Below are 460627 nucleotides of genomic sequence, written 5' to 3'. Positions count from 1 at the left end.
GCCAGTTATTGACAAATTAAATTTGTTATTTTATATAATTAGTTAATGATGATAAAACCTAGTACATAAAACTATACGATACTGACTGAGTGCACTCAATCACGATACCAGCAACAGCTACAATCGGACTCAACAACACTACTTGACATGGACAGATACACATCGAAGGTGAAAGCAAAGGTGTTACGACTAAAACAAACGGCTCTCCTCGGTGGATGGGTTAAAGCTCTAAACCAGCAAGTATCGCAGGAAAAAGATGGCACCCGGCGTGTCTTTAAAAGGAGTTGAATTAGACTGTGGAAATGCAAGGCATCGTCGACACATTCAGCATCTTTACGTCACTGACACAAGGGACATTGATGCAATTAAGAATGAGATCATCGAGTCTCTAAAAGAATTTTTGACGCAAAGGTTTTTGAACGAAGAAGATGAGGCATTTGTAAATTTGCAGCAGTCAGCCAATTTGAAAGAGGTTCACAATAAGCATTTCTTTGAAGACCTAGATTTAATGGAACTTGGTATGAAATTTGATGATGTTATTAGTATGGAAGATATAGGAGATTTTAGAAAACTATCACTTAGAGAACGATTCCAAAGGTTTGTCCTGTCCGACAAGCTGCCTAACTTGAAAATTGCATTTGCAAGGATCCTTGCAGCTAAGCCACATATAGCGCTGATGTAAAACGCCTGATCAGCTGCAGTGTGGCACTGAATTCTTCTGGTCGTTCTCAAATGCTTTCTGAAACCGAAAATTACCTCAATTTGTATGTGCATTATAACATGCCACAGTTGGATCAGTGGGATCCTAAGCCAGCTGTGATGAATTGAATGAATGGAAGAGCACGCGCATGCGAGATCGTCCAAAAGGAAAACAACAGCAGTATTTCAAGGGAATATTTTTGGAAGCTTCAAAAACCAAAGAGAATTTGGCAGATTGTCAAGAAGAAGAACCAGCAAAGAAAAAAAAGAAAACATTTTCGTAATTGTTATGATTTACTATAAGAACTGAAATATTCTGGTATACTGCTTTTGTTATACCGGCGGTTATTGCGGTGTGTAATCCATATATATTTTAGATACTGAAAGTTCGCGAATATTTTTTTTCAAATGCACAATTTTTATTTTAGAATTGCACAAATTGCTTTAGAACTGCACATTTTGTGTAGAACTGCACGTTAATTTATCGCTCTATTTCATGGACATTATCGGCACATGTATATTTCGTATCTTTCATATCCGCAAGCGATTCTGGCAAATTCCCTCTGCTTGCTTGTGATTCGCTTCCGTGAACATGATGAGACAAAATGTCGATCAATATAGGAAAGATTTTGCACCAAAGATAACGATTAACACGGAGAGTTTAGAATAATTTATTCACCTCATTTCACCAAAACTATAAACACTGACTGAGAAGCTCAGTTTGAAATAAGTTAGCATCAGACGAAGCAAACTCGAAGAAACCTTGCAGTATACAAAGACAGCAGTTCACAACCGATAAAATAAATTATGAATAACGCTACACACGCTCTGGTCGAATTTTGTTCATTTGGTGGCACCAGTAATTTTCATGTTATACATTTTTCATCTGAAGGCTACGTATTAAACCAAATTATTTCTTGTGTGGCAAATTGCGTTGTGATGATTCCCACAATACTATTGAATGGTATTTCAATCCTCACTATCTTCAAGACCTCTTACCTAAGATTGAAAGCTTGTTACCTGCTAATCCTAATTCAGTCAACAGCTGATTTGGCTGTGGGGGTAGTCTCTCTACCACTTTCCACTATCCTGCGAGTCAATGAACTAAGAGGAACTGCAAACTGCTTCGTGAATATCGTTTTCAACACTCCTACTGATATTCAACCAACTCTCAATAGCAGCGCTGTCTGTTCTTACTTTCGAAAGGTATATGGGCACAGTACATCCATTCACTCATCGTGTACATATAACAAGGAGGAAAATCTTGAAATACGTCTGTTTTGTTAGCTTGCCTGTCCTAATTCTGCCGTTCATCAGGGTAGCGTCGGAGACGTTTTACCTAATAATTGCTACGGCGTATTCTTTAACAGCCCTTGTGTTTAATACTCTTACTTATACAAGGATATTTTTCGAAGTCAGGAAAATTAATCATGTAAGCGACGACTTGCGATCAGCAGCAGAAGTCCATGACTTGTCTAGAATGAATGTGAAAAGAAGATTTTCACCACAACTGCAATTATTGAAGTCATGTGCGCTGGTGGTTCTTGTCTCGTATATTAGTTATATTCCTTACCCCGTATGTTACATGTACTACACCCAAGTTATAGACGACCCGGTTTTGTTACGAGTCTCGACGACATGGTGTATTACCATTGGAGCATTGAATGCAAGCCTTAATTCCATAATATTCTTCTGGAAACGACCTTTACTGAGAATTGAAGCATACAAAATTTTGAGAAAAGAATTTTTGCATTAAAATCCCTGTTATCCTACTATATTATCATTAAGTTGATACAGTATTTCTATATGACTTATATCTCGATCGACTTATATCTAATATATGACTAATATGAGAAACAAAATACGTTGTTCCCCAGTGAAGATACATAAATTCATAATCACAAACTAAAATGTCGATTGTTGCATTTTTATTTTGAAACTAGTGCAAGCTGCCAAGCTAAAACATAATTATATCATATTATTTAATATATATATTAAAACTTTGCATGGACGTGTTCTATAACGTATATTGTGTATCCCATACGGCCATGCGTCAGGAATGCCTGCTGGGTAGTAACAACACAAAAAAGTTACAAAAAAAATACAAAACGCATGCCAAGTTGCCAACAGACCGCTTTATTCGCCAAAATTCAGTTTAACAGTGCGAAACAGCAGGGCGAAAAAAGTAAAGTTAAATTAAAAGTTAAATTAAGTAAAAAGATGGTCAAACTTTGCAAGGTCGTAATCAGTGGTCGTATTAATAATGTGAATTATATGAAGTACTTGCACTTCAGCAATAAATAAATATTTACGGTGACACATGCACGTGGTGATGGCGAATGATGCTTCTAAACAGAAACAAAAACATCGAAAATTCTCGCAAAAGAATAAGATACAAATAAAAGAGGCAAAACCTGTGACACAACCTAGATTACCAAAAACTGCCAGTGAAGTATCCTCGAATTGGAAAGCTTTAGCAGTGGTTTGTATTATATTTGATCATTGTGATTGTTAATTGTTTTGATCGCGGGCTTGTTGCCTGTGGTGTGTGGTGAGTTATGTTGAATACATTCTAGGGGCAAAACTTAAACTTGAGCAGATTTATTTATGTCCAACATGAGTTATTCTCTCTCCTCTTTGTGATTGCAGAATGAGCTTATACCAAGTTAGAAGGGGGGTGCAGCGATAGGATGCAGTGATAAATAGGAGTGTGGCACTCTCCTCCACAGCAGCTTTTGTGTGAGCATTGAAAGAATAGCAGGCAGAAATACCAGAGTCGGCAGTCTTTTACCTGTGCCTGTCAACTCCTGCTGTCTACTTATTTTAATGCTTACACAAAAGCCGCTGTGGACGAGAGTGGGAGTGATTAAACATTACACTGATATTATATAAAACAGAGTGGGCATATTGTAAGCAATTTTGACTCTGAGAAAAGAAAGATCACCCCAGAAAATACACTTTAGATCCAAAACTGGCACACTTCCTTCTTGCATAAAAAAGGGGGAAACTGCCTCCAGTGCCCACTGTGTGACCACTTTTCAATATCACCCTCCAGGTTTTTTGACCCTATAAACTTCCTATTTCTATCATAGTTTACTGCATGGTTTTTTTCACATCCAATATTTTGCAAAAAAATATCTAAAATATTATCCTTGCCTTATTAAGCCCACCAGATGAAATAGTATATGAAGTAGGTAATGTCTCAATTGCAAACTGGGTTTTCTTGCTCTGCCTCAGACACTTCAAGCCAACAAAAAACAGCAGAAAGTCCCCAAGAGGAAAAGAATACCATTTCACAAATCTAAGGGATTTGTAGGCAGCAAGTCTGGAAAGAAAAACATATTTAAGAATCAGTAAGTCAATTTAACAGTACAGGGTACACTATAACCTGTAGCTTTGTAAGATTATATCTTACAAAGACTGTGGAGGATAAAACCCATTCGCTTTATTTTGCAGTGGCAAAGTAATTTGAAACTACATAACATTATTAATTGACAGGAAAGAGTAAGCTGCCAACAGTTATGCAAGTTCTAAAAACTACGAACTAAAACTTCTAGGACTCTGAGTTATACCCTAGTTTAATTATATTCTCTTCAATATTCATAATTACCACAGGAGTGATAAAACAGATAAGAATGATATTTGGTTCGACGATGTTGATCCAGAAGACATTGAAAAAGTCACAGGATCAGAGCCAAAACGAAGAAAAATTTCGGTAGATGATGATACGCATGCATGTGCTCATAGTGATGTCCAACCGAATGAAGTGACAGAAAAGAAACCAAATCCCAGGTACTTCATTTCATCTCCACGATGCAAACTTTTTTGAAAGAAATGTTGTAGCCGAAGCTTTGCTTTTCTAGGGTCACAAAGCATGTTGCGATGGATTGTGAATTCGTTGGAGTTGGAAAAGCAGGATTGGAACATATGTTAGGCAGGGTATCCATAGTTAATATTGACGGTGATGTTCTGTATGACAAGTATGTCGCCGCCCGTGAAAGAGTTGTGGATTACAGATCGGATGTCAGTGGAATTAGACCTTTTCATTTAAGAAATGGTTAGCTATAATTGTTCTTTGTTCAACAGATATGAATTTCAAAGCTAATGGAATTATAATGAAAGGAATATTGTTCCTCCATTTTTTTAACAGCTCCAAATTTTGTTGATGTTCAGAACGATGTCGCTGCGTTGATTAAAGATAAAATTCTGATTGGTCATTCAATTTCTACTGATCTGAAGGTAGCGTGCGAGATTTGTTTCATCTGACTTGCGTCTGCATCTCTTGAATGGCCTAAATTTTGCCAAAAACAATATTTCAATAGACGCGTATGACCACTCTCTGTTTAATTTGCCTTATGACAACTGTTATCAGGTGTTACTACTTGATCATCCAAGAAAGCGGATTCGCGATACAGCCAAATACAAACCGTTTCAAGAGAAATTAAAGGTAATAAACAGACTCGTGAAATACGTTCAACAATTATATAAGAAAATTTCTCGCTGTTTCGACTACATGTGGCATTAAAACCCGGCCAAAAGTTATCATTATCCAGATGACTAACATTTCATTTCAACGAAACATCAAGCCTGTTTGCCATTTCCTGCTGGAAACATGTTCCAGTATACATTAAATATAAGTATTCTAGTATTTACCGCAATTGCCAGGGACTATTGTGTACAACAATAGACAATCCAGAAGGCATGTCTTATGGTACAACTTAAATAAGTCTTTATTTAGCTTAATTTATTTTACCATTTTTACATATGAAGACGAAGCATCCATCTTTGAAACGACTTGCAAAGGAGATCTTGTATATTTCAATACAAGATGGTGAACACTCCTCGGTAAGCAGTTCTGATCAGTTCAGATTTTTAGTACGTTTTTGGGCGAAAACTTGTGACTTTTTTGCCCGACATTTTAAGGCAACATTTGAAGTTTAACTTCCTGCATCATTGCTTGACTGACCAGCTTTGTTGGTGTACATTATTTATGTTAATTTACAGAATAAGATTTTCGTTTTTTATGTTGCCTTTCACTGAAGTCTACGTTTCTTAAATCTTACTTAAGGTGGAAGATGCGCGTGCTGCTATGAAATTGTATAATACTCATCGCAAGGAGTGGGAGAAGAGTATAAAGGATAAATTTAAGAAAAATAGAACGAAACCTGGCCAAGGCAGTTGATATTCGGCTAGCTAGCTTTGGATGAATAGAAAGTACATATATACGCTCTATAAAAAAGCATGAATAAGTTATTGTGTCAGCAGGCATGCAATATGCGCTTCCGTGAAGTAGCGGTGTGTTAGTCTTTTGACTTTTTTAAAGTAATAATTTTGTATGGAATACTGGGTTGCCAGGTTAGCCTAAACGATGAAAGTAGATAATATATGTAAAGTGTCTCAGGGGCTTTATTTGAATCATTTCAGCCAGATAAATTGCAGTTGATAATCACTGCCCACAAGAAAGTTCAATACTTGGGTAATTCCATTTCAAAATTCTTACATGACGTGTCAAAAAATATCAATATGGCCGACAATTTAGCTTGAGATCTTGGAATGATGAATAAAATCCATCCACTTTTATATTTTAAAAACTCTGCTCTTGCTGGTGAGTCTATAAATAGAAATTCACGTTATCATGGTATTATCGTTATCACGAAATTGCCAAAACTCCATTAGTAGATTCCACCATTCGCTATAATACTATTAAGATCACTGACAGACAGTAAGAATGCTACAAGTGAAAATGTCCATAGAGATATTTATGAATAACGTTATTATTTATATCAATTAGGATAAAAAGAAGGTTATATGTTGCTGTTTATCCCATATGTAGCCATGGCCAACTAATTGGTAAAATTTGTGGGAGGCTGAGCAGACAGCAAGAATGATATTGAATGGACGACTTGCGCTTTAGACTAATTTCTTACCACGGCAATAAAAGGAACATTTTCTGAAAGAGCTTACTAAAATTAGTGAAACTGCCAAGTTTGGCTGCGAATTGTTGTAAATTACGGAAAATATAGCCATGCGATGTTGACGAATTTTGTATACTTTTGTATTACGGGCAAAAGTGTGTAACTAATTTAGTTACACATTTCCGCACGTAATACAAAAGTATACAAAATTTGCCAACTTCGCATGGCTATATTTTCCATATTTTACAAAATTTCGTAGCCAAACTTTGCATTTGCACTAATTTAAGTAAGATCTTTCTGGCTGTGATTATTTATTTTCTTCTAGTTACTTCGATCAAAAATTAGTCTAAGGCGCAAGTCGTCCATTGAGTGCCTCTCCAATTCTACACTTTTAAATAGTTCCAGGACCAGAGTTTCCAGATTACTGAAAAAAGAACGACAAAGATTATGATATTAATCTTTGGCTAATTTATTCAGTAATCTAGCAACCCAGTCCAGGACTTCTCCTTTTCTATGGCATTTCTATATGACACCAAACAGTTGTGTTTACATTAGAAAATTGCAATCTATTATAGAACTTTAAATCTGTTCTTTGATCTGTTTTTTAAACAACTCTTCATGATTTATGAAATTCCAACTACTGGTTGTTGTAATACTTCCCATAACATTTTCATTTCCAACACTAGGTTTAGCTGGCATTGTTACTGGAACAGTCATACATTCAATTTATAAATATCCTGAAACAGGGAAGAAGGTGCTGGCTGCCTCTGCATTATCAGGTCAAAAATCAACTAACTTATGTACTACAGAATAATTTCCAATGATGACTAACTTTTATAAGAGAAGAGCACATATATTTTCCTACAATTACAATTTACAAGTGACATCCACCATGCAAATTGTAATGTAATTATACCTCTTTAGTTTTCAAACCCAAAGCATTGAATTGTATCCAGAACATGCCACAAACCCAATCTGCATTCAAGTACCTGCAACCTGTTATAGTACTATCCTGAACTTTCTACAGTGTACTGAATGGTCCCTGAATTACTCCTTTTCATTAACAAACAAAATGGATTTCTGAGTAAAAAAATAGCTTAAATATTAAATTAAGCAACCTGAACTAACGTATTTAAAATTATTTTTGTTCCAGGCATTGCTGGATCTGGTATAGGTTATACCTTTGGTGTTATAAAAAAGAAAAATGTCTACATTTATAGTTTATCAACTGGCCTAAACTTCTTCATAGTACCACTTGTATTCTTTGGTAAAGTTTGTTCTTGATGTTTTGTTTTTTAATGTTTTCAATCAATTTTTGCTACAGTAAATCTTTTCCATTTTTTACAGGTATTCGCCAAGTTGTGAAAACTGGCGATGCTACACCAAATTTCCTACAAAACGAGAGAACAACATTTGCTATGAGCAATTCTTACACATTTTCCATGACCAGTGGTTCAATAACAGGCTGTCTAACATCATTATACTCAATGAGTAAGGCTGCAAGTTTCTATGTGTCTTTAACATGAAATATTGCTGCATGTTTTGCACAGTTCTAGTCTTGTACGATTCGCGACCTCTCTTGGTCCGTTACAATATATTCCAGGCTAACAAGACTTTATAATCCTGGCATTTGCCTGATTTTTTTTTACCTCAGAAAGAAGTCTAAAATCAGCTGCACTGTTTACAATGACTGGATGTGCACTTGGAGTTTCTGGTATGGTTTGTTCCCCTGTTTGCGTTAGCTTTCCTCGCATCTTTTGTTCCACATATAAAAATATATTCAGCATCACGAGTGCTGTTTCTGGCACATTCGCAAATTTCAATAGCATTGCCAATTGATGCGAAATTCGGGCATATTTCAAACATACTTCTCGTGTGCTGAACGCTCTTGAAACGTTAGATATTTAGGTACACGCACGTAAATGGTCAGTGTCAAATATTTACCGCTGTCAAAACTTGTAAAACAGAAATATTGAACAGAAAATCGACCCTAACATCGAACGGACGGGGGCTTCTCTTTTAGCATGATAACGAACAGGCGTGAATATTTTAGGGCAGTTCATATATAACGTGGTAAATAGATGGAGAATTCAAAAAGCTATGAAGATGCATTACCCAGAACTATTTGAAACCGAGAAAGTAAGTTGCACCAACTTGCACGATCATTATACTGTAATATGTAATATTTTATTAGTAAGTTTATCGGTAGCCATTAGCCCATTAGCTTATTCAAACCTGGGGTTTTTTGGCGACGTGATTTTGCAACGACAAGCTTATGCCAGCTGCGTGATTTTCACTACAAGCTCTGTCAAGAACTATTTTTTTTCTTCCTAAAGGACGTGACGTGGGTCGAATGGCTGGATAAGCTTGTGTCGCGTAAGAGAAAACTTGGACGAATGGACGATAAAATTGAGGAATTGAAAATAGAATTTGAACTGTTAGAAAGGGAGGAACGGGAGTTGTTAGAGAAGCAGCAATCATGACAGGATGGGTTTTTCCGTCTTCGGATATCGGGGGATTTTAGACGGAAAAGTTTAAGTACACGAAAAGTTGGCATTCGATTGGATGTCGGCCTTGCATACGATCGTTTGTCCTTTTTGAAAAGCTGAAATAACTAATGGAATCTACAATTACCCATTTGGTGGTCGTCATGTCCTGTAATTTATGTCCTGTAGTTTATCCATTTTCTGCTATCAATCAACATTTGAAAAAAGAGCGATTTTCTCATAAACGACAACAATAAACCACTGACCTATGTATACTAATGACCTCAAGGGCGCGCAGTAATGGTAGCATCTGATTGGGTCCTCGCCGGGGTTAGTCATATCTGAACCTTGCTAGTGTCTTCTCACTGCAGGAGCTTTATACAATATGTAATTTATTAGAGAAAATATATTTCTATTAAACAATATTAAACTACTTTTTTTTACATCCAACGTTAATTTTTGCTACTGGAGAAAAAATATCTCCACGCTAGCTAACACACCCTGTTTCTATCGTCGCAAAACATTAATGCTGTTGTGCTGGTGAAGTTTGACCGAAATCAGAAGTAAGGCGATGGCCAAACAATAAACTTGTCGAAAATGTGCGATGAGTGTGCATCCAACCCGGTTGCAATAATGACGTTAGCGTTCCCATGGTGATTTGACTGCCGAGTAAGTACGTGTACCAGAATGGGGTCGGTCCTCGGTATCGGGTGATTTATCATTGGCCAGCACATCACCATCAATTCTAGAGGGTACTATAGCTGGAAACGAGTAAAAAAAATTGGCTCGATAAATCGAGTCATCCGACCTACTTCCAAGTCAATTTCATATGCAACCGCAAACCATTACCCTCGTTTACATTCTGCATCTTACGATCATATGACTGTCTTCGTACCATCGAAGCATTGTCTGCGCGAGAAGTTGATGTCTAGAGAAAATCAAATGCTCAAAAGTTAGCAGTACCGTATATTCGCTTTTAATTCGCTTTTTTTTGCCAGCTATATTTTCGGTACCTGTCTGATTATACGATTTTTCACCAACGATTGTTTAGAGGAACGGGTGCATCCTTGGGCTACATAAGTGTAGAAAAAGAACCGAGTCCACTCACTTATTTTAACAAATAGAAAGAAAATACTCTGAATGCATGGTTACTTTGCCAGCAGCTAGGGCATCGTTTTCCTTCCTACATTAACACAGCCGAACATAAAGAGCAGCTAAAAGCGCTTGCTTCATTCCAGAGTTATTGTTTCTGAATCCGTTGTGAATACTCCAACCTCGAATTCAGTTGTTTTATTAGAGAATGTAACGTTGCACTCAGCTATTAGATAGAGATCAGTTAGGACAAGCGATTACGGCAACTGATCTTGGAACAGTATGGACTGTTTTTACCTGCGAAGTGCGCCCATACTTTATCGGAAGCAGAACCAAAATCGGCCGGAGACCTTAAAGAAAATCACCAATGCAAGAGCTTAGTTATTGCTGAAATTGCCGTTTAAAAATTACACTACACTCGATTTATTGGCACAGCACGACTAAAATGGATACCCGTGCCCATTTTATCCGTGCCCGGCCTTTGTTTTGGTAGCCTGAGCACAAATAAAATTAGGCAAGGCCACGGGTACTATAGAGCACACACCTTCCTTCAGAGTCTTTAACGTTTGGATCTGCTCCGTTCTCTAGTAGGTACATAACTATCTGCAAAACCAGTGCATGTTCGATTTTCTTAGACAAATTGGAGATTAAGTGGTCCGTTGTGTCTCGAATGTCAAAATTGTGAATGTATTTTTCTATTATTTACTCCTGTTCATTGACTCCATTCCTTTCGTCAGTTAGTTGTTTTATTAAAACTCTACCCCAGGTAACTGAATTATAGAGGTGATATGTTGCTAAAATTAATCATTCTCAACAATGCGGTGTCCCCAGTCTCTACTGTTCCATGTAGACTTCGCACAGTCTGTTCAGACTTCAGACTATGACCCAGCGCGTCTGTGACGCAGGGTATGTCCCATGACTCCCATGGTATATTGGTATTCACCCCAACATTCGAGAATTGATTTTTAAACAAACCTTTCCATGCTCTTGGAAAGTTGCAGCATGCAATGGCGTCCACATACTACCAGGATTTTGTATATTCACGTTCGCTCCGCCTTCCACTAAACTCTTAACAACATCATAGAATCCCCAGAACGAAGCTAGTCAATAAATATGACAGCAGTAAGTAATTAAAGCTCTGTTACACGGTGCAATTTCTCATTTCACCTTGTCCCGCAATACCAGGAGTTGCAAAAGGGAGAAGTCGGTTTTTATGCATTAATTATCCTAATGATCCAGTGATATGATCTCCCCCCTGTTGAATGTCTCCCCCATCTTTCCGTATGTCAGTTACGCCACAACAATGCAAGGCGCAGCTAAGGAGGACTAGGGACTAGTCTGTCCGTATGTAAGTGCGCAAAAAACCTGGGAACAAGGATGGATCTGTCTTAAATGCTGACCAAGCTAGGCAGGGTTTGAATTCTAGTTAATTTCTACACTAACCAATATATAACTGACTTTGCTTTTGTTCTGCTGCTGCACCAGTAATGTGGACATTCTCTGAGAGAAACTTTTCTACAAGCTAAATTTGAAAATATATTACTAATATAATTACCCAGTGACATATCGCATATGTTTGAGTAAAATATGCCTAAACAGATATTCCACGCCCAAATTTAAAAATTGTAATCATAATTATATGTCTATTACAATTTCTCAACTTGCAAAGGGTGATTGGGTGATTGTTGTCATCGTGAAGTTTTGTTCTTCATTTCTGAATTGGAGGTTTTGAATTAATTTTATTGTCATAACCATCTCATCTGGCTCATGCAGGTGTATAGAGGTTAGAATTTTTAAAATCTTTAAAAAGCATTATGATTAGCCAGTTAGCCTTGCTTGATTTTGGTTTGGAGTTTGGCCTGCAAGCCTACACAAGAGGTGGAAAATGACTCCAAAATATTGGCATAGCAAGACTTAATTGTCAGGGCTGTATGTAAATGTTGCTAGGAACCATTTTAGGTTTAATCATGAAACACACTACATCAACAGATCGAGTGAAATAGCTCAAATGACAGCAACAGAATTTATTGAACAAATAGTCATAAAGAACAACAGTGAAAAGTTACACAACGAATTTAATTATGCATATTATTATAATCATAATCATAATCATAATCAATGGCTCTTTTCTTAGCTTTAACAAACCTCATCGTCGCCTTGCTGTGCTAAGGTTGAAAATCTCGGGTTATCGACTTTGTGATTTTCTAAACTGCGCCGTAATAAATTACCAAAAACAAAAGGCTCACGTGCACTGCCATTTTTTCCGTCCATATTTTTTTGCGGGATTTTTAAAAAATTCAAGTTGTTGATGTCAATGATGTGTTGTCAATGGTGACATCGACATAGCTCCCCCAAGTATGTAAATTATGAATGCTTCTCTTCATAAGGCCTGATCATTTACACTCGGGGTCCAATAAATTATTCCCCGATAAACCATTGGTTTTACGGGCGTTAGGGTTTATATACATGTATGCAGTATATGCCAGATGAAGTCACAATTCCAAATATACCTAAGAGGCCCATCTTCGAATGTGCGCTACGCCACTTCGTGCGCAAGCTTAAGAGCCGTGGAAGGCCACTGCAAGGGCCACTGAAGGCAATGGCCGCGGAAACATTCAGTAGAAAGTGGGAGGAGGGCACTAATAAAAAAGGGCACTTTCTCATTATAGTAATAACATTTAACTATGCATGTATCGACATTTACCAAATACTACCATACGAATGTGAAGACAGTGACAGTGAAGTAGTTTTGTTTAACTAATTTTTTTAATATTTACAAATCTCTGTTGAAATAATGTCGATAATGTACTCCTGTTTCGTTTTTTTTCGGTTTGCAATAATTATAAGACACATTTAGTTACTTACTCTGCATGAAGAAGGGGCATTTTTGCCAAAAGAACAAACAACAGTATTGAGAATTCCCTAGAATAGGCCCTGCCAGACACTAAAAGTCGCTGAATATTTAGTATGTTTCTTAAGTTGTTTAAAAACAAATTAAATTATCTTACACAACGAAATCCTAGTTTTTCATCCTGAACACTACGTTTTGGTCACGAACTGATTAGAGAAATGAATCAATACAATACCAATACAGTAAGTTTTCCTAGGCCTTAGACAATTGCAGTGCGGGCAGAAACCTAATGTATATGCATTATAGATTGTATTCAATAGCTGTTAGTTTTCTGTGCGCGTGCCAAACCAAAGTTGTGTCGTAGAATTGTCATTCTGTAGACAACGATTAATTTTTCTCACACAAGGAAAAACTTCATTGTAACTGCCGTACCATGCTGAGAAGGACAAGGTACAATTAGGCAGTTTATGTAACGCATCTTCGGTGAAATGCACACTCAATGGCCAATTCTTATTCTGATTCAACTGAATTTTAAACTTTGCCAGATGATATTCTCCAATTTTACCACATCCGTTGTCAATAGTTAACTCGGATGAAAACCCATTGAACTCAATAATATCAAGGGCAATATCGCTAGCGTTTTCATCACTTTTTTTCATCACAAGACTTTCAAGCTGAATTTGGAGATAATCTGTTGTGTTTATATCACGACCATTCTTGTAGTCACACGTGAATTGAAGAAAGGTTGAACTTTTCTTAATGGAACTCATTCTGCTTTTGCGAAGTCGATAACTTTTCCACGATAGTGAGCTCTCCCCTACCGGAAAATTTTGCGACAAAGATTTACTGAAATTTTCCCATATTGCGTAACTGTAAGACTGCACCAGGGTCCAAACACCGTCTGGGCCAAAATGGCAATATACTTCATACACCAAGTTTTTAGAATCCAGTACTTTATACATGCCCGACTTCGGGAAACCGTTGGCATAACCTTGGCATGACCTGATAGGCCGGCTGCAATCGTCGCCATCGTAACCATCCGGGCATTCGCAGGTAAAACGTTTCCATGGCTTTTGGGAGGAGTTGAACGGGTTGCATATTTTGTTCTTAGGACACACACCAGATTGCTGGCAACAATTGTATCTCATGTAACAACTGATACCTGAGCACTGAGCGACTAAGTCCGATTCCTATATAAGAAGATGAATAAATAGGTAATTTTAACGTGGATTTAAATTCACGCAGTTTTTATAGCGGAATGGGCCCGCTATTATTATTCTTTTTGATTGAAAACTCTGGCAGTGAGCTGGCAGGTTTGTCATTTCGAAGTGTAAGGAGCTTTCAACATGATTTTTATCCAGATTATACCCAACATCTATTTTTGCACATTTTCGCAAAACGGGCAATTTTTTCTTATTGTTCCAGTTTTCAGTAAGTTATTGTTTTTGCAATATGATACTCATGTATACCAAAGAACAACCCTTAAAACCTGATATACTATAGAGGTTACGTTGCCCAACAACTGTTCACTGTACGCACCTGGATGCGTTCTCGAATTTCATATACAGCATACAGACAGCTATTATTGGCTTGAAGTAATGAAGTATTCTCCTCTTTGTTATACTTGCACATAGTTGACATTTTGTATTTTCACATATCTGAAACGACTGACACTGGCAGCTTGCAAGGCAATGCTCAAGACATTTAGCTATTACGTTTCCACTGTCAATCTTGAACGTTTCAACGAGATGTGATTCGTCGAATGCTTTGTTTTTCTCTGCTTTTATTGTGAAGTGTTGATGATCGTTGACCATTGATGCTTTGGTGTAAAACGATGCCAAAACGATGGCGGCTAAACTGTGAGTATATATCATGCTTTTCACCAAAATACATTTCATGTAACACAAGTTTGTCCTTCAAAAACGTAAGCCCTGAACATTATTAAGCGCGAGAAAAAGGGATGTTAGGTTTTGTGTAACTTCCTGTTTAATGAGGAATGATGGGGGGCACTTATGTTCCCTGTAGAGCATATTCGAATGTATTATACGTCATATCACTGACCCTCTCTTAGTTTAAATTATTAGATCTTAGAATACATCGAACTTTCGAAGAAAGCGTTGCGTACGGCCCTAGCTCTCTAAAGCTTATGGTAAAAACATCTCAACATTAGACAATTATCAAAGGTGGTTAGCTTTGGTTTGCTCAATTTGAGTACCGCGAATGACTGATGATTGACCTGAAAATACCATAGCTTTACACACTTCCATATTCGGAGTAAATGCAATCTACTACTCAGAGTCTTTTACCTCCGTGGAACGCAGAAAGTCAATTAATAAGGATAGACAATTGAGAGAAAATTCATATACGCTTCCCAAACTTTGGTTCGCAATTTCACACCCGCGTTCGATGGTTTACATTTGGTGGTGACCCCTCACCTTTCATATTCATGCAGCTGCAAATTGTCAGAAACGTTTAGAGTGTTAGATTTTAAAAAGAAATTGTATATAGAAAGGAATCATCTATTTTTATGATCTATAATGACTTCAAATTTCAGTGAAACTTGTGATATATATTTATCGGTATAGTCATCAACCATGCATAGATCTTGAGATTTTAGAACAATTAAGTCTTTGTTTCGCGACTTGAATATGCCAGACGGCCACATAAGAAAATTAAACGAGATAATTGACACCGGAACTCAATAACAGAACTGAACAAAATAAAAACCTAATTCTCTCAGTAATTGTTTTAATGATGTTGGATTATGATAAGTCTCTCAGTTCAATTAGTTTAGCACAGTTAATAGGGGACTATACTCGAGGATCGTGGTAAAAGAGATGATCAAAGTTTTTACTGCATGGGAGAATTTACTCTTACAATTGCAGGAAGGGCATTGGAATATTATTAAGCCTGCATGGAAAATTTGCCAATTAAATATTCGGCAAATTTAATTAAAAAACCTTGACATCTGACACTTTGAAAATGACGTTTTCATGCATTCACCTGTATTCCGCTTTCCGGCTGCACGTATAATTTTTTTCTCAATCTTAAGCTCTAAATTTATTTTGGCATTGGAGCGATGCATTTTGGCATGCTTTCATCAACTGACAAAAATATTACCCGTGCAATTACGGCCAAGTCTCAAGGATTTGTACATGTATGCTAGTGTTTTTCGCGCTAGCCGAACTGATTTCGATCGAACAACTCATGCAACGCTTTTAGGCCTACTACTGATGCATCCTATCTTAGTTCATCAGCTTACCTTAGAAGCCTTTGGGGGATTTTTCTTCGTGACATATTTGATCTTAAAACTTTGGGCATATAAGAGAGTATGGCACTTCCTTCAAGTATCTTCGTGCATGCATATACTCACCGAGGCATCCAGCGTTAGTATGGTTTTTGGGTTATATCTGCTCCAATTAGTTTGTGGCAAGGATAAATTTTAATATCATCTCTTTGCTAAACCAATCAGATCATCGAGATTGATAATCGTTTAAAAAATTTGTAGTTTTTATGAGTTTCTAACTTTTTTGCATGTGGACACACCTTAATTTTTAAGCATATAAAGTTTTTTTATTAGTCGTTCGGCATTTTTTGAAGTACATATTTTGTATAAACAATCGAAACTAAATGGATGTAAATTATCCTTCGTCATTACACGCATCAAAATCGGTTTTGACCAATAAATGTGAAAATACAAAAACGACGCTCTAGGGCAAGATCGGAAGCCTCGTTCTCGTGTCGTGGCTTTATTCTACGTTTATTGTTTATAAAAAAAAATGTTGGAAACACGGTTTCATTAATGCCTCTTTAGACTACACGTTGAGTTGTACGCTATTATCATTCTGACGAATGCAAAAGAGGGCCTATGCTAGTAACGCTGCAGTCTTTATTCATATTGTTCAAGGCGGAATTTGAAATGTCGCGTTTGTACGTGTGTTCACACGTTCACATACGCCAGGGTAGGGGCTGTTTTTCACTTCAACCGTACCGTAGAGAGACGTAGCGTAATATCATTCTTTCCTGGGCACTCCGATGGAACTAATGACTTTGAAAAAAAAGGAATAAGCTACGGTTCCCCACGTTAAACGGTCGAAGTGATAAATCAGTAGCACCCTCGATAATCCTCATAGATGAAGTACATGGGTGTGTAAAGAAAATGCAAGTGATGCAAGTAAGCACGGTAATATAAACAAAATGTTTTAACATTGTTTTAGGATTTGCATAGTTACTGACATTCGAGCCAAAATTTTATTTGGAGAGCAAACCGAGCATGAAATCATTAATAGCATGTGGTCGGCTGTTTCTTGCGAGTTATTTTGATGAATAACGTCGAAGTATTGGAGTCTTCAATGACATGTGAGCGCATGAGAAACCTCATGTTTATATGATACTTGGGAAATCCAACTGTCACTGCTGTGCTGTTGTCTTTTGGCAATCGAAGCTCATTGCATGTTTTATAAGAGACATAGAAGATGGGGCAAGATAGTAGCAAGCTGTCGTCAAAACGTCGTGTTGAACACGGAGAGAAAACGAAATTGTTAAGTAAAGACCATCATGCTGCTGCTATGAAACGTAAGGATTATGTGTATTTTGCTGTCGCAGGATTATAATGTTGTTATGCAGGATTAATGTTGTTATAAATATTAAAGTAGTATACTTTATTGTGGTTTATCTGTTTACATCTATCAAAGCTATAATCAAAGTTATCTCATTTATCTACAACTTAATACTACACCACCATGTGATAGCAAATCTTCATGCAACTCTCAGTGGATGTTTCAACAATTATTGTCATGTTTAGGGTGAAGTATTCATATTAATAGAGATTGAAACATTTGTTGACACTTTAGGGTGAAGTGGGGTCACCACTACCCAAACATGCACAAAGTATGCATTCATTTTTTTTTAAACAATATTCTGTACAAAAATGTCAGTTTGGAAATTTCTTTTTTTAACTGTAGTGAGTACTTCTGAAGTAAACACTTTGAAGCAGCTTTATCACAGACTTGCAGCTCTATCTCCTGAGGATGAATACATTAACAAACAAACATTGTAAGTCAGTAATATATATTTTGACAATTGACATTGAAAAACATCTAAACAAGTGTGGTGTAACCACAGTGATGAGTGTTGCTTCAACCGTCAACAATTGTTGACATTAAATTGACCTATTAAAGTTGGCCCAGCTAGTGTGAAAAATATTGAGTAATCAGATGCTTTGTATGTGGACCCATGGTACTGCGGATTCAGGTAGACCATTAAATTTTAATGTTTGGGCAAAATGGTGACTTCTCTAGACAGACATTGACAAGTTTCATGTGCAGCTCCTCTTTAGTCAGCGTTGTCAGCGAAGTTTGAATATAAACATTGAACCATGCCCTGGAAACATGTCTGCTTAAAAAAGTCATCGGGAAATGGTTAAACTTAACACAACAACTATTCATATTTAATGGTCTACCTGAGTCCGCAGTAAGAATATACAATTTGAAACAAGAAGTCAGTCAGAGCAATGCTTATAATATTGTATGATTTAACTGAAGAAAGTGCAGTGTGCAACATTAAATAGTCAGACATATATGGTTTGGCACCAATGCTGTTTGATCAGCACATGCATTTCACCAATATACTGTAGTATGTCCCAATATAGCATGCCCCTACCCTTCCAGACATATTTGATGTAGTGATTTGACAAATTATTTTGTATTTAACTTTTTCTCTCCTTAGTTTGAACTACTTTCCTCTTGAGGGAATATTAGCTGAGAGGTTGTTTGCTACATTTGATAAAGACAAGAATAATGTGATTGATTTAGAAGAATTTCTTGGTGAGGAAATATGCTTTGTGCATTCTATGTTTAATTTTAGAGACTATTAATCCCTTTGTTTACCTTTTGAACTAGAATATTGTACCTGCTATATTTCTAAACTGTTATGGACTGTCCATCTATAGATGTACCCAGCACTCTTTTGGTTTGCAATACCATTTTATTGCAAATGGTTGCATATGAACTAAAGTTCAGTGAAAATTCTGTTTGTAAAAGTAAAAATGAAAAATTCAGACAGTTTTCAAATCAGTTGTGAACGCTTTGTGTCATTGCCATCGGTGTGACATTATAACCTGGGAACGGCTTTTTATCACACGGTGTGACATCATAACGTGGGAACGGCTTTTTATAACACGTTATGACGTAATAGCGTGCCTGAAAACTCGTATCCACTTCTCGAAAAACGTATTGTCACTCGTTGGCCATTCAGAGAATGGTATTGAAAAATGTTGCGTCTGTTTCAATGCAATCCATCAAACTTTATTGATGTATTCAGCAGTTATGTATCACGTATAGCTAATTCTCTTGAAGGTGGTCTCGCTTTGTGTCTCGCCGGAACAGTGGATGAAAAATTTCAACTTGTTTTCGACTTGGTAATAATTTGTTTTCAAAGTTTCTTAAGGCAATGTATTAAGTAAATGCAACCTAATTACCAGCTAATCGAACTGTGATTGCGTGATAAGAATAGCCAATAGATAGACTTATTGATTTCTAAAACATAAAACCAGCAGGGGAAATGTAGCGAGTAATGAGTTAGAATATATTTTTTTCTTTTATGTACGTGATGGAACAGTATAACATTGATGGTGAGTATTGAAACGAAGAAATCAATAATTGCACCTTATATAGCTATGATTTTTAGCACTTCACTCGATGTAGGTAAATTCTAATGGTTCTGAGGGTCTTAATTTCGAGTGGAATTATACACACTTCAAGTTCAAGTCAGGAACAGTTGATGGAAAAATGAGTCAACTATCGGTCCTGCGGCAGGAATCGAATTTACACTTTTGCCATGCCGGTGCAATGCTTTTGCCATTGAGAAAAGAATTGCCAAGAGCATTGCACCGGCATGGCAAAAGCTTAGGTTCGATTCCTGTCGGAGGACCGATAGTTGACTCATTTTTCGGTCAGCTGTTCCTGGCTGGAATCAAGTAAACTCAATTCTGAAATAAATTTTGTGAGTTGTCGGCACCACACAATTCAAAACGTACTATCGTTCGGTAGTTATTGAAGATATCACAGCATGATCATACAAACTTAAATGATTTAGAAAACTGAAAAAAACCGTGAAATTAAAACGGTTTGCATCCAGTGTGTGTTGGCCTAAAGAACGTTGTTCTGCCCTCAACATAAAAAACGAGCTGCCAAACAAGTGATAAAATTAACATCGTTATACCACTTGTTGACAACCAATTTTGAGGGTTTGTTCAATTCTTCCATCAACCGCGCATGCGTCCTTTTTATAGATGGTGATGGTATTTCCGAGGAAGAATTGGCCATAGTTTTGAAGTCAACATTAATCGCTGCAAGAGCGTAAGTTTAGTCATTGTAGAGTTGATGAGTTAAAAATTGATCGAAGATGACAGGCAACTCCTTACTTTTAATCAAAGTGATAATAATAATACAGTATATGAAAACTCTGTAACACGATTTTTTTATGATTTTGGGTGTCCTTCTATAAATGAGAACATTCAGTTTTCCATCGTTCTTATAATATAATTTACGCATACACTTTACTAACGATAAGATTTCTTAAAATAATATCGATAAATTTCAATTTAGAGTGAATAAAACATACTGTGGTGACAAAACTGCGTAAGAAACTTAATCTGCTTAAAGTCATATAATAGTTGAAAGTTGAACTAATATTATCAACCAAATTAACTAATATTATCAACCAAAGCATATAACCCGCACTTTTTTAAGCAGAATGCTGTTGGAATAGTAATTTTAGGCTCAAAACTATAAAATATATGCATTGTGTCCTATTTAAACAATACCATGCATGCATCATCGTGCAACCAGTATCTAGTGTGAGAAGATTGAACCAATATATTGAAATTAGATTTGTCAATTCTTGCATGTGTTCAATTCTTGTAGTCAGTTCTAGCATGTTTTAAGAATAAGAGTTAAGCTTTTGTAAAATAAGTTACTAAGATTTCATCGTAAGGTGAATAGTCTTTACTATAAACATTTGTGGAAAAATTTCAAGTCCTAGTGCATAAGATCTTAAACAGTACTTAAACGATTAAATAGTAAGTAAACACAGGCTAGTTAAAGTCGTCGATTTAAATATCTTTTAATGTTTTTTTGTTTATTAGAATTGTAGGGCCAATCAAGAATAGCACCCTAGGTACAGTAAGCAGTATATTATGCCATTCTTTTATGGAAGTGTCATTAATGTTGCATCTTTTTTGCAATGTGAAATCTATAAAGAAAAACATGCAGTCGATCAGTATATGGTGCAATTTAGCTACTTTATCGCTTTTGATGGGTTGTTGGAAATGTTGAACTTTGACAGGCATTGAATTTAGACGAAATTTCATATATTCATCTATTCAAATCTAAGTTATAATGTCTGACATATATATGCAAAGGAATTATAGAAATTTTACGGATAGATTTCGTCGAGAATTCAAAACTTGTTCAATTCATGCCAGAATTCCTAAAATGTGATACGAACACAGTACAAAACTACGAAAATGATACTCTCCATAACTATTAGCACTGTTTCTGATCACTTTAGTATGTTTTAAATGTGCGTTTATTTCCTAGACGAAGAGGTAGTCAAGGAATTGTTTGATGTTGATGAGCATGTTAAGAAAGTCGTTCATGATGCGTTTGAGCAATGTGATACAAGTCAGGTAATTATATATGATAATATATGCGTATAATGCCCTATGTTTGACGCGTCACCATGAATCAGTGTAAAAATGTTTCAACGGAAAATTTCGTCCACTGTACGTATGCAATCATCATGGCAAGTCAGAAAAGGTACACGAAGATGGCCGGCATAAAATTTTAACCCTGAAAATACCATTCCACGATGTTCTGAATTAATGTTTTTCTCCCAAGACTGGAAAACTCTCTCCGGAAGAATTCAGAAACTGGGCAGAACAACATTCATACATTTTGGACATCATATTTGGTCACAAAAGTTTTACCGATAAACAAAAGGTACAATCTACAGTATATACACGCGGGAATCGATCGTATACTGTGAGCTTCTTTTCCAGCTCGTTTCGAACAGAAGTTCTCAAACAGCCTCTACATCTGCAAATGCATTGTTGTATAGTTGACTACACCTGTGAAATAGTCTTGAAAACTCGGAATTTTCGGTCTGAGAACTTTACTGTCTATAAATTAAACATCGAAGCATGCATGCAATCACCCATGGCAGCAGTTCGCTGGATTACTCTTCACAGCCGTATACTGTTAAAATACCAATGAATGCAACACCAAACCACTCGTCATCATATAACCTATGTAATTATACATGCAGCACTGTACCCGGTACTGTACCCGGCACTGTTCCGAACGTTTTGCTGTTTTAGATTTCGCTGAATATTACAGCTGCAGCCATTAAAGCCGCAGAAATAAATTCTGTCAGGTACAAAAAGTCAGAGATAAATTACCAACTGTTATACTGGAAAGACCTACAATTGAGGTTGTGTAGGATAAGTTCTTTAACTTATTTTTGATATCTTATGTTTTTTGCTCTAGATGTCAAAGCCAAACATGGATTGATTCTCCAAATACCCTGGAAAACCAGATAGGTAAGAGGCAGGCTGTATGGAAGCCGGATAGCGCTATCCACCGGATAGTGATTTTTTCAACTGTTCTAAAAATGCTTGAAAAACAATAAAATCTCAGTTTTGAAACCAACAATTATTAAAGAGGATCCTCGATTTTGGAATACTAAGATTTATTCAAAGTTATACCCAACAACAGGCGATTTTAACGCGATTGAAAAAAACACTATCCGATGGATAGCGCTCTCCGGCTTTCATACAACCAGCCCCGGTTGTTTACCACAAAATACAGTAGATTGTTATTGGACTTCAAGCAGCATTGGACTTGAATATACAATCCCTGTTGTTTGAAAGCATAAAGTGTGATCATGTATTGTTGTATAAAAAGCAACCGTTTCTCAGCCTACCTGATTACTTTATATGCTAGATAACCATCGTGGATATTCCAAAGCGACGTATTTGTGGAGTCCAGTATTCCCAGTGATGTTAAAGGCTCCTAAAGCTCGCAGTGAACACACAGCATGTGTTTATCAGGGTTCGCTTTACGTTCTGGGAGGAAGAGGCGCCTGCTCTGCCTTTAAAGATTTCTGGAAATATGACTTAGGTGAGTTAACATGCACCGACAATACAGGATGTCCTCAATGCAAAGAAAACCTTCAGTAAAGAAAACCTTCGAGATTAGGGCCCACCTGACATACCCAGAGTCCAAAGACTGAGCCCGGAGGAAAAACTCTGGGTACGAGGTTGGGTAAGGGCCACCGTGCAGTATTATAATATTGGTTAAATTTACAAATATAAATTGGCATAACAAATTTCAGTTACTATATATAGTTGGTCCCCTGAAAATATAATTGATTGATTTTTGTAAATATATTGCCACATAATTCATTGGCAGTATTTGCACTCGACTGATATTCATTGCATTCGACGGGCATTTTGTTCTTCTCGGGAAAATTTCGCCAGTGCTGTAAATTTTCGAACCATAATTATGTACTACTGTGTACGATGTAGCGCTGAATAACTGGTCTGAATTGCCAAACGTTGATCAAAGACCATCACATATTTTTGGACACACTGCTGTTTTATACAAGGTACAGTAAGTCTTTACATCAAACTGGGTGAATGAAAGTTTATCAAGGACACAACACGAAAAGTGTAATGACCTTGATAACAACTCAGCATCAAATGTGGTATAACAACTGCCTAGAATAGACAAAACACTTCTCGACGTTTCGACCTGAGGGCCTTCGTCAGGAGAGTTAGTATTACCATTACTAACTCTTTGTCTATTTCAAGGCAGTTTTTATACCACATTTGATGCTAAGTTGTTTGAAGACGCTGCTCTCTGGTTGTATTGGACCTTGATAACATGCAGTGTTATTAGAACTGTGCATGATTTTACCAGTGAGGCGACAGCTTTCCTGACGAGCGTGAATTTGTAAAAATCCGTGACGATATTGTATTAAGATGCTATCTACAACATTGAAAAGCTAAACATCGTACTGATGTGCTCTATCCTGTGTCTTAGGGAAGTATGTATATTTATGGAGGGGAATTTGAATCGTGTGAAACGTTCGTGTGGAAGTACACATTTGGTAAGATGAAATATCAATGTGAGGAGTATGCCCGTGGTTAGGTCATATTCTTAATAACATAGTGTCACGAAACTCAAAATCTTGTCACTTCCGTTGTGGTGCTGTTAAAATGAATAAAACTAAGGACATTGGAGCAATTATAGAATATACAGTGAATGCCGTATAGATTACCTTGTTTAATTTTACTTTCACTGAACAAGAATAAGCACTATTTCTAAAGAACGGAGCGGTTCTATGCTCTATAAAATTGATCCTCTAACAGATCTTTAACAGAATGCACTATTCTATAATTGTACATTACACATTCAATCATCTGCACCAGCGACGACAGTAAATATCAGACTACAGATGTTGATTAAATTAGAATTTTTTTTCGACTTAACCGAGCTTGCACCGGTTTAACCTTGCGTTATCTCGCTCAGTTGATTGATCATTTGAATAGCAAATCGAACTTTGTTTTACAGACAACAATAATTGGGAGAAAATGAGTTTTTCTGTCTTACCTAATAACAAGGTAAGCTTTGTGGTGAACATAAACGAACCCAAAATCAGTTCATTTTTTTCTAGGTCTCTCGTAGTACCAGCATTAGCAGGGTCAATCATAACTTCTGATGCTGAACTCCAATGATTTATGGATTTTTTTCATAATTTGCAAGAAATTCCTTTGATTCCTTTGATAGTTTAGTTGTATGCTTTGAAAAAATATACACGGCGTTCATAATTCTCGTTGCTTATTTCCTAGGCACCAATGAACAGACGCTACCATTCTGCCGTTGTTTATCAAAAGAAGATGTTCGTTTTTGGCGGATTGATCGAAATTCGAGGTTCGACTGATGAGCTCTGGACTTTTGACTTAGGTGTGTACTCTTCTATTTTGATCTGATCAAATTATGAGATCAGTTTAAATCAGGATCCTGTACAACCTTCTGCCTAACTAGTTCTGCAACAAGCTAAACTGGATGTCAAAAAAAGCGAGAAAGCAGGTAGAAACCTTTTTTCAAAATATCAAAAGTGCATATTTTATTCTCTTTCAGAGGAGCATACGTGGGAGCGGTTAAGTCAGAGCAATGCAGCTCTTCCTGGTAAAAGATATGAACATTCTGCTGTTGTTTACAACAGAGCAATGTGGATCGCCGGTGGACTGGAAGTTTTTGTACCTAGAAATGACGTCTGGAAATGGGAATTCGGTGAGTCTTATTGTAGTATCCTGCCGGGCAAACAATGTTGAACTATACAAGTGCGATGACAAGTATCAATGACGATGGAGATACTAATATAATTATAATATTAATAATGGTTATAAGAAACATTATACAAGATTATTATTTTTTATAAAGAATTTCATTTTGTGCCATTGTTGTTCCTTCTTCCATTTTGATAGAGAAAAGTACTTGGTGTAAAATTAAGAGCAGAGGTGGACCATTTCCAATCCGCGGGCATCGTGCTGTTAGAGTAAGCTTCGTTTTAACTATAGTAATCCTTCGAATAATGTCCTATCTACTATCCTATCTATAACTATAGTGAATCCCACAGTGAGACTAATATCTTATCGTCTTTAGTGTGGAAATGGTATGCTGGTGTACGGTGGCAGTACGAATGGAGAGCATCAAAATAAAGTATGGAGACTGGAATTTGGTAGGCGATTTATTACAGTACCGCACTTATTCTTTTTTTGTCAAATAGCATGGTTTTGTTGCTCTAGTACTTTTGTTGTCACGAATGCGTAGCAGATATAGGCTGAAAGGCTTTATATACGAGCAAATGTTTTCACTTTGATCATATATAAGTTGTTTCCCGCAACTGAAATGCACTTTGTTCCCCGTATCTCATATACTCTAGCATTTGCAAAGAAAGAGTTCGTTAGCGTAAACAGATTCAACTTGACTGCTCCCAATACAAGCATTCAAAACATGCAATGATGGAAAATATATTTTCTGTGCTGTGGAAGTCCAGCTTTCAGTAATTGATAGATTTCAGGAAGTGATTTGATTGGTGGTTATCTGTCAGCCTGAAATGTTTGCACGATTGTGCAGCACAGGTGTGATCCATTGCACATACTTGCAACCAAACCCAAAGTCTCGATTTCAAAGTGACCACCATAGGGGAACTGTGACGTCACATAAAACCCAAGCATGAGAAACCCAGCCTAAGGCAAAAGAGTTTTTGTAACTAATACAGTTTAATTACATATGGCGTGCGCGCACTCTGAAGCACACTGGCCTTTTGGTTAAATGAGGAAAGAAACGTATAATCTTGACGATTCTAATTTTTACCTTAATTTGCATATTGTCCGTTTTCCTTGAAGAATCATTGTCATGGAACCTTGTCACTCCGCACGGTGGGGTATCTCCTCCGGCGCGCTCTTCTGCGGCTCTCGTCATACTCTCGGCCTTTTCCTTGCCCTTATTACCACCGCAGATGGTAAACACTGCAGACATTTCCACGACGAAGAGTAGGGCAAAAACCTCGATACCTGTCGAAGAAGAACGACCGCATACCTCGCCTGGCGCGAACGGCAATCAAAAGATAACACCATCAAGCGAAAGAAGAGCTCGTCATTGTTCCGTTTCAACGGACTCTGTTTACCGACCGTCATCTTTGACCCCCACTGACAAACGTTGCTCCGCCGGGAGTCTGGATAATCTTGAAAAAAATTTTGTTGCCTTCACTAATGCGTGTTACAGCAGTAGTAGCGAATGGCAGGTTGATAAGAATAATATTTATCCGCTGCATAGAACTTTTCATAACAGATCCCACTCGTTAGAACGACACGAAGAAGAAGGTCCGCAGAACGAAGGGACCGCAGGAGCAAACGAACACAAACTCAACAAAAATATGAATTACGGGGATGACACCTGCACTAGGGCAAGTCAAAATATCGAGGTTTCTCACCCGAAAGAAGGGTTGTGTATCTTCGTTATCGGCGGCAAATATTGCGGGAGTCATGACTGTTTCGCCAAAGGTGTTGATATTTGGAGATGTGACGTTACAAAACGTAAGTAAGCAAGATCTTATTATCATCTTAGAACGTCGGTCTCAGCCTCTTGAGTCCAAAAATATATGTACTAAAATGTACTAAAACACTACTTTATTCTACTTTTTTATGCGGAAACACGTTTCTTTTTCCTCAACGGAGATATAAAGCTTAAATTTTTCGCCTTTTATACTATTAATTGAAAGAACGGGGACAAATGACTCCAGGCGCATGATAACTCAGTCTTTTCGAGACACTTCATGACGTCATGATCTTAGATCAGCTGGCTAATCTTAATGTATTTAGATTTGTATTTTATACTGTATTCAAAGTGAAATACTTTCTTTAATCTCTGAAATGTAATTCCACTTTGAGAGAAGACTCTACGCGACTTCGAGATCTGATAAATTCAGGGATCTGAGGGAGAAATCTGATAAAGGGAGAGATCTGAGATTTAGCATGTGGACGTGAACGTCAAAGACGACGTGAAAATAGCGAGTAAATGGCGTGGCATGTCCATATTTGGGCGCATCACGCCATTTATTCCCCATTTTCACGTCGTCTTTGACGTTCACGTCCTCATGCTAAATCGCCCTTTCTAAAAGAATATCAGCATGTATTATACTTGGAAACCTGGTTTGGGCGCATGAAGGGACAATTTTAACTAATTACAACTAATGTTTAATCACGAATTGAAAGTTATCCTGTATAGAAATTGTGTTAACTCATGATGTTTGTTGTATGTAGGTTGGAAACGAAAAACAAAAATACGAAAAATCAAGGTAGAAACAGCTGACACTGCTAGTATAATTCCTTCTGTGGTGACACAACAGACTGATGCATCTTTTGCAACTTTTAACGAACAAAGCAGCAGCAGAATTGTCAATCCATCCAGACTCGGGGATGTGAGGGTCTCTCCCATCAACAGTTCGAGAAAACTATTTTCTTCAGCATGTCGACAGGATGTTCTCAGGATGTCTGACAGGCAGGTTAAAGTGGAAGATCGTACAGAGGGAGAAAATGTTGAAAGTTACTATGGAGATCTTGTTGTAACTGACTTAGGAAGCTTAAATGAGCCTGTTGTTAATGATTAGCGGAAACAAGCCATAACTAACTTGACTACCAACGAGAGGACTTGAAGTCAACGACAGAATGATAATTTGATGTCCGCTACGAAAGGGAATCAAGATTATCATTCAAATGATCATCTCTTTGCACATTGTACTTTTGTTCCATGCATAAGTGCATGTATTTTATTACAGCTGTTATATAGTGATTTAATTTGTTTTATAAAAATGACAACATTCACAGCAATGTCTGGAATTATTTTATTAATTTTTATGTTTATCCTAGTATTTGTATAGGCTGGGGAACCGACCGTGTAAGGAGGCACCAATAACAGAACGGCTCCCTACGTGAAAGAATGCAAGCGAAACTCAAACTTATTTTCAGTCCTATCAATTTATAATCGTAGCAATATAGTCTAATTAGGTGAATATTGAGACTTTAATGTTGGGGGAAAGTCATATAATATTATCTAGATATCACACTGAACTGAGCTCTGCTATATACGCCCATGACTTATACGCATGAGTTGAAACTTTCACACTATAGTGACTATACTCAGCTACGTATTCTGAATTTTGGGGTTGGTTGAGGAGAGGAGATAATCTTTTCATCATTTTTGCTTCATATTTCGTTGATGAAGAAACATCACGTTTAGAAGTGCACAAGTGTCCACAATGATTTGTGGACACGAATAACAATTAGCTCAGGTATTGTGAGATAGATAATGGTAATTGAACGAATAGGAGTGCAACCACTCGTTCTATTCCTTACTAATTATACAACTTCTTTAATCAAAAAGAGATAAAAATACAATACTTGGTAAATAGTACAACTTGGAATGATTAAAATTTATTTGTTATTCACCTTCCACAGTTTATATTTGGTGTCCTGAATTGTGATGTCCTGAATGGCTATAGTAGAGTGATTTTTATTGGCTATGAGCAAGAATTCGAATACAAGTTACAAAGGATGCGAATAAAGCTTAAATCGCACTCCTCTCGACCAATGAAATTGCAGTATTTTTCATAGTTTACAGAAAATATTAGTTTTATTAATAGCGCTGAATGTTTGACAATCATGCAAACATTTTCATTTGCAAAGTTGTGGTCTCTGGAGATAATTTTTACCGCCGACGTTCCTGAAATCATAGTGAAATGCAAGATCCATTCGTAACCTGCGTCGTATTCACCTCCAAGCTGTTCGTCTCCTTGCGTGTATACCTTACGACTTTGTCAATTTTTTGTCTCACCGGGTTTCCCACGACAACGCCACAGACCGCGAAAAACGAGCGTCGATATTTGGGTAGTCTCCAGCCGTACAAAGCGGGGTTGATAACGAAATTGACTGAGAATATCGGGGTGAGATAGGGTGGAATATATACCATGTCATTGGGGATGCAGCGAGTTCCACAAAAGAGATTCAATCCATGTAACAACTGGTAGAGGAAAATCAACGGAAGCGTCGTTACGAAAAGTAGAATGATCAGCGCGAACACGACCTTGGTTAGTTCACTCTCTTTCTTAAGAGCTCGGTGATGCTGAAACGTGTGTCGTCTGCGAATCACCCAAAGCTTTGTGTAAAATACGATGACAACCAACACGCATAGCTCGTAGACGGAAGACGATATGAATATGTGCACGCTTATGTTTTTCTTATCAAGTCGCACGAACGACATCCCTGAAATGAGCCAAATGATCACGACGGCGTACGCGGTTCTCCGCTTCGTCACGACCGAATCCGAAGACCAGATGTAACGTATTACGATGTATCTTTCCAGAGAGAGCAATGCGACGGTGAGGAATGAGGCAGAGTATCCAAACCAAACTAGGGAGAATATGACTTCGCTGAGCTCATCAGATGCCCAGTCCCAGGTGTTTGTATTCCATAAAACTAGCGTCGTCGAGGTGAGCAGGTCTGCAATGCACAGGTTGAGAATCAGACCCGAGGAAACGTTACGTAAGCACCGCAGTGGATCCATAGCAAAGACGACCAGGAGAAAGCCATTTGATATGACACCGCAGACGCTTACGATCAGGCTTGTGTATAATACGGTCTCGAATATGTCCTGTGGATCTTCCGGCGATGTTCCATTTGATGCATTCCTCCCGACACCGTCGTACTGCAAATTTAGAAAGTATTCTGTAATATCAACAAACTATAGAATGTCCCATGCAACGATTGCAGAAGGGTTTGCGGCAACCTCGTTATTCGCCCGACGGATCATCCGTCTACACGAATTTGGGCAAGCAAAGTTCGTCTTCTAGTTTGTGTTTAAACATGGGCGAACAGACGGATAACTGATCCGTCAACACGAATTATCCGCATATTTCGTCTATTTAGACGAAATTGAGTGGGTAGTTCGTCCATAGTTCGCCTTGACGCATCACTCGTCTGCATGTGAGTATAAAACGAGGTGGGGACGAACTACGGAAAATTTCGTAATAAAACGGCGCTTGTGCACTCTTTTTGCCAAATAAATTTTCTTCATTTAATTGTTTTTTACCAGATAAATGCTTCACTAGTTACATTTTTGCCGTCATTTTTAAATTGGATTTCCCTGCCATGCATCTTTGTTCCGATTCCCTTGCAATTTCTAAACGCGCGACCAGGTTTCGTCTGACATATTTGTCTACATATAGTTCGTCTAGATATTTTGCCTTAATTGCATTTTATACTCGACGAATGATCTGCCAGACTGATCTGTGGTCAGACCGATAATCCGTCTCTAGTATAAATCGGGCTAATGTTGACAAGTTACTTGCTACTACACATTTCAGTGTCCGTGACGTCCATTTTTACTTGACAAAAACTACTTTACAATGATAATATATTGATTTATCACGTAGCTATAAATTTTTCATTTAAATATGTATGAAATTCTCTTAAAACTTGCTTAATTACTTTTAATTTACCTTGTCGGGATTTGACTTTTGCATTATTAATTTGGAGACATCAAGCTCTCTGCCGCTAAGTTTTTTTTTGGCGTATAATCGAGTTTTTTGCGCAAAAAACGAGATTCCGTATAATTGAGATTTCAGCGCAATAAACATGTTAATAAACACACATTCTTGTAAAGTTTCATTTGAAAAGTGTTATAGTTAAGTTTAGTTTGGTTTAGTTCATAGTTTTACTATATAGTTTTGAACTCTGATGATCTCATTGTTGATATTTTCTATGAACTGTTAAATGAGATTTGTTTGTCTCAAAGCTGCATGGGGGTGCTGGGAGATTAAAAAATGAAATTAAAAATGAAACTTAATAGCGCGGCATGCATGCATGGTTTATATTTGTTCGGCGAGAAATGCCGACTGGCGGCAATGCTGTCTTTATAGTTTAAATTATTATATATAGCTTCCTGGAACAAATCAAACGAAGAAGCATATAATTTTTCCTAACGTTCTCGCAGAACGCTGTAAGAATTTTGAAGAAAATTAGTATATTATCAACCTTGGCATCAATGCCTGCATGCATAGATATTCGGTTTAATTTTTAACAGACGTTCTCTAAAAACTCATTATAGTTGGCGCGAATTAATGCGCTTTTCGCGACACAAACACCGCATTCACAAGGTGTGACTTCTACAGTGTATATAAGAAAAATTCGAATCCAAATTTGGCGTGTATTTACGCAGAATATATGTGACGAAATTGGTTGATTTTTACACCATTGTAAAGTTTATTTATTTGCCTTTCAAATGACATCCAAGACCAAGTACGCGTCATTCTGTTAAAAAATGAACGAATATTGGGTCGACAAAAAAGTCGATAAAAATTAATTTCTTCTGCCGATGGGAATTGGACATTTTTCTTTCGAAAATTTGTCAAACAAGGCTTTGAAATGCTATAATTATCACTGAAAACAGAAATACAAATTTATCGAAAAACTTCTTATTGTGCAAAACAAGCGCTTTGTTCATGAATTAAGTTTGCATTGTCTTTTGTCTTTAGGTGCACTTCGAATCCCCATGCATAAGCGGAAAATTTTGATTTCAAGCAACTATTTTTAGCAGACGATAACTTGGTCATTTCTGGTCGTATTCAGAAAGATATAATCGAAAACCTAATAGGCTAGTCTTTATTGCCATAAATAATTCAGTATAACATTTACTATATATAGTATTTTATATACAGTAGTCTGTGAAAGTTGAATTCGAATTTTTTTTATACACCATGCATATATATGAAACTGAATATTGTAGACATGCATGGAGCGACCTGTCCACCTATAAACGTAGCTCTTTGACAATTTTGCTTATATGTTAAACGTAAAATAACGTAAATTGACGTTCCAATATAACCAAGTAGCAGCATGGCAACTCTAACGAAATTAGAAGTGTTTTTGTTATTTTAGGCAGTTGTTATGCCACATTTGATGTGCAACGTAAAATGACATTTATAGACATGCAATGACGAATCGCGAGAAAAAAATTTCAAAAGAAGTTGAATAAGCTGGATATTAAACGCTCGTTCACACTTGCTTTATTTTATCTTTTGTACGATCTTCTTTCGAGAGATGTTGACGAGTGGATAAGTAAAGGATGTGCAAATAATGGCATCGTACATCAGAGCATTCTTAACCGTCAACTCGTTCACATCTTTGAGAAGGGGAAAACCGCACTGGAAATCGCAGCCAAAATTGCAAGTGTACGTAAACTGGCGCCTAAAATGCTTTCTTAATTACGAGTTGTTCATGCACGTTATGCTGTGCGTGTGACGGTTTGTACAGATTTTGGATTTTGGAACAACAAATCTGTGCGAATATTTAAAAAAGTGAAGTCAAATCGCGATTATCGAACCGGCAGTTTTTTTATTTTTCTCTGTCTCTTAACATAGATGTTACTAGAAATTCCAGAATATATATTTAATATGAATATGGAATATAGATTTAGTAGCTAGTTAATCCGTCATGATAACAGTCTTTGTGTGATCCATATCTATATCATTCATTCAACTTGAATAGATTACGGGAAGAGATTGCATGCACATGCAGATATACGACGATTTCCCATAAATATTTTATGAAAATTAGAAAAAAACCCAATTCCACATGATAATAGAGTTGGAAAATTGCCAAGCGTGTTGATCTTGAGAATATTCGCTATAGGCATGCCGCATTTATATTATAGGATTGGTGAATTTTGACGAACGTTACAATTCTTTCACGTTGTAAAAATTAACTTAATTCGCATATGTCATGAGGTCACAGTAGGCATCTGCACGGAGAACAATTTTTAGAAAAATGTTCGCCTATTAAATAACTTATTGTTGTCGTCTCCAGTGTGAACTTTAAAGGTACATACAGTCGCGGTAATGTTAACAAACGCTGTGTTCGCAATTGCATCGCTATATCTCTAAAAATATCTTGTCCTAGCTGTCAGAATATTTATTACTATTTTAGTTCACTATATTTCTAAATGAATAGTTTATGCTCAAAGAAATGTAAAACATACGAAATTTGGGTAATTTCTAAATCATGGAGTCCCCCAATATTATGTGCAGAGAAAGGGCAGGTTATAATTGTACCAAATCTGGATAGCGCTATCCACTGGATAATACTTTTCAATCGCTCTGTAATTTCTTGTTGTTCGCTACAGCTTTGATTAAGCCTTGGTATTTCTAAATTGACGACCCTCTTTCATAACTGTCAGCTCTAAATCTATAATTTCATTGCTTTTAAGGTATGCTTATAAGGGTTGAAAAAATCACTATCCGGTGGATAGCGCTTTCCAGCCTTCGTTACTACAACTGGCCCCAGATGCGCAGAAACCGCTGTAAACTATCTTTAAAAGATAGGAAGTAAGCCAAGGAAGCATCTGAAGTTAGCTCTTAGGTCATAACGTCAATGCGATGCGGCTATAAATCCGAATTCGAATAGTTCTTGTGTGAGAATTTTTCTATGCGCAATATCCGATGTAAGTGTCTTAAAAGTTTCGTTCCCTTCTAGATATACTATAGCTATGCGGACCCAGCTGTAATTATAATCAGAAATCTTGGAAAGCATCAGTTTGAACTTTTTTATTAGTGATTGATTATTCAAATCTAGAGTTTCTAGAATGTCACCAGTTACTGCACTGATTCTCAGAAGCGATTGTAAGACAGTGATTTCTAGACTCTATACCGTCGCCACAAACACTGCGGCGGCGGCACATGACGTTTTTCCGCACGTTCGCAATTCGATGCTGTTTTGCTGTTTACATTTCCCATCTTAAAGTCGACATCTGGGGGTTTGCATGGCCTTCCGCCGCGGCCATGTCGATTAAGTTCGAATTGTCATGTCATGAAATTATTTTTTCAGGCAACAACGATGTCTTTTACAAAATTTGTATGTTAATATTCGCAGTTAAAAAATTATCAAGCGCGTTTCACCTCAGTATTTAGCATGAATAGAAATAGTGGCTACGTTACTTTTCAACGTATTAATCCTTATAAAAATATTTTTAACAACGCGATAAATAATCGTGACTGGACAAACCATATAGACGAGCATTTTTCTTGTCATCTTGTGTTGCTATATAGTCATTTCATTGTGTTACATTTTTGTTTCTCTTAATTTGTTTTGACATATTAAATCAAACCGTGCCTTGGTTTGTTATATTGACCGTGTCAAAAAGTATTTCATATAATGTTGGCTGCGTCAAAATTGAGTAATTGGCGTCTTTGCCATTATATATATAAGGAATGTGCGTCAATAGAAAACTCATTTCCATTCACAGTTAATTTGGAAGTTTGCTTGATAATACCTTCATTTCCCTGAGGCTATATTTGTTGATTCGACAAAGCTAGAGAAGCGAGTTGGCAGCTTCTTTAAATGTGACATTTCCTATACATACTATGAACCCTCCTGACAACCCTTATAAGAGTATAGGTCGAAACAGCGAGCTTTTTTCTTGTCATCATGCACACGTGTTATCATGCACGTTCTACATAGTAGCTACATACCTTTTTAGCTGCGATTTTTTCACACTTTCAGGTATTATTTTAGGTATATGTTAATTACATGTCATACGAAGTTTATAGTTATAATTTACAATGAATTAGCATGCATCTGACTATTCGTATAGTCAAATCACGTCTTATTTAAACATGCAATGAAAGCTGTATTATAGTTATGTATACTTTTATTATATAGAAGTATGAGATTGTTAAATGTTATTGACACAACCTTGTCCCAAACTTGCAAGTGTATATGTATATATTTGACACATATATATAACACACATATGGAAAATTCTCATGCTGTTTCCGTGCACGCAATCTGCTGCTATATACATTATAGACGTATTCATATATGGCAAATCTCTTAAATTTCATTTTGTCATTTTCTTTTTTGTTTTTATTAATGTAAGTTGATCTATACAAAAAATATATGTTTCCCGCGGATTATATGAAATAATGTAATTTATCGTGCGTTTGAAGTTATTCGGCTGACATGCATGTTCGTTCATGGAAAGCTTTTTCAAGTTTATAATTTTCAAATCAGGGACACATATATGTTTAGCGAATCAATTATCGGTGGCATGTCGACAGATAAAAAAGTAGGAATTATAGCCGCGCTTACCTGTAAACTTGAATGCACTGGTAGCAGAATCTGTACAGCAGCGAGAAGGAAAATATGGGGACAAACCGCTCGACCAAACATACGGACTTCAAGGATTTCTGCGCGCGTTAATGAATACACGAAGTTTTGAACCCTCGGCGCAAGCTGCTTCACTTATAATACGATTTCCAAGCCGAAATAACATAATGTTAACTTATCAAATACTCGTTAATCACTTGGGCGGCATGAAGAATATTATTGGTTCAAAATTGTATAAACATTAATTGAGCGTGGTGTGCAGGGCGGTCCGAGCAGATTTTAGAACAGATTGCTGTTAGATGCTTTGATTGGCAGCTGTATTTACATTAAATCATTATCTTGTTTTCAACATCGCTATATAATATATATAAATCCTTAAAGTATATATTTTACGGAGTGGAAAGAAACTATTGCAAAAGAATGTCTATATAGTATGTCTCTTGACTCTTATTGACTCTTCACTCTAAACGATTCAGATGTCGCGAGTGTAAAAATGTAACTCTATAATCTTATACATGAAATATTTATTCAATGTTATATGTATTATATATTGTATGTCTGTATATGAGATGTTCATATACGAGCAAAAATAGACTGTAGTCTTGAACCGCGTGGTTCAAATTAACCACAAAGCCATGCAAAGCCAAAGCACTTAGATAAACATGCACGGTGCTACAAAAGCCTTGCTGCCTATTCTATTGAATTTATTTTCCTAACTTTGACTGTTTTATCATTCGATCGCAACTTATATAATATACTTAACTCCCAGCGAGTTTAGCCCGTAGCTTATTGACACTCGTGTTGTTGTCTATACTATATGGTCTAATGTTGTCTGCTATGATCTAATGTTGTCTACTATGGTCTAATGTTGTCTATTATGTGGACGACTTTACACTATACTAGCTTTTGCCCTTGTAAAATCTTCGCCTTCCAATGACCTGTATGTATAGGAGTTAAAAAACGGGAGAAAATGTTTGATCCTATTTTTTGGTATGGTGCCGGTTTTTTTATTGCATGCTTTGTAATACAACAAACTCATTGTGATCTGTGTACATGCATGCATGCATGTATGTGTGCGTGAACACATTAGCTACTGCATGTGCATAAAATACAGGATTCACATGACTCTATATAAGTTGTGTTATCATAATGAGCGTTACGTATCGTTGAGGCTTTGTGTGTTTGAATATCAGCAAGGGTCAAGGCTAGTCCGGTTTACGAGGATGATAATATAACCATGCACGTCACATGAGAATTTTAGATAATAATTTTGTCAATTACATGTTCAGAACCTATATAGAGGTCGTGATGCTATAGTGCATGGAATGGACAGATCCATGTTATTAATATTCTTGTATTAAACATAGCTAAGTGCGGCATTTCATTTAGCGAGGACTCGAGTCGATGAACACGAAACAAAATGTAAATATTACAACGAGAATATGGATGAGAAGCGAGTAGATATTTAACACTTCGGCTGCCTTCTTCCACTCGGCGTCTCTTTCTGCTAATTCTATTTCTGTTTCGATCACGTCTGCAATAGCTTTGTCATCAGCTATCATCTCATCATAAAGCTTTCGATCCACCTCCTCGTCTACAACGCGGTAGAAGTCCTCTGTAGAAACGAACAAACGTTGTGTTACATGCAGATCTTGGCGCGAAATTAAATTAAACATATTTCTCAACGAAAATATTTTAATTATGGCCATTGACGAAAAAAAACCCTTTCTAATTAGTTTTGATTATATATGCATGCCTACGCAAATTTTTACTACACATACGCAAATAGATTCAAAGCATAATGTAGTTCTTACGTTTTCGGGTCATAAGGATCTGCTTCTTCTTCATAATCTTGTGTGATGGTCGAATTTTGAGTTGTTGGTAGTCAATGCGAAACGTCATTCTTAGGAATCTTGCGCCGTAGTTTAAAATATATTTCTAAAGTATTGAACGAAGGAATAATCAGCAATTTATCCGTAAATTATGGCCATTTTACATATAATTATATCCGCAAATCATATCGATCTGCATGCACCAACGCCGCAGAAATTGGTGTTTATGAAGCTTCAGTCCGAAAATCTAATCACTGCATGGTTCACAATTGTGGATTTCTGTATCGCTATGAAAGTTCAAAGTATCAAAGTTTAAAAAGTTCATCCTGCAATCTTTTGACAGCTCATCATCATAGTTCATACACTTTGGTTTTTCATACAAAGATTCGCTTCTTTTTAGAATGAATCTTCTCAGGAGGGGCCCAGAATTCCACCTGGGAGAAATACTATTAGTAGCAACTCAGATTCATTCCCAAGATTCTCGACACTCGTGCACAGTTAAAATTAAAATCACGAGTCGTTTGCGCTCACCTTGACCCAACGTGGGACTTTTTCTTCCGTCATATGGTGAAACCGCAGAATGAGAACATTGAGAAAGAACGATATTGTCATTTCAATCATCGTCGCAGCATAAAATTCCCCAACCACGGAAACTTTCCCCGACGCAGGCATGGTCTCTGACACAAGCAAATAGAAAAAGGAAAGCGCGACCAAGATCGCCATCCCTAAAGCGAGAAAAGTATCTAAGTTGGAATACAAAACATTTTATTTTGCCGGCAGGTTTTCATCATCGCAGCCAGTCGGCGACTCTCTGCGGTTCATTGTTGATCCGCACCAATGAAGTCAAAAACTTTTCTCTACGGACAAAGCATTTCATGCATCGGTAACAAACAACAAAATAATAGAGATCGCCGACTGTCTGCGTTTAATTGTCTCACATTAATTCTGCATGAAAGCGCGCAAAATTCCGCCTAATGGAAAGCCGGTTTTGCACTAGGGGAATTCATTCGCGCGACGCGAAGCGATATCTGGAATCCAGTGATGTGATTAACTTGCGAAAAAACTCGCCGCGAAAAAGTAGAAATGAAATTCGAATTGTTTTTTTTCCTCATTCCAACTTGAGATGTTCCATGCATTAGTGATATTGTTTTGGCGGAGTTAATCGGATTTTTGTTTTTTATAGGTATGTGTGATTATGCGCATAAAAATCTTGTTTATTAGTATAATCTATGGTTGGTAGATTTCTGAATAAAAAAGCCAAATAATAATAACATAGTCATTGTTTTCTTTGTTCAAAACAAAGGAATTAAAGGCCGCCAATAACAATATTTGGCTTAGCTATGTATTCATCCTGGTTATCGAACATAAATGATCCGACTTATTGTATTTTAATTCGTGCGAATTGTTCTCCTTCGAAAACAATATTGCATTTCTTGTTTTCTTTTCTGTCAATAAAAACCAACGGAAATTGATAACGCAAAGATCTAGAGGGTAGTTCGATACCTCGTTAGTCGAGCGACCATGTGTTCATACTTTTTAGTCTACGTTTTTATGTATCGGTCTGAATACTCTGTCTGAGCCCGGTTATCCGAGATTCAACGAAGCGTGAGATGATTTTGAGGAATTGAAATGAGCAAATAACATGATCCTGAGTCGTATAATCACCACAACAATAGCATGTGCTTGTTTGGTGTCATAAAGACTTATGTCATAAAGACTCAATACCTCAAAATCCTCTCACGCTTCGTTGAATCTCGGGTAACCGGGCTCATGTAAACAGCCCCTTACAGGGTGTATAAAAAAGTACTCCTATTGAAATGAAGCTTCTGTTGGAATTTGAATACATGTCGATTTGCCATTTTATAAGTTGCATTAAATCCCCACGGGCTGAAATTCGTTAACACGGCATTCAAATTTTAACAATGAGTGATTTCAATAGTTTTCGTTTTTTTTTGGGACACCCTGTACAGGGTGTATCAAAAAAAACGCAACCACTTAATATTCATGAATATCCTCTTTGTTCTACAACACAAAAGACGTTTGGCCCCTGGAATGCGAGAAAGCTTGTAATCATATTCTAGCGGCACAATCGTTGGTAAACAAAGTCGGGTGCGTAAACCAACGAGCTGAATTGAAAGTATTTAACGAGTAAAATTTTATTTACAATTTATCTTACAAGGTCGACAGTTAACATTCAAGTTATCCGTGCACGACAATAAAAACTCGTTGTTCGGTTGTTAGCTACACCATTATTAGTTTAGCTGATTTGACCATTAGCAGTTGAACTGTACGATTAGAAGCCATTTTAAAATCCCAGGGGCATAAAATCTATTGAGCTTATAAACAATATGAATTTTAGAATATTAAGTGGTTGCGTTTTTTTTTATACACCCTGTATATTGCACTGTTAATAGAATGGTAATCAGGTTAAAGTATTCATATTGAGCCTCTCGCTTTTAAGCATGCATGCATCCGCGAGTTTAGCAAAAGCTCGATCTAGATATTAGGGGGTACTTTTTTTATACACCATGTACATAAAGTTTTTGAATAATCACTCGAAGTCTAAAAGAAGCAAACCTAGCGCGACTGCGATCAAAAAGAAGACTGTCATGATGCTTTTGAAAGCTGCCACGTGTACGAAGGTATTGTTAGCAATAATGTTTATAGTAAGAATAATTTCTATATCCAACTATGGTCATGTTTCGTCATGAATTGATAGCGTTGGTTTGCGCTGGTTGTCACCGTACGCCATGACTTTTATTTTACTACCTTTTTACTGTTCAATCCAATCAATATTGGTCACGTTTATTATAGTTTATACCATGATAAGTTTTGTTTAACTCATCAGACTATATACCCTGCGCGCTTAGCGTTTAAAGCGTTTAAAGTTAGCGTTTAAAGATTAATAAAGCCTATTAAAGGACAACCTATTACCAATATATACTGCAAAAAGTACGCCATATTAATGTGATAATTAAAGACTTGCAAGTCCCTATTTCGACTTGCCTGCATAACGGTCCCTAAATATATTTCGACATGAACAGTAAATAATAAAATGTCTTTTGCGTGCACCTCTGGATAGTCAAAACTCAAAATGGACACCTTTTTAGTAGTTTTGACTTTTGATCATTAACCTTCAAACATCACATGAATTGAAATGAATTGGTCAACTCTAAGTAGTTGTTCATATGAGCCCGGTTGCCCAAGATTTAACAAAGCCTAAGACGATCTTGAGGTATCAGAATAAGTATTTTTGAAACAAAGCAAGCAATGCTAACTGCACGACTACCAGAATCATGTTATTTACCCATTTCAATACCTCCAAGTCATTTTATGCTTCGTAAGGTGGCATTGCAACGACAATAATACAGCTAGCCATGCAAATTCCATTTTTCGAAGTTAAAATGCAGTTTTTACCTACGGTTATTCGCTCACTGCAGTCTTGGGGAAGAAGGAATATGATTGCCGACAGCAGAGCTATTAACGTTCCAGGTATTATCAAGTACATCGCGTAATACAGCACACGTCGACACAGGAAGATTTCAAACGTGACGTCGTAAAATCCTTTGCTTCTGTTGTCATAAAGTTGCAAATGCTGTTCGAAGGTCGTTCCAATGATTTTCCATTGACCATTGTCGATATAGCGACTGAGATCGAATTTATTTGGCTATAAAAATAACCGTAAAATTGCATATATAGTCATCGCTTATTTTGGGTAACTTTTTTTAATGCTGATTCCACTATCGCGTTTTTTGCACGTACGCACACGCACGTAAAAACCTAAAACTTTCTAAGTTGTTGTACATGCAATAAGTTTTACGCCAGAGAAAACACAGTAAATCCTCAAAAGAATCCAGCCCTATGCATCTATTCAATCATTGATTTCATAATAAACGCTAATTTACTGACGCCGAGCGAAACAGTGTGTTTTGTTGACCCGAGACCGCCGTTATGAGCGGTTATTATGTATGTATAGATTAGAATATGAAACAATATAAAATTAACTTCAAAAACGGTAGAAAAATTTTTTATTCTCAAAAATATACATGTTCGCCACTTTCCTTTGATTTCCAGGATCGCGTTGCTATATAGGGAAGGCATAGCAACGGGCATCAAATTTCATAATTTTCCCAGCGGCAAAGCCCGCTCGTGTTGCTGACTCGTCCCCAGTCGCTTTGTTGTTACGCAAATGATAATTACATAATTATAAGGATTTAGACTTAAAAGCGTAAATGGAAAACAGCCCTTATACTTTTTAGCATTATACGCGTACGCGCAAAATATTTTAACTTGCTCGGGTTTATTAGTATATATCTGCAGTGACAATGTTATTAACTATGCAAACGCGGTGCTAAGTTTCAATGTTAATTGTCTATATACCTGGCTTGTTACTCTGACTTCGGTCGAACGATGTGACCATGATCCAAAAACAAGATTACATTTTTGTCGGTCCATTGGATAGTCGGCGACGTCAATCCTGCACAGAGTATACAGTACGACAGGGCAGTCTAGTGTCACATTTCCGGTGTGATGAATGATAGGTCGCATTCGACCCAGCCGTCTAGATGAATAATCTTCGTTCGCACTATGAAAGTAGGATAAGGGCTTTCTCAAAAGACGTGATAATTTTAACTTAACTTCGTTAACACTTCGTTCTTAAAATGTCGAGAATAAAATTAAAATGTGGAGAAAACGGAATATGATCTTTGAAACACGACAAAGATTAAAGAACCTTTTACAAGACGTCAATGTTTCTATCGATGGGAAAGTAATTAAATAAGGTTGAAACCAAAAAAGCCGTATAGGTTCATTAGTTGATGAACATCTTTGCTTGGATAAACAAATTGACGACATCAGTAAAAAGATTTAAAGGGTATTGGCGTGTTTCGTCGTGCGAAACCCTATGTTTCTGCCTAAAAACTCTTACATATCTTTATCAAGCTTTATAGTGCTATCACACTTCATTTATCGCTCAATGACTTGGGGTAACTGTGGCGAATATTTAAAAGCAAAGCTACAGAATTCAGAAACTTCAAAACCGTGATCTGCGAGAATTATAACTGGTGACTCATACGAGATATGTTCTAGTAATATTTTAAAGAAATTAAATTGGAAAACGATTGATTAGTTACCGTGTATCTTTAAAGATGTTTTAATAATAATAATAATAATAGTGGAAACTTTATTTAAACATTTTTTACATTTATATATACAATTATGAATCTCACTAATGAAGGTTATTTATAATTGAATACTTGAACCTATTAAGTTAAAGATACAATATATGAAAAGTACTTGCTTATATAACTAAATATTCTGGATCGGACCAAACTTTGTTTCCGACAACAAAATATATAGTATGTTGTTCTAATGGCGATAGACATAATTTACTTAACACAAAAATTCTGTTATTTCTTATCAAGACCAACCTTGTTTAACATTTTCATGCAATTTAAGTGCATGTTTTGCCTGGCCATGCATATTTCAATAATTTCAAGTCTGATTAGTGTATACCGGATGCTATATTTGAAAGGCTCGAAGAACAGGAAGAAGTCTATAAAGTACCATTTTTGAAAATTTAATGTAATTATTGAAATACGACTGACAAATTTGTTGTCGGAATGTTTACGGCTTGTTTATGCTCAATATTTGTTTTTGCGAATAAATTAGTAAATTAATAAATTAGACGTCACCATTACAGAATACCTAGAATTATTTGTGAATTTGACGTCACAATTACAAATACCAGGAATAATTTTGTAGGTGGTTAACCAATCAAAACGGAGATTGTATCTACAGTGAATAATAATACCTGTTATACAGCACGATATCTGGTATCCATATTTGACCATTATCTATTGTGATATTTTCAATTTCACCAAATTCTGATTTCTCCCAGCCTAAATGTGGGTCGTTCCAAGTCTACAGAGTTATGGGTGGATAAGAAAAAATAAGTTCACTCATACACATATATCTTGACTACAAAAAAAAATTAGGGAAAAAAGTTTTTATTTTTTCCACTCAAATATATACTTGCATGATAAGATTCTTTCAAGGAAAACTATACAATATATGTATTTGCAATTTACCAGGTGAAGTACTGCGTGTGTAACGAGCTGCTGTTCTTTCTCAACCTGGTATAAAAAAATCAACCAACTTTTGCATGATGTTACATGGATGCATGGTACTGTAAATTGTATGATGAGAAAGAGTACTCCCTCTCGCTGTATAAATCATGTGCCATAGAAAAATTTTTTGTACTGTGAATGAAAATGGAGCAAATCATTTTATACATTTTGGTCAAAAGTGTTTGAGTCAACCTTTTCTTTTACACCTCGATCGACAGGATTACAAACAAAAGGACAAAAAATCCTGCTGGTGTAGGGCAGGATAGACTTGATATTTCTAAGTAACCAAGTTTTCATGCATCATTTAAGTCTTCTTCCCAGCATGTAGTATTTTGAGTAGCATAGCAACTTCCGAGAGGTAGTATTTTGATTAGGCATTTTGCTTAATCCATTCTATTATCATACCAGCATATTATGATGTGCACAATTTGAAGTTAATTAAAAACAAATCACCATTTATCATTAACAAAATGAAAATTTGAAGAAATATGTTGTTTACCAAATCTTCAATGCGGTAAATTGTTAGTCCGACAATAACATCCACCGGTCCACTCTGCTTCATATTCGGTAAAATTCTCTTGTCGTATCGGCTTTCGTTGAACACGTGTGTTAGAAGCCTTAATTCTTGGCCACTAGCTAAAAAAACAAGATTCATGTCAAAAAACCTTTTTTATAGCGATTTTCAGTATCGTTATTGAGTATATATAGGCGTACTTAAAAACTTGGGTTATCGCATACTAATTTCGGTAGTAATAAATAGTAATACACAATAGGTCAACGACCTTTGGGCTCTAAACCGGATGCAACCAACTTCTCTGGAGTAAAATTCTCATTTATAATTACATATAGAGAATCCACAAAAAAATGTATATCAGACGAAGGTCTTGCTGTACAAGCTAGCGAGGTTTATTTGTAGCAGCAGCGTTTTGGCGCCAGTTTTTTTCTGTCTATAAGGCTGCTAGGGATCTCTGGGCACTTACTGCTGGTGGCATTCATTGTCTTGAATTTTATTTAGTATTTATAGCAGCCCAACATGCGTGATGAAAAAGCGTAATGACCATGCACGTGCAGTCAGCCAATCAGATAGCGCAATTTACTTTTGTCATAAATTAATTAATTTTTTTGGAAGAATTCAAGGCCTAGATTGGTTAATATCAGAATAATGAATCATCCTCACGCTCTATACGACTTTTTTCTACAAGGAGCGGAAAAGAACGAAGTTGCAGTGCTCCCACATTCTTTCGAATCAATACTGAAACAATAATTAAATTTTGGTTTCAAATTGCATGAAGCATTAGTAAGACTCTGACGTTATTAGCTTTTGGTTTGATAATTATTCATTTCTTGTTCAACGTCATTCAGACTCATTCAATCATTGTTAAATAAGCAAGCCCACAGGGACTCGAATTCATAAGCCTCCAAACAACGTCAACCTTTCTGACGTGTCAATAACAATGATAATAACTATATATATATATCAATGTTACTAAGGCACTTGGCTAGAACAACAGGCCGTGAATGTAATCTTGACCTTGTGTCTGGTGATTATATACATAGGAATGCTTCTAAAAGGGCAATGGTTGATGCATACTGTTACAATGCATTCAATACGAATTGCAGAAGTCGATTCTATACATGGCCGAAATATTTCTAAATATATAAATTATACTTTACATGCATGCATATATTAAAAGAAATTTGAAATTTGGAAGAGACGGAATCTTTGTAAATGAGAAAACCTTTTCAGTTTTGAGTCTAGCCTGAATTAAGTTTTTAATTTTTAAAGGAAGCATAGACTCCTGTTATGTTGTCGCGAATCATGCAGAATAAAATAACTGGAACTCCGTGCCGCTATGACAACCATAGTAATGACTAATGGCCGTCAAACCGACGAATGACTAATCGTTCGTCTTTACGGCGGTTTTAAAATCAAACATTTTTATGCATCGAAATGCATGATATATCTGATTCGTTTATATTTTGTAGCCAAAACGTAGGCAAGTACGTGCATATAAAAATATAAAAGTATAAATGACTTTGCTGGCATCTTAGAAAATAAAAAATAAAAATTGACGTTTAATACACATGCATATATGTATGAGTTGCATGCATGCATTAGTTAGAACATTGTAGTAATGATTTTTTTCTTCAGTATCGATAGAATATATATAGCTATAGATGTCAGAATTAGACTATAGGTAACATTGACGAAATGAAACTCCGTATATATAGCTGTAAAAATTACAACATTTTACAAAAGCAATTGCTGAATAAGTCGGAAAATTGAGATATATATTTATTTTCAACAAATAGATGTACATTTAAAACGACAATATATAAATGAAGATAATTTTACCTGTCACGATCGCGATTAAAAAGCAGAGGCAACACATAAGTACTGCCAACTGTTTCATCGGGAATTTTATCTCCAATATCTTTTCCAACGATCAAATATGAAGAAAGTATTGGGCGAAGACAAACACTTCGGAAAAGTTAGCTTCGTTTCGTAACATTGACATATTCCTCAGATCAGTATCCAAGCCAAAATATTAATTGCATATACAGAGCAGGTGTATCGGGAATATAACTAGCTTAAAATGCAAATTCTGTTTAGCTGTAGACTGTATAGTAAAGTAGCAAAATGGATTATGGATGAAGCATGCATTAATTAAACATGCAGATACTAAACAATGTCATCGATATCTAGTATAATACCAGCAATATACTACATCAGTTATTTGACATGCAGAACTCATCGAAAATCTATATAATTATAGCCTCTTTAAACAAGCGATCTATTCCTCAATGGCGATGGCCAAAAAATGCTGCATGGGTACGAGGTTGGGCGAAGGCTTGTTTATCGCTACTAGACCGACCCAGCACGTAATTAAAGTCTGAAATATTAAAAGGAATTCATAATCACATGCAAATTCATAATCACATCGTTCCCATGCAACACACGACACACACGTGTTGGAACCTAAACGTGTTCACTTGTTTAACAAGGGAAGTGATGCCTAGTAAAAAAGAATTGTGCATGGTGTTGTACGAATGTGCAGTTACCGCATTTACTTGAAAACCAAAAAGCCCAACCATGGAAAATGGTCGTCTAACCACATTTTAACGCTAAAACGATGGAATTGCTTTTATTTAGCTTTAAATATATTTGTTCTGGAGTTGAACTAGGTGGCAATATTTGAGGCGAGTTCGCAAAATTTGCAAACATAAATTTACAAACATGTAAAAATCGAGTCCATATATGTAAATGAAACGGTTTGTTTACATTTCGAGCTTTTATACTTTTTAAAATGATACAGTTCGCAACGCTTCTAAGCCCTGTTTTCTACTTCAACCGTATCGTATTTCTTTGTTTCAAAGTCATTAGTTCTATCCGCGAGTGCCCTGAAAATAATGATATACGTTACGTGTCGTTACGGTACGGGTGAAGTGGAAAACAGGCATACATGAAAAATATAAATAAACTATAGTGAATAATTTATGTTTAGAAAAACCCGAAAATGCGAAATTTGAACAATTTTTACAGGATCTGTTGTGAGCAGGCCTAGGACCGATGTGGATGCGCAGAACGAACTTGGCTTATTTCTTTAAAATTAACGTTGGAAGCCTTATATGCCGGCCGGGGATCCTCTTGATTTATATGGAGTGAAATTTTCAATGCAAGTATAATGTATGCATATAGCTTAAATTCTCAAGTCATGTAGACGTTCAGTTTCAAGTTCAGCGTACAATTCTTATTTGATACAACGTTGCTTGTGCCTCAGTCTGACAAAAATGAAACAAATATAATTAAGCATGCACAGTCATTAAACAGGTGCAACACTGTCGTTACGATAGCGTGAAACTATTGAAATAATAAGAAACCTGCTAAAAATATATAACAGTTCGATTTTTCTTTATACATTAAATGATATAATTAATGCGTACTTTATCAAACGTACTGATTACTATTACTACTAAAAGTGACTAAAGTTGGCAATGAATTGCCAATTGCGTTTTTTTGGGACACTATTGTGACACTATCACCATGCAAAATTGCAAGAATATTAGTCCATTGTCTTTCGTAAAATATAATATAACAAAACAAAGCTTAAAAGGTTTAATTGGATTGGAAAGTTGCACGAAAAATTGCGGCGTGTAACACGCGTCCTTAAGGAACGGCCTATAGTTCTTAATCATGAGAATCCACTTCGGTTGAACTGTCACATTTTAAAAGTCAGGAAAAATAATTTCATTCAATCGAAAAATTTCCTCCTAGCAGAAACCCCTCTTTTTGACGCTCTTTTTGACACTTTTGAAGTCTGCCACGTCTCTATAGATCATGCATCTATTGCCTTATATAAACTGGAAAATCTAAAAAATGATGATTGTCGAATAATGATAAAAACATTACCCATGCACCCCCTGATACATGGTCCGCTCAACAGAAAGGGCTTGCAATTATCCGCACGTGCTCCTACTTCCAAGGAAAAACAATTTCGAATAACATTCTTTGTTCGTTCATTCATTTGTGAGGAGGTCTGCTGTAGTAAGTTGTGGATTGAAAGAGTGGAACAGTTTATATTTTTAGAAACTCTATATATAAAATTATAAAGAACTGGTTCCTGCACAAGCGGATAAGGAATTTCTAATCTGAGAAGTGCTGCAGCAGAGCAATTCAAAGCCTCCGTAGAAATAACGGCTTTACACGTCGATGTTATTGTTGCTCAAAGCTTTACAAACCCAGCACAGGAGCATATGGAAGAACTATACATATATATATATATATATATATATATATATATATATATATATATATATATATATATATATATGTAGAGAGTAAGCTATCACTACAACCACTGGATAATGAAGTGTTAAATCTGCAATCACTACAGTCACTGGCCATGGTCAAGAAGGGAGACTAGATATGTGGGCAGGGGGGTTCTGGACACCGGGTATGACAACATTTTTTGACGTTCGTGTTACACATGTCAACTCCAGGTCTAACCAGGGCAAGCCAACTGCAACGATCTTCAGAGAGCAAGAAAGTGAGAAGAAAAAGAAATACTATCAGAGAGTTATGGATGTTGAAATGGGAACTTTCACATCTTTAGTGGTGGGTACAAACGGAGGCATGGGAGCAGACTGTCATTTTCATACAGCTATATAAAGACAAGGCGCTGTGATCTGGAATAATTTGAAAAACAACTTAAGGATGCACATCCCTTGAAAAGATTACTTACTGTCATAATCTTACTAGTTAGTCTTACTAGTAGGTTTTTTTAAATATCAAACTAGTAGGTTTTTTTAATATTTGTAAATATATGGTTTATATTATAGCACAAATATGCGAAGATTTTTGTAACTTCCGAAAAAACCAATGTGGGTGAAACTATTAAATTATCTATCTATTTTATTGTTACAGTAATTTTCTCCCGTATGACTCGTGTTCATATTAGACTCTTGGAACACAACATAATTACTGAGATATGCGATGTACTAGCGTTAGCGCATCTCTCGAATAAGAAGATGTTCAGTGCGTGACTCCTATAATTCTTTTGTGGCATAATAGCCAATGTGATTAAACGTGTCCTTTTATCTTTACCTTATATATTTCATGCAACGTTACTTATGCCTCATGCATGCAGTCTGATAAAATATCCGATTAACAATTGCCAATTGCAAAATCAAGGCGTGCATGCACGCGTCATGCTGTGAGTAAACAGGTGCAACACTGTCGTAACGATAGCGTAAAAATAACAATATACGAAACCTGCTAAAAATATATAAAAGTTCGATGTTTCTTTACATTAACATTTTAAATCTTATAATTCATACTCTATATAGCGTATAAAATGAAACTATGATATTGTCTACAACATGTTCATTCAACTAAAGCTTTTCGCATTATCGATGCTGTACTTGTGTTCTTTAGGTATGTATAATCCGGCGGGGTGCCATGTCAATAGCTTTTGATATTTTCAAAGCAGTTCAAAAATTGGTGCATACACATTTTCACGAATTCAAAATAACGATATTTATATATTATGTAATATGTGTAATCTATAATTGACGCGACTTATTAGCGTGTTGGTATGTTTATGTCTAAACCATTTCATTTTTAATTTAAACAGCTGTACATAATATATATCAATCAAACCTTACAATCAATTAGCGTAATTGCATGTACACGTCCTGAGTTAAGTATTTTACATTAAAATTACTATTACGAATACAATATAGAAGCGATCAATTGGAATTATGTTTTGTTTAGCGAAATGGTTTCAGGAGGTCTTAGCAAAGATTCCTCCCGCAATAAGTCGCGCCAATTATCATACTATATACAGGCAACATATGCAATTCTTATTAGATTTCCAGTATCTATATATTATCTATTCATTTGCGGCCAATGTGTATAATATATAAGCATTGAGTACTCCATCCGGACGCTTTGTATGCGTTATAAATATATACGTTGGCCGCAAATATTGCTGCGTTGTTATATAGGTGCTTTGTATTCTAAATGTGATTGGTTCATTCGTAGTCAAAATGACTTTAATAAATAAAACCAATGTTTCCCGACAGAGGAACAAGTGAAAAATTGTTGCCCGCTTCTTGTCATAACAAAGTAAAGTGGGTTTCTTTTTAAATGAAATTGTAGTGTAACATTTATGTTTTCGTTCCTATATAACAAAACACCATTAGGCGAATTTATTCGCGCGAACATATAAAAAGTCGGAAGCGTTTCTACTATTTTGCGGCGAATGTTTTTGCAAACCAATCACATCCGGCACCGGATTTCAGGTATCGATTTGGAAGCTTACTTCAGGGGAGTATTCATGCATTATTGCTCTATGCCCGCATGATTTTATTTTAAAACACTTGCTTCTCACTATATGTGACAATGAAATATGTATACGTAATACGTTCTAGTGCCGGCTTTGCCCACGGATACGGAGAGTCAGGGTGAGTCGGAAAATTTTTCATATATGCATGTTATGCAAATGTGATGTAAAAATTTGAGATTTCTGCTGTTTTGTTTTCAAAGTAATCGGAAAAAGTGGAAGGTCACCATGTGGTGATGGAACTGATATATACATAAAAGATAATAAACAGTATTCGAAAAATTTAGTAAATTTATTACTTTAAACCTTTTTGTTTTTCTGTGGCAATCTGGGACCAGTTGTTCTAAAGGCATTTTGCCTAAGCCGCCTAAGCGGTGGATAAGTCATGACAGTTTAAAAATACTCATACATCTTGCATGTGGATGGCTGAGTCTTAATCCACGCGGATATTGCGATGAGCAATATGATAGTGTCACGTGACGAAATTTGCATATTCTCGGACAACTTTCGCCGCGTTGTATATAAATTACTATACAGGTGCGCAAAATAAACAGCTTTAAAAACGCACATAAAAGAGAAGAAACCTAGATTTTTTTGAGTGATAAGAGTATAAGGATGTAGCTTTGTTTCTTCTACGGATGGAGATGCCTGGCGCGTCGAAAAAAAAATATATAAAGAACGTCTGGCGCGTCGAGAAGGAACTTTCTTTTTGTGTAGTGTTTAGATAAGCTAAACGCCTTTCAAAACCAGCCCCGGTGCTCTTTAAAGATGATTATTTTGCATGTCACGGTGCGACAAGTGTTGACGACTTCTGATGTCCATTTTTTCTCAGTCTTGCTATATGATTTCAGCGTCAAAGCGTTGGAACCAGGATAAGTTTACGACTATGTGTACGTATTTTCATAATTTTCTACGCATTGTTCATGGTTCCCCTCCGCTAAAGTGGAGTGATCTATTGGAACATCGTAGCCAGGCGTCGGCGGATTATCTGAGCACAATTCAGGTTAGTGTTCAAATTATCACAGGGTGGTTGGTGTGGCTGATAACAATGGTTACACTAGGTATCCCAAAAAACGCAATTAACCTTTTAAGCCTGATTGCTAAATGAAAACGTGATCGATGTAATTATTTTTTGCATGCTGACGTTGTGTTATTTAAGTTAATGTCTGACTCAAATAAGATACACATATACGGATTGGATATGAGAATAAATTTATTGAAATTCATGACTTTAAATGGGGTTATAGGAGTCTAAATAAATACTCAAAATGAGGAAATTTAACCCACCAAAAGAGTTGAGTTTTGAAGGGAATCTAAGCGAGAATTGGGAAAGATGGAAAAAGGAGTTTAAATTTTATTTAACAGCGACATAATCCGACGAGAAAGGAAATAATGCCAAGACATCACGGCTTTGTATAATATCGTTAAGAATTCAAGCAATTTCATCGCCGAGAGCCTTAATCTATAAAAGGACAGACGCACGGAATGGCGTCACAGATAATTCTAAAGCGAATTTAATCAGGTTAAATTGGATTGGAAAGTTGCACGAAAAATTGCAGAGTGTAACACGTTCTTAAGTAACGGCCTATAGTTCCGAATCTGAGATCACAAAAATTGAATTCGTCGGTCGTATGCAAGGAGGCAGCAACACCCCCTTCCCCCCAGCCAATGCGCACCCACAAGATTTTAAAAAGCTTACTTTTTCAATATATACTAAAGCTATATAATTATGTGGAAGAGGAAATTGATGTTTCAGCATCTTCCAACTCTCATTGACAGGCCATATATTATATAATCATATTTGTTGTCTTCTACAACGTTCCAGAAAATGGAGCACAGGGAATCTACTACCGTTGGTTCTAATATATATCAGACGTCTCTACATGAAGACATTGATCTCGGATGTTTGAAAGCGGTCGTGTTTTGGTATAATGAAATAAAAGATTATGATTTTAATAAGTCGGTTTATTCAGAAGGAACAGGTAATGCATGGTATATGTTTTCAATAGACGGAGATTTTTGATCGAATGGAATTTTTTGCCTTTTTCAACCGTGCTCGGTCCAATGAATCCACTTTGGTTGTCACATTTGTCAACTGTCACATTTTAAAAGAAAATCTCAAAATCATCTCACGCTTCGTTGAATCTCGGGTAACCGGGCTCATGTAAACAGCCCCTAAAAGTTGAAAATTACTATATTGAAGAAACAAACCGTAATAGTTGCATGATTAAAATTATTGAAACCCAATAACTTAATATCTTTCACTTCATAAGTTAACTCCTGAACTTTTAAAAATTTTCAAAGATATTTTTTTTACTCCTTTCCTCTTTTATTACTAGTGCTGTACTATTATTCTTAGTTTATATAGTATATCATTGTGTGATACTCCTATAATGAAAACATCTTCGCGGGTAGTTATCCAGCATTGGTATAGCTACAACCGGCCCCGGTGAATAAAATCTTATCCTTCCTGACCCTTGACTTATCTTAACATCGCGCTTGGACTATTCATGTTGATGTGATATTCCGGCACCCAGTTTCTTTTGAAATCCTATTCTAGTCACTGCAACTGAGAGATTAATTTATGCACTATATCTATATATGCAGGTCACTTCACGGCGATGGTGTGGAGTGCGACTGAAGCATTTGCGATGGGCGAAGAAGGACAAGCTGACGGGAATTTTTTTGTCGTAGCGGAGTATTACCCGCGAGGAAACATGGATGGAGGATTTGCAGATAATGTAAAAGAACTGAGTAAGTATATATACAATACTGTGCGTCACGTCACAGAGTAATTGTTTTCCAATACGGATATATTATTTATTTAGCAACGATTTCTCATTATCTTTTTACTACCATCTTGCAAGATGCATGGCGTCTTTCATCTAAAAGGTCTATAAGCGCTGTCTCGTTCGTCACTCGAAATACCAAATCTTGCGTTGTGTCAATTACTACGACGATAATGAGATCATAAGAATGCGTAGGTTCTTCCAATAAAATCATAGCCGATCTACACCATAGTTTTGAATGTATATATTGTTTACACAAGAAGTCAAGAACGCACAAGCTCAAGGCCAAGACAAGTGAATCCGAACTACAGGGTGTCCCAAAAAAAACCGGAAACTATTGAAATCACCCATAACAATGCAATTGTTAGAGTTTGAATGCCTAAGCACTCTGTTGGGACCCACAGGTGTATAAATGTTTACCATACTCATTTTTACGCATGCATATGATGCAGTAAAATTTGCTTGTTCGCAAAAATGATATTTATTAACAATATTTACAATTTACAAATATGGATAACAATATTTAAATGTGTATATCAAGGACCATGACCTTCGACATGTCCCCTTTCTCTTGCAACACAAAGCTTTTAGCAGTTTATAAGTTGCATTAAATCCCCACGGGCTGAAATTCGTGCATGAACACGGCATTCAAATTTTAACAATGACTGATTTCAATAGTTTTCATTTTTTTGGCACACCCTGTATATATATATATACAAGAGTGTTATATCTAAATTTAATATTCCCAAAGTCCCCGTGACCCCTAGTGCGAGTGTAATTCTTTATACTGTCAATTCTTGACAAGCGCACCCGGCAGCGTTTTTTTATGGCTGGTATAAATACAGTGAGAGACGTCTTTTTGACTATTTTGGACTTTTGAACATTGAAGCCATTGAAATTTCTCTAACATATTACAGACTACAAGCGCGAATTAAATTTACCAAAACTGCTACTAACGAGGGTACCCCGACTCTCGTTTAGATCTTTAATCTTTATCCTCCCAAAAAATAGCAGATAATTTTTGACACTTTAAGGAAAGGTTCCGTCGTCCTGCATTGACGTAGTTGCGAATGAGGAGAGTTACAAATTGTTGATGGGTGAACTAAAAGTCGACAACATTCAGAACAACAAGTTTGTTTATGAAAGTAACAAAACTTGTGTGGTTCCAAGTAGAGCTACGAAACAGAAAGCGGAGACCTCTCCAAATCCTGGACAGAGCAAACAGCCTTCGACGGACCAGCAAGGAAAAAAGCCTGGTCCACAAAGGGGTGCGAATGGTCCACAAGGGGGCGCGAATAGTCCACAAGGGGGTGCGAATGGTCCACAAGGGGGCGCGAATTCTCAACAAGCAGGTAAAAACAGTCAGAAGTGGGTGTGACTTGTTCCCAAACAGGCACTTCTGCAGGTACACATTAGGATCTACTGATACACAAGTCAGTACGGCACTGCAAAAAATGTGGTACAGTGAGTTTAGCAATTATTTCACGCTCTAGAAGCAGATATTCAAAGGTGTAAAACATCAGACATGCCTTTTTTGCTGCATTTCAAGCCCTGTTTCCGGCAAATCGTTCATTTTCAGTCTCTTAAATGCTAAGGTGGGATACTAAGGATTGTACTAAATGCAAAAACACCAAATATAGATTACTATTTTGGTTAATGTGTAACGTCAGCGTTGTAGTTCACATTATATAGCTTTGTAAAATAACCTAGTTTTCCTGACTGGCTGAAGGCCAACCAATTTTAAGGAATGGCTCCTATAGCTTCGAAACGACCTATGTTTCCTAGCGGTCTGCCGTTTATTGTTTTGCGTGTTACTTCATTATGATATCTGCTTTGTATAGGAAAGGAAACGGGAACGGCTGGGAACCTGACGCCCTTGGCTAAAACTCCACAACAGATAGTCATCGTGCCTATCAGCGAACCCATGGCGGCGGCGCATACGAACCCCCAGGTAGTACTAGCGGCACCGGAAAGTCCCCCTAAAACTGTTCCCAAGGTAATAGTTGTTCCTGATATTAATCCTCAACTTCCAGCACAAAAAATATCTGTTGCACCTGGCGGAAGCAGCGGGGTGTTTCCAACTGTTACCCGATTAACTTGCTTAGTGAGCTGTTTAACTATAACACAGCATCTTCAAACACCACTGTCCCATCATCCATTTATGCATGTCTCATCTACTACCTCCGTAGCTTCACGACCTACCAGTTCGGTGAAGGTTGGAGAATTAAAAATATGAATACTCGTTTTAATACTATAACATTAATATCCCATGCATGCAGGATTAATTGCAGTACCATGTTACAGTACCATATTGCATTTTTCGTTCAGTTTTCCATTTATATGGAAGTTTCTAAATGCAATTTACTTTTCGATTTTCAAATCAATTTCAGACTACGTCTAGCGTGTAGATTGAGGCCCTATAGATATTTTCCATGTCTCAGTTTCTCACGGTGAAAGCAAACAGCCTGCATGTTTGGCATCTCTATTTAATATTTAATAACATATATATGTATTATGTGTTTCATTGTTTCAGCAGCATATATTAATATTCTACAAAAAACTTTACTGATAAGTGAACTAGAAAAAAGTAAATGAGTAAACTGAAAAATACATGCTGTACAACAACTATGAGATGTTATGATATTCATTTAACGTATGTTAAAGTGCAAACATGCATTAGCTACATGTCAATGCTTAGTATATCCCTCTTTTTTGCTCTTGAAACAGCCTTTATTCTTGCTGGCATAGATTCCAATGGTTTTTGAATGTCACACGTTAAATACCTTGCCAGCATTTGTTGACCACTTGCCTTAAGTCATCCTGGCTGGTGGGTCTGTGCCTTGCCCGTTTCCGGTTAAAACGGTTCTACAAGTGCTCCATAGGTTTTAGATCTGGAATTTGAGGTGGAAAGCCATGAGAACGAGATCACCAGAACGAGTTTGCTTCCAAAAGATTTCTGGCACATAGAAGATGTGCATGTGCTAAGGGTGATTATCATGTAGTTAGACGCGCGATCATCTTTGTACCAGATGAAATTTCATGTCCTTGAAGAATTGGATGATATTTTTCTTTAATTACGATCCTATTCTATCTTTCAATATTGCCAAACTCAGCATGCATGAGATGACCGAAGCAGCTAAATGTTTGCTTGAGTAGGAGTTAGTTTCTTCGAACCTCTCCAAGTTTAGTTGCGTACCACCTTTTGAAATTCTCACTTTTTCTGCGATCTTACGAGGAAAGAATCCTTCAATACTTAATGCAACTAATTGTCCTTGTGCATCATCACTTTGCTCTTTTTCCAATCCATCTTGGGCAGTGTAAAGGAACTTTATTTTGTTATAATTTATATATACATATATATAATTTTATAATTTTATATGCATGTGCATGAGCGCATCTCCCAGGCGCGTAAGAAGATGTTCAGAGCTAATTAATGCATGACACTTTCTTTTGTGGCAATAGCCAATGTAATTGTATCTTTTACCTTATTTCATCCAACGTTGCTTATGCCATAACGCAGTCTGACAAAACAACTGATTAATTAACACAATCAAAGCATGCATGTACGCGTCAGTCAGTAAACAGGTGCAACACTGTCGTTACGATAGCGTAAAAATAACAATACGAAACCTGCTAAAATATATATAAAAGTTCGATGTACGTACTATAAATAACTGTACGAAAACGTACTATAAATAACTGTACAAAGCAACTTCAAAACAAATGAAACTATGATATTATCTACAACATGTTCCTTCATGCAACTAAAGCTTTTCTGGTTATTGATGCTATACTTGTGTTCTTCAGGTATGTAATCCGGCGGTACGCTATGTCAATAGCTTTTGGTATTTTCAAAACAGTTAAAAATTGGCGCATTCACATATCCACGAATTCAAAAATTCAAAATAACCTCTGCTCTCAGGAAACTTATTCCGAGTTCAATGTGACTTCATAGTCAGTTGTTATCAAATTATTTTAATAAGTATTACATATAAAGTTTTAAATAATTGGTATAGGGATACGATGGAGGCACTTGAAGGTTGAGAATAGGGATGAAGCCACAGGTTGTGCATAGGGACCCATGCACGAATTGTTTCCAAAAATTGTTATCATTTTTACACGAAGATTTACCGGAAGTCAATATTTTTTTCTGAATTGTGTGTATATATATTTACATATATACACCCATTTGCAAAAACGTTGGCCGCAGATAGATAGATAGATAGATACTCGGATGTCTAATTAGAATTGCATATGATTATATTTGCATAGGATTTCAATCATATTACACAACATATGCAATTCTAATTAGATTTCGAGAATGTATCTATCTATGTATCTGCGGCCAACGGTTTTGCAAATGGGTGTATATATATATATATATATATATATATATATATATATATATATATATATATATATATATATTTATATATACTTCTTTTTATCAGCCTGCGCCTAGAAATTCGCCTAGTGGAAAATAAAACGGGCTTTGGGAACTTATACTTTAGTGGAGTATTCATCCACGGCATTATCGTTCTATGCCCGACCGCATCACTTCATTTGAAAACACTTATTGTGCATGACCATGAAATGATATATAAATAAAACATTATATAAGCAGTATTCGATTTAGTACATTTATTACTTTAAACTGCATGTTTTGTTCTTCTTTGGCAATCTGGGGCCAGTTGTTCGAAAGGCGTTTTGCCTAAACGGTGCATCGATGGATAAGTCATGACAGTTTAAAAATACTCGTACATCTTGTATGTGAATGACTGAGCCTCAATTACATCTTATGCATTAAATAGCTATGTATATACTTCCTTTGAGTATTAAACTATTTATCCCGATATATTTCAGCTCAGTTGTTCAATAAGTAGACAAGCTAAACGCCTTTCGAACAACCGGCCACAGCGCTCTTTAAAGATGCTTATTTTGCATGTCATGGTGCGATTGGTGCGCCAAATGTTGACGCGACTTCTGATGTTTCTTCTAAGTCTTGCTATATAATTTCAGAGTCAAAGCAATGGGACCATGATAAGTTTACGACTATGTGTACGTATTTTCATAATTTTCTACGTATTGTTCATGATTCCCCTCCGCTAAAGTGGAGTAATGTAATGGAAGATCGTAGTCAGGCGTGGGCGAGTTATCTGAACGCAATTCAGGTTAGTGTTCAAATAATAATAATGATAATGATAATAATGGGTATATATTATGAACTGCCTGCATGATTGGGTTAAATTTCGTATATTTTTACACATAAATTTCAGCTTAAATTATAGCTATTCGTGTAAAAGTAAAGCGAGCTAAGATGGCGTTAGCTGACGTTCTGAGTTCTGACAGTTCATTATGTAATATAAATAAATTAGCTTGTAGGTGCAACACGAAAGTAACCTAAAAGCAAATTCATTAGACGCACTTCCACGTGTTCGTCGGAAAAACTTGGGAATTGCACTTGGAAATTCCAGCGTGTAACACGTCCTTATAAGTAACGATATTTTTGCCTAGTTCAGATATGCAAGAAGGCAGCAACACCCCCTTTCCCCAGCCAATGCATGCTCACCGACAGGAATTACAAAAAGCTTACTTTTTCAATATAATATAGCTATATACGTGGAAGAACGTGTTGCAACAATAGGCCCAATGAAATTGATGTTTCAGCAACTTTCAACTCAAGGCAGGCTAAATTTATAATCATATTTGTTGCCTTCTATGACGTTCCAGGAAATGAAACACAGGGACTCTACTACCCTTGGTTCTAATATATATCAGATGTCTAATCCCGAAGTCATTGATCACGTATGTTTGAAAGCGGTCGTGTTTTGGTATAATGAAATAAACATATACGATTTTAAAAAGCCTGGTTTCTCAAAGAAAACAGGTAATATTATATGTTTCCATTAGACTTTTATCAAATGCGATGTTTGGCTGATTTTTTCAACTGTGCTCGGTCCAATGAATCCACTTGAGTTGAAATGTTACGCTTTAAAAGAAAATTAGGCCAAAATAATTTCATTCAATCGAAAAATTTCCTCCTGGTAGGAACGCCATAGTTCTTTTAGACACGATTGAATTCTGCTACGCATCTATAAATCATGCATATATCTATTTAACAAATGGATAACATTAAACCGTTGTCTGTTCGGTTTTAATACACAAACTTTGAGCATTGGCCTATAAATCTACTTACGCGATTGGTCGAATACAATCACGTGGCTTCTTGTTGCCTGGCGACAGATCATGGGAATCATAATTTATTCGTAATAACCCATGAAAATCGTGGTTTATTCAAAAATGACAGCCTGCAGCGAAGCTTAGATCTTCAATGCAGCAAAGAATGAACTCAGATTGTATATTAAAAGTGTTAGAGACTTTATGTTCTTGTTTTGTTTACAAATAAACTAATATTGAAATTTCCCAGCGCGTGCGTTTTGTCAACAAAACACTCACAACAGTCTCCAACCCTTAAATAGACACACCGTATGACGTCATTCGTGATAAGAACAAAACAAAGTGGCCAGTACTAGCCGCCGGAAATGCTATTGGCTAGCTTAAGACACGTTCTAAAATATGAATGGCTGACAAAATAAAACGAGAGAGGACTGATTAAATTTGTTAAAATTATCTGTGAGGTCATTCCGTGCGTCTGTCCTCTTATAGATCATGGCTCTCGACCAATGAAATTGCTTGAATTTTTAACGTTATTATATAATACCTTATATAAACTGGAAAACCAAATGATGATGATCAATTAATTATAAATGACAAACCTGCCTCCTGATACATGGACCCTGGGCAGTTTTCCTTATCTCCACTATCAACATTATAGGGATACTATTAAAAATTAGTATGCAACCGACCATTGTCTATTACAAATCCTACATTCTGATTGGCTACTCAACCATTGTCTATTCGTGATGGTGCACGCTTGGGAAAATTTCTCTCGCGCGACCGTATAAAAATGAATTACTTTTCGGTGTAATTGCGGTGTATCGATTATTTTCTCGAAATTGATATATCTATAGGTAAGGGGTGTATACAAAAAAATTAGACAACTCACCTTCGTTGTCTATGAGCGAATAATCAACTCAGGTTTCGCCTTCCTTCGTTGACTATTCGCTCATAGACAACTCGGACTCGTTGTCTAATTGTTAAATGGAAAATTCCAAAGGGCGACAATAAGTGGCAAAACTTGAGAGGGGGTCACGCTTGGACTATTCGTGCTATATTCACCAAGCTTCTTTTGAAATCCTATTCTAGTCACTGTCTGCGAGATTATTTTATTCGCTATATCTCTATTCAGGTCACTTCACAGCGATGGTGTGGCGTGCAACTGAAATTTTTGCGGTGGGCGAAGAAGGACAAGCTGATGGGCATTTTTATGTCGTAGCGGAGTATGACCCGCGAGGAAACATGGATGGAGGATATGAAAAAAATGTAAAAGAACTAAGTAAGTACCCTATATCAAGATGTGTTTATAATTTTCATCTCAGATTTATAGAAAATCTACTAACGATTAGCCTTTTGCCAAAATCGAGTACAAAATTAATAATTTTATAAATTAAAGCTAATCGTTAGTAGATTTTCTATAAATCTGAGATGAAAATGAAGGTTTCTGTGGATCAGTTTGGTGCTTATAGTATGTGCGTCCACCGGGCCTACGCTCGAAGAACGATATCCTCCCAAGAAAGATAAATTAAATTCACTGTCGCCAAATTTTCAAAGCTGAGCCATAGATCATTATGACAGCAACATAATCCTATTTTGGCAAACGTAAAAAGGGACGCTGATTTTATGAATTTCACCGTTTTTATTTCTATAACTATAGGTTTATATTGCAAGGTTGTTTGTGTTCATTGGAACAGCTATCCGCCAGGGGTGGATCCAGCACTAGTGCACTAGTTTGCATTACAAAACAAAATGGCTATTTTGAGCAGTTTTCTTGTGTCATGCAAATTAGAGCACTAGTGCTGGCAGCTGGATCCACCCCTGCTATCCGCTATAGTTGGCGATGGACTATTTTGGACTTAACCAAGTGCTGAAGTCATGATGTTATATTCAATAACATTACATGCGAATTTTCCAAACCTGCTACTGACGAGGCTACCCCCCCCCCTTCGTTTAGACCTTCAGTTAATCTTTACCCCCCAAAAAATAGCAGAGAATTTTTGATACTTTAAGGAAAGGTTCCGTCGTCCTGCATTGACGTAGTTGCGAATGAGGAGAGTTACAAATTGTTGATGGGTGAACTAAAAGTCGAGAACATTCGGAACAACAAGTTTGTTTATGAAAGCAACGAAACTTGTCCGGTTCCAAGTAGAGCTACCAAACAGAAAGAAGAGACCTCTCTAAATCCTGGACAGAGCAAACAGCCTTCGACAGGTCAGCAAGTAGGAAAGACTGGTCCACAAGGGGGCGCGAATTCTCAACAAGCAGCTAAAAACAATCAAAAAGTGGGTGTGACTGGTGCCCAAACAGGCACTTCTGCAGGTACACATTAAGATTTACTGATACAAGTAACAAGTCACGGTACGACTGGTGCCAAAAATGTGGTACAGTGGGATTAGCAATTATGTCACGCTCTAGAAGCAGATATTTAAAAGCGTCTTACATGCCTTTTTTTGCTGCTAATCAAGCACTGCATGTTTCCGGAAATTCGTTCATATTCTTTGACCAGAATAGCAGGAGAAAGCAAACCCACAAATTTACCTTTTTATTCTCTTTTATAGAACTACTAAGTATTGTACTTTCTTAGCTAAAATGCTTATACAAGTAACTTTCCATTTTGGATACAACACTACCATAGATACAATAAAGTTAACTATTTTGGTTAATGTGTAACGTCAGCTTTGTAGTTGACATTATCTTTGTAAAATAACCTAGTTTTTCTGACTGGCTGAAGGCCAACCGATTTTGAGGGGTGGCTCCTAGCTTCTAAAAGGCCTATATGTTCCCAAGCTGTTTGTCTGACGATCATTGTTTTGCATGTTACTTCATTGTGCTTGATTGTTGCTTTTTATAGGAAAGGAAACAGGAATGACTGTGAACCTGACACCCTTGGCTAAAACTCCGCAACAGATAGTCATCGTGCCTATCAGCGAACCCATGGCGGCGGCGAATACGAACCCCCAGGTAGTACTAGCGGCACCGGAACGTTCTCCTAAAACTGTTCCAAAAGTCATCGTTGTTCCTGGAATTAATCCTCAAGTTCCAGCACAAAAAATATCTGTTACACCTGGCGGAAGCAGCGGGGTGCTTCCAACTTTAAATTCCACAGCATCTTCAAATACCACTGTCCAACCATCATCAATTTCCGTCTCATCTACCACCTTCGTAGCTTCACGACCTACCAGTTCGGTGAAGGTTGGTGAATTGAAAATATGAATACTCGTTTTAATACTATTTATAATATAAGTATGATATAACAAGCAATTTGATTGGCTACCGCGCGTGCATTGTGAGGCCATAATGCACGCTTCTGGCTTTGAAGTTTTTGTTGCTAAGCAACATCTTAAATAACATGTAAGGAGAATTTCATTATTGATCAAATAAATAAATTTTTTTGTTGCCCTATAATTTCTTCTTATATTATAAAAGAATTAAAAAAGCTCGTCGCGTGCCTTTATGGTGTAATAATGCACTCGGGGAAATGTTGGAAGAATACTCGAGAAGCTTGTAAAACACTCGGCTACGCCTCGTGTTTTACAAGCTTCTCTCGTATTCTCCCAACATTCCCCCATCGTGCATTACTACACCATAAAGGCACGCGACTCGTTTTTTAATTCTTAAATAACATTAATATCCCATGCATGCAGGATTAATTGCAGTACCATGTTACAGTACCATACTGCATTTTTCGTTCAGTTTTCCATTTATATATGGAAGTTTCTAAATGCAATTTACCTTTAGATTTTCAAATCATTTTCAGACTACGTCTAGCGTGTAGATCGAGACCCTATAGATACTTTCCATATGGGGATATGTCTCAGTTTCGTACGGTGAAAGCAAACAGCCTGCATGTTTGGCATCTCTATTTAATATTTAATAACATATATATGTATCAGTGGCGTCGCCAGCATCGATAAGTGGGGTGGACATATTCATATACTCATGTTCACAGACCTTTAAAACAATCAACCTGAAAAGAAATGAATAATGTAAAACACGAATATATGAATAAGTCCACCTCACTTATCAAGCTGGCGACGCCACTGGTATGTATTTCATTGTTTCAGCAGCATATATTAATATTCTACAAAAAACTTTACTGATAAGTGAACTAGAAAAAAGTAAATAAGTAAACTGAAAAATACATGCTGTACAACAACTATGAGATGTTATGATATTCATTTAACGTATGTTAAAGTGCAAACATGCATTAGCTACATGTCAATGCTTAGTATATCCCCCTTTTTTGCTCTTGAAACGGCCTTTATTCTTGCTGGCATAGATTCCAATGGTTTTTTAATGTCACACGTTAAATACCTTGCCAGCATTCGTTGACCACTTGCCTTAAGTCATCCTGGCTGGTGGGTCTGTGCCTCGCCTGTTTCTGGTTAAAACGGTTCTACAAGTGCTCCATAGGTTTTAGATCTGGAATTTGAGGTGGAAAGCCATGAGAACGAGATCACCAGAACGAGTTTGCTTCTAAAAGATTTCTGGCACATAGATGATGTGCATGTGCTAAGGGTGATTATCATGTAGTTAGACGCGCGATCGTCTTCGTGCCAGATGAAATTCCATGTCCTTGAAGAATTGGATGATATTTTTCTTTAATTACGATCATATTATATCTTTCAATATTGCCAAACTCAGCATGAGATGACCGAAGAGGCTAAAAGTTTGCTTGAGTAGGAGTTAGTTTCTTCGAACCTCTCCAAGTTTAGTTGCATACCACCTTTTGAAATTCTCACTTTTTCTGCGATCTTACGAGGAAAGAATCCTTCAATACCTAATGCAACTAATTGTCCTTGTGCATCATCACTTTGCTCTTTTTTTCATCCATCTTGGGCAGTGTAAAGGAATAAGAACTTTATTTTGTTATAATTTAGATAATTAGGACCAAAACAGTGTGCAAATATTATGGTTTACAGTACCGAAACACTATACATATAGCACGCATGTCTTAACTCGAATATGCTGCCAGGATTTAATACTGGAATTCTACAACGACTGGACTCAAACCTTTGCCCCCTACTGTATGTCCCATATAGATGGGATATACTAGTACATGTTGGCGCATCTCCCAGGCGAGTAAGAAGATGTTCAGAGCTAATGCATGACACTTTCTTTTGTGGCAATAGCCATTAGCCAATGTAATTGTATCTACCTTATTTCATACAGCGTTGCTTATGCCGTAATGCAGTCTGACAAAACAACTGATTAATTAACACAATCAAAGCATGCATGTACGCGTCAGTCAGTAAACAGGTGCAACACTATCGTTACGATAGCGTAAAAATAACAATACGAAACCTGCTAAAATATATATAAAAGTTCGATGTTTTTTTATATTAACATTTTAAGTTATATAACTGAGATGATACGTACTATAAAAAACGTACTATAAATAACTGTACAAAGCAACTTCAAAACAAATGAAACTATGATATTATCTACAACATATTCATTCACGCAACTAAAGCTTTTCACGTTATCGATGCTATACTTGTGTTCTTCAGGTATGTAATCCGGCGGTACGCTATGTCAATATGACTTTTGGTAATTTCAAACGGCAGTTAAAAAATTGGCGCATTCACATATGCACGAGTTCAAAATAGCAAAATAAGATTACCTCTCAGGAAACTTATTCCGAAGTCAATGTGACTTCATAGTCAGTTGTTATCAAATTATTTTAATAAGTGTTACATATAAAGTTTTTAATAATTGGTACAGGGATCCGATGGAGGCACTTGAAGGTTGAGAATAGGGATGAAGCCGCAGGCTGTGCATGTATGGGATCCATGCACGAATTGTTTGCAAAAATTGTTATCATTTTTACAGCAAACCGGCAGTAATTTTTTTTTTCTGAATTGATGACTGATTAAAACTAATTACAATCTATAGACCTGGGGCCGGTTGTATCAAGCCCGTTTAGTTTAAACGGTGGATAAGTCAAAACTAAGTAACACTCTTAAAACTCTCTTGAATGAGTCAACTTGAATATTATGCACTGAATATGTATAGTTGTAAACAGTAGCTTTGTATTAAGTTCAAAAACATTTTGTTCGCTTGTTGAATAAAACGGCAGGCTTGCTTTCTATTTTAAACTTATCCAACCGTTTAAGCTAAACAGGCTTGATACAACCCGTCCCTGGCCCTGGTTAGCGTTAAGCTCATTTCCCCTAGGCGTATTTATTCGCGCGACGCGAAGCGATATCCGAAATATATACATATATATATATATATATATATATATATATATATATATATATATATATATATATATATCAAAATTTAGAAAGGTTGTTATAGCAAATCAAGAGTGCACAAGCCGAAGCGTACTTTATTTAAATTTACCGAGATAGTATGAGGAGCTACAATATATATATATATATATATATTTATATATATATATATATATATATATATATATATATATATAAAGGGGTTTTATTCATGATATGAAGATGTGATGTTATTGTATTATATTACTAATGTGGGATTATTACTAACACGCATTCACGTGTTATTCACATGAGCGGGACAATCAGTCGCGAGCTGTCATACAAAATTTACTATAACGAGAGTGCACAAGCCTAAGCGTGCTTAATATCAAAATTTAGAAAGGTTGTTATAGCAAATCAAGAGTGCACAAGCCGAAGCGTGCTTTATTTCCTTCCTCCTTTTAAACCAGCCATTGTCCAGTCCCAAGCCTGGAATGAGAAATCGGTGAGGGGAAGGAATATTATTGTATGTAGCTAAAGTGGAATTGATCATGGTAAGCAATAGTGATATGATGTCCTGCTTGTAGCTCCTCATACTATCTCAGTAAATTTAAATTTAAATAAAGCACGCTTCGGCTTGTGCACTCTTGATTTGCTATAACAACCTTTCTAAATTTATATATATATATATATATATTATATAATATATATATTATATATATATATTTATATATTTCGGATATCGCTTCGCGTATATGTATATATACTATACATATACGCGAAGCGATATCCGATATATATATATATATATAAATATCATATGCAATTCTAATTAGACTTCGAGTATCTATCTATCTATCTATCTGCGGCCAACGTTTTTGCAAATGGGTGTGTATATATATATATATATATATATATATATATATATATATATATATATATATATATATATATATATATATATATATATATATATATACACCCGTTTGCAAAAACGTTGGCCGCAGATAGATAGATAGATAGATACTCGAAGTCTAATTAGAATTGCATATGATTACATTTGCATGGGATTTCAATCATATTACAAAACATATGCAATTCTAATTAGATTTCGGGTATCTATCTATATATCTATCTGCGGCCAACGTTTTTGCAAACGGGTGTATATATATTATATATATATATATATTATATATATATATATATATATAATATATTATATAATATATATATATATTTATTATTATTATTATTATTTAAAATCTTAAAATTACAATGATTTTTCGCTACTCAGAGTTTCACAATCTTTAACTCAGAGTTTCACAATCGTGAAACTCTGAGTAGCGAAAAATCATTGTAATTTTAAGATTTTAAATAATAATATAGCTCTGCTTTTCAATTTAGTATTGAGCACTCTTTTAGTCTTAACGAAATACGATTATCTTGGTTATATATATATATATATATAATATATATATTATATATTATATATATATTATATATATATATTATATATATAAATTTGAAATGAATTGGAGATTAAAACCTAAAAATTTTTCATTAAATCAGTAGGTTTTAATCTCCAATTCATTTCAAATTTTAACCCAGCTCCACTTTAGTGTAGAGCACTATACGGCTGAAGGAGAAAACCAAATTGTATTTGTATATATATATATATAAATATATATATATATTATATATTATATATATATATATATATATATATATATAATATATATATATATTATATATATATATATATATATATATATTATATATATATATATATATATATATATATATATATACTTCTTTTTATCAGCCCGCGCCTAGAAATTCGCCTAATGGAAAATAAAATGGGCTTTGGAAAATTATACTTGAGGGGAGTATTCATCCACGGCATTATCGTCCTATGCCCAACCGCATCATTTCATTTGAAAACACTTGATTTTCACTATATGTGCATGACCATGAAATATATGTATACATTCTAGTGCCGGTTCTGTCCACGGATACGGAGAGTGAGGGTGAGTTGGAAAAATATTCATATGCAAAAGTAATATGACAAATTCGAGATTTCTCCAGTAAATGTTTTGTTTTTTAAGAGATCGGAAAAAGTGGAAGGTCACCATGTGATGGTGGAAATGATATATAAATGAAACATTATATAGGCAGTATTCGAAAAATTTATGTTCGATTATATAAGCTGTATTCGAAAAATTATGCATTAAATAGCTATGTATATACTTCTTTTGAGTGTTAAACTATTTATCCCGATATATTTCAGCTCAGTTGTTCAATAAGTAGACAAGTTAAACGCCTTTCGAACAACCGGCCACAGTGCTCTTTAAACGTCATGGTGCGCCAAATGTTGACGCGACTTCTGATGTTTCTTCTAAGTCTTGCTATATAATTTCAGAGTCAAAGCATTGGGACCATGATAAGTTTACGGCTATGTGTACGTATTTTCATAATTTTCTACGTATTGTTCATGATTCCCCTCCGTTAAAGTGGAGTGATGTAATGGAAGATCGTAGTCAGGCGTGGGCGGATTATCTGAACGCAATTCAGGTTAGTGTTCAAATAATAATAATAATGATAATGATAATAATGGGTATATATTATGAACCGCCTGCATGATTGTGTTAAATTTCGTATATTTTTTCACATAAATTTCAGCTTAAATTATAGCTATTCGTGTAGAAGTAAAGCGAGCTAAAATGGTGTTAGCTGACGTTCTGACAGTTCATTATTTAATATAAATAAATTAGCTTGTAGGTGCAACACGAAAGTAACCTAAAAGCAAATTTATTAGACGCACTTCCACGTGTTCGTCGGAAAAACTTGGGAATTGCCCTTGGAAATTCCAGCGTGTAACACGTCCTTATAAGTAACGATATTTTTTGCCTGGTTCAGCTATGCAAGAAGGCAGCAACACCCCCTTTCCAGTTTCCCCAGCCAATGCATGCGCACCGACAGGAATTAAAAAAAGCTTACTTTTTCAATATACTATAGCTATGTACGTGGAAGAACGTGTTGCAACAATAAGCCCAATGAAATTGATGTTTCAGCATCTTTCAACTCAAGGCAGGCTAAATTTATAATCATATTTGTTGCCTTCTATGACGTTCCAGGAAATGAAACACAGGGAATCTACTACCGTTGGTTCTAATATATATCAGACGTCTACACCCGAAGACATTGATCTCGTATGTTTGGAAGCGGTCGTGTTTTGGTATAATGAAGTAAAGAAATATGATTTTAATAAGCCTGGTTATTCAAAAGAAACAGGTAATAATATATGTTTCCATTAGACTTTTATCAAATGCGATGTTTTGGCTGATTTTTTCAACTGTGCTCGGTCCAATGAATCCACTTGAGTTGAAATGTTACGCTTTAAAAGAAAATTAGGCCAAAATAATTTCATTCAATCGAAAAATTTCCTCCTGGTAGGAACGCCATAGTTCTTTTAGACACGATTGAATTCTGCTACGTTTCTATAGATCATGCATATATATATATTTAACAAATGGATAACATTGAACCGTTGTCTGTTCGGTTTTAACCAGGTTTTAACACACAATCTTTGAGCATTGGCCTATAAATCTACTTACGCGATTGGTCGAATACAATCACGTGGCTTCTTGTTGCCTGGCGACAGACCATGGGAATCATAATTTATTCGTAATAACCCATGAAAATCGTAGTTTATTCAAAAATGACAGCCTGCAGCGAAGCTCAGATCTTCAATGCAGCAAAGAATGAACTCAGATTGTATATTAAAAGTGTTAGAGACTTTATGTTTATGTTTGTTTACAAATGAACTAATATTGAAATTTCCCAGCGCGTGCGTTTTGTCAACAAAACACTCACAACAGTCTCCAACCCTTAAATAAATACACCGTATGACGTCATTCGTGATAAGAACAAAACAAAGTGGCCAGTACTAGCCGCCGGAAATGCTATTGGCTAGCTTAAGACACGTTCTAAAATATGATTGGCTGACAAAATAAAACGAGAGAGGACTGATTAAATGTGTTAAAATTATCTGTGAGGTCATTCCGTGCGTCTGTCCTCTTATAGATCATGGCTCTCGACCAATGAAATTGCTTGAATTTTTAACGTTATTATATAATGCCTTATATAAACTGGAAAACCAAATGATGATGATCAATTAATGATAAATGACAAACCTGCCTCCTGATACATGGACCCTGGGCAGTTTTTCTTATCTCCACTATCAACATTATAGGGATACTATTAAAAATTAGGGGCTGTTTACATGAGCCCGGTTACCCAAGATTCAACAAAGCGTAAGATGATTTTGTGGTAATAAAATGAGCAGATAACATGATCCTGGCAGTCGTATAATCACCACAACAATAGCATGTGCTTGTTTGCTGTCATAAAGACTTATTTCAATACCTCAAAGTCCTCTCACGCTTCGTTGAATCTCGGGTAACCGTGGTCATGTAAACAGCCCCTTAGTATACACCCGACCATTGTCTATTACAAATCCTACATTCTGATTGGCTACTCAACCATTGTCTATTCGTGATGGTGCACGCTTGGGAAAATTTCTCTCGCGTGACCGTATATAATTGAATTATTTTTCGTTTTAATTGCGGTGTATCGATTATTTTCCCGAAATTAATATATCAGGTGAGGGGTGTATACTAAAACAATTAGACAACTCGCCCTCGTTGTCTATGAGCGAATAATCAACTCAGGCTTCGCCTTCATTGACTATTCGCTCATAGACAACTCGGACTCGTTGTCTAATTGTTAAATGGAAAATTCCAAAGGGCGACAATAAGTGGCAACAACCAGGGGCAAAACTTGAGAGGGGGTCACGCTTGGACTATTCGTGCTATATTCACCAAGCTTCTTTTGAAATCCTATTCTAGTCACTGTCTGCGAGATTATTTTATGCGCTATATCTCTATTCAGGTCACTTCACGGCGATGGTGTGGAGTGCAACTGAAATTTTTGCGGTGGGCGAAGAAGGACAAGCTGATGGGAATTTTTATGTCGTAGCGGAGTATGACCCGCGAGGAAACATGGATGGAGGATTTGCAGAAAATGTAAAAGAACTAAGTAAGTACCCTATATCAAGATGTGTTTATAATTTTCATCTCAGATTTATAGAAAATCTACTAACGATTAGCCTTTTGCCAAAATCGAGTACAAAATTAATAATTCTATAAATTAAAGCTAATCGTTAGTAGATTTTTTATAAATCTGAGATGAAAATGAAGGTTTCTGTGGATTAGCTTGGTGCTTATAGTATGTGCGTCCACCGGGCCTACGCTCGAAGAACAATATCCTCCCAAGAAAGATAAATTAAATTCATTATCGCCAAATCTTCAAAGTTGAGCCAAAGATCATTATGACAGCAACACAATCCTATTTTGGCAAACGTAATGTGCGACGCTGATTTTATGAATTTCACCGTTTTTATTTCTATAACTATAAATTTATATTCCAAGGTTGTTTGTGTTCATTGGAGCAGCTATCCGCCAGGGGTGGATCCAGCACTTGTGCACTAATTTACATTACAAAACAAAATGGCTATTTTCAGCAGTTTTCTTGTGTCATGCAAATTAGAGCACTAGTACTGGATCCACCCCTGCTATCCGCTATAGTTGGCGATGGACTATTTTGGACTTAACTACTGAAGTCATGATGTTATATTCAATAACATTACATGCGAATTTTCCAAACCTGCTACTGACGAGGCTACCCCCCCCCTTTCGTTTAGATCTTTAATCTTTATCCCCCCAAAAAATAGCTGAGAATTTTTGACACATTAAGGAAAGGTTCCGTCGTCCTGCATTGACGCAGTTGCGAATGAGGAGAGTTACAAATTGTTGATGGGTGAACTAAATGTCGACAACATTCAGAACAACAAGTTTGTTTATGAAAGCAACGAAACTTGTTCGGTTCCAAGTAGACCTACCAAACAGAAAGAAGAGACCTCTCCAAATCCTGGACAGAGCAAACAGCCTTCGACGGGTCAGCAATTAGGAAAGCCTGGTCCACAAGGGGGCGCGAATTCTCAACAAGCAGCTAAAAACAGTCAAAAAGTGGGTGTGACTGATGCGCAAACAGGCACTTCTGCAGGTACACATTAAGATTTACTGATACAAGTCACGGTACGACTGGTTCCAAAAATGTGGTACAGCGGGATTAGCAATTATGTCACGCTCTAGAAGCAGATATTTAAAAGCGTCTTACATGCCTTTTTTTTGTTGCTAATCAAGCACTGCATGTTGCCGGAAATTCTTTCATATTCTTTGACCAGGATAGCAGGAGAAAGCAAACCCACAAATTTACCTTTTTAGCCGGTCTCTTTTATCACAGTTGATAGAATATACATGGTTTAGAGACTACATAAAAGTACAATAGAACTCATTAACTATGTCGGAGAACATTTATGCAAAAAATTGTTCCTTATTCGTCACGTGTCTATTGTATTTTGAACAAATAAACCAATAGTAAGGTCTGAATTAACATGTTGTTCAAGTCACGGTTGAGGAGCTAAGCCAAGCCATTGCTATTGGTTAGTTGGGCAAAAATACAATAGACATGTGACGGATAAGGAAGTATTTTTTGCATAAACCTGGACAATAACATGGATAATGAGTTGTATTGTACTTCCATCTTGTCTCCCAACCATGTGTAGCTATTCTAATAACTGTAAACTGTGCTTTTATAGAGCTACCAAGTATTGTACTTTCTTAGCTAAAATGCTTTTACAAGTAACTTTCCATTTTGGATACAACACCAAATAAAGTTAACTATTTTGGTTAATGTGTAACGTCAGCTTTGTAGTTGACATTATCTTTGTAAAATAACCTAGTTTTTCTGACTGGCTGAAGGCCAACCGATTTTGAGGGGTGGCTCCTAGCTTCTAAAAGGCCTATATGTTCCCAAGCTGTTTGTCTGACGATCATTTTTTTGCATGTTACTTCATTGTGCTTGATTGTTGCTTTTTATAGGAAAGGAAACAGGAACGACTGTGAACCTGACGCCCTTGGCTAAAACTCCGCAACAGATAGTCATCGTCCCTATCAGCGAACCCATGGCGGCGGCGAATACGAACCCCCAGGTAGTACTAGCGGCACCGGAACGTTCTCCTAAAACTGTTCCAAAGGTCATCGTTGTTCCTGAAATTAATCCTCAAGTTCCAGCACAAAAAATATCTGTTGCACCTGGCGGAAGCAGCGGGGTGCTTCCAACTTTAAATACCACAGCATCTTCAAACACCACTGTCCAACCATCATCAATTTCCGTCTCATCTACTACCTTCGTAGCTTCACGGCCTACCAGTTCGGTGAAGGTTGGTGAGTTTAAAAATATCTTTTATTTTTCCATTTATATGGATAGAAGTTTTTAAATGCAATTCAATTTAATAAGGTGATGGAGTAAACGCTATCCCCAAAACTTTTTAGGAAGCCCAAATACGCCCGTATCTATATTACGAGAGTACGTCTAGCGTATAGATATTTTCCATATCTCAGTTTCCATTGCCAGAAATTTGTGACATGGTAATTAATATTTGCATATAAAACAATTTGCATATAACTTTCAACAATAATGGCCTTTACTATAAAATAACGTTCAACAATAACGTTTACTATAAAATACATATAGCGAAAGTAAAACACCTAAAATTGCCGTTACCCTGGATGTTGCCCACTGTTTGCCGATCTCTGGATCAATAGAACAGCCGTTTTACAACGCTTTGATGATCGAATACTTACCTTGAGTGTTTCTACGTTCCGCCAACTGACTGTGTTCAAATGTGTAGCTATATACGCTTTGTATGGTTGAACTGCCTTATGAGACTGATAATATTCTTAATTTTCAACTGCAGAAAGAATCCGGACCGTACAGGAAAATTCATATTAGAATCAACAATCCAAATCGAAATGTTCGTATGAATGTGAGCGATTTTATAAGTTCGTTGAGAGAACACGGCCATAATTTTGGGCAATATATTTTAAATTTGGCGAACTGCAGAAATACTCATGGAAGGTAAAAGATTCGGTTACCAAAACGTTTCTAAACGGCTGTTCTATCAATCTAGAGAGTAGAGACTATAGAGGTCGGTAAACAGTGCTCCAAGTCTGTGGCTCTGACGTTACGAAGTTTTATATTTTCACTCAATGTATTTTATAGTAAAACTCGAAGGTGATTATGTATGGATTAAACGCAAATTAGCGCACAAGCGACAGCCATTTTGTCACCAATTTCTGGTGATGTCACGAATCACGATTTCCTCCCTGCTGTGGTAGATCCAGGGTGTATGACAAATTACACAGTCAGCTTATTTTTGTATTCAAAACCGACACGAATGCTGCTATACATGGAATGATATTTTTTTAAATCATTCTACTAATGCAACTGCAAATAAAACTGTATACCGAATCCGTCACAGCGCCTTTAAAAAATTTCGACTCGAATTTTGAAATTCCAACCCTCTGGCCCTCTGTACCATTACATTAGTAAGATATACTGTAGACAACAATCAATCTACCTCATTCTCAGTCTTATCTTTTATACACTTTTGATATTAAAAGACGTCCATCTTTTCTTTCTTTTTTATGACACGTTTAAATTTAACTGCTTATTTTCTTATATATTTTTAGGCAACAATTCAGAGGTGACAAATGGTTATAGCTTATTATAGCCCATTTTAAGGTAGTATAATGTGTATATATATTATAATTAGAGCGATGTAATCCATTCAAAAAAAAAACTTTTCAAAACATTTATCGTATAGTTTTACCCAGAAAATATCCGACTATATATTACTATATTGTTTTCATTACACCATGCAGCTCACCGGTTGTCGAATTTGAGCTACTGGGAGTCTGCAGTTTGCTTTAAGTTTGTAGAGGGTCACGATTTGAACTTGGTCTCATTTCGATGCGGATTTACTTACAGATGTCATTCCTGACGGGAAGTTTCAAAATTTAATAGGAACAAAAAATAATAACCAAAATTAAAAATTTTTTGCATGAAATACAATACAACTCAAAGGAGCAGCCTCAATTCAGGTCGAAGCATGCTAAACGTTCAACAATATGCATGTAGGAAATCAATATACAGCTAAACAATCAGATTTCATCAAAGTCAAGTTTTGTTATGACCTATCGTAATTTGATCACATTCCACCCGGTAAAAAGTTTTATCAATTCATGCAATTAATGTACTTTTTTGTATGTCGAGAACAAACGAGGGGTCTGTTTTGTTTATCATTTTAATTTCTTAAATTCCACGGTTAGACGAACAATTTTGATATAGTAATAACGAACAAGAGAAAAGTGGACAAAATAATAATGCATGTTTAATGGTCACGTCATTGATATTTATATATTTCTATATATATTGACATCACAACCTTAATGATAACGATCTTAATGAGGAAATCACACAAATATTGATTTTGTTGTTATCACCACGTAGCACAATTACAATTATACAATTACCTGAAATTACTTATACATTAATTATAAATATCTTAACTTCAATTTATAGGTAGCTAAATATATGGGTATATGTATAGGTTTGTTATAATGCACTATTACTTATACTGAAGAAAAAATATGTACGTCTACGGGTGAAAATAATATATCTAATCATTGCAAACAGGTCTTATGTCAATATTCTTTCCGTCTTGTGGAATGAAATGGTGACTGAAAAAACTGGGATTTCTTTAGTGGAAGACAACATCGCAAACCAAATAGTTTTTATAGATATCGTCAATATTTCATTATAGATAATGCAAGCTTCATATCGTTGTCGGTTTGGGAGTTTTTCATTTAATGGTTGCACTTCCTCAAATCGTTTCAAATGAAAGAGCATCTTTGCTCCCCTTGCATGCATGCCCCTGCTGGCAGAAGGCAATGGGTAGCTGCTCCTGTAATAACCTAATTATAGATGCGAAGAAAGAACTTGTTTGAACTTGCCCAGGCTTCCGGGAGTGCAAACGTAAGCAAAAATTTTATGTCATTAAGGAAACAGGAAAAATCTAGTTCATTGGCATTGCTGTTTTTGACCGGTGAATAAGGCACTCGAAAAAACTTCATATCAGTGAAAAAAACTACAAATGGCGTTCATTGGTGAGACGTTTATCAAGTATTATGTTGCTATGTCAGTGTTTTGTTTCCAATTTTCTAAGCCTCAAGGTAAGATATTTTTCCTAAAATTTATAATTAGCGTTGAATTACTTTTAAAGCCTGGTTTTCATACATCATAATTTATCGGCGATGGCTGTTGCCGGTGGTCATTGATGCATAAAAATCCTTTGTCTATCGAAGAAAATTATATACTTCATTGATCACCGACTATAGATCGTAGAGCATCGTCGATGAATTACGACATATGAAAACCAGGTTTAAGAATGTCCTAAATTTGTCCAAATATTAAAGACACGCCATATAAAGCAACAGTAATTACAGTCGGAACCATGCAAGATGCTAGAATATACCGAAATGGATTCTGTGTGAGACGTATATAGTTACCTTTAAATCTTACAAAGTTGCTACCTAATATCCAGTAGATTCCGCTATAGGAAAGCAGGGATATATATCCTCACCTGTTACTTATAAAACTACAAATAAAAATGATTATGTCCACGGGTGGATGACCAACCTCGTTTCCAGGTTAGTGCATGACTTGGTATGGAATTTTTCTAGACTCAATCGACACCAATATTAATGGTGATATTTGAAGTGATAATATTTTGAAATTATACTTCCAAAAATATATCGTGTTGGTGCGATAGCTAACTTTGATTTTTTTAATTTGCAAAATATTTTAAAAGCTCTAATAAATGCATGGTTATATAATGCAGTGCAACTCGACAGTTTGTGTGCATTCCAATTTCCGTATTTGTATTTATAAAAAATTCATGACCAATGGATGACTTTATAATGAAAGCGTATATTAATTTAAAAGTTATAAAAGTTATATATAATAAATTGAATGTCGATATAATTAATTGAATGTCGTTATAATAATATCATTTTTAATATAATTTCATGTCATCGTATAGTCGCGCAGTCGTGTTAAGATCATTCTTTGATTAGCAAGTTACATCTGTGGTTGGTTACCTGCAAGAACAGATATAATTGCCAAGATAATTGCCTGAGTTATCTTTACCAGATAAAAAAATAAACCGGGGTCGATCGTTTTTCTTATGATGCCCTGAATATATTAACAACATAACACAGCTAATGAGGAAAAAGGCTGAAATATTTATTTTCAAAACGCGTTTGCTTATTATAATTTGCGCCATTTCCTGCATGGTCTACGTTCGAGTTATCAATACAAACAATAGTCGATCACGCATGCCCGTGCAAACATCATCAAAAAGATAAATATCACTCTTTTTTAATGTGTTTGTTTAAAAATACAATTTGTGACAGTTAGCTGATATCGCCAAAGCTGATATCGCTAAATAACAAATCACGCATGCATTTTGATAAATTTAAAATTCACGCAATGCTAAATTATATATAATAGGTTTCTTGGTTTCAAATGTCATTTTGGTCCTGTCTGTAACACTTAAGACCTACAGCCTATAGGACCATGCGGATTAAAATCTTCAGTTGATGAGCCATTGTTATCGGATCCGCCGATAACAATCGATCTTAAGAATTCAAAAATACCTCATTCAAGCAGATAAAATGCCGTGTTCAAACCTATTCCAGGCCGGATATATGCTTATATGGTTATAATTAGGCAACTCCTGTTGGTCGCATGCCAAGGGCAACATTTTTTGTTTATTCACGCATTTCAAGTTACCTTATATAATATATAGGGTGAGAAAAAAAAACTGACACCTTTGAAATTCAAATTAGCTGCAATGTGTCTGTAATCAGCTGTAATGAGACAGAAGTTGCCTAAAGTATACAAGGCCGTTTACACTTGCAAAGATGTGAACCAGTAATAAGTACGAATGCTGTGATGTGACGAGCTCCTGTGCGATTTGAACATCCGTAACTAATTCATTTGTTCATATCTATCTAAAGAAAAAAATCGCGCACATAAAATGATGATCAGTTTTCGACGATTTTCAAGTGTAAAAGGGCTTATATAGGATCTATTCATAGCTCAGACTTAAAAATTGTAATATGATTACGCGTCCATGCATGGACGTACAGCTATACGAAACGTTTTACTGATACGGTCGGAAATTTCCTAAACCTAATTATACGTATTAGCAAATATATTTCATACAGATTAATGACAATATTTTGTCATCTTGTATATACGACCGGAATATACTTACAGGTCACAGAGCTCTAGTTCTATACTTTCTCACCAATTCTATATAGTCTATATATGTCGAACTTTCCATTGCGCCGCATCTTATGTTAATGAGCTGAAGTCTTTGTTTAAGTTTGTTTGCTTTCGATTTAGCACATGAAAATAATGACGTGTGAAACGGGCCTGACAGCGCAAAATTAAAGACAGAATTATATTGCTCACAGCAGGCGTTATTACAATGCATACGGCTCGCTCAAAATTAGCAAATTTAGCGCATTTTATTGTTTTAAACTATTAGAATTTATCTAACCGACAATTGCAGAATGGATCGCAGGATGAATTTCCTGCTGAGTTTTTGAAAAAAATTAAGAATTTCCAACAACGCGCTGAACAAGCTTATAGGCTCGATATAGATCTTGTTTTTTGTATTAGTCCCAGGCTGCGTGAGTCTTGACGTGCTTGCACCTTGTATGGCCTTTAACAGTTTAACCAAGTAACCTTGCTTATCCAACTGCAGGTGTTCTCATGCCTGGTTTCTATTTAGTCGTGAGTGTCGTTAACATGTCAATTAGTTAGTTGATGTGATAGAATTTTTAGTATGCGGTCAACAATTACGATTTGTATGCAGAAATAAATTTAAATTCACATCCGGACTTTTTTTCATCGATGAAAATGACTACCTTCCTCGCGGGTGGTGCCCGCGTGCCCGAAGCTTTTTGCAACTCCGATATATTCTAAGGGCACATGGCAAGATGAAGTGTTTACAAGTTTTCCATTGCGCTACGGTGCAATCCCGGCATTAATATAGATACTTAGATCCTGCCTGTAGAAATTTGAAATGTCATATTTCCCTTGCAGTTCGGTTACAAGGCCCGTCAAGCTCCAGTGGTATTGGTCGTGTTGAGGTATATCATAGTGGACGTTGGGGAACAGTATGTGATGATGCTTGGGGCATAAGTGATGCCAAAGTGGTTTGTCGTCAACTTGGATATCAAAGAGCGGATCGAGCTCTGCAAGGACCTGCTGGAGTTCCTGACGGCTCTGGGCAGATATGGATGGATAATGTTAATTGTAACGGTTATGAGCGGCGTCTATCCAGTTGTTCCCATAACGGATGGGGGAGCCATAACTGCGGGCATCATGAAGACGCTGGAGTAGAGTGTTCAGGAGGTAACATAGCCACTTTAATCTTCTACTGCGCATGCTCAGTATTACATCTTTATCTCATTTTTTATTTCTGTCCCACCCTTTGATATTTAATATACTATATTAATATAGATCTCAATGAGTGTTCACTGGGTTACGACAACTGTGGCAGTAATTCTCAATGTATAAACACTCAAGGGAGTTTTTCATGCAGATGTAATCAAGGTTATTCAGGAAGTGGCGTTGTTTGTAGAGGTAAATTACCAATACCAGCTAACGATCCCGAAAAATGTGAAATAAGTTTCTCATAGAAGAAAGTTATAGATTAAGTTTTAAAATGGTGCAATAACTCATGCATGCACATGCAAGTCTTTCCTCTGGCACTATATAATACATTAAATTAATTATATTTATATCTATTCAAGACATCGATGAATGTTCCCTCTCAACTGATAACTGTGATCAAAACTCAGTCTGTACCAATACTGTTGGATCTTTCTCATGCAATTGCGTGGCTGGCTTTACTGGAAGTGGCGTTGTGTGCAACGGTAAATAGACATCTGCACGGATAAAGTTATTTCCGGATAATTCTCTATCGTAAAATTGCTGCTTTGGAAAGTTTCTTCAAAATTTGTTCAATGTACTGATATAATTTATCCAGACCCAATTTTTGAAGATACTTTTTTAAGGATAGTTCTAAAATAGATATGGTAAATTGATAAATGAAGTATATTTTATAATTTTTTTTTCAATTGAAAAGTCGCTAATTTTTATATAATTTAAATCCTTTTTGGTTTGAACTTCGAGCTTTTTCTTGTTTGTTTATGCCGCATATAGATCTCAACGAATGTTTACTGGGACTCGACAACTGCGGCAGAAATTCCCAATGCACTAATTCAGTTGGAAGTTATATATGCACGTGTAAGCCTGGTTATACTGGAAATGGCTTTGTGTGTACAGGTATAAGTCAATTGGTCATTCTGTCAATCACACAATCGATCAATTAATAAAACTTTATGTAATATAACCGAGGCTGTATAGGAATCCACTGTTTCAAATTAAAAATTCAAGAACGCTTCACCACAACAAATATATAAGACCATGTGCACACAGTAACGTTTTCATTTTCCTTTTCATGTCAAACAGTCAAACACCGCCAATTTACGATAGAAGTTGAAGCTAGCTTAACATATTGGGCATAATTTCCCTTGCATGGATCGTGTGGACCAGGCGTCAAAGCAATAAAACTAGATAGTGAATATAAAAATGATTTTGAAAAACGACGCTCGTGTGCATATTACGTAAAATATCACTAGTAAACGGACATTTGCTGCAAAGCATGTCCAACACACAGTAGACAATCAGCTCACTTCGAGTATTTGTCTCGATTTTGAAATCTCGATTTTGAAATCTCGAATTGAAATCTTCGGTTGTTCAAAGGCGTTAAGCTTAAACAATGGATAAACCGAAGTTTAAAACTACTCTCATACAGAGCCTTCACTGAATGCCTCTACGAACCTATGTTTAGTATGCCTCCACATCTTATGCATTAAGTGTGTACATTCATTGAAAATTAAAGTATTTACATCGAAGTATTTGTACAAGCATAGCAACGTTTATATATTCTTTAGATATCAATGAATGTTTTCTTTCTCTTGACAACTGTGATCGAAACGCAATCTGCACTAATACTGCTGGATCATTCCAATGCAGATGTTTGACTGGATATTCTGGGAACGGAGTTACATGCAACGGTAAACTAATAGACTAAGATAATTCTCCGGCCTATCATATGCATATAACTGGAAAGGTACTAAGACACCTCTCGTGAAAAAAGTAAAAATGCTGAATAAGTTAAAAAATATTTATGGAGTCAACCATGCAAAAGATAATGTTCTACATCAAAAAAGAAGATATCCGAGACAATTATTTCCAAACAACAAAATTAAAGCACCTAAGGACCCTAAGATAATTGCAGTTTTTCTTTGGGATCTATAACATGCTACTCATGGTACATCAGAACATGCAGAGTTAGCTATATGCAACTACAATAGGCTATGATTATTCTTGAAATTATAACCGCAGGCAAGAAGGCTTGAAAAACAGTGCGAGAAAACATCGCATTACGTACGAAGATCCAATTCTTCCTTAAACCAATTGATTGCAAAAGTTATAATTGGCTACTTTTTATGATTCTCTATCTTGATACAGACATCAATGAGTGTTCACTATCGATTATGATGAAATTATAATGAGTGTTCATTATCGAGTGTTAATTATAATATATTATAATTTCTCTTGATTTTAGACATCAATGAGTGTTCACTATCGATTGACAACTGTGATCGAAACTCAAACTGTACCAACACTGATGGGTCCTTCTTCTGCACTTGCAACAGTGGATATACTGGAAATGGGATTAGGTGCACAGGTAAATGGCGATCTTTGAATTCGAGTGGGCGAATACGAAGTACAAAACCTATTGTAACGTGTTATTAGTATTTGGGAAAATCCTAGCGTAACAAGCGTTACATAACGCTATAGCTACAATCATTATGTCCAGCAATATTACCAGATGCTATACAAAGAATCTGTGAGAAAATAGATACGTTAAAAAATAACTTTAAAAACCAAAAACTCTTAAAGCTAAAAAAACAACTTTAGTTATTGTTTCTTATGAACCTAGATATTAACGAGTGTTCGCTGACGATTGATAATTGTGATCGAAACTCAAACTGTACCAACACTTATGGATCCTTCTTCTGCACTTGTAACGGTGGATACACTGGAAATGGAATTAGGTGCACAGGTAATGTTTGAAGTGGATGAAAACGCCTACCTATTGCACCTAATGTAACGTGTTATTAGAAGTAGGGGCAATTACAGCGACAGAATTGCGATCACATGTTTTTACAAGCTTTATGTAACCCTACAATCATTATCCAGCAACAAGAGGTCAACTTCATCTACGGTTTCTTATGAATTTAGATATCGACGAGTGTTCACTATCAATTGACAATTGTGATCTAAACTCAAACTGTACCAACACTCATGGATCGTTCTTCTGCACATGTAACAGTGGATATTCTGGAAATGGAATCATGTGCACAGGTAATGTTTAACTGGTCGACTGACCCTACTTAGCAAAAAGTAACAAAGATCACTCATATACCATCTCCATCTAGCATTCAACTAGGAAAATAACAGCGCGAAATGTGAAGTCATAGCCTAAAAGTAGAACATAACGCAATATCCATTTTCTATTTAGTAGAGTTTCGTTAGGTTGTATAAAAAACTAGCAAAATAAAAAAATAGTTGTATTTTATAGTTTATACTTAATAATTTTACACAAAAATTTTCCTAATAACTCTTGTATTTTCTTTCTCATGCCTTGCTCTAGATATCAATGAGTGCTCACTTTCGATTGACAATTGTGATCGAAACTCAAACTGTACCAACACTGATGGATCCTTCTTCTGCACTTGTAACAGTGGATATACTGGAAATGGAGTTAGATGCACAGGTAATGTTTGAAGTGGAAGATTACTAAGAACGAAACCCTTTAAAAATCCAGATTTACATGAATTTAACATTATGCATTAGCACTATGCCTGGGCAAATTATTTTTTTGATGTCTCGCTCTAGACGTTGACGAGTGTTCACTATCGATCGACAATTGTGATCGAAACTCAAATTGTACTAACACTGATGGATCCTTCTTCTGCACTTGCAACAGTGGATACACTGGAAATGGGGTTAGATGCACAGGTAATGTTTGAGGTGGAGGACTTCTAAGAACGAAATCCTTTAAAAATCCAGATTGACATGAATTTAACATTATGCATTAGCACTATGCCGGGGCAATAAGAGTGTCGCCGGTTGTGATTAATCTTATATAATTCTATACCAAATTAGCAAGATTATACGTAACCTTATGGAAAACAAATCACAAAACTTTATAAACTAATGCAGATTAGAACGTTACGTAAATATTCTCTAAGAGTACAAAATATATTATAATTTCTCTTGATTTTAGACCTCAATGAGTGTTCACTATCGATTGACAATTGTGATCGAAACTCAAATTGTACCAACACTGTTGGATCCTTCTTCTGCACTTGTAACAGTGGATATACTGGAAATGGAATTATATGCACAGGTAGTATTTCAAATCTAGCATTATATGACGCTTCACAAATAAAATAGGGTGACGTTACCAGAACCTTTGGAACGAACGTCTCATGCATAGCATAAATACGTATATATAACCTTCTTAAACGAAGATATCCCAGAAGTTACAAGAATGATTTTTTCTGTTGCCTCCCCCTAGACGTTGACGAGTGTTCACTATCGATTGATAATTGTGATCGAAACTCAAACTGTACCAACACTGATGGATCCTTCTTCTGCACTTGTAACATTGGGTACACTGGAATTGGAATTAGGTGCACAGGTATAAAGTTTGAGTGAAAGACTGAGCCTATACTAATTAATCAGGAAGCCCTTTGCCGGAAAGTCCATATTAACATAAATTTGGCATTCTGGGCCAAAATAATTATTATGTCGCCATCAAATTTTTGCTTGGGAAGGTTTTGTAACCATCTATGAAAAACAAATCACAAAACTTTAAACTAGTAGAAATTACAATTTTACGCAAAAAAATTCTCCAAGAGTACGAAAAAAAATTCACTTATTTCACTTGATTTCAGACATTGATGAATGTTCACAAAAGATAGACAATTGCGATCAAAACTCAAACTGTACCAACACTGATGGATCCTTCTTCTGCACTTGTAACAGTGGATATAATGGAAGTGGAATTATATGCGCAGGTTAATATTTGAAGTGGAAAACTGAGCTTTTATAACATATAATGATAGCGTCTCAAGTAAGGTTTTGCCGTTACATAATGATGACGCAACTCCAATTCTATTTCGTGCCTTATATAGATATCAACGAATGTTCACTATTAACTGACAATTGTGATCGAAACTCAAACTGTACCAACACTAATGGATCCTTCTTCTGCACTTGTGAGAGTGGATACACTGGAGATGGAATTATCTGCAGGGGTAATGTTTTGAATGGAAACGACGCAATAAAATTCCAATGTATATTTCCTGAATCACAATATGTAGACATGTTCTTTTCAGGCATATAAGCTAGCGACCAGTATAAAATGCCGAAAATTAATTTTAACCTTTTTCTTATGAACCTAGACATCAACGAGTGTTCACTATCGACTGATAATTGTGATCGAAACTCAAACTGTACCAACACTGATGGGTCCTTCTTCTGCACTTGTAACAGTGGATACACTGGAAATGGAACCATGTGCAAAGGTATAATGATTTTAGTTAAGACTGAGCCATGCACAGAGACGTTGGAAGCACGATAATTAGGGGGGGGGGGAATATTCATATATTCATTTAAACCAACTGTAAAGACAATCGGTTTACGCTGTACAAAGAAAAAGTAAAGATTATACATATCTTATAACATACTATAAATAAACACGTTCTTTCCAAGCAAGATACCAAGAACTAACTTTTTAAATACAAAGAATAAATTTCAACTATTTTCTTATGAATCTAGACATCAATGAGTGTTCACTATCGATTGACAATTGTGATCAAAACTCAAACTGTACAAACACTGTTGGATCCTTCTTTTGCACTTGTAACAGCGGATATACAGGAAATGGAATTAGGTGCACAGGTAATGTTTGAACTGTTGATGATACGCCTACTAAGTACTAAATACTAAACTTAATGTCACGTGAATTTAGTATTTAGGGAAATTACAACGTTTTTAGCGAGCGTTATGTAATCTGTATATACAATCATTATTAAGCGTCATACCAAACTGTTGCTTCTCATGGATCTAGATATCAATGAGTGTTCACTATCGATTGATAATTGTGATCGAAACTCAAACTGTACCAACACTAATGGATCCTTCTTCTGCACTTGTAAAAGTGGATACACTGGAAATGGAGTTAGATGCACAGGTATTTTTTAGGTGGTAGAAAATCATCCGGCGCAGTCATGAACGGCTACAAAAAAATCTCAAAAATCTCATTTCATGCAATAAGTATGGTCTTTTACAGAACAAACATATCTAGGAATTCCAAAAACTAATTACAGTTTTTTTTCTTGTGAGTCTTAGACATCAATAAGTGTTCTTTGTCTACTGTCAAACAAAGGTGTGCTTAGAAACACCACCTTTTTTAGCACAAAAAGTGTGCTGCAAAAAGAGAGGATACGCCTTTGAAACAAAGATGTGCTAATTTAGCACACCTCTCAAATTTAGCACACCTTGCTTGACATATATTATAAGATACCACATATTCTTTTCAGGTATAAGAGAACATTAAAACCACCAAATTAAATTGCAGCCTTTTTCTCATGAGTCTAGACATCAATGAGTGTTCACTAACGATTGACAATTGTGACCTAAACTCAAACTGTACCAACACTGATGGATCCTTCTTCTGCACTTGTAAGAGCGGATTTACTGGAAATGGAATCACGTGTACAGGTGCGTTTTAGTGATGGCCTACGCGAAATAGTTAAAAAAACCCTGATATAACGTGGGTTGGTATTCAGGGTTATGGCAGCATCAAATGTGAGGTAGCTAATATTTTTCAATTGAAGACAAGAAATATTGACCTGTGTAATACGAACAATTATCGACGCTTCGGTTTTATTGATTTATTCACCTCAGTTCACTTTGGTAGATCACCTAGCATCTGCCTCGACAATTCTCGGACCATATTACGCTCAACCTCACGGCTCAATCAATAGCTTTTTAATTTCTTTTCGCAAAAATAATTCGTGAAATTTAGATAATTTAACTATACACCTATTTTTCATGCCGGGATCTAGACGTTGATGAGTGTTCACTATCGACTGACAATTGTGATCGAAACTCAAACTGTACCAACACTAATGGATCCTTCTTCTGCACTTGTAACAGTGGATATGCTGGAAATGGGATCAACTGCACAGGTATATGTTTTAAATGGAAGAGAGAACAAAAGCTTAATATAATGCATGAGTAATATTTTGTTTGAGTCTGCACGAAATATCAATTGTGCCTATTTTTTTGTGTCTAGACATCAACGAGTGTTCACTATCGACTGACAATTGTGATCGAAACTCAAACTGTACCAACACTAATGGATCCTTCTTCTGTACTTGTAACATTGGATATGCTGGAAATGGGATCAACTGCACAGGTAATGTTTTAAATGTAGAACTAATTCTGCTGAAATAACAGAAATAACAGCTTCGAAATATGGCGACCAGATAACATTAATCATGTTATCAGATAACACTAACCATGCAGTTGCTATATTTAGGCGCTTTTTGTGAGGCAATACAACAAAGTTCCTAAAATAAGAAGTAGCAGCTATTTCCGTTTTACGCAAAAAAATCCTTAGAGTCTGCTAAATGAATTCTAATTATAATTAGAAACTATATACTTTTATATATTTATTTCCCGTTCATGTAGACATTAACGAGTGCTCACAATCGATTGACAATTGTGATCGAAACGCAAACTGTACCAACACTGATGGATCCTTCTTTTGCACTTGCAACAGTGGATACACTGGAAATGGAATCATATGCACAGGTATCATGCTCAAAACTAGTAGAAATCCCTGATATAACTGTATTATTTGGAGTGATGCACGGCATCGTCGAAACCACATCGTCGTGTTACTCCAAGCGACACAATTCTATTCTATAGCAGTATAACCACGCAACCCTAAACAATAGTTGTAATTGCAATACGTAGACAAGAATAATCCTTAATATTGGAGAAAATCAATTTCATAAATTTTTTCATGGATCTAGACATTGACGAGTGTTCACTATCGATTGATAATTGTGATCGAAACTCAAACTGTACCAACACTGATGGATCCTTCTTTTGCACTTGCAACAGTGGATACACTGGAAATGGAATTAGCTGCACAGGTACTCAAAATCACCATTTCATGCAATGATTGGGTACATATAATGGATATATTTGACTTCTTCGACAAAAAAATGTTTTAGAAATTTTAAAAAAATAACTTTAGCTCTTTTCTAACGAGCCAGATATCAATGAGTGTTCGCTATCAACCGACAATTGTGATCGAAATTCAAACTGTATCAACACTGATGGATCCTTCTTCTGCACTTGTAACAGTGGATATACTGGAAATGGAGTTAGGTGCACAGGTAATCAAAATCACCATTTCATGCAATGAATGGGTACATATAATGGATATATTTAACTTCTTCGACAAAATATGTTTTAGAAATTTTAAAAAAATAACTTTAGCTCTTTTCTAATGAGCCAGATATCAATGAGTGTTCACTATCAACCGACAATTGTGATCGCAACTCAAACTGTACAAACACTGATGGATCCTTCTTTTGCACTTGTAACAGTGGATATACTGGAAATGGAGTTAGGTGCACAGGTACTCAAAATCACCATTTCCTGCTGTGAGTGGATACATAACTGTTTTGACAAAAATGTTCTAGAAATCCCAAAAAAATAACTTTAGCTCTTTTCTATTGAGACAGATATCAATGAGTGTTCGCTATCAACCGACAATTGTGATCGAAATTCAAACTGTACCAACACTGATGGATCCTTCTTCTGCACTTGTAACAGTGGATATACTGGAAATGGAGTTAGGTGCACAGGTAATCAAAATCACCATTTCATGCAATGATTGGGTACATATAATCTTCTTCGACAAAAATGTTCTAGAAATCCCCAAAAAATAACTTTAGCTTTTTTCTAATGAGCTAGATATCAATGAGTGTTCACTATCAACCGACAATTGTGATCGAAACTCAAACTGTACCAACACTGATGGATCCTTCTTCTGCACTTGTAACAGTGGATACACAGGAGATGGAACTATGTGCACAGGTAATGTTTAAAGGGGATCGAAAGCTATGCCTTCTGGATAGAAAACCCTCAGGATGTAACGCGAAGTTAGTGCATGTTTGGCGTGAGCTTAGCCCCGAAAGTGAGCTTATATTCTTTCCATTGAGCGTTATGTTACGCTATCATTTTTAAAAAGAAAACTTTAGTAGAATTCGAAAAATCAATTGCAGCTATTTTTTTATGAGTCTAGACATGGACGAATGTTCACTATCAATTGACAATTGTGATCGAAACTCAAACTGTGCCAACACTAATGGATCCTTCTTCTGCACTTGTAACATTGGATATACTGGAAACGGAATCATGTGTACAGGTAAGGTTTTAAGTGATAGAAAAATGGAAAGATGTTCTAAGTAAAGAACACGTCAATGTAATCACACAACGCTATGTATACGACGCTATGTATGCCAACTTCAGTCTTCACGGTATCCCTACCCAATTTAATATAGGCGCATGTCGTAACCCAATTCAAAAGAACAACGGAAACATGGAATTTGTAGATAGATTATTAGATAGTTTAAAGTATATTTCCCCAACTTTCCGAAGAACTGAAAGCATGCATGTGTTTTTTCATGAGTCTAGACATCCAAGAGTGTTCACTGTCGATTGACAACTGTGATCAAAACTCAAATTGTACCAACACTGATGGATCCTTCTTCTGCTCTTGTAACAGTGGATATGCTGGAAATGGAATTCGGTGCAAAGGTATGGTTTTAGGCAGAGGATTGAGCCCACTCAGTAAAAGTCGTTGGTATAATATATTAGTACTTAGGGAGCGTCTAATACGTAATGCTATACAAAGAACAATTAAAGATTATATCCCATAACATACATTCTGACATGCAATAAGTACGCATGTTGTTTTAAGAAGGAACTATCCTCAGTTTTAAACGGTAAAAATCAATTAGACCTTTTTTCTCGGGTGTAGATATTGACGAATGTTCACTATCCATTGATAATTGTGATCGAAACTCAAACTGCACCAACACTGATGGATCCTTCTTCTGCACTTGCAAGAGTGGATATACTGGAAATGGAATTAGGTGCACAGGTATGATTTTCCACTCAGTAAAGTCGTTCGTATAATATATATTAGCACTTACAGAGCGTCTAATTACGTAACGCTATACAAAGAACAATTAAAGATTATATCAACAAGTAGACATGTTCTTTTCAAGCAAGAATTCTTTCAAATGCAAAAAGTAAATTTCACTATTTCAGCTATTTTATTATGAACCTAGACATCAACGAGTGTTCATTATCGATTGATAATTGTGATCGAAACTCAAACTGTACCAACACAGATGGATCCTTCTTCTGCAGTTGTAACAGTGGATATACTGGAGATGGCATTAGGTGCACAGGTGTGGTTTTTTAACTTCGATGATTGAGCCCATCCCCATGGATTCAGTAAAAATTGTTCGTATAACATATTAGTATACTCATGCAGTGAGCGGCTAATCACGCAATGCTATACAAAGGATAATTAAAGTTAATATCTCATAACATACAATAGGTATAGACATGTTGTTTTAGGGAGGAATCATTTATTAATTACAGCTTTTTTCTCATGCATGAGTCTAGATATTAACGAGTGTTCACAATCGATTGACAATTGTGATCGAAACTCAAACTGTACAAACACTGATGGATCCTTCTTCTGCACTTGTAAAAGTGGATATACTGGAAATGGAATTAGGTGCATAGGTATGGTTTTAAGTGGAGAATCGAGCTTACTGAGTAGAAACCTTAATATAACATCTGACTGGTATTGTAGGAAATGATTGCATCGCATTTAAAAATATTAACGTTATGCAACACAGCCAACACTACGTAATTTTTAATCAGGAAACATAAGAGATCCTGTATAAGTTAGCCGAATATACAGTATCCAAGCACAAATTTGCAAATACATTACAAATATTTACCGTAAAATATATTTCAACTATTTGCTTATATGAACCTAGACATCAATGAGTGCTCACTATCCATTGACAATAATTGTCATAGAAACTCAGACTGTACCAACACTGATGGATCCTTCTTCTGCACTTGTAACAGTGGATATACTGGAAATGGAATTAGGTGCACAGGTATGGTTTTAAGTGGAGGATAGGGCCCACTCAGTAAAAGTCGTTTGTATAATATATTAGTACTCAGAGAGCGTCTAATTAAGTAACGCTATATAAAAAATAAGATTATATCCCATAAAATACAATAAGTAAACATGTTGCTTTAAGGAGGAATTATCTTTTTAAACAGTAAAAATTAATTACAGCTTTTTTCTCATGAGTCTAGACATTGACGAGTGTTTACTATCGATTGACAATTGTGATCGAAACTCAAACTGTACCAACACTGATGGGTCCTTCTTCTGCACTTGTAACAGTGGATATGCTGGAAATGGAATTAGGTGCAAAGGTATCGTTTTAAGTGGAGGTTTGAGCCCACTCAGTAAAAGTCGTTTCACTTGTTTGTATAATATAATAGTATTCAGAGAGCGTCTAATTTCGTAACGCTATATAAAAAACAATTATAAGATTATATCCCATAACATACAATAAGTAAACATGTTGCTTTAAGGATGAATTATCTTTTTAAACAGTAAAAATTAATTACAGCTTTTTTCTCATGCCGAGTCTAGACATTGACGAGTGTTTACTATCGATTGACAATTGTGATCGAAACTCAAACTGTACCAACACTGATGGATCCTTCTTCTGCACATGTAACAGTGGATACACTGGAAATGGAATCATGTGCACAGGTAATTTTTCAAATAAAAAGTTGAGTCTCTAAGCAAAAATCCTCATACAACGCACAATAAGAATTCAGAGAAATGACAGCGTCGAAAGTAAGGCAACGCATTTTGTAAGCTTATACAGAAAAATGTCAAAAATAATAAGTAGTGTATATATGTTTCCATTTTACACAAAAAACTCTTCAGAGTCCGACAGATTAATTTTAATTATTTACTTCCCATCCGTCTAGACATCAATGAGTGTTCTACATCGACTGACAATTGTGATTTAAACTCAAACTGTACCAACACTAATGGATCCTTCCTCTGCACTTGTAAGAGTGGATACACTGGAAATGGAATTAGGTGCACAGGTATGGTTTTAAGAGGAGGATCGAGCTCACTCAGTAAAAATCGTTCGTATAATATATTATTAGTACGTAAAGATCGGCGTAATTGTGTGAGGCTATACAAAGCAAATTTATAGATTATATCTCATAATATGTAGTAAGTAGACATGTTGTTTTAAGAAACAATTATATTATAGATATCAACGAATGTTGGCAATCCATTGACAATTGTGATCGAAACTCAGAATGTACAAACACTGATGGATCTTTCTTCTGTACTTGTAACAGTGGATATACTGGAAATGGGGTTATATGCAAAGGTATAATGTTTTTAGTAGAACACTGAGCCAACTCAATAGAAAACCTTGATATAGCATTTTATTGGTATTGTGAGAATTTATAGCATCGCAATTAAGGCCGTTAATGTTATTAATTGAAAGCTAAGCTTAAGTAAAGAGAAGCAGCGAACATGTGTCCATGCAGTCTTATTAAAAAAATATAATGATTCTTTCGCATGATTAATTGATTAATCTTTTAAAATACAGAATTTATGTGTGTATAGAAAAAGTATCTCTTCATGATAAAACAACCAAGCAATGAGTACGGACCCAGACGATTCGCAGTGACGAAAATCGGTCCTACAGTGCCTAAGTGTTTGACCAAATGACAGTAAAAAAGGAAGCTACCATGAAATAATTTTCATACCAGTTCTCAATAGAGGCAGAAGATAATTTTTATGAATTGAGATCAGAATCTAGGAGTGTACAGAAGAAGTTTATATAGATGTTTGCAACACTGTTGTTTGTATTTTATCAGACAAAGACGAATGTGACCAAGGTACTCATAACTGTCACTTGAATGCAAATTGCACCAATATTAATGGATCATTCGAGTGCTCCTGCAACAGTGGCTACAGTGGAAATGGGACAGTGTGCCAAGGTGAATGAATGGTTTTTACTTGCATGATCACTGCGATGAAATGAAAGAAACATTTTCAAGAAATGTGAAATGAGAAATTCTTTAAGCATTAAAAAGATTTGATCCCGTCAATATACTGTCAAATCTGTGTTCATACCTCGAATTTTTTTCAGTTGGTTCCATTTTACTTGTTAAATAACTACAAACTTGGTTAAAACAACAAGGGGCACAGCTATAGAACGATTTTTCAAACACTGATAAAAATTTCTGAAATAATAGTTTCGAGAGAAATTGAAATAGACATGCAGTTGATGGTGCATGCAAATTAAGAGGGGTAATTGTAAACAAGGTGTCTGAATAGAAACTGTGAACAGAAATTAACAGACATTTACGCAGGAAATATTGAGTTAAATATTGAGGATAAAGAGCAGTTATTTACGTATACCGCCTTTCCAATGATAACTTTATCCCCACAAATTGCAGTCTCAGGCCATCTGGCTTGAATGCAATCACTGCAATTACACCATATACATACAACTGATTAACTTCTTCTCTCTTTTAATATCTTCTATATGCAGACAAAAACGAATGTATTTCAGATGCTCATAACTGTCACCCGGATGCAAACTGCACCAACACTAACGGCTCATTCGAGTGCGCCTGCAACAGCGGGTATAGTGGGAATGGAACAGAGTGCCAAGGTAGAAACATTTTTAATCGATGCAATAAAAGGGATAGGAATTCTTCCATCTTCCATCAAAAGATCGATCAAGTTGAAATTCGTGAAATGAAAATTAAATTAAGGAGAATCACAGGGGAGCGTTTTTTTAACAAAATTGCACCTTCACAAAAGAGCTCAGTAGTGTCAATACAGTAATGACTAAATTTAATGGACGCGAGTTATTATTGGTATTTTTGTAGATACTGACGAGTGTACAAAAGAGCCATGTGATGAGAATGCAGAGTGTTTGAACACTGTTGGTACATTCTATTGTAAATGCAAAAAAGGCTATACTGGAGATGGGAAAAGCTGTGAAGGTGAATATGTACACTGTTAATTCAAAAGAGTCATTTTGACTCCTTCAAAGGAGTCGTTTTCTTGACCCCAGGACGACTCCTTGAAGAGAGTCATTTTGACTCATTTTGGGTTGACACCTGTAAAGAGTCATTTTAACCCTTTAACTAGAGTCAAATTAACTCCTCAAAAGTGTCGTTTTAAAAGAGTCATTTTGATTTTTGACTCTACTTTGGCATCAATTTTACTCTTATTTGGAGTCATTTCGACTCCTTTTTGTCATCGATTTTACTCTTATTTGGGGTCATTACGACTATTCTGTGGCATCAATATTACTCTTATTTGGAGTCATTCGACTCTTCTTTAGCATCGATTTTACTCTTATTTGGGGTCATTACGGCTCCTTTTTGGCATCGATTTTTCTCTTATTTGGAGTCATTTCAACTCTTCCTTGGCATCAATGTACTCTTATTTCGGGTCATTTGAACTCTTCTTTAGCATCGTTTTTGCTCTTATTTGGAGTCATTTCCACTCCTTTTTGACATCGATTTTACTCTTATTTGAGGTCATTACGACTATTCTGTGGCATCAATTTTACTATAGTACTGTACACCAATATTAGTTTCATGAAGCTTGCATATAATACAAAAGCAGAGTTTGAGTAAACGATGTTTAATAATGTATATGCAGTGAGTATTACAGCATACCATACATGCATTCCGCAAATATGTTGCTTTGAAGAGAAATTATATATAATAAATATCTATATATAAGCATGCAGGCTTTAAAATATCGGCCAACAGGCCATCTGTCAAATGTCCGGTGTCTTTAAAAAATGGGTTGGATATACATTTTTAAAATTAAAATATGGTAAATGGCCATATGTTAGCAGCAATTAATTAAGTAATGGTTTAAAATCGAAGTTTCAAACGATTAAAACAGTAGAAAACTTCAGAGACAAAGAAAAAGCCTCAAATGTTATTTTATTCTGTAATTACAGTCGACGGCTAAACGTTTTATACTTCATAGACATAGTGTGTATTTTTTATAGCAAAATTCAAATTACACTTTCAAAAACACTTTTTGAAGTTATAGCAAAGGTGTAATAGCCTTTCACAGGTTTATCCGTTTGCATAAAAAGCTGAAAATTAAACAAATAAACGGCATACAAAGCTGAAAATTATACAAATACAGCTCATCCTTACTGCGAAGCAAATACGAAAGAAACAAAGTAAACACGCACCCTTTGAAAACAACAATAAGCTTGCAGATTATGAGTTATTTCTCTTACACGGCTTTCGGTCTTGATTGTATCCCTGTTCATCTTTGGTATCTGTCATGCTTCACATATCTTGTTTCTTCCCGTTTTACTTTGCACAAAGTTTATGAAACGCTTTTACAAAAAGGTTTACGAAATGACAGTTAAATTGCTGACGTTCTCGTTGAAATTCAAACTTTCTGTCTTAGCCAATCAGAACGTTTGTTGATTATTTGTCATTTTTGATATCAGCATATACTTATCAATGAGTCAGAACTATTAAAATGGATTTATGTATAATATATTTTTATGTGTGCATATCCTGTCCAGCTGACATTTTCCAGAAATTTAAAACCTATATACATGCAGTGTAATATATTTTTTTATATTTATTTTATTTTATAAATTGCCATGTTAAAAAGTTAGAATGAACTACACATAAACTACAAATGAACTACACACATGCAATGGCTGGAATCACCACACAGAGATATGTCTCCAATAACGGGGTTCCACAACTAACTTACAAATAGACAGTTATAAGACTTTCTCGATACATGAAGAAACGATAACAACTAATATCAAGTGTGTTTGTGTCAAAAAATTGAGTATTTTTTTAATGTGTTGATGGTTATTTGCTTCAAATACAAAGGATTGGAATACATATAACATGCCTAATGACTTCAAATTTAATATTTTAAATGCAAATTATTTGTTTTGTATATAAGTGGCTGTTATAAAAGCCAGAATGACTCTAAGAAAGAGTTCAACCACTCTTACAAAGAATCATATGGCTCCAAGAACGAGTCACATGACTCCATGTGAACTCTACTTAAGAGTCTATTGACTCTTGCGAAGAGTCTGTGACCGTCAAAAGAACTAAACGAGTCCTCCAAATTGTCATTTAACCAATGTCGGAGTTAAAAGACTTAGAGTCGAAACGACACATTAGAGGAGTAAAAATGACATTTTGAATAAAGGTGTTGAAATGACTCGCCCTGGTCAAAACGACTCTTTTGAATTTACAGTGTATACAAATTAGATAAATCACATGCACTCGGATCATCCTGTTTAAGTGTCTCAGTTTTCGCGATGGTCCATGTACCTAAATTACCAACGACAGGATAATGATATACGATTTGGCCAAATAACTGTATCTATACTTTAAGATTAGGAATAGTATACTGTATAAAAATCAATGGACTCTATCGATGTGCTTCTAGATATTGATGAGTGTAATAAGGAAGAGGTGTGCGGTGAAAATTCAGGGTGTGTGAACACTGCTGGCTCATCTTATTGTAAGTGCAACGAGGGCTATGAAGGAGACGGAAATAGCTGTGAAGGTAAGAACAATTTCCGCGGTTAAGTGAATCATATCGCGATCGACAATCAAGCGCTATCTAAAAACATTGAAGGATTTGTAATTGTTCTACGGCCAGGTAAAGGTAGTTTTTATACAATTATTCCTGTTGGTGAAGTCATTAGAATTGACCAGGTGTATATATATATATATATATATATATATATATATATATATATATATATATATATATATATATATATATATACAGGGTGAGTAAAAAAAACTGACACCTTTGAAATTCAAATTAGCTGCAATGTGTCTGTAATAGGCTGTAATGAGACAGAGGTTGCCTAAAATATTTTATGGGTATACAAAGCATATCAAATAAGTGAACCCATTAATTAAGTAGAACATAAAGTTTGTTCCCTTTGGGAGTTAAAATGCATCCTAAGCTCTGTAATAAAAAAGAACGTGGAATTAGTTCAATTGGTTTAAACACTTTTGCATTAATTAACCACGTCTTGTTGATTGTGCACAATGGGAATTGGCAAATTCCAGCCATAAGTTCGCGGCTAATTTGAATTTCATACGAAATTTGCGATCATACGGAATTTCGACTGTGTGTGTGAACAACATTTCATATAAATACTTTTATTTTATTGCATTCTCCAGAAATAACAGATCCTGAAACGGCAGCTTCAGAAGGTAAGAGAGAGTCTCTTGTCTAACAGAGATATTAATTTCTGTGAAATGATTGTGCGTCAACCAAACATTGACACTGTTCATTTTTAGGACAAGAAAATCAGAAAGATAAATTTCTTATTATTGGCATCGCTGGCGGCGTGGGTGTTTTGATAATAATAGGATTAGTGTTTTTATTCCTAAGACGACGCCGGAGTGAAAGGTCTCAGTGCACTTATGATAGGAAACAATCGTATATGAACGAGATGTATTCACTTGAGTATACCGACAGCGGTAACCCCAGGTCACCTGAAGATGAATTGGACACGAGTGAAGAACGTCGTGAGTCGTTGAGTAGCGATAAATTCAATGATGATACTAAGTTTTAAAGACATTCAGCCGAGTTTACAGCGCGTGGGATTTATATACACTCGTCGGCAGGCAGGTAGAGACATACGTAACTTAAAAAATAATAATTGTTGATAATTTAATACCATAAATCCTCCCGGATCATAGTTCACCTTAGGGCGCTTTCCTTTATACGGAAAAAACGGCCAGAGTGGTCTTGTAGAATGTTTCAAGAACTCTGCATTCAAGTATATCGTTATTTACATCTGCCTAGCATAGGAAATACAGTTTTATCGCTATATTCTTAACGAAATACTCTATTTCAATTTAAAATATGACCGGCTTGACCATTTTGGCCGCTTAATGGAAAGCGCACTAAGTGAAAAGGATATTCTGTTAACAAGGGGGAATTTCGTTTTATGCCAATCAGCGAATTTGTTTACTTTTTTAATAATCAATCAGAATGCAAAAATTTTGTCTACTTCCGGTAATGTACATTATTTATCCTTTTACATGAAGATACGTTCCAATATAACCAGGGAGCAGCGTGGCAGCGTCTTCAAACAACTTCCCATCAAATGTGGTATAACCACTCCCTAAAATAGACAAAACACTTCTCGAGGTTTCGACCTGAGCTAGGGCCTTCGTCAGGAGAGTCATACTAACTTTATTGGCGAAGGCCCTCAGGTCGAAACGTCGAGAAGTGTTTTGTCTATTTTATGCAGTTGTTATACCACATTTGATGCTAAGTTATTTTACATGAAGTATTAAATATTTAGGCATTCTGATTGGCTTTCCCTGAAAATGTGATCAAATGTGCCGATTAGTTCCACGAAATTAGTTAGACGAAATTCCACCCGCCTGTTGATTAATAATACTTTATTTTATTTTTTTTCTTGCGGTCCGAATTCATACTTTAGCGTTTCCTGCAATCTGATTGGCTACGCAAGCGGTCCGTATGAGGCCGTACGGACCGCTCGTATACGGACCGCGCGAGATTTAGAAGCTTAAGCAGGCACGCATGGGGGACGGGTAATTAAAAAAAATAAATCTATTATTTACCAGTTTAGTCGGTCTGTATAGGGAAATATTTCCCTCGGTCTCAAAAACGTCCCTCGGCCTTCGGCCTCGGGCTGTTTTTGAGACTTTGGTAAATAACATATATATGTTATCATTTCCAATTTAAGTTTGTTTAATTAGCTAATTATGTATTTTATAATATTATCAAATTGGCAAATTAATGTGAATTGCAAAAAATTAATTAATTAATTTAAAAAATTAATGCAAATTAATTAACATAGATTCATGTGTAGGTCATACTTCATTGAGCTCCCAGCACCCACTGGAAGACGCGAAGTTCTGAAAACGCCGGAAAAACATCCAACAGAATTTTCTTGTTTTCAGTTTACAAAACTAAACTCCACTGCACTCAGGCATTTGTCTAACACGGCAGAAATTGGTGTTTATGAAGTTTCAAGCCTAAAATCCGATCACTGGTTCACATTGTGCATTGCTGTATCGCTATCCGAAAGAGAAAACCATTGAAGAACTTTAAAAAGTTCGGGTTTTTCTTCCGAATACGCACTATGCAATCTTTTGACAGCTCATCATACACATCTGACAGCCTGTGAAATTTCCATTAATGGCCATTTTGAGGCTTAAAGTATACACAAGGTTATTAATTCAGATGATTCGTTTTTGCCGTGTGCAAGCTTCAAATCTTTTGTGCAAGACATATTTTGTATAGTATCTATGAATCTTTTTTCTCACCAAGTACTAGTTTGAAGCCTATAAGTATTGAGAATTGCGGCTAAGTATTTTTCAATTTTACCAATTTCCGCGGTGTCCATTTGTCTGGGGGTGACTCCCTTTCTTCTGAAAGCCGTGGTTTTTACTGTCATTTAACATAATATTTGGAAATACACCACCAATTAAGTTATGCTTCCAGCTGCGCGACTGACTGCAGGCTCTTCAGTGTATTTAAATTTTAAACTTAGCAGTAAAACTTTTTTTATTTTAGAACTTTAGCTAACAAACTGTTCATCAATAATTTTAAAATTTAGCAATGCATTTATTAAATTTTTGCCGCATATTTGGCTCAATATTTTTTTACATATATAGAGCTGGCTAGTCAGCAGCAATTTCCCAACTCTCGAGTGCAAATTGAGCATTTCTGAGCAAACTTCTGAGCATTTCTGCTCAATGAGGCGGATGATTCATCGTGCACCTCCTACGGGCTATATATAGCAACCACACGCAGGGTCCATGAAAGAAACCCAAAATAATATTTAATTGATTGCTTTTAATTTAGTTTGTTTCGTCTGGCATGAAGACTATATATAAGATGGTTAATGTTATGACAGCAATGACAAATTGGCATGTCCTCGTCGGATGAGCTGAATTGCATGTATAGGAAGTTTTGAGGGAACCCTGTGGCTATAAAGCCCTGCTTACACTACACTCAATTTATTGGCACAGCACGGCTAATAGGAGTACCCGTGCCCAATATTATTAGTGCTAAAGCCCCGTTTACACTACACTCAATTTATTAGTACGGCACGGTGAAGATCGGTACTCGTACCAAATTTTATCAGTGTTCAGGCTACCAAAACAAAGGCCGGGCACGGATGAAATTGGCACGGGTATCCATTTTAACCGTGCCGTGCCAATAAATTGACTGTAGTGTAAACGGGACTTAAGGCTACCGGGTACCCATTTTAGTCGTGCCGTGCCAATAAATCGAGTGTAGTTTACCCGAGCTTATAGGCAGTAGCAATGCCTTAGATAAAAGCACTTTCTCCCTCTGTTATCTGGTAATAATGACGGCTGCATGTCGCTGTATGCAAATGTGTATATTTGCATTAACCCATCTATACATGCACAATGCAGAACCTTCAACGGTTAAAATTATATGCCTTCGTAGGGCGTTATCATAAATCCTAAAATTGTCGAGGTTACTATTATACGGCGTCGGCCACGATTCGAAACATTTCGATCTTTGATATCTTCACATTGTATATATTTCTACAAGCAGCGATTGAAACTGCATGACTATTTCACGTTTACATTAATATATATACATAAACAGTAAGTAATGTTTTAATTTTAGCTATTTAAATTTTAATGCACAAAACGGTGACATTTTATAAAGGAAATGAAAATCTTGATCGAGTAACTATATATATACGTCTTCATTAATTATAAATAATCGCATCGCCGTGGCCAATATATTGCAATATACATAATTATATTGTTCCCTCTATATAGTCAACGAGCTTTGCGTCTCCAGTACAGCGCAAGAAATGTTTTACGATAGTTGGTTAAACGCTTAAAATATATTAAAGGGTTCACGGCAAAAGTGCTATAGAACAGCGCAAGTGAAAAACGAAACGATATATCAATAGCCGATCGATATCCCAAACTCTTGATTCCCTTGATTTCCTTCTCCTTTACCAACTTCTTTACTATTTTGTAAGTAGTTATGAGAGGGATCACGCCAATCACAGCAATGCATGCCACCAAAGCTATGGTATTCATGAACCGTCTTTCCCGTGATGCTCGAATTGCTTGTGTACGGTTCGATCTGACGTCTGGATTGTGCGACTCTAAATTTCGCGACTGGATTCGCAACGATCGAGTTGTCATTACATACAACAATCCTGCCAAGATGGTGAATGTCAATCCCGTGTAAATATGTGCAGAATTGACTTCAAATAATACAACTTTTTCGGGTAAAAATAATTCTCTAATATTATACAAAGGTAGCATCCAAAGGGGTATTATCCAAAGACCAATTCTTTTACCCTTTGTTAAGGATTTATGTCTGAATGGACAAGTCACTATCAGAAAGCGATCGACTGCGATTGCAAAAATTGACATGATCGATACAGCCCCCATTGAGCGCCAAATAAAGAAGAAGACCCAATGTAACTCTTGTGTCACGAATAGACCACAGCAACATATTACTAGGTCAGAGAATGCTAGGTTTGCTACGAGATACGTTGCAGAATTCCTGAAACACTTCAAAGGATCTTTGACAAAAGCAATCCAATGTAGTACATGAGATACGATGCCGAATAAACAGATAAAATACAGATGCAGCTTCCTGTACTCGAGTTCGAAAGTCATTTTCGCCGTTTTTTCCTGCTCCGTTTCCAAGGTTTGATAAGATGAACATGCAAGTTGTCCAAGAGAAAGGTTTACATGCAACAGCGAGACGAGTTATGATTATCAGAGATAAATTATGAAATATCGTACGACTCCACAGTCCCCTATCATCTTTTGTAAACAAATTTGCTTCATCAATTCATCAAGTATAGATTGACATTCAAAGACAAAATTAAATACAAGATTGATAACACCTTTAGCTATTATATATAGCGCAATAAAAGGCGGACAACTGCTCATTACGATTTTTCATTACTATTATTACTATTATTATTATTACTATTATTGGTTTTTAAAATGAGTTAAACTAGGAAAAAATGCTTAGTGATAGCGACTGTTGAGGTGCCGTGATAATTTTTTTATTTCAAAATGTAAAGTTCCGAAAGAACCCGAACCGAAAGAATCGTTTCGTCTTAATTTTTTTGTGTATTCCTGGCGGATGATAGGTCACACTTGATGACATGTATACTCATCATGCTGTTCAAGAGCCATTTTCATAGGGATTTGGGCTTGGGAGCTGCAGCCCTTTTTGACGTCAGTGTTCCCCACCTATCCACTACGGTTCGGTTTTAAGGGGTGATCGATGTGTATAAAGGTCACATCGCAACAAAAATTGTGCAAACGCCTTACCTCGAACCATAAACAAGAATAGTATAAGCTTTACTTTGTGGTGTTCAGAAGTCGGATTGTGTAAACTAAGTTCTAATTACAAAAAAACATGATTTGTCGCATAGCCTATATATATGTGCTTTCAAAAGCAAGCGCCTGCGATTTTGCTGTCTTAAATTTGACGTAGTTACTTAAGCCTGGGTCACACCTGTCTTAAGAATCGGGGATTCCTTTTGTTTGAATTCACTGCGGAGATCCCTGATTCTTAGGACCCAATGTGAACCAGGCTTTATCAATCTTATCTCAGTCTTCTTTATCCAAAGCCGAGTAATAGGATGCAGCGATTCACCTGACATCTTGCCTAAGGCTTTCTGATAGTGATGGCTGTTATATCTACAGGTATATATATTTAAAGGCAACAATTTATATATCCGCTACGGGTGAACTTTTTATGTTGAGCGTGAACGACTAACATTGGACCGAGTTTGTTCGCCTTTTATCGGCTAACTTTTGTCGGATATTGCACTATTATTTTCGGCGGAACTTTCTTATAATTCATACTTGTCTACTTTATAATTTTAGAACGAAACTTCTGAAGAAAAGCTTGAATTTTGAAGAGATGCATGACCACGTTAAGGTTCGTTAGCCCGACTTTTGCATTTTACAAAACTCTCTGTGCGCCTGCAATAAGTGTGCGAATTTTTTGAGCGTTCATATGCTTTGATATAAAACTTTTACCCCGGTTTAATAAGGCAAGATTTTCGGAGCAATTATAGAATACCTGGCCAACTCTACCCTTAACAGTGCATACCATATATATAAAAAGGCCTACTTTGTTTTACGTTACTGAATGCATGAATTGGACTTTCATGTACAGCCGGACAAGAATAAACACTATTTTTAAAGAACAGGGCAGTTCTGTTAGTTCTGTACACTAAAATTGATCCCTCTAACAGATCTTAAACATTTAATGCACTATTATATAGCCTGGAATTCTATAAATGTACCAGATTTTCTGACTATCTTTGTAAATCAATGGTTTCTAAAACGTTGACCTATATGCTATGCCTATGGCTACGACACTAATATATGAAACGTGTAGGCATGTATAGCAAGGCCACGGATTGCATGGACCCGGCGTTATTTAACTCTGAGTTTCCTAGTTTTTAATATCAAATAAACCAAAATATATTACAACGTTGTATGTGCATGTTACGAAAGGGAAATCAGGCAGTCTGTTTTATCATTTCAAAAATATACGCGTTATATTAGGCTTTTTCTATCAAATAAGAAATAATCAAAAAAAACATAACAAAAGTCAGTGCCAGAAGTAGGAAAGTAGGATGTTCGCCCATATGCATTACTAGCTTCAAGTCTACATCTTCCACTCTCTAATACACCCTACACTATTTCAGTTGGACAAGTGGAAAACTAATGCGTAAGCACTTTAGAAGTCAATATTGTGAACATACTCGAATCTTTTCGGTTTCGTCTTGTGGTAGACGATATTTCGAAAAACTTAGATTCGATACTATTTAATAACTTAACAGTTAACAACAGCTCGGCAGCTGGTATAGACACTTTTCAAGTCTCGACTGTTGAAAACGTTAATGAATCTTAATCTGACATCTATCTTTACCGTGAATATCGTTAGAAATATTGGTATATATTGGTGGAAAAACTAATCAATATTGCATCGAAAATCGAAATCGATATTGCCTGCCACTATTGCACTATCGGTGTTTGCGTTGGGTTTCCTCGGAGTCCAGTTAATTAACCGCCCGCACGCAAGGTTATATTGCTGACGCGCTTGCGGGTATACACCCGCATTTTGGCATTTGTAAGTAGTTGTTGACAAATGAACAATCATCAAATCATGCTCATGGAGAGCAAAGAGTTTTATTGAAGGATTTGTGGATCGAATATTTTGCTCTTTTCACATCTCGTCGAGTAATGATAATCTCAAATATAATTGTGGCTCTTTGTTTGCTCACAGTGATAAATGTGAAGCCGATCAAGTCATCTAATTCAACAAAATGTCACAGGCTTTGTGTTTGCCCTAATTTGACGATCGTAGATTGTTCGAATAAAAGTTTAACTTCGGTGCCTGATGATCTGCCAGTCAGTGTGAAAATATTGTAAGTACTGCTTTATGTTTCCTACTTATTCTATCCAAATTATTCTACAAAGACAGATGTTCACGCTCCTTGCTAGTACTTCGTGTGATATATGGCTTTCTTATACCCTCTTGCAAGTGTCAAACTCAAAGTGTATTTATACTCTCATTCGTATTGCTTATTCGTTTACGCGCTTCTGTGTTTGCTCAGCCATGCGAAAGCCGTAATTTCGTCTAATGGTATTACAGTGAAGTCTAGATTAATACGGTTAATGCAGTTGATTTTACCTAAATTGCCCAATTTTATAGTACATGGCACGAACATATGTATGCGTGGCTACATATGCCATTATTGTCCATATCTGTTTACAATATTTTGCCCCGACAGTTGGCCGGTACATTCAATTCTTCGTCTTTGGCGGACTAGATTATTCTGTTTATTCATTGACTAATTATTCAATATCTGTTGCCGGTCGATATTGGGTCGTTCGCATAGCTTTTAATTAATTTAATAAATTTATCTTTGTCGTATGTGTATGGTAGACTGTAGAGATGCCGAAAGAATATTATATCCCTCATAATTTATCGTGTTGTGTTTTTGTGAAAATGAAAAAGAAACATTGAACTCGTGCTATTGTGCAAAGTTTAAAAGTTACCTGCTTGAGACTGACCTGCTTGGCGATTAGGCTTATGATGCATTTGCATCATCCTGTCAATTTTTAACTTATATTTGATACAAAGCACTGATAGCAGTATTCTTTTATCTGGCATTTATCATGGGCATGGTAGTTCTGCTTTGGTAACAATGCAATTTTATGTATCATATTGTGATATACATAAGAAAATGATAAGGCTTTTGAATTGGTAACATAACATCAGCATGGGTTGTAAATTGTAAGCACTTACATTGTATAACCCCTGAGGTTGTCTTCATGTAGGTTGAAGCATACACTTCATGGATTCCTCTCATAATTTTTTGCTCATACTCATATGAAGTAAGCCCTTAAACAATATATTGCAACTTGAATAATGTAACCAATAACTAAATATCAATGCAGTGTGACTCTTTGCTTTCGAAATATTATTGGAGTTGACAAAAGCAGGGGCTGCATACAAATGCAGACAAAGGCGAGACAAAGGGAAAATTACACAAAGAGATGATGGCTAAACATTTGTTATAAAATATTTCATCAGAATGTTTCCTTCATCTTTCCACACTCTCACAATAGTTGCATGCCCATTTGAAATTATTGTGAATGTCTAGGGTCTATTAGATCAAGCTGCATTACTCAACATGAATTTCAACCTCATTGAAATTCAGCCTAGCTTTAAGAAATGTTTTGTGTTTTGGCAAGACTTAGCAACTGGCAGTCATTCTCTAACAATATATCTTTAAGTAACATCTTTGCATGCAAGCACCTTACAGCAAATGAGATCCAAGTGATCATAGACTTGTTCAAAATCATCTCTATCCAGAACAGCTCAATATGAATTAATCTTGCTGTAAGCAATGATTCTCTTGCATCCATAAAATGTTTGTTGGGCTCTTGGCAGCTTATCAATGATGATTGGTATTTAAGTCCACTCAGCATGCTGGTTTCTTATTCATAGAAAGCATGCTTAGAGGTAGTTGACCCTTGAATGCTGCATGTCCTATAAGGAAAAAGACAATTCTCTTATGTCTATAGTGAATGGAATAGTAATTTAAAAACATCCTCCTGCCAACAATTTCAAGGAGTAAATCCCAAAAAGGTAAAGTCATCAGGCACAATTCAAGCACATATAAATTTCCCTTTTTTTCTTCATATCTGGAATTAAAAGATGGATTGATTCAAAAACCAGACTGTCAAGCTGTTTGCATAATTTTCTTTCTTTTTCAAATAAAGCGATTGTTTCTGTGGTAGCAGAAATTAGCCAATTTCATAGGGTTTCTCTTCCAATTCAATTAGTGTTTTGTTTTATGGTAGCATCCACAGTATCTAAACCTTATCAGAATCCATCTTGCATGAGATTTGGCAGCAAAATTATGTGTAAATGTGGGCCTATTATACCTGTCCCTATACTGATGTTGCAATGCATACATTGCACCATGCGTTTTACGGATCATTGTTAGTTTTTGAAGATATAGGTAACAATGGGTTTAGTAACTTTATTTGATGGGTTTTGTATACTTTGGTTCATGCAATTGGGATGTGCTATGAGTCACTGCAGTAAGACATTGAGAGAGTACCACGCATTGCTTCTGACAGGCGTTTTTAGGCCGAATTGAAAAAAAAAGGGGGGGGGGGAAGGGATCTAAACTCAAAAAGATTAATTTTACAATCGAACAATGCCCTCTGTACGTCAATTCCGTAATTGCTTTCAGATGGTAATCCTGACTTATGACAATGTGTTCAGGAAGTAATTCATAATTGTTTTACGTTTAATAAGACTATTTTCGGGCATGAAATATTTAACCCCGATTAGCAAAGTGATAACCATCATTTGATCTCCTTGGGGCATCTTTCGTGCCGTATCATTTACATCGACAGAGTTCAGTTAATTTGAGTTTACGAAATACCGGATGCTCGCGTTTATTTTCAGTGCTTTCAATATCGTTTCCGGTTTTTTTTTCGTTCCATATCGACTGGATGTTTCTGCTTCTAGAAAATGCACCGTGTGTGTATTGTAAGAGGCGTAGTTTGAATGAAATGTTCGTGGCGAATAATGTAAAAGGTCTTCGTGACTCTGCCTCTGATCAGAAATAGGTTTTAATTCAGACGCCGCAGTCTTCGACGGAGTAATCAATGATTCTACTCGTCGAGGAATGCAGACTAGCAGTCGTAAGCATGTAGTTGTAAACAATAAATATCCTTGACCATTGAAACGTTCTTTAATTTAATACAATATATGTGTATAAAAAGGTTTACAATAGTAAATCTTGTCAATTTTAGTCTTTAGAACGGCGACTATCACAAAATGAGTAATATTTTAAATTTTTAATGCAAGAATTTGTAAAATGCGAAACGTATAGCCCTGCGCAACAATTTCTTTCAGTAGAAATCACGCGGCAAAGATACTACACGATAGCACGAGACAAAAAAGAGAAAACCTCTCGATGTTTTCAACACAATGATGCACGAACTATTATTCTGACGAAGGTGTGTTTAAATCGAATCGTCGAGTTTTTTCTCGTGCATATTTATAAAAGGCAGTTTAAACAACTTCAAAGTCTGTTGTTATGATTCCATACGTAGCTATAATCTTTTGAGAACATGCAGAGACAAAGGGATCATTCGCTTGCGGGCTATCGAAACGTGCTCGTTCTCATATACTCGGAACTTTGTTGTATAGATTATAAGGATTAGTAACTGACGCCCTATATATGTAGGGCCTTGTTGACATTTGTCACGAGGCTCGTCGAGAAAAAACACTCGAGTGAAACACACCGATTATAGGGCCAGATGCTTTTAAAGGTCGGAAATGTAAAACAAAATTTGTCGAATTTTGAACTAAATCTCTTGGTCCTTTAATAAGGCTGGATATTTTCTAACATTTTGTGAAATACAGTTTTCAGTATTTCGTAGCGTTTTAGGAAGTTTCGAACACGGCAAAATAGGCAAGTTAGCATGTTGACAGGAAAACGTGAGTGTGTGCGGGAGTGTCAGTGCAGGGTGGGAAGAGGATATGTTTCATCGTCACGTAATTTTCGAGAGGGTATATTAGTAATTGTGACACAAGTATAACAAGCTCTCAGATGGGAACGGGGGAGTCAAAAACATGGCCAAAAAGCGTCACGTATTTTGTGGACAGCTTTTTTTTATCACACCCAGACTTTTTGATCACATCCAACTGACTCGACTGTAGTTGTTTTTTCCATCTTCCGGTGGCTTTTTTGGCCGCCATCTTGGTGAAAAGCATCTATAAGCCGGAATTATTCAGCGCGAAAAAAATCACTAGTGAAAACTGGTATATCCGGCAAAATAGAGTTGGCATTTATAGACAACAGCTATATAGAAATCTCTGTGTTATTTAACATGACTTAGTCACGGGTGTAGATAAAAGGCGGGCGCGGACTGGCGGACGCGGACTGGCAGACGCGGACCGGCGGACGCTGACTGGCGGACCGAAAAAGATTATATTATTAATTATTGTGTTATTAATTAATGATTACATTATCACTTATGAATATTATTATACTTTTTGCTAATTATTTAATCCACTATTTTCTAAATATTCTACGTGCTCTGGTAACAGGCAAGCTCTAATTTCTCGTGGTATTTGTACAAGAGAGGGTGCAAAATATGGTTGTCTTTTCTTTAAGCATTCCCGGGAGTTTCATTTAACTCTCAGGTTCCATCATAATAGGGTCTATTCGCATAAGGCATAATCACTAAATCCCAAGGTCCCAATTTGATCGAGAAATCACCCTAGGGGTCTTTGAGTGCGCGCGCCAAAAGTTTACGCTTATATTACGATAACATGTAAAGTCATGTAAAACAAATTAATAAAGGGATGTTTTATAGTTACAATTACGAAAATTGACCTTTAAATCTTGGCTGCTTCAGACGAAACACTACACCGGTTTACAGTATCTTTTGATGTGGCGCTGTACGCATCAAGGAAATTAAATTCACATAGGCAACAAAGCAGCTCTTCTCACCCGAATACCAGTTAACGAGTTTCTTTTGTAATATCGCACGTCTGTCGCTAAGTTAGCATCCGTTTTTGTTAAAAAAAGATTCATGTATCAAGTGAAGAAATGCTTTGGATGTGGGCAATCGCTAAAACCAGGAGGGAATATAGGGCTCCCCCTTGGGATTTAGTAATTGTGTCATATGCGAATAGACCTTATTACGATGGAACCGGAGAGTTAAAGGAAACTCCCGGGAATGTTTACTACCACGTAAACAGTGGATGCTTAAAGAAAAGACAACCATATTTTGCACCCTCTCTTGTACAAATACCACAAGAAATTAGAGCTTGCCTGTTACCAGAGCACGTAGAATATTTAGAAAATAGTGGATTAAATAATTAGCAAAAAGTATAATAATATTCATAAGTGATAATGTAATCATTAATCAATAACACAATAATTAATAATATAATCTTTTTCGGTCCGCCGGTCAGCGTCCGCCAGTCCGCGCCCGCCGGTCCGCGTCCGCCGGTCCGCGTCCGCCAGTCCGCGTCCGCCAGTCCGCGTCCGCCAGTCCGCGCCCGCCTTTTATCTACACCCCTTAGTCACTCAGGCTATGGGTTCTATTTGAGGCAACAACGATAGCCGCAAAAGACAGGAAATTACTCCTAATTTCCTTCCTTGTTGGAATCTTTAATCTTCGTGGTATCAACAAACGTTTCTTCAGCATTTCTTCCCTGTGCAAAACAACGAGAACCCCTGATTGTATTATATTGCCAATATACTGAAACATGCAACAACTAGCAATTGAAATTAAACTTTTAACTGAAATTTCATTTTCTACCATTACGTAATTATAACTCTGATACTAGGCTATAAATAACAGTTATTAGCTATGCAAGAAAGACCAATCTATTGCCAGTAAAAATTTCTCAGAGTGTTTGACAGAACAATCATTCTTGACTTATGTATATACATAGGTCTATTTCTTCTACAGTGACCACAAATGCAGCCTTTAATTATAGAAAAACTATGTATTTTATAGATTATTAAAACACAATGGGATAAAGAGCTTATCACCTAATAGTTTTCTTGGTCTTCGTAATCTGACGGAAGTGTAAGTAGCGTAATGTTATGCTATTCATGCGAGATACGTGATGTAATTTCCTGTATACAGTATAATTCACCTTTTACACAAGAGCTCCTTGTGGAAAAATTTTGGGGCGGTTGTTCAAAACTAGGTTAGCACTCACCCCTTGGGTTAAATTTTAATCCACTGTTTCAGTTTACGTGCTTCTCCATCGATGTTCGTTTTAAAGCTTTGCAAAGTAAAAAGTAAGACTTTCATTGTTCGCCCAAATACTCTTGGGAAAAATATTACTAGCGATGAAAAATATTGATGTAAAGATATGCGTTAATCGTGGGTTAAGTTAACCGTCTTTTGAACAACTGCTTCCTGATTGTAAAAATTGTGGTATCGGACAGCGAGGCATTTAAGAAAAACACGCTGTAAAAACCATAAGCTTGTTTGCATTAAGTTTTAACGAAAGTCATTCCTTTGTTGCTGGTTTAGTGACCTTTCTGGAAATAAACTTGATTGCAACTGTTCACTGTCTTGGTTGAAAAATGCGAGTAGCTCTCGTATAAAGTTTAAAGCGATCTGTGAAAGCCCACCTCAGATCAGCGGGAGATCATTCAAAGACATTTCGATGGACGATATGTGTAGTAAGTTCATAAACTGTATGTCTGTGAATTGTACATACTTCAAGGGGCCTCTAATCAACTATATAGATGTAGAATTGCCAACACTCACGGTTCAATTAGAGACAAAAGAAATGAGCTAATATTGGGCGGCCGGGTTCTGTCCCAGAACCCATTTTCGCGTATAGTGAGAATATCAGTTTAAATAAAAAAAGATCGAAAAACCTTTTGCCCAAACATTTTGGCTTCTTTTCAATGGTAAAGACACTTTAAACTGATTGATTGTCAACAAAGCCTTCTTTGACTCCTGCACTTGAGTGCAGTTTCGACGGTCAATAACTCCCGTTTCCACTTCTATCACCAACAGCTGCTTTTATTGCATTTCAGGCACCCCTTCATCAACTCAAGTTGCTATAACACCTGGCCGGAGTACGGTGAGTGTTTAAATCGAGATTACGGTAATACTGCAGTAGTAACGGCAAGTTATTGTGTGTTTAGGGTCTCTGAAATATAATGCATGCATTGTCTTGACCGTTTATGTTATCGCTTAAAAATGGAAATTATTGTAAGAGAAGAGCTGTAAGAGTTAAGTTTCTTTTAGCTACCCAAAGAGAAATTTCAAAATTAAGGGAAGTGCTGTTTAGTCTACAACTTTTCACGTTTCAGCAGTCGCAAACCAATACGACGCCTCATCCTACAACCATGCCTGCGCTATCTACGGCCAAAGAATCTGTAACGTCAAGCAAAATTCGTACAACAACTGCAAATACCTCAATGACACGTAGTACTCCCCAAACGACGATTATCGAAACGCAAACGACAACGGTCAAACCTCAAACGACGACCGTCGAAGTCCAAACGACGACCGTCAAAGTCCAAACGACGACCGTCGAAGGCCAAACGACGACTGTCAAACCCAAAACGGCAACTGCCGAACCTCAAACGACCACCCACGATGCTCCAACAACAGTTGAACGAACAGAAACAAAAATTACAATGCCTCAACCGACCCATCAACCGAATGTTAGTTCTTCTCCGGCCCCAACGGGTCGGCAGAATCTGACAGATTCTGGTAATCTAACTAGTATAGTTGAAAGGTCTAACAGGAAAGACTTGAATGCCGTGTTGCTCAGGGATGTGATTAAGAAGCTTGAAAGTGTTGTGGAAGGACAGAATCACAGCGACAGCAAGACAACAAAGGTAACCGTCGCGCTATTAAAAGTACTAATTCATTCCGAAGAGTCGAATCATCACATTGCACATGCGCCGGATACAGACAAAAATTTGTCGAGAGTCTTACGTTCATCCAGGCACTAGAGGATTAGAAAAGCCTTGTATTTAAACTACTTGTCTCTCAGATCTCTTTTGAAAGTTCCCTAGTTCCAGACTTTTCCCAATTTTTCTCTATAGGATATTTTACTTGTCTCAAGCAATCTAATGAGAAAAGAAAATCGCAAAATCTGGTCTACTGCGAACAAGGTTTAGTATATAGATATATTCATAGTAAGGTGTCCTCGTGTTTTTGCGATTCGAACTAAGATTAAGAAGATCATCAATTAAAGTTCTTGTTATCAATTATCATAATCCGTCCATCAAATCGCCCAAACTTCGTATATATTACGTGTGTTTTATATTATATAGTTGTTTGCATATCATGCACCATCGCTTTTGACTAAATGTTAACACCATATAATTTTTTTTATTTAGAATTTTCCTGCAGGCGAAAGCCTTCTCAAAATTGTCAATAAAGCAATGAGACTTTTCGCATTGGGGATGTTAAAATCAACGACAAATAACTCGCAACATTTCTCGGTCAACCACACCAATCTTGGTAAGTTGACTGCGGAGAATTCTAGAGTGTCTCACTTGATATATCCACTACATGGTGTAACAGAATTTTGAAGATTTATGCTTACTAAAGTTAAAGTATCACTGGCTTTTTGACTCTCGATTTAGAGGCTGAAATCTATGTTGATGTTGGGCAGAAGTTATCGGAGAAGGAAATTCAATTTCCTTCTACAAAGTCTACTAAGAATGATTACGTTACGTTCTCCAAATCAAGTTTTAAAACAGCAGGTAACTTCCATCTTAGGGTCTCAAAAATCCTGCATGGAAACGGCTTAGGTTTGGAACCTGATATTTAGATTAATTTATGCACGTCATTTACACGTTCAAATTTATACATATTAAAAAGGTTTACACGAATCTTGTTTATTTGTTCTTATATGTCCGTAATATACTTATCGTCTAGGAACTACATTCCCTCTTGCATACGCGGTAGTAAATCTACAGATAACCTTACATTTGTTCATTTTTATTAGGCAAAAATAAAGTGTCTGTGATTGGAATGAAATCTGCCGAGTTAGGAGACCTTTTACCTCAGCGTTCATTGATTGATGATTTCGACAGGTACTGTGAAAGCTTTAATGGCGAAAAGTTACTGTGCTATTAAACGTTTCTTGAGAAAAAAGGATCAACTTTTCACCTACCCTGTATACCAGGGATGGATTAACCTTAGGTCATTAGGTGCACACCCATCTAAGTCTAAGTCACAGAGCTATCCAATATCTTTTGCCGTGCACATGTTTTCTTAGCGTGTTTATTTTTCACAATAGTTTCAAAACTGGTTCTGGTGTACTGTCAGCAAGTGTTCTTTCCCTCGAAGGAAAGATTTCATCATCAGTAAAAATTAGTTTTAACAACAAGGTAAGACCGCGTGAAATTTGGCACAAAAGTATATAATAGTTTGGAGGGGGTTTATATGAGGGTAAACTCACCCCCCACAAGAAAATTCCCGATTGTGCAATAGATCCTCAATGTAGCTACATATTTCACCAGAGTGTTTGTGGTCAAAATATGTTTGAAAAACTGAACTAAATTTCATGACAGTCATTTTTTCCTAAACGTTTTTGCATGCTTGAATAATTTGAATACTCACTGCCGGTCAACTTTACCGTAATGGCATAAATTATACACTTATTTTTTTACTTATTGCTTTATATGTGTTTTGGGTGCGCATACTGTGTTAATTGTTATACAACTATATAATTGTTTGTCATTCCTGCGACATATCGCTTTTTAATTTGTTTCTCCGCCAATAAATGGGCACCCAGCTTTAGAATATTTCTTTTTCTTCCAGGGTTTCTTAGGCAAGGACGAGGAACTCACTAAATGTGTCTTTTGGAAACATGAAAAGTAAGTTCCACACTTCCATTTCCGCCTATGGGTATACCCTTAGCCGTAAATTAGGTAACAACTTCAGATTGTACCATTTTATTTGACGCGTTACTTGGGAGTTTTAAAAATTCAAGTTAATAGATCTTTGAACTGTACCAAAGCGGCATGCGTTGCCAACTTGTACATGAGTGCATACCCCCTCCCCCGGCTGTCTGGTAAAAATATTTGTGTATGCTGCAGTACGGGCAAGGATGGCAATGAAGAAGTGTCAAGTGGATGGTCTGATGAAGGTTGTAGACTTTCATCACGCAACAGAAGCACGACGATATGCCACTGTGATCACATGACTGACTTTGCAGTGCTAACACAAAGTATACAGGTGGGTCAAGCATCGTCAACTCGAGTTAACCAAATAGTAATGGCTGGTGATGGTATTTGATAGGCTCGATGACGTCTTCAATCATCATTGCCAAGCTAATCAAGCTTTATGACATTAAACGACTTAATGAGACGATTGCATAATTTTTTCTGTTTCAGTTTAAGGTGGTTACGAAGCCCACAGTGATCATGTACGTCGCTGGTCTATGTCTGTTGTTTGGAGCATTGATTGCTATGATGCGAAATATTTTTGTTTGGTGGTAAGTATATAATTGGATATGAAAAGAGTAATAGTAATAGTAATAGTAAGAGTAAGAGTAAGAGTAAGAGTAAGAGTAAGAGTAAGTGTAAGAGTAAGAGTAAGAGTAAGAGTAAGAGTCATAGCGAATAGCGAAAAGTAATAGCAAATAGCGAATAGCGAAAAGTTATAGCGAATAGCGAAAAGTAAGAGCGAATAGCGACGTGCCAATAGCGAATAGCGAAAAGTAAGAGGGAATAGCGAACAGTAAGAGGGAATAGCGAAAAGTAAGAGCGAATAGCGAAAAGTAAGAGGGAATAGCGAACAGTAAGAGGGAATAGCGAAAAGTAAGAGCGAATAGCGAAAAGTAAGAGGGAATAGCGAACAGTAAGAGGGAATAGCGAAAAGTAAGAGGGAATAGCGAAAAGTAAGAGGGAATAGCGAAAAGTAAGAGCGAATAGCGAAAAGTAAGAGCGAATAGCAAAAAGTAAGAGCGAATAGCGAAAAGTAAGAGGGAATAGCGAACAGTAAGAGGGAATAGCGAAAAGTAAGAGGGAATAGCGAAAAGTAAGAGCGAATAGCGAACAGTAAGAGGGAATAGCGAAAAGTAAGAGCGAATAGCGAAAAGTAAGAGGGAATAGCGAACAGTAAGAGGGAATAGTGAAAAGTAAGAGGGAATAGCGAAAAGTAAGAGGGAATAGCGAAAAGTAAGAGGGAATAGCGAAAAGTAAGAGCGAATAGCGAAAAGTAAGAGCGAATAGCGAAAAGTAAGAGCGAATAGCGAAAAGAAAGAGCGAATAGCGAAAAGTAAGAGCGAATAGCGAAAAGTAAGAGCGAATAGCGAAGTGCGAATAGCGAAGTGCTAATAGCGAATAGCGAAAAGTAAGAGGGAATAGCGAAAAGTAAGAACGAATAGCGAAAAGTAAGAGCGAATAGCGAAAAGTAAGAGCGAATAGCGAAAAGTAAGAGCTAATAGCGAAGTGCGAATAGCGAAGTGCGAATAGCGAAGTGCGAAAAGTAATAGCGAATAGCAAAGTGCGAATGGCGAAAAGTAATAGCGAATAGTAATAGCGAAAAGTAATAGCGAAGTGCAAATAGCGAATAGCGAAAAGTAATAGCGAATAGCAAAAAGTAATAGCGAATGGCGAAAAGTAATAGCAAAGTGCGAATAGCGAAGTGCGAATATCGAATAGCGAAAAGTAATAGCGAAGTGCGAAGAGCGAATAGTAATAGCGAATGGCAAAAGTAATTTCATATGCTTATATAAAAAGCTACGTAGTGTACTCTGATAAATGTGTGTTTGGCAATATTATCGAATTTAACCATTGACACAAAGTGTTCAATAATATATCCTTTAGTAAAACAAGAAATGAAAGGTTGTCTGTTCTCGTTCACGAATGCCTTGCCTTCATACTAGCTGCGGTGGTATTCTTACTAGGACTCTTTTTGGAGCATCATCAGGTACACTCTTACACCATACATTGGCACAACTGAGGAACCGAACCTTAGTATTGTTGATTTATAGCTTTTTTATATTTCTTCGTTTCATATCTGTAGTTTGATTGATTTTAAAGCCTTTTCACAACAGGTTAAAAATCTAAATTACTTGCTTAGCGCGCTATCCGGCCTTCGTATAGGTAGCTACTCTAAATGCCATCCTAACTGATGTAGGATGGCAAGCACCAAATCTTCCTCCCACTGTGTTTTTAACGTGAAATAGATTTTGTATATTTTTTTTCTCTTTTAAAAGGTCATGTGCATGATATTTGCTGCCTTGTTGCATTGGTTTATTCTTGCTGTTTTCTGTTGGATTCTGGCCGAGTTTCTGCAACTGTACATGTGCAGCCATTTTGGATGGAATAGAAGCAGCTCGAGACTGAAGTATTTTTCAGTTATTGGTTGGGGTACGTGTGTTGCGCTATATTATGTACAAGTTGTCTATACAGCTTATCCTTCAAAATTCTCTCGTCCAAGTGCTATATTATACATGCCTTAAATATTTCGCTAAACACCCAGTTACGTTACGGAAAGTACACTACGGTAGTACAGTACCAAGTGCAGCAGATGCGCCATTGTTATACAGTACCTCATAGGTAATTCTAAGGGTTAACTGGTTTTGCAGTGGAAGGATAAAATATCTGGAGGCACTCGAGAAAATCGACTTAAGGTTACAAATTGCAGGGGGAAATTTTTATTTTAAATTACCACGCATATATTTGGGCTGCCTATGATTGCACTTACAAAATTCTCCTAAATTCGAATTGCGGTAGGCGAAGTGAAGTGTTCACAATCTTTCTAACATCCAAGCGTCCTAACAAGTTAATTCATAAAGCATGTATTGTTTTTTTCTCATTTTTTACAGTTTTCCCTTTGGTTCTCGTGGCCATAACACTTGCAATCACACGAAAAAACGAATATGGCTCCACGCAGTGGTGAGCATAAAACATCCAGTAGCTACAATAAACTACAACTGTTTAAAAGATTGAAATCAACTAACCTAAAATGCTTTCCTTTTAGCCGTCTAAATGGTCGAACTCGTCATATTTTGAATTGAATTTGCAGTTGCGAATATTACACTAGGCGTCTAGGCGAAACCTATCCTCTTCCTTAGCTTTGACGTGTGCTGGGTTTATGGCATCGTTGCGTGGAATGGCGACTATAGAACCTAGATTCTGCTAACTAACTGTTCATTTTTGCCTCTTGTTCATAGGTGCTGGTACAGTAATTCTGAGATTATTCTTTTGACCTATGTCGTTCCTATTGTTCTATGCATATTGGTAAGAAATTAATTATACTTAAAACGCTGGATATTCGTGCATAACCCTAACCATACATATTTATCCTTTCCATGCATTTTTAGTTCAGTATTATGGTTATTCTAAAGATTACGTGTTTCAAGTCTGATGCAACGGATGAAGGCGAGAAACGAGATCTAAGGTATCTTATGTTGTATATTATTTCAAACAACCATGTTCTTTCTCTTGAACTTGATCTTTGGGCTTAGGCTCATTTCCAGGTGGAGGCGGGCGAGAAATATTAATCTCTAAAAACATCAAGTGTATTACATGCAGTGTAGAGATTTTGTGAAACGTAAACTTGTGGTACATTTTGGATCGGGCGAAAATAAATCTCTGCCCGCGAGAAACACTATTATATGATATTTTTTCTATTGTTACGTATTTCATCTACAAAACTGTTCTATGCATGCATATATTTTTTTCGGTTTTAACTATACCGGCTGAAACGACAAAATTCCAAATCCATTTATGTAATTTATTATATTAAAACCATCAACTGTCTCCGCGACGAAGCAGCTCATGCGCAGACTGTATTTTTTTTCTTTATGAAGTATTGTCATGGCTCTATCTGCATTTCTCATTCCCCTGGTCCTATGTGCGTTTACAATGGCCGCGTTATCGGCTGAGGAACCGGAGGAAGATGTCTTCCAGTACTTGTTTGCTATGTTTTGTATTCTAGTTGTAAGTATACTTCATTTTCAAATGCTATCCACCGTCCGAATGCATGCGGCATTGATGTTTTGCTCACTGGCAATTCTTGCTGCGATTTTGACGAAGTGCCCCCTTGTTTCAGTTGTTTGAACAACCGTAACTTATCCACTCGTTCACATCTATCAAAAGAGTAAATGGGCCTAGTATAGTGCAAAGGTAGTGCACTAGTATATAGTGCAGAACAACATTGTTTATAACCCTTCTCTCATATTAAAATTTATTGCTATCTTCAATACTTTAGGCAATTTACATCGTGGTATATCATTGTTGGCTAGATAGAGAGGTGATTAAACTGTACATGCATTTTATATATAAATTTTGTATTTTGCCATATATGCACATTTGTTGTCCTGAAAATTGCAATCTTCTCTGTAGGTCATGAAACTTTCAGTTAGAAAGAATGTTGAAAGGCCTCGACCAAAACGTGATTATTACAGCACTAAAGAGACTGTAATGGTAAAAAACTTTAGATTTTTCTTTTCAAAATCTTATCAAAAGCTCAGTTCCACCACGTTGCTTTAGCCGAACTATATATATCCGGTAAGCAAGGTATTATTTAGGACCGGGTTATATAAAGGTAGCTAACTTAATTGTATCTACAGATGGTGACGGTACATATTGGCCAACCCGCATCGCGTATTTTAAAGTTAACTGCAATTTAACTACCTATATTTAAATTGTACATGCAGTTAGGAGTTTTTATACAACCGACCTCTGGACGGCCATAGGGTTAATTCCTTGATCACCGTTCCTTACATGCGGTATACTTAAACGACCTTGAATCCTTGAACTTGTAAGAAGATGTTTCCATGTACTCGCATCAGTCTTGTAGATTTAGTTCATGGATATTGTTTTCTATGAATTTTTTAGTATTCTGAAGGCACCTCCGAAGGGAAGAGTTTCAGTTTAATATTTCCGTCTCGAAAATCTCCGGAAAAGAAGCCTGCGAAGACCGACAGAAAATCAGCGAAAAGAAGCGATTCTTCATCTCCTTTTGACTACGACTCTACCGTACCCATGTATCCTGGTATAAATGATTCCTCGCTGAAGTCATTTAAAAGTCAAGTGTAAGTGTGTTTAAAACCGTAGTGTGCGGGAATGTTAATTATAATGTTTATAGAAGATTAGTGATAGTTTAGAAGAACGAAGGTAACACCTTAGGAGTATACGACACCGCAGAAATTGGTTTTCATGAAATCTCATCACTGTTTCACGGTGACATTCTTCTATTACTAGCAAACAAATTAACAAAATCCTATTAAATGGATAAAAGCAAGTACAAGTATTCCTCAGTAACCTTTCAAAAGAACATCATGCATGCACGTCTGGCAGCTGTGAAGAAAGTATGCATGCATGTATATACATGCGCCTATACTAATTCATGCAGGCAATTCGTTTTTTCTGTTGTGTTCAATTTTAAAAGCTTTAAATTTTTAGTGCAAGAGATATTTTATCGAGCATAAATCTAAGTATATTCCGTATTGCGGCAGAAGTCATATAACGGGCATCCTTAAAATCACATCTTCGATTTTGAGGCTTTCATTGCTCCGGTTTTCAGCAAGTCGAGACCACATAAAAAGACTAATTTCTTCGCTTTCAGGTCAACACAACAGCACACGTTAGACACTCCTCCTAATACGCTGACAGCCATCACGATATCTCGACCAAACAGCCAGTGTATCGAGCTCACCTCACTTTCTGATCTCGACCGACGACCCGACGGTGCTGAGCAAACAGATGCTGGCGAAACCGGCGAGTTCTATGGCTCTAGGCATAGCAACCCGTTGGACAGGGAGAGACAGCGAACTAGCGGCTGTAGCACGGACTGTACAAATAATTCCACTACGTTCGGTAAGGAAAAGGTAGTCCCAAAGCCCTCGGAGGCACCTGGGGACAATGAGGGTAAAAACCGGATTTCTGGTGCCAGTAGCGTGGGGTTATCACGAACGAGCAGGAGCTCAGTGTCCGGTGCTTCACAAACTGCTCCTGGAGAGGTGAGTTACGCGCATTTTGAGAGGCGATTTCTTTATGATTGTCTGCACCTGTGAAAGACTATAGAGTTTAATAGAGGGCTTTCATTTATTGGATCTAAAAACTGCCACAAAGCCATCTTTTAATTTACCACTTATATGGTCTTAGGAATGATAATGTTAATGTGTTGAGAATAATTTGTAGATCTTTTTTGTTGATCTGCCAAATCTATATGCGGCTCGAGGCCCGCGAGTGCGGAGGGGGGAATACCCGCGGCCCACGAGTACTCAAAGTGGCCGGGGGAAATCTCTTGCAAGCATATAATTATATATCAGACGATTCATTCATTTGTTGATTGAGAAGGACAGAGGCTTGTGTCCACCAATTTGCAGGCTGCTTGATTGTTTTGTTGTTATTCATAATGCACTATGTAAATCTCTCTTGGTCTTTTTTAGGAGAACTTAAATGATGACGGATTTGAAGACCAACCGTTCATCCGTCGTGAAAGCGAACTTGGACCTGAGATACGATCGGATCCTCCCGCGAAAATTCCCAAGCGTCGAAAGCGCGGTTCGCGGCGTCGTTTGGATGAAGAGTTTCATGATGATGAAACTGATGAACTAAAACCAAAAGTAACTAGACAGAGCTCTTCCACGTTGCCTTCGGAGGAAAACTCTTCCGTTAAACTCAAACACTACACGAGTTTTTAAATGCTTTATATTAACAGTTCTTTTTATTGCACAATCTGACCTTATTTCCGGCGTTGTCGAAGCTTTTTACCACAATATTTTGTGGGGTTTTTATCGCAATTAATGTTTGAATTTCTTACCGTGATGACTTAGCCTATACTGCTTAGACTCTTCAAAATTTGGCATGTGTACAGCGAGATTTTTCCAAACGTGAAAGGGTCGCCGATTGACCCTCACAAACGTTTCTTGAAATTTAAATTAACATGGGCAAGTTAACGGATAGCGAACAGTCGAATGGGCTACATTTGATAATATCAAGTGATGTTTAATATGTACGCAAAACAGCTTGCAATAGTATCGATGACAATGGAACCTTTCTCTTTCAGTAGACTAGAAAGCGCATATTTAATTGTTTTCATGCCAAATTCAAGTCTTGCATGGAACGGATTATACCTGCGAGTTTGTATATTACATACAAATCGATTTTTTATTGCTTAATATTTGCACTGTTTTAATGACTATATTGTAATTTCGTTTACTGGATGTTTAAAAGTGGAACATGTTACCTTTACAGTGATTTCTCATCATCTGGTCTTTCTTGTTCAAGACGTCAGTCACGTTGCATGCCCTAAAAGGGTTCTAATACTTGACTCCCGCGCACTGAGTCCTGGGAACCAGCACTGGGTAGCACTGGGATCTGGTTGGGTTGGTCCAACCCGTTTAATTGACTGACAGTTAACTTATACAGGCACTTTCAAATAGTCCTTTTTTTGTTTGATTTTTAAACCCTGTAACTTATTAATATAACTTAGTCTCGCCCCTCTAATTTCTTTCCATTTGCACGCAGTCGCAGATGCATACGTATATATATATATATATATATATATATATATATATAATTAACGTTTATTTGTGTTATTTATTAATGCCTGTCTTTTCTCATCAGGTCGGTACATAAACAGACATTCTTCGAATTTAATAGTTAATTGGTATCCAGCTAATGTTTTCCCTTCAACGTTTCATTATAAAGTTGAAAATTAGTTTTTTCCCTTTCCTTGGTTATCTATGCCTGCATGTATGTATGCTATATAGCCTTAAGCGAAATCAAGTCATTATATATATTTTGTAATTACTTTTGGCGTCAATTTAGTTGTCCGGTATGCAAGGGAAGCGATATACCGAATAGAGAAATATTCCCTCTCTCTCGATTGAATTGGTTGAATAATCACAAGCGTCAGTGCGTCACTTATCAGATCGGTAAATAGTTGTCGACGCTTGTAAAACGTGGTATTTATCTGCATATATACAGAAAAAGAAATCCGTCATTGTCCTCTTCAGTGCATGTGTAATAGAAAGAGGTTATACGCGCTTATTATGATGTAAACGCAAATAATTGTCATGCACTATAAATTTATTAACAAAATGAAAATCCAATTCTCGGCAATAGTGAAAACAAACTAATCATGTAGAAAAGTGATATAATTGACCAAAATACAATAGTCGCGCTAAAAGGCTTATATATAGTTGTGTATTTAGACTTATCAGCTTTCGGTCCGTAACCGATGTCGTGCTTTATGAAATAAATAAATGTCTCGCCGAATTATTTAAATTAACTAGTCTTGCACAAATTTGTTTTTAAGCAGTTTGTAATTTGCCGGCCACTGCATGGGTAAAAGCAATCAATTAAAATTTCCTGTGTGAAATTAGATATTCATTTATAGATCATCAAAACTCGAGTTCTGTTCGTCTATAAATGACAATTTTAACACGCTTTTGTGAAGATTTGAAAAGAACATGCTGCAATAGACAAGCATCTTCAAATCAGCGTTTTTCGTTAAAAGGCGAAATGTCTTTTAAAGCTTTGATATTGTTGCCGTTTTAAACACACCTGGGCCATGTGTTTTGGCGAATTTATTAGAATTCTTGCACCTGGTAAATTTGGCCAATCACCGGCGCGCGTTCGTGCGAAGCTGTGCAATTGTTATGATTTCAATAATTGTTTAAAAGGGCGCCGATAATAAAGCCGCGTGTAAATTATCATCAGCACAATGCTCGCTGAATAATCAAAACAAAAGGATAACAAAATCTCTTCATTTATAATTGTTGACTGTTCAAAAAATTACACGATTAAAAGGTTATATGATTTTATATTATGTGTAAACGTCGGATCATAATTGACTACTCAACTTCTTGACACGTCGATAACCCGTCAAATTTCATCGCACGCGGCAAAGGGATAATATTTTGCACGCAACTATATTACTCTAAATTGTACGGGGTTTTTTTCCTCGAGATAAACACTTTGTAAATAGGTTAAAGAAATAATCATATCAGGTCGATGGGGTGCCACCCCCTGATCGGATAAGCTTCAATAAAAGGCTCATGCACTGAGCCTTTTCAAATCATCCAGCCCAGCGACCGAAATACGTCACATTTTAAGAAAGCCATTCGAAGACAAGTGCCTTTATAATCGAAAACAGATCATGACGGCCTCTGTGGCTTCTAGTTCCTACTCAATTGCATCATTGATAGCTTCAGATCCAGTAAAACCGAAAACGGATATTTCAAGTGACGCTTTGGAACGGAGTTCCGAGGAAGAAGTTGAGCATTCTGTCGGCCAGGCTGTTTTGGAAGACGAAGGAAAATCTCAAACGACGAAATCTTCAAGTCGATGTTCATGTTTTGCCTGCACTCAGCCTTCAGCGTTTTCACCTTTCAAAAACACCTTTGGTAATGGAAGTGAAGTGAACGCTTTCCCGACAATCCCTAATTTGAGGTCGTACGCAGATTACGTTTACATTCCCACAAAAGGTAAAACATACATAACATAACCTAACTTAGGACAAGTTGAAAGTAACCTTAAAGTCCCAAATTCATTAGAAAATTATTTTCATTGTAGCTATAGCTATTCAATCAAGAAATTTGCAATTACCGATGTCTATAAAAATTTAGTTTAAAATCTCAGGATATTCACGATGTTCGTGCTCATGGAGTAATATAAAGAGTATATATAGACTAAATATAGAAAGTAGAACTTTCTATGAAGACTATATATAGACTAAATTTACTTGTATTATAATTTATTAAAAGTTCAATTGTCCGGCATAACGATTATATGTCTCTCATGTCTCTCTAGATATATGCATGATATGATCTTACCTATATAGATTAGCAATAGCTATTCCCTTTAAATTCTGATAGTTGGAATAGTCATATGCATCTTTATATAAAAAAAAGAGATGGTAAATTTGTGTCGCGAATTGATTCTGATTCTTGAGACCTTCACTGATACACGCAGAATATAAAATGTGAACTGGCATTTCACACTCGCGGCCCTTGTTCTACCTTTTACAAAGTTTAATTCTCTCCCGTGCATTGATAGTTTCGTCTGGAAAGAAAAAGAAAAAAGAGAACAAGGCGCGTCGTCAACGAACGACTTTTACAAGTGAACAAACTTTGAAGCTCGAGTTGGAATTTCATCAAAACGAATACATCACTCGCTCGAGGAGGTTTGAACTCGCTGCATCCTTAAAGCTCACAGAAACACAGGTAAGATAAACTTCTCTCACCGCTATTAGATAGACTGTACAGTACACGCATACTAAGGACGTTTTAGAATAGAGCTACTGCATGTTATCTAACAGAAACATAACGCGGGCATCAGTTTAATACTGAAGAACCATCTCTCGCGATAATTGCAAGTGCATGACAGTTATTTCAATTAGGATCTTTAGACCATTTGAATTTTGACGATGAGAGTGAGCACTGTAGGATGGAGCAGAACAGAAGAGTATCATTGATCGGATGGAGGCAAATTCGTCTCAAAATCCCTCTCTGTCCTTACTTAAATTCTTCAAAAATAAAATACATAGCATTCTAACAAATAGTATTCTAACTCTATCCCTGATCTGTAGGTGAAAATATGGTTCCAAAACAGACGGGCAAAAGACAAACGAATCGAGAAGGCACAACTGGATCAACACTTTCGATTTTCCGGCTACCCAACCGGGCTTTTGTACCACCGAGCAGCCTACTATGGATTCTGCAATTCTTCGCCTTACTATAAAACGCCCCCAACTCCTGAATCGGCAGCTTTGCCAACGCCGCCAGCGTTGTTATAAATTGTTAGAAGCAAATTTCACGGAACTATGTTCTGCCATGTAAATACAATGTACAGAGACCTACCACAGGAATCGAAAAGTGGCGGTTCTTGACACTTGATGATGCAACTGCGGCAGACGGCAATTTTCAATTAATTCATTTCAATATATAGAAACAATTCTAAATTGATTTTCTACTGATCACTGATCCATCTATCGCGAAAGTATAAAAATTTCTATCGCTCTTCCGTTGCCACGTTTTTTGGGATTCTATATAAGCAAATACCCAGTGTCCCTCTGCGGTATACGTATCTTTATTAATTCACGGATAAGGGATGAACATTAATCGTCTAGACGTACTATGCGTCTGTTATCCGTCTTTATACTGAAGTCGAGTAATCATTCAAAAAATATTGAAGACGCATTATGCGTCTCTAGTGTGAAAACGGCCATTTCACAGTAATTTTTCACCCAGGGCTTTTTTAACTATGATTATTTTTGGGGGGTCGAATTCGGGCACGGTCCCAAAATCGTCTGCGCTCGTGTCAACTTAGCCTTGATGTCAGGGGCATAGCGAAATATCGTCATATGCAATCCAAGACTCCAAGTTAAAGCTTTCCGTGATGGAGCTAAATGGATCTAGCTTTACCTTTTTCAATCAAATAACATCGACTGATGATTATAGAATGTTGCATCAATATTACGAAAATCGTCTCACTTGCCTACCGCTTTCATTTAATTATATGCACAGCGATTTTATAATTAATATACAATTCCTTCTTGTGATAGATGTCTACAAGTGGATAAGTTACGAATGTACAAATAAAGGCACTTATATTAGTATATTTAGCGAAAGCATTCAGGTCATATTTGTTGACTGGTCAAATACTCTTAGCACATTAAATCGCTGTATTAGTCGTACGTACATGTCAACTGGCCTCAGGCTCAGTTCTTCCTTTGGGAAATTTTTGCATAGCCTAATCATTTTGTTTCCATGTGTGCAAATAGCTCATCATCATCCTGTTAACGGTTGCAATCCAAGCTTCTTCGAGAAAAAAATGGTTAGAAAGTGACAATATTAACCATTGATACTAACTAATTATTGACCAAGCCTGTGAGGTCTGTACTGTGAAATATCAGACCGATGCTTTTTAGTATGGACCGAGGGACGAAGGGAGTTCACTGGTGCAACAGAACAAGCGAGGCAGCATGGCTGAATTGCATGAGAGACATGAGACAACCGGAATAATGTTTCAGATACGGAATACACAGACCTCGGTTCCGGATCCTTGTTTTACGGACCGCTTTTCAACAAAAAAGAATAGAGGATTTTGAAAAGCTATATAATAATATTTGATATCGGGCTATCGGCTTATCGAAGCATAGGCGGCCCAGAACTGATCTCGCTGACCTCGCGCGACGCTCATGCTGTCTGAACAGTCTTATATTATAAGACTGTTCAGACAGCATGAGCGTCGCGCGAGGTCAGCGAGATCAGTTCTGGGCCGCCTATGATCGAAGATGAAACTTTTGGAACAAATCGAACCTTTCTTACATGAAGTAATCTCATTAGGACACGTAATCGCAAGTTTTAGCCCGCGGTCTGTGTATCCCAAGGTGCAACGTCATCAGAAGCCTCTTTGTTCGACACAGAAAACTACAAATTCGAATGTAAGAAGTAGTGATTTGTAACTTGATTTTTTGTGCTTTTTTAGATGGTAACAATAAAATTTTAATAATATGCTGTTTACTTATAGTTCGTAGTCGCGTTTTATCGAACAATTTTCGAAATGGATCAAATCGTAAATTTTTTTGAGCCATGTAAAGAATTCGCCAAAGATTCCATGAGATTGGTCAAACGGTGTACGAAGCCCGATAGAAAAGGTTTGTTTGTAAAACGTTATCATTACAATACGAAAATATACTTTACAATCTTCTAGTTTAATACATTTATTGAACATTCCGAAATACACTGCATTATCCAACACATACAGGCATAATAGCGCTATATAATATATTTATAAAGTCTCTGTTAAGAAAACTACGATTTTTAGAAGTAAAAGTTGCAAATTTCAATGAATAAAGTCAACTAAGACTGTAAGGTATTGAGATAAGTTCAATTGCTTGCCTTTCTTGTGACAATTCATCTTTTAAATGGTTTATTCTTCAGAATTTGTCTCTGGTCAGCCCAGCTCATTTTGATCCCTTCTATGATCCTTGTTTGGCTCAATTGACTACCCATCATACAATTAACCAATATTTGAAACTAGGCTGTCGATTTATTAGCTCTGTTGGTAATTTGACATACCGTAATATGTGTTCATCAAATTTGTTGTAGACAGGGGTCATCAAATCTGTGGTAGACCACATGTTAAAACTTTGCACATTTTAATACTATGTTCTAAAATAGTGAGAAATATTGATAATGTGTCAAAATCTAAATTGTAGAATTCCAGAAAATTGCAATTGCAACTGCCATTGGTTTTGCCATCATGGGTTTCATTGGCTTCTTTGTGAAACTAATCCACATTCCAATTAATAACATTATTGTCCAATAATAAGGTACAGTATGTTATAAAATAATTTACTAAAAGAGTGAAACTCTAATTTGTAATAGTTATATAAATGATGACATAAAATGACTATATTTGACTTATATATCAGGAGTTTGTTGTATAAAAATCTTTAAATAACTGCATTTTGCATAGTTAAATCCTAGTTAACTCTGAAATACACGACTTTGATTGGCCAATTCTGCCCTTAACGACAGTTAATATACAGACATGAAAACATCACAACATATGCGGAATTTCTTTATCTTTCTTTTTTTATGTTTTTAGGTGTACAGAGTTAAAATGTTTTTATTGTTAAAATGGAAATTGAGAAATGAAAACTTAATCTATGGGAACAATTGTCAAAAAGAGGATTGCACTTTACATTACATATAGCAAATGTTTGTAATTTATTTAAACAAGTATCGGTGACCCAATGTAGTAGTCAGTCTATTGTTTGAAATTAACTCCTACGAGACATATGTAAAATACTAAGGTCCGTTTGCAAGGAATTTTACAACAGTTACTATATGTTTACAACAAAGTGGCTTTGATCCAGAAATGGATATTTTAGAAATATTTGGTTGCTAATTAAGCTTGAGAGTAAATTTCCCTGCATCCTGGCAACCATAGATTGTGGCAGTAAAATTGTTTAGTATAGATTTAATAGTTTTGGAATGGTACATGTGAATATCTAATTGCAGACCTACTCTCAATGTGTCTTGTATATGCAATATGACAACATATCCTATTTTGTAAACATTTATGAACAAAATGCAGAAGTGCACGACATTCACTGATTGTATTTTCGTACAGCATCCATCTTATAGTCCGAATTTTACATCAAAACTGCCTAGAACTCTGCAGAGTTTTTGGCATGTTCATATTTTGTCTGTTGGCTGTATAGTTTGTTAGCACGAACTAAACAAGTGTAACGTATCGTGCCTCCTACAAGGTGCTTTATTAGTTGACCTGCATCTAAGAACGAAAGGGGACTTATAGGCTCATTAATATCATTACCGAGACGTAAGCCTAAGCAACACCGCTGCTTCCTACTGGTTGCTGCTTTTAAATTTGCATGTTTAGGGAAAATGCATGTGTGTTATTGGTTGTGACGAAAGGGGACGAAATCCTAAATAATTCAATGTCGATATATGCATGTATTTTGTACGGATCAAGTCAAAACGGGTCTTTCAAACTGATAGCTAGATAAATGCATTTATATGGTAGGGAAAAAATACGCAAATATTTATCTTGGCAAGATTGGAATAGAAGATGCGTTCCCCTAGCGCTCTTGTCAGATAGATATAGAATGTAGTGTGACTGAATGCCCTCGTAAATGTATAATACAGAGTTTATTAGTCGGTGTTTTACAGACCTCGATCAATAATCTGGTCACAGCCACAAGGGAAAAAGCACATACCGCAAATCAGGAATATTCTTTAGATCAATAATTTACTGAGTTTCATCTATGAAAATCAGTGGCGTATACCCATGCAGACTGGCGATTTAGTCCTGCTATGGAAATGTTATTAACATTATTCATTTCTTTAGAAATTCATTGTTTTCACTGTCAACAGCAAAATATCAGCATAGTGGGACTAAATTGTCAGGCTGACTATTAAAATCATTTGCATTTAAGAATTGCTCACTGCCTATACAACAAACAACAAGTATGAAAGTGACCATGGAGAACGAAATTGTTGATTTAAATGTCCTATATGTGAACTTAAACAATATATTTCAAGTTTTGTTTACCATCTACATACCTACCGCTACTTTACCGCTTTTTAATGTTCGTATATTGTCTTATGAATATTGTGTTAGGTATGGTGAAAGACTGTGCAGCTATCCAAATGACAAATTACATTGCATAATACTGCTCATATTAAAAGTCCCAAAGGCATAATGACGGTGGAATATTTGTTGACTAGCTGGCGGTAATACAATTTGACTTAAAACGTCTTTCGAGAAATAACGGGGGAAATTTGCAGTCATGCAGATGACAACCAAAGGAATGGCTGCTATATTAGCATCATATCATAAGTTCATAGGAAACAATCTGCATACAAAAGTTGTTTTATAGCTGGCATTAGCATATGCACTGACATAGCGAATAAGATCTCGGGATTTTGACGAAAGAACGTTGCATAAATGAATATTAGTCCGCTTTCGTCCTTAGATGCATGTCAACTATTAGAAAACAAAACTTTGCATTCATCTATGAGATATCGATTAGCAAATGAAAGCCAGCAAAAGAATGCACGGCGCGCTAAGGACGAATAGGGACAAGTCTGATTTGAAGCGTGGCTGCTTGGGGACTGGGAAGGTTTTGACAGAGGAAACTTCACCAAGCCTGGCCTACGAGGTTGAAGCTTCACTCTAGGCAAAAGCCATTGACTCCCTCGCTTTCTCAGAAGAGACTTCACGATAACAAGTTATGAGTATGAATTACTAGTTTTGGAAGGTAAATAGCGAGAAAATTATCCAGTTTTCAACCGTGTTCTTTTGCCCAACTTCACGTCTCCCAGAACTCACTCAAGGCTGCAATGCTGTGTACCTCTTCGAAGTACGGCTTACATTATAGGTATGTGCGTCTGACCACATGAACTAGAGAAAAAAGCCTAAAACATTCTAACCCCCCCCCCCCAATTAAATTTCGATCGGCCCGGTCTTGTTAATCTGATGGAAGTTGGAAAACATCTGAGCGGGATTATTACATAAAACACGTAGTATCGTGTAGCATACTAGCTATATTAGCAAAGCTCGATCAGTGTACGCGTTGACTTGCTTTTCAACCAAACTCTGCACGGTAAGAAATGAAATTGAAGCATTAAATTGGATTGAATAAAACAGAAAGCACATATAGGTAATTACATAAAAAGTTGTAGGCTATGCAGCAATGGTCAAATACTGGTATGTACAGATTTTACTGTGCATGGCATATGGCGCAATTGAAATCTACACTGACAGTCTGACACTGTAATGACTGCATGCATTTATATATAGTTTTATACTTAGTATAACAGCTTTTTGTAACTATAACCTAAAATGTCCCCCGTGTTAAATTAAAATTTCATAATCCGGTTATTATCTAGGGTCGTGCGTCAGGTATGGGTAGGGTCGCAGCTCCTCGCAAGAATGATTTTCATTAGCTGAACTTTACAATACATTTCTGTTTCAACCAATAGCATAGCTTCGTTCTTTAAAAAGCATAGAAAAGCATTATCCGATTGGACGAAAGCTTCCGAGCACTGCGACATGTCCCTCAGGTATCCCGTACGGAAAAAAAAGCAAGCAGTTCTTCCGGTGGTGATGAACATTCCAGCTTCGTCGTCATTTTCCAAATTGCACGTATGCAAGTAGTAGTTGTAGCATGGAAGTGGACAGTACTCAGAAGTTGTGTACAGTTCTGCTCAGTTGTACTACAGACAACGCAGATGGTGTACAGATGTATACTATTAAGAATGAATCAGACTAACAACTGACAAGGGTTTGTTTCTAAGATGTCCCATCAAAAAGTAAATCGACTGTACTTTATAATAGGCAATAAATATTTTAGACTTTCGCTACTGATAAGAAAAATTTTACACCTGCACCGCAGCCTCGTACCCAGGCGCTTTATTGGAAAACATAAAGGCTGCATTCAGCGTAATATAGAGATCTGTGGCTAAAATGTGCGAGCGCGCAGGGGTGCTTGGGGAGGACGCGACAAATGAAGCGCCTGGCAGAATATGCAACAAATATGGCGCCGGCGGACGACTTATTCATATTCATAGATGCAAATGAGCAAATTGCCGTACACCCTATCACCGGGCGGTACATTTGGGAAAGATTTTGTGCAAAAATTGTCACTGCGTTGTATTATTCATCATTTTTGAATATCAAAGCACAAACAGTTATTAACGAGCGCTGAAAGAAGAGAATCTACTCGAATATGCAATGATTTACATCAGATTTTATAGGTTGCACATTTCTTCCATCTGTTTGACTTCTTTATTAATTTGTTTTTCTGGGGAATCTGTTATTTTAACACCTCCAGAAACACTAAGAATTTTGACTTTGACCTGGTACGTTTTTATCATGCTGAGTTTAATTTGAAAAATTGTTGCAATTTCACATTATGGTCTTTTGCAAAGCTCATTAGCCAGTTCAATGTTTCCATCATCTAATGCAGTAATAGCAGCAGTTGATTCTGTTCATCTAAGCCCCATTACATTAAGTTCATTCTGCATTACAGAAATATTATGGTTTACTACCATGTGGTTTTATTAACAAATTAGTGTAAATAACTGTATTAAATGTTAAGAAAAATTAACTATTGAAACCTATGTAGAGAGTAATTCATTAATATTCCTTTACAACACCAACACTCTTTGGTATACTGTACTGTACATGAAATTCAACTGGTGTACTACAAAGCAAATAATAGACTTAATTCATCCCTACAGCAATATACTTATATACATCACACAATGTATATGCAGGTTGTGTACAGTATTCCAAGAAATTACTATAATACATGTATAAATTATATTGTTCCATAGTCCTATTTACTAAAAGGAGATAAATATTTTCACATCCAACAACTATTTTCTTTTTTGTAGAATGTGGGAAAATTTCTTTAATTCCCGAGTCAAAGTATTATTTTTATTATCAGAATGCCATGTAAACTCATTAATAATGTCTGTTTTTCATGGACATTGGAGTCTTCACAATAGTCATTAGTCCAACAACCTTTCTAATTCAGAGCATAAATTTGGTGATTTATATCTTCCACTACCTATGAAAAGCATAAATATGTATAATTTATGAATAACAGTCCCAATTTCTGACAATCGAGTCTTGATATATAATATGTACTTATGTTTATTGTTAAATTCACACAAACTCCAAGCATTGGGGTTAAAGCATGTTTCCCTGCTGAAATGATTCTTTTCCTTCCTCTTTCTGTGGGGTGCTGGTAACAATCTGACCTGGAGTTTGTTATTGTATATCACTAGTAACACGCATATAAATTGCAACTTGATAGCATATTTGATATAGAATGAAAATAAAAATGTATTATTGTTTAATTAATATCAATAGTGGAAATATTTAAATCTCAAGGCAACTAAGCACTCGCCTCTAACACTCAATTCTTGATTCTTCGATACCAAACGTATACCTTTCCTCCTCCGAGCTTGACGATACTTTTGTAAGGAAATTAAGACGAATTTAAATAGTGTTAAATACTGCGCGACTGCATAGTAACACAGAGGAGTATACTCATACACTGTTTACGAAACGAGATTTGTCAAAATAGTCGTAAAATAAAAAAATTCAGTATAAAGCTACCTTCAAATGATGGTTTTTGAAACGATCGTTCCAAATCATCCATAATTTTGATCGCAGGTTCAATTCTTCTTCAAAATATATCTACATATTGTAGCCTTCACGCATTTATCACTTTTTGCAAAAGTGGGAGCCGGAAATCTGCATATTCTGCCAGGCGCTTCGTTCTCCCGTCGCGTCCTCCCCAAGCACCCCTGCGCGCTCGCACATTTTAGCCACAGATCTCTATATTACGCTGAATGCAGCTTTATGTTTTCCAATAAAGCGCCTGGGTACGAGGCTGCCTGCACCGTATGACTATTTACGCTGACCAGCCCAATACTGAAGAGGTGTGTTGAACTGAATATCATTCGTATAAGGTCGTGATCAGAGATGTTCTGCTATAGCTAAACTAGCTTTATAAACACATGATCTTCGCACACCTACATGCATACTGTCTCAGTTCAAAACGCTTTCCATTCGCAAAGCTGTCACTCTCTGGAACAACGCAAATTAAACTTAGATTTTAAGACCTAGATCTATTCCTATAGCATATACTGTATTACTAAAAAAATGTGTCCCCGTACAGTTTCCAAGTAACGTGTTAATTAATTTGTGTTTCGTTAAAGTGCTTATATCACTTGTGGGATCTTTATGCATTTGAAAAGAGCGTAAAAAGTTAGTTAATATATTAAAAAACATTTTTTGATTTAGTGCAATAATTTCGAAGATACAAGCCTAAACTACCTGCGGTTCCTGAGTCCCAACCTCCTGGGTTTAAACACGGCTATTCAATTTAAAACTGTCCATTGTTTACAGGAGCCTGGGACTCAGGAACTGCACGTAGTTTAAAGGCTAGTATCTTCCAAGATATTGCACTAAATCAAAAAACATTCTTAATATATTAACTAACTTTTTTAATATAACATTATATGTAACGGTCGAATTTCACACGCTATATAGAGAATTTTTCCAGGCAATTTTTGAACAAAAAGGGAGGGGGGGGGACTTGGTCTCTGACCCAATCCTTGGTGAACATAATTAATATTTTGTCACTGAAATTTCAGCCAAATATCGTTATTGTGTAATATGTGTGTCTTTTCATTATGTAGATTTTCTGATAAACGTTCATGCATAAGATGTCTGTCGTTCAAATTTGGATTTACGCGTGTCTCTGCCTCGTTTCTCATCAATGCGCGGGTGAGTTTGTGGTCGAGTTAGAGAGTATGCATCCTCGTATTCATCATCAACAATTTATAGCTCTTACAATTTAGACCGCCGTTTCACGAGGATTTATAGAAATTCCCTAACTGCAATCTGGCTGCTAATTCTCCTTCCGCGTTGGTTTTTTGATATGTTTCTACCAAGCGATGATTAACTGTCATCTTTATATCAAATTGAACTGATTATCCGGCCTTTCTGTTTCTATAAGAATTCTATTGGTCTGAATGAGTGGCCTTGGCTCCCCCAACACAGATATGCAGATTCCAAAACTTAAATTTCATCAACGATTTTTTAGATTAAATACTTAAACTTAAAACAAAATTTGAATTTCATAAACGAGTCACTACTCCCCGTACCCATGACACACAATTCAATTATAGTAGCCCAGTGCGTAAAGTAATCAAACAATACCTATTTCTTAAAGGGCTGATTATTTCACCGCCGAGTGGAACAGTCAAAACATTTGCGCCTGGAACAACTCAGAGACTAGAATGGTCATTCACGGATGATATAGACCACACCTTGCTATCTTGGTATTTCCGGAGTGGTAGTGGAGTGAGGATGTTGTTGGCTAGAATCATCCACAATGGAGTCCCTCATTTATTAAGTAGCATTCTTGATATCGAAATAGTGAAACCAGCAACATTGGTCTTAAAAAACATTAATGCCAGTTATAATGGAACATATGAATTTCAGCTAGACGGCATATGGGGCTCAGAAATCAATCAAATCATAGTTCATATTGCAGGTATGTTAACCCGCAAAACAAATCATTACAAATACCAGGTCTTTCGCAAAACAGGTAAAAACTTTGGGATGTGCAGAAAAAATTAACAACGAAGTATTTTATAAAAATATTTCTTGCATTGAAGATGGATGAACTGTTGGTGAATCTGAAACTGGAATGGAACAGGGGCAGCTGCCCTTCTTCCATGTCCACTGGGCAATGTCCTTTCAGTTATTTCATTACAATTTTTAATAAAATTGCTCCAAGAAAACTCCCAGACAGGTGACCATCTAACGAAAAAAAAGACACAAATCGCTGACGTTTTGTGAGCACTATTAGTATATGTGCCAAATGCCAATGATGAATGTGCTTTCACAAAAATCTGCCCCCTTGCCTTAGTATCGTTTCGCGTCTCTAAACATGGTACATCCCGAATATAATTCTTTTTTTAAAGTTCTAAATTTTGCTGGTTGGGTGTCGCGAAGTTTGACATTGTATTGAAATGTTGCATACCAACTGCCTAAACTGATAGACAAAAACACTTTCTGACGTTTCTTCGTAGGCATAGGCGCATGGGCGCAACTTCGTTTGGGGGGCAAAAAAATCGCCCGAATTTTTTACTGAATTATACAATGTGCTCGAATTTTAACTTTTACCAGATTTGTAACAATAAACTTGGCAAAGTGCCGGATGTGCTTTCAAGAAAGTGTAACAAAAATGGCCAAATAGAATACACATAAGTGATGAAACAAATGGTTTTAAAAATTTTAGCTATGTAACCGGCTCTTTTTCAGTTTGCCCGAATTTTCGGCTCAGCTTTGCCCGAATTTCTTAACTCTCGAAATTTTGGGGGGCAAGTGCTCCCCCGTCCCCCTGCCCCGTACGCCTATGTTCATAGGGAATTCCTTCAGGAGAGTTAATACTAGCTCTCTGAGACTCATAGACTAGTCATAGTCATTCTAATTCTTTTGACCAAGGCTCTGAAGTCGAAACGTCGAAAAGTGTTTTATTAATCATTCTGTTTCAGCCTTTTGTTATTATGTAACATTTGATGCCAAGTTATTAGAAGACGCTGCCAGGCTGCTTCTTAGGTTATATTGGGATATTGCTACACTTCTAAAGAGGTGTTAAAATATATTTTGACACGACGAACGATGTGTATAATATGCAGTAACACCAAATGATTTCCGGTAATATTGTTTATTGTGTGGGGAAATTTATATTCATCATTCGTCTATTGTCCCTCGCAATCCCCTATTACCACTGCAAAGTGGGCCGTCAGTGTTTGTCGTTTCTCATGAAATTAATTGACTATTGTGATGACAATAATGGAATATTCTGATCTTACATGCACCGATTCATAGTTGGGGCAACTTCGATATTTCAGCGATTCCCTGATTTCAGACACTCAAGTAATATGGCAAATTAAACAATTTCGTATTTGTTTTGAAGCCAGTTATGTATATAATTGTTTTGTCAACTGTCAACTTATTAATGAGTGTACAAAAGCCAAAACAATTGCGCCGGTCAAGCTCCAAAATCCATACGCGCCGAAATATACGGACAGGTCATTGCACAGCGAATAGGAGCAATTTAATTTTAAAATACAGAATAGAGCCGTAGACGCAACCCTCCATTGCCCGCAAGCCCTAAGGTTTTGCATATTATATATTCTTCGAGCACAGTCGATTCAATGTTTTTTCGGGTTATAAATACAATGCTGAACAATTTAATTCAACAATGTTAGCTTAATTCTATATTTGGATGAATAAAATCCAACTCGTTTTCCTCTCAAGGCAATAATTTTCATGTGAAGCAAGAATTTTTTCCATGGGAACATTTATTCCGTCTAAGGAATTGCCTCTGAGGCCATTCATTGACTGTCTTGTACGAGCCCTTTATTAACGTATCAATACATAACAGATTGGCCTGCCAGTCTAATGTGAAATATGAACTGAGGTCAATTTTTCAGACGCTTGTGTCAAAATTTAGTATCCGCCATAAATTTACTCTGATCTCGTGCTGAGGCAGTTTTGAACCAAGGCAATGTCCCATCTTTCCCTGTAAGATGGATAAAGCCGCGTGATAAAAGCGCGCAAGCGAAAAATGCACAAGCCGAAATCCGAACCCTACAATGCCAGTTGTGTTCTGTCTGCGGGCACCCTACTGCGTAATGATTAATATGTAACTTTGTCAGGCAATAGAATTATACTTTCAAAACCTGTAGTGTTTGCTCAAGATCGGTGAAAACCATGAAACGATTGACGTTTTACCCTAGGCGAGAGGCTAAATGCGAAAATCGCGCCGCTATAAGCTAGTTTGTTTGTTGTCGTGCGCGGGGCATTGATCACCGCGCTTCCTTTTGCACGCATATTGAGGCACACTGTCGTTCAAGGATCCAATTACAGAACAATCGTCTATTTTGTATGAAACCCGAGAGGAATGCCTCCCCTTGCATGTGGGTATTATTCGGTATAGTTGGCTGTGCTGCGTGGATACCACAACTGCACGAACCGACCTAGTCTCATTTGTCTCCAGCGAAGCTGTGAAAAGACTCTGTGGTTAACCCTGGTTTTTTCTATAAACCGGTTAATAAGATGGAGTTAAAATATCTAGCGATTCTTTTGGTTCTTGCTGTGGTTGTGTATCGAGCCGAATCTCAGGGTAAGCGAACGCCTTACATTCCTCCATTTTTTCGGCCGCAGAAACCATGATTTTGTGTAGATTCAATAATATCACATCGTGAGTCGTACGACTTTTGTTTCTGCGCGAGTTGCGCGCTTATCTAATTAGAATAGTTTGCGAATAAAAACTGGAATAAGCTAACATTATTTTCGCGGTTATGTTATTCTCACTGGCTGTAAATATTGATATCAATGCGTTCACGTAATATCAATATTTGCACTAGACCTCTTTAAATTGTTGACTAGGGGACACAAATGCATGTACAGTTGAAGGCGTCTCATAGCAAGACACTCGCTTTGTGCAAGGGAAACAAACGCCTGAAACAAGGAGTACATAGTCTCATTTGTGTGTTTCATATTGAAACTGACCAGGGAGATTTAGAATTTTCTTTTTGAAACAATAAGTGGTCTAAGGTTATATTAGTGTCGATATTCACAAAGGAGTTTATTCATTTAGCGCGCACACATCGTTATTATGCGCGTTACTATTTTTTATCACAGCATTGGTTGAATATTGAACGTATATAACAGACTTGACATTGTGCAAGTGCCATTGTCCGAATCTCCGAAAATGTCGGGGTACGGTCGAGACATTCTTTTGGTCGGCACTCAATCGTTTCTTCGCGTTGATTATCGTGAAGGGATTTGCTGGAAACGGTGGAAATATTGCGCGATTTTAGCACAAAGTTGTGAAAATATTTATGCGCCTATTTTGCCGCGACAACAAAGACCGCAGTGTTTTTGACCCCAGAAGGAATTGCTATTCAACGCGGCTCGCATTACAACTTTCCGTCGCGTTCCCTTGTGTTTAGGCTCTTTGCGCAAATGCAACAAGCCTACGAATTGCCCGTTTCGCAGCATTTTTTCACGGCTTCGTCAGAAATATTATTTTTCGTCAAAAGCTAGCGTGACTTGTGTGAGCGAATATTGACGATTTAGGTGCTGACGTGACATAGCTCAAATACAATAGATTATTGTACTCATGACAGGGTAACATAGAAATATTACACAGTTTTTTGTGCTACTAGAGGCAATAGTTGAGGAAAATGCTCGAATTTAATGTAATATATCAATTCTAAAATCTGCTACGAATTGCTATACTACAATGCGTGCTAAACGCGAATATTTGTGATATATTTATAAATGTTGTCTGCATGATCTGTTCCCCCCCCCCGTGTTTACTGTGGAAGTTGATGATTCTATATACATTCAATGTTCGTGTTGGGAGGGTTTAAGACTTTAAGTGTAAATTTGAATGTCGGGTGGGCAGCGAATTTATTTAGAAAATTACCGGCCGTTTGTTTAGACTTTGAGCAGACTTTTATTTTTACATATAGCTAAGTAAGGACAAATATGAGAACTATAGTATTTCAGACAAGGTTTTAATAAAATTGCCAGGGAAAAAGTTTTGTGGTTCGTTTTAGCCTGTGTGCAATCAATTGTATTTCAGGACATGATTTTCAGATAAAAAAATTAATAGTGTTTGAACGCCTCATTCATTATGCATCATTTATTGATCCAAATAAATGCTTTTTCTTTTCCTTTGACCTTGCCACTACCTGATCTTTTATCACAGTTTTCTTGTTCAGTTCATGTATATTAAAACACAAAACCTTTTCACATTCTCTTTGTAAGCCTGATTCAAACAGCAACGATTCAAGATGGCCGTCTAAAACTGAGGATAAACCCTTACTTGAAATATCATTCCTATGACAAATAAGTGAACAAAAATAGTACATACAATAAACTGTTGTATTCCCCAGTTTCGATCTGGGATTAAACGTAACTATACATAAATGCGGTTTCGATTTTCTCATGGGATTGAATTTTTACCATTTGTGAGATAAAAGCGGAAAAACTGTTGGTTAGAAAACCATAAACCCATATTGCAGCTTATATATTTGCGCATGGAACTTTACTATCACTGTTAAATCTGTTTGCTTGACACCATATTTATATATAATAGGTTTTTCAGTGATGCATTAATTTTGGTTTGGAGAAGTTTATATCGATTTTCAAAACCATGCATGGTTAATAATATATGCTTCGATTTTAACGCGTCTACCATATACATGCAGTCATGAAAATCATAAAGAGTCTTGCCATACACGCACTACTGCTAGCATGTGCACGGTTGTCAGAACAAAACAAGGAAACATTTAGACAACAATTAGTTCTTTTTGGCCCGTTGTCAGTAATTTTGAATGGGCAAACATTTTGTCGAAAATCTTTGCATGGGCGCTGCGCATCGAGTCATATCTTATAATCCTTTTAAACGCAAAACTCAGTTCTATTTAAAACAACAACAGGGTTATACACCTTTATTATACATCAACAGAGATTCATTCAAAATTCATTTTATTCAGATATTAAGTTATGTATGTATATATCAAGAAATGATCGCAAAAATCAGGCATTTAAATGTTTTTTTTATCTGTTCTTGATTTTCTGTTGATATATAAGATTAGAAAAAAGTGTTAGAATTCAGTGTTTCAATGTCTACTAAATTTGTGCTGCTGATATTAGTGAGTTTAAGATACACCAAATCTACGCGGACGTGAAGTAATACCGTTCTAATTTCCCCAGTTTCTCAACAGAGATGGAAAGTATATAGACTCTTTTTGCATGATAAACAAAGCCAGAGCCGTATGTAAAACAAATTAATACTATATAGCTTCCTAAAACTATAGTAGCAGATTTCATGTCACGTCCGCGTCGTAGAAATGGTGCATGATGTGCATCTTGAGCTCGTTTTCGTATCATTTTGGTAAAACCTATATGCCTATCTTAATGAACTTTTGAGTTCTTTGAAAATTCCTGTTTTACTGAATTACGTAATAATTTTGGACATGCATTTCGATAGATTATAGACGCGATTGAGTTTTACACGCGGCAAAGTATGTAACTATATATGTTTTGCATTTGATGAGCTTTAAAATCTAACCTCTATTTTCTATCTTTCTTTGTTTTAGGTTCAGGCTTTGTAAGTATACATCCATATTTATGTTGTTTTTCAAAATATTGTTAAATGAGGTTCTCAACACTCAAAATAAATTCCATATTTCCGCGCATCATTTATTATTCTCTATTTAATATATATGTAAGATTTATAATATTATATTATTATTATTATATAAATATAGTATATTATATATAAGATCTTAAGTTACTGATGCTTATTTCTTAATGTTTGCAGGTAATAAAAGGCGACAAAGGTGATCAGGGAGATAGGGTGAGTATACTTGAAACGCATACGGTAAAATTGATTATATTGGTTATATAGACTATTAGACTTATAGTGTGTGGTCTATAGGCACCATGAAAAGTAATTCGATGCCTGGGGCAGGCGATCTAGCCCTAGGAAAACTTTTTTTTGAGTTGAAACAAGTACTAAAGCTTTTAAAAGGGGATTTGTTATACATATATCATGCATGTCGCCCAGAGTGGAATTTTTTCGTTCAGAACTTCGCTGGTTTTATAAAAGTGATTCTTGAAATTGATTTATTTCAGGGTAATCCAGGTCCAGACGGAGGTCGTGGCCAACCAGGTCAAAATGGCCCACCAGGTTTTGATGTAAGTTGTGCCTAGACATCTAACACGTTACGCACATTACTTTCTTCTGAGATGCAACGACAATTAATATCATGCGGCCATTTTCCTTCAGGGATTACAATCTGTTATTTTCAATAGTCTCGGTAGTTGGCATAAATTTTATTCTCCTGTCCCTCGTATGTACATCGAATAGCCACTGATTGAAACCGATAATTATATATGATTCTATTGAATTTCTTTAGGGACCCCAAGGAAACCCTGGACCAAAAGGCCCTTCAGGCCCACCTGGTCCACCCGGCTCAGGCACAATTGGAACTGGGGTGAGTGTAGAAATACTCGCACAAACCATTGTCAACATAGGTCATTTCATGTTGGTTTCATGAAATACCAAAAATTCAATGATATTAAAATTTAGTATTCTTTCAATATTTTTCGAAAATTTAAATTGAGTTTAGGGAGTTTGTAATCACCGAAGTTCCCATTTTGTTGTACAACTGTCTGGAACAAGTCATTTTCACATTTTGCTATGGTGTTTGTAAGACCATTTAAAAATGAAAATGATACAGCTCTATGGTTTTACCTGCAAAATATATTCTATCAGGGAGCTCCTTTTGTCAACGAGAGTTTGGACTGGTAAACCCTGCGAACAATTCTGGCTCAATATTAAATTTATTTTTCCCTTTTTATCCAGAATATTATTCACAGACCAGGACCACCAGTAAGTGCAATGGATATACTAGATATTATAAGTCAAGATGTAACTATCAATGCAAAAGACTAAAATACTGTACACTGTATTTTTATTATTGAGGTCTAACATATATTATTCTCTTTATTTCTAAAGGGTCCACCAGGTCCCGATGGTGCAGATGGTCCAAGAGGCCGAGCCGTAAGTATACATTTTCAATTGCTAAAAGCTTTTTAGATACCTCTCTAAAACAATGTACTTAAATCTTGAATTGATCATAGCGGAGCAATTTAACATGGCCGCCATAAGATGCATTATTAATAGCAGGTGGTTAGCTGGTGTCATTTTATAAATCGGCAGTCGCAGTTCGTTTCACGAACCTCTTCACACACACTCTTTGCCAGGCATTTAGTTGGGCAGTGCTCCCTTTACAGAAGCACAGAGTATGTTGCACATGTACGTAGCGTCTTGCGTACTCCGACTATCCATTTCGCGTTTGCGTGTCAGCCATGCGTGCTATTCAACATAGTTTTGTAGACGGTGCTACAGAGGCTCGAAACACACGCGCAGAAGCGGCTGTAACTCCAATTCCTATAACATTTGGAAATGAGGTGTTTTATTTACTATACACATAGTCACCTATTTCACACACATGCAAAATTCGAGATTTGGAACAGGGCTTTTGGCTCTTTACTTGCAACACTTATATGGAAACAATTCCATAGATCTAAATCTTTTTTATTGTTTACTCTAGGGATACAAGGGAGAAGCTGGACCACAGGGTCATGAAGGATCACGAGGTCCTCCGGTACGTACAAGCAACACTGTGCACCAGTCCGACTTAATGCTATAATTAATATGGAATTACAGAGTTCGTATGTTGTTGGATTTCGCACAAATTGGAACCTATAGCTAGAGTGTGTATACACTAAGTACGTCCTTCTCGAGACTAATACTGCAGCTACTTTTAATATATGGGAACGAACGTAACTATAATGGAACGATTCCTACGTGCCTTCATAAAATATACGATCCATATTTTTCAAAAAATGTTTGTTTCAAAATTTTAGGGAGATCCTGGTCCATCCGGAGACATTGGAGACCCTGGGGCTGCTGGAGAACAGGTGCGTGTGTAATTACACTAGCTTAAAACGTATTAACGCAAATCTTTCGATGATGTTATGAAGGAAATATCCAATTTCGAGACTACCAGGCGAATTTTTGACAGGGCTTGAGAGAAAGTGTTACCTGTATATTTTATGTAGGGCGCAAATGGTGCTAAAGGTTATCAGGGAGCTCGTGGAGAGGTTGGACAAACGGTAAGTTGCTATCAAAGTAAGCGAATGTATAGTGATCACACATCACAGTATGTAACTAGATTCTTCAAAATAGAGTGTTTATGGTAAATTGGAAATAATATAACTAGAAATAATGATAATATATGTAACTAACTGCCTGGAAATAATATAACTAGAACTTCTAGATTTCTAAAATGGGTAGGGTAGTCGTTTCATTTCTGCCAAACGAAGGGCGTTCGTTTGACATATCAACACGCGATTTTTTTACCGACCATCACGATAAAACATTGTTTGTTTTCAGCAAAACGTAATCGAAATGTCTTTTTACTGTAAACTTTTAAGCAATGCTTTTGAATGACCTAGCCACAGGCAAGCCTTCTTAAATATACGTGGAGTGGAGTACCCGAACTTATTTTCCAGGCCCAAAACGGGGAGAAGTTCTTCTTTTCCATAATTTCAATTCATGAATATTCATGTTTTATTTCGAAACTTCAATGCTTGTTTGAAGCATTTCTAGCTGTCATCTCTTTAGCCAATCTCATTTCTTTTGCTCGGGGCTGAACGGTAGATAAAATCATATGATAACAGGCAATGTGCTTATCAACCTAGTCGGTGCAAACAACCCTATAAGCATGTTGCGTACTTAGCTAGAATAGGTTGTATTAAAAAGAAAATGCATGCATTTGTTTGACAGGGTGAGCCCGGAGTCGCGGGCGAAAAGGGTATTCGTGGATTCAAAGGTGATCGTGGATGGCGTGGAGATACTGGTCCACAGGGATCCAAAGGGGAACAAGGAAGTCCGGTGAGTTTCCTTGGTCTTTACAAATCATTAATGTTTAAGAGACTGGGCTGTTTTCTTTTGTTGGGATTTCAACATTTCTCTTCTTCGGAAAACTGGAAACGTTATTTCCGCAATCCTCTCTTTCCTTGTAACCCATCGCGGCAATCCTAAAGTAGTCACGTTTTTATATTTAGGGCACTGCTGGGTCTGCTGGTTCTGATGGACGAGATGGGAACGCTGTAAGTAGCTATATCGTTTATATCGTTTCCTGCAGTTATGTATGCATGTATTGAATAGAATTGAGACAACAAGACGATAAACAAGTCAGCCTAATCCATAAAAGATATTGTGCGCAAAGATATAATGTGGCGCGCCCTTTGTTGCATTTTAGGGTCAAGATGGCGAAGCTGGACAGAAAGGAGATCAAGGATCCCCAGGAGATCGGGTAAGTGGTATTGTCAAATTAAGAATATACTAAAGTATCACAGGCCAAATGTGTATTTTTACAGTCTTATATGAAAGGACATGCAGGCTCGATTTTTGTCGCAAGAAGACATGTACGGTATGGTGAAAAACTGTCTGGTCCCAACAGTAGGTTGTTACACGCTTTCGTTTCTCTTTTAGGGCGAACCAGGTGCCCCTGGTGAAAGTGGTCCTGCCGGTTATCCTGTAAGTTTTTTACCGCTTTGTTTCAGCGATGAGAAATTCGGGAATTCTTGATATTTTCACTGATATATTTTGCTAATATATGGAATATTTGATATTTTCCTCGCGATAGGGTGAAGAAGGTCCTGTTGGTGTATCTGGCCCACCTGGTGCTGCAGGCAATCCTGGTAGCCAAGGTGATAAGGGTCCACAAGGAGACGAAGGTCCTGAGGTGAGGATCTCCTCTTATCAAGTCTTAACCAGCTTTTTTTTCTCCAGCTAACAACTCTAAGACATTATTTGCGCTATGGCACAATAAAGATGAAAAACATGATATGAAACTTGTACAACCATTAAAATGCCATTGTAAAATGCCATTTCTCTTAATGATGAGTTATTTCTTGTTCAGCGTTGTATATAGGATACAATCGTGCCACCAAACATGCCCTTATTTTCTCCATTGAAGTAAATACAAACTGCTAGATTTTTTCCTTCCTTTTCAAAACGTCAGTTTTCCTTTTTTTGTCACTTGAAACTTAGGTTTTCTCTTGCGTCAGTTACATGTTGAATAAAAAAATAAAGGAAAATTTTCTCTGTTACTCTTCTTCAGGGTGCTCGTGGAGACCCAGGCAGTGAAGGAGCCGCTGGTGAACAAGGAGATCAAGTTAGTATTAAGCGTAATTCAGTACGAAAATTGAATTAATTTCTACAAAATTTTCTAATACTATACGTGTACTGTAAGTCTCTTTCTAATACTACACGTGTACTGTAAATTTTCTCTTGCGTACGAGCACTGAGATGTCACGCAGATTTTCACTTAGTTGTTTGAAACAAAATCTTTAGAAAAATGCAGTATTTTCTAGAATATGATAATTTGATGTGATAATTATACCAATAACACCAGCTACTATCAAGCCTGGTCGAAATTTTACCTCTCGCAAATCGCAACTATTTGCTATAAATTTTAGGGCGAACCTGGTCCTGCCGGTCCTGTTGGTCCCAAAGGTTCCACCGGCGATGCTGGCGAGCAGGGTAACCAAGGATTAACCGGACCTCCTGGCCAACAAGTAAGTCTACCATAGAAGACAAAGTATTACGAAGTAACGACGCTTCATTTACACAATACTGAGTTGCTTAAAATCTAATTTCTGCTTCAGTCCTATATGCATAATTATGATGCAATCTTGCGCATCAGCGTCTAGAACACTGACCCATATACTAGATGGACTGAGCACGCCACCTATTTGATCAGGAGCCAGACAGGAATAGCTCAGAATAAAAAATAATCTTGGCTTTTGCAATTGCATCGTTGTAATCCTTTTCTTTTTGCCATTAGGGTTCCCAAGGTGAAGACGGTCAACCTGGTGAAGATGGTGAAAGGGTAAGTTTGAGACTTAGCAATTAACTTCAAAAATATTTTTGTGCCTGAACAGTGACAGATGTTATACCCTTCTATCATTGAGGGTGTGGAGAAGAGGGGGTTGACAGTGGGAACATAGGAGTGGGATTGTCTTGAGTACTTTTAAGGAGGTCCATAGTTGGATCTGACCAATCTAATAAGTAATGTTGATCAGGGGCCGATTGTGTCAATCCCATTTAGCTTAAACGGTGGTTAAGTTCAAAATAGAAAGAAAGTCTATCGTTTTATTCAAGAAGAAAACTAAATGTTTTCAACCTTAATACAACGATACTGTCTACAACTACATATTCAGTGCATAATATTCAAGTTGACTCATTTCAGAGAGATGTAATGGTGTTATTTAAATTTAACTTGTCCACTGTTTAAGCTAAACGGGCTTGGTACAACTGGCCCCAGAAATTTCGTGGTTATACTTAGACATCAGCGTTTTGCGTAATAAGAACGGAAGATAATTTATTTCCCCCATATATTCCTAGGGTGACGATGGATATCCCGGTTCACCTGGTAGACCTGGTGATAACGGAGAACCTGTAAGTGAAAATTTCTTCCACCTTTCTCAACATTTGTTGTCATCTTGTCACGTCCTGGATACCATGTTTTCAGATTTTCACTTACATTATTCATTATTCATGAAAATCGTATTCGTGAAAATCGTGGCATAACCATGGCAAGAAATAAAGTGCTCAGGCAATGCTATGCTTGCCCCATGGCGCTGACCAGATAGAAGACAGAAAGTGGAAATCCGCAGCAGGATCATCAACATGAGCAGTAATAATGTAGTCGTTAAAATTAATTTTTAGGGTGAACAAGGAGCTCCCGGTCCAGACGGAAATGAAGGTCCACAAGGAGAGCGGGTATGTTACATATATATCTCTTTACGTGAAGTATCAGACACTGCTCGCGACGTGGAGTTCATTGTTGCGGTTCTAAAGTTCAAACAGCGAAAGGCAGATGCATTTTTTACGTATACTCTACATACAGGCATATATTTTTACATATAAGGCTATGCGTACACGAGCGTCGTTTTCGAGCGTTTTCAAAAGCTTTCTTGTCTTTTTATATTTTCAACGCCCTGTCCACCGACACAGGGGAAAATATGCCTTATATGTATTATAAATTAACTTCAACTTCTATTCTAAATTGACGGTGTTTGAAACCGTTTTGGCATGAAAATGAATGTAAAAACGTTGTACCTTTTGCACATAGCTTAAATTTCAAAATTCAGGATATGCAATTAGGCACAGCGTACTTCTGAATTGAATAATTTGTGCATAATTGGCAATTAGAAGTTGTTATAAAATTGCTCGGAAAAATGAAGCTTGAACATATTCTAAAGAAAAGTGACATGTAAATGATAAACAACGCGGTGATGTTTTATTGATAGTTTGCATATTGGTAATTCGTAATTATAATTTGATAATAAAGAATTTTTGTGATGATACAGCATGCTTCTCTTTAGTCGTTGGACCCTTTTGCTACTCATTCCAAGTCCCTACTCTATGATAACGATAAAATATCGATTACAAGCTCTTATTCGTACGGCTTTCGGCATGTTTTCTACACCTTGTTGCACAGTCATTAATTCCGACCGAACGTCAAGAAAACAATGATTTAATTAATCGCGCCACGCTTTGCTACGGTACAATTAGATGTTCACTATTTTTTCATTGATGTGGAAAATTTTCTTTCCTTCAGGGTCGAACTGGAGCTCCCGGACCACCTGGCAGGATTGGCGATCCCGGTGCCAAGGTAAGAAAGGCTGGTAATATAAATTAGCCTTAAAATTATCAGCACGCGACGAAAGCCTGGCTAACCAGATTAGTTCATTGCAAGATCTAATTGTACCTACACGAAAGATGCCTGCTATTTTTCGCTGGTTGTAATGTTATATCACAATAGAGTTCTCATACAACGAACATAAATTTCAATTAAGTCAACGAGATTTTTCTTTGATGTTACAAAGGGTGCAAGCGGTGTTCGTGGTGCAGTCGGAGCAAAGGGTCCCAAAGGTCCAAGTGTGAGTATATATGAGATTAGCATTTTTAGTATTTTGCCACTACAGTTTTAAACTATGTACTGCATATTTGTTCAAAGGAGTAGTTTTGAAAGAAAAAATGACTGACCACCCTTCCATTTCAGGGTCAAAAAGGTGAACCCGGTTTACCAGGTCCAATTGGAATCCGAGGCGAACAGGTATGTTATTGAATGCTTCCATATTTTAAAAGGTAATTCCAATGCAAATGTTGGTCTGACGATCGAAAAAACTGATGAAAGTATGTTCGGTTCTATTTTCAATAGGGAGAGGCTGGTTTAGACGGTGACCCAGGTGACCCAGGAGATCGGGTATGTATAGTTAACAGTCGACTCTCAACTGATGGGTTGTAGACATGGGCGTATCAAAGTCAATTTTCTGAATTGGCGATAAACTGAGCTCTTCCTTTCCCCACACAAGGATACCTAGTGTGTTGTTGTACGTGTTTAAATTGATTCCATCTAAGACCGGTAAAAACAATTGTTTCGTTTCAATTGACAGGGTGCCCAAGGTAGAGCTGGTGAGAATGGTGAAGACGGCAAACCTGGTATTGCTGTAAGTTGCCAATATTCCGTTCCAATATATAAGTAAAAAAAGCCTGGCCCTTACTGGGCTCCCATATTAGAAATGCCATTGATCAATATCTACCGCATCTTATTGTAGGGTCCTCCTGGTGATGCTGGTTCCCGCGGAGAGAAAGGTGCCAGTGTAAGTCGAGCCATAATTTGAGACATCCATGAATAATAGGGTTAAACATACAATTAGATGGACATGAGAAAAACCCCTTGCTGAGTGTACTTCATTGTGTTTAACTATTATATACTTGCATTGTAAATTCCTCGGTCAGCGTGTATGCAGCCATACTCTTAAGATAATATACTAGTGCTTCCGTTCCTGTTTGTCAATCTTTTCATGTCCTCTTCAATTTCAACTTATTCTCAATAATCTATTGTGTTCTGCAGGGACCTCAAGGGCCTCCAGGTCGCATGGGATCAAGCGGTTTGAATGGTGCTCAGGTATTTAGCCAATCCTTTTCCGAAAGCTGATAGAACTTCCGGATGAACCTTGACAGAAAACTTGAGAAAACTATTATAGACCCCTCTTTAACATTTTGATATTTGCCGCAGGGTGATCAAGGTGAACGAGGACCCAAGGGTGCGAAAGGAAAGGCTGGAGAGAAGGTGGGATTTTACGAGCAAAATACAGTCGTTTGTTTATTTGAGCTTAGCCATAACCAATCACTATCTTGTTCCAGGGATCAATGGGCGAGCGCGGTCCTATGGGCGAGAAAGGAAGAGAGGGTAAAAACGTAAGTATTGAGTTATTTCAAATTTTGTTGCTAAGAGTACGTTGAAAAGCCCTTCGTAGCTAACGTAGGTAACGTAAAAGCATCTATAGACATGCAACAAAACATTCAAACATTCAACTTTTATGTATGATATGCTATCGGCTGTATTCGTAAAGCACACTCACATTCCATGTCACCCTTCATAGCGGTATTTTTACCCCCTCTAAAGACTGGAAACAATACATTTTCTTTCGCCATAGTACAATAACATTGTCCCTGTTTGTTATTTGACAGGGTTTGGCAGGTGCTCGTGGTGATCCAGGTGCAGTTGGTCCTGATGGTCCCGAGGTAAGCAATTTAACACGTTGGCTCATGTTGAATGTTGATGATAATTATTGGCCAAAAATTTTTCTGGTCAATTTGATCACCAAGATTTGGAAATCATTTATTTTGATAGTCATTACCGGATGCGCAGATACGCACTAACTTTCCAGCTCTGCCCTTCCTTGTAACCAATCTTGGAAATCTTATTCTGATAATTCTTAGGGTATTCAAGGCGAACAAGGAGCTGTTGGCGCAGCTGGTGCTCCTGGTCCTGCTGTAAGTATCCTAAGCCATCATTCTCGCCTATGAATTAACCGTATCGCAACTTTACAAGTCTTCCAACCACACATGGTGCATTTTATATTATTTTAAAATGGCTTACATTTTATTCCATTTTAGGGGGCTCCTGGTGAGCCAGGTAGAGAGGGTGCAACTGGAAACCCCGTATGTATTAACTTACATAAAACAAATATTTCTTGTAATCTAGGCGATTTGCAATTACCGCCATCATGTCATTCAATACATAGTTTTTGTGCGATGTAAAACGAGCAATATTTGTCTTATTCTAGGGTCTCCAAGGGCCACCTGGCCCACAGGGCGGCCGCGGTCCTGCGGTAAGTGTGTTTCATTTTTATTAACCCCACTTCACCATCACAAATAGTGTCGCCTATGCAGACGTGCGCTCCACTACGGTATTGATTATTTTGACGGGTTATATCTGGTCATTCTTCTCAAGTAACTACCGTATCTCATCATATTTTGGACAATTGTTATTTTTTAGGGTCGTGATGGTGATCCTGGACCAACTGGTAATGTTGGTAGTGATGGACGACCGGTAATTGTTCATATCTTACTGTTGCTAATGCCTGATTCCTCTATATTATGTTCTATCTATGTGATAACTGGTAATCATAGACGTACCAGATGAGTGATGGTCGCAAGGCACCCCTTAGAGCGATCACTTTCACTCTTCCGTATGCCCTATGTGTTTTAATTAATATGAATTTGATTTACATGTCTAGGGTCCCCAAGGTGCACGCGGACCACAAGGACCCATGGGCTCACCAGGACATCAGGTGAGGTTGATATATGCAGTTCTATGATTGGGTTCTTTCCCAATCTCTCTTAACCAAAATAATTCTGTCACACTTGATAATTTTCTGCTAAAGATAAGACAAAAGAATCGATTAAAAGTATACAGATCAAAGGTGTATATATTTAATTGAACTATTCGATTGATTATTATCATTGTCTATAGGGTCATCCTGGCGTTGATGGCATTCCCGGTACTGATGGCGGTCCAGGCACAAGGGTAATTTTTGATAATGATTTCTTTTCTTTATTCAAATCTTCATATATTAGGCTTATATTAGCTTATGATTCCGGAAACAAACAAATTGTGCGTTAATTCATAATCAGAGTTCGATATAAGAGAGTGCTCTTGACTTCATGTAGGGTGAGCAAGGAGAAGCTGGTAAACGTGGAGAAGATGGTGTAGATGGCCGAAGGGTAAGTGAGAATTTTTACGTTTTGTTCAACACAAAACTGTACTTGTAGACTTCCTTGCGGATAGACCAGACTGACAATTACCATTCGGCCCTAAATTGAAGCTTTAGGCAAAGTACTGTAGGTTCCTAATTTAATCAGAATTAAATGTAATTCGTGAATTTAAAAATGAACGAAAGAAGCTATCAGAATTCATTAGTAAGCTTCATTTACATACCACGATACTTGGCTGACATAAAAAAGGTTTGCGTTGCTTGCTGACCCAGAAAGGCGCAGCACCACTTTTAATCAATGTTTGTTTAAACTTTCCTATAGGGTGACGATGGTGAACGAGGTGTCGACGGTTTACAAGGACCCGCAGGCAAACGCGTAAGTTACTTCAGATTTTTTCTCGCTCCAATCTAGAAAAGAGACCTTTAGCTGTTGTCTTCGATGTCGGGGCGACGGGGTCACTTCCATGGATAGTAATGGGCCTGAATTGGAATAGAAAAAGTGCAGTAGAAGAATTAAAGGAAACTATATGGTTTTTAACTTGTCAATATTAAATCATTTTACAACTTATATATTCTTGATATAATGGTTAAAAAATGCTTAATTTCATAAGTTTGCAACCTAGGACCATATTAACCAGGAATGAGGCCCTTTTCCAAATTCAAAGTGTTTCGAAGCGCTTATCAACAAAGAGGAATTCCGTTTTGAACTAATCGGCAAATTTGTTTGCATTTTTCATGTAAAATGGTAAATAATGTGTCTTTTTATCGGGCATTGTGATTGGGTTACTGGAGATGAAAACAATTTTGCTGATTGGTGTAAAACGATTTTGTGTTTATCTTCTTAAAAAATTCTTAGGGAAACCGGAAGAACACCTCCTCATGCTAGGAATCACATTTATCCAAATTAAAAAACCTTGATTGCGCTTTAGGGTGAACAAGGTGATGCGGGTCCACCTGGTATGAATGGTGCAAGAGGAAATCCGGTATGGCTGGCTTTGTCTGCTTCAATTCGAATTTTTTTGACAATTACATAATAACGCTCCGGTTACTGAAACATATTAATCGTTTTAGGGTCCCAATGGTGACACAGGCCCACATGGACCTAAAGGTCAAGAAGGTGCTAGGGTGAGTATCATGTACAATTGTTATTTTTGTTTTATTAAGTTCATCAGGCAAAAATGTCCGAAACCACGTGCGTACGAAAAGCAATCATGCTTTGCGCAATATTATGATATCTGATATTCTTTGTTTCCTAGGGTTCAATTGGTAATGTTGGTGACCAAGGGCCAATGGGCGCTAAGGGAATCAAGGTAAGATCACCATTTCAATTTTCTCATATCCACAGAATTTCAGTCCTTTAAACAAATCGTCGAAACAGAGCTTGTCAACCTTGAGCATACCCTTTAATTAAGATGCAAAATTTAAGTAATGTGTCACGTGACAAAAATTCCGACTTATACTGTAGGGTGAAGCTGGTGATCGTGGACAGAAAGGTGAAGCAGGTGAAGTTGGACCAAAGGTACAGTCAAACATTCAATATGTTTTGTCAACGTACAGTCAATTCCTTTTCCACATTTTCCCCCATTGTTATTTCATGCTATATTGAATGAGTTTACTGCTCAATCTGTTTTTAGGGTTTCACTGGACCAAAAGGTCCACGGGGACCTGACGGTGATTCTGGTTTAGTCGTAAGTATCTAAGCATTTTATGATAACATAGATTTTCTTTCCATTCTGAACACGAATAGTTCATTCTTTTTACGTTATTTTATCACATCCAACTTGTATATAACATATTCTGCCTGACAGAGCGTTTGAAAAACCAGAGCCAATCTAAGCCTTTGGCGGCATGTGAACATAAATAAGAAGGCCTTTTTTGAATTTTTAAAAATTTAAATGTAGGAGTTGGCAAAATTTTCACGTTTAATCTACACTCTAAATGAATTGTTTTCTGAATCGTTGTTTATTTATTTTTTTTTTTTTTGTTTCACATAGGGCCCAGATGGAGCTCGTGGTCTTCCAGGTCTTCAGGGAAGCCCAGGCGTGAAGGTGAGAGCATTAATTATTTTTTTGTTTATTTAGCATTATTTTATTTTTTTCCCTGAAAAGACGACCTAGCTGATAGGGCATTAGTTTAGCCTGGTGATCGAAACAATGACTGAGAGGACGATTGTAATACGTAAGTTATCACTTCAATTAGGAGGAGTGCACCACACAAGTTCTCAAGTGAAATACTGTAGAACAGATCTCCTTGTTCGATATCAGGACTAGTCAATTTCCCCAATATACGGTTTAACTCCATTTCCGCTTGTTTTAATTTCACTATTATGTAAGAATCTATCGTTTCATTCTCTACGCCATGATCGTTTTTTTATAGTTGGTTATACTTTCCCTATATTTCTTATCTGTTTTCCTTCAGTGTCCGACGGTGTCACTTTGTGGACACACGTCCCCCATTTTTTGAAGTGAGCTGTTAATCTATAAATAGTTTTCTTATCTCCACAGGGCCCTGCTGGTCAACGTGGTCCAATTGGTAATGCTGGCAAACCAGGCGCTCCTGTAAGTACTGCAAAGGATGAATGGCGATGCGGAGGGAACATATTTGACGCATGTTTAAATTCAGTTCGACGTTATTGCAATTATAACATTAGGTTATTTTACTAGTTCTAGCGTTAACGAAAGTTTCAACCAGCTCGAGCATTAAAAATCACTACAATGACGAATTTCTCTTCTCTAAGGCACCCTGTAGTGTTGTACCAAAGCGTTGACTGTCCCTGTTAGATCTTTTTTGAATTACATCCCTGTTATATTTGCATCACCATATACTTAAACGCCTGTTTATATACTTATTTCGTTTTTTCTAGGGCGAACAAGGTCCAAATGGTGGTCGTGGCGCTAACGGTGCACCAGGCGCTTCGGTAAGCGCACAGTTTCATCATTTATCATATCCTCGGCGAGCCAAGTAGTCGGCGTAGTGATTGTATATTTCACAATAACGCAACGTATTCGAACCCGAATGTTATCAAATTAGTGAAGTGCTATAATGTCAAAATGTATAGCAATTTATCCATCTAGCAATTTATCTCTAACTCTTTAGTAATTTCAACATAATCATCTTGAAATCATTGTGTCATCATCCAGCCATTAAAACAACTCGCTCGTTTCTCATTCTTAGGGAGCTGACGGTGCAGACGGCCAACCCGGAAATGCAGGCGCACAAGGCAATCCGGTAAGCGATATATCAATATCTTAAGCAAGGAGGGCAAAACTTCGCGAATTTCTGACAAATGCATAACATTAGGATTTTTTGAGGGCGACAAGTAGGTGTAATATTTCCAATCCTAATTTTTTTTCTATTAAAAAGGGACCTATGGGACCCGCTGGAGCAACGGGTGCACCAGGAGATGTTGGTGACACCGTAAGTATTACTTTCCTTCCATCCTTTGTTCAAGGCATCATGTGACTTTATAACTCATTGTAACTCAGTTACGCTGTCCTACCTTACTTCGGCGTTCCCCAGTTTCCCTAGTCTATCTAACCTCACCTCACTCTATTCTTTGTCTCTCTTGGAGTCCGTGTAGAAATAACTTTAGCTTAATGCCAAACGCGTAAACACTTTTCATACCGATCCCCAGGAGACACTCGCAGTGTTGAGACAATAAAAAAGTTAATAAGCAAATGTATAATTTAGTGTCGTTAAAGCGCATAACCATTGTTAGTCCATTAGTTTATGAGAAACTTTAACGTTACTGTCAAGCGCTTGCCCTATTAAAGTCGCTTACTTACTTTCTAGTCCAATATATCATAACTTGAACATTCTATCCCACTGAACTTTAAGCAAAAAACTGGCCCGAGTTCCCTTAGTTAATTCGCTTCATCGTCATGGCATATATCTACATCATCTTTTTGCATTTAAGGGCCTTCCTGGACCAAAGGGACAACAAGGTAGCACAGGCCCACCAGGTCCACCGGTAGGTTTTAACTACATTCGCTAATTAATTAATGGCCTTGTTCAGGCATCTGAAAAGGCTAAATGGTGGTAACTTGCCTCGTATATTACACCTGATTCAAAACAAGACGCGGCTCAACACCGTTAGTATATTGGTTTTATTACCTGGGTTTTTAGTTTCATGTATGGTTACCTTCTGTTACAGGGTGAACCAGGTAATACGGGAGAGCGAGGTACCGACGGAGATGATGGCGAAGCAGTAAGTAGATATTGACCAATAAATGAACTCCACTGCATAGTCAATTGGACCGCTTCGATTATGATTTCAAACCTTGTATTAATTACACTTTCAGGGAAACAGCGGACCTCCTGGTCTTCCTGGAAAGAACGGAAGAAACGGCGAAAATGTAAGTAAATATCCCATTTAATATTTAAGACATGTTCCGACTTTTTGGCGACAGCGTTATTTATTTTTAGCGATGGTCTTTGTCTTATTGAGCAAATATTCGCATTTTTAAAAAAAATCGATTCCACTTTAAGTTAATTCTATGTGCTCGTTACACTTAAAGAACCAGACATATGACAATAAAGCGACCATCAATTCCTTAACATTGTCGTTACAAAATTACATTACCGATTAAGTTGCATAATTTCTATTTAACAATTAAGTCGCCTCAGGCTCGGTATTTCGAGGTGTTTACAAATAATAATCAACATAATTTCCTAAATTTAATTATTTCTTAAATTTCTTATTTCAAAAACAACAACAAAAAGCTATAGTCACCGACCAGTGACTATTGCTTTAGAGACAGTGAATCTTGACCAATCATAATGCAGGAAAATCAATAGTCACCAGTCACCACAAGAACTGCATTTGTTTGCTTATCTCTTTGTAAGAAACGTCCACAAAACGACTAGCCGCCATTTTAAAATTTGTTATATTCACCTGAAGGTGAAAATAACAGCCTAATACGTCAAATTTGAGCAATCAGAATGTAGTATTTGTTATATTCACTTTTGCAAAATCACTAAGGTTATATAGTTAAAATTCGGGTTGAATTTTACAATTAATTTAATCGTGTTGACAAGTTGAATATTTCAACTTTGCAGGGTAGCCCTGGTCGAAATGGACCTTCTGGACCTAAAGGCGAATCCGGACAACCTGTAAGTAGCAAGTTAATTTCCAAAAAAATGTGAAACGTGCGGAAATAGAGTGGGAATCTTTAATTGTAGAAATATCTTTCGGTTTGTATTGAACCACCTATAATTGTGGAAGAGATTACAAACAAGGCTTTTCGATGTCTGTAACATCTATATTTTCTTACTCTTAAATTTAACATTAACTTTAGGGTGAACCGGGTGAAGCAGGAGAACTTGGAGCAGCCGGACCGCCAGGATTCGCCGGACCTCGAGGACCAGTTGGCAACCCTGGCCCTGCAGGTACCGACGGAGAAGATGTAAGTTAAAGTAATCAAGTTCCATTCTGTTTACTCCAGTAAGCTAAAACGATATCGAAATACTTGTCCTCATTATTTCGTATCGAAACACTTGTCATCAATATTTGCAGGGTAGCCCAGGTCCACAAGGTGATGTTGGAGAGGCAGGGAAACAGGGTTCAAAGGTAATTAAGCATGCTACCTTCCGTAGTTCTTATCTCAAAATAAGATTATTTTTCAGGACTTTTAAGACCCGTTTAGTGATAAGTATAATTAAGTTATGCTTTAAGGATTTTAGGTTTTGTAAGCTCCATTCATTGTTAGGTATTAGTAGTAGCATGTGTGATATTAAGATCATCTCATTTTTCTGTGAATACTAAACTGTGTAAATTCCCAACTCCATTAACGCTGTCGTCTAAAACGACGTATTACGTAAAGATGTTTTCGACACTTTCTGTCTCTGAGCCCCATTAAATATTCGGTCAGCGTAATAAAGTTGGACTAGTGAGTCTGCCTTATTCATAGTATGCTCATATTCAACAATAAACTATTGCAACCTAGGGAAATCGTGGCGATCCTGGCGCACCAGGAGGTGACGGTTTAGCAGGCGAAAAGGTGAGAGCAGTTTGATTATATTTTCTCAAAACACTGACTTTTGCCTCATAATAAGCTGCAACGACTACTTTTTAACAAGTGCACCGTTGTTTCAAAAAAGAAGTAAACAAATACAAAAGAATTAACTCTAAAATAACTCATCTTCAACAACTCCTTATTTCTCTTGTTGCCATTACATGATATTTACGCTTAATATTAGTTGGCGAAATATGGCGGATGCATGACTGCGCGTGTCTGTAGGTACAGCTTTCATTTCAGAATTTGTAACATTTGTGTTGACTTTAATTTTAGGGAGACAAAGGATGGAACGGTCCGCGAGGTGAAGCTGGGCCACAAGGTCCACGGGTTAGTATTCTGGACGTTTTTCATGTTTAGATAAGTTGAAGTTACCCGTTACCGGGCTTTTTGTCGGGACTACGTGCACTGTGTAAAAGCAATTTCATTTGAATTGAATATATACAACATTAAACCATCTATATTGAATATATAGATTGTTTTATTGAAAGCACTTGTGAATTTTTCTAAATGTTTACTTTTGACGGAGTTTCTATTGTTTTATATTTTACTAAATATGATATCATTACTTCATTTCAGGGTAATCAAGGTGAACCTGGTACATTGGGTGAAGCTGGTGTTGACGGCGATATTGTGAGTGTCGAGTACTTCATTATTAAAAAATTAAGACCATGATAAAAATTGAAGTTAAATATAGAGCGATGTGCATGTATCACTCAAATAATCCGGTATTTCGATTTAAAATCTACAGAGATCTTAAAAATTTATACTCAAAGATCTAAAAGGCCTAGGTTGCTTAATTAAGATGACCAAAAATAAGCCGGTGAAATATCAACAAAATTTCTTGTTTAAGTTAAAATGCAAGTGCATGGCGGGACATATACTTTTTTAAGATTTTTTTGGCAACTATATAGCGTTGCAATCATGCAGTATTTATTACTCACGTGTTGATATTGCTTTGTTTCTTTATAGGGTCCTAAGGGTGCTCCTGGACGATCTGGACCTGCCGGACCACCAGGGCCAACGGTAGGTTCAAGACTTATTCCTATACGCCTACTACTTCCATGGTTCGGGTCCTCATTTTTAGGATTTACTCTTCAGTCTAGTCTGTGGTCTTTACTTAGTCTTATCCTTTAATCGTTTCAGGACCTAATTCAACAATTATGCGGGCCATATACAACTGAACACGTGTTTGTCTTATTTAGGGTGAACCCGGAGATCGTGGTTATCCCGGACGTAGAGGTGCCCAAGGATCTGACGTAAGTTATTTATGACTCCTGTCTGAAATATGTTCGTTAAAACTCTGGGTCAAACCACTTCTTAGGATTGAGGAAAAATGCGGAAAGCACGACCCTACAAAGTTCGCAATTGTCACATTTACGGCCCACATAAACTAATAAAAAAAATTGCAATCTCTGCTAAGTTTTATATACTTGTTTGCTATATACCTGTTTGTTTCGTATCCTACAACATTCTGCAACCGAACGTTGCAATTTTACAGTAGCCTCTACAGGGATAGCAATTTCTTTGCCAAAAAATAGTTTTAAATAAACAAATCGTTTATTCACCGAAGATGTAGTTACCATTGGGGTAAGGATTTTTTTGGTTTTAGATCTTTGAAGTTTATTTGAAATATGTCCAATTCGCTTTATCTCAGTACACCAAATGATATCACTAATGAACTATTGTCACTGCATTTGTTCTACAATGCTTACATCTTTTTGACATCTTTTATTCTTTCGTTTCGTTTTTTAGGGTATGCCTGGTGCGATGGTAAGTAGCAACTTATTTTATCATATTCATTACTGGTGTGTTTCTTCTAATCACCATTTTATGTTGCAATTTAGGGAGCTCCTGGTGTAATGGGACCACCGGTACGTGATTTTCTATACGTTGTGACATGCGTATTTTTATTTTGCGGTTTTGGCCATATGCAGCATTTATAATGACTGCGTTGAGTACGCTTCGGTTTTGTGGAAGCGACACAATGCAAGTTTGTGCATTGTCAAAGGTGCTCTTTGATGTCTTGTTTAAAAATATTTTATACATTTATATAAAAATAACTAACTTTGCATTATACTTTTCTTTCTGCAGGGTCCACCTGGAGGTTTACCACCTGTAAGTATATTAATTTCATGACATGAACAAATTAAAGAGAACTGTTAGGAAAATTTTCCCAATTCATTGAATGCTGAGGGTAAATAAGCATTCTTGACTTACTCTTAGCACCCCGACCCTAATGCGGTTAAAGGCAACATCCCAGACGAAGGACCTGGACCAAGACGTTTCCGATATTACAACAGCCAATTGGAAGTAAGTAAAGTAATTTCAGAATTTGCAGATTTCAATTATACAGGATTTTCGGTGGAACATGCACAGCTCTTTATTGTTCAATAACTTGAGTCATTTTCATCATCATCGCCGTCTATTTTATTGTCGTGAAGTATTTCAATTTTCGAATCGGTCATTGCTGACTGTCCGCACATTGAGGTATTGTCCACCCTTACATGTTCACGACACTCACAGCTAAATACAAACGTAACAAACACGGCTAAACGTACATATATCCTCACCATGGTCGTTTGTCGGGTTCACAGAGAGGATGGGCATATTGTCTGTTTAAAAATCCATTTTTCCAACGAATATTTTTCGGTACATGGTAACTTCAAGCTTTCTGCATCCCCACTCACAAACGGACGATTATTTTTTGTTTAGAAATTGGACAAAACTGACTTGACGCTTGTAAGTATTCTTTTTTCCTCATTTTAATGAGAGTAATTTTGAGTGGAAGAAAATGATAGGTGCAGAGTCTGATTTAGATCATAGATTTTTATAACATGATTATTGGTGGATAAATGATAATTGATAATCTTAATTTTCACGTAATTGTCACACGACATGGCCAATATATGCTTCGTTGTTGAAAAGTATTAGAAGACATGAATGAACGATTTGCCTTTTATTGTTACACATTAACCGATTTTAAAATTACAGGAGGATGCGCTCATGAACATGATGTATGGTTTGGATGAAGATTTACTGAAAAGAGAGAGTGCTGATGGGTCAATGGAATACCCAGCTGTATCTTGTAGAGCAATCAAGGATTGCCACCCAGAGAAAACTGACGGTTAGTGAAAGGAATTAGTTTAAGAAATTCGAGCATTGTTTCCCAGGCAAGCAATGTCATGTTTTTTTGTGGTCGTGCAGCATTAAAACAGCTATTAAATTGGTTGACGAATCACTGAGTTTTAAATTTGTTTTTCCAGGCTATTACTGGATTGATCCCAACCAAGGCAGCACCATGGACGCAATGAAAGTTCTTTGTAACTTCACTAGCGAATACTCTTCAACATGTGTCTTCCCTACCAAGAAGGTACGAATCTAGACATATGTTCAGACCAAATATGAATTTTTTCATTTATTTATCGATATGCATGAGTAAGATATATAAGATATGAATTGGCATGTACGAAATTTTTAAGATTCTAACATCTTTACTAGATCGAAAATAATGCCTGGAGTTCTCTAAAGAATGGCTGGTTCAGCGAACTTTTCGGAAAAGACAAATCAGTAAGTAATATTTGTTCAGAGCTACCATCGATATTACAGCAGCGACTTTGCATTGCTCTTAACAAATCGCACTCCGTAAACCCTATGTGAATCCACCACCTATAATAAAACCCAAGCTTGACAATTTGTTTGTCATCTTTTAAAAGATCCAATACTCAGACCATCAATCACAATTCGCCTTCCTGCAAGTCATGAGCCAACGGGCCAGTCAAACGATCACGTACCATTGCAAGAACTCAGTTGCCTGGTTAGACGAGAAATTGAACTCACACGATAAATCTATCAAATTACTTGCCCTCAACGGATATGAATACAGCAAAGATGGACATACGAACGCACAACCTAAAGTAATCAGTGACGGATGCAAGGTTGGTATTTATCCGAAGCATTGCAACAAGTAACTCTGGGAGTTCTAACTTGAAAATAAGACGAAGGGGGTGGCTCAAGGCAGAAAGTCTACTTTCTCTGAAGTCTGAAGGCAATTTTCTAGCTTGAAAGTTTAGACAATGCAATACATTGTTAACGTGGGCAAATGGTGAATGGTTTCATTGTTTTTATTTTAGACACGAAATAGCGAATGGAGGAAGACCATTTTCGAATTGGAGGCAAAATCGTCGATCGCCCTACCCATTATTGATGTTGCGCCTCAAGACATGGGAGACAATAAAGAATTCGGAGTAGAACTCGGACCCGTGTGTTTTATAGGTGTATAAGAGATACGAATAAAGAACAATAACAAATGACTGAGACTGGATCATTGTTGTATAATCGATCACGGGTCGATCGTGAGCCATATAGATAGAAAATAAAGATCCAAACTTCTTTAAAAATTATTATATACAATTGTCTTTCTTTTTCGTTGGAAACTGTTAAATATTTCGTACCGCGTTTAGTGTTTGAATAAACAGCGATTATGCTCATTTTGATGCTAGTTTGTAATGTGTTTTAGTGGTTAGGTAATTATTATATGTACGACAATTAAAATAAAGAATTTGGTTGAACTAGTATTTAACCTATATAATTCCGGTCCAGTTTCTTTGCTTGAAGTTTCGTTTGAGCTGCTCGTCACGCATTTTCTGCTTATTCTTCTGTTGTTGGTGAAAAATTCGATATTTATTTTTCTAACGTTTGGCATAAGAAACTAATATCATGTATTCGTTTACATTGTCTAGATAAACTGAATTGAAAACTTTATTTGCAAAAATTTCCGGTCCTCGTTTGTCTTTTTCCCAAATTGTCGTGTTCTCCAACTAGATAAAACGTTTGAAGCGAGCGCTCGATCTACAAATAGCTTACATACAAACTTTTAATTTTTCTGTAGCGTTGTGGAGAGTGAGAGAAAAACTGCTTAGAATACGTAGAGCTGTTGAAAAAGGCTCTGCTCACATGATAGCTACATCCGATCTGATCGTAATTTATTATGTTCAATCCAGCCCATGGGCCAATCACAATCAGTGATGGCCATTATTTAGTTGACGTCGTGGTATCAAATCGCTAAATTAGTGTTTTTTTAATCGAACTAACTAATCAATAGAATTTTTCGATCGTTAATGATTGACGAAGGTGGTGGTATCAATCTAATAAAAAATGAGCCGAGTATATTTGTCATTTTAGCCAAGGACCCTCGCAACTCCACCTATGATTTGCTTGGCCGTTGGTTAATGCTGCATCAGAGTAAATCGTTGGAGTATGGTACGAATTACGTTGATAAAAACCAGAATGACCAGGCTTTTCGAACTTTGAATAACCCACAGAGCAGAGGTTGCATGTTAAGGCCTATCAGAATCGAAAATCGGTGTTGAGAGATCACAATCGTAACTTTTAAATCTTTCACACTCAATTTTGGCCGAAAGACCCTGGATACGAGTGCAATTTTTTACTTGCCACTGACAGGATTCTCTCATTGGTCTGTAGGACTAACAATTACATGTACATTAGGTAGGGCAGGAATTTACATAATTGATGGATGGCCGGAGTTAGTTAGATAATAGGGCTTTCGCTCCCCGGCAATTTTACCCACTGGTTAAAACAAGATGGCGTCCACAATAACGGCAGGGCCACAATCTGTGGAATTATCTCGGCTTCCTCTACCTCAGCTGGACAACTTCAAAGCTGTACTTGACGAGGTATTTGTTCTATAGTTTTTGAACGTTCTTTCTGTGCTTTATTTTCTTCATTTTCTGTGGACAATAATATGAAATAGATATTTCATTATTGAAATTTTGGGTGAAAGTGAAATACCACTGTGGAGTGTGGACCTGTGGTACCGTATATATATTACTGTATAAATGCTTACATTTTTGCATACGTAGATGAGAATTTGAAATAAAATTGTAAGAAGTTCACGATTTTTTGTCCGTTGTTAAATCTTAAGTTCATCCATTGCCTTTGGCACCCCACCTTAGTTGGGCCACCTATGGGTGAGTACAATGTTATTTGTTGTGCATCTTTAAATTTTAGGAGATAAGGATTCTATCAGAATCAGCAAGTCAGCTGAAAATTGCTCAGCAGAAGTTTGTTGACTCAAGGGAAGCCATTAAGAAGCTTCATGAAAAGAAAGGTATGTTGTAGGAGTATCTGTATACAAAAAGAGGAATAAGTTGTATTTTGAAACTAGACCTATAACTTCATAATTTAAGCTCTCAGGTTACTATAGATAATGACTGGAAGGAGGGGGAGGCATTGAAAGAAAGGCTGTTCAAGATACATGATTATTGTCTTTTTACATATAGGTACTGAAGTGTTGGTACCTTTGACTGCATCTGTATCCTTTGTTAACATGTTGACTAACTTTTTGAGTTGGTATTCCTGTACAAACGTTTAAAAATCAGCCATTCTAGCATTTAGTTTAAAGTATATTTTGTTACTGACTCAACAAATCTCCGGTCAACAGATATGTTGTTTGTATTGGGGGTTAACACCATGTCGGTGTTTGTTATCCTGCTGGTGATGTATATTGGAGAGGCCCTTATTAAAATTTTGGCAAAGCATCCTGATAAAAAAGATTGTATAGTGTCAATATTTTTGTCTTTTGTGGAAGTTTCTAATAGTCCTTAAAGATATTGAAGTGAGGGCATAGTGCTTGCTGACTGGTGGAGGTGAGCATTTCACAATACATATTTTGAGACTATGATCCTCATAATAGTATGCTTCTTCAAATTTTCCATTAGGTGAATTTTTCCTTAACACATCTCAGCTCTATGCTCCGGGACATTTAGAGGGGACTGATAATGTTTTAGTTGATATTGGTACTGGCTATTTTGCAAGCAAGGTACTTTAAAAGTAATCCTACAGTATTCCATGTATTGCATTCCTTCCTAACACCACATTTTTCGGAAAAAGGTTGCCAATAATATACTTTGATATATTTCTCGAATTTAGTACTTTTACACGCAACTATTTTTTGGAAGCCTAGAATTTTTTTTCGGCGGTTGTTCACACAATACGTGAGACTTTGAGAGGTAGAAGTGTTTCAACATCATCCGAGATGTGATTATTGTTAAGAACTCAACAAACTGTCAGAGATTCAATTGGAGGTTTTCATTAGATTCAACTGCAAACTCGACACAGCTGGCACTGCACTTGCGTGAGTGCAATGCTACGTGATGATGTTAACAATCTTGTTTTTTCACCCAGAAAATAAAAATTGAATCTTTCGCTGCTCGGTTTCTTTAACGCAATCTTTTCAGTAAATGCACTTTTTTGTCTTCTCCTGTTTTCTCCTGTTTTGCGTATTTGTTCCGTCGAGTATTTTGCGTAGACGTTCTCGACAGCCTGACAGCAGCCTGAGTGCCCTTAGTTAGAGCCTGTTTATATAGAGCGAGTTATCCCGGCTAGACGAGGTATAAAAAGCGCATAAGACCAAAGGCTTAACCAGATTAGTCTTTCATTATATGCAGTTTTCACCTCGCCTAGCCGGGATAACTCGCTCTATATAAACAGGTCCTATGGCTATTATGCACGATACGACTAACCTATAAGATTATTTGTCAGACGAAAACTTGCCAGTGGGTATATCTACCTACTACGATCGCGTTTTGTGATTGGCTTTTTGTAACAATAGTGAATAGTGTTTATGACTCGTTCTTTCGACCCGAACTTGCCAACTGCTTGATACGAATCGAGACGTACATAATCGCGGACATAATTGGGAAGTTCTTTATAGACTAAAGCCTGCGTTATAAAGTGTTACATTCAGGGCGCTTATATATATATATATGTTAGAGCCCTGGCAACATCCTATCCTCGAACGCGCTTGCTATGCCCATCCGAATTCACAAAATTAGGTCGTGCGAACAAAAGAATAGCCATCCTCCATGGGTGTTCCTCCAAGCTAGGTTCTGTGTCTGTGGTTTGGTATTTCATTCGTTGCCAATGATTTTTTGTTTTGCATTGTTCACTTCGCAGTCTTTGGAAGGAGCTGAAAAATACTTTGAAAGAAAAATAGAATACCTTACCAAACAGATTGAAAAAATTCAACCAGGACTAATCGAAAAGCACAGAATACGACAAGGTAGTAAACTCGATTTTGATTAAAATGCGATAATATTCTGTCAATATTCAAGCCGCGTTCATGAGTGGATGTGACCTGTTTTGGGCCCGTTGGTTTACAGCCCTAGAAAGTAATCTGAAAAATAATTGATTAAAATCGGTTACAAAATAATAGTCATCTTCAACTCAAATACATGTTTATTGTGATATTTCTGGCTGGTATCCCAGATCAGAGGGACCTTGATCGTTATCCCGCACAACCACATAAAATTCTTATACAACTTTTTGATTTGTCCGACGTACGTAACGTTCTGTGTGAACCTTCCGTATAGCGTCATATAAACATCGTTGTATCAGTGGTTAGTTCTTAAGAAATATGGCTATTCGTTTACATTATGGACCGGCTGTCCTGGGTACAAGGTTGACTGTACTTTACCCTTAAACTAAAGTGTTTTTCTTTTCTTTTTCAGCCGTCATAGACACGATGTCTGCTAAAGTGAAAGCAGCTCAGATGACGAATCAGGTGCCAATAGCAAAGGCATAAAAACATAACGTAACATAAAAGCATAATTATGAAAACTACTTCTTAGGCCTCTTGCGGGCTTGTTTCAAGGACTTACCGAGTACGATAACGTGACTCAAGATGAATATAAAGCCCATTGAAACATTGTTGCGGAAGCATTTGTGGCTCGCGATAACTCCCCAAATGTTTCCCTGTTTGCCCCCTCGTCGAAACATCATTTCGGAAACAAAACTTGATCTTCAGGAAGCTAAAATGTTTCCTATCAAATACAGAAACATTTCAACATGCTTTCAAACTGTAATTTTTGTTGACATATTTTCGTAGTGTTGGATCATCATAGGAAACATGACACGAAACCAGTGATAATATGGGGAGGGAGGGGGGTATTGATCACATTTTCATATATTCATGTTAACAGACCTGTAAAGTCAATGAATTTGAAAATTGAAAAGAAATTAATCTTGCACAATATGAATAAATGAATATGTGCCCCCCCCCCAATTATCGTCTCCCTTACGCCACTGCACGAAACGTTTGCAGGAAACAATGTTTCTGCAACAGTTTGCAGGAAACAATGTTTCTGCGAAAGCACAAAAATCGTCCTATGTTCTGTTCCGTCTATGACAATTTATGCACATTTTCGGCATTGTACTTTCTGTGTAATGAAGCACTCATCCAATAGCATCTAATAGACTGAATTAATGAGTCACTTCAGCGTTGGGTCGCTCCATCATAACCCGCCCATAAAATGAAATTTCATTTTCTTTGTTTGTGTTGCCTAGTCGTAAAATAACCCATCATCTATTGCGCGCCTTTAATGTTTTCCTTCATTGAATTCGGTGTATTAAATTTCATCAACGATGAGCCGGTCGCAAAGTGGTTTTGATCTATGCGTGACATACTTGTTCGAGAACAGCTTCAGAAGGCCCACTCAGAAGGTGCAAAGTTTCTCGGCTTCTTAAAGCAAAAATATGCAATAGACTTAGCGAGGACATTCACATCAAAGTTTCCGACCAAAGTGATCTTCTAGTGCTCTCATTATTTTATAACAGCGTACACTTTATTTTCACCCCAACCCCATGGGTGGGTTTTCAGGCAAATGGTAGTCACTGCAATAACATTACCGTGTAGAGGGAATGTTGGAAAATCAGGCATGCGCACAATTCAATGAAAATACTGCTGTTGTTTTTCTGATTCGTTCTATACCATTTACAGCTCGTTAAAATTCGCTAATTCGGGGTATGAGTCTAGGTGTTAATATTCACCTCGGATTAGATCTTGGGACGTATCCAAAACAAAGTAAGATCCGTTTATTTACACTAGTTGTTGTGTTTTACCCTAGCGACGGTAACGTCCGCGGCGTAGATTTGATTACTCGATACTAGCGACCGTATTTTTTATATCATGAAAGACCCGTGTACTGCCTCTGTCTACCTAATGTGGTGTTCGTTGCAAATCGAATGGCCGTAAAGACTAGAGTGAAGCAATGATTAGATAATTGGACCATTTTCATTACCCGAAATATCAATGGCTTGAATTATCTGCAGATGATAAGAACTACTACGTGGCACCACGTGGTGGCTGGTAGCACCTCGAACTCAAGCAGCGAATACAGTGGCAAATAGATGGATTTTTCGAAATCTTTTGTGGGTGTAAGATGGTGGTTTGACAGTTCGCCCAATGATTAATTCAGCCCGTGATCCTTCACGAGAGTGATTTGTTCATCTCCTAGTACGATCACGCAGTAGAGTCCTGGCGATCCTAAGACCTAACTCCTTGTGAGTTTCAATGGGGATCTCAAAGAGCAAAGTTTACACCACGCCTCCTGTTAAACTCGGTCACCTGTAGAGCTTATCTGTCATGACGTGGGAGAGCTGAGAAACAGAATAATATAATTGCCGCCCAAGCCGTACTACGCCAATAGCAATTTAATTTGTCGGCAATGCCGAGGCATTGAGAGAAGCGGTGGTCGATCAGCAGGTTGAAGGAGTGTTGTTGCATTTTAAATAATCTCGTGTTAATATATTGGTTTTTTAGTAATTATGAATAAATTAAAGCCAGTTTTGACATATTTCTTATTTAAAAAGAGTTTTATTCTGATAAAAAAAAGCGATTTCGACCGAGATTTAAAACGTCTTCTATATGTTCCGAACGACGTTCGATAGCTAGACGTTACACTAATGGGGCGCTTTAGCAGTGACTTCTGAGTACGCAAACTCAATTCGTCATTCTTGCGGCAAACTTCGTGCTGTTTAGTGTTTACTTACCGATGCTTATGCCATCTGCCAAAACTCGAAAAGCCTAAAGTCTGTTCTCTCCAATTTTGTCGGACCAATTCACTTCTATTCAACCAAAGCCAATGGCAATGCAGTACTACTTTATCAATAACAGACTACGTTCCATACATCAAAAGTGAATTAGACAAAATTGGATCGTGTGAGTCCACTAACTGTGTGTGAACTGACCCTAGCTAGTGTTGGGCTTATGACCGCAGAAAATCAATTTTCAAACTCGTGATCAACATTGTTGAGAAAGAGTTTTAAAGTCTATACGACCGAAGTATATCACACCATTTTCGAAGAACCGCCCGGTTTTCCGACCATTTAGGTGCACCCAAAACACACAATATGAATTAGGTTTAATCCGATTTAAAGTCGGAACGATGTAAATGCTAAATTTTTGCATAATTAGTTGACTCGAAGCTTGCCTTTGCCCTTTAAATAATGTCTACACTTTTTGTCCTCTAATATTCCAGTGTATCAACTATGAAATTTGGGGACGATGTTTTTTGTCTTCTTGGTTAGAGTGTCCGAGAGCGACAGCTGCTGCTGCTGCTGTCCAAACTCCAAAGGCGTTTAGAATTATTGTCAAACAAATCGGCTAGCCCACGATCTTAGGGTTTAATTGTATGATCAATATTAATTTAGATTTTTATTGCTTTTCGAACATTTTTTTTCAATTTCGACCTGCACTGAGTTGAATCAACGACGTTTCGTCGTTTTTATTTCAGTACAAAATTTACAAATTACAATTGACAAATGCTTAGGTAATTTTTGCCAGCATGCGGTGTATAAATAATATATACATACAGCCTAAATTTTCGAGCATGTATAGTCTGTGTATCTATAGTAAACTATTGTCTGAATGTAAACAACAGCTTGTTGTTACGGTTACCGGTAAACGTAGCAACGAAACGCCACATTAGGTGACAGACGATACCGAGCTGTGATAAGTTCGATAAGCCTCAAAATTTAACGCAACTACAAGTATCTACAAATCGCGGAAAGATGGGAAACTCTTAGATCGGAGGCTATTTTGGACCATCATTGGACACATTCGTTCGTGCGGTGGTATACGCTTTACGCTATACAAGACGGAAATATATAAACTTGAGTATCACCTGGACAGGCTGGACTTTCATCTCAACTACATAAACTCTAATATTAATTTACTACATCCAGGCAGCGTTTAAAAATTTCAGGTTCAACATGACAGAGGAAAGTGTAAAGGTCGCCGTGCGAGTTCGTCCATTTATATCCTTTAATGTTCTTATTATTGCTGGTGAAGTCAACCTTTTAGGACCTAATGGGACGTATAAGCTCATCGAATTTAATATTACGTACAACCGTGTAGAAATTACTACAAATTCAAATCAAGTTCAACCCCCTATTGTGAAGTTGTCAACTGCGAGCAATCTGTATCCTATAGTTGCAGAAATCATGTCTAAATTCTTGCGCAAAATTGCCAGTGTCTCTGACAACATTCGAGGCGAAATTGTCCTACTTATTTTGCTATGTTTTCGTACCAAATGTATTTTGTAAATACAGGCCATAACTGTATTAAATTTATAAACAGGACTTGCTGCCCACATTATTAGATATAGAATTTTGCATATTTAATATAATATAGTCGCATGTTTTGCTGAAGATAGGGAATTTATAGTTTTACTTTTAACAATTCAGCTATGTCATACAAAGATTAAGCCTTCTGCAACACTAATCCTATAATGTTTTAACACTAGTACTTGGCATCTCTGTGCACAGTAATTTTTTCAGCAGGCTGAGATGTACCATTATGATAAAATTGAATATGTTGAAAACATCATTCTGACATAATACACTGCCATTATTCATCATTAACATCTAGCAATATGCAAGTGACAAGCATGAAATGTATAGTAATCTTAATTTAACAGTCAATTGCAAACTCTTAGGAGATTAATGATGTACCTCAAACCTTAATTCTCATGTCAATCCCTTTAAACCTCTACATTAGTGAATTTTAATTACAAAATGGAAAGTATGGCATGTTATTATTATTATATCTACAACCATGATAGAGAGGCAGAAGGCAAAGGATACCTCTTATATTTACATGAGTTATTAGTATTTTCTAATAAAGATTGTCCAGTTACTATTACAGCCATTATAATCTGAGTATAATTTTAGCAGAAAGCTCTTTACTATAAACCTGAGCATCATACAAATGGATCTATCAAGTTTAATTATTTGGCAGGGTGGTCATGCAATTAGATCAATGAACTATATAAAGCATCAGTTTCTCTAAAACTATCTTCATTTGTGACTGACATGCAGATAAATGAGGTTAATCTTGATAGTTTGACACTTTTGATCAGACATAAATCGGCTATGTTCTGCAGATGGTATATATAGATTTCAAACTATTCTATAAATATAAGATATATTACACGGTTCGCTCGAAAATATGGATTTTATGTTCTTGTGTCAAAAACAATATCTCACTCATTCGCAGAATGGAAAGAAACACAATAATGAAACAAAATAAAGTGGGAAAACATGCTATAGTTGTGCAAGGAAATACGCACATTACATATTTTATTATGGAAAATATTTTCATCATGGAAAATATGTCTAAATAATAAAATGTGATATACAACTTATTGAAATCAAGCCTTTGTTAGAATCTGATTGCCTGGATATTATGATAAACCCAATTGAAAGCAAGATGCTTTATTTGAATGCCTCAACCTAATAACTATGCTATTTATACATTACTGCATTGATCATGCATTCAAATTCCAACCAAAGCTTCATTTCAATAGGGGGGACTTTTTTGGGACACCCTGTATTGTGAGATAATGTTAGTAGACAGCCATTTTAATTAAAGCATGTCAGATAGGTCTGTGTAGTTAAAATGTGTCACATTGCACTAATTTACAGGTCAAGGTGATCGAGGATCAAGGTTTTTCAATCTTGTGCTTTTCCTCATTAGACCTGCCCTTGGACTGGGACTCTGTAATGTTTTTTGTGTTTTGATGCACATGCAGTACATTAATTTCCCTGCTAATTAATATTTGCTGATAGCATCATGCCCATAACGGTAATGACCAATTGATAAGGAAGTATAGAGATGTCATCAGATGTGTGGGTAGATGGACATGTGATTGATTGATAGATGTTGTGATAAGCTAAAAGCTTTTCAGTCAGCTAAAACTAAACTGAAAAAGCACACATATTTCACTTCTATATGGTTTGGGAATAGGGTGTGTGCGATACCTGGCGTCAAATGTTTATATTTCCTTAACATTTCTCACAATAAACGGGAAAAAGCACGAAATTCGACGCTTATCATTCAGATGAATGGCCCGACCACCGAAATCACAGATCCAGCAGCTCCAAATGACCCACCACGCAAGTTCACATTTGATTACAGCTATTGGTCGCACGATGGCTTCGAAAAGAACGATGATGGATATCTGAAGCCGACTGTACCACATTATGCTGATCAGGTAGAGTAGTACAATTCATGCAATGCGCTCAAAATGGGGCAGTAAGTAGTTTTCTCTCTAATAAATCAAACGTCTGAACTTTTTTGCGCCCCCAGGTACATCAGTATACATGCAGGGTGTATAAGAAAACGCCACCCTAATAATTCCTAGGGCCTACGATCTTTTGTTATTGAATAGAAGCGAACATATATGAATATTAAGTGTTTTGCAGTTTTTTTTTTACACCCTGTCCCTGTATATACTCGTCTCAGAGTGCATAAACTTCTTTCAAAAGAGTAGAAAATGTTCTTAACTTGACGTTGGACGGCGTACGTTAGTGCTTTTGACGTTTTCAAAATTCGTTTTTGTATTTAGATGAAAGTTTACAATGATCTTGGCAAATTGGTGCTAGACAATGCGTGGTCTGGTTATAACACATCATTGTTTGCTTATGGCCAGACAGGCTCGGGAAAATCTTGGTCCATTGTTGGTTATGGTCCAAACAGAGGTGTGAACACTTCTCTACTCCACGCCGTTCTATATCGAGTACAAAAAATACCTAGCAACCCCCCTGTTTCTCCGGATGTTCCAATGTCATCTTGCAAAAAAGTATTATGCACGATAGCTTGATATTACCAATCTAAGGGTGCATCTAAGGATGATTGTCTGCAGCTGGTCAAAACCTCTCACAGGGAGAGAGGTTTGAGTTTGTCTTAATTGGGCTTGAGGAGGGGCCGCGGGGATGACGTAGAAATGACATATTGCATAATAAGGGTGGAGGGGGAGGAGGCCAATAGGGTGCTGTCCAGTATATGAATTTATAGTTTATAGTTCAGGGACTCCATATATCAAATTTATGAATTCGATGTTAAGGTATCGTTCCCGTATTTTGCGAAGAGATTTTTTCACGAATCAAAGAAAAGCAAGCTGCAGGAACAGCTGCTCAGTACGAGGTTAGTAACACAGATGAGGAGAGATATTTTCGCAGCGAAAAAATTTCACAGAGGAATTGGGCTTATTAAACGGATAGAGTAGTCTTCTACGTCTCAGTAACCGCACTTTAACAGGGAAAACTGCTTATTTAGTTAACACTACACTACACTACATTGCATGCACTGCACTACTGCACTACTGCACTGCACTGCACTGCACTGCACTGCACTACACTACACTACACTACCCTACACTACACTACACTACACTACACTACACTACACTACACTACACTACGCTACGCTACACCACACCACGCCACGCCACACTACACTACACTACACACACACAGCCACACTACTCTACACTACACTACACCACACCACACCACACCACACCACACCACACCGCAGTAACGTGGATGTGACTATTTATATTAGGTCCAATTCAGTATGCTGGAGATCTATAACGAACAGGTCCGAGATTTGTTAAATCCAAGCAGCAACAAAAAAGGCGGACTCAAAATCCGGCAACATCCAAAGAAAGGCTTTTACGCTCAAGGATTGAAGGTCCTGCCAGTCGTGAGTTATGACGATATCGAGGACAGAATGGAGGAAGGAACGCAGAATAGAACCGTTGCTGCGACTAATATGAATGCAACGAGCAGGTATCGTACCATTCAACTTGGGGCGTCTTTGACAGGGGGGGGGGAACAGGGGTGATTTTTATAGATAGAAAGAATGAGGTGGGATTTAAGGAGAAAAAGGTTTCCTTACATTCTTTGGTCCGCAAAATTCATGTCTTTGCTCATTTTATTTTAGTCGAGCTCACACAATCGTGGGAATAACGTTTATACAGAAACAGAAAAACGATGCTGGACAGGAAACGGCGAAAACGGCAGTAATTAATCTTGTCGATCTGGCAGGAAGGTATCATCCAATGAGCTCTGTATACATTATACATATCTGGAGTACGCACTGTGGATCTTATATCAACCCATCACCTGTTACAGTAATCAACCCAAGGAAGCCAAGCTTCTAGGAGTGTTTTTGTGTCGAGACTACTTTGTATGAGAGATACAGTAGGGCTAACTAAATGAGCTACGTTATAAGCAATTAATTTTAGTAATATAGTCCAAAATTGCGGGCAATCTATTCTCCTGGCTATAGATGAAGTTCACAATCTGCTTTCACACCATTTCACCGGCAAAAAAGTTTCACTGTTGTGATGAGACGCAAAAGTTCACATCACACTCATTATTGCAACACTGTAGAAATACCGTATAACAGTGTTGACTTTTATTGCTGTGCCTTGATAATCAGTAAGCACACAAAACCCTCAATACTGCATCCCTCAATGCGTACAATTTAAGGATAAATGGGCAAAAAGGTACATGTATCTAAATGGAATAAAAATACCGTACGTTTAGCATGATTCTAATATGATGCTTACTTTTCCGTTTCAGTGAGCGCGCTGAATCTACTGGTGCCACGGGTGATCGGTTGAAGGAAGGTGCCGCGATAAACCAGTCCTTGTCATCTTTGGGAAATGTTATTGCAGGTATATAAAGGCTCGTTTACTCTTGCAATTTTTGCTGCCATTTAATGTGCGATTCTCTTCTTTTGATGGCTATGAACAAGTAGCTAAATTTGTTACTGTTGTTCAAATAACAACTCTTATACATCAGAGCATCGTATAACTAATTACTCATTCACATGCGTCAAAAGAAGAACATCGCACATAAAATCGCAACTTTACACGGGCCTTAATTAATTATATATGCGTGCTTTTCTATGCCTTGTGCATGTCCATGTTTTGGTCAAATACTGATGACAACGTGTGTCTTTCAAATCTTTTAGCCCTCGCTGAGAAGTCGGGAGGAAAGCAAGTCAGAGGTAATACATTAATCCCTATATGCTAATACGAGAATTTCTGTCATTACAGAAATGTCTGAAGAATACTATAAAAAACTTGGGAAAGGGGGGAAGGTGGCAGAATTTTGTCGGAAGGTTACAGTTTCCCACAAAATTTTGTTAAATTTTGTTTACGTAATTCATTATGAACTCATTAATTCTTAACTTTTGTTGGATTGTTGAATTCTCTATGAATAAGGAGAAGGGCCTAATTTTTGTGTGCCTAATTAATGTGCGCAAAACATCGCCTGCATGTGCATCAAGGTCTTTTTCTTAAAACGACAAAATTTTTCATAGTTTTGTACTTTGTGTTTTAAAGTGCCATACAGAAACTCCGTTCTCACGAAACTTCTGAAGAATGCTCTTGGTGGCAACAGCAAAACAATTATGGTATAGTCTCAATCGCACAAGTGTGCATGCTTTCTGTAAAAACACAACGCAACGCAATTCTACATCTTTTTAACAAAGGCAACGGGGTCTCAGTTAAACTACTTTTCCTAGATTGCTGCGATTAGCCCGGCAGATATCAACTATGACGAAACGCTATCCACCTTAAGATATGGTATGTATATGGGATTGATAACAATGTGAACGGTTAAGATGTGTGCGGTATATATTGGCGGTTCTAAATAAAATTTAATCGATTCATGTTAGCTGACCGCGCTAAACAAATCAAGACAACAGCGACAGTGAATGAAGATCCAACGGAGAAGCTTATCCGTGAACTGAAAGAGGAAAACGAGAAACTGATGAAAATGCTGAAGGCTGCCCAGTCGGGAGAGGCCGTCACGATGAAAGCCGCTGATGACGACGACGATGATGACGACGATGCTGACGATTCAAAGAAAATGTCAGAAGAAGGTAAGTTATATCTGGTATTTGACTTGGGAACGGACATTTTGGCAAAGGAGTAATTTTTTTGTCTGAACGGACCATTAGTTATAGTCATTCTTAACGCGTGGAATTAAGTGGTGGAATCTCAGTATGAAAATGTTGTTGTTATTTTTGTTTTAAGACCTTGATGAACTTAGAAAGCAAATAGAGGATGAAATAAGACAACAGGTAAAATAGAATTCTTCCTTTGGTCGTGATACTTTTGTCGTAAAGATGACGTGTGTGCCCATGCGCGGATTTTCAAAGCGATTTTTACATTCCCTCTTATATTCGCGTTCTTAACCAAAATCTACTCATCGCTGAAGGGCGTTATAAAAACTGACACGCACGCATATGGTTATAGGAGTTCGTCTTTTAAGTTTCATGGATTCTTTATTATAACTGAATCTTAGCGCTATCGATGACTCGATGTAAATGAATGTACCTTGATTGCGCATTACTGATGTCCAGCCAGTGAACTCTGTAAAGACGGTTAACTGACGGTAATTTTAAGCCGATTTAGGTACGAGTGGCAGTCTCTTTCTATTGTCTTTTTAAATGTATAATCGTCGACCGAGAAAGACCAAAATAATAGAAATGGGCTGGCACTGGTGCCTAATTATTGCCTTCCAAGATGGCAACTGCCATCACCGCCATCAAGGCCTTTCGTTCCTCCATGACATAAAAATCCCATCTCCGGGCGAACCCCCCAATCGCGACGTCTCCCCAGATATTCTTCCTATCTCCAGATATGATAGCTTCATATCTGAAGCTAAAATATATTAATATAGTAATGACACTAGCGCCCCTTGGATTGCCTGCCATAGGATATGCTGCCTCGATTAGTAAGAGTATGGCACCCATGGAATAAAGGTTTGTTTTAAATCGATCGAGTATCTATTGATTCTGCGTTATCCTTATAAACCCGTAGATGAAGCAAGATGAAAACGCCGAAGATGTGAATACGTCTAAACTAAAAGAGGCAGAGAGTCTCCATGAGGTACTTCATGCGAGGTTTTTTCAACGAGGTGTCATTCTGACCTTGAACCCAGAATGTTTGTTCTTAGATCACATGTTCTTAGGGACACTTCTTCATATACGTAATATTCTGCTTTGTAGACTAAGCAAGCGAAAAAGAAAGAACAACAGTCGACTGCTCATATTTGGAATCTAAACCCTGATCCACAACTGTCTGGAATGATTGTTTATCTTCTGCAACAAGGTTCATACAAACTTTCAAGGCTCTGTGAGATTTCACTTGCGTTCAATCCAGTATTCAAAGTTATCTTTTTATGTCCTCAGGTGAAATTCGTGTTGGAAGCAAAAAGGCAGATCCCTCTCCAGATATAACTTTAGTTGGTCTCAAGTGAGTAAAGTTCAGTCATTATGTATGCCATTTTATACAACAAAAACCACTTCAAAAACGTATGGTCTTGCATTGTCCAGAAACATCTCTATCTCTATTTCTAACCCAGTGCAGTTCATGCCTTTCTATATAGATAATATCCGATACTGATTTCCTTCCTATATAGATAATACCCGTTACCGATTTCCTTCCTATATAGATAATATCCGTTACAATTGCCTTCCTATATAGATAATATCAGTTACCGATTGCCTTCCTATATGGATAACATCCGTTGCCGATTGCCTTCCTATATAGATAACATCCGTTATCTGATTGCCTTCCTATATATATATATATATATATATATATATATATATATATATATATATATATATATATATATATATATATATATATATATATATATATATATATAATATCCGTTGCTGATTGCCTTTCTATATAGATAATATCCGTTACAACCAAATTAAAAGACAGCTGAAGAATTTTAGTGCAAACTTTCGGTCATATATTGACTTTTTTCTCATCGTTATACCCTTCCTGAATTTACTTTCTGGCAAGGGAAACTAAATCTTACTAAACAATAGGCCATTTTTTCTGATTGTTTGTGTGTAAATTCAGGAAATGTTTATTCATTAAAATATCTTGGCGAATTTTGTTTCAATAAATAACAAAAAATATGTCTATGAGCTTTAAGTAACTAAATTTTTTTCTTTTATACCAGCATCCAAAAAGAGCATGCTATACTATCCAATAACGAAAATGTGATAAGCATTCAGTCATGTGGTAATTCTAAAGTCCTGGTAAACGGAGAACCATTGACAGAAAAAGAAACATTACATCACAATGACAGGTAAATAGTTATTTTCTGTATTTTAATGTCTAAAGTATATTCTTATATCGGGTAATACGTTCAGTTTGCATTGATTATAACGAGTTTAAAATAACCTTTTTATTTATTTTGTCGCAATGACTAGTAAGTAAATGTAAGATTTGCGTATAATAGGAAACAGATTGCTTATCTGATCTGGTCATTCCTTTTTGTAGGATAATGTTTGGGTCCAGTCATCTCTACGTGTTTTATCACCCGCAAGAACTAGAGACGGCGAAAAAGAATGGCACCGAAATTGAAGACGTTAATTACGAAATGGCGCAGGAAGAGATCGCACAAAATTCAGGAATTAATGTTGAAAAGGGAACCGATAAATCGAATGGTATGTAATACTGTGTTGCACGGTCCCGGTGTAAGGAGTAACCTTCTTTTGTTTAGTAATTTCCTTCGATGTTTGTGGTTTTATCTCGACAATCCTTTTCCAGTAAACTTTAGCCTCTTGAGGGCAGCATGATTTGTTAATGAAACATGTCAACAGAAGGAAATTCCATTTAACCAAAAGAGGATGATACCTTTACCCGTATATCATTCAAGTCAAAAATAACGAACACGAAGACATTTTTATTAATGACATTTAGATATTGAATACATACAGGCCTTTTTGACCACTTTGCTGGTCAGAGTATAGCAGCCTATTCTAGTGGCTCAACCAATTATTGATTGTATGTTCCCCATTTAGAAGAACTGCTTATTCAAGAGGACCTACTTGACATCCTTCCCATGGTTGAAGAAGCAAATGCTATTAGTCAGGAACTCGACAAAAAAGTAATTCTGTTAATAATATCCACATTCCAATACAAGACTTTATTCCAACATTTGTATAAATAAAACTTTTGTTCTTTACACGAAGCAACTCCTTCTTGAAATATTCGCACGACTGATATTTTTATTCGATTTCTTTCAAAGGTCAAATTTGAAGCCTGCGTTCTTTCACCCAAATCAAGAGGACTCGTCACAGGACATCCTGAGGTTCGTGATCAGCTTAGTGTATTCTAAGATCTTTTTAGTTCATTTTGCGTTGTTGCAGAAGATTCGTCCATATAGTTTCCATATAGGTTGAGTGGACGAGAATGACGGATACAGTCGCTATTTCGTCTCCATCCTAGACCTAGTTTATCCAATGCTTGTGATGTTGCGATATGTTCGTATACCGCGTTGGACATCAGAGTGTGAAATACTGTATATGGCATTTACAAAAAGCATATTATGTATTTTTCCTGAAGATGACTAGTTGTAATATATACGTCGAAGGGTCGAATGTTTAATTTTAATGATTTACGGGTTATCAAAATTTCCTTTCCATTTAGGTGTTCGTAATCATGAAGAATCTTCAGTCAGGTTTGGAATGGATGTGGTCGAGAACGAAGTTTATCAACAGGAAATATTTGATGCAAGAAATGTACCAAGATTTTGAGGAGGGTGAGGATTGGGAACTACCCGACGAACGGGATCCCTTTACCGAATCCGATAGTACGGAGGTCATGATTGGTTGTGTTGAAGTGTATCTAGAGTCCATTGGTTATTTGGTAAGTATCACGTGGCTGTATTTGTGCCAGTAAACTTATAAGATGTAACGGAAATAAGGTAATACATTTTTGTCAATAAGGAAATAAGGTAATAAGGTAATAAATAAATAGTCCCCCCCCATTCTAAGTAATGTATTTTATTAAAAAATCAACGGACGAACGATTCGGCACATGAGTGGGACGGCATCTAGACCTGTGTCGCTGGAAATACACATTCGCATAGCATGACTAAATTGTCGGGCTGGCTACGCTTTCAATGATTCGCTTCAGTGGATTTGCTGCTGATATACATTACAAGACAACAGACTATAAAACGTCCATCAGGAATGAATTGGATCCAACAAAATTGGATCGTGTGAACAGACCTTTAGTTACAGTACATGCACGATTATATCCAATCTAGATTGATATAAGAGAACAGTTAACAATCAACGATTACCGAGGAAAAGATGTTGGATATTTAAATGTAAGTACGCGTGTTGCAGGTTATGACTTGGAACGTAGTGAAAAGAAAAGGAATTTAATCAACCACCCCCCTTGACTATCAATGTACCAAATTCACGGGGGGTGATGATGTGAAATATTTCTTGTTAGACTTACAGTAGCTTGTAAATCAACAAACTCGACCCGGTTGTAATCGTTTCTCGGATTTTTGTAGATGGAAGTAGTACCATTAAAAGAGGATGGAAAAGAAATAACTGAAGGTGATGACATATTTATAGAGAGTCCCAATAATATGGTGAGTGAACTTTCAAATAATTTACTCGGTAGGGGCTTCCTAGGTAGGACAGAATATTAGATGATACCAGAAGTCTTCATGCGGCATACACGAAAGCACCGACGTTAATGCCCACACAGAGCGAAAGACTTCTGGGGGTTTTCGCGTCTAGCTAAAGATAAATTAGAATGGCACCGATTTGATAAAACTTATTAGATAGCCTAATCATACATGTACTTTGGGGCAGTCAAGCTGAAGGTTTTACGAAATAGCCTGAAGCAGGCAATATTTTTTATCTACTTAATTAATAATTTCTAATTAGATTGGCAAAAAACTGGAGTTTGTCGTCAAAATTGTAAATGCGCGAGGAATTGAAAAGAAATATACAGTAAGTACATCGTAATTTTTTTTTGAAACAAAAAAGCTTTACTTTCACCATGGATAGTTAAATGACGTGATTTAATTATCCATGCTTTCACTTTACCGTTGCATGGTAAGCCGGATTCTACTAGTGTGATCGATTGATTTTTGACTTGAGTACTGTATAAACTGCATGCTACTAGTTTTGCCCAACCGTTTTCGAGCGTTTGCGCATTCGTTTTCATGCCAAAACGGTTTCAAACACCGTCAATTTGAAATAGAAATATAAAGCATTATTTTCCTCGGATCGTGTAGAGAGTGCGTCGAAACAATAAAATGGACAAAAACGATTTTGAAAACGCTCGAAAACGACGCTCCTGCGCGCATAGCCAAAATATGCTTCAGAAAAACGATGCCGGAATTCAGGATCCGGAAATTTCTGTCAAGAGAACAAAATGATAAAAAAAATATGTCTTATTATTCCAGGACGTTTTCTGCAAATATTCATTGTACAATTCAAAACAGTACGAAACAACCTGCATCGCTGGTACAACGAATCCTGATTTCTTTCACATGGAGAAATTTTCTTTTGATCCTTGCCCCAAAGAGGTTCGTATGTTCCAAAATATTGCATGTGACCCTCTAGAGGCATCATGTGCGTTGCTCATTTTTAGGCTGGGTGGAGCGATTCCGCGTAGCATAACTGCAGTTCTCCGCTAAAACCGTTGTTACCAATGAATTGGTATTCGGGAACATGCTTCCCCACCTTTTATTATCGGTTCTGCATGTAATAAATCGTTGACCACAACTTTTGTATGTAGTTAAATTGTAGTTACAGTCAAAATCTCCGAACACAGTCAGTTCACTTTAGCATGCATTAACGATAGTTGACTCATGGACTCGAGACTTGAAATCTTAAGTGCAGTATCAGTGAAATAAGTATAGTATATCCCCTGCAAAGCATTTATAGTACTGGGGCCGGTTGTATAAAACTCTTTAACTACATTGGAAAGTAAACTCAGAAATACACTATCCTGATTGGCCAATTCTGTCGTTAACTACAGCTAAATGTTAACTAGTCTTTTATATAACTGGCCCCTGGTTGTAGCAAGGCATTCGGACAATGGCCAGTCAAACTTTTGTTCATTTTCGCTGTTAATCATACAAGGTTTTATACGATCAGTTTGCTCCTAAATCACGAGTATACTCACCACCGATTTGAAAGTTTCATGTCATGAATCGTACCCAAAGTGTTAAAGTTCTGTCACTCTGTGATATTTTACAATCTGTTAGACAAAAGTCCTGACTGAACTTTGAATAATTTCTTTTTGTTTTTATAATTGTAATTTTTAGTTCGTTAGCTTCATCACGACGGAGAAGAAGCCCCTAATAATACAGGTTTGGGGAAAGCAAAAGGCAATTGGAAAGAAAACCGCAAAGAGGGCGAACAAACCAGATCAAACTACAAAAGCAATCGTGATGTCCGAGGCAATGAAGAAAGATTCTGCCGCTGGAAATGTTCGCAGTGTAAGTATCAGTATCGCTGGCATGCATTTAAACGACATTAAGGTGGCTAATAACCGCTTCGAGCGGTCGTCGACATTTAGTACTTATAGAAGATCCATCTTCGGTGTATTTGCAATGATTGTACTTTTTAGGATAAAAAGTATACTGAAAATGCTGTATTCAACGCAGTTCAGCAGATAACCATGCAGAAGCGTTTGCAAAGACTAGAAAACAAAGTTGTGAGTATTTTTTCAGCTTGTTTTGTGAGAAATGAATTGTTAATAATTCTGTCCATGTCCGCTTGTCCCAGACTTCCGGCGCGCCTTTATAGTAATGAAATTCCCTGCCCGTACATACGCATCATGCATTTGAAGAACAAAAGTTTATTAGCTACGCTAAACAATAAACGTTTCTACATACACAAGCTAGGTCTCGTGCACTTACGTTTCCGACTAACCGAGCTTCAGAGTTAATTCCTGTAGTGGACCTAAATGCGGTGCCTTTCCGCTCTAAATGTTCCTTTTAAACTATTTTTAAAACACTCATCCTCATGAAAACTAACCAGTTAGTCTGTGTTGTAAATCATTTGTACAAGGAAATTCTTGCAGCAACTTGTAATTGGCAAGCGGACTATCAGTTCAACACTTTCTCTCTCCTACAGCAACAAATACGAAGTTTGTGTGAACAGAAAGAACAAACAGGAGGTCATGAAGTCGAGGTAGGAATTAGTGTGTTTGCCCTTATAGTTAGAAAGTATAAAACTACAGTTTCAGAGAAAACATTTATTGAAGAGAATCCCCAATTTAGGAATTCTAAAGGGTTTAATCCAGGTTATATACCGAACCGTTGTTCGGTAACAACAGAAAACGGTTGCCCCCAACAGAAAACGCCTAATGAAAATCCTCCAAAAGACGGAGGTACTCCCAACCTCAACCAGGATCTTTGTACGCAGGCTAAGAATTGCACAAATCAATGCTTTTTTTAACCGAATTAACTTTACCGCGGCTTCTGTTTCCTTGCCAGGTCTCTGACATACGCAAGGTGCTGGGAGATCCTCCACCAAAAGTGATAAACGGACATAAACACAGACGCGACTCTTCTGCATCATCCGCATCGTCGGCAGGAAGTAAACAACAACAACAACCACAAAAACAACAAGATGAACGATCGCGAAGCCAAAATGGGAGTCGAGCTTGCACTGTGTTATAATTTGACGCCACAAAACACACCGCACATTATAATATGCGTACGTATTGTTCAATATCCTGTACAATTGCACGCATGTCTTCATTTTATCACAGAAGCTTTGTACATATTTTAAGTATTTTCACACAGCCAGCGTTTCTGTGAGATGTAGGACACATAGGATACCTTAATTCCGCATTATTTGCCCATCAAACGTTTTGAATTGTTGAGATATTTAATCCCATGTACTGACGATTACAGTTACAGTATATAGCCAATGACTGATATAGCCACATACGGTATATAGTTTAGAATCACAAGCTATAGGATCGGGGACTACCGAATAAACCGAGGAAAAATTGACATCTTTCCATGCAGTCTGTTAAGGGCGGCAATAGTCTGTGAAATGATTTTCATTCTCAGAAAAGGGCACGCGATTTTTTTAAACATGTTCTCTACAGGGTGTATAGGAAAAAAATGCACAGTTTGAAATCAGATATTTATAAAAATTGCATAATTTAGTACTATAATTGCTCCATGCTAATTTTTACAGTGAAACACAATTCATCATGCTCCGAGTCCGTACTGTAAGAAGTTTTGATTTGGCTATTGGAATAACAATGAATGAAACATATTTTCAAATTCCAGATTATAATTAGTTGTACTGGCGTAGAAATGCTATTTGCAGTATCTACTTACAGCGTTTGCACTTTTTTATACACCCTGTATATAGGGATATGCTATACGAAGCTGTGTGGAGATGATCGGTACAGGATTAATTACAAAACAGCTTATGGGAACATGCGCAAAAGCAACCGAATGTTGTGTACGTCTACTGAATTTCTCTCTTCCATCGTATGCCTAATTATAGAAGAATCTTCATCGATTTACTTGGCAGTTCCTTTAAACACATGCTTATAATCATGATTATAATCGCTACAATCCATGTTCCATCCATGCGGATGTTGATATGTACTGCATAGAAATATTGTAATTGATTTTCTCCAACTATTTATTGATCAACTCGTAGCTAATATATTTGCACGTGACAGATCAGTGATTGTTTGCCACGATTTAGCTGGAGTTAATGTTATTTTATCGTTGACGTAAAATATACAGTAAGAAAAACCCCAATTGATTATTCTCCGTTCAGCTTTACAACAATACGGTAGATAAAATGTTTTACGATATTTAATTTGGCAAGCCCAATGGACGAGTTGCGTTTTCGACTAATTTCTTATCTCAGGAGTAAAAAGGACATTTTCCCAAAGAGCTTACTAAAATTAGTAAAACTGCCAGGTTTGGCTGCGAATTGATGTAAATTATGGAAAATATAGCCATGCGAAGTTGTCGATTTTTGTATACTTTTGTATTACAGCCGGAAGTTTGTAGTTTCCGCGCGTAGTATACAAAAGTGTACAAAATATGCCAACTTCGCATGGCTATATTTTCCGTATTTTACAAAATTTCGCAGCCAAACTTTGCATTTGCACTAACTCAAGTACGCTATTTCTAGCTGGGGTGATTTATTTTATTCTAGTTACTTCAATCAAAAATTAGTCTAAAGCGCAAGTCATACACCACAGGATTCACAGAAAAATTTGCGTAAAATAGTCCAGAAAATATGTTTAGGTCAAAATCCGAGTGATTAGATTTTTAGGCAATGTTTGAAATGCATAATCTTCGAACGAAAAATATTATCGAGGGCATGATACAAACGACTTGAATACAAACTAATCGCTCTCAGAAAACGTGTTCCCTGTTGATTTGAAATATTTTCTAGAGCCAAGTTTCTAGACTGCTTCTAAAGAAGCAACTTATAGTATGTATGTTAACCCATACATCACGCATGAAAATATGATTGCTGTCATGGCAAGATAATTCAAGACAAGTTCTATCACGTCTTTGAAGAAAGGAAAGAAGATAACCTTCGCAGGAAATCCTAAGAGTACAACCCAAATACAAGCCAACCATACGACGATGAGTTTTCCTTTAATGACGACGGTCATTAAAAGGCGTTGTCCCTGTTCTCATAGCAAATTTTAAATTTTTGTGGGCCATTTAGCATTTTATAAGTTGTGTTAATCCCCACGAGCAAAAATTTGCGAACAAGCTATTCAATTTTTAACAATAGGTGATTTCAAATAGTTTTTTGGGACACCGTGTGTGTACTGTACAGGGTGTCTCAAAAAAAACGCAATCACTTAATATTCTAAAATTCATATTGTTCATAAGCTCAATAGATTTTATGCCCCTGGGATTTTAAAATGGCTTCTTATGGTACAGTTCAACTGCTAATAGTCAAATCAGCTAAACTAATAATGGTGCAGCTAACAACCGAACAACGAGTTTTTATTGTCGTGCACGATAACTTGAATGCTAACTGTCGACCTTGTAAAATAAATTGTAAATAACATTTTACTCGTTAAATACTTTCAATTCAGCTCGTTGGTTTACGCACCCGACTTTGTTTACCGACGATTGTGCCGCTAGAATATGATTACAAGCTTTCTCGCATTCCAGGGGCCAAACGTCTTTTGTGTTGTAGAACAAAGACGATATCATGAATATTAAGTGGTTGCGTTTTTTTTTATACACCCTGTACAGGGTGTATCAAAAAAAACGCAACCACTTAATATTCTAAAATTCATATTGTTCATAAGCTCAATAGATTTTATGCCCCCGGGATTTTAAAATGGCTTCTAATCGTACAGTTCAACTGCTAATGGTCAAATCAGCTAAACTAATAATGGTGCAGCTAACAACTGAACAACGAGTTTTTATTGTCGTGCATGATAACTTGGATGCTAACTGTCGACCTTGTAAAATAAATTGTAAATAAAATTTTACTCGTTAAATACTTTCAATTCAGCTCGTTGGTTTACGCACCCGACTTTGTTTACCGACGATTGTGCCGCTAGAATATGATTATAAGCTTTCTCGCATTCCAGGGGCCAAACGACTTTTGTGTTGTAGAACAAAGAGGATATTCATGAATATTAAGTGGTTGCGTTTTTTTTGATACACCCTGTAGAGGAAAGAAAACAAAAGGCTACAAAACAAAGGACCGTTTATTTATTGTTCAGCGATTGGTCAAATAAATTAACCAAACAACCTCGTTAGGGCTCAAAAAAAAGACAAAGAAAACAAAATGATTGGATTACAAAATTAGGGGCTATAATTATACGCATGACGGATTTGGCTATTCCTACGAACCTGAAAGCCACTAAAGTTGGAGAAGAAGCATAGCGAAGTTCAGTTGTTAAACTTCCTTTAAATCGTCTTTTAAAAGAACTTCACTAGAATAAATCACTAAAATAAACGTTGGTCATTGTCGCATCGAAAACCAGGTTAGTGTTGAAAAGATCGTTGTTTGAATGAGTTTGACTCGTACGTGTTGTTTCCACAGAACGACCTGTTGAAGCCGGCTGTTTAAACAATATAGTATGAATATGAGTTTGCATCGCCCTTTACGCTTGACATAATCTGTTTAAAGCCGATATTTGCCGAAGGAGTTTAATATGATAGGTTATAGCTGTGTTGAATGTAATGTATATGATATATTTTCTGGAAACAACGACAGAATCCCAACATGTTTAGCCAGAATCTCAGGACGGCTAAACGTACGCCAAAATAAGCAAATGTGGTTGCAAAAGAAATAAAATAGTCTTGCGAACACCGTATATAGTTTCTCGGTTACACAGATTTCTCATCCTCTCCATGCACCACATAATCACAGAATATTCCCGTTCTATCGCTGCCCAGCTTTACAACAATACAGTAAATAAAATGTTCTACGGTAATTTGGTAAACGCAATACGTACACCACAGGGTTCACAGCAAAGTTGGCGTGAAATAGTCCACCGAGAATGTGGTTCATAATCCGAGCAAATGGGCGATCTATACGCGACGCTTGAAATGCACGATCATCGAAAAGTATTATAATAGGCAGTAGGCAAATTATTTGAATACAAGCTATAAAACTAATCGTTCTCAAGAAACGTTTTTCTTTCAAAACTCGTGCCTTCTCCTGTCGATTTGAAATATTTCCTTGAACCAAGACAAAGTTTCTAGACTGTCTCTTCAACTTATAGTATGTTAAGCCATACATCACACAAGAAAATAAAATTAGTGTTCCCGAAATGTAATTGCCGACAAGCATTTTCACGTCGTTGGCATTGGTTACAGGATCTAAAAAGTAAATATTCACAGAAAGTCCGAAGAAAACAAGCCAAGTACAAGCCAACCATATCACGATAAGTTTCCCCTTCATCAAAACGCGATATTTTATTGGATATACAGTCATTAAGAAACGATCAACTGAAATCGCTGTTATCGTTAAAATGGACACGCCGACGCTAACGTGTTTGACCAGCATGACCATGTGCATATACCAAGTACTTTGGAAATCACGCAGGAAGAATAAAATCGGAGAGAAAAGACAGAACAGGAAATCTGAAGTCGCTAAATTTCCTACGAGATATGTTCCTGAGTTCCTGAAGCATTTCAGAGGGTCCTTGATGAAAGCAACGATGAGGAATACATTAGCGATTACGCCAAAAATGCAGACAGAAAAAGATAATATGCTTGTGTACATTATTTCCAAATCAACCGAGACAACGGAGTTGTTACTTGCCATATTTACGGAGTGGCAAACTTAGCTAAATGTCAATCGATCATGGTTTCGGGTGTTTTATATTTCAATGCATTTTAGTTTCAAAACTCAATATTTTTTAATGATGATAATTTAATTTTTTTAATGAATGGTTTTAATTAAATGTATTTACTGTATATTAAAACATCATATATTAAAATGGTGCGGCCATTGACCATTGTAAATTACAATGAATCACAGAGTATAAGCGTGCATTGTCCATTCAGTCGACGTAATCCTTCATGTCTTGTGCTTTTCATCCTCCGTTTTTCAATGCCTTCCTCAAACGCAATGCATCCATGGAGGATAATATTCTTATGCCAAGCCGAGCAAACCTGCAATATTCCAATTTTAATGAAAACTTTTTGACTGCTAATAAATGGGGATTATTGACTTAAATAGCAACAATAAGATGAGAGCCATTACTAACCGCCCGCCGCACACTAGAGCTATCAGCTGAGCTGAGCGTCACTCGTGATGGTCGGCGTAAGCAAGTCCCTCCAGTGTGCGGTGACGTTTTGAGCTCTTTCTGGCACGCGTGCCATCTGCAGCAGATATTCAACATGTTGAATAGTATGTTAACCCGCACATCAAGCCTGAAAACATAATTACTGCATGTTATGTCATAGAAATGTCTGATATTCCATGCCACGTCTTTAAACGAAAAATGCATTAAAACGGCATAACCACGTGTGCGGTGTGCCCAGTGGTTAGGAAATGATGCTGAAAAGCAAGGAAATAAATCAGAGAGATAAAACAGGTCAGGAGACCGAAATGGTTTTAGTTTTCCACAAGATACGTTCCTGAGTTCCTGAAGCATTTCAGAGGATCTTTGATGAAAGTGACGATGAGAAATACGTGAGCAATTAACCAAAAATGCAAATAGAAAGAGGCAATATATGCCTGTGTACTACTTCAAATTCTGTAAACACATCGGAGTTGTAATTTGCCATAGTTCGATCGAATAGCTATGTTGGAAGCATATTATACTTTAGTGTCAATTAATAGATTTTTAGGGTGTTTTCTGTTATTTTAAACTTTTTAATAGCAATTTCGATTTAAGGAAAATTATTTAACATACGCATTTTCTTAAGATTTAAATATCATTGAACAACCAATATTGTTTTTTGACGAAGTCTGTAATAAATTCTCAATGGCTAATGAATTAAAATATTGAAATGAGAAGTAAAACAATAACAAGACCACAAGCCGTATCAACTTCATTATCGTCTTATTAACTATTATCTTAATTGCATTCAATACGAGGAAACGTATAACCTCTTCTAAATAGTCATGCAGGGCTGCCTACATAAGAAACTAAATATCAAGTTCATGATACATGCCTCTAAATCTACGGTGTAGGTGGTTTTCACTCAAGACTAAAACATAGGGAAACACTTGGTGGTCAACTTCACACATATTGCCGAATTATGCCTTGTGGAAGTGAGCAAATTTCGTTAAATTGCACATAACATCTACTCAACATTAGGTCAAAACCTACATTGAATATTCTACAAAGAAATGAGTAAATATATGAAGTAGATTTGTCACGAATAAACGCAGACTTCACGTTCTCTCTTCTCTGTAAGTTCCTCAGACACCAGATCTTCACAGAATAGTTCTGTTCTATTGCAGGTCAGCTTTACAACAATACAGTAAATAAAACGTTTTACGATAATTTGGTAAGCGTAATACGTACACCACAGGATTTACAGCAAAATTGAAGTAAAATATAGCACTAAAAATATAGGTCAAAATCCGAGTTGCTAGGTCATTCGGCAATATTTTAAGTGTATGATCATCGAAAAATATCGTCGCAGGTACGATACAAAAAATTTGAATACAAGCTATGAAACTAATCGTTCTCAAGAATCGTTTTTCTTTCATAACTCGTGCCTGCTCCTGTCGACTTGAAATATTTTCTAGAGCCAAGCTTGTGGACTGCTTCTTCAACTTATAGTATGTCAACCCATACATCACGCAAGAAAATATAATGAATGTTTCCACAAAATAGTGCACGATATGGCCTACCACGTAATTGATTGAAGGGAAGAGGATAACCGTCCAAGGGAGTCCTAAGAAGAAAAGCCAAATACAAGCCAACATTACGAGGATAAGTTTTCCTTTCATCAACACGCGATATTTCATTGGATATACGATCATTAGGAACCGATCAACGGAAATAGACGCTATCGTTGCAATGGATACGGAAATGCAAACAAAATTGATGGACCTCAGATACGAGCACCAAGTGCAAGGCAAATGAAGCGATAAGACAACAATGGAAGAGAAAAGACAGAACAGGGCATCCGAAAAGGCCAAATTTGCCACGAGATATGTTCCTGAGTTCCTGAAGCATTTCAGAGGGTCTTTGATGAAAGCAACGATGAGGAATACTTGAGCAATTACACCAAAAAGACAGATGGAAACAGGCAATATTTTTGAGTAACTCATCTCCAAATAAATGAAGTCATCGGAACTGTTGTCTGTCATAGTTCAAATGGCCTGTGTTGAAAGCAAAGCAATATTAACCGACTTTAGTTGTAGTTCTATTTTAAGGTTGGTCAACCTTTATGTCCCTGTCGTCTTGGGTAGTGTCGCAGCTCCTCGCAAGAATGATTTTCATTGGCTGAACTTTACAATACATTTCTGTTTCAACCAATAGCATAGCTTCGTTCTTTAGAAAGCATAGAAAAGCATTATCAAATTGGACGAGAGCTGCGACATGTCCCGAAAAAAAACGAAAATGTTTAAGTAGGAGAGCAATAAAAGATGACAAACCATATTAAACGCATTATTGTTCTATTATCTATTGTCTTTAATTGGGAGAAAAATAAGACATCCAAACTGCTGCGATATATAACTGCTGGGCGGAGAAGGGCATTGTTTATATACGGCCAATGAAACGTATACGTTTTGCAACGATAAGATTAATGTGGAAAACAGCCCCTTTTTCCCTTATGAAAACGTGTACAAATTAACGGTGGCTAACAAACATGGAGATAAATAAAATTCTGTTATGTTTTATAGAAATGACTTATTTTGTAGCTAATTCTAGAGGTGGCTAAAAGCATCTTCAAAAATGTCTGATGATTTCTTTACGTAGCACTCCTGTTCTGCTGCAGCCCAGCTTTACGACAATACAGAAAATAAAACGTTTTTCGATAATTTGATAAGCGCACAACGTACACAACAGGATTCACAGCAAAATTAGCACAATATAGCGCACCAAAAGTTGGCGTCAAAATCTGAGAATATACGCCTTCTATAGGCAAAACATCAAGTGCCTTAAAATGGAATAATACCGTTGAGGGCACGATACAAACGATTTGAATGCAAGCTATAAAACTAATCGTTCTCAAGAAACGTTTTTCTTTCATAACTCGTGCCTTCTTCTGTCGATTTGAAATATTTTCTTGAACCAATACCAAATTTCTGGACTGCTTCTTCAACTCAAAGTATGTTAACCCGTACATCACACATGAAAATACAATCACTGCTCCCGTGAAGATGGTTAAAGGAAGCAGTGTCATGTAGTTAACGTTGCTTGAAGAGAAGAGGAGAGTTTTCGCCGAATATCCGAAAGAAATAAGCCAAGTACAAGCCAACCATACGACGATAAGTTTTCCTTTCATCAAAACGCGATACTTCATGGGATATACGGTCATTAGGAAACGATCAACTGAAATCGCCGCTATCGTTAAAATGGACACGCCTAGGCTACCGTCGACGGCGAACAGAATAACCGTTTGCCAAGTGACATGGAAATGACTATGAGAGAAAGTAAACAGATAGGTAAGACTGGTCAGGAGATCCGAAATAGCCAAATTCACAACAAGATATGTTCCTGAGTTCCTGAAGCATTTTAAAGGGTCCTTGATGAAAGCAACGATGAGGAATACATGAGCAATTACACCAAAAGTGCAGATAGAAAAAGGCAATACGGCTTTGTAGTTTATTTCAAACTCAGTGAAGACAATGGAGTTGGTATTTGCCATACTTCGATCAAAAAATCTGTGTTGGAAGCATATACTTATGCTTAAATTCTAAATCAAATTTGCATTAAATTGAATTTAATTTAGTTTAAATTTTAAACATTTTAAATTTTAATTAATTTAATTTAAATTTTGAATTCTTAAAATTTTCAAATTATATCAAGTCTAAATTAAATTAAATTTAGCTTAAATTTTTTAATAACAATTTTGATAGAAATTTCGATTTAAATGGTCGGTAGGCATATCTGTAATGAAATAATATATGACTATTCACAGAGTAATAGCGCGCTGACCACCCTGCTTAGGGGGGGGGGGGGGGGGGATAGCTAATGACCACTTAAATTGGCAAGTCGACTCACGTTTTATACGCCCTGGTCGTCTCAGCCTTCATTTTCCAATATCTAGCAAGGGATAAAAATATTTCATTGCAAACCGAGCAACTACAACTAATTTCAATGAACTCAGTCCAAAACATCTTGAAGGTTAATAAATGCAAATATATAAAAAGCAATTATGAGATGACAAGCCTTTATCAATTACCTCATCATCGTCTTATTAACTACAATTGTCTTGCATGCAATAGGAGGAAAGTGAAACTCATCTATATAGTCAGGGCTGCCTTTCAATTCAATCGTGTCTCCTGCATGATGGCTACTCCATTTACTGTTCAGGATCATTCAGAACACTGTTTGAGAAGTGTGTGTAATGGATGCACATATTGTTCTGGAACAGTGTTCAGTCTATTACATATGCGTTCAACCATGATTTTATAATTGTTCGCATTATACACAGTATAATGATTTCGTGTATTTTCATGTCTAAGTGCACTTTTTAGGCACTTTTACACATTGAACCTCTCACAACTATAACCTGTACAAGGGCGTAAATCCTGAGAGGGGGGCACCCCCACACTTTTGGCGTAGGAGGAGACGAATATGTAATTGTATATACATACCATAGTGTCGTATCAGAGGCGGATCTAGGGTCAACAGTCGACAGACGTATTTAAGGTATATTAAATAAGAATTTAATACTCCGAACAAATGAAATGGAGCCGGCTGCTGCACGGACGCTCGGCTAGGAAGACGTGAAGTTCATCACGTTTGCATACACTGCTGAAAACTCTTATGACTCCAGATAGTTTTTTTAATGTACAGTGCAAAATGCAAATATACTCAAATTGATCATGAACTATACCTAAAATCAAAACAAAAAATATTTATTACAGTATATATATAATTCTTTATTAAAAACCAAACGATTACTGTTAATCAAAAGAAGGCTAAAAATTCGTGGTTTTCTTCATGGCTATCTTTTTGATATAAAACACAACAGAATACGTACAATGAAGTATAATACAAGATACAATTTTATTTTGCTGGTGCTTATCACGATTAAATATAGCTATATCATTGTGCTGTCCTCTACAAGTGTTAAGTCAAAGTGTTGCCAAAGAAATTAATTGTTTTCAAAAACGACCAGGTTGGCTTCTATCTTCTATGATAGATCATAACTCATGGTTAGTGTTATAAGTCATAACCATGTTTTGAATAGGAGCTTTGAATACGGGCGTCAGTCAGGGAAACGTCTTTATCCCCCCGGTTACACAAACTTCGCATCCCCACTTTTTCTGACCATAGAATATTTTTGTTCTAAAGCCTTTAAGTTACAGCTTACAACAATACAATAAATAAAACGTTTTTCGATAATTTGGTAAACGCCATATATACACCAGAGGATTCACAGCAAAATTGAGGTAAAATAACCCATAAAGAATATGCGTCGTAATCCATGCTGATGGACTATCCATTAGCGGAGCCTGAAATATTCGAAAGTTAAAAAATGTTGCGGAAGGCAGGATACAAACGATTTGAATACAAGCTACAAAACTAATAGTTCTGAGGAAACGTTTTTCTTTCATAACTCGTGCCTGCCCCTGTCGATTTGAAATATTTTCTGGAGCAAAGTTTCTGTACTGCTTCTTCAACTTATAGTATGTTAACCCATACATCACACATGAAAATATAATCACCGCCCCTGCGAAAAAGTTAATGACCAGCGTCGCTACTTCGCCAATTTTGTTCAAAGGGTCTAATAGGAAAACCTTCGTAGAAATTCCAAATGAAATCAGCCAAGTACAAATCAACCATACGATGAGACGCTTTCCTTCCATCAAAATTCGATATTTTATGGGATATACAGTCATTAGAAACCGATCCATTGAAATTATCGCTATCGTGAAAATGGATTCGCTCATGCAAACGTGCTTGGCGAACAGGAGAACCGAGTGCCAAGTGCCAAGGAAATGACGATGAACGAAATAAATCGGAGAGATGAGACTGGTCAGGAGATCCGAAATTGCCAAATTTCCCACGAGATATGTTCCTGAGTTCTTGAAGCATTTCAGAGGATCCTTGATGAAAGCAACAAAAAGGAACATGTGAGCAATTACACCAAAAATGCAGATAGAAACAGAAAATATGCTTGAGTACATCATTTTTATCTCAGTCAAAACATCGGAAGTGTTATGTGCCATAGTTCGAATGGTGATCTTAGCCTTCGTTTTCCTCTTCTAGAGGCAACGGAGCAAAACACTCTTATTGCAATTCTGATAGTTAATACTTGTTTTAACGAAGTATTTAATGTTAATATATGAGCATACTGAACTAAACAGCAATAACAAGATGACAAGCCTTATTGACCTCGTTATCGTCTTAATTATTAAAATTAGCTAATAAGTCGTCATCTAATCTCTTAATTGTACTTAATGCAATTATAAGACACCTAAACACAGGCGGATCTCCGAAAAAATCTCCCTTCAAAAAAGCCGCTTCCTATAAGCAAAATATACCTTCAATTTTCGAGTGTACCATATTCTAGTATATTCGACCATAATCGAGTATACCATATTCCTGTATATATTAGACCATGGTCGAGTACACCATACTTCGGTATATTCGATCATGATCGAGTTTTCCATACTTCGGTATATTCAACCATGGTCGTGTATTCCATATTCCGGTATTTTCGACCATTATCGAGTATACCATATTCCTGTATATTCAACATGGTCGAGTATACCAATCTACGGTATATTCGACCATGGTCGAGTATACCGTATTCCGGTATATTCAACCATGGTCGAGTATGCCATACTTCGGTATATTCGACCATGGCCGAATATTCCCTATTCCTGTATATATTCGACCATTATCGAGTATACCATATTCCGGTGTATTCGACCATGATCGAGTATACCATATTATTGTATATTTGACCATTGACGAATGACGACGTCAAATGGGCAGGCGAGCGCCGCTGCGCCGCACGTTTGCAGTGGGGACGAAGCACACAGTCACATACGACCGGGGTAGTTGCAAACGGCCCAAGTTCAAAGGACATTGTGCGCACTCGCATTCTTATAAGCCTGGTTTTCTTCAATCGTAATCGTCGTGAACAGTCATTTTCCCCTATATGACATTTTTCAGGACCAAATGAAAACCCTGCATTGCAAATCTTAACCGAAGTCGACGTTATCCCTTGAAAAGTTGACGATTCTCGACATCTGCACAAAACATCTTTCCATCCACGGAGGGACGCTGCCCCATTTCTCCACTGGACCACGCCGACTTCGCCTTTCGTTTCCTTGAAAAAAACATGATTAATGATTACGACATTTTAAAACCAGCCTGCCTTTAAATACTGCATGTTTTTATTAAATATTATAAAAATTGTTATTAATTGTAAATTTCATTATAATAAGTATATATAAGGTATATATAGTTACTCAGCCTATGTGTAGTAAAGCTATTATCCCCTTTTTTTTGGGGTAGGGTCATTGAAAATGAAAAGCTGTGATGAGACGAAGATAAATGATGGGTCTGGCCAACGTATAGCCGCTATACTACACCTTTCTCCGGCTCCCGGCAGCTGTCTCCGAGATTTGTTGAAATACAAGTTCAACAATAATTTCTTCAAGAGAACATTTTAATTAAAATTTCTCATTATTAAAATTAAAACTGTTATTAAAATAAGTTTTGAAACTGTAAGGCTGTCAGAAAATTACGAAACACACCGAAGTGCAACCTGCACTAACTAAGCTTCCAATGCACGCCATTGTGGTATGGCAAATAACAGCTCCGCTTCCGATGTCATTATTGGACTGGAGTACCCAAACATTTTGCCTGTTTTTATCTGTATTTTTGGTGCAATCGCTCATGTATTCCTCATCGTTGCTTTCATCAAAGACCCTCTGAAATGCTTCAGGAACTCAGCAACATATCTCGTGGTAAACTTGGCTATTTCAGATCTCCTGTCCTGTCTTATCTCTTCGACTCTTTTCCTTTGGCGTTATTTCTTTGTCACCTGGACCTCGATTCTGCTGTTCCTTGCTAATGTTAGCGCAGGATCATCCATTCTAACGATAGCGGCGATTTCAATTGATCGCTTTCTTCTGACCGTATATCCCATAAAATATCGCGTTTTGATGAACGGAAAACTTATCGTCCTGTGGTCGGCTTGTACTTGGCTTATTCCTTTCGGACCTACTGCAAAGGTTTTTTTATTCCCTTCAGCCAGCACTAGCGACATGGAAATGCTTCTCATTAACATTTTCGCAGGAACAGCAATCATATATTCGTGCGTGATGTATGGGTTAACATATTATAAGTCGAAGAAGCAGTCCAGAAACTTGGCTTTAGAAAATATTTCAAATCGACAGGAGCAGGCACGAGTTATAAAAGAAAAACAGTTCTTGAGAACGATTATTCTTATAGCTTGTATTCAAATAGTTTGTGTCGTCCCTAAGACGATTATGTTCAATGATTATATATTTCAAATATTGGTTACAGACGGCCGTTCCGCTCTAATTTGGGGCCGTATTCTTGCTGGACTTTTTTACCTCAATTTTTCTGTCAATCCTCTTGTGTACGTCTGGCGCTTACCAAATTATCGAAGAACGTTTTCTTTATTGTATTGTTGTAGGCGCCAAGACAGATAAGGCCGAAGTCGACACAACGTAACTTAAATTCTTTTTACTTAAGTCTATACGACTATAGTATAAATCAATACCCGGCTATATCCAAAAGGTTTTGACCACTTAATTGTGCACGAGAAACTAAATGAAACTTGTTAAATATGTTTATATTTGTATGAATATTAAAAATAAACTTTATTTTAGCACAGAAAATCTCCATATCGAAACAGTACACTCTTTAGCACACTCATGCAGTTATTGCCAATGTGTTAACATGATAGCAACTCATTATTGACCTCGCTTAGTTCGGTCTATACTGTGAAATATCAGACCGAGGTATTTTAGTATGCAAAAAATGGTCTGATATTTCACAGTATATACTGACCGGAACAAGCGAGGTCAATAATCTGAGGCCGGTTGTATGAAAGCCGGATAGCGTTGAAGTCGCCTGTTGTGCATGGGTATACAACTTTGATTAAATCTTAGTATTCCTAAATTGAGGCTTCTTTTTAATAATCGTTCGTTCCAAAGGTGAAATTTTATTGTGTTTCAAGCAATTTTAGAGCGGTTGAAAATTAAATCACCATGCAGTGGGTAGCGCTATCCGGCCTTCGTACAACCGTCCCCTGTTTATTATATATGACTAACTTCATGAGATATCTGGGATACTGCATTTCATCCACGAAGTTACATATATTTATTCATCCTCTGACAATGTTGACAAAAGCTTGGCAGAAATCGAATGGTTCCCTATAATAGTTCTCATAAACTATAATAGTTCCCAAGAAACGTTTTTCTTTCGTAATTCGTGTCTGCTCTTGCCGATTTGAATTTTAACTCGCGGTCATCTATTTTTTGCAAAAATATTTACAAAAATGAAGACGAAAAAATTGATTAAAAAAACATTAAATAGAAGGTTTCTGAGAAGGTCTCTGATAATTTATGTTTCATTAAACTATAGGCTTCATAAAAGATGCCTTTTAAAAGCACTTAGATATAGCTTTGCATCTGTAGAGAGTGCATTTACATATTCATATATTCATGTTAACAGGCCTGTAAAGACAATGGATTTGAAAAGAAATTAATCTTGCACAACATGAATATATGAATATGTGCCCCATCCCCCAACTATCGCCTCCCGTACGCCACTACTTTACTCTATGCGAGAAAAAGTCCAAGCTGCTTTGAAACGTAAAAGAGGCTATATACAAAATATTAGAACAGCCCCACTGAGTGCATGGGAGTCAAAACACATGGGTGGCATTACTAACACAAAATGCGCAAGTTCAGATCAACATATCAAATCTCCAACTCACAAGATATCATTTTTTGAACGTTAATGTTTCAATTGCTTCTCGACTTAGGGATGCATGGAGTAAAAACACACAGGCAAAATTTGTGGGAGAATGGGGTGTAGGGGTGAAGTACTCCGGTGAATTATTTACAAGTTAATTTTCTATTAATAGACGAAAGATGTCCTAGGGGTAATAATCCCCTAGAACTGGCGCTCTATGGCAGGGGCCTGACGCATGCGAGAAAAGCTGTTCGCTCGAAGCTGTGTGGGTATTCGTTAAGAGCTCTATATCGTCTCTTGCTTCTTTGTTGTCTCCGTTTTGCGAGGTATAGGCTAGGTAGGTGTCGAGCTCGACATGGCTTTCACCGCTACAAGGGCTGCTTTCGATGCGATATCGGCCATTGACTTCTCAATTGTCCGTGTTGTTATGGCTTCGATCGCTTTTAACTGGGCTTCGCTCCGGAGTGGCGGGGCCTCTGTCGAGGTAGATGAGACCACAGTTGTAGGGACGATATCATTGTTTGGTGAATTTGAAGTCGTAGACGTCGAGGGCAAACTTGTAGTGGCAACTGAAGATACAGTATTTGTCTCGGAGACAGGACTTGACGCTGTGGTATGATGTTCTAGACGGGCGATCAAGGCGTTACGGCGACCGCGAGTAGGTAACCCCTAGTAAACCCTTATCCGAGGCATCGCGAAATATGTAGATTTTATTTCCCTTTCTTTATCTTGCTCCTTTCCGAGTTCGTAGTGCTTGGTCTCGACGTTAGCATAGAGTAAATCTCCAACTCACAAGATATAATTTTTTGAAAAATTATCGACTAGACTCAGACTCTATATAAGGTATAGTTACTCGGCTTACTCCAATTATATCTGCTTAGGGTCATTGTAAATGAAAGGCCGTGACGACACGAAGATAAAATATGGGTTTGGCCAGTGTAGGCAGCGACTATACTAGTATGGCCTCACCTAAGTGACGTCACCCACCCGCTCTCAGTGAAATTTGTTGAAATATAAACGCACAAGTTCAACGATGATTTCTTCAAGAGAAAATTTTAATTAAAGTTTCTCATTATTAAGATTAAAATTGTTATTAAAATAAGTTTTGAAACTGGCTGTCAGAAAATTACGAAACACGCCGAAGTGCATGTCAACATGCACTAAGTTAAGCTTCAAACGCATGCCATGCATTCGTGCTATGGCATATAACAGCTCCGATGTCATTATTGCATTTGAGTATGCAAATATTTTTTCTGTTTTCATCTGCATTTTTGGTGTAATTGCCCATGTTTTCCTCATCGTTGCTTTTATCAAGGACCCTCTAAAATGCTTCAGGAACTCAGCAACATATCTCGTGGTAAACTTGGCTATCTCAGATCTCCTGTCCTGTCTTATCTCTTCGACTCTTTTCCTTTGGCGTTATTTCTTTGTCACCTGGACCTCGATTCTGCTGTTCCTTATTCATGTCACTATGGGTGCATCCGTTTTAACGATAACAGCAATTTCAATTGATCGATTTTTTCTGACCGTATATCCTATAAAATATCGCGTTTCGATGAACGGAAAACTTATCGTCGTATTGTCCGCTTGTACTTGGCTTATTCCTCCTGGACCTACAGCGAAGGTTTTTCTATTCCCTTCAGCCAACGCTAACGTTAACGTCATGGTATTGTTTGGCATGAACACTTTCGCGGGAACAGCAATCGTATTTTCAAGCGTTGTGTATGGATTCACATACTACAAGTTAAAAAAGCAGTCCAGAAACTTGGCTCTAGGAAATATTTCAAATCGACAGGAGCAGGCACGAGTTATAAAAGAAAAACAGTTCCTGAGAACGATTATTCTTATAGCTTGCATTCAAATCGCTTGTGTCGTTCCTAAGACGATTATGTTCAATGAATATATATTTGAAACATTGTTTACACACGGCCGTTTCGCTCTGATTTGGAGCCGTATTTTTGCTGTATTATTTGACGTCAATTTTTCTGTCAATCCTCTTGTGTACGTCTGGCGCTTACCAAATTATCGAAGAACGTTTTATTTACTGTATTGTTGTAGGCGCCAAGACAGATAAGGCCGAAGTTTGACACAATTAACGTGAGTATTTTGCATATCCTAGAGACATCCCGAAATAATGTACCGTAGTTTGAAAAACAATATCTCTATATTAATTCTTTTAAAGAATACAATTATAACATATAAAAATCTAAGTTAGTCTTTCCTCTAAATGATGAAAGTTATTTCATTTCGATAACTACACTCGATAAGAAGTGAATTGAATTGAATCAAACCGGAGTACCTTTTTTGGGACACCCGCGTTACTGTAAATTTTGACAGTTCTACAAAGGGTGATTTTTCAAGCATTCAGTTCATGTGATGCAGGAACAATCGGTAAATAGTTTCGTAAGTTTCTTTGAATGTAAAAAATATAGCATTGCATACATTGTGATAGGAAATTATTCATGTGTTTTTAAAAACTGCCGGAAGCATTAATTTGTATTAAAATAATATTTAGTATCTTGAATTATTATTTATCTTCTCAGGCTCACCTTAATTGCACAAGTACATGCAGCAGTGATAGGAGAGTAGAGAATAAATTTTGATCAACACTACTGCATTCGATTTAAATTAAGTGTTAAAGGGGAGATTTTAAATGAACAATTTTATTAATTACCAGGAGTGCACTGTGTATACTCCCACAACATTATGTGTCTTGTTGGACAAGACTAATGCTACGCGGTTGGAATAGGGAGGATAACACAATGTATTAGAATCTTACCAAGCGTCATGGACTGATGGACGTAATTTAATTATAGGAACCATGCTTCAAGCAAATTAATTGGATGGTTATGGTTCCCATGCAATGTGCAATACTAAATATTTCATCATTTTCCTTGAATGAGTAATTTAGCGCTATCCTTTGCCCCATAATACCATGTGGGTTGTGGTGATAGTAGAATTTTTTATCAGTTAGTTCATACTAATTTTATAAGGCAAGACTTCTGGAAACGGCAAGTTTCAAAGTCCCATTTGTTTTCTTCTTGTAAGGCCAATTTAGAATTTAAAGATAACGAATGGCATTGCAAGTCATGCTGACCGCTTTGCTATTTTAGAACTGTTATACATTTGTGCGTGCGTTTGTTAATTGTAGTTCTTGTGGCAATATAATAGTGAATTAAAGTTTGACATATGTCTAGAAAATAATAGACTGACTTATTATCGCATTTTATATTTTCATGATCATCAGAACTGATTCCGTCTCTTTAGCAGACTCATGCAGTAAATGTCAATGTGTTAAGCACGATAGATTTATTACATGCATTTACGAGTTATAAATAATAATTCATCTTCTGACAATATTAACACAAGCCGGTATGGCAGAAATCGAAGTAAGAATTTAATTAAAAATCTTTTAGTTCTATCTTTGGTGGGAAATTTTTTATTCACTAGCTCATGACTACATTCATAGCACGAATATTTAGCAGGTTACCTTAATACTCCCGCTGTCCTGCACCAGATCAGTGATAATGACATAACATACGAATATTATCTATCAGAAGTTAGTATAAAACCCAGTATATTTTTTTAAGTACACCAAAATTCAACGGATTAGACATTACTTACAGACAATCCTTAAAGGTCATTGAAAATGAAAGCTGTGACGGCACAAAGGATTAATAATGTCTTAATTGCTAGTGTATGTAGCGACACTAGACTTCAGCTACACTTTCCTCCCCAAGTCCCAACAGCATGCACGCTCACTCTGTGGTATGTTGAAATATGTGAAGTTGTAAACGCACAAGTTCAGCGTTATTTTAATTATGACAATAAGAGATTTTAATTAAAACCATGATGCAAATCGCTATTTCAATTAAAATTGTTATTAAAATAAGTTTTGAAGCTGATTGTATATAGTTGTGAGTGAAAAACTGAAACACATTAAAATATCAACATGCACTAAGCCTCAAGATACGAACAACATGCACACGTTATTCGTGCTATGGCAAATAACAACTTGAATAACTTCAGTGTAGACTCTGGACTGGAGTACTCAAGCATATTGCCTATTTCCCTATGCACGTTTGGTGTAATTGCTCATGTATTCCTCATCGTTGCTTTCATCAAGGATCCTCTGAAATGCTTCAGGAACTCAGGAACATATCTTGTGGGAAGTTTGGCTATCTCGGATCTCCTGACCTGTCTTTTCTCTCCCACTTTTCACTTCCTACGTCATTTTCCTAGCATTTGGCGCTCGATTTTGCTGTTCGTTATTCATGTTAGCATTGGCGTATCAATTTTTACGATAGCGACGATTTCAATTGATCGCTTTCTAATGATCGTATATCCCATAAAATATCGCGTTTTGATGAACGGAAAACTTATCGTCGTATGGTCGGCTTGTACTTGGCTCATTTCATCCGGACCTTCATTGAAGATTTTCCTATTCCCCTCAGCCAACGCTAACGTTGACGTCATGGTGTTGTTCGGCATGAACCTTTTCGCAGGAACATTAATTGTCTTCTCAAGCGTCATGTATGGGTTAACATATTATAAGTTGAAAAAGCAGTCCAGAAACTTGGCTCTGGAAAATATTTCAAATCGACAGGAGCAGGCACGAGTTGTGAAAGAAGAACATTTCTTGAGAACGATTATTCTTGTAGCTTGTCTTCAAATCGTTTGTATCGTCCCTGTAACGATTCTTTTCAAGTATCAGACACTTCTTATAGAAGACCCTTTCGTTCGGATTCTAGCTCATATTTTTAGTGGACTATTTTACGCTAATTTTGCTGTCAATCCTATGGTGTATGTCCTGCGTTTACCAAATTATCGAAGAACGTTTTATTCTTTGTACTGTCACAGGCGCCAAGACAGATGAGGCCGAAACCCCAATCATATTATGTAATGTTATAGACACGGAAATCATGAAAGAGCAATTTTGGTCATTTAGATGACCGCGTATAGCTATATATATCATTAGAAGAAACTTCGTTTTGAATGCATTGACATCCTCAGTTTGATTTCATGTCATCGCCTGAAAAATGCCTGGCGATGATTTCAAAATTGAGGATGAGATGTTTTTCTCTCTGTCGAGTACACGAACCCGATTAATTCGGTTTTCCATAAGATTGAAATTTTCATTTTTTACAATTATATAATAACGTTAAGAATTCAAACATTTTCATTGGTCGAGAGCCATGATCTATAAGAGAATAGACACGGATGACGTCACAGATAATTTTAACGAGTAAGATCAGTCATCTCTAGTTTTATTTTTGTCAGCTAATTACATTTTAGCACGTGTCTTAAACTAGCCAATAGCATATCTCCAATTCTATAGAACATGTACGCTTGATATCTGCAAAATTTTGATCCATTGGATCCGGGAAACATTGCATTAATTAATTTATTTAAAGTCATATGACTACTAATAAACCAATCATATTCAAAATACACAACACCTATATAACTGGCAAATCCTAATGTAAAACTGTATAGCTAGAATGTTCCGTTCCAAAAACTGAATTTGTGTGGGTGTGTGTGTGATAACAATAAATTATAAATAACACTCAAATATTGAATTTTCTCAAAAGCTAAAGCCACTACTAGCCACTACAAACGCTTTCAAAAATTGCTCCATGTCCTTGCAGTTTTTAGGCCATCCGAAAAGATATTCGACTTATTATTTAACTTCCAGAAAAACGTCCTGAAGTTTTTTGATCTGAAATTCAGTTGGTTGATTCATAGTCAATGTTTATTCAAAATTTCACAGCATGTTTTTGCTGTTGGCTCTAAGCAATTCGATTTCTTCTGCATCGATCTTATTTCTAAAAACCCTCCTCGTGCGGCCGTGCTTAATTTATTACTTATTTGTTTCTACCGTATTCAATCCAGTTTGTTTCAGAGGTATTTTCAATACCTTTCTTCAATATAAAAATAAATAATATTTTAATTAAACATAACCTGTTTAGTTCTAATTGCTGCATACATTTTTCAGTTTAAAAAAACAGGGTTTTTCCATTCCTTATAATTATCATAGATCTTGATTAAAACTTTTCAACAGTCCCCACGATATTTTTCGTGGATCGTCTGTAAATGCGAGATAATATAGTGATAGATATAAGTCCTATAACGACTGGCGTATAGGACTTATATACGGATATATTATATTTGACAATTAAAATGAATCAAATGAAATTCGACAACTTCGATTAAAGAATGAGATTTTGATTTTTGAATTCATTTGAACCACTGTCCACTTGAATACACCTTGTATATATCTCTTGACTGAATCGGTCATGCCACGTTTGAAGATTTGACTTTACTTTAAGCTGCATGGCTATGTTACATCGCGGTGCAATTTTTCTTGCAACTTGCAATGCAATTCTACCTTGAAGAGATGGAAAGGTTGGTAAAGAGTCTTCAAAATGTAAGTGTAAGAGACGTCACGGAGTGTAATAAAGGCAGAATTATATGGTAGTTGCTAAATTTACATCTCTCAAAAGAAGAATTGCATCGTAAGTTGCAGGAAAAATTGCACCGTGTAACAGGACCTTAAATATACTTTGCATTATTGACGGAGCAAATTGCAGAATGTCGATATAGAAAATAACTAAGGACATAATGATGAAAATAGTGTGTCTATAATAGGGAATCGTCTTTAAGGTATATTGCATAGAGGATATGATATTTGTTAGCTACCCATGCACTAGCTGCAAAAGGCCGTTGCGTGATATGGTTGCGCCTGAGCTACAGTAATACAGTGAAAATTGGAAACGTTTGCACTTTTTATTATTATCATTTAAAGTACAGGCTATATATAACATCTAGCTATGTATGTAACGTTTTAGGTTTCGATTCGTTTCAGCTCATAGACGACTTGAGCAGTCATTGTATAAATAAAATGTTTCCTGGAAACAAGACTATAAAGGATGCATGACATTAAGTACCTCATACTCTATACGATGCAAGTTTATGAAATCAAAATTTATTTTCATTAAAGGCCTGAAAATGCGAAAAGAGTTCAAACGGTAAAACACTTGTAGTTAGGCTACACATGCAGACTTTGCAGTCTATTTATATACCAACGCTAAAATTTTCTGTCCATAACTTCATCGCATAATTCTTTTCCGCCGCATCCGGCCAGCTTTACAACAATACAGTAAATAAAACGTTTTCCGATAATTTGGTAAACGCCATACGTACACGACTGGATTCATGGCGAAATTAATGTAAAATAATACACCAAAGCAAAATTTCAAAATCCGTGCGAATTGACCAACTTGAAGTAAAGCTTGAAATGTGTGATGACTTGTAAATATCGTCGCAGGAACGACGCAAAAGACTTGAACACATGCTATTAGAATAATCGTTTTTAGGAAATGCTTTTCTTTTATAAATCTTGCCTTCTCTTGTCGATTAGAGATACTTCTTAATGCAAAGTTTTCGGACAGCTTTTTCAACTTAGAGTATGTTAACCAATACATCACCCCAGAAAATATAATTACAGTTGCCACAAAATAATTCATGAACATCAATGCCACTTCTTCGAATGATGGGAAAATGAACGTTTTCGCAGGAATTGCGGAAGATATAAGCCAAGTACATGCCAACCATACGACGAGAAGTTTTCCTTTCATCAAAACACGATATTTTATTGGATATACGATCACTAAGAAGCGATCAATTGAAATCGCTGCTATTGTTAAAATAGATACGCTGACACTAACAAAAGAGACAAGCGGCAGAACCGAATACCATGTGACGGATAAATGACGCCGAAAGAATAAAATCGGGGAGAGAAGACAGTTAAGTAGATCCGAAATAGCCAAATTTACCACGAGATATGTTCCCGAGTTCCTGAAGCATTTCAGAGGGTCCTTGATGAAAGCAACGATGAGGAATACATGAGCAAGTGCACCGAAACCGCAGATGGAAAGTGGCATTGCCAGTATGCCTGCGTACTCCATTCCAATCAAGACATCGGAGTTGTTATTTGCCATTGCTCAAATTTTTAGCCTACTGTATTGTCACTTCGGTGTATTTTGTATTTACAACATGGATTTCAAAATTAAATATTTTTAATAACCATGCATTTTCAATTTGAATAATGAAAAGTTTTAATAAAATAATCTTCTTGTAAAACGAGAATGCATTTATGAATTACAACGACTTAAAGAGTTATAGCGTACTGCTGTTGAGAGGAAAGCTATGTATAGCTGAATTCCTGGGCTATAGATTTGTAGGACTTAGTCGCCACCTATATATTCACATTGCCAGATACCATTCCTAATTTCCGCTTCGTCTCAGCCTTCGTTTTCTCTAACTTCTGTTAATTCAGAAAAATATTTTTATTGTAACTTATACAAGTTCTTAATCAAGTTTTTTTTTAATTTTCAAACTGTTGATAAGCGGTGTTTTTAGAAATCAGCAGCGGGCGAAATCTATAGCCTTTCTTGCAATCTGATTGGCTGTACGTAGCAGCGAGCGGATATCATAGCAATACTTTTTTGTTTTCCTAAATATTTATTCACCAATTTTTAACTAGTTTATACATTCCTTGCATTATCGATTAAATGGTTTCATGTACGACTAAATGGTAATCACGCGATAAAAGTATATATTTCAGTAAATTAAACGAATGAGGTTTTATTAATAATTGGTCTGACTACATAAAACGGACTTATAATATTATACATTGCATGTATATTACATAAAGTCGAATTTAAGGAAATAAATATTATTCAATATTACTGAGGGAAATATTTCTTTATTATATATTATTATAAATTATATATTATAATTTGTTGACTGAAAGCATAAAACGTACGCTATAATTTAAAACATAATAATAACATTTTCGCGCTTCTTTCTTCCCCCTTAAATCTCGCGATTAGCGTGGCTTTCACGAGTAATATTCACCTCTCCAGCGATGAATAAGAAGCGGCCGCTGTTGTGAAGGACTGCAGAAATTAATATAGACCATTTGAATTTGAGGTATATAACATTGCCTTATATCCCGGTATAAGTGGGTGTGCTAAATAATGCATATAATTATTTCCACTGAACATAGAAGTGATGCCGGAAGGTTTTTGACTGGATAACAGTCGGTTGAAATGATAAAATGATATTATGATAGGTAGATCAGTATGAATGGGTCCTCACGATCGACTTCCTCACAATTATAAGCACATTGTACATGTTTAGTGCAGTTACTGTGTTCCGCATATTACGTATATCCTCCCCACTCGATAAATGTTTTTTACTATATTTGAACTGTTTTACCGCTGCCCAGCATTACAACAATACAGTAGATAGAATGTTTTACGATAGTTTGGTAAACGCAATACGTACACCACGGGATTCACAGCAAAATTGAGGTAAAATAGTCCGGCAAAAATATGGGTCAAAATCCGGGCAAATGAGCCGTCTATACGCAAAGCTTGAAATGTCCGATGGTTGAAAAATACCGTCGATGGCACGATACAAACTATTTGAATACAAGCTATGAAACTAATCGTTCTCAAGAAACGTTTTTCTTTCATAACTCGTGCCTGCTCCTGTCGATTTGAAATATTTTCTAAAGCCAAGTTTCTGGACTGCTTCTTCAACTTATAGCATGTCAACCCAGACATCGCGCCTGAAAACAGAATTACTGTTGTCCCAGAATAATTCATAATAAGCGAAGACACGCCGACATAGCCAGTTGTAAAAGTGAGGGAAATCGTAGCAGCCGAAACCGAAATGAGCCAAGTACAAGCTAACCATGCAACGATAAGTTTTCCTTTCATGAAAACCCGATGTCGTATGGGATATACGATCATTAGAAACCGATCAATTGAAATTTCTGCTACCGTTAAAATTGATACGCTAAAGCTAACTAGATTAGCGAACAGCAGGGCCGAGCGCCAAGTAATCGGTAAAAGACGGAGAAAGAATAGAATTGGATAGATAAGACTGGCCAGAAGATCCGAAATAGCCAAATTTACTACAAGATATGTTGCTGAGTTCCTGAAGCATTTCAAAGGATCTTTTATGAAGGCAACGATGAGGAATACATGAGCTAGTACACCAAGAACGCAAATGGAAACAGGCAAGATGCTTGAGTATTTTAGTCCAATGAAGACATCGGCGGAGCCGTTATTTGCCATTTGCTATAGTGTTGACATTTCGAGGTGTTCTGTATTTCTTTGCTTTCATGCAAAACTCTTTCTAATAACAGTTTTAAATTAAAAAAGAAAGTTTTAATCAAATCTTCACTATATCAATATAGGTGAACCATCATGACGTGATAGAGGAAATATTTTATTGCAGCCATTTGCCAATATTGATACAAGTCTTTTATAATATACTAAATGTTCTTATACTAATATAGTCTAATATTCCTTCATTCACTAAGGTATACATTATTGTGCTACATAAGACGTTGGCGATAAGGCCTAAGAGGTTGAGTATTCTCTCGGCGAGAAAACTGAACGATTAGAGTGCAGTAATATTGTGCGATAGTAATATTTTTACGTGTCACCATATATTTATTTATGAAACATAATACATTATTGACAAAATAGGAGTTTTAATATATTTTTTAAATTAGTGCAAAACTTCTCGGTATTGATGGGTATGGTATATGACATGTATTATATATATAGTTATAGACAAAGAGCTGATAGAGGTTTTAAGCTGTTTAAGCTGTAAACGTTATAAACTGCACATGTTTCAATGATTTGATAAGAAACTTTAACATTAAGAAACAAACATTATTAAGAAACAAACGGGTCGTTTTCAGCTACTACATAAAAATCGGTTACTAGAAAGAGCTAGAACGCGGAGCCGTCTTCGGATAGGGGTTGACTGTTTAGCCAGAACACATTAGATATAGAAAATCGATAAAGATCGAGGCAATTTTTCGTCCAATAAAGCGCCTGTATACGAGACTGATAGAGTGATAGTTTATGTGTAAGATAAAAATCTGGCGTTAGCGTTGTGTAAAAGCCCTCCCTTTCATAATTCCGTATATACTTGGATGAAAAAATTTAGCCGGTGCAAGACTGAAAAGTATATATCAATGAGAGTAGTTCGTTCAGACATGCAGTTAGGCTGTTATACGTTGACTTCGCATTTTCTTTTCTCTCGGCAAAACTTTCTGAGATATCTTCGCTGTTCTACCGCTGTCCAGCCTTACAAGAATACAGTAAATAAAACGTTTTACGATAATTCGGTAAACGCAATACGTACACCACAGGATTCACGGCAAAATTGGCGTGAAATAATGTAGCAAAAATGTTGATAGGAATCAGAGAAGATTGATCAATTGTGGGGGAAGCTTCTAGTGTTCGAGAATTAGAAAATATTGCCGAAGGCACGACACAAACGATTTGAATACAAGCTATAAGACTAATCGTTCTCAAAAAGCGTTTTTCTTTCATAACTCGTATATGTTCCTGTCGATTTGAAATATGACCTAGAGCGAAGTTTTTAGTCTGTTTCATGAACTTATAGCATGTTAACCCATACATCACGCTTGCAAATAGAATGACTGCTGTCGCAAAATCTCTCAAGATATGCAAAGGAAGGTCAACACCGTTCATTGTAGAAGGGAAAAAAACCGGCGCGGCAATTCCGGTGGAAATGAGCCAAGTGCAAGCTAACCATACGAAGATGACTTTTCCTTTCATCAAAACACGATGTTTTATGGGGTACACGGTCATTACGAACAGATCGATGGAAATTGCCGCTATCGTTAAAATCGATGCGCTAATGCTAACAAGGCTGGCGAACACTGTTGGCAAGGTTAGAAACTCAAAGCACCAAGGGTCTGCCAGATCACGCTGTAAAAAAATTATTAGAGAGGTAAGACTGGTCAGGAGATCCGAAATGGCCAAATTTGCCACGAGATATGTTCCTGAGTTTCTGAAGCATTTCAGAGGGTCCTTGATGAAAGCAACGATGAGGAAGACGTGAGCAAATACACCAAAAATGCAAATGAATACAGGCAAAATGCTTGTGTACCCCAGTCCAGAGTCTCCAGCAAGGACATCGGAGCTGTTATTTGTCATAGCGCAAATTGTCTTCCTTCGTACTTAGTATCGACATTTCAGTGTGTTTTGTATTTTGCTGAAATAATTAAGTTTCAAAACGTATATGTAATAATTAGGAAATTTATTTAAATAATGGAAGTTTTAATTAAAAGAGTTCTCTTAATTTAGCCACAAGTATCGCTGAATCAAATATCGCTGAATGAAGTGGTGTCCGCATGTGCATATTAATCAAATTAATTTTTGTGACGTCCGAGCCTCTTCTTTTCCAGCAATAGCAATGATCTAGCTTCACAGACGCAGTTGGACGAAAAAATTATTAATATTACAAGTTTAATAACTGAGACTAACTTTTAACAAGACGGTAGAAAGAACAGTCAGTAAATTTATGCATGCATGCATAAGATAATATTCACACCCAAATTATGCTTCACGCTATCTAGAAGCTCTACTTTTTGAAAGCAAAATTTTATGTCTTTCAATGCAAGCCATTAGCTAGTATAGTAAACTTATTCGAGTTTTTATAACTCTAGTCGTAATTTTTCAGCTTTTGATAAATTAGAAACCCAGTTTAAACTTATATTAAAGACTTTTTCATTCTGAGTCTGTCTGAGTGATATTATCCAATGTTGAGTGGAATTGTCATTTTCATAACTATATTGTTCGTATAGAAATTGCATTCGTTCATTCGACCAGATTAAAATATTGTTACGTGTCACTCGCTATATGCAAAATAGAATATGTAAAAATGTTAAAATGAAATTTTAAAACTGTAAAGTAGGCCTAAAAGAACGGAAATTATCGTATTTATCAATCAAGCAAGATATTGGGTTTATAGTTGTGAAAAGCATTTATACGTTGTTCAAAGGGTCTGACTGGAATCAGCTTCCCGTCCGATTCAGTGGGAAATAGATAATGCTGAATCTTAAATGATTTAAATCTTATTCAGACATCTTTCATAATTATAATGAATAACGTGAACTCAAATCAGGAAGTCATCGAAAGGGAAATAACACAGGACTCCAGTCTGGATTCCACTTTGGAACCATGCACAACTTCTTTAATAGAGGAAGATTTGAAAAAAAATCTATCCAATGTCAAACCGTATACCGCTAAAGTTATACGAAATGAGGTAGAAACAATTGCAATTTTCCGGATTCATCTTAAGAGTGAAGCTAGTGTTCAAGCCTGTTGCTAAAAAAGTCCAAAACTACTTACTCGATAAAAAATTTCTTCAAAAGGTCTTAGAGGAGGCATTTATCTCTATTTACACTTTTATCAGTCAAAGATTAGGCCAACACCTTTATCACAGCTTTAAGGAAAACATCAAGTTAAGAAAAAGTTAGAAAAAAAGCACATTTACGCATGACTGCAGTTACTTTATTCACTATACATGTAATTCAACATTTCAAGTTTGGTCGTATATTATCCTACTACCTTCCAGCTTTACAACAATACAGTATACAAAATGTTTTCTGATAATTTGGTAGGCGCAATATGTACACCATAGGATTCACAGCAAAATTGAGGTAAAATAGTCCAATATTATGTAATGGGTTATCCTCTCGCGGAGCGTGAAATTGCTGATAGTTGTAAAATATTATCGAGGGCACGATGCATACCATTTGAATACAAGCTATGAAACTAATCGTTCTCAAGAAACGTTTTTCTTTCATAACTCGTGTCTGTTCCTGTCGATGTGAAATACTTTCTCGAGCCAAGTTTCTGGACTGTTTCTTCAACTTAAAGTATGTCAACCCATACATCACGCACGAAAATATGATTGCTGTTATTTCAGAGAAATGCTTGATATGTACTGTCAAGTCGTTGAGCGAATTGCGGATGAAAACCTCTGAGGATATTCCGGAAAGAATAAGCCATATGCAAGCGGACCATACGACGATAAGTTTCCCTTTCATGAAAACGCGATATTTCATGGGATATACGATCAGTAGGAAGCGATCAATTGAAATTGCTGCTATCGTTAAAATGGACACGCCAACGCAAACGTGCTTGACAAACAGCAGAATCAAGTGCCAAGTGACGAGGATATGACGCTCCACAAGAGAGGCAAGACAGAACAGAAGATCAGAAATGGCCAAATGTCCTACAAGATATGTTCCTGCGTTTCTGAAGCATTTCAGAGGGTCCTTGATGAATGCAACGATGAGGAATACATGAGCAATGACACCAAAAATGCAGATTGAAGATGGCAATATATTTGCGTACTTCATTTCCAATCGAATCAAGACATCGGAGTTGTTATTTGCCATAGTTAGAATTTATATATAATAGACTTGCATGCGTTGGAGAGAAAGTGTTAACCCATTTTGCAAGGGGTGTTTTTTATTTAACTGCATTATTTTTACGAATTTTTAATAAAAATTAATGAATAGGTTTTAATTATATATGCATGCATTGCCCCTAGATTTAAGTATCGAAATTGTTTTGGCCATGTACAGATATGTAGGATGAGGAAATATGCCTGAAAATATTCCTCTCATCAAAATGCGATATTTCATGGGATATATGCGGTCATTAAGAAGCGATCAACTGAAATGGTGGCTATCTTTAAAATGGTCACGCCAATGCAAACATGCATGATTTTGGGAAAATTGCAGAACCGATTCCCATATGGAAGTGCGGCAATCCACAAGGCAGCAAGAGCTAGCGGGCTATGACAGGTTAAGAGATCCGAAGCAGCCAAATTTTTAACAAGATATGTTCCAGTGAGTTTTTGAGGCATTTAAGAGGGTCCTTGATGAGAGCAACGATGAGGAATACATGAACAATGACACCAAAAATGCAGATGGAAATTGGCAATATTCTCGCGTGCTCTCTATTTCCAATCCAGTCAAGACATTAAAGTTGTTATTCTCCATAGTTCAAATAGACAGGCGTTGGAAGCGAAGTGTTTTGCATGAGCTGTTTTTTATTTCGCTTCATTTAGTTTTAAAACATTCTCATTAAAGTATAATTTAAATTTAAATATTAAAAGTTTTGCATCTATAACATTGAAGCGTTGTTTGCATTCGAATTCGTTAAACGTGCAGATAGACGATACCGGATATGCCCAGGTTTTGGAATTCAAGGACATCCGAATTGTTATTTGCCATAAGTGATATTTGAGTCTTTCTTAATCCACTGTATTTGTTTTAAAACCTTTTTACAAACCGTTTTCAAATAACAGAGACATTTAATTAAAAAACGTTTCTGTATATTATTTTTGCGGTAGCTCAAACTAGATGTCATTTATTAAGGTATTTGCACCTTTACATGCTTTACACTTAAAATTGCACTGAACGATTAATTATGCATGCATAGATATAAAGTCCTGAAGACATTCAAGAGAACATCATTAATAATTACTTTTGGTAATATTTCTGCAGTTCAGGTTTCAGAAAAGCCTATTATTGATGTCCATAAATATCCGGTTGTCTTCAAAATATCCGACAATAGTGCCAAAAAGTTCAAGCATTTATTAAATTTCATATAGGAATGTGTAAATAATGAAAATATCATTAAGAAAGTAAAAAATAAACCTGTCAGAACTAACTGCGAAGTGAACGAATATAATCAGTTTGATCAGTTTAATAAGTGTGATGTGGGAAAAAGGTGACTAAATCATATATAAACTATAGTATATAGTATATTATATGCATGGTTTATACTCCATTGTAGTATTTTTGAATATAGTATTAGTGATACATTTCGAAGCCGTACTAGTTAATTAATCTGTAAAATATAAATTGCAAATAAAAAGCAGTTTTTTTCTCAAAATTTCGTTATCTCAAGATTTGTCGATTTCTTGTATATCGGTTTGACGGATTGCGCTAAATGCATGTTTCGCAAGTTGCACTTCACAGGAGTGACACCATGCAGCCCGTAACGGAAAAGGTGTAAAGAACCTAATGGGTTTGAGCCGCTTTACCTTATAGCGCTAGAATTTGATTGCAAAAACTGGAGAAATGGCTACAGATTGCAGGGTCTGCTTTATTGTTAAATTTCATTTAAAGAACGGAAGAATAATCCAAAATACAGAAAGTGCGATTATTCTTGAAATTAAGAAGTGAGGTTGTAATCATGTTTTAGCCTTTAGGCCTTGCAGTGCATATATATTGCGGTTCTACCGTCTCCCATTCTTGCAACAATATAGTAAATAAAATGTTTTTCGATAATTTGGTAAACGCAATACGTACACCACAGGATTCACAGCAAAATTGAGATGAAATATTCCAATGAGAATGTAGATCGTAATCATAACTGATGGGCTATTTAAAGTTTGAAATCTATGATGGTTGAAAAATATCGACGTGGGCACGACACAAACCATTTGAATACAAGCTATGAAACTAAGCGTTCTCAGGAAACGTTTTTCTTTTATAACTCGAACCTGCTCCTGCCGACTTGAAATATTTTCTAGAGGCAAGTTTCTGGACTGCTTCTTTAAATTATAGTATGTCAACCCATACATAAAGCATGAAAATAAAATTATTGTTGCACTAAAAAGATTTTTGAAATAAGATAACACGTTTTTAAATGAAGGATGCATGAAAACGTCGAAAGTAAGACCAAAAGAAATAAGCCACGTAAAAGCTATCCATACGACGATACGTTCTCCTTTTATAAAAACCCGATGTTTTATTGGATATACCGCCATTAGGAAGCGATCAATTGAAATCGCTGCTGTCGTTAAAATGGACACAGCGATGCTAACACGCTCGGCAAACCTTATAATCTTGTGCCATGTGCCCAGGTCAAGGGAATGACGCGACAACGGAGAGATAAGACAATAGAGGAAATCTGAAGTGGCTAAATTTCCAACAAGATATGTTCCCGAGTTCCTGAAGCATTTCAGAGGGTCCTTAATGAAAGCAACGATGAGCAATACATGAGCAATTACACCAAAAATACAGACTGTATAAGGTAATATGGTCATCAGGTTTTTCAATTCAAGGACATCGGAGTTGTTATTTGCCATAGTTTTGAATGCCGTGCGTCTTCAGAATCGTATACAGAATCGAACCTTATTTTCATAACAAAGAGATTTCAGATGGCGATTCTTAATTAAAAAACACTTTTGTATACTCATCCCCTATATATAGGGACAATTACTAAACGCCATTGATAAGACTGAGTTGTTTCGACATTTGGAAATTACACTGTCACTTAACGAGTAACTGTTGTTAATAAACAAGAAAATTAAAACTTATATTAAATGAGCTGAAGTGTATTTTTCGATTCTGAGTTAGGGATAGGGCTATCGTGTGCGACAGTTTGAATCTTGCTATTTTACAGAGCCTTACCGTACCTTGCCTTGCCCTTTGATCACATATAGCTATCAAAATATTTTCAAACTTTCCGACTTTCAAATATATTGCCGAATATTGCCATAAAACATGGGACGGCAGCTCACGGCGTTACTTGAGGGTGTCAGGGTGTCAAGTGATCGGGGCCCCCTGACAAAAATTACCATAAAAAATATTAGTACGCGCGGTCATGTTGTGAAATTTATTAGATGATGAGTTGGAAATTTTACTTTTATTAAGATAGTGGATATATGTATTTCGGACATATTTAACCAGTGGGATTACGGACAACAGTTTAAGGGCAGGTCCAGGAGTTTTTTTATTCGGTTTTCAAACATCCGCATTATGTGAAAACATAAACAACCTTACGTCCAAAGTTACTCAGTCTTTAATGAAATCGACTGTCCTGAGTAATACGGAAATCTATGACTTTCCTTCCGTGTTGTCTATATATACTACTCTAAACATCCTGCTTTAACTGTTTATGACTAACGAGCTCGAGGTGCATCAGTTTCAGTCATTATTTATTTTTGCCCCTTAAAAAAGACTTGTTATTTTACGGCACGAGCGAGGCTATAAAATGAGTTAAAGACTTTTAAGTGACAAGGCTTTTTTAAAACTCCGAAAACAAAATCTACGACCTCACAGATTTACAACAATACAGTAAATAAAATGTTTTCCGATAATTTGGTAAACGCAATACGTACACCACAGGATTTACAGCAAAATTGAGGTAAAATAGTCCAGCAAGAATGTGGATCGAAATCCAAACTGACGGGCTACTCAGCGGCAAATCTTGAAGTTTTTGGTAACTGAAAAACACCGTCGAGGGCACGATACAAACGATTTGGATACAAGCTATGACACTAATCGTTCTCAGGAAACGTTTTTCTTTCATAAGCCGTGCTTGCTCCTGTCGATGTGAAGTGTTTTCGGCCAGGGCAAAATTTTTCGTCTGTTTCTTCAACTTATAGTATGTTAACCCATACATCACGCATGAAAATATAATTACTGCTGTCGCGAAAAGGTTAATGATATAGAATGGCACGTCTTTTAATGAAGACATGATGAAAACATCTAAAGAAAATGCAGAAGAAATAAGCCAAATGCAAGCTATCCATACGGCGATATATTTTTCCAACATAAAAACGCGATATTTTATGGGATATACGGCCATTAGGAAGCGGTCAATTGAAATTGTCGCTATCGTGAAAATAGATACGCTGATGCCAATATGCCTGGAGAACTTCACGACTGAGCCCCAAGTGGAAGTGAAGTGACGTGAAAGAGAGATAAGACAGGCCAGGAGATCCGAAACAGCCAAATTTCCCACAAGATATGTTCCTGAGTTCCTGAAGCATTTCAGAGGATCCTTGATGAAAGCAACGATGAGGAATACATGAGCAATTACACCAAAAACGCTGATGGAAGCAGGCAATATGGTGATATAATTCAACTCGGAAGTATCGGACTTGTATATATTTGTCATTTTCGCGGGAATGGAGCGAATGGTTCGCTTTAACCTTGCTTCAATGGAAATATTATTTCTCAGTGTAATAAAAATTTTTAATTAAAAACCCATATATTATACAATTTATATTTATCCTCGTAAATAAAATTATTGAATGTCATTTTTATGCATGGATTTAGGCAGCTTAACATATATCGCGATTGTTTCGGTGGACATGCAGCTCAAACGCGTTATGAAATAAATTTGCCGCTCAATCGCCTTATGAAATAATACGTATTTTCGAGATTTCACTCACATATTTTGTGCTGATTAAGATTCAACAAATTTTTGCTAATGAAGATTTCGCATAATATCATTCATACAAAGCTCCAGGTCAAAAGTGCTACAAAAAAATTAGGTTGTAAAAAATAATTTATTCATTTTCAACGCAGGCGGGACTAATTTGAAAAACAAAACGGAAAGATTTAACTAGATAACACTGATCGAACCATGATTATAGGAAGTCGAGATCCACTGAACACTCCAATTGCGAGATATCGTCTAAATAAAAATAAAACAAAACAACATCCAAGATTCAGTGCTCTGATCAGCTTGATGTGCGACTGATCTATAGTACTATTCGCCCGTTTTTTTGGCAATTTAATTTTTTTCAAATGGCCTAGCTTGCATGCGTATAGTACTGACAATTTTCGATACTTTATAGCGTACAAGGAATTAAGAAAAAGGGAATATTGAAACTCAAAACTATAGCGACATCCATTATTTCTTCATTTTGTTACAAACCTTCTAGTTTCAACATGTAGTTAATAGCATCTTTGACCACGTCGTTCGTTGAAGACTCTCTATGAAGAAAAGTTTATGAGTGCATAAAGTTTCTGAAAAAAGGGATAGCGAAAATTTCGTCATCCACAAAAGGAGTAATAACCTAGTATTTTCCATGCCAACGTTTCCTTGAGGTTTTAATGTCGCATCACTGTTCGGGGCATGCTTGACTGCGGACAGCTCTGTGAAATCAAACCAATGCAAGTTATATAATATTAAAAGGCCTTACCAATAGTAAGCATGCATGTAAATTTTTACGGAGTGGGGTTTTGAAGCCGTTGCAACTTCGTTACAAAATGTAGTGCTTCATATTTATTTACCTCTCTTATCAAAATTATATTCATCGCGCAAGATCTTCTCCATTTCTTCAAGTTCTCGCTTAATGGAAATGCCACAGTCTTCTTCTATATCCTCTACAACGATTGAAAAAAAAACATCATTGATGAATATTCTGCTTAGGAAACTGACCACAAAGTAGGCTAAAAACACCATTTTCGGCTCCGATCTCTTGATGTACATATCAAAAGTTTCATATTACACCTAATATCAATTAAAGATCTTATACACGCTAAAATAATTTCTTGCAGTAAATGCATATAATAACACTGCGTTCCTTTTACCTTCAGTTGGCACAAATTGTGGAGAATTAGGATTGGAACTTGGAACATATTCAATACCAGAAATTTTGCATAGTTCATGTTGTTGTGCATGATCACTGTACGCAGAATGTTCTTGAGGTTCATATGTCGGACTTTGGCAGGTATTATTCAAAGTAATGTTACACCCTTGTTCCTCTGAGGTTACGGTTTTTCTAGTAGATTCTCTACTGGCACCTGTTTCATGATCTATGGCATTATTTGATTCGCGAAAGCTTAAAGACCTGCTTGGTAATCCGGAAGATGAATTTACTGTAGTATCAGACTGACAAGTATTTGCTAGAGTAACTGCATCAACATGTTCTTCTCTTGAAAATTTTCCTGGCATAAAATTACCCTTTTCCATATTTTTGTGAGCCAAAGGATTTGTGTGATATGGTTCAACCTCTATCACAGGAGGGATACCATCTTCATGATTATCAGTTTCTGCAGTGTTAGAACTATAATTTGCCAGAGAAATTACATCTGCAACTTGAAACCGCGGCACAGCCTGATCTATATTCATGTTGTTATCCATTGGCTTCTCTTCACTGAAAGGAAGAAGTGGTGGAATAAACCATTGACTTTTTCTCAACTTTCTATCCTTTGATGGTGGACACGGAACAATATTTTGTTTTTCCATCTCAATATTACTGCCAGTCACGTCTATAACAACAGGATATGCACAGGTGATCAGAGACGTGTTAGATGTGAAATCAGATCCACTTGATCGAATTGTTTCCTGTTTATTCCATTTTCTTTTTCTGTCTTTCCTTGATGACATTACTTCCTCAGTCGATGCTTGAGGTAAATGGAGCGATTGTTCTTCCGGGTCGCTTCCTTTACTAATCATATTTTTGAGAGAAACATTAAATTTCATTGATTCTAAAGACTTCCTTGGTCTACCTCTCTTTTTGGATGGACGTAGGTTTGACTGTGCCTGACATTCCTTTTGGGCGATGTTTGATATTGACATTCCTTTTGGGCGATATACTACAAAATGAGCTTTATTTGTTTAAGGGTTTCACATGTTTTTGCCGGTTCCATGCATTTAATTGTAATTAGGGAAATTTTCTTTCACGAAATTATAGCACTCGAGGCATATGGATTATGTTTTTAGAGCAAAATGTAAATTTTAGTGAAATCGTGCTAAAATTTTAGCTTATTGAAGGAAGATTACACTTCTTATTTCTACTTGAACTCAACCAGACTCTGATATTGGTGATGAGTATAAGACCCATATTGCACACCTTGTGCATTTTTCACTTTCCAATACAATTCAAAATCAAGCAGATTCCTGAAAAAAAAAGAAACATTACTTTATGTAGTAGTAATTTGTTGGAGATTAAACCAGTGCTGCTTGCTGCAGAAGTACTTGTGTCAGTAATAATAGAAACATAGCTACTGTAAGCTACTGTATGTTTCGGGCCAACGTGTTGAATGTTATGCGGCCCGCAGAACAGGAATGATTGTATTAATACCTTTCATAAAATTGCTTTAAAACATGGCCACTTGGTCTGTGGCGCAATTGAACATCTTTTCCTATCAGACCTTCCCACAGGGTTAGCCACATTTGTCTTCTACACACCTATATAAGGCTAAATGTCTGAATTTTTTGCATCTATATAATACAAGTCAACAGTAATTCAGTACACATTCATTCTCGATAAACAGTTTTATTCGGTATGGAAGGCAGGTACTTTTAATTGTGCATCACAAAGTTGCAAACAACGTATACCACAGGCACAGTAAACATAAGGTGACGTACTTTTAAACTAACGATTATCTTTCGAGAGATTGTTTGTCTCCTCCGAATTTTACCTCAGTAAAACCTCCATGGTTTTTCACTGCCTGAAATATTTTGAAAAGGCCAATTTTCTTTCCACCCCAGACTGGGGATTGTGCCTTATCAACATCCACGCCGCTTTCAATAGTAAAATTTTTAAATTCTTGAAAAAATCTCGCTTCTTCGTTATTCTAAAAAAAATCTTTTGCATGTTGAAATATAATACTGAATTGGCATATTACCTTTCTTTCTCCATATCATACCTTTGCGTTTTTCGTGTTTACATTTTTTTCTTTTGGTTTAATATCAGATCGGGTACCTGTCGTACAAATAAGCCTTACTCAGTATGCCTTTTTAAAAACGAATTTCAAATGTCAAGATTATCTTAGTTGGATGTGTTTATCGATTAAGTTCAATCTACAAGTCTGAAAAACTTAATGTAGTATATATTCATCTCATTATTTTGGTATACATGCAGCCAGTGGCGCCAACAATGCCAAATTCTTTTTTCGGGTAATCGAAAAGGAAGATTGTCCATACACTGCGTATGGGCAAAAATGTCGGAGGAAAGCAAGCGTTGTTCAAGCACACGTTGAGATAAAGAGACCTCAAATCGATTGTTGAAAATATAAATTTGATAAATACTTGCACCCTCTTTCGAGTCCTTTGCTTCTACACAGGGATACTTGAAAACGCATTTTTGAAGTCTTTCTTCACATGTCAAAGGTAAACTCCTGAGTGCATCTTCCATTGCTACATCGTATGCTTTCTTCCACTTTGATTTACTCGTCGACGTCGTATTGTTTTCATTGTAAGGGAAAACATTATCTGACTTGATCCACGCATGACTTCTTGGTTGACCAAAAAACTCCACATGAATATGAGTGAACTCTTCCTCTTCGTCGTTATCATTCAACACGGCATCGTAATATTCATTGCACTCTGGATCAGGTGTAATGAAAGCTGGCCATCTATAAAATTCATAACTCAAAGCCCGTTACTATCAAACATATTTTGCGAAAGTGATTAGTGATCAGGGGAAGGGGTGAGGGTTTACTGCACTGCAGTGAAACACAATTACATACACTGATACATTACAGTGTTTTTTGCAGGAGAAATCGAGAAAACTCTTTGACTTTTTATACTTTTTCAGTACAAACATTGGAGAGTTTTTTCATTTTTTAAACTCATCGAGTACAAATAATTTAATTACTGACGTACGTACGTGGAAAATCCTGTCATTTTCGCCATTATGATATCACCTTTTTCATACGGAAATTTCGTTATGACAATCTTTTTTCCACGCGGTGCGTTAAGTTTCTCTTCAGGCAAACAGCATTTGTTGTAAGACTCGTCTTCGTTCATGTCGCATGTCCATGGAATATCTGAATATTTCGCTGCAATTTCTTCTTGAACAACCCTCCATTTTCCACACGAGTCTTTGCTGCATTGAATCCAAGTTCTTTTGCATTCCATTGTTTTATTGTCTAAGTTGCTTTTGTTTTCTCTTGGTCTGTTTTCCCGGTTCATAATAAATTTTACGGACAAATGTGGCGGGAATGGGCGGGAAACGATAGTGTGGCGAATGTTTACGAGCATTCACGACACGAAACAATCGGTAATCTTGCTGTATGATTTTCTTCTTGTTATACCACAATATGACAGTAAGTGACACTACCCAGTACCATTGACCAGTACCTACAGTGGGTTATTGGTTACCAGTGTTGGTTACACCCACTGGTTACACCCTGCCCAGTTCCTGACCCTGCCTCGTCCCCAGGCGCTTGAATAATAAAAAGAAAAAGATATAAACCTTCGCGCCACTGCTTCGCGCACCCACAATCTTGTTGATGTACTTCATGTAAACACTTCACCACTGTCAGCACGGGCAATACGTACATATGATATCAGTGAATATCAGTGGGTATACGACTAATGCGAGTTAACCTCATTGGGATAAAATGGCCACTGGGAATATTAATGTACCAAATTGTTCTTTAAATTCTGGTCAGACGATGCCAATGATGGGCTGTGAGTACACATTGTTAATGCATTTTAGAAAGAAACATGTAAAATATGCTGAGTTATAATGATATTATATCATTATAAACATGACTAATTGACCTTCTAATTGGGGTATAAAATATATTGCAAATCCAAGCTACACGGCCAAAAATTGATCAGTGTTGTGCTGCACCCATGACAGCCTTGCTAAAAATGTTGTTGAACCTTTGAAAGGTTGAATCAATCATCAGTGTTGATGCAATGTTATATTTTTCTTGTACAGCCTAGTTCTGTCAAGTCACTGCCTCACTGGCAATTTGAGAATAGGAATATATATATATATATATATAATTATATATATATATATATATATATATTATAATATATATATATATTAATTTATATATATATATATATATATATATATATATATATATATATATATATATATGTTAGTGAGGTAATTTAAGAAATATATTTTATTCAGGTAATTTGAGAAATATGTGTTAGTCATCAGTGCAATTTGAGTTAAAGACACAATATCATCTTTGTCCCTTTGAGGTTCTCCTGTTTTACTCCATTGACAAGAATAAGGCTTAAGGTCATTGATGCATAAAATCCTTTATCTATTGAAGAAAATTATATTCTAATAATTAGATTGTAGACCATCGCAAATTAATTACAACATATGAAAACCAGTCTTTACTTTAAATGCATATGTCTTTGCAGTAAGGTATTGGTAGAATATTGCATCATGTTATTCACTAGATATATATTTATTAATGCATTCATTATAAATTCATTAACTACTTGTGTGTTTGAATCAACTATAATATATATGCATTTCATTAACTGTTGACCAATCAGGAATAAACACACCAGTAAGCATTACAAAATTTATAGATTTTTCATGTAAAATTGTTGATCATCTTGGGTAATGAATTGATAAAAACTTTTACAAAATTGTTATAAAATAAATAACACCTAATTATTAAGACACAATCAATCAACGCATGTCTCACACCAGACCTAGTCTGGAAAGTATGCATGAATATTTATAGTTATTGACCTGACATTTTTGAAAATTCAACAAAATTTGCCCATTTTTGAGACACAGCAATTTTCTTTATAACTATGTCTGTACAATTATCGAGTCAGAAGTGTGTATAATGGACTTTTTTGAGCTCAGTGTGATTTGTTAAGTTGGCTTTCTTCAGTTACAACTTTTGCACGTCTGGGCTGCATAGTAATAATCAACAGTCATGCTAATATTTTTTATACTCTGTTAGGTTTTAGAAATTGCTAATAAAATATTTTTCAATGGGAGAATATTGATTAAAGAATATTCCGTTGCGGAAAAATTGTCTTTGCTACATTTAGTATGAAGGATATCTATATATTCCTGTCTGAATGGGAAATTTGTGAGGAATTTTGATGAATCATGCAGATGCTAATTCTTCAAATCAAGAAAATATAGTCGAGATGAGTGCGGGGTTATAATATGTTAAGGGGGTATTGTATATATAATATTGTAGTATGATCTTTAATAAGATATAACAATAAGCCCACATGTCGTATGAAGCAGCTGGTCTAATATATGCCTAACATGCCTTTTTTAAAAAAATTGATTCAGAAATAACATAATCCTGAAATCTTTTACTTTGGCATCGAGACGGCACAACTTAGTAGCTGCATCAAGAACGTTATTTTGCTGCGATTTAAAATATCATTAGTATATAATTATATAGTCTTGTCAGACTGGCTGGACCTGACGTTATTAAATCATTGATAAGTGTAATTTATCATAACGACTATAAACGAAGATGAATGTTAATGGATCAGGCAACACAACCTCAAGGCACACGACCCATTCAATGGTTAGATTTTTCTTTGCAATGTTTTTCATACTGGCATCACTTCTTGGAAATGCGCTGGTTATCTGCGCCATTTATCGTTTTCGGCGTCTTCGTTCCTGTTCCAACCTAATTATTTTAAATTTGAGCGTCGCTGATGTGCTTTTCACACTTATTGTGGCTCCGATAAACGCCTCTTACTGGTTTCAAAAGAAAGAATCTTTCGAAGTTGTTGCTTGCTTCACAACAAGTGTTTCGGCTCATTTGTTCTGCTTAGTCTCGATTTACACCTTGGTTTTCGTGAGTATCGAGAGATTCATGGCGACAAATTATCCCCTAAGGCACCGGCAGTTGTTCAACACACATTTAGTCCGAATTGGCGTCTCGATAATTTGGATATGGTCCGGATTTCTGTGTGGCCTGCCTTTCGCCCTGTCCAGATACGTGTATGTTAAAGAGTTTTTCCACTGCATGGTTGACTGGTCTGCCAATGTAACCTGCTCAATGATATTTCTTGTATGTGCATACTGTTTGCCTTTCCTGACCATGACATTTTGCAACATTCATATTTTCCGAGCAGCGCGAGTTGGCCAGCGAAGTCGAGCCAGGAATATAAGTCGTCAGAACTGCCAAAGCTCCAACCTTAAGCTTCGTGAACACAAAGCATCATTTTGCATCATCGTTATTGTTGTGACGTTTCTAATTTGTTGGACACCGTATATGATTGGAGCATTTGCAATTTTTATCGGCAAAAACAGTCTACCAAGGGAGTTCATGTCAGCTGCAGTATTGCTCACCATAGGAAATGCCTCGTTCAATCCCGTCATCTATGGAGTCATGAATAAAAACTATCGCGAGGCCTTTCGAGTCATTTTGTCTCTAGGTACTTCGCCTGTACGGCCTTTTTGAGTCTTTTTTTAGAAAGTACTGTATTTGTTTTTTCTCGCTACTTTTTGCCCTACACGAAGGCATTAATTACCATTGTTGTGTACGAAAACTCATTGGCTCCTAAACTAAATTAGCTTGTAATAACGCTTTTAAGACAAAAATGGGAAAGATAAAGCCACAATGCCCGTATACGATGATAGACGAAAACATCTCGTCATTGCCATAGTGGAAAAATAAGCACTTGTCAAAACCCATGCTGTACAAAGACAATGGTAGTAAGGACTACATGGTCATGGATAATCATTGACTTATTTCGATATTACTTATTGTCACGATATAGTTATAGCTCTCGCTAAGTTGCACGCGTACACTGGTGAGTGCATGGAATCGAAAGAACTGAACAGTATATTTACAAGGGAGGAAGCAATCTGTAATAATAAATGGTATCCAATATGACCCACAACCTATAAAATACGGTGTTTCACAAGGTCCCGTCTTAGGGTCTTCTACTTTTTTTAATCATACTCTCAATCGGTTTTACAGTTTGTCGCTGATATAATTCCAGACAGGGCCGTAGCTAGACCGCTTAATTTGGGTGGACTGTATATTCATATATTTATGTTTATCTACCGCAGGAACAATAGCGTAAAAAAGAAACCAGTCGGGCATATGAGATGTATTTTTCAATATACCTCCCCTCCCCCCCCCCCTAATTAAGCTTCTAGCTACGTTTCTGCTTTGGATGGTTCTGTTCATGCTCCAAATCCTTTTCGAAGCAGGTGAAAAAAGCATGTAAATACGTATGTATCATATGTATCCCGGATGTGGAGCTCAATTAGCATATCGTAATATAAACCGTGCATGTACGAAGCGGCTTAGAAACGGAACCCGGAAAATGTGTATAGGATGATTTTATCTTGTGTTAATTCCCTACCCTCTCTTTTGCGACTGGACTGTGATGCAGTTACGTGTTGGATGCTTTAATTCTTGTATTCAGGCATAGACGGTGACTCATTTTCCTGTCCTTGTGATCAATCGACTTCGACTAAGTAAATAAAAAGGCTTCTATTCTCTAATTGTTTGGGATATTCTGCCTTTCATTGTCACGATTAATTACTCCGGCGTCAGCGACGGAGTTGAAAATTCGCCCCGGTTTTGTTTTGTTTTGTTTTTTTTTGTTTTTTTTTTATTTTTCGTCGTCGCAAGTGTGTAATGGCGCGAAATATACTAGTACTTAAAACGAGTATGTGACCGTATTTATCTACGTCCCAGTCTTACCTCCCAAGAGTTGTGGTGCACAGCTTTGGCTAATTTTCCAATGCGCGATTCGATTTCGCTCGCATGATACGGCAATTCCTCCAAGAGGAACAAATAAACCGTTCTTTTCATGCTGTTCGATTAAGTTTAGATTGAATTGGGGTAAGAATATATTTAATACATGTAGACCCGGTCCTATTTTAATAATATCGCTGCTATTTCGCCGTTTAACAAGATGATGTGGTCGTGTATGGGCGCGTTGACACGTCGCGTAGTTTGCACAGGATCGAAGATTTAATACAACTATATAAGCGCGAATTCCAAAGGCAAAGTGTAAGACGAAGCGAATGTATCATGCGGTTTATTTACATTTTTGAACAATTGAACTTCTATACTGCGATGTGCTTCTGAATTTCGCGATCGAACATTTAGGTTCGTAAGGCATGAGGCATCTAAATGCGAATATGTATGCGAAACAATACGCGAACTGTATTGTTTATGTCCAGAAGCTCTATATTGAAGACTGGCACGTGCGCCGGAGTTAACGCCAGAACGGCGTCTTGTTTTAATGTAAATCAATATCAATTAATGACATTTTTTAATAAAAAATCACAAGAATTTGTATTTTCAGCTACCCATGTCATTCAGGTCTATACAGAACGATCCGTTTGATGCCTATTAGTTGCATGGATTTTTAAAAATCTTGAAAAAAAATGTAAATTTGGAAAAGGAAAGCGGCCAAAAAAATATTCGTGAGCCAGTTATAAAGCTGCGGCTACACGGGTGATTTTTACTCGCGATTTTTTGAAATCGTCGACAAACTTGAAAATCTCCCACAAACGCGCGTCGCGACAGCTGGAAAAATCGTCAAAGCTAATCGTGATAATTTCAATATGTTAAATATTTTTTGACGGTTCGATAAAATTTCTCCCGTGTAGCCGTCTCAACTGTAAACCCGACGCGACGAACCGTTAACTGGCCAAGGAGATGCGAGAGTGAAATCAGGGCGGCTTGGCAAAGTTACCGCCAAATTTTTAAAAATCAAAACTTGTAACAAAATTTGTTTTGCGTGTAGCCACCACAATATTTTGACGATTTCAAAAAATCGCGAGTAAAAAATCGCCTGTGACATTGCAGTAGAGCTATATATACTTAATTATTAAACAGATAATTATTCGATTCCTCATGTTTTAATAATTAAAATAAATTAAACAATTATAATGCATGTACTTCATGAATCAGCTGTCCCTATACATATATACCTAGTATCGTTAATTTCATTAAATTTAAAAATTGCGACATATAATCCTAAATAAAACATGCAATGCTACCTTGGCAAAGCTTGGTTCAAATAAGCACTTTGCTACAAGCTACAGCGAATATTCTCTGAAACTTCATTGATACGTTGTGACACAGCTTGAAATTGGACGCTGTTTGAAAACAAGCATTGAAAAGTATTGATAAAGTATTAATAAAATATTGAAACAGCAACATAAAAATGGATTCAAATGAATCAGGTGACAGCACATCAAGATACACGACCCATTCGAATGTGAGATTCTCTTTTGCATTAATTTGTTTACTGGCATCACTTCTTGGAAATGCGTTGGTTATCTGCTCCATTTATCGTTTTCATCAACTTCGTTCCTGTTCCAACCTAATTATTTTGAATTTGAGTGTGGTAGATGTGCTTTTCACACTTATCGTGACTCCGATAAACGCCTTTTACTGGTCTCAAGACAAAGAATCTTTTGAGGCTGCTGTTTGCTGCATCACAGGTGTTTTATCCTATTTGTTCTCCGTAGTCTCGATCTACACCTTGGTTTTCATCAGTATCGAAAGATTCATGGCAACTAATCATCCGGTGAGACACAGGCTGGTATTCAACAAAAGAACAATTCAAATTGGCATCTCGATAATTTGGATATGGTCCGGATTTCTTTGTGGTCTGCCTTTCGCCCTGTCCAGATACGTGTATGTTAAAGAGTATTTCCACTGCATGGTTGACTGGTCTGGCAGTATGACATGCACGATACTATTCTTCATATGTGCATATTGTTTACCTGTCTTGACTTTAACATTTTGTAACATATTTGTTTTACGAGCAGCGCGAATTGGCCATCGAAGTCGAACTAGCCCTTCAAATTCTCAAAACAGCAACAGAGCGTCATTTTTTATCGTCGTTATTGTGGTTACGTTTGTAATTTGTTGGACGCCGTATGCCAGTGGAGGAATAATAGTATTGCTCCGCAACAACAGTCTACCAAGGGAGTTCATGTCAGCTGCAGTATTGCTCACAATAGGAAATGCCTCGTTCAATCCCGTTATTTATGGAGTCATGAATAAAAACTATCGCGAAGCTTTTCGAAAAATTTTGTGTCCACGGAATTCGCATGTTCGGCCTATATGATGCAATTTGAAATAGGAAAGCGATATCGCGAAGCTTTTCGGAACATTTTGTATCCACTGAATTTCCGTGTATACCCTACGGCCGTTTTACGTTCTTTACGTTGAGCATCTTGTATGAGAATGGTTAGAATAGCCATAGCCAGCATAGGAACAGAAATTTGTTTTCATAATAGTTTGTCGTGATGCATTAGGACTAATTCTAGTCCACTGAATGAACTAATTTAAATGAACTGTAAGAATTTTTTGTTGCACACAAAAGATACAACCTTTTATTTCTGCCAACCTTTCAAAGCGCTGTATTATATATTTTTAATGAAGATTCATTTATAACATGTAGTTGATGTTTACGATATATATATATAAGTATATAATACGGACAAATATTGCTATTAAGGGTTGATTATAGATAGATTACATTTCATAACATGAATCACGTAATCGAACTGCGACCAGAGGCGTGGCGACCTGGGGATGTGACATCTCCCCCTAATAATTTGCAATGTCAAAAAAGTTGGTCAACATGCTGTATTATTGGTTAAAAATGCAGTGACTCAAGGATAACACAAAACCACATGCGCTAAAATCACCCAGTAAAGATCCACAAATGTGAATCCGCAAACGCCTGCGTCAACACTTGTGGGTCATCAAACCATGCCGATGACGGTGATGTAATCACTGCGATGTTAGTTCCAACTAATTCATAGCCACAAGAATCTACCAGCTGTTGACATTCATGAAGAATTCCATTCTCAAGGATTTTGGCGTAAGTCGAACAGAAGTCTCCCTGAAATTGAGCACCGTCTAGAGGATCGATGCTCTCGTTGTCCAGAAGCTCGAGAGAAGCGAAGCACCAATATCCTTTCCTCAAGGCGTGTTCCAGATAGACTATTCCGTCAAGACGATGACAGATTCCAACACCTGTATGAGATACCAAATTGGCATCTTGATTTAGCTTGCGAACAACGCCCAGAAGTTGGCACAGAAAATCCTTCAACTAAAAAACCAAAAAACTAACCAACTGCGTCAACGGAAAACTAAAACGCTGTTTAACTAAAACCCGGCCACTGGCAATGAAATTAGCAATGGATTGAGGAAACCCACGGAAAAGGGTAGGATTTACCAATTGGGATTTAGAACTTTTGGGCCAAAAACGCCAAAGTTGTTACCGCAATTTGGTCAGCAAAAATGTCGTCGTTTAGAAACATATTTATATATAAAGCTTGCGCTGCGGCCGTTACAGGCCTGTTTATATGAGAACCGGGATAGGACGTTTTTAATCCCGTGTTTATATGGAAGTTGTACTACCGGGACATTCACACCCGGGACGTTGCTTTTTTGGCAACGTGGGAAAATTCGAATATGGAGGAAGTGTTTACGCTTTTCATCTTTAATAATCTTCTGAACACTCTTTTATTTATTTTAAAGTCTTGTTATACCAGAATGTGAATGTTGCTTCGCAATTGAACAAGCGAGACGACTATTAAATCGTGCTATCGTCTCTCGGCAGTTTCCGAATCTGAATATTGCAAGTCAGCAAAATATCGTCCCGGTCTGGCGGGATGGAGCATTTATGTGAAAAAAATCGACGATGACTATATTGTCGGTGATCATTGATGAATCAAGTGCTTTGTTATTTTGAATAAATTTTCTTCGTCACCGACCAAAAACAAGACATCGCCCACTGTCTGCGACTTATGAGAACCAGGCTTAAGAGTTAAGGACTGTTTCAAACGTCGTGCTTCTCATAATATGCCAAACGCAATGATAACAACAGATAATGAGACACTTCAAAGTTCAAATGATTAACTATTGTTTTAAACCTCGCTCAAAAGTATAATTGAAAAACATAAATATTTAGAACAACAGAATGAAGATGGATTTAAATGGATCAAGTGACACCAGATCAAGGCTCACGACTTATTCAACAGCTAGGTTTTCCTTTGCATTAATATTTATAGTGGCATCACTTCTTGGAAATGCGCTGATTATCTACGCTATTTATCGTTTTCGGCGACTTCGCTCCTGTTCCAACTTGATCATTTTAAATTTGAGTGTCGCAGATGTCCTTTTTACACTTATTGTGGCTCCGACAAATGCCTATTATTGGTCTCAAAAGAAAGAAGCTATCGAAGTTGTTGCCTGCTTCATCACAGGTCCTCCATCTTCTTTTTTTTGCTTAGTCTCGATCTACACCTTGGTTTTCATCAGTATCGAAAGATTCATGGCAACTAATCATCCGGTGAGACAAAGGCTGGTATTCAACAAAAAATTAGTTCAAATTGGCGTCTCGATAATATGGATTTGGTCCGGATTTCTGTGCGGTCTGCCTTTCGCCCTGTCGAGATACGTGTATGTTAAAGAGTTTTTCCATTGCATGGTTGACTGGTCTGCCGATATGGCCTACCCGATAATACTTATTTTCTATGCATACTTTTTGCCTGTTTTGACTTTAACAATTTGCAACTTCTATGTTTTACGAGCAGTGCGAATTGTCCAGCGGAGTCGTTCTTGTCATTCAAATTCTCAGGGCAGAAAGAGTTCCAGCGCTAAGCTACGGTTCGCCAGGGAGCGCAAAGCATCATTTTGTATCATCGTCATTGTGGCGACGTTCGTAATTTGTTGGACACCATACATAATTGGAGGATTTGCGATTCTCCTCCGCAACAATAATCTACCAAGGGAGTTCATGTCAGCTGCAGTATTGCTCACCATAGGAAATGCCTCGTTCATTCCCATCATTTATGGAGTCATGAATAATAATTTTCGCGAAGCCTTTCGAAACATTTTGTGTCCGCGAAGTTTGTTTTGTTGGCCGTTTTAAAATTTTGGAATTAACTATTGGGGGGGGGGTACTTCTAGTTGTCATAAATGTGAACATTGCTATATGTGTACTACATGCAGTGTTAGGGAACCCCAGGGAGTACTGAATATGACAATAATTTGGCCGCCATCTTTGAAGCCAAATCGAAGGCTAAGCCTGTATAAGCAGCTGAATTTACACTGCCAAAACAACGCTTTTTATCCAAACCCACTTCACTTGAGCAAGAATGAAGTCTTAAAAGCTGTAAACGTGACTGCAACGCGAGTGGACTCATAAAACAGAAACAGGAGAAGGTTGAACCTACAGGTCGTTACATATTGAGTTTGTTTCCTGTACCAGTTGTTACGATGACTTTCTACGCAAGATAATCCTTTATAAGATGAGCTAGCCTAAGTTTAGTACAATGTACAATGCTTAGTTCTTTATTCTTCGTGTTCTTGCCTTACAGGTTCTTTATCATGATCGTTGCTGCATACGCGATCAAACAAGCTGGGTGATTCATAATATATTAACACTAATTTTATGAGCGCTGTAGATTATGGTATTTCTAGAAGTGTGGGGTTGGCATTATGCACTAGCTCGTTCCAGCTCTCGCATTTGTTTAAGGCGTCATCACTCCAGTTGAGTTAGTGTTGTTCTTATTATTTGATCACTATAATTTTTAATTAATTTTGTAGCTTAAAATTATTAAACTGTATGCCAGTTTGTGACGAAAATAAAGTAATTTTCCCCTGACCTGTCATGCTGAGTGTTATATCGATTCCTGACAGTGAAAACGATGAATTTCCAAAGAAATGAATAAATATGATATCCTAAAATTTGCATAGCTGGGCTAAGTCGTCAGGCTGTCTACTCATAAAATATTCGCCGTGAAATATCGATCGCACATTCGCGGGAAATGAAAGTTCCTATATCGCAAACAAATATATACGCATTCAGCTCACCCGTTACGTGGTTGTGGGTATGATATTAAGAAGTGGTAAATTTAGCGTATTTTTTGTCAAACAAAGGGCGCCCACAAGTACATGATTGACGGCGAGCTCGCAACGTTTGCGTTACGCCATTGCACGGAAATTATTAGGAAAATTGTCAGGCATTCACATCGAGTAGGAGCGAAACCCATGCAATGGCCATGAAAACGTCAATGAACCACTTCTTATAAGACCCAGAACAATTTCTTCGAATTCTCATGTTACAATTAATAAGATAAAACAAAAGGTTATAAAGATTATTATAAAGCTTAAGCCTGCAGGTGCTTTAATAAAGTGCCAAGCAGTCGCATGTTTTGCCGCTATATAGTGCTCTTATAATTAACCGCCGAAGAGGAGGAGAAACTTATCGTGAATATTAACCGAGACGAATTAAGCCAACGATTTTATTCAGTGAGACACTGTTTTAGTGCGGTTGCAAATTAAAGTGGTTATTTCAGAAAAAAACAATTTTTTGATTAATCGGAATATTTGTCAAAACGTAAACAAATTAGTTGTGCAGATGTATCACAATTAGATAAAACGATCATACTTTACATATGCGAAAAGGTGTTAAGGCTGCTTTCAACTGTCGCGTTGAAGTCGATAAAATTCATTTGTGCATGCATGGGTACAAATAAATTTTACTGGTTATGTAATAAATGTCAAAAATGATTATGTCAAACATTTATAAAGACAAATTCACGTACTATTTCTTAACGCCGAAAATGACTTGACAGGTTATATTGAATAAAGTGAAATACCGTGGACTAAAATGGCAATAAATATTCTGACAGGACAAGATATTTTAAGAGCTATAGCGATGCATGCAATATGTAAAAACAGCGTTTGTTAACATTACCGACTGTATAATCTACCTTTAAGTAGACACTGTATATATAAGAAGTTTACTTTTGTTTCAGAGCTGTCAACTGCAACCATCTGGAATAAATTGCTCAAATACAAAGGAGTAAACGAAAAATATCGCTAGTGGAAAACCGGCTTAACGCGTCCTCCCAAGCCGCGTCGTGAATCGTAAACTCTCTAATTTTCTTAGGACGCGCCTGTATAATTACAAAAGTGGTTTTTAATAGCCAACTGTTGTAGAGAAGATATAATTGCATGTTTTAAAAATGTAAACAAATATCGCGACAGTTTTACGGCGATTAAAATAGACCCCAATGCTTTCGCAAAATAGAGTTGAAAAGTGTTCTAAAACGCAGTTTTTTACCTCGAAATAAGTCCTATTGTTTTCACTTCTTTTGTGCTTTTAGTTACAGTATTTTCGTAAAAATAAACTATTCTCATCTGTCACTTTGACATAAGCAACTCATCGACATTGGGTGATTATCGCGTAATAATCCGAGGTCGCTCGACTAATCAGAGGCCAGCATGTTTTATAATCACCTATTATGCAATTATACTAATTATCAATAATAACTATAATGATGAATATTTCATAATAACTCCTAAAAGCTCTGCTGTCTTGGGAGTTACTACTTTGCACGCACATATACCATATAGCTACAAGCCACGACTGAGAAACCACCGCTTTGTCTTCGAATCTCTCCATTACTCAAAAGATTATAGTTGGTTTATTGTACCGCTGGCAGCATCAGGCGCTGTTCAAAAATCTAATTGAAAAACAACAAAATGAAGATGGATTTAAATGGATCAAGTGACACCAGATCAAGGCACACGACTTATTCAACAGCTAGGTTTTCCTTGACATTAATTTTTATAGTGGCATCTCTTCTTGGGAATGGGTTGGTTATTTGCGCTATTTATCGTTTTCGGCGACTTCGTTCCTGTTCCAACTTGATCATTTTAAATTTGAGTGTCGCAGATGTCCTTTTTACACTTATTGTGGCTCCGACAAATGCCTATTATTGGTCTCAAAAGAAAGAATCTATCGAAGTTGTTGCCTGCTTTATCACAGGTGCTCCATCTTATTTGCTCGGCATAGTCTCGATTTACACCTTGGTTTTCATCAGTATCGAAAGATTCATGGCAACTAAACATCCGGTGAGACACAGGCTGGTATTCAACAAAAAAATAATTCAAATTGGCGTCTCTATAATATGGATATGGTCCGGATTTCTGTGTGGCCTACCTTTCGCCCTGTCCAGATACGTGTATGTTAAAGAATTTTTCCACTGCATGGTTGACTTGTCTGCCAGTATGACATGCACAATAATACTTATTATATGTGCATACTTTTTGCCTGGGTTGACTTTAACAATTTGCAACTTCTATGTTTTACGAGCTGCGCGAATTGTCCAGCGGAGTCGTTCTTGTCATTCAAATTCTCCGGACAGAAAGAGTTCTAGCGCTAAGCTACGGTTCGCCAGGGAGCGCAAAGCATCATTTTGTATCATCGTCATTGTGGCGACGTTTGTAATTTGTTGGACACCGTACATAATTGGAGGATTTGCGATTCTCCTCCGCAACAACAGTCTACCAAAGAAGTTCATGTCAGCTGCAGTATTCCTCACCATAGGAAATGCCTCGCTCAATCCTATCATTTATGGAGTCATGAATAATAATTTTCGCAAAGCTTTTCGAGACATTTTGTGTCCACAAAGTTTGCCTGTACGGCCGTCTTAAGTTTCTGGGATTATATATTTGTTTTTGTTTACTTTTATTTGCCATGTATATGAGAGCAGTGATACATATGTAGCGAGAGCTATATAGGGAGATTAGGACAATAATGACTAAATCACCATAATCCAATTTTTATACTTGCCTGAATTGGCCTCTTTTTCGTTGTTTCTGTTTGTGTACGCAAATTGGACGAGCGAAATGTTCAAAACTAGCCAATCAACGTTGTAGATTGTGAAGTGTGATCTGAGCCCAGTTTTACACTACACTCGATTTTTTGGCACGAAACGGATAAAATTCGTACCCGTGCCCAGTTTTATCAGTGCATGTTCAGGTTACCAATACAAAGGACTAGCACGGATGAAATTGGCACGGGTGCCAAGCCTTGGTTTGGGCTGTAGAGGATGAAAGGTTAAACAAAACGATTGACACTTACACCTGTATACTACATTCATTTTTCCCTCGAAATGTCATGCAAAAAAAGGAAGCAATTTATGGTTGCGAATGACCAAAAAGATGTTTACTTGTCTGGGTATGACAAAAATTAATTTCGCCTTGTCATGCTAAATATTTTATATCTCTATATTTCCTATTCTCTTCTGACATTTCGACGGATCTATGTTAAAAAAATTATCTCATGCATGCATGCAGCATGCATACATAGTACCAGGTTACCCAAGGCTGCGTGGTTTTGACTTTTACTCACAATATAAATTACGGTATACGACTCTCCAAAATACATGAAGAATTTGTACAAACGCGTAACAACGAAGTCGTCAAATTTCTGCTCGCCCTCGCAAATGCAAAAGAAACATCCTACATCATGTGGATGTAAATTGATTTTCTTTCACACTACGTATTACGTATATGTTCTTCATGCGTCAAAAAGGTAGTATAGACTATTGGTGGGTTTCACTAAGCGTTTCGCGTCAACACATACAGTGAACAATTAACTCACTCTGATTACTGTGTCTCGTTTTCACTCCAAAAATATGCATGGTCTAAATTCATATTTCTGGCGTCAGAGATTAGCAAAGTTAGGCAGAATTCTGCGACGTAATTTTTTGCACAAAACGATTCGTCGTAATTTTGAAATATCCGCCACAGGTCACTAGATTTATTGGATTTTCAATATTTTACTTAAAATTTGAAAAAAAATGACTAAAGAAATCTTTCTTTTCATATATATACAACTTTCTCATGCATTGAATTGAAATTTTAAAGCTACTTTAATGAATTTTAAACATATAATAGCATATATTCTTTTAGTTTTATATATATTGTTTGAGTAAGATAAGACAAACCAAATCGGACAATCGCATTTTTTTAATCAGCTGCCTTTATATGTACCTAGTATATTATATTTTAATAATTATAAAATATGTATGACATAATCCTTAAACATGATATGCCTTGGAACGGCAAAACTGCTTTAAATTATGCCTATATATATAATATTGTATATAGCTACTACATGAAATTAAGCTACATGCAGTGAATTTATATTGTCCGAATTAAACTGGATGAAAACATGTAATTAAAAAGTACTTGAGCAAGCGAACGAGAATGGATTTAAACAGATCAAGCAACATAACGTCAAGACAAACAACCTATTCAACCGTGAGGTTTTCGCTCGCATTAGTATTTCTACTGACATCGTTTATTGCAAATTCGTTGGTTATCTGCGCCATTTATCGTTTTCGGCGACTTCGTTCCTGCTCTAACTTAATAATATTAAATTTGAGTGTCGCTGATGTGCTATTCACGCTTATTGTGGCCCCGATAAATGGCTCTTACTGGGCTCAAAACAAAGATACAATTGGAGTTGTTTCCTGCCTCATATCAGCTGTCTCGTCTATTTTGTTCGGCATGGTCTCTATTTACACCTTAGTTTTCGTGAGTGTCGAGAGATTCGTTGCAACTAATTATCCTCTAAAGCACAGGCAGGTGTTCAACACAAAATTGGTCCGAATTGGTGTCTCGATTATTTGGATATGGTCCGGACTTTTGTGTGGCTTGCCTTTCGTCCTGACCAGATACGTGTATATCGAAGGCTTTTTTCACTGCTCAATTGACTGGTCTGACAATATGGCCTTCACGATAATATTTCTTACATGTGCATACCTTTTGCCTGTCCTGACTTTGATATTCTGCAACATCTATATTTTTCGAGCAGTGAGAATTAGCCAACGAAGTCGAGCTAGCTATTTAAATTCTCAGGACAGGAGGATTTCCAACACTAAGCTTTGGTTCGCCAGGGACCGCAAAGCCTCATTTTGCATCATCGTTATTGTGGCGACGTTTGTAATTTGCTGGACCCCGTACGCTATTGCAAGCCTTGAAATTTTTCTCGGCAGCCATGTTTTACCAGCGAGGTTCATGTCAGCTGCAGTATTGCTCACCATAGGAAATGCCTCGTTCAATCCTGTCATTTATGGTGTCATGAATTATAAATTTCGCGAGGCTTTTCGAAATATTTTGTGTCCGGGAAATTCGAATGTTCGGCCTTTTTAAGCTTTCTATGAAAATTATATTGAACAATCTATGAAATCTATGAACAATCTTGCACCAGTGTAATATTTATGAGATGCCAGCTAAATATAGGCTCATTGGTTAGAATTTATCCACGTGCACATTACAATGCGATTAAAGTTGTAGAGGAGACATATTTCTGGACGTATTGTGAACGGTGTAAAAGAAGGAATAACAGTGCTTTGTCATTGAGAAGGGTAGCTAATTGTAAAAAATTGAATCTGAAAAATAAAAAAGTGGTTTAAGTGTTTGATAACCACCGAATTCACTTTTTTGCTTGCATGCATGAGAAAACAAATTTTCATCAATCATGGAAATTTGGCATCACTCTCATGGGATTCCCTTCAGATAGACAGGAGAACAGCCATAACTTAAAACAGCCAAAAGGCGAAATGTAAATTTAGCAAAGATTTTTTACGTCTTCAACAGCTGATGTGCGAATGTAAATTTGCCTTTGTTCTTAAACTTATTAAGTTCTTGATCACAAAAACATCGTATAACGATCCCAACACGGTACTTCCATTTGAATATAAGTGCTTGATTTTTAATGTTCTACCTTAAATCTTAACAATATTTGAGAAAGGATTCCGTTATTGGATTAATAATATTGAATGTCATTCACAAGTGTGGGTTGAGTAAGCTGTTTAAATACAAGCGTATATTTCCATATGCGACTTAATTCTTACACAATACGCATGGCTTCTTGTTTATAAGCTTATCCTTAATTAAACCTATATAATTATGTTTGCAACAGAGTACATAGCTACCCATTTATCATTGAGTTGAAAACACGTGATCAACGAAGTGGGAATTTTAATGTGAAATTTTCACCGTCACATCAATACAGGCGTTCCGAAATATTAAGAATTCATTTGCTTACATACTCCTTTCTGTAGATCTGTGAAATATTTTGGGAACTTCTTGAATAACTTAAAATTTGATTGGTCAATGAAATGCCCAATAAGAATTGCTCAATAGTAAAGGGAAAAATTGATTGGTCAGTAAAAATACAGTTATATAGAACAACCGATAAATTTGAGCAAATGAATTTTTCGGAACACTTCAGTAACAATGAAGTGCGAATTCAATGATAGTATGATGAGAATCGTCCCTTGACTCCCTTCAGTTTATTCATTGGCTAAAAATTTAACTATAGAGTCATGACATTATTAGGTGCACACATGCCTACCCATACCTTTGGCTTAAGTTTGCTGTATCTTTAAATCCTTTTGGTATGTTTATTTTATATTGTAGTGGGGACTTGGCAAGTACGATCAAATGAAAACGACGATTTTGTGTTTAAGGCATTAGATGATGCTTTAAAATCAGGATATCGAATGATTGGTTAGTATTGGCAATAAATTATGTTCGACCATTTCCCTAAAAATTGCAACATGTGATACAGTCAATGTCAAAAGTGAAGCTATAAGCATGGCGTCCCAATCTCTTGTGAATCATGGACAAGTCTTCCGCGTCTTTCAATATTGAAGTGAAACAAAGTGAAAAAAGGAATCTATGCTATAGCTGAGTGCTTCTTTGCAACAAACACTGAATATGTAATAACGTCCTTCCACATTAGATACAGCAGCATCATACAATAATGAAAAAGATATTGGAAGAAGTTTGAAGACGCTTTTGCCAAAGTATAATCTCAAGAGATCTGATATTTTCATCACAAGCAAGCTAGGTAAGGAGAGCTATCATTTATTCCGTACGTTTTAAACGATTCATATTTCATATTGAATAAAAGTTACATATTCATATTTTCCACAATTTCTCCTTTTGATAGATGTGAACGAGTAATTAGTTACGATTGCTCTGAGGCCAAAACTCTTAATTCAGCATCAGTCATTGGCATCAGTAACCAATTTACTCATTCACATCTATCAAAAGAAGAAAATTGCACATAAAATCGCAGCAAAAGTTTGCAAACTAGTGTAAACGGGCCTTAAGTATATGAAGTCGAAAATGCTTAACAAAACTAACAATTATTCGTGTTAACAGCTCCCGCTGATCAAGGCTTTGACACGGCCTACAAAGCTGGTCTGCAATCCATCGATAATTTGGGATGCGAATATTTAGATTTGTATCTAATACACTGGCCAGCGGTATCGAAACTGAAGAGAGAGGATCCAAAAAATTTAGAATATCGGACGCAAAGTTGGAAAGCGTTCGAAAAACTTCAAAATGAAGGTCAGTCGATTCACTCCTATCTGACTTCAAATAACAAAGTGTCATCGTAACAAAAGTCCAAAGAAATTTTTAAAACTTTTCAAGAATGCCGGAAATTTATCCACTTCACCGTGCACAGTATTAGACATATACCATTTTCTCAATAACAAATCATTCCAGCTAAATTCTTGTCTGATATATTTCAAAATCTTGAAAGCACTATGTTTTTAAATGTTGAAACTATCGCTCTGCAAAATTCTTTAATTCTTCGCGGTTTCAGAGAAGTGCATACTCGAGTGCATGAATTACCATCGAAAAATGCGCCGTCGTCATGTTATGCCATGCTTACGCGCACGAGATATTTTCTCTTTGAACCCAGTCCCTAACCGCCACCCTTTCCTAACCAAAAATCACGAAATCCGTAACATCACAATGCAACCTGATGCTACAACACGTGCTATTTTCTTTTAACTTTAAGTTTTTTTCATAAGAGACTGCATAGAAATAACAACATAAGTATTTTTTACTACATCATTTTTTTTTCTTGTATACCCTTGCTTCATGCAGGTCACGTTAAAGCAATTGGTGTTTCAAATTATCTTATCCGACATCTTGACGAAATGAAGACGTACTCTTCTGTTGCTCCCGCAGTAAATCAGGTCCAATCCGTTTATGTTCTTAGTATTGAAAAAATAACCATGCACAAAGTTAGCGATTTCTTGGAAATGCAACATCTAATCGGGGTTGCCCTTACCTTTCTTTTTTTCGCTCGATTTTTTGCAACGTGTTTTAATGCATGCCTTTTTCCTAACTCTTTTATACGAAGCAAATCTGTTGCGTAGCTAATTGCACAGTTCTATAATTGCAAGCACCTATGCCGAACGCTGTATATGGGGAAACTGCTTGTTGTGTTTGATCGAGTTTCGCTAATTTGGTCAAAGTTTTCATTTAACATTTCAACCATTAATAACCTTTGTGACTCTGTAAAGAACTCTTTTAACCACTTAACTTTTTGACCACACGTTTCGGCTAATACATAAATTCTAACTTCTCTAAAGTTTTGACTGGGCAACTTTGAAGGAAAGCCTATAACTTTTGAATATAAAGAAGCGCCATCAAACAGTGCACGCATACATGGTTCTTGGCTCTATGGCTCTAAACAGCTACTAAACAGTCTCAAAGCCTGAAATATAATCGACGTAAAGTTTACGCATGCAGTATATGTATATTAAATTCTGTGTTCGAATTTAGGTCGAGTTCCATCCTTACTTATATCAAAAATCGCTATTGGAGTACTGTAAAGCAAACAATATAATATTACAGGCTTATTCATCACTTGGCATAGGAAAGGTACAACCATTTCATACTATATATATAGGATTATAATGTTAATGTGACATGTAAAAGTTTGCCCGTGAAAAAATCAGATTAAAGACATTGGATTACAACTATTGGGAACATATAAAAGGATTGACGACCCGGCCTACAAATTTTTTGTGCAACTGGGAACAGCTTTAATTAAAAGCGATACACATAAAGTGTATGATGGGTGATCTGACTAAAACCGGTTTTACCTATTCTTCAAGCTTGTGGGTGATTCCGTATTTGTTGACATGGGAAAAAAGTACGAGAAAACATCAGCCCATATCTTGTATCGCTGGGCCATCGAACATGATGTTGGTAAGGATATAGGTTTATAACTATTATGATAATCAAGCTAGGCTAGCTAGTATGCCATAACTAAAGCTTCTGCAGCAACGAGCATAGCCGGTCATGCAAAGAAATTTTTGGTATCCTGTATCATGTAACAGGCGTTCAAAGGTTGATTTAGGCTAATTCGTACAAGGTTTATTTGCGAAATGCTAGCTGCATGTAAAATTTGCAAGAAATATAACCTTGCAAAGTATATGCGGTAAATTTTGCTTAATAACATATTACCTGTGGTAGCCGAGTCTATATATTTACAGTGTATCAATGTATATAGCTCAGTCTCAGTGGAGTGTATTTACCGTCTATATACATAGCCCGAGTTAACGCCTACCGGGCGTCTTGTTAATTAATCTAGAATATATATTAAAGTTGGGAGAAAGTGCCGTAATATAATGCTTTAACTTACAGCTATCTTACCCAAGTCTGTCAACACAAAACACATCAATGAAAACATGGAGGTATTTACCTTTGGTTTAACCACGTCGGATATGATGACGCTGGACAATATGAGCAAAGACACCCATTTTTGTTGGAATCCTGAAGAGGTTGCATGAAAATAATTCAGTCAAATAGAGAACATAAATATATAGAGAACATATAAAAGGAACATAAATATTTTCTCTGTTTTTACTACACCGCTCATAATCATTTTTAAATATGGCTATGGCGTTGAAAAATTAAAGCGATGAAATGGCTACTTTATTATAATACAATAAACACGTTTATAATCCACAACTTCATATTACCGCATTTACATATCTCAATGATGTCGAATGTTAAGCAGCTTGATCATAAAGAAAAATAAGTGATTGCAATGACACCGCAGAAATTGGTGTTTAAGACGTTTCAACCCGAAAATCTAATCTCTGGTTCACAATTGTGCATTTCTGTACCTCTATCAAAGAGAAACCTTTCGAATATATAATAAAGAAGCTCTATCAAGGATCAAACGGTGCGTGCATGCAATCATGCATGGTTCTTGCCAAAACATGCATGCAGCTACACAAATATCATCGAAGTAAAGCGTACCACTGTACACTGCCTATTGAATTCTTTGCTCGAATTTAGGTCGAGTTCCATCCTATAGTTAGATCAAAAGTAGCTAATGGAGTTTTTCTAATTATGTGCTTTCGCAATTCAGCAATATTAAATTGATCTGAAGAAAACATTACAAACTATTGAACAACACAGCTTCTTTAGAGTCAATATTTGCTATGAACAAGCTAATAAAAATATATTACTTGCCAAAAACGCTAATAACGCAAAACTTTCTAGATAAACAGTTATAATATATACCTTTCATCATGACTTATTGGTCGGCTGGGTATTTTTCGATCTTAGTATTTTTCACTTCACAATATTCTTGATGCATGAAACACAAGTCAGCTCTTTGGGGGAACCAGCTTTCTGTTTATGATACACTGTACTGTTCTCCTGCATGTACTACATGTTGCAAATTCGCAATCAGATTATATAGCGTCTGCGCGCAGGCTAAATCAGATCCAAACGTCGAGATTATCGACAATGATATAGGAATAAATTTGAAGTTTGTAAATTATATACCGTTTTACCTTTGCCAAGCCCCTAATTTTGAGTTCTTCATTGTACTTGTTGCTTTCGTCGTACACATGGCACATGCAATCAGTGACCTGGTGTACAGGCTGATACAAGACTTTGAATAAAGATATGAAGAAACGCAACTTATAATTAGTTTATGCGCGGTCATACTGAATATTTCAGTAGAAAGAGCTTTTTTTAAGAAGATTTTATTTCAGGAATTGGGTGCGGGGGCTGTATACCAGAGATACAGCACGAAACTCCGAAATCAAGAAAACTGCATGTAGGAGTTGAGTTTTCGTTAGTAGAGAAAAATTAGACGATAACATGTCATGCATGCTTTGCAGTTATGTCAAATATGTTTAGGCAACTCCAACCTTCCAATGCTTATGCAAAGTGAGCTTTATAGTAAATATGATAATTTACTGCTACTGGTTGATCTAGCTTGTATATACAGCTTTAGGTGAATTTGCAAATTGTTATCGTCATCATCATCCTTACCTTGCCGCGCCTTGTGAGTTTGCCGTTTGCATGTAAAAAGTGAACATTCAAACTAACAACCCAGAATCAAGTTAAAATGCCCTGGTAACGAGGTTGCTATAATCTGTATAGGCATTTATTAAAAAATATATGTATATGCACATTCATGGTATTGTACTTTCTGATGAAGCAATCATCCAATAATGACAAATAAACTGAATGAATGAACTGCTTCATCGTCACATATTCGGTCACTTCATATGACTCAGTTATCCTTGAATTTACGCTTACATGCGTGAATTTCACAAAGGCAATGGATTTGCCTAACTCTCTCTTTCAGTATTATTTCGGTATAGTACTCCCAAAAAACCTAGCGTTCGACGTTCATTTGACAAATAACAATCTTTATCGCGAATTAACTGTAACGTATATTGGTTGTAACCTATAGATAGCCCAGAGGTGTTACTTGCAGAAAAATCTCTTAGCTACTTAGGTTGTATCACCAACAAAACCAATATGATATATATTCTCTGGCCGAATTGCATATAAAAATAGTCCACTCCTTCAAGCTTTATTTTTTTAATTAAAGTTAATTGCCTTTTAAATTTGGAGTTGAAACCGTCCATGGAATTCTATGGCGGTTTTGGCAAGAAATTAATGTTAGGAAAATATTGACCATGCTTGTATCAGCTGTCAGCTGTGCTATTCCACCATATTCCAATGATTTATTTTAATTTTAATTTCGATCCATGTAAAGGTATAAATTCTTCCGACTGCTCTTGAGTGAGTATACAACAGACACACCAGAATATAAAGGAACTTACCAGGCGACAAATTTCGTAAGTATTTTGAATATATGTTGGTACGGTTTCGAAAGTATTTTGAATATAAATTGTATCAACTGATATATTCAGGTATCTTTTGTTCAATTTCCTAATGAAGTTCATCAAGATCATAGTACTCCTAAGTGCGAAGAACTGTAGGCTGCTAAAAGCCAAGGGGTTGTATGTTTAAGCTGGTGCTGCGCGGCGGCCAGTTTCCTTCCCTTTCTTTGTGGGTTTCTGGGATCAGCCTTCCTCCATAATTTCATATAGATCTTATAAGGTTGATGGACATTGTTTGACTTTTAAATTAGCATTACCTAGCATTATCATCTAGCTAGTGATGTACATCAGATACCGCATTCCTTCCATCCCCCACCTTGTTGACATGTAACCTTGGGGAAAAAACGGAATAACACCTGCAAAAAGCTTTCCTCTGCATGAAAAAGTGTGGACTGACTTATTATGATTATTTATAACTTTATTCAGGATTCAGTCATGAAACTTCTTCTATTTGCAACCCTTGTAATGGCTGCATATGTTGCAGCCAAGCCAGCGGAATTTGATGAAGATATGAATAAAAGAGGGGAATGGTCAACCTTGTCCAAAACCGTTAATGGACGTGAGTTGCTATTCGGCTGTGACAGAAGACACACATATTTGGACGATGGAAAATGTTGGTCTTATTGTGGTGCAAGCTGGGTTAGTATTCAAAATAATAAATTACGTCATGTACGATCAATCAGCCAGCCTTAAGCCAATTAAACGTGATTGTCTAATCAGATACATTGAAGATATATATACCTTCCCAATTTCCATATGACTCCTGACGAAGGCGCGGAGAAAGGCGAAAGACGTTGCTTTACCACATTTCATGGTTTTGGAAACCCGACGATGCCAGAACCCTTCCCTTCTTTTTCAAGAAAATCCCTAGGTATGAGGTTGATTGAGTCAGGATACTGAACTATATACTGCCACCCAGACTTATATTGTACAAAATTACGAATAGTACGACTATTACGAGTATCCATCAATTCAGGCTGGCTTTAAATTAATCTGGCAATTGTTATTGTAAAGAATTCGGCCAAAATTATGTATCCACGAAATCTGGCTCTATAGGAGACAATTTACAGTGTATCAAATGGGTGATTTGCATGAAAACTAACAACTATCCAGCTTCACTTTAACCAGCTGTATGGAGTGCCACATGGTACAAAAGTATATTACAACATTGAAAAACAACTGAAGAGCTAGGAAAATTATACTTTGTATCACATTTTTTATTCAGACGAGCGGAGAGTGGTGCTACACGATGAGACATGATGGTAAGACGAAGGGTTGTTGGAATGACAGCAAATGTAATCACTTCGTCGACAAATGCCTTACTACTTGTTCTCTTTAAAATCGTCCGAAGAATTGATCCACAGCATTGCGATTGGACCAAACATGATTAGTCTAATATTATTTATGTTAAAATCATGACATGAAAAATAAAAGAGTGCGTAAAAAGGACTGGTGTTTTTTATTTTTGTTAGCATGGTTACATAATGCTGTAAACACGCAACTTTATCGTCTAAATCTTCACACTGGCGGTAAGCCTTCCGCGTCTTTCAATATTGAAGTGAAACAAAGTGAAACAAGGAATCTATGCTACAGCTGAGTGCTTCTTTGCAACAAAAACTGAATATGTAATAACGTCCTTCCACATTAGATACAGCAGCATGATCCAGCATCATACAATAATGAAAAAGATATTGCAAGAAGTTTGAAGACGCTTTTGCCAAAATATAATCTCAAAAGATCTGATATTTTCATCACAAGCAAGCTAGCTAACATCTATTTGGTACGTTTTAGACAATTCAGATTTTATATTGAATAAAAGTTACATATTCATATTTTCCACAGTTTCGTAAAGGCTCGTTTTCACTTTGCTGCGATTTTATGTGCGATTTTCTCCTTTAGGTGAATGTGAATGAGTAATGAGTTACGCTTGCTCTGGGACCAGAACTCTTAATTGAGCATCAATAACCAATTCACTCGTTCACATCTATCAAAAGAAGAAAATCGCACATAAAATCGCAGCAAAAATTGCGAGTGCATGTAAACGGGCCTTAAATGACAATATGAAATATAAAATGCTTAACAAGACTAACAGTTAAGAAATCTTGTTGTGTTAACAGCTCCCGCTGATCAAGGCTTTGACACGGCTTACAAAGCTGGTCTGCAATCCACCGATAATTTGGGATGCGAATATTTAGATTTGTATCTAATACACTGGCCAGCGGTATCGAAACTGAAGAGAGAGGATCAAAAAAATGTAGAATATCGGACGCAAAGTTAGAAAGCGTTCGAAAAACTTCAAAATGAATGTCAGTCGATTCACTTCTATCTGACCTCACCGAGGTGGTCGGGAATAACAAAGTTTCATCGTAACGAAAGTCCAAAGAAACTTTTCAAGAATGCTGGAAATTTATCCACTTCACCATGCACAGTATTAGACAGATACCATTTTCTCAATAACAAATCATTCCAGCTAAATTCTTGTCTTATATATTGCAAAATCTTGAAAACACGTGTTTTAAAATGTTGAAACTATCGCTCTGCAAAATTCTTTAATTCTTCGCGGTTTCAGAGAAGTACATACTCGAGTGCATGAATTACCATACGATGCGCCGTCGCCATTTTACGCTATGCTTACGCGCACGAGATATTTTCTCTTTGAACCCTGTCCCTAACCGCCACCCTTTCCTAACCACAAATCACGAAATCCGTAACATCACAATGCAACCTGATGCTACCAACACGTGCTATTTTCTTTTAACTTTAAGTTTTTTTCATAAGAGACTGCATAGAAATAACAACATAAGTATTTTTTACTACATCATTTTTTTTCCTTGTATACCCTTGCTTCATGCAGGTCACGTTAAAGCAATTGGTGTTTCAAATTATCTTATCCGACATCTTGACGAAATGAAGACGTACTCTTCTGTTGTTCCCGCAGTAAATCAGGTCCAATCCGTGTATGTTCGTAGCATTGAAGAAATAACCATGCACAAAGTTAGCGATATCTTGCATGGTTATGCAACATCTACCCTTGCCTTGGGTTGCCCCTTGCCTTGGGTTGCCCCTTACCTTTCTTTTATTCGCTCGATTTTTTGCAACGTGTTTCAATGCATGCCTTTTTCTTAACTTTTTTATACAAAGCAAATCTGTTGCATAACTATAATTGCACAGTTCTATTTGTTAAGAATGTTAAGCAGCTTGATCATATCATCATAAAGAAAAATAAGTGATTGCAATGACACCGCAGAAATTGGCGTTTAAGACGTTTCAACCCGAATATCTAATCTCTGGTTCACAATTGTGCATTTCTGTACCCCTATCAAAGAGAAACCTTTCGAATATTTTAAACAAGTTAAATTTTTCTTCTGAATACGCATTCTGCAATCTTTTCACAGCTCATCATACGCGTCTGACCGCTGTGAAATGGCCATTTTGAGGTTTAAAGTGTACACAAGGTTATTATTAATTCAGACGATTCGTTTTTATCGTGTGCAAGCTTCAAATCTTTTTTGCAAGAAATATTTTCTTGAATATTTATAAATCTTTTTTCTCACCAAGTTTGAAGTCTAAGTTTCCGCGGTGTCGAATACAATGTGACTGCTTTAATAAGTGATTGCATGCAATGTGACTGATTATAGCAATGGAACTGCTATATGAATACTATATGGTTATAAATGCTTTCATCTGCGAACTTTTTTAGTAATATCAATTTTAATACAAATGAAACCATTTGCAAGGTCAACTTTAATGAAAGCCTATAAATTTTGATTGATATCAAGTATCGAACGGTGCATGCATGCATGCATGCATGCAATCATGCATGGTTCTTGCCAAAACATGCAGTTACACAAATATAATGGAAGTAAAGCGTACCACTGCACACTGCCTATTGAATTCTTTGCTCGAATGTAAGTCGAGTTCCATCCTACAGCTATACAGCTATACTTATATCAAAAGTAGCTAATGGAGTCTTTCTAATTATGTGCTATCGCAATTCAGCAATATTAAATTGATCTGAAGAAAACATTGCAAATTATTGAACAACACAGCTTCTATAGAGTCAATATTTGCTTATGAACAAGCTAATAAAAATATATTACTTGCCAAAAACTCTAATAACGCAAAACTTTCTAGATAAACAGTTATAATATAAACCTTTCATCATGACTTATTGGTCGGCTGGGTATTTTTCGATCTAAGTATTCTTCACTTCACAAGATTACTTATGCACGAACCACAAGTCAGCTCTTTGGGGAAACCAGCTTTCTGTTTATGATACACTGTACTGTTTTCCTGTTCGAATTAACTGCAACGTATATTGGTTGTAACCTATAGATAGCCCAGAGGTGTTACGTGCAAAAAAATCTCTTAGCTACTTAGGTTGTATCACCAACAAAACCAATATGATATATATTCTCTGGCCGAATTGCATATAAAAACAGTCGTCTTCAAAGCTTTATTTATTTAAAGTTAATTACCTTTTGAATTTGGAGTTATTGAAACCGTCCATGAAATTCTATGGTAGTTTTGGCAAGAAATTAATGTTAGGAAAATATTGATCATGCTTGTATCAGCTGTCAGCTGTGCTATTCCACCATATTCCAATGATTTACTTTAATTTTAATTTCGATCCATGTAACGGTATAAATTCTTCCGACTGCTTTTGAGTGAGTATACAACAGAGACACCAGAATATAAAGGAACTTACCAGGCGACAAATTTCGTAAGTATTTTGAATATATGTTGGTACTAGCTAAGTTGTATTAACTGTCACTGATATATTCACGTATCTTTTGGTCAATTTCTTAATGAAGTTCATCAAGATTATAGTACTCCTACTGAGTGCGAAGAACTGTAGGCTGCTAAAAGCCAAGGGGTTGTATGTTTGGGTTGATGCTCCGGGGCGGCCAGTTTCCTTCCATTTCTTTGTGGGTTTCTAGGATCAGCCTTCCTCCATAATTTCATATAGATTTTATAGGTTGATAAGGTTGATGGACATTGTGTGTCAGGGGTCATCCTAAGAAAAATTTAGTACTGCCCATCTCATCGCTGCCTCAAAATCCAGTATGTGTTGTAGGCACAAGCCCACTGGGCGTGTGTGGAATTTACCATTCCGGCGAAAATATTTGAAATTTGAGATCTCTTAAATGGCAATTTAAGCATTCTGAGAACCCTTTTTGGGAGAAAATTAGGTTTCCAAAAAAAATTTTAATGGCACATTTTGTGAAATCAGAATTAAGCTGGGAAGTTACTAAAGTCACCTAGCCCTTCATGGATATTTCCTATTTCCTTTCTAGAAAACTATCTATTTCAAAATCCATGAAAAAAACAAAAACAAAAACTGCGATGACAAATATAGGTAAATAAACGAAGGTCTCAGAATGAAGAATTTGTTTGGCAAAAGTTACATGAAGTATTATGTAATAGAAACAGAGAAGTTAACAAACAAGCTAGCTATAGAATATTTTGAATAGAATAGTCTAAAAGAAAAGAATATTTTGAACTTTAGAACAGGATAAATTACTTGAAACCGAGAGACTTTAATTAATATTGTTTATTTGTTTTGTAGATGATCAGTCTAATAAATATCGCGTTTTTTTAGACCCCTTAATGTTTGGGAATTCAATATTCTCTTTCCAAAACTTAATTTTTAGAACTGCCCATTTTAGGATTTAGAACTACCCATTCTTCAATTAGAACTGCCCATTTTGGAAAATGGGAGGCCTTAGGATGACCCCTGTATGTGTGTCTTTTAAATTAGCATTACCTAGCATTATCATCTAGCTAGTGATGTACATCAGATACCGCATTCCTCCCACCCCCCACCTTGTTGACATGTAACCTTGGGGAGAAAACGGAATAATACCTGCAAAAAGCTTTCCTCCTGCAGGAAAGAGTGTGGACTGACGTATTATAACTTTATTCAGGATTCTGTTATGAAACTTCTTCTATTTGCAACAACCCTTGTAATGGCTGCATATGTTGCAGCCAAGCCAGCGGAATTTGATGAAGATATGAATAAAAGAGGGGAATGGTCAACCTTGTCCAAAACCGTTAATGGACGTGAATTGCTATTCGGATGTGACAGAAGACACACATATTTGGACGATGGAAAATGTTGGTCTTATTGTGGTGCAAGCTGGGTTAGTATTCAAGATAATAAATTACGTCATGTACGATCAATCAGCCAGCCCTAAGCCAATTAAACGTGATTGTATAATCAGATACGCTGAAGATATATACGTTCTCAATTTCCATATAACTCCTGACGAAGGCCCGGGCGAAAGACAAAAGACGTTGTTTTACCACATTTCATGCGCAGATAGAAGTTTCAAATTGAAGCTTCAAACAAAATGACTTCCGTCTTTGTTTGTCAGATATAAACAGGTGCGAACAAGCAGCTGTTTATTTACAGTTCGTCCTTCAGCACTACCGATAATAAGCGAATTTCTTATTGTGCTGGTTCGCGTATCTGCGTCGTATTAATTTATCCCACAATTCATGGTTTTGGAAACCCGACGATGCCAGAACTTTTCTCTTCTTTTTCAAAAAAATCCCAAGGTATGAGGTTGATTGGGTCAGAATACTGAACTATATATTTCCACCCAGACGTATATTGTACAAAATTAGGAATAGGTCGGGCTATTTGTACTTATGAGCTGTAATACTAAAATCATTCCATGAATTTGTGAGGCTCGTACGTCACAATTTTTAAGCTCGTACGCGTATGGAAAAATTTAAATCATGCGACATTTTAAATCGTTAGCATGGTCGAAATAGTACGATTATTACGAGTATCCATCAATTCAGGCTGGCTTTAAATTACTCTGGCAATTATTATTGCAAAGAATTCGGCCAAAATTATGTATCCACGAAATCTGGCTCTATAGGAGACAATTTACAGTGTATCAAATGGGTGATTTGCACGAAAACCGCTAACAACTATCCAGCATCACTTTAACCAGCTGGATGGAGTGTCACATGGTACAAAAGTATATTACAACATTAAAAAACAACTGAAGAGCTAGGAAAATTATACTTTATATCACATTTTTTATTTAGACGAGCGGGGCGTGGTGCTACACGAGGAGACGTGATGGTCAGGCGAAGGGTTGTTCGAAAGACAGCAAATGTTATCAGTTCGTCGACGAATGCTATACTAATTGTTCTCTTTAAAATTGTCCGAAGAATTTATCAGCAGCATTGCGATTAGTCTAACAAAACATGATTAGTCTAATATGTTAAAATCATGACATGAAAAATAAAAGAGTGCGTTAAAAGGACTGGTGTTTTTTATTTTTGTTAGCATGGTTACATAATGCTGCAAACACGCAACTTTTATCGTCTAAATCTTCTCACTGGCGGTAAGCCTCTGTATCATCTAGTTGTGAACACGATCAACTTTTGCAGCATTTTCTATAATTCTTTCTAAACGTTTTGATCTCACAATGCCCCCTCTTCGTTATATGTCACCACTCAGTGTGTGTCACACACTGTGACACATTTCGTACTATCTTACATGACGTTTCCAAAAATTAATATTCTATTTCAAAATGGCGTCTAAACCCAGTTGTTTGATAGTTTGTAGCTCTTCACCAGAAGGTGAGCTTGCATTTACTTTTGCATCTTTTACAAGTAGTGACAAACAATAACTCGTTTTGCAGCGACACGTATATTTATAGATATGAAAATAACCACTTTATAATATTGTATCCTTTAATTGGGAGTGTGTGTAGGTTACCCCGTCCTTCTCCCGTCTTTATCAGGAAAGTCGACGTTGACAGGTTCCTTTTTAGGGGTCTATCCAGTAATATCGTAATTTTTCAACTCTTGGAATATATTTTATCAAAGTCAATCTCAAGATTTATACTTCAAGTTTCAAAAATTAGAAATCAATTTTTAAACATGTAACATGTTGGAAACAATGGTGGAAATTGGTCGTTTTTTTAAGAATTGTGGGATATTTTGGGTCCAATGCTTTTACTAGATACATGGATATATTTTAAAAAATGTAATCAAGTAGTGTGTTTCTCTTTAGGTGTGTCTGCATCTTCGTTTATTCATGCATTCACTCTCACAAACTCAACTTTTAATGTCCAAATTGTCACACCTCAGGTAATTTTTAGTCTTCCTGTTAGTCATATTAATATCATGTATATCTTATATAACATATGTATATGTGTACCCACTACCAGGGTCGACAAATTGAGTTTATCCGATCAGATGAGAGTAGCAAGAGATGGATCAATGACTTTAGAACAAAGACAATATCAGTGCCTGGTAAACTGGAAAATATTCAAGGTTTGTCACACAAGCCAGTGACTCAATAAATCAACCTGTTAGTGCCTTCTATGACCAGTTGATTATTATAATAAGAAGGAATTTTTACCACTTTTCTCAGCCTCTAGGTTCTCTGCCATGCTTATTCCGAGTTCTCCTGGCGCTTTAAACGATTTAGCTGAGAACGAGGTTTTGGCAGCGTTGTTGAACCGTTTCATTGAACAAAAAAGTAAGTATCTTTCTCATCATTTCCTGGGCAGTAAGTTTCCTTGTTAGTTTAAAATCTAATTAAATTTCAATATGAAAAATTTAACAGCAGTACTTTAAACCAATTAAAAGTGCATGCAACCTTATATTTCAACGCGAAAGGTTGTGGTGGCCTCTATGTTCTGGTTACGAGATTTTCACACAATTTTCTCACAATATTCACAAGCTTGTTTCTTTAGAGCCAATTTGTGCTGTTGGGTATGGCGTCGCTGCGTTATTCGCAGCGAAGAACGAAAACAACAAGTCTTCGTGGAGTTTCAAGAGTTATTCATTGACTGCCGTAGGTTTCCTAAACGTTCCACCGACCGTTAATGTGACTATACAGTCAACAATTGAAATTTTGGTTTTCAATTTAGCCTTCTTTGTTTGAAATGGTCAAAACGGAGAATTTTAACACCCTGAACATAATTCCTGAAGATTACATAAAGGATCATGGCGGAACATACAGTGGTGAGATGGCTGGTTATGTCTTTACGGTTACTTATGAAGGCTTCTTTGTCACAACTAGTTCAAAATAATGTGTTGATCTTACTGCGATAGTTTTATTTCTTGTACGGGAAGCCGGACCAGTGGAAAATCGTACAAAATAGAGCATTAATTTTGGTTGGTTCCTACCGGCCAGTAAACTGCATTGCGGACCACTAGTGATTCTTGAACGCTGCGGCCCGCTCAATTTTGGCGGCAAAATTAAATTTTACGTCTTTTACAAATTTCCACAAATTTTTTTCAAAACGTCTGTTGTTTAAAATAGATTTACAAATACAAAGTTTGAAATGTCTGAGAGTGAGGTTTTTATCATCCGGTGGGTGTTTTAGGACTAAACTGCGAGCGAGGTTCTAAACTTTAGCAAACTATTTCAATTCTAAACTTTAGCAAACTATTTCGACTTTGTTTCGTATCTTGCACTAACGTTACAGCTGCGAAATCTCAATCTTTGTGCGAGCGGCGGGCCCAAAGTTGATATTTATATCATGAGGGTCGTCTTTAGAAAAGGAAATTCATCCTTGCCTCCTGCAACGCATTCATTTATATTTCAGCCAGCGAATGTGATGCCGTTCACGTGGTTATGGACCGTCATGTTATAACGGGGCAGAATGACCAGTCAACGCTTTGTGCTGTACAAAACCTCATATTATTATGCAATGCAAGGTAGAAACAAAGAAAATGTCTCATGGCATTGATAAACTCTCGATTATTCTGAATAGAAAATATCCAATCTCTTCTATAAAGCAGTTCTAAAATGATACACCTATTATTGAGAAACTGCATTTATTTTCGCAAACAAGAAAACACATGTTCTTCTGACTATTTCAACCACAGCAGCGCGGTACCTGCATTTTTAACAATTTCAACCAAATGATGATGCAATGTGTTTTACATTCTTAATCGATTCTTAAGACATTCTTTTATTTGTTTCACGTTCTACGTTCAACTCTCCTTCATTCCACTCATTCACCTTTCCTGCAAATTTTCATCCGCACCCTTTCAGGCACGCAGACATTCACCCTTGCCTATCCTTTATCATCTAGAATTCTGGTTTGGCATTATGTGTGCAATTTATGCGGCTATTTCAGACTTTCTGTTGTATTTGTTTCAGACATGGAAAAGCAAAGTCGTGATACAGTCATGATATGCAAGTTAAATGCTCGACTAAAACAAAACCTAAAAGTGAACAATTAGTAACCGCATTTGGGGATAGAAACGAAATCATGCGATGTTGAATTACGTTGAATCGTCAGATTTGTATGCTATTACAATTCAAAGCTATCTTATTTACACTACAGTTGATTCGTATGCAAAGACAATGCAAGATAGACTTGAAAGAAATCTAGTCTATATCAATTACAGCATGGATAATGAATTTGTTCTTCTAAAGTCTATTTACTGGGTATAAACTAGGAATACAACCAAAACTACAAATTGAAACGAAAACAAAAAAATAAATTGAAAAAGTATAGATTAATTTTAGCAATATGTAAAATAGTATATTATATGGATTTTGCAACAATGCAACTCATTAATTTAAAAATCATGTAAATTTAAGTGGAGCATTGCTATTCTTGTCTGTTACAATTTAGCTTTTCTAGGTAACTCTGCCAGATAAACAATGTTTGCTGGCATATTATGGTGATGTTATTTCAGGTCAAAGCAAGAGAATCGAGGAGGCAGAGATTAGGTACTGCCTTTTGCAAAGAATCAGGTAAAGTGCAACACAATGCGACATGCTAGCACTTATGGCTTGGTATTTAACTATAGAGGGCCAATGTGTCACAAATAACTAAAGGAGTGTCCACTATCCAAATGAAGCAAACAGAAAGAACCGGCCTCGTCAACTCTTGTTTTTGCATTCAAGAGGAGAGAATACTTTTGAGGGTAAAATAATATAGCAAATACACAATGAATTTTTTTTACTTTGATCTTAAGCCCAGTACAGAAGGGCAAGTTTTCCTTGACAAAAGCTAGGGCCGTTAAGGAAAACTTGCCAAGGAATTGCGCAGTAGGAAACATGGCAACAATCTTCGAGCCAATCAAGCAGGTTCTTGAAGTTTTTCTCATTTTATCATGGCTCATATCATCATTAAATATACTCATACTTTATAGTAGCGTAAAACGTGTCAAGAAAAATTTGGTTTTTTTTTCATGTACACAGGAGCAAATAAAACTTGTCAAGGAAAACTTGTTCGTCATACACAGAAGCAAGTGAGCTGGTCAAGAAAACTTGTCATGGACAACTTGCCCATCTGTATAGGACTTTATTGTCGTGCAACAATTTGTATTCCCCACACTTTGTAGATCATTTTATTTCTTCTGTTGATATATATGATTTATTACTTTCTGAATATGAATATTTATGAGCATGAGAATTAAGAAAAAGAGTAGAGTGAAGTGAATCAATCAACTTATGTATAGAAGATAGGGTGATGAACAGCAACAAAGTGGAATGTTTTAGGCCCACAATCAACATTCCTATTTTATTTGTATTTCTCATGGGTAATTTGTATAGAACATCTATATAGAAACTCCTTGAACTAGAATTTTGTCCACAATATCTTGTTGACAGGAGGTCGCTTTCTAAAATAAAGTTTCATGGGCAGTAAGAAAGTCACCATTCTGAAAGCTTCACTAGCTTTTGTTTCATTATCACTGTTGAATTGAAATATGACTTGTCCTTCTTTCACTACTGCCTCATAATGATCAATTTTGCCCTGCCCTTTCCCCATACGACTTCCAAGTGGTTTCTTTGTCACAGGTGTTGTGGCTTCCACCTTCCACAGTTGACGTGTTTTGGTCTTTCGCACAATAGATATCCTTGCCGCTTCTATGGTTTTAGCCTTGAGTCTGCCAGGACCACGGGCATAGATTGCAAAGTCGTATTTATCCACAAAATCGTATTTAGGTGCAACATGCTGACTTTCTTTGGGAAGACTTGAAAAGAACCGTGAAGCCTGCCACCATCCCAGGGTGTTCATCTAAACGATAAAACTAAAAGGTATATGCATCTATCTGCAGAGAATTTTATCAGTTACAATATGTTTTCGTGTTCTTGTGAAGAATTGTGCTCTTTGGCTAAGGGAACTTCGAACGTTAACCCACCCACCGTTATTAAAAATCAAGAAGGCAGAGCAAACTGCAAAGCTGCCGCCTGGCGCCTGCCAAAGGCAAAGCGGCTAGCAAGTAGCAACCCAACTCATTTTCTGTACTTATTCAAAAAAATTTCGACCTATTTCAGTTTTTGACGGTTTTTAAACCATAGAGAAAAAATAAATTTAAAGCTTACGTATTTTAAACGTCCATAGTTGAACTTAGGTACAAATCTGCAAGAAAAAGCCGCCATCTTGAATTGAAGCTGCATACTTCATGTAAGAATTGGGTTCTCGTATCCCAGTCATCCCCCTTGACTGTTATTTGTTTAGATAACATACACGGGGGTACTTAACTACTTCGTTATTTGATTTACTTGTAAATTAAATGCATGTTGTTGATGGCTACAAATCCTGAAACAAGTTTTCTCGACGACGGTATTGAGAATTATAATAGGTCCGAAACTGAAGATATATCAAAATATGAAGAAATAAGAGACAGAAGCATGCGGCCATCTGGTCGAGGCCGGCAAAATAAGAACATTAATTTGGCATCACCAATTAATATAAATTCAGATATTAGTGATGTAGCACCAATAGTAAACCCTAATGGCAGATATAATAGACAAATGGATAGAGAGGATGAGGATGAAAGCTTACTGACAGATGAAAAAACATTGACTTGCCCAACTTGCAAAGGGACAGGGACAATTTATGCAGGTATTGTGAATACAGGCTGACTGAGCCTGACTCAACTGCTTTTAGCGTTCAGTTATTAATAAAAGTAGGTGAAACGTGTATAAGAGCTATATCACCCGAGCATGAAGTGCTACTTTGCAAGCTAGAGCCCTTTGCTGTGAGTGGACCGTGCTTTAAATCCCCCCCCCCAACATTTTTGGCAGCCAAAATTATTAGAACAATGTTACCATTAAAGAGTTATAATATTAAATTTGCATGGTGACATCAATAAGTAAATTAAGTTGTAGGTACACCACCGTCACCACGTAAGTGTTTAATACTGCAAAGCTTTCGGCCTGTTAACCCTGGCCTCCATCAGTGCAATTACCTGACTACACATCTACATGTCACTTAAATTGCACGTTTGTCATGATTTAGTACTTACATGAGTATTTAATACTTACATGGTGTACCTAAAAGCTAATTTACTTACTCACTAAAGAGTTGTTTGTGGAAAGTTGTTTGTTGTTCTATGTCTGTTTTGTGATTCCAGGACAAATAATGTGAGATCTGAGCGATATCCATATCATCTTATGACAGGCTTATAGGTGTTGATGAAAAATGGTTGCAAATACATTGTTGATTGATAGTTTCAAATTATTCTTAATTACTACAAATATGAAATAATTTCATACATGGAACAAACCGTTTACCATTTGCTTCAAAATAAAAATTTTTAATAAAAATAAAATATGTATATAGTACTGATGACAATTTTGTTTTATACAAAGCTGTTTCTGGGGTCAAATTGACTTTAAAGCATGACATCACATTAGTGAGACTATTAATTCCCTGGCTCAGCCATAACATCAATTTCAAGTTATTGAACACATCTTTATAATAACGCAATTATTATCTCTTTCCAAGGTCAATTCATGCACTGTAAAATGTTTCAGTTTTGGTTCATTAGATTACACCTTTTGCATTATAGATTACTTTTTGATCTTTGCAAGATAAACCAATCAATTATCACCACAGCTGAAAAGAGCGTACCAAAATTAGTGTAAATGCAAAGTTTGGCTGAGAAATGCCGTAAAATGCAGAAAATATAGCCTTGCAAATTTTGCAAATTTGTATACTTTTGTTTAACGTACAGAAATTGTTACCACATTCCTGCCAAAAAGGTAACAATTTCCGTGCGTTAAACAAAAGTAATTTAATTTTTGAATTTAGATGACAGTTCTTTGGTGGCTCTAATTCCTGTGAAAGATGAACGTTTAAAGCCAAAAAGAACGTAAGTTTAGCAACTTCAATACTTTCGCCTACTTAGCTCAGAAATACGTAATTATACGTAATTATAGTTAAAAGTTAACTAATCTAAAATATCTAAGTTAAAATACTAAGTTAAAATATCTAATTGTAATATAACATTTAGAGTACGCGCGTGCTGATTGGTCGAGAAGCGTGTTTCTATTTAACAATTGTCTAATTGTTTTAGTATATACCCTGTACCTAGATATAATAATTTCGAGAAAATAATCGATACACCGCAATTACACCGAAAAATGATTTAATTAATTCAATTTTATACGGTCGCGCGAGCGAATTTCTCCCAAACGTTCACCATCACGAATAGACAATGGTTGAGTAGCCAATCAGAATGTAGGATTTGTAATAGACAATAGTCGGGTGTATACTAAAACTGTATATAAACACAGGAAGAAATGTTTTCTATTTCTTAAATGTTTCACAGTCAGTCAAATTGTTTCATGAGTTAAGATATGCCGCGAAATCGTTTTCTCAAAGCTATTGACTTATTTTTTACACACAATTTATTAATTAATATGTACATGTCTTAAATTACATTATTTGGATTTTTGTGCTTCCAGGAAATTAAAGATCGCCATTGCTGTCTGTCTAACGATTTTGATATGCGGAGTCACCATATTTTTTCTTTTTCCACGAAGTCCGACATTACGGCTTCAATCAGTTGTTGGATATAACTCTTCATTTCCAACTTCAGGCGATGCTTATATTTTACTAAAGGTGAATGACTTTCCTCTTTTATCAGTTCATTTTTACTTTTTTTCTAAAATGTGAACAAAAACAGACTGAGGTTTTCTGTGTGACTCGCTCCTCAGTTTCAACCCCAAAATTTTGTTTTAAATTTTGTTCATTGTTGGTCTTTAATCGATGTATGCACAAGGCATCCTGTGTAATGCTGCAAACACTTAAAAGCTGGAATGTGTGTGCCAAAAAATTTTAGCTTTGTAGCATTTTACCATTCGTTTAAAGGAATTCCTGAAACCTAAAAAAGAATCAAATTGCTTTGTTCAATTCGTGTATAGGAAATGTGTTTTAACTTCATGCATTTAATATGTGCAGAACCACTATGTTGTTGACAACAAAAATTTTGTATACGTGGATTTGACGTCGATATCACTCAGCGTGTCATTCCAGAAGTTACAAGTTGCTGGGCCTAATCCCATTCATAAATTTGAAACAAAGAGTGTTGATATGCGTTCTTCTACAGATGTAAGTGTCCACATAAATTATACACAGGAGATTACTGCACGCATGGTTGGCGAGTGCGTACAGTTTTTATACTCACGAGTTGTGAAGGGTCGCAAGAAAACACGACGAGGTTTCTTTTTTATTTCTATAGTTTGACGTTTACGTAAATACAACGTACAAGCGAGATACTTCTGGCATGGCTGTATTGAAGTATGGATATCGTTATAATCTATGCATGCTTCTTGTGAGGGGGGGGGGGGGCACGAGATTCGTTCGTTTCTCATTTCATATCCTTGCCTATATGAAAACCAGCCTCTTGCTCCCGCGATGCAAATACCGCATTTAGGAGTAATTATAGCAAACTCCGATTCCGAAATGTATGATAAACCCAATCAATGATCATCAATGATTAGTTCCACCAATGTCAATGATCATTCTGGTTGACGATCGAACAATTAGATACAGAATATTTTATCGAAGAAATTTCCAGTGTGAAGCATTTGTTTTATAAACATATATACCGTCTTTTAAAAACTTTCGAATATTACCGCAAATAAACAATATAATAAACGTTTAAAAATTGACCATTTCCTTAACAGAAACTAAATGTTGAACTATATATAGGTTCTGGGATGTATAGCTTTCCAAAATTACTGAAGTTAATATTGCATGATGTGTATTGTTTTCAAATTAGTTTAATAGAGGAATGGTCCATTCATTGGCCCATGCACCTCTTTTTATTGTATTTATTGAAGTATTATTTATCTTTTTTAGATTATTGTGTATGTATGGTTTTCTCTTACTAGATATTAGGTAAGTACAGTACTCTTTCTCATGCATGACCAAATGATATAGATGCCAATCCTTGATAAATGTGGTAATAAAACATGACTATATAAAATTTCAAGTGAATTAAATTCAGGATAAGCGGTGTTTTGTGAAAGCTATCGCTATGTTTAACCGTCTATAGGTTTTCATCAGACATTAGCATAAACTTGCGCATGCGCTTAATTTTAAAAATTGCTAAGTGCAACTAGAGCAGGAAAACGACGTCTTAATTAATAATCTTTGTATATAAATCTTTAATTCGATGAATTTACGTTCCTTATCTGGCTGAGGCAAAATACTCAAAATATCAATTTGGTGCCAAAAATATTATATATGAATCATGCACCTTTGATTTTTACTTAACTCGCTGAGAATAATTAGCATAAATTTTCGTTTTTCAGTACCCAAATTGAATCATCTTTCCTCTTCCACACTGAAATGATATCATCCACAAAGCAGACATATTTTCCGTGTTACTACAATGGCTCCACTTTCTAGTACGTAAATTCTATAGCTACAATTATCTTCTCTATATCGACGAATTGCTGGAATTATTATTGTCATTCTGGTAGACGATCATAAAATTAGATGCAGAGTATTTTATACAAAAAATTTCCAAAATGAAACATTTCCATTTATAAGCATACCGACCTTTCTGCAAATTTTCTAATGTTACACGCGGATAAACCGTTCCACGCAGGGTTTCACGTCTAATCACGCGATATTCCTGCAACCCCATGTGTTAATCTTCAGTTCAGCATAGCGAAACATTATGAAACAATACGGAAGTTTTGATTTTTACACTGTCTTTTTTGCATCGCATAAGATGTTAATATAAATATAGAAAATGTTGAAAACAATCTTATCCAAGGGTCTTTTGAATTTCTACAAGCTCAACATTATACCACTATTATTATATGACTAGTTTTTTTTGTTTTTGTAAATCCTGCAATTTGATTGGCTGCTGACGAGGCGGGATTTTCCCATATTGCCCACGGGCAATACGCTCAATTTTTATTGACCGGATGTAATGGAAATGAATTATTATTCGTGTTCATGGTTTTCCCAAATTAAGTCATATAATAAATAACTTACTGACTTCGATTGTTCGGTCTGTACGGTAAAATATCAAACCGAGGTCGTGCCGTATTGACATCGCTCGGTCAATACGGCACGACCTCGGTTTGATATTTTACCGTACAGACCTCACTCTCAGTCAGTAAGTTCTTATTATTATATTAGATATATGCATGTATATACTATGTAGATAAACAGTTTTGTTTTAAAGGTTTTGAACTAAAAACTTGAAATAGTGATAGAAAAGCAGTTAAAACTAGGGGAGCGGTCAATTCTCTCAATCCTGTACCTTGTGGTAATTCGTGGGAAACTTCGTGTTTCCATATGAAGAATTTTCCTAGCTTTGTTCTCATGCTAAACCAATTTAAAAAAGTCTTAACTTTGCATAATTTGTGATTTCTACTAAGAAAGAACCTGCAAATATGTTCTTTACACTAGCAAACTGATCAGTTTCTATATCATTGTTGGAGTTTTCACCAAGAACTCTTGCGTGTCATGTACACAGAAACTGTTTGACATATTAATATAGTTTACTGGTTTGACATCAATATAAATTTATTGAACAAAGAAAATAAAAAATTACGCTGTTTGAATCGAGCAGCAAAGATGCACATAATTCATATACTGTTGTAATGTCGCGTTAGAATGATATAGCTGTACCATATCATATATGATTATGTTCGATGTCGGCATATATTCTTGCTGTTGTCTGAATCAAATACTGATGGCATTTGGGACTTCCTTGGGGTCTAAGTAAGGATACTTTTCCGGTCGTGTTTCGTTGCGTTTTGCAATTATTTCGCTGATTTCGTCTAATTTCGTGACAAATCTAGATGAGAAAAAAACCAAACAAAACCTGGATGTACAGTAAGTTTATTCATAGTGCGTCAACGCAATGCCAATGTGTTAAACGTGGCCTAGCGATTCGCCGCAATGTTGCCATTAACATCTCCGCTGATGAAATAAGTGTTCGAACAACACGTTTTTGAGTTGCTTTGTCTTTTTAAAATCAATTATGTTGCAAGATCGCATGGCGTGTATAGAAATTACGTCATCATCGAATAATGAGCGTGGCTTTTCGCTTTTGCGCGTGGCTTGCGTGGGAAGTTTGCGAGAATGAGCAACGTTAACAGCGTCCAAAAAGATCAAAAGCGCCTGGGTACGAGGCAGAAGGTGTACCTCTACGGTGTGGTATATTTTAATAATTGTAAAGTTTTTCCAAATTAACCAAATAAATAAATCGGCCTGTACCTCGAGTGTGCTTCCTCCCCAATTGGGTCAAACATATATTTCTTCTCGAAGCAGCCCAGGTTATTTGTTCCACGATCACTCAGTAGTTTCGTAATGGCTGCTATGCTCAGGGTCATTTCCTTGTCTGGTAAATGCTGTAATATTTCTTCATCCGAAACGTCGTTCTTTAGAAATAAAAACCTTTCCGTTTGAGCATTAATTTTAAATTGCTACTATTTTAATTCATGGTATGTTTTAAACCACCCGCTCGGTGAAGGTGATTAACTGAAGTAAATTGCAGGGTAAGCGGGCCACAGACTAAGGGAATTTTACTTACTACCCAAAATCCCAAATCATATAATTTAGCATTGTCACGCTCTGCGAGTCTCTTTTTAATTTGGCCTCGAATGTTGTCAAATCATGTTGTATTAGTTCGAGTATCACAGAGGAAATCAGCAACTCGACAAAACGACAAGAACAAGAACGACAAAAAAACTCGCTGACGTGATATCACGTATACCTTATCCTCTGGCGGTTGTCCTCGTAAAAACGCTGGATAATTGGCTGGAAATGCGTAGTCATCGTACTGAGAGAAGTTGGCCGCCGCGTGGCTGACACTTGCCATGAAGATGACTGACGTTAAAACTTTGGTGAGATGTTTATTGCTCATGAATTTTCCATTTCCTGGAACGCCCTTCAAAAGAACCGTATCGCCTTAAGTTGATTGCGAGGTGGAGGTGGATGTCATAGCTAATTTTATGTAGCTTGGCGAGTGGCTTCAGTGGAAATAATGATCAATTTTGAAAAAGGCAATGTACGTATTATACACCACAAGGGGTATTTTTGCTATGGAAAAGGAATGACCATATCACGAAATGTACGACATCAGAGCCGCGACTTTTCGTAAGGTAATACCAAGTTGAATTTTTTATTCTCACAATGTTTCTATTTAACAAATAGATAACATTGAACCGTTGTCTATTCACATTATAGATACACGGTATGACGTAACGTATAAAAAATGACGTCATGCCATGTATCTATAACTGAACAGACAACGGTCCAATGTTATCTATTTCTTTATGTAATAAAATCGAAAAACTGAATCCGAAATTAAACAGGCAAATAATTCGTTTTTGTTTTCCCCAACACTTGGAAAATTGTCAAAGTAAAAATTTTGCAGATATCACGACATTCACGCGTACATGATCTATATAGGATTAAAGAAATGCTATTAGTTATATTGCTATTGGCATGCATATACGCGGTGGTTGCATATGGTGCCGAGAATTTTTTAATCACCAACCGTTCTTTCTGCAACCTTCAATTTCTTCGAGAAAACGCTAATGTCAGGAATCATTTACAAATATCTAAGACATACCTACATGTTTAGCTTATGAAGATGTAAATATATAGATAATTTAATAAATCGAAAAATATAGGGTCCCAATCGTTAACATCTTATTCAAGTTGAAAAATTTTACCTTTAGACCAAGGCCCTCCTCGTCAACCAGCTTGTTTGCCCAGTTTTGAATTTCATAATCATTTGATAGCTTCTCTGGTTTGTCTAAGTGAATATAATTAATATTAGTTCGTTCAATCGCTGCATGTTTATTGATGCTGTTTCATTCTGTGTCTTTCTAGTTACAATACATGATCTGATAGACGATGAAGACATACCATAATGTGCATTCACTATTTCTTTAACGTATTTTTTGATCGCGTTATGAACCAAAAGGGCGTCATCTCTGTAAGGGTAGTAAGGAAGAGCTTCTTCATCATCCACCTAAAATCAGGAAGGCAAAATTATGGTGATTGTGGAGCCACACGTACTTGTTATTTAATTAAGCTCATCTGGAAAAAATCCTAAATAAAATAATTAGTTGTGAAAATTTCAGAATTGTTGATTCACAAAAAGTGCATAAAAATCAAACGATGTTTTCATGATGTGGAAAAGAAATTACTTGGCCTACACAGGTAAAATATATACTTTTTCATGATGGGATAAGAATATCTCAAGAAATCATTTCTAAATTAAATTCTAGGAAGTTTATTTTGCATCTAATTGTGGTTCACGAGAATACAATTGTAATGGTACGAAGGTTAGATAACACCCCCAAGGCAACATCTTTGCATCTAACTGTATATATCACTACCCCTCTCTTCTTTAAATCCCTAGGGAGCCAGCCATCGACATTCATTCTCCAAGCAGCAAACCTGAAGTTAAAAGTCATTTGAGGATCATTTGCTGTTTATAAAGAAGTAAACCTATTCTGTAAAGATTATTATTTAATTTTAGCCATGCTCTGCTATACCAGATACATTTTCTATACTATAGGTCAGTGGTTTAAGCCAACTTACAACAACGGTTTAGGGCATTATTGAACTCGACCGCTGGAACGGTAAAGAATTGAAAACAAAGCTTCACTAGCTCGAAACCTGAGAAGCAAGAAGCCATATAAAATCTATGCTTACTTGGTCTTTATGATATTCATCATTCCAACAGCTCCAACAGTCATGCACGTGTCAACCCAACCTCCTGGTTGGACCAGTTTTGCAAGAGCTCGACTGCAAGGTACGAAAATGATGTGTTGGTATGGAGAAGACCGATGAAATAATACAGTCCCTTACCTTCTGCGTGTGAACCCAATTTTAGCTGTCTGTTGTAGTTTACGCTCAAAATACCAGTTAAATTAACCATTGTAACCACTATTATACAACATGTATAACATAGTGTGTAAACTTATAAGGACGGACAAATGGCATATACCTGTTTATTGCAAGAAGGAACAAAAAATGTGGAGCGATTAAACGAAATATTGGATGTGATTGCGACAACTCTCTGTTTGTTACCACAGCAATTCCTTCCATTATAAGATGAGTAAAAGCTGAAAAGTTTCAAGCAAAGAGGCCTTCGTCAGCAGATTCGACGAAGGACCTTAATTAAGCCTATATTCAGCACCCGAAAGACGTCAGCTGCGCTATAGAGGTTACTCGATCCTGCCTGTAGACAAGCACAGACAACCTGGTATAACTCTATTACTCTAATGTTCCGCGTGCTATAATGATCGATACGTCGAGCGTTTTTCGTGTTGTTAGTTAACTTGTTAGTTAGAGAGGCCTGTTTAAAAGCGTTTTTCGTGTTGTTAGTTAACTTGTTAGTTAGAGAGGTCGTGTTGTTAGTTAACTTGTTAGTTAGAGAGGTCGTGTTGTTAGTTAACTTGTTAGTTAGAGAGGCCTGTTTTCCTTTTTTCTGGATGTATGATCTTACCTAAATGTGCACACGACTGATGAAATGCAGAGTCAGCATTGTTGAAATATATTTTTGCCAACGTCCAAACACCTTTCGGATCATTGGGTAAAAATACCTGTAAAATTACGTTGTTAGGAATATAAGCATAAAATATTGATCTTCTTTTAAAGGAGGCCTAGTAAGAGGCATAAAAAATCTAAAAATTCGACTTTTTGATGTAACATTTGAAATTTTAAATGAGCCAAATGATGCTATAACGTTAGCACTTAATAGAAAATAATACAATAGATCCCCGATTCTTAGGAGCTAGTTTTAACCAGGTCTAAAGGCTTTAGGAACTTTAGAAGCGTTAGAATGCAAACATTGCATACAGTATTATTTATCTGCACATGATTTTTGCAAAGTTACTATTTTACCGGGTGTTGTTTGGTGTCAGAGTTTGGAAACAATTGAATTGCAATCGGCATCAGTTGTCCTCTTGAATCTACGTGAAAAAGTGCCATTGGTGCCACTACCTAGATATGTGTATGAAGTAATAAATGTTTGTTTAGAGTTTGTTATATCTACATATTCTTGAGTAACTGAGCCCGGTATGCATATGCTACAAACCTTTCTATTATCAGTGCACTGGATATCCTTCAAAAACGAATGGTCCACGATGTAAATTTTCTTATCATCCATTGCCTCTTCAAGAGTTAGGCCCTCCAGGAAGTGTTCCACCATTTCTGATGTAACGCCAAAACTAGAAAACGCAGCACAATACAGCTGTAATTTCTTAAATCTTCTTCGATTACCAATTGCATGCTGTGCAGAAAAACCATGCAACATACGTTTCAGGTATTTCTGTACAACGACAAATGGAGATGGTATTGCAGCCTTGTAGCCTCTGGCGACCAAAATTGTTATCTTGCCTCCACATATCCTTGCCCTTTGAAAGAAATCAAATGCATAGTTACAGTTTTTTATACCATTCAAGCGTGGTATAAACAGAAACGACAAAATGTACATACATAAGGTTTTGGAAATGCAAAACATCCATCATAGATATTATTAACATCTTGTATTGATTCCCATCCGCCAGAAAGCAATTTTTTCAATTTCCAGCGAATGATTAAACCTGACCGAACTGATATTATGTCCCACTAGAAATGAGAATTAAAATCAACAGGGTTTTTTTACTCACGTCTTCAGCATGCTTAAAAGTTGAACTCAAGGACTTTGGGAAAACGTTTTGGGGAGAAAGCAAATATCAATCAGTTCTGGGAACCCCTCTCCCCAATGCATGGCGGTGTTTCTTCACTTCTTATATTGTACCATAACCAGTTCATCTCCCCCTCCTCTGGGAGGCCCTATGTACTTTATGTACTTTAAAAATTTAATACCTTGTATGAGTTGCTAAAGTTTTCATCTTCAGGTAGATTGGAAACCTTGGAAATGAGAAGAGCGTTTGTGTTTACGCTATGATACCTATTTTTTTCTTACTAACTTTTTACTCAAATGCGCGCAACAACAACCTAATTACCTGTTTTGGCATCCCGGGTTTCTTTTCAATCAAGACGTAATGTTTTCTTTTCCTTTCTAACTCGCATTGGCGTTGTCCTGGAGACTCAGAATACTGAGGTAGAACACTATCGTACCTAAATACAAAGCAATCACTGCAATACACTAATAATAAAATAATTAGTTGTGATCATTCTGTCTTGCTGATAATAGCGATATTTGTGCAAAATAACAACTATGTAAAACAGTACACGATTGCGTCATGGTAAAATCGTTCCAATTTTACAATTTTACGAAACATCGGATTTAGTTCGTGTAACTATATCAAGGTTTATCCGAAGGGGAACGACTGGATACAAATCTATATCGAAAAAAACTACTGCATCAACTCTCTCCTGAATTGCGTTTTTCGGCATCATACCTACAAATTGTTAAACGAACACCAGATCTAACCCAACGCTGAAACGGAAAGATGTCAGGTTTGTCTTCTGGTCGATAGTGATTAGTGATTTCCACCCACTCCATGAACCATTCCGATGATGTAAATGTTGAATATCGGTGAATCTCAACTTTCAAGATCGGGCCGATATCGGGAACAGCGTCACCAAACGTGAATGTATCAATTGCCCCAGCCTCGAAGTCATTCCTCCATTTACAATCTAAATAGAGATCATGAGACCTCCGACCATCTTCACTTATAAGGGTGATGTATATTTGAACATCCGTTCCCATGCCTTTTTTGTCTCCTGTTTTTGTTTTGATTTCATAGCCATTGTTCGCAACGTTGCTATTTCCCATTGATTTGCTAGAAATAAGAATTAGTACATAATTATTATACATAGTACAAGACCGTTATAAATGATTCGGGCGCCCATGTAGTTTGGGGACATGCGAATCTTCAAAAATCAGTTTTAAATTTCTTTGCCTCATATATTCATTGACAATGTCTCTACAAAAATAAATGGTTGAGGAATGGCTATGTACATCATATACTCGGCTATTTACCAACCCTATTTGAAATTCCTCTGTTTCTTTGCCCAGTAACTTGCAGTATTCAACCGCCCCTTTCCCGCGAAATATGCGAGAAAAAATCCAACGTATTTTAATAATGCAATTGATGGATCTTTCACCATTGATATTTGTATGAAAATTTGCTTTGCATGTTTTTGTTATTTTCAGTTGTAAACAAAACAGGCAGACGTAATACTATTCGTTAAAACAACTGGTATAGAGCTGGTGAGATAATGTAAACATGCTAAACTTTTCTGTCTATTAGAAAACAGAAATGATGTTAGCCTGTTGTACCTTCTGGATTTTTTATCCAAAAGGCATTTGGAAACAGGTTGAACATGCACTTTCTCAAAATATAACAGTTAAACGTGAGCCTAAAATTGAATTTGCTTTTATCCGTTCACATCAATTTAGCTGAAACGTAATGAGTGAGTAGTCACATGTTATATAAGCAATATGACTGAGATATATTGTATATGCACGGGCGTTGCACAACTAAACAATGAAACATTGTGGAACACTGAAACATTGTGGAACAATGAACAATGCTTAATTGTTAGACACTTGACACTAGGAAGCGGTGAATAGTGATTAGTCATATTAGTTGCAGTTAGTGTGAGAGGCAACAGCACGAGCCGGAGGCACAGCTTTTAATACATTTCTATAAAACGAAGAAGTTGTTGTTGTGGTTCTAATCTAGTATACGTTATTGGGTTATTCCCCCTTACGGCCCCGACGATTCCGCTGAAAGATACAAAGAATAGGGGTCGTGTAACACACAGCAATTTTTGTATTCAGTGTAAATATGCAACACAAGCATATTTTGTCAAGCACACCTTTGTTCTTTATAATTTTATAGACGCGCAGGCAAAAACAGAGTGTTCTTATACACGTGTCGTATTAACAGTAGATGCAAAGAAAGTCATCGATATTTGTCATAATTTATGTTTGCCGAGCCTAGCGAAGAGTTTAGGTACAACCATAAGAATTGTAAAACTCGTTACTCGGTTTTGACTCTGTGATTTCCATGCTCTTTAATTTTCACTCACGCAATGACGAATTCGAAAGCTTGCTGCGAGGTTCCGGTACTAAAGGAACGACCAAAGATTACAGTTGCTGGCCTTAGACTGATAGACTTGACTGATATTAAAAAATGTTCGGCCTTGGCGGGGAGGATGAACTACCAGAGCGTATGGGGGCCGTAAACATAGAAGGCGACGATGACACAGTCACTGTACTATAAAAAAAGTCGAGAGAACAGAGAACGCAGTGGCCCAATGATGGAAAATAGACGACTTTCATAAACACAATAACCAAGCAGGTTTTAAGGCTAGAGCAATGGAATTTCTTTTATTTAGTTGCTAATATTTTTGCCTAGAGAGCTGAATCTTGAACAAATGAAGCTGTTGCAATAATAAAAGTTTGGCAGGCCATGAATAATAGACGTCTAAGATCTATCTACTGATCAATGGCTCCATGTAAAGGTTGCTAAAACAGATGAAGGTTTCAAATCTAGAGCGAACGTTCTTCATTCGTAGTTTACCGTACGATCACTCATCACTGCATGCACCGGAATCGCAGAGGGTGCCAGAGGCAGGAGGTCGTATCCAGTCTGATGACCTGAGTTGCATTTCTGGCAATTCCTAATTTGGGTCTTACTATTAAGTAAATGGCATGTTTCTAAGACTGCATTTACACACCGGAAAAATTTCCTAGCCCTCGGAACGGAAAATTTTCTGCGGACAGCATGCGCTTTAGTATGCTCTTTGAGTTGCTTGCTTAAGCTCACAATTGCTTAGTACATAACGTGCGATCGGGCATAATGGCAAATAATCCGAGAAGAAAATGAATCTTCAATTATACCATGCAGTCTTATAATAATGTTTGTATATGCGTAAATAATTGCCATGTTTTATCGCACTTACCGAAATTCAATCTAAACTTGTCATGACCATTTCTGCACCAAACTCAACATTTCTGTCAATATCTATGATTGTCCCCTCAAAATTAACGACTGAAATTCAATATTTTGTATAATATAATGATAATAATATTTAATCATTTATATTATATAGCGCCATTTACTACTTAAGTCTAACATCTAATAATATTATGTTTCATAAGAACTATATACACGTCTGAATAAGAAAGTCTTTAATCAATTTTTAAAAATAGTTATAGAAGTTGCATTCCTAATATCATCTGGTAGAGCATCCCACAACATTAGTGCAGCAGCAGAGAAAGCTTTTCTCCCATATCTTTTAAGATCAATATTTGGTACTACTAAATGTCCTTTATTCGTTGATCTTAAAGCCCTGTTCGCTGATATGGAGTTAAAATGTCCGATACTGAATATTTTGGTGCCGTTCCACTTAGTACCTTGAACGTAAGTATTAAAGTCAATTCTTTCCTTTATTGGAAGCCAATGGAGTTCCTTTTGTATTGGTGTTATATGCTCACGTTTTCAGTCTAGTAGCAGTAAGGAGAGGAGCCGCAGCATTTTGAACATGTTGTAATTTCTTCATTTGATATTGTGGCAGACCATTCAAAAGTGAATTACAATAATCTAATGATGACGTCACAAAAGCGTGGATAAAGGTTTCACAATGTCGTTGCGATAAAAACTTTTTTATTGATGCTATATTTCTTAGTTGGTAGAAAGCTTTCTTACAGATGGCATTCACCTGTTTTTTCACAGACATAGTGTGCAACGTACACCAATTTTCTTCGCAGATCGTTTTGATTCGATCAGTGGCGTAGCCAGCCCGACAATATATAGTCATGCTATGCTAATATTTTGGTGTTCATTGACTGTGAAAACAATTAATTTCTAAAGAAATGAATAATGATAATAACAAAATCGTCAAGCTGGCTACGCCACTGGATTCGATTAATTCCAAAGTAAATGCTCTGTAATGGAGGTAATGGTCGATGAGAAGCTTGTATTACAAGTAATTTAGTTTTACCATTGTTAAGTTTGAGCTTGTTGGTACTCATATTTTATATCTTGAAACCGCGCATTATTTGAGTTAATATTGCCTCGTTTACTTGTAATATGAAACGTGTGTGATTATATTTGCTAAGGCCTGGTTCTCATATATCGCCATTCATCGGCTATGTTTATTGCCGGTAAACAAAGCATAAAGAAAGAATTTACTTAAGTGAAATAATTTATTTAAGAAAGAATTTACTTCAGTGGTCAATGACTAAGGATGGTAGAACATCGCCGATGAATTACGACATATGAGATTACAGTTACGTGTCTTGCGAATGTCGCAATTTGCATAAAAAGATAACATGTTAAAACAATTAATTTTTTAAGTGGTCATAACTACTGAGGACGGACGCCATAACCCTACCATAACCAAGGACAGTCTAATATTTTAAGCACGTCTTAGGAATATATCTATGCAAAGTAAGCGGTAGCTATGTGTGCTGCGCTTAACGAGAAGTATAAGTTTAACCATAAAAAATGTGATACTAAGTTTTCAGCTTATAAGGACAGCGAACATATAAAAACGATAGCAGAGAACGATGGCAGTCGTACATCCGTTAGCGAGTTCTGTGGCGCATTCTATCACGTACCTGAAGGGAAGATAATACATATGTTTTGTTTGGATTGGGAAAATTGTCAGATTCAGGGCAAAACTAATGCTTACAATAATCCAAAAACGGCGGTTGCTTTGGTGAAATATAATATCGAAGGAAAATCCACGTATTTTAAAAGGTACACAAACTGTTATCAATATAAGGTTCACGCAGAAGAGTATTTCAAACATGATGTGGAAAATCAAATAAAAAATGGCTCACTACCCAAGACGGCGAAAGGTGTAATAACTATGTACATCACAATGCAACCTTGTCATAAATCCACTTCCGATACTCAAGGAACAATTAACGATTACAGTTGCTGTGACTTTTTGACGAAATTGATAACGCCTGCCTAATGTAACACTACGCATAAAGCCCACTCATCTCTTAAAAGCAGGTTGGAAAAAGAATTTCAATCAGCCGAAGCAAAATGAACATATTAAGAATGCAGAAGAGGGATTAAAGAATCTTATGAGACATGAACGTATCGAATTCTCGGAAATGACACCAGACGACTGGAGTGACCTGTGGAAACAAACTAACGCACCCAAAGATTACACACTGCAAATAGTAGAAGAACGGGAGGCTCTTGATGCTGACATTAGAAACAAGCTAGAAAATTGGAAATGGGAGGCCCTTGATCCTGACTGGATTAGACTGTTTGCAATAGGTTTGATTATTTTGGTTATTATTATTCGATTATTTTGGTTATAGGTGTTAGTGTAATATAAGAGAAAACATACTCCGAAAATAAACATCTTGTAAACCCAAGATATGAGTTGTTAAAAACAAGACACAATATTCAAGGTGATATTTCGACTCTATTTCAAAGTCGAAATAGAGTCGAAATATCACCTTGAATATTGTGTCTTGTTTTTAACAACTCATATCTTGGGTTTACAAGATGTTTATTTTCGGAGTATGTTTTCTCTTATATTTCGCAAAACTGTCTGCTGGAAAAGGTGTTAGTGTAATCGGAGAGAATAATAAACTCGAGTTCATTGTGAGACAAGCGTTTGAGAGCGAACGATAGTAGGAATTTGTGAGGTTGCCAATCAGTTGCGATCCATTCTTCACGTGCTGTTTAGCTGTAATCTAAATAATCTAATCAGAATCCAATCAATTTAGAGTGTATTAATATATTACGAAAAATCTCCATTGGATTGTGTTTTGCCCAATTGAGTGGAAACACTGATGATTATTGGCAAGCTAGAGCCGTTGAAAATAAATCATCAATAACTATTAGAAAGTATGCTATAAAGGTTACATTTATGTTCGTCCTAATTTCTATATAATATGTGTGATTTAATAGTAAGTTGTAATGATTAGAGTAGAGTTGCAATAAAAAAAGTTTTCAAGTTTTGAAAACCTTCCTCAAATGCCAAGCAGGATAATAGTAATATTGCATGGTTTTTTTGGTACATAATATACATGCATGTGATTAATTAGAGTGTTCAACTTTGAGGTGGTCTTACACAAAACAAAACTTTTTTCACATTCTTCAACAAAGTGAAGGTTTTATGATGTTAAACTGTTGTATACTACAAGTTATCACTAAAAACATAACTTAAGTCAAAGTTGTTGCCATGGTAACAAAGATATCCGCCCATCGACAGAGTAAATGGGGTATATTTCAAAACACGATTTTTTAAAAACTATTGACTATAAAGGCTTCAAAAAACTTTCATTATATTACCAAGATGAATATCTAGGAGGTGAACTAGAATTATTTGGCTACTGCAAAAGCTGTGGCCAAAATATTAATTAATCTGTTGGCATGAAAGTATCAAATTACACAACAGGTGATTGCCGCAAGAGAATGTGACCAACCAACATCATTCTAGTTCACCTCCTAGAGAATGATAAGAACTAGTAGTTGTGAAAGTTTCAACCCAATAGCATAAATACCTTATTAGATATTGTGTTTTAAGTAAGGCAAAATGAGCGGAAATTGGAAACTGAGAAAAACAGGATTTTAGATTTACTGTTATAGTTGACAAGGTTTAAATTGGTGTCATCGACATCAATTGTATCGTAAATTTCTCACAATCCTCCTGGTTTCTACAAAGTACCCTCCTCTTGTTTCTGCTTATCACTTTTCTTCTTTTGCAAGCCACACAACACCTTTCTTTTCTTCTTGTTCTCTTCTTTTGACTTAAAGTCCGCTTTTGCAACCCGCTCTTTGTTGATCTTTCTCATGAGCCCATGTGATTCACCTTACACTTACCAACATGCTTTGCTTTCTTTGTAGCTTTCTTTCCCACATCAACTTCCCTTTCTATTCTCTCACTGACAACCATGACACACTTTACTCAAAACATGGACATCAAGGCACTACCCACTCTCCATTGACAGCATTGTCACACACCCATTCAGGGAAGAATGGCCCCGTCTTTACCATGTACCATCACAAGAAACAGCACACTGGTTGATTTCCTTTGACTGATTCCTTAACTCATTGGCAGCATCATTCATTGTTTTCACAGCCACTGTCTTTGGTGCTTTTGCTATTGCAATGTTACAAGCCCTGTATGCAGTAGGCTGAGGGGGAGGTGGCATGTTCATTAGGGTGCAAAATCGTTTAGCCGCTGTATGGCCTTTACCAAGACTATGCATAATGCATTGAATATACAAATCTTCTATTCGAATCAAAAGCGTATTCCTGCATCTTAGAAGACTTAGAAGTGTGTAATTTTTGTACCCACCCACAACTTTGACATCGTACTCTGAGATGGGATTCACATGCTTTCCTTTCATGTGTGCTGTCTTCGAGAACAAGAGTTGAGTCGCCACATTGTTTACAACACATCTCAGTCACAAATGTGAATAATAACCACATGTCAATGAAGCTGTAGCCCGAAACATTAACAGTTTTTTCTTTACTCCCATCTAAAATAATGTGGCCGTCGATCTTTCTCGCCGAAGCAGACCTATGGAGATCATTGCTTGAAGTAGACGCTTCTGAGTGCATGAGGCCATTTGCATTATCGACACACGCTTTCTTCGCTGGTTTAGCACCGTATAAATTGCCCGTAAACTTTCGATTTTTCTTTCATTTTTAATCTTTAGGCATCTCAACACAAATTGCGAAGAAATACAACAAAAAACCACGAAAATATCAGTAAAATTAAGCAATAATTTCTGTGACAAAAATTTACAGATGCCGATTTTGAGCGTTGGTAAAAATATAAATATTCACTTTCTTGACGGTAAAGGTGGTCAGCAGTTTGCTACAAACGTAACTGAGGGGGGAGGGGGGCTAGTACATAAATATTTTTTGAAATGACCAGAAAACAGAGGGTTTTTTGGAGTAAACAGAGGTTGCTAAGGGCGTTGCTATGAGTGAATTTGATGGTGACCATAATAAAAATGCGTTTTTTTCCCTTTTCATGCGCGCTATGAAGGAAAAAAACTCGGAATAGGATGGGGGAAAGAATAAAGATGATATTTTCAGTATTTTTCAAATTGGGCAAAATTTACGATTTTTTACCAAAATTTTGTGTAAGACCACCTTGAACCTTCCTTACAAACCCCATTAAAAGTAAACCTTTCTCACGGATAATAACCGCGCAGCTTTTTGCAACTCTGGATTAGAGACAAACAAGTCAGTTGGCGAATTAGCGAATGATTTCAACGAATGTACCCGAGTCACGAATAAAAATTGCCCGACTTATCATGCACTGATTTAAAAAAGTAGCTCGACTTTTGGTAAAAATCTCGATTATGGGGTGGCCGCTGCCCGGATGAACTCTTTTTCAGCAACTCTGCCCCTCGCCCCGAACGCCAGTGAGTGTATAGACAATAATAGTCAGACAGCTATAATGTAGGATGCTTTAGATTAGACTTTGCACGGGAATCGCAGGAGGTCGAATCCAGCCTGAGAACCTTCGTCACATTTTTGACAATTCCCAATTAGTCCAGTAATTTTAGGAGATTTTTTTGTTAAGGTCGGAAAAAAATAGTAAAAAGTTGAAATTTGCAGTATGCAATCCTTTAACCGTTCTCAACAACATACTAAAAGTCCTCATGTATCCCGCTTGAGCTTTTGTTGTATTAACGCCAGAACCATACACTACCTTTGAACGGAAATTTTGGCAGATTGAATACATTTTGTTGGATTTGGTTGGATTTGGCAGTTCAAAAGTGGAAGCACTGACAATAACAATTGTCTGCAGACGCTGCGAATTGAAAATATCTCAGTTAAAAAAATGTAAGTATATGTGCAAAAAACCTTTATTTTCTTCAGAATTTACACTATATGTTAAACTCTACCTTCGGTATGCAACAAAAGCTGTATAATATATGCCAGTCTGCAAAGTTTACTTTTTAACCGGATATCGATTCAGCCAGGCACATGTAAATGTACGCCAATTTTGGAAATGTATATGTGCAAAAGTTCCAAATACATTTATTTTTTAGACTTTAGTATAAATATATTTGGTCCAATTTTGCAAACTCTGAATAATTACTTCTAAAGGTAAACAAATGTACGCCATATGTACGCCAAAATTTGTGTTTGTACACCGGACAAGTCCGGTGTACACACTTTACTTTCCAGGCTGGTAATATATGCATTTGGCAACTGGATTTAAGTTTATAGCTATAGAGTATAGTCATACGTTTCTACACTCTACAGATCCCTTGCGTTGTTTATGATTTGGTATTTTTAAAAGGCAAATTTTCCAAGCTCCCAAGAAAGCTTAGTTATTATATATGCATTGTAGCATACAATAGCACAATGGCGCACATATTCTTTGGTCATATATGATCGGAATTTAATAAATGCAAACAAGGCAAGGGTCTGTTGCGCTATAAAAATTTGTACTACCTTGCTTGCTATTTGAAGCCCTTGTAATGTGTCATCCAAAGAAATATTAGATTACTAGTATGGAATGTTTATAAATTCGCCATATAGAATAGACCTTTTCGGTAATTACGTCACAACTACATTGAAGCGAGGCTTCTAAATAAAAGCAATATCGCTTGGCCTCTCAGCCTCGCTTCCGTGTAATTTTGACGTAATTACGAAAAGGTCTATTTGACCACAGAGTACTACACAGAGGTGGAACTCGCGGCAAATCTTGTCCCCCTGTTTTTAATGCGCACGCGCTAGGCTCTGGCAAGTGTTTTTGCACTTTTTAATAAGGAAAATTCGATTTTTTAGCAGAAAAAATGCAATTTTAAAGCCATGGATCTTTTGCTCTTCGTTTTTTTGACAAATTTTATTTATCCATCCGACATTGCTCCTTTTGGATTAAAAATCACTGCGATAATACGAATTAAAACGGAAAAAAACGGGAAATATACAACTACGAGGAGTGCGATTTTCACACGAAGCTTGCCAGAAGAACTGCCAGGTAAAAATTGAAGGTTTGGTATTTCATGTAATAAATGTAGGTCTATTTTTTGCCAATATGCAGTGAAGAAAAAATATTTTCTTTGTAGATGGTAAATATTCCAGAGTTGAGAAGAACTCTTGTCTCTTGGGCAGATTGGACATATTGCCGGAGTTCTACTGTTCTACTGAGATAGCGAGTTTTAATAGATGGCTAATATAATTATATAAAACTGAAATATTGATATTTATTGATATTTCTAATCCAGATTATAAGTTCTACTGTTCTAGATAGCGAGTTAGGTGGCTAAAAGAATTTTTACAACATATACGTAGTTCATTGATAATTCTAATCCAGCCTTATATGTATTTTTATTAGCTCACTGAGACAGGTTGATCCTTAATTTGGCAGACAATGGTTCTATTATACAGCATGCATATTAGAATAAGAAATTTATGTTATTCATATATATGGATAAGCTTTTCTACCGGTATTACCCTTTTTATGCCTTGACAGCTCAAATTACTTAGGCTTAATTAGTCTAAATCTCAACAAAAAGCTTTGTTCTTGAGTCTATCCATGTAATGCACATTTTACAACATTAATATTGAATTGTAAAAGAGAAGGTTGGACACATTCAGCTGATGTCATGTTAGTTTCAGAGCACAAAATGCTTATACTGGCATGTTTAAAAATAACAATAAAACTTTATTTAAAGAAGGGAAGTGAAGTAAACATACACTTTAGCCCATGTTAATCTTCCATGGGTCAAAGCCTAATTTATATGTTTCACTGATCAAAGCCTGATTTGCCTCAAGATGTAATTGATTAAGAATACGGTTATATAAAAATATTACGTAAATAATTGTATTCATGAAATTTATTCAATCTAATACAAAATGGTTTATTTCCAAATTGTGCAATGTAGCAATTTTAGGCCTTCACACATCAAGGTGCTTTTATACACTGTCAAAGCTTCAGTGATTAAAGCTAGAATCGTAGTCATGATAAATTTGTAAGAAATATCTGATGATCTATACCTCAATAATAATTCTCTTAGTTTCCCCAAATATTATTTTAAAAAATCTCTCAATTACTTAAATATACCCATGCCAAATTCTAGCTGTAATCGCAGAAAAATATGAGTACAAACCGACATCTTACATAGATATTAAATATTACATAAATGTGTATAATCTCATAGTCTCTGTGTCATATTTTGTGTCATAGTATTAAAATTATGTCGTATTGGGCATTGCGTGTACAAAAACAGTGTCTTTTCCGTACCTTTTTTCTGGCGGTCGGACCTTTCGACAAAATTTCACTAAATTTAATACAAAGAGACACGGAGAACTACTTTTTGCAAAAAAATTGGATCTGTACAAATGTAAAACATAATTGCTTTTGCCGATATCATGGAAACTAGCACGAAATATACCAAAAAGCGAAAAAGTGGGACGACTTGGTGCTCGGCATTGCAATGTAACAACAACAAAATAAAAAATCCGGATGTCGCTTTTTTCCGCTTTCCAAAGGACCGAGCAAGGTGAGACAACCAAATAAATCGCGAAGTGATAAATTGTTTTTCGCAAAGGGTTTTCGGGATGGAAAAAACTGATATAATAATGTAAATTTTTGCAAATTAGGTCGAAAAAATGGGCAATTAATTGCAGACGAAATGACTTGATAAAAAAAGACGCCGAATATTTGTATCGAAACATAAGAGTCTGCAGCGCGCATTTCGAAAAGGAAATGTTCGCCACGTCCTCCAAAAAAACTCTAAAAAATACAGCCGTTCCAACATTGTTTAACATACCAAATCCACCTGCAAGAATTGGTGTAAAACGGATACTATTACAAAGGGACGAGGCGACGGTTGCCACTAGTAAGTAGTATATTTGAATAAACATTAAACTTATAAGTAATATGTATATAACGCATAAACCTAATTATTTTTCAATGAAACTTAATTTAGAAAAGAGAAGAAAAACGTACAAACAAAGTTCTGCACAAGAAGGTAGGAGCATATAGTCTATACCATATCTAGGTTCATATCATTGCAACTATAGTTTCAATGTAATTCGAGTTCTCAAATATATTAGAATAATTTTAACTTCATTTTCAACAATATTGACATGTTTAGACTTGAACAATACACCAGTTCCAGCAACAACCTTTACTAATCACAATGAACAAGTCACACCACCTGAGATGGAAACTAGAGGTAAAGACATACTAAACACAACTGATGCCAAACTGAGATACTATGTCATTTAAAGTCCTTTTACTACATTACTTGACTTTCATACTTATAATACTGCCTATTTCCAATCTACTTAAATAGGTTTTTTCAACCATGCTGCTGACCAAGAAAATCATGATGATACCAGAGCCAAAGGTCTAAATCGAAATATTATTCCATCATTACATATCTATAAAAAAATTAGAACAGGAAAAGTTAGTTTTCCATGACTCATAAATATAGCTCAATATTCTCATAAGGGGTTAACCCTATGGCATAACACATACAGAAATAAAATAGAGTGTTAATAAATGACCTTTGTTAATTAAACATTATTAACAGGTACTCATCACACACAAGAGCAAAGAAAGCTAAATAATAAATTAAGGCAGTGCAAATTAACAATATCAAGACAGAAAAACAGCTACAAAGACTTCGGCAGGCAATGAATATGAAGAAGAAAAAATCAAAGACAGATAGAGAACAGCACTTGATGCACTGAAAACCGTGCTACCAGATAGAATGGTGAAATTTATTGCCCTCCAAATCGACCTTGAAAAGAAAAAGAACAAAGGACAGAGGTACTCAAAAGAGATGAAGTCTTTCGCCCTTTCTCTTTTCCATCTTAGTGGGAAAGCCTATAGAATGGTTGCCAAATTTTTCAATTTACCTTCCCGGAGCAGTCTTACGAAATGGGTATCTAGCTTTCCAACTTGTTCAGGATTGCCTGAAATTGCTAAAGAGATGATTGGTAAAAAAGTGAAATCGATGAATGAGACTGACAAAATATGCAGCTTAACAATGGATGAAATTTCCCTAAAAGCTAACCTCCAGTATGACCAATCTAAAGATGAAGTGACGGGCCTAGAAGATTTTGGTGAAGGTGATAGATCAAGCAAGGTTGCCACAGCAGCCCTTGTTTTCATGGCAAGAGGCATCAAAGAAAATTGGAAACAACCCATTGGCTATGTTCTCGTAAATGAAGCATGTCCAAGTGGAAAAATCAAATCCATCTTACTGAAGATCATTGACGACTTAACATCACTGGGTCTACATGTTGAAACAATCATCTCCGACTTGGGTTCCAACTTTCAAAAGTTATTACGAGAAATGAGTATCACACCAGAGAAGCCATGGTTTGTTCACAACGGCAAGAAAATCTTTTACCTCTTCGACCCACCACACATAATAAAGGCTGTACGAAATAATCTAATGAAATACAACTTTCATTTTGGAGAAAAGATTGCAAATTGGGATCATATCCAAGGTATATATGAGCGTGACAAAGAACAGACAATTCGATGCTGTCCCAAACTGACAGAGAAACATCTCCATCCAAATGGTTTTCAGAAAATGAAAGTCAAGCTTGCAACTCAAGTCCTGAGTCATACAGTGGCCTCAACAATAAACATGTACATTTCATTTGGTGCTCTTCCCCAATCTGCTGTGGGCACTGCTGAGTTAGTATCAAATTTTGATAACATTTTTGACTGTTTAAACAGTTCCACACTTAATAGTCCAAAGATGTACAAGAAACCAGTCTCAAAAGATTCACCTCACCACAAATTTATTGCTGATATGCTAAAATTTGTTGCATCAATCAAGGTTATAGATAAAGAAAGTCAAGAAGATGTCACAAACAGTTTGAGATGCTTGAAAGGTCTCACAATGACTTTAAATGCTCTATGTCTATTATGGCAACATCTCAGTACAGATTATTCATTTGAATTCCTCCTTACAAGACGGCTTAATCAAGATGCCCTTGAAAACTTTTTTGGGTTAATCAGGCAGCAAGGAGGAAACTCTGACAATCCAACTCCATTCCAATTTATCAGAGCCTTTCGAAAGCTTTTTGTGGATAATTACCTCACACCACTAGTAACTGGCAACTGTGCCGATGACCTTGGTGATATCTAATGGAAACATCCTGAGAAGCCAGCTAACATACCACAACCAGCCACAACCAGCAATGACCAGACTAGTCCAGAGAAATACACTGAATTTGAATCCATCAACACTGACTATAAAACAGATGAAATAGAACAAAACTTGATTTGTAAAAATGCAGTTACATATGTTTCTGGGTATTTGCTAAAGAAATGCCTTAATAAACATAGTTGTTCAACATGTGAATCGAGCTTCAAAACGAAGAGATTTGATGACTGCAGTCAACTGCTCTGCTACTTCAAGACATATGAGGGCTTAACATCATCTCAAGGGTTGACAATTCCACAAGATGCATTTGTCAGGTATGTCTCATCAATGGAGAAAGTATTTGTCAACGAATTTAACAGTTGTATTGAAAGACCAAAGATTGCAAGATATATCTGTTCTCAAATGCCCGAGCTATCCAAACACGGACAGTGCCCAAACTTCCCTGAAATATATTTAGTTCAGTTGTATGTGAAAATGAGGCTGCACTATGCTTTGAAGTTTGGCAACAGGGAGCTAAGTTCATCAAAGAAGAAAAACAGAAAATATTTTAAAGTTCAGCATTTATAACTTCAGCATGTATATAATTCTTATTGGAAGATAGCTTTCCATCTTTTCGATAGAGAGGCCATTGGATTTTCGATTGGATTACAAATTTGACTTGCATGCTCATATATTCATGAGTATTACTTTATTACATTGCCAGTTTTATGGCTAAATAAATTTATGACTAAAGAAGTATTTTCGTGCATTTTTCATTTGTAGAAATAACACATCAATCATGCTTGTTTTTAAATCAGCTCATATGTTTTCTGGATGGTTCAACTTATATAATTTATTTGATGGAAAAAATAACTGCTTAATTTTATCGGCGACCATGTGGCATGCATTCAGCGTGATAAAGAAAATCAATCGCGCTTGTATCTCTTTAACCTAACGCATATATTTTTTACAAAAAAAGAATCACTTACCGTTTGTTTTTAAAATTTAGGCGCAAAAATGGAGATCGATAGAGCCAGCTTTAAAATATTAACATTTTTCGTCTTTCGAACACCTTTTTCCCTTACTTTAGAGTCAAAATACACTTGCCAGAGCAATTTGCGTGGCGCGTGGAATGGCGTAGGCAGGGGGACAGCAACATCAAAGGGTTCCGCCGCGAGTTCCATAACTGTATATCATTAAACTGTGATTTGACTGAATGACCTGTTGGCATTTTCAAAAAACAGTGGAGCCTCCCCATGTTGTAAACATGATTAATGTAGAAAGTATCGCGGGCTTATCTTGCTAACAATATTATTATAGTCACCAAATTATTGCATTGATTTTTAACGTTTATTCATTAAAACACAAATTAAGTGTGAAATAAAATATATTAAGCCATTGCCAGAAATCAAGGACAGTTTCTGCACAGTTACAACGTGTTGCCTCGCGGGCGCAGATATAGCACTTTTGATTTTTAAGACTTTTCGATTACATCGCCATTCATTAAACAGTTTTTTACCCATACTCAGACTTTCGTAAAATGGTAAACAATCGAAGGAGCAATATGCTGAGAAGTTCGAAGAAACGTTTTGAAGTGGAAAGAGTTATTTTTCGCAGATATCATCGTAGAAAGGTGTGCATAATATGTTTTCATGAGCGCTCAAAATATTTATATTACAATGTCAATGACATTGACAACGACAGTCTATTTATTGTATTTCACTGTCTCTTGTTTTACTTAAAAAACTTAGATTGGAAACTTTTTCGGGCTGTTTATTATCGTTTATTAATGACTTGTCATGTTTAGGTAGAATATTATGTAAAATGGAAAGGGTATAGTTCTTTAGCAAACACGTGGGAGCCTGAGGGGAATCTTAATGCAGCTGCAATCAGGTATCTATTTTTCTCTTTTCTCCTATAAAGTGGATAAACTGTAGTTTTTAATTCATCATCGAGATTGAAACGGATAGATCTGTTCTTAATTTGAGGCTGCTTTATTAATTGGGCTATTGTATTAAAAAATCATACCTTTGACCCTGTCGAGGACGTCTGTTTTCAGGATTTATCTCTCTGGAAATCAAAACAAATTGTGGTCTGTGTAACTAATCCCTTTGAAAAAGTCCTCAACCCCCTAAATATATTTCTAGCAGAATCTGCATGACTATAGTTAGCATAGTTCAATAAACGATAAACGTTTCTTTTAATAGAGCTTATAATAATCCACAACCTTCACTTGAAGCTATTGAGGAAGGGAGAGATTTCTTACTTTGTGGAATACAAAAACAGCTGAAATCGAGAAGCACTGTACCAACTGTCATCTCATTTCGGCGTGATGTGTTTAATTATCTTTTCAATGGAAAGGGGAAACCAGGCAATGACAGAAATTCACTTCTACTTGAAAGAAATGATTTTAATCATTTCCGTAATTTTCCAAACAATTGGGATAAAATTGTGGACAACATTGGAGACGGATTAAAGATAGATTTTCCTATAAAGCTACGCTCATTCTTGTCTTGGGGTCCACAAACACATACTTCTTTTGATGGAAAGTTTTTACCGTGCCCAAGATATCGCCCAGAAAAGTTAAGCATTTCAATACGTAAAAAATCATTTACTCTTTCTATTGAATATTAAAAGCTTATTTAACGCACTTAACTCTTATGCATGTTGTGTTCTAAAAATATTACTAAGTAGCAATAACTTTAACATTAATGACACTAAGTCTATTACACTGCACCGTTTTCGTAGCGTTTTCGTATTGTTTAAGAGAATTAGACTATTGTCTTGTGCCCCCTTGAGGATTAAGAACAATACAAAAACGCTACGAAAACGGTGCAGTGTAAAGGTAGCCTAAATACGAAGGAACTGTAAATGTCACTGTTTCAGTCATGTTATAAATAATGGTAAATAACTTTGTCTTTGTTTATGAAACGGTTTACATTAAAAGAAAACCAGTTATGTTTATAAGTTTAAATGATTCACTACTAAACTAGTTTTTTCTCTTCGTTTTAATTTTGTATTACAAATATTCCTTACTCAAATCCTTACTCATCCTACCTTTAATCTTCAATCTTTATGCACATTGCACCAAATGCATGCGTAGTTCGATGTGACACATTTAATCCCAAAGCAATAAAAGTTTTATATCGACGATTGCGAAGGTAAAATATTCACTCATGAATGACAATGTTGCCACAGTGCTGTTTCTGTTTTGTTTTTTTTTTTTTGCGCATTGATTATGTATTTACCCGTAAACAAGACTTATATATTTCTGCGCATATCTAGCATTTGTAATGTCCTTGATTTCTGGCCATGAGCAAGTCAAATTGCCTTTGCAAAACCGGTAGTATAGAAATGGGAGGGTACCGGACTACTTGCCCTTGCCAGAACAGGGCGTAAAACAAACAAATTCCCTCCCAATCGTGGGAACTGACCAAAGACCTCGCGATTTGGTTACGACTGTAACTTACGGCTGGAATTTACTTTTCTTCAAGGCCATGTTCTGGCAAAGGGCAAGTGGTAAGTGGTTCCCCCCCCCCCCAAATTTCTATACTACTAAAACCGACAAACTTTTCTGAGAATTAGATAGGAGTACACATTTCAGGTCTACTATTTCTATAGTATCATTAACTACATAATTTTGCAAATATGTACTACAGTATTTAGCTTCATGTTAGTTTTCTCAATTTCTTATTTATATATCATGAACAGGACGTTTTTTGTGTTATTCACTTGATGCGAAGATTCAAAAATAATCAGAGACTAAAAAATAAACATTGTCAGTATGAACCAGCAGAGCATTTGCATTCTATGCGATGAAGAATTGTTAGCAGAGGAAAGTGTTACTGTGACAAGAGGAATGGAGACCATTCGAAAAAGCAGTGAACAACGCGGGGATGGAATCGCAGAAAGATTGGACGGCCTTTCATCAATCGATGTGCACATAATATGTCGTAAAAACTACACACGTCAATCCAGTATTAAGGCCGTGCTTCAACCTTCTCCCAAAAAACAAAAAACCCTTAGATCTTCAATGACGCAATTTAACTTCAAACAGCACTGCTTGTTTTGTGGCGATGACTGTGATATTTCAATTGAAACAAAAAAGCCTTTAGCCAGACGGAAAAGTATACACGAAATACGAACAATAACATGTAAAACCACGATTGCTAATGCAGCAAGTGAACGTGATGACGAATGGGGACAAATCGTACTCTCGCGTGTTGAATCCGCAATAGACTTGGTGGCTGCTGAAGCCAGGTACCATGGAAATTGTTATGCAAATTTCTTAAAATTGCCATCAAAACGTAAGCCAGGTCGTCCACAAGACAACGATTTGGCAGAGGCATACGAAAAGCTGTTCTCATACTTGAGTGAAAATGATGAATGTCAATACTCGGTTGATGAGTTACTTCATAAACTTGCAGAGTATCTTCCACAATCTAAAGACCTATGTTCTGAGAAGACATTGAAGAAAAAACTCGAAGAACACTTTGGGGATGACGTTATTATTGCGAGCAGACGAGGAAAAACACCAGTTGTTTGTTTTAAAGACACTGGATTCAAGATTCTCAACAACTCTTGGTATGAACAACGATCACAAAGCCAAGAAGAAGAACGTTTGCGTGTCGTAAAGGCTGCAGCTGCAATTATACGAGAAGATATTTGCTTAAAAGCTTTCGACACTTCTGTGTATCCAACATCTGAAGCAGCATTCGATGATACGTCCATTGTCCCAGAAACATTGAGAACCTTCACACATACTGTGGTTAACAAAACCAAGAAAGGAAATACTGCTGGAAAGACACGAAAGTGTACAGTTATTAATCATTCCATAATCTCAGCTACTAGACCCAGGTCTTTCCTCTCCATGATACATGTTGGACTTTCCGTGTACATACATAGACATTTAGCATCTCGGCATTTGATAGACTTACTATCCAGTATTGGTGTCTGCGCATCATACAGTGAAGCAAGGCGGTATGAAGCCTCGGCAATGCTTGGCAAGCAGCAAAACGTCAGTGAGGAATCATTCAAGCAATTCGTATTCGACAACGCAGACTTTAATATACGGACCATAGATGGATATGGAACATTCCATTCCATGGGTGGGGTTATGTGTGTTACACCAGCTTCAGGAGTTAAGTCACAATCTGATATAGAGCGTGTAAAGACATGTCCGCCAGCAGAAAAAATAGCAGCAGTGAATAATGTGAAACTACAAAGATATAGTGCATCCAACACCAAAGGTATTCATAACATTGTGGTGGAAAACCCAGCCAAAATCCGACAACTTCAATCAGCCAATCCAGTTCACAGTTTCCTTGACTTTTTATGGATGAGTGGTTCATGGCTTTCGCCACCCAAAAATCCAAGTTGGAGTGGATATATGGAGTTGGTAACCAAAGGCATTATTAATTACCAGACATCTAAGGTTATAACATTACCATTTGTCAACTTGCCACCCAGCAGCTTGGACGCCATTTACACGGTTCTTAAATTTGCAGCAAATGAGTGCGAGAAATATGGGCAGCAAACATGTTTTGTTACGTTTGATCAGCCCTTGTACGTAAAAGCGGTGGATATGGTGGCTGCTTCCTCTAGTGGCAGTGAACTCTCTTCTGTCATTGTTAGACTTGGTGGTTTCCATCTGCTGATGTCATTCATGGGAGCTGTTGGTTACATAATGGGTGGGAGCGGCCTGAAAGAGTTGTGGAGTCTTATATATGCAGTCGACTCAGTTGAGAAGATGCTGAATGGACATGCTTATGCTCGAGCATTACGAGCACATTTTTTGACACAGCTTGCGTTGATAATCGTCATCTTGCGCAATGCGGAAATCGATGATTTGACCATCGAACAGATTGTTTGTCTTCACGAGTCGGTAATGGACAATAGTACTTCTCATGTAGATGCTTCTAAAAGTCCGGCACTTAATCGTGTCATAGAAAAGATTGAGGCAGTTCAGCTTTCTGCCAGTAATGAAAGTCGAACAGCTGCATTGTGGGTGCAATATATAAATCAGGTAATGCTAATGCGTGATTTCATACGTGCTGAAAGATGTGGTGATTGGAAACTTCACCTTGTAACAATCCGGAAAATGCTTCCGTATTTCCATGCATCGGCTCATCTCGCATATGCAAAATGTGCTCACTTATATATCCAACAGATGTCAACATTAGAAGAGAAGATGTTGCCAAATGAATTCGAAGCCTTTACCTCTAAAGGTTACTTCACAGTGAGGCGAACGGACAAAATGTGGGCAGGAGTATGGACAGACATGACCATAGAACAGGTACTAATGCGGGCTATGAAGACGTCAGGAGGTCTGACAAGAGGTCGTGGGATGACAGAGAGCGTTGTTAGTCGTTGGGTGTTGGGTATGCCAGGTTGTAGTGAAATTACTCAACACTTTGAAGCATTTTGTGATGTTACCTTCACCACAAGCGAGCAACATGTAGAACTTAGAATGTCTCGTCAATTGCGAGATCAGAAAGATGTTGATACCCTTCTTCAGTGGCTTATGGTTCACAGTCCCATGATGTCAACCAAGGAATTGATGTCAATAGCGACTGGTGTCGTGGCTGACAACACAATAAATTGTGATGCTGCTGTTAAAGTTGGAACAGAAGCAATGCAGAAAATATTGGGAAAGACGTTTGGAGACATCCAACTGCACAGAAAAGACAAAGTTCTTCCACTGTCCTGTGTCAACAACTCGGTAAAAGTACGTGAAGAGGTCATTCCTGTAAATACCATGCAGTTGTTTAACAGAATTGTTTGTGTCATCAAAACAGATGAAGATTTCGCCTCTTGCCTAGAATATGAACTAGCTCCCAGACCATTATCACTCTTTGATGAGATATCAATGAGAAAAACTCAGAAATCGGTCATGTATGATGTCATAGAATCTGTAGCTGATAGTCAACAGACATATCCTGCAGGTAGTACCGTCGTCTTGGATGGTGGATACTTATTGAGACGAGTGATATGGCCGCAACATGGCTCATACAGTGACATATATTCATCATATGTGACCTATGTTCAAAAACACTATGAAACACAAAGGGTCGTTATTGTATTTGATGGCTATAGTGACGCTCCGTCCACAAAGTGTGCTGAGCAAAATCGGCGAGCAATGAAGGCGCAGTCGACAGAGATCTTGTTCACGGATGACATGCCTATTACTATCCGTCAAGAAAGATTTCTGACAAATGGAAAGAATAAAGCACGGTTTATTGAAGGTCTAACGCGATATCTTGAACATGCTGAGATAGAAGTGAAACAAGCGGTAGCAGATGCAGATGCGTTAATTGTGCGAACTGCAATTGATTTGTCGACCAACAACAACGTTGTCGTAGTCGGAACTGATGTCGACTTGCTTATTTTGTTGATACAGCTATCGAAGAAAGACAACCAACTCTATCTGTACAAACAAGGAGCTGGAAAATGTCCAGATAAAGTATTTTCTATCAGAGATGTTCAGAAACATTTGACAGAAGTATCCAGCTCGTTGTTCTTTCTGCACGCCATGACAGGTTGTGACACTACCTCCGCCCTGTACAGACAAGGCAAGAAGAAGGCGTTCAACCTCTTACAGAAAAACGAGGAATTACGGCGCGAGGTGGTGAGTGTATTCAACGATCCAACATCTTCCCCTGATTCTGTGTCATCCGCGGGAGAAAAGTTTCTTCTGGCATTGTATAGTGCTCCTAAGTCAACAACTTCTCTGAATGATCACAGACACAAACGATTCATGAAAGCGGTAGCTAACTGTCCTGTTAACAACCAGATGCAACTCGCGGCTTTGCCACCGACATCTGCAGCAGCAAAGGAACATTCATTCAGAGTGTATCATCAAGTGCAACAGTGGTTAGGAGTGGAGTTGCCCCCAACTCAGTGGGGCTGGCAATTGAAAAATGGAAACCTGCAACCGGTTCTCACTCGTCAAGCACCTGCGCCTGAAAAACTGTTAACTTTGATTTCTTGCAATTGCAAGAGTGGCTGTGAGCGATCATGTGGCTGCAAGAAAGCAGGTTTGGTTTGCACCGTTCTGTGTGGCCATTGCAACGGAAATGGCTGCAGTAATTCTGAATCACCAATTGTATGTGAATCAGAAATGGATGGAGAACATATTTTTGATGAAAAGAGCGAAGGCATTGATGTTATTTCCGATTCGCCGATATTGGAAAATGAAGCATTTGATGTCCATGTGCCTGACGAAGAGTTGTCAATAGACAATCAATCTGATGAACTTGAATTTCCATCAGCAACTGCGAATCCACGAAAGCGGAAAAGTAAAACATAAACATATCGGGACAGTGTACAGTCTTTCGTGTAATAGAGTTGGGTGGAACCCCTGGCTAGGATTCTTGTGAAACGTGTTTTAATAATATTCACTTGTCAACTTTACTGTGAAAATTCCAGTTGTTACTTTGTGTCAGGTAATTTTGTATGTTATCGTGCTTATGACGTCATAATATTGCTGTTTAGTCTAAAGTAATAATTTTACGTACCAAAACATATTTTAAAAAATCCATATTTAGCGCAAATATAAGTAATGACGTCATGACCTCATAACGGCAGAAGCTCCAGTCGGATACATGAGGACTTTTACTATGTTATCAAGGTCACTGAAATGAGTGAATACCCCAATTTTCAACTTCTTACTAATTTTTTCCGACCTTTTTTACCATTTTGACTGTACTAAATTTAGTTCTTACTAATCGCATGTTGCTAAGGTTTCCTTTACACGCCGGAAAAATTTCCTCAGAACGGAAAATTTTCTGCGGACTGCCGAACTATTTCCGTTCTGAGGAAAGACTAAACCACAGGCACAAAGTTTAAGTCAGAAATTAACGAAAATTTAATCTTTTGTACGTATTTTACACCTTCAAACAGCGCATTATGTGAATTAATATTGCCTCCTCACGTTTACTTATAATATGAAACGTGAGTGGGTATATTTGCTAAAGGAACAGTGCATCTTGTAGTGACGTGCCTCGCGAATGTCGCAATTTGCCTAAAAATGTTAGCCTCCTCCGCAGGAATCTCTTATGTATTTATATTAGGCATTTATATTTGGCTTGGTTCAGCTGTGTCAGGGAGCGAGAAAAAAAAACAGTTAACCCAAGTCAAACATAAATGCCTAAAATAAATACATAAGAGATGCCTGCAGAGGAGGCTATAAAAATAAGGCATATTGTTTTTTTAATGACTCAACTGGCGTCGTGTGGCGTCTTTCGTCGTAACTTTTTTATATACAGACGCCATAACCAAGGACAGACTAATTTTCTCAGTACGTTTTAGGAGTATATCTAATTATATCTTATATCTATACAAAGTAAGCGCTAGCTATGTGTGCTGCGCGTGACGATCTCATTGACGATGAGCTCGACGATGAGCGGTATAACCATGAAGAATGTTCTACTCAATTTTCAGTTTTTAAAGACAGCCAACATATAAAAGAGATAGCAGAGAACGATGGCAGTCTTACATCCGTCGGCGAGTTCTGTGGCGCATTCTATCACGTACCGGCCGTACCCGAAAAGAAGGGGGGAGGAGGTATGGTTTGTTTGAATCAGAAAAATTGTCGAATAATGTTTTGTGACAATAATATTTACAATAATCCAAAAACGGCGGTTGCTTTGGTGAAATATAATATCGAAGGAAAATCCACGTATTTCAAAAGGTACACAAACTGTTATCAATATAAGGTTCACGCAGAAGAGTATTTCAAACATGATGTGGAAAATCAAATAAAAGATGGCTCACTACCCAAGACGGCGAAAGGTGTACTAACTATGTACATCACAATGCAACCTTGTCATAAATCCACTTCCGATACTCAAGGAACCATTAACGATTACAGTTGCTGTGACTTTTTGACGGAATTGATAACGCTCCTGCCTAATGTCACACTACGCATAAAGCCCACTCATCTCTTAAAAGCGGGTTGGAAAAAGAAGTTCAATCAGCCGAAGCAAAATGAACATATTAAGAATGCAGAAGAGGGTTTAAAGAATCTTATGAGACATGAACGTATCGAATTTTCGGAAATGACACCAGACGACTGGAATTACCTGTGGAAACAAACTAACGCACCCAAAGATCTTACACTGAAAATAGTAAAAGAACGGGAGGCTCTTGATGCTGACATTAAAAGCAAGCTAGAAAAATGGGGATGTGAGGTCAGTGTCGAAGATGATTTGATTGCGAAAACGAAGAAGTTGAACATGCATAAATAAGTACGTACTTATTTATGGTACCGCGGTACCGGCTGAAATGATGACACTTCAGATGAGCATTTTTTTAGCGTTGGAGACTTCATATTTAAAAAAAACATGAATATAAATTACAGATTAAGTGTAGGCAAAGGTCTAGAAGTCATCAGAGAGAATAACAAGAATGCATTTATCATAGTACGTCTAGGAATGACAAGCATAGACATTTATCATAGACATGTAGCTACATGCACGTTGGAAAGTATGTTAGAAAGTATGCTGTATAAGTTACATTCATGTTCGTCCTACTTTCTATATTATGTGTGATTCTATTAAGTTGTAATGATTAGAGCCTTAAAAATTCAGTGTGGGCATCGAGCTGGCGAATGATTTCAGCGAATATACACCCGACTTACCGATACAAATTACCCGACTTATCACTGATCTCAGCAAAAATAGCTCGAGTTTTGGTAGACTGGATAAAAATTTCCCCAACGTTTCTCGATTCAATTGTTTCTGGGTTGGCCACTGCCCCTTGCTCCGAATGCCTATAATCATATATGAGTGAAGACAATAATAGTTAAACAGCTATAATAAATATAAATATAAGATTTTTTTATTTAGACTTTTTCTGTTTAGTTGGAATCGTATTATATGCATGGACTATTGAACATGCACTCAGTAAATAACGTGCATTGCGTGACATGAATTTAATATAAAGTTTTTGGCTTCGCCATTTCGTGCAAAGCCGCGGTTCATCATCAGATAAGTGTATAATATTATATCCTTTTGAAGATTACATGCTCAGTTGCGCAGCTCGTGCCGACTGCAAATCCTAATCCTAGCTGCTCTTAAGAGGCAACACGCATGGCTTGTGAAATGATCCACGTATCTTTTATACGATTCCATCAGGTTTACGTTCGCGCACGATAGGCAAGCAGAAGGCAGTAGTATTGACATCAGAGAGTTGAGCGGGCGGACTATGAAACTTTCGTGAAGACAGGTAAACATATTAAGTTCGGTTCACCTAAAATAGGCGGAATTTCTTTTGACTGAACGAAATTTTTCGCCCCAATCTTCGCTTTATTTGTGACAATTTGCACGGGAATCGCAGCCGGTCGAATCCAGCCTGAGAACCTTCGTTACATTTTTGGCAATTCCGAATTTGAGTCTTACTAATCGCATGTTGCTAAGGTTTCCTTTACACACCGGAAAAATTTCTTTGGAACGGAAAATTTTCTGCGGACCGCGGAACTATTTCTGTTCCGAGGAAATACTAAACCACAAAGTTTAAGTCAGAAATAAACGAAAATTTATAATCTTTTGTACGTATTTTACACCTTGAAACAGCGCATTATATGAATTAATATTGCCTCGTTTACTTATAATATGAAACGTGAGTGGGTATATTTGCTAAAGGAACAGTGACATATTGCAGTGACGTGCCTCGCGAATGTCGCAATTTGCATGAAAATGTGGCATATTATTTTTTTAATGTCTCAACTGACGTCTTGTGGCGTCTTTCGTCGTAACTTGTTTATATACAGACGCCGTAACCAAGGACAGGCTAATTTTCTCAGCACGTCTTAGGAATATATCTTATTATCTATACAAAGTAAGCGCGAGCTATGTGTGCTGCGCGTGACGATAAGCTCGACGATAAGCGGCGGTATAACCATGAAGAATGTCATACTAATTCTTCAGTTTTTAAGGACAGCGAACATATAAAAACGATAGCAGAGAACGATGGCAGTCTTACATCCGTTAGCGAGTTCTGTGGCGCATTCTATCACGTACCCGAAGAGAGGGAATTGGGAATACATATGTTTTGTTTGGATCGCAAAAATTGTCACATGTTTCGTGACAAAAGTATTTCCAATAATCCGAGAACGGCGGTTGCTTTGGTGAAATATAATATCGAAGGAAAATCCACGTATTTCAAAAGGTACACAAACTGTTATCAATATAAGGTTCACGCAGAAGAGTATTTCAAACATGATGTGGATAATCAAATAAATGATGGCTCACTTCCCGAGACGGCGAAAGGTGTACTAACTATGTACATCACAATGCAGCCTTGCCATAAATCCACCGATACTCAAGGAACAACTAAGGATTACAGTTGCTGTAACATTTTGAAGGAATTGATGGATAAACTCCTGCCTAATGTAACACTACGCATCAAGCCCACTCATCTCCTAAAAGCTGGTTGGAAAAAGCAAGAAAATCCGAAATACAATGAACATATTGAGAATGCAGAAGAGGGATTAAAGGAACTTATGAGACATGAACGTATCGAATTCTCGGAAATGACACCAGACGACTGGAATTACCTGTGGAAACAAACTAAAGCACCCAAAGATTACACACTGAAAATAGTAGAAGAACGGAAGGCTCTTGATGTTGACATTAGAGACAAGCTAGAAAAATGGGGAAGAAACGAAGTAGAAGATTTGACTACGAAAACAAAGGTGTTGGGCATATCAAATGAGTAAAAACGATAACACTCAGATGAGCATTTTTTATCTTTGCAAACTTCATATTCAAAAAAACATGAATATGAATTACAGATGAAGTGTAGCCATCAGTGGGAATAACATGCATGCATTTATCATACTAATCATAGTACGCCTAGGAATAACACGCATAGACATTTATCATAGACATGTAGCTACATGCATGTTGAAAAGTATGTTAGAAAGTATGTTATATAAGTTACATTTATGTTCGTCCTAATTTCTATATTACGTTTGATTCTATATTAGTAAGTTGTGTTGATTAGAGCCTTAATTAAAATTTGTGGGGATCGAGCTGGCGAATGATTTCAGCGAATGTATACCCGACTCACGAATACAAACTACCCGACTTAATTTTGGTAGACTGGATAAAAATTTCCCCCGCAGTGTTTCTGGATTCAATTGTCTCTGGGGTGGCCACTTCCCCTTGCTCCGAATGCCTATAATTATATATGAGTGTGGACAATAATAGTTAAACAGCTATAATAAATATAAATATATAAGATTCTTTTATTTAAACTTTTTCTGTTTAGTTGGAATCGTATATACGCATAGACATTGAACATGCACTGAGTAAATAACGTGCATTCCGCCATTGGCAGCATTGCGTGACATGAATTTATTATAAAGTTCCTGGCTTCGCCATTTTGTGCAAAGCCGCAGTTCATCATCATGCAGATAAGTTTATAATATTATATCCTTTTGAAGATTACATGCTCAGTTGTGCAGTTCATGCTGACTGCAAATCCTAATCCTTGTTGCTATCAAGAGGTAACGCATGGCTTGTGAATTGATGCACGTATCTTTTATGCGATTACATCAGGTTTACGTTCGCGCACGATAGCCGATAGGCAAGCAGAAGGCAGTAGTATTGACATCAGAGAGTTGAAAAATCATTTTCCTCGAAATGGGAAACAGTTGTACAAAGCTACCGGCGGACTACGAAATTTTCGTGAAAACAGGTAAACATATATTAAGGGCGGTTTCAGCTACAATAGGCGGATTTGTTTTTGATCGAATGAAAATTTTCGCTCACTTTATTTTAATTTGTCTTATTTGTGAGAATTCAACCGTAGGCGTATTGGAGTCACTTGACCGGCCACAATTAGTAAGAAAATTGAGCGAAAAATTTCGTTCGATCAAAGTTCAGCTGCTTTAACAAATTAACGAATATCAAGTTGTCGTTCTGTGTTTTGTTGTGTTGTGTCACAAAAAGTAATAGGATGTGTTGTGCTTATGTGATGTGACAGGGATGTTCATAAATTGCGAGTATATGTATTTGTCATTTTTTTTGTCTCAATTAAGTGAACAGTTCCCGCGCAGTTCTCGATCTTCAGTTGTGAAGCTCTAGGTCGAACTTGGTCTTCGCTATTCTTCATTGTGCTATGTCATTGTGCTATATCTATTAATATTTTCCGCTGCAAAGCCTAACTAAATGCACGTGCTTTTGTTCGAAAAAAGGTATGAAATAGCGTATTTATAAGGCATGCATGCATAACTTTCTTTAGCAAAATTTAATCCTCGCACATCATGTTTTACAAGTTTGTAAAATAATCGGAAGCCTATAATCAAGTAAAAGCAAGCTTAAAAATAACCTTAGCCTAGCATATATAAATATATATATCAGGAATACTAAGGTTTAATGAAAGCTACACAAAACAACCACTATCCGATGGATACCCCTTATGCATTTGTAAGTAATCGCGGTCGTAGCTTACGTTATATACGTATTTTATGGAATGTATATGCGTATTTTGGTGAAGTGTTGCTGAAATCATTCGATAAAGACTCGATAAACAACATAATGAACAATTATTGCGTATTGTGATGCCTTTTAGATACTACAACTTTACAAGTGATAATAAACTTTGAACTCTTCAATGAACTCTTGTGGCTGCGCAGTATAAATCACATGATACTGGTACCGTAATAAACCTTATAATTATACAAATTATTACAAATTATCACAGGGGATATGAAGGGCGCAGGAACGGACTCAAATGTCTACATCATTTTGATATCTCAGTCAGGAATTGAATCCCGTTGCATCAATCTTGATTGCAAATGGCGTGACGACTTTGAAAAAGGGAATGTGGATAGTTTCAAAGTCGGCGGCATTTCCCGACTTGGTTCCATTGGAAAGATTGTTTTGTGGCGAGACTCGTCCGGACTGAATGACGAATGGTTTGTCGAGTGGGTGAAAGTTTGCAATCTTCACGCGATGTACGAGAATGTGGATTGCTTTCCCGTCAACAGGTGGATAAGACACGACAAACGAATGGTTATAACGAAGTATGACTGCATGTTACCACAGCTTGATAGCAACAAAGAGCAAAGAGCTTTAGAAATCACGGAGAAGAGGCGAACCTATGGATTAACAAGAAAAAAACCTGGTATACCAAAGCAGGTCAGTGCTTTCGCTTTTCTGGAACATGATAAATGGAAAAATACAAAGTAAAAAATGAACAGGAATCACTAATAAAAAGCCTTATTCTTAAAAAAATGTGGGTTAAATTTTCTATGATCATTGCAACCACGAATTAACGCCGTGAGTTTTGAATTATTAAAGCTCCAAGTTCAACTACGCACGCGATTTAAGTTTGCTACGGGCTAAATTAGTGAAGAAGAAAATTGGTACGGACGAAATAAGTGAAGATGCCCGAATGGTTCGGATGAAATTAGGACAGATCTATTTAGGTAGTCCAAATTTTATCTCAATCTTAATTTTATCCGTACCAAACCTAAAAGTAAACAGAGTGTAAACGAATAATCGAGTACCCTACCAAAAATTGTCGGCAGTGTAAATGGGGCTTAAGTCAATAACTCAAAGAAGACAGTGTAATTAACGCAATCCATCAAATCTGAATGCATGATATGCATGGTGGCTATAATAATAAGCTATATTCAAATTTCCAAATTTTGGACACCCTGTACTTCCTCGGTAATTTGCATATCAAATATGGCTTCTGCATGTGTGTAAAATTATATTAGATTATGTTCTCCAGTTCTGTCGCATAGAATAGGGTAGTTCGTTGATCTTTTACTCCGGCTAATTTGAGTTTCCATTCATCCTATAATTTCAGGTTTGTATCGTAATGTAATGATATGTATTTACTACATTTGACGTCCTATATTATATTTAATACTCTTAAAGAGGTTAAAGCAAGCAACAAAATCCTGGAACAAATGCACTGATTTATTACTATGATATTACTATAAGCATTGTTTTACCGTCAGCTATTAACTAACGGTGAATCCAACTTGATTTAGCTATATATACCATGCATATCGCTTAGTACATTTTCAATGTTTACGATTCATTTATTCGACATGCAATCAGGATGAAGGTAGGATACATATCCTTGAAAACTGGACTGCTGCTAAATTATAATTGTCTCGGCTTACAATATCAATAAATGCATCATGCTGATAAATTTCTTTAAAAAATTGCGATTTATATGCGAAAATGAAAGCATCATGTTCAATAAAATGAAAAATTTCTTAATTCTGGTCTATTTCACTGAACTGCCACCAATTGGCAATGCAACATGATGGAGCCGCACTTGTTTGCAACGATTGCGTTTGTGATGAGTACGGCGGCTACCGCGAAGTATTCTTTCATTCAAAGTGTATTCACATGAACGTTATGAATAAGATATGAGGAAATAATCGCCTTATTATTTTAAAGGTCTTTTTTAGGAACCACGTGTATCTTTATCGCTTTCCTCAAACTGATGACCTCTATAGGGGTGTTGAATAATATATATATTGCATATAAGGAAAGTCAAATATCGTAATTAAACTTTTTTTAAATAGATTACAAAATTCCCGAAGGATGAACACTTCAGCAACGAATATAAGGTATTAGAAAATATAAAATATAAAAACTTGATCGTGTACGTACGACTTACAAACTCGTTCCCAGGTCATTTCGCCTCAACGGTAAGACGTCAGCGAAAATGACCCTAAAATCGGGGGAAATGTCCACAGTCCACTGGCTTGACAAACGCTCATCCTCTGTTCTGCATATTGTACTGAAGTCGTTACTCGTTAATGAGCTATAGAGTTTACTGACGTTCATGACTAAATTCTTGGACTTGATGCAATTGAAACATCCGCCAGCCTGATGATTTGTCTCGCTTTGCTAATATTTTGGTGTTCATTGACTGTGAAAACAATGAATTTCTAAAGACATGAATAATTATATATAACAACTCAAAATTTACACAGCGGGCCAAAATCGTCGGGCTGGCTACGCCACTAAAGGCGGTGTTACACTATGCAATTTTCCTTGCAACTTGCAATGCAATTATAATTTCGAGGGATGTTAATTAGTAAAGAGTGTTCGAAATGCTAAGAAAACGTTAGCAGATCGTAAGAAATGTTCGTATTTGTCAACTTTAGATGCCCCATGCAGGAGTAGAATTGCATTGCAAGTTGCAAAGAAAGTTGCATAGTGTACACTGCCTTAAACGGTCGTTTTTTTCACAGTGGGATATCCAAAGCACAAAGTACCGTCTGTTTGCGCAATCCAAGTTGACCAAGCTTACCACAGACTCTTGGGAAAATTTACAAGATTTGAGAAACATTTATAAAGGAAAATTCAGTGTGCCTGAGGTATGCTAGATGTACATAGACCGGTATTGTAGTTTGTAAACGTCAGTAAGAGGCCAAATCGAGTTATCACAAAGCAGATAGGGTTCTGCACAAATCCATACAGACAATATATATACAAGTCTGAATCGTGTGCAGTACTGCTAAAATACTGTTTTGTCGTTGACTTTTCCAGGGTGCCCAGTACTGGAAAGATGACAAAAATTTCGGTCGGCAAAGATTGCAAGGATGCAATCCAAATGTTATTCGTTTATGTACCGAACTTCCATCAAAGTAGGTATCCTATTATGGGCTATATTTTCTCCATTTCTAAAAAACACTGCTTGAAGTCTTACTCGTTTCATTTCCGGCGTTTCGATGTTTTGTTCTACCATAGGCAGCCCAATGCAATGGCGAATGTATGGTTTTATTTAAAGTAAAAATGCACACTTTGATGAAATTGACACATGTCATTTATTTACATGCTAATATACTTTACTACTACTGTTACTGACAACGGGCGAGTTGCTTGTCTAACAATGCAATGTTCAGGGAATAGTATTTAAGTATATTAGCATGAAAATATAAAAGACATGTGTCAATGTCATCAAAGTGTGAATTTTTACTTCAAATAAAACCATTCGCCATTGGGATGCCTATATGGTTCTACACGAGCTGTTTTATTTATAGTTTTAAAGTTACAGCAACCATGGTAGAACCGTTTCTTGAAGGGCGTTCTTTGCAAGATGCGATGGACCTGAATAAAATTTACATCATCAACTATAAAGACATGCTAGATGTAACTTGCATGGAAAACAGAACGGTAAGTGATGTTTATGAATAATGATATGTAAAACTAATCAGGCACGTTCTTCAGTATTTTACTTGCCCTAATTCGAGGACTTTTCACGCGCCTATTTTTTTTTCTTTTTGCTCTTCTAGCCAAATTTAAGAGCTTGAAAGCGGTTGCACCTGTTGTTTTTGCATTGGTTAATTTTTCGTGATACTCTCCCTTCTGATGGATTTAGTTGCGCGAGTCCGTTGTGAAAGACATAATTGCACCCTAATACAACAGGAAACGGTAACCCAGTGCCTTTTAGTTTTGAGCATTTTGAGCAAATGTACTTCACATTGAAAAATGAACATTGTTCTATACATGGAACTAAGGCTATTAAGAAACTCTTCGTGCAGTCTTGATACAGAGAATAGCATTTTTAGCATGCATTAGTTTGATGGCATTGATGCACCGATCGATGTTTGGAGTCAAATAGACCTATACTTCAGCCCAAACCGCTCTGAAACAATTTTGGTTTTAGGAAAATACGGTTTATTAACACTACAATGGCCCAGCCAAATCGGTAATATGTGAAATAATGTCTGCACTCCCAAATATTGGTCTAGTGGCGCCACAGCATAGTTACTCACATATATACTGTCACTCTGGCTGTATTCGAGTTCACTAATGAATAATTCTATGTTCCGTGATCCCGTGTACTGTACGAAGCGCATTTTAAATATTGATCTGGGCCATTTGGCATGGTAGTCAAGGCGCTCTTCACTCCAAACCACGTATTTCCATATATTGTAACTTGTTGCAACTTTTATGTTTTCTGCATGGTCAAATATTCTATTGCCATTTCTATATGACTTAAAACGTACTTGTTTTCTGTTATAGTTGGCGGTTCCAATGGCTTTGTTCTATGTCAACAAGCAGGAAGATCTTATTCCAATTGCTATCCAACTCTTTCAAGAGCCAAAAAAAAACAACCCAGTAAATTCCTTAAAAATTATCTAACAAAAACACAGTGTACTATTCTCAAACCAGATAATCAAAGTTAAAATGGCGACTAAATGGAGTAAAGTTTATATTAAAGCTTTTAAAAGGCATGTTGTTTTGGGAGGGGGGTGGTGGGGGAGTGGTTGTAGATCGGTAATGAAGACGGGACTCGAAATGCCATTACCGGTTTTCGTCCCCCACTAGCTGTTTTGTCCTGGTGAGTAACTGCGCTTAAATCTTTCAGGTTTTCCTTCCGAACGATCCGGAATATACTTGGATGTTGGCAAAGATGTATTTTAACAACGCTGATTGTTCTTACCATCAAGCTTGTACGCACCTCGGTTAGTAAATGGTGATGTTCCTACCGATCGACATATTTCTCTATTAACGGACCCATGAATCGCATGATAGCTGTTTACTGATGGTAACTAGGGTTTTTTGGGTTGTGCGGAATTTAAATTGCCCTTAGACCCCAAAAATTCCTGTGTATTTGAGAATGAATGTAAATTGGTATCTCACAGCGAGCTTAGCTTTCAGATTATTTTCCATTCACAGGTTTCACTCATTTGATCGCAGAAACGATTTGTATCGGGACCCACAGGCAGCTGTCGCCATCTCACCCGCTATTTCGCTTGATGGCGCCACATTTTCTGTACATTTTGGCTATCAACACGTAAGTATAATTTCTGGAATTGAGTAAGAAAGCACTTAACAATTGAAAGTCACTTGCCGCGTGACGAATCAATCAGTAACGATTTACTACTTCCCGGAAAACGATAGAGATGAGTTTTGAAGGTTTCTATCTACTTTCTCGACAAATTCATCGTCAAGCAAAATCATGGATATACTCACTGACGAATGAAGTGCTTTGTAAACAGTCAAATGAAATCAATGTTTATTCTAGGCTTGCGCTCAATAAACTGATTTCCCCAAATGGTTGGATTGACAACACGATGACGTGTGGAGCAAATGGAATTCTTGAAATAGTGAAAAAAAGGTAAACATAATTCCATTCCAAAGTTTGCCAGTGAACGCGTTGCCAAATGAAGTGTATTACGGTGGATATTTGCAAAAAATTTGTGTTGTGCTGCACACCGCGAACAGCATTGTTAAGTAAACACAGTCATGCACAAATTATTGTTATCCTAAACGATGCAATCGCAAGAATCCTGATGTAATCACTAATCATGTTATTTATCGCTGATTAGGCAGTTTTTTCCTAAATCTCTTAACCACATTATCAATGACAACCGTGTTATTTGCCTTTAATATGTCGGTTAGGGTTCCTTTTTTCACATGCTTAAATTTAAATGGTTGTTCTGATTTCAGTTGGAAAACCTGGAGACTGGATGTGCAAGGTTGGTTGCCCAGCGATCTGGCCTTCAGAGGGGTTAGTTTCATTTCCTGTAATATATAATCGAGAGATTGGGTGGTGCATGTATATCGAATAATTCGTGTGACTAAAAATTATAGTAAATTGATCGTTACACACCCCTCTCTCTGTTCAGTAGACCTTGCATAGTAATGGTTATGTCTCTATGGTATAATTAGGCAAAAGCCGTTGACTATAATTAGTTTTTGAAACTTATTGTTCCATTTCCAAGCTATCATAACCACAGCTGTCTTCTCAAACAGGTAGATGATTTGGAAGCTCTCCCCTACTATCCATACAGAGATGATGCCGTGCTATTACATCAGGCTATCTGGGATTATGTACGCGATGTGCTGCAGGGCCATTACGGTAAGAAATTGACTCTAGATAAAATTTAAAGACCAAATCAGTTAACTATTATTAAAAATAATCAGTCCAGAGCCTCCTAAAACGATCAGGCAATGCATGGTGTAGACGCTTTATAGAGCAGTGCATATGACTTGCATTTGAGAATGCAATGGCTGCCATAATGCTATTATCATAATCACAAGTACAACCACATTTACCTTCTCTCACGTCAGATACACCAGAAAAGCTCATCGATGATTGGGAGATTCAAGAGTGGGGAAAAATGTTGACAGATGAAAGAGAAGGTCTGGGCATTAAGGTAAGGCTGACTCGGTGTATATAATTACGTGAAATTTAGCAAAAAATGCGAAGTTATTTGCATTACGTTTAGAGTCGAACACTTTAAAATCTGTTTACTTAGTGGATTACATTCATGGTTTTCACAAAATTTGAAACAAACCATCGAATTAACATTTGGTTTGATTGTATTATATGCCGCATATTTTTAAAAGTTATTTAGTGGTTTCAATTACACCATTTCAACTTGTTTTGTAGTAACTTTAAATAACTCTGTAGTAACTTTAAATAGCGTGCTTTGTTTTTTAAAGGGCGTACCCGGAGATGGTAGTTTCACCAACTTGGAAGATCTCATTCAAACTGTGACATCTGTGATATTTATATGCAGCGTTGGACATGCAGCGTCTAATTTTGGTCAATATGATGACTACGCCTTTCCACCCAACTATCCAGCGATACTACGTGGCAACCCTCCAACTGATAAGGTATACAAGAATCTTCTAAAATAGCGGCGTTTCCAATTCAATTGACAATTCGTTTTCAAATTTGTCCGAGGGAAACGGGGAGGTTAACAAATCTTGACTTGCTCGAGACCATCCTTGTCTCTGTTCACATTTATGGCTGCTTTCCAGTTACGCGTTTTTCATACGCACGTACACGCACGTAAAAGTCTAAATCCTTTTGCATGATATCTTTTAAAAAACTAAGTAAATAAATCGAAGGAACTTAGTTTCTTGCTTATTTTAGTATGCATTAGTTGACCTAGATGTTAAATAATGAAAATTTAAAAGCATTTAAAATTTTCCGTACGTGTACGTGCGTATAAAAAACGCGTAAGTGGAAAGCAGCCTTTAAAAACCTTCCGGTGCCACTGTTCAGAGGCGGCAAACTTGGATCAGGTCCTAATCGCTGAAACTGAGCTAATTTAGATTGGAGTTTTCGTGCAACTGCTAATATCGATATAATAAACTTTTTCTCAGAAACATACATTTTGTACACATAAAGGTATTTGAGGCTAGAAATTTCGTGAAAATATAAGTTGATTGTTTTAACTTCTTAGACAGAGTTATCAGCGAAGGATATTCTTGCACAGCTACCAAGTAAAAATACAACGCTCAGCATCATGGTAGTTACAAAAATACTAAGTGATCGTGGAACGAACTCTCTTGGTAATTTTGAAGTTCAGTATATGCATGACCCGATTGGAATTGAAGCTGTAAAACGGTATGTTAATTTTTGTCAATCGTGTATTCAGTTCCGTGAGAAATAGCGTTGCATTGTGCCAACTAGTCTACAGATCAGCTTGAATTCCATATGTGGTATTGAAATCCTCAGCATTAGCGTCGAAGCATTTTAGTTGCACACTAAATTTTCGGGGAGAATATGGCCTAATCGCTTTCAATACACTTAGCTCTTCTTCAAAATGAAATCCTGTGACTGCAAGTTTTCATCTTATACCTAATGTCCTTTTCACCACAGATTCAAGAAACGGCTCTTAGAAGTGGGAGAAATAATTGACGAAAGAAATAAACGTCGCCAATTTCCCTACCCGTACTTGCATCCTCTTGAAGTGCCTAATTCTATTAGCATTTAATTCCAATGCATAAATAAAACTCTAAGAATTCTCTGGAGTTACTTGATTATAATGAATATCTATTGAATTATGCCGTATAATTATAATGATTATAAACTTGACCGGTAAACAATGTAATTTGATTTAAGAATAAATTACATTATTATTAATATACTAAGAATAACTGAGTGAAAATATTCATAAATGTAATCAAAGCCATTGATAACCAAAGCTATATATAACATTAGGTATCGTATAAGTACACAGATACTTGAGTTTCGATTAACAGTCCACTTTGCGTGCGATACATTTTTCTCTTTCTCGCGCGAGCAATCTTGGCCAACCGATATTGCCGTACTGAAATGCCAAATTGTCTTGGTAATTTTGGAAAGGATTTAATACCTTCAGTTGAGATTTATTCTTAGATAAAATAATATGATTAAAATATAAAATTCGACTATTAGCAAAAGGGTATAGGTTTGATGAATCGTACCTAGATCATTCTTATGTCAATATATTCATTTTTGACAGCTCGGCCGCGCCTAGGGCAACGACATTTAAAAGATCTAAAAAATGATCCGCTGGCGTTAATTCAGTGGCGACAGAATGAGGCAACCAACTTTAAAATTTCACGGCGGTGTGGCTTGCGGATCCACAAGCAAAACATACGCGAGCGTTGTAAGGTATTCCTGTAGTTCTTCAGACAGGACAAGACGATCCAAAATTTTCTCAGCTTGTTCTAAACGCGCCACACCGGATCCTCCAAGGAGCTGCAGTTCCTCGTTACGAATTTAGGTTAAGGTCGAATGTACCGGAACACGGTTCGGTATACCATATTCCGCTATATTCGACCATGATCTAGTATACCATATTCCGCTATATTCGACCATGGTATACCACATCTCGTTAAAGATGTCCACATGGACCTATAGTTCAAAACATTGCATCAGTTAGCTAAAATGCTGGATCCGCCCCTGTACTCTTCCCAGAAAATTCACCCACAGTAAGCTGTATACAGTTTTTAATGAAGTAAATAATGATACTGAAGTTAAAATAACTATTGTACAATTTTAAAACTTTCCATTTGAGAAGAATTGTCTTAAGGACCAATGCACTTTTTATGGTGCTTTCTAGTCACAGAGAACACAAACATCATGCCACATTTAGGACACTTACTATGGCCTGCATTAGCCAAGTGTTCCTGCAACTTACGATCGCCTTTACACTTCTTACCACAAACATTACAATGTACAACAACAAGGTCACTTGGCTCGACATTGAACAAACCATCGACTTCTGATTTTACATTTGCCTTATTGTCCATTGTTTTTAGCATGTGTAAATACAACTTAATGCCAACCCATGCATCTAATGCAGCATAGCGGATTTGACCTTGTTTCAGGGGTAGCTTTTCCCAATTACTCAACTTCACACTTTTTGGCTTATTCAATTCTAATCCTAACAAATTGTTAGCTAATGTTTTCAGGCCCTGACCATGCTCTTTTGTGTAGCCTGATATTTTGGCTAACTCGGCTAGGTCAACAGCCCCTTTACATTGTAGACCTGTGTCCTTTAACAGTTTGATCACATCAGGGCGGATACCACATCCCACTTTACGAATGTTCTCATTGGCTAAAACTTCAGGGAGATAACGAGGGAGGGGCTTTACATGTTTTAAATGACACACCAGGCTGTCTGTTTCAGTTGACAATTGCAATACGGCTGTTTTGTTTTCCTTGCCCCCCAGTTTCTTTTTCACAAACTGCGGTCTCCATTCCATGTCGAAGCCAATGGCCCTACAGTCAGTATCCATGATATTGTTTCTCAACCATGCGTCAGTCTCTATAGGATCATTAGTGTAGGTGACTTGCACCCCTCTGGCTTGCTCAGGTGACCCTTCGATTTCCATTCTTATTGTATAAGGTCTTTGAGGTCTTGAGGGCATACATCTTTCTTGATTATTATGAGGAATTTGCGATGTTTGCTTATAGAAGTTCCGATGTGAACCGTGTTTAAAATGCCTTGGTAACATAATTCAACCTTTTGACCATCAAGAGAGAGACCAACCTCGTACCCAGGGTCTGGAGAGAGACAAAAAGAGAAGTACACACAACCACACACAACACACACACTGAACTGTATAAATTATAATAATTCGTTAGGAATTATTATATAGCTCAGTGAGAAAATTCCTCGCAAAAGAATGTAGTTCCTCAACAAGTTCCTTAGTTCTTAAAGTTCAAAAATTAATTCCAGTTACCACATTCCTGTTTTCACGGATATTCTCTAAGGAAATTTATTCAGGAAAATGAGGAAATTCTGAAATCAAAGACATGGCATTGTGGGATTGTTCGCCATCTTGAATTGGATTTACAAAAAATCCTCTTTTTAATTTCTCAGTCTATCGTACTATTAGATAATATGGCAGAAAGATATAGCTTCAGTCTAACAACCTTCAGGTACGTATTTTTGCCGTTCCGTGGTACATTAGGTTTTACGATTTCTCACAATCGTCACTTTGAACACAGTTAGTAATTAACTGAACAGTATTGCTGAGTCAGCATTGCATGTGATATGTTATAAAAAAGATAGCATTCAAATACTTGCTAGATATTGGTGAAAATTTGGTTGATTGTTAGTATGTAAACCAAGTAAATTTTTAATACACTGCTTGATGAAAAAATATATGTGTATGCAGTATGTATCTTGGATGAAATAATTATTTCTTTGCCATGCAAGTGAACCAACAGGAATATGTGTTAGTAGAAAATGTTTATATCCCCTGCTTCAATAATCCCCTGGACCAGAACTTGTGCAATTAGCTTGGACGTTTTAGGACACTATATTAATATTATGTTTGAACCCATCCACAGTACACATCAGATCAGTTAATTGTGTCATTGATTTCCCCATTAGTCCTTCTGGCAAGCTTGTGCAAATTGAATATGCTTTGGCTGCAGTTGCTGCTGGTGGTCCCTCAGTTGGAATAAAAGGTAGGAAGCCAAATAAGTATCTTGACTAAATCCCCCATATTCTTGAAGAATTTACCTTATAGAACTGACAAACTCCACCACTATATTAATATATTTTCACAAGTACAAGTATTACAAATACAAGTATTTATTCACTGAATCAAGGATGCTTTCTTCATTTCCCATTTTTAGCCACAAATGGAGTAGTTCTTGCTGCAGAAAAGAAACAAAAATCAATATTATATGATGATTCTACAATTCACAAGGTGCTATGAGTATAGTAATTGATATATGGTGTACAATGGCAAGTTACTGTGAGCTTAGACTTAAAATTCTGCCATGCAATCACCATTGTAAATAGCGGGCCCAATTGTCTTTTGTTAATTAGAATTGTATATATACTGTCATTAGTGTGTTATTATTTATCTTCCTATTTTCAATATTAGATTGAGATGATTACAAAGAATGCAGGTTTAGTGTATAGTGGAATGGGTCCTGACTGCAGGTAATGACTTTCATTGTTTTCTCCTAACAAAAATTAATTTGAATGTATGATGTCTGATGGTATTATCATTTTGCTTTTTAGACTTTTGGTGAAACGTGCGAGAAAAATTGCTCTGCAGTATTTCCTCATTTACCATGAACAAATACCAACGTCACAGTTAGTTCACAGAATTGCATCTGTTATGCAAGAATATACACAGTCTGGGTAAGAAACATTTGAAACATAGGGGAGAAAACAGAAAACAGGAGAAACCAGGAAAAAGTTCAGTTAGTTCACTTCTATGTACCACTCTGTACTGTACTCTGAACTATCAGGACCAGGCTTATCTAAACAGTCTCTTATGTATCATTTTATCAGTTTTCTTTTCAAACTTTTTTTTTACGTAGCTAGAGAAAATTATCGGAATATTATTTATACTTAGTATAAACAATGTTTTTATGCACCCGTCGTTTGAACATTAAAGTTTTTCCTCCTGTTGTACTGGAATAACAGGCCACCCAAACTAGTTTCATCAATAGCGATTACAAGCATGGTTAGGATTAACACAGTATAAATAAACAGTACATCATTTATAAATCATTCATCGAACTCAATCCTTATTTATTTCAGCGGCGTACGGCCTTTTGGTGTATCTCTTTTAATAGCGGGCTGGGACGAAGATAGGCCGTATCTTTTCCAGTGCGACCCATCGGTAGGTTTTGAGTATAAATTCATCGTCGCGACCACACAAAGACGAGCGGTGCAAACATGGCTCGTTCAAAATTTGAAAGTTCTTCAAATTCGTAGTTTACTGTAAGCTCGGCGCGGCGCATCAGTAGTCATAAAGTTCATTCGGGCGCCTTGACTGGGTGATGCTGGTGGTTAATATAAGATTACGATTTAATATAGGGAGCATACTTCGCTTGGAAGGCAACAGCTATGGGTAAAAACCATTTGAATGGAAGAACCTTCCTGGAAAAACGGTAATGTAAAACTGTTTTCTGTGTGGATTCGTTTAAAATGCCTTTCACTTCCACCACCCTTATTAGAATAAACATGGTCTCTAATTTTCTCTCTCTCTCTCTGAGAGCAGAGAACTGAGAGGCGAAACATATTTCTTGTAAAACATATATTATAAACATTTCTTGACTTGGCGCTTGAGATTTCTTGATTACTTGAATTCACACGGCAGAGTTGCAAAAAAGCTGCGGGTACGCGGGTACCACCCGGAGGAAGGTTTGCTTTGAATGAGGTTTGTGAGGAAGGTTCAAAGCTGAATGCTCTAATTGATCACATGCGTGTAACAAAATACCGAATATTTCTTTATGCTGGTTGCCGGTTGCTTCAAAACTTGAAATCCTACCGGAGGAAGGTTGAAATCTTTTTGCAACTCTGTCACACGGACCAATGTGGCGAGCCTTCTTACTGATGTAAAGGAGCGAACTAGTGTCTTATGATGGTGTAAGTAAATTAGCTTGTAGGTACACCACGTACATAAGTATTTAATACTGCAAAGCTTTCGGTCCGTTAACCTTGGCCTTCATCAGTGCAAATGATGAAAGCCCGGGTTAACGGACCGAAAGCTTTGCAGTATTAAATACTTGCGAGGTGTACCTAAGTACAAACTAATTTACTTATGTTTATGACTTTGATATACCACCATGCATGGAAAATACCTTTGACATTTCATTGTATGCATTTCCAGGTATAATGATGAATTGGAGTTAGAAGATGCAATACATACGGCTATATTAACACTAAAGGTAAAAGAGATTCTTCTATGAAATCAGTTGTGAATCAGTGAAGTTTCACCCTTCAGGATCTAATGTATTCGTTTCTGTAGACTCGGCATTTCAGTTCAAATCACTGTCTTTAGGGAAGGGTTGAAACTTATATAGATCTATGATATAGCTAATATGGAACGGATTTGTATATCAAATAGTCACTCTTAAATGCAGCTACCTGGACAATCAAACCCACAGTGGTTTTCTTCCCTTGCTTGCCGTGTCAGGAATGCACCTTTTCCGTGCAACGTGTTAGCAGAACACAGTCCCTGGAACTATCACAAAGAGTACACTAAACTGGATATATATACAAAGAAGTATCCTCACATCAAATGACGAGAAATGTGGTTATAACATGCAACTGCCTATATAAAAAAGTCAAAGGTTCGACTCAAGGGCCTTCGTCAGGAGATTTATTTCAAGTGTTCCATTGGGATTGGATTGTTAATCCCCGAAACTGCCGAATATTAGTTCATAGTCCATAATTCATAAAGTATCCGAGCATTGGGATTATCGAGCTTGAATTTGCAGAGGATCACAATCAACCAATGCAAAGCTCTCGCATTAATGAGCTGGGTCGACCAATGGTATCCCACGCTATTTAGCCAATCATGAGCGCGATCAATTGTTCGTAGTTAAGCCAATCAGAGATTGGGTAAATACGTTTATAAAGCAACGCGCCAACTTCGAAAGTATACATTTCACGCATTCAGCTGGATACAGGCAAGACAACACAAGATCGAAGAAATTTTCAGAAGAAATGGCTCGTACAAAGCAAACCGCTCGCAAGTCAACCGGTGGAAAAGCTCCAAGAAAGACCTTGGCTACGAAAGCTGCTCGTAAAAGCGCCCCAGCAACTGGTGGTGTAAAGAAACCTCACAGATACAGGCCGGGAACTGTCGCTCTGCGTGAAATCCGTCGTTATCAGAAATCCACCGAGCTTCTGATTCGCAAGCTGCCATTTCAGCGTTTAGTTCGTGAAATTGCACAAGATTTCAAGACCGACCTTCGCTTCCAAAGCTCTGCCGTAATGGCGTTACAAGAAGCAAGCGAAGCCTACCTTGTTGGTCTGTTTGAAGACACAAATTTGTGTGCCATTCACGCTAAGCGAGTCACCATCATGCCAAAAGATATCCAGTTGGCACGACGAATCCGTGGCGAACGAGCTTAAATCAAAGCTACACAAACTTAATCAAACAACGGCTCTTTTCAGAGCCAACAAATCTTCCAAAAGAAGTAAACGAAGTCGATATAATTCCACACAATTCTACATATCGCCACGACAATTTGTTAATTATAGTGGCCCTAAGCCCAGCTTTTTACTTCTTTGCAACTCCCTGTGCTATTCCTGTGAAAGCAGAAACAGCGGAAGCCTATTCAAAATTGAAGTAGCCTTTGTAATCTCCAAAGTTCTGTAAAATGCAGTGCAAATGCTAAGCAAGCAATTCGTTCTTCAAATTTTCGTCAATAACAATTCACAGCTTTTGTTCAAGCGTGTTTCCGCGCAGTACGCCTACAATGTCGCCCGCCCACGCTTGAAGATTGATTTCGCCTTGTGAAAAAGTCAATATGGGCACTATCAAATTGAGTAGCTAATGGTATATAAATTTTAACTTTCTTTCCAAAAGTTTTTTGTTTCTTTCTTATTGCTAATCCCCAAAGGGGGATAGCTATTTATGCAAGTAACTTCTGGCAGCCTGGGCTTTGTGTACCTCTAAATGGGGGCTTTATTTCTTGCCTTACACGTTACAATACCGAAACTACCTAGGTGTTTCGCACGACACGATCGTACTTATGACAATGTTGATTGTCAACAATGACAATGCTGTAAATGCAAAGATGAGGTATTGATGTAGAAGATATGAAACAGAGTGTAGAGTTGACCAATACAGATGTAAAGTTTTTAAAATAGTAATCTTTGTAACCTTTGCAATGATCCTAGTAATTTTTTAAAACGTTGCCATTATTAGTTGAGTGTCGTGACTTACATGTCAAGTTGGCTGATGTGATAGCCATAACATTTCTCCTTGGCAGTTAACAATGACCTGTTTGAATGCAAAAATTAATACAAATTTATATAAATAAACGTGAACCGAAGCCCTGAGTTCGGGTTGGCACGTGAGAATTTCTAACTGCATGGATTGTAATTAGCTCTCTTGATTTTTTCAGGAAAGTTTTGAAGGTCAGATGAACGAAGAAAATATTGAAGTTGGCATATGTACCGCGTCAGGATTCCGTCGTCTACCGCCTGCCGAAGTTAAAGATTATCTAGCTTCAGTGCTGTAGTATCAGTGACTATAGGTGTTCATTCTACAATACTTTCTATACTGTTTTTGTTATGATATACCGAAATTATAGTAAATAGACCCGACGTCCTGTTCCCAGTCTTCTCTTTTAAGAAAAATCAAAGTTGCTTGTAAATAGGCGCGCGTGAATATGCCTCTGCCGCAGGTCCCTCAGTTTGAATTAACCAGGGGCCGGTTGTTCGAAAGGCGTTTAGCTTAAACGGTGGATAAGCCAAAGTATAAAAATACGCTCATAGATCTTGTAAATGACTGAACTTGCATCTTATGCGTTTAATTTGTACTTCTATTGAAAATTAAACTTTTTACATCAAAATATTTCAGCTCGGTTGTTCAATAATAATAATTTTGTTTTCCATTTTTAACTTATCCACCGTTCCAAGTTAAACGCCTTTCGAAAAACCGGCCCCAGACGCTTATTACTCACTCGCTCATCGCAAAAAACTAATCTCGTCCAATCACAATGCTGGACAGTTTATTTTAATTAGATCATAGTCCTGTTTAGCAAGCAAACCAGCAAGAGTAAGACTTATCAGCTGGCATAATTTACTTAAATTAATATTATCCTTTTGATTATCTTTAATGGCATAAAACACGGAGGGTAACCAAGTTAGACCTCTGGGGCCGGTTGTAATATCAAGCCCGTTTAGCTTAAATGGTGGTTAAGTTCAAAATAGAAAGCAGGTTTATCGTTTTATTTAACAAGCGAACTAAATGTTTTTGACTTTAATACAAAGATACTGTTTACAACTACATATTCAGTGCATAGAATTCAAGTTGACTCATTCAAGAGAGATGTAAGAGTGTTATTTAATTTTGTAAGCGAAACGGGCTTGATACAACCGGCCCCTGATATATACGAGACCTCTTATATGTATATACCACTGAGCTATATAATAATTCCTGGAGGACCGGTTCGTCATTTTTCGGTAACTTCGCCGCCATCTTTTTGCACAAAAAAACATGGCGGATTTTGCCTTCTGCGCACTGCGCAGAAGTTTTGCTGACGCCATATGGTCCCCTTTGCCCAGGGTAATTACCACTGACCAGGCTCAAATCTGAGCCCGCTACGAGAGATGCTCCCCCCTGGTTTATCTAAACAACAGTATTTCCCCCCTGGTTTTTTATGAATATTTTTTTTGCCGTGAAACATGAATTGGAAACCTTGCTGTTTTGTATTTTTCGATTTATTTTTGTGCTACAAAGCGTTGCAATAAGGCGTTTATTTCAGTTCTATACAATCGTGGACGCTGTTTTGCGAATGCCAGAGAAAATATTAATATTAAAACGTAAAAAAAAATTGTGGACGAAGGATTTTTATATACGATTAGCTGACAGGTTATTTTATTTATTTATTTATTTTCATTATTCATACATTTCTGTATAAAATTTTTGAAAATACTTGAATATTTTTCGAGTCTTGTCAGAAATTTGGATTATCTTTCGGATATCAATCGCCGACTAAAGGTTACCGGCAGAAAATATGTTGTTATGTGATGTTTTCCTTAGAACATCATGCTTATGCATATCAGCCCATAACTCAAGGAAAAAAAGGCCAAACCTCATGCAAGATGCTGGGCAGCTGATTATATAGTAATAGTACTTCAAGTCATTTGCATAGGATATTTTCATTCAGGTCATTATAGCTAGCCTAAGTTACCCCTATCTTACTGTATCCCAAGTAATGCATTTTCCAATCATAATCATATTCCAGATAATGCAAGGAAAGGCTATGGTAAATAACAAAAATTTTATTATAGTACCAACTACCAAGAAGAATATGGTACTAGTTGTGCTATTCAACAAATGTCTCATGAATTCATGAAAATGCAACTGAGCCTATTCATTCCTCCATTAGTCTATAATCTATTAACCTTCAATTCCTGATTAGCCCCATGATAATATTCCTTTGAATGGTGGGGAGGGTAAAACTGTCCAGAAGTTGCTGCAAATTGAAAACAAACTGCTCAGTCAATGCATGTCTGTATAAATTTATTTTCCATTTAAATAACTATCTTAACTATGACTAACAAAGTCAACATGGTAAAATTAACAGTTTAATGTTCCAGTAATTTGCAAAAAAGCCATCCCCAAATTCAATAGCATCTTCATCCTAAAAAAGAGAGATCAGACCAAGTTTAACTGTACTCAATAAAGTACACCCAGAGGACAGAGCCAGAGGGGAATAAAAACCATTGCAAACTGATTAACAATCAAGCTTGTAGCTTGATCAACAAGGTGCAAGATGCCAAGAAGTCTATTAAGCCATGATTATTGACTTTGCATTTGACAAGGCAAACAAGATAACATACTAGACTTTTAACAACCACTGTTGAAATCTGACAGTAAAATATTTTGTATCAGCACTCACACAGTCATCATGTTTAATGTTTTAAATTCATCTAAAGGATCAATAGAGAGACTAATAGATTCACTGGGAGGATTGAATATTGATTCATCTTAATTGTTTGGCTGAAAATACTCATGAGTTGGCATTAAATATGAGTGAAAGCTCCAGTGCAAATGCCATAAGAGTTCTATTCAAAAGCCAAAACTGGCAAGACATAGCCAAAACTCAAAAGATCAGTTATTGATCCTTTTTCATAAAGTATAGTTTTTCATAGCGTAACTAAGTCATGTACCATTGATCAAAAAGGCTGCACTCTGCAGCATATTTGCCGTTTTTAACATTAATTTCAAAAGAAATAAACTGCAACAGACGCTTTGGTAGTTGTCTATACCAAAGGCGAAAAACGAAAATGTTGTGAAAACCGGCTTACCTGAGGTAAAAATTGATATCCCGATAGGTGAATTAGGCCATTCACAGCATCATATGTAGAGCGAAAAATCACTTCTCCATTTAACTTGTTGAACAGGGAAAAAGAGTCTTTTTAGATGAAACGCGGAGAAAATATATGCCGAAAACAATACCGAAAACCAAAAATATTTTCATAAAAATCGGGAGGGTGATGGACACGTTTTTGACTTTGTATCGCGGTATGTCAGTGGTAATTACCATGGGCAAAGGGGACCATGTGGCGTCAGCAAAGCTGAAAATCCGCCATCTTTTTCGTTACACTTTTTGGTGGCGAGCCGGTCCTCCAGGAATTATTATATAGCTCAGTGGTATATACTCGACGTTCTAGTACTTTTTATATAATCGCGGGCTCGGCCAAGATTGCAACTGATGGATGGAAGTTGGAACCACTGAGCTATATAATATAGCTCAGTGGTTGGAACAGTTTGGTCATTTCCGTTTTCTCTTTCGAATATCTTGCGATATTTATTCCCACGTTGCATAAGCTGTACTGGCGTTGCATGCTGAGATTTCTCAGGCTAGCGAGCAATCCATCTCTCTTTAACGTCAGAAGTGTTTCGACAGCATCACGTCTTTGCCACGGGACGATTTTACCAAGGAAAACTACCACACAGAATTTCCCTGCGTTGACTAGAATGTCTTCTACTGAGAATGGTGCAACAATTGGGTAATGTACAATTATCGACACCAAAATCAATATGTGGTATTTGAAGTATTCGATTTTTATAATAATCCAGGGTGCCTAATTCTGCTTAATTTGCTACTTGGTCATTTGATGAAGTGAAAGAAAAAGTATAGTTAATTTTTAGACTAATCTCATCGATTTAGAAGTTAGAACAGAGCAGAATTCGATAAATTATGTTAGGACTGGGAGAACTTTATATTTAAATATGTTGATAATTAGTATAATATTCGCCTGGAATGCATCTCATAAACGTATACAAATCCGGCAGTTAGATCTAGAACTTGCATAGCATTCTGAAAATATGCTTTTGCTGTGTTCAATGAAATCACAGTCATTTATAGAATGAATAACTGTAATGTTCCAAGAAATCTTATTGTTTCAATGAAGCCTTTGTGGTATTTTAATCTAAATTAGTATTACGTTCAGTAATATAAAAGAGTAATGATTTTGGTAAATAGTATAGGTGTTTATTGTTTGCATTGGATAATTAAGATTTGTTGAAATTACTGTAATGTATTAAAGACAAGCATTGACCAGTTTATGGGAAAGAAAGGAAAGTCTTGGGATGAATAAACAAGAAACAATTTGTTAATTCAGCAGTTTTAGGACCAAAAGTAAAGTGTAATTGCAAATATTGACCCTTTTGACTGATATTGAGTCATATGCATCTACATACTGTACTTTATAAGTGAAAAAAATCCCTGTTACCAGATTTAAAGTGAAAGTATTGTGAACACCTATTAGTTATTACCTGTCATTATGTAAATGTTATAATAAATTCAAAACATAAAACAAATGCAAATCAGTTGGGGAAATAAATATTCATGTTTACTGGCCTAGCTTGAAAAATTGCAAAACAGAAAAGAAATTTGAACTTTGGACAATTATTTTATCAGCTTCTATAATCTGCTTTCCCACTACAATCTGTACCTGTTTTTTATACTAATGTGTCTACAATATTTGGAATCTCTAAACATGTAAACTCTTTGATTTCTTTTGCTTTAGCCCTGATGGTCAACCATTATCCAAAAGTGCATTGAAGAAACTGGAAAAGGAAAAAGAGAAGGCAAGAAAAAAAGCAGAAAGGCAGGCCCAACAGGTGCATACCAATATTCTAGAGGGGTTAATTAGATAATATACAATACAATACTCAACTGAGTTCCGATTAATTATCTTAGAGAATGTTCTTTCATTCACCCCAATTCATTAAGTGAAATAAAACATTGAATGAAATGAAGTGTAATAAGCTGTACAGTCACTATGTTAATGCATTGATTTCATTCACTGGAAAAAAATTTTTCTGGGTGTCATTCTTATAATTAGAATACTTAATAAAAGAACACTTGGGTACATACACTGTAAGCACTAACCACCCAGCAATAAAATTTGTTTCATTGCAAATTTCAAAACTATAAATTTCAAACTATGTTACCTTGATTTTAGGCTGAACAGGCTGAAGCAAATGAAGCCGAGGTAATTATTAATTACTAATGTCATAAACTTAAAAATATAATGCCTTTTAAATGCAAGACCCACATTTATAAATCTTACATAGAATATAGTGAGGAGCTATTAATTTTCTATTATAAGCATTTTATTAACATGCAGTAAATTTTAGGACGTCTCTAAAGATTGCTATGGGAATTTACCTTTGAATCAATCTCATGAAAGGACAGGTACAGTGTATATCTATGCTAAATAATAGGGTCAATTATGGTCTCAGTAGACTTACTTACTTATAATACAGTCAAACACAGATTGCATATGTTAGTGACTAACTTTGTCAATATTTGTAGAACGAGTTTGGACAAAGGTGAAAGATCTCCTCCCAGAGAAAGCTGGTGAAAGAGTATTAGTCCGTGGTCGTCTGCATACATCTAGGGGGACTGGTAAGAAATGTTTTGCACTAAGTCCTTAAGGATAACTAAGCATGAATGTTTCATTCAATAATTTGAAAATACTACATCAAGTTTGCTATAGTATAGCCCTTGTGTTTCTCAAAAGAAATCAAAATGCATTTTCCCGGGGAGGGGAGGGGGGGGGTTGGGATATTATAAATGTAACTTATTTATAACAGATTAGAGAAAAATTACCTTCATGTAGTATCAATTTTACACTGACATAAGAATACTTTCTGTTTTAGGAAAGCAATGTTTTGTTATTCTACGGGAGAGGCAATTTACTGTTCAAGCCATCTGTGCAGTCAGCGAGACTATTAGTAGACAGATGGTAAAATTTACGGCAAAGTAAGTTTTATATTAATTTGAATAAAACACTGTATATATATATAGATATATATACATCTATATTTAGTATATGATATAATGCTTTTATTTAATTCACATCCAATAGCCATGTAGTACTTAAAAGCGAGCAATTGTTGAGGACCCCGTTTTTGTACAGTGCTAAATTTGATTTTCACTTTCACCTCGATGACAGGGGCTATATATCTAGATTAGGAAACATTTAAGTTTCTCACTACATTAAACGAACTTAATAAAGTTACTGTGATTAAACCATTTCTGATGGACCGATTCAACACTTCCCGCGTTTTGAATTCTGTATAATGTATACCATATAACAAATTGAATTATATCTTATTATAGTGTCAGTAAAGAATCGATCGTCGATGTAGAAGGGGTAGTTCAAAAACCCGACCAGAAAATTCAGTCTTGTTCCCAATCTGATGTGGAAATTGTTGTTGCTAAGGTATTGTGGGCGTTAAACACTCTCAAAAAAATACACACTGTGTTCGTTTTCGGTCTGCATCAATGTCTTGTATCCCTAAACCAATCGGTCATAAATTCATCATACGTTATAAAGATCTATAGACTATATTCTATAAGGCCGTCCCTGGCCACTTAATATGAGGGGTGTATATTCAAACACATCGCTTCGAAATGACTGAAATTGGTCACGGTCCACGAACGGGTAATACGTCCAGACATAATTAATTTCAAGTTTCGGTACACTTAACTTCACGTGTTGTCCTTGAGTGCCGTGTGTCCTTGAGAACCTACGTGTTGTCTTGGAAATGAGATGTTTATCAAACTAGCAGGTGCCTTGATGGACTTTAGACCCACTAATATCTAAAAGGGCCCATACGAAAATCTATAAAGTTAGCCGTTTTGTGCAATTGTTATATTTCAGGCGGGTGCATGAGAAGGTGTAGAATTCAAAATGTCGCGCCAGTCGCGGTGTAATCCGATGACGTTTACAGCGGTTTCTTTGATTGATCTCAACCGCTGACTCTCACCGTAATTTTATGTTCCCGACCGTGGGACGTCACCGTCACCCTGACGTGAAACGTACGTAGCACCTGTCGCGGAGCGACGTAAGCGACGCAAACAGTATACTTCTACTGTTTATGTAAAATGGATATACCCTTCAATTTCATCTCTTTATATAACAACATAAGTTTATATAACAACGCCAGCCTATAGTTACAATAGGGCATGGGTATGGTTATGTGCATACGAATTTTAAAAGGGAATGTACTCCTAATTTCACGGCATATTATCCAACGTGTGCATGTGCATGTCGATATTAATTTTTTCGATAAGCCCATGAATTTGTTGCATGCTTTGACTATTTGTTTTAATTCGTTTATTTTTTCCTATATTTGCGTTCATTACTTAGGCGCGCCCACAATTTTGAATTGCCAAAATCCAGTACAAAATTATTCAGCAAGATAAATACCGTATATCAGTATAATGACCCGATCATGCATGTACGCGTTTTTGTTTTACACGGATAAAACAAAGACTCACAATTGTCGAACATGTTGTACAGTCCTTGCGCAAAAATTGATGCCTTGACTTTAATGAAATTACTCTTTCGAGCATTTATAAATTGACATGCGGGTGGCAGAGTGGAAACAGCTGCTGATTGATGCTCAAGGTTCCTTTATAAGGGCAAAACGTCATAACCATTCATATATTGCTTTTAAACCTTTTACCGACACAGCAGGAAGACAAAAACTTTTGCTAACTGGCAACAGCCTTTACTTTTAATGATCTGTTGTGTGTGTGGAAATATATTCGTCGATTGTAAGATTTTTCCTCGCGTTGTCGATTTCACTGCCTGGTGCAGTTGGTTGAGAGGATGTTCATTTGTAAATAAGTTGAAAGAATCGGTCGATTTCTGTCGCCGTTTTTCATAAACTATAAAGCAACTGCAGCAAATATACTAAAGACGTCATTATAAACGTAGAAAATTTAACCGGTAGTCTTTGAAAATCGTTTTTAGAGATCGTATTTTGAAGTCTCGTTGTAAATGACCTTCAGCCGACATCTTATATATACAGTGTAATTTTTTCACAATTTTCTTAATTAAGAGAGGCACAATTTATATGCATTATAATTAATGCCTTTAACGAACATGGAAGAAAAGTCCAGCCTGCTTGCATGAACAAGAAACAAAATTTACATACTGTGTGAATTTAACTTGATATACTGAAACGGGAACGATTTGAATTGCATCGAAATTATTGTAGCTATAAAGCGGTGTTGGAATTTTGCGAAGAATTTCTAAAGAACGGTTCAAAAAAGAAAAGGCGGTCTCGTATTTGGCACGAGTCTAGTTAAACGTCCAGATATACATCGTAAAAAGGGACTGGACTAAAGTAGTCTTGCTAAAAAATTCATGTCTGAACTGAACACTACAATTGCAGGTGAAGTAAAACGGTGTAACATTTTCTTTGCAACCGTTTACTGGACACTGCCATCGACTGGCGTTCATCTTTACAACAATATAACACTCATTGTGGTAAGCTTGGTAGTTTCTCTTTCTGGAATCATCGCAAATGTTCTTGTTGTAATCTGCTACGTGAAGAACCCTCGTTTACGCACATTGTCCAATATTCCGCTACTTTCGCTGGCTTTCAGCGATTTGCTTGTGAGCGCCGTAGTACTGCCCCTTTGTGTGGCCAAGTTTATTGAGGAGATATACGGTATACGTAATTGTATTCTATGGGCTTCCAAGGGGCTTGCGACGTATTTCTCAATTGGAGTTTCGCTGTTGTCCGTAATTGTTATAAGCGCTGAACGTTTCATCACATTGGCGTATCCTTACCGGTATCAGGCGATTCTGACAAAGATTCGCATGAACATGGCTGTTGCTGCAGTTTGGATTGTGATTTTTGTTGTGGTAATTTCAAATATAATTGGCTTGATACCTTTTGACGTTCTTCAAGCAATTGCCACTTCGATTACAGGGCTATGTATTTTCTTTATGCTTATAGTTTGGATCTGGGTTTACAAGCTGCTTAAAAACCATGTAAGAAAGATCAACACAAGCCATAGCCCATCGGCCGTATCGAAGCCGGAGACCTCGCAACAGCAATCATACAGAAACACCCGTGCTAGTGGTGTCATTGTCTTCGGTCTTATAATCTCCTATATTCCCTCCGTTGTCATGCTAGTTTACTTCTGGACCGAACCGGAAAGCTTTACGGGAATCTTTCTTGTCTCTCCTTGGGGTGAAACGCTTCTCCTCTCGCATTCTTTGTTCAACCCACTGTACGTGTTTTGGAGGAAATCCACATTTAGGCTAACCGCTGTTAGTTTTATTCGTCGATGGACGACTCCAGGTGTAGAATAAGTTTTGATTTGGCGCAGAATACGTATAATATCAAAAATGTAAGGGCTGCATGCGTAAGTCATAAGAACTTAATTTTCAGCATATTTTAGTCTGCGTTTGTTGACCTAGAAGTTGAAAGATATAGTGTGGAAAAAATAAGTGGAAAACAGCTTTAACTATAGAAATGGTTTTCCTGTCCTAAAATTTTGTTAAATCCCTAAATTTAACGTCATGCATGCACACGCTTTCGCACTTTGCTGGATTGATGATTGCTGTTTTTGGATATTTTATCATTTTTAGAGTATTTTTAGTAATTTGTTGACTATATATGCAATATATTAATACATTTATTGTCAAAATTAGATAACTCCCCTTCTAGCGTAAAAAAACCCCGCAATGCGTGCCTTACACGCGTCACGTAGGAATCTGTCAGATCGAAACTGATCGAAGGCATGCGTGGTCTCTACGCAGTGAGAAAAGTGCCCGTGAAGTGCGAAAATAATGCTTGTGACAGACACTTCATAATAATAATAGTAATGTCGGTGTGCAGTAAGCACGTGTCCGTCTTCGATTGGTTTCTTTGATTGGTCTCAACCGCTGACTCTCGTCGTAATTTTATAGTTCTGACTTTGAGCCTGCGATCATGGTATGTTATTATAACGTTAAACCATAGACTATCGAAGGGGAAATACTACGAAACGAAGACTATCCCTTCGATAGTCGATGGTAAAACTTAGCACCTGTCGCAGAGCGAGGTGAGTTACGCGAACAGTATATTTTTATTGATATAACCTGCAATTATATAGAGAATAGTATACGCGGTATCATTCTCAGCACGAGAAAAAAATTCCGTATTTCCAAGCATCCGTGTATTTTTGTTTTATTATATAATAAAAAATTGTTTTTTGAGAATTTTCTAACCCCTCAGGGCGCTTATACCTGCTTCCTGATTAGTGGATCAAACACGATAATCGCACAGTGGTATTATTGCTTTTCACAATGGCGGATTTGCCAATAAAACACTGCATATTCTATAATAAACGTGTTTTTATCTAACAACGCCGGCCCATAGTCATAGAAGTAAGAATATGATGCGGTAGTACATTAATAGCATGGCACTGTAAGGCAGAATTTCTAATTTCAAAGTAGCCATATGACAATACATGTGTCGCAATATTATTTTTCTAAATTATATTTATTGCTTTTGTCGACTTGTTTTGTTTTTTTGCCTATTTGCGTTGATCAGTCGCCGGCGTCAGACAAATTGCCATAATGGAGAACAATTAATCAGCAAGATATATATTGTGTTTAGCTCCGTCTTTTTTAACGATCATACAGATTTTCAAGTGAGAAAAAGTTACAAAAATACCGCGCCAATCAAAGTGATTTTTGGTCGAAAAGTTTCATTATTTCACTTATTGGAAAATTGCAAGTTGGTCGTTTATTATATAATTGTGTGTCTACTGTCTTAAATTTGATCAACTTAAGTAAACATTTAGATTTTGACCTGAAAGTGTTTGATAACATGAGCTGTCTTCTTATACACGCGGAAAAACAAAATATTGTCACTGGTATATTCTTTAAATTGTCGAACGTGTTTTACTGCCTCTTCGCGAAAATCCTTCGCCTTGAAAATGATTTTGAACACTTAAATTAACACGCAGGTGGCAAAGTGGAAACAGCTGGTGTTAAATTAATATTTTTAAAGTTTCTTGGTTGCAAAAGCGTCATAAATATGCATGCATGCATATTGCTTTTAAACTTTTTATCGACAAGAGGGAAGACGGCCAACTGCATGTGTGCCAACTCACAACAGTTTTCCTTTAAATATTATGTTGTGTGTAGAAACTCGTCGATTGAGTCTGTGATATTGAGTGAGTGATGATGAGTCGGTGAGGACGTCATTGACATTGTAATTGTAAACGTTGAAGTACTGTAGTTTTTGCATAAAATCGTCGAGGTTTACCTTGTACATCATTTCACCGAATTTCGAATGTCGATGTAAAATATTTTCAGCCGACAACTTTACAGTAACAGTGTTATTTATTTCGGAACTCGTGATTTAACGATAGAAGAAGAGTCCAGCTTACTTGTAGAAATGAAAAACAGAAAAACTGTGTGCGAAATTTAACTTGATATACTGAGGCGGGACCGATTTGAATTGGATCGAAGTTATCGTAAATCTTGCTAGAAATTCATGGCTGAACTGAACACTACGATTGCGGGTGAAGTAAAACGGTGCAACATTTCCTTCGTAACCTTTTACTGGACACTGCCAGCAACCGGCGTTCATCTTTACACCAATATAGCACTCATAGCTATTTGCTTGTTAGTGTCTCTTTTTGGAATCATCGCAAATGTTTTTGTTGTAATCTGCTACGTGAAGAACCCTCGTGTACGCACGTTGTCCAATATCCCGCTACTTTCGGTGGCTTTCAGCGATTTGCTGGTGAGCGCCGTAGTACTGCCCCTCCTCGTGGCAAAGTTTATCAAGGAGATATACGGTACACGTAATTGTATTTTATGGGCTTCCAAGGGGCTTGCGACGTATTTCTTATTTGGGGTTTCGCTGTTGTCCGTAACTGTTATAAGCGCTGAACGCTTCATCACTTTGGCGTATCCTTACCAGTATCAAGCGATTCTGACAAAGATTCGCATGAACGTGGTTGTTGCAGCAGTTTGGATTGCGACCTTTGTTGTGGTAATTTCGAACATTGGCTTGATATCGTTCAAGGTTCTTCAGGCAATTGCCACCTTGACTATAGGGCTATGTATTTTCTTCATTCTTGTAAGTTGGATCTGGGTTTACAAGCTGCTTAAAACCCATGTAAGAAAGATCAACACAAACCATAGGCCATCGGTCGTATCGAAGCCGGAGACCTCGCAACGGCAATCATACAGAAACACTGGTGCTAGTGGTGTCATTGTCTTTGGTCTTATAATCTCCTATATTCCCTCCGTTGTCATGCTTGTTTACTTCTGGACCGAACCGGAAAGCTTCACGGGAATCTATCTTGTGTCTCCTTGGGGTGAAACGTTTCTCCTCTCGCATTCATTGTTCAACCCACTGTACGTATTTTGGAGGAAATCCGCCTTCAGGGAAACCGCTGCAAGTTTTATTCGTCGATTTACATGCCACGCACGACAGATCGACGGACGAATAAGTATTGATTTGAGCAAGAATAGCATGCAAACTCAATCACTAGCTGCAGTTATATAAAAGAAGAACACTGTGAAGTTTTGTAAGGAAGTGTTGTAAAATGGCATGCAGTGACTAAAATATATAGCTTTGCGAATTTTGTAAACGGTTGTATTACAATCCACTTGATATAACTGATGTTATATAATGTTTTAACTTCGTTGTTTACTTTACAAATTTTTTTGCAATTTTGTTTTGCTCTATATAGCACACGGGTGATTGATTTGCCCAGCGTTAATATTCTTTGACACGTTATAGATTGTGCTACCAGGCTACCCTTCCAAGCTGTCCGCTTGTAGCAGACCGACCTGCTATCATTTACTGCATGTCACGCAAGGTGTCGCGCCAATTATCCAAAAAACGGTGTCAAAAGTTTTTGGGTTTTTTCAGGTGTTTTGTATTAGTCAAGCATTTCCAAGATTGCCCCTTCAAATCGAAGATGCATCTCGACCTGAGTCTGAAGAGGTATAAGTCATGAATATCGTGGGTTTATTCTCTCAATTATTCCAGCTACAATTATATACCGTCCACCTTGATTTTGAAATTAATTCCCCATTGCTTCACAATGTTTAGTATATGACAGTTTCATCACAATGTTTAGTATATTACAGTTTATCGCAATGCTTAGTATATGACAGTTTATCACAATGTTTATATGACAGTTTCATCACAATGTTTAGTATATGACAGTTTATCACAATGTTTAGTATATGACAGTTTCATCACAATGTTTATATGACAGTTTCATCACAATGTTTAGTATATGACAGTTTCATCACAATGTTTAGTATATAAAAGTTTCATCACAATGTTTAGTATATGACAGTTTCATCACAATGTTTAGTATATAAAAGTTTCATCACAATGTTTAGTATATGACAGTTTATCGCAATGTTTAGTATATGACAGTTTCATCACAATGTTTAGTATATAAAAGTTTCATCACAATGTTTAGTATATAAAAGTTTCATCACAATGTTTAGTATATGACAGTTTCACAATGTTTAGTGTATGAAAATTGCAATCATTTACACTCCACATGCCCCCACTCAAACTCAAGTTTTTATACAAACATTATTCCGATTAAACTACTATTTTCATAGTTTTGTTGGGAAAGTTTACTTATATACATCGACTATCAAAAAACGCGACTTTTTTATAGGCACCACAGGACTTTCTATGCGATGTAACCTTAAGCATTGTTTCCTCTGACCCTTTCATCTATGCATGCTTTCATGTATGCCAAATTTGTGTTCTTGAAACATTGGGTAACGAACTGTTTTAGGAATCTGGACTGGCCACTGTTGGTCAAGACGTAAAGTTGGATTATCGATATATTGATTTGCGGGTAGGTGACAACATGTTTGTACGATATATATAATATAGTTACATGTACAATAATTTACAATTCAATTTACAGTCTCCTGATTGGCCGTCACACTGTTTCCGTAAAGGACGTCGCGAATATCGTCACTAGAAAATCGTATAATCACATTGCATATTTGTTATATTACAGACTACAACTAATCAAGCTCTCTTCCGAATTGAAGCTGGTGTTTGTCGATTTTTCCGCGATTACCTGACATCTCAAGGCTTTGTCGAAATTCACACGCCAAAAATTATCTCAGGTAATTAGATCGCGTACTAACAATTCTTCAAAAGCGCTGTTTTGCAATGGTGGGCTTTAGACGAATAGGGCTGTTAGTGAAGTTACAGCGTTCTCATGCACTTCTAAATAACTTTCCTTAAGGCCCGATTACACACTTGCACTTTTAGGTGCAATTTTAGGTGCAATTTTATGTGCGATTTTCTTCTTTTAGTAGATGTGAACGAGTGACTTGTTACGAATGCTCTGATGTATAAGAGTTCTTACTTGAACATCCGTAACTAATTCAATCGTTCACATCTGTCAAAAGAAGAAAATCGCACATAAAATCTGAGCAAAAATCGCAAGTGTAAACAGGCCTTCAGAAAAGCTTGACTCTATATCAAGGGGAGAGAGGAATATTTTTTCTCTATCTTTTTCTTCTTTGTCTCAGCTTATTCAAAGCATCCTTCCCCGCGGTAAAGAATATGCATATTAAAATTGTGAGAGCCCTGGTGAAGTATATGTGTCAAGGCTGTTATCTTTTTTATTCGACTTTCGTCTTGCAAAATTTATCCTATATATATAAATAAAAGAAAATGGCGGCCAAATACTTGCTTTTTTAGTATAAACAACCAGACTAAAAGTGTAAAATTATGTATGTATTCAAAATGAACGTAATCTTTAACATTCAAAGGTGTATTTGGATAAAACTTTTCGTTGGTCATATTGATTAAAATACAGCTCCAGTATAATACTGATTTGAGTTTTGTTGTTTTAGCCGCTAGCGAAGGAGGAGCCAACGTTTTCAAAGTTAGTTACTTCAAAGGTAAATATTTTATTCTTGTTTACAAGATATGGACTACGTGCGGAAAACGTGTGTACTGCGCCTAAGTTTTCTTAGGAATCGCCTGAATACTGCTTATGCGGCGGCCGTGACGGGCCTGGAAAACAAAGCGCGCATCGCTCGCGCGGGCGAAACGGATATAATAGGACCTCTTTTCCTTGCTTTTGACAATAGGAAGTGCCTATCTGGCCCAGTCTCCGCAGCTGTACAAACAAATTGCAATTAGTGGTGACTTTGGCAAGGTTTTCACCATCGGAGGAGGTAAAGTGAAGTAATTCTGATATTTACTGTTAGCTTATATTATATAGCGGCTTACATAATATATAAGCATGGAACATTTATTATTTTTACCTATTCCAAAAAGCAAGCTTTCACATTGCATAATTCTCAGCTGAGATACAATATTCAGTTTAATCATACATCATGTATTTAACTAGAACTATGGAACTTATCTCTCTTGGTTTGTACCATGCAGCCATGTATAATTTGTTTAAAATTAATGCAGAAATGAAACAGCAAGGAAATATTCACCGAGAAATATTTGTAAAATGCTGATGTTTGTACAGTTAGCTTGTCCGGGTTTTTTCCGTGTTGATTGATACTTTTTTTAATGATCAGTTTTTAGAGCTGAAGATAGCAATACCCACCGACATTTAACAGAGTTTGTTGGTATGGATATTGAGATGGCCTTTTACGAGCATTATCACGAGGTAAGTATAAAAATTCTCGCACGCAATGGAGAATTCTGTATGACTGGTCCTTATGCGGTCAGTGACCCGCAGTGCCGGACCGTTGAGTTTTGGCGGAGAAAATTTCAAATTTGGCATGAAAATTGAGCGGACCGTGATGATTTTTAGTAACAGATAATAAAAAATATAATATAGATTAAATTTAAAACATAGGACCTGTTAACAACTATCCACTCTGCAATGCCAATTCGCCGAATATTGTTCTCTTCAGGCTGTCAAAGTGATTGGGGAGACATTCATTGCCATTTTCAAAGGACTTCGTGACAAGTTAGTACATGGTTTTCGGTGACCAATTTTTCTACCCATGCGAAAATGTTTTGTGTGAAAGTAAACTAAACACATTCTTTTAGTTTCCAACAGGAGATTGCAACAGTCCAAAAGCAATATCCATCGGAACCGTTCAAGTTTCTCGAGCCTCCGTAAGTTTTACCTCTTTATTTTTTTTAGCTTCATCGTGAAATTACCGTAGTTTTGGACAAAATGTGTATACTGTTGAAACGGCTAGGTTTTAAAACTTTTTTGCATTATTTTCTTGTTTACGAAACTGTGCTGAACTCCTTTCTTTCAATAAGAATGTAGCTATGTAACATCTTTCACACATTGTATATGAAGTCTACGAAACATAATTGTTCCAAAGCACGGGCGTGAAAAGTGGAGATATAACACCCCTTGATTTTTTATAGTTTAATACTTGAGTTCAAAGAAGGTGTGAAAATGCTCAGAGAAGCCGGTATTGAAATGGGGGATGAGGAGGATTTGAGGTACAATACACAAATATGAGCCCTTTGGCAATTTCTCTACTGGAAGATGTTGATTGGGGTTACATATGAAATTGCTGCCGGCAACGTATATAACCGTTGGACATTACTTTTGAATATTTTAAATCCTTAAGGCGCCTATCTTGCATTCTTTGTATGATTTGCATTCAGTTCCCCAATACTGTGTGTTAAAATTTCTCTTCTACTCATTGTAGTACTCCTAACGAAAAACTCCTTGGACGACTCGTGCGAGAAAAGTACGACACTGACTTCTATATTCTGGACAAGTATCCTTTGGCCGTCCGCCCATTTTACACCATGCCTGATCCGCATAACAAGGTAGAATCTTTTGCCATTGGAATTTCTTATATCAAATATCAAGTAAATATTAAACGACCAAACAGTTGTAGGGGGCAATAAGGCTTCTTTTTAGTACCGGGTAACCTAGCTGGTACTAATTTCGTAAGTATTTCACTAAGTATGTAGCTATGTATAGGCTACGTATAGTGATGAAGTTCTACAAGACAAAAAAACTGCACTAATTTGCAATGTTTAATAACGAAATTATATGATAATAAACGGTGTCCATAACCGGGAAAAGTCAATGAGGGGTGTTTTTCAAAAGCCAAAAACTATTTCAGGATAATAATAAACAAGATGCCCGCTAGGCATTAACCTCGCGTTGCTTGTGCTAGGCATGGAGCTCTAGGCCATCCGGAGAAGGGAAATGCCTTTGTTAAAACTGAACTCTGATTGGTGGTAGTCCATCTATTATAAGAATAGGCACACAATGTGTGGATGTGTCCGCTCCTTGTGTTAACAAACAGAGAATCATGCAGATAAACAAACAGATAAATGTTTGTGGCCGCAAGTGTAGTCAATTGGATTTTAGAATTGGATGGTTCAGCGTTTCGCTTTCAGCCAGCAAAAACTGTCGCCATCCAAAGCATCCTTTCTGTATTTACTGTTTCAATCGCGATACCGCAATACGTGCATGACTCATGAGGAGCGTCGGCTATTATAGTCATCGACATTCAGTGTTTCAGCATGCCCAGCGGGGATGCGCATAACACTAGGGATCTGAGCCTGGGGATACCCAAAACACGGGTATCACATACAGCTCCCTGGCGAGTCAAAGGATTATCGATAGCACGTTGGCTATCTCCATGCCTTTCTCTTCCATTGCATAAAGCTTCCTGGCATGTCAAGCAATTGTCGACAGCACGTTGACCGTCTCCTCGCCTTTCTGTGTTACATACAGCTACCTGGCGAGTCAAGGGATTGTCGTTGAAAAACAAACGAAGGATAGCCATATTTCTCAAAGAGCTTGTCGAAGTTGCTCGCTATTGATCAGGATTCAGGAATAGAGAAGCAATGAGATTGAAACACAAAAACAGCAGGGCGAGCAGATCATGCGTCGTGGCAATCACGCCACGATCACGCGCTTAATTTCGCATTCAGTTTTCCAAATATGGCGCCGGATCTTGGCCTCAACCAATAAAATTCTCGACACGACAGAAAAATAAACGCTGGGCAAATTAAGACCTCGCTGCGCTACGCACGCGAGGTAAAAATTCCGATTCGGGGTTGGTGGCACTTCTAATACGCCTGACGATGGTAAAAGCAATGGATATTCATGCATGCAATTAATCAATGTTTTTTCCACTTCGTCCAGATGTACAGTAATTCTTACGATATGTTTATGCGTGGTGAAGAGATATTGTCTGGTGCCCAGCGAGTGCATGACCCTGAACTTCTCACGGAGCGAGCAAAACTTCATGGTATAGGTATGTATGCATTATGTTCATAGACAGTTTAACTTGTAGGAACTCTTAGAAAATTGCATTTATATATTATTAAGTAGTTTTGATTCCAGCAGGAGGACACGAGTTCCATTTTTTGCAACCTCCCCGGGTTGGTCGTTTGTTTTCCGCCGTCAACATTTAACTTTGTTTTGAATCTTCAGAACTGGATAAAATCAAGTCTTACATTGATTCCTTCCGTTATGGATGTCCTCCTCATGCTGGTGGTGGCATAGGTAAGTGGCATTAATATAACATTAAAATAGATCCCTCTTTTGCCTCATGAATGGCAACATATTTTACCGCATCGAGAAAAAATTGTCAAATTATACAATGTTGTGAAAAAACTACTGGGATTTCAGCTCTCGACCACGTTTGGTCGCATCGTTTAACAAAAGATAGCCTTCGGTAAATTCCCCAGGTAGAGGGGTAAAAGACCCTTGGTACGAGATAGAGCGAGGTTGTAGTTTTTGCATAAGCCCGTTTTGCACTAGGCGAATTTATTCGCCTAGTGGAGAACAGGCTATACATACGTCTTCAATGATGGGGATATTCAGGCGAAGCAAAGGGCATGTAAACCTTGAACATGCCCCTACTTAGCATGTACATCCAATTTCACACAATCTTTCCATGTTTGGAGCCAGTGTATATTTTTATATTTGATTTTCTTATTGGATAAAAATATTGGGTAGTAAATTTTCACTTCATATATCCCTTTGTGCAGTCTCGCATGGCACACCTTAGATAAAATTAAACCATTTCACAGCTTATTTGTTCGGTCAGCTCCCTAAACGTAAACAGTCTAAGAAACGCTCGTTAATCCAGTAATTTTTCGCATATAAAGCCAGGTTTTCATATGTCGTAATTCATCGATAATGTCTTTCAATAAAATACATACATACAGCTGTATACTTCGTTGATCATCGTGAATCATAATGAATCGTAGCGCATCGCTGATGAAAACTAGGCGTATAATAGTTTGCTTATGTGTTGGTTGACCTTTTTTGATACACACTTTGTTACGATCGCCGAGAAAACACGCGTTTTTATTTCTTAGGTTTGGAACGGGTCGTCATGCTTTACCTCAATCTGGGTAATGTACGCAAATCTTCCATGTTCCCACGTGACCCGAAGCGAATCACTCCTTGAACGTTGTTGAAGTTGAGACAAATATTAAAAGCTTTTATCGACGATAATTATTTATCTCTTGTCCCCTAATATTTTTGTCACGAAAAATCCTTGCCATAACTCATTGGCATGCAAACATATGATCACGTAACCTATTTTAATTAAATTTCACAATGCACTTAGCTGTAATAATTCTTATATGCTGTAAAAGTTTCGAGCAATGTTTAAATTCAAGGCTGTTCATATGATCACATCTTAAGAGGATTAATTTCTCGCAGTTCTACTTTTTTTCTGTTGGAAGAAGTTACCAGCAATGATTTTGCAACATTGTGTAAATTTACAAGATGTGTGAAACCGAATTCTGAGGAAAAAGTCTAACATTGGCCTCTAAACTGCAGATAAAAATTATCGACCTTGGCCCAGTTGTATAAAAGGCTAGTTAACTTCTAATTGTAGTTAAGGACAGAAATGCCCAATCGTTTATTTCTACTTCTATCCTGGCAAGTGGGACCATATGAACAGCCCATTAGTAAACAATAAATTTTCTTTGAATTCTGAAACTGTTTATATTGCTTTGTCTTTTGGAAGAATACGAAGACTTCTTGGACACGAGTGAAGCTTATAGGCCAGTTCACTCGGGCGATTTTTTCTGCGATTTTCCTCCTCTGATAGATATGATCGGATAAGTTACCGGATGACCACGCATATAAGAGCATTTGATATACACCAGGACTTCATAATCTCGCTCTTTTGCATCTATCAAAAGAAGGTAACCGGAAAGAACCTGTGGAGAAACCGGTATTTAGATCTTGTGAGAAGTATCCGTTCGGCTCTGTTAATACCTAAAGGACTGAACCATAGAGAAGGGGATGTTTTAGTACCATAGTTTCATTTATGGAAATTATGTTATATGGTCATCACGTGGATGGATGGTCAAAGTTGTCTATTTCCAGAAAGTCCCACTCAGCGGTTGCAACAATATAAATATGCGCAGATATGGCTTGACTTGATATCAAAGAACTAGTCAGTTGATATCCACCATATAGGTGCCGAATATTTTGTGTCAATGGAAGGAGATTCGTCTGTTTCCCTGACCAAGTTTATTACCACAAATGCATGTAGATATGTTGGGGTGTCTATACACGTTTTGCAAGTTACCAAAGTTGCGGTTAGGATGATTCGTCAGACGTTTTGCAAAGGTATTGTTGCCTTATCAGTGTTCAAAAGATGCAATTGCGCTGTAAACAGCGTTCTATATCAGATATCTGTACCACTGCCCCATGCTAGTTTATATTATCACAGTTAATAGAATATGCACGGTTTAAAGACAAGTAAATAAAAGTACGTATACAACTCATTAACAATGTTTTTGTCCAGGTTTATGCAAAAAATGGTTCCTTCTCGTCACGTGTCTGTTGTATTTTAGCCAAATTTACTAATGGCATTCGTTTTACTAGTTGCTAAGCTCCTCAACCTTTACTTGAAAAATATGTTAATTAGAAGATTGCTATTGGAAATACAATAGACATGTGATGAGAAAGGAACAATTTTTTGCATAAATCACCTACCTTAACATAATGAGTTGTATATTGTTGTATACTATGGTATAGGACTATACTTTCCAAAGCCGATGGCGGTATTTTCGTTTTTATTTGTCAAATACAAATATTTGCCCGACTATTTTTACACATTTAACAGTAACTAGGCCTAGGCTAGGGAGGTTGGCCGTATTAGGTTTAGCGGAAAACATACACCGACACCCCAATACCAACTTCGTGATTTGATAACCTCTTCTTTATATAGTCATTTATAACATTCGATTGTCAATCTCAGCACTTGATTGAAATCGACCGGTGTTTATACATGAAGAATCACGCTGAGTTCGTGGGCGGAAAGCTAATTGTCTCTATCTACATAACATATTTTCCCTATTTTGATTAGATTTTTGTAAATAGGGGATATATTATGTAATGAGCAGTCGAAGATTGAATCGCCCTTCGTAGAGATCGAAGTGCAAACTGCGTCGTAACACATGCGACTCGAAATGGCTGAACCTAAACATATCCTCTCGGAATCAATGTTCAAGGCGTTCCTTGTTATTATTCTGTCGTTGCAAGGTATTTTGTCTGCTCGAACGGTCCGTGTGCGAATAAATGTAACAAGACAAACGAGCGGTGATATACTGCTGTTTGACGAAGATAAAATTGACTGTGTCTCGTTAAATGCTGCATGTAATAACGGAAGAAGTACGAAGCCAAACGAGTGCAAGAGCTGTAAATGTGTGTCGAGGGACACAACCTACGTTTCAACCAAGAACCGGTGTATCAATGCTGACGACACAACGATTCCAAACTGCCAAATATATCGGCAAAGGCAAACACCGGTGTTAAACGGAATCGTCAAGGCCTCGGTCAGTCGCATAATCCGATCGAGTCATTGTGAAATAAGGCAAAAGAATCCGCAGGTTTTTTCAGTTTCTGGAAATACTGGTAGCTGGACAAGGATGAAAAATGTCGATTTCGTTTTGGAAAGCCGTGAAAGAAGGGGTACTCAACGCGTTCGCAACTGGCTCGTGAAATTTCAGACTGCCTCTTTATCCTCAATGCTGTCGAAATATCTGGGCAGAATAGCTAACTTAAGACTTCGCTGTATAATGGGACGAAATGCGAGATTCACTGATCTGTGCATCATTTTCAAAATAGCTGGTTCTGTTATTAGGAATTTCACCGTTGTCGGTAATCGTTCAGATTCCCGCGGTCTCCTAACAACAAACCAAACTATTTTGCATACAACAAACGGTCAAACCACACAGTCACCACACACTACAACAACGGACAGCAGTGCCGGCCAAAAAGATGAGAAGACGGGCGATGGAAAAAATAACCACGTAATATGGATTACAATATCGGTTCTTGTTGTTGTCATAATAGTATTAGTTGCAATAATATGCTTTATTTGTGTCAAAAAAAGGAAAGAAAAGGAGTCGAATGAGGCCGGTTACCGAAGACGGGACGGCGCCGTTCCGCACAATTACGATGTTTCCACGAAGTCGGCATTGCACGATGTCGACGACCATGTTTACGCGACGATTCCGGAGACGCGATCTGTCAATCCATCCACGAGCAGTATTCCTACTGAGTATCAAGAACTGAATGCTATCGATAGAGAAATCAAAACTTCACACTATCAAGCGCTGGTACATCCTGAATTGGACTACATTGACGTCATACCAGACCCTGAACAGGACTACAAGTAAGACTTTGATTGAACAGATTCAAAAGTGTGGACTTCCCTCCAGTCCCTTGTGTGGTCGAGGTCAAATCCTGGAATATGTTTTCAAATCATGATACAAATTAATGAGTGCATAAACTTTATTATTTATTTACAAAGTTGTATATATATAAGCGCTAAACACATAGGAAGCGCACATTATTTTTTTACTTTAATCATGCGGGTAAATACATAATTCCTTACTATTAAATATAAACCAGTTAAAAAACTACGATCACATGAAATATTATCTGTTAAAAGTGACTATTTTTGTGTTAATGAATGATGCACTAATATGGAAATTTTCCGATAATCTAAAAACCGGCAGAGGCTGGTCATAACTCCTAACTACGTTATGAATGTAGTTAAATCGTAGTCAACTCCAAAATACATTATTCAGATTGGCAACTCCTCCACTATGTAACTTCTTTTTTATACAACCGACCCAAAAAAATCGAATCCGGTGCCGGTTGATATTGGCCTATATACGATCATGTAAACAGCCCTTTGTTAGACGATTTTTAATATCTGTATCCTCGATACATGCAGATACCGCAAGTTGTCTATAAAATGGAGTTGTTTATACAAGATTGAAGATTCTGGTTACTAGAGATTAACCAGCCGTATAGTCAAACCATAGTTAATAGAATATACAGGGTGTCTCAAAAAAAACGCAACACTTAAATATGCTAGAATATTAATATTGTTCGGGTTTGCACCATAGTTCAGCTAAGATGACTTTTGGCATTATAAATGAAGGGTTAAGAGCCATTTTCAATTCCCAGAGGTGCTTATCTATTGCGCTTTAGAGCTGTATTAATTTCTTGCATATTTACGTGTGCGGTTTTTTTGAGACACCCTGTACATGGTTTAGAGACTACAGGGTGTCCCAAAAAAAAGTCCCCGCTATTGAAATGAAGCTTTTGTTGGAATTTGAATGCATGATCAACGCAGTAGTGTGTAAATAGCATATTTATTAGGTTGAGGCATTCAAATAAAGCGTCTTGCTTTCAATTGGGTTTATCATAATATTAAGGCAATCAGATTCGAACAAAGGCTTGATTTCAATAGAGGGGACATTTTTTTGGGACACCCTGTACATAAAACTACAATAGAACTCATTAACTATGTCGGGGAACATTTATGCAAAAAATTGTTCCTTATTCGCCACGTGCATCTATTGTATTTTGAACAAATAAACCAATAGTAAGGTCTGAATTAGCATGTTGTTCAAGTCACGGTTGAGGAGCTAAGCTAAGCCATTCTATTGGTTAGTTGGGCAAATACCCAATTGGGTTAGTTGAAAAAATACAATAGAGATGTGACGGATAAGCAACCATTTTTTGCATAAACCTGGACAATAACATAGATAATGAGTTGTATTGTACTTCCATCTAGTCTCCAAACCATGTATATTCTAGTAACTGTGGTCAAACAAACGCTTCGTTTACATCAAAATATGAGAAACTGTCTGTTTTTTTATGAATATACAGAAATATAGACCACGTGTGCTCAGAGAAGTTTGAAACATTCAAAGCTAACGTAGTCATCATTGTTTAGATAAGGGCCTTTGTGCATTGGTCATTCCCTTAGCATTTGTCAATTTCCACTCCACTTATCTACAGCCCCGAACTACATTTTTATTGTACTTCCCTTTTTAAACTTCAACTAACACTATACCCCTATTTATCCATATCTATCGCATATTGATCCGTTTTGCCTTTGTGTCCCGGTTCGTGTTCGGCATTGTGTTTAACGTACTGTACAGATTTAATTAAGGGTTGGTAATGCGAAACCTCTTTTTCTCCTGCATTGCGATTTAACTCTTGGTACATGTTACCATCACATGTAGATGGACTTTCATATTTTTTTTCAGAACATGTCTCATAAATATGATCATTCTGCTCATTGCTGCTTTTTTTACCGTTGTTGCAATTGTCTTGCTTGATTATAGGAATATCGTATTCGTGTAGCTTAACCTCGCTCCTGGGGATTTCTGCATGTGACTGGCCACGCATGCGCATGCTCTTCCGTCTCTTATAGCATACCAAGAAAACCACTGTAAAAAGCAGGAGTATTATAACTGCAACTGTAATATATACAATCCAAATTGTTTCAAAGCTCTTCTCACTTTTTCTTTCCCGGTTTATATCCGTGCTGTCCTTCGATGGTCGATCACTTGTCTCCAATACGACTGGCAATTCATTACTTTTTGTATAATTGATCGTTTTGGGAGTTGTAGAGACCGTTACAGGATTTTTTTCAGAAGAATGCATGACGGTGGTTACGTTTCTTGAATTAGAAATTGTGCCAGCTATTTTGAATAGAAAACAGAAATCTGTGAAAAATGATTCATATTCTTGCTTACAGCCGATTTGCAACTTCACAATTCCACCAGTATACTTTGATAGCATTTTGGAAATCGCACTTTTCGTAAATATCACCTGCCATTTTTGGCTGGGTTTCCGCGAATTCCCCGAACTCTTTAGCGAGAAATCAACGTCCATCATCTTTACCCACGACCAGCTTGATCTGGTTAAGCTGCCAACACTCGAATGTAACTCTGGATGCATTTCTTTTTCCCTGATTCTGCAATGATATGCTTGAATGGATTCGTTGAGGACTTCGGTACGTTGGTTTAACACTGGCATATTTTTACGAAGCGTTCGACAGTGCAAATTTGCAATTCCATTTGCATTGATGCACACTTTTTCGCCTCTATCGTACGTTGTGAAAGTAGGCGAGCATCTACAGCTTTTACACATGTTCCGTTCACTCTTCGGGTAACACTGAGCATTAAACGAAACGCAGTCTTTCTTAACCTGGAACGTCAAAATGTCGCCATCGCTTTGTCTTCTCACAGACAAGGTCGTCGGTCCGTCTGTTTGAACCGAAAACCTGATTTGTGTAGATAAGATTGTAAGCAAAACAGTCTCAAAATATCGCATCGTGTTATTAATATACGAATCCGTCGCGGCCGCGGACGATCAAGATGTTGGTAATGTAGGTACTCTCTAGATCTCTGGCTGCCCTACCGCTCGCTGTCGGTATAAATGTATAATCCTTAAAACTGATGTCAAAAGCGGGTTAACATTTCCTCTTTAATAAACAACCGGTCCATTTACAATAGACCGCAATACAAGTATACATGCGTATTTTACGAACGAAGGCTAATATATATGATAAAGAGAAGCTTGTATGTAAATATTAATATATGATAAAGAGCAGCTTGTATATGTAAATATTAATATATGCAGAATGATTGCTGTAAGTGTGAAACACCCTTCCGCGCAGACTTTGGTTTATTACCGCAATCTACATCGTGTTGTTGGTGGTGGTATAACTATTGTTGTTGCTAGGTTTGGCTATGTTTGCAATATTCCAAAACTCCATCGTGACATGACTTTTTGTACGCTTTCTGGACACTGGTCAAAATTTCAAATCGAGACGAATGCTCACAAATTTCTTGATTCATAAATCAAATGACGTCAATGGTTAAAATCTGTTGTCATAGTATAATTATCTATTCACCCTATAGGCGCAATGGTAGGGTGAGTGTGTTTGCATAGCCATGGGGAGAGCTTTACAAAAATAGGCGCTAGTGTCTAACTAAATGTTATCTAAAGTATGCTGTTGCATGCATGGACACCCTATATATAGCTAGATTGTATGTAGTCTACGATTTAGACGTAATGTATGTAAACCGCCTAGCTTTTCAGGGCGTCTGTGCGCAGGCTAGCTTGTAAGTTGATCGTCTCTATATTTGAACTTGATTTTATCATTGCTCGACACAAGACCAACAAACCAATGCAAGCCCTAACATGCACCGGAAACCCTTAAAAAGAAAGTTTTCATTTAAAATGCACAATACTAGCATTGACCCAAATAGGAGGTTAGCGGAAAGCAAATAATTAACATCTCAAATCTGAAGAAGTGCCTGCATGGATAATTGTGTTATATTATGCATGTTCACTGCTAAAAAAAACTTTTCAAATAGATCATTTTGTATACATTATGTCTGAACGTTTAAAATTTTCCAACTCAAAATTTGCAACAAAGCAACAAAAGATTGTAAATTAAAAGCAATAACCCAATATATCGATATATAAAGAGTATTGGCCATAGACTCCATATTAGGTAACAGTAAACAAATTTTATCAAATTACGGAAATATCCAGAAGGATGTTGTTTAAAGGCCCACACAGACAGGATGCGAATTGGCAACGCGGCGCGAATTTTCAACGTTTTTAATTTTTTAAAATCAAATAAATCTTAAACTATCATAATATTCTTGTAAATTACTTAACAATAAGATATTTTGACTGCTCTAGCGTCCATCGTTTCCAAATTTTGCTTCCAGAATTTAATTTATATGCTTCTGAAAACTCAAAATTCGCGTCGCGTTGCCGCATCTTAACAATGGTCACTGAAGGTTTCCGAAGTGAAAAATAAACTTTGAGACTATAAGTACTATATTCAAACATTCAGCCTCGCTGAGTGTTGGACAAACATTTTTTATCGCTAAAAGCAAGTTTTCAGAAGTAAGTGCATCGGAAGCGGAATATGAACACAAAGGTGTGTTGAATTACATCAATGACTAGTATCGGACCGAGTATTGACAATAGTCATGGCCTCAGGAAGACTTCAAATTAAAATGATACAACCATATGCATGGGTAGTTACCAGTTAACGCAGGCGTATGGGCGTATCTCAGAAAAGAACAACCCGAATTTTTGTGTTATAGATAAATACGTCGGGTAGAACGAATATGTGAATTGCAATTGCGCCTCAGATTGTACAGCACATGACCGCGCATGCGTATGTGACAACACAGTTGTCACGAGTTGTGCCATATCCGATACATCTTAATTATTCAGACGTTGTATTGCTAATGGTATATCATTCAGCTGGTATATATAGTCAGTTAAGTCACAGTGTAAATACTTGAACTCCTTGTACCGCAGAGTTGGTATGTATTTGAATTGTTTTTCAAATCACTCTGATATAATATTATTGATTCAGGCATAGCGAGAAATACGCGATATCTTGTTGTAAGTACGGTTTGTCACATGATTCAGACGTTATTGTATAGTGTCCATGGAATGTACGGTAAATACTCGATTTGCAACATCTGCGTTCTTGTAGAAACTACTAGGGATGCTTTCTCACATTATGAATCCTTTATAACGTTCTGACTGAAATAAATATAATTATAATGATATATTTCGCATCAAGCGAAAGCCTACAAATGGATCATCTCAATGCAATTTGAATTTGACCTCATCATCTGTCATTTTGTTCCATCTTGGCTCATTTCCAAGTTTCTTTACTATTTGCATTTATCTCGTTTATTTTATATCTGCTTACGTATCCATACATGCAGTATTATTAAGTTGATCGTAAAGTACGTTCGTCAACAATACAAAATACGATAATTGTTTTAAGAAACCATGTGACCAAAATGGGCGCTTGCAAACTACAATATCATAGAAATCAGATTAATAATATGCGGCATCTTTCAATATTTCGTCTGCGACTCAGTTTCGTTCGACATATTGCTCTAAAGGAAAGCCATTCAAACAACTAAAAGTTAGTAGATATCTCGTTTTAAAACTTTTAATTCAATCCAAGGTTTCATTTCACGCGTTAATGTTAACTATCATCATTAAAGTATACATGTTTCTACCCAATTCTGAAAGCCGGTTTGAGCCAACAAATTTTAAGTAGCAAGGTCAAGAAAAATTATTATGTTCATGAAAGGATCATTGAAGAAATTAGCTATCTTAGTAGGATGTGAAATTTCATTGAGCTTGTTCGCAAAGGTTTTTAGTTAGATTTTTGCCTAAATGCATGCAGAATAAGGATAGCGTGGATCACTAAGGATATTCTAGCTCACAGCTGGAAGTATTCCATGAATTTATTAACAAGTAACAACGCAAGACAAACAGAGTGTAAGAGAATTGATTTCCTCTTTACCTGAAAGAACCACAAACGAAAATAATATTTTCGTGCTTCCGTTTACGTTTTACTCTCACGAGCTATAAATACAAAACATTGGTCTTCAACACATGCATGAAAAAGAATTTTTAACTTTGACAAATAAGTGTAAAAATAAGCCGTAATACTTGAACGAGGCTACCAGGCCACCACCGGGAGCCTCGTTCTCGAGTAATTTTAATCTCTGTTGGTATTTTCTCTTCTCTCCGTTCTCATGTTCCTTGAAAATGACCTGGGTTGGCCGGCCTTGGTTACATTTGGAGTTTACATGCATCACTCGTACGTGAAAAAATGCGTTATAGCTCCACTAACCAAAAACCGTCCACCTTCATGTCCAATCTCGCTTGACTTCGGAACTTATCACGTATGATGGCCGATCTCAGGTGAAATCTCTTGCTGTCAAGGGGTTGAAGATGAGGCTCAATTTCCACATTCTTACACACTTTACTAAGTTGTGTTTGCTGCTTGCAATAAAGGCATGATGAATCGTTTTTAAAGTTATACTGAAACAGATCAGTTCTGAACGTTTTGCATGTAATGTCCAATCAATAATTATGTACACTTTAGGTCAGTGGATAATGTTTGTATAATATATACTGTAGCTATATAGACAATTTATTTTAACTTATATACTAATTAAACCTTACTGTACACCAACCACCCCAAAGGCTATTTCACTTCAAGTGCAACGTGTTCGCTGGTAAAAAAGGGGATAAATCTAGCAGTTTTATTCGGATGAAAAAAGGATTCAGTTATAATGTCGGGATATATTTAGACTTTTCATTAATCGTCCATTTGGCAATCCCCTCCTACATGGAACCAAAGGCAGTACGCCCTGGACTAAATCCATGTTGGTATTTTACAACTGATGTACTTGGTCAATGCATGTTTTTAAAAAAACTATAAATAACCGAAAGAAGGATGTTTTTCACTTTTATACACGCACTCAATTTAAACGTCACACAATAATATTTTAGAATGTCATTGGCGGAGTTCAATGATGACTGCGAAAATATTCGTGCTGATCATGATGATTGCGTGCAGTAACTTGTCCGAAGCAATTTCAGTATTTTCTCGAAGCGATAATGTTGAATCCATCGCAGATGGAAATCCAGCAAACAACTCATCGACAAACTGCAGTCTGAAGATCGATTATCAAAACTTCATTGCAGCATCCCTGAAGGACGTATTTCAGAACAGTAAGAATGGAATCAGATTGAATGTTAGGATGGAATCGTTCAAGAATAAAACAAACTTAACTGATGTGCTACCAGGATTAACTTGGGCGAACAAAATTGGTCGCACGTTAATTTCATTAATCACCGCAGCCGAAAACAATATTATTTCATCGTTTAAACCAATATTTTTTTCATCTTTCTACACAAGTACATTAGATGTCGGGCTCGAAACCTTGGATATTGTAGTCGCCGAAATGACGGAAGGATGCCTGTCGCTTTCAGGAAAAAATGTCTCTGACCTTCTTTTCAGTTTTCTTCTGCACCAACTGTACCCTCATGACCGCGTCTATGACTATCATTATGATTACGAATTGTGTGTTTGGAACAAAGAAACGTACTTTAATTGTTGTAGATTACTGGATCAGGCGATAAACTGTTCGGACTTTTCGTCGAAAATTTCGTTGACATCTTTCGATGCGTTTCTGCTTTTTGCACTTTTTTTCGTTTTCATTATGATGTATTTTCCTGTCATAATCGGGTATTTACGATGCTTCCCAAAGGAACGCACGACATACAAGGTTTCTGACAGCCCAATGTCACTTTCATCTATTATTCACATGATATTTATTGATGGTCATGGCCCAGTAAAGTCTTTTGGAAGGAAATTGGTGGTTTTAACATTCATTCTTCTAACAACGTGGCTTAATTACTCTAATTGGGGTTTTTTTATTCTTGTAAATATCTTGTGCCTACTATCTTTTCTGTATTTTGATGTATACCAATTAAACAAAGAAGTTGGTGAATCTCAAACTCATGCCCTCAATCCCGGGATGAAGTCCCTTTTAGCCGGAAGTTCAATAAGGATCATTGCTTTACCTTTTAACCTCAAATTTTGGCGAAATGAAGCGAGGAGGAGGCCGTTTCTCCGTAGGCACTTCCGTCTAAGCCTTGCTTCTACTTTGATGAGTGAACAATCGACGGCCAATGCTCGAGTTAACGAGCGCACTAGATTATTATCGCCGGTTGTGGAATCCCAAGACCAAACAAGAAGTTTACCAAATCAAATTCTTAGACATATCGATGTGTTCAAATATTGTTTATCAATTTTTATTTTACTAATCCTGTATCTGCTAATTGCTCCTTCACTTTCTTGTTTTGTTGTTGTAGCAATTTTGTTTTCGAGATTTTTGAATCATTTTTCTTTTTTCGTTCCTCAACATCATGATTGCTATTCCGTAATGCGATCTCTGCTTATCAATTTCACACAAAGCTTTAGCTGTGCCTTGGTATTCACTCAAACTTCTATATCTCTTCTTAATTGTTTCATTCTTTCGTTCTACTTGATCGCCGGTTTATACCTAAACGCGGGACATTACAGTACATACTTCGTTCCCTTCACCCTCGTCTTTGCTTATTCGTGGAGCAATTGGAAGTCTTCCGTTGAAACGAAATATCTTGAATTAAATACAAATATTTACAAATTTAGCAAGGAAAATTCCATCCTGGTTTCGGATACCCGCCCTGAAATAGGTCTACATTCCAGTGATAATGACAGTTCTCAAACAAGTATGTCGTCCGATACCCGCCCCGAAATACATTCCAGTGATAATGACAGTTCTCAAACAAGTACGTCAGATTTTACTCCACGTTATGTGATCAATTTGGACAAAAACGGTGAACCCTTCATTCCTAAGCCGCTATATGATATTGTGCGAGAAACGCTTCTGCCTTACGACGAAATTTTGTTCCCTTTTTTCGTAAAGGTGCTCTTGGTTGTATTATTCGCTTATTATTTGTTTCTTTTTCTGTCATTGTCCCAAAGTTCTGGCGTGACGAGCAATGCTAAAATCCTTACCACGATGGTTGCCACTTCAATACCGTTTCTTTTCGATGTGATTTGGGCAAAGAGCAGCGACGCACAAAAAACAGCCAATGACCTGGCCTTGGAATCGAAACTTAAGTGCATTTTGAAGGTTTGTGCTGTAAATAAGGAGACGGAAGAAATACAAGTGGAATTTATTGGTGATCCACCGACTGATCCAATGGGTTACCCGACGTCTTAATGGATACATCTGGCTTCATTTTCATGGCTTCCTTCCCTCTTGGTCGCAGGGGGGGTGGTGGGAGTGGGGGTCGAACGGAAAGCGAAAAGAACTGCATCTTCCTAACAGACAAAATTAAAAAAAAAATGGATACAGTAGAACCTCTTTATCTCTAGGTAGTGTTGATCGTGAATTCCAGGGTGGCACATTTAATTTAGAGCTGTGAACTGTTTAGGACCTGTTCATATGAGACGGGCCAGCCAAGGTCTCAAAAACAGCCCGAGGCCAAAGGCCGAGGGACGTTTTTGAGTCCGAGGGAATATTTTCCTATACGGACTGACTAAACTGGTAAATAATAGATTTTTTTGTGGTCCAAATTCATATTTTAGCGTTGGCTCTGTGCTTTTAAAATCTCGCCCCGTCCGTACGGCCTTATACGGACCGCTCGCGTAGCCAATCAGATTGCAAGAAACGCAAAAATATGAATTTGGACCGCAAGAAAAAAATAATAAAATGCCATACGGAAATGTTGATATCTTTATGTTAGGTGAGAGATAGTAAAATTGAACTGTTACAAGTGTTGTAGATTAATTAAGATTTAAGAACGTGATTGTATATTGAACCGATTATTATAGTAGGTCTATATATGATAAGATATTTGATTAAAGGTAATTATGGACCTATGGTATAGCGTTGAACTCCGTTAGGAGTTATTATTGTAGGGAAAGTGTTAAGGGTGCATGGCGCACGAACTCAGTGCAATTAAAAAACTGTAAATGATACACAAGTTACGAGCATTTAAACTAAATTGCTTTTTCTGTTACATTACATAGGGCCCTATACATGTTGCAGTGATATACTGAATAAATACTGAACTGTAAGAATTATACTTAGAGTTTCTAGAGAAATTATGACTTGTTTCGATTTGTTTATGTACCATTATGTACTAAACTATTATTAGTAGTATTTTTATTATTATTGTATTACTGTTATTATATGATGTGCTATGAGTGCTTTGGGATTCTTGCATGGATTCGGTGATTTAGTGCATCGTTATCCGGGTACTTATAATTTAAGGTAACGCTAATGCTGATCCGATGATGATTGACTAATGCTGATCCACTTCTGGGGCCAGTTGTTTCAAGCTGGCTTGAAAGGTTAGCTGCATGGTTAGCGCTAACCGTGGGTTAAATTTTAAGCAAGTGTTTTAGTTTATGTGCTTCTGAACCACTGTTCGTTTTTAAAACTCGGTCCAGAAAATATTTATGAAAAAAATTTAAAAATCAATGTGAATTATTAATGTGACCAATCGTCTGTGAACACTTACAATGCTCTTTAAGCAACAAAGTTAGCAGCTATCTTTTTAAATTAATCCACACACTCCACTTCATCACTTTCCAATATTACCCAGACTTCTATCACCCAAGGTCTATACACTTTATGTTGGTATTGAATAATCTATAATTAAAGGTTTTTATTGTAAAAGAACGTTCTTTAACATTAGAAGGAGTAGATATTTAGATTTCCGTATAGCAATAATCGTGTACTGAGAACTGAAAAAATAATTGTCTTATTAAATGAAAAATTTCACATGGAATCTGGTTCACAATAGATTGAGGGGTGGTACCAACGGGGGGGGGGGATTTGGGAGCATGTAGCATCCCCGAAGTTTATCCTAACACGGACTCAACTGATCAACATTTCTGACTAACAATGATTATATTTTAGAATGTCATTGGCGGAGTTCAATGATGACTGCCAAAATATTTGTGCTGGTGGTGATTGCGTTCAGTAACTTGTCCGAAGCAATTTCAGAAAACCGAAGTTTTCCAGTATTTTCTCGAAGCGATAATGTTGAATCCACAGTATTTGGAAATCCAGCAAACAACTCATCGACAAACTGCCGCCTGAAGATCAATTATCAAAAATTCATCGCGGCATCCCTGAAGGACGTATTTCAGAACAGTAAGAATGGAATTAGATTGAATGTTAGGATGGAATCGTTCAATAATAAGACACATTTATCTGATGTGCTACCAGGATTGACTTGGGCGAACGAAATTGGTCGTACTGTGATCTCATTAATTGCAGAGGCCGAGTCTTTTCAGCCGATGTTCTTCTCTTCCTACACAAGTACATTAAATGTTGGGCTCGAAACCATGAATATTGTTGTTACCGAAATGACGGAAGGATGCCTATTGTTTTCAGGAAAGAATGTCTCTGACCTTGTTTTCAGTTTTCTTCTCCACCAACTGTACCCTCATGACCGCGTCTATGACTATCATTTTGATTACAAATTGTGTGTTTGGAACAACGAAGCGTCGTACTATAATTGTTGCAGATTACTGGATCAGGCGATCACCTGTTCGGACTTTTTGTCGAACGTGTCGTTCACTAAGTCTTTTTCCGATTTCTTTATGGATTCGTTTGCTACAGTGGTTTTCCTGTTCATAATTTCTCTTGTAATGATCGGGTATTTGGGCTCCTTCCCAAAGGAACGCACAACATACAACGTTTCTGATAGTCCAATGTCAATTTCATCTATTATTCACATGTTATTTATTGATGGCCATGGCCCAGTAAAGTCTTTTGTAAGAAAACTGATCTTTTTACTGTTAATTTTTCTAACAATGTTGCTTACTGGATGGAATTCAAATTCTTTACCTCATTTTTTAATGTTGGCAGTACCTGTTCTGGTTTTTGACGCATTCGACTCCAATAAAAAGTCTGTAATTTTTAATCGTAATCCCAGGATGAGATCTCTTGAAACCGGAAGTTCAATAAGAGCCTTTGCTTTACCTTTCAACCTCAAATTTTGGCAAAATGAAGCAAAGAGGATCCCATTTCTCCAGAGACACTTTAAACACAGCCTTGATTTTACTTCAACGGATCAACAATCGGCAAACAATGCTCAAGTTAACGAGCGCACTGGATTATCATCGCGGGAAATGGAGTCCCAAGACCAAACGAGAATTGGTAAAAATCAATTTATCAGAGTAATCAGACGTACTATAGATGTTTTCAAATATCGTTTATCAATTCTTTTTTTACTAATTCTATATCTGTTTATTGCTCTTCCAATTTCTTGTTATGTTGTTTTAAGAACTATGATTACAAAATTTGGAGAGTTTAAGCCTATTCGCTATCTTTTTTCCTTATTATCACTACATAGACTCACAACTTCATCCTCATTACACGGAGTGGAAAACAGCGAATTACGGTTGATTATCTTGTCGTGCGTACACATTTCTGGCATTGCATTGATATATGTTGTAATTTTATTTTATTTTGTCAATTTTCTCAGTCTTTCGTTCTACCTGACCGCCGGTTTATACCTAAACGCAGGACATTACAGTACGTACTTTATTCCTCTCACTGTTGTCTTGGTTTATTCGTGGAACAATTGGAGATCTTCCGTTGAAGCGAAATACCTTGAATTAAATACAAATATCTACAAATTCAGCAAGGAAAATTCCATTCTGGTTTCGGATACCCGCCCTGAAATAAGTCTACATTCCAGTGATAATGACAGTTCTCAAGCAAGTATGTCGCGTGATTTTACTCGACGTTTCGTGATCAATTTGGACAAAAACGGTGAACCCCTCATTCCTAAGCCGCTATATGATATTGTGCGAGAAACGCTTCTGCCTTACGACGAAATTTTGTTCCCTTTTTTCGTAAAGGTGTTCTTGGTTGTAACATTCGCTTATTATTTGTTTCTTTTTCTGTCATTGTATCAAAGTTCTGGCGTGACGAGCAATGCTAAAATCCTTACCACGATGGTTGCCACTTCAATACCGTTTCTTTTCGATGTGATTTGGGCAAAGAACAGCGACGCACAAAAAACAGCCAATGACCTGGCCTTGGAATCGAAACTTAAGTGCATTTTGAAGGTTTGTGCTGTAAATAAGGAGACGGAAGAAATACAAGTTGAATTTATTGGTGATCCACCGACTGATCCAATGGGTTACCCGACGTCTTAATGAATACATCTGAAACAATAGTGAGACACATAAACAATAATTTTTGTTCAAAAAATAATATAGATTCATTTGTATTCTCTCTTTGGGGCATACTAATTGTAAGTTTTCTAGACCCCTTGCCAGTACAGCTTGGCAGGGGGCAGGGCTATATACGACGTAACCGTCTAATTCATTTTTGGGAATCTATTATTTCACTGATCCCACTCGATCATTATCTCTTTTTATTGGATGGCAACATTGTCGATCAATGATTTTTAGTGGAATTCTCAAAGATTTCACTGTCGCGTTTTTTGCACGTACGTACACGCACGTAAAAGCCTGAACCTTCCAAATTGTCGTTTGAATAATTTCAGTATGCCAGAAAAAAAGCATACCGTATCACCAACAGAATCCAACCTTATGCATCGATTAAATCGTTGACTTCATATGTATCATTTAAATGATTTTAAACTTTTACGTGCGTGTAAAATCAGCTCTTAAAGGCTGTTTTCCACTTACGCGTTTTTCATACGCACGTACACAAAGCCTAAATCCTTATACATGTTACCTTTGAAAAAACTAAGTGAATAAATCAAAGGAACATAGTTTTCTGCATATTTTATTATGCATTATTTGATCTAGATGTTAAATAATAAAAATTTTAAAGGAATTAAAATTTCCGTACGTGTACGTGCGTATAAAAAACGCGTACGTTGAACCAGCCTTTAGACTAAATATTAGAAACAGGCTTAGTCTTAGGAATGAAAAAGTGTAAAATCGAGTTGATGCAAGTATTTCAAACTGATTAAGAACGCCTCCATTTAGTTGTTGATTGATAGATACGATTGTCGATTTATAATATTTACGATTAGCTAGTGAATTAAAATTACTAGGAGTTTTTAGTTGCAAGGAAAGTAACGTTTAAACTTCGTACAATTTACTCTATAGAGCACAATTGATTAATATTAAAATTTTTGATGATAAAATTTTCCAACTATTCTCCAGTTTGCGACGCTACAGAAGCGCTCTTTTACGAAACTACCCCCCCCCCCCCCCCCTTGGTGTCGCTACGCTCCGGCGTCACTCTGCAACTTTGCCTGCGCGCAAACGATACATAGTAATAACTTCAGGGCGCCAACATTCGGGCTACAAATATTTGAATAATTGTGTAAGTATAGCGGTTTATCGTTTTTTTCACCGTCTATGTTACGTAGGCTATGTCCAACCTATGGTCCAACCCAACCCAATCTGAATTTTCCCTTCCTCCTTCTTCTTCCCATGCAACGAAATTCGGGGACTGGGCCCAATAAAAACAAAATCACACCATTCACACGTTTACATTCTATGCAACTGGTTCACAACACAAGTATTCGGCTCCTAACAGCATCGAAAAGACGTAAAATCTCCTGAAATTGTCATTTGGTAAAGTTTTTAAGGATTCTCGTGATGTATTGAATCAGTAAAAATATGTTAAGAGCCACGTCAACAGAGGTATAACATATATGTATTAATAGTTTAATAAGCTGGCCAGTGAAGTTAGTGACAGATCCCAGGCTTAATTCCTGTGAATTTCCAGTGTTTTGTTCATAATTCTCTGTGGCTAGAAAGACCAGGAAAAATTTAATAATAATAATCGAGTCCGGAGTTTTTACTATCAGCATGGATAAACTATTTATCACCTAGTTATTCCTCCAAATGTTTCCACATGCACCCGCCAGATTATTTAACCTTTGGTTGGAAACACCATAGCTGCATTCTCAGTTAATGATTAAAATTTGGACAATATGTCATAAAAATTATGTGAAAATGGTTGACTAAAACGTTGTAACATTGCGACCTTGTCCCTGGGGGGAGGTTACCCTAGAGCAGTTTGGTGAATACAATATTTGCTGTAGTCCACAGACATGGTAAACTAACAAAACAGAAAGATTCAAAATACCAACGAAATCACTCCACTACTAGTGGAGCATAATGTATTAGCTAAGTGACTAGAAATCAATTTCTTGTCTCTTTACATACTGTGATTATTGATGACTAGAATCTGAAATGTGTGGTTTTAACTGGTCATTTTGTAACATTGGAGCCATATAATACAAAGTGTTTTTAGTCATGATCAACCTTATAGTAAAGCATGGCATGTATCATTGTTTTTTGGGACAATCAGCCTGGGACTTTAAAACGAATAATTAATAAAAAATTTTGCTAAGATATAGTTAAATTGGAAAAAAGCCTTTAGGGAGGTAATATAATACAGATTGTATATATTACATACTGTAATGCCTCAAGCACCTTTGTTGTTTACATTTTTTGATGAGCGTAACAATCATTAAATTTAAAAAGTCAATTGAAGGGCTATCAAATCCTTTCTTGCATTGTGTGTGCAAAATGGTAATTGTATTTTTATCTAGGATACTTCTCAAGCAGCAAGCAAGCATGTTGGTAATGTATCAACAAACAATAGTACAATATTATGAAAACTGAAAAGAGCATACCAATCTTGATTTTTTCTCATTTTTATTTTCCCTGGCAGACATTAAATAATATTATAGGAAATCTTAAATTTTTGAGACTTTAAAGGTTTAAATTGCCCATTATATATGGTATTTCAAAGATATGAATGAAGACGTCAAAGAAGAGCCGAAAAGCCCCATAAATGGTGAACTTGAATTTTGCAATGCAGGTAATAGTCTATGTTCATGTACATTAAAACTGCACAGGACTAGTGAAAGACAAATATTTTCTTTAACAAGCTGGCTCAGGAACACAACTTGAAAGCCTTCTTGAGAAGAGTAATATATTAGTAAGTTTTATGGTACAAAAGCTCAATTACATCCTAAATTGTAATTGAGATCTATAGCTTGCTAAGTAGAAAGAATTAAAAGGAAATCTGGAATCAATGTTTCTAAATTCTAATCAGTAAATCCATTTAGTAGGACTCTCATACGGATGAAGTATAAATATTTTAAGCCCCTGAAAGAAAGTTTAATGCTGACAAAAGTTCTAAGAGAACAATTCAACATGATACAAAATACGCTGTAGTACAGGCTATTCAAATTCCAATTCTAAATAGTTTCTTCATCACCACCCAAGGATATAGTGTCTGTATAAAGAATGCAGATAATACAGCAGTACGTTTTCAAAGGTAATTCTGGAAAAAAACATGCACAACTGAGGAATTTTTCAAAGACCAGTTTTTCTTTGCCTTAGGAAACTCACGATTGATTTTTTCCAAAAGTTCCCAATAATGTAGAAATGAAAAAAATAATGAAAAGGATATTCTTGACATTTTAGTGGTGACCGTGTAAGTGCTTAAACTATTTTTCTTCCACCTGTTACACCAGATCTAGAAGATGAAGATAATAAGAAATGTGTACAAAGCAACAAAAGACGCACCGCTCATACAGTTGCTGAACAGAAGAGAAGAGATGCCATCAAGGTAAAGAATTAGTACAAAACCTTTTTTTATGAAAAGCTGGGTTCGATATGTTTTTTGTGTACTATTGGTTCACTAGGTCTCTAGTAATTTGTGTTTGTAAAAGTGTTCCGGATGTTGCTGAGCTATACGGTAATACCTTTGCATGCACGAGCTTTTAACGTGTTTTTTTGGTGATAATCTACAACATACGTACACTTATCAAATATTCTATGGTACATTTTATTGATTTTAACCTCAAAGGCCCAAAGCCTGAAACTCAAACGCCACCTATTGTATCTACGTTACAAAACCTAAGTTTAATGTAGGCTACACAGTCGGTCAAATAATAAAGATCCGTCTAGAAAAGCATATCCATTTGTTGAACAACTGCATGATCTTGCCCTACTGTGTGTATTCAATTATTAGCGTTTTATCGATCATTTTTGCTGTTTTAGAAAGGCTACGAAGATCTTCAGCGCATAGTTCCATCGTGTCGGGGAGAGGATTCATCATCTGTTAGTCCCATAAAGCTCAGTAAAGCAGTGGTTCTACAGAAATGTACGTACGTCATAATTAAGACATTCATTCTAAATTATTGCATCACTGCGCTGCAAAAATAGTTACTGTATTTTCCAACTGGTCATAGACATAGTTTGTTAAGTGACGTTCTTTATGTTAAGTGACGTCTAAAATAAAAATGTATAAAAAAAGAAAGTATGAAAAAAGAAAGTTGTACGAAAAAAGAAGTATTATTTTATCCAAATCATTCAATCTTATATATATGCAACCCCGATATTTTTTAGCGATTGACTATTTAAGGTCAATTCTGGAGGAGAAAGATCAACAGGAACATGAGATTGATAACTTGAAGAAAGAGGTTTTAGCACTACAAATTATGAAAGCGTAAGTAGCTATGTTGTTTTATATAATTGACATAAAAAAAGTATATCATCGATCTCTAAAATGGCCTTGGGGCAGTTGTAACTAGAGAATTCTTTAACTACATTTTGCATAGTTGAACCCTATGGTTGGTCAAATCTGTACTAAACTACAGTTAAACGTTAACTAGCCTTTTATACAACTGGCTCCTGGTATTTTATCCTATTTGCTGTTTCTAATTGTGGTTATGATCATTGTCATATTTAGGAACTACGAACAAATTGCTAATTCAACTTACAATGAGGCAAGTTTACATATACATTACACTGTAGCTACATGTGTCTGTTTTTACTGAAATAGCGCTTCTTCATCAAGCTCTCAGGTTATAGTGGTTACAATAGTTTGAACTGAAAATCTATAGTTTAGACTTTGCAGAAACACAGGTTCTTATGATATTTCATCACTGCACTCATTGTTCAAGACTCTTGACGTTTTTTGAGTTTGAAAGGAAAATGTTATTTTTCTTCCTCAGGAATCATCATCTTCTGGTAATGCTGTGACTGATCAAGCTAAGTTTAATGTGGTATGTTCACAACCGTGACATTGTTGGCGTTTTTGGCCTGTGAAAACAGACGTTTAGCCACCTCACAGGAACATCTATTATTGTGTCTTTTTATTTAGGGCAAAAAGTCATTTACACTGACCTTTAACGAGGCACCTAGAATTTCACTCCATGCATGCATCCGTATTTGCAATTATTGATACACTTTTCACTGATATTCACTGTATATTTTATTGATTAGTTCAAACGAATCATGGAAGCACAGTTTAGTTCATTCAACACCGCTGCTCAAGTGACCAGTTTTTCGACGCTTTCCGCCACAATATTCAAATGGCTGGAGGAGGAATGCAAGCCACAGGTACACATGTTTATTTACGTTTCGTTTTCATTGCATATACCCAATACTGTACTGTAGTACTACAGTTTAATTTAGTGTAAGTATAGTGCAGTACTGTGGTGTAGAAACCTTAGAAAACCTTAGAAATACTCTTTTAGAGAGAAAATTGACCTTTTTGAATTCACAGTATGATAGAATTGATAAAACAACAATTTTAGCAAGTCACTAAAGTTCCCTAGAGTTCACAGGGCGGTTGTTGGAAAGGTAGATAAAGTTATCCACTTGATAGTGACTTTTTCAACCGTCGTAAAAAAGCTTTGAAAAACGATAAAGCTACTTCATAAATTTATAATCGTTAAAAAGTATTTTAACTTCAAAATTATCTCGGTGGTGAGGATTTTTTAACGTTCAAATAATCACTATTCAGTGGATAACTTTATCCACCTTTCGAACAACCGTCTCCAGTTCTTTACATTTTCTGTCATGGACAAGGTCCAGTCTTTGTCGTTCGTTTAGTTCTTGATACATGTTGTATCAAATTTATAGAAACTGCAAGATATTGTCGTAGATTCTTTACAAAACACCACGTTCAAACGCGTTTGATAACGACATTGAAAGGCTATTGTATCGTCCTAGTTTCCTGAGATTTCTTGTCTCAAGGCAGAGAGACGGCTACGGTTCAGATATTTTAATGACATGATCGCACGTGCATAACAAGAAAATGACATTTCAGAGCATATTCAGAGGCAATTCTATGAAATGCAAAGTAGCAAACAAGATGTTTTCGAGCTCCTATTATAGTCTCATAACGAACATGGATTGTCCATGTCGAGTCCTTTTTGTAGCATTAAATGTTTGTTCGGTGCAATAAAAATGTGCTTTAAAAAGTTTCAACTTTTAACATGCTTGTGGGACATGTTTCACGTTATTATTAACATTGGTTATTAATTGAGCTACATATGTAGCATTAAAATATTGCATGACATTGTGGAAATAATTATATAATATTAATTTTACAAATAATTAGTCTATTTCTGTCCGTTCTTCGTAAGTTGTTGAATGATATAACTTATGATCAGTTTCATCGGTCTATTTTCATAATCCCGGCGATCTTCCGGACTATGATTAAGTTGATCCCCGCGTAATCTGTTTAAGAGAGCGACGCAAACGACTGCCGCTGGTATCCCGGCTCGTCTGCACATAGCAGCAAAACACAACGACTCCATTTCAATATTACGCACGCCAGCTTCGTAAACTTTTTGTAGATATGACATTTTATCCTCTGATTCGTAATCGCAAAAAGCACCGTTCAACCTCGCTTGACCTATGGAACGTGGAAAAGTATTTGGTAACATTAACCAGCACCTTACATGCAGTGGTGCCGTAGGGAGAGGCAAATTAACTAATTATACGACTTCTCCGCTTGTGGGGGGTGAGCCTGTTTTGTCCGTGCGGATTATTTTTCTACCCAACGCCACGTAATATATTGCTTTATAAGGTTACTGATATTCAGGAGCTGGCGCGAACCCCGATTAAGAAAACAAGGTTATTCACCTTCATAAAAATCCAAAGTGCACATCGTGTCACCAGACACAACCGCAAAATCCTCGCGATTACATGCCAGCAATTCCGCTGTCAGCTTACTGTCCAATTCACTGGAGTGACTCACTCGTTTTCCCAGAATAATCTAACACAACGTACCAAATGAATATCTTACATCGCGTTTTGTCACGATCAAAAGAAGGAAGACCTTGTTTTCTAAGGCCAATGGCAATGACAATGTCATTTGAAAGGAACTTATTAAGAAATAATTTACAAATGAAGTAATAAACGTCAGCATTCAATTCACCTGTTCGTACTGTGGCTTGAGTAATTCATTCACGGCATTTTTTGTCACGACGACTGTACCTGGTTCTGTTCCTAACACAGTGGAATGACACAATCAGAGTTTGGCCACCCTCGATCCACGCCCACAACGAGGCGAGGCTGCGAGCGGCCAAAGGCGAGCGGAATGCAGATACCACGTCCTGTGATAAATACGAGCTAGAGCACAACGACTCTACTCTCCGAGTCAAATGTCCCATTCTTTTACTTACCAAGTCCACCTGAAGTACCAAGACGAAAAAATACAACATCTCTCGCATTGGCATAGTGAAGTAATTTTATCAGTTCGTTCAGGATTATAGATATGGATGGAATGCCCATACCATGCTGCAAAAAAATTTTTGCCACAGCTTCTCTTAGTTTGCACTGAGTTCATAGATGGTGAAGTATAAAACCACTATCAAATTACTTTTAATTACAAATTAATTTTTATCTCTACTTTCATATACGGTATATATTCATCAACATCAAGTATAGCAAGATGCTCTTGTGGGGTTTCAGGGGATGTGCCAATCCTGCCATTTGGTGGCTTACAATTGTTATAGTTAGAATGTACTATGGATAATGATCTAAGACTAAGTAAACTTTAAACATTTATATAGCATTACACTTACATTTACAGAGAGCACAGGTCCGGCTTTATACATGACATAGCGATCAGTTTTGCTTAAATTTTTTATCTCTGACCCACAATTTAAACCTTCTTCTCTTAACCTATCCTGCAACAATTTGGCAAATTTCTCCATTCTTCCACTGCTGCCTCCAAGACAAACAAACTAAAAATGTTAAATATAGTAATAGTATATACCGCATAATGGGTTAGGAACTGCAAGGGTTGTGAGGTTATATAGCCACAAAGAAGTGCATATAGATATATTATTATTTTACTCTTACCTTAACATCACTAAATATTGTTTTAAGGTCATCATTTGTATTTAGACCAATATGATAAAGCTCATCAACAGTCATCCCTGACAGATGAGGATTTTGTATATAGGATTTATCACCCATATTAATATTTCTGAAATAATATGATTGTGTAAATGTTTAACCACTTCCAAAAATGATTACACAATGCAAGGAAGGAAACAGGTCAAATCAAGAAGGGTCATTGTTCTACTCCTAAGAGTGTCATATGTCAAATTATATGGCAAAAGTTAAATTGCAATTTGTTATATGCTATCAACAATTTTCTCATGCACATTTCTCAAATATAATTTTGTACAGCTAATAACCTAACTGTAAGACTGGCCTCTAATTGCTAATTTGCCAAGTCAGACAACCATTTAAGTCTGTTGACTTCTGTTTGTCATTTTGTGCAAAAACCTATGCCAAATAACTTCAGGAAACTTAAAAACCACAACCACTAATATAGATATTTGCTATAAGAAAGCAAAGTGAAAGCAAATATTTGTAGAATGAGCTGGTTGCACCAGGTACCTCCCATTTCTGCTATAAACAGCTACTATAAACGCTGATTCAATTATAGGTTTGTTTATATTACCTATATGATTATTATACATGCATAACAACAAGCAACAAACATTTCTGAATATACACGACTATTAATAAATAACTTTTATTACTATTGTGCATCAGAAATCGATATTACCTGGCTTTGTTTATAAATATTTTCTCCACCGTTGTTTGCTTTTTCTATATATCGTCCGGTTTTATAAACTTTGATGCACGAATTATTTGATACCATTTGCTGGACCAAACAATTCACCAAGCTTTGCGTGACAAACGATAATTCCTTGCAGTGATTTTGTTTCATGTATTTTTGTTTTGACTTGTTTCTTGGATTTTGAAAATGAAAATCGAATTTTCATTGACACGTTAATGGAAGTACACACGACGGGAAACATACCCGGGGGGGGGATCATACCCGGTGGGGAAACGTCTCTGTCCCTACTTCCTGTTTACGTTCGAACAATGTAGGTCATTTTAGGTCGTATATTTTTACAGGTCATGTTTCTTGTGACTTTTCGATTCTGGGAAATACCATTCCGTTTGAATTTGAATTTTCAATGCCGTAGGTAATGTTTTAGGAATACTGCTGTACTGGAATCGATCGGGTGTCGAGTAATTCGTTGTTCCCATTTGATTTGAAGATGGCTAAACGACAGACTGGTGGAAAGTCAGAAATGGGTAAATCTGATAAAACAAACTTTGAATACAACCATTTTGTTGTGCTACAGGAAGCTTACAATGGTTTGCAACGAGGTAAGGATATCGCAGTTTGTCTAATGAATATAGTATGGTATTTTTACTATTTCGTAAAACCTTTAGCAAAGTACAAGTATACTCTCTGTTTTACAAATGTTAAATATTTTGTTCGTCTTTGTGACGTTGCAATATTATACTAATGTCTGCTGTTTAGTGCTTTAACCTACAATACATCATGGGACTAATAACTGCAATAGAGAATGAATAGACTTTCATTTAGATTAGGAATTAGAAATGGAATTGCTGTGCTTTCTACTCTTTCTGTGCTTCTACTCTTTCTGTGCTTTCTACTCTGTCACTTGCCAAAAATAAATTAGGTACATGCATGCAGTGAATGTCAGTTGAAATACCTTTTACAAATGAAGTAATGAACGTCAGCATTCAAGATGCCCCAGCCACACCTGTGAAATCTGTGGTTCCTTTCGAAGATGTCGCAAACAACAAATACCAAGATGCACCTTTGCGTAACATAATGATCTTCTTAACTAACTTTGATAACATTTGTGTATGTTACAGAGTTTTTGGACCTTAAAAAGCTCTTTATTGGAAATGAGCAACAAAAATTGGAAATGGAAGAACAGTACTTGCTGTTGCGCCAGTCATACGAAGACTTGCAGATACAATCTCAAGAGCAGCAAGCAAAACTTGTAGAAAACTTAGAGAAAAGTTATGATGCATACAATGAAAAATTTATGAAAGTCGAGGAACTGGAGAAACAGCTAGATCAGTGCAACAAGAATCTAGAAGAAATTAATGAGCAAAACAAAAATAAGGTATTTAGTATCAATTAAAACCTAATGCTTCAGATTCACAAAATTCCCTTTTATGTTTTTCATTAATGCCTGAAACTAATGATTTCAACTTTATTACTTAATTTTGTCAATGCATTAAAAAAATTAAAATGTGTCTTTCATATGCATGCCATCTTTGGAAGTTTGGAACTATTATTTTCATGGCAAAGATACTGTTAAAGCCTATATTTAGCTTGTGACACTTTAGGCTTCATTTATAGTACCATCACAAAATTACTTATTTAATTATTATACTTGGAAATTAGGTCAACTATTATGAAAGTAGATCTAGATCGATTTTCACATTTTTGTAATTGTCAAATTTACTTTACAATATGATTTACCATATGGATAATGTTTTGAATTAGGCACACATTTTTGTAACAATTTGTAATGCTATCACAATGCTCATACTAACTGCTAGTTAAAACATTATATGCCGATTATTTTTGCATAATCACAAGTATAACTAAGCTTTGTTTAGTGCATGAAATACACATTATCACCTGCAAAACCTTATTTATCATGCTTGATCGAAGTATTTGTACCATATTCTGTTTTTATGAAGGCAGGGTCCATACAAGATCAAATAAATCAAGTAAATTTCCAAAGAAAAATGTTTGAAGAAGCTGTACAATCTTCTCTTGCGAATGTTGGCTTAACTCTTGTTGCAGAGAATGACCAATTGGAGGTTAAGTTGCTCGATCACAAAAGGCTGCAACACCTACTTCCTGGTTATAATAATGATGGCGGTCCTAATAGTACCGCAAAAGACAAAAAAATAGCCAGTCTTGAACAAGCCAATGCTTACCTGCAACAAACACTGTTATCCCTCAAGGACTTTTCGGGAAAACAGCAAGAAGAGTTGACAAGAACAAATGATATGCTCCAGAAAAAAACGGAAGAATGTGTGAACTTGAGAAAAGGAGTTAAAAGTTAGTAATGTTTGTTTCAGTTTGGCGATTGAATAAGATTCAATAATACACATTAGTATTTTTGCACAAGTGAATATAACAAATCCTACATTCTGATTTCTGAATCCTACATCCTCGACTTCGTCTCTGTGAATATATTCCTTAGAATGTACATGACAAACAGATACACCTTTACTTAATGCAACAGAAATGGATATTTTATCGTTTATATTCTAGATAATAGTACTACAAAAGATGAAAAATTAGCCAGCCTTGAACAAGGCAATGCTTTCCTGCAACAAACACTGTTGTCCCTCAGGGAGTTTTCAGGAAAACAGCAAGAAGAGTTAACAAGAACAAACGATATGCTCCAGAAAAGAACGGAAGAATGTGTGAACTTGAGAAAAGGAAGTCAAAGACAAAGTAAGTATGTCCTAAAAAGATTTTAGTTTGTTCGATCAATAAAACTTGTTCATACACGATAGTGGGATACGAGCAATGACCTGTAGCCTCTGTCGACTATCTTACCGTCAATTTAACGGGCATCGAGTCAGATCTTCGAAATCAATCTTCAATATATAAACAATTTTTTGGTAAAAAAAATTCTTATTTTTCAGGACAAGGTGAAGGAACTATCTCAGTGCATACAAAAACTCTCCGAAGTATAATGTATGGCTTGTCGGAAATGTCCGAGTTTGTTGTTGGTTTGAAGAAAACCATTTGCGACCAGAACTCTTGGATCGATATGCTTGTTGAAGCACTGACCGAGTATAGAAAATCTCAACTGTCTAAGGAAGATGCGAACAAAGCCGCAGTTTCTGATGCTTCCTTACCTAAGAACAAAGTACTAGGCTCAAATACAGTGAATCGCCCTAGTAACTCTGCACAAAATTTTTCTAATGGCAAGAAAAAAAAGCCAAAGAAGAAAACCAAGGATTCTGGACACAAAGTTGAAGATAAACCACCTGATAATGTCTCAGGAGTTGCTTCTGGGAATAGTGTCATTTTAACTGATCATCAAACGGGGCATCCTGGTGACGTGCTCTTATCAGGTGAGATAGAGGACAATGAAAAGCTCGAAGAGTTTGGAGAATTCATAGTTGTGCACTCCAAACGACGCTCGGCCGTTGCTCAAGGAGCTCGAATTGATAATGCAAACAGCGCCAGCGGTCAATCACATGCGCGCTCACCTTTTTTGTCACTGCAGCCCGATGGCAGAACTTCAAAGAACAGGAAACCCATGTCATTACACCATCAAGTTCAGGGGATGTCCATCTCAGGTATGGACAGTGGGAGAAAAACATGGGCACATTTTAATAGTGATTTTGCTGGGCAGAATCATCGAGCTTCGGATAATGACATGTCGAAGAAGGAGCAGGTTACAGTCTCTGACGAAATGTGCCCCATGTGTAACAAAATTTTTGACAGATCATGCGATTTAGATGAACGGAGAAGTCATATAAACAGTCATTTTGAAAGTTAATGGTGACATTTCGTATTTCTCATTAGAAGGAGCAATATCAAAACTGCTATGTTGGATATGAATCACCTGGTAATTATATTCATCAGCTTCTCATACATCAACTACTTGCGGTGATTATCAGTCTACTAATGACCCATTTACTGCCATTTTTACACACAAATACGTTGAATATGGTATTCATGTACACATGCACTATTCATCACACAGTTTTGTCTCATTGGATATCACAGAATCATCCAATCAAGACAAGGAACAGTTTTTCGCTGTATTGTAAATTGATCACTTTGGTTAAAAACGATCATACAACAGTAGCTACATTTACTTAAAGCGCTTAGTTCGAAAAACTTTTATTAGGTCGTATTCGGCTGCGATCGTAGACAGAGATAAATAATTAAATGGAGTATTCTTGTTACATTTTATTGTTCATACCGTGTTGTTGACTTGTATCATACGTAATTTTTAAAAATCAAAGGAACCTGGATATAAAAGACGAGCTTGCTAAGTTATTATACTGTAACTACAGATTCATTGCAAAATTTTTAAGTGCTTAACGCCTCAGATTAACTAACTGAATTTTTTAGTTATAAATACATGTATATATATACAATTTTCACGACTAAATATGACCAGTTTATATGATCAAACACATGCAATAATTCCTTTCATGGAAAAAAGACATGCATGCATATAGTTTTAATATGACCTGCAAGGCGCATTTTTATGTATAATTCACAGAGTAAGGGACCCAAGATAAACTCGATCCCCAAAAAACCCTTTCAGTTAGGCGAAGATATGCGACCATCTATATGTGCACACGGTAACGTTTTTGAGCATTTTCGTTTTCATGCCGAAACGGTTTCAAACACCGTCAATATACAATAGTCAATAGAAGTTGAATCTAATTGGAAGAATCAACATTGTCCATATCTTGAATCCCCTCGTCCCACACGTGTATGTTCTGTGTCATGATGCCTGTTCTGTACATTTGTATGTCGAATAGTCGTCGCCGGTCACACTGAATTTCTTATGATTTATATCTTGGATTTCAGTATGGCTTTTTTTGGAATTTTTTCTATTTCTTGAAATTGTCGGTTGAACGTGGTTTTTACAATTTTTTTTTATTTGGTGTATTACTTAATTTCCTATAGTAAAGCAAAATTCCTGATGGTAGCTATCTAAATGATTCTCATGCATCATTGTACATTTACTTACTATATATACTGCATGGTTGTAATTGGCTTTTGTGCGAATTTTGCTGAATACGAACGCATTCCCAGGAGATCGTCTCTCCCATTCGCAGCCATCTTTAGGCTTTCTGACATAGTATACTACATAATTGTGACCTAAACTAATAAAAATTCTCTCCTTGACACATGTACACTCGTATAAATGTTAAGATTCAACAGTTCACAAGCAGTTGAACATTTATAGATGCATGCATGTCACTGATGTCAGGCCGATATTTATCTACCTATACATAACACACTCGAGCGGTGGACATCCAACATATATACAGGGTGTCCCAAAAAAAAAGCAACCACTTAAATATGCAGAACATTAATACAGCTCTAAAGCGCAATAGATAAGCACCTCTGGGAATTGAAAATGACTCTTAATCCTTCATTTACAATGCTAAAAGTCATTTTAGCTGAACTATGGTGCAAACCCGAACAATATAAATATTCTTGCATATTTAAGTGGTTGCGTTTTTTTTGGGACACCCTGTATGCATGGTAGTGTTATGCATGGTACAGTTAAGAAATTCCAAATTATCGCACATAAACAGCAAACACATCTGAGTCGCCACTAACATCATCTAGGATTAAAATAAAACAGTCGGATTGAACATTGCCCATACTGTATATGTACGTTTTTGAAATATATATATATATATATATGAGAACAAAAATGCTTACAATTATACAAATTTATTATTTCAGTTCCTAAACTAAAGCGAAACTCCTCCTTACATGCGATGATATGAAAATGAGTTTAATGACACAACAACTTACCATACTGATTGTAATTGACTTTTTTCCCAATCTTACTGAATATGAATGAATTCCCAGGAAACCTTTTCTCCCAATCGCAGCCGTCTGTAATACCCATTGAAGATACCGCGAGCCAACCTACATCGTAATCGCACGTTATATAGAAGAAATTGATATGAAAATCTCTGCACTCTTCATTCCAACAGGGGCCCTCGATTTTAAAGTAGTTAAACGTTGAACCAGCTAGGTCATTCCATGGTGATTCAAGAAGTCGTGGGTGGGAAAACCAGTTCATATAGGTACTCGAAGAAGCGTTGAATCGTAAAACCAGCTGTTCTTTGCCGTTCTTATACAACACCACTCGTGCCTTCACAGAAAAAGAAACGATAAATGTTTCTACAAAGAAAACAAAATTCAGCGTTCCCTCTTTCCATACACGGTTATAAATCGAGTTGCATGCAGCAAGCCTGCGTCGCATGCTGACACTTGATATATTAGGGGTTATTTTTAATATGAAATACCTCATTTTACCATAAATTGTCTGGGTTTATGTATCACCTATTATCTTAAACAATTGAGTCGGGCATTTTTTTAAAAAAAACTCAATTTGCAATTTATAAAAATATATAAGCTATTAAATTCACCTCTTTTGGACCAAATGTACGCCAATTTCTAGAATGTACAATTCTGTTTTTGTAATCTTCTCTGAATCCAGGGTTTTTATTCAAGGCTGCAGGGGAGAAACGAGAAAAATCGTTTCCTTTCCAAAATCGCGCGATCTTTCTTAGTGGATTTCCAGATACTGTTTTGAATACTAATGTCCATCCTGAATTGAAACAAACAACACGCGCATCTTAGTCAAATCTTCGCTATTATAACCGCTAGTAATAATACAGCGGACACTCCCCAGGTTCACCTAATTCTTGTCATCTTGTGCTAGGAACTACCCAGAGTTCTTGTGGTTTGCAATTGCCGCCATCAGTTGGTTGACTTTTCAAAACATGTGCACAAATAATTTTTTCATTCTTGCTGTATTTTAATACCTGCCCAATGATACGACAGAGATGATAAGCAGTTACAAAATGAACATGGAAAAAGTAAATCAACGCAGTTTGTTCTCTTGAAAAGCAGAAGTAAACTTTGTTGAGTCAACCAACATGGCGCCTGACGACTAATTTTGGCGTCATATGCAAACCAAGAATAGTCATAGTCATAGAATTGCCAAAATTCGTTAATGGGTAATCGTGGAGTATCAGAAGTGTAAATGGGGATTAAAACTGCAATTCTTCATCACGAACCTCCAGCTTGCATGTCGCAAAACACGGGGAAGGAGTTTTCAACGTTTCCTGAAAAAAATGAATAGCGCATCTTCACATCAGTATACACCTAACAAACGTAACAGAAGTGTGCAATTTTTCCAGTTTGGAAAGTAATAAATGAAATTAGTCATCTATTCTCTATAGCTATATACTATTTGAATGACAACTTTGTATTCATGCAGGAAACTGAATGGGAAAACAGCTTACTTTTACCGGGTTTCTCAAGAGATATCCAGTATATACCATTTGTAAGACTGTCACCAAGACTATCATGGTTTTTCCAAATTTCCAATTTTCCAAATATCAAGTGCCGACTAGTACCTATGACACTAAAGGCAATGCCAAAGATCAGGGGCCGGTTGTATCAAGCCCGTTTAGCTTAAACGGTGGATAAGTCAAAATTAAATAACACTCTTACATCTCTCTTGAGTGAGTCAACTTGAATATTATGCACTGAATATGTAGTTGTAAACAGTATCTTTGTATTTAGGTTAAAAACATTTAGTTTGCTTCTTGAATAAAACGATAGACTTGCTTTCTATTTTGACCTTAACTTAACTTAAACATCAGGGAGCAATAGTTAGATATAGTACAGACTATAGACTATAGTTACTCTTTCGAATATTAGCATATAAGCGCTCTGACTGACAATGACTCGTTTTTTAATATTTTGAAAATGAATGCGGGTTAAACGTCGTTGTTATCACGTGACGAACGCAATTCATACAAGATAAGACAGAAACTATACAGTTTTATCATCTCTGCACAGTTACAATGTATTCCAAACGGAACATTATCAGAATTGTGTTCTGAAAGAAATATCCGGTCAAGCCTGCGCGTATATGTTATAGTTCTACACATAACAATGCTATTTGACTGAAATAATTCAGTCAACGCGCTACAGTTTAGTACTGACTGTTGTTGTTTAATATATTCTATAATTCTAATAAATACATTCGTACGTAAGAGACGTATAAACAGGTCTTGATCAGGTCTTGAGAATTAGAATTATGCTAATCAATAACAAGTACCTTATGCAGTTCGGTGTATTCGGCTGTCTTTGATAACCAGTCACCTCAACGAAAGACGGAGCGGAATGTAACTGAAAGGTTTTTTAATCACGTTATGTAATAACTTGTTATATAATAACAGTCTTGCCAGTCCGTGATGAACCAGACGTGAGCATACTTGGGTGTCATTCATTTATTGTTTATGCTGATCGAAAGTCAAGAGGAGTATAAGGAAATCAAAAGTATAAAGTGACGTCATTCCGTGATACTTTCCGTTTGATTTCGGTCGCTACCGCAAAAAACCAGGAAATTGTCAATGACAATTTGTCAATTTGTGATCATTTGGACACTTCGTATTTTTTATTATACAGAAGAAACCATATCGAAACTCTGTTTTAAATAACTCATTATACTAGAAACAACTTTACTCATTTTAGAAATAAATCACCTAGTAATAAGGCTGGTATAATTGGCTTCTGCGGCAAGGTTAGTAGTGGTTTTACATAAAGCCAAGCGAATATCGATGGGCAAAGAACGCGGGTCGGGGTTAACCAGCCCATTAATGACCCATATCACACCCCGGGTACGAGGTTGCTGATACCAGGGTCTTTAACAATATATTTGCATAGTTGCACACTTACGCTTGCCGCTTGCTGGAAGGGGTTAAACAGTTAAAGAGGCTGGAAAGACAATGACCTTTTAAACTTAGTGCTTATGACATGGTAGAAGTTGGAACTACGGCAAGTTCCCTTCGTAATAACTGGCTTATGGATTAAAATTGCTCTTCAAAGGGAAAATGCTGGTTCCATGGGCTTCAACCGACAACAAAATGAGTTCAGAGCGAAGTTTTCTACGAAGTGATTATACATTAGTAAATTCTATAAATAACTTTGACTTGCACCTGTATATACTAAGCAACATGCAGTACACCACATAATTTTGACTGGGATGAGCTGAATAAAGTTCCCTGTAATCACAATAGTTGAGGCAATTAGCTATGTAGTAATATTATTTATAAAAACGCTGGATCCATTGCCATTCTACAGACCAACATTCAGCCAGCATACGTTGTAACGACGCTTGTCTTCATAATTGAACATATGACGAGTATTTCGAAACTAACGCACATAAACGGCAAACACATCTGAGTCACCACTGACATCATCTGAAAATCAAACAGTCGAATCTGAATCCTTCATTCCTGTGACAGTGCTGTAGAACTAATCAATCGCAATTTCGTTTTACTTTACCATTGGGGCGTTTGCTTGCATTTTTGCTATAAACCATCATGCAAATTCGTGCTTTAGCGGAACATATCGTACATTTTTAGGAAAAAGTTTGTCATTTTTAAAGGTTCGTTGGACCGGGATTTCCGTGATTTTCCTACTTTTTATCTATATTTCTCCAGTGTAAAAAATCAGTCGAATGCATGACACATTTTGTACTTACTATACTGGGTGTAATTGACTTTCGTGGCAAGCTTACTAAATATGAAAGAATTTCCAGGAAATCTTCTTTCCAATTCGCAGCCTCTACTGCGCAGTGAAGACAACACAAGCCATCCTACAACGACTTCGCACGTTTCATAGTCATCAATGATTTGAAAAGCTCTGCATTCATTTTCCGCAATACAAAGACCGTTAATAACAAAGAGTTTAGGCGTTGAACTAGCTAGGTCATTCCATGGTGATTCAAGAAGCCTTTGCTGGGAAAACCAGTCCAAATAGGTACTTGAAGAAGCGTTGAATCGCATAACCATTTGTTCTTCGCCATTCTTATACAACACCACTCGTGCCTTTCCCACCGAAAACGAAAAATATATACACATCATTGATGCGAAATGTGATAATGCAACGGAATGTAATAGAAACTGGCATTGAAAAAATGCATCAGGCCGACCATATAACTTTTAGTGTGCCAGTGCTGACTCGTCCCCGGTTGTTTACCTAAGGCGCGGTTAATGATGGGGCGCGCTGAATGATTGAAAGACGAAGGGAAGGAAAGCATGCAAATAGCTTCGGGGTATTCCTATGTTCCTTTGCGTCATCAATTTTCATCGCTTAGTAAGGGACTGTGGAAGAGTCAGGTGCCGGTGGGCGGTGGTGATATTGAAATGCTCTCTGCAAAGATATTCTGAACAAGCGGGAAAATAGTTCCAGAAATAAATATAACTACTTCAACATGCAAGATCGGCCGTGGTCTGATTTTCTGGAACTACCTAAAAGCCAGGTTCTTAAATTTTTTAGAAATCATTAGTGGTGGCGTGGTAGGGTATCACTCTGGTAGAGTATCACTGTGGTCAGTATTACACTGGTGGGTTAAAATCTCATACCGTGGACGCAAACTCTAGCGCACTCACTTTACTGATAGATGAGCAATAATATTCACCTCTTTTGGGCCAAAAATACGCCAATTAGTAAAATTTGCAATTCTGTTTTTATAGTCTATTTTGAAATCAGCGTTTTTATTCAAGGCTGCCGTGGAAAATTCTTGAGGAAAATTTGTCCCATTCCAAATTGACGTAATACTTCTTAGAGGTTCTCCAGATACCGTTTTAAATACCAAAGTCCACCCTAAATTATTAACAAAAAGCAAAACGTCTTAGTCGGGTTCTCTCCGAAAAAACATTAGTCGTAGCATATCAGTATTGTGCTTTGAAAGTCATTTGTCTCCGAGAAAAATCAAAAGCGGTTGTGACATATGTTCCATATGCTTTAGCTGGTGATTTGGGCCTGTCTACACTAGTGCGTTTTCGTTTGTATGCGGTTTCGCAAGACCGAAAACGCATCGATCGATTCGCGTTCACACTACCGTTTTCGTAGCGTATTCGACTGTTCACACTAAAACGCTTGAATACGATGATCGAATCGTAGTCTGACGTAAAACGGTAATTTGCGCATGCTCAGCATTTGTTTAGTCGATTATGGCTAGTTCTTCGCAGCAAAATAAACCTAAAAAGAATGCTAATAACAACAAGCAGGAGGCGTTCATATGGTAGAAGGCCCAGATAAAATGTATGTTCGTAAGACAGCTATTTGTCTTCGGTGTGAAGCCATCATGGCGTTATACAACGCAACATTTAACTGCAAACAAACAATTATGTTTGCTAGAAGCATGAGAAACTTCATATCGTGCTCGTCCGCCTTGTTTGGTTGGAATTATGCCGCGGATAACTGACTTAAGACCTGGAAATTAGTGGCAATCACTGGTGGAAATCGATGCGTGTGACGTAATCGTTTTCAAAAGTATCGTATTCAAGTGTTCACACTAATACGATATGTATGCGTTTTCATTTGTATTCACTTTCAACAGCGTATTCAAATCGATGCGTTTTCGGTGAATACGCTGAGCGTATTCGAGCGTATTAGTGTGAACGGAAGGCCTAAACGCATCGAAATGTATGCGTTTTCAAACGAAAACGCACTAGTGTAGACAGGGCACTGTCAACATTGCCATGCTTTGCCGTGCGTTGTAATTTGATATCCTGAAATGGCTGCATTTGTATCTTGGCAATGGGACTAATCTTGCGTTTTCCAATTGAATTAAAATTCTTCTCAAGTTAGAGTTTTTTTTGTCAAATATTTAAATAATTTACTAAGCTTTCCTGACTCGCTTTTGGCGACTAAAAAAGAATCAGTATTTAATTCAAATTCTATAAAGAAATTTATTTTCTGCATAGTTTCACATGAATGTATATAACGACTTCATATATTGACGGTTATATATAAGTCGAATATTGAATATTTTGAAGAACGAGTGTGTCGCATTGAATTCTTAGTATGAAGATGCCCTGAATATATGATTTGAAATTAGCAATATGCTTTTTAAAAAAAGAATCATGTATGTATGTAAATAAAGACAAATATGAACTGATAAAAAGTAGGAAACGATTCTAATTTTTATCGATCAGATTTCAACTTTTCAGCCCCGTTAATTTAGCCCCGTTTACACTATACAGGGTGTATCAAAAAAAAGGTAATCCAACTTCAACAAGCTATTGTACGTGAACTACTCAGTGTATGAGCGAATTTTTTTCATATTCAGAAAGATCAGGCTTTTAACTATCGGGTGACATGTTTTTAATACCAAATGGTGAAAAAGTGAGCACATACGAGGCTGATAAAAAATGTTAGTCGCAATCGCATATTTTCACCTTTGAGCCTAATTAAAGCAGTGCATAACAAAAGAAAAAAACAATTAATCATGAACATGTCACAGCTTGCACCGGTTTTATGCCGCATTGCTTGGAATGTTCTCCTTATTCCTACTTAATATGCATATGCGGGTAGTTTATTCAAAAGCAAAATTCTTCAATTAAGTCCCAAAGAGAGTTAATTTTCAATGGTTTCAGTCCCAACTCTCAGAGGTGAAAATATGCGATTTCGACTAACACTTTTTATCAGCCTCCTATTTGCTCATTTTTTCACCATTTGGTATCAAAAACATGTCATTCGATAGTTAAAAGCATAACCTTTCGGAATGTGAAAAAAAATTCGTTAATAGAATGAGTAGTTCACGTACAATAGCGCACCAAAGTTGGATTACCTTTTTTTTGATACACCCTGTACAATCGATTTATTGGCACGGCACGGCTTAAAATAGATACCGTACCCATTTTATCTGTGCTCGGCCATTGTTTTGGTAGCCTGATTCCTGAATTTTAATAAAACAAGACGCCGTTCTGGCATTAACTCCGGCGCACGTGCCAGTCTTCAATATAGAGCTTCTGGACATAAACAATACAGTTCGCGTATTGTTTCGCATACATATTCGCATTTAGATGCCTTACGAACCTAAATGTTCGATCGCGAAATTCAGAAGCACATCGCAGTATAGAAGTTCAATTGTTCAAAAATGTAAATAAACCGCATGATACATTCGCTTCGTCTTACACTTTGCCTTTGGAATTCGCGCTTATATAGTTGTATTAAATCTTCGATCCTGTGCAAACTACGCGACGTGTCAACGCGCCCATACACGACCACATCATCTTGTTAAACGGCGAAATAGCAGCGATATTATTAAAATAGGACCGGGTCTACATGTATTAAATATATTCTTACCCCAATTCAATCTAAACTTAATCGAACAGCATGAAAAGAACGGTTTATTTGTTCCTCTTGGAGGAATTGCCGTATCATGCGAGCGAAATCAAATCGCGCATTGGAAAATTAGCCAAAGCTGTGCACCACAACTCTTGGGAGATAAGACTGGGACGTAGATAAATACGGTCACATACACGTTTTAAATACTAGTATATTTCGCGCCATTACAGACTTGCGACGACGAAAAATAAAAAAAAAAAAAACAAAAACAAAACAAAACCGGGGCGAATTTTCAACTCCGTCGCTGACGCCGGAGTAATAATTTGTGTACGGGTACCAATTTTAGTCGTGCCGTACTGGGCAAAACCATAATTATCTAAAATACGAACCTCCAACTTGCATATCACAAAACACTGGGAAAGCGTTTTCAATATTTCCTACAAAAGTGATAAACAGCGAAGGCCTATTAGACTAGTCTATCACCTTCACGTTCTTAGTTCTGCTGGTTTCCGTGCGATATTTGTCTCTTAATAGATGCAAACAAAGGAATATTATGTATGTGTTCTTATCAGAATATTCATTCGCATCTATCGAAAGAAAAAAATCGTCGGTACCTATAAATTAATAGCCACGGCTAAATTTTTAATCAACAATGAATGGCTTACTGCTGCCTCGTTCCTCAAGAGATATCCAGTATATTCCATTTGAGCGACTCTCGCTGCGTTTGGCATGGTGTTGCAAAATTTCCTCACATGAATGACCAGGTGATCTCATTGTGATGCCATACTATATCATAATATCAAAATGTTTCAGAACGATGCATGTAGCACACGATAGACAGGGTTCCTTATTACGACAAGACAGTGTTGGGCGTTGGTTCCAAACTTCCACTGACTGGCAGCAAGGATAACAATTTGAAATTAATCTATTTTCTTACCTTATTTGAGCAGTAACATTTCTTTACTTCATCGGCGTAAACATGAACAGAACAGACAATTGCAATCATGGATGCATGAAAAGTAAGCCACTTATCTACGAACATCTTCCTAGTGAAGGAATGAACCACCGAATTGTACCAACAAATAATATATCAATGTTCGTAAATTTGCCGAGATATTGTGTCGGGCAAATGGTCTACATGCCTGCCATTATTCCACATAATAACAGCCATAGCCTAGACCCCAGGCTGTGAATGCTTTGGAATTGTGTAGATCGAGTACCTGAGCCAGTTTAAGCATGTACCGAGAATAGTCAATAGTCTAAGCAATTTATAGCCTCTGCAAGTACCTGATGGTAATTTGGTATCCAAGTCCGATAACCAATCGTTTCGAATGATGCAAGCACACACCAGATTGTGTGAGTAGTCGTAACAATCTCAGTCGAAAGTGATTGTTGAAAGTGAGAAGTCAAAAGTGATTGTTTCCCCCTCCCTGTTTCCCCCTCCCCCCCAAACCTTTCAAATGTTGTGGGTTCCGGTTCAATGGGCCGTTCCGCTATTAAATTGAAGTCCTGTTGACACTACAGTCAATTATTGGCGCGCCTCGCTTAAGTTGATGCCTAGTTTAGCCGTACCGACGGTACCGTGCCAAAAATTGGCATTACAGAGTGTAATGCAAACGGGCCTTTTAGGTAAAGTGCTAAACCAGGGAAGTTCATTGATTCTGAGATGTACATCTGGCAAGAGGCGATAATATGATAATATCAATGTTGGTCACGTAGCATCCGAATTAGTGGTGACATAACGCAGTCTGATCAAAGAAGCCTGCACCTCTTGACCTTGAAGCATGCACCATCAGTCACTATCACTATCAGTTCACAAGGTTTGCACGGGTACGAGTCAAGAACACATAATTTCGACAATCACAATCCTATAGAACAGTTGTCAGGGTGAACAATTCACATATTATGCATGAACCATTTGAACACATGAAATCATACTTTGATAAAATTTCAGGCAAATCGGTCAATTTTGGTCAATTTTTTGAAATTTCAAAATTCGGCTAAATACTTTGAACACCACATAATTTTGACTGGGATGAGCTAATAAAGTTCCCCGTAATACAATAGTTGAACACTATATGCACCGGGATAAAATGTCAGGCAATTAGCTATATGTAAAATAATATTATTTATATAAATACTGGATCGTTGGCATCCAACAGTACAGACCAACATTCATGTAGCCAGCATACAACGTTGTAACGACGTTTTTCTTCATAATTAAACATATGACGAGTATTCAGTTAATGATTAAAATTGAACAAATCCTCTGATTTTCCAAACTAACGCACATAGACAGCAAACACATCTGAGTCACCGCTGACATCATCTGAAAATCAAAACAGTCGAATGAGGTGCAGGGTGCAATTAATTGCATGCAGAGTGTCTGCTCTGAATCCTTCATTCCATATGTAAATTCTATTGCAGTGCTGTAGAACTAAATTCACTAGAGGAGGGGCTTAAGGAGGGCGAAGCAACTTCGTAGTTTGTTTGCATTTTTGCTATAAACCATAATGTAAATTGGTGATTTTGCGGGACATCTGGTACATTTTAAGAAAAAAGTTTGTCATTTTTAAAGGTTCGTTGGACCGGGATTACCAATTTTCCTACTTTTTATCTATATCTCTCCTTGCTCAGTCCAATGCATGCCACATTTTGTACTTACTATAATGGTTGTAATTGACTTTCGTTGCAAGCTTACTAAATATAAAAGAATTTCCAGGAAATCTTTTTTCCCATTCGCAGCCTCCATCAGTGCCCAGTGAAGACAACACGAGCCATCCTTCATCGACAGAGCAATTTTTATAATAGAAATTGATATGAAAATCTCTGCATTCATTTTCCTCATAATTTATACAAGGACCGTTAATACAAAGTGTTAACGTTGAACTAGCTAGGTCATTCCATGGTGATTCAAGAAGCCTTTGCTGGGAAAACCAGTCCAAATAGGTACTCGAAGAAGCGTTGAATCGCATAACCATTTGTTCTTTGCCATTCTTATACAACACCACTCGTGCCTTTCCCGAAAACGAAAAAAAATATGCATCAATAATAGGAAATGTGACAATGCAACGGAATGTAATAGAAACTGGCATTGAAAAAATGCATCAGGCCGACCATATAATTTTTAGTGTGCGGTGCCAGTGGTGATATTGAAATGCTCTCTACAAAGATATTCCGGAACAAGAAGGAAAATAGGATTTCCAGAAATCGATATATAACTACAGTTCAACATGCAAGATCAGCCGTAGTCTGATTTTCCGAGACTGCCTAAAAGCCAGGGTCTTAAATTTTTAAGAAATCATCAGTGGTGGCCTGGTGGGGTACGTTTCACTCTGATGGGGTAAAATCTCATACCAGGACTTCAGCAAACTCTAGCGCACTCACTTCACTGATAGATGAGACATAATATTCACCTCTTTTGGGCCAAAAGTACGCCAATTACTTGAATTTACAATTCTGTTTTTATAGTCTTTTTCTACTGAATCAGCGTTTTTATTCAAGGCTGACTGGGAAAATTCTTGGGGAAAATTTGCCCCTTTCCAATTTGCTGCAATGTATCTTAGAGGTTCTCCAGATACCGTTTTAAATACCAAAGTCCACCCTAAATTAACAAAAAACAACACGCCTTAGTTCTCTCCAAACTGACATTAGTCGTAACATATTATTTGCCTTGAAAGTCATTTCACATTTGTCTCTGAGAAAAATCAAATGCGGTTGTGACATATGTTCCATGTGCTCTAGCTGGTAATTTTACCGCTGTCATCATTTCCATGTTTTAGTGCGTTTTGATATCCTGAAATGGGTGTTTGCATGCATGTATCTTCTGTGTCTATGCGTGCATGGCCATGGGACTAATTGTTTATGTTTTGCTGCTTTTGCATGTGCATTTTTCCATTGGTTCAAAATTCTTCTCAAGTTAGAGTTGTTTTTGTCAAAACTATAAGCTTTCCTGACTCACTTTTGGCGGCTAAGAAATAATCAGTATTCAATTCAAATTCTACAAGTTTATTGTACTGCGTGGTTTCACATGCATGCATCTATACCGACTTAATATGTTGACATTTATGTCGAATGCCGGTTGAATATGTTGAAGACAGAGTGTTGAATACTTAGTATGAAGATGCCCTGAATAAATACTTAAAATTATGTAGCAATATACAACATTTTTTCAAAAAAGAACCATGTAAGTAATATAGACAAATATGAGCTTATAAAAAGTAGGAAGCGATTCTAGTTTTTGGTGGTTAAATTTTTCACAAACCCAATCACATCGCGATCAGAATTCATCTTTTCAGAATAAATTCGCCTAGTGGAGAACGGGCTTTTAAGCCTTATGCTGTAAGCTATAGCTAAGGCACTGTATGCATGGGCTAACCATAATCATTTATAATACGAACCTCCAGCTTGCATATCACAAAACACTGGGAAAGCATTTTCAATATTTCCTATAAAAGTGATAAACAGCGAAAGGCGTATTAGACTAGTCTATCACCCTCACGTTCGTTCTGCTGAGATTTTCCGTGCGATTTTTGTCTCTTGATACATGCAAACAAAGGAATATTATGTAGGTGTTCTTATCAGAATATTCATTCGCATCTATCGAAAGAAAAAAATCGTCGGTACCTATAAATAGTCACGGTTAAATTTTTAATCGACAATGAATGGCTTACTGCTGCCTCGTTCCTCAAGAGATATCCAGTATATTCCATTTAAGCGACTCTCGCTGCGTTTGGCATGGTGTTGCAAAATTTCCTCACATGAATGACCAGGTGATCTCATTGTGATGCCATACTATATCATAATATCAAAAAGTTTCAGAAATCAGAACGATGCATGTAGCACACGATAGACAGGGCTCCTTATTACGACTAATACTAGGCAGGGTTGAGCGTTGGTTCCAAACTTCCACTGACTGGCAGCAACGATAAAAATTTGAAATTAATCTATTTCCTTACCTTATTTGAGCAGTAGCATTTCTTTACTTCATCGGCGTAAACATGAATAGAACAGACGATTGCAATCATGGATGCATGAAAAGTAAACCTCTTATCTACGAACATCTCCCTAGTGAAGAAATGAACCACCGAATTGTACCAACAAATAATATATCAATGTTCGTAAATTTGCCGAGATATTGTGTCGGGCAAATGGTCTACATTCCTGCCATTATTCCACATAATAACAGTCATAGGCTAGACCCCAGGCTGTGAATGCTTTGGAATTTTGTAGATCGAGTACCTGAGCCAGTTTAAGCATGTACCGAGAATAGTCAATAGTCTAAGCAGTTTATAGCCTCTGCAAGTACCTGATGGTAATTTGGTATCCAAGTCCGATAACCAATCGTTTCGAATGATGCAAGCACACACCAGATTGTGTGAGTAGTCGTAACAATCTCAGTCGAAAGTGATTGTTGAAAGTGAGAAGTCAAAAGTGATTGTTTCCCCCTCCCTGTTTCCCCCTCCCCCCCAAACCTTTCAAATGTTGTGGGTTCCGGTTCAATGGGCCGTTCCGCTATTAAATTGAAGTCCTGTTGACACTACAGTCGATTTATTGGCGCGCCTCGCTTAAGTTGATGCCTAGTTTAGCCGTACCGTGCCAGAAATTGGCATTACAGAGTGTAGTGCAACGGGCCTTTTAGGTAAAGTGCTAAAACAGGGAAGTTCATTGATTCTGAGATGTACATCTGGCAAGAGGCGATAATATGATAATATCAATGTTGGTCACGTAGCATCCGAATTAGTGATGACGTAACGCAATCTGATCAAGGAAGCCTGCACCTCTTGACCTTGAAGCATGCACCATCAGTCACTATCACTATCAGTTCACAAGGTTTGCACGGGCACGTGTCAAGAACACATAATTTCGACAATCACAATCCTATAGAACAGTTGTCAGGGTGAACAATTCACATATTATGCATGAACCATTTGAACACATGAAATCATACTTTGATAAAATTTCAGGCAATTCGGTCAGTTTTGGTCAATTTTTTGAAATTTCAAAATTCGGCTAAATACTTTGAAACTGTTTAGAACTAAATAGAATGTATTTGAACACATGAGGAACATAGTTACGCATTTACGCCTGCCGCCTGCAAGGAGGGGTTAAACTGTTAAAGAGGCTGGAAAGACTATGACCTTTTAAACTTAGTGCATAAAATATGGTGGAAGTTGGAACTACTGGAAGTTCCTTTCGTAATAACTGGCTTATGGATTGAAATTGCTCTTCAAAGTGAAAATGCTGGTTCCATGGGCTTCAACCGACAACAAAATGACTTCAGTGAGAGCGAAGTTTTCTACGAAGTGATTAGTTTCCTCGAAAACCATATACATTAGCAAATTCTATAAATAACTTCGACTTGCACCTGTATATACTAAGCAACATGCAGTACACCGCATAATTTTGACTGGGATGAGCTAATAAAGTTCCCCGTAATACAATAGTTGAACACTATATGCACCGGGATAAAATGTCAGGCAATTATCTATATGTAAAATAATATTATTCATATAAACACTGGATCGTTGGCATCCAACAGTACAGACCAACATTCATGCAGCCAGCATACAACGTTGTAACGACGTTTATCTTCATAATTGAACATATGACGAGTATTCAGTTCTTAAAAATTAATGATTAAAATTGAGCAAATCTTTATTTTCCAAACTTAACGCACATAAACAGCAAACACATCTGAGTCGCCACTGACATCATCTGAAAATCAAAACAGTCGAATGAGGGTGCAGGGTGCAATTAATTGCATGCAGAGTGTCTGTACTGAATCCTTCATTCCATATGTAAATTCTTTGGCAGTGCTGTAGAACTAAATTCACTAGAGGAGGGGCTCCCTTGATGAGGGCGAAGCAACTTCGTAGTTTGCTTGCATTTTTGCTATAAACTATAATGTAAATTGGTGATTCTGTGGAACATCTCGTACTCGGAAAAAGTTTGTTATTTTTTAAGGTTCGTTGGACCGGGATTTCCAATTTTCCTATTTTTTATTTATATTTCTCCTTGCTCCCATGGTATAAGAAATCAGTCTAATGCATGCTTGTACTTACTATGCTGGTTGTAATTGACTTTCGTGGGAAGCTTACTAAATATGAACGAATTCCCAGGAAACCTTTTCTCCCAATCGCAGCCGTCTGTAATGCCCATTGAAGATACCGAGAGCCAACCTAAATCGATAGTGCAAAATAGTGCGTAGGAGAAATTGATATGAAAATCTCTGCACTCTTTATTCCAACAGGGGCCCTCGATTTCAAAGTGATTAAACGTTGAGCCAGCTAGGTCATTCCATGGTGATTCGAGAAGTCTTGGGTGAGAAAACCAGTCCAAATAGGTACTTGAAACAGCGTTGAATCGTAAAACCAGTTGTTCTTTACCATTCTTATACAACACCACTCGTGCCTTTCCCAAAACGAAAAAAATATGCATTATTAATAGGAAATGTGAAATGTGTGGTATCACACTGGTGGGGTATAAAATCTCATATACCGTTGATGTATACCTGGACTTTAGCAAACTCTAGCGCATTCGCTTCACTGATAGATGAGCTATAATATTCACCTCTTTTGGGCCAAAAGTATGCCAATTTTTTAAATTTACAATTCTGTTTTTATAGTCTTTTTTGAAATCAGCGTTTTTATTCAAGGCTGCCGGGGAAAATTCTTGCGAAAAAATCGTCCCTTTCCAAATTGACGCAATTCTTCTTAGAGCATTTCCAGATACCGTTTTAAATACCAAAGTCCACCCTAAATTAACAAAAAACAACACGCCTAACCCTTAGTTGGGTTCTCTCCGAAAAAACATTTGTTGTAGCCATATTATTGTGCTTTGAAAGTAATTTGTCTCCGAGAAAAATCAAATGCGGTTGTGACATATGTTCCATGTACTCTAGCTGGTGATTTTTACTGTCAACATTGCTATGTTTTGACGTGCGTTGTAATTTGATATCCTGAAATGGGTGCTTTGTATCTTGGCCATGGGACTAATCTTGCGTTTTCCAATTGGTTCAAAATTCTTCTCAAGTTAGAGTTGGTTTTGTCAAATATTTAAATATTTTACTAAGCTTTCCTGACTCACTTTTGGCGGCTAAGAATAATCAGTATTCAATTCAAATTCTACAAAGAAATTTATTGGATGCATGGTTTCACATGCATCTACATAACATAACGACTTCATATTGACCGTTATACAAGTCGAATGTTGAATATATTGAAGAACGAGTGTTGCCCTGAATCAGTATGACCTAAAATTAGCAATACACTTAAAAAAGAACCATGCATGTATGTAAATAAAGGGGCACGGGGGCCAATTTTAGCCGTACCATCATAGGCGGCCCAGAACTGATCTCACTGACCTCGCGCGACGCTTATGTTGTCTGAACAATCTTATATTATGACATAATATAAGATTCATAATATAATATAATAATATAAGATGTCATAATATAAGATTGTTCAGACAACATAAGCGTCGCGCGAGGTCAGTGAGATCAGTTCTGGGCCGCCTATGGTACCATGCCAAAAAATCGAGACTATCGAGTGTAGTGTAAACGGGGCTTTCATTTCAGCATAAATTTGCCTGGTGGAGTGAACGGGTTTTTAATCCTCATGCCGGCAGCTATAGCTACGGCACTGGGCAAAACGATAATCATTTATAATACGAACCTCCAGCTTGCATATCACAAAACACCGGGAAAGCGTTTTCAATATTTCCTACAAAAGTGATAAACAGCGAAAGGCCTATTAGACTAGTCTATCACCTTCACGTTCTTAGTTCTGCTGGTTTCCGTGCGATATTTGTCTCTTAATAGATGCAAACAAAGGAATATTATGTAGGTGTTCTTATCAGAATATTCATTCGCATCTATCGAAAGAAAAAAATCCTCGATACCTATAAATAGTCACGGTTAAATTTTTAATCGACAATGAATGGCTTACTGCCGCTTTGTTCCTCAAGGGATATCCAGTATATTCCATTTGAGCGACTCTCGCTGCGTTTGGCATAGTGTTGCAAAATTTCCTCACATGAATGACCAGGTGATTTCATTGTGATGCCATACTATATCATAATATAACAAATTTATAATGAATGCATGTAGTACACGATAGACAGGGTTCCGTATTACGACTAATACCAGGCAGCGTTGGGCGTTGGTTCCAAACTTCCCCTGACTGGCAGCAACGATGAAAAATTGAAATTAATCTATTTCCTTACCTTATTTGAGCAGTAACATTTCTGTACTTCATCGGCGTAAACATGAACAGAACAGACGATTGCAATCATGGATGCATGAAAAGTAAACCACTTATCTACGAACATCTCCCTAGTGAAGAAATGAACCACCGAATTGTACCAACAAATAATATATCAATGTTCGTAAATTTGCCGAGATATTGTGTCGGGCAAATGGTCTACATTCCTGCCATTATTCCACATAATAACAGTCATAGGCTAGACCCCAGGCTGTGAATGCTTTGGAATTGTGTAGATCGAGTACCTGAGCCAGTTTAAGCATGTACCGAGAATAGTCAATAGTCTAAGCAATTTATAGCCTCTGCAAGTACCTGATGGTAATTTGGTATCCAAGTCCGATAACCAATCGTTTCGAATGATGCAAGCACACACCAGATTGTGTGAGTAGTCGTAACAATCTCAGTCGAAAGTGATTGTTGAAAGTGAGAAGTCAAAAGTGATTGTTTCCCCCTCCCTGTTTCCCCCTCCCCCCCAAACCTTTCAAATGTTGTGGGTTCCGGTTCAATGGGCCGTTCCGCTATTAAATTGAAGTCCTGTTGACACTACAGTCAATTATTGGCGCGCCTCGCTTAAGTTGATGCCTAGTTTAGCCGTACCGACGGTACCGTGCCAAAAATTGGCATTACAGAGTGTAATGCAAACGGGCCTTTTAGGTAAAGTGCTAAACCAGGGAAGTTCATTGATTCTGAGATGTACATCTGGCAAGAGGCGATAATATGATAATATCAATGTTGGTCACGTAGCATCCGAATTAGTGGTGACATAACGCAGTCTGATCAAAGAAGCCTGCACCTCTTGACCTTGAAGCATGCACCATCAGTCACTATCACTATCAGTTCACAAGGTTTGCACGGGTACGAGTCAAGAACACATAATTTCGACAATCACAATCCTATAGAACAGTTGTCAGGGTGAACAATTCACATATTATGCATGAACCATTTGAACACATGAAATCATACTTTGATAAAATTTCAGGCAAATCGGTCAATTTTGGTCAATTTTTTGAAATTTCAAAATTCGGCTAAATACTTTGAACACCACATAATTTTGACTGGGATGAGCTAATAAAGTTCCCCGTAATACAATAGTTGAACACTATATGCACCGGGATAAAATGTCAGGCAATTAGCTATATGTAAAATAATATTATTTATATAAATACTGGATCGTTGGCATCCAACAGTACAGACCAACATTCATGTAGCCAGCATACAACGTTGTAACGACGTTTTTCTTCATAATTAAACATATGACGAGTATTCAGTTAATGATTAAAATTGAACAAATCCTCTGATTTTCCAAACTAACGCACATAGACAGCAAACACATCTGAGTCACCGCTGACATCATCTGAAAATCAAAACAGTCGAATGAGGTGCAGGGTGCAATTAATTGCATGCAGAGTGTCTGCTCTGAATCCTTCATTCCATATGTAAATTCTATTGTAGTGCTGTAGAACTAAATTCACTAGAGGAGGGGCTTAAGGAGGGCGAAGCAACTTCGTAGTTTGTTTGCATTTTTGCTATAAACCATAATGTAAATTGGTGATTTTGCGGGACATCTGGTACATTTTAAGAAAAAAGTTTGTCATTTTTAAAGGTTCGTTGGACCGGGATTACCAATTTTCCTACTTTTTATCTATATCTCTCCTTGCTCAGTCCAATGCATGCCACATTTTGTACTTACTATAATGGTTGTAATTGACTTTCGTTGCAAGCTTACTAAATATAAAAGAATTTCCAGGAAATCTTTTTTCCCATTCGCAGCCTCCATCAGTGCCCAGTGAAGACAACACGAGCCATCCTTCATCGACAGAGCAATTTTTATAATAGAAATTGATATGAAAATCTCTGCATTCATTTTCCTCATAATTTATACAAGGACCGTTAATAACAAAGTGGTTAAACGTTGAACTAGCTAGGTCATTCCATGGTGATTCAAGAAGCCTTTGCTGGGAAAACCAGTCCAAATAGGTACTCGAAGAAGCGTTGAATCGCATAAACATTTGTTCTTTGCCATTCTTATACAACACCACTCGTGCCTTTCCCGAAAACGAAAAAAAATATGCATCATTAATAGGAAATGTGACAATGCAACGGAATGTAATAGAAACTGGCATTGAAAAAATGCATCAGGCCGACCATATAATTTTTAGTGTGCGGTGCCAGTGGTGATATTGAAATGCTCTCTACAAAGATATTCCGGAACAAGAAGGAAAATAGGATTTCCAGAAATCGATATATAACTACAGTTCAACATGCAAGATCAGCCGTAGTCTGATTTTCCGAGACTGCCTAAAAGCCAGGGTCTTAAATTTTTAAGAAATCATCAGTGGTGGCCTGGTGGGGTACGTTTCACTCTGATGGGGTAAAATCTCATACCAGGACTTCAGCAAACTCTAGCGCACTCACTTCACTGATAGATGAGACATAATATTCACCTCTTTTGGGCCAAAAGTACGCCAATTACTTGAATTTACAATTCTGTTTTTATAGTCTTTTTTGAAATCAGCGTTTTTATTCAAGGCTGCCGGGGAAAATTCTTGCGAAAAAATCGTCCCTTTCCAAATTGACGCAATTCTTCTTAGAGGATTTCCAGATACCGTTTTAAATACCAAAGTCCACCCTAAATTAACAAAAAACAACACGCCTTAGTTCTCTCCCAACTGACATTAGTCGTAACATATTATTTGCCTTGAAAGTCATCTCACATTTGTCTCTGAGAAAAATCAAATGCGGTTGTGACATATGTTCCATGTGCTCTAGCTGGTAATTTTACCGCTGTCATCATTTCCATGTTTTAGTGCGTTTTGATATCCTGAAATGGGTGTTTGCATGCATGTATCTTCTGTGTCTATGCGTGCATGGCCATGGGACTAATTGTTTATGTTTTGCTGCTTTTGCATGTGCATTTTTCCATTGGTTCAAAATTCTTCTCAAGTTAGAGTTGTTTTTGTCAAAACTATAAGCTTTCCTGACTCACTTTTGGCGGCTAAGAAATAATCAGTATTCAATTCAAATTCTACAAGTTTATTGTACTGCGTGGTTTCACATGCATGCATCTATACCGACTTAATATGTTGACATTTATGTCGAATGCCGGTTGAATATGTTGAAGACAGAGTGTTGAATACTTAGTATGAAGATGCCCTGAATAAATACTTAAAATTATGTAGCAATATACAACATTTTTTCAAAAAAGAACCATGTAAGTAATATAGACAAATATGAGCTTATAAAAAGTAGGAAGCGATTCTAGTTTTTGGTGGTTAAATTTTTCACAAACCCAATCACATCGCGATCAGAATTCATCTTTTCAGAATAAATTCGCCTAGTGGAGAACGGGCTTTTAAGCCTTATGCTGTAAGCTATAGCTAAGGCACTGTATGCATGGGCAAACCATAATCATTTATAATACGAACCTCCAGCTTGCATATCACAAAACACTGGGAAAGCGTTTTCAATATTTCCTACAAAAGTGATAAACAGCGAAAGGTGTATTAGACTAGTCTATCACCTTCACGTTCGTTCTGCTGAGATTTTCCGAGCGATTTTTGTCTCTTGATACATGCAAACAAAGGAATATTATGTAGGTGTTCTTATCAGAATATTCATTCGCATCTATCGAAAGAAAAAAATCGTCGGTACCTATAAATAGTCACGGTTAAATTTTTAATCGACAATGAATGGCTTACTGCTGCCTCGTTCCTCAAGAGATATCCAGTATATTCCATTTGAGCGACTCTCACTGCGGTTGGCATGGTGTTGCAAAATTTCCTCACATGAATGACCAGGTGATCTCATTGTGATGCCATACTATATCATAATATCAAAATGTTTCAGAACCATGCATGTAGCACACGATAGACAGGGCTCCATATTACGACTAATACTAGGCAGGGTTGAGCGTTGGTTCCAAACTTCCACTGACTGGCAACAACGATAAAAATTTGAAATTAATCTATTTCCTTACCTTATTTGAGCAGTAACATTTCTTTACTTCATCGGCGTAAACATGAACCGAACAGACGATTGCAATCATGGATGCATGAAAAGTAAACCACTTATCTACGAACATCTCCCTAGTGAAGAAATGAACCACCGAATTGTACCAACAAATAATATATCAATGTTCGTAAATTTGCCGAGATATTGTGTCGGGCAAGTGGTCTACATGCCTGCCATTATTCCACATAATAACAGCCATAGCCTAGACCCCAGGCTGTGAATGCTTTGGAATTGTGTAGATCGAGTACCTGAGCCAGTTTAAGCATGTACCGAGAATAGTCAATAGTCTAAGCAATTTATAGCCTCTGCAAGTACCTGATGGTAATTTGGTATCCAAGTCCGATAACCAATCGTTTCGAATGATGCAAGCACACACCAGATTGTGTGAGTAGTCGTAACAATCTCAGTCGAAAGTGATTGTTGAAAGTGAGAAGTCAAAAGTGATTGTTTCCCCCTCCCTGTTTCCCCCTCCCCCCCAAACCTTTCAAATGTTGTGGGTTCCGGTTCAATGGGCCGTTCCGCTATTAAATTGAAGTCCTGTTGACACTACAGTCAATTATTGGCGCGCCTCGCTTAAGTTGATGCCTAGTTTAGCCGTACCGACGTACCGTGCCAGAAATTGGCATTACAGAGTGTAATGCAAACGGGCCTTTTAGGTAAAGTGCTAAACCAGGGAAGTTCATTGATTCTGAGATGTACATCTGGCAAGAGGCGATAATATGATAATATCAATGTTGGTCACGTAGCATCCGAATTAGTGATGACGTAACGCAATCTGATCAAAGAAGCCTGCACCTCTTGACCTTGAAGCATGCACCATCAGTCACTATCACTATCAGTTCACAAGGTTCGACAATCACAATCCTATAGAACAGTTGACAGTTGTCAGGGTGAACAATTCACATATTATGCATGAACCATTTGAACACATGAAATCATACTTTGATAAAATTTCAGGCAATTCGGTCATTTTGTCAATTTTTTGAAATTTCAAAATTCGGCTAAATACTTTGAAACTGTTTAGAACTAAATAGAATGTATTTGAACACATGAGGAACATAGTTACGCATTTACGCCTGCCGCCTGCAGGGAGGGGTTAAACTGTTAAAGAGGCTGGAAAGACTATGACCTTTTAAACTTAGTGCATAAAATATTGTGGAAGTTCGAACTACTGGAATTTCCTTTCGTAATAACTGGCTTATGGATTGAAATTGCTCTTCAAAGTGAAAATGCTGGTTCCATGGGCTTCAACCGACAACAAAATGACTTCAGTGAGAGCGAAGTTTTCTACGAAGTGATTAGTTTCCTCGAAAACCATATACATTAGCAAATTCTATAAATAACTTCGACTTGCACCTGTATATACTAGGCAACATGCAGTACACCACATAATTTTGACTGGGATGAGCTAATAAAGTTCCCCGTAATACAATAGTTGAACACTATATGCACCGGGATAAAATGTCAGGCAATTATCTATATGTAAAATAATATTATTTATATAAACACTGGATCGTTGGCATCCAACAGTACAGACCAAAATTCATGCAGCCAGCATACAACGTTGTAACGACGTTTATCTTCATCATTGAACATATGACGAGTATTCAGTTCTTAAAAATTAATGATTAAAATTGAACAAATCCTCTGATTTTCCAAACTTAACGCACATAAACAGCAAACACATCTGAGTCGCCACTGACATCATCTGAAAATCAAAACAGTCGAATGAGGTGCAGGGTGCAATTAATTGCAGAGTGTCTGCTCTGAATCCTTCATTCCATATGTAAATTCTGTGGCAGTGCTGTAGAACTAAATTCACTAGAGGAGGGGCTTAAGGAGAGCGAAGCAACTTCGTAGTTTGCCTGCATTTTTGCTATAAACCATAATGTAAATTGGTGATTCTGCGGAACATCTCGTACTCGGAAAAAGTTTGTTATTTTTTAAGGTTCGTTGGACCGGGATTTCCAATTTTCCTATCTTTTATTTATATTTCTCCTTGCTCCCATGGTATAAGAAATCAGTCTAATGCATGCTTGTACTTACTATGCTGGTTGTAATTGACTTTCGTGGGAAGCTTACTAAATATGAACGAATTCCCAGGAAACCTTTTCTCCCAATCGCAGCCGTCTGTAATGCCCATTGAAGATACCGAGAGCCAACCTAAATCGATAGTGCAAAATAGTGCATAGGAGAAATTGATATGAAAATCTCTGCACTCTTTATTCCAACAGGGGCCCTCGATTTCAAAGTGATTAAACGTTGAACCAGCTAGGTCATTCCATGGTGATTCGAGAAGTCTTGGGTGAGAAAACCAGTCCAAATAGGTACTTGAAACAGCGTTGAATCGTAAAACCAGTTGTTCTTTACCATTCTTATACAACACCACTCGTGCCTTTCCCAAAACGAAAAAAATGTGCATTTTTAATAGGAAATGTGAAATGTGTGGTATCACACTGGTGGGGTATAAAATCTCATATACCGTTGATGTATACCTGGACTTTAGCAAACTCTAGCGCATTCGCTTCACTGATAGATGAGCTATAATATTCACCTCTTTTGGGCCAAAAGTATGCCAATTTTTTAAATTTACAATTCTGTTTTTATAGTCTTTTTTGAAATCAGCGTTTTTATTCAAGGCTGCCGGGGAAAATTCTTGCGAAAAAATCGTCCCTTTCCAAATTGACGCAATTCTTCTTAGAGGATTTCCAGATACCGTTTTAAATACCAAAGTCCACCCTAAATTAACAAAAAACAACACGCCTAACCCTTAGTCGGGTTCTCTCCGAAAAAACATTTGTTGTAGCCATATTATTGTGCTTTGAAAGTCATTTGTCTCCGAGAAAAATCAAATGCGGTTGTGACATATGTTCATGTACTCTAGCTGGTGATTTTTACTGTCATCATTGCCATGCTTTGCCGTGCGTTGTAATTTGATATCCTGAAATGGGTGCTTTGTATCTTGGCCATGGGACTAATCTTGCGTTTTCCAATTGGTTCAAAATTCTTCTCAAGTTAGAGTTGGTTTTGTCAAATATTTAAATATTTTACTAAGCTTTCCTGACTCACTTTTGGCGGCTAAGAATAATCAGTATTCAATTCAAATTCTACAAAGAAATTTATTGGCTGCATGGTTTCACATGCATCTACATAACATAACGACTTCATATTGACCGTTATACAAGTCGAATGTTGAATATATTGAAGAACGAGTGTTGCCCTGAATCAGTATGACTTAAAATTAGCAATACACTTAAAAAAGAACCATGCATGTATGTAAATAAAGGGGCACGAGGGCCAATTTTAGCCGTACCATGCCAAAAAATTGAGACTATCGAGTGTAGTGTAAACGGGGCTTTCATTTCAGCATAAATTCGCCTGGTGGAGTGAACGGGTTTTTAATCCTCATGCCGGCAGCTATAGCTACGGCACTGGGCAAAACGATAATCATTTATAATACGAACCTCCAGCTTGCATATCGCAAAACACCGGGAAAGCGTTTTCAATATTTCCTACAAAAGTGATAAACAGCGAAAGGCCTATTAGACTAGTCTATCACCTTCACGTTCTTAGTTCTGCTGGTTTCCGTGCGATATTTGTCTCTTAATAGATGCAAACAAAGGAATATTATGTAGGTGTTCTTATCAGAATATTCATTCGCATCTATCGAAAGAAAAAAATCGTCGGTACCTATTATAAATAGTCACGGCTAAATTTTTAATCGACCATGAATGGCTTACTGCTGTCTCGTTCCTCAAGGGATATCCAGTATATTCCATTTGAGCGACTCTCGCTGCGTTTGGCATGGTGTTGCAAAATTTCCTCACATGAATGACCAGGTGATTTCATTGTGATGCCATACTATATCATAATATAACAAATTTATAATGAATGCATGTAGTACACGATAGACAGGGTTCCGTATTACGACTAATACCAGGCAGCGTTGGGCGTTGGTTCCAAACTTCCCCTGACTGGCAGCAACGATGAAAAATTGAAATTAATCTATTTCCTTACCTTATTTGAGCAGTAACATTTCTTTACTTCATCGGCGTAAACATGAATAGAACAGACAATTGCAATCATGGATGCATGAAAAGTAAACCACTTATCTACGAACATTTCCCAAGTGAAGGAATGAACCACCGAATTGTACCAACAAGTAATATATCAATGTTCGTAAACTTCGCTGAAATATTGTGTCGGGCAAATGCTCTACATGCGTGTCATTATTCGACATAATAAAAATCGTAGCCTAGACCCCCGGCTGTGAATGCTTTGGAATTGTGTAGATCAAGTACTTCAGATAGCCACTTAAAGCATGCACCGCAAACCTCTATTATTGTCAAGAATAGTCAATAGTTTAACAAAGTAATTTATAGCCTTTGCAAGTACCTCATGGTTATTTGGTATCTAACTCCGATAACCAATCGTTACCTCGAATGACGCAAGCACCCACCAGATTGTGTGAGTAGTCGTAACCATCGATCTCAGTCGAAACTCGAAAGTGCTTGTTGAAAGTTAGAAGTCAAAAGTGATTGTTCCCCCCCAAACGTTTTAAATGTTGTGGGTTCCTGCATTCGTCAGAATGATAATTGCACACAACTTATCGTGTAGTCTAAATAAGGAAAATTATATTTTTTTGGTGGGTTCTATTTAGGATTCCCCCCCCCCCACTCTCTGATTCTGAGTCCGCGGGTCCTGTCCACTGATCCTGTCTTGCGCAGAGGGGGCAGAGATTTATACCATGTTAAGTGAATAACATGACGTATTTCAATTTTTTGAAACACTAAAAACGTAAAATCTAAAAATTCAAGTTGTGACTTATGGTGCACTCAAAAATCACAATATCCAATTTTTGAATTTAACAACAAAGTCAGGAAAATGGCTACTTTTTCAAGATACAATGAAGATCGCCCTTACGAGGTGTGTGTATATTTGTATATCATATTGAAACAGTTTTTATAGATTGAAGTCATTGAACACTAACTACGTCCAGAACATTTTAATAATAGGTGTATACGTTAATAACGTTATGTTTCTGTGTGAATGTTTTGTTTATTTGTGTGTTTTTATGTTTTGTGTATATATTGTGTGGAGTATGTGGAGACTAGTTCGGGTCTGCATAGTGCTTACACAATCCAATTTTGCTGAATCGAATTCAAGCTTCTATTGTTTGTTTTATAGCTGTTGACTTGCAACAAACTGTGTATATAGACAGTAAATTAGCTATTCAACCCATTGCAGTATTGCGTAGCTGTAAAAGACCACATTCCATACATCAGAACTCAGAAGCCAATTAGACCTACCAAATTAGATAGTGTGAACAGACCCTTTAGTTGAGTTGAGTTTTATTTTCAACAGGTTGCAAATGTCCCAGCAGAGTTCGATACAACTCATGACTTGGATATGGATAAAAAATCTTCCCTGGATGAACATATTTCGGAGGTATTTTAATGCAGTCAAGAGGGGCTCTTTAATTCAAGCATATTTCATATTATTAGTTATTACACTGCAATACCTTATTTTATGCTTATGTTAATATGACGCATGTAAATTTCACACTGGGATTTCAAAAAACTAATAATCCGACATCTGAAAATTAGGCCTGATATCTTGGTTACATAATACAGAATGTATTACTGGCCATGCATGTTTGCATAGTTAAGACAATTAAGACAAAAACCCAGTGGAAATAATTCAAACAGGGCTTAATCCTACTTAGGTATTTTGAAATATTTACTGTAACCTACCCTAACATTATAGACCAGTGTACTAACTGCATTATTGCAATATGATGAAAATCACAAGCAATAAATTATTTTTATAACCATAAAATGTTGTCAGCTTGGGAGAAATATATAGATCAAGTGCTTTTTTGTATTTTAATTCTATCATTGATTGTTCTCATTTTCTTGGCCTTGTCTTGGCTAGTACTGCCCGAAATGTCTGTCATCCCTCTGTGTAGGAAAATATTGGATATCAGCTTGCCTTAAAGCTTGGCTGGAAATCTGGTACAGGACTTGGTAGACATAAGCAAGGTAGTGTAGTATACTTATTTAATAAGAGGTGTTTTCACAGTACATTATATTACTTTTATAGTTAATGTTTAACAGTTTAAGGTCCACTTAAAGATTCTACACAAACTATTCTCAAATATTGTTTGTCTGTTTAGTGCACAACATGTAAGTAGTGCAAGTTATTCCATGGTCAACTTACCCTTGGGTTCAGAGGCTATAACATACCGGCTACACAAATGCACTACATGAAAATAGAGTAATAAACCCTTACATACTTACTTAACTACCACTATATCACTATACAGGTAATAAATAATTATTGGATGAGGTTTAACGTGATTTGAGAATTACAAGTATTAAAGCAGAGGTTTTGTGTTATATCTGCCAAAGCTGTAAGCTGAATATTTGTATCTGGCGAACAAATCAAAACAGAGATTGTTTATACAGTGAATAATAATACTATTTGTTTTGGTTGACTGAATTCTAATATTGGCAAATTGATTGTTGGATGTAGGTAGTATGTATATTTTGTCTTGGTTAGAATATTCAGAATATTCACAGACATTCCTTTCCAACAGGCAGGTTAATTCCTGTTCCAATGGTGATTAAAGAAGACTTCTTATGTCTTGGACGAATGTCAATGGAGGTGATTTTAAATCCCATGCCACAATTAAAATGTTCTTCCAGAATTTGTAGCTGTATTTATACCTAAAACTACTAAATGCTACAACACTAAACAAGGTTTAATTGCCAACTTCTAATGCATATAAGGTTATTTTTTATTAGACTGCTGCTTTGCTTAGTGATAGTATTTCATGCATTGCATTATTAATTCTTTGAATTTTAATGAGCTTAGGTACTGTTCTATAAAAATTCAGTATGTCTCTTTCTCAGTTTTTAAGTGCATTACTGTATTGTGAAAAACAGCAGAAAGTTTCAAAATTGGCTCTTCTTTACATTACTGCCATTAGGCAATATAACCAACCTGATTAGGCTTTATAATAGTGTAGGATTATTCTGTGACTTTAACATACGCTAACTACCTCTTCATACCCTTTCATGTCCCATAAATTCTAGCTCGATCATGCGAATGAAGCGTCAAACAAGAGGCGGACTTTAGAGGTGGAAAAAGAAGAGACAGACGAGCTGAAACAGAAATACCAGGTAAATGAGCAAGGTCTCAGTTTTAAATTTAGTTATCTAAGATATTTGAATTTGAAAGATAATTGATATTTGAAAGACTCAACATTCAAATCAATTCAAATAAAAGCAAACGAAGAATGGTTGCATGAAAAAATAATTTTAACTTCTTACCATGCAGATCTTGATATCTTTTCATACCCGCAGTTACACGTCGTATAATTTTTAAGGCCAGATCTTTTCTTCTTTTGATAGATGTTAAAGAGTGAATAGTTTTGAATGCTCCGATTCATCCATCTCCGACTCTCCTCATTTATGCATGGCAGTTCTAGCCTCTATTCTTTAATTAAGCGAAAATACAAGTATTTTAGCGAAATGTTTCTCTTCTAGACTACACAAGACAAGGAAAAAGCGATCGAAGAAAGTTTAAAAAATTTAAAAGAGAGCTATTACTGTGAACTCTGCGACAAGCAATACATCAAATATAAAGAATACGATAACCACATTAATTCCTACGACCACGCTCACAGACAGGTTGGTTTAAATAATAATTACAGATTAGACAAGTATACCAATGAAATGGGTTTTAGTACGATGGACTCTTGCTTATTGTGCAGATACATAAATAGGATTTCTCCCGTGTGATAAGAGATTTACATGAAATTTTACGAAGAAAAAAAGATGAAATATTCTATCAAATGCAGCTTCTTTTTGAAAATATCTCGTAACTATGGAAGTCATAACTTTTGTAATCTCTTTATCAATGCTTTCTCCCATTTCACATGCTGTTTGTTTGTTTTTTCTCTGAAGAGACTAAAAGATTTGAAAGAAAGAGAGTTTGCCAGAAATACACGTGAGTATGACAGCGCAATATTTAACTTGGACTTTTTTCTCACGCACATAAGTAAGAGAGTTTTTTCTCACAAGACCGGTCTGTATCATTATTCGAAGTATCATTATTATACAGGTATAATTATTCGAAGTAGTCAGTATGAAGATATCCGATGCAGTCAGCGCCAAATTTGAACCTCCCCTGCATCTTCACTGCACTTCGCTTGGCTGTAAGCGTACCTTTTTTTTGCTATGTTAGATTCTCGAAAAAGAAAAGAACGGCAAACTGGAAGCGACGCGCGAAAACTTTCAGCCGCTACACTAAGGTAAGTTTGCATTCAGCTGCTATATAGAGAATAGAGATCAGTGCCGAGAAGAGCAACTGCGCTTCATGTTTGTTTTACAAATTTAGCGCCTGGGTCGGGGATGCCTGTAAAAGCGTATTTTTGGGTATACTGAAATACCACTGGCTGAGTTTAAACAGTCTTCTATGAAACTCTGCGTGCATCAATTTGTAGGAGATTCTCAAAAGAAAATTTGTATTCTATCTAAATCTATTCTAGCCAGAAAAAAACTCCTCATACCTCAAACTTTCCCTCCCCATCTTTAAGTACGCGGCAGTAAACAAACAGTCTTAGGTACATGCAATTATAATTTTGGTATAACCGCTATTGGTTTTCCTCAACGAAATACCTATTTAATGAAATCTTAAGTTCATGTCCTCTGTATATAGCCTCTCCCCCCCCCCCCCACAGTAAATGAAAACATCATTGAAACCTATCTAATCATTGAAAACGTTTAGTTCCGAAAGAACTGATCAGAAATCTTCACAAGCTGCATTTAAATCGACATTCGCCTCTTCGCTTGTCCCACCCCCCTTACCCAGTGAACACATCAAACCCAAGTCCACATTCTCTAACGCACCTCCGCTTCCTAATTCACCTCCCCCACCTTTGCCCTGCGACCCCCCTCCTCCTTTGCCATCGGCACCCGTTCCCCCACCACATCGTAGCAACTACAGTTCTCTAAAAAACTCTGCAAAACCAAAGTTTTTTTCCAAGACAAACGGCATAACGTCCACAGTTAGCGGTTCTCAAAAAGGAGCTATCAAATTTAATTTCGGTTTGGGAAAAAACGCCACGTCGGTGGGTTTTGTAAAAGGCCGCGTCCCTTTAAAAAAGTCGAATGTTTTCGGAGACGACGAGTCAGAAAGCGAAAACGAAAGCGGCAATTCGTCTGCCGATGAAAATGACATTGAACCGGAGGTGGTAGTTAGTACGAAAGAAGAGCAGCAAACATGCTTAACAAAGGCGATAGACTACTTTGACACGTTGATTAACAGTGAAAAGAAGAGAAAAATAATTCGCTTCGTACGTGGCAGTGATGGCAGCGGAATATTACCTGGAACAATTGATGACACGAAACCCAAGGCCTTGCCTCTTTCAAGTATTGTATCAAAAAAATAGTTAGAATTGCCATGTTGGATTTTTCATTGCTGCCTCTCGATCTCTCCATCTGCCTCATTACCCAGGCGCTTTGTGCTTAGTTTCCTTTGCGTGGGGCGCGTTCTCACGTAACGCAGAACATGGCACAAAGCGCCTGGGTACGAGGCAACACTCCACCCGCCGAGCTGTTGAAAGCATGGGTTAAATGGCCTAACGGGGTAGACAATTTCCAATGAAATCATAAGTTTGGATTAGGTAGAATAATTGACGAAGGAAAAGGAATTACTGGGCAATCAAAGAACTGCTAATTGTCCTAATTAGAGCCCGTCAAGACAATAAATTTGTTCTCTGTATATAAATGTATGTAAATAGTAGGTCGTTTTTAAAAAACTGTCTCACAAAAACCTTTATTCCAACCATTACTCGCTGTTTCGTCCACATTTGTAATAATTCCATGTTCACGTAATTTACCTAAATGCACGAATTTTTCCTTGTGAGATTAGGTCAGGATTGGGGTTCAATTTAGGTTTAAAGTTACCTATAATCAACTATAAACATAATCTAAGACCTAATCTTAACCTTGAGGATTAAATTTGGGTATTTAGGATTTACTGAACATGGAATTATTATCTCCACATTGACCGTTATATTTGGCCCTGACTGCAGAAGGATGATCGTAGTGGTGCATTTTCTCTCGAGGGTTGATCCGTTTTAACGAACCAGAGCTCGAAGTAAGTGTTCGTTAATTGTAACTTTTGTGTGACAACATGCATTGAAAAAATTGAAATTATATACTGAGTGTTTCAATTTTAATTTCAATTTGTGACATTGCTCCATCATTTCTTTTTCATATTGACCTGATTATTCAGCTTTCTCGTAATTCTATAGTCCATTTCTTGTTTCTCATTTTGACTTACAGTAAGTGACAATCAGCTATTACCAAGACAATAATCATACCTAGTATATATAATAAAGTTAAATTTCCTAATTATTCTGCTTTAATTTAATAGACATATTTGTCTAAAAATCTCATTTCGTAGTTATCTTCCCCAGGTAATGATGACATACTGGGTGTTTCTTTCATCGTATTCATCTCAACAATCAAGTCGGACGCTTCAAGAACATCATCAATCTTCACATTAAACTCGCGTGCCCGGCCATCAGCAACTGCCGCTATGTCGTTGAACGTCGCATTGTACAAATCCAAATGGCCATCCATGGATTGACTGGCGTTCCTATACAACACGTCTTTAAGAGTGTCGAATGTGACTTCCTCTGCGATGGTGAAATGCACTCCCTCGGCAGAGGAAAGCGAACCAGTCTCTGAACGAAGCGATTGTGACTTCTCATCTTGTTGTCCATTGTGCAATTCTGATACTGGTTCTGGAACATATGGTGAAGACAGCATCTTCGTCTCAAACCCTCCTTCTTCCAGAGCTTTGCTGACATCCTCAAGGGATATAAACAACCCTCCAGGGAACTCTGTTTGGGAAAGATCCTCTTCTTCAGTGAATGCATTGGATGGTGAGAGGTACTCGTAATTCTGTCGCATCTTTATACATGAAGCAATGTATCGCCTAAGCCTTGTAATACCCATTAATTCTGCAATGAAATTCAGACATGCACAAACTGTAGCATGGATGGCTACTTTAGCCCTGGTCAAAGTGTTTTCTCCATTGACCAATTGTAAACTGAGTACAAAGCGAATCATTTCAATCAAAACACCACTGTCATTTATTTCAACAGAAAGCAAGATTAATGACTTGTAAATGGAAAAAATGTTTTCTGACCGATTCAAACGGTTGGATGCACTTTGGTAAATATGCCAAAATAACTCGTCCTTCTTCTTTTGGAAAAAGACAATATCTGCTTTAGTACATTTCTTAATGACTATACCATTCTGCTCAATAGTCTTTGTTAAACCATCAATTGTGAGCTTTGGGAGATTAGCTTGTCTATCCAATAGAGTTTGAAGGATCTCATGCGCAAGCTTACTGATACGGATATTTCTGGAAATGGATACTTTCAAAAGGGAATCAAGTAGTGTGTCTGGGAAGGTTGTTGACAGTTTTTCGGATTTGTAAACAACAGCAACTTTTAGAATACAAAGCAAATACATTTCTTGTAGAGCCTCTTGTTGGTTGTTTTCATGATCATCACTCTCGATTGATTGGCTTCTTTGGTAAGAGTACTTTTGGGAAATGTTTTTTGTATTCACTGGCAGCTTTCCCATAATGAACATCATGATTTCAGACTTCTGATAGTCCGGCAATACTTGAGCAAATATACCAACAGTTTTGATAATAGCCTGCTCAAATGCTTCCTGGGATTGGCTATTCTCACCTCGAGCATCGACCGATAGCCGTAAATGATGCAGAAGTGTGTTGAAGACTTCTAGGACTGATGCTCCTATTGACTCGGCACTTGCGATAGCCACAGATGTTGAAATCACTTCAACAACATTTGTTTTCATTTCAAGCGAGCTGTTTACATGTTTGTTCAAATGGTTAAGAAGCATTTGAATAACCAGATATGAATATTGATTCTGCACTGAATATAGAATTATTTTGAAGCAATGAATAGCAAACTCGCTTGGAAACCATAATTTTGCAGAATCTAGGTGGAGGAGCACAGGCTCAATTCCTGCACGAACATTGCCAAAGCTGGCTTGACTCACTATCTCGTGCAAGATGGCTTCTGCAAAACTGCAGGGCTCATTTTCTGAATTTATTGGGGCTTCCTGATTGGATTGACCATGTTCCAGGACATGCAACAATGATGGAATGATCTTCCCCATGAATTCCTGGTCCCAAATATTAACTTGAAGATCATCAGATACAGTCTTACGGAAGATGCCTTGAAGTCCACTCAAGCCTGCAATCTTTATCTTCTTATCCTCTTCCAAGGTTCCACAGTCATGATAGCACATCTCACTGAACTTTGATACAAAGAAATCATACTCTCGATGATATGATGGTGTGTCTTCTTCAATGTTGGCAAAAATAACAAATGACTCAGTCCCCCTGATTTGAAGATCTGTCTCAGAACTTTCCAACAATTTTTGCACCATCTTAAGAAAGCTAGCTACAAATAAGTTAATATCAGGTGCATGACATGCAGACAATAGTTGCTCCATAGCTTCCATTGTGATTAGAACAAACCCATACCGTCTCCAGTAGATATGACTTTCCAGCTTCCTATTTAAATACGCCCCTATTCGATCCAACTTCTCTGGGGAAGAAAGGGCATAAAATATTAATTTATCCATGTTTGATTTCACTAATCCATCTCTAGCGTCCCTTGGAAAAATTTGGTCCACCTTTCGTTTATATTTTGGCCGAAGCTGGCCAAAACAAGAACATAGTTGGGACGTCGCCATTGGATTCAAATTGTTCCCACAGACACAGAAGAAATTTCAAAGAACTTTGTTAATACAAGATTTTGTCACATGCTTCATTAATTATCGTCCAACAGTCTTGATTTAGCTGCTGTTTTTTATCATTTTTGACGTCACTTTTACTGATACTTCATCGATATACCACAATGACCACTAATTTCTTCAAATTTCTTTCGTTAACTCATAATTTCCAGGTCGTTTTACGTGAACAACTTAACTAATTTGAATTAATTTACACAAAAAAAATTATATTCCTTTGAATTCCTCTGCGATGTTTCCACTAGGGGATTCATCAATAAAATTCCCCCATACTCCAAGAGAATTTAAAAATACGGAATACACGAATTTATATAGATTCATTCATCGATAAATTACATCCTTCCACAATAGCGAACGACGATGCATTTTGAAATATTTTTGTGTTGTTTCTCAACAACAAAAATTGAAATTTGAAAAATATTTATTCTTTTTCATTGTGGTTGTGCCATTCTTTATCACCATGAACTTCCATAAATTTCCTCCAATGCTCTCCTCAAATGCGTTGTGGGATATGTATACGGTGTATATTTTTGGTGGTATGTTAAAATAGTGTCGAAGATTGACTTCAAATTATATATTTTCATTTAATACTGTACGCTTCTGAACAAGAAGATGATTTGCTCTTTTTTTCTCACGAAATAAACTGAATTTCCAAACGTTATAAGAAGTGTCCATATATATAAAACACGTGTGGATTATGTTGTTGCTAACCGATAATCTGGATGCAATATTTTCACTTGGTTACCACAAGATTCAGTAAGCTTGCATTATATTGGTTGCATTGAATATTATTGCATCAATGGCAGCAAAGACCTGGTATGGAGCTTCGTTGACACATGAAGGAAATGTACTTGAAACAAGGTCAGAAAAAATCTGCAAATTATATTGGTATATAAACAGGATAATGATTTATTATACTAGCCATCCATAGATATATTAACTACTTCAGCGCACCCCTCCCCCTACCTGAGACCCCTCCCCACCTGAAACTCCCTCTAGTAAACCACTTGGGATTGATTTCAACAACTGGTTATTATTGAGTATAAAAACATGACAAATCTTCAGCCAATGGCAGGCATGGTATAGTAACAAATTCATACCATGGAAATTAAATGATACCATGCATACTCAAGTCTAAAAAGGTGGCCAAGTTTTTCTCCATATCTCCTCAAATATACCACAGCCATGCTGTGCTTGCCAGGTAAGTATTAAAGTAGGTACTATTAAAGTCAGATATAAGCAATAAAATTTCATTGCATTTTTGTAGACCAATAACTCCACCATGCAGAAGTGTGATTAGAGGGGTATGGATGTATAAATAATTTTGTGGCAAAAATCATCTTACACAATTAAAATATACAACTTTTTACAAAGTGAAGATATTAAAATATGCTTATAGTAAGAGCTTCACAGTTAACCAGGCTAAAATATGGAACTATGTATGCAGAACTTTATACTGTTTCTTTCTATCTTCAAGCCTGTCTCAAATGGACTCCTAGTTTTACCGCCAGGTTAGTAAAGGCATTGTTGTGGCTTGTGATTTGCACTTGACACAGTGAAAGTGTTTAAGCCTTGGTTATAATTACTGGTACTCACTTTAGATAATGCAGACATCCAATTTAACTCAGATGTGACAGTCGCAGCTCAGTCAAAAAAAAGAACTGGCAGTGCTGATAGAGTTCAAACAAAACTTCATTCTGTTGCCAGAAGCAGTAGTGCCGGTGAAAGACTTTGTCGCCATGATGGTGATTACAATTTTTTTTATGAATAATATAATTTGTGAATGTTTATTTCTTAAATAATTTTGAGATGTTATTTTTAATATAATTAATTTGAGTATGTAATTTTTTCTGTTACCAATATGTATAATTCTAAAACTCTGCAAAATATTTATGAATATGTGATATATTTAAAGTATTGAGGATTTGAGAAATTTTTTTCTTATTGGAGAAAGGAACCGTCATCCTTCTGGCATTCCAAACAAAAGCAAAACGGATGAATCTATACAAAAAGAGCTCAAGATGCATCACCCTTCGCTAAGAAACTCAGATGAAAATGTTTCACAGCAAATGTTAAATGGAACTACTGAATCTGTGGATAATATCAAGATTTCTCTGGATGAATTGAATATTAACGAGAAGCTCACCTTTGAGTCAAAAGCAAAGGTATTGTGCCATATAATTTTGGTTTTTTAAAAATTCAATTAGTTCAAAAGAGTGGATTATTATAGAATGAAATATATTTCTTGTGCATACAGAAGATGTTAGGTTTTACTCTTTATTCTTACCTGATATTCAAATTATGGATTTTAATATAAACTCAGTAAATAATTTCTATTTATTTACAATGTCCTGATAGTATTGCTGTCTGTTTTTTTAAAGTTCCTCAGTTGCGTGATGTCAAAAAACTATGAAAAAGCTCTACATCGTTGTAATGAAAGTAAGAACCTCAACAGCAATCCATGCACTTTTCAGATACTGTCAGAATTACGGAGTATATATACTGTTTGAAATTTTTTTTGATATATTCTGTAGCTGAATACACATAGTACCCTAAATTACTATACCAAAGACAAAAAATCTATCTAAGGGGGATTTTTTCAATGGCCTGTATATGGTTTGTCATTCTGTGCTATTTGTATAAAATAGAGTACCCATAAGCCTTTGGTGAACCCAAAAAAGAACTTATTTTCTCTAACAGTACATACAAGTTCATGCAAACACATAACAATTTGATCCACATACTATATATAGTACATATATACTTGCATACACAGTTTCTGAGTGTCATGCATGCAATTTCCTAAAACCTCGACATTTCTCTTAATTTCAGTGCTTGCAATTGATCCTGAAAATAAGACATTGATTGATTATCAAAGTTTAATTACAGAAAAATTAAAGCAAGGTATGCAAGGTCTTTTTATTACCATTATTTATTACTGCTTTCACACTATTTTAGTGTGGTTTTAGATTATGCGCATTTTCTAATCCAAATTGTTATTTTTCATTTTACTTGCGTGCTGTTTTTGTAAGTTCCTGTACGATATGTACTCTTTACAGAGCAATCCTCGAGTGATGAAAGTGAAGATGATGGGAGTGAATCAAGTGATTCTGAAGCTGATGATGACGAGGATAGTGGCGAATCTAGTGATGATAGTGAGGATGACGAAGATGGAGAAGACGATGACGAAGATGGAGATGAGGAGGAAAACGAGGATGAATCAAGTGAAGAAAGTGAAAGTAGTTCCGACTCAGATATTGAAATACCTGTTGGTCCAATAAATCTCTTGATGGGCGGGCTACCTTTACGACTGTCTTCAGCATAAATTGACTACTGACTACTGTACATACATTTTTTATTCAAAAATTTGTATATAAATTATTATCGTGCTTGTAGTATTGAGATTACATATAATATATAATTTTACCTGAATACTTTTTCTTTGTGAAGATAGGACCTCAGCCATGCAAGCAATAAGGCCAAGCGCAAGCAAGAAAATTTCACGACTTCAGTACGTTTCTCATGTAGCTTTGCAACCAGTTGCAATAATGGTCAAATCTACGACGTATATGCTGTCTTCATTAATTGTTTCACAACTGGAATAAACTGTGGGATAAAATTATGGACTCCTTTTGGTAAACCAGGTCAGAGCTGTATGTAAAACTAATTAAAACTGGGTTGCTAACACTATCGAGTATCGGCTAATTTCATGTCACGTCCGCGTTGTTTAGATTTTTGAGTTTTTTTAGTTACTTTTTTCCGTGCGATGGGACAACTTTGAAATTTACGCGGGAAATTTTGGCGGGTAAATGCTATGGGTTAAGACTTTCAAAAACAATGAGAGTTTTACAACAACAGTCTATTTTCTTGCTTCTACAGTTTCGAAGTTTTCTGATGCACATCATTGTAGACAAATGCGCATGCGTTTCTGCAGAATTTAACAACTCAGCAAATTGCGATTACATGGACAAATGATGTAAATTTCATCCAACCTAGCCGAGTTGTCCCGGCTGTCAACAGCCGATGTCTCGGCCAAGTGAGTTGACCGGTATTCCTTTTGATCGCAATGGGGACTTTACTAGGAAATGTTATAAGGCCGCAGTATCGGCGAAAATGTCCCACCTAGGCTAGCCGGGGCAACTCGCCTCACGTAATCGGCTCCTAAGATGCACCAAATCTACGACGCGAACGTGACATGAAAACTGCTACTAGTGTTAGAAAACCAGTATTGAATTTGTTTTCCATACTGCTTTGACTTCGTTTATCAAAAAGAGTCTGCATGTAATTTTCATTCCTGCATCGGAAACTGTGGAAATTAGAGCAGTTTTATTTCACGTCCGCGTCGTAGATTTGGTGAATCTTAAACTCACTACTGTATCTTATATAATAAGGTACTGTTGTCTTTCTGTTTTTGAAATTCTGCTGAATGTTTTTTTCCGTTTCGGGTGGAGTGATCTCGTTACAGAGGTCTTGCTCTATCTAAACTGTAATAAATCTTATCGACCATTTTTTCCACAATTTTCTATTTCATATACGTTAGACTCCTTAACAGATGCATGCACAGATAAATTTGTTTCATATATTAATTATTTGTAGTGCCCAAAGGTTACTGCAGCCAATTGCGCTGCATATCAGAAATTTATCATTTATGAAACCAAAAGTGCACGGTCTTCAGTTAATTCTTTATGCTGAACAAATAGTTCTAAATAATTTCAAATGCAATGCATATATTTCGAAGTTCAGAAGATTAAGAGAATTACTTATTACCATTTGTACTAAAGGCAAAGCGGTATGAATGATAAATATAAATATACTGCCTTCATCATGTATTTTACAGTGATATCATATAAATTCATATTAATATTACTTATATTGTATGTATTGTATATATGTATTGATATCTTTTATTCATCAATTTCGTCAATCCCGAGCACAGCTATAATTACTGCGATAAATAATATTCGTAACATTGCAGTATCATTTTTTAAAACTAACCTACTTTTGTTCATTCTACTGTTCTAGCAATGAAACCTGAAAGTTAAATTTAGGGTTGTCTATATTAAAATTGCTTGGCTGCATGCAAGCGAGCGCATGCATAGCTTTAACAACGAGATATCCAAAAAAGTCTGCTGCACACTTGTACTAAGAATATGGGTTTCATAAATTTGTTCGAAGTTCTATTAAAGCGAGTTTTACCTCAAAAGTATGATAGCAATCATGCTTTAATATGATCTGCCAAATGAAAATTTCAAGGGACAGAGCTAGCTGAGGAAACAACTTAGGGCCTCCACAGACTAGGGATTTATTGTCGACAACTATTTGTGGTCGACAACTAAATAAGTCCGATAAAAGAAGTTTTATCAGACTTAAAGAAGAAGTTTTTACACACTATAAAGACGCCAAAAAATGAGGCCGTCGACAACTACACAGTTTCCCTTTTCGAACAGGAAGTGCTTATAGTTGTTGACAACTAATAATTAGAGTTTAGTTGCCGACAACTTTCGCGAAAGACTACGTTATTTAGTTGTCGATAACTTTTAGTTGTCGCATAGAACAAGTACACGCATAGAACAAGTTTACCAGTGTGAAAAAGGGTACTGTTCTTTGTGAAGTTATTCTGCTAGCCTCTTTACATGGAGTTCAAATATTAATGCCTCGTCCCTGGGAAGTCTAATGAAATCTCTTGTTGCAGTGTCGATCTTCTTCGATTGAGAATATCTTTTGCTGTTTCTCGAAATTTGGCGCTACGCCAGAATACAAGACAAGGGTTGAGAAGAGAGTTGATATAAATTAAAGTGGTTGAAAGTGACAACATTATGAAATAAGTTTCGTCATTTATCATGACTGTATCAACAATGAAAAATGAAATATTAAAGCAGATATGAAATAAATAGCAACCCAAAAGACTCAAAGTAACAGCTAGAGCGGTGACTGTCGACCTCAATATCTTGTTTCTCGAAACGATTTCCGGCGACGGAGGTACTTGCATGTTTTGAATAGAGCTTTGATGCCGAGCGATGAGTTTGTATGTCCAACACCAGAAGAAAACCACGGTGACAAATGTGGTGCATGTGATGCAAAGTGCGAGATAAATATCAGCTTCAAAACCTTCCGTCAAGACACCGTTGATTATAATTGCTATTGTTACGGAAAGCCACGAGACGATCACAACGATGTTCAGACGACACTCAGTAAGGATATTTTGATATCGATACGGATAGGCCAGGGTGATAAAACTCTGCAAACTTAGAATAGAAATTGTGATCAAAGAAAGATAAACGAACAACCTGGTTGCTTGCTCGACGATCTTCCACAGTACATAATCACATTTTCCGAATTGATTCCTCAGCGCAGCTGTCACGGTTGCTGGTTGAATAAAAGCCGTCACGCCAATGTCAGTTAAGGCAAGAAGTAGAAACATCTTGTTGTGAATTGTTCGTAGACGAGGGTTACGATAATATGCCGTGATCACGAGACCGTTTGCGAAGGTTCCCAAGAGAGAAACGACGATATTGAGAACCACGCAAAAAGTGTTTACTGCAACGGTTTTTTCACTGATTGCAACGCAGTGTGGAAGCCATTCGGGGGAACGAATTGTCAAATTATTCTCCATTCTTTGCGTAATTTACTTTTAACTACCCTTAGTTGTTGTAAGATCGTTTGCCTAACCAAACTTTTTCCATCCAGCCTCGAGCCGGTCTTTCAACAAGTATACACAAAAACTCCAAATTTGCGAGAGCCCGAAAGCGATGAAAGTGTTCTATAATTCTAATCAACCGCTTCACAATACATTAAAACAAAGGTGACATTTGACATTTTTCATTTGCATATGCATACGGCCTTCACAAGATTGTAAACATATTAAACATTAGTAGTTATTGCATGCAAATTTGGGAAAACTGCATGAAAACAGGCACTTACATGCTTCAATGTGTCAAAGTCGTCAATGTCATACAATTATATGATTACCTCAGCTGCATGAGAATATGAGGAAATTTTGCCAAAATGGCCTTGTTATATGTGATCAGTTGGTAACAAAGATTATTCAGATAGTCATTTTAGAACGAATAAGGCTCGGCGTATTGGTTTTTACAAACGCTGAAAGTATATATTTCCATTGAACGCGCGTGGGCAATAGAGACAAGAATTTATAAACAATTTTTTTGGAAAATGTGTTATGAATTAATTTAACAATTTACCTTTCAATTAGTTAACCCGAACCATTGCTAACAGTGAAAAGGTCACGTTCAAACAACATATATATAAATGCATTAGTTTCATGAACAGAAGCCGGGATGTGACTGAAGGCTTTCTGCTTTTCCGGGTTTTTTTAATAAAATATTGTTACATTTTAGATCCTTTATATATACCTATATAAATTGCCCTTGGAGGCATTTAAAGGCATAACTGCATAAGAAATTATATAGTTATAATCTTTTCCGAAATGAAAGAAAACATAACACATTAGAGCATTAAACGAGCTGAGTCAACCTGACATGCGACACCTGCAGAAATGCGTGGGTTGCTCTCGACACCGGTGTACATGTCGTTGTTTCCGAAGTGTTCATATTTAGACAGCGGCGGCTCTACTCGACATTTTGTCTGCTATATATTTCGCAATTTTTACAGCATTTTTTTGGATGACTTCCAGCGACGTCTATAATATAGAGCGTAAGCCACGTATAGGCTATGTAGCTCAAACCAAGTAACCGTGACAAAAAAAAGCAAACAGAAAAACAGCTATATTCAAAAATTAAACAAGCGCACTAAGTTTTTAACTAGGCAATTTTGTTTTGCTTAAATTTTTGCTAGATATCGAGTTAAAAAAGTGGTAAATATTGACTAAATAATATTCAAGTTCAAATATTCAAATATTGAAGTCAATTTCATATATTAGTGTCGGGTACGATGCCTGGTTACCAAGTTACGTTTAAGAACTGAAAATGAGTCAGAAAACTGAGAATTTCAATCTCAAAGTACACATAAAAAAGTGCATAGTCCAAATGATAGATTTAAAGACATACATGCCTCCTATCTACTGGCCATAATTTGTAATTAACTTACTGTCGGTTATAGCTGTTGAGTGACATCCTTAATGGGAAACTCTATTGATTTTAAAATATTACTACAATGACAACAGTTGAGTGCGGAGATAGTGAGACTTGATTTTATTTATATAATACACAGGTATAGATAATTGCTAGAGTGTAATGTTTCAAATGTGATGATTAAATGTGATTTTTATAACTAAACGATGCCCCTTTTAACACTAGAGTCAATTTATTGGCACGGCACCCAACCTCGTACCCAGGCGCTTTAATAGTAAAATATATAACGTCCCAAGCACCCCCGCGCGCTCGCCTTTATTTAACTGACCACTATACAATAACTGAATGCAACTTAATATATTTTGCTATTAAAGCGCCTGGGAACGAGGCTGCACGGCACCCGTGCCCAGTTCATTAGTGTTTATCCTACCATTGCAAAGGCCGAGCGCTGATTAAATTGGTTCGGGTACCCATTTTATAAATTGACAGTAGTGTAAACGGAACTTATGTATGCTTTGCGTGCCTGTTTTTATATTTAACGATTAAATAATCTGCCACCAACTTTTATTCCAGTCAGTGCAATGCGCATGCGAATCAGAAAAGAATACTCTAACGATTTGTGCGTTTTAACTCGAATCACTCAATCCGGCAATCACTCACGAACTCTCACTCACGACAATCACGAATAAAATGATCTCTTCGTAGTTTTCCCTCAAAGTATTTTGTATTTTTATTGTAAAGATATCTAAATGTCTTTCCATCGACGAAGAAGAATGTTTTGCCGTACCTCCACGTAATCACATCGTCTACAGGAAACGGAACGCCTTGCCAAATACTGGTCGAATAACGCGGATATCCTGAACTTTCCACCGCCATTTTGTCCTCGTTGTAGCGCCAATATATGTTATCTGTGAACATATAAGTCTGTCCCGTAGATTTCCAAACCATCACAGCTCCGACGTATTGTAGCGACGAACTACGATGGTTGGTGATGTACCTGGATAGTTCGCTTGGACCGTCAAGTTTTATGTTCTCCCGGTACCGCCAAAATCTAAGAAAAAAATACCAAAATTTCTACAGACACGCGTGCCTTCCAGTCTACCTCAATGGATTCTCATTGCGAGGCAAAGGGGAAAAGCTATAGTGGTTGTTTATTCGTTGCATCATCTTTTTAAATGAAGGATAAGAAAAAACACTAAGCACGTTTCCTCACTGTGACGCCCTTAACGCCACGCTATCAGTAACAGCCCTATTCGCAGGTTAGGTTATAACGTTAATTATAATTTTGCTGTATTCTTAGGTTTGGAAAATATCGAATCGACTCGAAACCCGTTTTATGTGCATTTGCAGCATAAAATCGTAAATGTAATTTTCCGGGGCAGTGAAAGCAATCTGATTAACAACCTTATTCAAATCACCCTTAACGGGTGACGTATAATGTAAATCTTCAAAACTCTCCCAGTTTTAAGCGCTTGCCTTAGCTATTTGAAATTTAAATTGATATATCTATGGCTATAGTAGTATACTCTATGTCTAAACTATAGTCAAAACGGACTATACTGCGTCGGAATGTTACCTGCATGATTTCATGCAAAACAAGAGTTTAGGACATAATTACGCTAACTTAAATTTACACACCAAATTCATTTATTGACGTTGATAAAGGTGACCAAGTCTAATAACTATTATACTGCCGTGGTTTTATAAGCCGTTGCAGTGTAAACAAACTGTCATATATCGTTTCCCATACACTATGACTATATATAATTTGGCTGGCATTTATTGCCATGAAATTGCACGTCGTAATTCTTAATAACATTTTTAAGTATATATAAAATGCTCTTATCCTCGGCAGCTTCTGATAAAATGTTTCTTCACGGGATATCCCCTGTATCTGCCCAGAGAATATGCACGGTATTTGTGATATCTTCCGTTCTTGAAGAAATATGTGACGTCTTTTCTCCATGTAAAGATACCGTCAACGGGAAAAGGAATGTTATGCCAAAATTTGCTGGCCCCCTTCGGGTATCGTGGGCTCGATTTGAGGATCTTTCTATTTGCCTCGCCATATCTCCAGAAGGAATTGCCAGTGAAGAAATACACCAGAGGATTATTTGAGCCTTTCCATATCATAACTGCATCAATTTTGCGTAGTTGTACTTTGCGGTGATTTTTTATGTACCTCGATAACACGCTTGGTCCCTCAACTCTCCTCGTATTACGGTACCGCCAAAATCTGACAGAAAAATAATAATCCGCCATTTTGGAACGGCATGATTTTGAATGCGGCCGAACTTACAGGTTATATAGAAACGAATGTGAATGAGTAATATACCATCCTAGATTGTTGAAGCTACGCGCTCTTAAAAGCCTGAAGGGCAAACTCTAAAATTACATTTTAAGGATTACTGACGTACATATACGGATTACGATATACAATTACGAAATATCGTGTCGGAAAACATAAGTATAGTGGCGAAAAGAAAAGCGACATGAGATATTTTACGTATAAAATAGGCATTCCAACTCTCAAAATGATAGTGAGTTTATACTAAAGTAATAGCATTGGCGCAACATAATACATTTTGTTATATGCGCATGAAGTATGAACATAATTAATAAATGAGCTTCTAACGAAAGCAAGAAACGTAAAAGCAATATGGAGTATGGTATTAACTCTGCAAACTGACTGTTTGGAGCGAAATCCGCTGACAACGTTGTTGTGTGTTTATGGGCGCATATGTCGCTTGTTTTTTTCAATGCGCTCAGAATTCAGGGTAAATTGCAACGCAGCGAAAAAATGTTCTGAAAACATATCGACAGGAAAGAGAGGACAGGAAATCAAAATGCTTTCTTACAAAAATCACAGTTGGTCGAAAACATGAAATATTATCTGTTGAAAAGTATTCTCTCTGACAAAAAAACCGAATGCGAAGGCAACGAGTGCGCCATTCATTGCTCGTGATATATAAATACAATTCAAATAAACTATATATAGCTAGCTATGGGCAGTTTATTTTAGTTCAACTGTGAATGGCCGCGTTCTGTTGAAACATAGTTAGAATCAATAGCAATTAAGAAGTCTTCAAGGAAAATATTAAAAAAAGGTTTTCACGAAAAACACTACATGTATATTCACAATTGTGGAAAGAAACTCCTCAAACTTTCTTTATATACTTTTCTTTATATTACTTTCTTTATACTTTGCATGTGTTGAGAAAGTGATGAGTTCCGACGAAGGGACATGCGTCGCAATATGTCATCGCAATACATACATGATACTAACAAGTTTACCAGTATGGTCTAAACACCTACTTGTTTCCTTTAAAGAAGATAGTATCTCCATCTGAAACTCTCTCATAAGCGGAGTCCAAATTTGACTCTAATCCCGGCCATTTCGTACTGATCAATTGTTTACTTGCGATTTTCTTGCTTTTATCGACGGTCCATACGTATTCTCCTTTGAGGAAATAGGTGTTTTGTGTACGACTTTCGTAGAAAATGGCGTCAAATTTCCGGAAATCGCAAACTTCCGATTTCGGGGGTCGTGTCGTGACGGTTCCAGTAGTAGGTCTACCTGGAATGAAACAAAATGAAAGAAATACGTTACTCACAAGTCACAAATTAAGGGAAGTTAACGAATCAATGATGATAACGTAACGTAGGCAGTTAAGGAGTGTATTGACTGTTATGGTTCACATACGACGCCGATTGCCCACGTGACGTGAATTTCTATATTCAATCAGAAGCCGACAAAAGAGTTTTAAAAATTTTGAAATGAAGGTGGTTTTATTGACATTTGAATGTATGTATATAATGCTGAACAAATCACTTACAAATTTGGGTTTGTAATATTGAGTAAAAACGAGACATTCATTAAAAAAAAAGCTTGATTTCAAAGGTGCACGCTTGAAGCTTTCCAGTGGAAATATCTTTAATAATTGCGATGCTTTAAGAAATAAACGACTGAAACAGGATCATTTGATATTCATCAGCGATCCTGTAATGCATCGAGTAAACGTCTCATGGAAGAGGTGAAAGAGCATCGTTTCCGGCCTTGCATATCTCTGCTACCATCATCTAATCATGCAGTTATTGTCGATTGATGTGTCATGTATAAGTGGCTTGTATAATATTAAATATTGAACGAGCAGCATGACCGAAATAAGCCATGATCATTGTAAGTATATGCTTCACAATACTCGTCATTTTAAGTGAATCCATCAAATCATCGATCAAGTATGAAATCCATCAATCCATGTGTTACGCTGTATACTATAGCTTGCATGCATTTGTTAACAAATCGATGATTGCATGTGAAAGCAGTTTGTTGTGTTGATGCTGCGAAGTGTCTCGCGTGCGAAGCACTGCAGGAAATCCGCTCAACTTCCATGAAGCTTGCAATGCAACTATAAGATTGCAAGTTACAAACTGGGAGTATTATAGACGCAACTTGCAACACGATTCTTTGTCTTCGAAACTGTTGCATTACAATTATACATGAAAACTGTATTGGCTTACCATAAATAGCCTGGATGCCATTAATATCATCCCGTGTTAATCTTGTATTTGGTTTATATCCTGTGAACCATGGCCACATTATAGCACTTTCCTCACGAGAATGACGTAATCCCAAAGCATGTCCAATTTCATGTAAGGCGGTCCATGTATAGTCCGTAGTTCCTTGTTCGCCGTTGATAGTCCAGATTTCGTCGTCATCAAAATGTATATCACCAGATATTCCTATATAGGAAATAATAGGGCGGACAACCCATGTCATATGAGTATAGGACTAACTTTAGTCATTTCAAAAGTAGTTGTGAGTTGTGAATGAGTGATGAATGCAATTTTGGCTTGAAAGTTCATTAATTTGTAAAGAAATATCTGTTTCTCATAGCAATTAAAAAACTTTTCAATCTTTCTGATTCAAAAGGCAACATTTAACGAATGTGTTATGGTCGAACAATACTTCTTAAAACCAATATTAAAGAGCGAGGGGGAAGCAAAATGTGATTGTTAGTTATGACGACATGCGTTTGCTAGGAATTAGGAAATATCTTCATTGTGATATCAGCGACTTCATGGAAATTCTGACTGTAATTGTGTCGTAATTTCAGGCCATTCCTCTGCTGGCAAAAATTAAGTTACAAATGTCATTGACTGAGATCTTTTCTATAGGGATGCACTGCCTAGCTCGAAGAATTTCCTTATGAACTTTCTTGTCGATGACGCTACCAATAAAAATGGCTGTGAGGTGAGCGCATGAGTACACTAACGGAATTTGAACTCGCATTCTCGGTATTTGAAAATGTATTTTACAAGTCATATTTATATTTACCAGTATTACTGCCAGGATAAAATGCATGTGCCAAAGTGCCGCTTCTGCCATCGAATGGATAAAAATCACCATGGTTACCAACTCCAAATTTGACGATTATGTCGGCGCTATTATCGTTGTCAGCCAAACGTCGAAATGACAATTTACTGGCATCCTTCCACATCCTGAATGACTTTTCCATGGTCACTCTCACTGTTGACGCCGAAATCTTCGCGCGCGGCTGAGGAGAGCCATGCACACTCCAAGTCAAATCCTTCAAATGAAATGACAAGGCCCGTTTATTTCACTTTTTTATGTGCGATTTTCTTCTTTAGTTAGATGTGAGCGAGTGAATTAGTTACGGGTGTTCAAATAGGAGCTCTTATACATCAGAGCATTCGTAACTATAGTCACACTATAGTTCACATCTATCAAAAGAAGAAAATCGGTTTTAATTACGTATAGTTATTACGTCCTTGCTCATACATCATACTTCCAGGCCAAGGGTATAGCCGTTTAGCATGCAGGGAACAGGAAGCATTTTTGTCGTTTTTCTTCTTGTACCCGTTCTAAAAAATGGACTACCAGATAGCAATTTCTAACTTCCCTCCAGCTTAATACGCTCTGATTAGACTACAGCAACATTACCAGTTTTTTCCATTTGCTACCCTGCGTTACATAACGCTTCAAACGAGGAGGAGTATTTTTTGTGTCGCGATCTCCACACCGCGGACCAGTGAGCTTTGCGATTGTCGCTTCGTCCATCACACCGGTCACAGGCAGTTTGGCATAGGTCTGAAATTCCTCGATCGCAGTTTTCTTTTTATTCGGTGGGGGTGTTCCATCATAGCTCGCCATGTAGCCGTATCTTGCCAGATATTGGTCGTGCTATAAAGTGCATAACATCTGTAATTAAGCCATTTAGCCTAATATATATTTAGCCTAATATATATTTTTTTTAATCCAAGAAAATTTTGCTATGGCCAGTTCAACTTGCCAAGCGAGTTTAGTTTTGTTTGTCATCTGTAAGAGTATATCAGAAAAGATTCTATCATCCCTCAAATTTTTGTTACAATGTACTGAATGACTGGTCTTACATATATGGTATTTAAGTGAATTTCGTGAATGTTGAGACAAGACAACCAAGAGGCAAGAGTCAATTTTGCAGGTGTCAGGTGTCTTTCACCATGGTATTCCCCTTGACCCCTTTTTATCTATAATAACGGAATTTGTTATTGACTTACTGTGGGCTTTTTCGCAGGACTTTGAGCATCATTGCAATCCATTAGAATAAAACTCGCTGCGAGAATAAAAATGCCCTACACACAATAAAAAAATGCCACAGAAGTGAAATGGAATTCCCCAGTAACATGGTTTTTATTCAATTGATAGTTGAATGACGAGGTGATGGGCAAAAAACAGCGCAGTCGCAGAGGAAAAATAACTGCAGCTATATTAAAGTTAGACCTTGATTCTCTTGCTTGATTAAATTTATTATTATTATTATTATTATTATACAATTATTTGAAAACGGTAGTCCTTCAGTTATATCTGATTTTCAAGGAACCGTTTCTAATTACTCTAATATTAGTTACAATTATTAGCCTAACATAAATGTCTACAAGTAATAAGCGGGTTTTATTTTATTTCAAAAATTGAAAATTGATGTTATAACTTCGAAAATACACAGTTGATCACGCAATGCAACATCATGTAACGGATTAGCATAAGATCCGCAATCTCGTTAAAAAACCCGAAAAAGTGTTCGCGCAAAAGACGCGAAAACAGTCAGTTCTTTGCGGTATATTATAGAACACAAAACAGTTAAAAAATAGTGCGTTTGAAAGTGACAGCGGAAGCCAAGTATTGTTGACAATTCGGCGGCGTGCCAAGTCACCAACGGTGCTGTCTAACTTTTCAATGGCGATTCCTGAGGATCTTTTATTCTTTTTCAATTGTGTTGCCCGGTATAGAGCAGTTACAGACAAATCATTCTGCCCGTGCGTCCGAACTGACACACTTTCTGCCCGTCCGAGCGGAGAACGGTAAACGAGAATAATGAATATTTAATTGTTTCTCATCATCAAACACAAATGACTATTGGTAGGGACGATGTTTGTCATGCTCGTGCATCTCGGTTTTCAAATATATTTTAGCACAACGCTTTCCTCACTACATACTGATCTTTTGAAACCTATTTGCCGGTCTTTCTACGCTATCGCAACCATTCTTGTTTTGATACAAAGCGCCAAAAGGGCCAACATTTCAAGTTGTAGTGTTGCGCGTCAACTGTCAAGTGGATAATCCAAATGAGTGTCGCTAAAGTTTTCTCTCTGCGTTTCCTAGTTTTTTTTCCATCTTCATTGCTACGAGACCCTTTCTGCCTGCGTGTAAAAACGGTGACCCGTATACATACCGAATATGGTCTATGGACTCCCATATATGAATTGCGCGCCTGGCTTTCTTGTGAATAAATGGATTTACATTTTACAACTGTTGAAAATGCGTTACAAACTTGCCTGTGGGAATTAATTCGCGGCAATAAATAAGACGTACCTTCATATTGCTTCTGCTCTATTTTTCGCTCCGTCACCCTTCTTTCCCAGGAGGAAATTGTGTGAAAAGTAATGAAACACGAGGTCTCACCTGTGTTCGCACGGAGTGCACAGCAGGAAACAGTCACGATTGATGCGCGAGAGAAACAGCATGGGTGGATGTATGAATAAACAAAGAATATTCAGAACATCACCTCAGCTCTCTACTGATCGATCGTTCACAGTTATAGCTTTATCTAACTCCGCTGCATACTATATCAGCATCTAAACTCCCAACTAATTAAAAGCAGGCCATCGGGCCACTCCCACACCCATTGACATCAGAGAATGCTGCTTTCTCACGTCTCCTGATGTTTACACAATATTCTTTTTTATGTCATATGATAAAACACCAACATGGCCGACCGTGAGTTGAGAACGCACCCAGTTGGCGAGAATCCAGATTTGACAATCACGCACAGCATTTCCACTGAATCCAGTTTACTGGTTTTCCAATTCGGAGTATTTCAGACATTTCACCCCAAGTCATATCGATGATTAACTATATGATTACAAGTTTGGTTATTTGTTACGCTCTAAACTTGTGATCGCGATCGGTGAAGTGGTCACATATTATTTGCCTACTCAAATTCCACCACTGCTCACACGGGAATATTTTGTTCAAACAGTTGGCATGCAGCACTGCTAGGGTTACGCAAACAGTTGCACAAGCAAAGAATAACATTCTGACTTTAGGTAATAGTATTTCACAATGCACGCGTATCGATTTCTGGATCGCTCAAACGAGTGATTTGTTTATCCAATATAGAACTCGTGTGCATTTGTGCACTGGCGGGCGATAGAGTCCGAGTGTCACATTGGAGGGGATAGTTGCTTAAAAGCGAAATACGCTGAAAAATACGTTATTGAAAATAAATCCAATAAAATAAACTTTCGCGTTTTCCAGTGTCGCGTTTTTTGCACGTACGCACACTGCACGTAAAAGCTTATAAAACCTTCTGAGTTGTTGTATAATTCATTTAATGCCAGAGAAAACACGTCAAATCATCAACAGATTGCAACCCTATGCATCTATATTCAATCATCGATTTCATAAGTATCATTTAAAATATTATAAAGTTTTACGTGTCACGTGTGTGTGTGTACGTACAAAAAACGCGACAGTGGAAAGCAGCCCGAGGTGACATTTATGTTTTGGGCAAACACTGGAAGCAGTCTCGCTATAAATGCTTCAAATGCTATTTATTTAAATTTTTTACATCCAAGGCTTCTGGAACATGGGTATAGTATAAGAATTAAAACCTGACGCTCATTGGAGTAAGCTTTCGAGCGTCTCGAGATACCCGTTTAAACACCTGTCATACGCGGTAACCGTCTAATATTAAAAATAGGAAATATATTCAAGCGTGCAATAAGGTTCATAGAACTTGTTGAAAACTCCTTTTATTTATCAAAACAGCTCGATGACGATGTTTAAAATCAAAGCCGTGATAGAAAACAATTATGTTATTATAACATATGCAGAACCTCATGATGATGGTTTTTTCGTTTTTCGCCATATGGATTATTTATTGTGCTGTTATTGATGCGCGTTCATCGACGCGTAAACATCTATGTTTACATGATTATATATTAAAGCTTTCCCATATATCTATATATGAGTAATAGCCTATATGAAGCATTAGTTGAAATTTTGTTCATGCATGGGAGATGTCTACTCTAAATTGCATATTTGGAATCGACAAAAAGGAAGGATCTTTGTACTATGCAACAAAAGCTGCTATTAACGAGAAATCTGACTACATTGCCATTGACGAGACCATTTCTGGCTCGGTGGAATTACGGAAAAGACCTGCATATAATCTGTGCTATGAGATTTCACCAAACGATGATATTATAAGATCCAGAGACATGGATGAGAAAATGAAAAGATGTCTTAAAGGAAGATGGAATGAGGACATTATAATTTCAAGCAGTTTTCTGTTGTATGAGAACGAGGAATCAAAGGCAAAGAATTTCTTTCCTGGTCTCGTAGCAACGTTTAGCAGTGATGATGAAAATGGTTCTGAAGAAGCGACGTTCTCCGAAATACTATCCACGTTGAAGGCCGAATCACTTGAGATACCATACTCCATGATGAAGCTCGTTTTAACCGTTGACGCAGATGGCGACCGGAAACATTTGCTTCGCGTATTGAAACTCAACGATTCTCAACTCCTTGAAGCTGATGTATTTGAGGTTTTTCCTGTGAAATACTCCCGCCACCATCCTTTATTCGACTTTAAAAATTCGATATTCAAGAGCTTCAATGAGACATGGGAAATTCTCAAGTTAGCAAATCTCCATTTAAATTCAATTGGTTCAAAGTTACCTGAAATGAAAGAATTGCTACGCGTTGCGGAAAATTACTCGACGAACACTTATCGTCATCCATTCATTGTTATTGAAGGGCTGGATGGTGTTGGTAAGTAGAAATGGTCCAAATAAGAAAAATCATTGTATTTTACATTACGAATGCTGCTATATTATTATTTAGAGGTGGAAATATGCTATATATGCTTAATTGTTTTTCGTCGTGATCTTTTACAGGTAAAACTACTTTGGTAAGGAACCTGAGCATACGACTTAAGGCTCCAGAAATTAAAAATCCCCCTGAGGCAATATCTCAGTATAGAGAAAACATGACGAAACAGTGTCAACCTTTGTGCAGAGCTTTCTTCTCTCTGGGGAATTACCTGGTGGCTGAGAAGATTAAAGATTCTTTGAAGAAAAGTCCAGTTGTTCTTGATAGGTAAGAAAATAAAAGCAATCGTGTTCATTGTTCTACATTATAACGATAGATGCGGGGATAATGATGTGGAGAAAAAAGTGACAGAGGAAACTCGTGTTTTTTTTTACAATCAAATCGTCAATGCATTTCGTTAGCAAACTGATTCTCCGTCCATTTACTAGATTTTGGCACAGTACAGCGGCTTATGCTATCGCAATAGAAGCAAAATGTGGTGACGAAAAAGCAATTCCACCTGCTGGAAATTCCGTGTACCAGTGGCCTAGCAATCTTCTAAAACCCACAGCCGTCTTTTTCTTAGAACTGAGTGAAGACGAGCGTCAGAAGCGGCTGACAGGACGAGGAGGAAATGAAACGGAGGAGGAATCCCAACTGAGAAGTTGTCCGTTATTGCAAAGAAGGCATGCAAATTTTATCATTAAAAGAAATAATTTAATATAGAATATTGTTAGAAATAATGCATGGGTATATATGTATAGATACGAGAAAGGTGAAACTGGATAAATTCGTACGCAATATAGATTCTCTCTCAGAGTTTTAATTAGTGGAAATGGCTTGCCTCAACATAACGTTGGATTGAATACAACAAAAAGTGCCATCCACAGCTAAATAAAGTTTTTTAAAGCAAACTAAAAATTGGCGTAGCCAGCATGAAATTTATTGTTTTCACAATCAGTGAACACACCACAATATGGCATAGCGGGACAAATCGTCAGGTTGGCTACGCTACGGATACTGATGCCGGAATTCGAAGATGCAATAATCTGAAAAACATATTGTATTTTTGTAGGTTAATGAAAGCATACAAAAACATGGCCAATCCTAGCTGTATTGTTATAGATGCATCAAAGAGTGAAGATGAAGTCTGTGAAGATGTTGTCAGGGAAATGATGAAACGAAATATTCTCAGCTACAATATTTCACCCCCGGAAGTACAACAGGGCATCCAAAACTGACCAAGCTTTCATCATCTATTCAACTGAACGCTCTCTCATACGTTTTAAGCCGATGATGAATCCTGGGAATCCTGTGACGTTGAAAGAAAGATTTAAGTAAAAGAAAAAAAAACCTTCCATCATCCCAAGTGCGAATAGTCTAGGGGTCGATCACTACAATGGTCTCGCAACTGGCAATTTATTATGACCTTGAAAAAAAGATTAAAATCAAATAACATTTTTGTTATTACTCTTGAAAATCAAATTTAATTTCACGAGAATTGCCATTAGTACTAATAACAGTATGTGCACCTTCCGGCATAACTTGGACATACCAGCACGGCAGTGGTCACACAAAGTCAGCGTCAGCTATGGTGACATGCCTTGTGATAAATTTATGTAAAGTCACAGATGAGCTATATATCTGTGGCCATTTGGTATACTCGACGTTGGTAGTAAAAAATAGTTAAGATCGAATATACCAGTGTATATGGTATACTCGACTTTGCAGTAATAAAATAATTAGTGAAGGTGGAATATACCGGATTATGGTTTTGCCACTAACCAAAGAACGCCTTTACTGATTTTTCTGAAATTTTCACGATTTAGAAAACATATATTTGTCATGTTTTGTCGCTCAACTGGTAAGTGGAAGTGGTAAAGCGGAAAGCCCTATTTTATAAGCTCAGTGGCCGGGTTAAACCACTGGGTTAAACTCAGTGACAGTGACGTAACACAAAGTGAAGATGGCTGCAGAAATTATTCCCATTTGTTCTATTCAGAAAATCGTCCTGTACGAAACAAAAGCGGTTAGTGTTGACTATTGAACATCGATTTGTAAGCCTAGTGCGATAATGTTTTGTTTGTTGTTTAGCGCTATTACCTCGTGGGCTCAAATGTTTCGCAAACAAAATTTCGTGTACTGAAAATTGACAGAACTGTGCCATATCTTTCAATAATTGACGATAAGGTGAGTAGTGGTTTAATACAGGTTGTTACTTGTCAGGTTAGTATCGCAACTCTTACAGATTGAAGTTCTTATTGTGGAAGATTAATTTAATATCCTTTATTATTTGTCCAAACTATAAAATAGGCGAATTGCAAAATCCCGAATAAAAGCCATACTTAATACTTTATAAAGTTTGGCCTACTTTAATAGGCATATGGTACATTTGTCTTACATACAGGTAATAATTATGTTGCTGATATTTACTCTTGGAGTAACTCTAGAATAGAAAGACAATTCTTGCAGTTGCGTCCCCAGCATCAATAAGTGGGATGGACATATTCATATATGTTCACAGACTGTTAAAACAATCAATTTAAAAAGAAATGAATAATGTAAAACATGAATATATGAATAAGTCCCCCACTTATCAAGCTGGGGATGCCACTGAACTCTTGATATTTTGGCCTGATTCTGTACAGATAGATACTGCATAAGCCCGGGGCAGCGCCAACCCTAGAAGTTTGAGGGGGACTTCCCCAGCCTCCTGGTGGGGGTGCCAAATATAACCAAAAACAAGACAAGTCAGTTTAGTGATGAATTTAAAATAAATTGCTACAAAATCTATCTGGTTTTGTTTCAATCTCTACTTTGAGTTTCAAGATGTTAATTTTGGTACAATGTTATGTTTTGTAATACTTATATATAGGTTGAATATGATAATGATGAGATTAAACAGTTACTAGCAATGATTAATGATGGTAACATTCCAAAGAATCCAAAGGCTTACGATAAAGATTCCACTGGTCTACATCGCACTGTCTCTGCTTTTGGAATTGTAGGTTAGGAATTGTGAATCCAACTATTAAGTGATTTTAATATTCTGGGATAATAGTATGTGTCACAAAACTATGGAGACTTTTACATCATACATATTACAATGGACAGAAATGCATATATACTAATATACCTACCTGCAAGTGATATCTTATGAGCTGCAAGTTACTATTGCTTGAAGCTAAGGATGCATGAACTTCAATAATAAAAAGTTATGCTTAATTTCAACCAAAGCCTTGGAGGTTAGGCAGCCTAACAATGTTAATTATAGCCTCTTGTACAGCTTATAATGTTGTATTTTTACCATTTTTATAGGGTTTATTAGATTTCTTGAAGGATATTATATCATTCTGATATCCAAAAGGGAAAAGTAAGTTTTAAATAATTATAGGTAATATATAAAATGTACATGTTTTGAGAAGAGATCATTTATACTGTTATTTTCTAATATTGATTAAAAAAATAGTATTGATTCCATAGCCAAAACATCATCTGCAATGTCACAGTTAATGTCTAGATCATTTTATATTTAGGGTGGCTCAAATTGGTGGAAATACTATTTATAAAATTACAGATACTTGCATGTTTCCAATACCGAATGCAACTGTGCGAGCAAAATATCACCATGATGGGGAATCCAAGTAAGCTTAAAATTTTTCTTTTCTGTGAATTGTAGAATTGTGCTAGCAACATCTGTTGCTTCCACATATGTATCAAAAAGAAATTGTAATATAATATAATAATAAAAACTGGTGAAAACATAAACAATACATGAAAAATGCAAATGAACAAACTGAAAATGTTCATAAAATGGACTGAAGGTTTCTGAACGGAATTGTTGCCCCTGTTGAAACTAGCTAGTTTGCCATCATGCCCGGGTCATGATGCCAAAGCTACCTCAGGGAAGACCACATAATGGTCGTACCTGGTCATGTATTAACATTTTTTGATAATGCAGCGTGTCTGAAAAAGGAAATTGCCTCCTTAATTAATATGCTGTAATATGCTGTAATGCATCAATTTAAAAATATTGAACTCAACAATTTAATTTTGCATCCCCCCAAAAAGGAGTTATTATGGTATATTTTTTATACCATAAATCCATAATTTACTTGGATAAACTTATAATCATGTGTTTAAGATTACTGCTACAAAAACGCTTCTTCCACCCGGGAATCGAATAGTTTGCATATATATATGCTACAAATTTTAGTGTGTTTTCAATTCTAGATACCTGAAAGCCTTTCAGAATGTTGATCTGTCTAGCAATTTCTATTTTAGGTATGTAGTGAATATGTAGCCTATGGGCCTGTTCGCAATTTTGTTGCGATTTTATGTGCGATTTTCGTCTTTTAATAGATATGAACGAGTGAATTAGTTACGGGTGTTCAAATAAGAGCACGTCAGAGCATTCATAACTCATTCACATCTATCAAAAGAAGAAAATCGCACATAAAATCGCAGCAAGAGGCAATTCAGTTTGCCAATGAAAACGCAAATTTGGTACACTAATGCCCCGTTTACACCATGCACAGTCAATTTACTGGTGCGGCACGGCTAAAATGGGTATCCGACTACCCGTACCTAATTTTATTATAGTTCTCAGACTACCATTACAAAGGCTGGGCACGGACGAAATGGACACGGGTACCCAGTTTAGCCATACCGTGCCGATCGATAACTTGAGCGGATTGCAAACGGGGCTTGAAGTACAATGACTTTAATGAATATAGAATATCAAAGTCAGTAAAAAAGCACGCCTTTAAACTCTATTTTACACCAGTTTTTCATTTCTTATAACAATGAGTACATATTTTTCAATTAATCAAACCTAAACTCCTCGACTTCAAACTCAAAACTTTGAAATTCAATTTCTTGTATCTCAGCAACAAAATACAACGCTAAGGCCCTGTTACACGGTGCACTTTTTCTTGCACGCCTTGCACCGCAATTCTACTTTTGTGATGTGTAAACTTGGCAAGTACAAAACTTTTTTTATTATACACTCCATGGACGTTTCTACACTTGCATTTTGAAGACTCTTCACTAATGTACATCTCTTGAAAGTAGAATTGAACTGCAAGAATTGGAGGAAAAATTCCACCGTGTAACCAGGACACTTAATTTTGTTAAATAATTTTATTAATAATGAAATTCCGATTCTAAAGCCGGTGAGTAAGTAAAACTTTGTCGCAGGCTAATACCGTGTTTTCTTTTAGTTATACGTATGATCTTACACAAAGTCTTCAATACAATATGTCTCTTCTTAAACGTTCGTATTTCAAATGTCCGTCGTGTGAATGTCAATGTAATCTGGAAGGAGATACGGGACATGCTAAAAAGACAGACACTAATTTCGCATCGAAAAGCGAATGTAAACAGCATTCTTTCACAGCTCCTGATTTGACACAAGTTAAAAGTGAGGAAGAGTCTGTAAACATCACAAATGGAAGTGATATGAAGGCGAGAAGGACGTCAAATTATATTAACGAAGACTTTTCAACAAAACACGGCGGGGATGACACTGTGGAGACGCAAGAGTTCCAGACCAAAAGGGACAAATCATGCCACGAGTGTGCGCGAAAACGTGTCTTACATCATTATACTGTATCAGGTCGTGGAAAACCTTGCATGAAATTTGTCTGGAACAAACACATGTTGAAAGACGTTGACAAAATCTTGCATTCTGATTGGATGTTATATATTACACATGGTTACATTGGACAATGTAGTATCTTTTTTAAAGCGATGTAATTGTTCTTGCAAATTGTATCCAATTATTGTCGACACTATCATAGGACCTTTGCACAAGACATGAAAGAGGGCATCTGGACAAATTAAAGTAGCATAAATTTCGCAAATCAAAACACAAGAAGACTTTACTTCGTGCATTGTTTTCGTCAGCCACATGAACCTTTACCGCTCACATAATAATTTTTTTTAGACAAGATATATAGCTTCTGGAGGACAACTCTTAGGGATTATATGTTTTCTATGCAGTGGGTCTTTACATTCAGTGTTTGGACGCTGCTGTTTTCCTTAATGTAGCTTCTAGATATCAGTGTCTACGGTCGGCCATTATATTTGACGTTAATAGGAAGAAGGTCAAATGAGTATGCTGGAACAAGATTCTTGAAGAGAGGCTCCAATGATTCGGTATGCAGAAATAATGTTCATTCTGTGGTCCTGTAGGGTCTGTGGTGGAGTAGAGCCTCGTCCTCGTTTCCAGGTTTTCGCGTGCTGCGTGTGCTAAAAGGTTATTGTGCCTTTTGTTATTGCCAAAAAGATATTGTGCCAATACGTGAAAAACCTGGGAACGAGAATGGTGGCGCCTGTGGTTGAGTAGAGCCTGTGGTGGACTTATTTTAAAATTAAACCCAGTGTATTATTGCATTCAGGGGTATGTAGCAAATGATGTTGAAACGGAACAAATTCTTCACGACGCTTCAACATTGTCTTTCAAAAGCGGTCGATACACTTCCTTTGTACAGATCCGTGGCTCAGTTCCGCTATTTTGGTCTCAGGTATACAGTTTAATAAATAAATTTTAATAAGATATTCTTTGTCACCAATTCTTGTAAATTTTTTTTTAACTTTTTATTTGTCAGGAATTACAGCACGGTGTTGTACCAAAGCCTCAAATACAAGGTAGGCCTCCTTTAGGCTACCCTTGATTTTACAGAACTGTCGATATATAGATGGGTTCTTTGAGTGTTTACAGGGCGTCTGTATACTTCTGGTACTAAGACCAGTGCTTGCTTTGTCGGCGAGGACGATCGACGATTAAGAAGCCCATGCATGTAGTTGTAGATTTATTTTCATTCAACTCTGGATCTGCAAAAACAGCGAGGCTTTGCGCTTTATATGGTATTCTATAATTGACCGTGTTGACTTTGAAGAATGTTTAATTCCAACTAATAGAACATAGCCCTATGTCATTGTGAAACGCAAAGTTCATTGAGATAGTGGCTGTGTCGACAATAGATTCTATTTTCAAAATGCTTTCATCACTCCAGTTGATAGATCAGATCCGTATGCTGCCTCTGCTTCCCAACATTTCAACAGTGTACTAGGAAGGTTTGGATCACCGATTATTGTCTTTAATCTTGTCAAGGTGAGTGTTTCAAATATTTTATATACATTTTTATTGTTCTATAAAATGTCATAAAAACATTTTGTAATTAAAATAGCGCCCTTGGTTCAGTTTCGCAGCTCCTCTTATGTAATTTTCTCGTCAGTTTTATACATGAAACAAACGAAAAATATTGGTTCCGAAGATTTTAAACATTTTGGGGTAGATATTAGGTTGTCCAAGAGTTTCTCCCCCCGGGAACAGCACCAGACCCTGAAAGTGCAAACTGCATGATGCTGAGGCGAGAAGTTTTTCTGAAATTAAAAAAAAATCTTTAACATTTTGGGTAATGAAATACTATTGTCAGAGGTTTTGGTTTTTTGCTAAGAATGATTAAGACCAGTTATTCTCAAGTTCTGTGGTAATACACATTTCTTTTGTGGTAATGTATGTTTATGATTTTCAGAAAAAAGAAAGAAAAAGACATGAACAAATTTTGGGAGAAGAGTTCAAAGGAATTGTTGAATATTTAAACCAATTTCTCCCACCTCAACACAAAATCAAATATATCTGGTTTGATATCGCCAGAAGTTCGAAAAAGCTTAAGTAAGCTACTTTTTTAACCAAAAGCTAATTGTCTTAAGCACAAAAGAGACCACGCTGTCCGATTCGGTCCGAAAAATAATTTTCCTGACTGGAAACCAGCCCTTACAACTATGTAATAATCTGTTGTATCTGTTGTATTTTACATCCACAATACTTTCTTTTATGCCTTGCTTTCCTTGAATCGTATTTAATAACTATGCTTTTGCATGTCAACGCTTTTGTTTTGGTCCCATTCGCGTGTTGCATTATTATGTGAAATTGAGTGTTATTTTGTTCTTCTTGTTTGCATCGGAAGTTAATCCAAACGTATTGCGACTGCAATGTAGTTACATATGACTGTACACTTAGTTATTGCTTCTTTTTATTTAGTAAGGATTTCAGGGTTGTGAAAAGATTACAGCGATATGCCAAAAAGGTGTGAATCAACTTTATTACCACAGATACATGAATGCCCTCTTTTAATTTAATAAGGAATGATAGGAAAAGTTAAATAGTTTAGTACGGTTTGATGTTTGATCATATTTAATGTTATAAATGCATGTCTAGATAGTTGTAAAACTGAAAGTTTGCATGTATAAGCTCACTTGAACAAATACAGTGGCCTATAGTAGTAGCAGCCTGAAATTCGTCCAAGGTCTGCCTGTCAGCAGGTTTTCTTTTCTTTTTTAGTTTGTGGAATCCGTGGGATTTTTCCACAGTGGCCAGGATCTTTATGCGAATGAGATTCGGTCTGATGATAAGTAATGACAACATGATTTAAAACTCACAACTTCTTCACGTTATATATTTAACTTTTAATTATATAAGCGCGCAATGATAATTTTTTTGTGGTTGCATGTATGTCTATTATTGTAATAACATTTTATACAGACACAAGCCGCGTTTAAACTACGTGCTTTGACCTTGGACTAGCTGGACCAGGCCTAGAGCTAGGTGTGAACGCAGTTTATCTGACCTAGACTGAACCTACGTAGACTTGGTCTAGGCCACAAAATCCAGGCCAACAGCAGAAGGTGGCCTGAACCAGGCTTGGACCTGACCTGGGGCACAATTTTTGTAATTTGAACGGGTTTTACCTAGTCCTGACAAGTGACAAATTTTTAACTTAATATTCATGAATATTAAGGTGGTTAAAGGTTGGTGGATATCGAAATATAGAAACGTCTGGCCGACAACAGGTAAAGAGACAGAGATTTTCAAGCCACCTCTTCCGGAAATATATCATTTTAACGTTTCTCGGCTTATCATTGATGTATATTTTCGTCTCTGTAATATAGACAGGTGTTATTCGGGTAAATTGCGTTGATTGCTTGGATCGAACCAATATCGCCCAGTTCGTCATCGGAAAGCAAGTTCTTGGATTTCAGGTTTGTTGACAATATCGTACTACACATATAGGTAGTGTATTCTTAGATGCTTATCTTTGACTGATTTATCTCAAATTATCAGGAAACTGTGTTTCTTAAAGCAACTGATAGATATTATAGTTATGCTTTTAGTCATCTAGGCGCTGCCAGTACCGTCTAGATATATTGTAAGTTTCAATTTAAACGGTAATTTGACGAACATTTGTTTCTTCCTAGCTGTACGCGTTGGGTATTATTGATAAACCCGTTGTAAATTTTGATTGTGACGCCGTCAGGTATTATTCATGGTCTCAAATATGTTTTTATCCGTTAGGGTATATCTTACATATTTTGTTTAAGACCTATGTATTGTTTCAGAAAATACAAAACAGCAGATTCCGAAGATAGACATAATTATTGTGCATGGCTTATACACTTTTAGCGTGAATATCAAGAACACAATATGTCTCTACTATGTTTTCCACTAGGTAAAGTGTTTCGATCAAACTGATTTTTCGCTCGATTTTCTTTTCAATTGTGACCGGTGAAGGGAATCCGCTATGGTTGAATTCTCGCAATTGAAAAGAACATCAGACGAAAAATTTCGTTCGGTCGAAAAATTCCGCCTGGTGGAAAACTGCCCTTAAGTCTCTGTATTTACACTCTTGTTTTAGCTCGAATATTAAGAACACAAGATGTCTATCTTCGGAATCTGTTTTATTTTGTATTTTCTGAAATTGTCTGCTTGCCGTGGTTGTGTATTATTTTGTTATCTTCACCGCTAGATTGTTAGAGGATCTGTACGAAGATCATGGCGATACATTAGCTTTTCAATATGGAGGTTCCCAGCTAGTTCATAGGTAACAATGTACACGATAAATGTCCATCAAGTTTTACTGCATTAATGCATGCAATATATCACAGTATCACAACTGGAAAATCGTAAATAAAGATTCTGTGTCATGACATAGTTTTGGACGAAGCATGTGATCAATCAGGAACCTGCATTATCCGAAAACTATGCGTCATAGCGCATGACCTTATAGTAAGGCATTGTACTACAGAGATCATGATGATTAAATGTGGTTGCACCTGCTTAAATATGTAGCAATTCAGTCTCTAAGGCCCGTATCAGACGTCGAACGTTTCATGTGTAACAATGACTTTAGCTCAATTAACATTAGGCTTGGCACATTAAAAATTTGACGTCTGAAACACTGTCTGGCCTAACCATTGTTGCTTTCCAGAATTGACACATATCTGAAATCTGCGCCATGGAAGTCATATTCTCGTGATATTTATCAAACAGTACGGAGGTACTATAGTGGAGCTTTTACTGGTAAGTATTACTACTTTTCTTCGTTAATGACTGGCTGCTGCTGGGTACAGTATAGAACTAACAATTTTGAATCGTGTCTCGTATTACGTACGTACCTTATTATTATTATTATTATTATTATTATTATTATTGAAAAATTACACATCAAATAGCTATTCTAAAAAGCTAAATTGCGATGCATATTACAATATTATGCTAAATTGCGATGCATATTACAAACATACTATAAGCTAAGTATTGCAGTTAAAAATCATCCTATCATATCTTATATCTATAAAAATTGGTATATCATATATTAAGATCGTAAAGTATTTAAAAGTTATTATATCATATATTAAAAGAGTTATTAAGAGAAATTTTTAAAACTTTTATATCATATATCAAGAGAATTATTACCTTGTTGCCGTGGACGAAAAGGCGTTTAACGTCTTCTTTTTAGATACCGAAAAACAGCAAGCGATAAATCTTTTTCTTGGAAAGTTTATTCCTAGCGAGAATTGTCTTCCATTGTGGGACCATCCAACTGATTATTATCTTCATCACATACCAATTCAACATGATAGCTGGTCGAATGAAAATGGGAAAAGGTATACTGATATATAGCACGGAATAATAAACGCACGAGCTGAAAAAAATATAAAAAACTGTCTGTTGATGTCTTATGTGTGTATGATGCTCCTTTTTAAACGACGATTTAAGGCCCGTTTACACTTGCAATTTTTGCTGCGATTTTATTTGCCGTTTTTACTCCTTTCGATAGATGCAAATGAATGATGTCTGTGAATATAATGAGGTTATGCAGTAACCAAGGTTAATATCGTAGGAACCGCGCGCGGACTGGGCACAATTGCAGCGAAGGGCCTGGGAAGAGGCTCACGACTCTGGAAAGGAGCGGATATAGCGAGGAATGAGCACGCATGCAAAGAATCGATTAGTGTAGTTAACGCCTGCAAGAGATGTAGTCGGCGAGTTAGAAAATTTTTTTCCGGGTCACGATACACCCACCCTTCAAACACAAAGAACGGTTAGGTTACCTCCACTGAACAGTTGGTTCAGTGTGATAAGGTGCAGACCTCGGGTGATCAGGTCCGGACTAAGCATGCTCACGTCATGCGGACCTGAATCCAAGTAAATGATAGTGTTAGGGTCGCGGCCACGTCCGCACCTAACCGTCCACACGGGTAAGTATAGTGACGTCCGAGATTAATTACGGCTGTACAAATAAGGACACTTATATGCATCAGAGCAATCATAACTTTTTGCTCGTTTCCATCTGTCAAAAGAAGAAAACCGCACGGAAAATCGCAGCCGAAATTGCAAATGTAAACTGCCCTTTACAGTAAATACTTCCGATTGTGATTTTGGAGTTAGGTTTTATCCGCTTCATTTTACCGAACTTTTATTTTCTATTTAGTTACACGAAATGGTTTGATGATGAAGTTGTTGCTTCTTTACCGTTGCCTTGCCAACAAGGTTAATAGTTCCATTGGTTTCTTGTATCGCACTGTCTATTGGAAAAAAATGTCTCATGTCTTTAGTGCGTGGTATTGCATGAGTATAATTGGAAATTATATTAACTTTTTGCCCTTTGCTTTTTAGTGTCAAATCAGACATCCATTAACATTTTTGAAGAAAGTGTTGCATTAAACAAGAGTAATTCTGATTTATTTTATGACTACTATCAACCCGAGGAATTGTCTGGATTTAAGTTCTTGTTTTCATTCCATTTACCATCGTCGTACAGGTAAAGCACATCATAACCTGCTGTTTATGATTTTTGTTTTATGAACATAGATGGAGTTTAGCCTCCTGCACAGGCCTCTCTGGCTTTCTTTGGGGCTTCCCTTAAAATACGAATTAAAAGATGGTTTAAATTTGTGTTGAGCGCGTTAAACTACATTAATTGATACATAGATGATTCTTTTACGCCTTCATTCCTTTCAACAGGCTGTTTTCCCCAGCAACTAAAAACGACCCAAGTCCTTTCGTAGTACGTGCAACCGGAGGTGGCTCTGGCAACCAGCATGAAGCGAAACGTCCGTCTCTACAGCGGGCAACGAGTCCACATAGTGAAGAGATGAGTTCGGACTCTGATTCAACGTCAAGTTCAGATTCAGATACTTCACCTAGTTGCAAGAAAGTTTCGTATTCTAACAAGGAGTTTGAGACAAGGCCGCATATATTAGGGCGGGTAATTAAAATAATAAATCTATTATTTACCAGTTTAGTCGTTTCGTGTGGGGAAGTATTTCCCTCGGTCTCAAAAACCGAGGAGAACCTTCGGCCTCGGGCGTTTTACTCGAGGTGCAAATCAGCTGAACGATTTTTTTCTGGATTTCTGGGTTTCACTTCTGTGTGTATCTTTTCAGGCTGCTCTTCCCAATATGAAAGATTACTACGGAGTTGCGATTCTCGAACCAAGCAAAATGTCAGAACAGATTTATCAGAGGTATTTATCACAGAAAACCTTACAGTTTATTTACATTATAATGGCCTCCATTTTGTGCCAAATACTAAACTGGCATACCCTGTATTCCTCAAACAACTAAAGTAATCGATTTCTAAACATTTAAACAAAAAACTCTATAAAGTACGTAATAACTTGCAAATTGTGACCTATTTATGTAACCTTTTTCGGAGATTTATATGACCTTTTTCGGAGACAATTTTCTTCTGTCGGTTGACATGGAGACGTCAAATTTTAATTTTTAAAATGCGTTCAAGTGGAATATTTTCAGTTTTGTAGCTGTAAACCGTTATGCAAATAAGTCTGAAGGAGCGACAAACCACGTGCACATTTCTTGGATGGAGCGGTACGTTGAGCGTTCAGGCTCGTTTACACGTTAAGGCAATTTTTGCTGCGATTTTGTGTGCGCGATTTTCTTCTTTTGATAGATGTGAACGAGTAATTAGTTACGAATGCTCTGATGAATAAGAGCTCTTATTTGAACATCAGTAACTGATTCACTCGTTCATATCTATCAAAAGAAGAAAATCGCACACAATATAACGTCATCCATTAGCTACTCTGGGTTTTAATGAATTATTGTACAATGATTTTGTATTGTTATTGTGTATCATGTATTTTTTCAACAGAGATGAGAAGAATATCCGAAAACAGTTTGATCGCTCAGGAGAACTGTCTAATTTGAGTGTCTCGTCCGCTTTGATGTATAAAACATATATAGATAACAGTAGGACGGGTAGTTATACTATTAGTTCAAAAAGTATGTCAAAGTTTGAAGCTTTTGTGCGAAGCTAAGAATCAATCTGCACAGCATTTTAGTTTTCTGGAGGTTAATATCTACCTTCATCTTCACTCTAATCAGTGGTTTTAGAGGAGGTTAATCGGTCAGTTAAGCAATTTTATTATGCCATTATTAAAATAAAGTTAAATTATTAAAAGAGTTAACCTGTTTAATTGAGTATAACTTCAAAACTAAGACGTCTGTTACACTGAAATAACTTTCGTTAGATTCGTAAATGTCTAAATTAAAATTTGTTATATACCATGTGTATTTTGATACAGTATTCCCAGAGATATCGGCGTTTCACTTTTAATACGTGCTTTTGAAAAGTACAAAAATTAGTAAAAATGGCATATTAGCTAAATAAGAAAAGATTATATTTATGATTATTTTATTGGATTTATTTTCAATAAAATATTTTTAATCAAAAACAAGAAAAGTCAGTTTAGTGATGAATTTGAAAATAAATTGCTACAAAATCTATCTGGTTTTGTTTCAATCTATACTTTGAGTTTCAAAATGTTAATTTTGGTACGATGTTATGTTTTGTAATACTTATATAGGTTGAATATGATAATGATATGATGAGATTAAAAAGTTACTAGCAATGATTAATGATGGTAACATTCCAAAGAATCCAAAGGCTTATGATAAAGATTCCACTGGTCTACATCGCACTGTCTCTGCTTTTGGAATTGTCGGTTAGGAATTGTGAATCCAACTGTTAAGAGATTTTAATATTCTGGGATAATAGTATGCATCACAAAACTATGAAGACTTTTACATCATACATTACAATGCACAGAAATGCATATATACTAATATACCTACCTGCAAGTGATATCTTATCTTATGAGCTGCAAGTTACTATTGCTTGAAGCTAAGGATGCATGAACTTCAATAATGAAAAGTTTGCCTAATTTCAACCAAAGCCTTGGGGGTTAGGCAGCCTGACAATGTTAATTAGCTTCTTGTACAGCTTATATATATATATATATATAATTATATATATATATATATATATATATATATATATAGCTAACTAATTAACCATTTTAGTTATACGTTTGGTACACGTTGGTCATATTCGGCACATTTCCTCCTGTAGAGAGGGCTCAGTTTTCCAACGATCTTCACATAAAAAATTAAAAGCTTTTTGTTTACGCACTGCTCTCAATTTTATGTAAGTTTTCCCCTGACAACATGAGCCTGCACGAGTGGGAGAAATTTAGCTAATTTGGACCAGCGCGAAATTTAGCTGCGATATTTTTGCATGCAAATGAATGTGTGCATGATAATGGGGATGAAGATGATTCTACACTATTCTATAGTTTCTGGTTAATCAACTGACAAGAGCTGTTGTTTCTTCAATTCTGAGATAACATCATCACAGACTTCCTCTCTACTCTTTGATGCATCAATAATAATGCAGTTAGGATTTTCCATGTTCTTGTACGCTTGAACCAATCTGGGGACATAGACAATAAAACAGGATATGAATTTAGCTCACATTATATTACCATCATATTAACAGCGAGTGAAAACTCATGCATTCAAAAATATCTAAAACCATTTCCGGCCCTCCTTTTACTTAAACCGACTATACTGCAGTGAAATATAAGTAATTCTGTACAAAATCTCATCCCGGAATTGTGGCTTAATAATTATAAATGTACTAAAACTTAATAACTCTATACTCTATATGAATAATAACACCCAACCCCCCCCCCCGCCAATTACCGTTCTAGTTTCGGCCCTGCCCTCAGTGCACGGTCAAACGAGTCGATCAGAGCTGAAACCACAAAATAGGAACTGCTAACCGCTCAAACCTTTCACATAAAACGAAGTGTCTTTCTTCTGTCGCAGGAACTACGCACGGTCTTTAGGCTAATGAATTTTTTTACAAAAGTGACAATATAACGCAAAACGAACTTGCCTTTTTCGCAAAAACTGACAAAATCTCAGCTGTAATTCTTCTTTTGTTTCTTCTTCTCCTCTTTTGTTCATACGTTGAGCACGTTCACTCTCGTTCAAATCCAAAAAGATAACGGCTGAAGGCTTTAGTAGATCTCTAGGCCACTGATATATGGTGTGTCCTTTTGCTGGGATGTTTTCTTCACTGCCACATTTCCCTTCCAAGGCAATCGCATAAGATGCTGAACTGTGCCAATACCTAGTAAATGTTAAACAATGATGAATGATGATGTGGAAGCGAAGGTTTGGTTAACAATATTGAACATTATTCAACATATACCATGAATGGGAACGCACATGCACTAAAGAGAATTATATATCTGAATTACATAAATCTCAAATAAATCAAGGTTTGTTTTGTGTAATAAGATATTGAATATAGAACAATGACGGGCAAACCAAAAAAGAAATGTTCATATTAACATGATATACATTACACATTTCAGAGGCTTCATTTCAAGTGCTGCCCTCAGCGACTTATTTTAAAAGCTCATAACAAATGTATCACTCGTTTCTTTGACCTTACCTATCAAGAACAACTGGCTTTGTAGTCAACAAATCCTTGATATCTTCGGCAATAAGGTAATTTCCTAGGGAGTAGAATGCCCGGCAGACCGGTTGACATTGCTTCACCATTGCTTCTCTGTAATTACCTATGATCTCTGGCGGAGTATGGAATATTTCAGCACTAATTCTTTTAGCCAGATTCTGCACTAAGGTTGACTTTCCTATACGGGTAAAAAAAATTTATAAACTATACGTTCCTTTTTTCCGAAATTGATTTTGGATTGTTCATTGTTCACTGACTAACAGGCTAGTCCTATTGAAACAATTTCATTTTCAATAGAAATCAGCCTGGCATAATAGAATATATGAATATAGTCCCCCTCAATTAACGTTCGATTGACGCCCATGTTACACATGCATGCTGACCTGGATCGAATGGCATCACTTGTTCTTAATTAAAGGAAGCATCCAGAGATTGGGGGAGGGAGCACCAGCTTACAGGGGGACTTTTGGTTTTCGTCTGAGTGCTTTCGATTGTAACTGTGCAGACATAATACTGGATTTTGCGAAGCAAAATAACTAGGAAAACTCTTTCGACAGTAGCCAGTAGTCTGTTAGTATAAATACGGGGTTGGGACGAACTAATAGGGAAAATTTTATCATAAAACGGCTCTAGTGCACTCTTTTTACCACATAAATAATTTCTCTGCAATTTTTTCCCAGTGCAAAAAGAAGGGGAATGGTAAAATTTATGCAAATATGACGCAACATTACAGCTTCCGATTGGCGTTGAATCTTGAAATACGATTGGACCCCATAACTGTCTATTTATCATTAACATGCTATTATTAGGCTATTTACGTATTATACACGCTATTACGGGGCTATTATTATACAAGGAGTATAAAAAAACGCAACACTAAAGCCCCGTTTACACTACACCGAATTTATCGGCACGGCACGGCTAAAATGGGCACCCGTACCCAATTTTATTAGTGTTCAGGCTACCAAAACAAAGGCAGAGTACAGATGAAATGGGTACGAGTGCCCATTTTAGCCGTGCCGTGCCAATAAATTGAGTGTAGTGTAAACGGGGCTTTAATCTTCACGAATATGGCGCTTTCTATCAATCACAAAAGATCGAGAATTACGAATATTGATTTTTTATGATGTGCCACGTATACAAACTTAGCAGGGTTGCAAGATTTGTGAATTTTGGAGGCCAACTTATTCTTCTTTGTTTTCTTTGTCTTAGCCTTCTATTTTCTTTGTTTTCTTCACGGTGCTAATGACATTTTGGCAATTTCAAATATTGACAGATCTGGCAACCCTGAAATAGCAACTTACCAACACCATCCAGGCCTTCGACAACAATAAATGGATTTGGATAGGCATCTGTCGGGGGGAAATTCTTATTTACGTAAGTTTCAGCTAAATGTTGCAATTTCTGCATGTCAGTAAGCGATGAATTGCCCTCGGCAAGTTTGAGTGTATTTCGCGTCTCTTCAAAACTTTTGAAGACCGAGTGCCCGAAGTCAAACGATGGATGGTGGCCGGGATATTTCACTGGAAAGACCACGAATTGATCAATTTTCTCTAAAGCCGCTGGAGATTCGCATGATATAACATCAACGGTATACCCAGCCCCTGGTTTGCCGACGGTTGGTTCAAATTTTAATACGGTGGGCATACCAAACGTCTTGGCAAAACCGATTATCTCTTTTGTATACTGTTGGGTATTAGTCTTATCTTCATCGTTAAATGTTACAACAAAGCAGCTTCTGTAAGATTTCACTGCCTTGGAATTCTTAACTAACAAGAAACTGCTCCAAATATGCCCACTCATACCCCACTTTTCTTTAAGACATGTTTCCAAGTTACGATCGTTAATCCTTGCTTTAATGATGTCTTCTTCGGGATCAACCCAGTCGCACAACTTATATAAAATATTATCCGCAAGCATGTTCTGCTTGACGTTCTCGTGAGTTTCTTCATTGGAATATTCTAGACTAAATTGATTTCTTGTCACAGGCGACGCTAAGTACAAAACCCTTTCGTTCAGGTTGATTCCGTAAAGGCAATTTCGGAGTATAATATTTACTCGAGTTGCGATTTGAGTTGACATACTAATGCACTCAATGTACCAGCAAGTATTGTTGTATTATATGTAAGAGGAAACCTGTTGTTGGTTCCGGGTATAAATAATATCAATATGATATGTTTCGTAAGTGGGTATATATGCAGTGGTATATATGCATAATTGCCTACGTGGCAAAGAATTGCTAGCGCAAGAAAAGTGCTGCCTAAAATTGTATGGATTAAATTTATCACAATGCACAATGATGTAAAGTGCAGCAACTTCAAAGTTCAAACAGACGTTTAATTACTCTAAGCACCCCAAGTCATGTAAGTAGGTTCAATGAAATTCATTTTAACTCCAATTCAGCTATACATGGCTACTTTTGTGTAAACCTGTTGTTATCTAATACAAACAACATTGCAACTGCCTTGATAAGTGATAACGAACGTGCAATTGGCACAAGCAATCTCTTAATTGCCATTCGATTTTAATATTTTTTTGTATTGATTGGACAGTGTATTTAAACATACCTATTACAAAATATATAGTAACGGCAACCCTATTCTGTTATTCAAACTATGTTAGCTGCATGGAGTCAAGCATTACTTGGCGATTTAATCGCCAATTCCGCTTAAGCAACTAGGTAACATGAACAAACTGATTTCTTTCCATTATTCTGAAATATTCTTTAAAGGCACAAAAAACCACTTTAAATTCTAAAAATTGAACGAAGCAGAAAAACCCTCGAATCCCTTTCACTTTCTGTCGAGTGTCCACGTCGGTGTGCACGCAGTGATTAGTGTGCTCCTAGGAATGCCATGGAGTGATGTCACACCGGAAATCGGTGAAGCAAATTAATTAAAGACGCCAACTTCTAGAAATTCCGTATGGAAAAGCCTCCAGGCAGTCAGGCTTCAATGGACAGGAAGATGAGAGCAGACGTATCACATCTGACGGCTTTCTATAAGTTTTGTGAGGTTATTTACAGAAGTTTCATATATTTGCTAGGTTTGGTATTAGATATCTTACAATCGAGCAAAGACAACTGGTCCTCCGATACGCATGAGAGCGTCTGTTGTAAACCAACCAGCGTCAATTATCACTTTACAAGAAAATGCAACTACAAATGTGGGTTTTGTTTCCATACTGCCAAGACATCGTTTGTCCTGCCAATTGAAGATGCTAAAAAAGGACTACAGCTGTTGAAACAAGCAGGTAAACACCAAAATTACCGAGCAATTACAATGCAGTCACAGACTTTCACATTATGATTTATTCAGATTTGTTTGCGTAGGTTATAAAGCCAGCGTGAGTGAAGCTAGCGTGATTTCCGCTATTGCATTATTATTGACAACTTTATTTTTTATGTTCAAGTCGGTCATGTTGAGTATTGCCTGGGGATACCGGGGTACATAGAGAAACATTCCGTGAATACACAACCACCTTGACGTGTTCGCGGCAATTACGGTTATTACTTATTTACTGCAATTTCCAGTTGAGCGTGAATTGCAAAAGTTTGTTCGTTAAGTTTTGTAGTTTTAGAGCAATGTTTGTGACGTCATCTAATAATGTTGTTCGGGGACGCTCACAAAGTTGTCAAGGGAAACTGTCAATTTTGTGACTATAAATTGAAGATCTGTATAACGAGTAATAGCCGCTATTTTCACAGTCAGGGCCGTAGCTAGAAGCTTAATTGGGGGGGGGGGTGCATATTCATATATTCGTCTTATGCCCGAATGATTTCTTTTGTATGCTATTGTTCCTACGGTATACGGCAAACATAAGTATATGAATATACACCACCCCCCAATTTAGCGGTCTAGCTACGGCCCTGTTCACAGCATCTATTTCTAGCCGTTAGTCAAAAACTTGACATTTTTTCTTGACAACTTGGTCAGCGTCCCCTGGCAACATTATTAGAGGACGTCACAGAAATTGCTTTGAAACTACAAAAGTAAACAAACAAACTTTCGCAATTCCACGCTGAATTGGAAATCTCAGTAATAGATGGAAACCAGACTTGACGTTTAAATTTCTTGCTTTGGAAATTTGTGTTATCATAATCATTCACTTCTTATATAATGAACAAAATATGGAACAACTTTGTTTCTTTTTATGCAAAGGAATTCTCTATGAAATATATTCCTATATTTTTAATCTTAAACTAATTAATTACCTATATTTCATTTTATTTGACTTCATGCACTAGCGGTAAATAGTTTCTCACAAATCCCCCATATACATGGCGCATGAAATATATTTTTCATGACTAAAGCAAATTGTATGTCATAACTGGTTGTACACTGTTGTTTTCTGATAAGATAAGCTAGCAACACGTATTTTTAGGGATGGAGAAAATTAACTTTTCCGGCGGTGAACCGTTTATCGAAGGTCGACACGGAAAATTTGTTGGTGAAATTGTCAGATATTGTAAAGAAGAACTTGGACTGAGTGTTAGCATTGTTTCAAATGGAAGCCTAATCAGAGAGGAATGGTTTAAGAATTACGGTACGCTTTCTAGGAAATATTTCTAGTAACAAAATATGAGCTGTTTTTCGGTAAAACATCTGCAAACAGGAATAATATAACAATAGAGCTGATGTTCGCGGGTATAAATGTGTTTTTGGCCCGACTCTGAACTCAATCGAAATTGAATATCTCTGCAAGTATTTGGGCTAAAGACCCCAGAATAACAACTAACGATAGCGCTTTATTTCAAATTACCCACCCATAGAAACCATATACTTTTAGAAATTTATTTGTTTGCTGTTGTCTTCAGAATGTCTGAATTTTACATATTATCATTCTGTTATAATTCTGAGTAATTTTTGGAAAAGGATGTGAAAAAGAATCAGAGGAATAGTCAAATAGCGTTTATAGGTTTTTTGCAATTGCCGCCATCTTGGTTGATTTTTCAAAACATGTGCACAAATAATTTTTTCGTCGTTGCTGTATTTTAATACCCGCCCAAGGACAGAGATGATAAGCAGTTACAAAATAAACAAGGATAAAGTAAATTAAATCAACGCAGTTTGTTTTCTTGAAAAGCAGAAGTAAACTTTTTAGAGTCAACCAAGATGGCGCCGAGGGGACTGACTATGACGTCATATCAATGATATCATATGCAAACTGTCGATTTTAAACCACACTCTGACTTCAATGTGTGTTCTTTAATGACAATCCCAATTGCATTACAGTGACTACCTATATAATATTTAGCTATAGCGAGCCTGCAGTGCCATATGCACTTGAGCCCGTAATTTAAACATCAATTACATCATGATCTACACAAACCAAGAATAAATGCCAATGCATTGTAACGATAGAAACTGATATATGTCATATAAAATATCGATGTTTTCATGTAATCTTATCCTGCATGCACAAAGCTTTGCGATCAGTAAAGACCAATTTACGTGCGCGAGACAAACAGAAATTCAAATATATACATTTCGACTAGCTCAGTCAGTCTGTACCGTTTTTTTTGGCCTAACTGAAGTATCTCAATTTGTATTCATTGATCAATGAATTTGTATCTCAATTTTGCTTTCAAGGCATGTACCTAGACATTCTGGCAATATCCTGCGACAGTTTTGATGAGGAGGTCAATATGATGATAGGTCGCCATCATAACAAAGAAAGACATTTGGATATCGTGAGACGAGTTCGAGATTGGTGCAATAAATATCACGTGGCATTTAAGATCAACACCGTTGTGAATGTATACAACAAGAACGAAGATATGTCCGAAGCAATTCAAGATTTTAACCCTATTAGATGGAAAGTAAGTTTGTTCCAATCTTTTGAAATTTGAATGCAATATATACGCTGTAAAAACAAATTTTTTAACAAATCATTTCAAATTGGCTGTCTCAGAATCATCTCGTTTTGTTCAATTCCATTTGGTATAAACGAAAAATTTGGTTAAATGAATTCATGTATGATGAGTCTGAGGTAACCAATTTTAAATATATATATATATATATTTTATAATATATAATATATAATATATATAAGAACTAGAAAACATTTTTTCATATGTTTCTATACAGTTGTGTGGGAGTTTGGAAGAATTCGAAATAACGTGAAAAAACTCGCCCTACAGGATCGTTTTCCCACTCCACTGATTATGTCTCGCGCGTGTTTCTGTAACTGTATAGAAACACGGGAAATGTTTTCTATTTTTTAAATATATATAGTTTAATTTCATTAGAAGCGCGATCACATAAGAACTCCTGCTGAACGCAACAGAACAAAAATTAAACGTTTAATTTTGGAAAAGCAAACTGCAAACGTTTTTCAGTCCAAAGTGTCTAGCGCTATATTTATTGTCTGTTACTCATAGGTTTTCCAGTGTCTGTTAATTGGGGGAGAAAATGTCGGAGAGGAAGCGTTAAAAAATGCAAAAGAATTTGTCATTTCTGATGAGGAATTCCAGTCGTTTATATCGCGTCACGCAAATGTTAAATGTCTCGTTCCAGAATCGAATGAAAAGGTATGTCATTCAAAATATTTGGATTGTAATTTGATGACTTGTGGCAGTTGCAACGTATCAGTAAATATGTAAATATGAGCACTACATGCGCAACATTTATTGCAAATTATCTTTGCGAGGAATTCAAGCAGTAGGGAGAAGATACTTGTGCTTTGAAACGGATTCTCATAATTATTACTGCATGCCGGCTAATTATTACTATATGTAAAATTATTCCTGTAAAACCGGGTGCGTGACGCCGTGTCCGAGCGAGCAAGAGGTCTGAGAATGATTTTGAAGTTCTTTCACGTTTTTACAAGTGTGGATGGCCGTCATATTGGCAGGTGGTGGACCTGGGGCCATGCAGTTAGTTCAAAACTATGTTAGCTCTAACCCTGGGTTAAATTTCAATCCGATGTTTTGGTTTATGTGCTTCTGAACCGCTCTTGATTTTAAAACTTTTACAAAATAGGACTTCTATCGGTCCGGGAGTATGGAAAGAGATTTTCAACTTTGTAAACAAGCGATTTTTATTTAAACAATTGATGTAAAGATTTGCTTTAACCCATGCAGGGTTAAGCTAACCGGTTCTTGAACAACCGGCCTCTGGGGTCCTGGTTGCCATGCCCATAGTGACCTGATGGCGAGTTAAAATACGCGATATCCACATGTTAATAGAGATAATATGTTATATACCTTAATTTTGTAGATGCGCAATTCATATTTGATCCTTGATGAATATGTAAGTGAAATATCAGCCTTAGTTTACCGAATATAAATAATCGTTTCTTAAAACATCATACTGTTCTGTCCGTGATGCAACACGGTAGGTGGCGGTACAGGGTGTCCCAAAAAATACCAAAACAATTGAAATCAGCCATAATTAACAATGTAATAGCTGGAGTTTGAATGCCATAAGCATCCTGTTGGGACCCACAAGTGTACTAGTGTATGTATAAAGTGTATAAATGGTTGACATTTTTAACTGTGCAAAAAGTTTACATCATTTGTTTGCCGGATAAGCAAACCTGCATGCTTTGATCATTAACAGCGTATACGATCATATATATACAAACGCTTTTATAGGTTATGCATGCATGTTGATTTCGCATGGTTGCCAGGTTCTCGCGCGTTTTCTTACATCACAATGAATTGAATCAAAGCAGGATTCATTGTGTGGGCTGATCTACATGGCTACCAGTTCACTGCGCTACCATGCATGGTGATATATAGTTTTAACATTCTCACAAACTCTACCCACGCTTGTCAGAATGTACTAGCTTGCAGAGAATAGTTTATAGTCTGTAACTCAACGATGTAGTTTGCAAGTTCTATATATAATTATCTAAAAAGGTTTTTTATTTTCTAGATGCGATTTCTTGATAATACCAACGGGACCAAGAAACCTTCAAAATCGATTCTCGATGTTGGAGTGCAAGATGCTCTAAACGATAGTGGTTTTGATGAACAAATGTTTTTTAAACGCGGTGGAAAGTATGTTTGGAGCAAGGGTGATATGACTCTTGACTGGTGATGGTAATTCATGCATCAATTGTTATTTGGTCCGCTGTATATTTGATATTCAATTTATACTCATGGTAACATTGACATTATAGTCATATTTAATTTCTACAACAGCACCCACACTTTTTCACATGGCAATCTTGGGTTGACAGTGCAAAAACATATGCATGCAGCACAAAAGTTTTCTTGTCCGATCCTTTCGTGTGGATGATTTTCCTTGAATTCTTGAAACATACCTAGTACCACTGGTCTCGTCTTCATGTTTGTCATGTCAGTTCACTATAAGAAATGCACATGCATACAGGTTATATCACTCAAATGTTGTCTGCACGAATATGTTTCTCGTCCGTCATTTAAAACATGCAATGCCGGCATGAGTGATTGCCTGAATTAAATCAGTATACGCATGAGGTGCATATTGGTAGATACCTAACACGAAAACAAAATAATGAAGTATAAAAATTGAAGACAATCAAGTAAATACTTTATCTTCTCTGTAAGAAATAGCCTCTCTTGAGCCTTTCTTGATATTGTTCGCTTATTCTACGGTTGTAAATTTCAGCAAAATTTTGAATTTGATCTGATTTTGAATAATTATACCCCTCAGACCACGCGTCATGAAGGGAGTGAAGTATTCTGATTATCGTTTCAGTAAGATTATATAAGAAATTCGTGCAGCCCCTGAGAACGCGAGGCATCGAAGAGCATCGTATATCATACAACACATTCTACACGTTATATATCGGTTCATTGGATATATTTTCTTCCAATCTGTTAGGTTTTTTTTAATCGACGGAATATCAATTTGCCAAATTAGGGCAGACGAATTCAATAAAATAAGAGGTTCTGAAGTATGCAACGGCTATATCTGCTCTGCGACTGTAGATGAGCGCGTTTTCTAAAGCGGAGGTAATCATGTACTATACCTCAACGTCGGCAAATATTTCATGTAGCTAGAATTTTCAAAAATGGACTACGAACTTCAATCTTACAGTAGTTTCACTCACCATAAGAATGATACAGTTTGTATCTCTAGACTGAAAACTCCATCTCCACGCATAAATGACGCATTTTTGAGCTTTTATAACCGTCCACACATTTAAGTTGATTGGTGTCCTTCTTAAGCTAAAGAAACTTGGTCCTTTCCTTCTTTGTTTTTCTTCTTTGTCGACACGCGCAATTATAATCTCACAATTTTCCTGTTTTGGAGTTTTAACTAAACTCATGACCAATTCTGTCTTATATTGAGCGATTACACCAATTGAAAGTACTTGAATTATTAAAAAAAACTTGTTTTACAGTTAACTTTCCGTTTCTTCCTAACCGAAAATGGGTTGGAATAAGAAATTTGAATATTGAAATGTTAATGCTTATAATTGCATGTGCGATGTCTCAAAGTCAAATGAGTCTGCTGCGCTGACTGACAAGTTAAAAGATAAAATATAACTTTATCCGTCTAAAACGTACGAATCATGAAACAAACTGCCGAAAAGCAAACATGTCGAAATGTATATAGATGCATGGCCTACGTCATAGACCAGAGCATAAAGGTTTTTTGAGAGTTCGTCCAAACAAAGAATCAAGATTCGAGAGGCCATGCCATAGTATTGTCCATACATGGTTCGATCGCGATCGAATCAATATCCTGGTTCACACGGCCATGCAGGGCGCTAAAACGAATTGCCATGCTTTCACGAATTTTCTTGGTCGGATAAATGGGAAACGGAAGTGTTTGATATTTGCGATCTCCCTTTTCACGTGTTCTCACTCCGGCCATGTTTTGTATATTAGTAGGGCCTTTCGGGGAGATTTTGTGGCCGGGAGCACAAAATCTACTTCGAGGGCCTCTTTCCATATCTACACTAGTTTGGTAGCCAATTCATATCGTGCCATATGATATACCTACCTTTACCTCTTGGGGGTCGCTCTCATGCCAGTGGCTTGCCCTTCACTAGAATTAACTACAACTTATCATTGCCACTGGCCCTGCTGCTCACATCCTAGCTAGGGCATCACTGGCCATCAAATTAATATTATTTTTTGCTGATTTGTCAGGAAACAGGAACCACGTTTGGGTCGCACCTTTTCAGGCATAGCGCAACAAAATTTCGGACACCGGTATGAATTATATTTCTGGCATGTGGTCGCTTTTGAACTATTAATAATAATCTAAACTATGATTCAATTAATGCTCTCGTAAAATCGTCATAATTTGCCGTCTTGGCACAAAAAAGAAATTCAGTAAGTCTACTATCGTACATGACGACCACCTTTAATAGTCCATGCGGGACAATAGTGCAACAGCAAGCACTACAGTATTTCTCTTTAGGTTATATTGTGAATCACTTTCGAACTGCATAGAAACGGCTAGAGTTTACTTATATATTTATTTTTTCAACCATAACCGTAGACACGACTAAACAGCTTAATTGGAACATTAACCAGGCGTGACCAAACTGCGAACACATTTAAAAGTGACCTCGGTTGAAAGACATATTGTTATAGCCAACATAATAACATGCAAGACAACTCAGTGCGGCAGTGCCGCAGGTATTCACATATCACGCTGTACTTACTGAGCATATATCATTCTGAGCCACTTAAAAGTTTGACAAAAGTCATAAGTGTACCACTTAGAAACCGATATGCGCAATATGCGCAGTTTCATTGCTGTTTTGGTGGCCAAAAATTCAGATTATGCATTCAAAGAATGAAATACTTCCGCCTACATCACCCACCCACTCGCATTATATTAGTACAACAGATTGCTATTTCTGCACCCCCACCAATTTTGGTCGGAAACAGTGTTACAATATTCCAACCAATCGTAGAGGATTATATATAGTTAGGCTGGGTCTCCCTTCGCGATACCAGGTCACTGGGTCAGTCGCTGCTGCTGGGCTGACGGCTTTATTTCAGACTTCTTCGGATAACTTTGATACTTCGTGTCTCAAAATGGCGGCGTCCTTCCACGAAGGAGCGATGTATGGCAAGGAAGATTTCGTCCTTCTCGATGAAATCTCATTGGAAGCGTTTATGGCCAACTTAGAACTGCGTTACAAGAAGGAAAGAATATATACTTATATCGGTGAAGTGTTGGTGTCAATGAATCCGTATAAAACATTGAACATTTATGACAAGGATAAAATCGCCGATTACTCTGGCAGGGAACTTTATGAGAGACCGCCGCATATATTTGCCATTGCCGATGCAGCATACATCAGTATGAAACGAAAGAGCAGAGATACGTGCATCGTGATTTCGGGTAAGTTGTAATTAACAAAATAGCAGAGATAATTGTCGTGCTGAACAAATAATACAATATTAATGCTGAATCAGTGCATATGTAATATGTTTAAATCCCCAGAGTTTGAAGTAAATATCTCAATATTTGAAGTCAAAATTATAGCGAATTAGTTCTCCTAATCCGCTCAACAAGCTCATTAGTTTATAATTCATGGGAGCAGTGTAAGATATGAGTGACTTTAAAATATAATATTTACACTGCAATCCGCGGTTGCTAAGCTTTGTCAAGTGAAACAAAATTTGACAGCACGATAGGCATTCAATGTTGGAATAATTTGATCCATCAAAACCAATCACACATAATATACAGAGAACAATGAAATATATATTACAGTTTGTATGTCGATTTTGTGGTTTGTAATTTTAACAAAGTAAGAATGCATATAGATACTGATTTAATTTTTGGCCAATGGTTTATGCGGTCCAAGCAAGTAACTTATAAAGTTATCGTGTATCGATTCGTACATTAAAAGTGTTGATGTTTTCCCTTCAACGCGCAGTAAAACGTCATTAGGTTGTTGGTTAAAATTCCGTTAATGCAAGGCTGATAATTTCACGAAATTATACGAAACCCACAAACATGAATATGGGTAATATATTGACAGAATACTTACATGCTGACACACCTTTATGGAATATCTGCCTCTGTGTTTTGCTTTCACATTATTGTTTGATACAGTTTAAAGTACATCGTTTATAATAATTACTTCGGTATTAAAAGAGCTGTGTGGATAATTTGCCTAAAATTATAACAGTGCACGAAAATGATACACAATGATTCCGTGATGCTATTTAGGGGTCAGGAGAATATCAGCATGCATACTCCTGAATATATGTTTCAGATTTTGTTACACGGTCGTAAATTCCCAAATATCTTTTTGACGTTCCCTAAAATATGCAGTTTTCTCCCTTTATTCTGTTCCTTTCAGCATAACGTGTAAATGCAGACTTGTGTGTAATTAGATATAAATGCTCTCTTGATTGTTATTTTGATTTGATGACAGAAACATAATATGTATTTGAGTGATGATCAGCTTCAAAGGTCTAAAAGCAGAAATGAATTTCACATGTTTTTGTTCTATAGTTAATTTACTTGAGATTCTTGTGGTCCCTTGTTCTTTAATAATTTGACTGGCCAATGTTCTTACCATATGTATTGATATACTTTGATGTAAAGGGATAATTTTTAGTACTAAATTATAGGAGAAATTGCATTTTGAAAATTAATTACAGCAAAATGTAAACATTAAAATTAACATGTTTATGCTTGTACTGGGCAAATTGACAAATTCATTTCCTTTTTGCCAGTCATGTTTGCCCAAAATTTGTAACATAATTTTACACTGCATGGGCTGAGATCCAATTATGGCCACATAGGTTGTGTACATGATTGATATCAAACTACAGTGGCTAATTAGATATGCATACATAAAAGAAGAAGAATTCCTTCATACCAGAACTGCATAAGTACAATTGTTTTGTTCACACTTAAAACAAAATTAGCCCAAGGTATCTGAAATATAATGATATTTATGGGAGGTTAGTAAAACCCACATGTTGACTATCTCACATTCATTTCTTAATAATTCATAGATATTTGATCAATTGTGCAATCATGTCACATCTGAAAATAGAATGTTACAGTGTAAACTGCCACAGCTGTGGGTTATCAAACTTGGGTTCAAGGGTAGAGAAAACCACTAGCTATTAAGATTATGGCTTGATTATGATACAGATTGTTGATCAACAATCAGGCAGATGAAGTACCAAAATAGAAATTGCATTATTGTTTTTTTAGTGTTTTACTTGAATGTGCTCAAATTTCACATTGAAACTATCTGAAAGAGATATAACAATTGCCCAGGGTTGGTCAAAGTTAGTAGGTAATACAATATACAAACTTCACATGAATATACCTTCGTCTGAAATCCTTATTTCTTTTGAAAAAGAGTTCAACTCATAAACAGAATTAAATTCTGTTGAGGTAGGCTCATGTAGTGCCAGAGGTTAAGTTGAGTTTTTACCAATAAGGAATGTCAAAATATTGACAAAGTCCTATATGATACAAAATATTATTTACATTCATAAAAGTGCAGAACAAAACACAATTTGGAATATAAAATTTTAGCTAATATTCAACTTACTCTAGATGGTTAATTAATCTGATACTCATATTTGCAGTACGTCATACTGATAAATAAACATATCACATCAAAATGGCATTAAAGGGAAATATAGGCCGACCTTTTTAATGAAATTTAACCCCTGTATTTTGTAAATGCATTTTGAAAAAAAAAACGCCTAAAGGATTAAGTGGCATACATAGACAGGTCTTTCTTTTGACTATAGTCTTTATTTGAACAGGCTAGCAATCCTCATTAACCTAAGTTTATTTCAACAAGAGGAAATGTCTGTTTTCATTTCCATGAAGCAGCTATAGTGGCCAACCCAAGTCTTAACAGTGAATGCCATATAGGACTACCTTGTTTTATGTTACTTTATGCATGAATTGGACTTTCACAGAACAAAAATAAGCACTATTTTTAAAGAACGGGGCAGTTAATTCTCTAACAGATATTTAACATAATGAACTTATTTTCGGTTAATTGTGCAGCCAGGCCCCCAAATTCCCCCAGAGCACAACCTGTTTATCATTTCTCAGTTCTATTATTCTACTATTCTAGCTATTGGCCCGGTATTCTATAATCGTACCATTTCCATCTGTTTATAAACAGCTGAACCAACTGTAGTAACAATCCATCTCATATTTTCTTAATTGAACTCTCTTAATTGATGCTTAAGTGACATAATAATTAAGTAATCATATATATAATATAAAAGCATGGTTTCAATGTTTAATAACTCCAGCTGCAATTTAATTCTTTGTATGAAGTTTTATGTAGTTTTACGTACAGTATGCAATATTGTAAAATGTACACCAGTCCAACAGATTACCAAACATTTTCTCATATAGCTTCATTTTTTTCTAGACCCTTTTGTTTGTAACATTAAAATTTGGCAAAACAAATCGTACCCTGGAAAAATTTATGGGGAATAATGTCATTTTTATATTCTCAAAACCCATTCTTTAATCTTTATATACCTGTAATGTGTTTTTTTCAAGAGTCTCACTACGCCCAGTCTGTGTGCCACTATACGTTTGAACCATTGATTGGTTTATTCATGAACAAACAGATGCAATAATAGAAAGGGAAGGCCCGGGAAGGGGGTATAGTTTAGATCGTGGCGTCCACACATGCATGGACACGTTATTCTATAAATGAATTTCCATCAAAGTGGTGGACTGGTGGGTGATATTGTGAACTCAGATAAGGAGAAAGTAGAGACAATTGCAATGTCTCAGTGGGAAATTAAGATAAGTAGGAAACAATTAAACCCACCTGTAAAAATATTCTTTGTGCAGTCATTATACCGTTAGCCAAATATGCTGAAAGTAGCTATTATACTTGTCATGCAGAACGAGTGACGTTGTGTTTGCATACATCAGAGAATGTTCTATGAATTTGCTATTTATTCAAGGTATTCACTGATCGGTATTCATTACCTTTGCTTCACTGGGAGAAGGCTGAAATTTACTCCAACTTTGTTGACGAATTTTTATCAAACGCACGTTATAACTTAAATGTCAAGAATAAAGAGAAAAAATCGTGCAATGTAAGCAATTCTTTGGAGTTACTGCTTAATCAGACTTCTATGATATCCTTGTAGACCTTTCAAGATCTTTATAAGTGGGATATTATTCTTCGTTCTCTGAAAACACTTTAATGCATGTAATAATTCCGGATAACTAAGAACCTCATCCAATTTTTCATGCAACATCATTATAATTATAATAACTTGTAGGTACACCACGTAAGTATTAAATACTGCAAAGCTTTCGGTCCGTTAACCCGGACCTTCATCAGTGCAATTACTTGAATACACGTTTGCGCGTCACTTAAAGTAAAGTATTACTAAACATATGACTATTATTATTATTATTATTATGATTATTATTATTATTATTATTATTATTATTATTATTATGATTATTATTATTATTATTATTATTATTATTATTTTATTATTATTATTATTAACATATGATTATTATTATTTAGTATTACTAAAGTCGCCATGCAATCATACAAGAAAATTATTAACATCATTATACTTTCCGGCTCCACATTCATACCTCCAGCAAATCTCAAATTGGAGTTGGCTTAAATTCGAAAAACGTACTATTTTCGGGAACAAAGGTGTAAAATGTTTCCTAGTTTTTTTCCTGCTTACGATAACATTTTTGCAAAATGGTGGGGGATTTGTCGTAAATTTTAAAATTCCATTGTGGCTGAGATTTCATGAGCATATTGATCGAGTTATGCTTTAAAGATGACTAATCTAGGATATTCTTAGTTTGGCTAATCCTAAGTCGCTTGCTATAAATATCCCTTACTATCCGCATATTACCGCCATACCCTAATTCTGTTCCTATTATTGCCTCTGCGAAGAACAATTCTTGACCATTTGCAGTCTCTACATCACGGCCAATTTTTATAGAAATACCGATGATTTCCGAAAACCTTCAATATCAATTCAGTCTTAGTTCAAACAGGTAGTTAATTGAACAACGTATACAGTAGGTCATCGGATAACGATGTTGTTCATGACCTCGTCTCATCGGGAGCAACTAGTGAATTCTTACATTACCAATGCTCACCGTCGGTCGAGAACGATAACTCGTTATAAACATGCTATTCTAACCAGTTTTTCCCCTTTCTACTAAGTCTTTAAATTTCGACACACGAGTTTTAAACATCTTTATTTTCATATATGTTCATCACAATGTTCAATGTTTTTGCTAGCACTAGAGAAACTAAGGAGATCGATTACGTTTAGAAAAATGAATTAGAAAACGTGCTAGCATTACACTGTTTGGTGATGAAGTTTTTTTTTACCCAAGGGGAAAGTGGTTCAGGTAAAACCGAGGCTTCAAAGATCATTATGAGATACATCACAGCTGTTACCAATGTCTCCAAACAACAAGAAGTTGAAAGGTAAGATTTTATCGCCCAAGGCGTTCATAAATCTAATTAAATTTTACACTTTTCATTTTAATATTCATTTCAATGCCATATTTCTATATGAATTGAGCTCTAACTGGTTGATGACGCCTTATGCCGTCCTAAGCACCTCCTAATCTCTTTCCGGACCCCTATTCCTTCTCTCCGCTGACCACTCTTTCCTCTTTGCTCCGTTTTTTGTTTTGTCCCCTGCACCATCCTCTTGTCCTGCCCTGTGTGTCCTTCTTTGCCCCGTCCTATACCCTCGTCCCCTGCATCATGGCATCATGCTTAGTCCGTTGTTCCACCCCCCGGACGCGGCATGTAATTATATATATTAAATGTACATTTCCAATTGATTTCAGGGTGACCAATTTATTGCTCCAATCAAACCCTCTGTTGGAGGCTTTTGGTAATGCGAAGACGAATCGAAATGACAACTCTAGTAGATTCGGCAAATACATGGATATTAATTTTGATTTCAAAGGCGACCCTGTAGGGGGGCATATAAATAATTATTTACTAGAAAAGGTAAGGTCTATATAGCAGAGACACGGGGGGGGGGGCATGCGCTAATACATATATATCGAGTTCAACGACTTCCACCACTAGGTGTTGAATGGGCAATCCTATTGTCGCATGATCGCATCGAGCTCATAACAAGTTCAGTTTTTTAGTGCAAAGTTTCTGTGAAACTTTGCAGTATTGTGGTGAGTGGCGAAAATTCACATCAGACAGTCAGTCAGTCATAGTGTAAACTCCGGGGGGCGGAGTGTTTTTATGCGTATAGTAGCTTTTTGTATATAATCAGTAATTTAAAGTTTTTAAATCAGTTTAACTTGCTTTATTTATTAATTCTCTACATCCCTTTTGCTAAGTTCACCAAAATATTGAGGAATTTTGACGGTTACTGTAAATTTTAAAGCATTGCTTTTCCGCGGTTTGGGTTTTGTTTCAAAGGGATTTGCGCAGATTTACCCCCGGAACACCCGATTTTTTCCTATACGTCGCAACTGCGCATGTGCCGTCGAGCCTTCAACATTATTCACGATGTAAAGAAACGAGGAGCGACGAGCATTGCTTCAAAACATTCCGAGCGTTTAAATCGTGCAATTCTTTGAGAATCTACGCAATTTATCAACTTATGTTATGAATTACGAGCATTCAATTCAACACAAATATAATTTGGAAGGTTTATTCCATAAATAGAGCTAATAGGTTAGGAAGAAACGACGCTGTGTTGTTTATGTATTGATAGATCTCTTACACGAATGACGAATATATATTATGTCGATATATAGCAAGTCGATACCTGGTATTCTGCATACAGTACATAAATGATACTATACAAAACGGACATTTTGTGCAGTAATCAAATCATTTTGGCGGTATACAGTATTGATTATATGTATATTGTTTTGTATCGATTTAGCTACGCGTCGAAGTATCCACATCATAGACATAATATGCACCGCGGTTTATTTACATTATTTACAACGCAACTATTTTGGCTATTCTTATGAAATGACGATAAATTGTTGCCATCATATAAATGTAGTGAATGTAGTCACAGTTGTTTGACGAAGAAAAGAGACTAAACTGCAGGGCATGAAAACTTTGCACTATCCTTGGATCCCTAGTTTCGTTTAATCGATTTCCTTTCAATAATATTAAAAAAAAATTTATTTCGATCACTAAATTTTATTTATGAAGTAATCCAACATCTTTTGCTGTTATGAAATACGAAAGTTATCATTGAAATAACTGCTATTTGCACTACGTATGGATTAAGGCATTAAATCCAAAATATCTTGCATGTAAAATTATTCTAATTTCGTTTCGTCCTTTTTGAAACACCGTATTGTATGAAATTTGTGATGTCGACGGCTGCGGCGGACCCATCATATTGCGTTTGAGATTATTCCGTTGTGATGTTCCCTCTGTAATGAGTCTCAGTATTGTTTATGATTTTTTAAATAGTCGAGAGTAATAAAGCAACAGCAAGGAGAAAGAAATTTCCACTCATTTTATCAGGTATGCCATTCATTACGATTATCCAAGGTTGAGTAATACAGATCCTCACATTTATACAGCTAATTGGTGCGTAAGTACTTTTGTCAATAACTTGAGTGCTATGGTCAGCCTAAAAAGTTTCGATGATTTAAAACTCAAGTGTGCAGTGAGGCATTGATACGAAGTTACAACCACGTGTTGCCAACCAAGCACAAAGCAGATTCAGTGAAGAACTCATTCCGAACTCGCTCCAATTACCGTGTCTTTGTTTAGAGCTGACCACCACTAAAATCTATGAAACTAATCACACGGTCCAATTTTGTCCGGATGACGAATGAAATGCAGTCTAATATTGATATTGATAAAGCATCGACTTTAGCTGATTTCCAGCCCATATACATTGCAAGTCAACAGACTATAAAACATTCATTGGAAGTGATAAAGAATTGGATCCGACAAAATGGGATCATTGGAGCTTAAAAAGACCGTTAACAATGATTTCTTTGTTTGAGCTGCAATTTTTCCGGCTGACATTTTGACTTCAGAGAATGTTTTATCTTTCAATTTAAACACGAATTTTTACTTTTGTTTTCAGTTAATATACGGAGCTCCTGAAGAGTTGTTAAGATCATATGGTCTAGTACGGGACGCCACGCAGTATCATTACATTAATCAAGGCGAGAGTCACTCAGTGAGTAAAGCTCATTCATTACGAGATAGCGTACATGAAGTGCTTAAGGTTGATTTCAAAGTACCTACACGTCTCTTTCTGTTACATCACAGCTCTAATTAAACTTGATCTTGTCATTCGGCAGGTCAAAACAATCGACGACAAGAAAGATTACGAAGTAGTGAATAAAGCTATGAAAATGATTGGTTTCACCGACAGAGAACGAGAAACTGTATGGAAAGTGGTGGCCGCCATTATTCACCTGGTATGTTTTATCATGTGAGAATTTGATAGATCTCAACAGTATGGCGCTGGTATATCACCTTTCGAGGCAAAGACCCAAAGTATTGCTGGGTTTCAATGAGCATTTCGGCCATAATTTAAACGAGTTAAGTCTTATTTCAAGATCTGTTTAGGCGATCTTAGGTGCGATTTTCTTTTGATTGATGTAAACGAGTGGATTAGTTATCAATGTTCAAATGAAGACACGTAAACATCACACCATTCCTAGCAATCCACTCGTTCACATCTATCAAAAGAACAAACGTACGTTTATGCTGCACAGAAATGTGTGAATGGACCCAAGTTGCCCGTATATGCCAGCCATCAATCACAAAGCCGACCACAGAGTAAACAAAACGTATTTCAATTACATTGTGTCCGGATATTGACCCAGTCCCACTGAAATCCATGACCGTACAGGAACCCAAGAATGAGTTGAGGGAGAATTTTCCTACTGTTCATTGCATTGGGAAAATTACAAGGCCTGCATACCCTCGATATATTCTTTATTCGCATATTTTGATCTATCAAACAACCCATTCTTACCTTAGGGTAATCTAGACTTCGTACTTGAGGAAGACCAAGCTGTTATCGAAGATCGTGATTTGTTATCTACTTTGGCAACTTTGTTAAATTCCACAATCGAGGAGATTGAGAAAGCGTTATTATATCGCATTGTGGCCGCACGGGGGGAGGTCATGGAGAAAGGACATTCTTTGGATGATGCTTATTATGGTCGCGACGCATTATGTAAGGTACGAGATCACGATTGTGATAACCATGCGTTTGAAGGTATGCAGTCCCGCAATATTTTTGTCTGTAGACAACTGCTAAACTGATGGCGGAAATCTCATTGCTTTTATGTGAAAATATTTAAAAACAATGATGAGAGAAGTTATATCCTTTTAAAATAAAAATATACATTCTATTTTTAAATGTGGTATGATTGATGTTTTTCAGGCAATGTACGACAGATTATTTTCGTGGATTGTTGTGAAAATCAACAATGCCGTGGAAGTGAAGGACATTCGACACGGTAAATGTACCGTGATCGGTGTTCTTGATATCTATGGTTTTGAAATATTTGACGTGAATGGATTCGAACAGTTCTGCATCAATTATTGTAACGAGAAATTACAACAATTATTTATTGAATTGGTACTGAAGCAGGAACAAGAAGAATACAGACGAGAAGGAATTGAGTGGGTCGATGTAAGTGGAAGAGGTTTCCTGTTATTTCAACATCGATTTTGTGAACACTTTTCATTTGTCAAACTGTCAATTTTTGAAGCATTTGGACAAGCAGACTAAATTAAACTCACACGGAAAAAGTGACAACAGCGTACAACTGAAATTCAATTTTAAATTTTGACCACATGGGCATAGTGTTAGCCGATCTCTTGAAGAGAAATTTCTCCGAACTGAAATCCTATTAAATCTCTTTGAATTGCAGGTACAATACTTCAACAATAAAATCATATGTGACTTGGTTGAACTGAATCATAAAGGCATCATATCAATCATGGATGAAGCGATCATCAGTGCTGGAAAAGTCACCGACGAGGTAAGTAAAATCTTTTGGATGAATGATTTTAGTGAACATGCAGTATCCTCTCACGTAGCAAGAACGTGGCTAATGAGAAGATATTAAATAGAAACATTTTCAACATCTTCAATTTCCTATCTTTACAAGATGATTTTACACACGATGGACCAGAAACTTAAAGATCACAAACATTACTCAAGTCGGCAGGTAAAGCTTCTAACGAATGTTGTAACGAATTGTGAACACATAAATTACACTTTACGACCAAACATGCATGTAAGAACGTGCAAGTTAACCTGCCTCCCCCCTTCTGATTGCTAAACAGAACTCATTATGTTGCGAAACACCGGCCGGCAAAATGTTTCTAGCTATCATCCTTCTGTGTTTTAATATGCTCGGTATTTTCTATAGATTGAACCCTCCAATAAAAGTCTTACACACAATCAGGATTTTAAGATTCAGCATTATGCCGGGGATGTGGTGTAAGTATGAAGACTCATTCCCACCGTTGTTTTTATATGTAACACTTTCTTGAAAAGTTTTAAAGATTCTTAGAATATTCCTGACCTGATTCATTTAGAATCTAAATTCTTAATCTCAAATAGAGTTTCCTTTGATGCATGCGACTCGTATTCAACCTAAATTTTTTGAAATTTTGCAAGTACCACATGCATGAAATTGTGTATTTTTAAAAAAATGTTTAGGTATAAAGTTGACGGGTTTTTGGACAAGAACAAGGACACACTATTTCAAGATTTTAAAAGATTATTGTTTAATTGGTGAGCACTATCTTTTCCTTGGTAATAGGAATGTTGGGATCATATTTTTGAAGTTTAGAATTTGCTCTTTGAAAGTGCATATGTGACGAATTCACTGAACTGCCAGTTTATAAGTTTGAACGGGGAGAACAAAATGCAACGCCACAGCTGAAATGAAAACTTATAATTTTAAAAAGTTAAACTAAGAAGATCTTCTCCCGATTTTTTAAGCAGAAAATATAGGCCTGTCAAGATAACAACATGTCATGCAAAATCTATTTCTATCAAGCACATGCATGCAGGAAAATTACCGCTTTATGGTTTAAGAAATATTTCAAACTGAATCAAGCTTGACAGTTTAACCCATTACAAGACGCTTTTTCCAGCTTTGGCTTTGGAATTTGGATTTCGTCCTTGTTTACATCAATCTATGCACTGCTGCATGGGACAACTTTCAGAACCTAAAGTTGAAGCAGCATGCGATGTCGTGAATGATTGTCGAGATTTTTACACCTTAAACCATGCATCTAGCACAAGTTTCGCTAATCCTCTTAATCTCTTCGTAGCAACCATTCAGCTCTTAAAGAAATGTGGCCTGAAGGCAAAGAAGCAGTCACAAAGGTATATAAATGTTTCTTAGTTTTTGCAGTCACATATACATATACAGTAAGTAGTTCTATAAGCTGAGATTCTAAGTTGGGATATACCAAGTCTGAAGCTTATTTTTGAAGTTTGTTTCTATGATTTATATCGTTTATCTTAAGGTGACGAAGCGTCCTCCTACTGTTGCTACACTCTTCAAAAATTCCATGATTTCTCTTGTGGAAATTCTAATGATAAAGGTGAGTGGTATATTTTAAGGTGGTCATAAAGTATTTTTGTTTCTAAATCGATCATTTCTTTTTAAAGGAGCCGCACTATGTTCGTTGTATCAAACCTAATGATATCAAGTCAGCATCCTTGTTCGATGAGAATCGGGTGAAACATCAAGTGAGTACAGGCCATTTTATAGAAAGTCTGCGCGATGACCCGTATTTTGCGGACGAAGCTTGTCCCCGATTGGTCAACTGGACGCAATAGCCAATCAGAAGCATGCTTGTCCGCCAACTGAATGATAACAAGACCTTTTTTGAGGTTTATAACATGAAACGGGTCGTTGTGTGGTCAGACTTTGTACTGTGTTCTTGATTAAGTCTAGTTACGGGAAAGAAGTGTCCCTCCCCCCTGATCTAGGTAAACACGGAATGTCGCCGCGAGGTACAGTATTTACTTTTATTTTCAGGTGAGTTATTTGGGTCTACTGGAAAACGTACGAGTTCGTAGAGCTGGTTTTGCCTATCGACAGTTGTATTCCAAGTTTCTAACAAGGTAACTCTTCTTGATATTCCGATACCGTATTTAATGCAGCTGCAGTATGCTGCATCCACGCACTCGACTTATTCGATTTTTATACTATAACATGAAGTTATATACATGTACTCTATAAAATGGTGATAATTAACTGCCTGATCACGTGGTACAAATCGAGCTTACTAATTGGATAAATTACAGGTGAGATGTAATATTTCCTATTATAATAATAGATACAAAATGATCTGCCCACGGACTTGGCCTAACTTCAATGGCAACGACAAAAGCGGAGTTGAGGTATTGCTCAAGGACGTAAATTTGGAACAGGATTGCGAATATGGAAAAACGAAGATTTTCATCCGCACGCCCCAGAGTATCACTACGTTGGAGGAAATGAGAAGTGAAAAAATTCCTGGAATTGTTCTTCTTTTGCAAAGGGTGAGCAACGAAACGCGAATATATAGGACAGAATCCACACTTAGCTTGTGCATAACATGATCAGGAATTATTAAATCGCTAGCAAAAAATGCACATGCCGTATCAGATTTAAGAAAAATCATGTAGTCTTTAGTATTTGATTGTGGTCTGGCTGCCTTTTAAATCGCAAACGTCACACGGTTAGGGTTAGGCAGACTAGTAAAACTTGCATCATCATCTGTGGTGATTGATGATCCATTGTCCTTGTTCAATGAGGGAGACTTTCAGTTAAAATCACTAGCACTGGACTTTATTAGCACACAGAAATTTGACTGAATAGCATTTTCCAACCTTCATATAATCACACTCTGACTTTATACTCCATTTGATTCTCTCTGTTTAGAACATTCGTGGTGGACTTGCCAGGCTGTTCGTACGAAAGTTACGCGCCAAGAATACGATCATAGCTTGCTATCGTCATTGGAAAATGAAAGTCTATTTAAATAAAATCGTCGAAGCATTTAAGTAAGTATAGTAAGGCTAAGTGTATATATGTAAGCAGGGAGGTTCCCCCGAAATTACTATATTTCGGACAAATTTTGTTTATTGAATAACTAGGATTTGGTTGTTTGTTTTGTGTTTATGGATTCTTTAAGAACAGAACGTTCAGTTGGTTTCTCGTGTAAATTTCAGAAATGTTCGGTCGAAGCCTGATCTTGGAAAGAGCGTACCCTGGCCAACTCCACCAAAGGCGATCGAAACATTCATCAATCAACTGAAGAATGTGCACGGAAGGTAACATCATCATCATCATCATCATCATCATCATCATCATCATCATCATCATCATCATCATCATCATCCTATTGCCTTACTAGGGTCGTGCGGTGAGCTTTGCATCTCAGAGAGGCAAACTAGCATACGCAATAATTATCATCTCTTTTTTGAAAGAGTAAGAATAAGACATCTTAGGAACACCAATCAATGAAGTGAATTTCAATTGCTAATGTCTTATACGGTGATTGACTGATGATTCTTGTTATAGATGGCGAGCTTGGATGGTCATATCCAAGATTCCCGAAGCTGAAAGAGAGGAAGTTCACTTGAAAGCCTCGGCAGCTGAAGCGCTTGATGGTCGGCGCAAGGAATGGGGATGTAAGCGACGTTGGAAGGGTGATTATCTGTCCCAAGTACGTATCAAGGTGTTTTTGAGTTATCATTCAGACGTACCTGTGTCTGATCAGGTTGACTAATCGCTGTGTTATTTTGTGTATATTGTATTTTATTGTGTAATTTGTATTATTGTATATTTATATAGGACAGTGAAAACAGAACTGCTACCAAATATCGATTTATGATCGAAACGTTTAGGGTGAAATATCAGTTCAAGGAAATCTTGTTTTCATCACAGGCCAAAAAGGTGCGCTTATCTGCCATAGTACATATATCACTATCATGCGCCAGAGCTATATTTCAGTTTCGTATTTCTAATTTATACCATTTATACCAAATTTTACGGGTTCGATTTACTCCTTGCTTTTTTTTGGTTTGCCCGAGTAGTTGCTCATAATGTAGCATTATCATACACGATATTCACCTGATTCAAGAAGTGTCCTATACTGATATTTATGCCATCAATTTTTAGACTTTTGTTCATTATACCCGAACCAATTTTCGCCTCCTCCGCGTGTCAAATATTCTGAAAGTTCTTGATATTTTACGAAATATACGGATTCAAAATGTACACAAAGCGTTTGTTTACATTACGGACTGCACCCCATGCACCTTTAAATTACTTGTCGTCTGAATAATAATGCATTGTTTCTTAGGTGAACTTGCACAACCAAGTATCAGACAGGATCATTCTGTTCACGGATACCTGCATCTTAAAGCTTAATCCAAAATATAAAGTGCTGAAACAGTTGAGCTATCAAGAGGTGAGAATGTTCAACCTTGCGATGGTTATCATATTGGTCTTTAAATTCTGTTGCTGCTGTTTAGAGTTGTGGCCTTTATGAACCGTGTTCATTTTATGGCTTCAGTAGCTATATATATTTGTCGTCTCCACACCTAAGATCTGCTTTATGTCACGTATTGAGATTAATAATATCTGCAATAATATCTATAGACTATAGTATACAAGACAAAGTATATCATTTGTATATTTAGGCGACCGGAATTGCGCTGACAAGTGGCGTTGATCAGTTATTGGTGCTCAAATTTCCTGGAAACGATCTCGTTGTTTGCTTCCATAATCCAGGAAACGAAGATCGTGTCACCGAGGCCTTGGGTGTGGCATTTCAGAGAATGAGAAAGTAAGTGTGTAGCGCCGAAAGTAAGTGTGTGGTGTGATTTCCAAATAGAATCGTAGCCAAAATTGTCTTAGAGCCCAGTTCTCTTGGGCCACCTCCCCCTGCATAATTAACAGCGCGCGCTTACAAGGCCTGGGACTAGGCTGTTATCAACAGCCACCTTAACATCACCAACTGTCGGTGACATATCTGGAAACAAAATTGAGTTCGTATTAAAACTCGTCAGATAATGCTAGTAAACAGTTTTTGACATCACAATAATCGTTTCGCTAATTATAAAACATCAACCAATCATAACGAATCTCTGATTGCGATTGTTTGTTTCCAGAGCAAAGCGCGAGACACCGGACGTGAAAGTTGAAGATGAACTTGTTTGTGTTCTCGGTTCGAGAGAAAAGACAATTTTCGTTCGACCTGCTGCGAACCAGAAAGTTCCAAATTTCAAGAAAAACGGCAGTCGTGACCTGTTACTGCTGGCGGTTCAATAATCGCAGAAACATTAATAACAAATTAATAACACAATATGCTGTTTAATTACTTTGCAGCGTGGCATTGAATGATTTAACGTAATCATCATGACCCATAAGAGAAATGTTTATTTTTGTATAGGAGTTTTGGGTATATATAATTTTTACAATATATATGAGAATTTTTACAATATATATTATATATTATGAGAATTTTAGATTCGCTGGAAAATTTGAAGAAAAACGTGAAAGGATTAGGCATAAATCTCTAAGGCATGCATATGTCTGGAGTACTTACTGTATTTGTACTGTGATTATAGCCAGAAGCAAATTTAGTTTGGGTATTGTGGATGGCTTACGACTACACGATATTTCACGATATATTTCCAACACACTATATATAATGTGTAGCAACACATTATCATCCTCGCTTTCATTTATTTAGTTATTTATTTGCCCAGCGCTAGCATTATGGTGGTGTGAAAAAATCTTATAATTATAGTCCTTCTATGAAACGATAATTTTGCCTTTTATGTTGAGGATAAACAAGTGTAATTAATGCATTACTGTCCTTATTCGTTCTATAGAAATTTTTCAAAATAAACTATACACTTAAATTGTCTTTTTAGGTTTCCTCTCCGTGGAGGCTGCATGCATGCCCCTAGGCAACTAGAACTTAAGCCGCGTTTACACTATATAGACCAGGACCTGGTCTAGGCCACAAAATCCAGAACAGAAGAAGGTGGCCTGTACCAAGCCTGGATGGACCTGAACTGCATGGAGCCTGATTATTGTAATGTGAACGCGGGCTTTACCTAGTCTTGACTAATTTTCAACTTAATAGTATAATCCTAGGCTTGTTCTAGACCTGGTCCAGACCAGATCTAGGCTTCTAATGTAAACGCGGCTATAGTCAGCCGAATATCCCTAAAATTAACCTAAATATTGAATTCAGTATGATTGTATGAAAGGTGCATGCATGCATGTAAGGTGATTTGTATATTCCTCTGTCTGACTGGACAATTCTATTGTTGGTGACATTTTAAATTCAAGGCACAAGTCGTTGGACAGGCATTGAAATGTATAAATTTAAATTTATTTGCAAAACATCCTATTAGGCGCAGTTCCTTTGTTACGAGAAAACAATCAGCTCTGTGTTCTACTGAACGGCGGCAAACATTTTGTATTCAAATTTGGTGGTGAAATTTTCTTGTTCACCGCATGGCCGGGAAAAAGCAGGCAGCAGCGAAAAAGTTTAATTAAAAGGTTTCAGCAAGCAGTTACCAATATGTGGATAACGTATATGGTGATCGGAGTAACTGGTTTTGTTAAAGGTAGGTTATCAATTTACGAGTTTCCAGACAGTTAATCTAGACTTATATTTGTGAACTGTTGTCGATTCGAGCCTGGACTGTCGGTTGACACTGAAGCCTAAGTAAATGAATGTCCTCGTATATGCTTCCAAACTTTGCTTTTCTGATGATTAAGATATACTACAGTATAATAGGTCTCCTCGCCATTCCGTTTAATACATACTGTATATAGAAAGGTATTTTAACTATAGATAAATTAATTTGAGGAACTGCCATGCACATGGTCATAAATAGGCCTGCCGAAATCGTTTTTACTGTCTTTGACTTGGTAGTGGGGTGTACGGGTACCCATTTTAGCCGTGCCGTGCCAATATATCGAGTGTAGTGTAAACGGGGCTTATGTACATGTACTGGTTTTGCAGGATTTTACATGGCAATTTTTCGATATTATGCAAACATTTTCTCGCTCAAATTTGGCTTGACCGCATGCAGTGTTATACATGTATAAATGTACGTCGCAGGTCATTTTCTCAATGCCCGAGCCACAAACCTCCATCGGCAATGTAGTTCTACGAACACCTTCGCCGCTGCCAACTTTAGTGTTAGTTTCCGATCCGTCGTAGTGAAAGTCCGCAATAGAGTAATGCGATGGGACTACATACTAATTCCAGGCTACTATACGATAGTAGGTAATAACGTCAATAACTTTAGTAGGTAATAACGTCATCTATTATTAATCAAGATCCTCCCCCCTTACAATCAGAGAGGATGTTGCTTTTCTAACGGAAAAGCTCCGCTTCAAATTCTCGTTGCAAGAGGTCTTCTCTCTATATTAGTTCAATGTTTAATTCTACCCGAATGAGGTGATAATCGTCCTATAGGTCAAAGTTTTTCAAGTTGTCAAGTGTCAATCCCAATTACATTCGAAGATGGAGGAGCACCACTTTGATCTTGTAGTTTCCCCCTTTTCCTTTCCACGCTCTTCCTCTTCCCGCGTTTCCTTTTCCACCTGTTGTAGCGTCGCTTGCTTGAATAATTATAATTTTGACTGCAGGATGGGTGCTGTCTGCAAACGTGTATAATGTATTCGCGTGTTCACCAGCCACAGGAAAGTTGATCCCCTCTGCTTTACATCTTAACCAATTATTGCAGACCTGGCATGTTGGTAGCAGTATCATGAAGCTAATATCATGGTGGGATAACTGGAATGTAGCGTAAAGCCGTAAACGTGTGCTGTAGCACCTGCCGGTTGTGGGGAAGCTGGTGTGCACTTTGGGTTAGGACCGTTGAAAACGCAGCATTGAGATTTTGTGATGGATTCTCTCGTGCTTGCTTGCCACAGTTCACCGGCACCGCCCCTTTTCCCGGTCACGAGGTTTGTTGCACGATCACCGCTTGTCAACACTGCATGAGTAAAGGGCAGTGACCAGCCCGACGCTGTTTGGAAAATTCCATCGCCCAGATAAATGAAGCATTTATTGAACTGATCACGATGGATGTCAACGTTTTGAAAAAATGAATCAGGAAGATGTGATGACGGTGATTGAGATTGTGGAATGTGTGAAGCCATCCTTTAAAATAATGACATAGGCAATTATTTACAATCAATTAACCAAACAACATCAATGCTCGAACAGCTGAAGGTCTATAGTGCGAATCGATATTGTCCAACATTTAAATTACTGACAATATAAGCTAGGCCTTTGGGTAAAGCTCACTAAAAAGGCTTACATCTAAATATTTGGACATTAATTTTTAATTGATTTCCAATGTTGGGAAGAAGGAGTGAGCACAGATAATAGTCTCAAGGCTATGTACATCTAATGGCGTTCAATATGCATACCAGAACATTATATGTGTCGACAAAAAGACTTTATCAGATAATTTAGTTCAATTTGATTTACAGCATCAATGCAACATACACATTTTAGTCAATAGACTCTTTTAAAGATGAAAGGAAACCTGGTCAGTGGGTGTTTCAAAGCTTGCTCACACTATACTCAATTATAGTAGGAGTTCAAAATTGTCTTGTTAGAAAGCCCTCATGCATTCTATTATGGTATAACTCTTTATCCAACGAGGATTTGAATTTTTGAATGAAATCTTACCGTTCATGCAGGAAGGAAATGTACTATGCTTGCATGGTTGGTTTGGGTATTCGATGAGTGTGAATGCTTGGAATCGTGGCAACTACTAGTCTACTACTATAATTGTAATAAGCTTTCAGAACAAAGGAGTGCATGAGTGGTTCATAGAGTGCTCCTTGAAGTCGTTGTGTTAGCCAACACGCAAGGCAGCTTACTTACGAGTTGCGAGCCAGCCATGGTGGCTGAATGAAATTATTCCCTAAGTAAAACTCATGCAGTTGATCAAAAGGATTCTCATTTATAATCTTGTATTTCGAATACGTTGGATGAGGGGCGTAGGTCGATGTTGAGTGTTTGGAGGAGGGCTACGCTCACGAGACGCCAGCGAGAAAATTTTTGAAATTTGCTTGCTCTAGATCTTCGGAAATGGCCAAATGTTTAAACCTCCCCCATGCTTCCTACGCCCCTGGTTGGATTTATACGAAAATGATTTGGAATGAACGAAATCCAGCATCGTCACTACTGAGAATATTCATATATCAGAAACATTTGCACTGGAAAATATGTGGTTTTCCTTGAATGCTTTTTGTAATATTGTGTATGCGTACGTAAAATTCCACATTGAAATAATATGGAATACTTATTTCATCATTTCCAAACTTCTAGGTATTCTCAGCTTAGGTAGTGTATCACGCAAGCAAATTACGATATAAGGCAATACTTACATGTCCAGATAAATAAAAGGTTATTGACTTAGTGTTCAGTGAGAATTGAATTCTTTTTACGACTTCCCGTGTCCGGATTTGTTTAAAAGGAAATCAGGGCAGTCGATGAAAAGGGCTAGCAAGCTATAAAGTCCACTCGACGTATAAGTAAAAAATTTCATTTCGTTATGGCATTTTCTGTGCCTAGCAATTGTGAGCAGTTATAAACACTGTTTACGTCATATACGATGCATTTTGCAATTGCAATATTTTATAAGCAATTATATATAATTTTTTCAATTTACATTCCTCGCTCCATATTTTTACACCCACGATTAAACAACTGAATAATTTCTATCAAGCCTACAGCTGGTATGTGAATAAGCGAACAGCATCGATCGAACTAGTGGCGTTGACGCAATAATATCTTTTTAGGGATCTTATAATATCAATATTGTCAGTTTTGCCAGTGAGCAAGTCTATCCTTGCAAAGCGCTATCTTTACTGTGAAATGAAACATAAATTTGCAAACGTGTCCGAGGTCACAAGATCGCTTTTGCTGTCTCAATGTCCCGGTCACAATCTAAAATGCCAAGTCAGCGAAGTCACCGATCAGGGTCATCCCTCAGGGTAGGGATGTATGAACATGGGTGTATCATGAGAATTAGCAAGCCATCAAATGTTAATAGTGCATCGTCTATGAGTTCTCAGTACAAAGACGTCTGGACTTGGCAGTGCATCATCGATGATTTAAGGTCATTTCTTCAATTCTGTGCACATTCGTTCCCACACCGTTAAAATAATGCCAAAAATGGCCAGTCATTGTTGAAAATCATAACTGAGGCTCGGGAATCCAACCCCCACATTGCAATCGATCCACTGCTTTTTTCATTTGGCATAGCTAATATATATAATGCATTTATGACAAAGAAGTTTACTCAATTTCTTAATTTCTCTAATTATTCTATTTGACCACATCATCAGACAATAAACGACTGCCCACACTTCAAATTCATGTTTCATGTCGCCGAAATTACTTTTTGCTATGTATTAACGATTCACAACTTGTTTCCTAAAAATGAAAGATGGCACTCAAACTAGGAGACCTCTTATGATGCGACGATTTTACACCCATGTCATTCCTGTTCGTGAGAGACAAAGAACAAAGGCGTCTGTATGATTCATCGTTGAAGTATTTTTAACATTCCTAAAATGGCAGTTTATTGATCACGGGAATATTTTTCGTTGTTACGTAACACACACTCTCAAAAATCATTATGATTGTCAAAAAAAATTCGACTTTTCTAGCATTCGAAACCGGACTCGCGATTCGAAAAAACGAATGATTCTGGGTGAATCCGTGTGAATCGCCAAAACACGAGACGAAATGAAATAAAGAAGGCGAAATTGAATGAAGCCATATTTGTGTATACATCATGATATTGCATGGTATATAGTAATTATGCATGCAGTCGCAGTTTTTATTGTTGCCGATTTTATACGCCGATTTTTAAAGGTATATCTAGAATTTTCTACAGCCTCGTACCAAGGCGCTGTGCTATATTATTCATGACCACTACTATTTTGAGTGGCAAATTATAAAATACCGTTACCTATAGTTAAGAGCGAAAAAAAATGGTATGCTGATTGTAGACGTAGTTCTGCGACTTATCGTTTTGCCAGTTATTTCAGAAGATTTCAAAGTTCCAAGACTTTTGTAGTATAATCGTACCCAGGGCTGGGTAAGAGGAG

General features: G+C 36.8%; 50 protein-coding genes and 2 long non-coding RNA genes across 77 annotated transcripts; 35 read left to right on the top strand and 17 right to left on the bottom strand.

The window, feature by feature from the left end:
- The first annotated feature begins 3007 nt into the window (after window positions 1–3007).
- LOC114518984 (RNA exonuclease 4-like) lies at window positions 3008–7371 on the top strand. Its single transcript, XM_028539039.1, has 9 exons — window positions 3008–3181; window positions 3937–4052; window positions 4315–4491; window positions 4563–4756; window positions 4850–4938; window positions 5072–5146; window positions 5470–5544; window positions 5768–6549; window positions 7301–7371. Exons 1-8 carry the CDS (start codon window positions 3020–3022, stop codon window positions 5879–5881), a joined length of 1002 nt encoding a protein of 333 aa, XP_028394840.1. The 5' UTR covers window positions 3008–3019; the 3' UTR covers window positions 5882–6549; window positions 7301–7371.
- A 2179-nt stretch (window positions 7372–9550) lies between these two features.
- Window positions 9551–12468, bottom strand: LOC114518994 (ankyrin repeat domain-containing protein 50-like). 2 transcript variants are annotated; one of them, XM_028539052.1, is made up of 8 exons: window positions 12338–12468; window positions 11636–11714; window positions 11168–11292; window positions 10737–10795; window positions 10490–10542; window positions 10114–10172; window positions 9950–10028; window positions 9551–9861 (listed from the first exon to the last, which is right to left on the bottom strand). In XM_028539052.1, exons 1-8 carry the CDS (start codon window positions 12461–12463, stop codon window positions 9740–9742), a joined length of 702 nt encoding a protein of 233 aa, XP_028394853.1. In that variant the 5' UTR covers window positions 12464–12468; the 3' UTR covers window positions 9551–9739. The 2 variants fall into 2 exon arrangements, with proteins under 2 accessions (XP_028394853.1, XP_028394859.1); XM_028539058.1 differs by having other exon boundaries at window positions 11651–11714.
- A 3774-nt stretch (window positions 12469–16242) lies between these two features.
- LOC114538589 lies at window positions 16243–29120 on the top strand. 3 transcript variants are annotated; one of them, XM_028559751.1, is made up of 22 exons: window positions 16249–17618; window positions 18008–18098; window positions 18771–18868; window positions 19400–19461; window positions 19662–19674; window positions 20335–20401; window positions 20651–20683; window positions 21190–21221; window positions 21644–21732; window positions 21944–22045; window positions 22423–22478; window positions 22592–22644; window positions 23048–23224; window positions 23632–23711; window positions 24149–24215; window positions 24680–24729; window positions 24958–25072; window positions 25250–25402; window positions 25597–25667; window positions 25775–25850; window positions 26521–27210; window positions 27937–29120. In XM_028559751.1, exons 1-22 carry the CDS (start codon window positions 17519–17521, stop codon window positions 28281–28283), a joined length of 2622 nt encoding a protein of 873 aa, XP_028415552.1. In that variant the 5' UTR covers window positions 16249–17518; the 3' UTR covers window positions 28284–29120. The 3 variants fall into 3 exon arrangements, with proteins under 3 accessions (XP_028415564.1, XP_028415552.1, XP_028415555.1); XM_028559763.1 differs by lacking the exons at window positions 26521–27210; window positions 27937–29120 and adding an exon at window positions 26055–26514 and having other exon boundaries at window positions 16243–17618; XM_028559754.1 differs by lacking the exon at window positions 20651–20683 and having other exon boundaries at window positions 16250–17618.
- LOC114521067 (apelin receptor-like) lies at window positions 29029–35895 on the bottom strand. The gene is made up of 2 exons (XM_028541463.1): window positions 35815–35895; window positions 29029–30376 (listed from the first exon to the last, which is right to left on the bottom strand). The coding sequence occupies exons 1-2, from the start codon at window positions 35893–35895 to the stop codon at window positions 29402–29404; spliced, it is 1056 nt and encodes a 351-aa protein (XP_028397264.1). The 3' UTR covers window positions 29029–29401.
- Window positions 35896–36324: 429 nt separating this feature from the next.
- LOC114516740 (neuronal acetylcholine receptor subunit alpha-7-like) lies at window positions 36325–46356 on the bottom strand. 2 transcript variants are annotated; one of them, XM_028536299.1, is made up of 9 exons: window positions 46149–46356; window positions 44292–44428; window positions 43754–43798; window positions 43477–43586; window positions 42045–42249; window positions 41082–41331; window positions 38196–38389; window positions 37647–37770; window positions 36325–37447 (listed from the first exon to the last, which is right to left on the bottom strand). In XM_028536299.1, the coding sequence occupies exons 1-9, from the start codon at window positions 46204–46206 to the stop codon at window positions 37218–37220; spliced, it is 1353 nt and encodes a 450-aa protein (XP_028392100.1). In that variant the 5' UTR covers window positions 46207–46356; the 3' UTR covers window positions 36325–37217. The 2 variants fall into 2 exon arrangements, with proteins under 2 accessions (XP_028392100.1, XP_028392108.1); XM_028536307.1 differs by lacking the exon at window positions 43754–43798.
- A 6109-nt stretch (window positions 46357–52465) lies between these two features.
- LOC114521058 lies at window positions 52466–56174 on the top strand. The gene is made up of 5 exons (XM_028541448.1): window positions 52466–52619; window positions 53245–53391; window positions 54461–54778; window positions 55268–55530; window positions 56154–56174. Exons 1-5 carry the CDS (start codon window positions 52466–52468, stop codon window positions 56172–56174), a joined length of 903 nt encoding a protein of 300 aa, XP_028397249.1.
- Window positions 56175–59252: 3078 nt separating this feature from the next.
- On the top strand, window positions 59253–62816 carry LOC114521040 (cadherin-related family member 5-like). The gene is made up of 4 exons (XM_028541432.1): window positions 59253–59313; window positions 60736–60882; window positions 61614–61922; window positions 62455–62816. The coding sequence occupies exons 2-4, from the start codon at window positions 60750–60752 to the stop codon at window positions 62814–62816; spliced, it is 804 nt and encodes a 267-aa protein (XP_028397233.1). The 5' UTR covers window positions 59253–59313; window positions 60736–60749.
- A 3484-nt stretch (window positions 62817–66300) lies between these two features.
- LOC114516876 (cell wall protein PRY3-like) lies at window positions 66301–75375 on the top strand. Of its 2 annotated transcripts, XM_028536474.1 has the most exons (8): window positions 66301–66372; window positions 67813–67845; window positions 68238–68389; window positions 68953–69109; window positions 70769–70915; window positions 71633–71941; window positions 72820–73164; window positions 74473–75375. In XM_028536474.1, exons 3-8 carry the CDS (start codon window positions 68273–68275, stop codon window positions 74511–74513), a joined length of 1116 nt encoding a protein of 371 aa, XP_028392275.1. In that variant the 5' UTR covers window positions 66301–66372; window positions 67813–67845; window positions 68238–68272; the 3' UTR covers window positions 74514–75375. The 2 variants fall into 2 exon arrangements, with proteins under 2 accessions (XP_028392275.1, XP_028392284.1); XM_028536483.1 differs by lacking the exon at window positions 66301–66372 and having other exon boundaries at window positions 67649–68389; window positions 72820–73160.
- A 386-nt stretch (window positions 75376–75761) lies between these two features.
- Window positions 75762–102222, top strand: LOC114516430 (fibrillin-1-like). Of its 6 annotated transcripts, XR_003686307.1 has the most exons (44): window positions 75766–76014; window positions 78959–79270; window positions 79379–79501; window positions 79672–79794; window positions 80084–80206; window positions 80878–81000; window positions 81555–81677; window positions 81933–82055; window positions 82235–82357; window positions 82647–82769; window positions 82892–83014; window positions 83283–83405; window positions 83577–83699; window positions 83956–84078; window positions 84196–84318; window positions 84466–84588; window positions 84842–84964; window positions 85134–85256; window positions 85664–85786; window positions 86134–86256; window positions 86364–86486; window positions 86762–86884; window positions 87109–87231; window positions 87355–87477; window positions 87600–87722; window positions 87829–87951; window positions 88061–88183; window positions 88392–88514; window positions 88784–88906; window positions 89130–89252; window positions 89443–89565; window positions 89786–89908; window positions 90169–90294; window positions 90500–90622; window positions 90846–90968; window positions 91193–91315; window positions 91489–91611; window positions 92108–92230; window positions 92788–92910; window positions 93131–93247; window positions 95706–95825; window positions 96458–96490; window positions 96578–96911; window positions 102173–102222. XR_003686307.1 is itself a non-coding variant. In XM_028535944.1 (43 exons), exons 1-43 carry the CDS (start codon window positions 75936–75938, stop codon window positions 96853–96855), a joined length of 5493 nt encoding a protein of 1830 aa, XP_028391745.1. In that variant the 5' UTR covers window positions 75766–75935; the 3' UTR covers window positions 96856–97374. The 6 variants fall into 6 exon arrangements, 5 of the variants coding, with proteins under 5 accessions (XP_028392092.1, XP_028391936.1, XP_028391862.1 ...); XM_028535944.1 differs by lacking the exon at window positions 102173–102222 and having other exon boundaries at window positions 96578–97374; XM_028536061.1 differs by lacking the exons at window positions 87600–87722; window positions 102173–102222 and having other exon boundaries at window positions 75765–76014; window positions 96578–97374.
- LOC114516793 (adhesion G protein-coupled receptor L4-like) lies at window positions 102173–120571 on the top strand. Of its 4 annotated transcripts, none has more exons than XM_028536637.1 (24): window positions 102173–102227; window positions 109367–109438; window positions 109895–110046; window positions 110410–110456; window positions 110689–111222; window positions 111433–111501; window positions 111730–111853; window positions 111979–112098; window positions 112344–112431; window positions 112638–112728; window positions 113162–113217; window positions 113440–113578; window positions 113737–113837; window positions 115174–115276; window positions 115566–115719; window positions 116178–116247; window positions 116526–116592; window positions 116676–116752; window positions 117165–117294; window positions 117566–117607; window positions 117700–117780; window positions 118195–118391; window positions 118925–119318; window positions 119751–120571. In XM_028536637.1, exons 1-24 carry the CDS (start codon window positions 102214–102216, stop codon window positions 120003–120005), a joined length of 3177 nt encoding a protein of 1058 aa, XP_028392438.1. In that variant the 5' UTR covers window positions 102173–102213; the 3' UTR covers window positions 120006–120571. The 4 variants fall into 4 exon arrangements, with proteins under 4 accessions (XP_028392438.1, XP_028392283.1, XP_028392363.1 ...); XM_028536482.1 differs by lacking the exon at window positions 102173–102227 and adding an exon at window positions 103444–103728 and having other exon boundaries at window positions 110692–111222; XM_028536562.1 differs by lacking the exon at window positions 102173–102227 and adding an exon at window positions 103444–103728 and having other exon boundaries at window positions 113743–113837.
- A 1752-nt stretch (window positions 120572–122323) lies between these two features.
- On the top strand, window positions 122324–124806 carry LOC114519119 (homeobox protein rough-like). Its single transcript, XM_028539193.1, has 3 exons — window positions 122324–122795; window positions 123367–123533; window positions 123899–124806. Exons 1-3 carry the CDS (start codon window positions 122468–122470, stop codon window positions 124103–124105), a joined length of 702 nt encoding a protein of 233 aa, XP_028394994.1. The 5' UTR covers window positions 122324–122467; the 3' UTR covers window positions 124106–124806.
- An 11543-nt stretch (window positions 124807–136349) lies between these two features.
- On the top strand, window positions 136350–160528 carry LOC114516314 (collagen alpha-1(I) chain-like). 2 transcript variants are annotated; one of them, XM_028535752.1, is made up of 69 exons: window positions 136350–136564; window positions 139557–139567; window positions 139781–139816; window positions 140095–140157; window positions 140379–140456; window positions 140828–140854; window positions 140981–141025; window positions 141579–141632; window positions 141895–141948; window positions 142090–142143; window positions 142817–142924; window positions 143098–143142; window positions 143295–143348; window positions 143528–143572; window positions 143682–143780; window positions 144159–144212; window positions 144517–144615; window positions 144885–144929; window positions 145445–145498; window positions 145769–145822; window positions 146664–146717; window positions 146932–146985; window positions 147108–147161; window positions 147267–147311; window positions 147502–147555; window positions 147664–147708; window positions 147963–148016; window positions 148128–148181; window positions 148256–148309; window positions 148583–148636; window positions 148835–148888; window positions 149012–149056; window positions 149182–149226; window positions 149394–149447; window positions 149635–149688; window positions 149871–149924; window positions 150068–150121; window positions 150434–150487; window positions 151041–151094; window positions 151183–151236; window positions 151368–151421; window positions 151577–151630; window positions 151746–151799; window positions 152106–152159; window positions 152616–152669; window positions 152975–153028; window positions 153286–153339; window positions 153475–153528; window positions 154028–154081; window positions 154265–154318; window positions 154413–154466; window positions 155170–155223; window positions 155409–155516; window positions 155627–155680; window positions 156057–156110; window positions 156402–156455; window positions 156705–156758; window positions 157098–157151; window positions 157331–157384; window positions 157881–157898; window positions 157973–157999; window positions 158220–158243; window positions 158352–158438; window positions 158841–158867; window positions 159120–159252; window positions 159392–159498; window positions 159627–159695; window positions 159842–160063; window positions 160259–160528. In XM_028535752.1, the coding sequence occupies exons 1-69, from the start codon at window positions 136498–136500 to the stop codon at window positions 160406–160408; spliced, it is 4134 nt and encodes a 1377-aa protein (XP_028391553.1). In that variant the 5' UTR covers window positions 136350–136497; the 3' UTR covers window positions 160409–160528. The 2 variants fall into 2 exon arrangements, with proteins under 2 accessions (XP_028391553.1, XP_028391561.1); XM_028535760.1 differs by lacking the exons at window positions 143528–143572; window positions 143682–143780; window positions 144159–144212; ... (6 more) ...; window positions 147108–147161; window positions 147267–147311.
- A 1198-nt stretch (window positions 160529–161726) lies between these two features.
- LOC114516171 (prefoldin subunit 5-like) lies at window positions 161727–164992 on the top strand. The gene is made up of 6 exons (XM_028535576.1): window positions 161727–161821; window positions 162156–162255; window positions 162428–162459; window positions 162892–162966; window positions 164103–164208; window positions 164657–164992. The coding sequence occupies exons 1-6, from the start codon at window positions 161729–161731 to the stop codon at window positions 164728–164730; spliced, it is 480 nt and encodes a 159-aa protein (XP_028391377.1). The 5' UTR covers window positions 161727–161728; the 3' UTR covers window positions 164731–164992.
- Window positions 164993–167878: 2886 nt separating this feature from the next.
- On the top strand, window positions 167879–183016 carry LOC114537854 (kinesin-like protein KIF28P). 2 transcript variants are annotated; one of them, XM_028559074.1, is made up of 29 exons: window positions 167879–168242; window positions 170285–170479; window positions 170834–170966; window positions 171332–171411; window positions 171832–172058; window positions 172213–172320; window positions 172857–172951; window positions 173251–173286; window positions 173624–173694; window positions 173806–173866; window positions 173959–174165; window positions 174320–174366; window positions 175109–175177; window positions 175297–175399; window positions 175480–175543; window positions 176271–176399; window positions 176594–176760; window positions 177118–177203; window positions 177345–177407; window positions 177746–177964; window positions 178368–178430; window positions 178623–178703; window positions 179005–179070; window positions 179529–179651; window positions 180396–180569; window positions 180701–180787; window positions 181210–181266; window positions 181572–181794; window positions 182467–183016. In XM_028559074.1, the coding sequence occupies exons 1-28, from the start codon at window positions 168198–168200 to the stop codon at window positions 181755–181757; spliced, it is 3042 nt and encodes a 1013-aa protein (XP_028414875.1). In that variant the 5' UTR covers window positions 167879–168197; the 3' UTR covers window positions 181758–181794; window positions 182467–183016. The 2 variants fall into 2 exon arrangements, with proteins under 2 accessions (XP_028414875.1, XP_028414801.1); XM_028559000.1 differs by having other exon boundaries at window positions 181572–183015.
- An 8656-nt stretch (window positions 183017–191672) lies between these two features.
- On the bottom strand, window positions 191673–193495 carry LOC114517817 (alpha-1A adrenergic receptor-like). Its single transcript, XM_028537644.1, has one exon. It carries the CDS (start codon window positions 192877–192879, stop codon window positions 192049–192051), a length of 831 nt encoding a protein of 276 aa, XP_028393445.1. The 5' UTR covers window positions 192880–193495; the 3' UTR covers window positions 191673–192048.
- A 4552-nt stretch (window positions 193496–198047) lies between these two features.
- LOC114521029 (lysophosphatidic acid receptor 4-like) lies at window positions 198048–198725 on the top strand. Its single transcript, XM_028541422.1, has one exon. The coding sequence runs from the start codon at window positions 198123–198125 to the stop codon at window positions 198723–198725; it is 603 nt and encodes a 200-aa protein (XP_028397223.1). The 5' UTR covers window positions 198048–198122.
- Window positions 198726–207810: 9085 nt separating this feature from the next.
- On the bottom strand, window positions 207811–208704 carry LOC114520928 (delta-type opioid receptor-like). The gene has a single exon (XM_028541280.1). It carries the CDS (start codon window positions 208702–208704, stop codon window positions 207811–207813), a length of 894 nt encoding a protein of 297 aa, XP_028397081.1.
- Window positions 208705–210116: 1412 nt separating this feature from the next.
- LOC114520871 (melanocortin receptor 5-like) lies at window positions 210117–210956 on the bottom strand. Its single transcript, XM_028541218.1, has one exon. The coding sequence runs from the start codon at window positions 210954–210956 to the stop codon at window positions 210117–210119; it is 840 nt and encodes a 279-aa protein (XP_028397019.1).
- A 4975-nt stretch (window positions 210957–215931) lies between these two features.
- Window positions 215932–220401, bottom strand: LOC114520839. The gene is made up of 11 exons (XM_028541180.1): window positions 219932–220401; window positions 219352–219677; window positions 218970–219025; window positions 218742–218897; window positions 218402–218508; window positions 218171–218217; window positions 216906–217913; window positions 216606–216698; window positions 216389–216467; window positions 216247–216305; window positions 215932–216003 (listed from the first exon to the last, which is right to left on the bottom strand). The coding sequence occupies exons 1-11, from the start codon at window positions 220303–220305 to the stop codon at window positions 215957–215959; spliced, it is 2352 nt and encodes a 783-aa protein (XP_028396981.1). The 5' UTR covers window positions 220306–220401; the 3' UTR covers window positions 215932–215956.
- A 227-nt stretch (window positions 220402–220628) lies between these two features.
- LOC114515527 (glyoxal reductase-like) lies at window positions 220629–240785 on the top strand. Its single transcript, XM_028535140.1, has 8 exons — window positions 220629–220737; window positions 237294–237383; window positions 237619–237726; window positions 238044–238232; window positions 238779–238870; window positions 239463–239561; window positions 239798–239891; window positions 240330–240785. The coding sequence occupies exons 1-8, from the start codon at window positions 220668–220670 to the stop codon at window positions 240473–240475; spliced, it is 888 nt and encodes a 295-aa protein (XP_028390941.1). The 5' UTR covers window positions 220629–220667; the 3' UTR covers window positions 240476–240785.
- Window positions 226200–227465, top strand: LOC114534484 (somatostatin receptor type 4-like). The gene has a single exon (XM_028558963.1). The coding sequence runs from the start codon at window positions 226207–226209 to the stop codon at window positions 227116–227118; it is 912 nt and encodes a 303-aa protein (XP_028414764.1). The 5' UTR covers window positions 226200–226206; the 3' UTR covers window positions 227119–227465.
- LOC114515526 (histamine H2 receptor-like) lies at window positions 232509–233550 on the top strand. Its single transcript, XM_028538577.1, has one exon. The coding sequence runs from the start codon at window positions 232560–232562 to the stop codon at window positions 233511–233513; it is 954 nt and encodes a 317-aa protein (XP_028394378.1). The 5' UTR covers window positions 232509–232559; the 3' UTR covers window positions 233514–233550.
- LOC114524748 (melanopsin-like) lies at window positions 235037–236940 on the top strand. The gene has a single exon (XM_028549497.1). The coding sequence runs from the start codon at window positions 235074–235076 to the stop codon at window positions 236019–236021; it is 948 nt and encodes a 315-aa protein (XP_028405298.1). The 5' UTR covers window positions 235037–235073; the 3' UTR covers window positions 236022–236940.
- Window positions 240786–242696: 1911 nt separating the features above from the next.
- Window positions 242697–244285, top strand: LOC114516429. The gene is made up of 3 exons (XR_003686313.1): window positions 242697–242797; window positions 243269–243481; window positions 244068–244285. It is a non-coding gene; the product is annotated as an uncharacterized LOC114516429 (long non-coding RNA).
- A 3217-nt stretch (window positions 244286–247502) lies between these two features.
- On the top strand, window positions 247503–250125 carry LOC114519020. Its single transcript, XR_003686541.1, has 3 exons — window positions 247503–247565; window positions 248770–248985; window positions 249905–250125. It is a non-coding gene; the product is annotated as an uncharacterized LOC114519020 (long non-coding RNA).
- A 261-nt stretch (window positions 250126–250386) lies between these two features.
- LOC114517468 (glutamine amidotransferase-like class 1 domain-containing protein 1) lies at window positions 250387–254060 on the top strand. Of its 2 annotated transcripts, XR_003686397.1 has the most exons (9): window positions 250387–250444; window positions 250881–250957; window positions 251038–251143; window positions 251244–251351; window positions 251569–251669; window positions 251746–251839; window positions 252427–252538; window positions 252987–253762; window positions 254040–254060. XR_003686397.1 is itself a non-coding variant. In XM_028537205.1 (8 exons), the coding sequence occupies exons 1-8, from the start codon at window positions 250396–250398 to the stop codon at window positions 253006–253008; spliced, it is 669 nt and encodes a 222-aa protein (XP_028393006.1). In that variant the 3' UTR covers window positions 253009–253852. The 2 variants fall into 2 exon arrangements, 1 of the variants encoding a protein (XP_028393006.1); XM_028537205.1 differs by lacking the exon at window positions 254040–254060 and having other exon boundaries at window positions 250396–250444; window positions 252987–253852.
- A 1249-nt stretch (window positions 254061–255309) lies between these two features.
- On the top strand, window positions 255310–260060 carry LOC114518317 (transmembrane protein 106B-like). The gene is made up of 7 exons (XM_028538297.1): window positions 255310–255690; window positions 256882–256942; window positions 257538–257694; window positions 258034–258183; window positions 258314–258372; window positions 258937–258975; window positions 259392–260060. The coding sequence occupies exons 1-7, from the start codon at window positions 255363–255365 to the stop codon at window positions 259486–259488; spliced, it is 891 nt and encodes a 296-aa protein (XP_028394098.1). The 5' UTR covers window positions 255310–255362; the 3' UTR covers window positions 259489–260060.
- Window positions 260061–260601: 541 nt separating this feature from the next.
- LOC114516532 (arachidonate 5-lipoxygenase-like) lies at window positions 260602–266842 on the bottom strand. The gene is made up of 16 exons (XM_028536056.1): window positions 266472–266842; window positions 266073–266187; window positions 265933–265977; window positions 265561–265692; window positions 265381–265478; window positions 265160–265292; window positions 264967–265065; window positions 264569–264665; window positions 264068–264185; window positions 263773–263865; window positions 263454–263514; window positions 262978–263083; window positions 262782–262864; window positions 261818–261991; window positions 261319–261482; window positions 260602–260896 (listed from the first exon to the last, which is right to left on the bottom strand). Exons 1-16 carry the CDS (start codon window positions 266780–266782, stop codon window positions 260782–260784), a joined length of 1944 nt encoding a protein of 647 aa, XP_028391857.1. The 5' UTR covers window positions 266783–266842; the 3' UTR covers window positions 260602–260781.
- Window positions 266843–274578: 7736 nt separating this feature from the next.
- On the top strand, window positions 274579–288845 carry LOC114545024. 2 transcript variants are annotated; one of them, XR_003690847.1, is made up of 3 exons: window positions 274579–274862; window positions 281674–282037; window positions 282352–283833. XR_003690847.1 is itself a non-coding variant. In XM_028563456.1 (2 exons), the coding sequence occupies exon 2, from the start codon at window positions 283929–283931 to the stop codon at window positions 288450–288452; it is 4524 nt and encodes a 1507-aa protein (XP_028419257.1). In that variant the 5' UTR covers window positions 274579–274862; window positions 283856–283928; the 3' UTR covers window positions 288453–288845. The 2 variants fall into 2 exon arrangements, 1 of the variants encoding a protein (XP_028419257.1); XM_028563456.1 differs by lacking the exons at window positions 281674–282037; window positions 282352–283833 and adding an exon at window positions 283856–288845.
- A 4889-nt stretch (window positions 288846–293734) lies between these two features.
- LOC114516794 (arachidonate 5-lipoxygenase-like) lies at window positions 293735–302963 on the top strand. Its single transcript, XM_028536377.1, has 16 exons — window positions 293735–293845; window positions 294854–295290; window positions 296700–296744; window positions 297375–297500; window positions 297673–297770; window positions 298167–298299; window positions 299152–299247; window positions 299498–299594; window positions 299809–299926; window positions 300158–300250; window positions 300583–300643; window positions 300889–300994; window positions 301207–301292; window positions 301582–301755; window positions 302331–302494; window positions 302750–302963. The coding sequence occupies exons 1-16, from the start codon at window positions 293791–293793 to the stop codon at window positions 302862–302864; spliced, it is 2004 nt and encodes a 667-aa protein (XP_028392178.1). The 5' UTR covers window positions 293735–293790; the 3' UTR covers window positions 302865–302963.
- An 893-nt stretch (window positions 302964–303856) lies between these two features.
- Window positions 303857–304968, bottom strand: LOC114517836 (Werner Syndrome-like exonuclease). The gene has a single exon (XM_028537666.1). It carries the CDS (start codon window positions 304873–304875, stop codon window positions 303943–303945), a length of 933 nt encoding a protein of 310 aa, XP_028393467.1. The 5' UTR covers window positions 304876–304968; the 3' UTR covers window positions 303857–303942.
- Window positions 304969–305198: 230 nt separating this feature from the next.
- Window positions 305199–310657, top strand: LOC114531717 (proteasome subunit alpha type-2-like). The gene is made up of 9 exons (XM_028553365.1): window positions 305199–305302; window positions 305760–305836; window positions 306008–306081; window positions 306262–306320; window positions 306402–306524; window positions 306930–307011; window positions 307209–307282; window positions 308005–308062; window positions 310253–310657. The coding sequence occupies exons 1-9, from the start codon at window positions 305265–305267 to the stop codon at window positions 310367–310369; spliced, it is 702 nt and encodes a 233-aa protein (XP_028409166.1). The 5' UTR covers window positions 305199–305264; the 3' UTR covers window positions 310370–310657.
- On the top strand, window positions 308764–310239 carry LOC114531812 (histone H3). The gene has a single exon (XM_028553454.1). The coding sequence runs from the start codon at window positions 308844–308846 to the stop codon at window positions 309252–309254; it is 411 nt and encodes a 136-aa protein (XP_028409255.1). The 5' UTR covers window positions 308764–308843; the 3' UTR covers window positions 309255–310239.
- A 2960-nt stretch (window positions 310658–313617) lies between the features above and the next one.
- On the top strand, window positions 313618–330005 carry LOC114530276 (aspartate--tRNA ligase, cytoplasmic-like). The gene is made up of 20 exons (XM_028551916.1): window positions 313618–313871; window positions 314895–314988; window positions 315333–315362; window positions 315508–315565; window positions 315686–315778; window positions 316033–316135; window positions 316496–316598; window positions 323059–323133; window positions 323954–324016; window positions 324185–324296; window positions 325035–325082; window positions 325275–325361; window positions 325719–325810; window positions 326061–326116; window positions 326200–326268; window positions 326533–326610; window positions 326823–326946; window positions 328283–328394; window positions 328574–328645; window positions 329467–330005. Exons 1-20 carry the CDS (start codon window positions 313705–313707, stop codon window positions 329556–329558), a joined length of 1728 nt encoding a protein of 575 aa, XP_028407717.1. The 5' UTR covers window positions 313618–313704; the 3' UTR covers window positions 329559–330005.
- Window positions 316610–320139, top strand: LOC114530483 (beta-1 adrenergic receptor-like). The gene has a single exon (XM_028552084.1). The coding sequence runs from the start codon at window positions 318534–318536 to the stop codon at window positions 319488–319490; it is 957 nt and encodes a 318-aa protein (XP_028407885.1). The 5' UTR covers window positions 316610–318533; the 3' UTR covers window positions 319491–320139.
- LOC114530368 (beta-1 adrenergic receptor-like) lies at window positions 320208–323052 on the top strand. The gene has a single exon (XM_028552022.1). It carries the CDS (start codon window positions 321667–321669, stop codon window positions 322687–322689), a length of 1023 nt encoding a protein of 340 aa, XP_028407823.1. The 5' UTR covers window positions 320208–321666; the 3' UTR covers window positions 322690–323052.
- Window positions 330006–337695: 7690 nt separating the features above from the next.
- LOC114544571 (max-like protein X) lies at window positions 337696–351813 on the top strand. 3 transcript variants are annotated; one of them, XM_028534892.1, is made up of 10 exons: window positions 337740–337776; window positions 348395–348425; window positions 348598–348666; window positions 349328–349422; window positions 349857–349959; window positions 350205–350304; window positions 350548–350584; window positions 350813–350863; window positions 351084–351200; window positions 351726–351813. In XM_028534892.1, the coding sequence occupies exons 3-10, from the start codon at window positions 348600–348602 to the stop codon at window positions 351780–351782; spliced, it is 627 nt and encodes a 208-aa protein (XP_028390693.1). In that variant the 5' UTR covers window positions 337740–337776; window positions 348395–348425; window positions 348598–348599; the 3' UTR covers window positions 351783–351813. The 3 variants fall into 3 exon arrangements, with proteins under 3 accessions (XP_028419206.1, XP_028390693.1, XP_028390631.1); XM_028534830.1 differs by lacking the exon at window positions 337740–337776 and adding an exon at window positions 347141–347477; XM_028563405.1 differs by lacking the exons at window positions 348395–348425; window positions 348598–348666; window positions 349328–349422; ... (4 more) ...; window positions 351084–351200; window positions 351726–351813 and adding an exon at window positions 339782–342057 and having other exon boundaries at window positions 337696–337776.
- Window positions 351814–352189: 376 nt separating this feature from the next.
- LOC114515766 (uridine phosphorylase 1-like) lies at window positions 352190–354860 on the bottom strand. The gene is made up of 7 exons (XM_028535098.1): window positions 354676–354860; window positions 353958–354084; window positions 353678–353839; window positions 353276–353390; window positions 353029–353099; window positions 352734–352866; window positions 352190–352503 (listed from the first exon to the last, which is right to left on the bottom strand). The coding sequence occupies exons 2-7, from the start codon at window positions 354072–354074 to the stop codon at window positions 352208–352210; spliced, it is 894 nt and encodes a 297-aa protein (XP_028390899.1). The 5' UTR covers window positions 354075–354084; window positions 354676–354860; the 3' UTR covers window positions 352190–352207.
- A 120-nt stretch (window positions 354861–354980) lies between these two features.
- Window positions 354981–359091, top strand: LOC114515668 (probable E3 ubiquitin-protein ligase bre1). Its single transcript, XM_028534995.1, has 5 exons — window positions 354981–355289; window positions 355809–356065; window positions 356652–357018; window positions 357235–357420; window positions 357615–359091. Exons 1-5 carry the CDS (start codon window positions 355178–355180, stop codon window positions 358478–358480), a joined length of 1788 nt encoding a protein of 595 aa, XP_028390796.1. The 5' UTR covers window positions 354981–355177; the 3' UTR covers window positions 358481–359091.
- A 1092-nt stretch (window positions 359092–360183) lies between these two features.
- On the bottom strand, window positions 360184–362989 carry LOC114520831. Its single transcript, XM_028541167.1, has 6 exons — window positions 362979–362989; window positions 361998–362119; window positions 361770–361817; window positions 361116–361297; window positions 360493–360838; window positions 360184–360296 (listed from the first exon to the last, which is right to left on the bottom strand). The coding sequence occupies exons 1-6, from the start codon at window positions 362987–362989 to the stop codon at window positions 360250–360252; spliced, it is 756 nt and encodes a 251-aa protein (XP_028396968.1). The 3' UTR covers window positions 360184–360249.
- On the bottom strand, window positions 362482–373263 carry LOC114520012. 3 transcript variants are annotated; one of them, XM_028540210.1, is made up of 7 exons: window positions 373154–373263; window positions 368783–368891; window positions 368511–368631; window positions 368235–368282; window positions 365189–365373; window positions 364250–364595; window positions 362482–363965 (listed from the first exon to the last, which is right to left on the bottom strand). In XM_028540210.1, the coding sequence occupies exons 2-7, from the start codon at window positions 368885–368887 to the stop codon at window positions 363919–363921; spliced, it is 852 nt and encodes a 283-aa protein (XP_028396011.1). In that variant the 5' UTR covers window positions 368888–368891; window positions 373154–373263; the 3' UTR covers window positions 362482–363918. The 3 variants fall into 3 exon arrangements, with proteins under 3 accessions (XP_028396011.1, XP_028396019.1, XP_028396026.1); XM_028540218.1 differs by lacking the exon at window positions 373154–373263 and adding an exon at window positions 369133–369242; XM_028540225.1 differs by lacking the exon at window positions 373154–373263 and having other exon boundaries at window positions 368783–369005.
- Window positions 373264–373924: 661 nt separating this feature from the next.
- LOC114520035 lies at window positions 373925–377121 on the bottom strand. Its single transcript, XM_028540237.1, has 6 exons — window positions 377071–377121; window positions 376794–376914; window positions 376521–376568; window positions 375418–375602; window positions 374910–375258; window positions 373925–374562 (listed from the first exon to the last, which is right to left on the bottom strand). Exons 2-6 carry the CDS (start codon window positions 376900–376902, stop codon window positions 374516–374518), a joined length of 738 nt encoding a protein of 245 aa, XP_028396038.1. The 5' UTR covers window positions 376903–376914; window positions 377071–377121; the 3' UTR covers window positions 373925–374515.
- An 8794-nt stretch (window positions 377122–385915) lies between these two features.
- Window positions 385916–391066, top strand: LOC114516236 (protein enabled homolog). 2 transcript variants are annotated; one of them, XM_028535662.1, is made up of 9 exons: window positions 385916–386045; window positions 386484–386567; window positions 387088–387160; window positions 387718–387785; window positions 388217–388303; window positions 388670–388813; window positions 389090–389132; window positions 389370–389436; window positions 389913–391066. In XM_028535662.1, exons 1-9 carry the CDS (start codon window positions 386004–386006, stop codon window positions 390574–390576), a joined length of 1272 nt encoding a protein of 423 aa, XP_028391463.1. In that variant the 5' UTR covers window positions 385916–386003; the 3' UTR covers window positions 390577–391066. The 2 variants fall into 2 exon arrangements, with proteins under 2 accessions (XP_028391463.1, XP_028391470.1); XM_028535669.1 differs by lacking the exon at window positions 385916–386045 and having other exon boundaries at window positions 386205–386567; window positions 387054–387160.
- Window positions 391067–391303: 237 nt separating this feature from the next.
- LOC114516226 (protein EFR3 homolog B-like) lies at window positions 391304–394179 on the bottom strand. The gene has a single exon (XM_028535651.1). The coding sequence runs from the start codon at window positions 393932–393934 to the stop codon at window positions 391559–391561; it is 2376 nt and encodes a 791-aa protein (XP_028391452.1). The 5' UTR covers window positions 393935–394179; the 3' UTR covers window positions 391304–391558.
- Window positions 394180–394501: 322 nt separating this feature from the next.
- Window positions 394502–397686, top strand: LOC114516847 (nucleolar transcription factor 1-like). 2 transcript variants are annotated; one of them, XM_028536437.1, is made up of 8 exons: window positions 394502–394852; window positions 395259–395295; window positions 395469–395502; window positions 395593–395736; window positions 395942–396156; window positions 396373–396430; window positions 396824–396904; window positions 397051–397686. In XM_028536437.1, the coding sequence occupies exons 1-8, from the start codon at window positions 394791–394793 to the stop codon at window positions 397314–397316; spliced, it is 897 nt and encodes a 298-aa protein (XP_028392238.1). In that variant the 5' UTR covers window positions 394502–394790; the 3' UTR covers window positions 397317–397686. The 2 variants fall into 2 exon arrangements, with proteins under 2 accessions (XP_028392238.1, XP_028392247.1); XM_028536446.1 differs by having other exon boundaries at window positions 396824–396895; window positions 397051–397675.
- A 1436-nt stretch (window positions 397687–399122) lies between these two features.
- Window positions 399123–400763, bottom strand: LOC114517367 (orexin receptor type 2-like). Its single transcript, XM_028537065.1, has one exon. It carries the CDS (start codon window positions 400602–400604, stop codon window positions 399639–399641), a length of 966 nt encoding a protein of 321 aa, XP_028392866.1. The 5' UTR covers window positions 400605–400763; the 3' UTR covers window positions 399123–399638.
- A 1226-nt stretch (window positions 400764–401989) lies between these two features.
- Window positions 401990–410258, bottom strand: LOC114517718 (72 kDa type IV collagenase-like). Of its 2 annotated transcripts, none has more exons than XM_028537534.1 (7): window positions 409913–410257; window positions 408601–408675; window positions 408005–408244; window positions 407378–407630; window positions 406561–406782; window positions 405355–405616; window positions 401990–403090 (listed from the first exon to the last, which is right to left on the bottom strand). In XM_028537534.1, exons 1-7 carry the CDS (start codon window positions 409916–409918, stop codon window positions 402706–402708), a joined length of 1443 nt encoding a protein of 480 aa, XP_028393335.1. In that variant the 5' UTR covers window positions 409919–410257; the 3' UTR covers window positions 401990–402705. The 2 variants fall into 2 exon arrangements, with proteins under 2 accessions (XP_028393335.1, XP_028393325.1); XM_028537524.1 differs by lacking the exon at window positions 401990–403090 and adding an exon at window positions 403100–404275 and having other exon boundaries at window positions 409913–410258.
- Window positions 410259–411561: 1303 nt separating this feature from the next.
- Window positions 411562–414203, top strand: LOC114515951 (UMP-CMP kinase 2, mitochondrial-like). The gene is made up of 4 exons (XM_028535276.1): window positions 411562–412375; window positions 412501–412702; window positions 412864–413100; window positions 413490–414203. The coding sequence occupies exons 1-4, from the start codon at window positions 411622–411624 to the stop codon at window positions 413653–413655; spliced, it is 1359 nt and encodes a 452-aa protein (XP_028391077.1). The 5' UTR covers window positions 411562–411621; the 3' UTR covers window positions 413656–414203.
- A 68-nt stretch (window positions 414204–414271) lies between these two features.
- On the top strand, window positions 414272–426420 carry LOC114515941 (polyphosphoinositide phosphatase-like). Its single transcript, XM_028535264.1, has 26 exons — window positions 414272–414443; window positions 414509–414604; window positions 415290–415422; window positions 415733–415787; window positions 415951–416058; window positions 416648–416698; window positions 417637–418148; window positions 418473–418573; window positions 418816–418941; window positions 419026–419065; window positions 419434–419531; window positions 419956–420095; window positions 420465–420510; window positions 420765–420835; window positions 421222–421273; window positions 421373–421462; window positions 421679–421737; window positions 422227–422301; window positions 422689–422780; window positions 423220–423367; window positions 424195–424253; window positions 424380–424524; window positions 424728–424971; window positions 425150–425229; window positions 425519–425593; window positions 425877–426420. Exons 1-26 carry the CDS (start codon window positions 414381–414383, stop codon window positions 426040–426042), a joined length of 2925 nt encoding a protein of 974 aa, XP_028391065.1. The 5' UTR covers window positions 414272–414380; the 3' UTR covers window positions 426043–426420.
- A 652-nt stretch (window positions 426421–427072) lies between these two features.
- LOC114517631 (UMP-CMP kinase 2, mitochondrial-like) lies at window positions 427073–430692 on the bottom strand. Its single transcript, XM_028537420.1, has 4 exons — window positions 429857–430692; window positions 428529–428730; window positions 427965–428201; window positions 427073–427496 (listed from the first exon to the last, which is right to left on the bottom strand). The coding sequence occupies exons 1-4, from the start codon at window positions 430632–430634 to the stop codon at window positions 427367–427369; spliced, it is 1347 nt and encodes a 448-aa protein (XP_028393221.1). The 5' UTR covers window positions 430635–430692; the 3' UTR covers window positions 427073–427366.
- On the top strand, window positions 429806–437227 carry LOC114517643 (radical S-adenosyl methionine domain-containing protein 2-like). Of its 2 annotated transcripts, XM_028537438.1 has the most exons (7): window positions 429806–429929; window positions 431598–431804; window positions 432936–433097; window positions 434144–434373; window positions 434935–435084; window positions 435773–435805; window positions 436433–437227. In XM_028537438.1, the coding sequence occupies exons 1-7, from the start codon at window positions 429887–429889 to the stop codon at window positions 436595–436597; spliced, it is 990 nt and encodes a 329-aa protein (XP_028393239.1). In that variant the 5' UTR covers window positions 429806–429886; the 3' UTR covers window positions 436598–437227. The 2 variants fall into 2 exon arrangements, with proteins under 2 accessions (XP_028393239.1, XP_028393232.1); XM_028537431.1 differs by lacking the exon at window positions 429806–429929 and having other exon boundaries at window positions 431446–431804.
- A 1780-nt stretch (window positions 437228–439007) lies between these two features.
- LOC114538302 (unconventional myosin-Id-like) lies at window positions 439008–455462 on the top strand. The gene is made up of 24 exons (XM_028559490.1): window positions 439008–439852; window positions 444857–444950; window positions 445322–445487; window positions 446937–446990; window positions 447565–447660; window positions 447785–447904; window positions 448473–448676; window positions 448882–449133; window positions 449375–449485; window positions 449615–449674; window positions 449879–449949; window positions 450172–450246; window positions 450792–450846; window positions 450990–451067; window positions 451135–451215; window positions 451508–451593; window positions 451809–452013; window positions 452396–452517; window positions 452686–452787; window positions 453038–453182; window positions 453311–453412; window positions 453822–453929; window positions 454162–454307; window positions 454633–455462. The coding sequence occupies exons 1-24, from the start codon at window positions 439285–439287 to the stop codon at window positions 454790–454792; spliced, it is 3261 nt and encodes a 1086-aa protein (XP_028415291.1). The 5' UTR covers window positions 439008–439284; the 3' UTR covers window positions 454793–455462.
- Window positions 455463–460627: the final 5165 nt, after the last annotated feature.

This window comes from Dendronephthya gigantea, unplaced genomic scaffold (genome assembly GCF_004324835.1).
Source record: "Dendronephthya gigantea isolate DGI-Jeju-01 unplaced genomic scaffold, DenGig_1.0 000000F, whole genome shotgun sequence".
NCBI lineage: Eukaryota > Metazoa > Cnidaria > Anthozoa > Malacalcyonacea > Nephtheidae > Dendronephthya > Dendronephthya gigantea.
The sequence above is the reverse complement of the archived record's forward strand: the minus strand, read 5'-3'. Positions and strand labels throughout refer to the sequence as shown.

Excerpts from the sequence above, each read along its gene's own strand:
- LOC114515941 (XM_028535264.1), top strand. The coding sequence starts at position 414,381 with ATGGCTGCAGAAATTATTCCCATTTGTTCTATTCAGAAAATCGTCCTG. Across the intron at positions 416,699-417,636 it reads TCTAGCAATTTCTATTTTAG|TTATACGTATGATCTTACAC; the intron begins GTATGTAGTGAA and ends GTTTTCTTTTAG. Across the intron at positions 424,525-424,727 it reads CATTTACCATCGTCGTACAG|GCTGTTTTCCCCAGCAACTA; the intron begins GTAAAGCACATC and ends TCCTTTCAACAG.
- LOC114520871 (XM_028541218.1), bottom strand. The coding sequence starts at position 210,956 with ATGGCAAATAACAACTCCGATGTCTTGATTCGATTGGAAATGAAGTAC.
- LOC114516430 (XM_028535944.1), top strand. The coding sequence starts at position 75,936 with ATGGCGTTCATTGGTGAGACGTTTATCAAGTATTATGTTGCTATGTCA. Across the intron at positions 83,406-83,576 it reads AAATGGAATTATATGCACAG|ACGTTGACGAGTGTTCACTA; the intron begins GTAGTATTTCAA and ends GCCTCCCCCTAG. Across the intron at positions 88,184-88,391 it reads AGATGGAACTATGTGCACAG|ACATGGACGAATGTTCACTA; the intron begins GTAATGTTTAAA and ends TTATGAGTCTAG.
- LOC114515951 (XM_028535276.1), top strand. The coding sequence starts at position 411,622 with ATGTCTACTCTAAATTGCATATTTGGAATCGACAAAAAGGAAGGATCT. Across the intron at positions 412,376-412,500 it reads TGAAGGGCTGGATGGTGTTG|GTAAAACTACTTTGGTAAGG; the intron begins GTAAGTAGAAAT and ends GATCTTTTACAG. Across the intron at positions 413,101-413,489 it reads TGTCCGTTATTGCAAAGAAG|GTTAATGAAAGCATACAAAA; the intron begins GCATGCAAATTT and ends GTATTTTTGTAG.
- LOC114520035 (XM_028540237.1), bottom strand. The coding sequence starts at position 376,902 with ATGAAATCACCTGGTCATTCATGTGAGGAAATTTTGCAACACTATGCC. Across the intron at positions 376,569-376,793 it reads CCTTGAGGAACAAAGCGGCA|GAAATATTGAAAACGCTTTC; the intron begins GTAAGCCATTCA and ends TCACTTTTGTAG. Across the intron at positions 375,259-375,417 it reads ATACTTTTGGCCCAAAAGAG|GCACGAGTGGTGTTGTATAA; the intron begins GTGAATATTATA and ends GTTTTGGGAAAG.
- LOC114516740 (XM_028536299.1), bottom strand. The coding sequence starts at position 46,206 with ATGAAACAGTTGGCAGTACTTATGTGTTGCCTCTGCTTTTTAATCGCG. Across the intron at positions 37,771-38,195 it reads AAGTCCCACGTTGGGTCAAG|AAATATATTTTAAACTACGG; the intron begins GTGAGCGCAAAC and ends TCAATACTTTAG. Across the intron at positions 37,448-37,646 it reads GATCCTTATGACCCGAAAAC|AGGACTTCTACCGCGTTGTA; the intron begins GTAAGAACTACA and ends TCGTTTCTACAG.
- LOC114515668 (XM_028534995.1), top strand. The coding sequence starts at position 355,178 with ATGGCTAAACGACAGACTGGTGGAAAGTCAGAAATGGGTAAATCTGAT. Across the intron at positions 355,290-355,808 it reads TTACAATGGTTTGCAACGAG|AGTTTTTGGACCTTAAAAAG; the intron begins GTAAGGATATCG and ends TGTATGTTACAG. Across the intron at positions 357,421-357,614 it reads AAAAGGAAGTCAAAGACAAA|GACAAGGTGAAGGAACTATC; the intron begins GTAAGTATGTCC and ends CTTATTTTTCAG.
- LOC114516532 (XM_028536056.1), bottom strand. The coding sequence starts at position 266,782 with ATGGGAACGGATGTTCAAATATACATCACCCTTATAAGTGAAGATGGT. Across the intron at positions 263,515-263,772 it reads ATGAATATCATAAAGACCAA|GTTTGCTGCTTGGAGAATGA; the intron begins GTAAGCATAGAT and ends TTTTAACTTCAG. Across the intron at positions 263,084-263,453 it reads GGGATTTAAAGAAGAGAGGG|GTGGATGATGAAGAAGCTCT; the intron begins GTAGTGATATAT and ends TCCTGATTTTAG.
- LOC114515527 (XM_028535140.1), top strand. The coding sequence starts at position 220,668 with ATGGCCACTGGGAATATTAATGTACCAAATTGTTCTTTAAATTCTGGT. Across the intron at positions 237,727-238,043 it reads TTTCATCACAAGCAAGCTAG|CTCCCGCTGATCAAGGCTTT; the intron begins GTAAGGAGAGCT and ends TCGTGTTAACAG. Across the intron at positions 238,233-238,778 it reads CGAAAAACTTCAAAATGAAG|GTCACGTTAAAGCAATTGGT; the intron begins GTCAGTCGATTC and ends TGCTTCATGCAG.
- LOC114537854 (XM_028559074.1), top strand. The coding sequence starts at position 168,198 with ATGACAGAGGAAAGTGTAAAGGTCGCCGTGCGAGTTCGTCCATTT. Across the intron at positions 176,400-176,593 it reads ACATTACATCACAATGACAG|GATAATGTTTGGGTCCAGTC; the intron begins GTAAATAGTTAT and ends TCCTTTTTGTAG. Across the intron at positions 180,570-180,700 it reads CCGCTGGAAATGTTCGCAGT|GATAAAAAGTATACTGAAAA; the intron begins GTAAGTATCAGT and ends TGTACTTTTTAG.
- LOC114521040 (XM_028541432.1), top strand. The coding sequence starts at position 60,750 with ATGGTGTGGCGTGCAACTGAAATTTTTGCGGTGGGCGAAGAAGGACAA. Across the intron at positions 60,883-61,613 it reads AAAAAATGTAAAAGAACTAA|GAAAGGTTCCGTCGTCCTGC; the intron begins GTAAGTACCCTA and ends TGATACTTTAAG. Across the intron at positions 61,923-62,454 it reads CCAAACAGGCACTTCTGCAG|GAAAGGAAACAGGAATGACT; the intron begins GTACACATTAAG and ends TGCTTTTTATAG.
- LOC114520012 (XM_028540210.1), bottom strand. The coding sequence starts at position 368,887 with ATGTTCGTAGATAAGTGGCTTACTTTTCATGCATCCATGATTGCAATT. Across the intron at positions 368,283-368,510 it reads TCTTGAGGAACGAGGCAGCA|GAAATATTGAAAACGCTTTC; the intron begins GTAAGCCATTCA and ends TCACTTTTGTAG. Across the intron at positions 363,966-364,249 it reads AGTCAATTACACCCAGTATA|ATGATGTCAGTGGTGACTCA; the intron begins GTAAGTACAAAA and ends TTTGATTTTCAG.
- LOC114520831 (XM_028541167.1), bottom strand. Across the intron at positions 361,818-361,997 it reads TCTTGAGAAACCCGGTAAAA|GAAACGTTGAAAACTCCTTC; the intron begins GTAAGCTGTTTT and ends CATTTTTTTCAG. Across the intron at positions 360,297-360,492 it reads AGTCAATTACAATCAGTATG|ATGATGTTAGTGGCGACTCA; the intron begins GTAAGTTGTTGT and ends TTTTAATCCTAG.
- LOC114545024 (XM_028563456.1), top strand. The coding sequence starts at position 283,929 with ATGAACCAGCAGAGCATTTGCATTCTATGCGATGAAGAATTGTTAGCA.
- LOC114521067 (XM_028541463.1), bottom strand. The coding sequence starts at position 35,895 with ATGTTTGGTCGAGCGGTTTGTCCCCATATTTTCCTTCTCGCTGCTGTA. Across the intron at positions 30,377-35,814 it reads CAGTGCATTCAAGTTTACAG|TACGACGGTGTCGGGAGGAA; the intron begins GTAAGCGCGGCT and ends CTAAATTTGCAG.
- LOC114531812 (XM_028553454.1), top strand. The coding sequence starts at position 308,844 with ATGGCTCGTACAAAGCAAACCGCTCGCAAGTCAACCGGTGGAAAAGCT.
- LOC114517817 (XM_028537644.1), bottom strand. The coding sequence starts at position 192,879 with ATGATGTACTCAAGCATATTTTCTGTTTCTATCTGCATTTTTGGTGTA.
- LOC114519119 (XM_028539193.1), top strand. The coding sequence starts at position 122,468 with ATGACGGCCTCTGTGGCTTCTAGTTCCTACTCAATTGCATCATTGATA. Across the intron at positions 122,796-123,366 it reads CGTTTACATTCCCACAAAAG|TTTCGTCTGGAAAGAAAAAG; the intron begins GTAAAACATACA and ends GTGCATTGATAG. Across the intron at positions 123,534-123,898 it reads TAAAGCTCACAGAAACACAG|GTGAAAATATGGTTCCAAAA; the intron begins GTAAGATAAACT and ends CCTGATCTGTAG.
- LOC114516314 (XM_028535752.1), top strand. The coding sequence starts at position 136,498 with ATGGAGTTAAAATATCTAGCGATTCTTTTGGTTCTTGCTGTGGTTGTG. Across the intron at positions 139,817-140,094 it reads AAGGTGATCAGGGAGATAGG|GGTAATCCAGGTCCAGACGG; the intron begins GTGAGTATACTT and ends GATTTATTTCAG. Across the intron at positions 158,000-158,219 it reads CTGGTGTAATGGGACCACCG|GGTCCACCTGGAGGTTTACC; the intron begins GTACGTGATTTT and ends TTCTTTCTGCAG.
- LOC114516171 (XM_028535576.1), top strand. The coding sequence starts at position 161,729 with ATGGCGTCCACAATAACGGCAGGGCCACAATCTGTGGAATTATCTCGG. Across the intron at positions 162,256-162,427 it reads GAAGCTTCATGAAAAGAAAG|GTACTGAAGTGTTGGTACCT; the intron begins GTATGTTGTAGG and ends TTTTACATATAG. Across the intron at positions 164,209-164,656 it reads AAAGCACAGAATACGACAAG|CCGTCATAGACACGATGTCT; the intron begins GTAGTAAACTCG and ends TTTCTTTTTCAG.
- LOC114518317 (XM_028538297.1), top strand. The coding sequence starts at position 255,363 with ATGTTGTTGATGGCTACAAATCCTGAAACAAGTTTTCTCGACGACGGT. Across the intron at positions 255,691-256,881 it reads GACAGGGACAATTTATGCAG|ATGACAGTTCTTTGGTGGCT; the intron begins GTATTGTGAATA and ends TTTTGAATTTAG. Across the intron at positions 258,184-258,313 it reads ATATGCGTTCTTCTACAGAT|TTTGACGTTTACGTAAATAC; the intron begins GTAAGTGTCCAC and ends TTATTTCTATAG.
- LOC114524748 (XM_028549497.1), top strand. The coding sequence starts at position 235,074 with ATGGATTTAAACAGATCAAGCAACATAACGTCAAGACAAACAACCTAT.
- LOC114516793 (XM_028536411.1), top strand. The coding sequence starts at position 103,544 with ATGATAATCTCAAATATAATTGTGGCTCTTTGTTTGCTCACAGTGATA. Across the intron at positions 110,457-110,688 it reads TAACACCTGGCCGGAGTACG|CAGTCGCAAACCAATACGAC; the intron begins GTGAGTGTTTAA and ends TTCACGTTTCAG. Across the intron at positions 113,218-113,439 it reads GTCTTTTGGAAACATGAAAA|TACGGGCAAGGATGGCAATG; the intron begins GTAAGTTCCACA and ends TGTATGCTGCAG.
- LOC114531717 (XM_028553365.1), top strand. The coding sequence starts at position 305,265 with ATGGCAGAAAGATATAGCTTCAGTCTAACAACCTTCAG. Across the intron at positions 305,303-305,759 it reads TTCAGTCTAACAACCTTCAG|TCCTTCTGGCAAGCTTGTGC; the intron begins GTACGTATTTTT and ends TTTCCCCATTAG. Across the intron at positions 305,837-306,007 it reads TCCCTCAGTTGGAATAAAAG|CCACAAATGGAGTAGTTCTT; the intron begins GTAGGAAGCCAA and ends TCCCATTTTTAG.
- LOC114534484 (XM_028558963.1), top strand. The coding sequence starts at position 226,207 with ATGGATTCAAATGAATCAGGTGACAGCACATCAAGATACACGACCCAT.
- LOC114516794 (XM_028536377.1), top strand. The coding sequence starts at position 293,791 with ATGGGAAACAGTTGTACAAAGCTACCGGCGGACTACGAAATTTTCGTG. Across the intron at positions 296,745-297,374 it reads ACTTCAGCAACGAATATAAG|TGGGATATCCAAAGCACAAA; the intron begins GTATTAGAAAAT and ends TTTTTTTCACAG. Across the intron at positions 300,251-300,582 it reads CTTGAAATAGTGAAAAAAAG|TTGGAAAACCTGGAGACTGG; the intron begins GTAAACATAATT and ends TTCTGATTTCAG.
- LOC114520928 (XM_028541280.1), bottom strand. The coding sequence starts at position 208,704 with ATGACAAATAACAGCTCCGATGTCCTTGCTGGAGACTCTGGACTGGGG.
- LOC114538302 (XM_028559490.1), top strand. The coding sequence starts at position 439,285 with ATGCATTCAAAGAATGAAATACTTCCGCCTACATCACCCACCCACTCG. Across the intron at positions 450,847-450,989 it reads GCAAAGAAGCAGTCACAAAG|GTGACGAAGCGTCCTCCTAC; the intron begins GTATATAAATGT and ends GTTTATCTTAAG. Across the intron at positions 451,216-451,507 it reads AGAATCGGGTGAAACATCAA|GTGAGTTATTTGGGTCTACT; the intron begins GTGAGTACAGGC and ends TTTTATTTTCAG.
- LOC114530483 (XM_028552084.1), top strand. The coding sequence starts at position 318,534 with ATGTCTGAACTGAACACTACAATTGCAGGTGAAGTAAAACGGTGTAAC.
- LOC114518984 (XM_028539039.1), top strand. The coding sequence starts at position 3,020 with ATGCACGTGGTGATGGCGAATGATGCTTCTAAACAGAAACAAAAACAT. Across the intron at positions 4,492-4,562 it reads GAAAAGAAACCAAATCCCAG|GGTCACAAAGCATGTTGCGA; the intron begins GTACTTCATTTC and ends TTGCTTTTCTAG. Across the intron at positions 4,757-4,849 it reads ACCTTTTCATTTAAGAAATG|CTCCAAATTTTGTTGATGTT; the intron begins GTTAGCTATAAT and ends TTTTTTTAACAG.
- LOC114544571 (XM_028563405.1), top strand. The coding sequence starts at position 339,802 with ATGATGACTGCGAAAATATTCGTGCTGATCATGATGATTGCGTGCAGT.
- LOC114517468 (XM_028537205.1), top strand. The coding sequence starts at position 250,396 with ATGGCGTCTAAACCCAGTTGTTTGATAGTTTGTAGCTCTTCACCAGAA. Across the intron at positions 250,445-250,880 it reads TTGTAGCTCTTCACCAGAAG|GTGTGTCTGCATCTTCGTTT; the intron begins GTGAGCTTGCAT and ends GTTTCTCTTTAG. Across the intron at positions 252,539-252,986 it reads ATATTATTATGCAATGCAAG|ACATGGAAAAGCAAAGTCGT; the intron begins GTAGAAACAAAG and ends TATTTGTTTCAG.
- LOC114515526 (XM_028538577.1), top strand. The coding sequence starts at position 232,560 with ATGAAGATGGATTTAAATGGATCAAGTGACACCAGATCAAGGCACACG.
- LOC114520839 (XM_028541180.1), bottom strand. The coding sequence starts at position 220,305 with ATGCTCGTAAACATTCGCCACACTATCGTTTCCCGCCCATTCCCGCCA. Across the intron at positions 216,699-216,905 it reads ACAATTTGTGCCAACTGAAG|AGGATATAGAAGAAGACTGT; the intron begins GTAAAAGGAACG and ends CAATCGTTGTAG. Across the intron at positions 216,468-216,605 it reads ATATAATTTTGATAAGAGAG|AGCTGTCCGCAGTCAAGCAT; the intron begins GTAAATAAATAT and ends TTGATTTCACAG.
- LOC114517718 (XM_028537524.1), bottom strand. Across the intron at positions 408,245-408,600 it reads GTCCTGCGAAAAAGCCCACA|CACGACCAATATCTGGCAAG; the intron begins GTAAGTCAATAA and ends TGCACTTTATAG. Across the intron at positions 406,783-407,377 it reads TTATCCTGGCAGTAATACTG|GAATATCTGGTGATATACAT; the intron begins GTAAATATAAAT and ends TTTCCTATATAG.
- LOC114516226 (XM_028535651.1), bottom strand. The coding sequence starts at position 393,934 with ATGGCGACGTCCCAACTATGTTCTTGTTTTGGCCAGCTTCGGCCAAAA.
- LOC114516847 (XM_028536437.1), top strand. The coding sequence starts at position 394,791 with ATGGCAGCAAAGACCTGGTATGGAGCTTCGTTGACACATGAAGGAAAT. Across the intron at positions 394,853-395,258 it reads GGAAATGTACTTGAAACAAG|ACCAATAACTCCACCATGCA; the intron begins GTCAGAAAAAAT and ends GCATTTTTGTAG. Across the intron at positions 395,737-395,941 it reads AAGACTTTGTCGCCATGATG|AAAGGAACCGTCATCCTTCT; the intron begins GTGATTACAATT and ends TTCTTATTGGAG.
- LOC114516236 (XM_028535662.1), top strand. The coding sequence starts at position 386,004 with ATGGCTACTTTTTCAAGATACAATGAAGATCGCCCTTACGAG. Across the intron at positions 387,786-388,216 it reads TTGGACGAATGTCAATGGAG|CTCGATCATGCGAATGAAGC; the intron begins GTGATTTTAAAT and ends CATAAATTCTAG. Across the intron at positions 388,814-389,089 it reads ACGACCACGCTCACAGACAG|AGACTAAAAGATTTGAAAGA; the intron begins GTTGGTTTAAAT and ends TTTTCTCTGAAG.
- LOC114518994 (XM_028539052.1), bottom strand. The coding sequence starts at position 12,463 with ATGGACGGAAAAAATGGCAGTGCACGTGAGCCTTTTGTTTTTGGTAAT. Across the intron at positions 10,029-10,113 it reads AAAATCGTATAATCAGACAG|ACATCAACTTCTCGCGCAGA; the intron begins GTACCGAAAATA and ends GATTTTCTCTAG. Across the intron at positions 9,862-9,949 it reads GATGCAGAATGTAAACGAGG|CTATAGTACCCTCTAGAATT; the intron begins GTAATGGTTTGC and ends ACTCGTTTCCAG.
- LOC114538589 (XM_028559751.1), top strand. The coding sequence starts at position 17,519 with ATGGGGCAAGATAGTAGCAAGCTGTCGTCAAAACGTCGTGTTGAACAC. Across the intron at positions 18,869-19,399 it reads TGATTTAGAAGAATTTCTTG|GTGGTCTCGCTTTGTGTCTC; the intron begins GTGAGGAAATAT and ends ATTCTCTTGAAG. Across the intron at positions 22,046-22,422 it reads GTTTTACCGATAAACAAAAG|ATTTCGCTGAATATTACAGC; the intron begins GTACAATCTACA and ends TTGCTGTTTTAG.
- LOC114517836 (XM_028537666.1), bottom strand. The coding sequence starts at position 304,875 with ATGTTACCAAGGCATTTTAAACACGGTTCACATCGGAACTTCTATAAG.
- LOC114521029 (XM_028541422.1), top strand. The coding sequence starts at position 198,123 with ATGGGTGCATCCGTTTTAACGATAACAGCAATTTCAATTGATCGATTT.
- LOC114515766 (XM_028535098.1), bottom strand. The coding sequence starts at position 354,074 with ATGGGTGATAAATCCTATATACAAAATCCTCATCTGTCAGGGATGACT. Across the intron at positions 353,391-353,677 it reads GACCTGTGCTCTCTGTAAAT|CATGGTATGGGCATTCCATC; the intron begins GTAAGTGTAATG and ends ATTTTTTTGCAG. Across the intron at positions 352,867-353,028 it reads TCAAGCCACAGTACGAACAG|ATTATTCTGGGAAAACGAGT; the intron begins GTGAATTGAATG and ends ACGTTGTGTTAG.
- LOC114517631 (XM_028537420.1), bottom strand. The coding sequence starts at position 430,634 with ATGTCAACTCAAATCGCAACTCGAGTAAATATTATACTCCGAAATTGC. Across the intron at positions 428,202-428,528 it reads AAGCCAGTTGTTCTTGATAG|GTATTGGCACAGTTCAGCAT; the intron begins GTAAGGTCAAAG and ends AACATTTACTAG. Across the intron at positions 427,497-427,964 it reads TGTCAGTTTTTGCGAAAAAG|ATTGGTTCAAGCGTACAAGA; the intron begins GCAAGTTCGTTT and ends CTATGTCCCCAG.
- LOC114530368 (XM_028552022.1), top strand. The coding sequence starts at position 321,667 with ATGGCTGAACTGAACACTACGATTGCGGGTGAAGTAAAACGGTGCAAC.
- LOC114516876 (XM_028536474.1), top strand. The coding sequence starts at position 68,273 with ATGTGTACGTATTTTCATAATTTTCTACGTATTGTTCATGATTCCCCT. Across the intron at positions 68,390-68,952 it reads ATTATCTGAACGCAATTCAG|GAAATGAAACACAGGGAATC; the intron begins GTTAGTGTTCAA and ends ATGACGTTCCAG. Across the intron at positions 69,110-70,768 it reads TGGTTATTCAAAAGAAACAG|GTCACTTCACGGCGATGGTG; the intron begins GTAATAATATAT and ends ATCTCTATTCAG.
- LOC114517643 (XM_028537431.1), top strand. The coding sequence starts at position 431,477 with ATGGAAAAGCCTCCAGGCAGTCAGGCTTCAATGGACAGGAAGATGAGA. Across the intron at positions 434,374-434,934 it reads TTAACCCTATTAGATGGAAA|GTTTTCCAGTGTCTGTTAAT; the intron begins GTAAGTTTGTTC and ends TGTTACTCATAG. Across the intron at positions 435,085-435,772 it reads TTCCAGAATCGAATGAAAAG|ATGCGCAATTCATATTTGAT; the intron begins GTATGTCATTCA and ends TTAATTTTGTAG.
- LOC114517367 (XM_028537065.1), bottom strand. The coding sequence starts at position 400,604 with ATGGAGAATAATTTGACAATTCGTTCCCCCGAATGGCTTCCACACTGC.
- LOC114530276 (XM_028551916.1), top strand. The coding sequence starts at position 313,705 with ATGCTGAGATTTCTCAGGCTAGCGAGCAATCCATCTCTCTTTAACGTC. Across the intron at positions 315,363-315,507 it reads CTGAAGCAAATGAAGCCGAG|GACGTCTCTAAAGATTGCTA; the intron begins GTAATTATTAAT and ends AGTAAATTTTAG. Across the intron at positions 315,566-315,685 it reads TCAATCTCATGAAAGGACAG|AACGAGTTTGGACAAAGGTG; the intron begins GTACAGTGTATA and ends CAATATTTGTAG.
- LOC114521058 (XM_028541448.1), top strand. The coding sequence starts at position 52,466 with ATGGAGCACAGGGAATCTACTACCGTTGGTTCTAATATATATCAGACG. Across the intron at positions 54,779-55,267 it reads CGCGAATTCTCAACAAGCAG|GAAAGGAAACGGGAACGGCT; the intron begins GTAAAAACAGTC and ends TGCTTTGTATAG. Across the intron at positions 55,531-56,153 it reads TTACCCGATTAACTTGCTTA|CCTTTATTCTTGCTGGCATA; the intron begins GTGAGCTGTTTA and ends CTCTTGAAACAG.